This window comes from Oryctolagus cuniculus, chromosome 9 (genome assembly GCF_051225735.1).
Source record: "Oryctolagus cuniculus isolate XC-2025 breed Fujian yellow rabbit chromosome 9, ASM5122573v1, whole genome shotgun sequence".
Classification (NCBI taxonomy): domain Eukaryota; kingdom Metazoa; phylum Chordata; class Mammalia; order Lagomorpha; family Leporidae; genus Oryctolagus; species Oryctolagus cuniculus.
Genome location: NC_142875.1, coordinates 42,733,169 through 43,309,884, shown reverse-complemented (window position 1 = coordinate 43,309,884; position 576,716 = coordinate 42,733,169). Strand labels below are relative to the sequence as shown.

General features: G+C 36.8%; 1 protein-coding gene and 3 pseudogenes across 1 annotated transcript; 1 reads left to right on the top strand and 3 right to left on the bottom strand.

The window, feature by feature from the left end:
* Positions 1-124,446: 124,446 nt before the first annotated feature.
* Positions 124,447-539,605, bottom strand: KLHL1 (kelch like family member 1). The gene is made up of 11 exons (XM_002712985.6): positions 537,940-539,605; positions 407,063-407,245; positions 387,226-387,362; positions 370,504-370,700; positions 284,519-284,731; positions 247,216-247,402; positions 219,117-219,341; positions 180,514-180,676; positions 153,896-154,108; positions 135,146-135,317; positions 124,447-125,605 (listed from the first exon to the last, which is right to left on the bottom strand). The coding sequence occupies exons 1-11, from the start codon at positions 538,428-538,430 to the stop codon at positions 125,546-125,548; spliced, it is 2,241 nt and encodes a 746-aa protein (XP_002713031.1). The 5' UTR covers positions 538,431-539,605; the 3' UTR covers positions 124,447-125,545.
* LOC138843691 (BMP and activin membrane-bound inhibitor homolog pseudogene) lies at positions 235,113-236,104 on the top strand (annotated as a pseudogene).
* Positions 290,885-290,978, bottom strand: LOC127492260 (U2 spliceosomal RNA; annotated as a pseudogene).
* LOC127492251 (U2 spliceosomal RNA) lies at positions 382,578-382,714 on the bottom strand (annotated as a pseudogene).
* Positions 539,606-576,716: the final 37,111 nt, after the last annotated feature.

The window sequence follows — 576,716 nt, the reverse complement described above, 5'->3', positions numbered from 1 at the left end:
ATGAGGACATCAAACTATCCTTATTTGGAGATGACTGATTCTATATTTAGGAGAACCAAAAGACACCATTAAGAGACTATTGGAACTCATAAAAGAGTTTGATAAATTGGAAGGATATTAATATATGCAAAAAATCAGTAGCCTTTTTATACACAGATAATGCAATGACTGAGAAAGAGATTCTAAGATCAATCCCTTTCACAAAAGCTACAAAAAATTAAATACCTAGGAATAAATTTAACCAAGGAGTTCAATGATCTCTATGATGAAAATTTCAAAAATTAAAGAAAGAAATAGCAGAGGACAAAACAAAGAAAAAATCTCTCATGTTCATAGATTAGAAGAATTAATATCACCAAAATGTCTAAAATACCAAAAGAAATGTACAGATTCAATGCAATCGCAATGAAAACACCAACAGCATTCTTCTCAGATCTAGAAAAATGATACCAAAATTTAAATTTGGTATTAAAATGATATAGAAACACAAGAGAGCCCGAATACGTAAAGCAATCTTATACAACAAAACAAAGCCAGGGGGGCCGGCGCTGTGGCATATTGGGTAAAGCCGACGCCTGCAGTGATGGCATCCCATATGGGCGGGCGCTGGTTCGAGTCCCAGCTGCTCCACTTCCGATCCAGCTCTCTGCTAAGGCCTGGGAAAGTAGTAGAGGATGGGCCAAGTGATTGGGCCCCTACACCCATGCGGGAGACCTGGATTGAAGCTCCTGGCTCCTGTCTTTGGATCAGCGCGGCTCTTGCTGTTGTGACCAGCTGGAAAGTGAACCAGCGGATGGAAGACCTCTCTCTCTCTCTCTCTCTCTCTGCCTATTAAATAAAAATAAATAAATCTCTCTCTCTTTAAAAAAAAAAAAAAAGCTAGGGGAATCACAATACCAGATTTCAATATGTACTACAAGGCAGTTATAATCAAAATAGTCTGGTACTGGCAAAAAATAGACATGTAGACCAATGGAACAAATAGACACACCAGAAATCAATCCATACATGTACAAACTACTAATCTTGGGCAAGGGAGCCAAAATTAATCTCTGGAGCATGGACAGTCTTTTTAATAAATGGTTCTGGGAAAATTGGGTCTCTGCATGTGGAAGAAAAAGAAAACAATAGGTAAATTTATACACCAGAATTAAAGAGCAAAATATGTAAGATTTCATGGTTTTACTGTGTCATGTTCCAGTATATTCCCTTTCTGGCATACAGAATAAGAATTTAAAAGTCATTAATAAAGAGTAAGTTCCAAAACTCCCTTTATTGTGTATTCTCTTATTGGGGTACTTAGATTTTTCAATACAGAGGTCTTTGATCAACATGAACCTCAGTTAATAATTCAAGCTTCAGAATGTCTAAATTGTTTACCAACCACATATGAGATCTCAGATCTGCCTAGATTTCTAAATGACCAAACTTGCATAACCTAGTGAATAAGAATTTTCAACAAGTAACTATAAAAAGAACAATTAATATATGCAAAGTGACGGGGAAAAAACTCCACATTTTAAAATATTTATTTTTGAGAGAGAGATAGAGAGACAGGGACACTGAAAGAGAGAGAGAGAGAGAGCGAGTTCTCATCTGCTGGCTTCACTCCCTAAATGACTGTACTTGACAGAACACAGATCTCTGTCATGAACGACAAAACTGAATTACTTGAGCCATCACTGCTGCTTCCCAGGATTTATATTACTAGGAAGCTGGGATCAGGTGCCAGAGTCAAGTATTGAACATAGGAATACTATATGCTTAACCACTAGTCCAAACACCTGATCCCCCTGGCTCTAAAATTTAAGATTAAATAAAAACAAAAACCAGAGTCCAAGCATCCCCTTTTGTGTCCCTAGGAACCAACTTTGACATACTTTAGGTGTGTCAGTGTTTGCCAATTTTAATTCATTTGTGGAAAATTTTATTTTAACATTCCTCATCATGGATTGACATACTGCTTGGTTGCTTTTCAGAAATGAGCATCAGAACACTAATCAATCAATGTTTATTTATTCATATATATCTTAAAACAGGAGGACGTATCATTATATTAGAATTTTATCTATGTACTACATTAAAGCTGTTCTCCTGTACAAATATCACATTAACATGATAATACAAGAAATAAAGTTATATTACTTGTGTTATGGCATCAAGCATCATTTTGCAAGTACAGGATGTTTTCCTGTAAAAATTGTTACAGTTATGCATAATTATGCAATTTTGACTTCTAGAAAAAGGCAGCAATGCCCAAAAGTTTTATTCATTTTGAATTTTAGCACAAATTTTTATTTTCTGTAGCAATTCTACCCATTCTGCAAAATAGACATGAGTGTACATTTGTATGATCATTGTTTTAAAACACTTTACAGATTAAAATTCTTATGATTTTAATTATAATTTTAGTCTCTTAAGATGAAAGATTTTGGGGCCGGCACCATGGCTTACTTGGTTAGTCCTCCACCTTAGGCACCGACATCCCATATGGGCACTGGGTTCTAGTCCCGGTTGCTCTTCTTCTAGTCCAGCTCTCTGCTGTGGCCTGGGAGTGCAGTGGAGGATGGCCCAAGTGCTTGGGCCCTGCACCCACGTGGGAGACCAGGAAGAAGCACCTGGCTCCTGGCTTTGGATCGGTGTAGTGCTGGCCACAGCGGCCATTTGGAGAGTGAAACAACGGAAGGAATACCTTTCTCTCTGTCTCTCTCTCTCTCATTGTCTATAACGCTACCTGTCAAAATAAAATTTTTAAAAAAGATGAAAGATTTCTCCAATAAACAAGATGTGTACTTGGGTTTTTATATTCATTTAACACTGTTGTACAGAATTTTACAAAAATGTGAGATATTTTTTTCACCCTGAAGAAAAATAGCTCAATTATGAAGTGCTGCAAAATAACCTAATCACTAAAGCATTGTGAAAGTGCTTTGGAATTTTAATATTCTTTTGCATCATAGAATTCTTTAGAAACTTCCAGTAGAATGCTACTTTCACTGATTATTTTTTCATAACCCATTCTTTGAGTCAGAAGGTAGATGGGAATAATCAGTAAGGAGTGAAATATAATTAAAATGATAGACTATTTCCATCTAAATGCCAGATGTTTAAGAAGTAGGCAGGGCCGGCGCCGCTGCTCAATAGGCTAATCCTCCACGTGCGGTGCTGGCACCCAGGGTTCTCGTCCCGGTCCGGGCGCCGGATTCTGTCCCAGTTGCCCTTCTTCCAGGCCAGCTCTCTGTTGTGGCCCAGGAGGGCAGTGGAGAATGGCCCAAGTGCTTGGGCCCTGCACCCGCATGGGAGACCAAGATAAGCACCCGGCTCCTGCCTTCGGATCAGCATGGTGCGCCGGCCGCAGTGCGCCGGCCACGGCGGCCATTGGAGGGTGAATCAATGGCAAAGGAAGACCTTTCTCTCTGTCTCTCTCTCTCTCTCTCTCATTGTCCACTCTGCCTGTAAAAAAAAAAAAAAAAGAAAAAAAAAGTAGGCAGTCATTTATTGAACAGTTTTAAAAATTTATTAACAGAAGAAAGATGCATTGAAATTCATCAAAACATAAAATTTGAATATATTTAAAAAAAACATTAAAATTTGAAGTCTTGCCATGCATTGTCTCAGGTCATAAGAAATAAAACTAGAAGTCAGCAATAAGGACAGTAGAAAATTTACAGTACATTACAAACTTTAGAAATGGAACTTGAACAATATGCTCTTGAACAGATTATTGCAGCAATTTTAGAAAGAAACATGTAACATTGAAACAAAAGAATATAAAAACACACTATATTGAAATCCATGGGAAACTACAAAAGCACTATTAAGAGGAAAATGTATAGTAATGAGTGCATTCATTTAAAAAATAGAAGGGCAGACATTGTCAGTGGGTTTAGCTACTGTTTGGGATATCCATTTGCCTTTTGGAGTCTCAGTTCAAGTCCTGGCTATTCTGCTTCTAATACAGCTTCCTGGGAGCCAACTGAAGACATATCAAGTGCTTGGACTCCTGTCAACCACATGGGAGACCTGATGGATTTCCAGGCTCCTGTTCTTGGCCTGTCCCAGCCCTGGCTGTTGCAGACATTTTGTGAGTGAACCAGAGGATAGAAAATCTTCTCTATCTCCCTTTTTGTCTTTCTCATTCTGCCTTTCAAGTAGATGGAAAATAAATAAACATTTTTTTAAAAAAGAAAATTTCAAACAAACCTAACAATACATCTCAAGTACTTAGAAAAGCAAGAACAAATTAAATCCCAAATTAGCAGTAGGTGAGAAATATTAAGGTTTAGAGCAGGAATAAACAAAATTGAAACAAAAAAAAAATACAAAATATCAACAGACTTTCTGAAAAGATAAGCAAAATAGCCATTGTTTAGCCAGACTAAAAAAGAAAGAAGCTAAAAATCTCAAATAATTAAAATCAGAGATGAGAAAAGAGACATTACAACTGATACTACAGAAATGCAAAGGAGCAGGGCAGGGGCTGTGGCATAGCCAGCACAGCTGTTGCTGCGACACGGGCATCACATAAGGGTGATGGTTTGAATCCTGGCTGCTCCGTTTCTGATCTAGCTCCATGCTAATGAGCCTCTGAAAGCAGCAGAAAATGATTCAAATTCATGGGCCTCTGCACCCACGTGGGAGACCCAGAAGCAGCTCTGGACTCCTGGTCAATGATCAGCCTAGCTCTGGCTGTTGCAGCCATTCAGGGAGTGAACTAGTAGATAGAAGATTCTCTCTCTCTGTCACTCTTTCTCCCTCTTTTTTCCCATCCTTCTCTCTCTCTTCTCTCTCTCTCACTTTCTCTCTGCATTTCAAATAAATAAATAAATCTAAAAAACAGGAATGCAAAGGAATAAAAAGAAAGCACTGTGAGCAACTGTATGCTAAGTCATTGGAAACTTTTGAAGAAAGGATATTGAAGAACTGAGACATTCCTGGATACGCATGATCTACCAAGATTAAATCAGGGAGATGCAGAAGATCAAAACAGAACTGTAGCAAGTAACAATCTACAGATTCAGCGTAATCTCTATTGAAACACTAATGAAATTCTTTATTAAATTAGAAAAAGTCCTGAAGTTCATATGCAACCATAAAAGATACAGAATAACTAAAATGATCCTGAGTAAAGATAAATCAATAAAACTAGAGGCATAAGAATATCTGACTTCATAGCATACTACAGAGCTATAGTAATTAAAACATGGTACTTGCATAAAAACCAATATATAGAACAATGAATAGCGAACCCAGAATAAAGGACAATTCAGAAATTAATCCATAAACATACAGTCAACTGTTGACAAAGTTGTCAATAATATACATCGGAGAAAGGTAATCTTCTCAATAAATGGTGTTGGCAACACAGGATACACATTTGTGGAAAAATGAAGTTAGATCCCTACCTCTCACCATCCACAAAACTCAACTCAAGATGGATCAAAGGCCTAAATGTAAGACTTCAAAGTATGAAATTTCTTGAAAACGTAAGTGAAGCATTACAGGACATTGATGTAGGCAGTGGTTTTTGGGTAAAACCCCAAAACTGCAGGCAACAAGACAAAAGCTAGACAAATGGGATTATATCAAACTAAGAAACTAGCATACAATAAAGGAATCAATAGAGTGAAGATGTACCTAACAGAATTGAGCAAATATGGGGCAGCATTTCATACAGCAGTTGTTACTGAGGACGCTCAATTCCATATCAGAAGGCCTGGGATTGAGTCTTTGCTCTATTCCCATTCCAACTCTATGCTAATGAAATACCATGGGAAGCAGCAGGTGATACCCATAGCTACTTGGGTTCTTGCCATTCACATAGGAGTCTGATCTGAGTTCCCGGAACCTGGCTTTATCCTGGCCCAATGCTGGCTGTTGCTTGCATTTCAGGAGCTAACCAGGGAATGGAAGATTGGAAGCTTGCTCGCTCTCTCCTTTACAAATAAATATATTTCAAAAGTATAATGTAATTTCAGCAAAAAAGTTATTCCAGGCACATTAAACAAGGATTAATATGTATGTAGTGAAATAAAATCAACTCAACCTCCAATTCTCCCAAAGCCAATTCCATTCTCTCCTTCAGTATTTCCTACTAATATTAAAAATATATTAGTAAAGATGTTTATTCTTTCCATATTTTAGATCAGATATGAATTTCTGAGTATCTGAGTTAAGTGAATTTTTTTTATTCTATTACAACATATATGAATAGACTTAGTATCATTTCCCAGTTGCCTTAGATGATATAATTCCTTTGTTTTCTAGAACGTAGATTTGAAAGTAACCAAAACACATTCCCTCTTTCTGGATAATGCTTTCTCCATTTAATTTAATTCTAAAACATCAAGTTTGATTAGGTATGTTTCTTTTTATTTGTTTGGCACTGCTTGGATCATTTCAGTCAAAAGATTCTAAACATTCAACTCAGGGGAAATTTAGTTTATTAGTTCTTTGATTATTTTACCTCCTCAAGAGTCTCTCTCCCACTCTCTGACAGTTTTCATTAGGTAAAATTGGAAATTCAGGACATTTTCTCTTTGAGTTTGTCTTTTCTATCTTTACCTCCTAAAAATAAAAAGTATATAATTAACTTATTTTTATGGAGCATTTACTAAAGTGCATATACTCTACGCTCTTCAATTTAATCCAGTTATCTCTGAGGTATATGAGGTAGATTTATATTTAATTCATTTTGGCCTATTAGATGTCAAAATATTTATGATTACATTTTCTTAGGTAATATAATTCAAAAATTCTATGAATAATGACAGTGGCTGAAAAGATGGGTTGCACACCTACCTCTTTTTCTCTTCTAAAGTATATAACTATAGACAGACAGACATAGATTTGTTTCAAATTTTGTTTTCTAATTGTTCAATTTAGCCTTCACATATATGCATTGTTTTTTTTTATCATTTTCTTTGAAATTCACTTATGGAGACAATTATATCTCATTAATAACTGTGTCTTATTTCTTTATGGAGAAATTAATGCACAGATCATTGAAGTACAACTTGGTAATTTTGATAAATATGCATACCCATGTAGCTAGCACCTATTTCTCCTCAAAAATTTCTGCCATGCTTCTTTCCAATCACCAACAACAGAATCAAATGTTCTGATTTCTGTCATTATAGATTGTACATTGTCTAGTCTTAAACCTTATATAAATAAGGTCAAACATAAGGGAAAGCTTGGCTTCTTCAGTCAACCCAATATCCTTAAGATGCTTGCACTTTGTTTTATTCATCAGTGGCTTGCTTCTTTTTATTGCTAGGTAGTTTTCACTTACATGCATGTGAAATTACTTATTTTATTCTCTGCTGAGATAGTTATCTTGATATTCTTACACACTTATCTCTGTGGGCTTGCGCCTCCATTTCTTTTGGGTGTATACCTAGAAATAGCATTTCTGGAACTGGTTGTAAGTAAGCATTTAATGGTGTAAGGAAATGCCTATTTTTCATTTTATTGCTTTTAAAAAATGAATGCAATCTTTCTTTAATCTAATAATTTCAATAATCTCTGCAAAGATCCTTTACATTGGACCCCTAGAACATGGAAAGAGATAACTGTTAGCTTTGGTGACTTGGATAATAAATCTCACTCCAGAATCATGTTGGTAAATGTTTAGCAATTTCTTTTCCCTACTAATTTGTAAAATAATGTCCCATCATGGCCAGTGCAAGGCTACCAATATGATGTCAAACCAACTCCCCAAATTTCCTAAAATTACATGTTATTTTCCCCAGTAGAAGTCAACTTCAATACTGCACTGGTCTTAGCATCTTATTTCTAGCAATGGAAAAAATAAAGCTAGACAATTCACTGACCATTAAGTCCCACTTCTTCCCAGGCATTTCTGAACAATGGAGTTCATAATAAGCAATATTTATAGAATTCTGACTAAATATCAAGTACCAGACCAAATGCATCAAATGCTGTGACTTTAAAATCACTTGTATACACAACAATGGTGGGAAAATGCACATTTTCATAGATGATAGTATCTATATGTAGCTTCTATTCTTCTACAATACAGAATATTGATGAATTGAAAGAACAGATTCTTGATAGTACAAATTATTTAAATATACATACTTTACAGAATCAATGTTATTTTTAATTTGTGATAGAAACTTAAGCTTAAAATTATATGTAAAGACAAACTTGAAATCCAAAATCAAACAATCATGAGGGGAAAAAGAGATTTCATATTGTATTCAAAAGCAATTCAAGTTAAATTATCATTATCGTAAGTAACTTCTAAAAATACGTTAGAAAAGAAAAATATATTTTCTTACTCAAAAATTTTTTAAAAGATTCATTTATTTGAAAGTCAAAATTGCAGAGAGAGAGAGAGAAACAGAGAAAGAGAGAGATCTTCCATCTGCTGGTTCACATCCCAGATGGTCCCAATAGCTGGGGCTGGGCCAGACAGAAACCAAGAGCCAAGAGCTTCTTCCAGGTCTCCCACTTGGGTGGCAAGGGCCCAAGAACTTGGACCATCTTTGGCTGCTTCCCCCAGGCCATTAGCAGGGAGCTGGATCAGGAGTGAAACAGCCAAGACATGAACCAATGCCTATATAGGATGCCACCATTGCAGGCAGTAGCTTTATCAGCTATGTCACAAGACCAGTCCCCTCAATTTTTACATATATAAAACACTGCTTCTTTGGAAATTCATCTATCTAATATAGATATATAGATAGATAGAGATATAGATAGATAGATAGAAGATAGGTAGGTAAGTAGGTAGGTAGGTAGGTAGATAGATGATAGATAGACAGCTAGACAAACATACTGATTTTACTGCAGAGTAGAAACTATGTCTCAAGTTCACCAAAGTTCAGCTCATGGAAAAACTGAAATGTCAACTGTCTGCAGGAAGAACTGATCCCTGAATATCAATGCCCTGAGCAAGTCTGACTTGTGCACCAGAGATAAGGGAAGAAAAAGGCAGCTAGCCTTGCCTAAAGACTTTGTTGGTCCCTAAAATAATCTTGATTAGGAGATTACCTTTTGATTTATCCTTACTTTGAGACTACATCTTAGAAATTTTCATGTAATAGCTAAATATTACTAGAGCTTTTAGCACCTCTGATTTCTTTATAAACTAAAAAGTCCCCCAAAACTGAAATTTGAAATATATCCATTTTATCCTTATACAAGTGAAAATAAATTTAAAACAGGGGAATATTGTGCACTTTTTTTGAGGCTTTTTTTATTTGTTTAAAGGGAGGGGAGAGAGAGAGAGAGGGAGAGAGAGAAAGGAGAGGTATATCTTCCATCTGATGGTTCACTCTCCAAGTGAACACAATGGCCAGGTGTGGGCCAGGCCAGACAGAAGCCTGGAAATCCATCCAGGTCCTCCATGTGGGTGGCTATCTTATGCTGCTTTCCCAGACACAATAGTAGGGAACTGGATAGGACCAGAGCAGCCAGTACTGAAACTGTCATTCTGATATACAGGCTCATCCCACAAGACCCGCACTGTCAGGATCAGGTGGGGCAACAGCACTGTTCGGCAAGAAGCACTAGAGACACGTTTCGGTGAACATGTCCATTTATTAACGATCAAGCATAAGCTTTTAAAGGGCAGGTAGAGTGGGCATAGCTAATTCAGGGCTACACTAATTCTATAGGATAGAGCCAATATTGGCACCTCTTGCTTCTCCAATCATCTTGAAAGTCACATAGGCTATGGTAGCTTTCCTGATAGGCCTGGGCCATACTCGGGAGCAGTTAACCTGATTGGCGGAGGTTGGAGGAACATGCCTAGGGCTCCTGGCACCTGCCAGCAGCCAGGCTGCAGGGTCCCTACCAGGAGGCATGGCACGCCATGCCTTCTCAACCTCAAGCATGGGCAGTGCAGGCATCCTCAATGGGATCACCCACACTGATACAGGATGCAGGTGGCTTAACCACTGTGCTCTTAAATAAGTACTGCTTCCCTGTTTTTAGCTTTCCTTTTCTGCGTTCATATACTTTTAGTATCATCTTCTAAATACTCTTTGAGGTCTAAGTCCCAAGTATTATTGCCCATAATAATTTTAGGTGCTATTTTGAAATTAATCATCCAACAAAAATGTCTGGGATAGTGTCTTTCCCTGAAGTCTTCTATGGTTATGTGAAACCCAAACAACTTCATATGGAACACAAACACTTTCCTGACTTAAAATCTGTCTTCCTCTGTGGGCTGTGGTGTGGAGAGCCTCTGAGATACTGCAGGCAGGAACTCCAGGGACCCCAGACCCCCTGCGTGTGTGCCTTTATATGAGGGACACTGCTATTCCATTTCTTTGTGCCAGTTTCTATTAGAACTCCATCACTCACCGCACATGCTGCTTCTTTTTTTTTTTTTTTTTGCCTTCTTAATGATGTTCCCAATATCATAGAAGCTCTCCTTTTTGTGGCATCAAGCTCAGTACTGTGTATTGATCTGCCTATGTTCTTATCACTTCAGTAAAGGATAAGTCCTTGAGGGAAGAAATAGCTAACTTATTGTCTGGCACATCCTTCTACCAACACTGATCTTTGTTTTCCTCCTCTTACCATCAAAATTACTAATAGGTAAAATGTGCTAAGAGATTACCAAGTGCTAAGTATTCTTTTAATCTCTTCATACATCTACATTTCACCTACCATTGTATTTCAGGAACTCTATATATCTCTGTATTATGGATACAGAAATTGAGACTCAAAAAAGTAGAAGTCACTTACCCACAGTCACATAGCTAGTAGGGGGTGGATCCAAAAGACAGTTGGTTCAGCTTAGGGCTGGGTTTTGAGAACAGCAGTTAGTCCCCTTATCTTGATGACAACACCCCATACTGGTGTACCTGGGTTTGAGCCTTGACTTAATTCTTGATTCTAGCTTCCTCCTAATGTTGATTCTGGGAGCCAGTTGTCTTGGTGCGAATAGTTGGGTCCTGTTACACATGTGGGAGATCTGGATTGAGTTTATAGCAGCTGACTTCAGCTTGGCCCTGCCTTGGTCACTGTGGGTATTTGGGGAATAAAGCAGCAGATGGGAGCTACTCTCTCACTCTAGTTTTTTTTTTTTTTTTTTTCTCTCTCTCTCTCTCCCCACTTCTTTCTCTATCTCTCAAATAAATAAAATTTAAAATGGTTATGTGATTATCACTGATACCGAAAATATTTTTTAAAAATTAAGAAAGTCTGTTCTCAGAGGCTGACCTCTAATCACTATAAATCATCATTCATAACTACTGCATTAGGACTACTGAATAAGTAGCTTCCACACTTTTAAGTATAATCATAAATCTACATATTTAGGACCAACTACAGTTATATAAAGCCTTATTTTGTTTTAAGATAAATCTGATGTGTAATAATTTTGATTTAGGTAAGAAAAAAGTCATATATGAATTTGAACAAGCATGTAGTGTATTTTGTTAATGAACAACCGAAGAGTATGATTTTCTTCTCCAATGCCCTCATATTTTTTTAAATTTATTAAAAGTAGAGATTCTAACAGTGAGAGAGAGAGACAGAGAGAAATGTCTTCCTTCCTTTGGCTCACCCTGCAAATGGCAGCCATGGCCATCGCTGTGCTGATCTGAAGCCAGGAGCCAGGTGCTTCCTCTTGGTCTCCCATGTGGGTGTGGGGACCCAAGCACTTGGGCCATCCTCCACTGCCCTCCTGGGCCACAGCAGAGTTGGACTGGAAGAGGGGCAGCCAGGACTAGAACCCGGTGCCCATATGGGATGCCGGCAGTGCAGGTGGAGGATTAACCTAGCGAGCCACGGCACCAGCTCTCTCCTCCTACTAACTTACTATTAACTTTAGTAGTAAGAAAGTGTTTACGGGGAGGGATAAATGGGAGAAATCCCACAATGGAGGCCATGTTAAGCCTGGTCTTGTGTACCGAAGACACAAGGCAGAGAAAGCAAAAAAGGCATTTCGAATTTGCTAAACACTTGAATAGAAAAATGGAACTGCAAAGCTGTTTTCATGTACAAAGGAAAGAATTTTGACATGTCAAAAATACTAAAGGTGTCAAGAGGAGAGATAGATAGTGTTGGGAACATACAGGAAGAAAGATTTCAGGATGAATTGTGAGCAGTGTTCTTAAAAACTCTGTGAAGGAATATGCCTTTTATTTTACAGGAAGAAAAAGCCAAAGGGCTTTTAAGAAGTCTTTACTCAGCTGATTTCAAAAGGCTAGTAGCAATATTTGTTCCCTATTAAAACACAAATGTTTCTACAAGGAAAAGAAATGATTCTGATACAATCACTTTTGGTGCCTTGGCAGATATGAATCAGAGTCTAAAATCTCTGTATGTAAGAAATGTAACTATTTTCTTGCATCTCAAAATTATTTCCATTTTTAAGTCCCATTTTGCCAGAATGGCAGTAATTCAACTGTAGTCATTTGGGATCCAAACCTTTCCTGGGGTCATGGTGACTAATCTGCAAGATTTTAGAAGATAATTGAAGGTGGGGGAACCTTATCCTTCTATTATTCCTTAAAGCCTTGCTTGGTCCCAGAGTCAAGCCTGGAGTTTTTGTGTCATATCCTTTTTGCTTCCTGCATTTTTCCCTTGGCTTTTCTAAAGTTATAATTGACTATATATTTGTACAAATATGCTATTCACCATCTTGTCCATTCACTTGGAATATAAACTCCCTGAGATCAGGGGAAGGATCTGATTGTCCATCACTGTGTCTTTGTACTTAGCTTCATACCAAAAGACTCTCAGTGTTTGAATACATTTTGATAAATGAGTGAATTCAATGAAACCTCCATTGTGAAAATTAACCAAAGATTGGATTAGTAGCAGAAATATTTCTATACTGGAAGTACTTTTTATTGACCACCTATTTAATTTGTACTTTAATTTCTTTTTTGGTTTAACCCATTTACTCAACAAGAATTCATTGAGAAGACACATTTTCACAAAAAGTATTTGTTAGACATAAATGGCTAAGATAAGTGATGGTCTAAAAAGGTTATCCTCAGCCTTATTTGTATGGAAACAAATGAAGACAACCCAAATGAGAAAAAAAGAAAAACAAAACAGAGATTATTTAAGAGTTTACTGTGGCAAAGGAATGAGCCACAATCACTTGTGTTTAGTAGAGATACAGAGGAGATAGTGTATTGGGAAAATTTTGCAATGAGAAAAAGGGAGCCGGCGCCGCGGCTCACTAGGCTAATCCTCCGCCTAGCGGCGCCGGCACACCGGGTTCTAGTCCCGGTCGGGGTGCCGGATTCTGTCCCGGTTGCCCCCCTTCCAGGCCAGCTCTCTGCTGTGGCCAGGGAGTGCAGTGGAGGATGGCCCAGGTGCTTGGGCCCTGCACCCCATGGGAGACCAGGAAAAGCACCTGGCTCCTGGCTCCTGCCATCGGATCAGCGTGGTGCGCCGGCCGCAGCGCGCCAGCCGCGGCGGCCATTGGAGGGTGAACCAACGGCAAAGGAAGACCTTTCTCACTGTCTCTCTCTCTCACTGTCCACTCTGCCTGTCAAAAAAAAAAAAAAAAAAAAAAAAAAAAAAAAAAAAAAAAAAAAAAAGAAAAAGGGAGGCTTTGGGGCCAGCGTTGTGGTATAGTGGGCTAAGCTTCCACCAGCATCACAAGCTTCCCATATTGGTGCCAGTTTATGTCCCAGATGCTTCTCTTCCCATCCAGCTCTCTACTTACAACTTCAGAAAGTAGTAGAAGATGGCTCAAGTTTTTGGGCCCCTGCACTCACGTGGGAAACCTAGAAGCAGCACCTGGTTCCTGGCCTTGGATTGGCCCAGCTCCAGCCATTGCAGCCATTTAAGGAGTGATCAGCAGTTGGAAGACCTTTGTCTCTGTCTCTGTCTTTCTGTCTGTAACTCTGCCTCTCAAATAAATAAAATCTTAAAAAAAAAAAAAAAGAAAAAATAAGAAGAAAGAAAAGGGGAGGCTTTGAATATGGACTGTTTGAGGGTTGTTGGAATGAGAAAACTAGAGGCAGGTTAACTGTAAGGTAGGGATCCACCTTAAATTTGTCTTTCTTTTTTTGGTCCTAAGTTGGTAACAGAGTACAAAACAGGGAAATTAGCAAACATTGACCAAGTTCTTGCTAGGGAGTGACTGTAGTTTGTCTTCTTGGAGTGGATGCTACAGGGTTTGAAGATCAGAGTTCTATTTTCATTTATTGTCTGGCCATTGTGCATATTTATAATCAGTCTCACATGGCACAAATCACATTTTAAGGCAAGAAGTGATTAGAACAGTACTCTTGCTATAATAGGCACTTTTTTAAAATTTTTTATATATTTTTTTTTTATTTTTTGACAGGCAGAGTGGACAGTGAGAGAGAGAGACAGAGAGAAAGGTCTTCCTTTGCTGTTGGTTCACACTCCAATGGCCGCCACGGCCGGCGCGCTGCGGCCGGCGCACCGCGCTGATCCGATGGCAGGAGCCAGGAGCCAGGTACTTTTCCTGGTCTCCCATGGGGTGCAGGGCTCAAGCACCTGGGCCATCCTCCACTGCACTCCCTGGCCACAGCAGAGAGCTGGCCTGGAAGAGGGGCAACTGGGACAGAATCCGGCGCCCCGACCGGGACTAGAACCCGGTGTGCCGGCGCCGCTAGGCGGAGGATTAGCCTAGTGAGCCGTGGCGCCGGCCAATAGGCACTTTTTAATTTAATCATCAATTCATTCCGAAATATGTGTTAGGAAGCTTTCTTATTTGTTGAATACAGCTAGATAAGGAAAATATGACAGTAAACAAGATAGGCATGTTGATAATATGCCTGCTTTTAGGATCATACTATCCAATTGCAGTTGTCCATAAGAGGACAGCTTCCTTCTTGTTGATTTAAATGTCCAAGAATTTTGGGGGCTGGCATTCAGTGCAGTGATTACTATGCCATGTGGGATATGTTAATCCCACTTCAGAGTGCATGCTCCACTCCTAATTCAGCTCCCTGGTAATGTGTGCCTTTGGGAACAGCAGATGATGACTCAAGTACTTGCGTACCCGTCAACCTTGAGGGAGACAGAGTATGATTTCTAGGTTCCTGGTTTTGGCCTGGCCCAATCTTGAGAGTCACTCTCTCTTGTTCTGCCTTTCAAATAAACAATATTTTTTTTCTTCAAATGTATATTCAAGAATTTGTTTTAAAATTTAGTTTTCAAAAAAGAATATATAAAACGTTGCTCTTGTCTGTAGTCAACCTACTCTGCAATAGAACACCAGACTTCTTAAGCTAAAAGAAAATGTTTTGAATATTTGACCATAAGTAAAGCATAAATGTTTGATGAGATAGAATGTTTACCCTGACTTCAACATTACACAGTGTGTACATGTATCAAAACATTACATGGTATTCCATAAGCATGTACAATATATAGGCATAAATTTAAAATTTTAAGATGAAACAAATAAATTTTTATTTATTTATTTATTTATTTTTTTATTTTTGACAGGCAGAGTGGACAGTGAGAGAGAGAGACAGAGAAAGGTCTTCCTTTGCCGTTGGTTCACCCTCCAATGGCCGCCGTTGCAGCCGGCGCACCGCGCTGATCCGATGGCAGGAGCCAGGATCCAGGTGCTTTTTCCTGGTCTCCCATGGGGTGCAGGGCCCAAGCACCTGGGCCATCCTCCACTGCACTCCCTGGCCATAGCAGAGAGCTGGCCTGGAAGAGGGGCAACCGGGACAGAATCCGGCGCCCTGACCGGGACTAGAACCCGGTGTGCCGGCGCCGCAAGGTGGAGGATTAGCCTATTGAGCCACGGCGCCGGCCTAAACAATTAAATTTTATGTAGAATTGTTATATTAATAATCAATTGCATCCTGCTACAAGTAATAGAAAACTGTTTTCAATAATAAAAGGAATATATATTATTGTACAATTGTAACAGTATTTAATTATTGCAGGTTTCAAGTTAGTTTTGATCAGAGCTGTGATTCTGCTTCTCTAATTTTGTTTGCTTTTTTACTTCCCTACACTTGTTAGTTTCAATTTCAGGATGACCTCAGCTATAACGGTCAGTGATTAAAATGTTTCCACTTCTCCCATTTATTCTATATACCATACTGAAACAGAAGGTGATTTTGTAACTAAGCACACAGAAAAGTTACCAATCGGATTCTAATGCCACATTAGTTTTCTGTTGTCATTCTAATAAATTAGCATAAATTTATTGGCATAAATAACATAAATTTACTCTTTTACAGTTCTGCAAGTAAAAAAGTCTGAAATCAATTTCTCTGTGCTAAAGTCAAGGTATCTGCAGAATTAGTTCTTTCTAGGGAACCAAAGAGAATAATTCTCTTGCCTTTTTCAGTATCTATTGTCTCCATACAGTGGGTGTTTTCATTCCTTGATTGTGAGACCTCTCTTTATCTTCAAAATGCAGTACTCCAACATCTGCTTCCCTTATCACATCACCTCCTGCTTAAATTCTGGTTCCTCCTGAGTCCTCCAAACATAGACGTTTGTGGTTACATTTAGAATCCAATAATCTGAATAATCCTGAGTAAGTGGGTAGTTAGGGGGATAATTTAATTTTTGAAAGATGAGAGAGAAAACTTAACCAGCCGCATGGTGTTAATCTCTCAATATCTGCTGTTTAAAGTAGCTTTGATCCAACAATTAGTGTCTTGAATTGTAAGACTAGAATAAAATGCTTCATAAAATGAAACAGAGTTACAACATTTTATACAATGTTTAATTCTCATGGTGGGCTGTGAATAACAGCAGTGATACTTGATTTTACAAAGAAAAGGCACATTTGGAAAGCTAGCCTTCACGTAACATATTCAGTCAAGATTTATTTTTATTGATTAGAAGAAACCAGAAAGGAACAAAGATGTCTATTGTGTTTATTGCTGTGCTGCAAGTGATAAAGCATGCTAATTAAACCATCAGTTCTTGTTTATCTACACATGAATTCACTTTACAGATGCCGTTTTAGGAAATATTTCTCAATATCTGAACTAAATAGTCTTAAGATATTTAAGTCATTATTTCTTTTAATTTCTTTGTATTTTCATTAAAATAGAAAACAAATATTCACTGATTAATAGATCTCACTCCTAAAAAAAAAAGGTAGCTTTAAAACATGTTATAAGAATTTTATTTTTATAAACATTACAGGGGAGTGGGTGTTCAGCCTAGTGATTAAGAATGCCCGTATCCCACATCAGAGTCTCTCTTGGATTCCTGGTTCTAGGTCCTGACTCCAGCTTCTGGCCAATAGGAGGCGATCCCTCGGAGGCAATGTTGATGGCTGAAGTCATTGGTTCCTGATACACAAACAATGGAGAGCTGGGTTTCATTCTCAGATCCTGGCTCTGACTTTGGCTGTTGTGTTATTATGGATATTTGCTAAGTGAACCAGCAGATGGAGAACCTTTCTGTCTATTGCTTTCTTTTTCTCTCTCTCTGTCTCTCTGTCTCTGTGTCTCTCTTCCCCTTGCCTTTCAAATAAATAAAAATAAATGAAAAAATAAACATAAATTTAATTTTGCTGCCTTCCAATTCTCATAAAATGTAAGGGGCGAGAAGAAATATTTTTGAAAGCCAAAAAGAAATCAGAAAAATTGTGATATTAGAAATGCACAATATTAATTGCTATAAAATTTAAATGATGAAATTTATAAGAATACAAATTCTTAAGTCAATTATTTCAAATAATTCCAAATAACTAAAATTTTACATTCACAGAAAAAGTACTGTATTTTTCAGATTTTTTAAATTATCAATAACAAACTAAAGTATGTGAATGTCAAAATAAAGTTACTATCATTGAGGTTCAATGAGAATTATTATCCTATAGGCAATGTCCTCCAAAATTCTTTCTCATATCACTAAAATAATACTTTCTTCATGAAAGTCTTTAATATATATAGAAGATTTTATCTTATCTTTTCAATATTCATTTTTCTATCAAATTAAATATCCTGTGAGACTACATTTTTAAAAATCTTTAAATATCATTTTCATAGAGAACAAGAAGTATTTTTAACAGTCATTGTTTCTTAGAAAAGTCTTGAAGTTAAGCCCCATGATCTATTCAGATAAAGTAGGTTTCTATAAAAGTTGAAAAATAATACATAGAATATTTATACTTTTCATGAACTCAAGACATTCGGAACTGAATAAACATACTTTATTGTTTTTACCCACAATTTCACAAAATTACTTGCCTGTGGAATCTTTCTCCCCTCCCTGTAACATCTCACAGAACTCTGCCATGAACTATACTTTAAAATTTGCTGTAACTTTCCCACCATATGGCACTCATTCTCTGAGAATTGCATGTCCCCTGAAAAGTTAATTACATCTACCAGATGCATGGTTTTGGTAGCCAGAATCTGGGTTTGGAGAGGAGCTGATGAGTTCAGACTCTACTGACTCTACTGCTGATTCTCATGCTCACCGTGTGCCTTCTATGGCTTGCTTTCCTGTTCTCCAGTTCATCAGCCAAGAAATCTGGTTCAGGGGATTATAGGAAGAATATAGGTTATAGCAGTGATATTTTTCCTCTCCAAATTAGGTAGAGTATTTGGGCAAATACCTTCTGCACAGGACGGATAGAATAAAGATTAAGAAGTATCATCCATCAGTATGCTTGTTCTGAAATCTGTCACCTAAAAGCCAGGACCAGTGCATTGAAAATAAGAGGCAGACACCACTAATACTTTTTACTATTTTAATTTAGTTTTTTAGACCAATTTACATGATTACAGGACATCCAAGCATTAGTAGACTGCAAGAATATTGTTACTGAGAAAGCAAACTATATAAAGAAAATAAAATATTAGATTTAATAAAAGAATGTCAGATTTCAAAATAACATTTAAAATTCTATATAGAAGCACAGGTCAGATCAATAAGAAGTGAACAACAATGTGCAAATAAAAATGCATGCAAAAGCAGAAAGACTTGAATTCTAAGCAGTTAAGCATATTTTGCATGAGAAGGAGAGATGCTTTGTGCACGGTAGGCAAAAGATCTTTTAAAATAATAGAGAAGCATTTCACTTTTTATTAAAAATTAAATTAGTGTTGACCTGAAGGTTTTCATTTCACCTTTCCAGATGAATTGTTCCTTGACCTTGGTTAGTTAACTCTGTGCTATAACCATAAAATGAGCTGATACTTTATGAAACAGCTTTCAGATTTATATTGTATATTCTATGCCCCAGCCCCATTGTAACTGTATACAGATAATCATCACAGTATAATTTCCACTACTTGGAAGAAATATACACACATACCTGCATATCCACCTAAATACAATATCTAACCACTTTAAATACTAGAAAGCTAAAATGGTTTAAGAGTCTGATGGCTACTCATGACAAAAATTCTTCAAAATAGAATTGAACAATTAACTTCTTGTGAAGAAAGATAATAAATCAATAGATTCTGAAAAAGTATTATACATACACACACACACACACATATATATATATATATATTAAAACTATGTAGTGTTTGAGAAACTTCTCAGAAAAGTGTATATTAGAGGGAACCTGGATGAGTAGTTGGGCCAGGACTTGATGCCAGATACTCAGTTATAGAACATAGGAGTTCAATGTAGAAGCTTAACCCGCCATGCCACAGCACCTGTTCCAATATCCTTTATTCTTAATGTAGAAGAAATAAGCATTCCTTTAAAGTTTTGTCACATTTATACTAAGCGACTGGTAAATCTCATTCAGTGGGGAAAGGATTCTTCCTTTTCAGCAAGATATTATCCAATAACATTGGTTCTCGTTCTCACAAAAGGTGGTTTTTGAACATTATTGAATTCTCCAGTCAGTGTAGTCAGTGTAGCTAATTTTTTTTTTGTAGCTAATGTTTTAGGTTTCTATGCCTCTTCTAAAGGAATGCCAGGACAACAGAAAGAACATTTTGTGGTATTATTGCATTACCTCAACTTCACAGCTTTCACAATGACACTAAGGTGGAAAAAGATCACTGAAACTCAATTCCTCTACCTTTATTTGTAATGATATTATTAACCTCCCTCACAGAAATGGTTTGATTTTTAATGCTTCATGTCTGCAATGTTAAAAGGCTGAAAGTTTCCAGAACCTTAATCTAACCAACCCTTCTTCACATCATCGGAGAAAATCATATTACTTTAGGGTATCAAGAAACAGCATTGGAGGAAAAAAGAAGAAAGATTGTTTTTGCTTTTATAGCCCTTTGCTCTTGCAATTCAACAGTAAATCAACAGTGAACATTTGGTTTGCCTGAGGCAAACATGAAGTCAGCTTGCCTGTTTGGAGTTTATATTATCTTTTGTTCTTATCTGATAACTCCTCAAAATAAGCACAAACTCTCCTCTCTTAGAGACCCTCAGCACCAGTGGTTGTCCCCACTGAATTTATTCATTTCATCAAAATGAAATGAAATTCAGCTGCCCAACTTTATATTCGCAAGGAATATTGGTAATATAGTTCAAAAGAGAGCCACAGAGAAGAATTCACTGAGCACACAGATATTTTCCCCTACAGCTAATCTTGTTTTTATTCACACCACAAGGGTATTACTCTCTCAAGGAAGAACTCACATTTGTTGAGGGAAAATCATCTGATTCAACAGATATTTAAGCACACAGATTAAAAAAAAACTCATTTGAGACAATTTTATAACAAAAAAAATCTTCAATGTGTCACTACTCATACCTTTGATCAATGCCAGATGTGCAGATGATGGAACAGGTTAGAAGCTTTATGAAAAAGCACTAAGACAGGGGAAGCAGAGAGAATGAGCAAAACATGGAGAAATTTTAAGTGATGAACCTAAAATGGTAGCTTCTTCATGAAGCACTACTTTGATTTGTTACAAAAGTATGCTGAAGAGTTAGCTTAAGTATATTTCCTTTGCTATTTAATTTTGCCTGTAGAAAAAAGTATTCCAAAAACTGCTCTCATTGTAAAATGATGAATCTGATTGGAGCAAAGCATATATGAAGGGAATGAACACACACAAGTGAAATTAAACATATTCTCAACAAAGCTAATGAAATGGCTCTGTAACCTATCAATCAGGGTGAAAAAATTAAAATTGTTATAAACAAAAAATTGATTGGGCATCTGATATACTGTACTATTGAGGGTGAAAAGAGATTATGGTCTCACCATCCATTTTAATTTTTATTTATTTACTTTACTTCTTTTTAAAAAAAAGATTTATTATTTATTTGAAACACACACACACACAGAGAGAGAGAGAGAGAGAGAGAGAAAGATCTTCCATCCACTGGCTCATTCCCCAAATGGCCACAATGTTTCATGCCAAAGCCAGGAGTCTGGAGCTTCTTCTGAATCTCCCAAATGGATGCAGGAACACAAGCACTTAGACCATCTCTGCTGCTTTCCCAGGTGCACCAGCTGGTAACCAGCTTGGAAGTAGAATAGCCGGACTCCAACCAGCACCCACAGAGTCCCAACCCACTAAACCACAACACTAGTTCCTATTTGCTTTCTTTATTTAAAAGACAGAGAGACAAATTATGTGTACACAGAGACAGAGATCTGCTATCTACTGTTTCACTCCCCAGACTCCCACAACAGCAAGGACTGGGCCAGTCCAAAGCCAAGAACATGGAACTCAATCTAAATTTCCCACATAGATGATAGGGACCCAAGTGATTGAGCCATAATCTGGGACTAGCCACAGTATAAATCAACAAAAAGCTGAAATCATGAATGGAGCAAGGACTCATACCCAGGCACTCTGATGTTGGGGGCAAGCATCCAAAGCCACATCTTAACTTCCCTAAATGCTCACCCTCTATCCTCCATTTTAAAGAGAGCACAAGTAAATGGATATTTTCCCTGGAGCTGATGGTAAAACAAGGGCTCTATGTCAGTACTTCCGTAAGGGACTGTTTCTATGTCCTGTTTTCTTAAATATAAAGACTGAATATTTTAGATAAAAGAATAGTATGGAAGTGGTGTGGCCTCTCTGCTCAAAATGTCATATTGTGAGGAAGCTAAGCAGTCCCATGAAGAGGCCAATGTGGCAAAGAACTTTTGATAATGCTATGGCTGAGTGTCCAAGTGGTAATCAGCACCAACTTTTAATGGTATTGCTTAAGCCACCCTGGAAGTGTACCCTCAAGCCCCAGTCCAGCTGCTGTGACTGATGCTACATATATCAGACACAGATTCTCTATAAAGCCATGATCAAACTCATATGTGTGAGGAAAATAAATTAGCCCTATCGTTACAAGTCAGTTGTGAGACTGGCCTAATGCTAGTGTTTCTCTTTAAATTTAAATTAACTTTTTTAAATCTAGGAAAATATGTAGAGAGAAATCTCTCAAAATTTTAATTAACTTTCCGTAATTCTTAGTATGTCAACAGGTTTACTGGGATAAAAGGCTAGGAAATAGAGATAAAATATTGACAAATATTTTGTAAAGCATTTGGATAACTATTTTCTAGTTATGCATTTTCTAAGTCATAAAATCTGTTTTTCTTATAGTCTTGACAAGGAATATGAGCAGGAAAGCATCATTGTAAGTTTTTTCATTATTTACTAAAGGTTGGTAGCACAACTAGTTATCTGTGCCCACATTTTCAAACTTCTGTAGTGAGAGGCTTGATAAATGTTCCTAAAACCACAGGATGAGTAACGCTTCATTTTTAGAAAAAGGAGAATGGCAGAAGTGCTTTCCCAAGCCACCACAGCTTTCAAAGGCTTCAGAAAAAAAAAATCAGTTCTAAGAATATGAGCCGTAAGGAAGTATTGATCAAGCTGAAAATTGACCCCCATCTCTGTACAATTCCATTTCAGGGGAACTGATGTGTGACAAAGAGAGTCAGAGCCAATCAGACTAAGACCACTGATATACTTCCAAGTTTTTAGGAAGTGCCCTGGCACATACTTTTCCCTTTTCAGTACACAACACCAGCGAGCTAGATACAGGTGAGAAAGAGAGAAGAAAAGAATACCAGAAATAAATGTGGCTCCAATACACTAGCCTCCAGAGAAAAGAGATGAAAAAGAGGAAAAAAAAATAGAACTTGCCCTCTCCTCACTTCAAATTTTTGTGGCCAAACCTACTATACAATGGCTAGTTGAAGAAAGATGATATATAATTTGAAGTGAAATTCAATTGGAGTTTTAAGTACAGGATTACCTTGAAGTTAATGACAAAAAGTGTGTATATAAGGTGTCCAGAAATTCAGATAATTTTATAATTAAGAAAATTGCTGTCCATGATGAAAGAGGGATTCCACATTATAGACTTTGGGACACATTAAAAAAAGACACAAACAAAACACAAGCGTGAGCAAAATCACTAATATACACTTTCCCTAAATTAACATTCTCAATGTTAAATAAGCCAGTTGTATACCTAAAAGATAAAATGAATGATGACAATAGATCACAAGGGCAATAGAGTCATAGTTTTATAAGCTAAAGTATGGAATTAACAAATCAAAAAGAGTAGGAAACAAACTGAACAAGACATCATTGTGGATGTGAAACTTAATTCAGCTGGAAATGGCTGAGGTGTTGCAGAATATCATGCTGTAAACCCCCATCAATAATTGGTTAAATCATAATGGGGAATAGTAAATGCAAATTTCCCTGAATTTCTATCTTCAGTGGCACTAAATAAAGTCTTCAGGCAATGAGACACAGGACACAGAAACTCGGGCCACCTTGCTTTAATGTAGTAAAGGCTGAGGGGAATCTGAATGGAGCACCAACAGCATCTACTAGAGAAGACCACTCATATCGCATGTATCTATTTGTATATAAGTGAATTTCACTCTGTTCTATCACAATTGTTCAAGATTGTTGTTGGTCTAGCTTCTTTAAAAATAAAATGAAACCAGCCAAAACAAACAAACAAAACAAAACTTTCCAAAAATACTTTATAAGAAGATTTTTAAGATGTCTGCAATACCCATTTGCTTAAACAGGTCCCAAGACCATATCCATTATGCGGTTCCCAGATCCCCCTCATCATAAAATAGCTGGTTTGCTGATCCAGATTATATGAGTGGTGGAACTTGAACCCTGGCAAATCTGCCCTCTTATGTCAGGCCATGCATCAATACTTTGAGGTAAATTTAACCAAGGATGTGAAAGATCACTACAATGAAAATTATAAAACATTAAGGAAAGAAATAAAATGCATACACACACACACACACATACACATACACAAGAAAATTTAAATGTTCATAGATTGGAAATATTAATATCATCAAAATGTACATATTACCCAAAGCAATTTATAGATTTAATATGATCCCAATTAAAATATCAAAGATGTTGTACTGAGATCTGGAAAAAAATGACCCTAAAATTCATATGAATCATGAGACCCTAAGTAGCTAAAACACACATGAACAATAAAAGTAAATTTGGAAGCATCACAATACCAGAGGAGAAAATGAGCTAGAGCTGGGACTGCTCCCTAGTCTCATCAACTCCTTATGCCAAGAAACCAGAGAGGAGTCACTAAACTGGCAGGAAAAATTGACCATGCTTACATATAAAGGACAGAGAAAACAATGACTGAAACTGAGGGAATTGGTATTCTGATGACTAGTAATCTGGTATTATGGTGCCATCATCCATGCATTCCCACATGCATTATTAACATGGACCTAGGTTGGAAATGCAGTAGCTGGGACTTGATGCTCGGCTTAACGTGTGTGCCACAATACACATTCCTAAAGTCTATTTCTTAAACAGCACTGGAATTCCCTTCAATCAAAGGATCTTGCCTAGGAGGAGTAGTTCTGGCCTGAAAATTGGGACAAAGATTATGATTTTTTACCAAGGAAGTTGCCTTTAGATTCTGCAGCCATACTCGTTAACTATTTTCATTATAAGAGTTAAAAAATGTATACAATGGCTGTCCATATGCCCTGCCTCTAAGGACAGTATATTCTCATAGCCATCCACAGACCCTTGTAGGGAAGGGAGAGTAATTTTAGCCCTGCCAATAGTCTCATAATTGTGCTCTCTTGTCTGTAATGGTTAAATGCTAAAATATGACTTCTGTCCTTTTGGTCATCTGTTCTTCCTCAATGAAATTGTATTATACAGTTTCACAGCGATCTTTTCTGCCATCAATCTCAACCTGTAGGTGACAGCCACCGATGGCTTTTCAACAATAGTAGTGTCTCCTACTTCCCACAGTATTCTTATTTCCTTTAGGGAAGTGATTATACATAGAGTCCTCCTGGAGATCAGAGTCAGTTGCTGGGATCTCTAATTTTCTCTAATACATTTCTATCTTGCTACTAACTCAGCCTTTTGATTCCAAGGCAATTCTGGCATTTCCGCATCATTTGCACTAATCAAATAAGCTGTCTTGTTTTCTGTTTTCTCATGCTTGAAGCATTCATTACACTAGGATATTAGGCCTCGTCCCAGTATTCATGACAAGGTACTAATTATGAAATCATATGATAGGAACACAATCACTGTTGAACTAATCTTTATTCAGCATATATTCAGCTTCCTTCTATTAATAACCAACATAATCCATTCCAAATTTTGATAAATTGGTTCTAATTTATCTATTTTTTTAAAGATTTATTTATTTGTTTGAAAATCAGTTACACAGAAGGAGACACACACACACACACAGAGGTCTTCCATCCGCTGGTTCACTCCCCAGTTGGCCACAACGGTCGGAGCTTCCTCCTGGTCTTCCACATGGGTGCAGGGGCCCAAGAACTTTGGCCATCTTCTACTGCTTTCCCAGGCCATAGAAGAGAGCTGGATCAGAAGAGGAACAGCCGGGACTCGAACCACGCCCATATGGGATGCCGGCACTGCTGGCAGTGGCTTTGTCTGCTATGCCACAGCACTGGCCCCATAATTTATTCTTTTTTTTTTTCATTTTTGATTTTCTTTATATACAGAAGATCAGTTTAGTATACATTAAGTAAAGATTTCAACAGTTTGCCCCCACACAAACATAAAGTGAAAAATAATAGATGATTTTTTAAATGATGATGAAATCAGATCAGACCTATTGTCATGTTTAGTCCCAGTGAGAGTCAAGTTGGGAATTGATAATTTCTTCTTCTTTTTTTTTTTTTTTTTTTTTTTACAGAAGATCAGTTTAGTATACATTAAGTAAAGATTTCAACAGTTTGCACCCCCATAGAAACACAAAGCGAAATATACTGTTTGAGTACTCATTATAGCATTAAGTCTCAATGTACAGCACATTAAGGACAGAGATCCTACATGAGGAGTAAGTGCACAGTGACTCCTGTTGTTGACTTTACAAATTGACACTCCTGTTTATGGCATCTGTAATCGCCCTATGCACCAGTCATGAGTTTCCAAGGCTATGGAAGCCTTTTGAGTTCACGGACTCTTATCTTGTTCAGTTAAGGTCATATTCAAAGTGGAGGTTCACTCCTCCCTTCAGAGAAAGGTACCTCCTTCTTTGAAGACCTGTTCTTTCCACTGGGATCTCACTCACAGAGATTTTTCATTTAGGGTTTTTTTTTTTTTTTTTTTTTTTTTTGTTTTTGTTTTTTTGTTTTTTTTGCCAGAGTGTCTTGGCTTTCCATGCCTGAAATACTCTCATGGGCTTTTCAGCCAGATCCGAATGCCTTTAGGGCTGATTCTGAGGCCAGAGTGCTGTTTAGGACATCCGCCATTCTATGAGTCTGCTGAGTATCTCGCTTCCCATGTTGGATCACTCTCCCCTTTATTTATTCTATCAGTTAGTATTAGCAGGTACTAGACTTGTTTACGTGCTCCCTTTGACTCTTAGTCCTTTCATTATGATCAATTGTGAACTGAAATTGATCACTTGGACTGGTGAGATGGCATTGGTACATGCCACCTTGATGGGATTAAATTGGAGTCCCCTGGTATGTTTCTAACTCTACCATTTGGGGCAAGTCAGCTTGAGCATGTCCCAAATTGTACATCTCTTCCCTCTCTTATTCCCACTCTTATATTTAACAGGGATCACATTTCAGTTAAATTTCAACACTTAAGAATAACTGTGTATTAATACCAGAATTAAACCAGTCATATTAAGTAGAACAGACAAAAAATACTACTAAGAGGGATAATGTATTAAGTTGTTCATTAACAGTCAGGGCTATGCTGATCAAGTCACCGTTTCTCATAGTGTCCATTTCACTTCAACAGGTTTCCATTTTGGTGTTCAGTCAGTTGTCACCGATCAGGGAGAACATATAGTGTTTGTCCCTTTGGGACTGGCTTATTTCACTCAGCATGATGTGTTCCAGATTCCTCCATTTTGTTGTAAATGACTGGATTTCATTGTTTCTTACTGTGGTATAGTATTCTAAAGAGTACATATCCCATAATTTCTTTATCCAGTCTACCGTTGATGGGCATTTAGGTTGGTTCCAGATCTTGGCTATTGTGAATTGTGCTGCAATAAACATTAGGGTGCAGACCGCTTTTTTGTTTGCCAATTTCATTTCCTTTGGGTAAATTCCAAGGAGTGGGATGGCTGGGTCAAACGGTAGGGCTATATTCAGGTTTCTGAGGAATCTCCAGACTGACTTCCATAGTGGCTTGACCAGTTTGCATTCCCACCAACAGTGGGTTAGTGTCCCTTTTTCCCCACATCCTTGCCAGCATCTGTAGTTGATAGATTTCTGTATGTGAGCCATTCTAACCGGGGTGAGGTGAAACCTCATTGTGGTTTTGATTTGCATTTCCCGGATTGCTAGTGACCTTGAACATTTTTTCATGTGCCTGTTGGCCCTTTGGATTTCCTCTTTTGTAAAATGTCTATTGAGGTCCTTGGCCCATCTCTTAATTGGGTTGTTGGTTTTGTTTTTGTGGAGTTTCTTGATCTCTTTGTAGATTCTGGTTATTAACCCTTTATCTGTTGCATAGTTTGCAAATATTTTTTCCCATTCTGTCGGTTGTCTCTTCACTCGCCTGTTTCTTTTGCAGTACAGAAACTTCGCAATTTGATGCAATCCCAATAGTTGATTTTGGCTTTGACTGCCTGTGCCTCCGGGTCTTTTTCAGAAATTCTTTGCTTGTGCCAATATCTTGAAGGGTTTCTCCAATGTTCTCTAATAACTTGATGGTGTCAGGTCGTAGATTTAGGTCTTTAATCCATGTTGAGTGGATTTTTGTGTAAGGTGTAAGGTAGGGGTCTTGCTTCATGCTTCTGCACGTGGAAATCCAGTTTTCCCAGCACCATTTATTGAATAGACTGTCCTTGCTCCAGGAATTGGTTTTAGATCCTTGATCAAATACAAGTTGGCTGTAGATGTTTGGGTTGATTTCTGGTGTTTCCATTCTGTTCCATTGGTCTATCCATCTGTTTCTGTACCAGTACCATGCTGTTTTGATTACAACTGCCCTGTAGTATGTCCTGAAATCTGGTATTGTGATGCCTCCGGCTTTGTTTTTGTTGTACAAGATTGCTTTAGCTATTGGAGGTCTCCTGTGTCTCCATATAAATTTAAGCACCATTTTTTCCAGACCTGAGAAGAAGGTCTTCGGTCTCTTGATTGGTATTGCATTGGATCTATAAATTGCTTTTGGGAGAATGGACATTTTGATGATATTGATTCTTCCAATCCATGAGCATGGAAGATTTTTCCATTTCTTGGTATCCTCTTCTATTTTTTTCTTGAAGATTTTGTAATTTTCATCGTAGAGATCTTTAACGTCCTTGGTTAAGTTTATTCCAAGGTATTTGATTGTTTTTGTAGCTATTGTGAATGGGATTGATCTTAGAAGTTCTTCCTCAGCCATGGCATTGTCTGTGTATACAAAGGCTGTTGATTTTTGTGCATTGATTTTATACCCTGCTACTTTGCCAAACTCTTCTATGAGTTCCAATAGTCTTTTAGTAGAGTTCTTTGGGTCCCCTAAATAAAGAATCATGTCATCTGCAAAGAGGGATAGTTTGAGTTCTTCCTTCCCAATTTGTATCCCTTTAATTTCTTTTTCTTGCCTAATAGCTCTGGCTAGAACCTCCAGAAGTATATTGAATAGCAGTGGTGAGAGTGGGCATCCCTGTCTGGTACCAGATCTCAGTGGAAATGCTTCCAACTTTTCCCCATTCAATAGGATGTTGGCTGTGGGTTTTTCATAGATTGCTTTGATTGTATTGAGGAATGTTCCTGCCAAACCCAGTTTGCTTAGAGTTTTCATCATGAATGGGTGTAGTATTTTACCAAATGCTTTCTTGGCATCTATTGAGATAATGATATGGTTTTTCTTCTGCAGTCTGTTAATGTGGTGTATCACATTGATTGTCTTGCGCACATTAAACCATCCCTGCATACCAGGGATAAATCTCACTTGGTCTGGGTGGATAATCTTTCTGATGTGTTGTTGCATTCTATTGGCGAGAATTTTATTGAGGATTTTTGCATCTATGTTCATCAGGGATATTGGTCTGTAATTCTCTTTCAATGCTGCATCTTTTTCCGGCTTAGGAATTAAGGTGATGCTGGCTTCATAGAAAGAATTTGGGAGGATTCCCTCTTCTTCAATTGTTCTGAATAGTTTCAGAAGAATTGGAGTTAGTTCTTCTTTAAATGTCTGGTAGAATTCAGCAGTGAATCCATCTGGTCCTGGGCTTTCCTTTGTTGGGAGGGCCTTTATTACTGTTTCAATTTCTGTCTCAGTTATGGGTTTGTTTAGGTTTTCGATGTCTTCCTGGTTCAATTTAGGTAGGTTGCATGTGTCCAGGAATCTATCCATTTCTGATAGATTTCCTTGTTTGCTCACATACAAGTCCTTGTAGTAATTTCTGATGATTCTTTTTATTTCTGTGGTGTCTGTTGTTACGTTTCCTTTTTCATCTCTGATTTTATTGATTTGGGTCTTTTCTTTTTTTAGCTAGTTGGGCCAATGGGGTGTCAATTTTGTTTATTTTTTCAAAAAACCAGCTCCTCGTTTGGCTGATTTTTTGTAATGTTTTTCTTGATTCAATCCTGTTGATTTCTTCTCTGATTTTAATTATTTCTCTTCTCCTACTAGATTTGGGTCTGGTTTGCTGCAGTTTTTCTAGATCCTTGAGGTGAATTGAAAGCTCATCTATTTGGTGCCTTTCCAATTTCTTGATGTAGGCACCTATTGATATAAACTTTCCTCTTAACACTGCTTTTGCTGCGTCCCATAAGTTTTGGTATGTTGTGCTGTTATCCTCATTTACTTCCAGAAAAGTTTTGATTTCTCTTTTAATTTCTTCTATGACCCATTGTTCATTCAGGAGCATGTTGTTCAATCTCCATGTGTTTGCGTATGCTCTAGGGATTCCTGAGTTGCTAATTTCCAACTTCATTCCTTTATGGTCTGAGAAGCTGCATGGTAGGATTCTAATTCTTTTGAATTTTCTGAGACTTGCTTTATGGCCTAGTATGTGGTCAATCCTAGAGAAGGTTCCATGTACTGCTGAGAAGAATGTAAAATCTTTAGCTGTAGGATTGAAAGTTCTGTATATATCTGTTAGATCCATTTGGGCTATAGTGTCGTTTAAATCTACTGTATCCTTGTTGATCTTCTGTCCTATTGATATGTCTATTTCTGAGAGTGGAGTATTGAAGTCCCCCAGTACTATTGTATTGGGGTCTAAGTCTCCCTTTAAGTCCGTTAACAAATCTTTTAGATAAACTGGTGCTCTGTAGTTAGGTGCATATACATTGATAATTGTTATATCTTCTTGTTGAATTGATCCCTTAATCATTATATAGTGTCCCTCTTTGTCTCTCTTAACATTTTTTGTGGTAAAGTTTATGTTGTCCGATATTAAGATGGCTATGCCTGCTCTTTTTTCATTTCTGTTGGCATGGTATATCTTTTTCCAGCCTTTCACTTTCAGTCTGTATGCATCGTTGTTGGAAAGATGTGTTTCTTGTAAGCAGCAAATAGATGGGTTTTGTTCCTTAACCCAATCAGCCAATCAGTGTCTTTTAACTGGACAGTTCAGGCCATTCACGTTCAATGTGACTAATGAAAAGTGGTAACTTTGCCCTGCCATTTGCCAAAGATAAGTTCTAATATATGCTTTGAATGCCCTGTGATCTTTTGCTGTGAGGTTTCCTTCCTTTATCTTCTTTCATATTGATGACCGTGTTTCTGTGTTTCTGTGTGTAACACATCTTTAAGCATCTTTTGCAGGGCTGGACAACTGGCGACAAATTCTTTCAATTTCTGTTTGCTATGAAAAGTCTTTATTTCACCTTCATTCACAAATGATAGCTTTGCAGGATATAATATTCTGGGCTGGCAGTTGTTCTCTCTTAGTACCTGGGCTACATCTCGCCATTCCCTCCTAGCTTGTAGAGTTTCTGATGAGAAGTCAGCTGTGAGTCTGATTGGAGATCCTCTCAGAGTAATCTGACGTTTCTCTCTTGCACATTTTAGGATTTTTTCTTTATGTTTCACTGTGGAGAGTTTAATTACAACGTGTCGTGGTGAGGATCTCTTTTCGTCGTGTTTATTAGGGGTTCTATGTGCTTCCTGTACTAGGATTTCTCTGTCCTTCTCCAAACCTGGGAAATATTCTGCTAATATCTCACTAAAAAAGACCTTCTAATCCTTTTTCCCTCTCCATGCCTTCAGGAACTCCTAGAACCCGAATGTTGGGATTTTTAGTAGTATCCTGCAGATTCCTGAAAATATGTTTTAGATTTCTAATTTCCTCTTCTTTTCTTTGGTCTGACTGTATCCTTTCCTGTTCTCTGTCTTCTAAGTCCGATATTCTCTCTTCTGCTTCACCCATTCTGTTTGTAAGGCTCTCTATTGTGTTTTTCATTTGATCTATTGAATTCTTCACTTCAGTCACTATCACAGTTTCCTGTTGTACTAGTTGTTTCGTTTCATTTTGATTCCTCCTTAATATTTCATTTTCACGAGAGAGATTTTCTTTCTTTTCCATTAAGGATTTCTGTAGTTCAAGAATTTGTTTTTGAGAACTTCTTAATGGTCTTATCAATTTTTTTGAGATCTGCTTCTTGCATTTCTTCTATGTCATCATCTTCATAATCTTGAATTGGGGTGTCTTTTTCATTTGAGGGCGTCATGGTGACTTCCTTGTTTTTATGACCTCGGTTTTTGCCTTTGTTATTTGGCATATTGGAGATATTTGGTTTCTTCACTGTGGTGCTTTTTCTTGTTATACTATGACTCTAGATTAAGTGGACTATCTGTTTTTGATGGAGCCTTAGCGCTTGAAATGGGTGTAGCCTGAGAGTTCTGTTTGGTGTGCCAAAGGTGACACTCCTAGGTTAGGCGTGGTAGATCTCTCTCTCTCTCTCTCTTTCTTTTTTTGATTCAAAAGGGAAGTAATTCCGCACAGCTGAACGAAGTTGGAGGTAGTTAGCAGGCAAATGATATACCCACAGGAGCCAGAGATCGGAAGCTCTTTCCCAAGGACCTCGCAGGGAATCTGTTCGGCCCTCAGAGTGGGCTCAAATTCTTCTTCAGTCTCCCACTGGGTTGCCAAAGTTATGGAATTGTAGCGTCTCTGGAGAGTGCTCATGTGAATTCCGTGAGTTCTCTCCCCCACCGTCTCTTTTTTTCAGTCTCAGTTCAGTAGCACCACAAATTTACTAGGTCCTAATCTCCTGTTAATTCGCCCCACCCAGAGTCAGGTTTTTCTGCTAGGCTCAGGGCCGGTGCAGACCTGAGGTCACTCTGCTTATGACGTATGTCCAAGATGGCGCCTGCTCTTTGTCTTGCTCGCCCTTGAGAGGTGAGCAGAGAGAGAGAAACCCGTGTCCGTACCAGTCACCTTTTTTTCTCTCTCTCTCTCTCTTCCAGTTAGCCTGGTGAACTTCCCCCCCCCCGGGGGTCGTTCCCTCTAGTCTCCTCTCTCTGCTTGCCTGCCTGAGTCTCGGGCTATTGAGGTTTGGCTCACCTCGCATTCCAGCACTGGTGTGTTGAGTCTGCCGCTGGTGTCCCGAACTGTGGGCTCCCACGCTCTCCACGCAGGTCTGCTGTGAATCACGCATTCCGGAAGAGTTTATTCTGCTGTTTCCTCCCCTACTCTTCCTTGAACCTGCAGTATCTCCACTTTTATTAAACTATCTCTCCCCAGACTATCAGTGTGCTCGCTTCCTATTCCGCCATCTTGCCCTCATAATTTATTCGTAATCACTTCGTTCTTCTGTTCTTATGGTAAACTATGTTCTTCCTATAAAGCAGAGATAGTGCTTCCTTCATGAGGCTATAATGAGGCTTAATCCTATATATTAGTCCTGAAGAAATGAGGGAAATCTGAAGATTTCATTCTGATATGCATCAACTTCCTGTTGGACTTTTGCATAATTGTTAGGTAAGGATTTAGGGTTTCCACATAAGTGAAACCTGAATAAGGGAAATAAGGATTCAATGGTAAGTTTTTTTATTTGGGAAGTGATCTTATGAAACTTTGGACGTGAGAAATCCAAGTGAAAAAATAGTCTATGTTTTAAAGTATCACCCCAAAATTTATGTCAGCCTGTAAGATGACCTTCTTTAGAAATAGCCTTTACATATTTTTTCTTTCTTGGCTCCATTCCTCCTTCCCTCCCTCCCTCTCTTCCTTCCTTCCTTTCTCTCTCTTTCCTCTCTCTCTTCTTTCCTTCCTTCCTTCTTCACATGTTTAAAGGATGAAATACAAATGGCTAACAGATTCATGAAAAAGTTATCAAAATCACTAGTCATCAGGTAACAAGTTCTGGCAAGAATGTGGAGAATATGGTACCCTAATACTTATTGATGGAAATGTAAATAAGTTCAGCCATTATAGAAGATAGTATGGAGATTCCTCAGAAGTCTGAAAGTAGACATCCCATAGGACCTAACCATCTCCCTCCTGGGAATATACCCAAAGGTAATGGAATCACCATATGAAAGTTATCTGTTCCCCCACATTCATAGCATCTAAGTTGTGATAGCAAATATGTACAGTACTGTGGGGAGCACCTCGGACTAGACTAAGTTACTGGAATTAAGACTTATTCTATGCATCTGCTCTCCCACAATATGGCGCAAACAACTTCTACACAGCTGCCTCTCATCAATTTGACTGAGCTGCAGGAGCTGATCCTGCTCCTGATTGGAGGAGAGCAGCGTGCTCAGCGTGTGGGTAGCAGAGTTGGGATTGGTGGAAGAGGACTATAAAGGAGAGAGACAACATGCACCAGGAACATCTGGATAACATCTGAGCAGCCCCCGAGAGAGCCGGCTGGCGGTGTGCTGCTCTCCCGCGGAAGTGGGGAAAGTGGCAGGGGGAACCGCCCCTCCACGGAGGTGGAGGGGTTGCCAGCCAACCCGGGAAGGACCAGCAGCAAACCTGGGAAGGGCTGAGCAGACAAAAGAACAGTGCAGGGTCCTGTGTCGTTCCTCCATGAATGGGGGAGCGACACAGTACAAAAATAATTGAATGCATGTGTAAAATTGATATCTTGTGACTTGATTACTGATAGCCTTTGTCTATATTTTGGCAGAATAATGGTCTTTCTACTTTTTACTTGTTGAACATTATATGTAATGTAGCATTAAGCCTATACTTATAAAATAAATTAATATTATGTTATTGAAAAAATTTAAAAAAAAGGAGAGAGGGAGGGAAATATTATTATATTCTTAGAATTGTATCTATAAAATACATTAAATCTGTTCTCTTTATATTAATAAAAAGTAAAAGAAAAGAACATACACTCACACACACACACACACACACACATTAAATAAACTTTGATTTTGCCAGTGCTGTAGTGTAGTGGGTTAAGGCTTTTCCTGTGGTGCCAACATCCCAATGGGCACCAGTTTGTGTCCCAAATGCTCCTATCAGATCTAGCTTCTGCTAAGGCCTGGCAAAGCAGCAGAAGATGGCCCAAGTGCTTGGGCCTCTCTAGATAGAGAGAGGGCATGGCGGACCCAGAAGAACCTCCTAGCTCCCGGATTTGGATTGGCCCAGCTCCAAATTTGGCCATTTGGGGACTGAATCAGTAGATGTAAGACCTCTCTGTCTCTCCCTCTTTTTGTCTGTAACTCAACCTCTGAAATAAATAAATAAAATCTTAAAAAAAAGAAATAGCCTTTGCAAATGTGAATAAGATGAGGTCATAACAGGTTAGAGTGGACTCTACATCCAGTAATTTCTATATAGGACAGAAGGAAAGCTTTGGGACACACAGATGAACACAGGAAGGAAGGCAGAAGATGATTGTGGTAGAGATCCAAGAACTGTAGCAGTCACATAACGAATGGCAAAGACTGTTGGGAACTGTCAGATTCAAGGAGGAGGTAGGGAAGGATTCTTTCCCAGAGCCTTACTTCCATCTGGATTCCCCACTTCTGGCCTCCGGAACTATGAGAGAATAAACAAATACATTTTCATAGCTTTAAGTCATCAAGTTTGATATGGCAGTCCTAGGAAAGTAATACAGACAGGTAGAAGAAAGAAGTCAATACAGTATAACAAACTCTGAGTCACTGGAACTTAATCCCATCTGGAATCTTATGAGCCAATAGAGAATGTATTCTTTAGTTATAATTCCTCTTGACAGATTCAGGAGTTGAGGTAGTTATTTACCAATTCTCTTGAAAGTAATCTAGGAGGGATGGTATTATCTGCTACTGGCAGACCACAGAGGTCTGTGAGAAAATGTGCCTATGTGATGCATTAGAGCAAGCTTGTGTTGAGTTGTGGATGACTAGCTTTATTCCCCAACTCTTCCAATATAAGGAACTTGCTTTGGTGGTCATATAGCCCTCAATCAAGAAGATAGACTGGCAGTTTGAACTCGGGCCTTTGAGCATAGAGATGGCAATGACAGGTAGAATGTAGATGGTCACTGAGCGCGCCTGCTATAGATGTTAAAAAAATTGATATTTTTCAACATTCAAATTAAAATGATGGTTCACATACAAATATTTTCACATCTAACTTTCCTGAACTTATAGGCTAAGTTTTTCTACATTGGGTTAAATGCTAGGGGACCAAATTTTGTCAGCCGCTGCTTCTGCAATGATTTTTTGTAGAAAAATAGTCTTCTACAATTTAATACAAGGTTTCTCATTACTGTGAAGATGACAGTCACATTGTCTCACAGATTCAGGGTCTTCCGTAGAAAACAATGCCATCACTCCTGGTTTATTTTCAGATAGTCCCCTCTAAGCAGATGGTGACTTTTTATTTCACAATCTCATGAATATCCACATTGCCAAGTTCCCTGTATGCCAGCCTCCCAGCACAGCCACATCTTTGGTCCAAGCCAGCCCTCCCTAGTTTTCTTTTGGCCTAGTGCTGAACATGGATTACCTACACGAACTCCTCTCATCCCTTATGGCTGTTTCTGCTACATAGTCCTATTGACTTTCAACTGGGGTAACTTTTTAAATCACAAATGTCCTAATAGCATTATTTTAAAAAAAAGACTGCTATTACCTCTACTAGGAGATCTCTTGACTTTGCACAAATTTGTCTATTCCTTCACCTTGACCTTCTGGAGTTTCTTACCAAGGGGCTATTAGAAGGAATTATATTAATGGCATAAATTTGGTACTTATATAAATTCTATGTATACTCATTATTCTTAAAAAACAACTTGCTAATGAATACAACTAGTCTCACAAGGAAGTGGGCATGAGGGTATAGTAGATTGCTTTCATTTTCACCAAGGCTATTAGGAAAACAAGGTGACTTTTTTCTATTAATATAATATTAATATTATAGTGGAATACATTAAATATTAATCATCCAGATGTTTGACAAAAATGATTTATTTATTAAAATAGTTAATATTGACCTATTTGTGCCAATGTTAGTTTGTCTGGATTAATAAAGACAAACAAGCTCCTACCCCTATATAATTTATAGTATGAAAGAGAATACACGAATATAGTCAACCAAATAAAAATTAAAAATTATGACCAGTACTATTAGAAAAGGAAGAAATTGTGGTAATTCTGACTACAAAGTAGCAGAATCCACCTAAATCTGAATATAATCTGTTTGAAGAAGAGCTTTCAGAATTTACATTTATTCTGAAAGCTAAAGGAATAAAACAGTGATGGAGTGTTATGGAAAGAGCTCCTAGAAGGTTGAAAATGCTGTATAGAGTCTGATATTGCAAAAAGTTTGGAATAATGAATCTAAAAACAGGTGGTATGCATGAGATATTGTACTTTGACATCAGGTTGCAATCTTCTGCACTGTTAAAAAAATAGGGCATTAAAAGTGATAGAAATGTCGATTCCTTTCCAAGTAATTTGTGTTTTAAGCAAGTGAATGACATGATGCAGTTTATGTTTTAGGAAGATTTTTCTTTGTTTTTTGCAATGCCTTGAAGAAAAATTAAGAGAAAGCAGAGGGCAGAGTTAAGATCCGATGACACTTGCCCACTTGAGTGGCCAATCATTTTTAACTGGGAGATATTATGGTTTATGTCTTTCTTCTTCATTCAACTTTGTTTTTTACTATATTGATATAACTTGTTTCACTATATTTGTGCAAAACAATCTAGTGATAGTGAACCACAGATTTCACAATGATTAAGATGAATGAGCTTGTTCATTTAGGAATTCCAAAAAAAATTACTGCAAAATGATGATAAATAAGGTTTAATGATTTTTAGAACCGCCATTAGAATATTGGATTGAAGCCAAATATATATGCACTTTAATATTTGCCTCAAATTTGACAGAAATAGCACTTATAAGCAATGCATTCAGTACATGATATTTAATAATGCTCAGATGAATGTGAGTAAATATATATTAAATGCTAAAAGTTGTCATGAAAGGATAAATTTTCCATTAAAACAAAGACATAAAAGAACAAAGAGATACATAAATTTCTCAGCTTTTGTTTTTGTTTAGCCATGATTAATTGTAACCTTATATTGTTGATAGTATTTTTAGTTTTCATTTATTTCTGAGGGGAAAGGGAGAGAAAGCACTTCCATTCACTGCTTCACTATCCAAATGCACACAATAGCCATGGTCAGCACAGGTCCAAATCCAGAAGCCAGGAAATCAATCCAGTCTCCCATGTGGATATCAGGGACCTATGTAATTGAGCCATTGTCTGCTGTCTTTCATTGTACATATTAGCAGGATACTGAAATTAAGAATGGAGCTGCAATTGAAAGTCACACCCTGATATTGGACATCTTTTATTTTTTATTTTTTTTTTTTTTTTGGACAGGCAGAGTGGACAGTGAGAGAGAGAGACAGAGAGAAAGGTCTTCCTTTTTCCGTTGGTTCACCCCCCAATGGCCGCTGCGTTGATCCGAAGCCAGGAGCCAGGTGCATCTCCTGGTCTCCCATGTGGGTGCAGGGCCCAAAGACCTGGGCCATCCTCCACTGCACTCCCAGGGTTACAGCAGAGAGCTGGACAGGAAGAGGAGCAATTGGGAAAGAATCTGGCACCCCGACCGGGCCTAGAAGCCAGTGTGCCGGCTCCCATTGAGCCACAGCACCAGCCGGATATGGACATCTTATTACATTAAGCAAAACACCTACCTCTGTATATTCTTATTTTTACATCCTGTTGCTCCCCCTCTTCGTGGAGGAACGACACCAGACCCTGCGCTGTTCTCTTTGTCTGCTCGGCCCTCCCCGGGTTTGCTGCTGGTTCTTCCCGGGTTGGCTACCGACCCTTCCACCTCCGTGGAAGGGTGGTTCCCCCTAGCCACTTTCCCCACTTCCGCGGGGGAGCGGCACACCGCCGGCCGGCTCTCTCGGGGGCTGCACAGGTGTTCCTTCAGATAGATGTTCCTGGTGCATGTTGTCTCTCTCCTCCTTTATAGTCCTCTTCCACCAATCCCAACTCTGCTACCCACAACGCCAAGTACGCTGCTCTCCTCCAATCAGGAGCAGGTCCTGCTGTTTATTGGTTGAACTGGAGGCAGCTGTGTAGAAGCTGTTTCCTCCTCTCCCAGCGCCATATTGTGGGAGAGCAGATGCATAGAATAAGTCTTAATTCCAGTAACTTAGTCTAGTCCGAGCTGCTCCCCACACATCCAAAGTCACAAATTCATTTGATGAATAACTCTTGATAACTTCAGCTCAATTTCATAGTAAACAATTTACTATATGGTATATTCCTTAATGATTGATATGCAAGTGGCACCACTAGATGTCTCATTTAATGGGTAAATTAGCATAAGGATTTGACATTTTTACTTAATGAATTACATATTGACTTAACAGAACTCCTCAGCAATAACTTATAGTCTTTCAAAGATGCATGACGGGGCCAGCACTGTAGTGTAGCTGGTAAAGCTGCCGCCTGCTGCTCCACTTCCAATCCAGCTCTCTGCTGTGGCTTAGGAGAGCAGTGAAAGATGACGCAAGTCTTTGGGCCCTTGCACTCGTGTGGGAGACCTGAAAGAAGCTCCTGGCTCCCAGCTTCAGATTGGCACAGGTCTGACCCTTGCAGCTGTCTGGGGAGTAAACCAGTAGATGGAAGACCTCTCTCTCTCTCTGCCTATGCCTTCTGTAACTCTGCCTTTCAAATAAGTAAATAAATCTTTTTTTAAAAAATACACAATAGCATAAATAATTTCTAGACCACACTTGATCATAATATCTCAATTTAATACTTAAAATTTATAGCTATAGTTATGTTAAAGGTCATATTAATTGATAGGTTAATTGGCTATACATAGACACAATTTGAACTCTGTAGTACATTTTAACATAAATATGTCTAGCAATTTCCTTTTCTGATATTGTCATCTAACTGTCTCTTCTTCTTAATGAAATAATAAAAAATTTATTTTTTTTTGTAAAATAAATAGAGTTGGTCTTATTCCTTGAGATGATCTAAAGGAGTTGAAGATATTAAAAACACAACCAGCATATATGCATGCAGGCAGTGAGACAGAGCTGTGGGGGACATATATATTTTAAAATAACATGCATAAAGCTGTTTGTCAAGCTGAAGGACTAAAACAAAGGGATTGAGTTACTGTGGAATGCTCAAGCCAATAACAGTAACAAAATGATGTACTGAAGTGCAAATAAATCAATCTGGCAGTTCTGAAACTATTTTTGGAACATGAAATGGTCCAAGAATCTTGCCTTGGGTGGGAACATAATATAGGCTCTAAAATTTATTCAGATATCCCTGGCCTAAGAGTGGACAGCATTTTCTTAAGCCTTCTATATAGAATATGTCATCTCTTATCAAAACAGTCACTGAAGGTGAACTTAACAGTTCTTTGAATCTAAGGTGACCTATACTAAATGCTTGTTTAGATTGATGGATACATAGATGCTCTGCTTTTCAAATAAAAATAAAATATAAATAAAATTGTGATTTTCCACTGTAAAAATAGTTCAGAAATATTAAAAACATGTTGAAAAACAGGAACCTAAAATGAATGTAACAAGTCATTTTAGATGAGATTTACAACCTATTCTTATACTTTTCATTGAGCCAGAAGTTTTAGGTATATGGAATGAAAAGAGTAGTATCATACCTTGTGTGAACTTCACGATGCACTCCGGTTTAAGGTGTTTATACTTTGGTGTCACAACACCATCTTTGCTATAAGAATTGAATGAATCAATAATATAACCCATGTCTGGGGCCAGCATTATTGCAGCAGGTTAAGGTGCTGTCTGTAATGTCAACATACTCTGTGAGTGACAGTTCAAGTCATGGCTACTCCAGTTCTGATCCAGCTCCTTGCTAATGCACCTAGGAAATCAGCAGAAGATGCACCAAGTCCTTGGGCCCCTGCACCCATGTGGGAGATCTGTATAGAGTACCAGGTCCTGGCTTCAGCCTGCCTAGTCCCAGCCATTGCAGCCATCTGGGGAGTAAACCAGCAGATGGAAGATTTCTCTCTCTCTCTTGTTCTCCCTCTCATTTTCCGTCTTCCTCTCTCTGCAACTCTGTCTTTCAAATAAACATTTTAGATATATAATGAAAATTAATAGGAATGAAGAAACTGTGCATAATAATTTTTTTCTGGGCTTAAGACTATTAGCCTTTTTCAAATGTCGGTTTCACTGGGATACTAAAATACTTAGTCTTTTTTTTTAATTTAAAGTGAGCTGTACAATTTCTCTGAATGGTGTATAGAGGGCATTGTGAAATTTACTCTCTGATACAGTCATGTAAGGAATGAGAAAGGGGACATCTCTGAATATCCTACAGACACTGAATGAATAACAGTAGGATTTTATGAGTAAATTAATGCAAATAAATGTGCTACTACAGACAAAAAAGATGATTTCCTTGAAAGACAAAGTCCAAAAGTTCACTTATAAACAAAAACATTACATGAATAACCCTATATAATATTTTCAGGGAATTTGAATTTGTAGTTAAGTATCTTCCACACACACAGACATATGTACCCACAAAACACATAAGCACCTGCATAATTAACTGTGAGCTCCAATAAACATTTAAAGGAGAAATGGTACCAATTGTATACAGCACATGTAGAAAACAGAAGATGAGAAAACACTCCCCAACAATCTATGGGGCAGTTGTACTGTTGAAAAAAATACCACAAGAAAGATAATACAAGAAAACAACTTATGAGCATGTATGCAAAACATCTTAATAAAAATTTAGAAAAATGAATTTAACATTTAAGAGTCATTTAGTGGGGTCTTGGTATTTCCAGTGAAGCCTGCCTGGTCTGTCAGGTATACTATCTTCAATATTACTCTTCATCAAACTTTGCTAGCATGCTTACTGCTACTCTTTGTCTTGCATCTGAATTCTTTCTTACCTGAAGACAAGAATTCCAGAGCCGCCAATCCCCGGTAACATATCCAGTGACCAGGAAGGGACAAGCATGAGTGTAGCAGTAAGTTCTGTCCAACCTCATCCTGCGGAACGCTACATCCAGCCTTTCACTTACCTCATCTATAGGCAACCAAAGTCTCTTTGCCAATATTTTGTGGAGATAGAAATTTTCTTTTAACCGAACCATCTTGGTCTTTCCCTGTTCTGTCTCTTTCTGCCAAAATCTCTTTGTTATACTCATGTAGGAGAAGGTCTAGGTCTTACTCTTTTTTCAAAATTTCTACCTAGGTCCTTCTGACTCTACCTGTTTTGCCTGTCCAGTCCGGAATCTGCTCACTACCCTCTCTCCTTTGTTTCAAAGTTCAGGATGTGGGGAAACGTCATGTCTGTCAGGCAGCTGAGGTCAAGTGCCTGTACTCCCTGCTGAAGTATGCCATGTGCCTCCTTTCTCCTTCTTCCTTTGTCATGATTAAAAAAAAAGAAAAGAAAAGAAACTAGCAAGAACAGGTCATATATGGTTAATATTAACTGTTATTTTTAAGAATACTAATAAGTTGTGGCCAGCGCAGTGGCTCATTAGGCTAATCCTCCGCCTTGCGGCGCCAGCACACCGGGTTCTAGACCCTGTCGGGGCTCTGGATTCTGTCCTGGTTGCCCCTCTTCCAGGCCGGCTCTCTGCTGTGGCCAGGGAGTGCAGTGGAGGATGGCCCAAGTACTTGGGCCCTGTACCCTATGGGAGACCAGGAGAAGTACCTGGCTCCTGCCATGGGATCAGCTCGGTGCGCCGGCTGCAGCACGCCAGCTGCGGCGGCCATTGGAGGGTGAACCAATGGCAAAGGAAGACCTTTCTCTCTGTCTCTCTCTCTCACTGTCCACTCTGCCTGTCAAAAAAAAATAAAATAAAAGAAAGAAAGAAAGAAAGAAAGAAAGAAAGAAAGAAAGAAAACTAATAAGTTGTAAAAAAGAATGAAATCCTATCTTTTGTAACAAAATGAATGCAACTGCAGATCATTGCGCTTAGTATATCATGTCTTCTCTGATATGTGGGAATTAATAAAGGGCACAAAAAATGTATAAGAATGAAACTGACATCTTACAATTTGATTTCCATTGTTTAGCCCTTGTCTATACTCTTGTGGAACAGTGGTTCTTCTACTTTTTACTTATTGAAAATATTGGTTAGTGGTTCATTAGGCTTGTGATTATAAAATAAATTGAAATTATGCTATTGCAAAAATTAAAGGAAAAAAGAAAGGAAGGAAGGAAGGAGTGGGGATTGATGGGGCTAGTATGGTTATCTTCTTAGAACTGTATCTGAAATACATGAAATCTGTTGCCTTTATATTAATCTATTTTAAAAGCATAACTTATTTTTCAATGCAATTCCACTTTCAGATGTCAGCCTTAAAATCAATATATTGTATTTCAATAAATTTATCAAATATGATAGAAAAAAATGGTGATTTTTAATCCCTAACCAGACCCCTTCAGGACCATGTGTTTCAACTGCCTCCTAAGTTTTTCTAGACTAGTAAGTGTGGGCTTCTTGGACCATCTGACCCAAAGAGTTCCCATTTTCTTGCTTACTAAATTATGGAAGTTTCTCTGCCTACCTGGTTAAGATCACTCTGTGATGGGCTCAACCCTGAGTTCTCCAATCATCACTGCCCTCCACTGTAGGTCCTGAGGCCCGAAAGGATAAGTCTGAAACCCTGTTATACCCTCTAAAATGTTCTAAAGCCCTGAGTTATTGTGAACATTTGTTTGAAGTCTTTTTGACATCCAGTTGTAATCCTCTGAAAATATTATGTATGTCTTAATGTGGTTGGTTCTATACCTAAATGTTCTGTCTTCTAGGCTTAAAGATACTGGGGCTGATGCTGTGTCGTAGCTAGTAAAGCTGCCGCCTGCAGTGCCAGCATCCCATTTGGGTGCCAGTTCTAGTCCCGGCTGCTCCTCTTCTGATCCAGCTCTCTGCTATGGCCTGGGAACACAGTGGAGGATGACCCAAGTGTTTGGGCCCTTGCACCTATGTGGGAGACCCAGAAGAGGCTCCTGGCTCCTGGCTTTGGATCAGCGCAGCTCTGGCCATTGCAGCCATCTGGGGAGTGAACCATCGAACCATCGGATGGAAGACCTCTCTCTCTGCCTCTCCTCCCTCTGTGTAAGTCTGACTTTCAAGTAAATATATATTTTAAAAAATGCTGATTTCATGTGCTAATCTTTTTAATCAAGCTTTTTTGTGGTATTGTATCTGATCTAAGTAAAGAGAATTTTATGTATCTTGGGGAAGGTTGCATGTTTTTTATGTTGCCATTATTGAGTCTTGATGTTCAAGAAGTGAGTCTTAAAGGAGTTAACATCATCTACCTGTTTTTGATAATTGAGGATTACCTTAATTCTTATTAGTTCTAGCTCACAGCTTTGGTTAACATGCTCAGATTAAATGTACAGTATCAGCCTACTTTTATTTTGACCAAATGGCTTGAACCACTAGCAATGCTTTAAGTTTAAAAGTATAAACTCAGTCTTCTTACTTTTGGGTTTCCAAAGAATGAGATGCTCACCTTGGTGAGATAAGGGTTGTTTGGGTTAATTCAGGTTATATAAAATGTACTGTAAGGTAATAAAATGATGGCAAATATATTTCATGCTTCTATAAAGATCTGATTTTTTTATTGGCTGGGGTTGGTCACTGGAGACAGAATGGAATCTCAGAGTTGATCCCATTCCCTGCAGGTTTTTACCTGAGTGAGCTTTTCCTGTGCATTGTATTGGTTGTGGGACGGAAAGGGTAGTTGTGCTCTCCCTCAATCCTGGTGTCTGACAAGGGCCTGGCTGGTGCTGAGACAGGGAGCTGTCTGCTTTTCCCACCTCAGTCCCATCCTTGCTCACAACCCTCCTCCATCCCTTCCTGACACCTAAGGCCCATGGTTCTAGGACTCAAAACCTCATGAATGTGGTGGGGGTGATGTACCAACTGGGGCCTGTACACTGGATGGGACAGTCACATTTTGGATGAGGAGTTACCCAGCAGTCATGAGCATTATTATTCAGACACTGGACCATAGCTGGCTCGAATACGGAAAAAATAATAAAAGTGGGCCATTGATTCATCCAAACCAGCAGGCTTGTAATTCAGATTCTTTACCTGGAAAAAGGCTCAGTCAAACAAGCATTGAGTAGCCAGGCATTCCCAGGTCAAATATGGTTCAAAGGGGAGATCCAACCAAAAGGGAGAAGGGATTCCAAAACAGTCTTAGAGATGACTGGAGATGGTGATGCAGCAGATACTAGGCAGCCAGGTTCTGGGAAGCCAAGGAAACTAGTATTCACAGGACACATGTGAAAATCCAGATGCACAGGGAACTTACTAGATAAATCCAAAAACTCAATTTTGAGTTACACTGTAAGCTCCTGAACAGATTTACCAGTTACATGGTAATACTAGTTAAACCCAGCAACCCAAGCCCATAACCCACTGGCCATGTGGTGAAAATCCAGAAGCCAAATGATGGTGAAGACATCTGCCATCAGTTTCCTCTAACTCAGGGTCTGTGATTGGCCCCTGTGGTTAGCCTAGGAAGTCAGGCTATGCAATCAGGGAGGCCTGATTTGTTGCCTTACTTCTCCTCTATTCTTTTCCAAATGGGAAATTGACAGTCTAGTATGTGGGACTCTCCACTAGGATGTACAATTTGACCCCCCAGACCTTATAAAAGGGATTATTCTTCTTTTTCTGTATTAATTACTGGCTAAAATACACAGGACCAAATAGTATAGCTGGGAAATGAGAACTTAAGCTGTGATACAATCCTACTACTAGATTTATTTTGCTGTGGGCACAGTAAAAGTTAAGAACTCCATTTTTTAAATTAAAATAAGTGAGAGATAAATGTTTTACTCATGACCTCAAAATTTCTAAACAACTTGTTTGATTTTATCTAGAAGGACATAGCACTCCTCATGGGCACTGTCTTAACTCACAGGAAAAAAACAGTGTCAGAACATGCATGATCATAGACTTCAGGTCCAGGTGCCCTGATATTATGGAAAAAAAAAGCTTCAAAAATTAGGAGTGGGCAAGCACCCCTTGGCTGACATCCACTGTCTATTTTAACAGAGGCCAGGAGGAAGAGGAGTAAACTTGGCAGCAAAAGCAACATAACGTTAAGTGAATGGCCAATTAATTGTGGCTTTACCTGGTGATCTGCTGTCAAAAGGACTACAAGGCCAGTTAACCCCAAACAGCTCCTATCACCAATGTGGAAAGCCAGGGCATTGGGCAAACAGCTGTAGTGACAGAAACTGGATTATGAAGAGCCATGTCTGCTCTGCCAAAAGCTGGGTCACTTCACCGGGTTCTAGTCCCAGTTGGGACGCCGGTTCTGTCCTGGTTGCTCCTCTTCCAGTCCAGCTCTCTGCTGTGGCCCGGGAGGGCAGCGGAGGATGGTCCAAGTGCTTGGGTCCCTGCGCCCGCATGGGAGATTGAGAGGAAGCACCTGGCTCCTGCCTTTGGATTGGTGCAGCACCGGCCAAAGCAGCCATTAGGTGAGTGAACCAAGGGAAGGAAGACCTTTCTCTCTGTCTCTCTCACAGTGTCTATAACTCTACCTGTCAAATAAAAAAAAAAAAAATTAAAAAAAAGCTGGGTCACCGGAAATGGAGCTGCCCTCAGGTCAAAGGACTCCCAGGTCAGAACCACAGAACTTGCGGGCCCTAAGTTATAAAACACACTCTTTACTCTGCCCAGCTTCCAAAGTAATCTACTGTTGAGGTAACGGCCTAGAGTCAGTGATGTTGCAGGTAGGACCGTAAATTACCTTTAATAGACACCATCTATTCTGTGCTAAGCTCCTATTTGGTGAGCCCTCCTCCCAGTCCAGCCAGGTAATGGGAATCAATGGGGTGCCTCCCCTAAGGATGTTCTCACCTCTTTTATAATGTCTCTTCCAATATCCCAAGTGAAGAGACAGACAAGTCTGGGCCTTACACATTAAGGCCAGGCCTTAATGCCCACATGATCATTAAGCTTAAAACTCCCTCTTGTCCATTCTGATTTAACTTTAAGTTGGTTAGCAAAAAAGAAATAAAGTCACAGCTAACCTGAACAGTGCTGCCAAACAAGGATTTATAGACAGCTCTCGCCTATTTGGACAGGTCCATTGCAGAGGACCTGAAGGATTAATTACTTGAGGGAGGTGGAGAGATGACTTAAAATGTAGGTGGTTTACTACTCTGTTCTCCACCTAAGTCTCCTATTTTAAGCATTTGAATAGCACCCTCAACTTCTTAGCAGAACATGGCTACTAGGAATCAAAAAAATAAATAAATAAAAGGACAACTGGTCTGCCAGGACATAAACTATCAGGTGTTCACCTTCACTTCTGGCAAAGAAACTGGCCCCCAGAGAAAATATAATCTACGTACAAGATTTCTTTTCCTATAATCTTAAGACAGCTCCCACTAACATATTATGGATACGTAGGTACAGGAAAATAGCAAATCTCCTTTATCAGACTTTCAAGAACAAGCCTGAGCAGTGCTCCCTCCTTCAGGAAAGAACAAAACACAGCCTTTTCCCAGTTAAAGCTAGTTATGACTGGGACCCCTGTGCCAGGGTTGCTAAACCCAGTCCTTGAAAATAGGCAAGCAATTAGACACACTAAGTGCTGCCCAAGGGGCATCCATGTCATGTTCCAAAATTTTCTAGGGGGGATTAATCAAACTTGACAAGTGCAACCACGCTCACCATTTCTTGGGAAAGGCCACTCAACTCCAGGACCAGGATGAGCAAGACCAGAATATTTGGCCTAGCATTGGATCATGAAAATCCTGGCTGTTGTGCTTTTGGGCACTATAGTTTCTACACTGTCTTTTTTAAAGATTGATTTGATTTGTTGATTTAAAAATCAGAGCTACAAAGAGATAGAGGTAGAGAAAGTGTGTGTTTGTGTGTGTGCGTGTCTGAGATAGAGAGAGAGAGAGAGAGAGAGAGAGCTTCCATCTGCTGGTTTACTCCCCAGATGGCCTCAAAGCCCAGGGCTGAGCCAGGCAGAAACCAGGAGTCAGGAGCTTCATCCAAGTCTCCATTTGGTTGTCAGGGACACAAACACTTGGGCCATCTTCCTCTGCTTTTACCAGGCCATTAGCAGGCAGTGGGGTTTTTAAGTGGAGCAGCCAGGCCTAAAACTGGCACATATGAGATGCCAACATCACAGGTGTAGTCTCTACCCATTATGCTACAATGTTGGCCCCTTCTATATTCTTTCTGCTTCTCTTTAGACCATGTGTTTTTAAAGTTCTTGTCCATTTTGTCTTTAACAGAGTACAATCCATCCAACACCAGATGGTCATGAGTCAGGCCTTCTAGCTTACAGTATTTTTTTTTTGACAGGCAAAGAGAAAGGTCTTCCTTTTCCGGTGGTTCATCCCACAGCAGCCGCTGCAGCTGGCGCGCTGCGCCAATCTGAAGCCAGGAGCCAGATGCTTCCTCCTGGTCTCCTATGTGGGTGCAGGGCCCAAGCACTTGGGCCATCCTCCAGTGCCCTCCCGGGCCATAGCAGAGAGCTGGACTAGAAGAGGAGCAACTGGGACAGAATTCGGAGCCCCAACTGGGACTAGAACCCAGGGTGCTGGTGCTGCAGGCAGAGGATTAACCTAGTGAACCGAGGCGCCAGCCTTCAGCCTACAGTCTTGGAAGATGTGACCAGTCCCCAGAACCACACAAGGCAATCTTTGACAAAGCTACCCTCAAACACCATAGTACAAAGAGCAAAAAAGTATACCCATAACCATACACTCATGTGTTAGCTCTGAACAAAATGCAGAAGATGGAACTTCATGCATGTTACTCCATAGATGATGGGTTATTTCTCTTAAAGGGTGGGAATATTAAGGTAATTACATAGACATGAGCCTATGTGTATGTGAGATACCAAAAAAAAGGTGGAGGATTTCTATGGAGTTGAATAAGGGAAGGATTTTAGAAACAAACCAATATTTACAAACCAAAAGTCTTGCCATTGTCCAACAACCTGGTTGGGAAGGTCTCAGCCTCAATAGACAATGCTTAAAAGTACAAATGTCCAACAAATATATGAAAAAATGCTCAAATCATAAGCCATCAGAGAAATGCAAATCAAAAATGTTGGGAATTACATAATTTCATGGAAATTATTTTTACTCTAAATATAAATATATGACATAAAAAGTCTTGAAAAATAAAATACAATGAGATATCATTCCTGTCAGAATAGCTATTATTCCAAAGTCTGAAAGTAGAAAATTCTGGTAAAGATGTGGAGAAAGGGGAAATCTTTTATACTATTGATGGGAATGTAAAGTAGTGCAGTCACTGTGGAAAATGATATGGAGATTTTTTAAAACTAGAAATAGGCTTGCCATATGACCCAGGAATCCAACTAGGGGATTTATATCCAAGAAGCATGAATGTGTTGTATCAAATACCCACACCACCATGTACTATGTTTATGGCAGCACTGTGTCCATCATCAGATGAATGAATAAAATGTGATATATACGTTGTAAGTATATATATAATAAATATATGCATCATAAATATATACATAATGGACTACTGTTCAGCTATAATAAAGAATGAAATTCCATCATTCATATCAAAATGTCTGCAACTGGAGAACATCATGTTAAGTGAAATGATATACTAGTGTAGTTTTAATGATCTGTGATTATTTTAAAATTTATTGTATATGAGTGAAGTAGATTTCTTTTCATTTGTTTATTGTTTACAGCCCTTCCTTGCTCATATACATGCTGATCTATAGTCTTTTTACTTTTTATTTGTTGAATTTTTTATTCAGTGGAAAATTAAGCCTTTGACTACAATGTAAAATAAAAATGTTATTTCAAAATTTAAAAAGAAAAATAAAGAAAAAAGAGAAATGTAATTATTTAACAGAAACATAAGAATGATTACAAAAAAGCCAACATTTGCTTACAAGGAAATCTCAGAAAACTTGTAGATATGAACATATTCAACCACATCAAAGGCATTCAGGACAAGTCCACAGCTAACATCGTGCTTCATGGTGAAAAACTGAGATTGTAAATAATGCAAGAATATCTACCTTCTTTTTTATTTTCTGAATCTCATGAGAGGACATATGCTATTTTTGTACAACTTTATTAAATTATAATCAAGGCATAACAAATTTTTCAGTTCTGAAATGTTTAATTCTGAAGTTTATCTATGTGTGCATTTTGAAATCACAATCACAATCGAGAAAATTAACAGATTCAACCACCCACAAAAGATTTTTTGTGACTTTAAGATCTATTTTTTTTATTTGAAAAGCAGAGTTACAGAAAGAGAAGAAGAGACAGAGAGAGAGAGAGAGAGAGAGCTTCCATCCACTGCTTCCCTCTGCAAATGGCCACAATGGCCGGAGCTGGGCCAGGCCAAACCTAAGAGCTTCTTCCGGGTACCTCACATGGGTAGCAGGATCTCAAGCACTTGGGCCATCTGCTGATTTCTCAGGCTATCAGCAGAGAGCTAGATTGGAAGTGGAGTACCCAGGCATCTAATAGGTGCCCATATGGGAGGCTGGTGCTGAAAATGGCAGCTTAACCTGCCATGCTTACCCTCCTGTGTTTTTTTCTTTCTTTCTTTTTTTTTTTTATGCATCCCTATCATCCAAGACATCTGCAAGCAACCATTACTGTGCTTGCTATCATTACAGATAAAATATTTTGTCCTATGAATTAACCCCTTTGTCACTATGAAATGGCTTTTATTTACTCATATTCTTGCTCTGATCTGAAATGCATCTTTTCTGATATCGATTGGCCCATTCTAGCTTTATCCTGATTGATGTTAACATGATAATTGCATTTTCCATCCTTTTCCATCCTTTTACTTTTAACAGATTTGTATTTTAAAATATTCATTCATTCATTCATTTAAATAAAGAAATGAAAGGCAGAATTAGAATGAAGGAAGGAGGGAGGGAGTGAGAGAGAAGTGTGTGGGGGGAGAGAGAGAGAAAAAAAGAGGGGAGAGAGATAGAGATAGAGGGGGAGAGAGAGAGAGAGAGAGAGAGAGAGAGAGAAAGGACGATCTTCCATCTGCCTCCTAACTCCCCAAAAGCCTGCAACAACTGAGCCATGTCAAAGCCAAGAACCAGAACCTCATCTCGGTCTCCCACAGGGGCCTAAGCAAATGAGTCAACACTTGCTGCCTCCCAGGAGGCTTCAGCAGAAAGCTGAATCAGAATCAGAGTAGACAGGACTCAAATTGACATTCTGATATGGGTGGGATTACAGATATCCCAAGAGGAAGTTTCACTCGCTGTGTCACAACAGCCATCCCCGTATTTTTATACTCTAAATTGTTTTTGTATCAGGGATGTTTGGTTAAGTTTTGCTTTTATTGATCCAGTCTGACAATCTTATCTTTTAATTGAGGTGTTGAGGCCCCAATTCCATGTGATTATTCATATGCTTGGTTTCAATATACTCTCTTGCTGGTTTTTATTTTTATTTTTATTTTTGCAACTTGTTTCATTGGTTTTAGGTTTTCCTTCTGTTATTTTCCAGATCTGCATTAGATAACCAAGAAAATTCTGTTTACTCATGTACTTTGCTGTGTTGTGTAGAAATAGGTTTCTATGTGAATTATTTTCCCTCTGCTTGAAGGAATTTATTGCACATTTTGTGAACTATTCTCCCTCTGCTTGAAGGAATTTTTTGCACATTTCTCCCCCCCCCTTTTATTCTCTCTCTCTCTCTCCCCCCACACACTTCTCCCTCGCTCTCTCCCTCCTTACTTCATTCTCATTCTGCCTTTCATTTCTTTATTTAAATGAATGAATGAATGAATAAATATTTTAAAATGCAAATCTGTTAAAAGTAAAAGGATGGAAAATGCAATTATCATGCTAACATCAATCAGGATAAAGCTAGAATGGGCCAATCGATATCAGAAAAGATGCATTTCAGATCAGAGCAAGAATATGAGTAAATAAAAGCCATTTCATAATGACAAAGGGGTTAATTCATAGATTCTCTGAGGATGAAAACTTAACTTTGGAATGTGGAAATCAGCCTTTATTACATTTTTTTGATTGATATATTTTCTGCATGTATTTATTTTAGATTGATGGTCTGAACATTCTCTCGGTGATTTCATTTACTACATTGTTGGCTGCTTTGTGTTGCATTGGTTCAGATGAGAAGTCTGTTGTCATTTTTCGTGTTATTCTCTGTATATAACATTTCTTTTTATTACTCTGACTCCTTTGAACAATATTAACCACTGGTTTTAAGAAATTTGATTGGGCCGGCGCCGCGGCTCACTAGGCTAATCCTCCGCCTAGCGGCGCCGGCACACCGGGTTCTAGTCCCTGTCAGGGCACCCGATTCTGTCCCAGTTGCCCCTCTTCCAGGCCAGCTCTCTGCTGTGGCCAGGGAGTGCAGTGGAGGATGGCCCAAGTGCTTGGGCCCTGCACCCCATGGGAGACCAGGATGAGTACCTGGCTCCTGCCATCGGATCAGCGCGGTGCGCCGGCTGCAGCGCGCCAGCTGCGGCGGCCATTGGAGGGTGAACCAATGGCAAAGGAAGACCTTTCTCTCTGTCTCTCTCTCTCTCACTGTCCACTCTGCCTGTCAAAAAAAAAAAATAAATTAAAAAAAAATTTGATTATAATGCACTCTAGTATAGTTTCCTTCAGGTTTATTGCAATTGAATTTAGTTGTCCTTACTGTATCTGGGGGTTTCTCTATTCCTTTTGGTTGGGGATAATTCAATCATTATTTCTTAAAAGATCTTTGGTTTTCTACTCTGTTTCATGCAGATGGTGGTTTAGTGCACTGCACCATGCCAGCCCCCAAATCAGTGCAGTTTAAGATAAATTTCCATCACAATTATGCAAGTACAACTTCATTTCACTTTTACCATTTTTTAGTCAGAAATTCAACTGACAGGACTTAAATCACTGCAAAACATTGAGTTCCCTCCCCTAAATGAAAATATCTCTAAACTTTTTCCAAAATATTACATGAATTTACTCAATAAACCTCCAGCAAACATTTCAACTAGTACAATACCATGAAATCACTCATCTAAGTGATAAGGACTTGTTACTTTTGAAAGCATATTTCCCATTGGATGAAAGAGTTGGTGAAGAGTCATATTGTTCAGACATAGAATATGATGGTTATGAGTGGTACAGGAGGATGACATTGAACTTTCCACAAGTGCAAAGATGTAGTTCCATTTAACAAGCAGAGATACCAAAGAAAGAAAAACTTCTCTGAATTTTTTAATTATAAATGATTGTATGTCTATGGGATAAAGCACAATATTTTAAAACATGAGTACAATGTGTATGGCTCAAATCTGGATAATCAACATTTCTCTTTTTAAATTTTTTAAAAAATATTTTCCAGGCACTGGATCCTATTTATATGATCTTTGTAACATTTAATCCTTTCTATATGTTCACTTTAACACTTAATAGGAGCCGGTGCTGTGGCTCACTAGGCTAATCCTCCACCTTGCGGCGCCAGAACACTGGGTTCTATTCCCGGTCGGGGCACCAGATTCTGTCCCGGTTGCCCCTCTTCCAGGCCAGCTCTCTGCTGTGGCCAGGGAGTGCAGTGGAGGATGGCCCAAGTGCTTGGGCCTGCACCCTGTAGGAGACCAGGATAAGTACCTGGCTCCTGCCATCGGATCAGTGTGGTGCACCGGCCACCACGCACCAGCTGCGGTGGCCATTGGAGGGCGAACCAACGGCAAAGGAAGACCTTTCTCTCTGCCTCTTTCTCTCACTGTCCACTCTACCTGTCAAAAAAAAAAAAAAAAAAACACACTTAATAGGATCATTTTAACAATTAAGATGGCATTTTTACCACCAAGCTAAATGGGATTTGGAGTCACATGACAAGTTTTTAAACTGTGCCCTTAGAAATAAGTCTGTAGGAATGTATGCAGAACTGTACAGCTTTACAGTTACAAGCTTCCTCCTCCATCCCTTATTCCCACTTTATTTTTTTACTGAGATCTATTTTCAATTGATTTAATACACATATGATTAACTCTATGTTAAGTATAAGTGCCTGGTAATAATAACAGATAGAATTAAAAAGGAGAGAATGTCCAACATGGGAAGCAGTCCACACAGCAGACGCATAGAATAACAATCACTTTAAGTAACACTCTGACGTCAGGATCAGCCCTTAAGGCTTCCTGGTCTGGCTGAAAAGCCTGTGAGAGCATTTCTGGCATGAAAAGCCAAAACACTGTGGTAAAGATTGTTCTACATGCAGTACCTCTGTGAGTGAGACCCCAGTGGAAAGAAATGACCATCAAAAAGGATGTACTTTTCTCTAAAGGGAAGAGAGAACTTCTACTTTGCTTACGGCCTTGTCCAAATACTTACAGAGTTTGTGGATTCAAAAGGCTTCCGTAGCCTAGGCAGCTCATGTCAAGAGCCTTGAGTGGTCACTGATGTCATACTTAAGAGTGTTAATTGTAAAATTATCAGCGGGAGTCATTGTGCACTCCCCATGCAGGACCTCTGTCCTCAATGAGTTGTATTGAGAGTTAACTGTAAAAATAGTTCTCAAAGTTTTTTTTTTTTTGTGTGTGTGTGTGTGTGTGTGCAAATTGTTGAAATCTTTACTTAGTATAGAGTTTGTCTTCTATGTACAAAGATAATTGAAAATTATTTTTAATGGAGAATGGGACTGGGAATGGGAGAGGGAGGAGGAGGAGTGGTGGGAGTATGGGTGAGAGGGATAGTATGATGGTAAGAATAATTATATCCCTAAAGTTGTACTTATGAAATTTGTATTCCTTTAAAAACAAATTAAAAATATTTCCATGCATCCTATTTATTTTCATTCTAATGTAATATTAATACAAAAGATCAGATTCACCCTAGTTCATAGATACAATTCTAATATCTTGATATTATTTTCTTCCTTTCCACCCTTTCCTTCCTTCCCATTCTCCCTCCTCCCTCTTTCTTTCCCCTTCCTTCCTTTCTTCTTCTCTAATTTTTGATTTTACATATTTTAACTAATATTACAGTTAAGGAATTAATGCTCTACTAAATGAAAGATCAACAAGTGACAAGTAAATAGACCCAAATTCAGTGGTAACACTGGCAAAGGCTATAAACAATAATCAAGTTGAAAGATGGCCATCTCACCCATATATAGTAAATTTTGAAGTAATCACAGATCATAAAATCTGTAGTAGTATATCAGTCTTAACCATTGGCTTGGCAAAGGTAGAAAATAAAGTTTGACAAAAATATATTTGCAGCAATACTGATACACACAAGCATTTCTTTCTTTCTTCTTTTTTAAAAATTTTAGCTACCATATAGAAGGGAGAAGTGCAGTACCTGACTTCCTGTGTCCAAATTATTTCACTCAGTTTTATGTCCTGCAGTTGTATCAGTTTTGATGTCAATGATAAATTTCATTCCTTTTAAAAACTGAATGATATTCCATTATGTATCACATTTTCTTTATCCATTCATCTGCTTATGGACACCTTGGTTGATTCCATATTTTGGTTATTGTGAACAATGATACCATATATATTATGGTACAGGTATCTCTTTGATACAATTTCTCAATTATCAAGTAGTGGGATTGCAAGATCATATAAGATCATATAAGATCATAACACATATACTCTACAAGATCATATAGTTTTTAAATTTTAAAATCTCCATATTGTTTTCCATAGTGGCTGCACAAATTTACATATTCACCAACAGTGTATAAGTGTACACTTTTCTGCACATGCTTGTCAGCATTTGCTTCTCTGTGTCTTTTGGATATAGCCATTCTGACAGGAGTGAAGTGATATCTCATTGTAGTTTTGATTTGCATTTCCTTGATGACTAGTGATATTAAGCATTTTTTCAGATATTTATTGGCCATTTTTACCTATTCTTTTGAGAACTGTCAGCTAAAGTCCCAATTCTTATTTGGATTGGTTTTTTGTTGTTGTGGTTCCTGAGTTCTTTCAGTTGGTAATTTATTCTGGATATTAATTCTTGGTTGGATATATACATTGCAGATATTTGTCCCATTCTGTTTGATGTTCCTTCACTCTATTGATAATTTTTGCTGTGCAGAAGCTTCTGAGTTTGATATAATCCCATTTTTCTGATTTTTATTGTATTACCTGTGCTTTGGAGGTGTTATCTAACCAGTCATCGCTTGCCCCGACATTTGGAGGGCTTCCCCTACATTTTCTTCCAACGAGTTTAATATCACATCTTAAATTTAGGTCTTTGATTCATCTTGAGTTATATATGGTGAGAGGCATGGATCTAATTTCATTATTCTATATGTGTATACACAGTTTTGCCAGAACAATTTATTGAAGAGATTAACCTTATTCCAATGTATTGTCTGGACATTTTTGTCAAAAATTGGTTGGATCTATATAAATGGATTAATTGCTGGCCTCTATATTCTGATCTATTGACCCATGTGTCAGTTTTAATGCCAGTATCATGTACTTTAATTACTACTGCTTTGTATTTTGCTTTGAAGTCAGATATTTTGATGTCTCTAGCTTGATTTTTTTGTTATTGTTCCTTGGATTAGGATTGTTTTTCCTATTTTGGGTCTCTTGTGATTCATTATGAATTTTAGGATTGTTTTTATGAATTCTGGAAAGAACGTGATTGGTATTTTGGTAGGGATTGCATTGAATCTGAGAATTGCTCTAGGCAATATAGACATATAGTGATATTGACTTTTCTGATCTGTGAGCAAGGAATACTTTTCCAGTGGGATTGAGGGAATTCCAACTGATTGTAATAGGTTTGGTGTTGCAGAATATAGTGGGGTCATTACCCAGAACTCCCAGGATATTTTTATATACTGCTATTGGTACTAGCACCCAGAAGCTAAGGAGAAAACCCTGGCTCATGTAGAGTGGGCTAATGTGGGGGGATTCGTCCTCTGTCCACAATTGCCCTGACTCTGACTCTGACTGATCACTTTTAGTAGCAGTGGTGGAGAGATCATTTGTGTGACCTTTCACAGCTGAGTCCAGCACTCTGTGAGGATAGGAGAGGTGAGAGAGGACATGTGGCTTCCCTTTTCACCCCAGCAGTTTCTCAATTGCCAAGACTAAAGTTAAGTCAGTGGGTAACTGTGGAATTCTCCCTCTATTAGAGTTCTGGGTAGGGAGAAATGTGGCAACTTCTTCCTACTTGACTTGGTTAGATAACAATTACTAGTTGATAGCTGGCTGTGTCACACCACTGTCCTCAGCCATATCTATTATTGCCTTCCTTCCTTGTTCCACGGAGTCATTATTTTTGTTATGCCTCCACTGAAACTTTCTGTCAGAGTCCTGGAAACATGGTCCTTTCTTTTCTTTTTGTTATGTACTAGTTGGCTGAGGTCATTGTGGCTTCATCTTATTCATTCATCTTGGATTCTGCTGAAAATCTAAAGTAGGCTTTTTCAGAGTCACAGCAAACTCTAGGCAACAAGAACCCTGCAGGTACACAGAGGTGACAACATCCCCTGCTGCTGTAAGAATCAGGCAGTAGAGGATGTGGCTTCAAATCTGAACCTTTGACTCCTCACTCCCCTCACCTAATGAAATCTCCAAGTCCATTTTCCTTCTTTGACTTTGCTTTGTGATTGCAGTCTTGGTTGTCCTTTCTTCTATTTGTTTATAAAATATATACTATGCTGTTGTGCACTATAGTCACCTACCTGCAATGTGATATTTAGAATTTATTCCTTCAATCTAACTCTGATTTGATACTCAACCTCCCTCTGTCCTTACCCCTCCTCCCACATATTCTGTAGTCCTACTCCTGTCCAGATTGAAATTTTTAGTTTCAGCATATCAGGGATAATAGGAGAAAAATTTCCTGAGTCTGTCTTAATTTATTTAATACAATGCCTTTCTGTTTCATCCATGACAAGATTCCATTCTTCTACATATAGATATACAATTTTGCTATCACAAGTATTGAAAATATTATTCTCTATCCTATACATGTTCTTGATACCTTTGTTAAAAATCAGTTGTCTCTATATTTATGGGTTAATTTATGTGTTCTGTATTCTGTTCCATTGAGCTACTATGTCAATTTTTATCTCAGTACCATACTATTATAACTACTATGGTTTTTGCAGTGTGCTTCAAATCAGTATTTTTATGCCACCATCTTTATTGTTATTATTATTATTATTGTTCAGAATCTCTTGACTATTCTGGGATTTTTGTGTTCCATTTGAATTTCACGATTGATTTTTCTAATTCTGTAAAGAATGTGACTTATTTTGATGAAGATTGCATTGAATCTGTGGAATGCTTTAGATAGTAGGGATATTTTAATAATATTAATTGTTCCACTCAAGATAAATTGAATACTTTTCCATTTAAGGGAGTCATACCTGCTGGTCCTCCAGCACCAGGAACATGGCTATTGCCATAACAAGCTCCAGTGTGATTGATGCTTATCTTTTTGAGGCTAAAAGAACACATATTGGAAAGTATACATCAACTTAAAAATCATGCTACTACCTCTACAAACTACTGAGACTATAAAATTGAGGTGCTTGTTGCACTGCTAACATTGATCACAACCAAAGAAATAACTCAGAAGTTACAGTTCTGGAGTCATCTAGAACCAAAGCCAAAGCAACTGCCCAACTGACTTCCTATATCTCACCTCAAACAAGTTTCTGAGAAATGATTAATTTCAGTTTCTGATTGTTATTTCTGTGGCTCCTATGAGACATTTGAGTAGATATCTTGTACTTCAATAGAGATACAGATTCAGGGCATGAGATAGAGGTCTGAGACACAAATGTAATGTTGAAGTTGTTTTGCTTGTAGGAAATGCAACGGTATATCCCAGAAATAATAGATGACAGGTAGATAGAATAGTCACTAAACCTTAAGAAAACTAAATCTAAATTACATAGAGATGAAAATCCATAAAACAAAAATAAATCATGGTCAGAAAATAGGAATAGATTGAGAGGGTACAGACACATCTTTAAGCTCTTTGAAGGAAAGTGCTATGCTTGTCCATCTTTGTACTATGACAAATGGCAAAATGTTTTTAATAAATATTTATTGAACTAAAAATGGCTACTCTTTGTATTGTATTAAACATGTTTTTGTAATACTGTTTTCAATATTACAGCATTTCTGTAAGAATGTTTTCAAATTTCCGAAGTGATAAATATTTTTCCATGTACTATTTATCCAAATATTATACCATCTTTTATAGCATATTTGAAAAAATAAAATGCCACAGTCAAAGGTATAAATAACTTAAGAATATTGATATGTATTTATTAAAATTTCCAAAAAATATTTATCACCTTATATCTCTACCATCGTTAAACAAAGAGGGCCAATATAAGCACTAATTCTAGTTTTTAATTCAGCTAATATGATAGGAAAAATTTTATTTTCTGAAAATATCATGTGTTGTTGATTCTATGCCAGCAGTGATTTGACCATTGTATTCTGAATGTAGCTAACTTACAATATGTATTTCATTCCGTTAATTATATCTTCATGAGTATTTATGCCCATGAATATTCTGTTTGTCAGACTTTTCTTCTGAGAGGAAGGATATCCAATAAAGGAATGTAACAACTACTCATTAGTTACCATATGTTGTCAAATCTGAGGATATACCAAAAAGTTTGTGGAAAAATGGAATTAAAAGACAAATTTAATCTAGGGCCAAAAAATTTTGAAATCCATAAATTGTTTTCATAAAATGTATTTTTCCATAATCTTTTAGATGAATCATTGTATTACATAGTATATCCAAAAATCAAAGTTACAATTTTATTGATACTACCAATTTTTTTAAATAAATATTTTTTTCTTTTCTACTATTCTGATTTTTTGCCATATCAAGTCAATTCTACTTTAGAAAGGACACATTCAATGAATCTAAATTCAAATAATAGAAAATGTACTTTTCACTCACTTTTTTATATTTGTCATACATTTTTACAGTTGATTTCTGAGAATTCAAGCAACGAAAATTACATACATGACTTGAAAAAGGTTTGAGGAGCTCGGTTAATGTTTTTAAAATTTTACTACATATGTATTTCAGTATGTGTGAATGTTCATATATGTATTTGTGGCTGTGTATGTAAATAGTTTTTCTCACTAAAAATTGACTGTCTGAAACTCTGTCTAATCTCCCAATTCGTGCTTTGACTCATTGGTCAACTTTTTTTGTCATATTTTGTAATACATATTACCAAAACAGTCAAACCAGAATTAGAATTTATTTCTCAACTCAATAATCTAAGAACATCTCTGATAATTTTTCTACTAATATGTGTTTGATAATTCAAGGAATGGAAACATAATGGAAGTAATAGGATATCTATATCTTGAAGGATGGTACTTCTCTATTTTTTTCATCACTATATTTTTGGAGCCCATTGCAGGCCAAACTTACTATTTCAAGGTGATCATCTCAAAAATCTCACCCTGATGCATGCACATATTTTTATTTTTATTGAAAAATAGAGTGATAGACAACACTCTTTTTCTTTAAAACTGTAACCATTCCGCAATTCATTTACAAACCTCACATAGAACAATATGTGACTCGAGCTAAGGGAATGCAAATACCCCATAAAGAAACACACAAAAAATGAAGTTCTTTTTTTCCTAGAATTTCTGGTATTTATTAATTTATGTGATTCTCACTTTTGGTTTAGGGCATTTGTAAAAGTACAGCTGTAGAATATCAATAATTGATAATGCTGAATGGACCCCATGAAAGATTTTGTCTGTAGACATAAGCACTTGGGAAAAAGCAGCTCTGGATCAAACTAGACTCATTCACTCTCTATGAAAATTAATAAACAAAGGGAAGCCAGAGATTGGAGAAAAACAGATCTTAACTAAGAATGTATTACAAAGTATGGGCATTCCAACCAGAGATTGTAAATCTCTAAATAACACCTCTAGAACTCCCTAAATATATATCTGTATTTATCAGACAGAAATAATTTTAACCAAAACCAAAACAAGACACAAAGCATTTTAGGAGTAATTTTTCTGCCTTCCAAAATGTTTCTATATATCCATATTATAATAAGTTGCATTATATAATATAAATATTTCTTCTCAATTTTCTAATTTTCTCAATTTACAAATAGGTGAGAAAAAAGCAAGTTGCAGAACAATAGTAAACATTCTTGAAGCTTTACAAATAACAAAAATGATCTTGTTAATTTATTGCTTGCTTGTTTTCTTTCTATCCCACAATAAAGAAAATTCACTGATACAGGGATCTCTGCATTTTCAACACTCTGTTCCAAGGTCTAATGCATTATCTGGCACATATTAAATTCTTTTGTAAAACTTTGCTGACTAAACATTTATCTTGAATTCATGTAAAAGAATGAAGGATGAAAGGAATAAATGAATAAATAAAAATTAATTATTCAAAGGCTTGCTCTTTCATAAAAACATAATAGTTAGAATGAAAATATAAATGGGGCATATATTGTACTTTTTGATTTAAATATATAAATGAAATACTATAGTATCAGATAAAATATGTATGAAGAGTATAATTTTTATATTTATAATAATAATACAATTTTTAAAATAATATATAATTCATACTAAAGTTTATGAAGTTTTAGAAGAATTGTAACTTTTATATAATAATGGTGGCTTTATTTCTTATTGAATAGTGTCACATAGAATATATTAACATAGAAATTTTTCATGCACATGACATATGGACACATTTAGTACTCTACATGAAAGAAAAAGGAAGGGTCTCATATTCTCTGTTTACCATTTCTGTATATAAGAAAGTTGAATGCAATGTTGAATATTAATACTACCAAAGAAACTGAGTTTTGTACCATATAAGCATACACACATGAGACAGCACATGCTGAGTACTGCATGCAATGGTCAATATCCGATTTATCAGTTATGAGTCAGGTGTTCCTTCCTTTTTATACAAGTCATTCCCAGCTTAGTCATAGTAGTTTCTACAGGTAGCATGACGGTAATCTCTTGTATAATATCAAAAGCGAAGCATTAAGCATTCTTTTTTTCTAGACAATTTCCTGTACCATGATTTTTTTTTTTTTGCCATAATGATTGCTAAACAGTATGAAAGACTTATGTGATGTAATACTTGAAGATTAATAATTGTTAGTATATTCAGATTTGACTTTTAAACTTGATGCTTTGGGGCCGGGGCTGTAGCATAGTGAGTTAAGCCACTGTCTACTGTGCAGGCCTCCAGTATATAAGGATGGGTGGTAGAGTACCAGCTGCTCCACTTCAGATCCAATTCTCTGCTGGTCTGTCTGGCAAGGTAGCGGAGGACGGCCCAAGTGCTTAGGCCCTGGCATCCACGTGGGAGACCCCTATGAGGCCGCTGGTTCCTGACTTAGGAGTGGCTCAGCCCTGGCTGTTGCAGCTATTTGAGTGGTGAAGGAGGACTTCCCTCTCTGCCTCTGCCCATCCCTCTCTATAGCTCTGCCTTTCAAATAAATCAACCTTTAAAAAGATGAGGGAGAAGCCGACGCCACGGCTCACTAGGCTAATCCTCCACCTTGCGGCGCCGGCACACTGGGTTCTAGCCCTGGTCGGGGCGCCGGATTCTGTCCTGGTTGCCCCTCTTCCAGGCCAGCTCTCTGCTGTGGCCAGGGAGTGCAGTGGAGGATGGCCCAAGTACTTGGGCCCTGCACCCGCATGGGAGACCAGGAGAAGCACCTGGCTCCTGCCATCAGATCAGCGTGGTGCGCCGGCTGCAGTGGCCATTGGAGGGTGAACCAACGGCAAAGGAAAACCTTTCTCTCCGTCTCTCTCTCTCTCACTGTCCACTCTGCCTGTCAAAAAAAAAAAAAAAAAAAAAAAAGATGAGGGGGAGAGAGAGATTTAAAAACAAAAAAACTTGATGCTTTACCATCCAAGTAAGTTTTTCATACTTGCTATACTATACAAATCTTTAAGAAAATGTAATTCTTCCTATCATCCTATCAATTAAGTAAATAATTTAAAACATTAATTTTGATCTCATAATCTCTATTTCTCTATTTGGTACCTTATTGCCCTGATCAAGTGATTTTTTTAAAAGATTTTATTTATGTATTTATTTTATTTGAGAGGTAGAGTTACAGACAGTGAGAAGGAGAGACAGAGAAAGGTCTTCCTTCCGTTGGTTCACTCCTCAAATGGCCGCAATGGCTGGAGCTGCGCCAATCCAAAACCAGCAGCCAGGTGTTTCTTCCTGGTCTTCCATGTGGGTGCAGGGGCCCAAGCACTTGGGCCATCCTCCACTGCCCTCCTGGGCCACAGCAGAGAGCTGGACTGGAAGAGGAGCAACCGGGACTAGAACTAGTGCCCATATGGGATGCCGGCACTGCAGGTGGAGGATTAACCTACTATGCCATGGCGCCAGCCCATCAAGTGAGGTTTTTAATACAATTTTTTTAAAAGCCACAGCTTCACAGAGAGTCTTGGAGGCATATGAAAAATTCTCTCTCTCTCTCTTTATCTTTCTTTCTCTCTCTCTCTCTCTCTCTCACACACACACACACGCACACACACACATACACACACACACAGTGGCTCTACCTCTCCAAAAAGTACAGTAGTGGAAAGATCAGCCTATAGAAGAAATAAAAATGCAGGCTCCAGGGTGGAAATTGCCATATAGCCTATTAAAATTTTTCTCTCAGCATCTTTATTGCTCTGCTGTGATGGAAAAAAAATGAGAATTACTGCGAAGAGTGAAGCTTGCTGAGTTTTTATGGTCCTCACTGTGTTGGCTATTGTTTTAATATCTATAAAATTGAAAAATCTATCCACATGAATTTAAAAGTAGCAAAAAATTAAGCTAAGTTTCTATGTGCATGTGGAGGCAACTGTTCACTTTTAAATAAACACAGCATTAACAGCTCTATTAAGCTCTATAAAATAAATGCAAATGCATAAAGTTTTAAGATATTCTTCAAAATCCTATTTATAATCCCTTTAACCTACCTTTTTAGTAAAAATTAAGATAATTAGACAAAGGAAAATATATTTTTACTTTAATTAAATTTTAAAATTCATTGAAATTAAATAGTTTTATCCTATTTAGTATTTGATTTATTTTTTCTTTTGTCAGTGGTTTTGAAACAACATTTTGTTCCTACTAATGATTTCCTAAATCAGATCTTAGTATAAAACTGAGTTAAAACAGCCATTTCACCATCAAATATGCCAGCATTGTGGCATAGATGGGTAAGCTGCCCCCTGTGATGCTGGCATCCCATACTAGAGTTCTGATTCAAGTATGACTACACTGTTTCTAATACAGCTTCTTGCTAATATTACTTAGAAGGCAGTGGATGATGTACCAAAGACTTTGGCACCTGTTATCCCTGTTGGAGACCAGATTGGAAATCTTGGCTCTTGGCTGCAGCCTGGCCCAGACCTTACTTTTGCTGCCATTTGAGAAGTGACCAATGGGTGGAAAATCTCTCTCTCATTCTGCCTTTCTAATGACAAATACATTTTTTTTAAAAAGCCTAATTATTTTACTATCAATGAATGTAAGATTTCCACAAGTTGCAGGAGAGAAAAAAAGGGTGCAAACAGTAATTTAGAAAAAAAAATTGCCTGATGTACTGGAAAACCTTGAGAAATACTTGAGTAAGTTTACCAATGTAATGATAGACTTAGTGACATTCTATTAGTGCATTCCTTAGCCATTTCTTCACCAAAGATGACAATATTAAGTTCAAATAAAGTCAGAATTTTACACTGAAGTTTGTATAGAACTTAGTTTGTGGTCCTTTCTAAAGTTGAGAAAAACACAACATAGTAACGGTCTCTACATCAGTGTAAAACGATAGAATGGAATAACATATTATACTTTCCTCCATTTTCTTTTCCTTGACACAGGGATTTTGCAAAACTTAGAGTAAATCTTTCAACTATGTACCCACAGTCTCTCCAAGAACCAACCCAAAGGGACATCAAAGCAACTGTTAATGTTCACTCCTTGTTAGAGCCACCTGAGGCTCTACAGGAATCAGTTCCTTGAAGAGATTTTCTCAGCTAACATTTTTAAATATCACTGTCAAGAAGTTATTATCACTGACACCTGGCAGAATTTCAGAGTGCACCATGTTGTCTCACACCTGCCAGAGTCTATGTATAAGGCTCAGAAGTTTATTAGGAACTGCTCAAATTAATTACCGTTTCATTGGTGATTTTATAGTACTCTTACACATGATACAGCCACACATCTCCAGACACAAGCTATTTTTTCCATGAAATTACAAAAAACTTAACTTATCATTACTGAAGGTTAATGTGGGTTTGATCAAATATCTACCTAATTAGTTCTGATTTCTAGTCTTCTTATATCCCTCCACTCCCAAAAACAAATCATAGTAAGAAAAAAAGTCATTAGAGAATGACTTAGATACTAAAAAAATTAATTCACATATATTGAATTGTCCTACCCAATACCTTTTATTACATAAAATAAACCATTAAGAAAACAAGTGAGCAGTGTGGTTAAACTAGAATTTACATTATATACTGTTGGTTTTCAACACTCTCTCTGTATTGTAACCATTAGATTTATGTTTACAACTTTCCATTCCCCCCTGCAACTGGAAATTCATACTGCATGTCATTCCATCTACGACAAGAAAATTCAGCATGCTCGTAGTAGAGCTTATAAATGTGATGAAAATGCCTGCCTTAACCTTACCAATGCAAGGGATAACTATAAAGTTCTGGAAACTTTGGACTTTGCCCTTACAGCAAGCCAAAATATTCCTCTGTGCTACTGGTAACTACAATATTTATCTTTTTTTAAAAAGATTTATTTATTTATTTTAAAAATAGAGTTACAGAGAGAAAGAGACAGAGACAGGTCTTCCATCCACTGATTCACTCCCCAGATGGCAGCAACAGCCAGAACTGCCAGAACGGGGCCAATCCGAAGCCAAGAGCCAGGCACTTCTTCTATGTCTTCCACGTGGGGGCAGGGACACAAGTACTTGGATCATCCTCTGCTGTTTTCCCAGGTGCATTAGCACAGAGCTGGATCAGAAGTGGAGCAGCTGGAACTTCAACTGGTACCCACATGAGATGCTAACTTTACCTGCTAAAGCACAGCGCTGGAATCAGCACAATGATTACCATGTCTCTAAAATTTAGGAAGGTTTTCATCTAGTTAATTTATATTTTCCATAATTTAAAGGGTGTTTTCTTTCAATTTGTTAATTCATGAGAATGCAGAAAACAAATGCAACTTCAAATGAACTTACTAAATTCAAAAAACTGATTAGATTCAGGTATTGAACAGTGAAAAATCAAAGAACTCAAACAACCAAGAGAGCAGCAAGGGTGCCCTCTTAAAGCTTTGTTCCTCACAGACTGTCCAAGAGTTCATTTCTTGAAGTCTTTCTTTTACCCAACATTTGGAGAAATTGGTATGATCAAGGAACTCTTTATCACAAGTGGATGCTGATAATTAGTGGAGCTATTTTACAAACCTTAGCATATTATGATAGAAATTTTTGATGTTCTTTGACAACAGACTTTGGGGGAAAAGAAACAAAAAGCAAAAAGTAAATACATACATGGCATTGTGTTTCATGGTTCTTTAGATTTTTTCTTTTTTTTTTTTTTTTTTAACTAGTTGTCTAAACAGAATCCTCTAATGCTCTGTTAATGCAGATTTGAACAATGTTTACTCCACAGTGAGATATACCACATAAGTAAAATAAAACAACTAGAGGAAACAAGTAGTAGAGCTTCATCATTTTGGAACAAGAAAATTTTAAAATATGCTTAGCTGTGCTTTAAAATTAAATTCAGGCTCCAGCATTATTGCCCAGCGCTTGCAAGGCGGGCATCTCTTATCAGAGTCCTGGCTGCTCTGCTTCCAGTCCAGCTTCCTGATAATGCAACTGGAAAGGCAGCAGATATTGACCCAAGCAATTCGGTCCCTGAAACTCATAAAGTAGACCTTCATGGAGTTTAGGGTGAAATTGATCTCTCTCTGTCTCTCCCGTTTCAATCACTCTACCTTCCAGATAAATAAATAAATAAATAAATATTTAGGAAAAAAAGCTAAGTTCACATTAATTGGAACTTAACACCAGCTTACTATAAAAGCCAAAAAAATTTGATGTTTAGCAAATTTTCTTTCATATTTCCAGTAGTTTAATAGCATAGCCACATTAAGTATGTATCCACATATGCTTCTCTCTCTCTTTCACAGTTTAATAGTTCATCAATCTAATTTATTAATGCATAAATAGCTGAACATTTATATGTATATATATATATATATACATTAGGATAGCCAACTAATAAATTACCATGTCTGTAAATATAATATTTTCTTATGCAAAATAGTATATACATGAGAAATTTAATGGTTACTAAAAGACTGTTGGCCTGAAAGAAAAGCATATAAATAAAGACATGGTCAGTAGCACTATCTGGCATTTTTCTACCATTTAAGTCTTCAAATTTACATCTGCTGGCTGAAGTTATTACTAGCCATATTTTATACTGTAAGGAAGTGCATATCAGCACATTTACATATTTATAAACTTGATTCAGTTTCCTAAGTAATGTAATGTTTTATTTCATGTTACCACTTGAACCTCTTGTATGCTTTTCCATATCTCTACTTACCTGAGAATTATCATCATGTTCCTGTGTGTTCAGGAAGGAGAAGAACTGAATACACATGGTGGAGTGGGGGCAGCTGGCTGTCTTTCACAATCAGTCTGGATTACATACTAGTATTTGTGACAGCAAAAAATAACATCTTTCTATGAACCAAGTGAATTTTTCAAATATATATTCAAATAATTCCAATTCTCAATAGATTTTTGAAAAAGATTCTGTTTATTTCACTTAAAAATAATGACAAAGAATGGCATTGTGAAAGTAAAGATGTCAGAATTATTGAAGTACAAACATTTCATAGACTTTATTTTTGAAAACTAGTTTAAATAATCATAATGTCTTCTTGATTATAAAGCATAGCTTGCATTGCTCAAAGTACTATCCTTCAGCCTTTGTAATAGTATGAATCTCCTATAGAGAATAAAAAATATGAGGTGTACATGATGGCACAGCATGATAAGCTGCTGATTGGCATGTTCTCATCTAATACTAGAGTGCCTGGGTTTGAATACTGCTTCCAGTCCAGCTTCTTACTAATGTGTCCGAGAGCCAGCAAATGATGATTCAAGTACATGAGTTCCTTTCCCAACATGGGACACCTGCATGGATTTCGTTGTTTCAGCCTGATCCAGCAGTGGCTGTTGTATGCTCAGGAGCATACGTTTCCAGCATATTCTACTGTCATTGTTGACAACCACAAGGAGAAAACAGTGGGTCGATCCAAAGCTACAAAGGAATTATGCTGCAGGAGTTGACAACCTCATATTCATTCAACAAACATAATGAATTATATTTGAGCTTGCCCCTGTACTAGAGCACATTCAGTGAAATAAATACAATGGCTGCTCTCTTATTTCTTATAGTCTCATGGGAGGCTAACTAAGAAAATAAAAAGTAACTACCAGAAAGTGAAGATATCTACTCTTAAAACAATATGGCTGAATCTATTAAGTGCATTGAATCTATCCTCTTGTTATTATCACATTAACATGAAAAAATTAAAGCCTCAGGCAGGGGGTGGGTGTAGGAGAAAACTTTAAAGTCTCCCAAATAGGCAGGAATATTCTTTGCTTATTACATAATTCTTGAAAAACAGCAACTTGCTGAGCCAAAAATAACTGATTCAAAGACATATGATAAAATATGTTTGATTTCTTAAAAAAATGACAAGGTTCTTGATAAATTTGTGGAAAAAGGGGGTTTGATTACTTAAATTTCTACAGATTAGTTTGGAGTATAATAACAAAGCAAATTCTGTAGTCAAATACTTTTTAAAACTATGTTTTTTATCATATTTACTGACATTCTATTGACTAACATAAATGACATGGCAATATCAAGGGTCAGTGCTGAGAAGGACTATGTGAGGACATGGATACTTAGTGTTGTGTCACTTGGAACCAATACAAAAAAAGTATATTATAATAAATAAACATTATCCAAAATTTTCCTATGGAATTTAAGGTATAGGAAAGAACGAAATATTCTAATGAAAATACTAACATGGACGCCTGTGTAGTACATCTAAATTAATGAGAAAATAGTTAAAATCACTAAAGTCTTTTTTATAGTGTTGATTCTAGTGACAAAATTATGCTTCTTTCTTGGAACATATTTATTTGAACATATTTATTTATTTACCATATTTTTGAACAATATTTATTTATTTGAACAGTTATAATATTTTACCATATTTATTTAAACAATCATAAAATTTCAAATTGTTTCTTTGCAGTAACATTTTGATAAAATTAGCAATATTTCCAATAATTCTAAAATTATGGCTAAATCAAATTACAAAATCAATTAATAACTAAAATATGAATAGTTGAACTGTAGACTACATACTGTCCCTGTTTATATTTAACCATTGTGAAGTTTTCTAAAACTCTAAAGGGCTAGTGCAGTGGTGTAGTAGGCTGAGCCTCCACCTGTGGCACCAGCATCCCATATGGGTGCCAGTTTGTGTCCCAGCCGCTCCTCTTCTGATTCAGCTCTCTGGTAACAGCCTGGGAAACAGTAGAAGATGGCCCAAGTGCTCTGGTCCCTGCTCTCATATGGGAGACCTGGAAGAAGCTCCTGGCTCCTGGTTTTGGATCAGCTCAGCTTCAGCCATTGCTGAAACTTGGGGAGAGATCCAGAAAATGGAAGACTTTTTCTGTCTCTCTCTCTCTATCTGTAACTCTACCTCTCAAATAAATAAAAATAAAAATCTTAAAAAATGACTTTAAATTGTTAAGTGAAAAAACAAACAATTTTCTCAAAGTTTCTCTCAACACACAACAACATCTTAAAATTAATTATTGCTGTGATTTAAGTTTTATTCAATTTTGTAATAATCTCCCCAAAGGAATCAAGTCATGTTTTACAGTAATAAGTACCTTATCAAATGATAGTTATTTATTCAAAATATTTATCAATATGTTTTGGATATACATAAATAAATATAGAAAAATATTTTGTAAATAAACATAATTTGATTTTAGATATATACAATGTGTAAAATATGTGTTTCATATACATAAATATATACAAATGCACACAATTACATTTGGGATAGTGATAGAAAAAGACATTTTCCTGATCTCATGAAGTTTAGTAAACAAGAAAATTAAATCAACAGTATGTAGGTAAACATATTTATTAAAGTATATAATTAAAATTTGAGAAAATTGAGATGTTTTTAATAAAATTGTGATTTTCTGACTTAAATTTGGAAATGTTTCTAGCATTTATTGAACTCGGTATGGATTGGTTTTTAGGAATAAAGGAATTAGAACATTCTGCTCTTTGAATGATAATGTTGTGCCTGAGCGAGTGTTGACTGAGGAGTGCCGCACACTGACAAATTTTGGAATCATTTATTGCTGGCAGCTGAGAGCAGGCTGATGCCCCAGAGAACACCAGACCCTGAAGTCCAAAGCAACAGGATTTATAAAGGCAAAAAACACAAAAATGAGAGGGGGAAATATATGGTTGCTAGGATCAGGGGGGAATACATGGTTACTGGGGTTAAGCTAACCTAAGACTTATGCAAAACTATTATCAAATTATAATCTTGACAATACCAGTTAAAACAACAATTGAATTATAATGTTGACATTAATCCAGGTATTGACCTAAATCATATGTGTGACATATACAAATTAGAATCTTATCATTAACTCCGGTGATATCTGCTTTTAAACTTGAACAATCATGCTAGGGGGTTTCTATGCTCTGCCAAGTGTGATGTAGTGGACTGCTATTGTCTGAGTCTATAGATGCCGCTCCCTTGCCCTCAAAGGAGCGACACTGTTCGCAGCTTATCGGTCTTCAGCAGACTTTTAATGGGAAAATAACAGGGACAGAGAAAGAATGAAAGGAGGAGAGTGGACAGGAAAGCCCCCTCCTTCCTCAGCACATAGCTTATATACAAAATCTGGCCAATTGCAAGCGGGCTCAAGTCCATGCACGGAACACTCCAATCCGCTGTCTGTTCACGCAGTGTGCACGCATCCTCGGGCCAATCAGATGAGGTGTCACGCAGCAGGCAGGCTCACCGCGCGGTCCTCGGCGCCATCTTGTTATTTACAACATTCTCAACTCCTCTGGAACGTCCCGACCGTGGGAAAGCATTGCCCTAACTGAAACTAGCAACATTCGCCTTGTGATAAAGACACAGCAACAGCTATCAGACCGACCTTGACGTGGGGGCTCCATGGCTGCGCATCCCATGGAGCCCCACATATAGATCACACTTTCTGACCAAAATCTCACAGTGCAGAATGCTTTCTCAAGATGGAGTCCCAGGTGCTCCAAAATGGAGTCCCTACTGTCAAGGTGTTACTTCAATAACAAGATATAAATGTCAAATGAAAAGTAGGATAAATATGTCTGAAGCAAACCATTAGTTTTTTTATGGAGATACCAGTAAACAAATTTGGAATGGCACCATTTATTTGACATTCAATTTTAAATGTAATCTAACAGTGTGCAGAGAGAGAACAAAGAAAGAGGTTAGACAATAATATCAAGTTGGGGATACGAGATGGAAGATATGAGAGTCAGGATATAAGCAGATGCTTTGTGTGACAGACCTGCAGATTTTCATAGGGAGAGAGTAGTTCACGCTGTCACATGCAGCTGAAACACTGAGCAGAAATTATTCGTGTGACAAACACTGACTCCACATCCACCATGTGCCAGGAACAATTCTAAGCACCAAAGACACATCAGTGAAATCAAAGATTCTGTCTTTGTGGAACTTTCTTTCTCCTCATCTTCGGGAAACATGAAATAAACAATTAAAGTATTGATTACATAAATTATGAAGTATTTTGGATATGATAAGTGCTATGAATAGAACAGATATTTTGAGAGTATTGCAACTTGGTAGAGTGTAATAAAGATAAGCTCAGAGAGATAACAGTAATCGATTTTCACTCAGAATTTGTGTAGATTGGTGATATGGTGTTAGTTATTACTTGGGAGCTTATTCCTGTAACTTTCTAGAAAATATGCTGTAGAAGACAAGGGTAGAAGTCACATTTCCATTTAGAGAGCTATTATTACAATCCACAACAAAATAATGAATGACCAAAACAAGAGCATAGGCATAATGAATTGTGAGTGGATTCTGGATATATTTTGAAAAGAATCACCTATGAGATTTGCACATGAATTACATAACAGGGAAATTTCAAGAAAACTAATTTTTCCTTGCCTGAACAACCAGAAAGATGGGCTTGCTCACTCTCTCTCTCTTTCTCTCTCTCTTTCGCTGCTTTGTCTTTCATATAAATAAATAAATCTTAAAAAAATGTAAGTTGACTAAGACAGGTTGCAGGTATGTTAGGTTTAAAGACTCAAGAAGGAGGGTCATACAAGGCTAAAATATTTTAAATTTGAATTTTTTTTTACATCTGCCACTTCATTTATTGTTTCTATTTGTAGGTGGAATTGAAACAAATTTTAAGTATGTTTTTCATTTTCCCCTTTCTAAACATGAATCATCCGAGTAAAACCAAGTTAATTACAGAAATGTAGCAAAGTAAGGGTAAAGTAGCACAACAACCCAATAGGCAGAGGCACGGGGAACACGGGGGTGCAGTCTGCATATAATGTGTGGATAAATGCCATATGATTCACCTGTTCAGGACTGCCTCCGCAGAAGGTAAGCACAAGGTCCCATTTTAAGAAGATGTTGTGACTTCAAATATACGTGAACATTTCAGCTTAAAGCTTAAGGTTGAAAAGAGAAAAAAGGGAAGGACGAATAAAACTAAAACACACACCATAATAACCCCGTAAACCATCCAGCCATCAGCACCTTCCTTAATCAATCATGGAAGTTTTTTATTTTATTAAAAATTTCAAAAATACTGAAAAATTATTTTCTCAGCTTATGTTTGCAAAAATAATAGACTCTGAAGTTTTGTGAATAACAGACCAGAAACTTCCGTCCAGTTTCCACACTTTGCAGAGAGGATCAGGAGGAATAAAAGTTGAGGAACTGGAGTTGCTGGTGAATGGGAAGCCCCGCCCAGAAGAAATTTCAAGAGCAGCGTGTCCGGGTGTGTATGGGGCAACTCCATGGGAACACGGCTACCCGGAAAAGGGAACACTGGGTGGACAGAACGGCCTTAAACTCCTCCTTCACATACAAATCCAGTTCTTATAAAGATCCAAGCTGTTTGGTCCCAAGCAAAGGTGAACACATCAACGTTTATTCACATGCTTTGTTTTTTCTTTTAAGGATCAAAATTGCCCAAGTTAAATCTTCCTGCTTTTACTACATATGCCCAAAAAGAACAGGAAGTGCTTTTACAATCAGGACAGGGGAGAAGAGAATTGGTCCTCTTAGCCTCAAATGAAATAAAATTAAGTACAAAACTGGCGGCTTCTAAGCGTTGCTCTCCCTCCTTACCTCAGTCCACATCCCCCATCCCCCATCCCCCACCCCACATCCTCACAACACGTGAGAAACACAGCTACAGCCCAGTATGTGGTGTCCCCTCGAGAGCTCTGCGTCCACTCCCTTCTGTCCAGTGGGACGCGGAGTCAAGGATGCTTTCCGCTGGTAGGAGTCGGGGTTGAGAGTTTCACAGTCTTCTTGAGGCTCCCGATTTAACGCCTCACCAGCCACCTTCCCAGCGCAGCGCTCCCCTGGACAAGGGCTTTCTGCAAGACAGAGCGGACTCGGTTGTGGCCTGTAAATTGTTCTTCTCCTCTCGGTTCTCTGTCCCACTCTCGTCGTCTTCTATCTCCCCTGAACTTGTTATGGGTCCATTTGGGGCTGGTACCGGATTTCCAGAACATGAACCGCCCCGACCACGAAAGGCCCCTGGCCCAGTCCTTGGCTCACCCATCTGTCACTGCCTTCGCGTTCCCGGTCATCACGTGAACAACACTTCTTGCTTTTGGGTGTGTACTCTGGGTGCCCTGCCTCTTCCTGGTTTCTCCTGTGGAAATCCTTGTTGCTGCTGTTGCTATTGTTACCAGAGTAGTTGCCTCTGCCCCAGCCTCTCACTCGGGCTCCACTGAGACCCACAAAGTCAGTGGTCCGTGTGGGCTTAAAGCCTGCGGTGCTTTCCTCTCTCTCCTGTCTCTTGGGTGTGAGGGAGTGAGATGACTGGGAGGAGGAGGAGCATCTGGACCAGTCTCCTGCTCTCCTGTGTTTCCTTCTGCTGCTTTGATCCTTTATGAGTTTTCTCAGTTGACCTCTCCCTCGAATGAGCTTGAGTCTCGGGATCCAGTGATTGCTTTAAATTTACCTCGTTTCAGAAAGCTCTCCTTATGTTTTTTACGACACTCAATATCAAAATTATTTTAGGCCCTGACCAATTAGCTCAGGTGTTTGGCTATAAATATTTGTTGTCATAAAAAAGAATTAAATCCCTACTCATTGATCACTGTAATATGTAAGAGAGTTTTTTAACCCTGAGTCGTTGCTAATCAACCATAGAACAATTGTTTAACAATAAAAATATAAAATCAATATGTGCTCAGTAAAGTACATAATTATCACAACTGTTAATAAATAATTATTTATTTAAATAAATTTATTTAAATAAATAAATTTATTTAAATCCACCACTCAAATGTGAATTTTGATCACTGTCAAAAATCTAAAGCTGTTTATACTTCTTTGCAAGCCTTTTATATAGGTTCCATTTAAAGCTTATGCATAATTCCAGTCTATACTATGTGTCTGGCAATATTTTACTTAATGCATATTTATTTTAACACATAATTAAATAACAAATTAATAAGATGGTATAGAGATACCTGAGAAATCTGAATATAGACCTACTATATGACCCAGCCATCCTACTCCTAGGAATTTATCCAAAGGAAATGAAATCAACATATGAAAGAGTTATCTGTACCCCCTTGTTCACTGCAGCTCAATATACAATAGCTAAGCTATGGAATCAACTCAGATGTCCATCAACTGAAAACTGGATAAAGAAAATATAGTATCTATACACTGTGGAATACTACACAGCAGTAAAAATGAAATCCTGTCATTTGCAAAAAAAAATGGATGGAGCTGAAAACATTATATTTAGTGAAATAAGCCAGTCAGAAAAAAAAAAAAAAAACAAATACTGTTCTCTCTAATGTGTGGTAACTAAGTGAAACTGACACTTTGAGATGTGATGGTTTTGAACAGCCCTTGTCTTGACTGTTGAAGAACAATGTTCTTTGTTTGCTTTTCTTTTTTCTTCATACTATTTGGTGAACTCTCTACTTAGTGTAGGGTTAATCTTATGGATATAAAATTAACTGATTAATTTGTAAAAAAAAATAAGAATGGGAATGATAGAGTGAGGAAGGAGAAAGGTGGAAGTATGAGTGGGATGTAGGGTGGGAAGAATCACCATGTTCCCAAATTTGTATATATGAAATGCATGAAGTCATATTCCTTAAATAAAATTTAAGAAAAGAAAAATTCTAACTGAATGGGGACAACCATTAATCATAGAAATTTGCCATACATTTTATATACCAAATTATCACCGCTCTTTACTTTCAGATCTTATCTTTTCAAGAGGAAAGAACAGAGACATCTTTATAAACACTTCTTGAAGATGAATCTTGATGTGAATGGAAGGGGAGAGGGTGTGGGAGAGGGAAGGGTTGCTGGTGGGAGGGAAGTTACGGAGGGGAAAAAGCCATTGTAATCCATAAGCTGTACTTTGGAAATTTATATTCATTAAATAAAAGTTTAAAAAAACACCAACAAAAAATAAATACTTTTTGAACCATTTTTGAAAGAATTTTACTTCAGTGTACAAAATCTCTGGCAGATAGTACAAACACTCATTTTTCTGTTTTAATGAGTAAGTCCATTTTGAAAGATAAGTAGAAAAGAAAGAAGATATGAAATGCAAGGAATTTTGAAAGTAATATGGCACATCTTAGAGACTTGCAAAAAGTATGGCAAAATTCAAGGCTAAATATTTTGCCACACGAGTAGTTACTAATTAGATCATGACATCAGAATACTGTTAGTTGTCTCTAAAAGGTGAGTCCCAGCCCTCAAAATTTTAGATTCTTTTTTATACTTCGAAAAAAGTCTGCTAATAAAGTTCCAATCCATGTGATAACATGGAAATATCATCTGATTATTTAAAGTCCTGTCAAAAACAAGTCATAATAAGCAAAGTTAAACAAGCAAACTATTTTATTCAGAATTGTTGCAATAGTGGAGAGAAATTGAAAGCAACTTTACTAAACAAAGTGGGTATGGGAGGAGGGTGTTTAAGCTCTTAGATGAATAGTGGAAAACTACAGTGAGGACAAGATTTCCTTGCCAGAGGCTGACACTTGTGAAATGCTGAGTACACTGAATTATTCCTGAGTTTGCTAATGGTTTTCTCTGTTATTAGCCTATCTCTGTTCTTAGGTGAGTCCATCAAAATGGATCGTCACAAACCCCCAGGAACAAGGACAGAGGGACACTATCTTTCTTGATGATTTAACTTTAAAAGGATGGTCCAAAAGCATAGAGAAAGACATTCCTATGTTGTAAAACTGGCCAGAGGCTGGAAAAACCTTTTTACACATATTTAAAATAAGGGGCAGGAAAAATACTCACATTTGCAAATGCAAGTTTTTGAAATAAATATTCTAATAAGAATGAAGTTAGGTGCCCACACTCAGTAAGAAAGATAAATTTTAATGGGAAGCGGGATACACAGCAGACTCATAGAATGGCAGATGTCCTAAACAGCACTCAGGCCTCAGAATCAGCCCTCAAGGCATTCGGATATGGCTGAAAAGCCCGTGAGAGTATTTTAGGCATGGAAAGCCAAGACACTCTGGGAAAAAAAAAAAAAAAAAAAAAAAAAAAAAAAACTAAATGAAAGATCTCTGTGAGTGAGATCCCAGTGGAAAGAACAGGGCCATCAAAAAAGGAGGTACCTTTCTCTGAAGGGAGGAGAGAACTTCCACTTTGACTATGACCCTGTCTGAATAAGATCGAAGTCGGCGAACCCAAAAGGCTTCCATAGCCTTGGTAACTCATGACTAGGGAGATTACTGATGCCATAAACAGGAGTGTCAAATTGTTAAGTCAACAACAGGAGTCACTGTGTACTTACTTCTCATGTGGGATCTGTCCTTAATGTGTTGTCCAATGTGAAGTAATGCTATAACTAGTACTGAAACAGTATTTTAGACTTTGTGTTTCTGTGTGGGTGCAAACTGATGAAATCTTTACTTAATATATACTGAATCGATCTTCTGTATATAAAGATAATTGAAAATGAATCTTGATGTGAATGGAATGGGAGAGGGAGCGAGAGATGGGAGGGGTGCGAGTGGGAGGGAAATTATGGCGGGGGGGAACCCAATGTAATCCATAAGCTGTACTTTGGAAATTTATATTTACTAAATAAAAAGAAAAAAAACAAGAAAGTTAAATTTTAGTCAAGCTGGGAGGAACATTAGGGTGGTCTTGATCATCATTTAACAGCAAACAAAGGTATACAGCTTGGATTTATTCATTCCTTCTTCTTCCATACTATCTGGAAAGTATATTTTTGGATGACAAGGTTGTGCACCATACTTTGGGACTAGCATAGAAGTGAACCAAACAGATTCTATACCTGTGAGTATTTTGTAGAGAAGCATGTGCCATATCAGCTCCAAACTTGACACGTGCATATATTTTCAGTGTTTAAACCACTGTGGGAATTTATTAGCTATTATCCTAACTGCCAGTGTGTGTTTGCTGAATTGTACTGAATAAAAATTGATTCTAAAATAGCTTCCCTGAATTTAACACATGGAAATTCCCTGTACTTTCAAATTCCTGCATTTGTAAATTCTCTATCCTCATTTATTAATTTGTACATAAAACTATTTTAATTTTCCAATTTAATTCAAATCTGATTTTCATATTTTTATATATCATAGAGGGTAATGCAACTACTACATAAGTTACTTTCCAGTAATTGTTTTATTAGCTAATAGCATCTATATTTCATAATTTTTGAAAATTCAATATATGTATGGAGGGAACTATACTCAGAGAATATGCAAATTTGTAAATATGTGACTGTCTTTGATGACAACCATAAAGAGTAAATTGAAAATATAGAATATAGCATAAGAAAATAGAGGACAATATCTATGGCTAATTGTTAGTTTACAGCTTGATTTGAGATAATACCAATCTCAAAAATAAAGGCAAAAAGAGGGGCCAGTGTTTCGCTGTAGCAGGTTAAAGCCATGGCTTGCAGCGCTGGCATCCCATATGGGCCCTGGTTCAAGTCCTGGCTGCTCCACTTTCAATCCAGCTCTCTGCTATGGCCTGGGAAAGCAGTGGAAGATGGCCCAAGTCCTTGGACCCCTTCACCCATGTGGGAGACATGGAAGAAGCTCCTGGCTCCTGGATTCGGATCAGCTCAGCTCTGGCTGTTGTGGTCATTTGGGGAGTGAGCCAGTGGATGGAAGACCTTTTTCTCTCTTTCTCTGGCTCAACCTCTCTCTGCAACAGTCTTTCAAATAAATAAAATAAATCTAAAAAAATAATAAAAAATGCAAAAAGAATACAGAGAAATTTTACATACTTTAGAAATCTTTGAAATTACTTAGCTTAATTTTCCTGTCACTTTTTGTTAAAATAAAATTTTAATTCAGAGTATGGAGAAACATAAGTTTAAAAATTATGAAAAACTTGCTTAAAAATTATGACGTTAAGCTTAAGCAAATAGAAAATTGTCTCATTTTTGTTATAGGTAACCTTATCGAAACTTTTTTATAGCAAAGCTAAATAATGTCAAAGCTTAGTGAAAAATGTGGTCTACAATAAATATTAAACAAGATGATAATGATAATGATTTTTTCCACTGGTGACAGATTTTGAATTTCTGATTCATGTGAACTATTAGCTTCAGACCTTAATAGAGTATTGATTACATATAAGAGTTTAAATAGCAATAAAGTGATCCTCACAAATGAAAAATAGCCCATGAGAGAGCATCTAATTAAAGTTCTAATTTATTATCATAAAAAATAAATGTTATTGCTATAATTTATAAGCACTATACCTGAATAGCTAACTCTGATTGTAACCCATAAATATTGACTAATAGAACTGAGTCAGCTACTCTTTATTCCAAGCATGCACACCAGGACATTTGTGTAAAGACCAAAAAATTGTCTTCAAGTAGTGCATTGGGTTAGCTAAATAAAATATATAATGAAATGAAACCAATTTAACTATTGCTTTTCTTAAAGTATGAGTCTGAATTATTTCAATTGTGAAGTGCATTTGCTTATCCAAAAGTCAATTTAAGTATCTCCATAGACATAAGGGAGAGTAAGGAAAATATACTTGAAACGAGATATCCCAAAAGAGAAAGCACATTTTAAACACGCTTTTTTCTGATAATGAAAAGAATTAGATCAGCCACTTCTTCTTGCTAGATAATCATCGATGTTGAGACAATCACCTTTCTGTTCAATCTTCAGTTGGGATTTATGGATTTGTAAATGAAAGTAAAGGCTGTGCATATTGCTATTTTTCTACAAAAGTGTTTATTGAGTGATCATTATGTACTGAACACTGTTTCATGTGTTTTAGATCCTTTGTATCATTGTCTTAAGAACTCAGGCTAAGCAAAAAGACCTCAATGGTTGACAACTTCCTTTAATTAACAGTGGTAAGGCAATAATTGTAAACATTTGTATTAACCAACACATTATTGAATGGTGGAGATTTCAAGAGATGAAAATATGTAATGACCCACCTTAGTGGCTCTTGTCTCACTTTCATAAAATACTTGAATAATTTCCAGCATGCATAAATGCTTATATATCATATCTTGTATGCTAGCAGTTATATATGATGCTTCTGGACACTGTCACATGGAAAATCGTTGATTCCCAGGAGTAAATCACATTGACGTTACATCATTGCTTTTGCTAGTGAGTACGAGTACATTAGCTGGAATTTATCTCTTCTCTGGTAATCCCAGTGGACAATTGTTTGACTTTCAATAAATGACATTATCAGTACTGATGACTACTGGAATCATTAATTTGTGAAAAGTTGTGAGGTGATCTGTGGTTAAATTGAAGAGAATGTAATTTAGTGTTCTATTTTAGAAAAACCAAAATCCTGGTCCTCAAGGTTTATTATAGTTGTTTGGACAAAAACTAGTCTAGGTGTCAATTGAAGGTACTTTCTAGATATAATTGACATTCCTAACCAGTAATTTTAAGTAAAGCAAATATCTCATCTTAATGTGAATGGGCTCCTTTGAGTCAGATAAAAAGCCTTAGGAATGGCAAATTGCAGCAACTGCTTAGCAGTTAAGACACATGCATTCCACATGAGAATGCCTGAGTAAAATCCTGGGCCTGGCTTCTTTCTCCAGTTTTCTGGTAATACAGACCATAGGAGACAGCAGCTGATGGCCCAAGTAATTGGGCTCCTGCCACTGACATGGACTGAAATCTGCACTTCTGGCCTCAACCCAGCCCATCCCTGGTTGTTGAGGGCATTTTTGGTGTGGACCAGTAAATGGGAGATCTCCATCTATCTGTCTGTCTGTCTATCTATCAGATAAAAAAATAGAGAAGGAAGAGATCCTTATGAGTAAAAACAAGTTTCCTGGGGAAGAAGAAATTCTGCCTCATGACTATAATTTAGAAATCCCATATGAGTTTTCAGTCTACTGTCCTGTCCTATGGATTTCAGATGTGAGGCATTGCAATATCAACTTTTACAAGAATTTTCAGACTGCCATTGTTTCTCCCTCCTCGCCTTCCTCCTTCCCTCTCTCTCTCTCTCTCTCTCTTTTCCTGCATCCCCCCCAACTCTTTTCTTCCCTATAAATACAATGGTTCTGTTTCTCTGGAGAAATCTGACTAATACAAGGGCATACAAGATTAGTTCTTTAAAATTCTGGTTTTCTGCAAAAAAAACCTAATTTCTATGCAAAGTAGTCTACTTTGATATTAGCTCCTTAATAAAGGGCAAGTTAATTAGAATAATATCAGCTATGCAACATACAGATATTATCAGTGTCAATGAAATGGACTCAAAGCTATCATGTTTTCACCCTTATACAAGTGTCACCTATTAAAGTTCCAAGATAATTTGTATATTTTTAAAGGCTACTACAGAGACTATTAGACCCACAGGTGCTCAATTAGAACAGTATCTAGAAAAATGTCTGGTAGTTAGAAGCAAACAACAACAATAACACCAACAACAACATTAACAACACACCTTTTGCTGATTAAATTAATGAATGGGAATGAAGGAGATATTTTTAAAGAAGTATTGGAAAACAGATCTTTTTTTAATATTTACTTATTTAATTTGAAAGAGTTACACAGAGAGAGAAGTAGAGGCAGAGAGAGAGGTCTTCCATCTGCTGGTTCACTCCCCAATTGGCCTCAAGGGCAAGAGCTGCATGGGTCTGAAGCCAGGAGCCAGGAGCTTCTTCTGGGTTTCCCACAGGAGTGCAGGGTCCCAAGGACTTGGGCCATCTTCCACTGCTTTCCCAGGCCATAACAGAGAGCTGTATCAGAAGTGGAACAACTGGGACATGAACCGGCACCCATGTGGAATGCCGGCACTGCAGCCAATGGCTTTACCCGCTTTACCACAGTGCCAGCCCCCCTCCTCTTTTTTTTTAAAGATTTCTTTATTTTATTTGAAAGTCAGAGTTAAATACAGAGACAAGGGGAGGCAGAGAGAGAACGTCTTAGCCTTAATTATAGTACATATTGTATATGAAAGATTCTGAATATTCTTAGAATAAATAAAATTGTTTAAGTTTTATCTTCAATTTCCTACAGAATCTTTTATCACCTGTAGAAATCAACTGGAATATATGTCCAATGAATGTGGTTTGAAATGGCAAATTGTACAACTCAATTTACATAAAGTCATAAAATTGGCTAAAACTGATTTATAATATTAGGTTAGTGTGCATATTATTTAGCCAAAATTGTTGTTTTGGTGTGGATCTTTTCAAAAGCATCATTTATTCACCCTGAGAATTTGGTATGTTAGGTACATGCAATCAGTTGCTTTTTGTTGGCTGTTTCCTGTCATCCTTACTCTAATCTGACAGGCTGCTCTGAATTTCCTCCTTCTGATTCCAACTCATTCATCCAGAGTTAATTGCCTGATCACTCTCTTTTTTAGAATTGCTCTTCCTTTTTCTATAAAGAAATTCATGAATGTTCACTTAATATTCAGTTTGCTAGAGACGTCTTCTCAGCTCACCATGCTTAGTGCAGTGAGCCACAAGCCCAGGACTCATATGAAACAGGTAAAGAGCAGGTCTTGGCTTCTCGTTCTCATGATTGTGCTTTTGCAGTTGATTCCTAAGGACCTAGCTGAAAACTTTACACACAGATTGATGTTGACTGGCTACTTCCTTAGGCTTTATAATGGACTGCAAAAGAGAAGCACAATCTCCAATTCACCTCTTTCCACCTAGAAAAATGGGAGATGCATTGATCCTAGAAACACAAAACATCAAGCACTTAGAAAATCCAATCCACTTAAAAATGAAGGCTGTATCATTTTCAGTCAAATCTTTTTATTCTGGGAAGACTTATTATTTTACAACCTTATTGCAAGCAATTTATTGGATAGATTTGTACATTGACAAACTAAGTAATTCTTTCATTTCCAGCTGTATTTATTTGCTTTCTTTCCATTGATTTCTTATTTAAAAATAGTAATGAAATAATGAGCACAGTTGGAAGCTATCATTTTACTTTAAAATTGATAGAACAACTTTAATTCAATCAAAAATGTTAAATAAAATTCCTTTCAATTATTTTCTTCATACGTCAAAAGTTCAAGTGCATTGACTATGTATAGTTCTGCTTTACTTCATTTCAGTTTCTAGAACAGAGGTACATTAGACTGTGTGTCTTAGAAAACAAACTACGTTTCACAATTCTAGAGACTGTGAATTCCAAGAGTAAGGCCCTTGGGCCCGTTTTTCACTCAGAACTGGCAGTCTGTGTCCTCACCAGGCAGAGATGAGACTCTTCTCTAGGCTCCCTGTTCTAAGAACAGTAACCCCACTCATGGGATCCCCCTTGAATCACCTCTCCAAGACCCCAAATCTTAATGCTATCACATTGGTTTTTAGGAAGCAGCATATGAATTCAAGGAGGGGAGAACAGGGGATGGGGTGGAAGGGGTGAAGGAGGGATGCAAACATTTAGTCTACAGCAGCTGCTAAATTTAAAGGGAGGGCCGTTAAACTAAATCTTGAATATGAGTCAAGTTTTTTTTTTTTTTTCAAGATTTGTTTTGCACACAGAAGAGCGAACATTCAAATATTTATAGGCCCAAATATAGACTATGGTAATCGAACTTGCATAGTATTTCTTGTGTTTCTTTTTACATCTGGGGTCTTGTTACAGAACTTCTATAGTTCATGTCTTACATAGTTTGTAATAAGATGAGGGTTTAAAATGACAATAGATTGGTAGCACAGTTAGTACAAATGAAAATAACATCAAGCACATTATTTATCTTTGCCATTAAACCATATCCTTCACTGATTCTCTGAAATTATTTCTGCAACATACAATGTGTGGAAAACAAGAGGAAAAGGAGCTATACTAACATTTTTATCACTTAATGCATCACTTATCTACTTACTGTGCATCCATTTCTGCTTCTTATTAAAGTAGCATATATAATAATGATGTTAAAATAATTCTTTGCAAAATATTTTTAGTTTTCTTCTTTTAATTCAAATATTACCTTCATTTGGAATTTTAAATGACTGAATTTTGTTGTCATAGTGTCCAGATATTGAACACACGAAGTCAAAATGTTTCAACATTACAGAGGTTAAAGGGAATATGCTAGAACCTTGTATTCATAAACCTATTTTTGTAACACATTCTTGTAATTCAGTCTTTCAGTTAATAAGATTACAAATGACACAAACTATTGATAAAATAGTACAAGTCATTTTGAAAAATGTTAAAATATTAGAATATAATGATTATTATAATTTTGAAGAGTCTAATAGTTTGACTTGCCTTTCTTCATATTTATCTTTCATGGACTGTTTATTCCCTAACATCTACAAACAGCATTTTCATTAGCATATAGTTGTCAAGCCTTTGAAGTGTTTGAGAAATCATTCCATGCAGTACACTAACAAATTGTTCTGCATTTGCTAGGCCATTACTTAAAGAGAAGGGAATGCTGCTTCTGTAGTCATCAATGAGAAAACTTCTAATTTTCCTTTCGTAAAACCTATAAAGATTAAGCTAGGAATATCCCCTTCTGCTGGAAAAAATAAACTACTTTAAACATTGTCCAAATAATGAAATCATATTTTCCTTCTTAAATAATACTAAAATCTCTCAGAAATATATAAAATATCTTTATTTATGAAAAGATATATATTTGTTTCATTTTGTAGTGCTCATAAATGTATTCTACATTCAATCCATTAACATTTATTATAAACTTAACATCTGATCAAAGTACCATGGGTATTCTCAAACTTGTGAATATATATCAAATTTCTTAAATATGCCCAAAATGTTACATATATATTCCTATCATGCACAAATGAATTCTTAATATAATGTGGATGTGTTTATATGCATATGTACTCACATATGCAAATATGAATTCTTTAACTGACTACAGTTATACAGTCAGTAGTTTGGATACTCTTCTCAGTTTTCACCAAGATGAAATTAAAGTAATGTAACTGGGACTGAGATTATCGTCTAGAACTTGAGAACTAGAACTTGAGACTGCTTCTAAATTCATCCAGATGGCTGGTAGAATCCCATTGCTTGTGGCTGTGCGATTGAAGTTGACACTTTCCTAGTGGCTGCCAAATCTGGGTTGTTAGCTCCTACACGACACTCTCAGGTTCTTAATATGTGGCCTTCTTCATTGACCTTTGACATTCAAATCTTTCTCAGTTCAGAAGGACACAGACCTTTAGTCACTTGATTAGTTCAGGCCCATCCATACACTTCTTTTTGATTAACAAAAAGTCAACTAACCCCGCATTCGCATCACAAATGGGAATTCACAAATCTCTGATCTCAGGAAGAGAGTACTTTGCAGAGCATGAAAATTAAGGGTCAGGTTTTTGGGGGCTGTCTTAGAATGATGCCTAATCATGTGTGCCAGCCCAGGTACCATGTGGAATCACCCCACTTTGTGCTCCACTGTGGACGTTCCTTGAGTTCATACTAGAGGTCACATTTACAACAGCAGGAGAATCTACTTCTGTTTTAATAAAGAGAGGCCACAGAAATACTTTGGGGCCAGCGCCGCGGCTCACTAGGCTAATCCTCTGCCTGCGGCACCGGCACACCAGGTTCTAGTCCCGGTTGGGGCGCCGGATCCTGTCCCGGTTGCCCCTCTTCCAGGCCAGCTCTCTGCTATGGCCCAGGAGTGCAGTGGAGGATGGCCCAAGTGCTTGGGCCCTGCACCCCAGGGAGACCAGGAGAAGCACCTGGCTCCTGCCTTCGGATCAGTGTGATACACTGGCCACAGCACGCTGGCCATGGCGGCCATTGGAGGGTGAACCAACAGCAAAAGGAAGACCTTTCTCTCTGTCTCTCTCTCTCTCTCTCACTGTCCACTCTGCCTGTCAAAAAAAAAAAAAAAAAAAAAAAAAAGAAATACTTTGAAAATAAATATCAAATGATCATACTCATTCTCCCACTAAAAATAGCTTCATATCTCCTTAGTTTTCATGTAAATAAGGCCATCAATATCTAAAACCTGTAGCAGTGCCTTATACTGCAGCAGCTTCTCACACTGGGATTGCACCTGCTCATAGCCCCCCAGCCACTCTGGGCTATGAGCAAGTTATGTTTCCCCTGTGTAGTATTTTGCAAGGGACTTCCTCTCTTTGGAGGTTCTTCTTGTCCCTGTTCTTCTCATTAAGTCTCGTCATTCTTCATGAAACCGCATCAGTGGTTCAGACTGTCTCTATTTTCTGTAATTGTCAGATTCTGTCTGTAGCCCTTTCACAGTGGCAACTTTGTGTGTGGAAATATGTTGTTTTCACCACTAGATCATGAGTTCTGACTGGCTTGGTATGACTATGTTCATTAAACCATGAGAACTTAAGAACATTTTAAATAAAGAATAAATGACTGAAGTAATATAGAAAATTAAGAAATAGTAGCATCAATAAATAATATTGTTAAGAGAAACTTGTTCATAATTAGAATAATTCTTAATTGATTCTCATATAAACATTATACCAGGAGATTTTTCTCTAAATTGCTCTGCATTCTTGCCTATTCTTGCCATTTTAGGAAACAGATTATAAGCTATAATAAATATGGACAATATATCACTTCCCAGACACATCAGAGTAAAGTAAAAATTGTCCTACTCTTCTGAGGAATATTTGCTTTGATTCTAAGTAATACATTTACATACATCTTTCTGTCTTACTGAAAGACCTTTAACTTTCAAGTTAATAAAGTCGCAGAATTTCTCCCATATACACAGATTACTTCTTGACATTCCAGTTTAAAGATTAGGATTCTTTCTTTTTCCAGCAGGGAGGACAGACAGAGGTACTACTGTCCTTATAGGGATTTAGGGTTGTAGTTTTGGAGTTCCTCTCCTGTGATGCAAATCTATTACAGCCAGACACCCAGTTCTCACCATATGAGGACAGGGCTTCAAGAGAGTTGTTTTAATATGCTGTCCCATTAATATTTGTTTTAAATAGCCAGTTCCCCTCAAATTAGGTGCATATGCATTTATTACAGTCACATCCTCTTGTTGAATTGATCCTTTAATCTTTACATGGTGCCTTTCTTTGTCTCTTTTTTAATAGTTTTTGTGTTAAAGTCTATTTTGTCTGATATTAGGATGGCGACACCAATCATCCTTGCTTTCCATTAACATGGAATTTCATTTTCCATCCTTTCACTTAAGTCTGCCTGTATCTTTGTTGGTGAGGTATGTTTCTTATAGGCAGCAAATATATGGTCTTATTTTTTAATCCATTCAGTCGGTCTGTATCTTTTAACTGGAGGGTTGGGGCCATTTTAATTCAAGGTAACTACTTATAAGTGATGACTTGGCCTTGCATTTTCCCATAAATATTCATATTGTTTGCTTTGGATTTCCTTTGTACTTTAATTGGGAGATATTCTACCTTCACATTCTTTCTTAATGATGACTATCTTCTATGTTCTATGTGTGTAGCACATCTTTAAGCATTTGTAAGGCTGGATGAGTGGTGACAAATTGTTTCAATTTCTGTTTGTTATATAAGGTCTTTATTTCACCTTCATTCATAATGAGACATTTGCAGGGTACAGTATTTTGAGATGACAGGTTGTTTTTTTTTTTTCTTTTAAACACTTGGAATAAGTCTCTCCATTCTCTTCTAGTCTGTAGGATTTCTGATGAGAAATCAGCTGTGAGTCTAATTGAAGATCCTCCGAGAGTAATCTGGCATTTCTATTGTGCACATCTTAGAATATTTTTTATGTTTTATTGTTGAAACTTTGACTACAACGTGCCATGGTGAACATCTTTTCTGGTAATGTCTATTATGTGCCTTGTATACTTGAATATTCCTTTCTTTCTACAAATTAGGGAAGTTTTCTGTAATTCTTTCACTGAATAATCCTTTTAATGTATTCTCTTTCCACACCTTCAGGAACTCTTAAGACTCATATGTTGGGTTGTTTGATAGTATCCAATAAATCTCCAAAATTGTTTTTATTTTTATAATTTTTTAATTCTTTTTTTTCATTTTCAGAAATTTCCAGAAATTTGTCTTCAAGCTTAAATATTCTTTCTTCTGCTTCTGTTGTTAAGGCTTTCCACTGTATTTTTATTTGACATTTTGAATTATTCGTTTCTAATATTTCAGTTTGATTTCTCTTCAAAATTTCAATATCATGGAAAAATTTTTCTTCTATGTAATGTATAGATTTCTTTAATTTGTGAAACTGCTTCTCACTGCTTCTAAGGTATCCAACTATTAATGTTTTGAATTCTTTTTCATGCATTTCAGAAATCTCTTCACATTCTAATATTGAAGTGGTGTTGTTTTCCTTTGGGGGAGTTTTATTGTCTTCCGTATTTTTATTTTTTGAATTTCTGTATTTTTTTTGCATTTATGGAAATACTTGTTGATTTTTTTTCCTCTGATGGCTTTTATCTTTGAACTATGCCTCTGTGGCTTTGTGGAGTGTCTGTTCTTTCAGACAGTACTCAAAGGGTGTTGCCAGGTTACTCTAGTCAGTAACTATAGTGGAGTGAGTATCCAGATTGACACTCAAGTGAGGCATGGTAGATGTTGTCTATTGTCAGCAGGAGGGCAGGGAGGATCTGATCACCATTGTTGGCAGAATCACACTTTCATCTCCTCTCTCCCAAGATGATCAATGCCTTGGCTTGACCCACAGTGGGTGGAACACTCACTCATGCTGCCAAATGAACTGCACCACCTTGCCAGGGCGCCTGGCTTACTAAAACAAAAGTTAAATGGAGACATAGACTCCAAATCAATAGCAATGGGGACTTCAACTTCCACTTTCATCAATGGACAAATCAACTAGACAAAAAAATCAGAAAAGAAACAACAGAGCTAACCTACACTATAGACCAAATGGACCTAAACTCATATCTACAGAACTACTCATCCCACAGACCCTTCACAATTCCCTATATAATATATAATACATAGAGTATTCTACCCTACAAAACAGAAGTATTTTTCCTCAAGAGAGAATTATTAAACCTGCTATCACTGTGAATAATACAGTTAATATTTAGGAAAATTTTTTCAACATTAAGGTATGTATACATTTCAGTTTATGATACTATCAAAAAAACATGTAATTAAATTGAAATAAAATAAAATAATAGAGATGTACTTATGTGATGATTTCTACAAATCAAACACCTAATGTTAGGCTAAATGTCAGAAATTAAGAATAGGGTCTGGCATAGTGACATTCTGGGTAAAGCTAACACCTGTGGTTTCCAGCAACCCTTGTGGGTGCTGGTTCACATTCAGGCTGCTTTATTTTTGATCCAGCTCCCTGCTAATACACCTGGGAAAGTGGCAGTAGATAGTCCAAGTGCTGGAGACATGGATGAAGCTGTTGGCTCCTAGCTTCAGACTGGTCAAGCTCAAGACAATTTCAGCCAATTGAGGAGTAAACCAACAGATGGAAGATTATCTCTCTCTCTCTCTCTCTTTCTGTTACTCTGCCTTTTAAATAAATAAATAAATAAATCTTTGAAACATTTTAAAAAGTTAAGGACATAGTCCTGCACAAGACTGCTCTCCCTACAGACATCATTCACACATTTAGGAGCCCTCAAGCTACTTGCAATTATAACCAACTACAAAGTTCTAGATAACCACTAGTCCTTGAAATGTAATGAAGAGCAAGAATGACTCATAAGGATCAGAAAAGTGCTATGCTTATGATTTTAGTTTTATTACAGGCAAAGCACATAAACCAAAACCCATTTAAGGAAAAGGCCAACTGGGAGAACCCTGGGATGGAGCTACACAAAAGCTTCTGTCATTCCCAAGATCATTATCCACTTTGGACATTGATATGTGATAGTATTCAGAGAACTTCCCACTAGGGAAGCTTACAGTAGCCTCAGTGTCCAGGGTTTATACTTGAAGTTTCATTATATAGACAGGACCAACTGATTCACTGATCAAGTGACCAAACCTGATTTCCAGCCCTCTCTCCTCACAAGAGATCTGGTTGACTCTGGCATAGTCAGCCCCTATCCTGAGTTGTCTTGCTAGCATAAGCTATGCAGGGGCCCACTATGAGTCATGCTTTTAACAAAAAGGCTTGAGGAACTCATCGTGAGCAACAAAGACACTCCAAAGAATTAGAAGGTACCTTCTAAGACCTAGGTAAAAAAGTCAATTTCTTTTTGTTTCACAATATATTATGGTGTACTTTGTAATAAAAAACGTGTGAAATAAATGATTTTGCAGTCCATGTTAAATAAAAATTTTGTTTCGAAATGTCGAGATCTGTCGAGATCTTCCTGTTGTATAGGTTGTACAGAATTCTACTTCCAAAATTGTACTATATTCTACCAAGAAGCAAATGTGGTGCTATCATAAGCAGAATATTTAAAAAAATGATGTCTCTGTATTGTTCTGTGCTTATAAAGCTGAAATAATATTACCATTTGAAATATTCAAACAAAAACAGTATAGCTATCATCAACTCATAAGTTGGAGTAGACACTTTTCTAAGCTACCTTCAAGAATATATTGCTATGGAACTCAATGGTATGACAGTGTTCTGTGCTATATCCATTCTGAAACTGTGCACATGATTTGAAAATTTCTTCCTCTTTACTTCTCCCTATCTCAACGAATGTCACAAATATCGAATAGTTTCACAGATGTGGAAAACCAAAGAATTACTCTTTTGAATTTCTCCCCAATATCCATTTCCAGATCAAATTTTTTGAAGTACACTTCAAAAATAATCACATTCACTTGTATTTGTTCACTAATTTTATCTAAGGTGTAATAATATCTCAGCTAGACTTCTAAACTGCTTCATGGCTTCATGGTAAAGTCCAAACATGACTAAGACCTTAAGATCACAATATAAGAAAATGAATATTTAAAGCAAAATCCTAATACTAGAATAATAAAAATATTACAGAGACCCATTTCTTCTAGCTCATGAATAACTATACCACCAAATTTTCAGTCCTAGTAAATTTAATCTAAATAGTTGTTTTCACCTATATCCTAATCCAAACCAGCAACATTTTTTTTTTTTTTTTTTTGACAGGCAGAGTGGACAGAGAGAGAGGTTTTCCTTTGCCGTTGGTTCACCCTCCAATGGCCGCCGCGGCCGGCGCACTACGCTAATCCGATGGCAGGAGCCAGGTGCTTCTCCTGGTCTCCCATGGGGTGCAGGGCCCAAGCACTTGGGCCATCCTCCACTGCACTCCCTGGCCACAGCAGAGAGCTGGCCTGGATGAGGGGCAACTGGGACAGAATCCGGCGCCCTGACCGGGACTAGAACCTGGTGTGCCGGCGCTGCTAGGCGGAGGATTAGCCTATTGAGTCATGGCGCCGGCCTCAAACCACCAACATTTTATATATTTTTATTGTCCCTGATCTGGGCACTGAAGAAGAAAGTGTTAGAAGGGAAGTAGAAACGATTAACATTTTTAACAAAAGCTCAAAATAGTTAAATCTATCTTTTTCAATAAATTTAACCTTTACTTACTTCAAAATAGATGTGAGTTTTCTGTTCTTCACAGTGCCCCACTTTGATTAGGAAATTCCACTTCTAATGACTTTTGGCAATGCAATGTTATCAATCTTATTAGGAAAAAATCTTCCAGGTGTGTTTAATAACTATTGATTTGTATTAGTTCCTTAAAGTGCATACACTGTAAAATTTCAACCTGAAATATCAAAAGTGACCATGAAATTTACCATGACAGAATTATCCATCTCAGAAGTCATATGCTCTAGTCAAAGTTAAAATAGTAATCTTATATCCTGTTTTTTTTTTTCTCTTCAGAAAATGAGACTATTGGGGAAATGATTGTTCAGTGATGTCAAAGTCACTGAGAAAAAGAAATTAACTTTATCTAATATCTAATAGAGAGTTACTGGACTTTATTAAAATTAAATCTGCAGTTTATTTCTTGGAATGGACAGAATCTGAACAGAAATTGAGCATTAGTAATTTCAACTTAAGAGCAAAAAGTTGCTTCTAGTATTTCCAAAGTTTTGAAGGACAAATAATCTTTACTAGAAATCTATACATAATGAATAAAATGCATAATGCTGGGAGCTCTTTAAAAACTGAATTGTGTCTGTTCTGTAATGTAGCAAGTCTGGCTACCTCTCTTTCTCTCTCTTTTAAGATTTATTATTTAATTAATTTAAAAGTCAAAGTTACACAGAGGGAGAAGGAGAAGCAGAGAGAGAGAGAGAGAGACAGAGAGAGAGAGACAGAGAGGTCTTCCATCCGCTGGTTCACTCCCCAGTTGGCCGCAATAGCAGGAGTTGAGCTGTTCTGAAGCCAGGAGCCAGGATCTTCTTCCAGGTCTCCCAAGTGGGTGCAGGGGCCCAAGGACTTGGGCCATCTTCTACTGTTTTTTCAGGCTACAGCAAAGAGTTGGATCAGAAGTGGAGCAGCCAGGAACCTCCCTTCTTTTGAAGCAATCAAACTCCCCATGATAGACTAAATTTCACATGCTCTTTTATAGTTACATATTGCTATGTAAGCAATTTTTGTTATTAATTTAAAATGCAAGTACCATGTGCCAGTTGCTTCAAATTTCTTCGAATGACAGCTAACATGAGTTTTAGTCTTTTTATTTGTCCTATTCTTGCTCCTGCTACCTTTATAGAGATGTGTTGGCAAGTACTGACGTTACCTGCTTGAACCTAGGGAAGATTCATCTAGGCCTATCAACAACGAAGTGGAAGAGGCTGGATATCTGGGGACTCTTTGAAGAAGATTTACCAAACCAACCCTGGGATGCATATCTTAAAATTTAACATGAAAGGGATTTATACTTTTATCATCTCCTTTTATGACACTTCATTTTAGCCCTCCTGGTAAAACCGATTCCAATAGAGATAGTGATGTTTCCATGAGAATAATGATGTTCAGGTCAGTGCTACTAAAATATGGTCTGCAACAAATTGTTTCTTATAGATTTTTGACAAGATAAGTACAGAAATAGGCAATAAACATTAAGAAATATATTTTAAAATGTATAATCACATAATAATATTTTGTTTTATTTTACAAAAGAATGCATCTGCAACAATTTGAAATTCTTTAAAAAGGAGTCCTTAATTCAAATAATTAGAGACCCAACAACAAATGAAGTTGTTGTTATTTCTACTTATACACAAACATCTAATAGAATTCAGGCCTTACCTGGAGAGTCTAATATTGCTAAATAGACATGGAAATTCACTGTGTGCACTCTAAGTCTGTCGGCCCTAGAAGGCAATCAGGGAACCCATTTCAGTTACTCTTGAAATTACATTTCTTACATCAAACATATTCCAAAACCGACATGTGTAAAAGGGCCTGTATTAATCAGCTTTCATCAATACAACTAAATATCTGACACAGGTTATGTATGAAGGAAGGAGGTTTATGTTGGCTAAGGTTTTAGGATTTCATAGTTCAGGATCAGGTAACCCCATTTGTTCACCATCTGGTAAGGCCAGAGAATTGCAGTGGCAGAGCCAAGTGTGGAAGAGAGATCACAGGATGAGTAGACTGGGAGAGAACAGCTAGGTAACTCAGGCTGTATAACCAACCCACTCAGAAGCACTACCATCAGAGGACAGCCATTTCCATTATAAATCTCTGATCTCACTTAATGGCCAAATGGATGATGCCTGCCCAATTTGGGGCTGCAGACCTCTAAAATTCTGAGTTAAAATTAACCTCCTTAGCCTGAGCTAGGTATATAGTTAAAATGATGAAAATATCACTAAAACAGAAAATTGGTCCTGGTAGTGTGACTGCTGGTCTAAGTTCTGGAGCCTAATGTATGTCCTGGCATGTACTGTCCAAGGCAAGGATTAAATATGCCCCGGCTCTCAGAGCGAGAGACCAACTCATCTATGTTTATTCTTCCACACCTCCAGCCAGCTGATGGTGCCTGTTCACGCTGAGGTTAGGGCTTCCCGCCTAGTCTATGAGACTAACACACCAGTCTTATTTGGAAATGCATCAGTGACACAGCCAAAATTATGCTTTTAGGTATTCAGATGATTTCTAAGCATTTATTAATCCTGTCAAGTTGACACCTCAACTTAGCTATCCCAAGAACCAAGCATCTAAGTCTTGAGACTGATAGAAATGAAAAGAGGTTCTCATTGCAAAAATATTCATGCTGGGATCACTCAGGCTCATGATATGAGTATAATCCAAATATGAACAGTTTTCCACCACAAAACAAGTTACCTTTGGCCAAGAAAATAGGTGAACATGAATTATAGTTATTGAATAACCTGGAAAGAGAAAGGAAGAAAGGGTGAGAGGGAGAAAAAAAGAGGGAGTAAAAGTTGTTATATTTGCTATAGCACCTGTCTACACTTGGTGATAATAGGACATTGTATCAGAAGAAGTTTAAATAACACAGTGGCCAGGTTATTAAATGATTACATCACTCTTAAGCAAAGAGGAAATAAAACTTTAAGATAATAATCACCATCTTTCTAAAAAATATTGTTTCCTTTGAAATGGTCTTACCGAACAAAAACGAAAAGCAAGCAATGCATGCTTCACAAGCAACAGAATTTTCCTATTCCTTGTTTTCATGATTTCCCGCACAATGTGTGCTTCATTTCAATTTTGTTGCTTTATTTATTGCTCAATTTTGTTTCTTTCTTATTTGCTATTGAAGATTACTTTATAAAGTCTATCAAATATACAACTTAATGAGTGCTTCAGCTTCTCTTTTTATTGCCAACCATGAACAATGCAGAAAAAAAAAAAAAAAAAAACAGAAAGACAGCTTTATTATTACTGACTGCCACTTAAAGATAAACCATGGCTCTGTTATTAGGGAGAATTGGATGTCTTTTCCAATCCGATATGAAGAGAATATAATTCTTGAGGGTAAATAACATTTAACTAAGAGAGAAGTGTAGACATAATTAAATTACAATTCTCAAAACAAAACAGTGATGTTTTCTCTATGAGCAAAGTAAAAACATATTTTAATGGTACTGATATATAACTGGGATTTGTTTCAAGCAGCAAAGAAATACAAATAAGGGAAATTTCATTAAAAATTAAATAATAATGTAATTATTGAATGTACCTAATATAGGCATGACTAATCTTTTTTATGTGTTTCCTTTGTTCTAAGTACTATAAGGGCAAAATCTCATTTCACAGATAGAATCCTGCACCAATTTATATGGCTTTTAAGAATAACAAAGTATAGTATAATTTTAAGGGAATATAAATAGAATCAAACTATAATATAGTAAAAATAATTATAACAAAATAGTAAGGAATTTTGAGAAGTCAGAAATGAAAGCTATATTTTTTCTAGGAGTTATTGGGAAGATATTAAGCCTTGGAGAAGTAACATTGGGTTTTTCCTTTTTTTATTTACTGTATTACTTTGAAAGGTGTGGGGGGTGGGGGAGAGAGAGAAAGAGAGAAAGTGATCTTCCATTTGTTAATTCACTCCTCAAAACAAAAACTCAAATATCATAGATTGACAGAGTTGTTCTCAGATTCCAAATTAATATTATAAGTTGTATTTATTAATTTACTTTTGTAATTTCTGAAATATTTATTTATTTAAGAGAGAGAGAGAAAAAGAGAGAGATTGTGTCTGCTGGTTCACTCCCTAAATAGCCAGAATAGCCAGGGTGATGCCTGGGTCACTCTGATACCAGAAACCAGGAGACCCACATGGAGGGCAGGGGCAAAGTACCTGAGCTATCATCCATTGCTTACCAAGTTCATTAGCAGGAAGCTGTATATAGAAAGCAGAGTAGCTGGGAGTTGGACCAGTACTCCAATATGGGATGCTGTTTAACCCACCGTGCCATAATGCTCATCTCTATTTTATGGTTTTTGACTAGGAAATCAATCATCAGAGGACTTAGCTAAGCATATAAAAACATTGGAATGTATAAGGTAACTGCACTAACCATACTTAACACTATTTTTACCTCCTTTAGAACTCAATACCAATGACATAGGCAAAATATGCTTCCTAAAACAATATTCAAAATGTCTCATGCATCATTTATGACATCCCTGTACTTGCCAGTCATATGCAAAATGACAGTCAAGAAATTCAAAGCATTATTTGCAATTCTGACTTGTGGGTTTTTCAAATGAGGAGACAGGACAGGGCCGCGTCCATTGTGAGAGCATGCTTCTGGATAGCTGTGTGCTCCCACTTTTATTTAGAGGGTACCAGCATATCTACAAGCCAACAGGTATGTAGTCAAGGTTACACATCAACTTAAGGATTTGGGAAAAGGAATATTCGGTCTAAAGGTCTAAGACAGGCCCATTTAGATGCTTATGCAAATTTACAAGTTCACAGGTACCAATTAACATCCATTAGCCCCCTGCTGCTCCAGCTATCACATTCCTTTGGGGGTGGCTGTGCCCATCCCTGGCCTGTTTTGGCATGAGCAGAAACTGTGGCTGTGCCTCTAATTTCAGGGGCTGTGCCCCCCTGAGAAGCCCTTAGGCAGCATCTCTACACTGACTCCTCCAGCTTAAAATTTTCCTACAGTAATTTCAAAAACTCTAGTAGACTGGGACACAGTCACAGGTGATAGCTTTGGGATCCACAAGGAGGGAAGGCCTACACTTCCGGGAATGGAAAGTTCCTACCTGTACTTCCAGGGAAGAAAAGTCCTTGTCAAGGTCCCCGTGGGTGCCTAAAGGTCAACCAATGAGGATCAGACCTGCCTCAGCCTTTAACCCCCAAGCCCTGAATCTATAAAAGGAGCCCTCCCAATATCTGACACATACACACACCCCACCCCCCCCACCCCCCCACCCCCGCTCTGTTCCTCTGTTGGGACCAGTGAACCTCGCCCGGGAGCAGAATCCTAATAAAAGCCTGTGAATTAATTTTGATTCGTCTGCCTGGGAAGATTTGTTATGCGCCGGACATCTTGCAACAAGGTCTTAAATTTAATAAAAGTCTCTCTCTCTCTCTCTCTCTCTCTCTCTCTCTCTCACACACACACACACAAACACACACACACATTCATTTTAGGTGTCTCTCTTTTAAATACTTGGTATTACCTCTAGGACCCTAAAACAATTGCTCTCTCTTAACACTTAACAGAGGATTCAAATGGCTTTACAGAAACTGTGCCAGCAAGAATCTTAGGACATTTCCTTTAATCTTTTGGGTCTTGATTTACTCTACTCAGTCGGGAGTTTGAGGGTTACTTCTGAATATTCCATTGTTGAATGGTAGACATCTTCAAGGCATAGGCCCAGCCACTTGAACTTCATCTGAGCCCTAGCTTCCTGGAAGATAACTGCGACAGATCGCCCTGCCAGGCTGTGTTCTGAGAATCCTGTGTCTCATCCTTGAAATGAGACTGCCATTCTTCCGGAAGCCCTTGCTATTTGGCCCTTTGAAACTTCATGTTTTTATTTTATCTTTTATATCATCACCACAAATCAATAAGCATTTTTTCTATTTCAATGGCCTGAAATAAATCATCTCTATTGCTGTGTTTGTAAGTGCTTTTTTTACTAATAAAGTGAATAGTACCTGATAAATGACTATAGGAGGCAGAGTTTCAGAATGAGATAGAAATAATTTTATTTATATCTTTGATTTAATGTTTGACAATTTTTAAAGATTCTTAGAAAATAATTTTTTGAACTCTCAAAATTTTCTATTACTCTACTACAAACAAGATTGCTCTCAGGGCCAGCCCTGTGGTATAGTAGGATATGCCTTCACCTGTAGTGAAAGTATTCCATATGGGTGCTGGTTCTGCCCTGGCTTCTCCACTTCTGATCCAGCTCTCTGCCATGATCTGGGAAAGCAGTGGAAGATGGCCCAAGTTCTTGGGTCCCTGCATACACCTGGGAGATTGGAAAGAAGCTCCTCGCTCCTGGCTTTGGATCGGCTCAGCTCTGGCCCTTGCAGCCATATAGGGAGTGAACCAGAGGATGAAAGACTTCTCTCTTGTGTTTCCCTCTCTCTGCCTGTAATCTGCCTCTTAAATAAATATAAATTTTAAAAAGTGATTGCTCTCAAATTTATGAAATTGGTTGGTAATGTAGTTATTTGCACAGTGTTAATATTTTCTTCCTGATTCAGACATGGTGCTAATATTAATCTGGGTTTTATTAATAATATGCATGCATTTCTGAGACAATAAATAAAATTGATAGAAAACATATGTGTATACTGTTTTAACATTTTAACAAGTGGTTGACATGGGATAGGTATTGAGCTAAGTGCTTTAAGTAATTTTCTTTTTTTTTTAATTTTTTTTTTTTTTACTTATTTGACAAGCAAAGTTAGACAGTGAGAGAGAGAGAGAGAGAGAAAGCCCTTCCTTCTGTGGATTCACCCCCCAAAAGGCTGCTACAGCCGGCAGGCTGCCCCAATCCAAAGCCAGGAGCCAGGTGCTTCCTCCTGGTCTCCCATGCGGGTGCAGGTGCCCAATGACCTGGGCCATCCTCTACTGCCCTCCCGGGCCACAGCAGAGACCTGGACTGGAAGAGCAGCAGCCAGGACTAGAACCCAGCACCCATATGGGATTCTGGTGCTGCAGGCAGAGGATTAGCCAAGTGAGCCACAGAGCGGGCCCCACTTTAAGTAATTTTCGCAATTAATTTTCTCAATGTTCTGACAATGAGGAAATTCAGAAATAAGGAGACTAAGTAATTTGCTTGAAGTCCCACATTGGAAAAAAGCAATTTTTCTGGGTATATATTGAACTAGTTACAATGTATCTGAATATACAAAATGATAAATGATAATTCATTTAGGAATTTCCACTACATATTTTTATGTACAATTTGTAGTTCCAGAGAAATAAAAGTAGATTGGAAAATACATAAAATATTTCTTTCTGGGGCGAGGTCTTAGAGTAGAAAAACATCCTATTTTTTTCCCCTGAATCAGAGGTACTTGACACTGTTGATGTAAGAATTTGAACTTGTTAACTAGGTTACATTTCCTATGCTGGACTAGTCACAGTTCCTTTGAGATAGCAAAGGAGTTGATCACCTCACCCCGTGTGTGTGTGTGTGTGTGTGTGTGTGCGTGTATCCTTTCTGTAGTTCTGCCTTTCAAATAAATACCTATTTAAAAGCTAATCATTCTGTAAAGATTCATTAGAAAACAGTTTAGATTCATTTCTGAGCATCTGAAGAAAGGCCCTAGCAGAATTTTCTTCCCGCCAAGATTTAGCAGTGGTAGGTGTGTATGTTCTGTGTATGCAGTCAGCAGAACATTGATAAGAGAATAAATATAACCCTTTTGCATTTCTTGCTCCAAGCCTAACTCAGTTCCCTCTTCTAGGCTTTTCTACCTTTACCTCCAAGATTTTCCTTTGAAAAAAGTCCCTTTTTATCTCTTCAAGCAATATTTTGTTCCCTCAACAAGTTCTTTTTGAATTCATCACAACACTTACACAGGTTATGGGAACTATTTGCTTAGATGTGTTTTTCATCTCATCTTTCTCCTGAATGTAAAGAGCCATGTGTTTAAAAGTATGCCTCCCACGTGGATTTGTATTTTGGGTACCACCGAAAATATTCAGTGAATATTTGCCACATTACCATACGGCCTTTAATTTATCTTATTCTACAAATTGCAATAATTTATTCATCATAATATGTATCTATAATTTCCATGTTCATATGTAATTTCAAAATCAGATAAAGTATTTGTTTTTTGTTCTAACAATTCCTATATTATGAGAGATGTTCTATTTAAATTCATAGAACTACACATGAATAATAGCATCAGCCCCCCAAATTTTTTAATCACTAATATATTTTATTAACATAGATCTAATTCATTCAGGTTGTGAATAAATACCTAAGAATGGGATATCTTTATTAGGTAAATACAGTTATATGAAGAAAGGCACAGGAGAAGCAATAAACATGGTAATTACATATTGTTGACTTCCTGGGCTTTTGAAGATTAAATGTCACATTTTATAGGTGAAAGTAAGATTTCAACTCTGAAATCACCTCTCCTTTTCCTATGTTCTCTGTGATTTTTTTTATTTCTGTTCAGTATATAAGCTTTTTGTCTCCATGGTTGTTTTTGCAAATGTAATTTAGTGGGGGAAAAAAGCAAAAATCATTCAAGGAAGACAATCCTTGGACACACAATTTACTTATTCTCTCTCATGCATATACTTATGGTCAGCTTCCTAAGTTGTTTAGAAGTGTTAATTATTTAACTGACAAGAGACTAGCTCTAAATTATCCCCCCTCTCAAAGATTTAAGTAATAAATTCCCTATCAACAACTTTTCTTCATTAACACCAAATATTTCATTTGAATTAGCTAAACATTTATATCTGGTATTTGAAAAATGTAAACATTCAAATATATGTATTTTAAATAATTTCAACACTTTTCTTTTTATGCACAGGGGATCAGGATATTGTATTAGAATTCTGAACAGTTGCATCTCAACTCCCTGAATTATTATTAAACAGAAATAGGTTTATTTAAAATGAAACTGAACTGTCTTAATTGCAAAAGACATGTTGTAGTATCAATATACTTATTTTTGATATTTATGATAATTAGTACTATACTACTTATATATAATAAACAGCATAGTAGTTGAAGACAATGTGAATCACTTTTTCAAAATTAAATTTAATAAAGTAGATTGATGTGAATCATGCATTTCTATTCTTAGTTATATGAAGAGTAAAAAATTGAAAAAAAAACAATATTTTTAACATGGATGAAGTGATGAATTAATAAAACATGTAAAATACTTTACAAATAAATATCAAAAACTTTTTTTGTTTTTCAGTGAATGTGTTTTGCATTTCAGTAAAAGGCTCTTATTCTGGTTGGCACGGCGGCTCACTAGGCTAATCCTCTGCCTGCAGCACAGGGCACAGACACACCGGGTTCTAGTCCCACTACGGGCTCCGGATTCTGTCCCGGTTGCTCCTCTTCCAGTCCAGCTCTCTGCTGCGGCCAGGGAGTGCAGTGGAGGTTGGCCCAAGTCCTTGAGCCCTGCACCCGCACTGGAGACCAGGAAAAGCACCTGGCTCCTGGCTTCAGATTGGCACAGAGCGCTGGCCGCGGCAGCCATTGGAGGGTGAACCAATAGCAAAGGAAGACCTTTCTCTCTGTCTCTCTCTCACTGTCCACTCTGCCTGTCAAAAAAAAAAAAAAAAAAGGCTCTTACTCATTATTTTCTTCATAGAATAAAGTTTAGTTTTAAAAATAACTGGGGCCGGCGCCGCAGCTCACTAGGCTAATCCTCCGCCGTGTGGCGCTGGCACACTGGGTTCTAGTCCTGGTTGGGGCGCCAGATTCTGTAACGGTGCCCCTCTTCCAGGCCAGCTCTCTGCTGTGGCCAGGGAGTGCAGTGGAGGATGGCCCAAGTGCTTGGGCCCTGCACCCCATGGGAGACCAGGAGAAGCACCTGGCTCCTGCCATCAGATCAGCGCGGTGCGCTGGCCGCAGCACGCCAGCCGCGGTGGCCATTGGAGGGTGAACCAACGGCAAAGGAAGACCTTTCTCTCTGTCTCTCTCTCTCACTGGCCACTCTGCCTGTCCAAAAAAAAAAAAAAAAAAAAAAAAAAAAATTGTATGAAAGGTAATATTATCAATGAGCTTCTAAATTGAATTTTTGAAGGCTTGGTATTTTGGTTGTAATTCTAAAGTACACAAAAAATTTTAAGGGGACCTTGATTAATAGGTAGTTATATAAATTTAAGTACATAAAAATCCCTTAAAATATTAGTTCCATTTGCAGCTTTTTAAAACTCCCTAAACATTCTAATCTACACTTATAAATGTAATATAATTTTATTTTAAGCTTTTGAAGTACTTACCTTAAGATATAAAACTTTTCATAACAATCAATTCTAACAGGTACTTTATGTGTTCTATGGTCAATTTTTTAATATTCAAAATTATTTATAAATTTTGTCATATTTTCTTTTATTTTTCTGCATACAATTTTAAGTGTAAAATAATATTAATTTTAAATGATAATTTCAAGCTAATAATTATTGAATGTAATATATATTATAACTTGCTGATAACAAACATTTTAAATATATCTCTTGGCTTAATAGCAAAAGTCTTCTGCTGTAGGTTTTTTTTAAAAATTTATTTATTTATTTATTTAAAGTCAGAGTTACACAGAAAGAGGAAAGGCAAAGTGAGAGAGGTCTTCCACCTGGTGGTTCACTCCCCAATTGGCAGCAAATGCCAGAGCTGTGCCAATCCGAAGCCAGGAGTCAGGAGCTTCTTCTGGGTCTCCCACGCAGGTGCAGGGGCCCAAGGACTTGGGCCATCTTCCATTGCTTTCCCAGGCCATAGCAGAGAGCTGGATCAGAAGAGGAGCAGCCGGGTCTCGAACTGGCACCCATATGGGACACTTCAGGCCAGGGCGTTAACCCGCTGCACCACAGCACCAGCCCCCGTGCTGTAGGTTTGATATATTTTATTTTGTGAAAATATATAAATATATAATCAACCATGATTTTTAGAATGTAAATTATTTTGTAGACAGAAGAACTGGTTTATCCTTCTAAGCAGGCTGAGTTTACTTTCTAAGCAAACTCAGTGTATTATCTCAATAACTGAAAGTAGTGAGAGATATTCTGATTTATTATAAATCATACATCTGACTGTGAGACCAGCAGCTTCTGTTGTCCTCTCCTGCCTCATTAGGTGGAAGTAGATAATATGACAAAGGGTGTACCATGAGCATAAGATCCACTTTCTGTCTAATATTTCTTTCCAAAAATTGTAGTTTTTGTACTTGTTACTTTCTACTTATCATACATTCCACTTCGCCTAGCTGACTACTGTTTCTCTCTGGGCTTTGGGAGAAATACAAAAAAAAAAAAAATTAGTACCAACTTCCCCATGTTATTTCTGAACCCTTTAAAAGCAAAAAGAAAAACACAGTTGAGAACTAAAACAATACTTATATGGCTAATAAAACTTGTACTGGGGTGCATGAGAACAAAGCAAGATTGCTAATTCTCTACATGGCATCATCATTGAGAAAAATGAAAGAACTAGAGTTTGCAGAGAAATAATCACTGAAATTAGTGTTTCTCAAAGATTAAAGAGTCATAATAAGTATCTTGTCAGAAAACAGATCTCCTTTGGTAGCCCTGGGTGGGTCTCCATAGTTAAGGTTCGTTAACATCTTGCTAGATGAAAGAAAAGATGTTTGCCTGGGGGACTCAGTTTATTTATTTATTTATCAAAGATTTGTTTATTTATTTGAAAGTCAGAGTTACACACAGAGAGAAGGAGAGGCAAAGAGAGAGAGGTATTCCATCTGCTGGTTCACTCCACAAATAACTACAACGGCTAGAGCTGTACTGATCTAAAACCAGGAGCCAGGAGCTTCTTCCTGGTCTGCCACGCAGGTGCAGGGGCACAAGCACTTGGGCCATCTTCTACTGCTATCCCAGGCCATAGCAGAGAGCTGTATCAGAAGTGGAGCAGCCTGGACTTCAACCGGTGCCCATATAGGATACCAGCACTGCAGTTGGCAGCTTTACCTGCTACTCCACAGTGCTAGTCCCTGGGGGACATTATTAGTGAGGACTTAGACCAGACATCAGCAAATGCTTTTTATCAATAAACAGCCACATTTTAAATATTTTAGGCTTTGTAGTCCCTGCTCTAACACATACTCTGCTGGTGTAGTTCAAAAGCAGGCATCAAAGATACTACGATGTAGAGGATGAGTTTTGGCAGTGTTTAAACCTTGATAGACACAGGAATTGGAATTTTACATGATTTTCCAGTGTCATGAAACAGTATTCTTCTTTCGATATTCTTTGAATCATTTAAAGATATAGAATTGTTGGCAACAGTCAGCATTTGGCCTCTGGTCCGGTAATTACAGACTCACAATCTTAGATCCTTTTTTAACTCTGACTTTAACAGAGATAGAAAGGGACAAAGAGTATATCTCCTCTAACTTAGATAAATATCTGGAAATATATTTTTATATCAATTTCGAGGATAAATAAATAAAAATAAGAGAGTTGACATCTTCCTGTTGAAAATAAGAGAATTCCCTCCCCTCCTTTTCCTCTGTGTTTATTTTTGAAAACTTGCATTTTAAGTATCTTCTTTTTGCTTTGAAATGTATATAACTCCTTTCAAAAACTAGACAGGGTTTTGACAACTTGATGGCCTAGAGGTTTCTCTCTCAAGGACCCTTATCCATTTCTTTGAGATGCAAACATCATGGAAAATAGCACCCCATTCTGCCAGTTCCTAAAAGAGGCTAGGAGCCTAACTTCTGTGGGCATTTTGCTCCAAATTATCAAATGACCTGCTCTTACAAAGTTTTTAAAAGTTGTTTTACCTGTCAGTAAATCAATTAACACAAATTATCTCTCCAACTAATAGAGAAATTTAGGATGAATTAAGAATTACACAAGATGCAGTCCATTCGTCTTCCTCGAGGGGTAGTTGTGAATATCTGGAAAAAAAGAAACATGCATCTAGTGGGTTATATTTGCTAACATACACACACACACACATATATATATATATAATTCATTTTTTTTTTTGCAATTCTGTGATTGACTATGATGGCCATTATATTCTGATTTAATCCTCATTTAATCTTAACAGAATTTTCTCTGCTACTTTTGTGCAAAGCACTTCTGGATGGGAGAAAATTTATTTAAAAAAATCATTTCCACAGCAGTATCACGCATCTACCATATTACAAGGTTTCACCTCACCCTTGTTAGAATGAGTTACATACAGAAATCAACTAACAACAGATGCTGACAAGAATGTGGGGAAAAAGGCACACTAATCAACTGTTGGTGGAAATGCAAACTGGGAAAGCCACTACGGAAGACAGTTTGGAGATTCCTCAGAAACCTGAATATAATTCTACTATATCATCCAGCCATCCCACTCCTTGGAATTTACCCAAAGGAAATTAATTGGCAAATAAAACAGCCGTCTGCACCTCAATGTTTATTGCAGCTCAATTCAAAATAGCTAAGACCTGGAATCAATCTAAATGCCCACCAACAGTAAACTGGATAAAGAAATTATGGGACATGTACTCTATAGAATACTATGCAGTAGTAAAAAAAAATGAAATCCGGTCATTTGCAACAAAATGGAGGAATCTGGAAAACATCATGCTGAGTGAAATAAGCCAGCCCCAAAGGGAGAAATATCATGTTTTTCCTGATAGGTGACAACTAACTGAGCACCTAAAAGGAAACCTGTAGAGGTGAAATGGACATTATGAGAAACAATGACTTGATCGGCTCTTGTCCTGACTATTGAGGAACAACTTACTACTTTATTCCTTTTATTATTATTTTTTTTTGTTCTACTTAATACCATTGGGTGAACTCTTTAATTAACACACAGTTATTCTTAGGCATTTGAATTTTACTGAAAAGTGGTCCCTCTTAAATAAAAGAGTGGGAATAAGAGATGGAAGAGATGTACAGTTTGGCACATGCTCACTTGGACTTACCTCTAAAGGTAGAACTAAAAATGTGCCAGGGGATTCCAAATCAATCCCATCAGGGTGGCATGTACCAATGCCATCTCACTAGTCCAAGTGATTGATTTCAGTTCACAATTGATCATGCTGATAGGTCTAAGAGTCAAAGGGATCACATAAGCAAGACTAGTGTCTGCTAATACTAACTGATAGAATTAAGAAGGAGAGAACGATCCAACCTGGGAAGTGGGATACAAAGCAGACTCATAGAATGACAGATGCCCTAAACAGCACTCTCCTCAGAATCAGCCTTTAAGGCATTCATATCTGGCTAAAAAGCCCATGAGAGTTTCGCAGGTATGGAAAGCCAACACACTATGGCAAAAAAATGACCTGAATGAAAGATCTCTGTGAGTGAGATCCCAGCAGAAAAAATGGGCCATCAAAGAAGGTGGCACCTTTCTCTGAAGAGAGGAGAGAACTTTCACTTTGATTATGACCTTGTCAAATCTTGTCAGAGTTTATGAACTCAAGAGGCTTCCATAGCCTTGGCAGCTCATGACAAGAGTCTCAGGTGATTACTGATGTCATAAATAAGAGTGTCAATTGTTAACAACGGGAGTGTTGTACACTTGCTCCCCCATGTAGGATCTCTGTCTTTAATGTATTGTACTATGCAAATTAATGGTAAAACTACTACTCAAACAGTACTCTATACTTTGTGTATCTGTGTGTGTGCGCACTGTTGAAATCTTTACTTAGTATTTACCAAGTTGATCTTCTGTATATAAAGATAATTGAAAATGTATCTTGATGAAGAATGGGATGGGAGGGGGAGTGGGAGATTAGGTGGTTGCGGGTGGGAGTTAGGTTATGGGGGGAAAAGCTGCTATAATCTGAAAGTTGTACTTTGAAATTTATATTTTTAAATGAAAGTTAAAAAATCCTTTCCACAGTAGTATCATGCATCTACCATATTACGAGATTCACTATCTTCTAGAGGGATAAAGGATGGAGTTTAGAAGGCTATTTTCATAACCCAGGTATGTCTAAGGGAAAATATTCACCTTGTCAGTGAATTTGGGAAGTTGTATCCTATTAATAATTTTCTTAAGGATTCAGACATCATATCCGTTGGATGAAGTTTGACATTCCTCACATGTATTCCCATAGCTTCCCAAAAATGTTATTCTCAACATAGATTGTAATGTAATCATGTATTTATCAGCTTGCTTTTGGTACATCTGTGAGCTATATGGGTGCAGGTAATGTGCTCTGAGCATTCCACCTGGTAAGTGTAAGGCTCACAACCCTTTTTAAAAAACAATTTCTAAAAATTGCTACATTTCCCCCAATGTATTTTTCATGTATTCTGAATATATAAATAATATTGCATTAATGTTTTTATTTTCACACATTACCAAGCATGAGAAATTTATCAACAAATTTTTCAATTATCCAAAGATACAAATTAATCTGCAAATGTTAAGTTGGAAAACATTTCAATATTTTCTATGTATGTGATCTTTTAATGAATGCACATTTCTGAATTACAGTCTGCAGGAATGTGTAGTATCTAATTATTGTGACTATCAAATCATAAAAACTTAAAAGAAAAATATATACAACATTTATTTGGTATCAAGATAAATAGTTTTATAGATGAGACTGCAATAATTCATGAAATAGTGCAATATTTGATTTTTAAAATTATGTAGTAGAATATTTATGAGAAAAGTCCCATTAAATCTTTGTAGGGAACAAATGAAAAAAACTGCCTTGAATATTAATTTAAATTTTCTTTTCACTTATTATTTTTACTGCAATTTCCATCCCCAAATGCTAAAAATACTATGCATAGTTTTAATGAGTGACAGGATATGCTTACAGAGGAATTCTGGGGACAACATTGTGGCACAGAGTGTAGGGCTGCCTGGGATGCCACCATTCCATTTTGGCAGTAGTTCATGTCCCTGCTGCTCCACTTCTGATTCAGTTCTCTGCTAATGAACTGGGGAAGGGAGCAGAATATGGCCCAAGTGTTTGGTCCCCTGCCACACTTTAAAGAGACCCAGAAGAACCTCCTGACTCCTAGCTTCAGCCTGGCTCAGCCCTGGTCATTGCAGATATCTTAGAAGTAAACTACTAGATGAAATATCTCTCTTTCTCTCTCTTTGTCTCTCCCCCTCTCACTGTAACTCTGATTTTCAAAAAAGAAAAAAAAAAAAAACAAAAAAATTTAAAAAAATAAATAAAAAGCAATTCCTAAAAAATATAAAAATCTTGAGTGTTTTTTGCAGAATTATTCCATTTTAGAAATAGAAGACTATAGGAACTTCAATATTATATTTTAGTCCACATTTTATTGTTAGTTCTTCATAGAACTTATCATAAATTTTAGCAAATTAGCTGCATTTTTTAAACTCTATCTAGTGACATTTACATTTGTGATTATATGGATTTTTTTTTTAATTTGAAAGGCAGAGTTACAGAGAGAGGGAGAGATAATGAGGTCTTCCATTCATTGATTCATTCCTCAATAGCTGCAATGGCTGAAACTGTGCCAATCTGAAGCCTGGAGTGTTAGTAAAATGGTACCATCTTAGCTGTGGCACCATCTATGTCCTAGGCTCTAGCCCCCACTATCAGTGCTAGAAGCCAGGTAACCAAATGGTCCAACCACAGGTTTCAGCTCCACCCCCACCCTAATGGGATTCATTGCTCCTGCTTCCCTGTCCCCCCAAAGGTAAACTAGGACCCACTTCCTATAAATGTACTCTCTCTCTCTCTTACTCTCTCACCCTCTCCCCACCACCTGTTGGGTTTCCCCCACCCAATAAACCTTTCTCTTAACTCCAGTGTTTGGTGTATTTTATGGTGGCCTTACATTGGTGCCATGACTCAGATTCAGGCTCTTCTGTAGACCTTACTCTCCCCCCAGGGACCTGAACTGCTTCAGGATCCTGAATTTCTGTCAGCTACAAAACACATCCCTGGGCCTCCTTCCATGCCATCAAATGCTGTGTGATTTCCATCCACACACCAGCCTTTCAAAATCCTGAGGTAAGACCAGGAATGGGGGATTTTCTCATGGAAACCTCTACCACAGGTTGTGGTTCTGCTCTACTTTGTCTTTAAGTCCTGGTACTAGGCACCACAACCTCCCATGGGCTTTATGCCTTGCATGGGCCTTCTGGCTTTCCCTGGGCTCTACACCTGTCCACAGGCTCTATGTCTTTCCATTGGCTCTAAACCTCGGGCTCCAGAAGGTACATGGGTGATGACCCCCACTCTCTGTTCCTAGAATGCCCTCCCTATCAGATGCCCCTGATCTTGGGGGACACCCAATATCCACCAGTCTGACTCCATGGTCACCATGGGAAATTCTCCTCTCTGTTGTCTCATAGCTCAACAATCATTCCACATTTGACACTGACAATATTCAATGTCTTTATCACTTATGTGAGCATTCATGAAAGTGGAAAAAATTTCCTATGTCTAAGGTTTCTCCTAAATCAGCTCTAAACCTTCTCCAGCTCAAGTTCTCTCAAATTCCAAAGCTCTCCCTAAAAAGCCAAAACCCCTTTCTTCTACTTTCACTGTTCTGGCTAGCTCATTTTACCTCCTCCTCCTGCCTGGGAATTCCAACCTTATCTCAGAACAAGCCTTTGTCCAAAGTCTACTCCCCCTGCCTTATCTATGATCCTCTCTGACACCCTTCTTCATGCCATCATCCTTTGTCCTAGTTCTCCAACCAGTCTTTGCCCCTCCCCTTCCTGTCCAATTTTACCATAAGAATCACATCATCCTGAGCTCTCAAGTTACCTATCCCACCTTTCTGATGGCTCTTTTGTTTTATCATGAGCAAGCCTACAGGATAATCAGGTCTTTTAATGGGTTTTGGGTCTGTTGGGGTGATGGTTGAAAACTAACTACGTTCTGTTCTTCCTTCCTCAGAGAGTAATTTGTCAATGAGACTGGGTACAGCCTGGAGCAATGCTTTCATACCTAGTCAGATCTCAATTCCTACAAACTTGATTTTCTTGTCCCCTTAGGGAGCATTTCCTAGACTGGCCCTACCAACCAGCTGGCTCACTGGGTTAATTACTATTTCCAGACATATATCCTTTTTCTTAATTGCCCCTTACTCTGTCAACTATCAGATTCTCCTCCTTAGGAATCTCTGGAGGGGTGCCCATCTGCTCGGATGGATGCCCTCTCCTGTTAAACCTAATATATTGATGACCAATCTCCAGTGGACATCTTGTCCCTGGCACATCAGCCCCTAGCCCATAATCACCTGTAGGACTTAGCTTGCAGCTGCCTGAACTTTTGTTCAGACAATCCCAAGTAGCTGACTGTTGACTAGGGCATCATTGGAATAAGGTGTTCTTTGGGTAAAAGGAAAACTAGACCCAAATTCAATTAAAATATAAAAAGATGTCTTTGGTGAATAACAATCTCATGCATGAGAATTTTGTTCAGCTGTAACTGGACATTGGGTTTAAAAGAATTTCTCTCTTTTGAATCTAGGAAGATCAGGGCCTTTAAAAATATTGATTTGTAACTTACCAAACTTGTTCTGCAATTTTTAAAATAGATTTCCAATGATATAGCAAATCAGTAATCAGTACTTGTTGTAGCCCCTAAGGTACATTTTGTAGTCTCTGGTTTAATGTCAACCATTTATAGCTAAAAGGAGTAGAATTCCATATGAATGCAACTTTGACCTTAATTCAGTTAGAAGCATGATACAATATCAGCATCTTCAGTCATCCAGGCATTATTGCTAAATGTAAATTGGGTAAAGGCAAATGAGATAAGTGTATCTAAATGTAAACTTTGGTACTCTTAGCACCTTATACTCTACAGAAAAACTATTTGAGTTTGCTAACATGTTTTCATAAATCGTCCATATGAAAATAGTTCAACACTGCATGAAAGTAACTAAGATTGAAATCCAATGTGTTATTTAGAAAATATTTCTTAATTTGGAAATTTCTAAAGGTTATTTCAAAATGTACATCAGGGAAATCAGCACATGGAAAGCAAAGCTATTGTCTGACAAAGAGCTAGAATCTGATCCTCCGTAAAAACAGTGAGGTTTTTGACAACATTTTGAAATCATCTTAAAAACCGTTTAAAACCTGCAGCATCTTCTTTTAATAGTTTTATTTAATAGGTAACTGTTTTATAGCCAGCTCTAGTAAGCTACTTTCTCTTCCCTAGTTCCAACTCTAATTGTCCCAAGTTATGGGGTAATTCCATGTACTAAATAATTGAGTTTTTATTTGTGATTCTTGGTATGAACAAAGACACAGATTTTTGTGTTCTGTTGAAGTAAATCTATTGTGTCCTTTGTTGTCCCATTAAGCTCTGACTAGTTAGGAAAAACTGAGTTTTAGAAGAGTTATGGTTTGAATATACACCCATTCCAAAGCATTTGAGTAATCACTTTGTAACAATGATCAAATCTGTTTTATTATATCAGCATGTTAAGGGATATTAATTCAACTAGATATTTTAAGCCTTCTTGACATCTCTGGCAGTCATTCAAAAAAATATCAAATTTCCAAAGAACTTGGACTTTGATATTTTCAGTTGTACTCCTGGAAATGTCAAAGGATATAAGTCTCTCATATTGTAGATACACCAACTAATCAAGCTATTTGGATTATATTACAGGTATTGTCAAGACATGGAGTGGTGCTAAATTTTAAGTTATGATAATATAAAATGCTACTGATAACAAACATCCAAAGTTAAAAAGTCCAAAGATCTTGTGTAACTAGACATGATGGTTATCTTAATGAGAAAGGCCTAGAGGCTCAAAAGGGTTAAGTGTTCTATAAAACCTTCAGGTGCTTTCAAAAATATTGTATGGAGTAAGCAAGGGCCTCTTCTTGTTGTTTAACACATTTATAATTTTAAAACATGGCTATTTGAAGTCTTTCATCATCCACAGTTTCTGTTCCCCTCCAAACAATAAAAATCAGATTTGCTGCTCATCAAACTAAAACATTGTTGGTTCTGTATTTAACTGCCCCCCTAAATGTTCTCATGTACTTTTTCCTATGACTTCTATTGTATTCAGTACTTTATGATTGCTATGTGAGCAGATGAAGCAAATAATGCAATAAAGGGTTCCAATTGAGAGAAAGTATGGTTAATCAAGGATACTAAGAGCAGAAAGTAATTTGAATTAATTTGGTAATTTAAAAGACAGTTAAGGATTTGAAGGAGCTATTCCTGAAACTATTTTATTGCCCTATCTTGTATGTTATTTATACATGTATACATACAATATGTCTACATAGGAAAATGTATTAAGAATTCTGTTTTAATTGGCTTATAGATAAAATATTGCTCATAAATTTAAATTGCTAAAGTAATTGAAGATACATTTTGGTCATGTGACCTGAATCTCTGTTTCAAATGTTTTAAATTCGTTGTTAGAAAGAAACTAAAATTGCTTCAGTTGTTGATATGTTTTTACTTGAGTTTGCTGGTCAAACAAGTTACACAGTATTAGATATTTAAGAGATGTCACCAAATATATTTCTTGTCTTAAAAAATTTATAGAAAGCATTGGACCTTCTGCTAAATGTTTTCATAAGTTGTTATTTAATGGTCCAAATTGTTTGCTAAGTTTTCATTTGACATTGTTATTGTCAGTAAGTGATCTGGGAAGCCTGACTTCCTCCCTCATTTCTCTATTCTCTTCAAGATGGGAAACCAACTTTATACTGAAGGACTCTTCAGGATGTACAGTTTGAGTTTAAGACCTTAGAGAATGGATGGCTAACATTTTTCTGTAATAATAGCAGTGAGAGCTTAAATTATGATTTCATGGCTAGATTTACTTTGCCATGGGCACAGTAAACAGGCAAAACCTCCCTTTCAGACTAAACAGGGAGAGAAAACTTTTAAAGTGAGGACATAGCTTTCCTCATGGGCATTGTCTATCTCAAAGAAAAACCACTATCAAAACATGCCTGTGTCTACAGACTTCTAGTCTAGGCCACCAAAGATTAGAGATGGGACTTGAGCACCCTTTGACTTGCATCCTCTTCAAGGTTTCCTCTGGTCTGCTTTAACAAAAACCAGGAGAAGGAGAAAGCTAGGCATTAGAAGCAATGTAAAGATAAGTGATAGGCTAATTAATGGCTGCTTTGCACAATGATCTACCATTAAAGAGATCCAACAGGCAAGTCCACTGCAGTGGCTTTTGATGTGGAAAGCCAGGACTTCTGAAGAAGGCAGCTTATGACAAGCCCAGGCAGCTCTGCTAGCCAATAGTTGGACCACTGGAAACAAACCTGCCTTGGAGTTGAAGGACACCCAGGTCAGAGTCATAGACCTTCTCGGCTCTAAGCTGAAAAGCCCTTCACTTGGCCCAGCTTCTAAAGTAACCACTGCTGCCGAGGGGACAGCAAAGTAGAGTTAGCGACATTGTAGGCAGAACTGTAAACTTCCTATTAGAGATGCTACCTGCCTTTACCTGGCCAGCTCCTCTTTCAGGCCAGCAAGGTAATGGAAGTCAACAGGGTGCCTTTCCAAGGAGGTTACACCTCCCTTATGATCTACCCCATGTGGATGGATAGATAGGTCTGGGCTTCATAACTGGCAAAACCTTAAAGCCCACCTATTATCCAGTTCTTCTGTCAGTTTCTATTTGCCTCTTAATCAGAAAACTTATTCATGGTTTGGACAACTCCTTTCTTAGGTTCTTCAATAAGGACTCCGTCCTTTGTTCTAGACTGTCTAGCCCACTCAGGGTCTTATTCCTTTGTAATCATACCCTCTACTCTTACATTAATGGCTCTACTCCCAACACATGTGTATTGATGGTCCTCTCCCCCACAATGCTGTATGATTGTTCAGAATTTTTCTACAGACAAGCCCCTTACCCACAAGAGATGTTGCCTTTCTCCCATCTTGGTTGAGATCAGCTTCACAGCCTCTCTCTCCTCAGTAGTGATCTCAGGAACAACTTTGGCACAACATGATCTTGACTGCAATCTTGATTGCCCAACCACAGGTGTCAGCTCCATCCCCAAACTAAAGGGATTTACTGCTCCTACCTTCTGCTTCTCACACACCCCACTGCAGCAAAGGAATAATAGGACCTCCTTCTCATATACATGCGCTCTCTCTTACTCTCTTGCTCTCTCCCCCCTGGTCCATTGGGCTTCCCCCACCCAACAATAAACCTTTCCCTTAACTCTGGTGTTTGGTGTGTTTTATGGCAGCCTTTAAAGGAGCCAGGAGCTTCTTCTGGGTCTCCCACATGAGTGCAGGGGCTCTTTTATTTGGGCAGGCTTCTGCTGCTTTCCCAGGTACATTAGCAGAGAACTGGATCCCAAGTGCAGTAGCAGGTCTCAAGCCCATATTGGATGCTGGCATTAGAGGTGGATTCCTAACACATTGCACAACACTGGCCCCATTGTATCCATTCTTAGTCATCCTAGTTTCCAGGTGAAATTTACATTTACGTATATCTTCCTGTTGATTTTATTTATATTTAAAATTCATTGTTTTAGTTGCTTTTCATGTGCACTGATCTAGAGCAAAATAAATCCAGCTTTATCATGTTGAAGGTTTGATAATGATTACATTATAAACAGTTTATTTGCATGGTAATAATAATTATTATCACAATAAAAATTGAAACTATGTGTCATGTATTCCAAAGTTTCATGTTATTCATAAAAATAAATTGTATTCAAGAGATACCAATGTAATACAAAAACAGTGCCTCCGAAAAAACTAGCCATATGAATGATTTTTTCTATGCTTTCTGTATTCAGTTACACCTTATTAATTACAATTATAGTAAATCTATGTCTAGCACTAATTTCAACTCAATGTGGGGTGCTTATAGTTGGCATAGTCAATTTTCAAGATTGACTGTGGATTGGAGTCATGAGAAGTTGTCAGTAAGTTAGGAACTAATTTACTATCTGACATTTGTAGATAGTTTGCTCTCCAGAAAAAAGGCACAATGATATTACTCTCTGAAACTCACAGTGTGGCTTTAAGGATCATCTCAGGTGTAAAGAACACCTGCATAGATAGTCTTATTTTGCTCATAAGAAGAATGTATGTGTTTATCTTCAATTTATTGCTGCTCAAACAAGGTTATTTTAATACCTTCATTTTATCTTGAACTAGTTCATTTTATCATTGCTAACATTCAGCATATTGATTTTAATGACAAGAACAATTATAACCAGTTGTAAAGCATAAATAAATCTTCTTTAGGGAAAATCATTCAACAAACCCAGCAGATGGTGTTGCTAAGATGAATCAGGAGTGGCTCCAAACTTTGCCACATCTAAATTTAATGACCTAATTGCACTGTCCATCATTGACACCAAACCTAGGAATGAAATTTACATTATAGTTGGTTTGTCAAAAATAATTGAAAGAAATAGGATTTGTATAATAGTTATGTGTATGTATATGTATATACATATGTATCTTTACCTGAGTTGTACATGTATGTGTGTGCATATATGTATGTCTTATGGGTCCTCAGAAGATTACATTCTTGGGAATAGACATCCAGGATCAAATAACTTACCTTGTAAACATATTTTCAGAGGTTTCTTTACCTTACTGATTTCAATATCCCTAGTCAATCTCACAGTGCTTTGTGTGCAAAAGAGTTGACTATGTCTTTCTTGAATAGATTGTACACAAGAAGCAGAGATGGGTATGTGTTAACAAAATGATTTAATGTTATTGGAACCTAAATAATAAACCCTCTGGAAAGTCACAAAGATATTAAAGAGAGTATAGGAATATCTAAGTTGAGTTGGGTGCAATCTGGATCTTACAAATACAGAAAATGAATAGATAGGAAGATAGATGATATATAAAGACCATCAGTATATACCATGTAAATTGATAGAAGTTTTGGGTGGAACAATAACTTGAAGTACACTTTGGCATATATTAGAGAGAGAAGGAGGAAATAACATCAAAAAGATGAAGATTTAGGAAGATTTCAGTGAAAAGTGCAATCACAGAAATCACAGAATTCACCTATAAAAAATTAAAGATGGGTTCTTAGGAACTAAGGCTGAAAAGATGGATCAAGTAACTGTAGAAACAAAATTAAGAGATTTGTATCTCATTGTCTATAGGGTAACATCTATTAGTCTCCTGAGAAAAAACATGACAATGTAAAATTAATTTTTAATAAGGATAGAATGCTTTTTGTAAAGGCTGTATATATCTGTGGATTAGTTTCTTACTGGGAAGGATTTTCAAATTTATATTATAATTAATAGACAATAATAACTATGGCTTTTTCAGGAGGCATTTGCCATCCCAAATAACCCATTTTCTGAGTATAAATATTATATTTTAGTTATTTTTGTTGTTATACTTTGTATTTTTAGTGAGGTAATATGACAATACTACTGATCCAAATTTGGGAGAACATTGTCTTTCTTAAACAATAATTCCTAAATTTAATGATGAGAGAATCAGACTCATAAATTTGAGTAAACTTTGCAACGTAGGCACTGCACTTATAATTGGACCCAAATAAATGTGAATTATATTAACATATTCATCAATTATTCAAAGCAAACTGGTATCTCTATTGTTTTAAACATTCCTTATACATGACAATTTTAAATTTGCAAAAGTATTTAGTTTCTTATTAACCTTTTTTGAAATATATTTTACACATCTAGTAGGTCACTTTCCTGTTTTGATATCTAATAGAACTATTTTTTTTTATTTTTCCACATTAAATTTCAATCACTACAATGATTTTTGGGTGGTAAAAACATGTTATTATATTTAGATTTTAATTTCTCTGGAATATTTAAAAAGTTTATCGCAGCATATCTTAGAATTCCTCCCCTTATTTGCAGGATCACTTTGCCAGGGTACTTAACAAATGCATTCTCTTTTCATGGATGCTTGGCATATAATTGCTATGTATTCATGAATGTTGAATGCATCACTCAGAATTTTTTTATGTGCTTATTAAGATTTTATTTTTTAACCTCATAGCTTAAATGTATTATCAAAGATTAGGATAGTGTTTTTTTCTTTTTTATAAACTATAAAGTTGATATAATCAAAATCAATGTTATTTTATTACCTTTTGAGAATTCATGGATTTTATTTCCAGTTATTTTGTCAAAGACAAATCCATTTAGTCTGCCCAGATTTCCCAGGATACCACTGTTTTGTGAAATGGGGATACCTCTGTGAAGAAGGCACACTGGATGCCTGTCAAGAGCCTCATATTCTGTGCACTTAGAAAATGACCTTGTAAACAACAATGACAGAATGTAATAATCATTGCATGGTAATTGGCTTTCTTTTTCCCATTTTGCAAGGCTTTATGTGTTCTGTTTTTAATAGCAGCAATACATTCCTTAATGGTTGATTTTATTTAATAGTCCAGCATTTTATATTTTTTTTTGTTTTATTTTTGGAATTTCCTTGGAAACATACAGGTTTCCACATGGCTCTGGGACAGTTTAAGTGTCTTTTTCATTGGGAATGTATTCACTCGAATTTACATAAAAATAGAGCTTTCTTCTTTGTAAACATAAAGGAAGCCTGCTGAAGTGAAATGGACACTATGAGAAACAATGACATGATCAGCCATTATCGTTATCGTGACTGTTGAGGAACGACTTACTATTTTACTCCTTTTATTATTTTTTGTTCTAATTAATACCATTGGCTGAACACTTAATTAACATACAATTATTCTTAGGTGTTTAAATTTAACTGAAAAGTGATCCCTCTTAAATATAAGAGTGGGAATAAGAGATGGAGAAGATGTACAGTTTGGCACATACTCACTCAGGCTTACCTCTAATGGTAGAGTTAGAAACGTGCCAGGGGATTCCAAATCAAACCCATCAAGGCGGCATGTACCAATGCCATCTTCTAGTCAAAGTGATCAGTTTCAGTTTATAATTGATCATAATTATAGGGTTAAGTGTCAAAGGGATCACATAAACAAGACTAGTGTCTGCTAATACTAACTGATAGAATTAAACAGGAGAGAACAATCCAACATGGGAAGCGGGATACACAGCATACTCATAGAATGACAGATGTCCTAAACAGCATTCTGGCCTCAGAATCAGCCCTTAAGGCATTCTTATCTGACTGAAGAGCCCATGAGAGTATTTCAGGCATGGAAAGCTAAGACACTATGGCAAAAAAAAAAAATGACCTAAATGAAAGATCTCTGTGAGATTCCAGCAGAAAAAAATGGGCCATCAAAGAAGGTGGCACCTTTCTCTGAAGGGAGGAGAGAACTTCCACTTTGACTATGGCCTTGTCTAAATAATATCGGAGTTTGTGAACTCAGGAGGCTTCCACAACCTTGGCAGCTCATGATAAGAGCCTCATTACTGGCATTTATTACTGGCATAATAAATAAGAGTGTCAATTGTTAAATCAACAACAGGAGTCACTGTGCACTTTCTCCCCATGTAGGATCTCTGTCCTTAATGTGTTGTACTATATGAATTAACAGTATAACTAGTGCTCAAACAATACCTTATTCTTTATGTTTCTGTGTAGGTTCAAAATGTTGAAATCTTTACATAGTATATACTAAGTTGATCTTCTGCATATAAAGATAATTGAAAATGAATCTTGATGAAGAATGGGATCAGAGTGAGAGTGGGAGATGGGATGGTTGCGAGTCAGAGGGATGTTATGGGGGAAAAAGCCACTATAATCCAAAAGTTGTACTTTGGAAATTAATATTTATTAAATAAAAGTTAAAAAAAAGAAATAATGAAGACAAAACATCAAGGTGGTCAAACCAGGAACTGAAGCTTTAATTTCATATACAATAAATATTGTTATGTCCTGAACATTTGATGATTATAGAAGTATTCTAGAGTTGACAGGATAAAATACCACAGGCTGGGTGACCTTTACAACAGAACTTTATTTCTTAGAGTCCAGAGGCTAGAAATCCCAGATCAAGGTCCTGCAGCATTGATTTTTTCCCATGTAAGCTCTCTTTCTGGCTTGGAAATGCCCACCTTGTCCTCATTTGGTCTTTCCTCTGAACATGTGACATGAAGGGCAAGAGCAAATGAAATGAGCTTTCCGTAGTCTTTCCTTAAATGGATACTAACATGATCAGGTCCAGGATCATTCATTGTGAAGTCATTTAATCATAATTCCTTCCTTAGAACCCCCATTAGTAAACACAGTAATAATGGCAGTTAGGACTTCAGTGTACAGTTTGCAATAACACCAACATTTTGCCCATAAAAATGGTATAGCAGAACCTAACTTCAGAGGAAATTTTTGTGATAGCCAAGGCAGAAAATAAATATTATTTGAAAAATTCACAGTAATCCTTAAAGTATAATTATTCTATATACTCTGCACAGTGAACTGTCATTTGATGAAGTAATGCTGAACTTATGGTAAACCTTAAAACCCTTTAAAATACATGTGCCAAAGTGTTGCTTTGGTCTCCACGGTAATCTCATTAAAAGTATATGTACAGTGATTGAAGGAATCAAATGTGTGTGTAGGAGTAATATTTAGTCCATACAAATAAAGAGAAAGTCTACCATGAATTGTCTTTTAAAAATAGTTATCAATTGTCCTCATGTATGTTAGGACTTATCTATCAATAACTACTTCACGATAATGAAATTATATTTTCTGCATCAAAAAACAGTTCTGCATTCTTTGATCTCTAGAAGGTAAGTAGAGAGAAGAAGCATAACTTCTCTTAAGTGGGCAAATATGGAGTGTTCATTTTAGAATATTTTTCTTACATGTATGAATAAAATAAGACCTTTTTGTTTAGAATAGAGTCATCAGAATAGTTAAGAAGCTAGATATTTTTTCTGCATCTATTTTTACAAATAACACAGGTGCATGCAGAAGAATCAGAAATTTACTGTGGGAGGAAGCATGTTCATACATATAACTCTTACTCCATATTCTAAGGTTAACACAGAATAGCTTTCCCATTCTATATTTATAATGCTGTATAATAGAAAATTGATGTTATCCTCATGAAACATTGGAAAACTGCTCAAACTGTCCACAAGGCATTGTATATATTAGCATTTTGAACAATCAGGAATGGGGAAAGGATTTTTCATGTGCATTGATATTAAAAAATATTTTGTTTTGCCCCATTCTTTTACAAAATGTTAATGTAGTTTGGCACATGCAGTAACTCTCAGTAATCTAGGATCTGATTTCAAAGGATATACATTCTTCATTTGAATATGGGTCAAACAATGCCTGAGAGTCAGAGAAAGGAGTGAAAAAACAGTGTCATATTAATTCTCATTATAGATAAGACACATTCCTGAATTTAAAACTGAGATAATTCATGAAAGACAGACAGGAGTCAGAAAAATGTCATTATTACTGTATCAGTATCATAACTTAGTTGTAATTCCTCTATATATACCATGAAAAAAATTCTGACAATGATACATCTTACTAGTTTAAAAATTGTTATTTTATGGAAGAAGTTGATAGTTAATAGTTAAAATTTGATTTAGTTTATTGTCTTAGAAAAATACTTGGTATAGTCTCTGAGCTCATTCTCCAAACTGCTCTTTATTGTCTCTGTCTGATAAATTGGGTATAACTTCCTTTATGCTATATAAGCAGTAGTGGGTTAATATCATTTGTACAGAGGCCAGCACTGTGGTGCAGCTGGTTAACGCTCTGGCCTGAAGTGCCGGTATCCCATATGGTGCCAGTTTGAGACCTGGCTGCTCTGCTTCCAATACAGCTCTGCTAGGGCCTGGGAAAGCAGTAGAAGATAGCCCAAGGCCTTAGGCTCATACCCCCGTGTGGGAGACCTGGAAGAAGCTCCTGGCTCCTGGCTTCAGATGGATGCAGCTCGGGCCGTTGTGGCCAATTGAGGAGTGAACCATTGGATGGAAGACCTCTCTCTCTCTCTCTCTCTCTCTCTCTCTGCCTTTCCTCTGTGTAACTCTGACTTTCAAATAAATAAATAAATCTTTTAAAAAATCATCTGTATATAGAATCCATTGAATACAGAAAATTTATGGATAATTCCTTCTCAGAAAAAATATTTATTAAAATTATGATTTATTTATGAATCAACTTTTGAATACGGCTACTACAAAACTTTATCCAACTTTGCTGGATTATAGAAAAGGACCATTTTGCCTCCTCCATTATTTAATGTTTCAAAATTCAGCTTTCCATTCCAGTTTGCTAATATTATCTGTGTGTTCTGAGTGTTGAAGAAACCATGTGGTCAGGAAAAATTACCCATTATGAAGGGAGTGCACAAGAGTGTAAGCAAAGGATATCAGAAGTAACTAGAAGAAGTCAACATCTTCTAAATTATAATTAATGGACTAAAAGTAAAGTGAGCTTAATCATGGCTACTTGCTGGGATTAAACATGACAATAGGTCTGATCTGATTTCATCATCATTTAAAAAAATCATCTATTATTTTTCACTTTATGTTTCTGTGTGGGAGCAAACTGTTGAAATCTTTACTTAATGTATACTAAACTGATCTTCTGTATATTAAGAGAATCAAAAATGAATCTTGATGTGAATGGAAGGGGAGAGGGAGTGGGAAAGGGGAGGGTTGCGGGTGGGAGGGACGGTATGGGGGGGAAGCCATTTAATCCATAAGCTGTACTTTGGAAATTTATATTCATTAAATAAAAGTTTAAAAAAAATCATAGCTACTTGGTAGCATTTGATGTGTTGAAATCTCCTAATCAAGAATATAAATATTTTAGTTTGAATACATGCTTTGTATGGTATGAAATAAATTTGTTATCTGTTTATGAAAAATTATAATTAACCTAAAATCTAAAAATCTAAACTCACTGTTTCATCTGGATTTTTAAATAAATGTGACTAATTTAATTTCACTTAAGAGAATTTTTATTTTGTCCTGGTTTCTCTCTGTCTCTCTCTCTCTCTCTTTTTTTAAGTGAAAAACAAAAAGAGGTCATCTGTCTACTCGTTCACTCTCCAAATGGCAGCAACCAGGACTGGGGCCAGGCTGAAGTCAGGAGCCAGGAACTTGAACCAGGTCTCCCATGTGGGTAGCAGGGACCCAGCAACTTGAAACATCACCTGCTTCATGATTTGGGAAATTGCTACAATCAAGAACAAAGCTAGGAGGCAAATTCAGGCGCAATGAAATGGGATGAGGGTGTCTTAATCAGTAATTAAATGCCTGGCCACCCACCTTTTTAATTAAGATTTATTTATTTGAAAGTCAGAGTTACAGAGACAAGAGGAGAGAGATCTTCCATCTGCTGGTTCACTCCCCAGATGGCCACAACAGCCAAAGTTGGGCCAGCCAAAGAAGTCAGGAGCCAAAGCTTCATCTGTGTCTCCTGTGTCAGTTGCAGGGACTCAAGCACTCAAGCCATCTTCTTCTGCTTTTCCCAAGCCATTAGCAAGGAGATGCATTGGAAGTGGAGCAGTAAAGACATTAACCATCACCCAAATGGAATGCTAGCATCATGGGCTGTGACTTCATCCACTATGCCACAAGGGCCTGCCTTCTTTTTTTCTTTTTTAAAGGGGTAATAGTTTGTACTGTTAACAGTTAACTAGATCAAATGTCTTTTTATTAGCCAATTATAAAACAATACTTAAGTATAGGTTAAAAATCACAGAGTAAAATTTCTTTAAAAAGTTGTTAAAAAAGGGCAATTTTTTTCATAGTAACATTGAAGCTAGGAAAAGCTTTTTCTCATTAATACAGGCTTTGAAATATGTAAATTCTAAACTACACTTGTATTAATAATGAGTATGTGGTGATAACACAATTTTCATTTTAAAACTCTAATTAATATTAATATCCCCAATAAAATACTCCAACAGTTCCTTTAAAAAGAAATTCAAATTGTAGGACCTAAAAGTTTTAACAGTTTTATGTTTTGTTTTAAAATATATTCATCATATTTAGCATTTTAATACATTTTAATAAGCCAGTTCTGATGACCAATTTTTATTTTCAGAATATAAAATATAAAACAATCAGATTAATTAGGTTTTTCATTACCAAAATTTTGTTTGTGAAATAAAAACTTAAATGTATGGGGCTGGCACTATGGTGTAGTAGGTAAAGCTACCACCTACAGTACCAACATCCTGTATGGGCTGGAGTCCCAGCCACTCCACTTCTGATCCAGCTCTCTGCTGTGGCCTGGGAAAGCAGTAGAAGATGGCCCAGGTCCTTGGCCCCTGCACCCTCATAGAAGACCTGGAAGAAGCTCTTCGCTCCTGACTTCAGATAGGCTCAGATCAGGCCATTGCAGCCATCTGGGGAATAACCAGTGGATAGAAGACCTCTCTCTCTTTCACTCTCTCTCTGCCTCTGCCTCTCTGTAACTTTGCCTTTGAAATAAAAATAAATCTTTAAAAATAAATAATAAATAAAAGTATTTATTGAAAATTAAGCAAATTATATTACTTTGTTGATCATTGGTAAGTAATTGCTCATTTAAATGGTCAAATGTTTTCCAATAGAATGAACAGGTAACCTACAGAGCAAGAGAAAATATGAGTGTGAATCATATATAAAAATAATTTTTACAATTTAGCAGCAAAACTCAATAAACCAGTTTAAAAATGTACAAAATACTTGCATAAATGTTTCTCCAAAGATGATATAGAAATGGCCAGAAAGTATAAGAAAATATGTTCAAAATTACTAATAAAAAGGGAAATGCAAATCAAAGTCACAAATAACTACTACTTAGACCTATCCGATGGCCACTATCTAAAACACCAGCAAACATAAAAAAGCTGAAAATAAGTGTTTGTGAGACTGTAGAGTAATAGGAATCCAGTTGGTGGTAATGTAAAATGGTGCAGGAACTATGCAAAACATTAATGAAGATTTCTCAAAAAATAATCCTAGGTGGGGAGGAACTATTTTGTCTAATGGTGAAGACATGGGTTAGGAAGCCTGCATCAACTGTTAGAGTGTCTGGGTTTGAGTTTAGTCTCCGCCTTCTGACTCCAGCTTCCTGATAATGCATATCCTGGAATACAGCAGTAATGGTTCAAATAGTTGGTTCCCCATCACGCAAACGGGAGACCTGAATTGAGTTTCCAACCCTGAGACTGAGCCAGGCCCAATCCCTGCCTTTGTGAGTATATTGAGAGTGAACCAGTGGATGGCAGTTCTCTTTCTCTTTCTCTTTGTCTTTCTCTCTCTCTCTTTCTCCCCCCCCCTCCCATTTGTGAGTGTGTGTGTATGTGTCTTTCTGTCTCCTCATATAAAGAAATATAAATTTTTAAAAGTTGTTATATGATTTAGCAATTCCACTTCTGAACATAACCCAAAAGAACTGAAAGTAGGTTCTTGCAGCGATATTTGTATTCATTATTCAGAACAGCATTATTCACAAAAGTTAAGATGTACAAGCAATTCATTGCCCATGGACAGAGGAGTAGATAAACAAAATGTAGTATAAATATTCAATTCCTTTTAAAAGGAAGGATATTATGAGACATGCTACAACACAGATAATCCTTGAAATATTAATAATGATCGATCACAAAAAGACAAATACTATGGTATTCCAGTTACATGAGGTGTCTAGAGTAGTCAAATTCACAGAAACAGGACAACATTGTTGGTTGCCAGGGCTGGTGGGAGAAGAAGATGAGGAGTTATAATAGGTACAGAGTCAGGGTTTTTTAAAATTAAAGCATCCTGGAGAGTGGTTACATAACAACATGTAAACACTTAACACAATTGAACTGTACAATTAGAAATAGTTGATTGTTGACTGAGTATTATACAATGTTTAATCACAACTTCAAAGTAATCTGTGACACTTCCTTAACATCTGACTACAATGACATTTTTTTAAGAAATTGTATCTAATAAATATGACCACAAAGGACATTTTAGGGAACTTTAGATTTCCTAACATTTCCTTGAGGAAAAAACACTTTTTAATATTTCCACACCTGTTAAGTTTCCAACATTTTTTTGCCATTCAACAAAAAACTTACTTTCATGGTTTACATTGATTCAACTCCAAAAGAGGAGTGTACTTGCCTTTCCTAGCCCTTGCACAATTCCTAGGAATCTCTTGTGATGTGTTTTGTAGGGACTAATGCTGTCTCAACCGAACAACTATAGAGAAAAATTGCAAATTGCATTTTGTTTTGACATGGCATTGTGCTTAGGATAAAACACACTTATGTTCTGATGGGAACATATGTTTCTTTATTTTGGAAAAGCAAGGGCAGAGAAATTGCCTGTCTCTTCAATACTCTGTGCATTTTTGACTTTGATATAGATTAAAGTTTATTGAAGAAAAATACGCTGATAAAAGCAAATGTTCTAACATTTATTAACTATTTTCAAAATTTACAAAGATCTATTATTTACTAAGAATATTATGTAATGTTTCCACTTTATGCTTTAAACAATTACAAACATTTAGCTTAAACTAATATACATATCAACGTAACAACTTAAAACATGGGTAATGAGAAACTGAATTCTGTTTTCCCTCTAGCAATAATCCTAAGCACTCCAATTTAATGGAGCATATATTTCTCCCTCGAAATTCTAAGTCTGTTTAATAACAAAAATTTAAAGAACTTCAACATGCAATGAATATTTATTAACATTCAGAATAGCTAGCTTCCATGCTTACACTGAACTCAACATAAGGCAAATGCCCATAATAGTTCTGATTCTTTGGCTCAGTGTGTTCAAACACAAAGCAATGTGGCAAGCCTAACAAAAATAGTCCTTTTTGTCTGCCAGTTTCAGATGTTAATATGGGTACAATAAAATTCAACCATCATCTCTGATGAAATATACAGCTTTGATTAGCAGGACAGCTTGTTTTCTGAATGCAAGAGAAAAGCGTGAATCCGTTTCTCTAATTGTTCTCAAAGCTTAGGAAAATAAAGAGGAAGCAGGTTTGTTTTAATAAAATCAGTGAGCTTCCTCCTGTGACCATATCTGATTAGGAAAATAGTAAGCTAATCAGATTCTGTCAGATGAAATATCATGTTTTCTACTCTTGGCAACCTGTTGTATATTGCCATAGATTACAGAACATTTGAATGAGTTGGAGTCATGAAATTACTGATGTCACAAATAATGTTTTTCCCTTTCAACTGCTAAAAAAAAAGGAAGCCTTTGGTACCTCTAGTTATTGTATGCTACAATATAAAGCAAATTATCAACAACCATTCTTGAACTAACTCACGTATGGCCACACATTACTCTTGTATTTGCTTCATGTTTTCTTTTTTCCAATAATTCTGTGATTCTCTACCTCTTTAGATGTCAGTAGGTAAATCTACGTAAATCCTTGTTCCTGAAGTGTCTTCATCTCATGAAGTCCTCATTCTTACCATGTGATATAAAAATAACCACTCCAGCAAATGAAATACATCCAAATAAAATCAAAATAAGTCACGGCTGCTTGATGACCACCACACAGGCACCTGCTCTCCCAATATTCAAGGAAGCCATCTGTTAAAAAAAAAGACACAAAATTTAGGAAAAATTTTTACTGTCACACAAAAATATGCTAATTATAATGTTTAAAAGGTTCATATACATGAAAATCTTGAAAAAAAAGTGCTGATATTTTCTCATTTTAGCCAGAACGAGTACAATAAAATGGAAATTTTGATAATGACATTAAAAAAGCAATGGTTTATATATTGAAATTCAAACTCTGCAATCACTATTGAATTCTTAAAACAGTAATAAAATATTTAGTTATTTTCAGTAAAATGAATTTGCTATACAAAATTTTGTAAGAAAGATTCATTCTGGGGGCTAACATTGTGGTGTAGTGGGTAAAGCCGTCTCCTGCAATGCCTGTAATCCATGTGATCATCAGCTTCTCCACTTCTGATTCAGCTCCCTGCTAATGTACCTGGGAAAGCAGCAGATGGTGGCCCAAGTACTTGGGCCCTCACACTTATGTGGGAGATGTGGAAGAAGCTCCTAGCTCCTGGTTTTGCACTGGTTCAGCCCTGGCCATTTGCGGCTGTCTTACTCTCTCTGTGTCTCTCCTTCCCTATGACTCTGCTTTTGAGATAAATAAATAAATAAATCTTTAAATAATTATAATAATTATTTTTGATATCAATTCTCATTAGGGCTTTATAAAGATATCAAGGTAGTTTAGAAATTATGAGAGTATTTTTTTTTACTAAAAAGAAAGAAAAATATAAGAAATAAAATAGTTAAGAACAAAATACCCTCAGATCACATATTATCTTATTGATTGAGAAAGAACATTCTCCAAATAGGAAAGTTACTTCCATTATCTACTAGTTCTTTTTTTTCTTTTAATATATACATAAAATTATATGTGTATATATATATATTTATATCCATTTTCATCTTAAAATGCAGAATGACACCCAGGGAGGGGAGGAGTTTTGTCTCTTGGTTCACTCCCCAAATGCCTGGACCAGATCAAAGTACTCCATGTGCATCTCTAATGTGGTGGCAGGGGCTCAAGTCCTTGATCCATTACCTGTGGACTTCCAAATGTATCAGAAAGAAGCTGTATGGGAAATGGAAGTGTTGGTACTCCACTGAACTCCTATATGGGATGTGGGCATTGTAAAAGGCAACTTAACCCACTACCCTTCAATGCTACTCCATACCAGTTCCCTTAAAATGTATTTATGGTTACCAATTATCCTGCTGCAGGAAAAAATAAATCTGATATAATATTTATTTTATTCCTTTCATTTAATAGATTATGTATAAAAGTTAATTTAATATATCTTGCACTCCTCATTAAATAATTGCATGAAGTGAAAGATAAAATGTCACCTGTAAATATACTGTTATATTGGTAGTTTAATTTCTGGTAAGAATATTGTCAAGTTGCCACAGTTATCTTCATAACTGCATCATGTATAGTTATCTTCATTTGATAGATGAATGAATGGAATATCCAAATAAAATATGGAAATCTCACAAAATCAAAGTATTACAAACTGTGTGTATCTGACTCCAAAACACATGTTCTTTCCATTGTATTTCTTTTATTGTTTAGTGATTTTCAAGTATCATTTCACAGCTGATTCATCTGAGAAGCTTTTACAAAATATATGAGTATAATTCTTATCATTTAATAGGAATAGGATGAGTACAGTATCATCATATTTTTGAGAAGTTTTCTAAAGGCCCTTATGTCGCTCCCCCTCTTCGTGGAGGAACGACACAGGACCCTGCGCTGTTCTTTCGTCTGCTCGGCCCTCCCCGGGTTTGCTGCTGGTTCTTCCCGGGTTGGCTACTATCCCTTCCACCTCCGTGGAAGGGCAGTTCCCCCTGGCCGCATTCCCCACTTCCGCAGGGGGGCGGCACACCGCCGGCCGGTTCTCTCGGGGGCTGCACGGGTTCCCTTTAGATGTTCCCCATAGATGTTCCCGGTGCATGCCGTTTCTCTCCTCCTTTATAGTCCTTCTCTGCCAATCCCAACTCGGCTGCCCACACGCCGAGTACGCTGCTCTCCAATCAGGAGCAAGTCCTACAGTTAATTGGTTGAACTGGAGGCAGCTGTGCGGAAGCTGTTTACTTCTCTCCCAGCGCCATATTGTGGGAGAGCAGATGCATAGAATAAGTCTTAATTCGAGTAACTTAGTCTAGTCCGGATTGCTCCCCACAGATCCCCCTTTCTTTTTATTTTTGGCGTTGATACGCGCCTGTCTTCGGTGTCCCGCGGCACACACTAGAGTTGCCACAGGCTCTTACAAGTCCTATCCATCAGGCAAACCGAATCCGGGTCCTCTCTTCGCCATGTTGTGAGGAGGTTTTTAGGCGCTGATGCGTGCCTGTGTTCGGTGCCCTGCAGCGCATACTCTGCTCTGCTAGAACTGCCTGCAGGTGTTTACAAAACCTATCAGGCAAACCGAATCCAAGCCTTCTCATTGCCGTATTGTGGGGGAGACTTATTAGTGTTGGTTTGTGCCTATCTTCGGTGACCTGCAGCTCATACTCTGGTCGAGCTTTGCTGGCGCTTACCGCCTTAAATCAGGCAGACCGAATCCAAGCCTCCTAATTGGCATGTTGAGGGGAGGCCTTATTTTTCTCTATTTCTCTATCTCCGGGCATTTCTATTTCTCCCATTTTACTTCTGTCTGCCAACATTCCTATTTCTCTTTTACTTCTAAACTTCTGTTTCTCTTATCCCCGCAGCTTTCCGGCACCTCGCCCCGCCGGCGGGTTCCCGGCTCTGCGCCGCTTCAGCCCGCGCGCCTCTCTCATCTGCGCAGCTTCCCGGCTTTGCGCGGCTCGGCTTTGCGCGCTCCGCGGTCTCCACGCTTAACCCTTTCGCGTCTGAACCACGGCCTACGCCAGCGTTCCCTATCTATTCACGCCCCGTGCTCTCTCTGCACGCGGCGGCTTCCGCGAGTAACACAGCGTAGCTTGCGTCTCCGCCACTAGGATTCAATCTAAGTTCCCCGGGCTAGCCTGGCGAATTCAACCCAGCGTACGTCTCCGCCCCACGGTTTGGCTTCCCGTCCTTTGCTCCCCGGGCTAATCAGACGGATCCCAATCTGGCTTACGTCTCAGCTTCTGGTTTCAACTTTTCGCCCCCTATTCCCGGGCTAACTTGAGAACCCCAAAGTGGCTTTCGTTTCCGCCTCGGCCTGCCCCCCGCGGCTTCAATTTCCCTAACATTTTTCTCTACCCGGTATGTTTCCCCAAACTTTCCTCCAACGATATTCCTCCCTCATTTCTCCTGGCCTCTCCCCACAGTCCGCGTCCGAGTCTGTTTGTTCTAGCTTTCACTTTCGCTTTCGACCTTAGAGATTTCTCCCAGCTTCCCCCCGTAGTCCGTATCCAAGTCTATGCCTAGGCTTTCAATAGCTTCTTCCGGCTCCTTTTTCGTCCGGCTTTTCCCTAGGCTGTTTGCTAATCTCTCTCTCCGGTAATTTCCCAGTTCTTCCCGTTTCTTCCCTCCTAAGTTTCCTATCCGAGTCAGGTTTCCTATCCGAGTCACGGCACCATTATGTCGCTCCCCCTCTTCGTGGAGGAACGACACAGGACCCTGCGCTGTTCTTTCGTCTGCTCGGCCCTCCCCGGGTTTGCTGCTGGTTCTTCCCGGGTTGGCTACTATCCCTTCCACCTCCGTGGAAGGGCAGTTCCCCCTGGCCGCATTCCCCACTTCCGCAGGGGGGCGGCACACCGCCGGCCGGTTCTCTCGGGGGCTGCACGGGTTCCCTTTAGATGTTCCCCATAGATGTTCCCGGTGCATGCCGTTTCTCTCCTCCTTTATAGTCCTTCTCTGCCAATCCCAACTCGGCTGCCCACACGCCGAGTACGCTGCTCTCCAATCAGGAGCAAGTCCTACAGTTAATTGGTTGAACTGGAGGCAGCTGTGCGGAAGCTGTTTACTTCTCTCCCAGCGCCATATTGTGGGAGAGCAGATGCATAGAATAAGTCTTAATTCGAGTAACTTAGTCTAGTCCGGATTGCTCCCCACACCTTAGATGTGCAATCAACACTGAGAAGTACTATGAATTGCACACATACAGTGAGTAGATCCACTTTATATCTATCTCACATCTGCATCCGTATCTCATCCATGTAGATGAGCATCAGTTTGTGTGAAAATAAATCCCTTCTATTTTTTTCTTCAAAAGAATATGGTATTTCCTAAGTCTGTGAATGATATCGTTCTTCCCCTTTGCTGAAGACAGGGCACTATAGCCCATCCATGATGCTTCATTTTCTTCACTAAAACCTACATCTGAAACATCATGAAGTCCTCCAAGGAGCTCTCCAACCAGTCTAATGCTGTCCATTCCTTAGTTCAAGGTGCAACTTTATTTTGAGAGAATTAAAATACCCTCCTTACAGATTCTCTCACTCCAATATTGCTTTCCCCTAATTGTTTTTCACATTCTAACAGGTGCAATCATTTTATGACATGTGTATTTACTTGTTTTTACTTATATTAAATGCAAAGTGTGAGAGCAAAAGTGAGAGCATGAGAGAGAGAGAGATCTTCCACCTACATGTTCACTCGCCAAATGCCTGCAACAGCTAGAGCTGGATTGGGCAGAAATCAGGAGCCAAGAGCTGCATCTGAGTCTCCAACATGAGAGGCAGGGGCTAGGCACCTGAGTCAACACTTTCTGCCTCTTAGATGCATTAGCAAGAAGCTGGATCAGGAGCAGAATGGTCACGACTTCAACCCAAACTGGAGATGCTGCTCACTGTGCTATACCACCACCACTAGTGCAATCTTAGAATATAATTCTGATTGTTCACTTTGCCTGCTGAAAAAATTCTTCATTACCTTCCCTTCTTTCTCAAAGTCAAGACTCTTTGACATAGTTCCTGCTCCTATATCATAAAGATCATCTTGTGATTTGATTGTTGTTTTTAGCCTTTGTCTATACCCCTGTGGAACGGTGTCTTTTTAATTTTTGCTTGTTCAACATTATGGCTAGTGGTACATTAAGCCTCTGATTGTAAAGTAAAATGAAATTATGTTATTGCAAAAATTAAAGGGAGAGGCCAGTGCTGTGACATAGAAGGTACCTCTGCCTGCAGTGCCAGCATCCTATATGGGTACCGGTTAAAGTCCTGGCTGCTCTACTTCTGATCCAGCTCTCTGCTATGGCCTTGGAAAGCAGCGGAAGATGGCCCAAGTCCTTGGACTTCTGCATCCATGTCAGAGACCTAGAAGAAGCTCCAGGCTCCTGGCTTCAGATTGGTTCAGCTCCCGCTGTTTTGGCCATTTAAGGTAATTGAAAATGAAACTCGATGAAGGGCAGGATGGGAGAGGGAGTGGGGGAGGGGAGGGTCGCGGGAGGGAGGGAGGTGGGGGGGGAGCCACAACAATACAAAAGTTGCACTTTGTAAATTCGCATTTATTAAATAATAAAAAAAGAGTGAACCAGCAGATGGAAGACCTCTTTCTGTTTGTCTCTCTCTCTTTCCCCCACACCCCCCTCTCTTTCTCTCTTTCTCTCTTTCTCTCTTTCTCTCTCTCTGGCTTTGTAACTCTGCCTTTCAAATAAGTAAATGAATCTTTAAAAAAATTACAGGGAAAAAAGAGAAAGGAAGGAAGGAGGGAGGAATGAGGGAGGGAGTAAAAGATGAAGACAAATATGGTTACCTTCTGAGAATTGTATCTACGAAATACATGAAATTTGCTCTCTTTATATTAATAAAATTCAAAAAATGGGCCAGCACCATGGCTCACTAGGCTAATCCTCTGCCTGTGATGCTGGTACTCCGGGTTCTAGTCCCTGTTGGGGCGCCGATTCTGTCCCGGTTGCTCCTCCTCCAGTCCAGCTCTCTGCTGTGGCCTGGGAAGGCAGTGGAGGATGACCCAAGTACTTGGGCCCTGTACCCACATGGGAGACCAGGAGGAAGCACCTGGCTCCTGGCTTAGGATTGGTGCAGTGTGCCGGCCATAGCAGTCATTTGGGGGGCGAACCAATGGAAGGAAGACCTTTCTTTCTTTCTCTCTCACTGTCTAACTCTGCCTGTCAAAAAAAAAAAAAAAAAAAAAAAAAGAATGTGATACTACTATAGTTTTAATGATCCGTGATCGCTTTGCAATTGACTCTGTATGGGTGAAATAGTCATTTTTTCCACTTGATTATTATCTATAGCCCTTGCCTATATTTCCACTCAACTAAGGTCTTTTTGCTTTTTCTTGTTGAACTCCTTATTTATTAAAGCATTAAACCCTCGACAACAATGTAAATTAAAGATATGTTATCTCAAAAGTGAAGGATAGAAGGGGGAAAGGAAGAGGGAGGGAGAGAGAAAGGGAACATAATTTTAGTCTCAGAAGGATACCCATGAAATACATCAAACCTGTTAAAAACTAAAAGAAAAAAAAGCAAACAAAACCACCTATGTATCTCCCTAAATACTCTTTGCTCATCTCTATTTCCTGCCTAATTAAATGTCACATGCTCTTCCTTCAACTCTTACAAATGCTCTTCTTCAATACAACATATTCCCTATGTTTTGATCTGGTTAATTATTACCCCTTTTTTAGGCCCTATTATGCACATCAATTCTTGAAGGAAGATTTCTCTACCCAATACACTTAAGCTCTATTTCCCTTACCAAAAATGTATCATGCCATTTTAAGTATTTGCTATTTCCTACATAAATGTCTATTAAACATTTAAAAGAGATTTGTCTTTTTTACCATAGTCCAATATAATTTAGTATATATGTGATATTTATAAATAGTTATATTTATATAAATATATATTTTTATTTTTATATTTATATTATATTTTTATTCTATATTTAAATTTTATAACTTCAGCCTCACTAGTATGATAACCTAAAAGGACAGACTTCAAAACCAGTTAGAAGAAAGCAACTGAGAAAGTAAATATATTACCTGAATTCCATGCAACTCCCTATACATCCAAATAAACTAAACTAAGCCCAAGCCAACAGAGCCGACTTAGTTGCAACAACAGTTCTCAATTAATTTATGCAAAAACATTCACATATCTTCTATTGCATACTGGCAACAAGGCTAGTCTTAGGAGATATGATAGTAAATGGCATATTATCTGATTCTTTAAAGCCTAATGCATCATGACAGTATATGGAGAAAACAGATAAAACAGTAATTTTATTCATGATAGGGAAAATTAGATAAAATTCTCTTTATATCTTGAAGTACATATATATACTTGAAATCAATGCAAGAAAGAAGCTCAATGTTAAATGATAATATAAAATTTATTTAAAATACACATGCTCATACATGTGTGTGTGTGTGTGTGCTATGTAAAACACATTAAGACATAAATCTGTCATTACTATTTAATCTATTTCCATTATTTCCAATTAGTTAACTTGGGGAAGTTTCCCACAAACATATTCTTGGAGAGTTTAATTTACTTATGCTAATCATCAATAGTTGTGGGTGCCAATTGTATATAGGCTAGCCAATCTGTTTCATACACATAGTGGGCAAACTGAGTGAAAGTAATAGAATCTCTCTGATAAATATGGAAAACAGTTCTAGTAATCTATAATCTTTGGAAGTTTTAAAAGAGATTTTGTGTGGGTCTGCTATAGTCCCTTGAGAGTGTTAAAAATATAAATAATGAAAAGATATAAGCATAAAATCTCAAAGTAATTCAAGAGTTTTACAATTAATGCTTATTGTACTAAAATCAAGTGGTTATAAAACATTTTAAATACTCCTTTGTTGTTTGTAAGATATTATATGATCCAAACATACAATAAAACAGATGAGAGAAAATGGTCTTTAGGAGAGTTCTACCAATTATAACTACATATATAACTTTGATTTCAATTTTAGAGATGTGGTAAGCAAAGTGTTTTTTTTACTATAAATATATAATGAAGATATTATACTACATCATTTATATACCCATAAAATTCCTTTATTTAATGTTCATTTGTATAATGGCACATTTAAAAACATACCAGCAAAATAGCACATTTCCTTAGCAAATCAACAATGATTATCCATGCAGTGGTCTCTGAAAACACTAGGGACCCATCAAGGTAAGAAGTAAAAATATATTCTTGAAAATTTAAGTAAAATAATGTTGAAGGCAATTATCACTAACTTATTTTATATTTGCTGTCCTTTGGATAAGGAATGCTCCTTTTCTCACAGTTAAAGTCACATGTAGAAATCAGAGGACTTGTTTCTTGCAGTATTTCCCTTTTATTTCCTCTATTCCTCTTTATTTGATCGTCCTCAAAAATGTTATCTTTTTTGCTGAGTTCAGGACTTTTCCATTAGGGAAGAAGGAAATTCATAATGCAGGCACCTTAGCCTGGCCTTAGGAATTTGGTGTTACTAAAGTCAGCCTATCTAAATGTTGCCAAATACATACTATCAAAATCGGCACAATCAGGAAGGTGTGTCTATTTGAAAGTACGTGTTTTTAAAATAAATTTACTTCAATGACTGTTCAAGTTCCTCAGAGAGATTTTAGTTAATTTCTGTGCTCAAAATCAGAACTTTCCACCCACTAAGGTATACAGAAGATGCAAATATTATTCTGCTTCAATTAAATAAGGCTTCAGAACATCAATGCACTCATTGTTGAAATTTGTTTATTTATTTAAATAATTCCCTACTTTTATATTTCTAATAAAAGAAAAATACTAGAAATATTAAGAGAGGAAAGAAGAAAAGGAAAGGGAAATCAAATGTGGGATCAAAAGTCAGAGTTACCTATTTTCACCATTATTCTAAGTAATGTCATGGTAGCTTTAACAAGGTATTTTCTACTACAATCAGATTGTCCTGCCTTCTCTTTGAGCCCCCTGACATACTTACCCAGCCCAACACACCTTCTAGCTAAGTGCTGCCTCATTCTAGTATGATCCCAAGTCTCCAGCTTCAGTGTCTATCAGGAGATAACGCTGCACCTAAGATAAGCCACTTATTTTACCCCATGTTCCTGAACAAATGGATTGTCAAGGAGTGAGAAACTGACATAAAATGCCATTCAGAGCCATTGCTTTTTATATTTTAAATTGTAATGGAACAAAAAAATTTTACTTTCTCTTTATGACTGTGAACATTACTACTTCTAGTTTCCAGCAGCACAACCAGGAGGAAAAAAAAAAATCTCTCTGTAGTAGGTCAAAGTTGACCTAACCCACACATATAAGTAAAAAATGAGTAGAGGAAAGATTGAGTTATATAGGCTCCCATCCTCTTTTACCAGTTATTTCTAAAATCAAATATCCTTAGAGCTCAAGTTTTTGAACCAATCTATTAAGCTTTTATTTTTTGCTTCAGATAATGCAAATTCAGTTCCTGTCACTTGTTATGACTTAATAAAGTCAGAAACAGAATGTCATCTTTTAACAAATATTTTGTGAAAATATCATTTGTGTAAGAGAAAGGTGTACAGAATCACAATTTAATGAGTATTTTACACATATCCTAAATTTTAACACATTACCCTAAATTAATCATGTTGGATTCATAGTGGTACAGTACTTGAGATAAATTGTTACACTTGAAATAAATTTTGCTGATGACAACCTTACCTGTGTCCACTCATTGGTTTGTGGATCATAGGATTCCATAGTGTTGAGATATGTCTGCCCATCATAGCCACCAACAGCATACAGTCTATCTCCAAGGAGACAGACCCCGACAGCATCTCTAGGCATACTCAATGGGGCTACCATGGTCCAGGTGTCTGTTTTGGGATCATATCTAAAATTCAAATAACAACAGAACACAGCATAATCTAATAACATTTGACTTTCATTGTATGAATGCTAATCTTTGAAAAGCATGTGATGAAAAACAAAACAAAGCTTTTCCTAAAAACTCAATCATTGAACAGGTATTCTTGAGCAAATACCCATGCTGTCTGACTTCATAAACTTTAAAGTATTTTTCAAAAGATACCTACACTTCAGATAGAGGTAGATTCATTGAAAAAAGGAGATGTCATGATCTCTTTCCATAAGGAAAGTCAGATATTATATATTTATTTCTATAGGAAAATTCACCTTCATACCAAATATATGCAAAGTGCTATGGTCATCAAGCAGAAGGAATGATTAATAATCCAGGAGAATCATAGTAAGATCCTTAGCTGGTGTCTCCTTCAAACCAGTTCTGAAAGTCAAGCTTAAATTTGCTAGAAAGTAAAGTGAAAAGAAATATGCCATATATATATATATATATATATACATATATATTTTTTTAAACTTTTATTTAGTAAATATAAATTTCCAAAGTACAGTTTATGGATTACAATGGCTTCCCCCCCATAACTTCCCTCCCACTCGCACCCCTCCCATCTCCTGCTCCCTCTACCATTCCATTCACATCAAGATTCATTTTCAATTATCTTTATATACAGAAGATCGATTTAATATATATTAAGTAAAGATTACATCAGTTTGCACCCACATAGAAACACAAAGTGTAAAATACTGCTTCAGTACTAGTTATAGCATTAATTAACATTGGACAACACATTAAGGACAGAGATCCCACATGAGAAGTAAGTACACGGTGACTCCTGTTGTTGACTTAACAATTTGACACTCTTGTTTAGGGCATCAGTAATCACCCTAGGCTCTAGTCATGAGTTGCCAAGGCTATGAAAGCCTTTTAAGTTTGCCGACTTCAATCTTATTTAGACAAGGTCATAGTCAAAGTGGAAGTTCTCTCCTCCCTTCAGAGAAAGGTACCTCCTTCTTTGATGGCCCTGTTCTTTCCACTGGGCTCTCACTTGCAGATATCTTTCATTTAGATTTTTTGTTGTTGTTGTTGTTGTTGTTGTTGTTTTTGCCAGAGTGTCTTGGCTTTCCAGGCCTGAAATACTCTCATGGGCTCTTCAGCCAGATCTGAATGCCTTAAGGGCTGATTCTGAGGCCAGAGTGCTGTTTAGGACATCTGCCATTCTATGAGTATGCTGTGTATCCCACTTCCCATTTTGGATCATTCTCTCCCTTTTTGATTCTATCAGTTAGTATTAGCAGACACTAGTCTTGTTTGTGTTATCCCTTTGTCTCTTAGACCTATCTGTATGATCAATTGTGAACTGAAATTGATCACTTGGACTAGTGAGATGGCATTGGTACATGCCACCTTGATGGGATTTTATTGGAATCCCCTGGCACATTTCTAACTCCACCATTTGCAGCAAGTCCGATTGAGCATGTCCCAAACTGTACATCTCCTCCCTCTCTTATTCCCACTCTTACATTTAACAGGGATCACTTCTCAGTTAAATTTAAACATGTAAGAATAATTGTGTGTTAATTACAGAGTTCAACCCATAGTATTAACTAGAACAAAAAAAAAATACTAAAATGGATAAAGTATTACATTGTACATCAACAGTCAGGACAAGAGCTGATCAAGTCACTGTTTCTCATAGTGCCCTTTTCACTTCAGCAGGTTTCCTTTTTGGTGCGTGGTTAGTTGTCACTGATCAGGGAGAACATATGATATTTGTCCCTTTGGGACTGGCTTAATTCACTCAGTATGATGTTTTCCAGATTCCTCCAAATGGAAAAAAAAAAGTATATTTTAAAAATCGATGAGTATCTTTGAGGAAACAGGTCTGTAAGAATGCCTAAGGCAAGAAGTGTGTGGGAGCAGTATGCTTGGAAAACCAGGTTGTGATCAGCTTATGAATTGTTTGATTCCCTAGATAAGGAGTTCTGTGTTTACTCAAGAAGAAAATGGGTAATCTTTGACACTTGGAAAAATACTAATTATAATGCAAACAGAGCTTTGTTTTAGTGAATTACTCAGAACTCACCAGGACGGAGAAATTAGTAAATCAAGAGATTGAAGTCAGAGAGCCCATGTAATTATTACTGAATTTAAACAAAAATTTAATTTTTAAAAATATGTAGTTAGCATGTATTATATAAAGATATTTTCTACTTTGAGTGACAATTACCTGAAGACTATACTAGTAAATGCGCTTTATTTCAGTCAAGAATGAAAAAACCACCCCTTTGCCTTGTTCCTATAATTGCAATTCAGATACCAGAACAGAACAGCCATTAAGAATTCTGTACAATAAATACAATGTAAGACTGGAATAATGTATTTTCTCACAAAAACAGTAAATACAGTCTTAGTTTGTTTAGCTGAGCCAAACCTTTTTCACTACTTGAAGTTTTCAACCTACAGATTCCTAAAACAAATGACTAAATAGCGACAACACTATCAAGTATTGAAAATGAAGAAGGTTGTTTACATAACCTCTGGAATTTATATTTCATAGAGAACATTCACATTACCCAGGATGTTATATGCATTTGCACACCATGATTGGAGGGGTTGTACATGGCTGAGATGACACATGTGAAATGAGATCTTGACTGAATGCCTGCAAAACCAGGATGACCTTGAAACATTGACAGTTCAGAGCTCAAGAATCTACTTTTGCATGCTGTAGCAAATACATTCAAAGCATCAAATACAGGAACAGGCACACAAATGCACATACACACACTATCTGTGCTACAACATCTCCTTTAAGAAAGATTGTTAAACCTTTTCCATAAACATGTTGAAATATATGAAGATACTTTTAAAATGAACTTTAAAAGGAGAAAGAAAAGGATACCACAAGAAAGCAAATACTAAAGTCCAGAATGCAGCATCTTATACAAGATAATGGCTTAATTTTTGAAAATTAAAATTTTTGAAAATGCCAATGAGTAAATGTGTCATGAGCAAATAAATAAATGGGAAGAAGTTAACCATTCTAAATAAAATGAGAATGAGAAACAATAGAGTAGAGTAGAACTTATTTCGATCTTACTTCATATGGACCAACAGTTAAAAGATGTTTGAGACATTTTGGAAATTTTAATATATGCTAGGCACTACATTTTAAAAAGGAATTGCTGAAGTTTCTATTAGTGGGATAATAGCATTGTGGTAATGTTAAAAACATGAAATCCAGATCATTTTTGTTTGTTCACTTGTTTTTAGAATTCAGAAATGTTTCCGTTAAAATTCTGTTTGAGAATTTCTTTAAAATGCCTGAGGGAAAAAGAAAGAACTGAATATGGATACAAGAATGATGAACTGGTGATGGCTGTTGAAGCTGTGTAATGAGGTTAGAAGAGACTGTTGACTTTTTGTATGTCAGGAAACTTTTGGTAGAAATCAATTTAAAAGAAAGAATATCTAAAACATTTTAATTTCAGGGAAAGTCAATGTTCTTTACATTTTATTCATTCTTAAATGAAATCCACTGTGACTTTTGTCACAATGACTTTAACCTAAATGTTTTTTTCTGAAGTCATATTTTGGTTTCCATTTAATTATTATTCTACTCCATAGAGTTCTGATTTTTCAAATGCTGCCTGCAAAACAGACTTCATGATTTTGCAAATGCACAAGAAAGTCAGAAACATGGAGAAAACAACTAATAGTGTTCTAAGCAATAATAAATGAATTTTGAACTTAGCTCTTTGTGTGAAACTCAAATATTCACACAAATCAGGCATTTGTGGTAGTGAACCAGTGGATAAAAAATCTCTGCCTGACTCTCTTTCTTTATTTCTTCCTTTCAAATAAAATACAAATAACATTTTGAAAATTACAAGTTCAACACATTTCTCAAACACTCATATTGCACAGAAAAGGAAGAGAACCCAAGTATGTCTTATATTTAGCTAAACATTTAATAATACTAATCTACATTTGTAAATACATATCCATTTTTTTCACTTCGAAATTATCTGTGGGGTTAGCGCTGTAGGTTAAGCATTTGCCTGCAGTGCCAGCATCCCAAATGGGTGCCAGTTCAAGTCTCAGCTGATCAACTTCAAATCCAGCTCCCTGATGATGGCTTGGAAAAGCAGCAGAGGATGGCAAAAGTCTTTGGGCTCCTGCTTCAGATCAGCCCAGCTCTGGCCCTTGCAGCCATTTGGGGAGTTTACCAGCAGATGGGAGACCTTCTTCTGCCTCTCCCTTTCTCTTTCTGTAACTCTGCCTCTCAAGTAAAGAAATAAATCTTTTTTCTTCTTCTCTTTTTTTTTTTTTTTTTTTTTTGACAAGCAGAGTGTACAGTGAGAGAGAGAAAGAGACAGAGAGAAAGGTCTTCTTTCCCATTGATTCACCCCAAAAATGGCCACTACGGCCAGTGAGCTGTGGCTGTCACACTGTGCCAATCCAAAGCCAGGAGCCAGGTGCTTCCTCCTGGTCTCCCATGCGGGTGCAGGACCCAAGCACTTGGGTCATCCTCCACTGCCCTCCCAGGCCACAGCAGAGAGATGGACTGGAAGAGGAGCAACCGGGACAGAATCTGGTGCCCAAACTGGGACTAGAATCTGGGGTGCCGGCGCCGCAGGTGGAGGATTAGCCTAGTGAGCCGTGGCGCCGGCCAATAATTTTTTTAAATAAGAAAATTACCTGGAAGTAATTGTAAAATTTAAATATATTTTTCTAGAAAATAAAATTGAATTAGATGTACCTGTTTTCAGCAGTAGGTGACTTTTTTTTTTTAAGACTTGTTTATTCATTTGAAAGGCAGAGTAACAGGGAGGAAGAGACAGAGAGAGAGAGAGAGAGAGAGAGAGGTCTTCCATCTGCTGGTTCACTCCACAAATGACTGCAATGGCTGGACCCAAAGCCAGGAGTCAAGAGCTTCTTCCAGGCCTCCCATGCGGGTGCAGGGGCTCAAGGACTGGGGCGGGCCATCTTGCACTGCTTTCCCAGGCCATAGCAGAGAGCTGGATCAGAAGTAGAGCAGCCGGGACTCTAACCACCGCCATTATGGGACAGTGGCACTGCAGGCTGCGGATTTACTATTTATGTCACAGTGCCAGCTCCTAGGTTACATATTTTAAATTTGTAATAACACTATTTCAATTAACATCTGGCAATGATTGACAGCATTTAAATTTATATGACCAGTGAAACCAAACCAAAACAATACTCATGTCTTCAACCTTCTGTTGAAGACCCCAGATACACAGAAAGTGATCACACAAATTCAAAATTCTTATTCTAATGTTAATGATACCGCATCAGTTTTTCTGTATCTAGGAACTCTGTGTATTCACCTCAGCCTGGGGATATAATGTTATTATCCCAAAGATGAAATAAATATCTGCTTTTAGCTTAGAAGAGGGCCTACAGTTGTATAAGCAGTTTTCACACAATTACCACCAGCGAACTCCATCATTGTTAGGTCACATTTTGACAAAATTTAATTCTAAGCATTGTTTTTTTTTTTTTCTTTTTTCCTCTGATAGCTAGTTTATTTTTAAAAAGGAGGCAGAGGGAGTGCTGGCATTGGTGGCATTTTGCGTGTAGGCTGTCTGCCTTTTCTACATCTCACTTTGGCCTTCCTGGTCAGAGTGAGCTCTGTATCACAGACTCTATTAAAGTGAATAGCCCTCAGGCAAGAGCATTGCCACTGTGTAGTGGCTAAAATTGGCTATAAAATGAAAACTTGCTGTTAGTCAAGAACAAAACTTAGTTTCTCTTTGAAAATTCCTATTGAATTGTTTGAGGAATACTAACTTTCAACCATAATTGTTATTTCCATATGTTAAGGATAAAAATTGATCATAAAATATTTATAGGAAAATATTACTTTGGTAACAAATATAATTGAGATTGCCTGTTTTCTGAAATCTTTACAAGCAATACTCACATAGAAAATTCAGCAATATAGGAGTCATTTATAGCCAGTTATGTTTGCCTGAAAAACAAATAAGAAAACAAGCAAGAAAACAAAAAATGATATCTGTGCTGTGAGAATGAATAAGAATGATATTAATTAAATGACTTACGCAAAGTATATTTAAATTATTATTAACAAAATAATTGTGATTTGAGGAATGATGAATGATAATAGTGCTGGTTAAAAATGAGAAAGCTACAAAATTTGTCCTGCAAATGAAAGCAACATCAGCAAGGTTTCATTAGATTTTAAAAGAAAGTTCTTTGACACTGAAGCATTAGTATGTAATAGACGTGTAAAAAATTCTAATAAAAATTTTTAAAAACTGAATAACTCTAATGTTTTTATAAACATAATTATTCACATATTTTCATGTATATTCATTACTTATGGGTATTCATTAACAGGATTTCAGGGTCATTTCTTATGAACTTCTTGTATGGACATAGTCTTTGCAGTATCACAGATCTTCATGGCTTGTCTGTGTCTATGAACCTAGAAAGAGAGGTCCTAGATATGATTCAGTCTCAATTGTAATCAGTAAGCTCTGATGCTGTTGATGCCCCTGTTTCTCCTTATCCAAGGATCCACGGCAGCAGTGTCACCTACAAAAAGTGAGTGAACTACACACTGGCTTCCCAAACGGCAGCTAAAAGAAGTCAGGCTACATGACTTCCATAGCTTCTTGAGACTATTTCAAGATGTACTGCCCCATGAAGCATCTATGAACATAATTTGAATGATTGACCAATGAGCTCTGTTATTTATTTATCTTTTGTTAAATTGTAGTAAGTTTAGCTTTGCAGCAGCTTGTGTTTGAACTCCCCTCCCCTCTCCTCCCCTCCCCTTCTTCCCTCCTTTCTCCTCCTTCCCTCCCCACCCCTCGGCTCCCCTTCCCTTTCCTTCCTTCTTTTTTTTTTATTTTCCTTTCCTAATGCAGGATTTCTTAGCTTCAAACTCAGTCTCAATATCTGGTTCATTCTTTGAGGGGAATATGCATGTATTGCTTAACATAAGATCTCCCACACATTACATGAGGGTGTGTTTCCTGTTCTGATTCAGCTACAGCAGTCCTGTTATTTAGGGTCACAGAAGGTGAGAGAGTTTTGAATTGATTGTCGATTTTTTTTTTTCAGTTTCATGGCAGAATACGAAGAGGTCAGTAATCACAGTGACAGAAATAGAAGCTTCTTGACAATACTCAGTGTTTCTGGCTTTCATGTTGATTATGTGCTTCATGTTAAATGATGCAAGTTCATGAATGTAGAGTGGAGAAGTGATCTTTCTCATTACAGCACATGAAATCAAGTTTACTGGGAAAAATGGTGTAAAATATTTTAAATTAGGATATTGATAATTGGTACCATAATAAGCCTCCATTGTTCTTCCAGGTCAAATCTGCGTTATCACAAGATCCCTCTGACAATTTTAAGGAGTGTCAATTGGAGGAAGTAGAAGCAGAAATAGCAAAGACTGTGTTAGGAGGTTCCTACTATCTTGACCCCCTCTGTCTAACCTGACTTCATAACTGGGATGTAGATGTGAGGGTAAATGAAGTCTTTTTTTTTTTTTAAAGATTTTATTTTATTTATTTCAAAGGCAGAGTTATAGAGAGGCAGAGGCAGAGACAGAGAGGGGTCTTCCAACTGCTGGTTCACTCCCTAGATTGCCACAACGGCTGGAGCTGCCCCAATATGAAGCCAGGATTCTTCCAGGTCTCCCACGTGGGTGCAGGACCTAAGGACTTGGGCCACCTTCAACTGCTTTCCCAGTCCATAGCAGAGAACTGGATCAGAAGAGGAGCAGCATGGACTCAAACAGGTGCCCTTATGAGATGCTGGCACTGCAGGTGGCAGCTTTACCTGCTACGCTACAGCTCTGGCCCAAATGTAGTCTTAATCTACTGTTAGCCAACAGAGGAACTGAGAGAGAGACAGCCATACAGACAGAGAAAGAAGGATCTCTTCCTTTCGCTGGTTCATTCTCCAAATGTCTGCAACTGCCAAGGCTGCCCCAGGCCAAAATCAGGAGCCAGGAACTTTATCTGGGACTCCCACATGAGTAGCAGGGAAACAAGTACTTGAACCAATATCTATTGCCCCACAGGATGCACATTGGTACAAAAATGGATGGGATACAATGTAGACTGGAACAAGGCATTCCGATATGTGAGGCTGGTGTCCTAGCAGTGATTAATCTGTTGTGCCTAGACGTCCACGCTTACTTCTTATTTTAGAGCTCTAATCATTTATTTCTACACATCTTTCTCCTAATATATAGTAAGCTCTGTACAGCACAATGCAAAAATACATGCAAAACCAACAGATGGGTACAAGCTCTTTGTCTAATGAATTGCATGTTGTAGGCCTAAATTCTCCTTGAACTTACTGCACATTTTGGACACTGAGTTCTTCAGCCAATATGATCTCACAAGAGTGAGGCTTGGTCACAAAATTAATTTTTATTTGTTCCATACACTTTTTATTCTCACTCACCTCTGCCTTTCTTAGCTACTCTTATTTGAGATGCCAATATACTTTGTGCCAAACAGCCTGACTGAGAAAAAATTGTTATAGGTTTATATAACTGTGCTTAACATCACCACTACATAATACATTGGCACTTCCATAAAACATCATTGTGATATACAATTTCTTCTACCCACCTACTCATTTACAAAATGTAGCTCTCTATATTACTCTTGCTATTTCTAATGATCTGCTTGCATATCATTATATACTAAGAACACTGCTAATATTATATGTAGAAAAGAGATGCACCATTATATATCTTTATTTATCAACAATTCACATGTAAGACATTGATATAAAATGTTACAGAAAGTACAAAACTGCTATTAATCTGACAAGTAGTATGAATTTGGATAAGAATCATGATAAAACTGTGTGCTCCTGCATTACTTAAACTGCTCATATCCTCTGCACTTGTATAATTTAACATAGCTATGTTTATTTCAATCTAATTTTTGCCTCATGAATGTATTCTCAGGCTGAGTTATTTGTGCCTTGTCTCACAAACAACATTTCAATATATTATACTGTAAAGTTATGAGAATATTTGGATGAAATATCACTTCATTAGCAGCATTTATTCAAGGTAAAAGAACCTCATCTTATTCATCTTCCTTTTTTGTTTTCAAAATAATTTAGCAAAGGAAACTATGAATGAGTTGTAAGTCTATTAGTATTTTTAAATAAGATTGTATGCATATCTGTATAAAGTACAAATAATTTATTGGTCTCCTAACACAGGTCTCACTATAACACCTGTATTTACTGATTTCAGTCGACCAGAGAATGAGAAAGAGAAAATGTGGTGAACTTAATTCCCTTCTCTTTGCATGTATATATAGCCAAATCTCTATAGCTCATTTCACAGTAATATCATTGTTAAACATCATTTCTCCGTTTTACCGAAGAATTAGCCTAATTTTGAATATTTCCTAATTACCAAAATCTATTTCTTGTCAATAGACTTATCCTCAGTAAAACTTCACATATCCTTGGGAAAAGAAAAAAAAATCCTTGTTGGTTCCAAGATGGCAGAACAGTGACAGGATAGTCCGAATCATGTGGGGAAAATTAATAATTTAAAAAAGGACAGAAACTACACATCTGACAGAAATCCATGGAGAATTCACAGCAGGAAACCCAGCAAGAATAGCAGAGTTGGTCCAAGTCCATGCCAAAAGGGCAAACCAAAAAACAGCAGAGTTCAGACCGAGAGGACAGCGCCAGCCCCAGCCCCAGCCCTAGCGGATTAGGTAAGAGAAGAATCTGTGGGCCCCTGAAGCTGCAGACAGCAATGAGAGGGAGTGCTTGGCAGACTGCTTTTGAAGTTCCACATGGGGAAAAATAAATAAACAATTAGGGAAGTGGCCCCTCCATCTACTAGCTCTACCCTCCAGCGACCAGCAGCCAGCTGGCTGGGAGAAACTACCCTGCCCCTTTGTTTGCTTTTTTTTCTTTCCTTCTCTTTTTGGACTCAGATAGGCAGCATAAGGCAAGGGAAACCCTGCCTATCAAAAGCTCATGCCCACCCACCACTGTTGAGACATGAGCTGGGCTCCAGTAGATAAGGGCTATGTATACATGCCCATGAACCACACACCTACAGAAACTCATAACAGAGGGAAACGTGCTTACAGGAAAGATGCCACAGATCAAATGTGCAGTTTATTAAGCAATGCAAACTGGTGCTGAAAACACCAGGGACTAACACCAAGGTGTCCCACAGCTGTGAGAAGGGCTGGTCACACCAACTGAGGTGAACACCCTCCTCCATCCAGATAACCAGAGGAGAGCTACAAAACCCCACGGGGGCCTTCCCTTGGATACTTGCTCCACCTTGGAATACTGAACATTATAAGCAAGCCACACGCAGCATATACCTCTTGGTAGTCACTGAAAGTATAGATGCCCCATTAAGCCACAAAGACACAAAACAAAGATAAAAGCTACCAGACAGGGGCCAGCACCATGGCGCAGTAAGTTAATCCTCTGCCTGCAGTGCTGGCATCCCATATGGGCATGGTTCTAGTCCTGGCTGCTCCTCTTCCAAGCCAGCTCTGTGCTATGGCCTGAGAAAGCAGTAGAAGATGGCCCAAGTGCTTGGGCCCCTGCACCCATGTGGGAGACTGGAAAGAAGCTCCTGGCTCCTGGCTTTGGATTGGTGCAGCTCTAGCCATTGTGGCCATTTGGGGAGTGAACCAACAGAGAAGGAAGACCTTTCTATCTGTCTCTCCCTCTCACTGTCTGTAACTTTACCTCTCAAATAAATAAATAAAACCTTTTTACAAAAAAAGAATAAGGAAGACACTATGAGCCCCCAAAGGAACTCTACAAAACTTCAATAGTAGAAGGCAAAGATGAAGAGATTGAGTATATGCCAGAAATGGGATTCAGAAAATTAATCATCACATTACTTAGAAGCAACCTGAAGCAAATTCATAAACTGAATGAAAAATTTTCCCATAAAGAGATTTTAAGGAGAAATCAGAATGAAACACTAGAAATGAAGTACTCAATAGATCAAATAAAAAATGTAGTGGAAATTCTTAAAAACAGGGTAGGGGAAACAAAAGAAGAAATATCATAACTAGAAGACAAATTTCTGGAAACTTACAGTCAACTAACGCTCCCTCCCAAAAAAGAAGAAGAAATTAGAAAAACTAAAAATCACTGTTGGAGATTTACAAGATACTATCAAACAACCCAACATACAGGCCCTAGGAGTTTCTGAAGGGGTGGAAAGAGAGAAAGAATTAGAAGCCTTTTTAATGAAATAATAACAGAAAACTTGCCAAATTTAGAGAAAGAAAGGGACATCCAAGCACAGGAAGCACACAGAACTCCCAATAGACACGACCAGAAAAGATCTTCACCAGAACACATTGCATAGTAAAACTCTCCACAATAAAACATAAAGAAAAGATTCTAAAGTGTTCATGAGAGAAATGCCAGATCACATTCAGAGGAACTCCAATTAGACTCACAGCAGACTTCTCATCAGAAACCCTACAACTTCAAAGAGAATGGTGAGAAATATTCCAAGTCCTTGGAGAAAAACTGTCAACTATACCATGCAAAGCTCTCATTTGTGAATAAAGGTGAAATAAAGATCTTCCGTAGCAAACAGAAATTCAAAGAATTTATAACTATGTACCTAGCCTGACAAAGGATGTTCAAGGATGTGGTACACATAGAAACACAGAAACAAAAACATCACTACAAAAGATTAAGGCAGTAAAATGCCCAGTAAAAGTACAAAAGAAATCCAAAGCAAAAAATACTCACAGACTGAAAGTGAAAAGATGGAAAAAGGTAATCCATGCCAACAGAAAAAAAACAAAAGAGCTGGTGTAGCCATCCTAATATCAGAAAAAATAGACTATAACACAAAAACTATTAGGAGACAAAAAAGGGCATTATATAATGATTAAGAGATCAATTAAAAAGGAAGATGTGACTATTATAAATGTATATGCACCTAAATACAGGGCATCTGGATATTGAAAATAATTTTTTTATATATTTAAAGGGAGATAGAGACTCAAATACAATAATAATGGGGAATTTAAATAGCCTAGTTTCAGCAATGGGCAGATCAACCAGACAGAAAATCAGCAAGGAGACAATAGACTTAATTGACACTATAGATCAAAGAGATCTAACAGATATCTACAGAGCTTTACACCCTACAACCACAGAATACACATTCATCTCACCAGTGCATGGAACTTTCTCTAGGATTGACCACATGCTAGGCTATAAAGCAAGTTTCAGCAAATTAAAAAAAATCCGAAATCATACCATGCATATTCTCTGACCACAATGGAATTAAGTAATATATCAACTACTCAGGAATCCCCAGAACATATGCAAACACATGGAGACTAACAACATGCTCCTGAACGAACACTGAGTCTTTGAAGAAATCAAAATAGAAATAAAAAATAATTCTGGAAACAAATGAAGATGACAACACAACATATCAAAACTTACAGGATAGAGCAAAAGCAAAGTTAAGAAGAAAGTTTATAGAAATTGGAGCCTATTTCAAGAAATTGGAAAGGCACCAAATAAATGAGCTATAAATACATCTCAAGGACCTAAATAAACAACAGCAAACCAAACCCAAAACAAGTAGGAAAAAAGAAATAATTAAAATTAGAGAAGAAACTAACAAAATTGAAATCAATAAAACAATACAAAAAATGTACAAAATGGTTTTTCAAAAAAAAATAAATAAAATTGACACACCACTGGCCCAACTAACCAAAAAAAAAAGGAGGGAGTGGACCTGAATTAACAACATCAAAGATGAAAAAGGAAATGTTAACAATAGCACAGAAATAAAAAAGAATCATCAAAAATTGACACAAAGAACTGTATACCAACAAAATGAGAAACCTATAAGAAATGGATAGATTCCTGGGCACATATGACCTACCAAAACTGAGACATGAACACAAAGAAAACCTAAACAGGTGAATAACCAAGAAAGAACTGGAGTCAGTAATAAAGACCTTCTCAACAAAGAAAAGCTAAAGGACAGATGACTTCACCAATGAATTCTAAAAAAACATTTAAAGAAGAACTAATTTTGATTCTTCTCAGGCTATTCAAAAGAATCAAAAAGCAAGGAATTTTCCCAAATTCCTTCCATGAAGCCAGTATCACCTTAATTTCTAAACCCAAGAAAGATACAGCAGAGAAAGAGAACTACAGATCAATCTCTCTGATGAACATAGACACAAAAATCCTCAACAAAATACTAGCCAGTCAAATCCAACAACATATCAGAAATATTATTCACCCAGACCAAGTGGGATTTATCCCTGGATTGCAGGAATGGTTCAACATTCATAAATCAATCAGTGTGACACATCACATTATCAAAATGAAGAAAAAAACCATGATTATCTCAATAGACACAGAGAAAGCATTTGACAAAATATAACACTCTTCATGATGAAAATTTTAAGCAAATTGGGAATTGAAGAAACATTTCTCAACACAATCAAAGCATTTTATGACAAACCCACAACCAGCACCCTATTGAATGGAGAAAAGTTGGAAGCAACCCCACTGAGATCCAGAACCAGACAAGGATGTCCACTCTCACTACTGCTTTTTAATATAGTCCTGGAAGTTCTAGTCAGAGCCATTAGACAAAAGAAATCAAAGGGACACAAATTGGGAAGGAGGACATCAAACTATTTCTATTTGCAGATGACATGATCCTTTACATAGGGGACCCAAAAGATTCCACTAAGCAACTATTGGAACTCTTTTAGAAGAGTTTGGAAATATAGCTGGACATAAAATCAACACATAAATATCAATAGTCTTTGTATACACAGATAATGCCACAGCTGAGTAAGTGCTTCTAAAATCAATCACATTCACAATAGATACCAAAAAAATCAATTACGTTGTAATAAATTTAATGAACAGTGTCAAAGATCTCTATGATAAGAGTTATAAAACATTAAAGAAAGAAATAGAAGAAGATACAAAAAAATGGAAAAATCTTCCATGTTCATGGATTGGAAGAATCAATATCATCAACATGTCCATTCTTCTGAAAGCAATCTACCAATTCAATGTGATACCAATTAAAATACCAAAGATATTCTTCTAAGATTTAGAAAAAAATTATGTTGAAATTTTTGTGGAAACACAGGAGACTCTGAATAGTTAAAGCAATCTCATATAACAAAAACAAAGCCATAGGTATTACAATACCAGATTTCAAGATATATTACAAGGTAGTTATAATCAAAACAGCCTGGTACTGGTACAAAAATAGATGGATAGATCAATAGAACAGAATAGAATCACCAAAGCCAATCCAAACATCTACAACCAACTTCTCTTTGACAAAGGAGCTAAAATCAATCCCTGGAGCAAGGACAGTACTAATGGTGCTGGGAAAACTGTATCTCCACATGAAGAAGCATGAAGCAAGACCTTTACCAGAAACCTTTAACCAAAATCCACTCAAAATGGACTAAAGACCTAACCCTATGACCCCCCACCATCAAATCATTAGAGAACATTGGGAAACCCTACAAGACATCTGCGTAGACAAAGAGTTCTTGGAAAAGACCCCAGAGGCACAGGCAACCAAAGCCAAAATTGACAAATGGGATTACATCAAATAGAGAGGCTTCTGCACTGCAAAAGAAACAATCAGCAAAATGAAGGGACAACTAACAGAATGGGAGAAAATATTTGCAAATATACAACTGATAAAGGATTAATAACCAGAATATATAAAGAGATCAAGAAACAAAACAACAACAAAACAAACCATCTGGTTAAGAAATGGACAAAGGGCTCAAACAGATATTTTTTTTAAAAAAATAAGAAATCCAAATGGCCAACAGGCACATGAAAAAATGCTCAGGATTTCTAGCCATCAGAAAATGCAGATCCAAACCTCAATGAGGTTTTACCTCACTGCCATTAGAATGACTTTCATACAGAAATTAACAAACAACTGATGCTGGCAAGGATATGGGGGAAAAGATACCCTAATACACTATTGGTGGGAATGTAACCTGGCAAAGCCACTATGGAAGAAAGTGTGGAGATACCTCACAGGTCTGAATATAGACCTACCATATGATCCAGCCATCCCACTCCTGGGAATCTACCAAAGGGAAATGAAATCAGCATAGGAAAGAGCTATCTGTACCTCTATGGTTTTTTTAAACATTTATTTAAAATAATTTAATAAATATAAACTGCCAAAGTACAGCTTTTGGATTACAGTGGCTTTTTCCCCCCATAACCTCCCTCCCACCCACAACCATCTCATCTCCCACTCCCTCTCCCATCCCATTCACATCAAGATTCATTTTCAATTATTTTTATATATAGAAGGTCAATTTAATATATATTAAGTAAAGATTTCAACAGTTTGCACCCACATAGAAACACAAAGTATAAAGTACTGTTTGAGTACTAGTTATACCATTAATTCACATTATACAACATATTAAGAACAGAGATCCTACATGGGGCGTAAGTGTACAGCGATTCCTATTGTTGATTTAACAAGTGACACTCTTGTTTATGGCATCAGTAATCACCCTCGGCTCTTGTCATGAGTTGCCAAGGCTGTGGAAGTCTTTTGAGTTCACCAACTCTGATCTTATTTAGACAAGCTCATAGCCAAAGTGGAAGTTCTCTCCTCCCTTCAGAGAAAGGTACCTCCTTCTTTGATGACCCATTCTTTCCACTGGGATCTCACTCGCAGAGATCTTTCAATTAGGTCATTTTTTTTTTTTTTTTGCCAGAGTGTCTTGGCTTTCCTTGTCTGAAATACTCTAATGCACTCTTCAGCCAGATCCAAATGCCTTAAAGGCTAATTCTGAGGCCAGAGTGCTATTTAGAACATCTGCCATTCTATGAGTCTGCTGTGTATCCTGCTTCCCATGTTGGATCGTCCCCTCCTTTTTAATTTTATCAGTCAGTTATTATTAGCAGACACTAGTCTTGTTTATGTGATCTCTTTGACTCTTAATCCTATCATTATTATCAATTATGAACTAAAAATGATCACTTTCTAACTCTACCATTTGGACCAAGATCAATTGAGCATGTACCGAACTGTACATCTCCTCCCTCTCTTATTCCCACTCATATTTAATAGGTATCACTTTTCAGTTAAATTTAAACACCTAAGAATAATTGTGTGTTAATTAAGGAGTTCAACCAATAGTATTAAGTAGAACAAAAAATACTAAAAGTGATAAAGTATTAAGTTGTTCCTCGACAGTCAGGACAAGGGCTGATCAAGTCATTGTTTCTCACAGTTTTTGACTGCTGTATAGTATTCTATAGAGTACATATCCCATAATTTCTTTATCCATTCTAGTGTTGATGGGCATTTAGGTTGATTCCAGGTCTTATCTATTGTGATTTGAGGTGCAATAAACATTGAGGTGCAGACAGCTCTTTTATTTGCCAATTTAATTTCCTTTGGGTAAATTCCAAGGAGTGGGATGGCTTAGTTGTATGGTAGGGTTATATTCAGATTTCTGAGGAATCTCCAAACTGGCTTCCATAGTTAAAGATCTAAATCTACAACCCGATACCATCAAATTATTATAGAACATTGGAGAAACCCTGCAAGATAGAGGCACAGGCAAACACTTCTTGGAAAAGAGCCTGGTGACACAGGCAGTCAAAGCCAAAATGAACATTTGGGATTACATCAAATTGAGAAGTTTCTTACTGCAAAGGAAACAGTTAGGAAAGTGAAGAGGCAACCAATAGAATGGGAAAAAATAGTTGCAAACTATGCAACCGATAAAGGATTTATAAACAGAATCTACAAAGAGATCAAGAAACTCCACAACAACAAAACAAAAAACCCACTTAAGAGATGGGCCAAGGACCTCAATAGTCATTTTTAAAATGAGGAAATCCAAATGGCCAACTGACACATGAAAAAATGTTCAGGATCACTAGCAATCAGGGAAGTGCAAATCAAAACCACAATGAGGTTTCATCTCACTCCAGTTAGATTGGCTTACATACAGAAATCTACCAACAACAGATGCTGGCAAGGATGTGGGGAAAAAAGGGACACTAACCCACTGTTGGTGGAAATGCAAACTGTACCTCTAAGTTTATTGCACTTCAATTCACAATAGTAAAGACATGTAATCAACCCAAATGCCTGTCAACTGAAGACTGGATAAAGAAATTATGAGATATGTACATGATGTTATTCTCTGGTTTTGTCTTTTGACAAGGAGTCTGAAGGGCTTATTATTTTATTTTATGAGTCAGTCGGAGGACCAGTGATAACATCATTTAGCACAAGTAAGAAAAAATATTACAATAGAGTTAAATCACTGAGGATATTGAAATTACCTGCTATTGTAAAATCCTATTCCAACTTTTAAATTAATTAATCTGTTTTCTTATCGTTTGCCCCTAAGTCATCATATATCTCTAAGTAACAGGAAATATCATTGTAAATCTTACTAAGAATTTTCCAATCCTCACTTAACAATATAACAGTGCTAACTGATGCACAGCACTTAAAGAAAAATTCAGTCATCAACATGCTAGAGCATGTTTCCGATGTTAGAGTACAGATGAAGCCAAGGTGTCTTTCCATTCCAACCTCTGTACAATTGGTCATTTTCAAGGAGAGTTAAAAAATAAATTGTGTTTCCTCCATACTCATGGAGATCTGTGTTACCTAAAGTAAAGTATGTCATGAAACAGCTTAAAATTTACCTTGGAGAGTTTAAAGGAGTGGAATTAGTAAGGTTGAACAGCACAAATAAATAAAGTATGTGATACTTTAGAAGACTTAAACATCAATACTCAACAATTTCCGTAGAATTTTCTTTTAAAAAAACTTATAAAAGCACATTTTTGAGAAATTTAAAGATCACTGATGGATCTAGTGAAAAAATTTGGACTTTTAGTAATTATTAGGAAAATAAGGATGGAAGTAGGGATGGAAGGCAAACATAATGAGAAAATGAAAGTTATTTTTTTTTTTTATTTTTTTATTTTGACAGGCAGAGTGGACAGTGAGAGAGAGAGACAGAGAGAAAGGTCTTCCTTTGCCGTTGGTTCACCCTCCAATGGCCGCCGCGGCCGGCGCGCTGCGGCCGGCGCACCGCGCTGATCCGATGGCAGGAGCCAGGAGCCAGGTGCTTTTCCTGGTCTCCCATGGGGTGCAGGGCCCAAGCACCTGGGCCATCCTCCACTGCACTCCCTGGCCACAGCAGAGGGCTGGCCTGGAAGAGGGGCAACCGGGACAGAATCCGGCGCCCCGACCGGGACTAGAACCCGGTGTGCCGGCGCCGCTAGGCGGAGGATTAGCCTAGTGAGCCGCGGCGCCGGCCGAGAAAATGAAAGTTATTGAGAATTTGTCTGGAAGAGAGACAGAGAGGCCTGCATGGGGATTAGGGTGGGGAGAGACTAATAAAGCAGCTTTAGTATTTAAATTTGGCTTTCGTAAATTATGCAGTTTTTACAATCTCTCAAATTAGGCATCAAAGAAATTTGCATTTTGTTTTTCATGATAACAATGTCCTTGGGAGTCTTACCTTTCAACGTAGTCTAACAGCCTGGAACAGTGATTAGAAGCAGGTGCATCATGACCTCCTACTGCATAAAGAAAGCCATCACATGTGGCCACTCCAACACCCCCTCTCCTCTTACACATAGGAGCACACATGTTCCATTTATTTGTGTGAGGATCATAATATTCCATTGAACTCAAACAGGAACTTCCATCACGACCTCCAACTGAATACAACCTAAAAACACAATGGGAAAAGAATGATGTAATCTCACAGTCAGGATGATAACAAATGGAGAAGAAAAGATGCTTTAAAAATAATTTTCAGGGTCAGTGCCATGGTGTAGTAGGTTAATTCTCTGCCTGTGGTGCTGGCATCCCATGTGGGCGCTGGTTCTGGTCCTGGCTGCCCCTCTTGCAATCCAGCTCTCTGCTGTAGCCTGGGAAAGCAGTGGAAGATGGACCAAGTGCTTGGGCCCCTGCACCCACATGGGAGAGGGCGAAGAAACACCTGGCTTCTGGCTTTGGATCAGCATAGCTCTGGCCGTTGTGGCCACCTGGGGAGTAAACCAACGGAAGAAAGACCTTTCTCTCTGTCTCTCCCTCTCACTGTCTGTAACTCTACCTCTCAAAGAAATTTTTAAAAAAAATCTTTAAAAAAAGTAATTTTCATAGTATGAGACTTAAATATGTTCTAAATATATTATGAGTCATGGAGATTTTGTTATATATACTCTACAAATAATTATAAAATCTGGAATTCTCATTATTTTAATATATAATATACTTGATGACATTTAAAAACTGCAATTTTCTGACTTCTATTGTTTCTAGAAACTTGGATTTAAATTATTCATTGCTGAAATAACTCAATAGTACATTAGTATTACTATATATTGAGACACATCTACTAAACTTAGAATAAAGATATAAGAAAATAATCATAGTTAAAAAATGATTGTAGAGTTGGCACTGTGGCGTAGTAAGCTAAGCTTCCACCTGTGGTGCCAGCATCCCAGATGGGTACCAGTTCTAGTACTGGCTGCTCTTCTTCTGATCCAGTTCTCTGCTGTGGCCTGGAAAAGCTGTAGAAGATGGCCCAAGTGCATGGGCCCCTGACTCCACATGGGAGACCTGACAGAAGTTCCTGGCTCCTGCTCCGGATCAGCCCAGCTCTAGCCTTTGGAGCCATTTGGAGAGTGAACCAGCAGATGAAAGACCTTTCTCTGTCTCTCTTTCTCTTCTCTCTGTCTGTAAATCTAAGTCTCAGATAAATAAATAAAATATTTTTTTTAAAAAGTGATTCTATTACTTGCTAATGGGAAATGCATTCATGGTGTATAAATCATGCCTGATCCTTGTATTTCATCTCCACAATTTAAGACACAAGATAATTGGAATAATCTAAGCAAATATTGTTACAACAACTTCCTTAAACAGTACCTATATAATAGAAAAAAATAAGCTTTCACAGGGAGATAATGCATGGATGTTGGTCTGATTGAATACTGATGAAACTCACAATATACTCACTTTTCTATAGTTGTTTTATTAATGAGATGTATCATAGGAATCAAGGAAATAGATTTGAAACCATAAATAGAACTTAAATTCCTATATTTTGTAATTCCAGTAAAATAGTTCTTCCCAGTTTGATGACAGCCATGAAGATTTCATTTCAGTGAAGTACATTGTTGCATTATTTTCCCATATATTTTCTACATTTTATTTTGAAAATTTTTATTTTAATTGGCACATAATAAATGAATATATTTGAGGGCTACAATGAAATTTTGCAATTTAGGTACATTTTATGCTGTGTTAAAATTATGGTAATTAGCATATCCATCACCTTAAGCATTTATCATTGTGGTGAAAGCATTCAAAATCCTCTCTTCTAGCTGTTTGAAATATTTAATTCATTATTAATTACAATCTTCTTACTGTGCAATAGAGAACCAGAACTGGTTTCTCTTATTAAACTGTGTCAATGTATCCTTCGACAGTCTCTCTTCTATCCTCCTGAGTCTCTGTGACTGCTATTCTACCCTCCACTTCCAGGGGCAGCTTTATGCTTTACCTGCCACATAGGAGTACCAACTTGCAGTCTTTGTCATTCTTTGACTGATTTATTTCATTTAATGTTTAAGTTTGGTCATGTTGTTGCACATGACAAGACTGACAAGATTTCATGCTTTTTTTTTTTTTTGGAGTCTGGGAAATAGTTTTTTTTTTTTTTTTAACTTTTATTTAATGAATATAAATTTCCAAAGTACGATTTATGGATTACAATGGCTTCCCCCACATACCGTCCCTCCCACCCACAACCCTCCCCTTTCCCACTCCCTCTCCCCTTCCATTCACATCAAGATTCATTTTCGATTATGTTAATATACAGAAGATCAGCTTAGTATACATTAAGTAAGGATTTCAACAGTTTGTTCCCACACAGAAACATAAAGTGAAAAATAATAGATGATTTTTTTTTAAATGATGATGAAATCAGATCAGACCTATTGTCATGTTTAATCCCAGTGAGAGTCAAGTTGGGAGTTGATAATTTTTTTTTTTTTTTTTACAGAGGATCAGTTTAGTATGCATTAAGTAAAGATTTCAACAGTTTGCACCCCCATAGAAACACAAAGTGAAATATATATTGTTTGAGTACTCGTTATAGCATTAAATCTCAATGCACAGCACATTAAGGACAGAGATCCTACATGAGGAGTAAGTGCACAGTGACTCCTGTTGTTGACTTTACCAATTGACACTCCTGTCTATGGCATCAGTAATCTCCCTATGCTCCAGTCATGAGTTTCCAAGGCTATGGAAGCCCTCTGAGTTCTCCGATTCTTATCTTGTTTAGACAAGGTCATAGTCAAAGTGGAGGTTCTCTCCTCCCTTCAGAGAAAGGTACCTCCTTCTTTGAAGACCTGTTCTTTCCACTGGGATCTCACTCACAGAGATATTTTGCCAGAGTGTCTTGGCTATGCTTTTTTTTTTTTTTAAGATTTATTTGAAAGTCAGAGTTACACAGAGAGAAGGGGGGGGGGAGAGAGAGAGAGAGAGAGAGAGAGAGAGAGAGGTCTTCCTTCTGTTGGTTTACTCCCCAGTTGGCTGCAATGGCCGGAGTTGCGCCGATCTAAAGCCAGGAGCCAGGAGTTTCTTCTGGGTTTCCCACGTGGCTACAGGGGCCCAAGGACTTGGGCCATCTTCTACTGCTTTCCCAGGCCACAACAGAAAGTAGGATCAGAAGAAGAGCAGCCGGTACACGAACCTGCGCCCATATGGGATGCTGGCTCTACAGGCTGTGGCTTTAGCAGCTATGTCACAGCACCGACACCAATTTATTTATTTTTAATGCTTAAATATTATTCCTTTTTAATATATTCCAGACTTTCTTTATCCATTCATCCACTGATAGACATTTAGGTTGATTCCATATGTTTGCTACTGTGAATAATGCTGCAATAAATGCAAGAGTAGATGCCTCCTTGACATTTGAATTTAAACCTACAATGGGATGACTGGATCACATGAAAGTTTAGTTGTTATGTTTTTGAGGAACATCCATGTTGTTTTCTGTAAAGGAAATTGTACTGTGTTACATATTTGTGCCACACACTCTCCAAAACTTTGTCCATATAACCAGGAATAAAACGGGTGAAAAAATCCCTGTGCTCAATTCTGCCAAAGTGGGGCTAGACATAACACATGAAATAGATGCACCATGGAAGCTGCTAGCTGCTATAGACATTGATGGATCACAGAAGCAGGATCAGGTATCCAACTACGGAGAGTGGATTTGTGGTTACAATTTTAAATAATGATTAGGAAAGGTCTCACTGGGAAAAGAATGCTTGCACTTGATGACCGTGTTAGAAATTAGTTCAGAAATATCTGAAGGAGGAAGTTGAGGCTGAATAAATAGTGACTACAAAGTTTCTGGAGCAATAAGAACAGAGTTGCTGGGGTGGAAGTTGAAGGTGGTGTGGCAGGTGTTTATGGACCTCCTCCTGAAAGAAACAGGAAGCTGAGAGATTTTTGAGTACAGGATTTTCTTATATTTAAAGAGATTAGATGTTGTAGAATTTTGTTTTTGCTACAGATAACTAATATATTGAAAAGTAGACTTAATTCTGTACTGCTGAGTTTTGTAAAAATGCATAGAAAGACAGTGTTACTTAATATATAAACATTCAGGTCTTACATTTATAAATTCGTGCTCTGGTATCCTTCAATAATTCTATGGTATGATTTGTTGAAAATATGTATTTATTTATTTATTTGAAAGGCAGAGTCACAGAGAGGCAGAGGAAGAGAGAGAGAGAGAGAGAGAGAGAGAGAGAGAGAGAGAGAGAGGACTTCCATGGCTGGTTCACTTCCCCAGTGGCAGCAATAGCCAGAGCTGAGCTGATTTGAACCTAGGAAACTGGAGCTTCTTCCGGGTCTCCCAAATGGATGCAGGCACCCAAAGACCTGGCCATATGATGTGATATTTAATCTGATTTCAAATTTAGGAACTTTTAAAAATAAAGCTGTTTATGTTTCTCATGATGCCTGCCATGACAAAATGTTGATGGCCCAAGTGTTTCCTTCTCTTTAAAGTAATGCCTCTTTTCTTGATTTTTCCTAAGTTGTCTGTTGCTCCTTAATCTTGCAATGTGCTAAAATTAATCATTGGAATATATTAAAAGATATGTTTTGGACAATTTAGACCATTTAGACTGCAAAATCGTCCAGAAGTAAAATAAATATTCCCTCAGACATTTTTATCATTCAAAATACCTCATGAAATCTTAACCTCATTTAAACTGAAGATCTTACTTAGAAGTATGAAATAATTTTGAAATATTATTAAAATGCAATTAAATATATTTTGCAGAGATTTTCAATACTGAATACATATCTTCATGAAAAGCACCTGGTCGGGCCGGCACCACGGCTCAATAGGCTAATCCTCTGCCTGCAGTGCTGGCACCCTGGGTTCTAGTCCTGGTTGGGGCACTGGATTCTGTCCCGGTTGCTCCTCTTCCAGTCCAGCTCTCTGCTGTGGCCAGGGAGTGCAGTGGAGGATGGCCCAAGTCCTTGGGCCCTGCACCCGCATTAGAACCAGGAGAAGCACCTGACTCCTGGCTTCAGATCAGCGTGGTGCGCCGGCCGCAGCGGCCATTGGGGGTTAACCAACGGAAAAAAGGAAAACCTTTCTCTCTGTCTCTCTCTCACTGCCCACTCTGCCTGTCAAAAAAAGAAAAGAAAAGCACCTGGCAAGTTCCCTGTATATAGCTTACAAATAAAAATTGTATCTATTTTTCCTATTATTTTAAGAAGAATGTTGACTTTGAGGTTCTTCACTTTTGCATATACTTTATAGTGTTAAATTATGCCCTTGAGTTGTCTCAACACAGGATTTCTGATAATTGATAATAATAAAAGTTATACTCAATAATATATCACATTTATTTTCTTTTTCTGAATCTATTGGGGGGGGAATTAAACCTTACTTATTTTCTTTAAGACCAAACAAATAGGAAAACATATCACAACATTCAAACAGTGAATAGACAATGATATATTATCATTTCAGCAAGTTCTTAAAAAAAAGGTCCTTATCAAAAATGATAAGGTGCCATGCTGGAGCACAACATTGCATGATGCCAAGGCCCCAGACAAAAATAGAATTCGGTAACGTGGAGCTGCCTTCCCTTCCTTCACTCTCAGGCAGTCAAGGATTATCCTAGCTCAGGTTGCTTGCTTTTTCTCCCTTGACGTTTCTGTTACCAAGGAATTCTCTGAATAAGGCTCTGTTAATTCAGGGACTAAGCAAGCAATGATCTGTTTAGGGTTTAACTTCATTCTGTCACACAAAACTCACGTTTGTCCAAACCAAGAACTTCACAGCTCTCTTAATTATGTAGCCAACAGTTCATCTTTTACCATTCATTCCTGGAAACTGGTATAGATCACGGTCCAAATCCCTTTCCTTTCAAGGGGAAACTGTCACCGCAAGTTTATCCTGGGACTCTGCAAGAGGGGAGCTGTGCTTCCCACACCCTGGGTGACATCACTTCTCCTGGGTTTGCAGTGTCTCCAGGCTGAAAGATGCAGTGTGTAAGAATGTCAGAAAATGCACATACACATCTTGGGGGAGAAAAGGATAGCCACAAGGAGTCCTTCAAAATTCTTTCCCAAACTACCTTCCCTCCCAACCCCACATCTTAAATCAACTTCATGCCCTTGTGTATAAAACAAACCTGGGCAAAACAAAGGCCCAGAAACATATGTCCAAGATTTATGTTAGTGACCTTGTGAATTTTGTGTTACAGGGTATGGAAAACGGTGTGGTGACACCTCTGCCCAGCAAGAGGCTGGCAATGCACAGAAGCTCCTCTCCTCAAACTGCACGAGACGTCAGACGTATGAGAGGAACCCACCAGCCTACTGGTACCTGGGCAGGTAAGAAGAATCTGGTGCTTTGAGGGCTCAGACTTGGTACAAGAGAAGGCCCTACTGCCAGCACAAACACTTGCCATATGAAATTTAGGCTCGAATACACTCCCTTGTGCTATTTTTGACCCAGGTGTTAGCACTAGTTCTTTTTCATTTCACTTCCAAGGATTGAAATATAAAGGAATCAGTGTCCAGAGGAAAGTGACATATGCTTTATTTTTTTAAAAAAATATTTATTTATTTATTTGAAAGTCAGAGTTACACAGAGAGAGGAGAGGCAGAGAGAGAGAGGTCTTCCATCTGCTGGTTCACTCCCCAACTGATCGCAACGGCCAGAGCTGCGCCTATCCGAAGCCAGGAACCAGGAGCTTCTTCCAGGTCTCCCACATGAGTGCAAACATACAAACATACACATAAATGTATATAAATGTACTGAGTCCAACCTGAAAGACTAAGTCATGAATAAATAGAAATTATGAACAGACCAAAATCTATTATAGTATTACAGTATAATCTATTATAGTATCCATCCCGATATAGGTCTGTTCACTTTTGAGATTGAATCAGCAATCAGAAGCACAGCAAAAAAGGTCTGCAAATGCCTTACTCCCAAATTCTCACAAGCACTTATAGAAGAATTAACGATAATCCTTGAATTCTTCCGAAAACTGAAAAGGAAGGAACATTTCCTAACATTTTATGAGGCCATCATTTCCCTAATATCAAATGCCAATAAAAATGCCAGAAAAGAAAGCAAAGACCAGTGTCCCTTATGAGCAGAGGTGTAAAAGTCACCACTTCACAATAAAGCAAGTCCGACAGCACATTAAAAGTCTAATACACCATGACCAGACAGAATTTAAACACAAATGGAAGGATGTTTGGCTCAATATGCAACAATCTATTAATGTGATACAGACTCCGCACTAACAGAATAAAAGGTTAAAATTACATGATTATATCAACAGGAAAAAAAAGCATTTCACAAAATTCACCAAACTTCCACAAAAAAAAGAATAAAATTAGTTGATTAAAATTAAATAACTCACATTATATTAATATAAATTTGTTAAATGCAAAGTCTACTTATTATGCAGGAAGAAGAAAGGAGTTAATAAATATTCCACATTTTTATATTCCAGAATACAAGAAAGAACATGTTATCATTATGAAACATATTGCTTATATTGTAGAAGTTAAATATTGGGTCTGTTAGCATATTTTTAATTAATAGCACATATATACTAGCCTATATTTTCTTTGGAAATCAAATGTTTCTGCAAATTACAAGTCACCATGTCATTGAATTCTTAGAAATAATTATATGTATTATGAATCCATTCCTAGTAAATTCAGTAACACAATGATTTATACATGTAAGGAATTTATGTATTATCTTGATAAAGTGAGACATTTGACAATTGCATTTGAAAAATATGCTTGATAGATACTAGCTGCTGTTTTATTAATAAATTAGTGAAGTCTAGGTTATATTATCGGCAGTTTCTTTCATTTGCTGTGTGGTATGCTCTTTTTATGTAATTCAAAATATGGTATATTTTATAGATTAAAATGATTAAAATTTAATTATAATTTTAATAATATAAAATATTGGTTTATACTAAGGGAAAGTTGCTTGAAAGGAGAAAGTACATTGAGCCTTTCTCCAAGAAACAGCTTTGAAAAAGAAATATGGAGGTGCCAGTATTGTGGCACAGCAGATTAAGCTGCCCAAGGGCACCTGGCTGTCCTGGCTGTTCCATTTCTGATCTAGCTCCCTGAGAATGTGCCCAGGAAAGTAACAGAAGGTGGTCCACATGCTTGGGCACCTGCATCCATGTGGGAGATCAGGATGAAGCTCCTGGTTTCTGGCTTTAGCCTGGTCCTGTGTAAACCATTACAGCTATTTGGGAGATAAACCAATAGATGAAAGACTCTCACTCTCTCTCTTCTGCTTTGCCCTCTCTGTAACTCTTTCAAATAAATAAATAAATAAATCTTTTTTTAAAAGAAAGTAAGAAATGAGGAAATTAGAATTTGTGGAACAGAGGTAATAACATCCTAAAGGATTATTTAAGGGACTTAAAAGACCTTCCTATTGATGTGTACCTTGGAAGGATCAGATAATGGCTCACTACTTGAACCCCTTCTACTTTAGTGGAAGACCCAGGTCCTGACTCCTGGCTTCCTCCTGGCCCAATGTCTGCTGTTGCAGCCATTTGGCAATGAACCAGTGAATGGAAGACCTTTCCTTATCTCTCTTCTCTCTCTCTCTTACTTTCCCTCTCCTTCTTCCTCCTTTTCTCCCTCTCTCCCTTTTAAATAAATTGAAAACAAATAAAATATTAAAATGAAAATAACAAGCCAATAACAAAATATTCAAATGATTTGTTGTCTGCATATATGCCATTAATGAGCCTTATCTATGATCCACTCATTTGTAAACACAAATTTATGAAGTGACTACGTGCTAGGATTTGAAAATAAATAATGATAATAATAACTATTAAAAAAAAGTTATAGGTCTGGCGCTGTGGTATAGCAGGTAAAGCTGCCGCCTGTGGAATCAGCATCCCATATGGGCACCAGTTCAAGTCCTGGCTGCTCCACTTACTATCTAGCTCTCTGTTATAGCCTGGAAAAGCAGTAGAAGATGGCCCAAGTCCTTGGACCCCTGCACCCTTGTGGGAGACCCAGAAGAAACTCCTGGCTCCTGGCTTCAGATTGGCCTAGCTCCTGCTGTTACAGTCACTTAGGGAGTGAACCAGTGGATGGAAGACCTCTCTCTCTCTCTCTCTCTCTCTCTCTCTGCCTCTGCCTCTCTGTAACTCTGCCTTTCAAATAAATAAATATTTTTAAAAGTTATTAAATAAAAACAAGAATTATGGAGGATCTCTATCTGTGTTTCTCCCTCTCACTGTTACTCTACCTTTCACGTAAAGAAATGAATCTTTAAAAAGAATAACCAAGGAGTGGAAATAATATACTCTGAGCAGCTAGAATAAATGTCATCATGTGTACACAAGCCTTCATGAACAATTATCAAAGGTTATCTTCTCAGTCTATTTACTCATCATTTAGACTGATTCCCTGCTTTCTTTTTCTCTGCAATGACAAATTAGATGTTGAGAATCTGTAGAGCAGAGAAAGATCTGATGCTGGGGGAAAATGCTCTGACAACATAGGAAGTGACGGCTGACAATTTCACAGCAAGTAAGGGAACATGACATTCAACTTAGGGTTGAAAGATGAGTAAAAATTTGTAAGATGAAGAAAGCAGGGGAAGCATTACAGCCATGAAAAGCATGATCGGTAAAGACAAGGGCCTTGCAAGGTCACTGTAGGTGATGAATGAAGAGTGGCAGGTATGTCATATTGATGGAAGGGGTATTTGTGAAGGACGGGTGGCACGATGAAAAGATTAGACTGAGAGTGATGGGTACTTTATGGCAAGTTATGAAGTTGGGATTTCATTTTGAAGCAATGAAAAAAGGACAGAAAAATAACATTTATAGGAATCATTAGGTTCACAGTTCATTATGCTGTGAATAGTGACAATGTATCTCTGTATGCTAGGAATGGGCGGAACATCCACCAACATCCCAGACTTAAGTAAGCTTTTCTAGAAGTTTGCTGAGAATATCAAGAGTCTTCCTTACTATTTTCCCTCACTTAACATGTTTAATCAAAACACAGAAGATTTCATCTAGTGTTTAGGCCACCATGGCGCATTCTCCTTATTACAGTGTCTCACTTACAAGCTTTCCATCTAGGTTAGTATTGCATATATGTTCTACTACCTACAATACAGCACAAGAAATCAGGGCTGCATTATTTGATATGAGTCCAAATGTGTGTAAATAGTATGTAGCTTTTCTGGTGTGGAGATCGATTTCCTTCCCTCTTTTACAGACACCATCTCTAGAGTGAATTATCTGAAACCGTCTAAATTTTTACTATTTTCTAGCAGAGAATCTGGCTGCTGCAGTTTCACAGATGCTGGCAAGTGACACAAGACTCCTGAGTCTTAGAGAAATGACCTTATTGCTTACAATACAACAGGCAGAAAGGGCTTCATGCTTACACCGTTTTCCATTTACTCCCAGGTTCCACCAGGACAATACAGAGGGACTCGGGTGAATGTGGCACACGCACTGATTTTGTTGCCTATCGGAGGAACCTAAGGTTCAGGGAACACCAAGCCTTTAAAGGAGGTTGTCAGCAAATTGCTTACACCTTGCCTTAAAGGAGACATTATCTTTATCATTCTGATTAAAGAACAAATCTGTCTTGTGCCTCGAGAGAAGGCACTATCCCTGTATTCTAATAAGATTTGAAGTACAAGTACCCTTGAAAAAAGTCTTTAAAAATATACCAGTTTTTCTTTCTTGGGAAATGTGCAATAATGGAAAACAATCTTGCCCTACTGTTCCAAGGTAGAGTTCCAGCTATCACAACCATGATATGAATAGCAGAATGAAAGAAAGGGTGAAAGGAGACCACCTTTTTTTAATTTCAAACACACTTCTTATATATCCATTTGTCAGAACTCAAACACATGATGATATGAACTTGTAAGAAGCTGGAAAATGATATCTATTTTAGGTGGTAACATGCCTCTTTAAATATTGCTGTTTAAGTTTTCATATAAAAAGGGAGAATGTGTATTGGTAGACATTTGGATGTTTCTGCCACAATATCAGACTTTTCCCAGAACCGTGTACCATTCTGCATGCATCTTTCCTCCACTCTAGATACCTTTTTACTACATATACAGGGCCATTTCTGCCCATTTTTCATTAGTCAATTGATGTGTATCTCCACTGGAAAGTCTTTCCCAATCCCACTTTTTCATACTCTTACTCCCAGATATTTAACTGTATTCAATATCTATATCTTAGAAAAACTTGTTTATTATTTCACATAGTTTATCAATAACATACTTCAGGGATGGCTACAGATAGTGCTTCCAATATCAATTTATAAATATTAGAATATTTTGCAAATTAGCTTGTTATATTAGTAATAATTTATAATCACTATATTTATCCACCAAAAGTTGTTGAGGCAGCCCTTTGCCTTGCAAAATCGAAGTGTTAGATTCCCACAACTCCAGAAGTATGTCTGTCACCTCTGGAACACTCCCTAGATCCAAAAATGTTTGGTCTTTGTTTCTCAAATGACAGAGAAGGCTTTCATCTGATCCCAGGAGAAGCCTTGCTGAGCCTGCTGTTGAAACACTCCTGCATCTGTCTTTCAGTGGAACTTTTCCTAGGAAGCAGTAGTTAGAGTGCCTTACAGGCTAGTGAGCAGGATTCAGCAAGCTTTCAGCAATATACGTGAGCGCCTTTATTCCTGTTTTTTACAAAAATGTTGGTGCATGTTGAAAATTCATCCTGAAAGTCACCATTATAAGGCCCAAATGATTAGCGGCGTTGTGGGCTCATTCCTTATGGAGCCCACTTATCTTTATTCATCAGAATGTACCCAAGTTTACCAAGGGACTCTGCCAACTGTAAATCCAAAACTCAATTCGGGTCAATTTACCACATTCAAAATTTGGTAGATTAATCTACCCGAAACATGGCAGAAATGGTCACTTCACTCTTAATTTCTCCATTTTGCTTTGCTAATTCCCAATCTACACTTGTTATAATTCTGCAACTTCTTTTTTTTGTTGTTGTTGTTAGGTTTCCTATTTTACTTTAACACACATAAGATCTTTGAGGGAAGATTTAATTTGTTTTCTTTGAAATATCACCATGGGGCCAGTGCTGTGGAATGGTAGGTTAAGCTTCCACTTGCAATGCCAGCATCCCATATAGCCTCCTATTCAAGTCCCAGCTGCTACACTTCTGATCCAGCTCCCTACTAATACACCTGGGAAAGCAGTGGAAGATGACCCAAGTCCCTGGGGTCCTGCACCCATGTGGAGACCTGGAAGAAGCTCCTTGCTCCTAGCTCCTGGCTTCAGATTGGCAGAGCTCTAGTAATTGAGGCCATTTTGGGAGTGAACCAGCAGATGGAAGACCTCTCTCTCACTATCTCTCCCTTTTTCTGTCTGTAACTCTGACTCTCAGATAAATAAATAAATCTTTAAAAAGAAAAAGAAAAGAAATATCACCATGGCCAATGTTTGTTTCTGAAGTTTTAAAAAAAACGAAGTGTTAGATTCCAATTCTAGAACAAGATGATTCATCTGTGGAAACTTGTCAATGAAAAAACATTTGTTTAATTTCTAGTAAAGTAAGACTTTGACAAATGGTAGATAAAATTATTAATCATGTGTTTTGGGAACACACACAAAATAAATAATTTTAATGGAATGAATTAACTCTTTGTGGAAAGGGTACAGATTAAATGAGGCTGTATATGGCAAAAATATTAGAAATAATTTTATTTAGATTTTATGAAAAGACTTCTGAAATTATTTTTCTCAAGTACAATTCAGTTTGATTAATCCTCATTTTGCATGTGAAACTTAATGCATGTGGGGAACTAGAGTTGTGTTATATAATTAGAGAATTTTCCTATGCAGTAAAAGATCAGGTGACTATCCAAGGAGACATACTAAGAGGACAGTGGGCAGTAAAGAGCACAAGTTATTAAGAAATCACCATCGAAGGATCTAGGTAGAAATTTGCATGTGAAAAGGCAAATGGTTGTGAACAATCAGGCATATTTAGGTTATTGGAGTGATTTAGTATGGCTGGATAAGGTAAATGGTGATAACGAAGATGGAAAAGAAAAGTTGGGTCTAAATCAATAAGGCATCTAGATCCTACATTGAGGAATCTGGCATAGCTGACACTCAAATATGGAGCCAAAATGAATTGTTAGTCATTCCAATACTTTGTAATGTTGAGACATGTTTTATCAAGTAATCTTTCGGACTACTGGAATACATCTTGGCCAGAAAGCCATTGTGATAGCATTCTAATGATTTTATTATTTTTCAGCCAAAGTGAATATTTATAAAATTGGAATGATTCATGGCTCTGCCCTTTCTAAAACTTTTACACAATCATTATCTTGACCAAGTTGGTAGATTTCATGGGGCTTCCCTTATTTTTTTTGTTTTTTTTTTTTTTTTTAGCAATCTTTTGGGCTACTCTTTCCATGGTCCAGCTAATTGGAGCTTTTCTTCATTTTCCTTTCATTTCATTCTCAATGACTACATACAAAGTGTTCATTCCTGTTGGAATGCTTCTAGACTTTCTGAAAATCTGGTAAATGCATCAAATCCTGTGTTAAAAATCATTTTTTTTCTAGTACACAAGATAAAAATCTCTTGAGTGCTTAAGCACCAAGTAAGAGTCAATAAGAAATCAATTTTTTTTTTGTAAAGTGGGTGAGTTTAAGACTAAAAGAACTTTAGGCTGTACCTTTAGGAAAAACAATGCCAAAATTTGAACATAAGAGAATCCTAGAAGACACAATGCAAGTGACGGACCTGAGGTTTAAAGACCTGTGCTTGATTCTGGGACATAATAGAGAAAGAAACAGATATTGATTCTTTTTCTTAAGCATTTGTTTATTAGGAGGGAGAGAGAAATACAGAGCTCCTGTCCACTGGTTCATTCTCCAAATGCCTGGTGGCCAGGAATCCAATCTAAATCTCCCATATAACATGGCAGGGGCCCAACTACTACTCTGTCACCTGCTGCTTCCTAGAGTGCACATTAGCAGGAAGCTGGAATTGGTGTCAAATACAGGCACTTCCACAGGGAAAGGGCAGCCTCCCAATCTAGCATCTTAAACACTCTGCTGCACATCTTCCTTCCAGCATTGGTTCTTTCAGCTGTGCATGGTTCAGATTGAACAGAAATTGCAACTATCTCATGACATTTTCAACATGAGGTTTTGAAAGAATGCATCCATTTTGTTAGGATAAATCATGAAATAAATGCATTTGCTTTTCTATGTTTTGAAGACTCTCTAGGGACAGCAATACACATTTATTAAAACTCAAAGCTACCTACAGATATGTTGCAGTAGCAGTATTTATTTTGTGATATAACACAGAAAAGAAAAAGAAAAACAAGAAAGACTTCCTGGCTATGATATAAAATTTGAAAGAATCAAGAGGAGTCAGGGATCAAAGCAAAAACATAAGAATCACTAACATACACAGTTTTAAGGAGTCAGGCTATTTACGACCAACCACCACAACACAACATTTATTCACTGTTTGAGTATATTTTCTTAGTTCACCCAGTGAGTCTTTGGCTGTGCTGTCCTGAGATGACCCATCTGTCCCTTATTGGAAAACCACCCACATTTTCAGGAAATTGATATAATTTGCTCCTGAGTCCATCAGAATATACTCATCCATTTTAAGCCATAAGCCAATTTATTGTTTTTCCACAATTAGAGGTATATATATAAAAACTAAATGTAAGAGAGCAGTTCATTGTCTTTTATTACTCTTAATTGAAAAAATTATTCAAAATAAATTTCGAGGAAACAGTAGCCAGGTTAGAAAGACCCATTAGTTATGTGCTGAATATAAGCAAGAACATTCATATCAGCAGAGGCAAGAAAAAAATTTAAAAATCTGTCAGAGGATGATGCTGAAATATTATCTGCTATGAGTCTGAAGAGAAAGAGCTCTTTCTAAAGACTATGTTCTGAGTAACACAGGAAAAGTATTCTGCATTAAGATACAGTCATCAAACCACAAGATTTAGAGGCCCTTCAATCACACCTGGGGGAGAAAAAGGAGCCCCAAAGAGAGCTTTTCCCTTTAAAAGGGAAAGAGTATTGGACATAAAAATATTTTTAAAAAAATAGAGGGCGGAGCCAAGATGACGGAATTAGGAGGGTGCGCATGGATAGTCCGGGAAAAGATAGTGTAATAAAAGTGGAGTTACTGTAGTCTCAGGAAAAGACTCAGGAAAAAAATTGCAGAGGAAACTCTTCCGGATCTGGTGGATGTGACACGGAAGACCTACGGAGAGAGCAAGGTTGCCTACCGCATGGAAGCCCAGCCGCAGAGTCTGAGCACCAGTGCTGGAAGGGGAAGTTAGACAAAAATCCCGGTAACCCAAGACATTGGCGGGGAAAGGCAGAAAGAGCCTAGAGGGAATGAGGCCTGAAGCCCCGCTGGGGAAAGTTCACCAGGCTGACTGGAGGAGAGAAAAAAAACAATAAATAAGGGGAACTGGCACAGGCACTAGCCTCTCTCTCCACTCACCTTACAAAGCCAAGCAAGACACAGAGCAGGCGCCATTTTGGACATACATATAGTGGTGCCCACCATCAGCAAAGCAGAAAAACCTGACTCTGGTGGGGAGAAATAACAGGAGGTTAGGACCTAGTGAAAGTGTGGAGCTAACAAATTGAGACTGTGAAAATCTGAGGGGGGGTGAGAGAACTCACCGAGTACACAACCTCCGTAACCTTGGCAACCCAGTGAGAGACTGCGGGGAAATTTGAGACCACACTGAGGGTTGCAAAAACTCTTTGTGTGGTCCCAGGGGTAGAGCAGACGAATACCCACAGGGACCAAATTTCATACATCAACTACCCTCAATTCCACTCAGTTGTGCAGAATTACTTTGCAACTGAGTCAAAAAAAAAAAAGAGAGAGAGAGAGAGAGAGAGAGAAAATGAGCTAGAAAAAATCTGGGTGAATCGCCTTTGGCACAACCCTTAACCCTGAAGAACCAAACAGAGCTCTCTGGCCACACCCATCACAGCCTCTAACGATCCATCAAAAGCAGACAGTCCACTTAATCTAGAGTTATAGTATAATGAGGAAAAGCACCACAGTGAAGAAACCAAAGAATATCTCCACAATGCCCAACAAATGCAGAAACCTAGGTAACAAGAACAAGGAAGACACTATGATGCCCCCAAATGAAAAAGACACCACAATTCAAGATTATGAAGATGATGAGATAGAAGCAATGCAAGAAGCGGATCTCAAAAAATTGATAAGAACATTAAGAAGTTATCAAAAACAAATTCTTGAACTACAGAAATGCTTAATGGACAAGATAGAAAATCTCTCTTGCAAAAATGAAATATTAAGGAGGAATCAAAATGAAATGAAACAACTAGTAGAACATGAAACTGATAGTGACGAGAAATCATAATGAAATGAAGAATTTAATAGATCAAATGACAAACACATTAGAGAGCCTTAAAAACAGAATGGGTGAAGCAGAAGAGAGGATATCGAACTTAGAAGACAGAGAACAGGAAAGGATACAGTCAAACCAAAGAAAAGAAGAGGAAATTAGAAATCTAAAACATACTGTCGGGAATATTCAGGATACTTTTAAAAAACCCAACATTCGGATTCTAGGAGTTCTTGAAGGCATGGAGAGGGAGAAAGGATTAGAAGGTCTTTTTAGTGAGATACTAGCAGAAAATTTCCCAGGTTTGGAGAAGGACAGAGACATCCTAGTACAGGAAGTTCATAGAACCCCTACTAAACATGACCAAAAGAGATCCTCACCATGAAACGTTGTAATTAAACTCTCCACAGTGAAACATAAAGAAAATATCCTAAAATGTGCAAGAGAGAAACATCAGATTACTCTCAGAGGATCTCCAATTAGACTCACAGCAGACTTCTCATCAGAAACCCTACAAGCTAGGAGGGAAAGGAGAGATATAGACCAGGTACTAAGAGAGAAAAACTCCCAGCCCAGAATATTATATCCTGCAAAGCTCTCATTTGTGAATGAAGGTGAAATAAAGACCTTTCATAGCAAACAGAAATTGAAAGAATTTGTCACCACTCATCCAGCCCTGCAAAAGATGCTTAAAGATGTGTTACACACAGAAACACAGAAACACAGCCATCAATATGAAAGAAGGTAAAGGAAGGAAACCTACCAGTAAAAGATCATAGGAAGCTCAAGGCATATACTAGAAAATATCCTTGGGAAAATGGAAGAGCAAAGTCACTACTTATCAATATTCACATTGAACATTAATGGACTCAACTCTATAGTTAAAGGCACAGACTGGCTGAATGGATTAAGGAACAAAACCCATCTATTTGCTGCCTACAAGAAACACATCTTTCCAACAAAGATGTATGCAGACTGAAAGTGAAAGGCTGGAAAAAGATATACCATGCCAACTGAAATGAAAAAAAAAAGCAGGTGTAGCCATATTAATATCAGACAAAATGAACTTTAACACAAAAACTGTTAAGAGAGACAAAGAGGGACACTATAAAATTTTTAAGGGTTCAATTCAACAGGAAGATGTAACTATTATAAACATATATGCACCTAATTACAGGGCACCGGTTTATTTAAAAGTATGTTAAGGGACTTAGAGGGAGACTTAGATTCCAATACAATAGTACTGGGGGACTTCAATACTCCACTCTCAGAAATAGACAGATCAACCAGACAGAAGATCAACAAGGAAACAGCAGATTTAATTGACACTATTGCCCAAATGGATCTAACAGATATCTACAGAACTTTCAATCCTACAGCTAAAGAATTTACATTCTTCTCAGCAGTGCATGGAACCTTCTCGAGGATTGACCACATACTAGGCCATAAAGCAAGTCTCAGCAAATTCAAAAGAATTAGAATCATACGATGCAGCTTCTCAGACCACAGCAGACTGAAGGTAGAAATTAGCAACTCAGGAATCCCTAGACAGTATGCAAACACATGGAGACTGAACAACATGCTCCTGAATGAACACTGGGTCATTCAAGAAATCAAAAGAGAAATCAAAAACTTTCTGGAAGTAAATGAGGATAACAACACAACATATCAAAACTTTTGGGATACAGCAAAAGCAGTGTTGAGAGGAAAGTTTATAGCAATAGGTGCCTACATCAAGAAATTGGAAAGGCACCAAATAGATGAGCTTTCAATTCACCTCAAGGATCTAGACAACCTACAGCAAACCAGACCCAAATCTAGTAGGAGAAGAGAAATAATTAAAATCAGAGAAGAAATCAACAGGATTGAATCCAAAAAAAATTGCAAAAAATCAGCGAAACGAAGAGCTGTTTTTTTTGAAAAAATAAACAAAATTGACACCCCATTGGCCCAACTAACTAAAAAAAGAAGAGACCCAAATCAATAAACTCAGAAATTTAAAAGGAAACGTAAGAACAGACACCACAGAAATATAAAGAATCATCAGAAATTACGACAAGTACTTGTATGCCAGCAAACAGGGAAATCTATGAGAAATGGATAGATTCCTAGACATGCAACCTACCTAAATTGAACCATGAAGACATAGAAAACCTAAATAGACCCATAACTGAGACAGAAATTGAAACAGTAATAAAGGCCCTCCCAACAAAGAAAAGCCCAGGACCAGATGGATTCACTGCTGAATTCTACCAGACATTTAAAGAACTAACTCCAATTCTTCTCAAACTATTCAGAACAATCGAAAAAGATGGAATCTTCCCAAATTCTTTCTATGAAGCCGGCATCACCTTAATCCCTAAGCCAGAGAAAGATGAAGCATTGAAAGAAAATTACAGACCAATATCCCTGATGAACATAAACGCAAAAATCCTCAATAAAATTCTTGCCAGTAGAATACAACACATCAGAAAGATCATCCACCCAGACCTAGTATGATTTATCCCTGGAATGCAGGGATGGTTCAATGTGCACAAATCAATCAATGTGATACACCACATTAACTAACTGCAGAAGAAAGCCATATGATTATCTCAATAGACGCCGAGAAAGCATTCGATAAAATTCAACACCCTTTCATGATTAAAACTCTAAGCTAATTGGCTATAGAAGGAACATTCTTCTATATAATCAAAGCAATTTATGAAAAACCCACAGCCAGCATCCTATTGAATGGGGAAAAGTTAGAAGCATTTCCACTGAGATCTGGTACCAGACAGGGATGCCCACTTTCACCAATGCTATTCAATATAGTTCTGGAAGCCAGAGCCATTAGGCAAGAAAAAGAAATTAAAGGGATATACAAATTGGGAAGGAAGAACTCAAACTATCCCTCTTTGCAGACGATATGATTCTTTACTTAGAGGATCCAAAGAACTCTACTAAGAGACTATTGGAACTCATAGAAGAGTTTGGCAAAGTGGCAGGATATAAAATCAATGCACAAAAATCAACAGACTTTGTAATCACAGGCAATGCCATGGCTGAGGAAGAACTTCTAAGATCAATCCCATTCACAATAGCTACAAAAACAATCAAATACCTTGGAATAAACTTAATCAAGGATGTTAAAGATCTCTATGATGAGAATTACAAAACTTTAAAGAAAGAAATAGAAGAGGATACCAAGAAATGGAAAAATCTTCCATGCTCATGGATTGGAAGAATCAACATCATCAAAATGTCCATTCTCCCAAAAGCAATTTATAGATTCAATGCAATACAAATCCAGACACCAAAGACATTCTTCTCAGATCTAGAAAAAAATGATGCTGAAATTAATATGGAGATGCAAGAGACTTCGAATAGCTAAAGCAATTTTTTACAACAAAAACAAAGCCGGTGGCATCACAATACCAGATTTCAGGACATACTGCAGGGCAGTTGTAATCAAAACAGCATGGTACTGGTACAGAAACAGATGGATAGCCCAATGGAACAGAATAGAAACACCAGAAATCAATCCAAACATCTACAGCCAACTTATATTTGATCAAGGATCCAAAACCAATACATGGGCACCATTTCTAGTCCCAGCTGCTCCTCTTCCAAGATGGCCCAAGACCTGGGCCTTGCACCAACATGGGAGACCTGCAAGAAGCTCCTGGCTCCCAGCTTCGGATTGGCACAGCTCCGGCCGTTGCAGCCATCTGGAGAGTGAACCAGTGGATGGAAAACCTCTCTGTCGTTTCTACCTCTCTCTGGAACTCTGTCTTTCAAATAAATTTTAAAAAATCTTAAAAAAAATTAACTTTCTAGAGAACACACATTCTACTAATTTAAGTTTTACTGCCTATGAGTAGACACACCCCCTGGTTAGTTTTGGTTTTAATATTTAATATAGAAACTTGGATTTTGCTACTTATTTTATGTTCTTATTAATATACTGAAATTCTTATAGATAGATAAATCATTTTAAGAGAAAATATACAGATAGAAAATCATTAAACATTTATTGTATATTGAGAGACAAAAATATTCCTACAAACAAAAATATTTTTCTATGATTGTTATTAAAATATATGACAACATATAAAAGATACTAAGTGGGGAGTAAAGGTTAGCATGACACCATATCATACAGAAACAATTCCATGAGATTTATTTTAGATAACTTGCAGATGTGCTCAGACTGCATGTTGGAAATAAGAATGCTTTAATTTCCTTTTCAAACAAAATCAGCATCTCTATCAGATTTCTGGACGAACACCCCTAATTGCTGTATATGTAACTCCCCATCACTCTGAAGCCAGTAGCATGTTAAATACTTTTAAATTCCCTTTACTCATACACATCAGCTTTTTTTTTTTTTTTTTTTTTTTGGACAGGCAGAGTAGACAGTGAGAGAGAGACACAGAGAGAAAGATCTTCCTTTGCTGTTGGTTCACCCTCCAATGGCCGCTGTGGTCAGCGCACTGCGCTGATCTGAAGGCAGGTGCCAGGTGCTTCTCCTGGTCTCCCATGTGGGTGCAGGGCCCAAGCACTTGGGCCATCCTCCACTGCACTCCCTGGCCACAGCAGAGAGCTGGCCTGGAAGAGGGGCAACCGGGACAGAATTCGGTGGCTCAACCGGGACTAGAACCCAGGATGCCGGCGCCACAGGCAGAGGATTAGCCTATTGAGCCATGGCTCTGGCCACACATCAGCTTTCCAGAGAAGCAGTGATAGCAGAAATTATTAACTTCCAGAACAAAGGGAGAACTCCATATACCAAAAGAAAAAAGAAAAACACAGAGGAATTGAAACTGGGAAAACATTTAAACACACGCTTTTAGATTACATATAAATGGCTAAGGCATGCTTGTATATAAAGATGCTTTAAGAGGTTCTTGAAAAAATGGTATAAAAGGATAAGTGCATCTTCTATGAACTTTTGAAAACAGCAATGCCAAATCTCATGAGCTCCTAGAGAATGTGATAACACTGTTCACCAGAATAGATAAAATACACTAAAAAAACTGATATTAGCAAGGCAATAAGGGATAATGCAACCAGAATTTGAATAAACTGTTAACAATTGGATTTTTTTAACTTTTATTTAATGAATATAAATTTCCAAAGTACAGAATATGGATTACAATGGCTTCCCCCCCATAACGTCCCTCCCACCTGCAACCCTCCCCTTATCCACTCCCTCTCCCCTTCCATTCACATCAAGATTCATTTTCATTTCTCTTTATATACAGAAGATCAGTTTAGCATACATTAAGTAAAGATTTCAACAGTTTGCTCCCACACAGAAACATAAAGTGAAAAATACTGTTTGAGTACTAGTTATAGCATTAAATCTCAATGTACAGCACACTAAGGACAGAGATCCTACATGAGGAGTAAGTGCACAGTGACTCCTATTGTTGACTTAACAAATTGACACTCTTGTTTATGGCATCAGTAATCACCCTAGGCTCTTGTCATGAGCTGCCAAGGCTATGGAAGTCCCCTGAGTTCACTGATTCTGATCATATATTTTAAGAAAAGCACTTTAATAAACTTTAGGCAGCATATACTAAAGCAGAACACAGAACACAGAACTACTATAAGTCCTAGAAATTTCTATTTAGGCCTATACCCAGCTAACCTGTGTACATATTCGTTCACCAAAGGATATATGCAGAGATGGTAGTGTAATAGTCTAGTAATGGAAACTACTGAAATGTTCAGTTACATTCCATTGTTCACTGTAGAAGAATGAATACATAAAATTTCAGTATAATAATGAAGAAATAAACTACAAAAATATTTAATACTACCTTTTATTAAATTCTAAATTTCAAGACATAAAAAAAGCAGAATGAAGTCAAGCAGAAATTAATGACTAAGAAAACAAAAGGAAGAATAAATATAGGCTCTATAGAAGACTGCTTAGTTAAAAATTAAAAACAAAGTCAAATAATGATACTAACGAAAGTTAAGCCAAACTGACAATAATAAAGATAACACAAATAGCAAATTAGGAAAATTACAAAAATGTAAGAGGTACATATCAACATGAAATAGCTATTTAGTGATGGTTGTAAAACCAGAGGCAAGATGTGGCAGCTTGCTAAAAATTCAGAATCTCAGTGAACTGAAATTTTAAATGAAGTATATAGAATAATATACATGAATTTCTATTATCATTCTTTACCAAACTCAAGAAAAACTCCTTGACATAAACTGATGAAATAAGAAAAAAATTTTTGACAAATTCTTAGGAGGAATTTAATAAAACATAAAAGCTGACTTTTAAAGCGAAACCTCCATTAAGAAACCACAGATAATAGGATACCAATCTTAGGATTTAATAGCATATGTACTTCTTGCAACTGACATCACACTCTAAAAAAACTATAGAGATTTCCAAATTGTAAGGCTTAGAGAGAGACACCTGATGCAACTATTGTTTATGTCATTATTCTAAAAATTAAAGAGATATAATAAAAATAAAGTAAATAGAAATATTTAGGAAATAGAGACAAGGTTTTACTATTAGCTTACTGTATGTTTGTCTTCTTGGAAAACCTATTATTTCATCAAAAAACAAATGGAATTATCTTATGAATTTAATAAAATGACTATTACAAACACACAAAAATTATCTTGTCCATTTTAATGCTGCAATTAATATACACGTATTTATGATAAATGTGCAATATATAAAATATTTAAAAATAAAAATCAATGTTAATAAACTTAGAATAACTTATGCCAAAATTAAAATGTTCTAAAACACATTCAGTATGATTTTAAAAGATAAAATATTCAAATGAAAATATTTCAAATTTAAAAAGCTCATATTTCTTGCAAACATGCAAATATTTACTTGCAGACAAAATCCTAAAGGTATTTTTTTGAGAGTGACTTTTCAAAATGAGAAATCTATACTGGAGTTAAAATGGAAGAGCTTAAATAATGTTTAAATTCATTATTTATTCTTCATCAATAAATCTGAGCCTAAAAAATCTCAGTGAAGCATGAGGAAGACTAACCCTTGAGAATCACAAAATAATAAAATGCTATAAATACATAGGCATGAAATTAGCATGGCAAAAAGGCATTCAATTAGAAAAAGGATAAAATTAGAAAGATGCTTTAAAAAGCCTTTCCAGCATTCACACCTTCCAATATCCCCTTCCAGAAAAATACAGGTTAGAACAATTAGAATAACTATCCATAAACAAAATCCCCTTCACAAAAGCTAAGGAACAAGATGAGAGATCATAGCTCCTAAGTGCAGCCTAGAAGAAATGACACACTGACAAAGATCAGGAAGACTGTCTCACTTTACTTACATTACATTTGCCCCAACCCCAGACTCCACAGCAAGGATAGAGATACCCTCCATGTGGAGAAGAAGAGCAAATGACCTCTAGACTCCGAAGCCAGGAGCCAGGAGCTTCCTCCTGGTCTCCCAAGAGGATACAGGGGCCCAAGGACGTGGGCCATCTTCTACTGCTTTCCGAGGACATAGTAGAGAGCTGGCTCTGAAGTGGAGCAACCGGCACTACAGATGGCGGCTCTCCCCATTATGCCACAGTGCCGGCCCCAGTTTATTTAATTTTAATCAATGTACTAAGTAATAATTTTGTATTTATACACACATATTAAGAAAAACTAGATTGTCAAAAGATGGATAGAGCAAATCATTCGATATTTACTTGGCAGATACCGTGAATATGTACTACACCTAAGGATATAACAATGAATGATGTAGACAAAAAACATTTAGATATGCTTTCACACGCCATATATACACATGTGAAAACAGAAAAGAAAGCATAAGTAAACTCAAGAACTGTGAGTAAAGACAGTTTGGACTAGTGTACATGATGACCTATTTTAAGTAAGATTGGCAATGATGATTCTCTGAGCAGATCATCTGGGTAGGCCATCTAATATGTAGAAGTGCGTGATGCTGCTAAACATCTTACAATGCATATGGCTGCACCTTACTCTGAATCAAAAAACATTATCTGACCCAGAATATCAAGATTGAAAATTATTTCTGATTTAAGGTGATAATAATTGAATGCTTGAAAAATAAATAGACTGGTAAAATCATGCAAATAAATATATATTGAGTATTGCATATTTGATAGTCTCCTGAAGATCCCTTGGCTATTTTAAAAGAAAATAAATCTTCTCGTTGTATATGTTTGTGTGTAAATATATGTATGTGTGTGCTTATATGTAATACTTTAATCAGCCTTAATGTGAAGACATTTTGGATGGTGTTTTATGTGTAGAGGGCACTGTTCTTTATTTGTCAATTACCCATAAATTTACAAACACCTAAAAACCAAAATATATTTTAGAAGTAATTTTAAAAATCAACAGACACATATAACTTGTACAGACTTTTGAGATACTATCTGATGTTTCAAAAAGTACATACATTGTATAATGTGCAATCATGGTAAATACACCTATCATCTCAAATATTTAGTATTTATTTATGGTTGAAGCATTCAAAATTCTGTGTTCTATGTTTTAATATAAACATTATCTATGGTCACTCTATTGTGCAATATATCCCCAGAAATTGTGATTCCTGTATAACTACAACTTTGAACCCATTAATTTAAGTGTTTATTGAGGGGCTGATGTTATGGAGAAGAAAGTAAAACTGCCGTCTGTAACACCGGCATCTTATATGGGCACTGGTTCCAGTCCTGGCTGCTCCACATCTGATCCAGCTCCCTGCTAATGGTCTTGGAAAAAGCAGCAGGGAACGGCCCAAGTGCTTGAGCCCACGCCCCACCCACATAGGAAACCTGAAAGGAGCTCCTGGCTCCTGGTTTCAGCCTGGATCAGCCCCTGCTGTTGTAGCTACCTCCAGAATGAACCAGGTGATATACAATCTCTCTCTCTCTCTCTCTCTCATTCTCTCTCTCTCTCCCCCTAACTCTGACTTTAAATTAAATGAATAAATCTTTACCCAAAAAAAGTGTTTACTGAACAAGCATAGTAAAAGTTACTTTCAAAAGTATTCATTTGGCAGCCGGCATGGTGGCATAACAAGTTAAGCCACCTCTTGGGACACTGACATCGCATATGCGTGCTGGTTCAAATCCTGGCTGCTTCACCTCCAATCCAGCTCCCTGCTCATGCACCTGGGAAAACAGCAGAAGATGACCCAGTTTCTTGGACCTCTGCACCCACATGGGAGACCTGGATGAAGCTCCTGGCTCCTGGCTTCGATCAGGTCCCTCCCTGGCTATTGTGGCCATTTGTGGAGTGAAACAATTGATGGAAGATCTATCTCTCTTTTATTCCTTCTCTCCCTCTGTAATTCTACTTTTCAAATAAATAATCTTTTTTAAAAAATATACATTTCATTTATTTGAAAGAGTTACAAATAGGGCCAGCGCTGCAGCTCACTAGGCTAATCCTCCGCCTGCGGTGCCGGCACCCCAGGTTCTAGTCCTGGTTGGGGCGACGGATTGTGTCCTGGTTGCTCCTCTTCCAGTCCAGCTCTCTGCTGTGGCCCTGGAGGGCAGTGGAGGATGGCCCAAGTCCTTGGGCCCTGCACCCGCATGGGATACCAGGAGGAAGCACCTGGCTCCTGGCTTCGGATTGGCGCAGTGTGCCGGCCGTGGCGGCCATTTGGGGGGTGAACCAACAGAAGGAAGACCTTTCTCTTTGTCTCTCTCTCTGTCTAACTCTGCCTGTCAAAAAAAAAAAAAACCCAAAACAAAAAAAAGAGTTACAAATAGGTAGAGACAGTGAGAGAGGTCTTCTATTCGCTGTTTCACACTCCAATGTCCAGAGCTGCACCAATCTGAAGCCAGGTCTCTCACACGGGTGTAGGGGACCAAGTTCTTGGACCATCTTGCAGTGCTATCCCAGGCCACAGCAGAGAGCTGGATTTGAAGAGGAGCAGCTGGGACTAGAACCGGCGCCCATATGGGATGCCGGCATTTCAGGCCAGGGCTTTAACCCGCTGCACCACAGCACCGGCCCAAATAAATAATCTTTAAAATTATATATTCATTTGAAAAATTTTATCATATATATACACTTGATATCATTTTTCTTTTCCCAGAAAAACAAAGAGGAATCTACTCACTTGCCATTCAATGCTGCTACACCAACTGTGCTCCGAGCAATAGACATGCTGGCTACAAATGTCCACTGTTGGCTCTGTGGATCCCATCTCTCCACAGTATTCAGATAGCTCCAGCCGTCATGGCCACCCACAGCATAAATAGGGCCTTCAAGTACTGTTACACCTAGGATGATGGGGAAATGAAGATTGTGCCTAAAGTTAATAATATCATACTATACACTTCAAAACTTGTCAAGAGTATAGATCTCTCATTACATGTTCTCATCCCAATGAAATAAAAATTTAAACACTTGGAATGGATTTATTTCAGTGAGCTTTCTTGAATCAAATGAACAATGCAAAAACTATGATCACATTCAGTTTAGAATGCAGTTGCTCAAAACCAATTGCAATCAGGAAGAAACTGCCTACCATTAATTGATTCATTACATTAAAGTGAAAAACAATGTTTACAAGTAAAACTATATTTGATATGGATGTTTTATAAAGGAAAACCAATTCCCTTATTTAAGAAGAATCAAATCTAAACATCAGAGATGGTATTTCTTGTGCTTCTCCTATAGAATATTTTGATACTGTAGTTTATATTACTTTAAGCAATGTTACATTAATGCAATATAATATCATTAAACTAAATTTCAGGGCACTGTCCTCTGTATTTTTGCTTTCTAATAACTTTAAAATGAACTTACATGAAGGTTAGAACAAAAATCTGACAACTCGTTTTATTCAGTGAAGTCACTCAACCTGAGCAATTCCAACAAATAAAATTAACATGAGTCATCAATAGAAGAAATATATATGCTTAGCCTCTGGTTTCCCAGTCAATTCACTTTTTCATACATAAATTTCATAAATGCTAAACAGATGCTAAATGTTAAATACCATGTTAATATTGACTGAAGTGGTCGCTTTTAACTAAAAAAAATATGCTATGTATTTCCCAAAAGGATAAAATTCAATGTCTGATTGTCAAGAACTATGAAGTGTCTGTAATTTTCCTCTGCTCCCAAGCTGACAAGTTAGACAGCTACAAAGTTATGCATATTAATAGAAGACAGGGTCAAAGAGGAAGGGCAGTTTATTGCTCATAGCAACAACAGTAGTCAGAGCACCATCAATTGTCGCTTCTTTTGCTGACTCGCCAAGTCCCAACTCCCACATGGTGCCCCAGAGAAGATGACCAAGGTGGCCTTTATGTTTTCTCTGCCTGTCCAAACTTTAGACAGGTTCCTCCTGCCTCTAGAGCCCTGACCTCATTTTCCTTAGAGCATTTACTTTAGATAACTTGTAATTGCAAATTACTTCTCTGCTCCTTTGAGATGTAAATCTTTTCAAAAAGCCTCTTCTTAGTTTAATAGCCTAGGACTATCTTTCTCAATGACCTGAGAGTCATTCCTTTGAAATGCAATCATCAAGTAACATATCCCTTCTCCCAGTTTATCTGGGAGAACAGGAGTCTAATTGCAGTTAGCAGCTTTTACTAGTGAAACTAGAGACCTGAAGATAGGAGAAAGTTGACTTTTCCCTCCAGTAAAGCCAATTAGCAAACATAGATTGTCTAGGATCCCCATCTACTTCAGGTATTGAAAGCTCAACTACCAGTGTCTTTAGAAGAATTGAGTTCAGCTGCTTTTCTGGTCGCTCGTCTGTATTACAATACCATCGAATAAAGGCTATCTTCCATGTATTTTTTTCTTTCTTTCCTTTTTATTTATTTATATTTTCTGAGAGGGAAGGAGGGAAATGGGGAGGAAGAAAATGAGGGGGCTAGAAAGAAAGAGACAGAAATACAGAGAAAGAAAGAGAGGAAGAGAGAGGGAGAGAAAGGATTTCCATTTGCTGGTTTACTCCCCAAGCATCCACAATGGGCAGTACTAGGTCTAACAGAAGCCTGGAGTCAGGAACTCAATCCAGATCTCCTGCATTGGTGAAAGAAATCCAATTCTTTTTTTTTTTTATTTTTTTATTTTGTTTATTTATTTATTTTTGACAGGCAGAGTGGACAGTGAGAGAGAGAGAGACAGAGAGAAAGGTCTTCCTTTGCCGTTGGTTCACCCTCCAATGGCCGCCGCGGCCAGCGCGCTGCGGCCGGCACACCACGCTGATCCGATGGCAGGAGCCAGGTACTTCTCCTGGTCTCCCATGGGGTGCAGGGCCCAAGGACTTGGGCCATCCTCCACTGCACTCCCTGGCCACAGCAGAGAGCTGGCCTGGAAGAGGGACAACCGGGACAGAATCCAGAGCCCGGACCGGGACTAGAACGTGGTGTGCTGGCGCCGCAAGGCGGAGGATTAGCCTAGTGAGCCACGGCGCCGGCCAGAAATCCAATTTTTTTAACCATCACCTGTAGCCTCCCAAGGTAAGCATTATCAGAAAGCTGGAGTCAGAAGCTGGGAATTAGACTCAGTGACACTAATGTGGCACACAAGCATCTTAACTGATAGGCCAAGCATATGCCTCTTCTATTTATGCTTGCCTGGTACAATTTTTGCTTTGAGAAGTGTAAACTGAAACTTATACTTGCAGTAGGTTGTACTGCAGGAGAGGAAATTAATTTTTATTGGCCAATAAACATATGTATCCATTGCTTGCAAAAGAAGTTTTTCAGTATCCATGAGTTTTACTTTGGAATGAAACCATCTTTTTCATCCTAGTGTTTGTTTGAATAACTTTGCCTTGAAATACAGTCCAGAACAAAGGATAGTGACTTGACTTAAAAGATGCTTAGAGGGTCCAGTGTTGCGTCCTGCAACACTGGTGTCTGATATGTGTGCTAGTGTGAGTCCCAGCTACTCCTCTTCTCATCTAGCTCTCTGCTAATAATACCTAGGAATCTTTTTAAAAAATTGGGGCTGGTGCTCTGGTGTAGCAAGTTATGCCACCATCTGCAACACAAGTATCCCATATGGGCACCAGTTCAATTCCCAGCTGCTCCACTTATGATCCAGCCTCAGCTCCATGTTAATGTGTCTGGGAAACCAGCAAAGGATGGTCCAAGTGCTTGGGTCCCTGCACCAGCATAAGAGACCAAGATAAAGTTCTTGGCTCCTGGCTTTGCCTGGCCTAGCCGTGGCCATTGTGGTCATTTGGGTACTGAAAGAGCAGATGGATGGAAGATATTTTCTCTCTCAGTAATTCTTTCAAATAAATGAATTAATCTTTAAAAATAAATATATATGAAAGCCTACATTCTAGAGGAGAATACAGACAATAAAAACATACATAATGTTGAAATAAGTTACATATTCTTTTTAAAAAAGATTTATTTATTTATTTGAAAGTCAGAGTTACACACAGAAGGGGAGCGAGAGCGAGAGAGGTCTTCCATCCGCTGGTTCACTCCCCAGTTGGCTGCAATGGCCGGAGCTGTGCAGATCTGAAGCCAGGAGCCAGGAGCTTCTTCCATGTCTCTCATGTGGGTGCAGGGGCCCAAGGACTTGGGCCATCTTCTACTGCTTTCCCAGGCCATAGAAAAGAGCTGGATCAGAAGTGGAGCAGCTGGACTAGAACTGACGCCCATATGGAATGCCAGCACTGCAAGTGGCAGCTTTAACTGCTACGTCACAGTTCCGGCCCCAGAAGTTATATATTCTTTAATTATTCAAGTACTGCTGGTGAGAATATCTGGGTTGAAGGTGAGGCAAATGCAGAAGAATGCTGTAGTTAGATTTCTGGGGGCTGGCATTGGGCACCACTCACAACACTGGCATCCTATATCAGAGAAGGCTTCCAGTCCAGCTCCCTACTAATGCTCCTAAGAAAGCAGCAGATGATGTCACAAGTACTTGTGTTCCTGCCTCCCATGTGGGAAACTTGAATGTGCTTCCAGGATCCTGGCTTTGACCTGGCCCAGCCATGGCCATTGTGGCTATCTGGGGACAGAACCAGTGGATGTAAGATCTTTCTCTCTGAGTCTTCCTGTCTGACACTCTGCCTTTCAAATTCATAAAATAAACCTTTAAAGATTTTTTACTTTGGAGTGTAAATCCCCAGGCTCATATTCCAATTTATTATTATCAGCTATATGACACTATAAAACTATATAAATTCTTTACATCTTAGTATCCTCATTTGAAGAATACATATCTTATAGCATTTGTGTGATGATTAAATATAAAACACACATAACAGTGCTTGACAACTAATAATATCTTAATTTTAGTTATTTTTTAAGTCAATCATCAGTATGATCTGTGTTAGGTGAGGTTGTTAAAGCTAAGACACTTGGGATACTAAACAGGATGACAGAGTAGTGTAAGATATATCATTACTCTAAGAACTTAAATTCCTCTCCCAAACATCTCTACTATATATTAAATTAAATCATTAACAAAGTAATATATTTCCAGGAATACTATTTAATAAACTATTTTTGGAAAGTATCAATTTCTTGAAAATATTCAAGTGTTATACTTCCATATTATAAAGATTGTTTGTAGGTAGTCACAGGATTTCTGAACTATGCCTTATAATGTCATTTGCACATTTCTTGCAGCTGTGATGATTTCATTTCAGAAAGGCCTCATTAAGTAGAGTGAATAATTAGACTAGAATAATTTCAAAATCAGAATGATACAATCAACTACTTCCTCTTGTTTACTAAAAATACCTTTAGAGATGCATCAAGGTGAAGAGTACAAATGTATTTTCCTTTGGTTTGTTCAGAGTCAATATTAACCTTGTATTAAAAAAATAATTTAGGGATGGGCATTTGACCTTGAAATTTAGGTGCTGCTTGGGACACCCATATCCCATATCCGAGTGCCTGGGTTTGAGTCCCAGCTTCACTTCCTATTCCAAGTACCCTATATGATAGCATTGATAGCTCAAGTACTTGGTTCTCTGCCACCCACAAGAAAATGAGTGGGTCATGGTCTGTCTACAGAGATGTCCACAAAATGTTTTCACCTAAAAGAAACCTATGGAGCTTTCACAACTAACTCTAGATGTTTATTTCACCATTTCTCTATAAATGCACTGATAGACATTTTTTCTGAAAATAAATTACTATTTCTTTGTATTCTTGTTAATATAATCCATGAAGATACTGATATATTTATTTTAAGATATAAACTGATCCAATTTATAAATAACATCATTTTAATTACACAAAATAATGATAAAACTCATTTTTAGCATTGCTTAACTGTTTGCATACTAGCTATGAATTTCAAATTACAAAAGTTAAGTTGTGGAAGACCTTTTCTGTATGAACTTAGTGTATTTTCTCTAATAATCCAACTTTGCCCCCTCTTGATTAGTGAACTAGAAATTACAGAGAAGCTAAGAGAGAGAAAAAAAAAGAAAGCTAAAAGAAGTTTTAGTTAAAGAAAAATAACATAAGTAACTTTGGGGTCTGATAGAATATGGAAGCATCTATGATCAGTTAAAAAAGAGTAAATTTTATATGAGAATCTAAGGAATGCTGAAAGTTTTTGCACTGGACAATGATGTTAGAGGTGCACTCTATTAGTTTAATATGATCCTGGTCTTTAGGACTAGTGTATAAAATATGTGGAGAAACAAGTGATGATATTGTTAATTTTTGTTCTATGTCTATATATTTTCCCCAATAAGCTCTTATTTAAGAATACAAACTTCATGCATTTCATAAGTACAACTTTAGTTAAATAGTGATTCTTCCCGCCATACCCACCCTCCCACCCACACTCCCATTCCTCCTCCTCCTCCCTCTCCCATTTCCAGTCTCACTCTCCATTAAGATCCATTTGCCATTAACTTTATACACAGAATTTGCATACACACACACACACACACACACACACACACAAACTATTCTTCTACAGCCAAGACAAGGGCTATTTAAAGTCATTGCATGTTGAAATTAATCTCACTTTTTTTTTTGAAATTTAATTAACTTTGAAGAAACACCCAAGAATGAACATCTTCTGTGAGCACTTAGACATAATTATAATACAACACTTTGAGGACAGAGGTCCTGCATGGGAAGTTAGTGCACAGTCACTTCCGTTGTTAATTTAACAATTAACACTCTTATGTTTGACGTCAATGATCACCAGAGGCTCTTGACATGAACTGCCTAGGCTATGAAAGGCTTTTGAATCCACAAACTCCGTCAGTATTTAGACAAGGCCATAAGCAAACTGGAAATTCTCTCCTCCTTTCAGAGAAAAGTACCTCCTTCTTCGATGACCACTTCTTTCCACCGGGGTCTCACCCATTGATTATCATTCTAAGAGTCTGCTGTGAACTGCTTCCCATGCTGGAGCATTCACACCTTATTAATTCTATTTATTGTGATTACCAAACACTTAATCCTATCCATTTGATCACTTTAACACTTAAGATGGGATTTCTACCATCTAGCTTAAGGGGATTTGGGGTCCCATGGCAAGTTTTAACTGTACGCTTAGAAGTAAGTCCAAAGGAATGTATGTAGAACTCTATAGCTTTACAGTTACAAACTTCATACACGCCATAACTACAATTTTAGGAATATGGTAATTCTTTTCACCCATACTCCCACTCCTCTTCCTCCTCTCTCTCTTATTTTTTGTTGAGATCTATTTTCAATTGACTTTATACACATATGTTTAACTCTATGTTAAGCTTCTGACAAATAGTAAAGATACCAACATGTAATCGTTGCCATAGTGATTAAGTAGTTCAGGTGCAAGATATATTGTGGATATAATATTAACAGGATAAAAGCAGATTTTTTATCCAATGTGATAGATCAATAAAAAATTAGAAAAATATATTTGTTTAAATTTCCACAACAGATATTGAGTACTTAAGGTATCCCATCAGACTATTGGCAACAATACCATAAATTACACTGGCACAATATTAATATTAGAAGAATTGTACTACTTGAAGACTGTACCTTACTGCATCAAGCAGTGCTCTGTGGCCATACACAAGTCTGTGTATGATATCAGCATCTTGAGATTCCATGACATAGAAACATTTGAAAATAGATATTCTTTTTTTAAAGATGTATTTTACTTATTTGAATGACAAAATGACAATGATAAAGTGAGAGAAAGAAATCTTCCATCAATTGGTTCACTACTCAAATGGCTGCAATGGCCAGGGCTGGGAGTTCCAGCCTGGAACTCCATTCAGATTTCTCATGTGGGTGTCCAGGACCCAAGTATTTGTGCCATGTTCTGCTCCTTTCCCAGGCATGTTAGCAAGGAAGCAGTTCAGAAGGGGAGCAGCTGGGCCTCAAGCTCACACTCTAATATGGGATGCTAGTGTCATTGGTGGCAGCTTAACCTTTTGCACCCAACAAATGGAAAATCTCTCTCTCGCCCTCTCCCTATTTCTCCCTCCTTTTAAGTTCCTCTGCCTTTCAAATAAATAGATCTTTAAAAGAAAAAAAAAATGCCAGTCTGCACCAACGGATTCTCCTACTTTCAAATCATTCTTTACATTGCCACTAGAAAAATCGTCCTAACACAAATGCAGTAAGGCATTTTCTTGCTCAAACTCAAATTTTATAGGCTTTCAAGCATTGCAGAGACTATGTGCAACCTAGGTTTATTCCACCTTTCCAATCTTATTTTCACTACAGCTCCAAATTCTTTATCATTTGATGTATTGCCATTGCTCAAATGTTCTTGCACTTTAACACTGTGTATCTGGGCTCCTCTGATGAAATTTTACTGCTCTTTTCAGATATGATTCAGAGTGGAAGCTTTCAATAAAACTTTTGATTCTTTTAGTAACATTTTATCCATCCTGTAACATCATGCTGCAATAATTCACTTATTTGAATCATTACTGTAAGATACTATAAGTGCAATGGATATTTTAAAAATCATGGTATTCATGTTACTTATGAAGTAACATTATACATATCTCCTTTAAATGGTGAGAGCTGTCAAAGAAGTTCTGCTATTAGAATATATCAATTTTCTGGGGAACTGAGAAATAGTTTGGGATCAATATGTGAACTATCTCACCAGTGTCAGAAGAACAACAAGTTCTTCACCTCTGTGATGAAGAGTTAATAGAATTTTCAGACAACAGACTTGAAGTGAAGCTAAGATCATTAGGATCCACCTGAAGAATTTTGGCAGTGGAATTCCACTTTGTGGCCTGCATAATTTTCTGGAAGACACACTACAGCTCAGGGCAGAGGTGGAGAAGTTCCAGCCCACAGGCAATATAAGGCCCATGAAATCATTTGGTCTGCTCCTGCCAAGGAAAGTACCAATGGGACTCAAAATTCAGTAAATCAATAGCAGAATAATTTTTAAGCAGATAATTTTGTATGGCTTGTGAATGATGCCATAAATGCCCAAATGATCCTTGGCAGAATAAAGTTCCTCACCCCAGGAGACAGGAACCAGAAAAAAATCATAAAGTTGGTTTAATAGATGTTTAATCATCAAAAAGATGCTTGACATTTACTTCAAGTGGTTATGAAGATTTCCCTGACAACTGAAGAACAGCTGGCTTCAATCTCTACAGGGAAAGAGCAGAACAGGGATCTTCTCTCTGTCCAGGAGCCATTAAAGAGAACTGACAGTTTCACTGCTACTTAAAAAATAGACACTCTGGGATCTGAGATCCTGCCGCCTTTTTCACAATCTGCCAGAATTCCATCAATCAGCATACTCCACTCAACTCAATCTGTGGCAACATGAGCTTAAAAATAACAGTTCGTGGGTTAATCAAGACATTTTTTTAAAAGTATGTTTCTGCATGAGCTTCACCTGAAAGAATGAAAAATTTCCTTGAATTAGGACTCAGATTTCAAAATTTTAAAATCCTCAGGATAATTTCCATGTGCAGCCATGATTGAGAACTACTGCTATAAGGGAAAGACACCAACTTAGGTTAGACAAGAAAGTAAGCACCAAAGAGAAACTGAGAGAAATTGCTATAAGAGAAATGAAAATTTAAAATTTTTTGAAAGAAAAGTAACGCATTGGAGTTAATTGCAATGGAAATTGTGAGTAATTTCAGATCCTAATGAACATCCTTGAGAAATCATGAGGCAAAATTAAAGTGTGAAAAAAATATATAAATGGATATGGATATGGAATTACCGTTTATAGCCATTGTCTATATTCTTACTAAGCTAGGGTCTTCCTGCATTTTACTTGCTAAACTTCTTATTCTGTGAAGTATTAAGCCTTTTACTTTAATGTAAATTTAAAATATTTTATCTCAAAAACTAAATAAAAAAAGGAGAAGGAAGGAAGGTGGGAGGGAGAGAGATGGAAAGTGAGGGAGGGAGGGAATATCATGTTCTCAGACTTGTATCTACAAAGCACATTGAATCTGTTGAAAACTAATTAAAAACTAAACTAAAATAAAAATAAAAATAAACCAAAATTTAAAAAAAAGAGTCTCAAGGTGGGTGCGGTGGTGGAAGATCTCATTTCTTGCAATGAAACAGATTATTAGATTGGCCTTCCGACAAAACTCAGTCATATATTTTTCATAAGTACACATAAAATGACAAAACACCAAAAATAAATGTTAGTAAAAAATTGAAGAATATGAAAATACAATAAAATATAATATTTGTGTTAGTGTTATACAAGGATAGAGGGACATTATATTGTGCTAAATTTATATTGAATTTATACAGATTTTTGAAGTTACTCCTCCAGTTTGGCAGGCACACTGTCCCCCAGAGGGCTCCAAGCTGGAATCCTGCCAGGCTCTTCCCACAGCTTTATCGCCAGTAGCTTGGGCTGCTGAAGACTGCTCTTACTTCACTCCAGAGATGATGCTGAGATTCTTAGCTGCTGGGGTCCTGAGTTGTGCTTGTCCATACCCTCCATGTAGGTACATAGTATCTCTCTAATTTGTGTGTAGTTTCCTCTGCCATTTTTTCCCTAACTCTTCCATGGGACTACACTCTCTCCTTTGTTAAAAAACTAACTTCTCCTAGACTAGAGCAGTAAGTTCCCTCCCTATTCCGCCATCCTAATCCAATCTCACTCAGTAATAAAGACCCTCCCCACAAAGAAAAGCCCATGCCAGATGGTTTCATTGCTGAATTCTACCATACATTTAAAAAAGAACTAACTCCAATTCTTCTCAAGCTATTCAAAACAATTGAAAGGGAGGGAATCCTCCCAAATTCTTTCTATGAAGCCAGAATCCCCTTAATTCCTAAACCTGAAAAAGATACAACAGAGAAAGAGAAGTACAAACCTATTTCACTGATGGACACAGATGCAAAAATCATCAGCAAAATATTAGCCAATCGAATCCAAAAACACATCAGAAAGATCATTCATCCAGACCAAGTGGGATTTGGTATGCAAGGATGTTTCAACATTCACAAATCAACCAATGTGATACATCACATTAACAAATTGAAGACCAAAAACCAAATGATTATCTCAATAGATGCAGAGAAAGCATTTGATAAAATAAAACACCCTTTCACGATGAATATTCTAAGCAAATTGGGTTTAGAAAGAACATTCCAAAACACAGTCAAGGCAATTTATAACAAACTAATAGCCATCATCCTACTGAATTGGTAAAGGTTGGAAGCATTCCCAGTGAGATCTGGAACCAGACCTTTGGAATATAATCATGAGTTCATAGGAGAGTATAGCACTATCTTAAAGGGAAAATTATCTCAATGTGTGGGGAGCAACTGGGAGCAACTCGGACTAGACTAAGTTACTGGAATTAAGACTTATTCTATGCATCTTCTCTCCCACAATATGGCGCTGGGAGAGGAGGAACCAGCTTCCACACAGCTGACTCCAGTTCAACCAATAAACTGTAGGACCTGCTCCTGATTGGAGGAGAGCAGCGTACTCCACGTGTGGGTAGCAGAGTTGGGATTGGTGGAAGAGGACTATAAAGGAGGAGAGAGACAACATGCACGGGGAACATCTAAGAGGAACACCTGTGCAGCCCCCAGAGAGCCGGCCGGCGGTGTGCCGCTCCCCCGCGGAAGTGGGGGAAGTGGCTAGGGGGAACCGCCCTTCCACGGAGGTGGAATGGTTGGTAGCCAACCCGGGAAGAACCAGCAGCAAACCCGGGGAGGGCCGAGCAGACAAAAGAGCAGCGCAGGGTCCTGTGTCGTTCCTCCACGAAGACGGGGAGCAACATCAATGGAACTTAGATGCCATTTAAATGTATACTTATATGATGATATAAGCACAGAGAAAATTATGGATTGGTTCATACTTGGCTTACATTGTGTTGGAGCTGATATGTATGAGAAAGAAGAGAAGATAAAGAAGAAAAATAATTACTAATAAGACATAAGATCTAAAAGATGTATAATAATTGTATATTATACAATTTTTCTGTGTATACTCATATATTTGAATTAAGACAATGACATATTTTTAAAAGATGAAATGTTCTTGGCCAGCGCCATGGCTCAATAGGCTAATCCTCCACCTGTGGCGCCGGCACACAGGGTTCTAGTCCCGATCAGGGCACCGGTTCTGTCTCGGTTGCCCCTCTTCCAGTCCAGCTCTCTGCTGTGGCCAGGGAAGGCAGTGGAGGATGGCCCAAGTGCTTGGGCCCTGCACCCACATGGGAGACCAGGAGAAGCACCTGGCTCCTGGCTTCGGATCAGCGCAGTGTGCCGGCTACACAGCGGCCATTGGAGGGTGAACCAACGGTAAAGGAAGACCTTTCTCCCTGTCTCTCTCTCACTGTCCACTCTGCCTGTCAAAAAAAAAAAAAAATGAAGTGTTCTTTTCCTTCGATGCAATAACTCTACTTCCAGATATCCACTCCCTCAGATCAGTACATAAATATGGACTACTAGGTATAGGCAACTATTTTGATTATGGCATTATTTATGCTACTGAAAAGAAATTCAATAATTGAAATTAATTTTACTCTATGTTATAGCCTACATGTGTGTAACTCTCCAAAATCCTTTCTTGTTGATGAACCTCTAACCTACAATTTTAGGATATTTGGGAATAGGGCTTTTGGGAAGCAATCAGATTTAGATAAGGTCAAGAAGATAAAGCTCCAATGATTAGATTAGCATTCTAATAAGAAGAGGGGTCTATTAAAGCTTGTTCTCTCCTGGCCCTGAAAGGACATAGCTAGAAGGTCCAGCCATCTTTAAATCAGGTTCTCACCAACACCTGATCATGCCTTCACTGTTCTCAGATTCCCAGGGTACAGAATTGTTAGAAATAATATTTGTTGACTAAGAAACACAGTCCTTGTCCAAGCTGATCAAGAAATTTTCATAAAAATGTAATAAAATATCTTGCAAATACATAATACTATACAACACTTCAGGAGGTAGATTTTCTGAAACTTAACCATATTAAATAAGAAAGAGCTACAGATTTTATATGGTTGTATAACTCTCATGAAAAAGAGAAAAACATACACAAATAGCACAGAATTCAGAGTCAAATCCTCACACAAAGTCCCCAGGACTTTTGGCACTTCATTTCAGACTTCTCCCAATTGCCAAGTCCATTTTGTTTCTTGAGGGAATTTTTTGCTACAGGCCTCAATGAGTCTCTTTGCCATTGAGTCTTGGCAAGAATTTTTTTGTTTATCCCAGCAGATTCCTCTTACCTCACATCTAGATGATCTTTATCCCCTTTTTTCTAAAGGATCTTGAGTTGTTTATGTAAGAGGCCATTGTTAAGGGTACTTGTCATACCTTTATTCAGAGACAATACTACTTAGATACCCTGCTTATGCATAACTGTGGTGCTCATCAGTGATTTATGTATACAGAACTTATAATGAAGAGCATAATTATTATACAATGTATCAGTGGATATCTTGAAGATTTCTATGCATGGCTAATGAAAAAAATCCTTGCCTTTTCATCTTATATATAGAGTTGGGTCCTAAAAAATACAAAATATAATTCAATGATTTCATCAAAAAATTTTAAGTACATTAGTCAAAGCTTAGTTCCATAAACCTTATATTTACATTGAACTTTATGACTGAAATAAGTACCTAGAATCATCAATATTTTGTTAATGAATTTGCAATTTCTTTGTTGTTACCAGTAATGAGAAACTTTACTTTCAAATACACTGTCAAATTTTGTAGAAACTAATTTTTCATCCTAACCATAATTCTGAAAATTCAATTTCATTTAATTGAGTTTTTGTCAGTCCAAATACTAGCCATTTCTCTTTCAAAGATGTATTTTGTAAGCAAACTAATTTTAAAATGTCATGAATTTTTATATTTATGTGCTTTAAGAAAATTCAACACCAAAGATGATGATGGCAAAAGTAACAATTATGTATAATAGGGAAAAGAAGTTATGATGAGAACGTTCATTAAATCAAAAAAAATATTTTTCACATATTTGTAAAACAAGGCAATTCAATGATAATAAACAAAGTCCAATTAAAGCAATATTCCAATTAGCAGACATGATTTAACAGGAAGGTCGGTTGGAGATACTTCCTGAATTAGCTCTGCAGAGCTGTTGCATAAAGCTTTAAGTAGCAACATAAAAATCACTGACTTCAGAAAGATTATAGCAGACAAGAAGCGGGGAAAATAGAAAAGCAGAAATCTGAATATTGAATACAGTAAAATAAACAAATTAAGAACTTTGTGGGATGATTCAGCAAGAGTGTCAGTTGAGGGACACGTAATATAGCCTTTGCAATGTTTTCTAGCAGTAGGTGGTCTGAAAAAAATCCTATTAAAACAATTATAGCTGAATGCATTAGATAACAAAGAAAGATGCAAATAATTCATATATATATATATATAGTGAAATAGAAGGTTAATAAGGAGAAATATGAGTTTTCTAAATATCACTCATATACATTTTAAACATTTAAAATTTAAAACTTTGTTCAATTAACTAATTCTAGTCTTCTAAAAATATCAATTTATACTAATAAAGCCACTATGTACCATAAACGCAGAGGAGACAATCTCCAGCATTGCACAGTAAAGGGAGACTTTACCAAGTCCACTGTTACAGGTTAAGAGCTCTCAAGACAGAGCACAGAAGAAGGGTCAGCCTCATGAAGGCGACATTTTTTACAAAGCTGGGGCTGAAGCTGTGGCACTGAGGGTTAATGCCCTGGCCTAATGTGCCAGCATCCCATATGGGCACCGGTTTGAGTCCCAGCTGCTCCACTTCCAATCTAGCTCTCTGCTATGGCCTGGAAAAGCAGTAGAAGATGCCCCAAGTCCTTGGGCCCCTACACCCACGTGGAAGACCTGGAAAAAGCTCTTGGTTCCTGGCTTTGGATCAGTGCAGCTCCGGCCATTGTGGCCAATTGGGGAGTGAACCAGCGAATGGAAGACTCTCTCTCTCTCTTTCTCTTTCTCACTGCCTCTCCTCTCTCTGTGTAACTCTTTCAAATAAATAAATAAAAAATCTTTTTTTTTAAAAAAAGCTGTCAATAAGGCAACTTTGAGGTGTTTTCAACCTGGCTAGCTATGTGGTGTGCAAATCTCAAGATGCAAAACAAAGGTACTTCAAAAAGTTGATGGAAAAATGCAGTTAAAGAATAATTTTATTTTCATAAAAAACTTTTTGAAATTCCTCCATATTTTCCATAATATGTACTTTCCATGAGCTTTTTTCAAGAACATTTTTTATTCTCCACATGCCTGCAATTGGCCACATCTGGGCCACATCTGGGAGTTAGAAACTCAATCCAGGTCTCCCATGTGGATGCCAGGAACCCAATCACATGAGCCATCACTGCTGCCTCTCATTTTCTGCGACAAAATCCGGAATCAAAAGCTGGAACAAGGACTTGAACCCAAGTATCTGATGGGGATGTGGGCATCCAAACTTATGTCTGAACAGTGCTAGACTTCATGGAATTTTTCAGTGCCCCTCAGATTCATAGATTTCAAAATATTTGTAATAAAATAAATTTACCTTTTAATTAAGTCTCCATGAATTTGTTGAAAAACTCTCTTAAGAGATGGAATCGGCCGAGTTTAGGCAAAGGATAATTAATGACAAGCTATAATTGTCACATTAAGAGGTTTGTGCTTTCTGGATAGATAAATAAATCAGTTTTAAGAAGTTAATTTCGGAATTATGGGAATGAATAAAGGGAGAGAGAGACTAACATATTAAGCATCTGACATGTAACAGAATAATAAATAATATTCTAACCACTTTTTATTAGTAGTAGACCTTACTGTTGTTTTTATATCACAAGTCTGTAAAGCATAAGCAAATATAAAACAAACAACATATTCTTTTGGGTGTTCTTTGGACACCTGTGATTAGCTAGTCTCATGATCATATTATCTAGTCATCAAGACAATGTTGATATACTGTTACATACAGAGCACTTCAAGAAGTTTGTAGAAACTGAATACAGGTGTTTTTGTTTTTTGAAGTCTCAAAATTGTGAGATCCATGCATAGTTTTTCCTAACACACATCTCCAAGAAGTTTTTTGAAGACCCTTTGAAAGGGTATAGTTTTTTTTTTTTTTTCGTAAAGATTTATTTATTTACTTGAATGGGAAAAACAGAGATAGAGGTCTTCCACTCTCTAAGTGACTGTAGCACCTGGGGCTGGGCCAGGTGGAAGCTAGGAGCCTGGAAATCCCTCCAGTTTTCTCACATGTGTGGAGGAACTCAAGTACTTGAGCTATCATTTACTTCTTCCCATGCACATTAGCAGAGAGTTAGATTGGAAGAAGAGTGGCTGGCACTCCAGTTTAGAATCTTGGCATCCCAAGAGATGGCTTAACCTGCTGAGCCATAATGAATTTCCTGAAGTGCCCTCTTTTGTTTTCATGCTTAACCAAACTCTTTCTCTATACTTCATAAGTCTTCCCAACAACACACCTCTGTTTTCAATCCAATACATTACATTTCAGGTACTCTATTAGCTACCACAGGTCAGAAAAACATATGGTATCTTTATTTTTGGGGACTGGTTTATTTCACTAAGTATAATGTTTCCAATGCATCCATTTTTTTGCAAAAGACAGGATTTCATTGATATTTTGAGCTTCTATGATCACTGAAAGATCTTTTTTTTTCTTTCATACTATTTGTTGAATTCATTACTTAGTGTTAGGTTACTCTTATGAGTATAAAGTTAACTGAAAATAAATCTTTGTAAAAATTGAGAGAGGGAATAGGAGAGGGAGTAGAAAGAAGTGTGAGGGTGGGGTGTGGGGGCATGGGTGGGAGGGAGGGTAAGGTGGGATGTATCACTATGTTCGTGAATCTGTATATATGAAATAGATGAAATTTGTATACCTTTAATACAATTAAAAAATACCTCTGTATAATCACTTCATGTTAACCTGAATCTGCTACCTCATCTCTACCTTACAGATTCCTGTTTTGTGTTGTGTAATCAGTCATTCCAGCCCGTTAGCTTATGCCATAACAGAACACTGTGCCTCTAGCAACTTTTGAAGATAATAACCAAAACACAATCACCTCATCTTGAATATCTTATAATATAAAATGTTTAATTCATCATCCTAAAAAGCAGATTAAGCAATAAGACAAAACAGCCAGAAAATTACTTTTAATGAGCTACTTATCTTTATCTTCCCTTCTAGAAACATTTAGGGTAAGTTGACAGGTTAATATGCCTTCTATAAATTTCTAAATGTAAGGGCCAAGGTTAGAGACCCCATTTACAGACTTTTCAGCTAATGGTCCCTGTCTGTCATTTCATGTTTCCCTACATTCTAGCAGCAGTTGACCTTTGTCAGCACAGATTCACTTTGGCTACTTTTAGTCAAAAGTGGTAATGAAAAATCTAAAATGAAAATCAGATAAACTTTTTTTTTTTAAACTAAGAGGTACTAACAAGGGACAAAAGCTAGACGTATAGCTTTTGACTTTAGGGCTTCCCATAGGCAAAAATTGAAAAGTTATATATTTTGTAAAACTTTCCTTGAATTAATACTTAAAAATGATAATATGTGTTTCTTCCTTGACAAAACGATCAAAAGCACTCATGAAACAAATTGTGGAGACATGCTTTCAAAATAGAAAATTTGGCTTTTTTTTCTGACTTACTTACTTTTTAGCATTGCAAGATAGAAATAGGTAAATTAGCTAAACTTAATTGGATTAATAAAAAGATATAAGGGAACAGTTTTATTGTGATAGATTTGCATGGTTCTTAACAGACACTAGGAAATGTCAGTTTTTAAAAATATGTGTGTGTAGTTTATTCATTTGAGAAGGAGGTAGAAAGAAAAGAAAGAGCAAAAAACTCCCATCCACTAGTACATTCCCCAATTGTCCACAATACCTGGGGCTGTGCCAGGCCTGAGCTAGGAGCTGATAACTCAATCCAGATAACCCACATGAGTAGAGGGACCCAACCAGCTGAACTATCATCTACTGCCTCCTAAGTGTGGGGAGCAACTGAGACTAGACTAAGTTACTGGAATTAAGACTTATTCTATGCATCTGTTCTCCCACAATATGGCGCTGAGAGAGAGACCAAACAACTTCTACGCAGCTGCCTCACCAATTCGACTGATAAACTGCAGGAGCTGATCCTGCTCTTGATTGGAGGAGAGCAGCATGCTCAGCGTGTGGGCAGCAGAGTTGGGATTGGTGGAAGAGGACTATAAAGGAGGAGAGAGACAACATGCACCAGGAACATCTGAGGGAAACATCTGAGGAACCCCTGAGAGCCAGCCGGCAGTGTGCCGCTCCTCTGCGGAAGCAGGGAAAGTGGCAGGGGGTGCCGCCCCTCCACAGAGGTGGGGGTCCGGCAGCTAACCCGGGACGGCGTTGTTCCTCCGAGAGTGAGGGAACAGCAGCTAACCCGGGAAGAGCTGGACAAAGAGAACAGCGCAGGGTCTGGTGTCGTTCCTCTGCGAATGGGGGAGCGACACTAAGGTCCACACTGGTGGAAAGCTTGAATCAGGAACAAAGCCAGGAATTAAATCCAGGCACCTTGACAGGGTATACATAGGTGTACTAACTAACTGGTCTCTTAACCATTAGGGCAAAAACCTGCAATTGGGAAATGCTATTTAAGGAACAACAAAGAAATGCATGCCAATTTACTAGTCCTAACTCTGCTATACTTATGCTAGGTGTGTTTAATTAAGCTGAAAAATATAAAATAAGTGAAGTAAGTAATTCCTGATGTTGACAATGAGGGCACACTCTAAAATGTCTCTAAAATGTCTTTTCTTGTTGACCCTTCCCTTTTGTATTCCAGCTGAATACGCATTTTTCCATTAAAAAGCCTCTAGGGATTTGCCCTTTGCATGGGACTGACAGAGAAGTGTTTTTCAAGCTAACTCCAGAGGAAGAATGTTCTGGTAATATAAAATAACCCTTAGAGCATGGGCTCCAGTACCAAATGTTCTGAGTATCCTTATAACTGTGAATAAATTCCTGAAACTCTTTGAGCTTCACGTTCTTATTTGTAAAATAGTGATAATAATAATACTTCAAGGGCCTGTTGTGAAGATGAAATGAAAAATTGTGTTTAAAGGATGTGAGAGAGTTTTAGGCATCTAGCTTTTAAAACAAATTTATAGTTTAATATGATTTCACACACTGAGGACAAAAAATAAGGTCAAGTTCAAAACTTTGCTTAGAATGGAATGAAGAAATAAACTAGAAATGATTCAGTCAGTTCTTCTGGTGTCAATATTCCTATTATTCTCCTCTTCATTCTTTTTTAACTTCTATCTTTAACATTGCTAGTTTACACATATTCATCATGTTTTGCAAGTTGCTGCTTGAAGATGATGAATAATACGTATTTGAATCAATTTATAGAATATGCAAATATCTATATTTTTATGTCAAAACAGGAAGTCTATTGAAATATTTATCTATTGTAATATAGAAGGTCACACAGTCATTGAGAATTGAGGAATGTAAATATTTTATAATAAACATAAAATAAAATGATAGACTCTGTTTTGGAAAAAAAATTCATGGGACTCTTATTTAAAGGATAAAGACATTAATGAAAGAGCAAAAATTCTAAATCAAAGCATTTATCTTTTCATTGATAAATAGTAAGAGAATCTATATATTTAACATGAGATAATACACTAGGAAGAGGTTAAAGTTGTCTTTTTAATTGAGTTAATTAACATATACACATATATATATAACCTCATATTCTGCTCAGTTTTGTGCCTAATCCCTTCTTTTTTATTTTGTTTTATTATATTTATTTGAAAGGCAGAGTTACAGAGAGAGATGGAGACAGAGAGACAGAGGTCTTCCACTTGCTGGGTCACTTCCAAATGGCCACAATGACCTGGGCTGGGACCGGCCAAAAACAGAGCCAAGAGCTTCTTCAGGATCTCCCACATTGGTGTGGGGGCCAAGCATTTAGGCCATCCTCTGCTGCTTTCACAGGCCATTAGCAGGGAACTGGATCAGAAGCGGAGCAGCCAGGACTTGAACAAGCACCCGTATGGGATGCCAGCGCTGCAGGCTGGGACTTTAACCCATTGCACCACAGTGCTGGCCCCAAGGTTAAAGTTGAGTTTTTTTTTTTTTTTTCCATAAAAATCCACAAATTCTAATTTCTACATTCTATCACTTATTTTAGAATAAGACAAGTATTACAGGATCTTATTCATTTGTATAGTCCCCCTCCCCCCCCCAAAAAAAAAGAAAAAAAAAGAGAGAGATACTCTCATAGAAGTTAAAAGCATAAGGATAAATAGCAGAGACTGGGAAGAGGAATGAGGTAGGAGGGATGATACTAACCTATAGTTAGATAGGAGTAAGTAGTTCTGTAGTTTTTTTGCTCTGTAAGGTGACAACAATGTCCTGTATATTTTTCTATTAAAAACAACAGAAGGTAGACAGGATTTTCACAATATGGAATGTTTTCACTATATATATATATGTATATGATGTATATGAACACATCTCATAGGAGGCTGGTGTGCTAGCACAGCCTGTTAAACCATTGCTTTGCCAGCATCCCAAATTGAGTGCCAGTTTGAGTTCTGACTGGTTAGCTTCCTGGTAATGTACCTGGGAAAGCAGCAGATGGTGGCCCAAGTGCTTGGGTCCCTGCCACCTATTTTGGGGATCGGATACAGTTCCTGGCTCCTGGCCTGAGGTTAGCCTAGTCTTGGCTGTTGGAGACATCTGTGGAGTGAATTGGCAGATGGAAATTCTCTCTCTCTCTTCCTCCTCCCTCCCTCCCTCTCTCTGTGTGTTTGTTGTGCTCTCTGTCACTGTGATTTTCAAATAAATAAATGAACAAATAAAAACATTACTTAGTATCCCATTCCCATGAATGTGTATAATTTTATGTGTCTCTTAAAATATTTTATATTTAAGATTAAGAATCAATAACATATTTTAAAAAGAATATATCCATATAGGGAACATAATGCACTCTTCATGTCTATTTGTTTCAAGTGTTATTGAGAGAAATTAATTCATATTGGAATTGTCCTTATCTGAGAACAATGTTGAGGTAAGAGCTGCTGGAAAGAAGAATGTTTAGTTAACGAAATAATGCAACTCATGAGTTGAGATTCAGTTATAGAGTCTGAAGTTAGCTTCAGCTATTAAAATTCCAGATTTTTTAAGGTGTAATTTGTCACAAACATTTTCTGCCCCTTGTTGAAATAGCTGGCCTTTAAAACTTATAATCTAACGCAAAATATTTTCCAAGAATATATGACTTTGTGCTATAAGGTTTTAGCATAATAAACGAGGAATAGTCATTTGGTCTGGTAGTTAAGATGTTGGTGACACCCGCAATCCCATATGGAGTGTCTGAATCTGATGCTTGTCCCCAGCTACAGATTCCAAGTTCTTGTCAATGCATGCCTTGAGAAGCAGTAAGTGGTGATGGCTCAAGTATTTGGGTCCCTAAGACTGTTATGTGTTTATGCCTAATGTGTATAAAGCATTGTTTTTGGAATGTAGGATTCAATTGCAATGGTAGCTGCTTCTGTTGTTTTAGAATGGGGTTAAAAATCTCCTTAAAATGAATTAATGTCACCAACCAGCTTCTCTTAACACAGGAAATATTTTCTATGAGTAAATATCAGACTATCTTCCTAGGGTAACTATAAAAAGGAATTAAAATGTTTGATTTGGAGGATGGAGAGATCTTGTAGCAGCATTGATCAATGAAGGTTGAATCAGGGAAGAAATTCTGAGACTTCTTGAAGGGTACAGGATTTCAAGAAGCACACATGGTGATGTTTTAGATATAAGAGAAGTCATTTGGTAGTTTTATACTACACTGTATATGCAGAAAACAGGACAACTGAAGGAAGAGAATAAAATATCAAAAGTTGAGGAAATGCCAAATTATTCCTTCTGAGGAGAGGACTATATGGCAAATCAGGAAAAAAACTAGTTGAAACCTCATAGGAATTGTTAACAGGGCAGAAGTACTCTTTTTATCATGCTCAAGGCCTTCATACTAGGCCTTTTTGACCAAGGAGAAGAATAAATCATAGTGTACCTTTCTTTGTAATAATATACAAAGTCACAGAGATATATGTAATTCAAAATGCAGAAAGGGTCTAATTCAAATGTTTTAATAGAATATATATCATGAAAAAGCAAATTGTTATGCAAACATATGTATGGATTTATACATTGAGATCCACTTTCGTTTTTTAGAATGTAACATATTATTTGTATATTATATTTTAGCAATATTACTTATTTTACAATTTGCCAACCTTTCAGATGTTAAATAACATAGCATAAAAAAGTAATGGAAATGATTTTTGCTTTATTCTCTCCCTACTCTGTCATATAATGTGAGTTAATTTTTGCATTGCTCTTTTCTTTTGGTCCCAAAGTCCAAAATACACTATGAATCTGAATGATTAAAAGCAAATTTAGATAGTCTGTATAATTCTATTCAATTTCAACATACGCTATAATATTTTTTATTAACTTTGTGTATTAACATTTTGCATACTAACTTTTCAGGATTATCTACCTCCGAAGTAGTCATTGAACTGATTAGCTATGAGTTATCTTTTATCATATGAGTCAGCTTCCCAGTAAAGCTGCCTATGAATTCTATTTGAACTCCTATGTTTAACACCACCTTTTAACTGAAATGATCATGGAAGAAAAATCTGCTAGGACATCATTTTTCATCTTTATTGTTTCTTGAACAGAAGTTTCATGTTCTCTGAAAAGGTGAAATATTTTTGGAATGAACTGTTGTCTACATTAAATCTGACAATCTAATCTCTTTCTACAGACAAGGGGAAAAAACACACAAAATAAACTTTGCTTAGGTCTTCCTGGGAGTTCTGACTCATGAAATATGAAGGGGAAATTTTAAAAAATGGAACTAAAATGTTTATTTTAAGTGAAAATACCTTGAAATCTTTGCATATTTGATGAAATTAATAGATAAATTACTCCTAAATGTAGGTTATCTGCCAATGCATGATGCTGCTAATGCATTTTTTTTGTTGAAATACTGAGGGTCTTAGAATGTTTTCTATGTTATAGAAATGCCATCTAAAGAGGAAGAGTCAGACCACATCATTAGTCAACTGCCATGAAAAACAGACACTATATTTTGGATGTCTAAATATTTATAGAAATAAAGCTCATAAGAGTCTGTAAAAAAATATCAAGTAAGAGCATTTCCTATTTTCAAACATTGCCTAGACAGAGGTATTTATAGTCTCAAGGTATCTCTAAGTAATTCACAAACATGAAGCTTACATGAACTATGAATTTAATGATTTGAAATATTGTACTAAATCAGTCATTCAAACAGAATAAGCATGGATATTGACAGAATATCAATTAGATGCTTATCTATTCATTTGTAACATTTAAGCCTTAATAAATGTGTAACCTAAAGGGAATAATACTCAATGTTTATAACATTTCACATTAGATGAAATAATAACTTTTAGAAAATAGTACACTATATATAGTCTTTAATGAAAGGTGAAATTACAAGTACTATAACCCATTCAGTAGTACTTTTGAAATGAAAATATTTAAATTATATAATTTATCAATATCTATGATCTATTAATAAATATCTTTTAGTATGTATCTAATATCTATTAGTCTACATAATATCTATGGGTTTACATATCTATTAATCTACATAATATCTATTCCTCTACATAAATTTTGGTTTTTGATTGATTTAGTGTTCCATTAGCACATATACATTGAATTGGAAACTTTTAAAGATGAAAGAATTTTCTATTAATTTGCATTTAATGTTGAAACATAGATTTGTATGATCATTCAGGTTGAATGTAACCTATAAAAAAGATAAAAGATAAAATATAAAATAAAATTATTTCCCCAGAACAGTTTACAATATTAAAAGCAAGAAGTAAATTATCATTCATAATCAGAATAATAGGAAGTGGTGACTTCCTGTAGCTGCCATCATTTTCCTATCTGTTAATAATTCATTTTCTGATTTACCTAAGTAGAAAGATTGCCTTCATGTTTTGTAATATCAAATTTTATAACTTTTTATTCAATAAAGAGAGGTTATTACATGTGTTTATGCTTTTAAAAAATTATTTATTTGAAAGTCAGAGTTCCAGAGAGAGAGAGAGAGAGAGAGAGAGAAAGAGGTCTTCCATCCACTAGTTTACTCCCCAAATGGCTGCTTTGGCCTGGGCTGGGCCAGGGCAAAGCCAGGAGCCAGGAGCTTCATCTGGATCTTGCATGTAGGTGGCAAAGGCCCAAATGCTTGGACCACCTTCTGCTACTTTTCCCAAACCATTAACAGGGAGCTGGATTAGAAGTGGAGCCGTTTGGACACAAACCTGTGCCCATATGGGATGCCGCCATCATAGGCAGTGATTTTATCTGCTACACTACAATGCTGAACTCCAAGTTTCAATTTCCATTATTTTAAATTTGGGCTAACCTTAATTACGCAGGGCCTATTATGGACAGTTGTCCCTGGATAAATATTTCATTATTAAATTAAGAAATCCTGTTGAAATACTATCATAGAGTGAGATTAATGAGGTCATACTGATAGAGAGATACTACTCCCAGTTTGGTAGATAGGGAACAGGGGACCTCGACCCTATACCATTTGGACATGAGTCTCAAAGGACCTGAAAAAATTGAAGCAAGGGCCTCTGTGAAGGATGTTGCTATGTGCTGATCATTTTAATTAAGTTTTTTTTTCTTGTGCTTTTGCAACTGATCTAAGTAAAGAGAATTTTATTCATCTTGCGTGAATGTTACATGTGTTTTTTGTTGTCTTTACTGAGTCTACATGTGTTTTCTGTTGTCTTTACTGAGTCTATATTGCAGACTTATCTTTAACCCACTTAACCAGTCTAAACCATCACTTTCCAAGGACCAATCCTGAGAACTTCCCAATGTACAGCCTATCAAATCCTCTAGTGGCTGCTGGTGTGGCATAGCAGATTAAGCTTCTGCCTGTGACTTTGGCATCCCATGTGGGTGCCAGTTTGAGTCCTGGACGTTTCACTTCTGTTCCAGCTCCCTGCTAATGAACATCAGAAAACAGAAAGAGACGACCCAAGTGCTTGGGCACTTGTACCCACATGGGAGACCCAGAAGCAGCTCTGGGCTCCTAGCTTCACCCTACCCCAGACCCAGCCATTGAGGCCATTTGGGGAGTGAACCAGAGGATCTCTCTCTGTGTGTGTGTGTGTGTGTGTGTGTGTCTGCCCTCCTCTCTCTGTGACTCTGTATTTCCAATAAATTAAAAAGTAAACTTAAAAAAAAATCCCTAGACTCCTTCGGGGACTCCTCTTGGCGCTACCCCCAGTAAACTTCTGCTTTATATACTCTTCCTTGTCTGTGCTCTCAATTCTTCAGGGTAATGAGATATAATCCCAAGCAATTAGAACCAGAGTTCCCTGCGACATTTTTTGGGAGTTAATCTAGAATCATGAAGAGGCTGAATGAAACTGACAATTTTGCCATTTTTTTTTTCTGAAAATTCTGAACCAATCATCATCCTCCATTAAAACACTGGTGCAAGAGATTACATCCAAGGACTGACTGTTCACACAGGAGCAGGTCCAGGGAGGGAGTTGGCATAAGGCCATGCATCCAACAGTGGTCAAGGATGTCTGCCTCTATATCAACAGACCTCCATCAAACAGATGGTGCAAATGAGGCAGCCAGGCCTTGACTGATAAATCCCCAGATAAGGTAACAAGAGAGAGAGATTTCTTTTTTTAAGTTTTCTAATTTATTCAATATGCAGTATTAAGAGAGAAAGGGAGAGAAACAGAGAGATATACCATCTTCTGGTTCACTCACCAAATGCTCACAATGGCCAGAGGCTGGGCCAGGCCAAAGCCAGGAACCAGGCCCCAGAAGCATCATCCTGCTTCCCTCATGGGTGGCAGGGGCCCCAGAACTTTGGCCATCTGTTGCTTTTTCCAAGCCATTAGCAGGGAGCTGGATCAGAAGTGGAGCAGCCAGGACAGGAACCAGTGCCTATATGGGATGCCAGCATTGCAGGCAGCACATTTACCTGCTATGCCACAACACCAGCCCCAAGAGAGGTATTAATCCATTAACACTTTTTAACCTGATAGATGTTTTTCTCTTTTTTATGCAGCTTACATTTTGTTGTTGACTTTTTCTTCAGTTTCTGACAACAGGATTCTCTGGTTCTGTATTACTTAGGAGAACTAAGCCTTAAATCAGCTAGTATTATCAGTCTATTTTTGATTGCTTCAGTGATTATAGTAACTCTGGTTAGTGCTGGCTAATAGCTTTGAATAAAAGTACTCAGGTTAAGTAAATTATTAGCTTTGAACAAATGGCTTAAACCTCTGACAATTCAGTGGATTTAAAACTCTAAACTGAGTCTTTTGAACTTGAAGCTTCATATTTTCCATTGCCTGATCAGGGAAGCCAGGAATAGCTACAGCCTAAAGGAAAACAGGTATTACTTAGGAAGAGCTTCACCCTAAATGGAACCAGATGACCCCATAGATGAACAAAAATGAAAATATTTGTTTGTGTTATAAAGACATTGAGGAGAACCAGAACCAAGCCCCTAAACTACTCCAGCTGTGTGTGGTAGACTAGGGTCCATAGAGAAGCCCTCTGGCTTCTAGAAATATTGAGGGAGGCATTAGTTAAGTACCCTTCCCCATCTCCCAATTCAATAAAAGGATAGGCAAGCTTAATGGATCAGTTCATTACTCCACCAGCCTTATAAATTAGAAGAAAGCTTCAAAAACAGTTTACTGTATCTGAGAGTACATTAAAAAAAACCTCCTGAAGGTTATCACTTCGGTCTTTTACAATTGGGACCAGGAGTAGACCCAACAATGAGAGAGAAGGGATGAGAAAAAGATCATAGGACTGATAGCAGCCTTAAGGCCACACCAACCTGAGGGTTTCCTGGGGTCTCCAGAGTGCTAAGACTATGGAAAGGTGGGGCACTTCATGCAAGGAATATCCACATTCCCATCACCAGAGGAAATACCCATGGCCCTGTCCTATTTGCAATGGGGATCGTTAGAGGGACGACTGTCCGAGACCAATGCATCTGGGATTGGGATCCCTTCTTCACATGACCCACAGAACTGAAGGCTTCTTAAACCCAGACCATCAGTATGCAGGAGTCCTGGGTGGTTCTAACCATTGAATGGGAGGAAGTTGGCTTCCTCATAGCAGCTCAAAGTAGCAGTTGGGCTAACCTCTTCACATAGATAAACTGCAAGTGAGGTAACATGGGCCAAGGGCCCCACCCCATCATGTGAATATGAGTCTCAGAGGACATGAGAGAAGTTAAGCAACTGGTTTCTGTGAAGGATATTGATATGTGTTCATCCTTTTAATCAAGGTTTTTCTGTGCTGTTGTAACTAACCTAGGTAATGAGAATTTTATGCATCTTGTGGGAAAGTTACATGTGCTTTCTGTTGTCTTTATGGCATACTGATTGGAGAATTAACTTTCACCCAATTAGACAATCTAAATCATTACTTATCAATAACAAATCATGAAAACTTCCCATTTTGCAGCCTATAAAAAACCCTAGACAATTAGCTTTCAATTGTTCTCTCCTTCAGGGATCCCTGTAGCCCTGTTGGTGCTGCCAGTGGCTTTTTCTTTTTCTCTCTCTGCCCACCCCCACCCCCACAATGAACTACTTCTGTTTATACACTATTCCTTGTCTGTTCTCCTAATTGTTCATGGCCATGAGACAAGAAACACGTAATTAGAACCCTAGACTCTTGCAACAATATTATGTATTATCTTTGTATCTTTTTTTGAACTAGAGATTAAACATGGCAAAGGATATTTGTCACAATTTAAAATATTTTCATAAGATTACCCAATATTACTGAAACAAATTTGCTTCCCAATAATAACACCTGTTTTTAACTACTTAAATATGCTGTGCTTCCTTATCAGATTTGTGGTTTTATACACTTTGCTTCTTTGTTTGATATGTTCTTTTCTTCAAGTTTCCTGTTTATCCTTAAGGCTCAATTTAGGCATCATTTTTCTTTGGAAATTTTTCCTAATTATCCATTTTGACTTAATGTTATTATAGCATCCTTACTCATACTATGTCCAATCCTTCATTTTAATTATTCATTAATGTATCTGGACTATCTACTCAATATGATATTTTGTTCTTTATTCCATCATGAATATTGTAGTGTGCAGTAAGACAACTTTGATGTTAGTTGAATGAAGAAATGATTAAGACAATGAATATTTTACATACATCTTCCTTATATTTTATTAGACTAATTCTGCTTGCTTTCTCTTTAGCTTAATAATGTTTATACTTCACATTATTAACTGAGATTTTAAGGTATTGTAAACATTGTAAAATAAAGATAATTGACTAAAATGCTAAAGAATATAACAAAACAAGTAGAAAGATTTAAAATACAGCCCAACGTGAGACTGCTATACATTTTTAACACACTTGTTACTCTCAGGCAGTGAATTTAATTTTTGACTTTCCAGTATTTAACTCACAGAGGAAAATCTTATTAGTTCCATTATCTACAAGGTTCTTACGATAAAAACTGACCTGGATGATAAAATTAATACTAGGACTCAGATCAAACTCCTCTGTCTCTTAAATGAAATCTTACTTAATGTATGCTAAACTGATCTTCTGTATATAAAGAGAATCGAAAATGAATCCTCATGTGAATGGAAGGGGAGAGGGAGTGGGAAAGGGGAGGGTTGCGGGTGGGAGGGACGTTATGGGGGGAAAGCCATTGTAATCCATAAGCCGTACTTTGGAAATTTATATTCATTAAATAAAAGTTAAAAAAAATGGAAATTGTTGAAATTAAAACCCTGTTTAAAGTTCTAGTGTCCTCGGATATACTGTATGAACATTCAGTATCTTATCAAAGTGCAATATAGGAAAAGGAATTCTCTCTATGCAGTCCAGAAATTCTTAAAACCCTTGAAGAACACAATAGTCTATTCCTTTATAAAATGCTATGAAGATGTTTAAACATGTTTATTAATATTTAGGTTAAGCAATATCTATGGGTAGCAGATAAATTGTGTTGCAAATGAATCACACATTAGATGTTATGATATTTTACTTCTTGTAATGGATAATACGCCAAGTAGAAGATTGATTATTAAATAAAAATAGAGCACACAATCTCTTTGAAGGGAAATATATCATTTTATTTGCCAGAATTTTTTTAATACTGTATTAAACTAGTATATACTAATGTGACTAGTGTATATAATATTGATGACAGTTTCTTATTCATCTTTTCCCCTAGAAACTAATGGGATTCTTAGCACTAAAAAAAAGAATTCAATAAATGTTTATTGGAATAAGAATGTGACTCAGTGAAAAGACATCAGGGAATATATAAGAATTCATCATATGGCAGGATATTTTGTGTACAAAAGTCTAAATATATAATGGAGAATTTTCTAATATTCAGAAATTTGTAAATTGACTGATATAAGATGTTCTATAGAAAGCTTTTTCTATAGAAAGCTTTTATTTAATAAATTTCATAAGTACAACTTTTGGTTTGTAGCAGTTCTTCCCCCCATACCCGCCCTCCCACTTCCAAACCATCCCACTCCTACTCCCTCTCCCCATTCTTCATTAAAATAAGATGATGTTCTGTTAATACTCTTTTAGTTTTCCTGCCTTCTATTACTCTGTCTCTCCTTCACTTCTTTCTTCCCTCCCTCCCTCCCTTCCTCCCTCTTTCCCTCTCTCCCTCCCTTCCTTCCTTTCCTGAGATTAATAGTCTACCTCCATATATATACCATATATAGTATATAATATTTCCAAGAAGAAATGATAAAATGAGAGAAAGTAAATGAAAGTTTCAAAGTATTTTTGTTATACATGTATATGTATATCATATCTGCATAATAACAAATGTGACATAATGATGATTTTCTGTTTACTCAAATATTTAGGCTATAAAGGAAGATGGTAAAGCTGTCCTCTCTAATAATATTTTTATGTCTCAAAACCAGTTGAGAATTTTACTTATTTTATAAATCAGATATGTGTAATACTGAAAACTTTGGGTTGGTGTGTATATTTGTATAGTGATATTGTTATACATATATTGGTGTATGTCAAGAGAATTAAGAGAATTAGACCTTTATTTCCATTCCCAAATCCACAGCCCCCTAACCTTCGCATTTTATTATTTTATAATATCTGACACATACTACTGAGTGGGTATATTTAAATTTTGCTTTATTGAAAACTTGCACAAAGTTGAAGAAAACAAACTTTTTAAAGAAATATACTTTGTATTGATCTGGTAATAAATGCTATTTCTTAAGCAAAAGAGACATGAAGAGAACAAACACATACTGATTCAATTAGGTTTAGAGTACCTGTACTGAAGCAAGTGTTCCTTTTAAAATAATGAAAATAACAGCATAAAATGAGATTTTCTATTCTAATAGATTACATCACAAATAAATACAAGTATTGTATTATATTGAAATATTATTCAGTGTATTCATTACTTGCTGTATGTATGGCTTCTAAAACCCAAGAAAAATACTGAAAATGCATACCACTTTGGGTTTTTTTTTTGTTCATACTTGTTTGTTTGCATTACATTGTCAAATGCACTTAAATAAAATGCTTAATATTCATAATAACATACATTATTGTTTCAATCACATAAAGTTGTTTAAAGCTATTATTTGCTATTTTAATTTTCACATCGCATTTTCTCCATATATTATGTATGTAAAACTTAATTTGTTTTGTTTCCTTGGTACATGAGTGTTTCTGGATATTAACAGATCCCCCCACTGCCAGCTCTGTCTCACCTCTTGTTCTGGAAAGAGCATTCCAGATTTTTATAGTAATTTTACTCGTTTAGTAAAACAGGTCTGTAGTAGAATCAGACTCCATGTAAGCAACAAGGAAGAGGGTGACTGTGCCACATTACAGTGCCCAACTCTTTGCAGTTAGGAGATAGCCCTGAATTTGCTTTTCGCAGAAAACTCTAATGACTGCTATTTTATGAGTCCAAGAATGTTGTGACTGTCCAACAAATTTGGTTTCTCCCCCTACTTTTTCTGTCATTAAAAGATTTTCAAATCTTAATGCCAGAATGTTTAAACTTCTTTTTTTGTTTAAAAATTTATTTTATAATTTGACAGGCAGAGTTACAGAGAGAAAGGGAGAGTCAGAAAGAGAGAGATCTTCCATCTGCTGGTTCATTCCACAGATGGCTGCAATGGCTAGTGCTGGGCCGGGCGAAAGCCAGGAGCCAGAAGCTTCATCCTGGTCTTCCCCAGGGGTGCAGGGACTAAGCACTTGGCCATCCTCTGCTGCTTTCCCAGGCACATTAGCAGGGAGCTGTATAGCATTAGAGCAGTCAGGACTTGAACCAGTGCTCCTATAGGATGCTGCTGTTCCAAGAGGCAGCTTAGCCTACTACACCACAATGCAAGTCCCGACTTCATACTTCTTTTAAAGCTCATTTTATTTTGAAATCTTGAGTTTGTGTGAAAGATGTACCCTTACTAAGATTGGCATAATCAACAACATATGAATATATTGAACAGCATCTGAACATGTGTTGTTTCTTCCTTTATACTTGAGAATAGCTTGATTAAGTAGAAGATCTTAGCTCACAGTAAGTTAGGTGCTCACTATTTCCTACCATTAAAGACTACTACTAAAAAGTAGTTTAATAATCTGAATATCAAGTAACATCATAAACTGTATTAATAGAATAAAGGTCAAAATTACTTTTTCATTTCACTCAATACAGTAAAACACATTAATTTTTTATGACAAACACCCTGACCAAACAACTAATGTAAGAGACTTTCTTTAATCTGGTCACAATATCTACAAAAAAAGAGAAAAAAGAACCATCATAACCCATCATAATTAATATTGAATACCTCCATGATTCAATATTATACTGCATACTGGTTTTTTTAGCCAGTAAGATAGCAAGAGAAAGATATAAATCACGTGATCTGAAGGAAAAAACTAAAATCATTTATTAGTCAGACAGCATGATCTAATATATAAAATCCTAAGAAATATATAGAAAATCTAGTAATCTAGTAAAAGTATTGAACAAGGTTTCAGGATACAACTTCAATACACAGAAACTGAGTTCTATATACTAGCACTGGAAAATCAGAAAATTAAATGAATGATCCCTTTTAAAATTTTATCAAAAATAATAAATTAGGAATAAATTTGAAAAATAAGAACAAGAACATGGGTCTAAATCAATAGACAGGAGCTCATTTTCATGGATTGCAGATATGATATTTTAAAGCAACAATATTCACAAATTGACCTACTGACCCAAGATAGTTAATATGTAAATCCTAGCTATGAATCCATGCAAAGGAAGACAGATCACAATACCCAATTCCAAAACCTGCAAGGGAAGAAGTACTTATACAACCAAATTTCAAGACCTACTACATGGCTAAAATAATGAAGACAATGTGGTGCTCTCATAAAGAGATAGATGATAGGTAGGTAGGTAGGTAGGTATAGATTGAGATAGTTGATATAGACAGATAGAAAGGGCAAAATGGCATTTAATTTAAAGTCCATAAAAGGGACCTGCATTGTGATGTGGTGGTGTCAGCTACCATTTGGAACACTGACAGCCCAAAGCAGAATGTCTGAGTTTGAGTCCCACCTATGCTTATGATGTAGCATTCTTGCTATTGCACAGTAGATGATAACTTAAGTACTTTTGTATCTTACATCCATTTTGAGAAGTGGATGGAGCTCTTAGATCCTGGCTTCAGCCTGTTCCTGCCTTGGCTATTTATTTGGGGCATTTGTTAAACAAACCAGCAGATAAAGGATCTCTTCATCCCTTCTTATTCTTTCTTTCCTTTCTTCTCTCTCTCTCTTTATCTCTCTCTCTCCCTCCCTCCTTCCCTTCCTTCCTCTTGCAAATATTTACAAGTAAATAAACTTTTAAAAATTCCATGAAAATTTCTTCACATTGATGACTGATTTTTGATAACAATGCCAAGATAATGTAACAAGAAAAAAAGAACTTTTCAGCAAATGATACTAGGAAAAAGTGCAAAAGAATGAGGTAGAACTGCAACTTCAAAGTATATGTAGGACTAAATGAGGTAGATTATTCTAAGTCCTAATTATATAAAATTTCTTAAAGAAAGCAGGTATAAATCTTCCCATTGATAGGTTATGCAATCATTTCTTAGGTATGCTGTCAAAAAAAACCCACAAGTGACAACAAAAATATGAATACATTGAACTGTATAAAATTAATAACGTCTGTGCTTTAAAGAACATTAAGAAAATAGAACCCATGTGAAGAGAAAAATTTACAAATGTTATACCTGACAGAGGAATTGTATGCAGAAAATAAAGAGCACTTAGTACTCTACAATAAAATGAAAAATAAATAAAAAAGGCAAATACATATTTTAAGTTTTTATGAAAGTACCAAAATTTATTTTACCTATGATTTTCTTTGTTAATTAACAGGAGCATATTCCATTAAGAATTAATAAATCATTATTTTATTATATTTGATTTTAAATTTAAATTTTTATTTTATTTTAATGAAAAGATGTTTAACTCTTATTTTTGGTAAATATTAAAATAATCACAGATCACTAAAACTGCAGTGGTAAATAATTCTTATTTGTTTAACAGTGACTAAAAGTTTTGGCAAAACAATATATTTGAAGGAAAACTGATACACACAGATATCATGGGCATTTTATTTCTTTTTTTTTAATTTTACCTCCCACATATAAGAGAGAAAATGGAGTATTTGTCTTTCTGTGTCCTCCAGTTGCAACCATTTTGATGAGATGATAAAATTCTGAAGATATAAAAATGACCAATAAACATATGAAAAGATACTCGAAAACAATCATCACAAAATGCCTATAAACTCACAGAGAGATACTGCTTTAAATATGAGTGTACTGAGATCATTATAACAGAAAAGCTTTGATAGGCATGTGGAGAAAATAGCAGTCACACACTGCTTGTTTGAATAGAAAAATCATGTAGCTATTTTGGAAAACATTTTGTCAGTTTCTCTAAAAGTGAAATGTATAGTCACTATATGACTCAACTATGCTATATCTATGTGTATACAACGAGAATTGTTTTAAACATCCAAGTAAAAAGGTATATATGAATGTTGCAAGCAGTTCCATTCACTATAACCAAAAAGTGGAAATGACTGATAAAAATATAGTAAAACCCAACAATGGCCTATCCAGCTATACAAGGAAGAAAATTCTCATACATACTAATTTGAATGAACCTTGAAAATGTCATGGTACATAGAAGCCATAAACAAAGTACTACTTACTATGATTCTATTTATATGAGAAATTCAGAATAGGCAAAATTTATACAAATAGAAAGTAGATTAATTACTGCTGATGGGGAATGTGTAGTAAAGTGGGTATAGGGTTTCCTTTTAGGATGACAAAAATGTTCTGGATTTCAATAGTGGTAATGATTGCAAAACTTGGTGAGTATATTCAAAATCACTGCATTTAAAACTTAAGTTCATGATATATGAATTATATTTCAATTAGAACAAACTAAAGCAAAATGAAAACTACCACTAACAGATATCTATATTTCACAAATAACATGGTACCTGGAATACAATGAATAATCATGTGTATTACTTTCTATCAATATCTCCTCAGAAGACTTAAATGCTACATGTGCATTATAGTAATGTCTGCTTCAAGTTTTACATTATGATATGCTATAAAATGATTTGTTTCATAGAATTATCTGCTTTAAAGACATAAATGATAAAATAAGAGCTCATAACATATCAAGATAACTATAGTCTTAATTAGTTTAATTCTCTAGGCAGACACATTTCTGCTCCCTTGATGTCACAGATTTAATATACATGTAATTTTTAGATGTTATTTTATCCAGCAGAAGGAGCTTTCTTCATTTATTGACAGCTTTGGAATATTTCTAACCACATAATGGACTTTAGCAATTAAAGAACTCATGTAACTTTTTCATAAAATACTTTTTTTTCACAAAAATTAAAGTGGGAAAAGCCACATAGGTAAAAAAAAATGTTCGGCATTTCATTTAATAAAAATTTTACTTTAAAATCCAGCTTTTTGCCACTTAAATGTATAACATGGTACTATATATTCCAATTTGTAATTCTACTACATTACACAAGTAGGTACTGGTTAGCCATGAGGCAAATAAAATGAGATATTTTAGTTTCTAAATAAACAGAAAGCTAGCACAGGCTGTTGGTCTTAGTCAAATCAAATACCGGCTGTTATACTGAAGTGAGAACTGTTGTATATATGAGAAACTAACATCAAGACTGTAAAAAGGACCAAACAGAAGTCATTTGTGAGTTCCTGAGAGACAAAAGCTTAGATCATTCATTTGGGGTGAGATCTTGGAGAAAATGTGATTTGGGCTCCTTTATATTGTCCTATATTGTTCTTTTAAGAAGTTTCTGCATTTTATGTACTACTAGGCAGTGAAACAGTGCTGGGGGAGAACTTCTTGGCACTGGTTTGTTAACATCAAGATGCTATCACCGACCAACTTAGTTGAGGAACTGCTAAGGGCAGAAGCAAATAGACCTACTGATCTGGTCTTTGTCTTTTCATCTTTTCATTTTAGCTACCAGCCCAAAGATTTGGGTATCACAGATAAGGAAGAAAAGCTCAAGGAGATTTATGTACAAATAGAGATATAGAAGTAAGTAGGTAGGGCTAACAACAGATAGTTTGGGCAGTCAGTTCGCAGGATTAGGGTTTCATGCTCAAGTGTAGTACCCTTACACTCTCCTGATTGTTTTCGGAAGTTATGGAGAATATCACCCACCCAAGCCCTTCACACAACTAGCCAAAGTGACAAATACACTCATATGAGTGCTGAGATTAATATAAAGAAATTATTTCAGTGAAAGGAGGAAGAACAAATGGAGGCAAAAGTAGAGAAAGAAGAAGAAAAGAAGGAAGAAATAAAAAAAGAAGAGTGGGAAAAGAGGAGAGAGGAGGGGAGAAAGAGAATGAGTAAGAGGCAAGAGGAGAGAAATGGAGGAGGCAGAAGGTGATCATCTACAATAAAGAAAAAGAATCTACTGAATGAACAGATACAGATGTAGTAAGCACACTTACAGACACCAGGCAAACTACTGATACCATCAAGAAGAAGGACGTAACTACAATCAATTGCCAACAAAGGATAGTGAAAACGTAATCAAATAAAATGAAACAACATTATGATATCAATATGTAGTGTAAATGTGATTACACACATATGAAAAACCATTTTGATGACTATCTACTACACTTATCTCTAAAGAAGAGACAGAGAAAAAATATAAAGCTAAATTTTAATAACATGATGGGCTATGTAAGAAATAACAATATATCTGCAATGGAAGTCTCTGAAATATAGAAGAAGGTAAATCAAAAAATCAAAAACTGATATGTCACATTGAAGGATTAGTAATTTTGGGCAAAGGATGTTTATTATATTTTAGTTGTATTCAGGTGTGCCTTGATGGATCATAACAGAATTTGGTTATAAAGAATCCCACCCTGTCTTATGCTAGAATACAGATGTGTCATGTCTTTTTCAATCTGGTTTCAACTGATTGGACCATGGTTAGTGTCAACATTAAAGGGAGTTTTCTATACACATAACATTGCCAGCCATCTATGAGGTGCTTGAGAATTCTGCTAGAAATGTTTTCTGTATTATGCCTTTACTAATAATTCAATCATGTCAGATCTTAGGGAATACTGAAGTACAGCACTTTTTTTTTTTTTTTTCTAAATGCAGTAGGCAGTGACCACTAAAAGTTAAATAGAGGATAGTCTATGATGAGATAAAGAGGATACATGATCCACTTGATAATGAAAAACAAAACAAAACAATAATAAAACACAGAGATCTTAGACATGAATAATGGACTGTTAGAATTGTTAATGACTCACTAAAAGCTGTAGGAAACCCTGCATTACATTTCACATTACCGTGATATTTTCCTCATGTAATTGTCTATGCAGTCTTGCTTCCTCATTTAACTTTACAGAAAACTCAATAAATAGGAAAAACTAAAAGAATTCTTCAAGAGAATCCCTTTATCACCCTACTCATAAGGGGTACCTACTGAATCAGCAGCTTTTGTGATAAAACTTGAGGCAAACAATTACTCCACACACTTGAACTCCTGAAATTACACTATTTTAATTTTTAAATTTTCATTTATTTATTTTATTTATTTGAAAGGCAGACAGACAGACATATTACTAGACAGTTATCTACCATCTACTATGGTTCACTACTCTAATGCCCTCAATATCTAAGGCTGGGCTAAGCTAGTGTAAATTCAATCTGGGTCACTCAAGTGGGAAGCAGGGACCCAAGTACTTGAGTTAATACCTGATGCCTCTCAAAGTCTTCAGTAGCAGGAAACTAGAATCAGGAGTGAAGCCAAGAACTGAACCCAAGTACTCCAAATGGAATTTGGGGGCCTAAGGGGGGATCTTAACCACTGCATCACTCAATTCATACACTTAGTAACAGAACTTAAAGTGTAGTGTGGATGAATTATTTTTAGGTTTGTTTTGTTGACACACAAATATCCTACATAACTGAGCTTTAGCCTGCATTAATATTGTAAATTTAACTGTTCAAAGCAAAAGAGGCAAGAAGACACTGAATTCTAAAATTTCCAATCCAGGGTGCTTAATCCCTATATTTCTCCAAGACAGTAATATAGATAATTAATTCTCTAGGTAATAAAAACAACACACAGAGGATTTATGTGTGTATGAAAGCCAAAATCCTCCAATGTCTGAAAAAATTGCTATTATAAGAAACCTTTATACAATATTAGAAAAAATTCGCTATTAGGTGTTCCATATTACAAACTAGATCCAAGATTATTTAAAGAATTTATATACATACAATTAAAACAGAATTTTATTATCTTGAAAATGCTCTCAGGCATTTATTAGTACTTCTCTATTAATGAAAAAAATAAAGAAAAAGGAAATTGATCACTTAGTACAGATCAAAATGGTAATTTTCTTTAATTCAGAGAAATTTTAAATCCCTTATACTTTCTTTATTTTTATTTTTTAGTTTGCTTACTTTCATGGTAGATTAGAGCTGAATGGGAAATACAGTGATGGGAACCTCAAGAGTAAATAATTATTGGTGTTTAATTTAGGAATACTTTATAATTTTTCTTGCCTGTGAATGTCTAAAATGTGGATTTGCAATTGTGCCACTGCACCTTGTCATCCCCTAGTTAGATATAGATGATATATATGAAATAGATATAGATATAGATATAGATATGGATATAGATATATATAGATATAGATATGTGTGTACTTATTGATATTTCATGTCTTTATAAAATGTAATTTTCACTGTTCTTTAATTGCAATATCCATGACACAAAGGACAAATTCATAAACCACTATTCTTATTATTTTTCTCTTAAAGAATTGCACAGTATTTCACAATTGACAAAGCAATTTCATTACCATTATAGTTAGATTTTAACCTTCTTAATAACCTTGAATTAGTAGCAAAACAAGAAACTGAGATTGATTTAAGTACTCACCCCCAAATCATTCTTATAGAAAGGTACATTCAAGACTTACAGTCAGGCCTCTGAATTCAAACATAGATCACATATTTTACAGGTTACTTTATATAGAGAATATATGAATTCTATCACAATGTCCTACGCTGCCAGCAGAAGTGTTACTTTGTCTCTAAACCTATGTTACTCTCTTCCTCACAGATTTTCTTAAGGTAGAATAAATTCCCTAACCAGTAATATAAGAGGGGGCAAACTTTAATTATTTTTCAGGCAACAGTCACAATTTCTTCTTTTAGGCTGCATTTTACTGGCCTCTCTGTGCTACTTCATTTTTTCCATTTCATTTTATGTATTGTATAAATGACAGACTGAAAACTTTGAGGACAGCTTGAGATCTAATTAATCATTTTGAAGTCTTTAACATCTCTCAGCAATTTTAATTCACATTAGTCAACACAGGAAAATTTCAAGAACTTTTAAGAAAAGAAATACATCAAATAATTCCAAAAATTACCTAAAGGTAATGGTAATTTATAGCACGAATGTACATTTTAATATATGTATTTACAATTTCACACATTTTTTTTTCTAAAAAGATATCAATAAAGTAAGAGATCTTACCTAGGCCATGTCTATGTGTTGACATTGGTGGTAAGACAGTCCAAGTCTTGGTTTTGGGATTGTAACATTCAACAGTGTTCAATGTCTTTAAGCCATCTCGACCTCCAATTACAAAGAGTTTGTCATCAATAACAGCCACGCCAAACTGCAGCCTTCTTCCATTCATCACTCCCGCCTGGATCCACAGATTTGTTCTGAGATCATATTTTTCTATTGTTGTAGCTCCTGATAAAACATAAAATCAGATTGTCACCAATTGCTACTAATCCAACATTCAACCAGCCCAAGGCATTGTACAAATTAGGATATGAAAACATTCATGTCACATTTATTTTTCTTAAAGAATAAAGTGTCAGGGAAACAAAAGGAGTAGTAATTCAACTATTTAATTTTCTTTTCTTAGAAGACACTGATGATCAAAATAGTCATAAATGCTCAGCTTATTTGAGTTACTTAAGGTTTTCAGCTAAACTATTGATTCCATAGAAACACTGTGGCATGATACATTTCTGTCAGTAGATTTTACAACTTTATTCTATCATTGCTTGCTATTACAAAATGCGGCTTAATCCCAGCCTGAAAAAAAAATGGATGAAAGTGCTTTTAAATGACTACATTATGTATATTACCTGTATAATTTCTAAAAATGAAGAGAGGATAATGGAATAAAATAATATTATGTTTCTCTTTAAATTTGTCATATTCTTTGAGTAAATGAAGACTTATAAGTCAATTGTGCATATAAGTGAACGCTATGCTTTTTAAATCAAGATTTTTGAAAATGATTTGAAAAATGGCTTAATAGAATTTGCATATATAAATTTTACCCATAGCAATCATGTTATAATCTCTAAAAATAACATATTTCTTAAAAGCTTTTTATTGATAACTGAGAAATACAATAACTCTAATAACAGAAAAAAGGTAATAAGCTAAATTGCTGGTGACACATTTTAAAATCGTCTTAATTTCCCATTTCACATTGAAAATTTATGCCTAGAATCAGTTCACAGATGTTTCTATGATATATTGTGAGCTAACAAACAGCGATTTTGCTACTGTGTTTGATCTTAATGTTCAGACTCACATTCACCAATGTTTCATCTTCAATGATTAAACATGCATACAAAGGAAATCTACACTCTTGTGTACTTTCCTTTAAGCATCATCTATTTTACTTGTATTGTAATAAAACTTTGCAAATCTAGGAGAAATATTCCTCTGGGGACTCGTTTTCTCTTCAGAATCTAGGCAGCAATTAACTAAACAATATAAACACCTTGTTAGCAGAGGCTTTGCTAATTGAAGTAAAGATGATATGGCTTATGCTCAACTTTTATTCAGAGATAGTAGCAGTGATAGCATATAATGAATTAAATCATTAAATGCACTTTCTAATGTTATTCAAGGTAATTAATAGCTAATTTATATAAAGCACACTTGAATTAGAAAGCTACAATTTTTTAGAATAAAATTACACTATTCAAAATTATTTGATATTTATTAGCATGCTATGTAACATTAAATAGACATGTTTATGTTTTAATATATTGATTACATTTTATGTGAATATTTTATTCAACCTTATACAAATCAAAATTCCAAAGCAATTATATTGTTGTATAATTCTAAGGTCATCTGAATTCTCAAAGCCTGATAGCACTGGCATTGTATGAATACCTAACTAAAAATTAAGAGTTGTATGCTGGCACTTATTTCTTGGGAGTAAGTTGAGAAATGATGGCATAAAGAGTGAAACCTATTCCTAACTAAGCCAATCTCATTAGATTCACATTTGGCAGGTATGAATAAATAAGAAAGTAAATATGAGAAAAACTGACTATGCATCTTTTAATGGTTTGCTGAATCCTTGCAGAGGTATTACTGTATTAAAATTATGATGCTGATAGGGCTAAGTCCCTTACAAGAGGTTCTAGGGGGAAATCGGTTTTCTTTTCTTTTCATCTTCTAGAGACCACTCTCATTCATAAGCATTCCTTCTTCAATTTAAATGAAATTCCCTGATATTGGTACTTGTCATTACATTAGGCTTACTCCAATTTAATCTTCCATAAAGTAGATTAACCTTAATTTCCCCATAAATGTGATATATAACCTAACATATTCACAAGTTCCAGGGATTAGGATTTGGACATTGGAAGTGGACAGCATTATTCTTCTTGCCCTTCAAACTGAGACATACCTTCACTCCCTCTTCCAATGAGCTTAGTCCTAAAAAATTCAGTATGTAAAACGAAGGCCTTTCATATTTGTAGAGCTTAGTTATACTAGCCTATGTCATTGATATTTTCATATTTACTCAGTGTGTATTACACATGCTTTGCTTTTTAGTATATTGAACATGGGTTTCCTCATTTCTAATCATAGTAATTAATAATAGTGTCCGTTATAAATTTCCACATTGATATATTTTATCAAATCCACCTAATTCTATTATTGTTAGATTATCATATCTGCTTACATGAGCTATTTTCTGAGTAAGAGGTAAAAGGATACAGTCATTGTGAGTAACTGTAGCTTTTGTTGTCCATTAAAGACCATACTTGTCATTGAATAGATTAAAAACAAAGCATGAGTAAAAAAATGGATTACTGAGGTGGTAAATAAGAAATGTGCAAGAGAGTCAAAAGAGGAGTTTTTTTTTTTTTTTTTTTTAAGATTTATTTATTTGAAAGGTGTGGGGAGCAACTCGGACTATACTGTTACTGGAATTAAGACTTATTCTATGCATCTGCTCTCCCACAATATGGCGCTGGGAGAAAAGAAAACAGCTTCTACACAGCTGCCTCCAGTTCAGCCAATAAACTGTAGGACTTGCTCCTGATTGGAGAGCAGCGTACTCGGCGTGTGGGCAGCCGAGTTGGGATTGGCAGAGGAGGACTATAAAGGAGGAGAGAGACGGCATGCACCAGGGAACATCTAAGGGGAACATCTGAAGGAACACCTGTGCAGCCCCCGAGAGAGCCGGCCGGCGGTGTGCCGCTCCCCTGCGGAAGTGGGGAATGTGGCCAGGGGGAACTGCCCTTCCACGGAGGTGGAAGGGACAGTAGCCAACCCGGGAAGAACCAGCAGCAAACCCGGGAGGGCCGAGCAGACGAAAGAACAGTGCAGGGTCCTGTGTCGTTCCTCCACGAAGACGGGGAGCGACAAAAGGTACAGAGGCAGAGGCAGAGAGAGAGATATCTTCCATCTGCTGGTTCACTCCTCAAATGGCCACAATGGCCAGGATTGAGCCAGGCAGAAGCCAGGAGCCAGGAGCCAGGAGCTTCTTCTGGGTCTCTCACATGGGTGCAGGGGTACAAGTATTGGGCTATTTTCCACTGCTTGGATTGGAAGTGGTACAGCCAGGATTTGAACCTGTGCCCATGTGGGATGCTCACGCTGCAGAGGCCCAGAGTTTCTTTTAAGACAGACTTGGTTTTTTGTAACTCTATTAGTGAAATCACAATTGATTATCTATATGCTTAGAAAGTTAAAGCAGGATGTTAAAATGTGTGACTTCAGGCAATATGCAGTTCTGGAAACTTCCATGGCTGGAGAGTACTCATTAAGTCTAAAGGGAACAGTTGCTGCTTTACTATTGTCATTCAGAATTTTTGGCTCAGTGTTGCCAGGTTTCCTGATGTGTTGAAACAAGATAGAAATCTAAATTTTTTTTTTTAAAGATTTTATCTATATATTTGAGAGGTAGAGTTTCAGACAGTGAGAGGGAGAGACAGAGAGAAAGATCATTCAAAGGCTGGTTCACTCCCCAAATGGCTGCAATCACCGGAGCTGAGCCGATCCGAAGTCAGGAGCCAGGAGCCAGGAGCCAGGAGTTTTTTCCGGGTCTCCCATGTGAGTGCAGGGGCCCAAGCACTTCAGCAGTCTTCTACTGCTTTCCCAGGCCATAGAAGAGAGCTGGATTGGAAGAGGAGCAGCAGGGACTAGAACCAGTGATCATATGTGATTCCAGCGCTACAGGCAGAGGATTAACCTACTGAGCCACAGTGTTGGCCCCCTAGATTGTTGGATTACTCAGCAATGAATGTATGCAAGTAATTAATATAACACTTAGGACATTAAGACAGTATATGCTGAGCCTAGAGGACTATTATTAGAAGTGGTTAGAGAGGCTGATGCTGTGGCCTGTAGTGACGGTATCCTATATGGGCACTAGTTCAAGTCCCGGCTGCTCCATTTCCAATCCAGCTCTCTGCAATGGCATAGGAAAGCAGTAGAAGATGGCCCATGTTCTTGGGCCCCTGCACCCACGTGGGGGACCCAGAAGAAGCTCCTGGACCCTGGCTTCGGATTGGCCCAACTCTGGCCATTGTGGCCATTTAGGTAGTGAACCAGCAGATGTAAGACCCCTTTCTCTCTGCCTCTGCCTCTAACTAACCTTTCAAATAAATAAATATATATATATATATTTTTTTAAGGAGTGGTTAGATCCATGTTGTTTCACATCTTACCTTAAACCACTGCTGTTATAGCTCTAAAGAGCTAACATTTGTCCTTCTGTGAGCTAATGTTCTGTGCATATTATTTTTAAATGTATAGCATGATTGTTAAAAAAAAATACAAGAACAAATTTGTAAAGATTTGCTAACTTAATGTAATTTTGTAACTCAAAGATGAATCTTATTCTTGGCACGTAGAAAATGTGAAATATAATTAGATGGGGAGGGCGATGTAGACCATCAGGTTAAATACAAATTGAAATGCTCGCATTTTGTATTGGAATGCCTGGGATCAAGTTCCACTTCCACTTCAGATCCAGTTTACTGCTAATGCACCTGGGAGGCAGTGGATGATGACCAAAGTACTTCTTTTGCTGCCACTTGTGGGAAACCCAGATGGAATTCTTGGCTCCCAACTGCAGCCTAGGCCAGCTCAGGCTATAGTGGGCATTTAGGGAATTGCTCAATGGATGGACAATCTGTCTTTCTGTCTCTCCTTCTTTTTGTCACTCTGCATTTCAAATAAATAAATAAATATTTAAAAAATATAATATAGTTCAATATTCTGAGGACTATATTTACAATTTTAAATTATGAATATTTACATGCATTTTATATACTTCACAATTTATGTATCTCAGATATTTTATGCTATGACTAAGTGTCTAGCATTTGGAGTAATATGAAATTTTGATTTTGTGTTATCTAAAATGCCTAGCAGTTGTAGTGATACAAATTTTGATGTGTACTTTGAAATCATGCCTTACATGATCATGATCTGTAAAAAGTAGTTCTAATGCCTAGAAAAATCATCACATGTGTGTTATTCCTTACTATTTGACACATAATGTATGTATATATATATATGTATATATACATATATATGCTTATTTATTTATTTGAATGCTAGAGTTACAGAGATAGAAAGATGCAGAGATACTGGTCTTTATCCACTCATTCATTCCCCAGATGGCTGCAAAAGCTAGGATTTGGCTAAGTCAAAGCCAGAAGCCAGAAGCTTCATCTAAGTCTCCCATGTTGATGGCAGGGGCTCAAACACTTGGGCCATCTTGTCCTGGTTTCCCAGGCCATTACCAGAGAGCTGGATCAGAAGTGGAGCAGCCAGGAAACAAACTGACTCCCACATGAGATGCCAGCCTCACAGGCAGTGGCTTTACCAGCTATACCATGATGCCAGCCCTGACACATTATGTATATCTTTTATTGAAATATGTTAGGTAAGTAGATAGTGAGTCAAGGTGTCTTTAAAAAGTGTTTGTAAAGAAGACATTAACAAGTGATATTGAGTACTTCCTTGATTCTAAGAGCATTACCTGAATTAATATATTTCATTTTCATAGAAACTTGATGAGATAGATATAATAGTTATGTCAATTTTACCAAAAAAAAAGACAAATTAGAGATAACTTTAGTTACTTCTTAGTTATCTCTCAGTAGCCTGAGTATCCACAGCTAACCAGGCTCTAGAGATTATTTTGATAAATGCTCCTTTTTAATCAACTCATCCCAATTTAAAAAAAAAAAAAGTATTTTACAATGAATATATATGTTAACCAGAATTTTTTAAATCCCCTTTTCTGATATTCTGATTTCTGATATTTTCTGATACTCATTTTGTGGAACTTGTGAATATGATGAAATAGTTCATTGACATAGTTGGCCTTGTAATTGGGATATTGCCTTGGTGGCCCTGATAACATGACACCTTGAAAATTGAGAAATTTCTCTAGCTATCAGTGGAAGAGGAAAGAGAACTGTCTCTGGAATAGTGGTAAATGGGAATATCAGAGATGTGAAGCATGAGCAGGACTCTGTTTGCTGTTGGTTTAACAGTGGAGGGACCACATGAGAAAAATGCGGGTGGCCTCTAGGAGCTGAAAGTGATGCTCATCTAACAACAGCCAGCAGGGAAACAGCACCTCAGTTCTACCATGACTAGGAAAGAATCCTGCCAACAATCCGAATGGGCTTGGATGAAGACGCTGGGCTCCAGATAAGAGTGTATTGTAGCCAACACCTAAACTTCAGCTTTTGTAGATCTTGAACTGAGAATGCAGGTCTACCATCCCAGAGTTTGAACCCGCAGAGATGAGTTAATACATGGCAGTTGTTTTAAGCTACTAAGTCTGTGGTGATTTGTTACAGCATCCAAACAAAATAGTTTGTTATATTTGCATTTTTAAATGTAAAAAGTATTTGTTTTTCAAGTTCAGTAATACAACTTGCAAGTATTTATTCATGATAAAATAGAATGTTTTCTCAATATAAAAACAGGAAAAAAGGTTATCAAGATATTACCTAAGTACAGCTCTGGGTCTCTTCAGAGTTTTCCATTCATAGAGCCGAAAATGACTATTTTAAGGGGAGGAATGACAGGAATTCATGCTGTACATTCTATTTTGACATTATAGATGGCAGGATTTGTTTCAATATGTAATATTCAAATATTGAGCAACCTCATTTATCTTGAATACAGCACATAATGAAGGGATAAGGGTTTTATGAACTGGCAAAACAGATGTCACAAAAGCTTTTTAAAAGAAGATAAAACTTCTTTTAACTCACCGGAAAGCCCTTCAGGTCTTCTCACAAAGCTTTAATGCAATATTAATAGACTGAGTTACCTGACTTCCAAGTCCTTTTAAAAACCCATAAATTAGAATTATCTGGGAAGCTAAAAACAACAATAGCTTACCATGAGGGAGTAATCTGCAGGCAAATGCATTTATTTAGTTTAAGTATAATCACCATTAATGAATATTAAACAAAAACAACAGTAAAATTATACAATGCCTAAAGAGCATCTTGGTCCAAAACTGATGGTGATTTTGAGGCCATAAAATTGTTTGGCAAGTGTTACATGGTGTCAGATTCTGTCTAATATAGAAGTAAATAATGAGAAGCATTTTGGAAAATTTTGAACCTAAACATATAATTTAAGAGTTTTAAAGAAGATATGGCACTAAAAATGACTTATTTCTTTGATTTTTTATAGTATAAGCATTTATTTCATGTTCATGTGTCTACATATTTGTTAAATATATAGCTTTGAGATAATATTCCTGTAATACATAGCTGAAGGTATCATTGTAGGGGCAATGTTTTTTTTTTTTTTTAAGATTTATTTATTTACTTGAAAGTCAGAGTTACAGAGAGAGAGAAGGCAAGGCAGAGGAGGAGGAGGAGGAGGAGAGAGAGAGAGAGAGAGAGCAAGAGAGAGAGAGAGGTCCTCCATCCACTGGTTTACTTCCCAGAAGGCCACAACGATCTGAAGCCAGGAGCCAGGAGCCTCCTCCAGCTCTCCCACATGGGTATAGGGGCTCAAGGACTTAGGCCACCCTCCACTGCTTTCCCTGGACAGAGCAGAGCCGGATCGGAAGTGCAGCAGCTGGGACTCAAACCAGCGCCCACATGGGATGCCAGCGCTGCAGGCGGCAGCTTTATCTGCTTTACCACAGTGCCAGCCCCAAGCAGCAATGTTTTTCAAGCATGAATGAGAGTCTTTATCTTCTGGGCTGGTGCTATAGCATAGCAGGCTAAGCCTCTACCTGCTTGCCAATCTCATATGGATGCCAGTTCGTGTCTCAGATGCTCCTCTTCTGATCCAGCTCTCAGTTTATTGCCTGAGAAAGCAATAGAAGATTGTCCAAGTGCTTAGGCCCATGCATCTGCATGGGAGACCCGGAGAAAGCTCTTGGCTACAGGTTGGCCCAGTTCCAGTCGTTGCGGCCATTTGGGGAGTAAACCCTGAGACGGAAGATATTTCTCCCTGTTTCTCCCTCTCTCTGTAACTCTGCCTCTCAAATAAACAGATATAATCTTTAAAAAGTCTATCTTCAGGAGAGAACCTCCACTTTGACTATGACCTTGTCTAAACAAGATAAGAGTCGGAGAACTCAGAGGGCTTCCATAGCCTTGGAAACTCATGACTGGAGCATAGGGAGATTACTGATGCCATAGACAGGAGTGTCAATTGGTAAAGTCAACAACAGGAGTCACTGTGCACTTACTCCTCATGTAGGATCTCTGTCCTTAATGTGCTGTGCATTGAGATTTAATGCTATAACGAGTAGTCAAACAATATATGTCACTTTGTATTTCTATGGGGGTGCAAACTGTTGAAATCTTTACTTAATGCATACTAAACTGATCTTCTGTAAAAAAAAAAAAAAAAAAGAAATTATCAATTCCCAACTTGACTCTCACTGGGATTAAACATGACTGGGATTAAACATGACAATAGGTCTGATCTGATTTCATCATCATTTAAAAAAATCATCTATTATTTTTCACTTTATGTTTCTGTGTGGGAGCAAACTGTTGAAATCCTTACTTAATGTATACTAAGCTGATCTTCTGTATATTAAGATAATTGAAAATGAATCTTGATGTGAATGGAAGGGGAGAGGGAGTGGGAAAGGGGAGGGTTGTGGGTGGGAGGGACGGTATGGGGGGGAAGCCATTGTAATCCATAAGTCGTACTTTGGAAATTTATATTCATTAAACAAAAGTTAAAAAAAAAGTCTATCTTCTAGTCAATTTATTATTTCTATGAAGATAGTCTCACAAACATATTTTAATCATTGTTAAAGTTACATATGCCAACTAAACAGCCAATGATATTAACTATCTATTATTGGTACAAAATATTTGTAAAGTGGCAATAGGCTAATATATATATATATATGGATATAAATGTAAATTTATTATTAAGATTAATACTCTGTTTAGATATAATTTTTCCTAATACAGCATTATTCTTAAGATTAAACCAATTTATTAAAACCAGTAAACACAGAAGGAAACCTACTTCTTGGCTCATAGCCAAGGGAAAGAAAAGTATGGAAAAGTTTTAATTATGTATATCATAATGGAAGTTGAAATGTAAAATATTAGGGATGAGATCTTAAAATCCAATCTGGGGGCCAGCACTGTGGTGCAACAGGTTAATGCCCTGGCCTGAAGTGCGAGCATCCCATGTGGACGCCGGTTCCAGACCTGGCTGCTCCACTGCCAGTCCGGCTCTCTGCTAAGACCTGGGAAAACAGTAGAAGATGGCTCAAGTCTTTGGGCCCCTGCACCCATGTGAGAGACCCGGAGGAGGCTCCTGGCTACTGGCTTTGGATTGGCACAGCTCCAGCCATTGTGGCCAATTGGGGAGTGAACCATCAGATGGAGGACTTCTCTCTCTTTCTGCCTCTCCTCTCTGTGTAACTCTGACTTTCAAATAAGCAAATAAATCTTAAAAAAAAATCCAACCTGGATTTTTTTAAAAGAGCACACAGATTAGGACATTATTGTGAATATATTTTTTATTATATTACATCTTCTTAAATGCTCATTGACGATTAACTCACACTATTTGACATTTTCAAATTAAATATTTCTTTTCATATATTTTATTCATTTCTTTTCATTTTGGCATCATTTGCCAATAATGATCCAAGCCCTTGCTAGTTATATTACTAAAAATACCCCATGTCTTAATAAATACTGTGCCTATCATGCTTATAATTTTTCTAACCTTTGCTGAAAATGTGTGCACTGGTAAATGGGAGCAAAAATGACATATAAGACAAATGTGTTCTAGTGTTATTGAATGTATCACAAAAACAATTATGAAAATTGTTTTTCAGAAGCATATCTCTAAAAATATTTGTGTGTTTATTTATTTGAAAGGCTGAAAAAGAGAGAGAAGGATAAACACAAAAAAACAGAGAGACAGAGAGAGACAGAAAGACAGAGAGAGATCTTCCATCTGATGGTTCACTCCCCAAATGGCTATAACAGCTAAGGGTGAGCAAGGCCAACGCCAGGAGCCAAGAACTGCATCCTCATCTCCCACGAGGGTACAGGGACCCAAGAAATTGGAACATCTTTTGCAGCCTTCCCAGGTGCATTAGTAGGAAATTAGATTGGAATCAGAGCAGCCAGGTCTCAGATCAGCACTCTTATATCAGATGCCAATGTCTCAAGTAAGAGCACAATGAACTGCGGCACAATGATAACTTTCAGAAGTGTATTTCTTTTCTTTTTCTTTTTTTTTTTAAAGATACCATTGCTCTCGACCTAAGCTATAAGTCTTTGGAAAATACATGTTCTACCCATGTTTCATAACTGAGCACCCACCCTTGCAAATAAATATTAATGAAGTCTGTGATCAATTGGTTTATTCATTTCCAAATAAAGGCTTAAAATTAGCACCACATGAAGTGACAGTGCAGTGACTTCTATTCATGTAAATTTTTTTATGATCCTAAATGAGTCTCTGTCATACAAGAAATTTAGCATAGCCCTGGGAAGTCTCCTTTTTCTTTGCCAGAGAGTAACCACCCTTTGGAGGATTAAGATCTCATGTTCATGAAACATGCAAAAACACACTCAGTATTATTCCTCTGGGCATCTACAAAAGGAGATTGTGTGGAAGAGGAACTATTTATCATTTATTGAGTACTCATAGGAAGATTGATTAAAAAAAGAATGTGCTGAGTATTTAAGAATTTATACTTAAGGTGGACATTTTATCATAACACACTAATTCGTCATTCAATCTGCATTCACTGAAAGATCTAGAGAATACATAACAATGAACTCCATTCCTTTGACTTTTAAGGGGCAAAATAAACTTATTGTTAGGCTAATTTAAAACTTTACTTTTCAACTGACAGAATCTCCTGTCATACTTTGATTAAAAAAAGAATAGAAAGAAAGAAAAAAAAAATGAAAGAAACCATGGCTATCATAGGCTGAAAGTCCCATTTCTCCAGACTCACTTGGGATAACATAAACAACAATTTAACAATGCACGTGCAGGTTTCCTAATTTTAAAGACAGTTGAGGAAGCACATACCCTGACTTAATTTAGTTCTTTCCCGAAGACTCAACGGGAAGTGAGATTCTCCTTTATAGATCCTTTGGCAACCAAGTAAGGGATGTTTTTTCCAGAAGTCAACTCTTAGTGTGTGAAAAGCAAACTGGCTTTAGGTGACATGATGCCATTCATGGTTTTGAGTTGTTTCTATAGCACTGTGTGAACAAGTGACCTTGAACGGGTAGTCTCCAATGATATACTTCAAGTTCAAAGTGAAAGTGCTGAAGTGGAACCAAAGTGCCTGAATGCAGTTACTGAGGCAGACATCAAGTAGAGCAGAACTCGAAAGGGCAAAAATGAAAAAGTAAGGTTTCTTTTATTATGTGGCTTTCCTTCAGAAAAGAAGTCACACAGTATTTTAAAGTTACTTTACCCACCTAATTGCAAATGCTCAGGTTTTCCTGACAGAATTTTAAGGTATCATTTTCTTAAAGCCATGTGATGATTACTATTGAGTTCAGTGCTTCAAAAATTATTCAGTTATAGAACTGCAGAATGAAAATCTATTCCTGAGAAGTTCTTGATGGTGCGCCTTGTCCAGATCAAGGGAATAAAAATCAGATTAAGATGGCTAATTCCATCTAGATATTTCACTTTCCTCTTTTGCCTTTCAATAATACTGATGCAGATAATGATGAGATAACAATGACACAGAAAATGATGAGACAAATTCAGAATAAAATGATCTGGCCAGGTTCTTTGAAGAGAAAGAGAAGAAAATACTCAGGAGTTTACCTCTAAAGTTAGATAATTCCCTAATTTAAAATATGTGGAAATCCAAGGCATACACTGAATATTAAGATATCATATTATATGCTTGATAATAAATTATTCAGTAGAAACTCTCTACGAAATTGATTTTCATTTTAAAATCTCCTTTATTTTTCTAACTCCTTTCTGTTGCATTCTTGTTATTGGTAGTCACATTACATCACATTTGAGTTCACAGGAAAGATTTGGGGCTAACTGACCGGATATTTGACTGTCAATTAAAATCAATAACATCCATTACTATATCTAGGTCATCAATAAGAAAGACATTCAGAAACAATGTAGAAATAATGCATACTTTAGTCCTCTTTTCTCATACACACTCAGTTGAACATTGTTTGGGCATCAATCACTGCTGTTGTGAGATTTCCATCCCATCAGCACAGTTGATGTTTCTTTCAGCTATCATGCATGAGGTAAAAAACAGAACAATGTAACAATGCAATTTTCTTATTATTTTCTCCACTTCACCACCAAAGAATAACAGTTTGAAAGATTCACAGCTTTTAACTTGGTTTATTCTTTCTTTTATACTAAATAGTCTTTTATGAATGCCTTAATTGTAGCCAGAGGACTCTCTGCTTGCCTCCTGGTATGTGTAGGTAGGAAAGTACTTGGTGGCTGCTTTGTGTCAGGAAGAGAACCATTCTCCCTAGAATCCTGATTTCCTTGCAGCCAAATAAAAACAGTGCTGCTCCTCCATAGGTTTGTGCCTTTAAAGCAGAATCTTACAGTAGCCTTCATTACTATACCCTGACATTCTAGACCATTTTCTCCATTTTAAGCAGCATAATTTTATAATGTCTCCTGAATTATAGTCCTCAATTTTTAGGTATGATATGCATAAAATTAATTTACTATGGATTAGGCAAACAACACCTGCACCCTCATAAGATTCACTTTTAAGTTACAATATATTTGCATGAATAGTAGGCTTAGAATCAAAATTTGCTGCTCTTCAGTCCACAAGTCACTATTCAAAAGGTCCTATCAGGATCCATATCTTATCATGTCACAACTTTTCTAATTTCTATGGAGACTGCTATTGAATTCACAAAACATTTTTTGTTTCTTTTTTGTCTCCTAGTGATAAATCTAATGACATTTCACACACATACACACAAACAAAGAGTTAGATATAGACACACAGAGACAGAGAAAGAGAGAGAGAGTGAGAGAGAGAAGAGAGAGAGAGAACTGAAGAAGGAATTAACCAAGAAAAATAAGGTGTAATATAAAAAGAAGTAATAATATTAGAAGTGAAATAAAAACAGCATCACATACTTTGATAACCAATTGGTTGAGCATTGCCTATCTAGAGTCAACTTTTATCTGTTACATTACTGTGCATCTTATGTAAGGGTTGTATAATCTGAGCTTACTCTCAATACCTCTGAGCTCTTAGGCAGGGAAGCAGGTAGACCAGGAGACTGCCTATAGTGTGACATTGAAAACACGCATAGAAACTGTGTGTACTAGCTGCTAATAAATTAGATTTGGGTCAAGTGAATGTGACATTTGGTACCACAAGCTTCCTGGAAATATGGAGTAGAGATTTCTTTACAAGAGGAGTTCTAAAACTGTTTTCTGTTTAGGGTCAGATAGTAAAAATGGTAGACTTTGTGAGTTTCTTTGATACAAGCACATGATCACTACAGAGTGAAAGTAGCCACAGACAATGAGAGTGAGAGACTCAATGAATCCTTTGGCTATTGAAAGTTGAAATTCTTGAAATTTAAATTTTAAAATGATATTTTATTTTTATTATTATCATTTCAATAATTATAATATAAAATCCACTAGTGTACAAATTATAAAAAAAAACATATGGCAGGCTACTTTTGGGCATCAGATCATAATTTGACCATCCTTCCTTTTGAAGTACTCATAAAATGTAAATATTATTATAAAACATACATAATGAACAAATATGAGCTGCTCACAATAAAAAGAAAACTTTTGTGGAGTGTATTTGGCATTAATGATTAAGATGTCTGCATCCTGTATAGATACCCGTAGGTTCAATGCTTGTCTCTAGTTCCCATTTCCAACATACTACTGATGTGGTCCCTGAGAGGCAGCAGGGATAGTTCAAGTATTTGTATTCCTGTGTTCCTGGCTCCTAGTTTCAGCCTGGCCTGGCCTGCAACTCCCAACATGTGAATATTTTGGGAAGTGAACTGATGTATGGGGGCTTTCTTTCTCTTTTAAATAGATAAATAAATGAATTGTAAATGAGTGAAAGAATGAATGAATGAGTGAATGAATAAAAGCCCTCTCTACTTTTAGAAAGATGGGTTTTCAGATAACAATTCGTATATCACACATAATTTGCCTGAGTGGCCTTCCTGAGCCAACCAACATAAAACAAGACTCTCCATTCCTCTCTCTCTCTCTCTCTCTCTCTCTCTCTCTCTCTCCCCTTCCTGGCTCCCTACCTCCCTATCTCTCTTTCGAATAAATAAACAAAATTGAGGAAAAGAATGAACTGTGAAATATCTTTGAAAAAAAGAGCAAATCATGCAATTCCAATCAAATGACGTTCAAGAACAGGAAAAAATTTAAATTGAAAAAAGAAAAAGAAATCACTGCATTTGGGATGTGGAAGGAGTTTGAATAGGAAGAGAGAAGAAGGAAGGGGTAAGAGGAATGGAGTAATGATAGTACTCCACCTTTGTTAAGAGTTTGGATTGTGGCCGGCACTGCTGCTCAATAGGCTAATCCTCTGCCTTGCGGGGCTGGCACACGGGGTTCTAGTCCCGGCCAGGGCGCCGGATTCTGTCCCGGTTGCCCCTCTTCCAGGCCAGCTCTCTGCTGTGGCCAGGGAGTGCAGTGGAGGATGGCCCAAGTACTTGGGTCCTGCACCCCATGGGAAACCAGGTTAAGTACCTGGCTCCTGCCATTGGATCAGCGCAGTGCGCCAGCCGCAGCGTGCCAGCCGCGGCGGCCATTGGAGGGTGAACCAACGGCAAAGGAAGACCTTTCTCTCTGTCTCTCTCTCTCACTGTCCACACTGCCTGTCAAAAAAAAAACAACAAAAAAAAAAAACAAAAAAACAAAACAAAACAAAAAAAACAGTTTGGATTGCACAGAAGCATCTATTTGTCAAAAATCACTTAAGGGATACTGAAGATTTCATTGAATATAAATTTTGTTTAAATCTCTAAACAAATACTGAAATCTAGTTAATAGCATGCATGTTGATGTGTTTAGAACTGTACATCCATGTCTATAAGTTTAAAATACACTGAACACTGAGTATTAGAACAACGTTGGGTGGATGGTAAGTTTGTTGTAAAATAATGCAGGATACTGGTAATCCTATAACTTAGATGAATATATGGGTTATTGATTTTGATTTTTTAAAAAAATATTTATTTGAGAGGCAAAGTTACAGATATATATATATATAGAGAGAGAGATACAGATATATATATAGAGAGAGATACAGATATACATATATATATGTGTGTGTGTGTATATATATATATATATATGAAGAGAGACAGTGACAGAGACAGAGAGACAGATAGAGGGAGAGAATCTTCCATCCACTGGTTCATTCCCCAAATGGCTCCAATGGCCATGGCTGGGCCAGGTTGAAACCAGGAGCCAGGAGCTTCTTCTGGGTCTCCCACATGGGTGCAGGGACCCAAGCACTTGGGCCATTTTCCACTGCTTTCTTAGGCATATTAGCATTAGCAGGGAGCTGTAATAGAGTGGAGTAGCCAAGACTCTAACCAGCAGCCCTGCAAGCAAAGGCTTAACCAACTATCCATAATGCTGGCCCACTTTTGATTTTTATGTAACAAAATTTTAGTAAGGTGATGGACAAATGAAAGTGGTTAAAAACAGCTCTTTCCTGGCGGCGCTCCCGGGAGCTTCCGCCGAGTGGCGGCGTGAGGGTGGGCGCTCGGGGTGGGGGCGCAGCGCGGCCGGGAGCCCACGGCGCGGGCAGCGCGCGAGGCCGGAGGAGCCGGCGGCCGCTCTCCATGCTGCGGCCGCGGCCCGGCCCCTGGCCCCGGCGCTGACGGCGCGCCCCGAGGGGCGGCGTCCATGGATCGCCACTCCAGCTACATCTTCGTGTGGCTGCAGCTCGAGCTTTGCGCCATGGCCGTGCTGCTCACCAGAGGTGAAATCCGGTGCTACTGTGATGCTGCCCACTGCGTGGCGACTGGGTACATGTGCAAGTCGGAGCTCAGCGCCTGCTTCTCCAGACTGCTGGATCCTCAGAACACAAACTCCCCACTCACCCACGGCTGCCTGGAGTCTGTCCAAGCTCAGCAGACGTGTGCCAAGCCAAACAGACACACAACCACTCCGGCACCGGCGTGCCCACATTGGAATGCTGTCATGAGGACATGTGCAATTACAGAGGGCTGCATGACCTTCTCCCTGCACCCAGGGGAGAGGCCCCAGGACAAGGGAACAGGTACCAGCATGACGGGAACAGAAACCTCATCACCAAGGTGCAGGAGCTGACGTCTTCCAAGGAGCTGTGGTTCCGGGCGGCGGTGATCGCCGTGCCGATCGCGGGAGGGCTGATCCTCGTGCTGCTGATCATGCTGGCCCTGAGGATGCTGCGGAGCGAGAACAAGAGACTGCAGGACCAGAGGCAGCAGATGCTGTCCCGGCTGCACTACAGCTTCCACGGACATCACTCCAAAAAGGGCCAGGTGGCCAAGCTGGACCTGGAGTGCGTGGTGCCGGTCAGCGGGCACGAGAGCTGCTGTGCGGCCTGCGACAAACTCCGGCACGCCGACCTCAGCCACGACAAAGTCCTGTCCCTGGTGCACTGGGGCATGTACAGCGGGCACGGGAAGCTGGAGTTCGTATGACGGAGGCCGAGGGCGCGGCCCCAGCGCTCGCAGGCCTTGCAGGCCTCTGGGTTCTGCTGGACAGGGCCAAGAGCACTTTATCTGAAGATTCGGAACCCGCGGCGACATCCCGGAGACACAGAACCGCCCTCCGCCAACCGGGTCTGGGGGATTTCCTTCCAAAGGATTATTTCTACAGACTGACCTACAGTCAAATGTATTATTTGCTTTAAAATGATTAAAAAAAAAAAAAAAAAAGGCAAAGAGGAGACTGTGTACACACTGTTACCAGGGTTATTTGCATTCCCGGGAGCGGAACGGAGTACTTCAATAAACTAACCTGTGCTCTGTGGACGCTCAGACATCATGATTTATTGTAAAGATTTCAAAAATATATATATATTTTGTCTGAAATGTAGCGGTGTCTTTTCATAAATTAAAAACTCAAGTGGAACGTGTGAGAAGGTACACAAATGCAGACGTTGATTGGGTCTGGTTTGAGGGCCGTTATTTAATGAAGCCACGATCCCGCGTGTGCACGCACACATTTTTAGCAGTGAGGAGGCTTCTGTGTGCTGACCATTTGGTGTCTTCGCCACCTTTTTGTAAGCAAAATTCTGGCTGCTGGTTTTCATTGACGAGAACTCACTGCTGAAGTTGCCTTAGCAAAGGTTTATCATGCTTATCAACTTGATTTGCTTGTGTTGGGAAACCTCAGAAAATGTGCTAGCTCCATTCAGAAGGGGGGGGGGGATAAAAAACCAGTGAAATGCAATTTTTTGTAATTTGATATTAGATGAATTGATGCATTCTATCTCAAACCAAATTAAATATGTTTGGTCCTCAGATAAGCCAAATTTTATTGTATAATGCTCCTAGTTTTCCAACCTTTAAACTTCTTTCAATGAATGTTAAGCTGATTGAGATTTAAGTAACTGGTTTCTTACCCCCCAAATGATCCTTTTGTTAATAGAACCCAGTGGAATGTTGGCTCTAGCCAGTAGTACAGCTAAGGAGCAATGAGACTTTCCTGTGTGGTAATAACTGGCCAGCCTGAACTTAAACCTGTGCCATGTTGTGTACTTGGCCATCAGATGGATCTTGGTTATGTTAACCATGAGAATAATTTGCTGTTGAAGGTTTTTTTTTTTTTTTTCTCAGTTCTGTATAATTGAGACCTTTACTTATGGCCTGCATTTGAGTATGGCGTTTTATTTGAGGAAGATTTTTTTTTGGCATATTTTTACCAGAATATTTCATAGTCCCTTCAGACAACAGGTATAAGCACATTCATGGAGGAATCTAGTATAAAAATGAGTACCTAGATTATTTAACAAGCAATAGATCACTGCCCCCCAACAAATCAGGCAATGGAATAAATGCCCATTTTCCTAAAAAAAAAAAAAAAAAAAAAAAAAAAAAAAAAAAAAACAGCTCTTTCCAATACTGGATCAGCAGGCTACTGAGAAACCAGGGATGGGATGATTTTAAAGTAGGATTAGACAAGTGAAGAAAGGAAGAGAGAAAGAAACAGACACTGAAGCATAAGATATGTGAGTGAACAGTACTGCTACTAGTGTGTGGGGCTTCAGATTTGGGAAATTGAGTCATGAGGTGATAAGCATTTATAGAGATGAGAAAAATCACATCAAATTTTTGATGGGAGCCAACACTGTGGTGCAACAAGTTAAGCCACTGCTGCATCCCATACTGGAGAACAGGTTCCAGTCCTGGCTGCTCTTCTTCCAATCCAGCTCCCTGTTAATGCACATGGGAAAACAATGGATGAGCCAAGTACTTGGGAACTTGTCACCCATCAGGGAGACCCAGATGGAATTCCTGTCTCCTGGCTTCAGGCAGGCCCAGCTGGCTGCTGAATCCATTTGGGGAGTGACCCACAGGATATAATTCTCCCTCTCTCTTTCTCCCTCCCTCTCTTCCCTCCTTCCCTTCCTCCCTCCCTCACTGTTTCCCTCCCTCCCTCCCTCTCCCTTTCCCTCTTCCCTCCTTCTCTCTCTCTCTGTGTGCCAGTGTGTGTGTGTCTCCTACTTGGTCTTTCAAATAAATAAGTAAATTTTTTATGCAGTTTTTTTGAAAGACAATAGGAAGAAAATTCTGTTTAAATTAGAAATAGTACTCATACAAGGTAAAGGTAGATTTGCTCATATGTATTTGGCCTTAAGGGGGATGGAGGACTGCTAAGGATTCTTTTATTTCATTCCAGTTACCACCCAACAGGTGTGATAAATTCATTTGGCAGGAGTGAGCTGGGTAAGTGGGATTGAAATTACAGAAATCATAATATAGCATACTTCTCTGTTGTAGGAACAAATTAAGTCTGTTTGAGAAGAACACAACAACTAACTGAGCACCAAAAAGGAAACCTGTTAAAGTGAAATGAACACTATGAGAAACGGTGACTTGATCAGCCCTCGCCCTGAACAACTTAATATGTTATCCCTCTTAGAATTTTTTTTTTGTTTGTTCTACTTAATACTTTTGGTTGAATACTGTAATCAATACACAATTATTCTTAAGTGCTGAAACTTAACTGAAAAGTGATCACTGTTAAATATAAGAGTGGGAATAAGAGAGGGTAGAGATGTGCAATTTGGGACATGCTCAAGCTGACTTACCTCAAACGGTAGAGTTAGAAACATACCAGGGGATTCCAATTCAATCCCATCAAGGTGGCATGTACCAATGCCATCTCACTAGTCCAAGTGATCAATTTCTGTTCACAATTGATCATAATGATAGGACTAAGAGCCAAAGGGATCACATAAACAAGAATAGTGTCTGCAAATACTAGCTGATAGAATAAAAAAGGGAGAGAATGATCCAACATGGGAAGTGAGATACACGGCAGACCCATAGAATGACAGATGTCCTAAACAGCACTCTGGCCTCAGAATCAGCCCTTAAGGCATGCAGATCTGGCTGAAAAGCCCATGAGAGTATTTCAGGCATGAAAAGCCAAGACACTCTGGGAAAAAAAAAAAAAAAAAAAAAAAGAAACCTAAATGAAAGATCTCCGGGAGTGAGATCCCAGTGGAAAGAACGGGTCATCAAAGAAGGGGATACCTTTCTCTGAAGGGAGGAGAGAACCTCCACTTTGACTATGACCTTATCTAAATAAGATCAGAGTCGGTGAACTCAGGGGGCTTCCATAGCCTTGGCAGCTCATGAGAAGAGCCTAGGGTGATTACTGAGGCCACAAACAAGAGTGTCAATTTGTTAAGTCAACAGCAGGAGTCACTGTGCACTTACTCCTCATGTAGGATCTCTGTCCTTAGTGTGCTGTACATTGTGATTTAATGCTATAACTAGTACTCAAACAGTATTTTTCACTTTGTGTTTCTGTGTGGGAGCAAACTGTTGAAATCTTTACTTAATGTATGCTAAACTGATCTTCTGTATAGAAAGAGAATTGAAAATGAATCTTGATGTGAATGGAAGGGGAGAGGGAGCGGGAAAGGGGAGGGTTGCGGGTGGAATGGACATTATGGGGGGGAAGCCATTGTAATCCATAAGCTGTACTTTGGAAATTTATATTCATTAAATAAAAGTAAAAAAAAAAATAAAAAAATAAAAAAGGGAAAAACACGCAGTATCCCAAGAGAGCAAGAATGAGGTGATAAAGCCGCAGCAAAGGTAGTAGAAGCAGATATAAGTCAGACAACTCTTGATAACTGTTTAGCTATGGAGGGCAGATCTAATCTGATGACTGAAATGCAAATAAAATTAGGTGAAAGTATCACTGGTAGTGTATATCCTAGAGAAGGTTTTCGTAGTTTTCTTATATTAGGGACTGCAATAAGCTTGTATTGAATTATACAACATTTATTTGACAACTACACTATGTGTATTATAGCCTTGATATACTCACATAAGGAAATGAAAATATATTTTATATGTCAATGTTGCTATTGTTGAGTAAACAACATGCTAAATGCAATGCACCAAGCACTGAAAGACATGTGCCACACAATCTGATTTACATTTGGATTCAAGAACATAAGCTCATAAAAGCAGAGTAGAATGACGGGGTTGATGGTAGGGTGTTGGACAGGAGAAAGATGTGGGTCAAGGATATAAAATTTCAGTTTCACAGTGGAATAAGTTCAAGAAACCTATCATATAATGCAGTGACTATAGTTAATAACAATGTTAACAACAATGTATCATCTCTCTAAAAATCACTAATGAGTAGATTTTGACAGTTCTAGCCACAAGAAAGATCAGTATGTGCAGTACTGTATAAGCTAATTAGCATAATTCAGATATTCTGCAATATATATTTTAAAGCATATTAGAAAATATAAACTTTTTTACAATAAATAAATAATTGCTGTTTTTGATTATGGATAATTTACTCCTTGAAGAAAAAATATGACCATGAACTAAAAAAAGAAAAATGAATATTTTAACATTTATAATATTTATTTTAATAAAAATATTCGTTATAAATTTATGCACACACATACATTTTGTGAATATCAAGTATGCACATTTTTCATTTAAAATAATAGTTATATGCTTCTTCATCAATCCTTAGAATGAAATTTTATATGTAGGCAGAATTTTAATGAAATTTCTGTTATATTACATTTTGAAGATATGTTATTAAAATGTAAAACTCATCAGAAATTGATCAAATAGGAAATTTGAAAGTAGAGGGAGTATTGAAATATTTATAATTCTGCACACATAAAATTAATTGACAAAACTTGAAAGAGAAATAAATATAATAGACTCTACTCCATTTTTTTTTTAATTTTTTTTTTTTTTTTTATTTTTTGACAGGCAGAGTGGACAGAGAGAGAGAGAGAGACAGAGAGAAAGGTCTTCCTTTTGCCCTTGGTTCACCCTCCAATGGCCGCCGCGGCCGGCGGGCTGCGGCCGGCGCGCCGCACTGATCCGATGGCAGGAGCCAGGAGCCAGGTGCTTTTCCTGGTCTCCCATGGGGTGCAGGGCCCAAGCACCTGGGCCATCCTCCACTGCACTCCCTGGCCACAGCAGAGGGCTGGCCTGGAAGAGGGGCAACCGGGACAGAATCCGGCGCCCCGACCGGGACTAGAACCCGGTGTGCCGGCGCCGCAAGGCGGAGGATTAGCCTAGTGAGCCGCGGCGCCGGCTCCATTTTTTTAAATTATCTATTTTCTTATATTCTTAATGTGTTCTGCAAAATCATACAATTAGGTTTATTTGGTTGGTCTGACATCTTTGTTCATATTCTTCTTTAGATAAGTAATTCTAATCTTCAGGAAAATCTTAAGCAAAATAATAAAACAAAAACTAAAGCACAGGAGGATTGTGCTGGTGCAAAAAAATCATTATCTATAATCTTTAATAGGTTACACATGTAACAAATAATAGGCGAAACAGCATTCCTTTTAAAATTACACAGGCCCCTACAGTTAGATTCTATCATAACTTCTTCACAAATAATAGAAATGAAGACAATGTCTGAACTTCTGTCAAAAACAAAATGAACTGGAACAATACAACAAAAGGACGTCCTCAGAAGCAATCTGCAATTTTAAACATGGCATGGTTTGTAAGTATTCAAATGGCATTGGTGAAATGCTTTTATTATTTTCAATTTATCAGTCACTAAAGACAAATATTTTAGATCCATAATATCTTCTTCTTCTGGGTCTTTTAGGGACAATTATTTAGGCAACAGCAAACTCCTATTTACATTTCCATTTCATATCTTCAAAATATTAGCAGGAAGGCAGAATTGTATATTAATATAAAGGCTATATTGATAAAGAGTATATTAACCAGCAAAGCCATTTTTAGATCCATTGATAACTCTTAATTTAGTTATCAGATGTGCATGAAAAACCTACAATAAGGAACAAATATTTCTAATATTGGAAATAGTTCCTCTTTCATGTTGCTTATATTTGGGAAAGGGAATTAATATACCATAGCTGAAGGAATTAATATTCATAAATATCTACTTATAATTCTCAATATTTACTACTGATCACGCAGATTCAAAACATGTATTGGCTGGCACCACGGCTCAATAGGCTAATCCTCTGCCTGCGGTGCCAGCACACCGGGTTCTAGTCCCGGTCGGGGCGCCGGATTCTGTCCAGGTTGCCCTTCTTCCAGGCCAGCTCTCTGCTATGGCCCGGGAGTGCAGTGGAGGATGGCCCAAGTGCTTGGGCCCTGCACCAGCATGGGAGACCAGGAGAAGCACCTGGCTCCTGCCATCGGATCAGCGCGATGCACTGGCCGTGGCAGCCATTGGAGGGTGAACCAATGGCAAAGGAAGACCTTTCTCTCTGTCTCTCTCTCTCTCTCACTGCCCACTCTGCCTGTCAAAAAAAAAAAAAAAAAAAAAAAGACATGTATTAACTTCTATTTAATCTCAGGATTTTGGGATTTTGAATTAGATAGACTATCAGAAGAATGTGTGGGGTTTGATCAAACCGTTAATGTATAGTCATCTATACTGTAATTAGAACTGGTCTAAGCTGATACATGACATAATTTAACGCTTTGAGATCAGATTAGTATCTACATTTTAAAGATGTAATAATTTTATCTGAATCTAGCACTGCCAAATTTATGAATACTCCAAAATCAATTAATTATGGAGATGTCAATGGTGTCCTTTATAGATATGTAAAATGTTTAAAAAATTGCTTTGTTATTATCTAGTTATAAACAAAATATATGATTTCCAAAAATAACAGAACATAAAACAAGTAAACTATCCATGGAGTAAAATTCCTAGCAGAACAGAATTCTGCAATTCTGATTGGATATTTGAGGATTCATGGAGAAACATTCAATAATTATGTCTGCACAAGTTACAAGAAAACTATTTTTGTATTGCTAGACTTAAAACTATTTTTGTATTGTTAGACTTAAATAAAAAAAAGAAAGAGAAATCCCCAAATAACCGAGGAGCAGTTAGGTGACCACTGGAAGACAGCGAAAGGCAGTATTTCTGAGGGATGAGATCTGTAGAAAAGATAAGATCTGCAGCATCTACCTTAGGTCCAATGCCTGGTGGGAGGAAAAGAACAGAGAAGCTACAGGAAGTCTATCATTGAAGAGAGTGGGAATGGCTCTAAACTACTGATATCTTGGTTCTTGGTTAAACTCATCCTCAATGGGGGAAAATGTCTGTGAACTAGGATCACAAAGTCCCTCAGAGTAAAGAAAATTATCTAAGACTTCAAAGAAGAATCAAGCTGCCTAAATGAGAATGGCCAGGAACAACTCACAACAGATTTATAGTCTCACTATTTCAGTAGGCTACAAAACACGAAATGTGAAATAAGAAATAAATAAAAAAAAGGTAACATAGTGACAAAAGTCATATAAATCTGAAAAAAGATAAATAGAAATTTTAGAAATAGTGCTGAATTAGAAAACATACATGGCTGTTTGCTTTCTACTATGATAAATTCACTTGTATCAGACAAATTATTCTCTCAAGAATCACAACAAAGCTTCTTTTAAATAAAAAAAATTACCTATTGAAAGATGTTCAGAAGCCAAAGTCTGAGAAAAAAAAAAGATATGGATTAAGATGAGCCTAACTTTCTTTGCCATATTCTCCTTGAGAAGTGGCTGATTCACAAGTAGTTCTGGATTGAAAGACCTTGCTACATGTATGGGCTGAAGACTCCCGGGGTGGGGAAAACAATAAATTATAGTGCAAAGTAGTCAGACTTTTATACTCAGAATTCTCAGGAAAGAGAATGGCAAGCCATTATAACTTTTCTTCTTAGGCATTTGTTGATTTCTATGACATGTAATAAGGGAGGCAGAAATCCAGGGAGAAAACAGAAGCTAAGATGTGAAACCTAAGGACAGTTCAAAGGCATATTTCCTTCTCAGAAGTAGGTAGAGGTGGATCTTCTTAGTAAAAATGAAACAACATTCAGGCACACCAAGGTTGAGTGGCCCTAGTATAAATATATAGAGAAAAACAGGAGTACAGAAGACTTCACAATCACTAAATGTTAGTCTCAAATCACTCAATCTTATTTGGAAGAGAAGGTGATTTTTTTTTCTTATCCTAAGCATTTGCTTGAAAGATAGCAAATTTTGTCAGAAAGAATTCAGTGTTATCCAAAGCCTGTCTCTCTGTTATTTCTATAGTTTTCTGAGCTATCTTAGGTTTAGTACACAAGAATTATACTTATTGTACTTTCAATTCCCTTCTTGTAACATTCATTTTCTTCATAAATACTTTCTTTACTGTTTGCTTTCCTAGGTAAATTTGGCAGCTCTGCAAGACAGGATTATACCATGATGTTCATTATGCTACACTAGCTCCTAACACAGATCCTGACAATAAAAAAATGTGCAAATATGAGCATCATTATTGAATGCTTATATAAGTGAAAAAGAAGAAAGGGGGAGAGAAGACAATGCTATGAATTTTCAAATACTGCAGATCATTTGTAAGAGTTGCTACCCATAGATTTAAGCCCCATGAAATGTTATCTGAATGCCAGTAATTATGGAGTTGAATAGAAAACCAATTAAGGCCGGCGCCGCGGCTCACTAGGCTAATCCTCCGCCTAGCGGCGCCGGCACACCGGGTTCTAGTCCCGGTCAGGGTGCCGGATTCTGTCCCGGTTGCCCCTCTTCCAGGCCAGCTCTCTGCTGTGGCCAGGGAGTGCAGTGGAGGATGGCCCAGGTGCTTGGGCCCTGCACCCCATGGGAGACCAGGAAAAGCACCTGGCTCCTGGCTCCTGCCATCGGATCAGCGCGGTGCACCGGCCGCAGCGCGCCGGCCGCGGCAGCCATTGGAGGGTGAACCAACGGCAAAGGAAGACCTTTCTGTCTGTCTCTCTCTCTCACTGTCCACTCTGCCTGTCAAAAAAAAAAAAAAAAAAAAAAAGAAGAAAAAGAAAACCAATTAAATTTTTACATAGCCCTTAATAGGGTATTATACAAATATATAAAGAATTCCAAAGACCATACTGAGTATTGTGTAGTTCTACAAATAAGTTATGAAAATGAATGCTGATTTTTGTTATAGTGTTTTATAGTTTTCTCTCTTCTGCTGTAAGTTGTTTTTTCTTTCATCTGAGAATATGTATGTACACACACACATAAACAGAGAGAGAGAGAGAGAGAGAGAGAGAGAAAGAGAGAGAGAGAGAAAGAGAAAGAGAGAGAGAGAGTGCTTCCATTCTTTGGTTCATTTTCCAAATGCCCACAATGGCCAGGTGATATCTGGGCCAAAGCCAGACTTGGGGAACTAAATCCAGGTCTCCCACATGGGTGGCAAGAACTCAACAGCTTGAGCCATCATCACTGCATTAGCAAGAAGCTGCAATCAGGAACTGGAGCCAGGAATGAAATTGCAACAAGCATGTTCACCACTAGGTCAGATCCCTACCTCTCTCTTACTTTTTCAGTTTTTTGTTTTTCCTTTTCCTTTTCATTCCTTTTGCCTCATTAGCTTTCAAGTAAAGAGAAGATTATTTGGATGCTAAAATCTTAAACACTAGTCAGTAAGGTGTAGAACACTATAATGAGTAAAAGCAAGATACAGATACAAGGGGTTACTCTGAAAATGTCAGAGTTGTTGTTTAAATTCTTTGAAAAAATTGACCTCTATACATTTCTGTAAGTTTCCCAAAAAGAATAATTTCCTTAAATTTGGTATTATTAGATGTTTATCTAACTTTATGGGTTGCACTTAATGTAGAACTGCTTTAGTAAGCAGTAAGAATTTCCAAAAACCCCCCAGACACCTTTTTCCTCCAAGACAATACAACTTCTGGGGAGATAAATACGAGCGACTGAAGACTGACATTAATGACGCATCATGCTCTGACCTCTCTCTGCAATGGTATTAGTTACCAGACATTATGTTGAAGTGAGAAGCTGTTTACTTCACTGTTGAAAATTTGATAGCAATATACATACTTTGGAGTGTCACATCACAGGGACACATGTCCGGGACCATTTGGGAAATTTCTGTCATGGATGTATATTATTTGGTTTGTTATTACAACTCTGTTCAATTTTTTTTTTTACCTATTTTTACCGGTAGTTTCATATACTTTGTCCTAATTTTTGTTTATTCTGTTTCTGTGTGCATTTCAAGAAACTTACTACTGTGGGGATAATCTGTCTTACTTAGCTTATCATTTGATTAAACAATAAAGAGATCCACTCGTCTTAGAAAAATCATAATCTGGAGGTTAAAACTCATCAGATGTTAGGGAACTGGGATACCTTGGCTTGTCCAGGGCTATAATATAATAGAAACAGGATATTTTTTTAATATACATTACAAAATTGGAATATATATATATATCACTTTATTGATAACAAATTATTTTAATTGCTATTTTCAAATTTCATTTCTCATTTGAGTAAATTTCACTGATTCATTGATTCATTTTGATTTTTAAGAACAAATATCTCTAAAGACAGGTTTACTATGTGGCAACACTATGGCTTGTCAATTGAATGTTGTTACATGTACTTGAAATATATTAACTATATAACTTACTAAGTGAAAACATATGAGATTTACATTATGCATATTATTTGTCTCAGTGTACTTGTGCAAGGCAAGGCATATATAAGAAACATTGGTGAGATATGTATTAATGGAAATCTTTCCAGTAACTTAGGAAAGTCAGGAGAAAGTTTTCAAATGCATGTGGTCATTTGCTAAATAACTCATTGATTTTCCTTTAGGATCTAAATTGCTCAATTTTTATAACACTGATTGATAGTTGTTTCCTTATTTTTTTTTTATTTTTCTGTAAAATATGCAACTCCTCAAAGGTAGACTCCCTTCGTAATTGTGTCATTATCAACTGTGTGCTTGTCACATTGCGTTTCCTTAATGGTACTTAAATTATAGCTTTCAACATTATGTGTCCTTTGCTTTCTAGGTGTTTCCAATCCCCTTTTCATTTCATATGGATTCTTGACTATAATGAGCAAAATATGGATTTAAATGTGGAGAAGAAGCAAGACTAGCAAATACTGATTAAAAATAAAATATCAAAATTTTCTCCAATCATAAATCATAGTGGTTAACACTAAGTTCAGCAACTATTTTTGGAATATAAAGATCACAATAATAAAATTGTGCCATAGCTGGAAACAAAGTATATGTATCAATGCACAGCTATATTACAGACCTTTGTTGTTATCCATTCCTCCCACTGCATACAGAGTTCCAACTGTAGATTTTCTAGGTTTTGTTCTTGGACTTTGCATTAAAGTTCTTCTTTCTGGCAATAGATGATATTTCATTGCTTCCAGAATCAGCTTTTGGCATTCTAGATCATTCTTAAATAACGCATGGTTTTCTAGGTCAGCCAATATCTGTGGATAATATGCAATCATTGTTAATAGTACTTTTAAAAGATATGAGACCATTTTAGTAGTTAAAAGTTTAATGCCTGTAACATAAATGGATATTATTTTTATTCAATGTCATTTGTTATCATATTGCATAGAGTAAAAAATAAATCTAAAGTTCATTTTTCCATTCTCTTGCTTAAATTTTGAATGATACATCATAAAAATGTATAATTATTACGTGCTAATCAAAACTTTCAGATCATAAAGATAAACTATTGTTGATAGCCATAAACACATCTGATAAAGGAAATTAAACATTAACCTTCAAGAAATTAGATCACAATAAGCCTATTATAAATATTAACATATGTAAATTAATATATTCCAAGTACATTTGAAACCTCCTGCAAATTCAAACTAATTTGATTAAAATGGAAAAAAATCTTCATTACAAAGCTCTAAATTTGCAAGCTACAGAAAATCTACATAAGACAAAGTAGAAATTTCCAATAGTTAGACTAAGAAATACTAAACAAAAATCTTCAATTGAGCACACAACACAATGAGATCAACAGTGTTTTATTTTAATTTTTAAAAATTTTGACTAACAAGTAATACTTACATATTTGTGCGTAATATGTTAGAGTATTTCAACGCAGGTATTCAGTCAAAATGGATAAAATCAGGGTATTAACCTTTTCATTTCCTTATTTTTTCTTTGTATTTGTATCCTATCAGCACCCCTGTTCTTCTACACTATATATTATTGTGAACTACTGTCACCCCAACATAGCACCTGATGCTTTTAACTGAATGTGTTTGGTACCAATAATACAACGTAACTCAATTTCCCCTTTCTCTACTCTTCTCAGCCTCTAATAATAATTTTTGCTACAACAGATTTTTGTCTCTTCATGACCTTTGTGTAAATTTCATTGAAAAATTAGTCTATCTTTATTTTCCTCTTCCTCTGTCTCTCTTTAGATTATCTTATTCTTTGTTCAATGCCACTTTCTATTTTTTTTGTGAATCTAGTTTCATTGTGAAGACAGTAAAACCTGTCACATAGAATGCTTTTGAGTCACAGCTTTAATATTTACTCCTTGATCTTTTCTTGTTCATTGATAAGACCATACCAAACCTGTATATAAATGTTTGAGTGGATAACTTAAATATGATGATGACTTGTACTAACTGATCAATTTAAAGTTTATAATTTTAACCTTAATGGATTCATTTAACCAAATACATAAATTACTGGTAGAGGTATCAGGAAAAATACAAAAACAGTGAGAAACTCATGTAGGACATCTGGGAAAGATGACAGAATATGTCTAACATTAAGAACATAAAAGACTCTATTAGAACTCCTAGATGTTTTGGAATACCATATGTTGTAATATCTAATTATACTATGTTTCATTTTAATTATTTTTATAACTATATTCTTGGTTCTGTTCTCTTCTTGTATGTTGAAACTTTAGCTGCTTTCTCATTCATTTTTACACTGAACATCAAATAAAAGAGGAGAAAGGGATTGGAATGTAATAGGGAATCTTTAATGTAGTTTTTTTAAAGACTACTCTTTCTTATTTCAGTAGAACTTTAATTTGTAATCAGTAAAGGGAATATTTTTAAAAGGTCCCTTTTGATAAGGTGGTCTTAATGAGCATATACATTGACCCTTTTGTTTTCTCTCTGTTAAAATATCTTCTCATATTTCTGGAAAATTTAGCATCAGTTGATCCTTAAAAATGCTCTTTCATTTTTAAAAATTTTATCTTTGTTTTATTACTTTTTCATTGTATCCAGGTAAATAGTTAATAAATTACAAATAAAAGGAATAAAATGAAAAGAGTAGATGTACTTCAAAACATCAAAACCAGAGTTAAAAGATAAATTGATTTTGATGCACAAGCATCTTGAAATCCATGCACGAAACAGGTCTTCAGAAAATTCAAGGAAAATACATATTATGAAAAAACACATGCATTGAATTCAAAATGTTTTTCATTAAAGAAAGTTATCCTTTCATTTTTTCATGAGTTTTTTGAAGTTCCCTTATATATGCTTCTATTCTGCTTTTCTTTAGAAAAATATTAACTTGGAATAAAAATGTTTGAGAGGTTGGAGGATGGCTGAGATTTTAGGTAGATTAACCACATATATACTAATATTTTGTCTTTAATTTTTAAAATATGATCAGCTGTTGTCCTGACTGTTGATGTACAATGTAATACCTTATCAATTTTAGTATTTTTTTGTTCTAGTATTATTGGTTGAACTCTGTAATTAACACACAATTATTCTTAGGTGTTTATATTTTAACTGAAAAGTGATCCCTGTTAGGAATTTGGAAAACATTATGCTGAGTGAAATAAGCCAATCCCAAAGGGACAAATATCATATGTTCTCCCTGATCAGTGACAACTAACCGAGCACCAAAAAGGAAACCTGTTAAAGTGAAATGAACACTATGAGAAACAGTGACTTGATCAGCCCTTGTCCTGACTGTTGATGAACAACTTAATATGTTATCCCTCTTAGTATTTTTTTTTGTTTGTTCTACTTAATACTTTTGGTTGAATACTGTAATTAATACACAGTTATTCTTAAGTGTTAAAACTTAACTGAAAAGCGATTGCTGTTAAATATAAGTGTGGGAATAAGAGAGGGAAGAGATGTGCAATTCGGGACATGCTCAAGCTGACTTGCCTCAAACGGCAGAGTTAGAAACATACCAGGGGATTCCAACTCAATCCCATCAAGGTGGCGTGCACCAATGCCATCTCACTAGTCCAAGTGATCAATTTCTGTTCACAATTGATCATAATGATAGGACTAAGAGCCAAAGGGATCACATAAACAAGAATAGTGTCTGCAAATACTAACTGATAGAATAAAAAAGGGAGAGAATGATCCAACATGGGAAGTGAGATACACAGCAGACCCATAGAATGGCAGATGTCCTAAACAGCGCTCTGGCCTCAGAATCAGCCCTTAAGGCATGCAGATCGGGCTGAAAAGCCCATGAGAGTATTTCAGGCATGGAAAGCCAAGACACTCTGGCAAAAAAAAAAAAAAAAAACAACACCACACACACCCCTAAATGAAAGATCTCCGTGAGTAAGATCCCAGTGGAAAGAATGGGTCATCACAGAAGGAGGTACCTTTCTCTGAAGGGAGGAGAGAACTTCCACTCTGACTACAACCTTGTCTAAATATGATCAGAGTCGGTGAATTTAGGGGGCTTCCATAGCCTTGGCAGCTCATGAGAAGAGCCTAGGGTGGTTACTGAGGCCATAAACAAGAGTGTCAATTTGTTAAGTCAATAACAGGAGTCACTGTGCACTTACTCCTCATGTAGGATCTCTGTCCTTAGTGTGCTGTACATTGAGATTTAATGCTATAACTAGTACTCAAACAGTATTTTTCACTTTATGTTTCTGTGTGGGAGCAAACTGTTGAAATCTTTACTTAATATATGCTAAACTGATCTTCTGTATATAAAGAGAATTGAAAATGAATCTTGATGTGAATGGAAGGGGAGAGGGAGCGGGAAAGGGGAGGGTTGCGGGTAGGAGGGAAGTTATCGGGGGGGGGGAGCCATTGTAATCCATAAGCTGTACTTTGGAAATTTATATTCATTAAATGAAAGTTAAAAGAAAATTTTAAAATAATGTTACCTTCTTTCAAAAAATTATTTTTTATTTATTTGGAAGACAGAATGACAGAGAGAGTAGGGGAGAGAGAGAGAGAGAGAGAGAGGTCTTTCATCCACTGGTTCAGTACTCAAATGGTTACAATGGCTGGAGTTGAGCCAATCCAAAGCTAAGAGCCAAGAGCTTCTTCCAGGTCTCCTAAGTGGGTGCAGGGGCCCAAAGAAGTGGGCCATCCCTTGCTGCTTTCCCAGATGCACTAAGAGGGAACTGGATCAGAAGTGGACCAGCTGGGGTTCAAACTGATGTCCATTTGGGATGCCGGTGCTTCAACCTACTGCACCACAGCCTCAGACCCTATCTTTAAATTTTGACACATGGAAAAGAAAAGCATCTTATGTTTACCTGAGTTAATATACTCTTCCTTATATTTAGATGATTCTTTTAACTAACTGGGTGAATTAATTTTAGTTAATTTATTTAATTTTAATTAATTCTAGTAACTGTTCACATTCTTGATTTTATCATCATAAACAACTTATGTTAAGAACAATAGTTTAATAAATACAAGATTTTAGTTTAATTTCTTATATTTTAAACAAAATAGACGTCAGTTTTTAAATCCAGAAATTGTAATTAATTTAATAAATATTTTAGGATTACCAAAACACAAAATTATTTAAATTCCAATAAGTGATACTTTATACTGTGGTCTAATTTCATGAATTCTTGTAGAGCCACACATAAAACGGTAATTGTGTATTGAGTTACACTACAATTTTTGTTACTTTGGGCCACCTTAAGAAAATAAACTAATATTAATTGATTAATTAATGATAATTATTTAATTATTTTTAATTTTTAAGAAAAGTCACAAACATCAGTCCATACCTTGCATGTATAGAGGAAGTCCACTACAAAATGGAATATAATATTGAATAAACACTTAAATAAAAATTGAAATTTTCTGCATACCAAAGAGTGTATTAATCTTCTAACATTTTATTTTGGGCTGTTGCTGTTGTAGGAACATTCCCATACTGGTAACAAAGTGACTATTTTTATATGTTTCATGTATTCCATAATATTTTAAACTTTTGTTTTGCAATTGGATTTGTGCTTAAACAAATCTACTCACAGGATTTGAACCCATAAAACAAAATTGATTCCTATAGAAGTGACAGTCCTTAGAGAATAAGTGACAGGTTCATACACAGTCTTTGAAGCTTTCTGCTTGACAAAATGAGTAAGGAAAAAGATAAAACATCATGTTAAATTAAGCTGCAGATAAAAAAGGATTTCTACTTAAATGTCTTATTAATAGGTCTGAAAAATAAAATAGTTTTGGTATATATATATATATATATATATGTTGAGCAATTTGCTTTTTTAAGATTCTTTATTGATTTTGAAAGGCACAAAGAGAGAGAGGGAGAGACAGAAAGAGATCTTCCATCACTGCATTATTTCCCAAATTGCTACATCAGCTAGGTTTTTTGTACCAGGATGAGACCAGGAGCCTAGCACTCCATTCAGGTCTTCCATGTAGGTGGCAGGGATCCAAGTACTTGGGTCATCTTCCTCTGCCTTCCTGGGAACAGTAGGAAGCTGGTGTCCAAGCAGAACTATCAGGACTCCAGCTGGTGAATTTATATGGGATATGGGCATCACAGGAAGTAGCCTAATCTGCGGCACCACAACACTGGCCCTAACACATTCCACAGAGAAACAGTGGTTGCAGTCAGTGCTACGTAGCCCCAATGTGTTTAATGGTCAGTATAATGTGCTGGTGAAAGGAGATAGTTCAGCTGTCACAGAAATTTTTACCAGCACAATAAAGAGTGAGCTCTTGAGCAGGGCTGTTCAACTGCATAAAGGAAAACAGCAATTGCCTTTGCCTAGAGAGGTTTTCTGTATATTTACCTCCTTCAGACTTTGTCTTTGATGAAAGACATACAGAGAGGGAAAATGGACAAGATTGCTGAAAACTTGATAATGTTAATTTGTTCACTTCATCAGTGACTATGGAAGTATCAGATGTGATTGGAACAGCACATGTTCCAACGAGGAGAACAAGCCCAACCATAGCTTGAATATCAACCTGCAGGCTGAAAGAAACTTATCACCCAGGTATAAGTAGGTCCTTATGTTGCATATCAAGTTCCATCAACTTCTTCTGAAAATAATTTTGGCAAAGGATAGAATCATAAAGTTTTAAGAGACTGGAATATTTCATATTCTATTCTACTGAGATAATCACTCTTTTTGCCAATTATTAAAGATTTTATTTATATTTTGTATTAAATGAGAAAAATAGATAGAATGGAATTTTCCAATTACTATCTTGCTACAGCTTGCATCAGATACATATGAATGATTTCTCTTCTGTGTGTACAAAGTAAGAGCAGGTTCATTAATTTTATTCTAAATGCAGAAATATTTGATTGCCTTAAGATGAAAAACATTGGCTAAACTTATAGTACAAATAAAGAATAATGGCATAATCAAGCAAGTTGAGCTCATAAAATTAACCAAAATAATAGTTCTTATTAGCAACAAATAAAATGGTTTTTTTGATGCTATAGTTTATAATTGACATTTACTTATTTAACATGGGTTTATTCTTCCATAGATAGAAAGTTCAAAAAAGTTTTAAAACTCCAGCAAATAATTCTGTGTCCTATTTCAACATCACCTTACCCTAGACAATGATATGTTATTCTAAATTAGTATCTGGACTTTTCACTCATTTATTCATTCATTCAGCAAATACACATTGAGTACCAATTTTGTCCAAGGTGTTATAACATGCTATCAGCAGTTTCAGTCAGAAAAAAATCTCTTGTACGCATGTCTATGCCTCCTATTCCTCTACAGTATCTTCCTTAATTACTCATGTTTAGGCCATCTGTAAATGCAAGACTTAGTTTCGTATTGTTTGTAGATATTATTCAACAATCTTGACTACTATGCCAAACATTCTGTAATACAACCAAAATCATTTCCTCTTCAATCACTTTCCCCAATACTTGATATTTTAGCTGTTCTGGTGACTTTTATGTCACTAGAATAAGTCATGCTGTTTTCTAAGTCCAAGCCTTATTCTATCTCTGTTAATCTCTCTGTTCCATAATAACATTAATGTCTTTTCCTTCTGGGCCCTCCATTAAAATATAACCCAATCTTCACAGTCCAGTTTAAGGTCTTTTTATATCCAGAAGACTAACCTAATTGCTTAGGCCAAGGTCAACAAAATATGCTTTCATCTGTCATTCAGATATAAACATTCACCATATATATATATATATATATATATATAAACAATTAAGAGCTCCATATACATGCAAACCATAAACTTATTGGAAATCAAAAAAACATTTCCTGGTACCTCTTTTTAGGTACCACTAACAAGGTTAAAGGTTTTAAGACTGGTTCAAAAATTATTTTAGGTGATTCATTATTTACTATCATTAGTGTACTTACCAAGTAATTTTAAGTAATTTATTCAGTATTGAAGTCTAGAAATACACAATAGACAGGCAAAAATATATTCAATATCACATTTCAAATTTAATGCATAAATTAATCACCATGAATATTTATGGCCTTTCAGAAACATCTTTGCTTAATAGCCAATCATATATCTATTTATCTGATTTTTCCCAGATGCAGCTATTATCATGTATATTTTCAGTCATAGTCATTACAGAAATAACCCGGGCCCTTGAACTGTAAGGTGGTCAGACTCTTAACTACAAAGTATCAAACCTGGATGTAGCTGAAATTCACATATTGAAATCTGCACTGAATTATCTCCTATCACTGTGCTCCCCCTTGCTTTTTGTTTCTATTGATGATTTAGAGTATTTTTATGTGAATAAAAATCCCCCAATTTTTTCCTTCCTGAGGTCGCTGATCCAATAATAATTGTCTTAGTAAAGTTTTTTATTTTCTCAATATCACATCCAAAGTGTCATCAAATAATTTTAATTATTATAATACTGTCTAAGACTCTTTCAGTCTATTCTTCCCTTTCCATTATAAAAGCCACTTCACTGGATGATATTATTTATGACTTTATTGTGAATTTTTCAAAAAGATTAGTAAGTTGAATTCTTGTCTGTGCCACAGAGAATCATATAACAGAATTCAGAACACCCCCACAAGGTATCCTACAACATACATATTCATCACACATAGTCATGCTGTCTTGTTTAAATTCCTTCCACTACAATGCATGTATTTCTTAATGTAACTTAAAACGTATAGTTCAGGCTCAATTTTTTATTGTACCTTCAATCAATCCTCTATTTTGACAAGGCTATTTATTTGAATATGCCTCCCATAAACAATTTATTGTGTTTTACATGTGACTTTTCCTTCTTCTTGACTGAGTGACATGTAGTTGAGAGTATTTGTTTTACCCTGTGTTTTTAAAGAGCTTTCTGAATATTCATCCTTTCATCCATAAATGAATCTCTTGAAGAAAAAGACTTATCTTACTCTTGTACTTTAATTTTCTTAATTAAGTATTTAGTTCTTTATTCTTTACACCAATGGAAATTATGTGTATGTGAAAATTTACTTTGTACACACACACACACACACATACACACACGGAGGGAGGGAAACAGAGAGGGAAAGAGAGGGTTCTCATCCACTGATTGACTTCCCCTGCCACCCACATGACTAGCTGAGAGTACACTGGGTTGAAGCTGGCATCCTGGAACTCAATCCAGGCAACCCACGTGAGTAGTAGGAACTCAATTACTTAAGCTGTGGTCAAGCCAATGTCCCTCAGTGTCCGCACTAACAGGAAGCTAGAGTCAGGACCGGAAGCTGGAAATCAAATCCAGGTACTCTGATATGCGACACAGGCATCTTATCTTCTAGGCTAAACACTCTTTCTAGTTGTCTCTTTCTTAAACATCACACTTATTTATTTGAATTCAAAGGGTGAAATGAAAACAATATATAAAGTTCTGTTGTTTGCAATCTTTTTGTGAAGGGCCCAACTGAAAAGAATATGTTCAAAAGTGTGCAGGTTCATCATGAGTACTGTTATGTATGTTTATTATTACCTTTAGCGCTTTTCAAAAACATTTCTGATTGGGCAACACAGACCTTGGGAATTGGTAAACTATGTTTGACAACTCAGTGGGGAGTCAAACATGGAGTCAAATTTAGAGGAATGTAAGTTGCACATTCATGAATTTTGAGAATACTCTGGGACATTAAAGAAATCTTTGCTTGATCTGTTGCAGAATATTAAAGATATTCTTGACCTTTGGGATTCAGGAAGCAGTAACTCTTAGCATATTAATATGTTTATGATGATTAGCTGTGCTACAGCCTGCATTACAGACAGATGTTTAACATCCATTACTTATCTGCAAAGATATTACACATCTGGGTTTTACTATAGTGTTTGATATTTTTGATTCATTGATAAAATTAATCTTTTTCCTACTGTAAGTTATAAATAGATATTTGTATTTACATCAATTTTATGAACTCTCCATTCTTTAAGAAGATTTCAAGCGTGCTCCTCTGTGCCTAATTTCTGTTATAGACCTTCCCTGACCTGGAAAAACTCCCAAACTATAATTTATGTCAACTTTCTGGATCACCCTTTTTTAACAATCTCCTGTATCTATTAATTACCAAATTAGAAAAAATCAGTTTTATTAGAAAAAAATCTTAAAAACATTTAATTATTACTAACCAAATTGCCTAACATATCACAGAAAAATATATTTTAATACTAGCTATTATTGTCTGAAATTGGTGGGCTATATTATAGCTACATGGAGTCTCACATCAAACCTAAATTCAGATCATCTTGTTAAGACTGAAAAAAATGCTCATGAAAGAATAAAATTTACTGTGATTCTCAGGGTTATTCTGAGCTGCCTAATTTTACTTATAAGGAACTGTTTCAATTAAGAGACAAGACTAAACATCCGCCACCTTAGAATGACTGTAGAAAATAAGGGGAATATATTATTTGCAATGGTCATTTTTCATGCCTTTTTTGAGAGGCATACATCTGCCAGTGGCCTGCACACTGTGTCCAGCAAAGATAATTTGCCTTTGGGCCTTTAAAGAGCATTGAGGGGCGGGCATATGGCACAGCAGGTTGTGGCTGCATGAGACGCCTGTATCTTATAAAGGAATGCCTGCATTGAGGTTTGACTCCTCCACTTCCAAACAAGCTTCCTACCAATGCTCCATCTGGAAGGCAGAAGATGATGATTCAATTATTTGAATGCTCACCACCCATATGGGAGACCCAGATGGAGTTCCTTGCTCCTGGCTTTGGCCTGGCATAGCCCTGGCTCCTACTGGCATTTGGAGAGTGAACTGAAATATGGAAGATATCTCAGTCTCCCACTCTTTTTCTCTGTGTTTCCATTTATCTATGACTTTCAAAAAATTAAAATATAAGAATTTTTTAAAAATGAGTATGCTACAAGAAGGACTGCCTGTTTGTCCTTTACTTCTTGTTCATCTCAAAGAATTAATGCTAAAAAGAAGCTCCTGGAAGCATTCAAATACAGCTGTGCAGTACAGCAATTGAAGAGATGGTAATTTGGTTAAATATTTGAAAAACTGGATTTCCTAATTCCAATAATAATGTAGACCTTGTATGAAATTTCTACTTTGTTTCAGCCCTATCTCAATTATCTTTAAGTAAAAACACTTTATTTCGTCTCACACTAATTATAAGGTATGCTTCCTTCACTTCACTAAGGGAAGATGGAGAAAGAATTTTAATCACTTCATATTTGCAGATCTCCAGTTTTCTTTAGATTTACTCTGATCAAAGCCCAACATATCTCTTTTGATCATCATCAGTGAAATAAGTTCCTGTGAAAACATCAAGGTGGATGCATCTTGCAAGTCAATAAGTTATTAAAATCATTCTCTCAAGTAAAGATAATTCCATGGGGCATACACTTTGTAGAGTTTCTAAAGTTTGAATATGAAGAGAGTTGCTCAAACATGCAAAAAAACTTAAGGGAAGGAGAAAACAGAAATTTATAATTCTTAACAGTATGGCCATTAAAAAATTTGGAATGTGTCAAACCCTATGTCATACACATTGGAGTATATGGAAAGTAATATATCAGTTCCTATTTAATGTTGTTTATCAGAGTGTTTACCATTATCCAGTACTTACAATAATGTAGCAGTATATTAAAATGATTTTGTGAATCTGCTTGTTCTATCTCCATCTGAAAGCCAATTCTTGGTTGTCTTGTTTAAAACAGGAATATTAAACTGTCCACTACTCTGTTCTTTACACATGACTCTCTTGGATTTGTGTGGCAGTTGAAATTCATTTCAAGCAGCTACAATTACCAATTTAAAGTGTATATACTTATGGAAAGATGATTATTTAAAGTATAATTTATCCACATTATAGATTTTAACATTTCAAAATATATATTATCATTCCATTATTGTTGTAAAATAGATACTGTCTACCAATTAAATATCAACAATACAATGTTGTACTGTTAAACTGACACATTCCACTTTCAATTTAATTTACAAATTTCTAGCATTTAATTCTGTTGACCATTTCTCTCTAATCTCTCAAAAATTTCCCTTGCACTTCTTTTACAATTCTCTACTACTTTTCCATTTAAAAAATACTTTTTAAGGCACTTGTTTACATTCATCTCCAAGGACTTTTCCTTTCCCACTCTTAATACATCCAAGCATTGCCTAAAATTCCAGTTACACACTTTACATAACAAATGACAATGTCTCAGTAAAAAATAATTCCAAAAGTCAGAATGCAGGCTCTGGAGAGAGTTTACTTGCTTTCAAATCTCATCTTAATCATTCAGAAAGTTTTAGAATTTATTGAATTCTGTGCATTTTCTCTGTACATAGCAATAGAATGCACTGTTTAAATGTTAGCTGCTGTTATAAGTGCACCAATTATGATTATTTAGCTCTCTTCTGAATATCAGAAATTTTTCTCACCTATCTATTAAAAACTTTTATTTGTTGGCTGGCGCCGCGGCTCACTAGACTAATCCTCCGCCTCCGGCGCTGGCACACTGGGTTCTAGTCCCAGTCAGGGCACTGGATTCTCTCCTGGTTGCTCCTCTTCCAGTTCAGCGCTCTGCTGTGGCCCAGGAAGGCAGTGGAGGATGGCCCAAGTGCTTGGGCTCTGCACCCGCATGGGAAACCAGGAGGAAGCACCTGGCTCCTGGTTTCAGATCGGCACAGTGTGCTGGCCGCATCGCGCTGGCTGCAGCAGCCATTTGGTGGGTGAACCAATGGAAGGAAGACTTTTCTCCCTGTCTCTCTCTCTCTCACTGTCTAACTCTGCCTGTCAAAATTGAAAAAGAAAAACCTTTATCTGTCATCAATATATTCTATTGTTGAACAATAATCTCATATAATAAATACATAGTTCTTATTTTCCAAAACCTCCATATGTTTATATACTTAATATTGAAATAGAACCATAAGGTAAGTACAGATTCTAAGAAAGTATAATACAATTCTAGAAACTCTAAAAACAAATCTAGGAACAACTGACAGACTCTATACTGAGCTTTCAACTTTCTTTTTTTCCAGCAACATCTTTCATTGTGTTCACAGGACTTCTTGACTGCATATTACTGGACACCCTGCAGTAGTCTGACTAAGACATTTAGTTCATGATGCCTGAACTTCTTCCTTCTGTCTAGAATACCCTGTCATGCCTGAGTCTTTGCCAAACATCCTCTGTCTTTCTTAGACAGTACATATCGTCTCTTTTATGAAGTCTTCCCCGATGCTGGGGTTATTGACCACTCTTCACTTTGCATCCCCTGTTTTTCACCTACAATATTTAGTTGCATATGTTCTTTTATGTTGACTCTATATTCCCCAAGAGCATACATTATTCATATTTATGTATCCCATGACTAGGAAAATCCCTGGAACAAGGTTAACATTAGCACATAGTGATGAATGACTAATATATTCAAAATATATTACTGATTAAAACGTGGCTTTGCAGAAAATTTTCCTCCTCTATAATGATCTACATATTTGATTTAATTTTCCCATAGTATTTTCAATCAACTGACATCAACTGTTAGACTCTTCAACACAAACAGATTTAATAAGGGCAGAGGTCAATGCCCTAAGGTCAGGTGTGATGCTAGATTTAGATATCAATGAGCCCCATAACCACCTCAGAGGACACAGATATTTCAACAGTTTATGAAGACCATAGCACAGGAAGTGGAAGAAATACAATAAACAGCAATGAGCCTCTTTTTTAGCAGATACCAACTGAGGGAAGACAAGGAAGACTGGCAGTTGGGGCAAGACAACTTACAAAGCAAGAGAATGCCCTAGTGAGGATTTCAGTTTACTGAAAGACCACGTGGAATTGTTTCCAATTTTTTCTAAAAATTGCATATAAATTGTTCTACCATTAATCAAGAATAGAAGTGTTAAAATAAGATGGTATCATTTGTAAAACTAAATTACTTTTAATTTTGTATAAGTATGAGTTAAATGGATTAATTCCACTTCCAAGAAAGTACATTTAATTAATTGATGCAATGGATATTCATCACATTTGTATGAATTAAGAGTCACTATTCTAAAAATATGAACATAAATACAACTATTTTTATGAACTGTATGCCATCATAGTTTACTATGAAGATATATAGTAGTCAGATAATAATTAAAACTCTCATACAATTAGTAGCGATGATAATTAACAGAGGTAGAGGGAAGTTCCTTTAAGAAATAGATGAAGATATTATTATTATACAGGCATTAAGTGATCCAGAAATCTTCCCAGCAGTGGTTTGCCAGGAATAGAGAAGAATAAATCTTTTCAAGAAGAAAAATGTCTACAGGAATGAAAGGACATCTAGTAGAACTCCAAGGAATGATGCTTATTAAAAACATACCCTATTTAGTGAGATTATATTAAAGTGTTTCTCATAAGAATATATGTATATATGTATATAATTTTGCATTTTAAATAATATGTGAGATGTCTTCAAAAAGTCCATGGAAAAGTATATTATATAAATCTATGCATGGATTCAAAATATTTATGCACCAAAAATAAACTGCTTAAATTTATTTCCATGAACTCTTTGTAGTGCCCTTGTATGTGTAAAATAAATACAAATTTCAAAATTAAGAAATTATGTAAAAATATTTCTAAGAAGCTTAAAATGCATGGTATCTCATAACTGCGATAAGAATTCAAATCAGAAGAATTGGGAATGAGGACAATGTGGACTTTTACATCTATACGTGATATTAATATCATTGGAAAGCATGAAAAGTCTGAAAGAATGAGGCTAGAGGAAAACAATGAAGCACAGGCTCAACTTGAGTGAATATCTACTGTTACAAGAGGATAATAAAGAAAGAAAATAAGGAAGGCCAAAAATTACAGTGAAATAAATGTGTAAATTAAACAATGCCCAAAGAGAAATAAAAATATTACAAAGAAGAGAGGTCTACTATACTAAATATGGTGGGAAGATCAAAAAGGAAAAATAATTATTTTAGCTATTTATCTTGAACATTAGAAAATGCCTGTGGATCATTGGAGGCATGATAAACTAGATCAGGCTGTTTTAGAAACGGAATTCTTTACAAATAAATGGAGAAAATTCAGGATTTCCTTCATATAAGAGGAATTTGGAAATGAGCCAATTTACCCACGTGAATCCTATGTTCTTATCTACCAAAATATATTTATTTGATTTGCATAATCATAGATTATATTTATATTCTGTAAAACTAAATATATATATATGTATCTATTAACTCTCTTTTTTCTGATTGTTGTGTGATTGAATTGTTTTATATAAGGAATATTTGGAAAAGGAAATCCTCAATGCATCTCTCTACAAATGAGGTTTTGGTATTTTTGTACTTTTAGAAAAATTTGAAGAAACAAAACAAACATCAGTCAATTAAATAAGCAATAATCCGAGAATTCTTAGGTAATTTAACCAAATAAAAGAAAAATGAATACTTAAATATGAACAGGCAATAAATACATTATCATCATATAAATGTAATAGATTTTGTGTAGGAAAATTTAGTTACAATTTCAGAAAAATGCATGCTAAATGGTTATTATTATATTATAAGTATGTAAATGTAAACTCTAATCTTGGTAACAATACAGAAATAACAGAAAAACTCAATTTATCACTTTGAAAGCATAAACAGCATTTACCTTCTGTGTTATGCTCACTGACTCATTTGCTCTTGAGATAAAAAAAATCTAATCATTATTTTGAAGGTATCTAATATATTTGATTGTGTGACCCAAATTTTGATTTACATTAATGACATTACTGCTATTAGTAGTAGGAGCCACAAATTAGGCAAAGTGTATATCAATAAATATATTGATTAGGTATATATTAATATTCACCATGACAGTAACTACCATTGAGAATATGGAGTGATAGAAGATATAGTTTCTTTTGACATGATGAGAAACTATAATTGGACCAAAACATCCCCCCTGACAATTTTAACACAAAAAAGATGCAAATAAACACATAAAACATGTCAACTTTTCTTAAGCTTAATATGGGCTATTGATTCAGTTTCTAAGGGCAACTGTCTCAGAAAAAAAGAATATTAGTGACAGTACTTTTGGTTGCTTAAAAAAAGAACAAACTTATCTACAGACTTTATGGATGTCTCTGACATATTATAGATAATATAGCACAGAAATAAAAATGAACACATTTTAAGGAATGTTCACAGTTTCAAGAGTTTAAAGTCTTAGATATGACTTCTGGCACTAACTCTTTTAAGTTTAATGAATTTAAGCAAGCCTCACACAATTTTATGATTTTTAATTCCTTCATGCATAATATAGTGATGCTATTTTACATTCCTCAGAACATTAACATGAGATCAAGCATGTGAAAATATATTGTATATATTTGAATCATTTATCATTATTTTAAATTATTGTTCTAGTTTTACTAGTCCTATTTAAGGAAGATGGAAGATGATATACAATATGAAACAAATATATTTTATCATATTTTTTGAAATATATTAATTTCTATATGATTTTAATTGCTAATTATGTTTAATTTTTTAAAATAAATTTAGCATCAGAACTCCAAATTCAAAACAAATTCATGATATTTGGCTAAGTGGAAGATGCCTTTTATTCTATATTAATAGGTAGGCAGTTTATAAATTCTAGATAATTTCTTATACCACCTATCTTATCTCTCTCCTCCATATAATAAGTTCTGAACTGATTACATAGGCAATAGTGAGATTCTAGTAATCAGAGTAAAATATTTTTAAATGGCAGCTCTAAACTATTTTGAAATTGGTTCAAGAAACATTAACTGCTAAATATTATTCAATGTGCTATTCCCTTACTAAATTTAGTCTACATTGCTAGCTACTAAGTGAAATTATATCCTGGGCTGAGAAGTGTGTAATGCTCATAGACAAATGAGTAATATAGTGTCATTTATGTTTTACTCTATATGTGTTTTCAACTACCTTAAAAGATATTTTTTCAGCTTTTCAATTTAGTTATAAATATGCTATTTTTCCCTCTTATGAATTTGTGAAAAAACTACTAGCTATTAGATTCAGATCTTTCTTACTACATAGGCTCATTCAGTTGTTTCTATTCTCTGTATGTTGAAATTCTTTATTTTTTTCTGATATATCCTAATCAATACTTAGAGACACTGAAAGAATAGGACACTTATTAATTGCATTTAACCAAAGGAAACAAATATTTGGAAATGTTTTAGATATAAGTCACAGCTTAGAAATATGAAGATTTCTGGTGCCATACAAGTAAGGGAAAAGATGAAACTGAAAGGTGGATGAAGACAGAAATGTTAAGGAATGAAAACACAGCTAAAGTGCTCATTTTTCTTCTCTCCTAGAGGTTGGGAAGTTGAATGAATTCTGAAAACAAGAGTTACATGAAAAAGCTTTACAAGATGAAAAATTTTTTTTTGGTTCATTCTTGGGTTAAAAAAATATTACCTCAACTTACAAGAGGGCTTTAGTGTATGCAGTTACAATATTTAATCACTTTTAATGATCCCTAAATATAAGTATTAGTTTATATTATGGAAAAAAGTTCGTGTTATTCAAAATTAGATTAAACTGTTGCTTTTATTTTACAAATACACATGTTTACTGTCTATTGTTTACTGCAAAAAACACTACACAGTCATCTTTATTAGAGAACTTTAAGCTGACTTGAACTAGGTAATTCGTTCTAAAACCTTCTCACTAATATGTTAAGGATTTTTTAGGCTTATATTCCATTTTAAAAGCTAAAATTTGTCTTAAAATTTTCTTATGTCTTCCACAAGATAAATAATTAGCTGTTTGTTACAGAGATGATATGTCAAAAGGGTCATATTATATGTGTTATTACATCAATTAAAACTACTTGCAGTGAGCAATACATTATTTAGATTTAGATATGCCTCAGCCAGAGGACACAGTCATGGAACGCTCAAGTATCATAGGGTCAATGTTATTCTGAAAATAATTCTTTTCCTTAAAGAATCACATTATTTTTATAAGATCTTTCTGTTGTTTTGGTAACTGCTATACAAGCGAAGGAGTATCATGACCTTCTTGGAGAAATTTTTTTTTTTTTTTGACAGGCAGAGTGGACAGTGAGAGAGAGAGAGACAGAGAGAAAGGTCTTCCTTTCCCTTTGGGTCACCCTCCAATGGCCGCCATGGCCGCTGCATCGCGCTGATCCAAAGCCAGGAGCCAGGTGCTTCTCCTGGTCTCCCATGGGGTGCAGGGCCCAAGCACTTGGGCCATCCTCCACTGCACTCCCTGGCCACAGCAGAGAGCTGGCCTGGAAGAGGAGCAACCGGGACAGAATCCAGTGCCCCAACCGGGACTAGAACCGGGTGTGCTGGCGCCACAAGGCGGAGGATTAGCCTAGTGAGCCACGGCGCCGGCCTGAGAATCACTCTTGAAACTTCATTGCTATCACAAGGACAAAATGAATTCTGTTTTTCAATGAAAGATCCTTGAGTCATTTTCTGTATAGCTTAGTGTTTCATGTGGCAAAATATGAGTAACAAAATTAAAATGTTAGAGCTATAAGAAAAAACATTAAATATATATCTTCTCTTCATCTATAAACATGTATGCATATTTCTGTGGATTTATTTATATATGTATGTGTGCTTATATGTACAACTGTGTGTATATACACACATGCATATTCCCCCTAAAGAAAATTCAGAACTTGAAAAATTCCTATGAAATTTACAGAAATGTTAATTTTAAAAAGTCAAATTTTTAATGATTCCTATGGGTTTATTTTTGTTTGTTTTTTAAATTTTATTAATATAAGAACATATTTTATGGATTCCATAGGTACAATTCCAAGAAGACAACCACACTTCCCTCACTCCTTCTGTCCTCCTTATTGTCCCTCTGTGCCTTCACCAGGTTTTGTAAAGATGTTTTAATCCACCCTGTATTTATAGGGTTAATTTGCCAGTAATCATAGTACTCAACAAGTAAAAAGTAGGAAGACCACAGTTTCACAGAAATATAAACAAGGGCTAAAAACGACAATCATATCCACAAATGACAATTTCATTCCTATACACTTTTTGTATTCTATATTAACTGCCATAAAAGTCAAAAGTTTAGTTGGTTTCAGTTTTTATTGCTGTTTATTAAGTTGTACTTCATTCATAGTTTTCATTTTTCTCAATATTTCATCAAGATTTACATAAAAAGTGTTAAATTTTTCAAAAATAGGATACTTCAAAAAGTTAATGGCAACATGGAATTTAAAGATATGCTATTTGGGTACAAAAATTTGAAACCAATCAAATTTTTTCTACCATTTACATTTCCCATGAATTTTAAAAAAGCATATGCATGGATCTCAATATTTTTTTTTGCTTCAAAATGAACTCATCTGCTAATTCCTTTTTCCATGAATTTTTTGAACTCCCTCCCGTACGGATGTACAAGAAAAAGTCCAAACTCACAAGATAAAGTTGAATCAAATTTAGAATAACAGGTGTAAAATTCAGCTATAAGTGACATTAATAAGCAATGTTTGCAAAAATTCTTTACACTGCAAGATGCACTCAGTTATTAGGTCTCCTATGTATTCCAGTGGTAGAAGTGAGCTCTTGCTCAACTTGCAGTATATAGTGCAAGTAGTTATATGTCTCCAAATCATACAAATAAAACATTACCTGTTCTAAGAAGGGAGCTAATACAGGGTACTCTAGGAGCATTGAAGATGACCAACAATTTTTGAAAATGGTTAGAAGAGTGGTGAAAGAAATCCTTCTTAGAAAGTCAATCCAAGTTGAGCTTTTGGTGGCTAACTAGGCAGTTAATCATGGGTGTGCACGTCTGAGCATGAGTGTCAAGGTTTGGAAGTTGTTGTGGGGAGGCTCATCACCTGCTAACACAGAAACAATCTTCAAAACACTATTCTAAATGCTACAAGTAAGAAGGTGGTAACAAAGAACAATGTATATATCACAAGGCATTTGACAAGCCATATACATGTATGTGATGCGCACATCCTAAAACCATTGGTTATTACAATTAAATATGTATTTTTTTTTATTTATTTGACAGATAGACAGTGAGAGAGAGAGAGAGAGAAAGGTCTTCCTTCCGTTGATTAACCCCCCCAAATGGCCACAACGGCCAGAGCTACGCCGATCCGAAGCCAGAAGCCAGGTGCTTCTTCTTGGTCTCCCATGCGGGTGCAGGGGCCCAAGCACCTGGACCATCCTCCACTGCCCTCCCAGGCCACAGCAGAGAGCTGGCCTGGAAGAGGAGCAACTGGGACTAGAACTTGATGCTCATATGGGATGCCGGTGCCGCAGGCAGATGATTAACCAAGTGATACACGTCACTGGCCCCTAAATATGTGTTTTTAAAAGTTTCATTGTGGAGGATTGTGAAGAATAGATACAGGTAAGGAAAGATATCATTGATTTAAGCAAATATCATAGAGTACATTAGAAACAATGATGTCCAGTTCAAAGAAAGAGAAGTGTTGGAACCTTTCAGAGGGACATTGACAAGCATGAGAGAAATGACTGGTGATCATGTAATAAAAGATAATAACTGAGAACAAATTTCCTGAAAGAGAAAACGAATTTTTAGACTTTGTTTCTGGACATGGTATCAGGACGAAACGTTGTGCCACTCTCCTAAAAAACTGGCCAGTCTGATGAAATGGGTATTTACCATTTACATAAATCTCTACTTCAGAGTTCAGGCATAACCTATTTATCTGTCCAGTGTTATACACATTTTAGCATGTACTAAGAATGACAAATATCATATATTAGCAGGGGGTAAAAACTAAGAGTCAAGGTACAATTCCATCTTTATTTTTTAGTAGGTGAATATTGCAAGTGACTATTTGCTTAAATCAGATTTCAGTTGTTCAGGTGTTCATTTTGAATAAATATTCATCACTTTCTAAATTTTTACTTCATATTTGCCATCTCTTATTCTTAGCCTCTTTTTGAAAAGAGTACAGCACTTAGCTGAATTGTAGCAAATTGGGAAGTTGTTTAATGGTTTGGAAAACTCTCACAGCTGACTGAATAGAGAATAACACACTCATTATTATTTATGACTCTATTTCCAGGTCTTTATAGGTCAGCTTATTGAATTCACTGAATATGCTGCTTTTCCAGCTCAGCAAAGCCAATTTGGCAGGCTACTTTGTAGCAGACAGACTCATAGAAATGGAAGCAAGTCAATTTCTTTAAGTATAAAAATACCTAAACACCCCTTAATTTAGGATAATTTACTCTAAATGAAAATTCATTAAGTTTATAAGCCTTTACTCTTGAGAATTTTATGACTCTAAGAAAAAATATAGCTACCGAAAACAGTGTTTTTGTGAATCAGTCTTTCTCTGAGTCTATAAAAGATACTAAAAGTGTTAAGAAAAGTCAGGAATTAGGGTTAAGTAGGTTTCTGTACTAAGATACTTGACATTGTGAAATTTCAAAAGGGGCATATGGCATAATGGATTTATGGGCCTATCCTTTAAAAAAAAAAAAAAACATGAAACACTTATTTGATGAACACTTTCAAACAATATTTGTCCAGGGACAAAGCACTGGCAAATGCTAATCTAAAGCAAATAATTGAAACATTTCAGAGACCAAATGTAGAGATAATACAAAGTCTTAATAACACAAAATACAGAATGTTTTAGTAATCACTAGTGACAGCATTAGCATTTGATACCTAATTGTGGTGGGAAACACGATATTTTGATTTAAAAGATCACAGGTTTAATCCTTATATATGTATATTTAATCTGCCAAAGTATTGAACAATAAGCACCTCTAGAGTTCTTGAAGAATCAAAAATAACAAGGAAGGACTATGAAGAATTTAGCTTTGCTGAAGTATCATAATAGGAACATTTAATAACCTCAGAAACGGCATTTTTTCAAAATCCCCTTGTAAATAAAAACAAAGCTTCCTTAAAAGAATCTATTATGGGGCTGGTGTTGTGGCTCACTTGGTTAATCCTCCGCCTGCAGCACGAGCATCCCATATGGGCATCAGGTTCTAGTCCCGGTTGCTCCTCTTCCAGTCCAGCTTTCTGCTGTGGCCTGGGAGGGCAATGGAGGATGGCCCAAGCCCTTGGGCCCCTGCACCCGCATGGGAGACCAGGAAGAAGCACCTGGCTCCTGGCTTCGGATCAGCGTAGCTCTGGCCGTGTGGCCAGTTGGGGGGTTAAGAAACGGAAGGAAGACCTTTCTCTCCATCTCTCTCTCTCACTGTCTAACTCTATCTGTCAAATAAATAATAAAAAACAGAATCTATCAAATAATGCTTTCATATGAAAAGTATTTTAAGTATTTCAGAAAAAATAATATGTGTCTCTGTAACATAGTTTTTTTTTTAAATCAAGAATTCTATAGTGTAATATATGACAATTTAAAAATGCAAAATTAAATTATTTTGTTCAATCAATCTTTTCTTCTATTTTTGCTTTCTGGTTAGAACTGATTAACTCTCCCTCACCCCCAGTCTTGATTTGTTTATGTTAGTTATAGTTATTTTTCACACCAGAAAAAAGAAACTTATATGTCCTCTAAGCTAGAACAAAGACAAATTAGTGATGACTTCACATTTAGATTGTGCTTTTTTTAAAGCTAATTTTCAATTGACAATAGACAGTGGAAGTGTCTGTTTTAAACATTCTTGAGAAGAAATAATTCATTTAATCATAATTAAACTGGATTGTTTAAAATCTGTGTATTGAGTCTGGCATTGTGGTATACCAGGTTAAGTCTACCTGTGTTGCCAGAATCTCATATGGGCACCGGTTCCAGTCCCCCTGCTGCTCCACTTCCAATCTAGCATTCTGCTGATGTGCCTGGGAAACAAAGAAAGATGATCCAAATGCTTGGGCCCCTGCCATCCACATGAGAGACCTGGATGAAGATCCTTGCTTTGGCTTCAGGCTGGACCAGCCCTGGCCTTTGCAGCAATTTGGGGCATGAACCAGCAGATGGAAGATTTTCTCTCTCCTTCCCTCCCTCCCTGTGTCTCTTCTTTTCTCTCTGTAACTCTCTGCCATTTGAATAAATAAATAAATCATAAGAAAAATAAAATCCATGTATTATATTATATTGCTACTCCATACCAAATAAACATTTTCTTTAGTCAAAAAAAGTCACCAGTAGTACATCTGAAATACTTTTTACTGTCCTGAAGTGTGTTTGGATTATTGTTCTATAATTCATTTATAATCAAAGAAATACATGGTATGTAATATTGATAAAGAAATAGATGAGTTTTTGATAAATATAAAAGAATTTTGAAAGAAATTTAAATGTTTTGCATGTGGACCATTTTAATTCATTTTATAATATCATTTTGAAGAATTAAATGTTTGTTTTCTTATGTGTAAATTAACTATTCATAATATAACCATAAATATATAATGAAATATTTAAGGAGAAAATATATAGAAAACATTTAGCATTATACTTAGTATATTTTAACTGCTAAATAAATTTTAACTTAGCATATTTTAACTGCTAAATAAAAATATATAGCATTTCTATTGAAAATATCAATAAACCTAGATATACATACATATTTGCCAAAATGTAATTCGCAGTTTAAAACGTACACATAGTGACAATCTTCATTTATGATACAATAAAACATATTTAAAGAGGGCATTTACTCAAATAAACAACATGAATATATATTCATTAAGATGATGGATATAATATCTATTAGAATTAGAAAACAATAATTCTGTGATTATAAATTTCAAAGAAACTTTTATAGGTAGCTAATATTAACTTTCAGAAAAACTTTTTCTCCTAATTACAATAAAATTAGGCTTTGTACTTAAAACAATCTAGCTTTCTCTTTTACATATAAACTGAAACCCTGAGGTGTTCAGTATCCATGTTTTTGCTGGGAATTATGGTGAACTTATGCTTCAGAAGGTTCTTAATGCCTAGACACAGCTCAAAAAATAATTTTCTTTGATTTGAATACTGATTCTCATGAGCATAAAGTATTATTCTTTGAGAGTTAGGATTATTAAATTCCCTTTCACAAACATCAAAAAGTTATTAAATTAGAAAGATTACCCAAAATATTCTGCTTTAATTCTCAGAGGCTCAATGTCTCTAAAAATACTAGGGAATGAATGAATGAATCTGAAGGCATTTTCTGTAATAAAATATATGAAAGTCAAGTGATATAGATACAAATGTATGGCATCATATGATCAGTTTCATACATTTATTTATAGAAAAATAAATTCTAGGCTGAACTGAATTGGTCTGATAAAGAAGCTAATAGTGGGATAACATAACTTCAACTCAACAGTGCTAAAAAAAAAAAAAAACCCTGCAATCTCTTTTTATTTAAGATTTATTTATTTACTTGAAAGTCAGAGTTACACCGAGAGAGAAGGAGAGGCAGAGAGAGAGAGAGAAGTCATCCATCCACTGGTTCACTCCCCTATTGGCCACAATAGCTGGAGCTGAACGGATCCAAAGCCAGGAGCTTCTTCTGGGTCTCCCACGCAGGCGCAGGAGCCCAATGACTTGGGCCATCTTCTACTGCTTTCCCAGGCCATAGCAGAGAGCTGGATCTGAAATGGAGCAGCGGGGACTTGAAGTGGCACCCATGTGGGATACCAGCACTGCAGGCAGCGGCTTTACCTGCCTTGCCACAGTGCCGACCCCCACAATATTTCACAAATTGTTTTCATAAAAAAAGGAAGGAGAACTAATATATCTACTTAATGAATTAAATCTGATGAAATAAAGTGATGAAGCTAACAAAAGGTTCTGATAAAGGCAAATCCTGAATTAATGTTGTTAACTTCAAATTGAGCATATGGAAAGCAAATAAAATTTGTTCAAATATATCAGAAGTATTTCATTTGCAAATTTTATTTCTATGTGAGAAATACTAAGTTAACATGTACACCACTATCTTAATGGTTAGAATACAAAATCATGATACTAAACACCAATACAATTGTTCGTTAATTTTTAAAAAGATGGGGCTGGCGTTGTGGCATAGCTGGTAAAGCTGACAACTGCAGTGCCGCATCTCACATGGGCACTGGTTCAGGTCCTAGCTGCTCCACATCTGATCCAGCTCTCTGCTATGACCTGGGAAAGCAGTGGAAGATGGCCCAAATCCTTGGGTCCCTGCACCCGCTTGGGAAGCCCAAATCCTTGGATCCCTGCATCCACTTGGGAGACCCAAAAGAAGTTCTTGGCTCCTGGCTTCAGATGGGCACAGCTCCAGCTGTTGTGGCCATCTGGGGAGTGAACCAGCCAATCTCTCTCTGCCTTTGCCTCTCTCTCGCTCTTTTTTTTTTTTTGACAGGCAGAGTGGACAGTGAGAGAGAGAGAGAGAGACAGAGAGAAAGGTCTTCCTTTGCTGTTGGTTCACCCTCCAATGGCCTCCGCGGCCAGCACGCTGCGGCCGGCACACCGCGCTGATCCGATGGCAGGAACCAGGTGCTTCTCCTGGTCTCCCATGGGGTGCAGGGCCCAAGCACTTGGGCCATCCTCCACTGCACTCCTGGGCCACAGCAGAGAGCTGGCCTGGAAGAGGGGCAACCGGGACAGAATCCGGCGGCCCGACTGGGACTAGAACCTGGTGTGCTGGCTCCACTAGGCAGAGGATTAGCCTAGTGAGCGGCCGGCACACCACGCTGATCCGATGGCAGGAGCCACGAGCCAGGTGCTTTTCCTGGTCTCCCATGGGGTGCAGGGCCCAAGCACTTGGGCCATCCTCCACTGCACTCCTGGGCCACAGCAGAGAACTGGCCTGGAAGAGGGGCAACCGGGACAGAATCCGGCTCCCCGACCGGGACTAGAACCCGGTGTGCTGGCGCCGCAAGGCGGAGGATTAGCCTAGTGAGCCATAGAGCCGGCCTGCCTTTGCCTCTCTGTAACTCTTTCTTTCAAATAAATAAATCTTTAAAGAAAATTTTTAAAAACACAATTAATTTCAAATGCATATAAAATACTAAGCAAATATTTCTCATTTTTAGCATGAAGAGTGTACTACTTTTTGAAAGTTATTAAAATAATAATTTATTTTTAAAGATTCATTTATTTATTTTTTTGAAAGGCAGAGAGAGAAACAGAGAGAATTCCATCCTAGTATCCCACATGATAGCAGGGGCCAAAGTACTTGAGCTATCTTGTGCTGCCTTCTCAGGTCTATTAGAAGGAAGCTGATTCCAAAACTGCATAGCCAAAACTGGCACAGTGCTATAGAATGCTGGCATCACAAGCAGATGCTAACCTACCTTTCCCCTGTCAGCCCCAGTAGTAACTTTTATTTTTATTGACATGTATAATTTCCACTTAAACTAGAATGGAAAAGAATATACATGCTTGGTCATCTGTATAAGTCAATTCTGAATTGCTATTCTCTACCCAGTTTCTTTAATTTGTAACATCATTTATATCTCATTTCCAAGTTATGAATAATGGCTATTATAAGCAAATGACTACAATGTCAAGAATCTATATTTTGTTAGACAGAATTTATTACAGAAAACTTCATGTCTGTTTTTGTTTCCTTCTAGTATGTTTTGAAATAAATGAAAGGTATATGACAGATTTGAGATGTTGTAAATTTTTCATACATATATTATTTCTCTATAAAACTGTTTTTTCACAAACTTTTGAACAGACAATAATTCTTATGATATTAAAACCTACTTTTACTCCTGCAATGTTGCTATTGGAGGGTTCTTTCAATTATGGTTCCAGTATCCTTCTTGCCCTAAATTGAAAACTGAGGCCCAAATAAATTAAATAAACTATCATGATCAACAGTGAATTAATGTGTCAAAAGTACTATTTAAATAAACACATACTTACATCATTGCATCTACTGTCCTGCCAACATCTGTGTGCACACACAGATCGCCTTTCTAGTCTTAACACAGAAAACTTCTCAATTTTTATTTCTAAAAATGATTTATCCACTTGTACATTAAATTTTATCCACTATAGTTCAAGAAAAATAACCCAAAAATTCTTTCTGCATTTTCTGATTTCTTATTTTTTCTTGTTAATGTAATATTAACACAAAGAAAACAAATTCAGTGTAGATCATAGATACAATTCAAAGGATATTCTCTTCCTCTCTCAACCCTCCCTTTCTTCCTTCCTTCCTTCTTTCCTTCCTTCCTTCCTTCCTTCCCTCCCTCCCTCCATCCCTCCCTCCTTTCATTCCTTCCTCCTTCCTTCCTTCCTTCTTTCCTTCTTCCTGACTTCCTTCCATTTTTAGTTTTTGAAATAAGACATTTTCAATGTACAAACATGCTTTTCCCCACTTCCCCACTATGCCATGGTCAGTATATTTAACCCCAGATCAAAAATCATACTTTCAGATTTACATGAAAATGGATCTGGACCCATTATTGTGTCATGGACAACTGGTGTCATGCTAAACTCTGTCAAGGGAGGGCTTTGCAGAGACACTGCAGGAGCAAAGATTGTGCAATCCAGTAGGCCTGTGCCCAGGCACCAGGAGCCTGTAGTGAATGCAGCTTCTGCAGTACATGCAGCCAACAGCACCTACCTCATTCTCCCTCAGGTGTTTTTGCAGCAGTCTCTGATGGAACAGCCTAGTGGGAAGAATCTAGTAAATTCTAGATAGGCTTTCATCTAGTTCTGCTACTGCAAGGCCACAGTGAGTTCTGTGAGCGTACTTCAAAAAGCTTGTGGAAAAGCAGAATTAAAAGACTTATTTTGAGGTAAACAAAGTTTGATATTCAGGCATAGTTCATAGTTTTGGTCATAATACAACATTTACATAAACTTTCTAAGACCCTTTAAATGTATTCACTCTTTTATATTCCAGTCTTCTTGATTTTGTTCAACTCTTTCACAAAAATTCAATTTGTCAAAACCACCAATGACCTTCCTGTCGTCATAATTTAAAAATCAGTGATCAAGCCTCTTCTGTTTGACCCATCTGCAGCATTTGGTACAGTGAGTCAGTCACTCCTGTGTCATGATTTCCTTCTCTAAAATCCCAGAACATCTAGCTTCCTTGGACTTACTGTATTTGATTAGTTACTCCATTTTATTCTAGGCCTTTTCTTCACAACTTTATAATGTTTGAATACTCCAGAGCTTCATCCTTAGTTCTCTTCCCCCTTATATCTACACTGACTTCTTTGGTGATGATACCATCTTAAGTCACGCTGTTAAATTCTGTTCTAAGAGCTTCCTAATTTACATGTCTTTGGCATACTTCCACAACTCCTTAATGATAGATCCCATTACCTATTTAACATCTCCACATAAAATATTAAAGTAGCTTCAATGATTAATTCAGTTTTACATGTAGTAGATTAAAATCACTGAAAAAGTTCTAATGATTTAAATAGTTTTCCTATCATAAACACTTGCCACATTTTTTCTTAGTCCTCTTACAAATTATTTCAAACTATTATATTTTATTTCAATTTTATCATCTTAGATAAAACAGATATGAGTAAAAAAAGTCTCTTTGAAGTTTGAGAGAGAAAATTATACCTTATGACTTCCTTATAAATGTCATGTTCAAATTCTTTAACATACAAAAGGGCTTTGAACCAATTTAAAAGTTTTTAATGAGGCATATTTTGTTTTCCTGATTAACTATACTAATGATGTAGTCAATTTGTTTTTTAAATATATAACTGCCTTAAGTATCAGAATAATTTGAATTTATACTTTATAAATGTATCTAATTGAGCAATAAGATAGTATTTGTCTTCTCATTGTTCAATAAATAAGAATTTTTAGCGAAGTCTGAACCAAAGTGTTCTAACTCTGTCTATAGCAGCATTCTTAACTACCCACTCTTTGTTCCATTATAATACATCACTGTAGAGATTTATCTCATATTCCAGAGAAACCCTATATCAACAGATAATTAAAATAAACAAAGGTAAAATTCCTAAGGCCTAGAGTAAACTTTTAAATTTTTTATTTAGCAAAAGATTTAGCACTGACTATTCCAGCATTTTATGAGCATGACCTTGAAGTCCATTTTTCTGAAAAATATATAGATTCAAGAAAGAGATAAAAGCAAACAAACTAAACAGTAAGAAATAGGTAAGAGGACTAAGAAAAGGAAGCATTTCCTATGAAAGAGAATGAATAAGAAAGAGTCATCCTTGATGAGTGAGTGCTTTCCAGGAAGAAGAGTACCAATGAAGTGTGGGTTCCTCATCCCAGCATAGGAGTATCTTATCAATGGCATTGTTTAGAATTGACAAGCTATAGAAAAATACAATAATGAAATAATTATCTTTGATTATAGGCTAGAGACCCTTTTTTAGTGCATATCTTTCTGTAGACTTTCCCAACTGCCAGCATTATCTCCTCTTGGCTTGGCACTGCTTCGAGTGCCTAAGGTCTTCTGGTACAAATGGACTATAGAGCAGATAACAACCCTGACTTCCTCAAGAAATAGAAGGAAGTTCAGTGTAACAGAGCTGCAGGAAATGAAGTTGAAGAATACCCCTGGGATAAATGAAGTAGGATTTTGTAATACATATAGGGATATTAAGTTTCTCTTCTAAGTGTGCAGATCATAAATTTGAGATAAGTGGATTCACAATGTAAAATTCTGTGTGGTTGCTAAATGGTTAATCACAAACTTAAGAGTAGTAAGTAGCAGGCTATTTCAAAGTTTCAGAAAAAAAATGAAGATGATTATAGAAAGGACCAATTTAGGATATGGTTGAAGTAGAGTCAAAAGGAATTCCTAAGGGACTGGATGTTAAACACAAGCAAAGGGAATTGAATGTAACCCTAAGATTTAGGCCTGAGAAATTGGATAGAAAAGTCCTGAGAATTTAAAATATCCCATTTGAACATCTGAAGCCTCAGATTTGATATCCAATTTGATACCCAGTTGAAGTTATCCAGCAGTTAATTAAGCATTGGAGTCTTCTTTTTAGAAAAAACTGAGGATTAGAAGCAGAAATTCAGAATTTAAAATTGGCTTCTATAGTGCATTTAAAAGTAAGTAAATGCTATTCTCTAAGCAGAAAATGTGTGATCTAGGGCTTGCAACACTGTAGAGTAGAAAGAATTAGCAATGATAATTGAGCAAGAGTGTCTAGCTAAATTTTATCAAAAGCTAAGAGAAACCAACAGATATAAATAAAAGTGACATGAGGAAAATGACAGCATATGGAGTATTTTGGTGATTTTGATTAGTCCAAGTGAGTGATTGGAATGAGTTGAAGAGAGAGTGATGGTTATTAATAAGGAAACTGAATGATCATTTAAAAGTACATATTTTGTTGGAAATGGAAAAATTAGAGCAGTTGGTGGAAAGGAATATGTATTTTGTTTTGTTTTAATATATTTGAAATAATACAATACTGTAAGTTAATTGAAATTATACAATATTCTCTAAGACTGAAAATTTGCAAAAAAATAGGAGTAATTTTTAAAAATTTCATTTAAGGTATACAAATTTCATGTATTTATATATACAGATTTAGGAACATAGTGATACTTACCACTGTACCCTCCCTCTGGTATATGCCCCCACCCTTCTTACTCCTCCCTCTCCTATTCCACTCTTAATTTTTACAAAGGTCTGTTTTCAGTTTACTTTATTCTCATAAGATTAACCCTACATTAAGTAAAGAGTTCAACAAATAGTATGAAGAAAAACACACTGTTCCTCAACAGTAGAGACAAGGGCTGTAAACAATCATTGAATCTCAAAATGTCTATTTCATTCAAATACATTACATTTAAGGTACTCTATTAGTTACCACAGATTAAGGAAAATATACAGCATCTGTCTTTTTGGGACTGGCTTATTTCATTAAGTATAATGGTTTACAGTTGCATCCATTTTGTTGCAACATAGGATTTCATATTTTTTCTTTTTTTACAGCTTAGTATTCCATAGTATATATATACCATAATTTATTTATACAGTCATCAGTTGATGGACATCTGGGTTGATATCATATCTTAGCTATTGTGAATTGTGCTGTAATGAGCATGTTAAGATAACTCTTTCCTCTACTGATTTAATTTGGTTTGCGTAAATTCCCAGGAGTGGGATTGCTGGGTCATATGGTAGATCTCTTTCCAGATTCCTAAAATATCCCTACACTATCTTTTCCAGTGGCTGCACCAGTTTACATTACCACCAGCAGTGGATTAGGGTACCTTTTTCCCTCACATCTTCAGCAGAATCTATTGTTTGTTGATTTCTGTATGAGAGCCACTCTAACTGGTGAAATCTGATTGTGATTTAGATTTGCATTTCCCTGATGGCTAGTGAACTTGAGCATTTTTTCATCTACCTGTTGGCCATTGGAATTTCCACTTTTGAAAAATGCTTGTTCAAGTAGAAGAGTAATTGTATAAAGATATTCCCATGGCAAGGAGAATGGGCTACAAAACATTTCCAGTTGGGTTAGCACTGCATCATGCACAGGAAGTTCATGAAGACACAATCAAGTCTTCCAGATCACGTTCTACCTTTTCCATTCCTTTTGTTATACCAAAGAGAGAAATGTGTCCTAGTTTAAGTTTGAACATCTGAATATCTTTGCATATCTTTTATTGCTTTGATTCTCTTGCTGATTCAAAGATTGTTGAAGTAAAAGAAAGTCTTATAGTTACTTAATATTGTAACTTGAACTGTGGATGTCATAGTGGATGATCATGAGTGTAAGTAATGATTAAAGTAACCTATACTATTATAATTATGCATGCATTTCTGCTTTAGAGATCTCTGTTATTAAGGTGTTTTAGAGAAAAATAACACTCTCCTATTAGTTCCTATATTCTATGTTAGTTAATCTATTAACTAATATAATTATTATAGTTATATCAATTAATTATGGCAGTTAATATACAAAATATTAACTAATGAGATAATAAGCAAATCAGATGGAAATACTGAATAAAACAGAGTAACAATGTCTTATATTAAATTATACTAATGTAGTTGAATGATTCTGTTGGCCTTATTCACTAACAGCTTTTTAATTTTTCCTTTTTCAAGATAAAAAAAACAAACAGTGAGCACTTAGGTAGACAAACAGATTACTGTTGGACACACTATGGAGTAGTTGAGGGATGTAAAATCAAACAATACATATAAGTTATTCAGGAATATAATGTATTCTTTATGTCCTACATTGTGATTTATGATTACTCTTTTTGTAATAATTTCATCTTTGTTATTTTGCTTGTTTTTCATTAAGTGTTGTTAGCTGTGTCTAATATTTTTTGGACATCAGTGGTATCTGATCAATTATAACTTTTCCAGTGGCGTGAAACATTAGAGACTTTGTCTTTACTTCTTATATAAATATTACTACAAGAATCCTTTGAATAAATTTATTAAAGCTTTGTACAGAAAACATTAATGCTTACCAAATAGAGGTGGTTTCTATTTTATAAAGTTAAAACACTTGGGTGTTTTGTTACTTTACTGTATTTGTAATATTTATTTAAGAATTTAACAAAAAATTTTTTTTCTTATCTTACAAGATAAACATTATTAGCTGTCAGATATGAAGTAAGGTTTGTCTATAAGTCTCCAATCTTGTAAATAATCTCTGAATGTAAGAAAACTGAATTTCCCAGAAAAATTTATAGATAGATTATATGGAGAATTATATTCACTGGATTTTAGAGCAACATGTGTTCAATTTCTAAATCATTAATTATAAGAGAAATCAGTCAAAAGCTGATATCTATGTGTATTTTTAAAACAGATATATATTTGCATGTAATACAAAATTTTTTTTACAAAACCATTTAAATCAGTTAAAATGATAGTCACAGAATGTCATAGTATGTTGTTTATCACATACGAACATGATCTTTAGTTGTATCTCTGGGAGAAGAGTAATAGAAAAATCAAATTGATTATTCTTATAATCACACACAAACACAAACACGCATTCACACACACACCAATTTTCTAAAATGATTGCCATGTTCATATTTTTTTCTATCCTACTGAAATTTTCAAACTTCAAGGTATTCAAGAAAACTAGGGAAACTATTATGCAAAATTCTAGTCCTCACTTACTTTAAAAGATAAAGAGTTCATTCTTGGAAAATAACTCAATTATATCTACTTTTCATTTTGTATTTTCCTCTAGTCTTTTCTGTGGGAAAGTAAAATAGCTGAATTTATTTCACTATTAACTTTTGCATAGAGGTTAAAAGAGACATGAATTTTTTTATGTATTTTTTCTTTTCTGAAGCTGTCTACCACTTTTCTAATCTAATGTTTATATTCTTTATGAAAATTTATACATTCATTATATTGTCTAACCAAATTGCCATAACTTATACTTCATATCTGCATATATTAATTTATAATTAAAAAGAATATCAGAATAAATGTTCTCTTGTGTGCTTAAGAAATAACAAAAACAGATACACATAATGATTCTAGTAATAAAAACTGTGAGAATGCAGAGTATGAGCAAACATTATGAAATATACCCAAATAAAAAGATATTAAAATATACTCAAATCGAACAGATCAATTGCCTCATGAATGCAAGAAATGACTACTACTGTCAACAAAGTCTTTGTTCTTGTTTTTTAGCTTTATTATTCTAGAACTCATTTTCATGTATTTAAATATAATCAAGGAAATTATCAGCTATAAACCATAATCAGCTATAAACCAAACATACAAGGTACTGGTTTAACTTGATGAGGGAAGCTTATGTTTTTGGTTCACTAATTTATTTTTTGTCCTAAAGATCTCTTTAAATTTTCTGTAATTTTTCTACTCTTCCCTTGTCAGTGCTTTGCTATGCTTTGCTTACCAATATTGTAACCAGTTCACATGGATCTTTCAAATATTGTTTTCTCATTCACCTGAAACCTGTGATTTACATCTGAAGGAATTAACTTATAAGATCACAAACAAATTCTTTAAGTCTACTTCAAAAATTAGTTCAATTAATATTTCATTTTAAAAGTAATCTTCACTAAAATGTATTCATTATTCCTCCATCAAATATTGCTAGTATTTTAAATTATAGTGCTGTGTCTTGTTACATATAATTAGTGTATAGTTACTATAACATATGTAACATACTACATATATTTGTTATACATGTGCATAAATATGTACACAAGCATACATATATAAACACAGATATATGTAGTGAGATTTAAATTATGATTATTTTATTACTGATTATTATTTATTACTTTGAATCATAGGGCTGTTAACATTTCAAGTTTTATATATATGAAAAGCTTGCTGTAGTATGTCTTCCTAATAATTTACCCTACAATTGCAATAGTTATTTTAAATTCCTTTTTTCCTTCATTTACTACATTGTGTTTGTAATTCTACATATTCTAAATGCTTCTTAATTTTTATGTGTTTAATTGTTTTACTTATTTGAAAGGCAAAGATAGTAAAAGTGATACATAGGTAAAGACACGGAGATAGATGATTGAATACAGATAGATAATAGATGGATGATGGATAGATGATAGATAAAATCTCCCATATATTAGTACAGTTCCAAATATCCACAACAGTCTTGGGTAGGCCAGGTCAAACCTGGAGGAGCCTAAAACTCAACATATGACTACCACATGGATAACAGCGACATAGTTACTTGAGTCATCATCTGATGCTTTCCAGGGTGCTCCTTAGCAGGAAGCTACAGCAGTGAGTGAAGCCAGGGCTAGAACCCACGCTCTGGGATATGAAATGAGAATGTTCCAAACGGTGTCTGCTACTGCATTCACCCTCCCCTCCTACCCACTCTTGGTGACAATTCACACATGCAAACAGGTCACCTGAACCTGTAAACATGAACATCATAGACACACAGATCATTTAAAAACAATAAAAGTCTTAAACACTTAAACACTAATTATTGCAAAAATTGTGGACCAAATTTTAATTAATGGTTCAAGGATTAAGATAAAAGTTTTCCTAAAATTTTTGATAGTTTTTCAAAAGTACTGTAAGATGCTCAGCAGCTTTGAAAGTCCACAAAAGAGGCCTGAAAAATCCTAGATTCAATCAGACTCTTTTTTTTTTTTTATTCTGATTGAACATTCAGGCAAATATCAAGCTAACCACAAATAAACATTGCATGAATTTCCCCTTAGTGAAAGAAGACCGCACTGTTATCACATATAACTGGAGTAATAACTCTGCTCTGGAACTTAGTAGAAGATGCTAATCATGCTGAATCTCAATTTACTCACTTGTCAATGGGCATAACCATATCTACTACTATACCTTATGTCTGGTGACAAAACAAATAAATAGAGCCATGTCACTTCCTATTTTCCCCATTTTTATTCCTATGCTAGTGTCTTTACAGGAACTATAAACACTGCTAAATTCAAGAATTTTTTACAGACTTCTGGGCTAGAGAGAAAATAAGAAAACAGCATGCTTTACAGTGAAACAGTGTCTGTGTTATATTCATATCTGAGCAATACAAATTTATAGGAAATCTAAATTTTCCATCAGTTCTGAGAACTCGTTTAGTCACTTAGAACCTGTTTCTCTTTATTTACAACATAATTTCTAATCATCGTCTTGCATCTGAGTTTTCCTGGTTGGAAACCTTATATGTAAAATACTTAAATGAAATGCAGTTCATTAATAAATTATGCTTGTAAATGATAGCCCCTCTTATAACCAAAGACATTTTATTGCTTTTTCCTGAACATCTCTTGTATGAAAGTATAAAGTTATGAGTATAATATCCTCAATTTGAGAGATGAAGAATGAAGACTACATATATCTTTCTGTCTGTTGTACCCTACGAGTTAACTTCACAACCTTTTATTAGTTACACAAAATGAAAAAATATTTTATTTCTTAATTTTAATAAATATTACTCCACTAAGCAATATAAAGCAGCTGAACCAATAACAAAAACCAAATGTGTAGTATGTAGCCTTGGGAAAAAATAGCCAATAGAAATTATGACAGTGTCATTTAACAGTTTAAATGAGATTGAGAGGAAAGGCATCATCTCACTTCTGTCAGAAGAAGAAGTAAAGAGACCATGAAGTGAAGACATTTCATGAGAACACGGAGCCATGATCACATTCTCTGTGTCCTTTAATGTGGGTATTTTATTTCTAATAATTTTGGACTCTAGTTTAACTCCAAGTCCTCTGTACCTCCTCCTTCCAAATGTGAATGGGTGGACAGTAATGGTTATGCCAAGGCCAAATGATCCCACGGCCACAGAATGTGCCATTGGCTCATGGCCATCTTCCTATCATTGGCTTTTTTTTTTTTTTTTTTTTTTTTTTTTTGGACAGGCAGAGTGGATAGTGAGAGAGAGAGACAGAGAGAAAGGTCTTCCTTTGCCTTTGGGTCACCCTCCAATGGCGCTGTGGCTGGCGCGCTGCGGCCAGCGCACCACGCTGATCTGAAGGCAGGAGCCAGGTACTTCTCCTGGTCTCCCATGGGGTGCAGGGCCCAAGGACTTGGGCCATCCTCCACTGCCTTCCCCGGCCACAGCAGAGAGCTGGCCTGGAAGAGGGGCAACTGGGACAGAATCCGGCGCCCCGACCTGGACTAGAACCTGGTGTGCCGGCGCCGCAGGTGGAGGATTAGCCTATTGAGCAGTGGTGCCAGCCCCTATCATTGGCTTTTATTTGCTAATACTGATCTTTGCCTATTTCTGATCTGAAAGAGGATTCCAAACTCTGAAAACAACTGGCATCAGATTCCAGGGTAGAAGATCTGGAAAAATTCAGTATTTGGCATCATGATTTACCCTTTTTCACTTAACAAAATATATTTTTTTTTGGAAGATCTTGGTGTTATGACAAACTCATATAATCTGTTTAGGCAGAGCTTGTGTAAGTTCTTTCACTCTGTTTTTATTCCTTCACCCATCTCAGCAGAATAATGAATCACAATTATTGCTTTCTTTATAAAACTTGACCTTTCTTTCAATTTTGGTGTAGAGATGTGTTTTTAACTTTCCAATTTTAATATATGACCCCAAATTTCACTTCTGCATTTGTTATTAACACTTCATGTTCTTGCCTGTTATTCTTTTCCTGAGATTATAGTTCTTTATCTTACATTAATAATGTATGTATTAGTGAAAACTTTGATAACAGTCTGGATACAAATAAAGAATCTAATGAATAACAGAGCTCTCACTATCCCCACTTTCCTCGATGTACATGCACACACAATTTTGCATATCAGTCCAGTCTCATATACACCTTCAAGTTTATTTTTAGATGCCCTGAGACCCTAGAGATCCTAGATAAGCAACAGTACTGTGCACTGATACTTTTCCAATATTGTCAAATTAATTTAAAGATACAAGACAGAATCAGAGATAACTAGCCACTGTCCCACTTATAAAATAACTGAACTTACCATCTTTATCAGTCTTCTTGTGTCCTCCTTATCAGTAAAATGAGTTGGTTGACTCACTTGATGTCTGGAGTCTTCTTAGCTCCAGATATCAGAGATCCCACAATTTCCTTTGCTAAGTTCTTTTACCTCACAAATCCCTATCATTCAGGAATGTGTGCTGTCCTTCTATAGGGATTGGAACAGTATGCATTGGGCATTCACAATTACACATTAAAGTTTTACTCATAAAGCTTTTGGGTGGCAGTACAGTCATATTTTATGATGAAAACTGAAAATCAGAGGAGTCAAATGCTTTTACTGTAGTCATGCAGGTTAATTTCAGTCAATAAGTGATTAGAATGGAATTCAGACCCATGATCCTTCACCCATTATTTTTTCACCATAATTTATTTTAGAATATTTGCTGAAAACTCTAAAAATGTGAATAAATAATTTAAAATGTGTTATGGTGTTTATTTTTAATGCAGGAATTTTTAATAGGTCATACCCACTAAAACAGCATCACACATTACCTGTGGTGGAAGCAATGGCAATCTTATGAAGGCGAGGAGCATACTCAGGTCATTGCATCTCCTCTGAGTGTCATACTTGACCCACATCATTAATGCATGGAAGATGGTTTCTTCATCAGGAACATTTACATCATCACTGGCCAATAGTTTATGGAGTTCCTCGGCTGGAAGGAGTAAAAACTCTTGATTTCTGATTACTTCCATTATATTTTCCTGCAGGGAGAAAACATCTTGGCATAAATTCTCCTTCACTTTTATTTAGCTAGTAAAGCATCGCTGAAAGAAATGAGAAAAGTAGTCAATAACCTTTGTTCTCATTATAACATAATCCTTGAGACTCAATTCTTCAGAAACTAGAAGCTGTTAAGATGAAAGCATTGTAATTGTAATTGAAGTGTAAATGTATCCCAGGCAGCACAGACCTTGTAATAACTGGAGGATTATAAAGTTGAGCTTTGTTATGCAGGCAGAATGTACTAAGTGATTAAACGTTCAAGTTTCAAGTGCACTGCTATGTAAGATTTGGTGAATATGAAAAGAATAACATTTCACATTTTAAAAGCTTAACTACATGTATTTGAATTAGAAAATGGCAACAAAAGTGCATAGAGAAAATGTTGTATGATGCATCATTGTTTATTCAAAGGAAAAAAAAAAGGACAAATTGGCCACAGAAGTCACAAAATTCCATATATTCTATCCTCTCAGTATCTCTTATACCTCTTTCCTCTCATGACAATTTCTTTGGCTTAGATTCACATTTCTTTTCTTCGAGATTGCTGCCATAACCTCCTAATTACTCTGCTTGCATCTATTTTTAGTTTCTCAATTGCATCCTATGTACCAATGCCAAAGTGGTATTTCTAAAACATAAATGAGCTCATGGAATAACTCTGATATTTTTGTTTTGTCTTATGGTCTCTCTTTGTCCTTTGGTTCAGACTTCTTATTTCGGTACACTGGTTCACTGTGATCTGATCTCTTGTGATCCTAATATTCATTACTTTCTGAAGTTGCATATCAGTCCCCCAAATTGTTTAAGTTTTTTTGAATTTATCATGCTGTTTGTCATGCTCTCCCTTATTCACTCCATTGATGAAAATAACCTTCATCTACATTGTTTTCCTAATTTCTGTCACATTTCAAGGTGCTCTGTTCAGTTTTATTTGATGTGGCCACACTTCTGCCATCTCTTCACAATGATGACATTTCTATCCCTTCCACAGCAGCCACCAAACTGCAGAAAAATTTTTGGTGCACTTGGGAGCTTTAACACCAAGGCTGTAAGAGCCTGCATTATGTAAAGTTGTATAACTAAATCTTGGCAGAGAGCTAGATTGTAGCCAGGGGCCATTAACATGCATACTGAATAGACAAAATGATGATCTTTGTAGAGGAAAATAAAGTTGTGCAAAGAGCACCAAATAACAGTGTTTTTCAAATACACTTTTTAATTTTTTATTATTTATTAAAGATCTGTTTATTTGAAAGGCAGAGTTACTCAGAGAGAAGGGGAGAGAGCAAGAGAGAGTGAGCGAAAGAGAAAGAGAATCTTCTATCAACTTGTTCACTCTGTAATGACCAGGGATGGACCAGGGTTCGACCAGGGTTCCACCAGGAGTCAGCAACTTCCTCTGCATCTCCCATGGAGGTACAGGGCCCCAAGTACTTGCGCCATCTTCTACTGCTTTCCCAGGCACATATGAAGAGAAATGGTTTAGAGATGGAGAAAACAGGACTAAAACCAGGGCCAATGTGGGATGATCACATCACAAGCATCGTCCAAACCCACGATGTCAAAACACCGGCATTTTTAAAACTAGTTATCAAACACTATTTACATTTTAAACAGAAAGGCTTCTGTGGATGATGGACGTTTAGAGAAGGCAAGATCCCACTGTCTGGCCTGCTTTTGCCTCACCTCCCTCCATGCCATCTGAGGCAGCTTCAGGGTAGATACAACTATACCTCTCAGATCATAAGTTTGAAGCCAAGGTATAGAAGAAAATTCAATAAGATGTATATTTTAGGATAAAAATGTTAACTATGGTAGGGATAAGTTTTTTTTAAAAGGGTGCAGTGACTATACTAAAACAGTAGATCATTTAGCAAGTTGCCATGAAATCCTATGTTGGATTCAAATTTATTTTTTAAGAAATCTGATCCATGTTATAGCTTGTTCTTGTAGTTGATGTGCCTTATTTTTTTCACATCAGCTGACATGTAGTTATATGTTATAGAATGATAATACAATTTGTATGTAATGTAAAGTGCTTATATTAATTAGTATCACAAAATAACAAAAGTTATTTTTGTTCTTGAAAACACGTTGGTACCCTGAGTTTCCTCAGGGCTTTAAATAGTATTGGGATTCTGGTATCCCATTACTGGGTGTTGGTGCAAGTCCCAGTTGTTCTGCTTCCTGAGTCAGCATCCTGTTGATGTTCCAAGAAAAGCAGAGGATTATGGCCCAAGTATTTGGTTCCCTGTCACCCATATGGGAAACCCAGATTGAAATTCGGGATCCTGACATTTTCCTGGTCCAGCTCTGGCTATTGTGGGCATTTGAGGAGTGAACCAGTCATGGAAGTGCTCTCTTTTTCTCTCCCTCTCTCTCTCACCCCTCCTTTTGCATTCTGTTACTCTGCCTATGAATAAATAAATCTTTTTTAAAAAGTGATATGTTAAATGGATCAAATACCTAAATCTATGACCCAATATCATCAAATTATTAGAGAACATGGGGAAAACCTGCAAGACATTAGCATAAGCAAAGACTTCTTGTCAAAGACTCTGGAAGCACAAGCAATCAAAGCAAAATTGACAAATGGGACTACATCAAGCTGAGAAGCTTCTGTGCTGCAAAAGAAACACTCAGCAAAGTGAAGAGGCAACAGACAGAATGGGAGAAAGTATCTGTAAACTATGCTACTGGTAAAGAGTTATTACCCATAATCTATAAAGAGCTCAAGAAATTCAACAACAAAACAAATAATCCAGTTAAGAAATGGGCAAAGGACATGAACAGGCATTTTTTAAGAGAGAAAATTCAAATGGTCAAAAGACACCTGAGAATATGCTCAGGATCATTAACCATCAGGGGAATGCAACTCAAAACCAAGGTGAGGTTTCACCTCACTCCAGTTAGAATGGCTCTCATATAGAAATCAACAAATGACAAATGCTGCCCAGGTTATGGGGAAAAGGTACCCTGGTCCACTGCTGGTGGGAATATAAACTGGTGCAGCCACTGTGGAAGACAGTATGGAGAAATCTGAATATAAACCTACCATGTGATCCAGCCATCCCACTCCTTGGAATTTACCCAAACCAAAAGAAATCAGTATATGAAAGAGTTATCTGTATCCCCATGTTCATTGCAACACAATTCACAATAGCCAAAATATGGAATGAACCCAGATGTCCATCAACTGCTGACTAGATAAAGAAATTATTGTTGGTTGTGACATAGCAGGTAAAGAAATTATGGAGTATATACACTATATAGTACTACTCAACAATAAAAAAATGAAATCTTGTCATTTGCAACAAAATGCATGCAACTGGAAACCATTATAATTAGTGAAATAAGCCAGTGCTATAAAGACAGATATGTCATCCCTGATCTGAGGTAACTAATAGAACACCTGAAATGTAATGTATTTGAGTGAAATAGACATTTTGAGATCCAATGATTATTTATAGCCCTTGTCTATTTTGTTGAGGGGCAGTTTTTTTTCTCTTTATACTATTTGCTGAACTTTTTTACTTAGTGTAGGGTTAACTATATGATCATTAAGTAAACTGAAAATAGATCTTTGTAAAAATTAAGAGTGGGAATGTGAAAGGAAAGAGGAAGAAAGGTTGGAGCATGGGTGGGAGGGAAGTGTCACTATGTTCCCAAATCTGTATATATGAAATACATGAAACTAGTATAACTTAAAAAAATTAAAAAGTGCTATGTTAAATTATAATTGTTCAATAACTGCTATTGAGTTAACAAATGAAGAGTTATGAGAGTCAGTGAAATCAGATTGCTCTAAATAGCTAAAAGAAGAAAAAGACATTTTTAAGGAAACTTTGAAAGTTTTTGTCTATTTGTTTTCCCAGTTACCCAAGAACCCCTTGCTCTAATAAGCTACAGATGGAATTGTATAGCTATACCATCAAGATACAGTGAGAAATATCATTAAAAAACAGCTCTGTGAAACTCTTATGATGTCTATCTTAACGATATTTTTCACAGCATGTTTCATTTTATTTTATAGTGTCCTCTTTATGACAACCTTGGGAGAAATTTCTTTTGGGTGTTAGAAGTGGGAATAATCATATTTCTCTTGAGTAAATTGACTTGCTTTGATCATGGATGTTTTAAATTATGAAATTGATCTCCTTTTATTTAGCCTTAAGAAATGTTAGAGTCAAATTGAAATCTATGTGGCAGAAAGGCCACAGCCTTTTGTAGCCTGATTTCTTTTACAGACATCTCCAATAATAGCTTCATTTAATATCACTGTAGCAGTTTTAGTTTCTTTTTTACCTTTTATTCCTGCACTTAATTTGGGTTATATTCCTATAATGGTGGATCTTTGTGAGTCATGCTAAATATTTTGGGGACGATTAACATTGTTTCTTAAAAAGTGCTAAACTGGACAAGAGGAGCTGGTAACAGTTATTATTGAATATGTCACTGGCTTATATATTATGTTGCTCATGGTTTTTCTTTGCATATTTTGAAGTTCCGAAGTTCTCTTTGTTCATTGTTTCCCCTCTTTACCAATTTTCCTTTAATGGTAGCCTGCCTAATTTTCCTATGGTATTCACAGTCTAACTTCTAGAATTAATTCTTTTAGTTTCATTACATTTCACCCATGAAATAAATACCAATTTACACTAATTTCTTTTTACATTACTTTGGCACAGCAGCTAATTCACTGTTGCTTGTGATGATCTTTCAAAAAAGACAACTAAACTTTCGGCTGATTTCAGTATAACACATTTCTCTAATTTTAACCAGACATTCATTCAGCATAAATATACTAAACACCTGATGCATGACCTTCTTCACCACTGTTGTGAAGAGGACTAAGTGAATTGGAATCTAAACATTTATCATGGAGGATACATACATAAATGTACAATGTAGTTGTCCCTTAGTATTCACGGGGGATTGGTTACAGGACAATCCATGGATAATGCAATCTACAGATGTGGAAGTTCATTGTAAACAATGAGTTAGTCTTCACATATAACATATGTACATCCTTTTGTATACTTAAATCATCTCTACATTTCTCATAATACCAAATACAACACATACACTATGTAAACAGTTGCTACACAGTACTCTATAGGGAGTAATGATAAGAAAAAAAATATGTATGCATTTAGTACAGACATATTTTTAAACATTTTAGAGAAGTTCCTACCTGAGTTTGGTTAAATACTCACATATAGAGCCCACCAATATGGAGGGGTAAATATCCCTAGAAAACAATACTAGTGAACTTTTTAGGAACTGGATTAACAAATGTTCCTAGTTTAGGGAAAAGCTAAACTGGAAAGTGGGTAATGAGAGATTCTTGTCAGAGGAAAGCATACAAAGACCTGATAGTTGGTAATTAAGTATATGTATGTGACACCATCATTGTTATGTCACAGAAAAATGGTAAAAATTAACAACGAAAGGGCTGTTGAGATGAAACAAAATAGTAATTTATTCTAAAACTTTGTTTCTCCATTAAATGGAATAATATATTCTTTTTCAAATACATTTATTACCATTGAAACACACATATACATAAATATTTTCTAGGTAGATATCAAAAATACCTACTGTAAAGGACAATTTTCCTATTAAATGTAAATTATCACTATGTAAGGCATAACAATGACAGAAATAAAGATTAAATTATACTATTAACTTTTGCTCCCTCACAATATTTTAAAATAACTTTGTGTTGGCCAGCGCCACGGCTCAATAGGCTAATCCTCCGCCTGCGGTGCCGGCACACTGGGTTCTAGTCCCGGTCCGGGTGCCGGATTCTGTCCCAGTTGCTCCTCTTCCAGTCCAGCTCTCTGCTATGGCCTGGGAGTGCAGTGGAGGATGGCCCAAGTGTTTGGGCCCTGTACCCACAAGGGAGACCAGGAGAAACACCTGGCTCCTGGCCTCAGATCAGCGCAGTGTACCAACCAGCTGCAGCACGCCGGCAACAGCGGCCACTGGGGGGTAAACCAACAGAAAAGGAAGACCTTTCTCTCTCTCTCTCTCTCTCACTGTCACTCTGCCTGTCAATAAATAAATAAAAATTAAAAAAAATAAAATAATTATGTAAATTAAAAAATGTAGCTTTATTATAAATAGGCATAAGATTCTTACCATCGTTTTTGTCTAATAATTTCTTGAATTGAACATAAATATATTCTACACTTGATCTTAGCCAAAAGGCCAAGAAGTGATAAACATAAATATATTCTATAATATTAATTTCCTCTGTCATTTAGTTCTATTTCTGTTTTCTGTCATATTATTGCTAATAAATCAATAAGCAGTTATTTCTTTGAAATTTTACTAGTGATATCACTTTTCTATGTCACATAAAATATTAACTAAAAATTAATGCTACATCAAACAGATTGCAAGTAAATTTTTTCAATTATCACTTTTTTATTAAATTTATGGTATGAATGTTAAAATATAACAAAATCTTTCATCATTGTTCAAGTGATTTTACATAAGATTATTTTTACATCATTAATGACTACTATTAAAACAACAGATTGTATAGCATTATAGGAAATCTCTCCCTTATGTAACTATGCTAAGTTAATAACAAAATTTCTTATCACAGTTAGAGTAATCCTCTAATCATTGTTTAAAATGTTATAGAAATTTCAATTTATATGACAGCCACCACATTCTCTCTCCTTCATTTCAATGCACCAGAGTATAAAATATTTACTTAATTTTAATGCAATAGACAACAGGGATTTCAATGTACCAGAGTACAGGGAATTTATTTTATTAGTTTGAAAGATGAGTTCCTGGGAGGCTCTTACTGCCATGTAAACAGAAAACTGAAAAAAGAGTTTGCTTGAGGTTTACTATTGTCTGTATGAAACATGTGAACTTTGGATTTAATATCATAGAAATTTAGTATAATTTTTAAGCATACTTTATAAATGAAAATTTGAGTTTCAGGATGCATATGTGATTCTACCATTTTCCGGAAGGAGATTGAAACCATCACTTCTTGCCTTCATAAGCAGTGTTCTTTCTGCTAATTGAGGTCCTGGACAGAAATGAAGGTTTTCATCTTTGATGACAATATACCCACATATGTGGTGTATGCCACAGCAGGTGTCTCTCTGGAGGGCACAGGTGATAAATCTTGGCCATTCCTTAGGCGTTCTATCCCAAACATATATTTTAATTCTTTACAAGAGGACAGCACTGAGAATTCTCCAAAACTTTAAGTTCTGCCTCCCTTTTGATTATAAATTGTCTTTAATTTTTCCTTTAACCTCACCTTTTACTATAAGCAGGCAAGACAAGCCATCACTTTTTCAGCACTTTGCTTAGAGATGTCTTCTACAAAATACCTTATTTTATCATCCACATGTTCTTCCTTCCACAAAACACTAAGACATGAACACATTTCACCTAAATTGTTTCACCAATTCATGGTCCAAATTCTATTTCACAAAGTTCAATTATGTGATTTCCACTGCCATCTGATACCTTATTTGAATGGCTTTTACCATCCATATTTTTACCAATATATTTTTTTTTTTGACATGCAGAGAGGATAGTGAGAGAGAGAGACAGAGAGAAAGGTCTTCCTTTGCCGTTGGTTCACCCTCCAATGGCCGCAGCGGCCGGCACACTGCGGCTGGCGCACCGCGCTGATCCGAAGGCAGGAGCCAGGTGCTTCTCCTGGTCTCCCATGTGGGTGCAGGGCCCAAGGACTTGGGCCATCCTTCACTGCATTCCCTGGCCACAGCAGAGAGCTGGCCTGGAAGAGGGGCAACTGGGACAGAATCCAGCGCCCCGACTGGGACTAGAACCCGGTGTGCCAACGCCGCAAGGCAGAGGATTAGCCTAGTTAGCGATGGTGCCTGCTTGCCAATATTCTGATCATGAATACTTATGTAATCTTTAAGAAAACTGAGGCTTTCTCACAGCTCTCCTCTCTTTCCCTTCATCAGAACTGCATTTGACATTTTGTTCACAGCAATACAGACTTTTCTAGTAATTCATCTTAAATATCTTCAAGTCTCTCTAGTAACCCGATTAAAAGACTATTTCCAAAGGTTTAGATAATTTGTTATAGCAACACCTGGACTCTTGGTACCAATTTCTATCTTTGTCCATTTGGGTTGCTGTAGCAAAATACCTTATACTGAGTTATTTATCAACAAGAAAAACTTACTGCTTATTGCTCTTAAGGCTAGAAAGTCCAAGATCAAGTCACCAACGTATTTGGTCACTGGCAAGGAGTTATTTCTCATGAATGTTACCTTCTTGCTGCATCCAGACATGACCAAAGGAGTGAAGGAGTTCCCTATGCATTCTTTGTTAAGGGTACTAGAAGCAGTCATGACAGCCCCACCCTCCTGGCCCAAAGTCCTCCCAAATCCTCCATCTCTTACCACAAGTAACTGGGATTCAGATTTCGACATATAAATCTGAGGGTTCAAAACATTCAGACAACAGTAGTGTCCACCCAAAATTTATGTCTACTCCGAACCTCAGAGTGTGACTTTTTGTGGAAATATTAATTTTTTAATTTTTTCTTTAAATATTTTAATTTTAAACTTAATTAGTTTTTAACAGATTCAATGTGCTTTGTAGATACAATTCTAGGAACATAATGATAATCCCTTCCTCCCTCCCTTCTTCCCACCCTCTTTCCTACTCCCTTTTTTTTTTTATTTTTGAGATTACATAATTTAAATTTACACTACAGTAAAAAGCCTTAATACTTCACTGAATAAGAAGGTAGCAATTAAAAAGCAAAGAGAACCTAATTTAGTGGGGCTACAGACAATGGCTATAAACAATAGTTGAAAAGAAAAATGACCATTTCATCCATATGTAGCAAATTTTAAATTAAATAAAATTATAAATGAAAAAGGAGACATTATAGCTGAAACCACTGGAATACAAATGGTCATAAGAAAACATTAGCAAGAAGTATATTCTAATGAACTGGAAAATTTCAAATGCATAGATAAATTCCTGGATTCATAAAATCTACCAAGATTAAATCAAGAATATAGATAGATATAGATATAGATATAGATATAGATATAGATATAGATGATCTAATCTGACCCACAACAAGCAATGACATTGAAGCAGTAATCAAAAGTTTTCATCAAGAAAACTACTTTACTACTGAATTTTACAAAATATTCAAAGGAAAAAAAAAGGCCGGCGCCGCGGCTCGCTTGGCTAATCCTCTGCCCGTGGTGACGGCACTCCAGGTTCTAGTCCCAGTTGGGAAGCCGGATTCTGTCCCGGTTGCTCCTCTTCCAGTCCAGCTCTCTGCTGTGGCCTGGGAAGGCAGTGGAGGATGGCCCAAGTGCTTGGGCCTTGCACCCTCATGGGAGACCAGGAGGAGGCACCTGGCTCCTGGCTCCAGATCGGCGCAGTGCGCCAGCCATAGCAGCCATTTGGAGAGTGAACCAACAGAGGGAAGACCTTTCTCTCTGTCTTTCTCTTTCTCGCTGTCTAACTCTGTCTGTCAAAAAAAAAAAAAAAAAAAAAAAATTCAAAGAGGAAGTAGCTCCAATACTCTACGATCTATTTCAAAATACTGAACAGGATGGAACCCTGCCAAACTCTATGAGGCAGCATTACTTTGATACCAAAACTAAGGACACAACTTTTATTTATGAAAATAAAAGTATATATTATATCCTTCACGGCAAAATGGCAGCTCACAGCCTTTAGAACTTTGAGAGAGTAAACTTGTTATTTTTAGTTACTCATCTTGGGTGACTATGGAGCAAACTAATAATGGTAAAGTAACAGAAATCCTATGAAAGATTCATAAAATTGATGTATAAAACGTTTCACATAAAACTATGAAGGCATGGGAATTACTGCCAAGCTTTTCAAAGATACTCTCTCAGTTCTCTAATTGCATATTTTAAAGAAATATTAGTTTTCCCATGCCAAACATTGATTACAAGAAAAATAATCTTATTACAAAACCAACTTCTATTTACATATTTTTCTATTCTGGACTTTAAGCTTTCTCAAAATTTTGGGTGAACAGAAGCACTTCTCCTCAATTATCAGACTCCTTGTGGAAATTACCTTAAAGTTGCTATATTAATATATTGTTATCAAGCATCTAGCTAGTTTTCCTGAGCTTTTGATTTTTTCCTTTGCTTGAATTTTTAATACCTATGTTGAAAGTGCTGACTAAATCCTTGACCACAACCTCAGAATTTCAAAAGGAATGGAAACTTATGAGATAGTAATACCTTGCTGAGGTTCAGAGGGGCTGGTATAGTATCATAACACTAGTCTAGGAGAGGTTTAAGAATTTAATCTGTTGCTAATCTGATGCTTCTCCATATGTTATTTGGGCTCTCTATTCTTTGATTAATTTCCTTCTGGTTCTGCTCTGACCATCAAGTTTGAATTCAGTATTACTTGGGTGACCTATGCCATGTGTGTGCCTCCTGATTTGTAGTTGTTCACCAGGATCTTGATGCTTCTTTGTTCCATGATGTAGTATGGTGATCATGGGTGTTTTACTTTACAGAGTTGGCCAGAGTTTGGATTCTAACCCTTCTCCTTATTGGCTTTATTGGCTGTGTGATTATAGAAGTTTCTTGTGGGTAAATGAAGACAAAAATAGTATCAACCCTAAACACTCTTGTGAATATTAAGTTTGAAGACTAAAATAAACTTGGTATGCTTAGAGTACGACCTGGCTCACAGCATGTATTATATAAATGTAAGACACTACATTTCCTCATTGGACCCTACCCTCCACTTCAGCCTCCTGTTGCTGTCTATACAGTCTATATCCAAATTACTTTACCTTTGCTAATTTTCTTTCTGATCATTCAGTCATTCAAGCAATAAAAGCTATTGAGTGATTGTTCTATGCCTTGTATAACTGTCTCATCTTATCCATAGGGAATACATTCAAAGACCCCAGTAAATGTGTGAAACCATAGATAGTAGCAAACCCCACACATACTGTTGTTTTCTATGCATCTGTGCAATACAGAATAAATATGCACACAGGGATGATTCACACTGGGTATGACACAGTGGGATAGCAAAAGATTTTATCACTCTACTCAAAATGCTTCAAAAGTTAAAATTTATACATTATTTATATCTGAAATTTACTACTTAATATACTTGGAGCACAGTTGACTGAAACCAGAGAAGACCAAACTTCAGATAAGGGAGGAAGACTGTACGTGTTTCATACCAGGAGCACAGAGGCTATCTATCTATCAGCCAATCTATCAATCTATCACCTAACATCTTTCTATTTTCTGTTCCTAAAAATCTAACTTTATAGTGAGGAGGAAAATTTTATGGCATCAAAGAAATAAGAGGAAAAATGAAGGATGTAATGGGTTAAAAAGGATAAGAATGAGAAGGGAATAAAAGACACCAAGGACCAAAGAAGGGGAAATGAATTAGGAGTTAGTCACATTTTTTTTCTCTAGAATTATAATTTCAAGACAAGGAAATATCTACGTTGCAGTTATGCATTCAGAAACTCTTAAAGAAATATTGATGCCATTCAGTCCAATTCTCCTAAATCTCCCTTCTATAAATTTCTTCCATGAATCCCAGGGAAAATAAATTGCCACTACATGTATCATCTTTTAATTACTTGAAAGTTAATATTTTCCCTATGTTATATATTTTAAGGCTAAAGGACTACTATTCTTTAATCTCTCCAAAGGGTTCTAATTTTTTAACCAGATGACAGAGTATTAGCTGAATTTTTCTTTGAAATATTTGCATTTTTATTGTCTCATAAATAAAAATAAACAAAAATAGATATTTACACTGACTCTATGCTGTTTATTTATAGTTTTTCACCTTTCCCAAGAGCATTTGCTAAACAAAGGCAAAAAGAACTAATGTAAAGCAATTACTGTATAAAATATTTAGTTTGCTAATATATCTATATATTTCATTAAATAAATATAGTGATGTGAATATATAAATAATATACATGTTTAATATTATTATTACTACTTTTAAAAAATTTATTTGTTTGAAAGTCAGAGTTACAGAGAGAAGGAGAGACAGAGGGAGATCTTCCATGTTCTGGTTCACTCCTCAGGTAGACTCAACTGTCAGGATTGGGCCAGGCTGAACCCAGGAACCAGGAGCTTCTTCCAGATCTGCCATGTTGGTAGCAGGGGCCCAAGAACTTGGGGCATCCTCCATTGCTTGTCTCGGGCCATTAGCAGGCAGCTAGTTCAGAAGTGGAGCAGCTGAGATGCAAAGTGGTGCCCAAAGGGGATTCTGGCATTTTAGGCAGTGGCTTTACCCCTATGCCACAATGCCAGCCCCTATTTAATATTATTAGACAATACAAGGAAAAAGGTGTTCAAGTAGTTGTGAATATATACTAATCTAACAGTATTCTCCTGGGGCCAGCGTTGTGGCTTAAGTTAATGCCACTTCCTGCAACACTGTCATCCCATGTGAGCACTGATTTGTGCCCTGGCTGTTCCACTTCCAATCCAGCTCCCTGCTAATGGCATGGGAAAAGCAGGGGAAGATGGCCCAAGTATTTGGGTCCCTGCCACCCATAGAGTAGTTCCAGATGAAGCTCTTGGCTCCTGGCTTTGGCTTGGTTCAGCCCTGGCCATTGTGGCCATCTGGAAAGTAAACCAGCAGATGGATGATTTCTCTCTGTCTCGTCCTTTCTCTCTGTAACTCTTTAATAAATAAGTAAATCTTAAAAAATTTAAAATTCCAGTATCCTCCTGTTTCTTTTTGTCATCAGCTTTTAGAAAATGAACAAAGATTAGAATTTCTTTAATTATTCAAGTTATTGATCAACCCCTTGATTAACAATTCAGACTGAATATTTAATAAGTGTCACAGGCTTATTATACATGTATACCTTCTTCCAAGTTTCCCTCAGTGGTAGTTAAATTGCCTTCATGCAAACTTGCCAGAGGAGGTGACTGGCTTTCAATATTTTCTTTACTTTTTTTGTAATTTAAACTTTAACTTACATACAAAATTGCACACATTTAATGGGTACCATCTGATATTTCTATATATGTATATACTTTTTAAATAAAAGGAATATTGCCCTGATTCTGGTGTTTTCTAATCATGATTTTTCAAGAAGAGCCTCTTAGTAATTCTAAGACATCATCGTCTCATTTTGGAAAATGGATTCTATAACTACATCTAGTGAATAAACCTGTTTTCAAGATTAACTGGTACTAGGAAATATCTTAAACTTTAAAACATTATATTAAACAAGTGTACTTATATTTAGGGTATTTTTAAACTCTGGCTATTTCTGATACTGGATTATACATTGGTCAAAAGTTTAATTGTGGTAAATATTATCTGCTAACATAAGAGCAAGTTCTTGGTTCCAATAATTTACAAATTTCACTACTATAAAAATAGTCCAGTCATGTGAACAGTTATACCTCATCTTCATCTAAAAAATTACCAATTATTCCTAAATATTTAACAGTGTCATAAACTGTAAATTATGTTTACACTTGTCAATATAGTAGTATTGATTTTTATAATTATTATTAGACACTTGCTTCTTGGTAGAGACTAAATGTATGTCTTCCTCATCTCTGTAAATTGTACCACATCAGTATTTATCAAGTTTACTTAGTTGTCTAATAGATATCATTGAGAAAGGCAGTAGTCAAAAATGTTAGAAGGAAAGTAAAAATTTCTGCGTAATGTTTAAAATCATATGCTTATGAAAACCCACGGGAGAAATGTTATTGTTGTCAAGCAAATCCTGGAAGAGGAGCAACCGGGACAGAATCCAGCTCCCCTACCGGGACTAGAACCCGGTATGCCGGCGCTGCTAGGTGGAGGATTAGCCTAGTGAGCCGCGGCGCCGGCTACAGATTTATGTTTGATGAAAGCATAAAGAATGAACCTTTGGCAAATGCTGTGATGTAGTCGGTAAAGCTGCCATCTGCAGTGCTGGCATCCCATGAGGGTGCCTGTTCGAGTCATGGCTGCTCCACTTCCAATTCAGCTCTCTGATATGGCCTGAGAAAGCAGTGGAAGATGGCCCAAGTCCTTGGCCCCCTGCACCCACATGGGAGACCTGGAAGAAGCTCCTAACTCCTGGCTTTACATCTGCACAGCCCCAGCCATTGAGGCCATCTGGGCAGTGAACCATCTGATGGAAGACACACCCACTTCTCTGCCTCTGCCTCTCTGTAACTCTGCCTTTCAAATAAATAAATGAATCTTAAGAGAGAAAAAAAAAAAAAGAGTGATCCTCTACAGCTTTGCTGGAAAAAGAAAAACTTCAATGCAAGATAATAATTCTTCTTCTTTCCAGCTAGGACATCTTACAGAAATTTGGCTATAAGAATCTACTTTGGTCTATAAGAATGTATGTATATTTTATCAAATAGTGTTCATTCTCTACTTAGAGAATTCTGAAAGTTTGTGTCTTAACAGGTGATAATTTTTAAAGCCAAAAATAATTGTAATGTCGACTGAGATTTATATACTCTTGCGCTCATGCTTACGAGCATAAATATTCTTTCAAGAGAGTTTTTTATGTGCATAACCTGAAATAGCTGGACAAAGAGGCATGAGTATGAAGCCTGCTTGAGTAAGCACATTGATTATTTTGCAATAAAAATATGCATAGCTTTATCCAACAAATAATACATTACAATTTTTCAAACTTAAAGTCTAAATGTTCTCTATAGAAGCATTTAAAATTATAATTTTGTACTCAATTATTGCTTCAAGAAAATTTTAGACTAATTCCTGTCTGGAATGGATTAATTAATTAGTTGCTTTCAACCAACATTTTAAAATCACAGTCTGGGTTCCATGCTGCAGTATGGCTCCTGACTCTCCTGACTCCTGCTTACTGCTAATACCGACCCTGGAAAGCAATTGTAATGGCTCAAATAATTTGTCCTTGCCATGTACATGGGAGACATGGGATGGCATTCCTTACTCCTATCTTTGGATCCAGCCTGGGCCATTGCAGGCATTTGAGGAGTGAACCAGTGGAAAGGAGTTCCTTTTTCTTTCTCTATGTCACTGATCCTCTCCCTTTGAAATTCATTCATTAAAACACAACAGATTATATCCTATTATATTTAACACATCTAAAGCTTTTTTAACAGCATAAATAACTGCAATACTTTTAAAGGAAAATCAGGTAAAAATTAAAAGCTATAAAAATTATTACTAACAAAACACTAAAATGCAAATTAATGAAAGAATATACTTTGTGAAAAACATTTGGTGGGACAGCATTGTGTTATAGCAGATTAAGCCACCACCTGCAATGCAGGCATCCCATTTCGGTACAGATTGAAGTCCTGGCTCCTCCACTTATGATCCATCTCTCTGCTAATGCACCTAAGAAAGTGGTAGAAGATGGCTCGAGAGCTTAGGCCCCTGCCATCCTTGTGGGAGACCCTGATGAAGCTCCTGGCTCCTGGCTTCAGCCTGGCCCAGCCCTGGCTATTGTAGTTATTTGGGGAGTGAATGAGCACACAGAAGATCTCTCTCTCTTTCTCAGTCTCTCCCTCTTAATATCGTGACTTTTGAATAAAAAAAGTTTTTTTAAAAAAATTGTAAGAAAGGGACAATTATCTTGGTAGCTACCAAATTTAAAATCAATATTCCTCACATTTGAAAAATAATAGTTAGGGCATGATATTAACTTATCTCCCAGAAAATAATTAATCGTAGCTTATTCACTATGTATATATATATATATTTCTTGACTGTGTATCAAATATGAAAGTTGCTGTTAAATGTAAAACATTAATATATTTTCTAAATAACAAGGAATAAAAAGAAACAAGAATGATTGCAAAAAAATAGTGTATAACTCATGTTATCAGCCCAGAGAGTTTTAATATCGAAATGGGTATTCATTATTTCTTCAAATGTCATGATATATGTTAACGATATAAATGCTTTCACATTTAATAAAGCATTGAATAACTATTGATTTTTAAATTATTGAATGTAGAAAGAGTGACTGATTTGTATTGATTTCCTATGATTCTTGTAACAAGTCATGATGCATTGTGACTTAACAAACTACCTTTTTTTTTAATTTATTTGACAGGTAGAGTTACAGACAGTGAGAGAGACAGAGAGAAAGGTCTTCCTTCCGTTGGTTCACTCCCCAAATGGCCACCACGGCCAGCACTGCGCCGATCTGAAGCCAGCAGCCAGGTGCTTCTTCCCAGTCACCCATACAAGTGCAGTGGCCCAAATACTTGGGCCATCCTCCACTGCCTTCAGTGGAGGGCCACAGCAGAGAGCTTGACTGGAAGAGGAGCAACCGGGACTAGAACCCGGTGCCCATATGGGATACCGGCACTGCAGGCGGAGGATTAATCAAGTGAGCCACAGCACCAGCCCACAAACTACCTATTTTTAATCTCACGGTTCTCCAAATCAAAAAAAAAAAAAAAAAAAAAAAAGGTGTCTCAGCTGATATTCTGTTCCAGAACTAAAATCATAGTGTTAGCAAGAATCCATTATTTTTTATATCTTTGGGAATTATTTGTTTTCAAGCTCACTCAACTTGGTGATAACATTCAATTCTATGTGGTTGAGAACTGAGGTCTCAATTTCCTTTCTAGTTGTTGGCTAGAGGTCATTCTAAACTTGTAGATTCCTCTTATGTTGTTTGGGTAGTTGTCCTTTTGGCATCTTTACATGCAACAATGACAGGTTGAATCTTTCCCATACTTTGAATCTCTTTCCTCGTTTTCTGTCTCATTCCTCTCCTGTGTTAATGTCTTAACTCTGGATGATCTCTGGCTTTCATTTCTGCTTTTGGAGAGTCATGCCATTATATTTAAATAATCTGGGATGATCACTTTATCTCAAAGTGGTTTGATTACTGACTTTAGTTTGATCTGCAAAATACATTTACAGTTATGCTCAGGTTGGTGTTTGAATAACCAGCCAATCTTGGCAAATGGGAGAATCCTTATAAATTTGCCAATCATAATTTCTCTGCTTTTCAAATTCATCAATTTTTCATGCTTGCTATTCAAAAACTTAGAACGTTTATCTGATAAATGAAGCATAACAGTCACCAAGTTTTAGTCATTGAACTCAAATTTATCATACATCTAAATATGCTAAGCACTCAATTAGAGAATACACACTTGAAGATGAAAAGGCATAGATATACCCTGAAGGAACTGAAAAAAATGAAAGTTTTTATAAATTGAATATATGAGAGAATAAATTAAATCATTTTATCAATGGAATACTAATATGACACAGTCAATTAAATCTCTTAAAAAGGTATTCCATTTATAATTTATTTGGATTCAAACAATAAAACCTTATTTCAAAAATCTATTACAGAAATCTCTTTGACTCTCAAGAAAACCATGTGTTCTTCTCTCTAGTAAGCTCCATTGACTCTCTTGAAAATCCAACAGAGGGATTCTTCAGAACCTGGAGAAGCAAATATCTTGTTATGGCTCACGGCCCTTTGGCAACGCGACTTCAAGCTGCTAACATGTGGAGAACTGAGCTGATTTAAACGATGCTCTAATTTAGTGCTAAGCACTTCCCTGACATATATGGGCATCCTACAATGCAACGAGTAATTGAGGCTTGTGATCTTAATGAGAGCGTAGAGTCATTCAGAATCACTTTGTTGAGTAGCCTGAAGAGACATGAGACTTGGTTATTTTAACTTCTTGATGTGTAAGACAATAGTGCTAAAATTAGTGAGAGGCAGAGGTGCCTTATTGGACATATCTCTATAGATCCTTTCCTCCATGAGGAATAGGGAGAAGCGAAGCCGTCTGGAGACATGAAGGCCTGAGATCCTTGCCGTCCTCATGTCACGGCTATTTAGGCTGTGACAGGCTGAGTGCCCCTGGAATGAGTTCATGGGTGCCATTGAAAAAACCTGTCTAGAACATTCTCATAGAAGCTACAGGAGCCCTGCAAGCCAAACTAATTACCCGTTGGGGCTGAAATTTTTTTTTTAAACTTTTATTTAATGAATATAAATTTCCAAAGTACGACTTATGGATTACAATGGCTTCCCCCCCATACCGTCCTTCCTACCCACAACCCTCCCCTTTCCCACTCCCTCTCCCCTTCCATTCACATCAAGATTCATTTTCGATTATCTTAATATACAGAAGATCAGCTTAGTATACATTAAGTATGGATTTCAACAGTTTGCTCCCACACAGAAACATAAAGTGAAAAATAATAGATGATTTTTTTTAAATGATGATGAAATCAGAGCAGACCTATTGTCATGTTTAATCCCAGTGAGAGTCAAGTTGGGAATTGATAATTTCTTTTTTTTTTTTTTTTTTTTTTTTTTTTTTTTTTTTTACAGAGGATCAGTTTAGTAAGGATTTCAACAGTTTGCACCCCCATAGAAACACAAAGTGAAATATATTGTTTGAGTACTCGTTATAGCATTAAATCTCAATGTACAGCACATTAAGGATAGAGATCCTACATGAGGAGTAAGTGCACAGTGACTCCTGTTGTTGACTTTACCAATTGACACTCCTGTCTATGGCATCAGTAATCTCCCTATGCTCCAGTCATGAGTTTCCAAGGCTATGGAAGCCCTCTGAGTTCTCCAACTCTTATCTTGTTTAGACAAGGTCATAGTCAAAGTGGAGGTTCTCTCCTCCCTTCAGAGAAAGGTACCTCCTTCTTTGATGACCTGTTCTTTCCACTGGGATCTCACTCGCAGAGATCTTTTGCCAGAGTGTCTTGGCTTTCCATGCCTGAAATACTCTCATGAGCTTTTCAGCCAGCTCCGAATGCCTTTAGGGCTGATTCTGAGGCCAGAGTGCTATTTAGGACATCTGCCATTCTATGAGTCTGCTGAGTATCTCACTTCCCAAGTTGGATCACTCTCCCCTTTATTTACTCCATCGGTTAGCGTTAGCAGGTACTAGACTTCTCTATGTGCTCCCTTTGACTCCCAGTCCCTCCACCATGACCAACTGTGAACTGAAATTGATCACCTGGAACAGTGAGATGGCATTGGTACATGCCACCTCGATGGGATTGAATTGGAATCCCCTGGTATGCTTCCAACTCCACCACTTGGGGCAAGTCAGTGATCCCTGTTGAACATGGGAGTGGGAATGGGAGAGGGAAGAGATGTATAATTTGGGACATGCTCAAGCTGACTTGCCCCAAGTGGTGGGGCTGAAATTTTAAAGTGGGGACAACACATAATTTTGTTGACTAGATTCAGATCTCTATGTTTGTCAGATTGGTTATCAAGTCCAGTCAAACCTCCTCATGAGGTCAAGTCAATCAGACTACAACATAATCTAGGTTTTAACTGACAAACCTGAGTATAAAAGTTGTCATGGCCAAATTGGCAAAGATAGACTAGCAGAAAGATCAGCATAAGTGTAGTAACTGGGTGCATTCTCTTGGGTGGCCTGGGAAAAGATCTTCTAGAAGATATCATTGGAACTGGTTGTTCAATAACAAAGTCTCAAAGGAAATTGATGCGCTTCCCACCAAAGAGTTTGTGACCAGGTGGTCTGCCTGATAATGACCACTGTGATTGACATAAATGCTAGCACATTCGCCCATCTCAGTGAGTTTAGAGATGATTTGTAGAGCCTTACCACCTTTTATTCCCCCTGCTTCCAAGTTCTGGTGAGAATTTTTGCATTTAGGCCCATCTTAGGTATATGTAAAGCTGAGAATCTATCCAACTGAATAGTTCCTATTGTCTCCTCAAAACAATACCAGCTGCCTGGGAGTGGAAAGGACCTTTATTGCCCGAGTTCTCTGTGAGACTATTTTCTCTTTGCAAGAGCTGTGTCTTGACTATGGGCAAGGCCCAGAGAGTCATCATTTTCATGGGCAGCTCAGACTTTGATGTCAGAAGTATCTGATACGATAACTGTCATAGAAGCTGTTGCTGAAGTTGAAGGAATTTGGTTTGCAGCAATTACCACTAAAAATGCCTTTTACAAAATTTCTGTCCACCTGGATGATCAGATTCAATTTTCCTGTATTTGGAATGGATCACAAATGTCTTGAAAGCTTTTACACAAGATTAGTTAAATTTACTGACTATCCGACATATGTTGGCAGGCCATTATCTGAAATTTTTTTTTTTGCTCTGAGAGGGATAACTAGCCTTCACATTTCAGGCTGAGTCAAGGGCACTGCTATACAAGGACTAGAAGGCCTGATATCCTACACATGGCAATATGGTTGGACCTCTAACATAGATAAAGTATGAGAGTTTCCTACCCAAGTGAAATTCCTGGGTGAAATCAGGAAATTATCCCATTCTAGAAGAGATACTATGAAGCTTTTGACTCTTTCTGATCTGACAAATAAAAAGTGCTTGGAAGACCCATTTGGCTACTTGGGGTCTCACATGCCCCACGCTATATTTCTGATAATACCATTTACTAAATTACCAAAGAGTCTGCTACCTTGATTAAGACCCTGATCAACTGGATGCACTGATGACTGCATCAGTCAACTTAATCTGCCCTCTTCTTCAACCCCATGAATCCTACCTGCAGATCCCAAAAACTCCTTACTTTGCTGATGTGTGCCTCTTGCTGATTGGAAAGCAATAGTGACTAGTGGCTCCCACTGGGATTCTGGACCTTTAAGTACCCAGAGTTGGCTGAAAGATATATACCCCATGAGATGAAACTATTGGTCTATCGTTTGACCTTGGTACATAATGAGCACATGACTTATGGCTATGAAATAGTCTTACTATTATAAATGCAGTCATATGACTGGTCCCATTAGAGGATGTGATTTGGTTTGAAGTCTCTAGTGAAGAGAAAGTGGTATATATAGAGAAGTGAGTGAAACCTTTATCATCTAGGATCTTACAACTTCATAAAAGGTTTCACAGCTCCTCCTCTGCTTCCCAGGGAAATCACCAAAAAAGTCAATGTCTCCAATGGCCCACTGGAGCCTCAGACACAGAGGCCAGGGCCTCATCCACTAACATTTGTCCCCAGATATGTTCTACTAGGATGAAAGAGGGAGAGATTTTCATTTAAACCAAGAGAAAAAAACCTGTAAAGTTATTGAGTGCAGTAGAAGACATTTGGTATAATGAGCAGGAATCATGTGGTATAGATGGCTACCCAAACAACTACATATTCATATTTCACTGAATCATATACTTTCTCTAGTAGACTGGCTCTTTTGCATAGGCACCAGCAGGCTACAGACTGGCATATAAAATAAGTCCTTGCCACCACTATGAGAATAATAAATTGGAATAAGGATTGACCTAACAAGCATTTTTTTATTCGCATGGATTTTATTCTGACAAAAGGAATTATAGCAAATAAGAGCAACTTGTTTGACAGTGAAACATGGAAATAATTTATTTTCTGTGCCCAAGAATAATTGTATTTGCTTGGATACATGGAGGACCTCCCATGAAAACTTAGACAACATACTAAATATAGCCAACGCTTTCAGACTGCTATCGCTATTAGAAGATGCTGAATTGCATGAGAAATCTGTCTCATTTGCCAAATTCTGGCCAAAGCTAAAAATATTGTTCACGGACAGATCCCTTGAGTCAATAAGCTAGAGGATTCTTTGCAGATACATCAAGTTGAACTTCTCATTCCATCTGGAAGGTGTTTGCTGTATACTGACTATTTGACACTTTCTCTAGGTTTGGCCTTACTCTCCTTGACTGTACACTCCACTGACCTAGGCCATAGTTTCCAGGCCCTAAAAGGCAACATTATTTTCCTTTTTGTATTCTCTGAGTATATTAAACCAAAAAAAGCTCCAGATCTGTGGTCCATGTTATATATTAATTGGTTGAATCATGAGGAATATAATGCACTAAACAGGGTCCATAGCATTCCCAAGCTCTAGGGATGCTTGATGTTTAAGTGGTAAACTAAAAGAAATGCTTATGTGATGGCTGGTAGTGGACAAAACAACCCCAGCCTAGACTTCAAGGCTCCAGTGGGTAGTCTAAAGTGATGTTGCAATTCCATGGAACAACAGTCATTTGCACTCAGTGTTTGATCAGGGTCTCCACACTTCTCCTTTAATTGTTCACACAATTTATACAATTTTTGCCTCTTCAGTCCTTTTTCTAATTTTTTTCTCATGCAACTCCCATCTCACAAAATCCATAGATATATCTGTTCAAGAAATTGCCACCACCCTAAGTTTGACTACTTATTGAGTAACACAAGCCCTGGTCCTGCAGATAAAGATCAGCATGTATTGCTGTCATATACCATAAACATACATGCTCGTAACTAGTGATCTTCCAGGTAACTCAAGTGTCCAGGTTTATTAATCTGGACTCAATTAACTCATGCAGTGTTGATGTCACAGAAATGAAACATTTTCATCAATGTAAACTCACATCTGTCAGAGATAAGAAAAACAAGGACATCTGGAATTGGGATAGATGGGTGGCACAGGGATCTACCATCAAGCCCTTTTCTTCTCTCACTCACCCCTACCATAATGTATGTTCACCAGGACCTCATAATACTCCTGGATGAATGACATTGGTAAAGCACACTTCATTACAAAGCTTTGACACAAGGGTTCCTGGCTTTCTACAATAGACCTGCAGGAGCTGTAGGACATCTTTCCTTACTTAGTTTGAGTTTGGGGCTCATGGCTATGTTTATTCCTCTGGCATAAATGGTCTTCTGACTGCTAATGATTTTGATCATGGCCTGTTCAGTTGTTGTCTCAGAAGCATTAACCAGTTATGGTCAGAGCCCCTACATATCTGTGTTGTTTGAGTTCTTAGTGGGTACTCTGGCCTTCTGGTTTGGGACTGGTAAGGTCAAAACAGTTTTATCTGTGGTTAAGGCATTTTACTTGCTATACAAAACCTATCATTCAGGCTCAACTATAGGCAACTGCAAATCTTTGCCTCATAAGACCCATAGAGAGAAGCTGCCCTTCCCATACCAGATGAGGTACAAGTCAGTGCATTGGAGCTTCCTATCGAAAGTTGTAGTTAAGGACTCAGGACTCTCTGGACCAGCCATGCTCATGCAGGTATCTTTACTCCTATTCCAGTATCCTCCATTCAGATGACTCCTATTAGAAGCCATGATTGAGACAGTATTTGCCACATTGGGTATTTGCCAACTTTTGGTGCTTCCTCCTTTTCTCCTGCCAACTCATGGTTCCATAAAGTGGCAGGACTCTTATTCAAGGTGATTTGGCATTAAAACATTGACTACTATCTGTGCTGATCAACATAACCACCACCTGGTGCTGTTCTGTGGGGAAACACAGGATACTGAATAGCCAGTGCCATACTAGTTTACCCTATGCGCTGTCCCAGTAGGTGAATAAAGGCTCAGTTACTACCTTCAGTTTAACTCATCAACCTGTTGCACACCATGACATCTGGCTGCTTGATGATAGACATATAAGGCTTTTAGAAATACAATATTTTTTACTTATGATGAATGGATTTATTTTATTTTTACTCCCCCTAGTTTCATCTTGCCTATGAAGGACATCAGCCATAAGTGCAACTCTAAATCCTGTGACCATTCAGGTTGAAAATCTAGTTAGTTCAATGTTGTAAAATCTATATACAAATTACATAATTTCCCATCAAATATTTTATAGAAAAATCACATTTATCTACATTATATTCCCTAAAGCACTTGACACTCAGATACATAGTGTTTAATTAAATCTTTACTCAGTAGCTACCTCTATTATTATGATTACCACAAATTGAAAGATCAATTGCAGTGTGATTGGTCACTTCATGAGTTTTGAGTAATATAGAATGCTTTTAGTGAAATTATTACCTCTACACATACCTCCATTGGTTCATAATTTTTATAAATTTTAACAGTTCAACACCTGGATTGACTCTATAAAACAGAGAAAAATGTGTTATATTTACAGAAAGAAATAGATATCTCGAACAATAGATAACTAGAGAGGGAGAGGAAAGGGAAGAGAGAGAGATTTTAATTTTTGTAATCTGTAAATTATTAGAAAGGCAGTTTGCTTTTCTATAATAAAGCTGGCAGTATATTTTCTCAGAGCTCTTGTTTTCTATGATAACATAGTCTACAAAAACCATGATTGTCCTGATATATATATCAACTCTATTGATGATATCATCGTGTTAATTGATTCAGTATGTAGGAAGTGGTTGGCACTCTAGGTAACCTAGTAAGACACAAGTATATTAGCAAGTGAGGGATAAATCCTATGATATTTTAAGGATCTTCTGCATGAGTAGACTTCTAATAATTATATAGTCTGGAGTGTGGCAGGGAAGTTTTCACTGGGTAGAGAGCAAGGGATTACTCCTTAGGCATCTAAGCTGTGAGAGTGTAACACAAACTTTATTTGGATCCTTTGAAATTTGAAAGTGCTTTGGAATATGATTATAATATATTTGTTACATAGCTCATCCGGATACATGTCTCAATGGCCTTAGAGCAAGCATGAGCACATTATGCAAGCTTTCCTTGTCATTCGTTTCATATAAAGAACAAATCAGTACTGGAAGTACCCATAATGGATAAGAATGTTGGGAAGAGAGCCAAGCAAGTCTCAATGATAAAATTATGAGTCATACTTCTAAAGTTGCATAGTCAGCATTTGGGCTAGCAATCAAGTCTTTGGCTAAAATAACTGCATCACATATCAGAGTGCCTTACTTTGATACTGGACTCTGAATCCTGACTCCAGTTTCCCGCTAATACAGATTTTGGAAGGCCACATTGATAGCTGAGATAGTTGAATCCCTGCATACATAGGGGACGACTGGATTGTCTTTCCAGGCCCCAGGCTTGTGATGTTGCAGACATTTGGGGAGCAAACCAGTGGATTTGAGTTCTCTTTATCTGTCACTGTGTACCTCTCTTTTATTTTGTCTTTCTGCTTCTAAAATAAATGCATACAAATTTTTCTAAATATACTAAAAATAAAGTAATATAATAAAACCATCCTCTGCACTAAGAAGTATATGCTTACTCCTTGACTCAAATGTATGGCATCAAATAGAATACCTTACAATAAATTTGTTGAAGAGGAAAAAATAATTAAATTTAACTGACACATGAATTGGTTTGGTATATTGGTTATAGCTATGATAGTGATGCAAACAATCATTCTAAAAGGCAATGCTGAAAATAGTATACTGGATGTCCACTTTGAATGAAGAGAGATGATCGAATATATGAAAATGTATGGTCTTTTGAGATCTGTCAAATGGGTTGGCTGGCTGGTGAGCAGCCTGAAACAAAAGAGAATGATCAGTGGCAAGGAGGCTTGTAGCAATCAGCTGTGGTTAATCCACTGCAGTGATACCAATGTGAGGACCTCCCTTGAATATTTAATATACAGCATTCATTACAGAGAAGGATTGCAACAAACAGTGATACAGAATAATCTAAACTATGGACATCAGCTATCTTCCCCCCTTAGCCATCTCAGTGTTACTACAATAGTCCTACAAACAGATAATCATGATACAAATGATAGAAATATAAACTGCTTTTAACCAAAACTGATTTAACTATAACAATACTGTCCTTAATATGACATACTTCTCTGGGGACATAAGTCAGCCATAAGGTAAAAAGTGTGTTACATATGTTACATAGGTTCCCTTTTTGTCTTGGAAGAGGCAGACATTCATCAATCCTGGAATAAATATTCTAGATATGAATTTGCCTTCTTTGCACTTCAACATCATATACTGCCTTAGAAAATTCCTGGATAATTGATATAATAAGACTGATAAAATTTTCTTGGAAAAATTAAAGATTTTCATGACAAAAACAATTTAAAATTAGCTCATGCCCATGATATTCTTAGGTCTTACTGTATATTTATCACCTGAAAATTTGTGACCTGAAGAATGGTGAAACAGCATTAGGTTTCAATAAAAATCTTTGAATATGATATGATGCATAGCTAGGACAAAGTCCTGCCAACTACTATATCTCTCAACTGTTAGAATTTATGTGTAACAAAATACAGACTTAGAATTTGCCTTTTTTACCATTATTCTCATATTAATGTGTGTTTTGTTTGCCACAATTTTAAGATGATTTTGGAACAGGAGATCCTGGGACCAAATAGGTTCAGAGCACTTATGCCAGTGCTAATGGTTTCACTGATCTAGCATCTAGAGATGCAAACTAGCCAAGTGGCATGAATCAAAAAAAGTTAGAAAAGAGAAAAATAACATATAATGTGGCAGACTTTGACCCATGAGAAACAGAAGACAAGATGTTTTCACAGTTAATTCCTTTCCTTGTATTCCTTTGATAGACATCTCCATGTCACAGCAGTTCCACATGGCCTGGTCAGAGGACATTTCTTCTTATTAAACTGTCAGCTGCGTTTTCTTGTTAAGTTGTGAATAACTCAGCAATATACCAACTTGCACTAGCTTTCCTTCCTTCCTGAGCCATTTTTTCCTTTCCCTTCAATTTGCTACCCTAAGATTGCATTTCTTCATAAAGCCATGGTCCATTAGCTCTATCTTGGGTTCTGTTTTCCAGAGAAAACACAAATATTTCTATGTTGGAAGGAAGTACTTAAGAAGTGATCCAATTCTCACCATAAGCACAAATTAGAAACTCATGGAATATTTACATTTATCTTTATAAGATATTCTGTATGCAAATAGGTAGAATAGAATGAAAATAACTACAAAGAGATGCAATTATATGTGAAAACTTCCTTTACTTCACATTATGATGGCTTTGATGACATATCCTACTTTCTAATTATGAAGACAAAAATTATGAAAAAAAAACACATAAAAATGTTCAAAGTAACATTAAGGCAAATAATAATAATTTTATTGTGACAAACACTTTATTTCCTCTTTATATAAGACTTTGTTGCTTGAGATTGTTTTATACTAACAAGGACTAGGATAGGTTGAAATTTTCCAAGAAATATGTGGGTGATAACATCTACAGCCAACTTATATTTGATCAAGGATCTAAAACTAATTCCTGGAGCAAGGACAGTCTATTCAATAAATGGTGCTGGGAAAACTGGATTTCCACGTGCAGAAGCATGAAGCAAGACCCCTACCTTACACCTTACACAAAAATCCACTCAACGTGGATTAAAGACCTAAATCTACGTCCTGACACCATGAAGTTATTAGAGAACATTGGAGAAACCCTTCAAGATATTGGCACAGGCAAAGAATTTCTGGAAAAGACCCGGGAGGCAAAGGCAGTCAAAGCCAAAATCAACTATTGGGATTGCATCAAATTGAGAAGTTTCTGTACTGCAAAAGAAACAGTCAGGAGAGTGAAGAGACAACCAACAGAATGGGAAAAAATATTTGCAAACTATGCAACAGATAAAGGGTTAATAACCAGAATCTACAAAGAGATCAAGAAACTCCACAAAAACAAAACCAACAACCCACTTAAGAGATGGGCCAAGGACTTCAATAGACATTTTTCAAAAGAGGAAATCCAAATGGCCAACAGGCACATGAAAAAATGTTCAAGGTCACTAGCAATCAGGGAAATGCAAATCAAAAGCACAATGAGGCTTCACCTCACCCCGGTTAGAATGGCTCACATACAGAAATCTACCAACAACAGATGCTGGCGAGGATGTGGGGAAAAAGGGACACTAACCCACTGTTGGTGGGAATGCAAACTGGTCAAGCCACTATGGAAATCAGTCTGGAGATTCCTCAGAAACCTGAATATAACCCTACCATTCGACCCAGCCATCCCACTCCTTGGAATTTACCCAAAGGAGTTTAAATTGATAAAGAAAAAAGCGGTCTGCACCCTAATGTTTATTGCAGCACAATTCACAATAGCCAAGACCTGGAACCAACCTAAATGCCCATCAATGGTAGACTGGATAAAGAAATTATGGGATATGTATTCTTTAGAATACTATACCGCAGTAAGAAACAACGAAATCCAGTCATTTGCAACAAAATGGAGGAATCTGGAACACATCATGCTGAGTGAAGTAAGCCAGTCCCAAAGGGACAAATACCATATGTTCTCCCTGATCGGTGACAACTGACTGAACACCAAAAAGGAAACCTCCTGAAGTGAAATGGACACTATGAGAAATGGTGACTTGATCAGCATAGCCCTGACTGCTAATGGACAACTTAATACATTATCCCTCATAGTATTTTTTTTTGTCTGTTCTACTTAATATGACTGGTTTAATTCTGTAATTATCACACAGTTATTCTTAAGTGTTGAAAATTAACTGAAATGTGATCCCTGTTAAACATAAAAGTGGGAATAAGAGAGGGAAGAGATGTATAATTTGGGGCATGCTCGGGCTGACTTGCCCCAATTGGTAGAGTTGGAAACATACTAGGGGATTCCAATTCAATCCCATCAAGGTGGCATGTGCCAATGCCATCTCACTACTCCAAGTGATCAATTTCAGTTCACAATTGATCATAATGAAAGGACTAAGAGTCAAAGGGAGCACATAAACAAGTCTAGTATCTGCTAACACTAACCGATAGAATAAATAAAGGGGAGAGTGATCCAACATGGGAAGTGAGATACTCAGCAGTCTCATAGAATGGCGGATGTCCTAAATAGCACTCTGGCCTCAGAATCAGCCCTAAAGGCACTCGGATCTGGCTGAAAAGCCCATGAGAGTATTTCAGGCATGGAAAGCCAAGACACTCTGGCAAAAAGATCTCTGTGAGTGAGATCCCAGTGGAAAGAACAGGTCTTCAAAGAGGGAGGTGCCTTTCTCTGAAGGGAGGAGAGAACCTCCACTTTGAATATGACCTTGTCTAAACAAGATAAGAGTCGGAGAACTCAAGGGGCTTCCATAGCCTTGGAAACTCATGACTGGTGCATAGGGAGATTATTGATGCCATAAACAGGAGTGTCAATTTGTAAAGTCAACAACAGGAGTCACTGTGCACTTACTCCTCATGTAGGATCTCTGTCCTTAATGTGCTGTACACTGAGGCTTAATGCTATAACGAGTACTCAAACAGTATATTTCACTTTGTGTTTCTATGGGGGTGCAAACGATTGAAATCTTTACTTAATGTACACTAAACTGATCTTCTGTTAAAAAAAAAAAAAAAAAGAAACTATCAATTCCCAACTTGACTCTCACTGGGATTAAACATGACAATAGGTCTGATCTGATTTCATCATCATTTAAAAAAAATCATCTATTATTTTTCACTTTATGTTTCTGTGTGGGAACAAACTGTTGAAATCCTTACTTAAGGTATACTAAGCTGATCTTCTGTATACTAAGATAATCGAAAATGAATCTTGATGTGAATGGAAGGGGAGAGGGAGTGGGAAAGGGGAGGGTGGTGGGTGGGAGGGACGGTATGGGGGGGAAAGCCATTGTAACCCATGAGACGTACTTTGGAAATTTATATTCATTAAATAAAAGATAAAAAAAAATAATGAACGAAGATTTCTTAGAGAATTTGAAAGACAGAACTATATGTTTGAGCGAAATGGCAGTCCCTGTCATGGGTACTGATATGGTTTGAATATTAATGTAGATGCCTTCCTCTCCACCAAAGACCCGTGTTAAAGGCTTGGTTCCCAAAAGCTTATGTTAATGGTACTAGGAGGGTTGAAACTTAATTATGGTGTCTAAAGGTTTGGCATTTAGGCAATGGCTAGCTTGGATCAGTCTGTTGAGGCAGATCCTGCTGAATGAATCATGGTGATATTATAAGGAAGGACACGGGCATATCTGTTCCCTCCCTCTTCCCATATGTTGCTCTGTGCCACCTTAGGATGATGCTAGCAGGAAAGCCATCATCAGATGCTGATCCAATGGGGCTACATGATCTTAAGACTGTGAACTCTAAAAGCCCTAGCCAAAATAGAGTTACTTCCTACATAAGCAGTTTCTTTTAGATATTTCAGTGTAGTAATGACACCCTGACTAGTTTAAGATTGATATGGGGAGACTCAAGATAATAAAATGGACTAGGTAAAATGGGATCTGGTTCAAAGGACTTTGAATGTAACTATTTTTGGACAATTGTTTTCTTTTTTAAGATTTATTTAATTATTTATTTGAAAGGCAGAGTGACAGAGAAGGAAATTCTAATATTAATAACAATTTGTTGTCAGATTGCCAAGTAAAGTGATGATCCTTTTAGCAGAAATGGAGAAATTCAGGAAAGAGTTAGTGTCTGCTAAAGCTACAGAATGTTTCTACAAGCTTTGTTGCTTTGGGAATGACAAGTTACAACATTATGGAACTATTTACCAGAAAGCTAGAAATCTAAGTTCATGGCAAGTTAAAAACTGGATAGAAAGGGTCTAGAGTCTTTTTAATTGGTAGAGTGTTGAAGTCCTTTTTTTTTTTTTTTCTTTTGTTTTGACCAAAATGGCTGATGCAGGAAAAAGAAAAGAAAAAAAAAAAAAAGAAAAGGCTTGCAAGACAAAGAAGGTAAGGACAGGACATTTTAGGGAGAGGTCAATTAGCAACATTGATAAACAGAGATCATTTCTTGGCCTTTTGGCTAAGATCAAGTGATAAACAGAGAAAGTTCACAGAAAATGAGTTCTGAGAAAAATCTTATACATTTGTTATTCATATCATTAAAGAGCACTCTCAGGCAAGCTTGACAGAGAGAAGTTAAAAGCCGAACAGTGAATATGGTGGGAGCACAAGTAGAATGTTATCTTTTGGAGAATTACTATGCTAAGGGATTTGATATCATCTTTGATAAGATCTATCAACTTGCCTGTATCTTCAATAACCATCTCAAATCCTGGAACACAACTGGCTCTCCAAATGCTTTTTGAATAAAAGTGTGTTTTAAATATATTGCAAAGTGGAGAGAAGGTGTCAATAGAGGAGAAACAACATATTCATGAGAAGGAAAATCAAATGGGGATAAAAGGAGATAAAGGGAATGTAGAAACAAATGTGAAATTATTAAAAATTCTTCCTATTTAAGAAGAGTGGTGGTAATCATGTTAATCAAAACTTACAAAAACTAAGTTGTCCATATTTTAAAACAGACCATGGCTGGCGCCATGGCTCAATAGGCTAATCCTCCACCTGCGGCACCGGCACACCGGGTTCTAGTCCCGGTCGGGGCGCTGGATTCTGTCCCGGCTGTCCCTCTTCCAGGCCAGCTCTCTGCTGTGGCCAGGGAGTGCAGCGGAGGATGGCCCAAGTCCTTGGGCCCTGCACCCACATGGGAGACCAGGAGAAGCACCTGGCTCCTGGCTTCGAATCAGCGCGGTGCGCCGGCCGCAGTGGCCATTGGAGGGTGAACCAACGGCAAAGGAAGACCTTTCTCTCTGTCTCTCTCTCACTGTCCACTCTGCCTGTCAAAAACAACAACAACAACAACAAAAAACCAGACCATGAGCATTCTCGGTAGGACTGTTTTATTTTAGTTTATATACATAATTTCAAAAGATGGAGTGGGTAAAAATATTAAAGCACACTGATAAACACAGAAACTAGATGGAGAGAACCACTATTTCATTTAAGGAACCCAGTACATAGAGCATAGAGAATATAGATTTCATGATCATACACTATTTCATTGCATTATGTTTAATAAAAATAACTTTAAAATTATTTACCTATTTATAATTAATTTGTATAATTTTATAATTTTAAAGTTAGATAAAGACAAACAGTGATCTTGCATCTGCTGTTTCACTCCCCATGTGTCTATATAAGACAGTGCCATACCCAACAGAAGCCAGGGGCCTGGAACTCAATCTGAGTCTTCTATGTGGGTGGCAAAGGCTCAAGCACTCAAGGATCTGCACCCTTCTAGGGTATGCATTAGCAGGAAACTGTAATTACAAGGGGATCTGGGATTCAAACCCAGGCACTCCAGTGTCAGATGTGTGTACACCAAGTGGTCCTTTAAACACTGATAAAAATGCCTGCACCATCATATTATATTTATTTTTTTTCTTGTTTATTTAAAGAAATTCTTACTGCATGCCCCATGTATAAATAGGCACATTTGAAATTTTCAGTAAACACCACTTTTCACTTAATTTTTTAAAACTTCTAATTAGTTTTTAACTGACATAATTCTAAGAATGAGATATTCCATCCCTCTCTCTCCCTCTCTTCTTCCCACCCTAACTCCTCTCCCTCTTTCTTTTTTTTTAAATTTTTGAGTTAACATTTTAAATTTCTATTACAGTAAAAAGGCTTAATGCTTCATCAAGTAAGTTTAACAAGTAAAAGGCAAAAAGACCCTAGTTTAGTGGGAACATAGGCAATAGCTATAAATAATAACTGATGGAAAAATGAGTGCTTCAGCAACATACAGTAATTTTTAAAGTAACCACAGACCATTAACACTCTAGTAGTGTACCATTCTTTTTGTTTTTAAAAGATTTGCTTATTGGAGCCCGCATTGGGGCATAGCGGGTAAAGCCACCGTCTGCAGCACCAGAGTCCCAGCTGCTCCACTCCAGATCCAGCTCCCTTCTGGAGTGCCTGGGAGGGTGAAGGAGAATGGCTCAGGTCCTTGGGGCCCTTTGACAATGTGGGAGACCTGAAGGAAGCTTCTGGCTACCAGCTTCAGTCTGGTCCATCCCTGGCTATTGCAGCCATTTGGGAAGTGAAGGAGTGGATGAAGGATCTCTCTCTTTCTCTTTTTTTTTCTCTCTCTCTCAAATAAATTAGGTAAATCTTCAAAAAAAATTTACTTATTTGAAAGTAAGAGAGAGAGAGAGAGACTGATTTTCCATCTACGTTTTACTCCCCAGATGGCTGCAGCATCCAAGACTGTGCCAGGTGGAAGTCAGGAGCCAGGATCTTCTTCCAGTTTTCTGTGTGGTTGTCAGGGGCCCAAACACTTAGGATATCTTCTGCTGCTTTTCCCAGCCATTAATAAAAAGCTAGATGGGAAGAAGAGGAGCCAGAACATGAACTTGTGCCCATATGGGATGCTGGTGTTGCAGGTGGTGACTTTACTCACTACACCACAATGCTGGCGCCAGTGTAACATTTTTAACCATTGATTTGACAAACATAAAATAAGTTTTACAAAACTGTGTTTGTGGCAATATTGATATACACAGGAATTTTTTTCTCCCTTTGGTTTTCTTTTCTGATTTTTTCTTTTAATTTTTGATTAAATTTTGATATAAGGGAGAGCATATTGTACTTGTCTGTGTCCAGCTTATTTTGCCTAACATTATGTCCTCCATTTGCATATATTTTGAAGTAAATAATAGGATTTCATTCTTTTTATAGCTGAAGAATATTCCATTGTGTAAATATGCCACATTTTCTTTATCCATTCATCTGATAATAGGTTTTTTAGTTGATTCCAAATTTGGGGTATAGTGAAGAATGCTGATATAAACATGGCATTGCAGGTATCTCTTTGGTACATGGTCATTTCTTTTGGGTATAAACCCCGTAATGGGATTGCTGGATTATATGGCAAGTCTCTTTCTAGTTTAAATCTCTATACTGATTTCCACAGTGGGTGCACTAATTTATATTCCCGCCAGCAGTGTATAAGTACTCCACTTTCTCCACATCTTCAACAGCATTTGTTGCTGTCTTTGGATTTTAGCCATTCTGACAGGTGTGAAGTGATATCTCATTGTGGTTTTGATTTGCATTTCCCTGACAGTCAGTGATATTGTGCATTTTTTCATATATTTATCAGTCATTTGTATTTCTTCTTTTGGGAACTCTTTGGTGAGATCCTTTGCTCATTTCTTAACTTTTTTGTTATTGTTGTTGTTGAGTTTTTTATATTGCAGATATATTGTTGATAGTAATCCTTCATTGGATAGGCAACCTGTAAATATTTTTCCCTGTTCTGTTGGATGTCTCTTCATTTTATTGCTCTTTCCTTTGCTGTGCAGAAGCTTCTGAGTTTCATATAATCCCATTTTTTTAGTTTTGCTTATATTGCCTGTGTATTGGGGATCTTATAAAAAAGTCTTCCCCTACACAAATGTCTTGGAATCTTTCCCTTACATTTTCTTCCAGCATCTGCAGAATCTCAGGTCTTAAATTTAGGTCTCTGAGCCATCTTGTGTTGATTTTTGTATATGAATAGACATGGATCTAATTTCATTCTTCTACATATATACATCCAACTTTGCTAGCACCATTTGTTAAAGAGATTGTCCTTACTACACTGTATGGTCTGAGCACTTCTGTCAAAGATCAGTTGGCTCTCTGTATGTGAATTAATTTCTGAAATTCTGCTCTGTTCCATTGATTTATGTGTCGGTTTTTATGCCAGTAGCATGCTGTTTTAATTACTATATCTCTGTAGTAAGCCTTGAAGTCAGGTATGTTGACCCCTCCAGCTTGATATTTCCTTGACTATTCTGAGTCTTTTGTGATTCTGTATGAATTTTAGGGTTGCTTGTTCTAGTTCTATAATGAATGCCCCTGGTATTTGGACAGAGATTGCACTAGACCTGTAGATTGCTTAAGGTAGTATAGACATTTTAATGATACCAATTTTTTCCAGTCCAAAAGTAAGGAATAATATTTAATTTTTTGTGTCCTTGATGATTTTTTTCATCAATGTTTTGTAATTGTCATAGTAGATAGTGCCTGCAGCACTGGGATTTCATGTGGGTGCTGTTTCAAGTCCCAACTTCTCCACTTCAAGTTCAGTTCTCTGCCAGTGTGCCTGGGAAAGCAGCAGAAGTTAGTGGCCCAGGTGCTTGGGCCCCTGCACCCACATGCGAAATAAGAAGCAAGCTTCTGGCTCCTGGCTTTGGATTGGCCCAGTTCTGGCCATAGAGGCCATTTGGGCAATGAACCAGCCGATGAAAGAGCTCTCTCTGTCTCACCCCCTCTCTCTAACTCTGCCTTTTAAATGGATAGATAAATCTTAAATAAATAAATTATTGAATTGAAATCACTTATTTGACACTTTATTTCCATTGATCCTGGAATCATGTAAAATAGAATTCCATATAAAAAGTACAATGCATATTTTATGGGTTTCATTCCCACATTTGATATATATGGTTGAAACCTGTATGACCATTCATATTTGTAACTCATGAAAACTCAAGAACAGAGTTTAAGTAAATATTCCAAGCTTATACAAACAGTATGTGATTGAAAAGAGCTGCAAAGCTAGGGATTCTGGCTGCAGGTTATACACTTACTCAAGGCATTTTGTCTTGCAGTGTGGCTTAAATAAAATGCTGCATAATTATATTAGATTTTCATCAATATCCTGGTATGGTTTTTTTTTTTTTTTTTTTTTTTTTTTGCAGGCAGAGTGGATAGTGAGAGAGAGAGAGAGAGAGAGAGACAGAGAGAAACGTCTTCCTTTGCTGTTGGTTCACCCTCCAATGGCCGCCGCGGCCAGCGCGCTGCGGCTGGCGCACTGCGCTGATCCGATGGCAGGAGCCAGGTACTTTTCCTGGTCTCCCATGGGGTGCAGGGCCCAAGCACTTGGGCCATCCTCCACTGCACTCCCTGGCCACAGCAGAGAGTTGGCCTGGAAGAGGGGCAACCGGGACAGAATCCGGCGCCCTGACCGGGACTAGAACCCGGTGTGCCGGCGCCACAAGGCGGAGGATTAGCCTAGTGAGCCGCGGCGCCGGCGGTATGGTTTCTTTAATACTCCTGGGAGCTCTACTACCAGTGGTTTGTGGTTAATATCTTCTTCATGACTTCTATAGCTACAATTACTGCAGTAATGGAGTGTCTTACTAAAATAACTGAAGAAACAAAATTGACTGTCTCATAATTATCCTGAAGTAGCAAATAAAAAAAACATTTAAACCTGATTTTGTTACAATTTTTCCATTTTGAGCAAATTTTATTTGTTTCCTACCTGTACCACATAAAGCACATTGAAATAATTATCTGGGTTATTTCAATTCTACGGCTCATATAGATTATGATAACTGGAAGCTTCCGGGCATTTGTCTTGCCTAATATCACAGAATGAGGATATGTTTTAAAACATGGTATGAAGACATGTTTAATAAAAATAACAATGTTGATAATATGGAAGTGCTATTTGACTTTCATAAGTTTGATATGTTAGTTTGTTTCTTTTTCTTTTTCCTCTCTCTCCCTTCCTCCCTCCCTCCCCTCTTTCTGTCTCTCTCTCTCTCTCTCTTTCCTTCCTTCTCTCTTTCTTTCTTTGAGAAAGAGCTTTTATCCTCTTCCCACATCAGCTAGGGCTAGGCCAGGCTGAATCCGGGAAGACAAAACCCAATCTGGTTATTCCATGAGGGTGATGGGGGTCCAATTTCTTGAGCCATCACCTACTACCTCCCAGGATATACATTAGCTGAATGGGAAGCTGGATGGGAAGCAGAGCCCGGACTTGTACTTAGGCATTCTGATATGGGATATAGTCATCCCAAATGTTGTCTTAACTGCTTTGTCAAAGCCCTCCCTATTAAATATATATTTTAACACTCATAGCTTAATAAGATGATGAGGATTATTATGGACTTTCATTGGTGAGAAAAGTGAGGCACAATAAGGATTATTGCCTTGAGTAGTTTTCCCAGGTGGTAATATTGAAAATACAATCTCCAGGGGCCGACTCCATGGCTCACTTGGTTAATCCTCTGCCTGCGGCGCTGGCATCCCATATGGGTGCTGGGTTCTAGTCCTGGTTGCTCCTCTTCCAGTATAGCTCTCTGCTGTGGCCCGGGAAGGCGGTGGAGGATGGCCCAGGTACTTGGGCCCCTGCGCCTGCATGAGAGACCAGGAAGAAGCACCTGGCTCCTGGTTTCATATCGGTATAGCTCCAGCCATAGTGGCCATTTGGGGGATGAACCAACAGAAGGAAGACCTTTCTCTCTGTCTCTCTTTTTCACTAACTCTACCTGTCAAAAAAAAAAAAAAAGAAAGAAAGAAAAAGAAGAAAATAAAAGAAAAAGAAAAGTAAAAGACGACACAATCTCCAAAGCCCATGTTCGTAATCACATATCACATTGCCTCCTTGCCTAAAATTAATGACTGTTATAAATGGTTACAACTCTGACAATCTGATAATCAATGGATTATCAAGGAACTAAGTATCTCTAAGTATCTCTCAAGGAACTAAAATAACCAGCAGAGGAATGTTGATTATCAACGTGGCCACACATAGTGAATTTTTAGTAGGTAATACACTGCATTCTTTCTTTCCTTCTCAATCCCCCATGAGAACTATCAATGTACTAAGCAGTCTTTAAAGCTCTAGAAGATATACCTAATGAGTACTGGACTGGACTGGACATTTTAATTGCAGAAATGAGGCTATTTCTGACTCCAGATTGTTGAGGAAACATTCATTAGCTATTAATCATCAGAAGAGTCACAGTGGCTATACTTGTTTTTATTCAATGGGGCAAGGAAAGGGGTCCCTCAAAGTAATTTACAGGTATACCTGTGAGAATTATTTTGGTGTTTTTATTGTCCTTTGTAAGAGCCAATTGGTCAAGCTATGAATTAAAATTTAAATCAGGAAAACAAGGCTGGAACATCATACAATTAATACTAAAGTTCTTATTGTGTAGTGATGGTATTTTGAATGTTTTCTCAATTCTGCTTCCTTGGTTTGGCCTTTTAAAATTTTCTTCAATTAGTATTTCAATTAAACAAACTAATTAAAATTTTAGGATTACATTTTTTAGTCCTTACTTTATCTTAAATAGAAAATCAATTTAAATGTTTTATTTAAATATTTATTATTTCAATCTTTACTGAACTAGATAAAATGCAAACAAAAGAGAAAAGCCTCTAACCTGATTTTCATACAAGGCAGGTTTTTCATTTAAAATGAAAATTCATTTAACTAAAGTTATTACACGTACTTTTGACATCTTTCTCTATCTAATCAAGTCCACATAAAGTAGTATAATTCTCAAGGTAAAGGAAAATATATATTTAATTTGAATTTTAGGTCACATTAGCAAGCTTTCGAAGCTAATAATATAAACATAATTTGAAACCATCTTTTCTATGCTGCAAACAATGTGTTTTCCTTGTTCTGACTAAAATATTTCTTTTCCTATTAACAATGATTTATGATATGCACATTTTATCTTTTTTTTTTTTTTTTTTTTTTGACAGGCAGAGTGGACAGTGAGAGAGAGAGACAGAGAGAAAGGTCTTCCTTTGCCGTTGGTTCACCCTCCAATGGCCGCCACGGCCGGCGCGCTGCGGCCGGCGCACCGCGCTGATCCGATGGCAGGAGCCAGGAGCCAGGTGCTTTTCCTGGTCTCCCATGGGGTGCAGGGCCCAAGCACCTGGGCCATCCTCCACTGCACTCCCTGGCCACAGCAGAGGGCTGGCCTGGAAGAGGGGCAACTGGGACAGAATCCGGCGCCCCGACCGGGACTAGAACCCGGTGTGCCGGCGCCGCTAGGCGGAGGATTAGCCTATTGAGCCGCGGCGCCGGCCCCACATTTTATCTTAAGTTTTAGAATTATATCTTTACATTCTCTATCATGGATTTCTTCATGAAGTATTCATTGAATCCTTGATTTTTTTTAGACTTTATTTGCTTGAGATGTAGAGTTACAGTTAGAGAGAAAAGTCTTCCATCTGCTGTTTCACTCCCTAAAATGGCTACAACAGCCAATCTGAAGCCAAGAACCAGGAATTTCTTCCCACCCTCCCATGCAGGTGCAGGTACCCAAGCACTTAGGCCATCTGCCACTGACTTCCCAGGTCATAGCAGAGAGCTGGATTGGAAGTAGAGTCACTGGGACACAAACCAGTGCCAATATGGGAAGCCGGCACCACAGGAGGAGGCTTAGCTTCTGGCCCCGCATTCACTGAATCTTGACTTTATTTAAAAATAACTGAGCACCAAAAAGGAAACCTGTTAAAGTGAAATGAACACTATGAGAAACGGTGACTTGATCAGTCCTCACCCTGACTGCTGATGAGAAGCTTAATATGTTATCCCTCTTAGTATTTTTTTTTTGTTTGTTCTACTTAATACTTTTGGTTGAATACTGTAATCAATACACAATTCTTCTTAAGTGCTGAAACTTAACTGAAAAGTGATCACTGTTAAATATAAGAGTGGGAATAAGAGAGGGAAGAGATGTGCAATTCGGGACATGCTCAAGCTGACTTACCTCAAACGGTAGAGTTAGAAACATACCAGGGGATTCCTATTCAATCCCATCAAGGTTGCATGTACCAATGCCATCTCACTAGTCCCAGTGATCAATTTCTGTTCACAATTGATCATAATGATAGGACTAAGAACCAAAGGGATCACATAAACAAGAATAGTGTCTGCAAATACTAGCTGATAGAATAAAAAAGGGAGAGAATGATCCAACATGGGAAGTGAAATACACAGCAGACACATAGAATGGCAAGTGTCCTAACAGCACTCTGGCCTCATAATCAGCCCTTAAGGCATGTGGATCCAGCTGAAGAGCCCATGAGAGTATTTCAGGCATGGAAAGCCAAGACACTCTGGGGGGGGGGGGAGCCTAAATGAAAGATCTCCGTGAGTGAGATCCCAGTGGAAAGAATGGGTCATCAAAGAAGGAGGAACCTTTCTCTGAAGGGAGGAGAGAACTTCCACTTTGACCATGGCCTTGTCTAAATATGATCAGAGTCAGTGAACTCAGGGGGCTTCCATAGCCTTGGAAACTCATGACAAGAGCCTAGGGTGATTACTGATGCCATAAACAAGAGTGTCAATTTGTTAAGTCAACAACAGGAGTCACTGTGCACTTACTCCTCATGTAGGATCTTTGTCCTTAGTGTGCTGTACATTGAGATTTAATGCTATAACTAGTACTCAAACAGTATTGTTCACTTTATGTTTCTGTGTGGGAGCAAACTGTTGAAATCTTTACTTAATGTATGCTAAACTGATCTTCTGTATATAAAGAGAATCGAAAATTAATCTTGATGTGAATGGAAGGGGAGAGGGAGTGGATAACGGTTGCAAGTTGGAGGGACATTATGGGGGGAAGCCATTGTTATCCATTAGCTGTACTTTGGAAATTTATATTCATCAAATAAAAGTTAAAAAATAGATAAACAAATAATGAGGGCCTGCATGTGGCATAGTGGGTTCAGCTGCCACCTGCAATGCTGGCATCCCATATTGGCACTGGTTCATGTCAAGGCTGCTCTGCTTCAAATACAGCTCCCTGCTAATGACCTGGGAAAAGCAGGAGAAGATGGCCTAAGCAAGTGTTTTGGGACCCTGCTACACATGTGGGATACCTAGATGAAGCACTTGGCTTCAGCTGGGCACAGTCCCAATTATTGTGGCCATTTGGGGAGTAAATTAGCAGATGGAAGGTCTCTATCTCTTTCTCTCTCTCTCTCTCTCTCTCTCTATATATATATATATATATATATATAACTTTTACTCTCTGTAACTCTTCTTTTCAAATAAATAAATAATTTTTTAAGAATACAAACAATAACAACAAAGTCAAAAGTTTGGCAATGTAGGCCCATTGGTGACTTACATTTGTGGAAAATCTCTAAAATGCAATTTGAACAGTTAAATGATTATCATTTATTTGATACAATATGTGACTTTTTAAAGTATTAAACAAGACTATCTATATCTGTCTATGTATACATCTATATTTTCCATCGGTATAAAGCTTACAAAGAAATGTATATCAGCAGTTCAAATACCATGGGCAGAATTGCTGTTAGTATTTTAAGTTTTCAAAGTGGCAAAGTAGTTATTATATTCTAAACTAAAAAATATTTAGTTTTCTCTATTTAAATGATGGTTTCATTCTATAAAAAATTCTTGGAAATACTTAATTTATGTCCAAATATTAATAATATTTATGCTTGTAAGTAAATTTAAAATTTAGTTTCAGGTAATGAAAGATGTTGAAATTCCTGGATAGAAATGGAAAATATAAAATATAGCAAGAAAGTTAACTGGCAATCTAGATAATAGGTATTCCCTGGGTAAAATCTAATAGCATACAGGAAGTTGATTACTTAAATCATGCTGATTAAATGAAATATGCCCTTGAAGAGATGGCTTTTGGGTTCTTACAAGGAGTGACAACTTTATTCTACATAGAATAGGAACCAATTCACAGAATCTTCAGGCTTTAAAATAGGAATGATTAAGCTGGCATAAAAATATATTAGAAAAATGCAATATAGATTAGAATTTTGCAAAATAGAGATGAATGAAATGTCAAAGGCATTTAAAAATAAGAATTCTCCTATGTGAAAGTCATTTGGATGGTAGGGGTGAAGAGGGAGAAGTATATCTCTTAGCATACGTTACCTTGTAGATAGTGAAGATAACAAATGAAATGCTAGGAGTTGTAGTAATTTTATTAGAGAACCTAAAATACAATATACCCAATACAATACCCTTATTGATGATTTTCCTTTCCAACAATTTCAATCAGACCTAGTAATCTACAATCTGAAAATATTAATTATAAAACTACAGAAGTAAAAATTCCAAGTTTTAAATTGTGTCTGATCAGAGTTGAGAAATGAAATCTAGTGCCAGCCCAATATTTTTCACCCAGGATATGAATCATCTCTGCATCCAGTCTACATTTTAAATGCTATCCATTTAGTAGCTGTCTCATTTATCAGGTGTATTGTTATGTTACTACAGTGCCTGTGTTCAAGTAATACTTACTCTACCTAAAAATGATTGTAAAGTGCAAGATTAGTGACACAAAGGAGACACCAAGGCAAAAAAATATGGAAGGGAAGATAATTATTGTTATATTGCAATGCTGCAAAGCATATAGGGGAAAAACATGGTATATATGGAGTTCAGTGCAATCTACTGCTTTGGATAACTACTGGGGACTTGAAATATATTCCCTGTGAATAAAGGGGGACTACTACTATCAGTCCATGTCATATATGGAGATTGACAAATAACCTCTGGAGCTCAGAAGTGAGGTCTCAGTCTGTGGAAAGGTTTTAAAAACATATTGAAGTTATAGCCCCTGGCCAGAGAGGCCAGTGCCCTGGGGGTTACTGAGTGTTGGTGGAGGGAGGGAGAGTGTAGTCAAGGGTAAACACTGAGAAACATTTGTCAGACATCCAGGAAGATAATAAACTGAAGAATAAAATGTAAGCATCACTATTCGAGTTGTAATTTAAGTCTGAATGTGATTTAAAAAGGTTTGAGAGAATAGGTAATACAAAAACCTGTTGCTGGGATACTTATCTTTTCTCTTTCTACATCTGAATTCAGCAGTTTACAATCAGTTCCAACAATAGAAAAAATAGCAATTGCATAGTTTAGTTATTCCTAAAACCAAGTATATGAAATATTTAAGGAATAAATGTCTTCCTAAAATATAAAAGATCCTTTTGCTGACAAAAAAAAAAGAAATATATATTTAACTTGTAAATTATATGTTTTCAGGCTGGCGCCGTGGCTCACTAGGCTAATCTTCCGCCTTGCGGCACTGGCACAACGGGTTCTAGTCCCGGTCAGGGAGCCGGATTCTGTCCCGGTTGCCCCTCTTCCAGGCCAGCTCTCTGCTGTGGCCCAGGAGTGCAGTGGAGAATGGCCCAAGTGCTTGGGCCCTGCATCCCATGGGAGACCAGGAGAAGTACCTGGCTCCTGGCTTCGGATCAGCGCTATGCACCGGCTGCAGCGCGCCGGCCACAGCGGCCATTGGAGGGTGAACCAATGGCAAAGGAAGACCTTTCTCTCTGTCTCTCTCTCCCACTGTCCACTCTGCCTGTCAAAAAAAAAAAAGATTAAAAATAATTATATGTTTTCAAATTGTATAAGTTGTACAATTACACAATGACCAAAATGATGCATGTGAATCAAAATGGCTGATTTAAACATCAACTTCCAATGTTATATGGGATATTGGTTTACATTATTTTCATTTTCTTTCACAAATAAAGGTTGAGCAAAATATTAAATGAATTTCTTTAGAATTCATTAAATAGTATGGAGCTGACTATACTATTTTTGACTATTATTGTATAATAGTAAAATAATTTGTCCTTTAAGTTATATTTATATATATCCAAAATACATTTTAAAATGATTTTCAATATTAATGTACTGATGTAATACTTATTCATATAAAATGAATAAATAAGAATGAATTCTATAATATAATAAAATTTTCTATAAAAAGGAGGATAATTTATTGCATATTTGAAAGGATAGGGAGAGGAGGCGACAGAGAGAGAGCAAGAGAGCGCACAAAGCAAGTGTAATAAAATTTTAAGTTAGGTGCTTACTCTCCACATTTTAGCCCAGAGGAAATCTTAACGCCTCTGCTTTATGGCAAAACTTGTGCAGAATAAGCACACTTTTAGATGCACACAGATTTTGCTCCAAATTAATATATAGCCACATAAATAATATTTCTAGACTGAAAAAATAATCCAGGTATAAATTTTTCACATTATATTATTCCATTTTTTGTTACATTGCAAAGTTGGAGGAGGCTAAAACAGCAAATACCTAATGTAAAGAAGGGGAAGGCCAGTTAATCTAAATACACTGAGTCATGATTTGGCAAGTCAAAGCACACCATTTATTTATATTGTTTTTCCTTTGAGATAAACAAAACAAAACACAAAATCCTACCTTAAAGTCCATATATTTTTCTCATACCTTCAAAATACTTTCCCCATTATTTCTTTTTAAAAAGCAATGATATACATCAGTAAAATTCTCTAATTATTCTGTGTCTTTTTTTGTCTTGGGAATGTTTTATGTTTTTAAATGGAATAAAACTGCCTATGGCTTAAGATATAACTATGTGGTGAAGATAGCACACAAATTGGTTATTAAATACTCTTACTTTTTGAAAAATGATTAAAAAGCTGAAAAAAATATATATTATATCCAGAAACTATCAATTGTTTTGTTATTAAACACCTGTTACCAATGGCTATTGCTTTTTCCCCTGGAACTAGACATTAAATAATTTGTGTGAAGTCTTCCTTAATTTCCTCAAAGACAACCAAAGGTCCCTTCTCTGTGACCCCTAGTTTAACAAATCTCATTGCACCAAAACTTCTTTAAAAAGAAAAACACTTCTCAGACTTGTATCACTGTGTATAACAAGCTGCCTGGATAGTAAGTTCTTAAAGTGTATTATTGAACTATCTTAGCTTCCATATTAAAAAAAAATTCACAAATGTTCTGCTTGGAAACTATTTAGGGGGTGGTCAATACACCATGGGTAAATAATTTCATACTAAGTTAAAATAAAGACACATTAAAAGACCCATTATAGGAGAGGATATTTGGCCTAAAGAGGATTGCCTCCTATATAGGAGTGCTGAGTTTGATGCCCTGCTCCAGCTCCTGATTCCAGTTTCAGGTAAATGCAGATCTTGGGAGACAACAGTGACAGCTTAAGTAGCTGGGTTCCTGACACTCACATGGGAGACTTGGATTGATTTTCCAGTCCCACTCTTTGGCCTGGCCCAGCGCCAGTAATTGGAAGCATCTGGGAAGTGAACCAGTCGATCGGAGCTCTCTCACTTCTATTTTCATCTCTCTCTCTCTCTCTCTGCCCCTCAAACAAACAAACAAACAAAAAAACCTCATCATATGTATCATCTAGATAGAAATGAAATATAAATTTAAAAAAAACAGGTAAATAATTTGATATCAGTAAAACGCATTCTATTATTTGAGTCAAAACACATATGGGCATACTTTATGTAGGATAGTTTACTGTAGGCTAAGGTCCATATTAGTCGTACTACTATTTTCTACTCATCTTTTTGGCAATTAGTAAATCATAATTTTCTCTTTGGGTTATTAAGGAAGGCAACAGAGGTTTGGCAAGTCTATTTAATTGCTCTTTAATACAATGACCATCTAAAGCACTTAGTAAAAGCTATCTATTGTTTCCTGATACTGTTGTAAGTGTGGAGATAAACCAGACAAACACGGTGAATAATATTCTAGAACTCCAATGAAACATGGACTGAGAAATCATGATGCATTTTTCTCACCGAAGTACATAATGAATCCTTTAGTACATGAAAATTTCATGAACAAATAATGCTCAAAAACTGAATAAGGGCTGTTTCAACTTGATATGTTAAAGCATATTTCCTTTAAAAAGTAAAATAATGACTCTCATACAAACACAGAATAAGCACAGGTAAAACATTTCACTTAATTCATAAGGAACTTGATAAGGTGTTAAAAATTAGTTCAAATGAGAAATAAGAGAGCACACACATAAGCAAAAGCAGTCAGAAATGAGAAAAAATGTACTAGCAGTGGAACAACTGACTTCTGATGGAATATGGAAGGACTCAATCTCACTTTCATTTAACAAAACTTTCTTAAATCTCCATAAGCAAAAATATTTTGCATTGCTATAAATAACACAATTAATGGAGTCTAAAATAGCTTGAAGAAGCCAGACCATTGTAACATCAGATAATCCAGAAGGTACACTAAACTAGCATTCTTTAGAATTATACTCTCTCTCTCTCTCTCTCCATTCTTTCCTCTCCCTTTCTCTTTTGCATTCTTACTTTTTAATTTGCCACTTCAAGGTTTTTCACATTTTTTTCTGACTGATAATGAATGGATTCCTAATACTGCATTTTCCTTTAAGTTATCCTATTTGAATATCATTTTTTACTATAGTAAAAAATTTGTAATATTAGAAATAATTATTGGCATAATTTTTCAATATTGAAAAGAATCCATTGTTTAAATATCAGAGATATTTTAAAAAATTCTTCATTCAGGGCTGGCTCTGTGGTGCAGTGGGTTAAGCTGCCTGCAGCATATGGATGCGAGTTTTAGTCCTGGCTGTTCCATTCCCAGTCCATGTGCTGGGAAAGCAGCAGAAGACGGCTGAAATGCTCAGGCCCTTGCTCCTGTCTTTGGCCTTTCCCAGCCCTAGGCATTGTGACCATTTGGAGATCTGTCTGTCTTTTCTTCTCTCACTGTAACTCTTTCAAATGCATAAATAAATCTTAAAACTAAACAAAAAACACTATCTCATCCTGAGCATCAACCATTTTGACATCCTGCACTGAGGTGATTAGTTTACACTCTTCCAGCTATCAAGAATATTGCTGATATAAACAAAAGCTTAATTTAAGCAAATCATTATGGGTATGTTAATGGATTCCCTTTGAAGCCAAGCTGTATTTGCTTCAGTAGGCGCCAGTCTGCTCAGTTGCAGCCAGAGAGAAGCACACCATCAAGAAAATAAAGCTGCCAGAAGTACAAGCAGCAGTTAGTAGTGATAAATGTTAAGAAAGTTGATTCTGGGTCTGGCATTGTGGGGTGGCGGGTTAAGCCACTACCTGTGATGCATTCATCCCATGTGGGTGCCACTTTGAGTCCTGGCTGCTCTACTAGCAATCAAGTTCCCTGTAATGCATCTGGGAAAGCAGCAGATAATGGCCTAGGTTCTTGGATCTCTGTACTCATGTAGGAGACCTGGAAGAAGCTCCTGCTCCTGGTGTGCGCCTGGCCCAGCTCCAGTAGTTGCAGCTATCTGGGGACTTAACCAGCGGATGAAAGATATCACTCTCTGTCTCCTTCTCTCTCCAACTCTATCTTTCAAATACATAAAATGAATCTAAAAAAAGAGAGAAAGAAAATTAATTCTGACATTTCCCAGTACTGAATCTTTTTCCCAGTACTAAGTAATGTAAGTTGTTTTTTACATCAACTGTGGGAAAAATCGTTTTGTAGTACAGAGAATATACTGAGATACTAGACCAAGTAAGTCTCTTTCATTGGAAACCCAGGTTTATACTCTTGTAATCTCTCCTTGGTCAACTGTACAAATCCTCCCGAATTTTCCTTTTCCATTCCTCCAAGGTAAAGCTTGTAAATAGATAGTCCTTTGGTGGATTTTCTTTTTACAGTTAGATGCCACTTGGGATGACCATATTCTGTATTAAAGCACCTGGGCTAGAGCCCAGCCCCCCGCCGGTTTCAGATTCTCACAAATGATCACCCTGGAAAGCAGAGGATGATTGCTCAAGAACTTGGGTCCCTGCCATCCACATAGAACCCACATTGAGTTCTGGGCTTCTGGCTGTAGTCTAGTCTGGCCATAACTGTTGTTGGCTTTTGGCAAATGAACCACTATATGGATATCTCCCTCTGCTTCTGTTTCTCTCTCTCACCCCCCTCCCCATGTGTATCTGTCTCTCTGTGTCTCTCTTTCAAATAAATAAAAAGTTGAAAACAATTTTAAAAAGATATTCTGTGCATTAGTTGTTTTATTCAAGTATCAAGGTATAGACAAGTCATGCATTTTCACATCATGTCCAGTGGATACAATGTGGAATAAAATGTCGCCATTTTATCATATGAAAATTGCAGAGCTGACTTCTGTTTGTAAAGAAAAAAATATTTTTGCCTTAGGGGAGCAATAACCAGTCTATTTCAAGGCTACCTGCTTTTAAGAAATCTGACACAACCTAAGGCTCCAGCAGAGAAGTACAAGGTATGCTGTAAATAAGGCTAATTGGAACAGTTCTCTAGACACTACTTGAAGTGTTACACAGGCAGACTTGCTTTTCCAGGTAATGGGTCATGGATCATGAAGTGTTGGAGATAGGAACCAACCCAGAGTGCAAGTATGAAAGAGAAAACGTAATTTTGTCAACTGAATAAAACATTAGGCCATTTCTAAAGCTAAATTAACTTTTGTCCTTTTCAGTTATGTGAAACAACTTTGAATTTTTTTTTTTCACCTGTCTTCAAGGAATGACCTGCTGTGTTTGGTACAGAAAGTTTGTTAGTAGCTTATACCACATTTTCCCTGAGATACTATTTTACCAGTTATTATTAACTTTGGTGTGTTATTTTCACTATTTATATAAATGCTATATCTCTTCAATAAATAAAATGAAATGCCCAAAACCAAAAAGGAGTCCTAGAAATTGAAATTAATAGTAGCCAACTAACAAAGATATCTGTGAAACAGAGAATATAATCACAAAACGTAAGAATTAAAATGGTAAATATTTGAGGTAATAGATACAATTAGCCTGATTTGGCAATTCTACAATGTATATATGTATCTAAAGATCACATTATACTCCACAAATATATACAATTATCACTTGTCAATTAAAATTTATCTTAAAATAAGCATATAATTGTACAAAATCAAAACACTCTAAGTACTAAATTTATAATGATACTAGTAGAAAATAAGTGATTTTAAATATCTGCTGTTTTACAGTGTCCATTTAAAAGGACTGGGGTTTAAAATACTCATATTCATTGTGATAGGTGAATGGCAATATAATTTCTTTCATTTGTGAAGCTTATGGATAGTTAGATTTTTTTCAGGACTTTACTATATTAAGATTGCTGAATTATTCATACTTTTAATTTATAGCATTGATTCTTAAAATTGAAAGTGATCTTTCATAAATTACCTCATACTTGCAACTTTGATTAGTAAGGCCAAGTTACTCCCAGAATTTACATTCAAAACAATGATACTTGCAATACAGTTTATGACTTTACTCTATATTTTAAAATTTATTTTTGATAGAATAGTAGAAAAGCAAAAAAAAAAAAAAAAAAAAAGCAACCTGTTTGCATTTGTTTTTAGTTCCATACTACTGAAATTTAAACTTTGGCGGTTCTCTGAAAATACTGCAAAATGTTAGTACTATACTGCCTTGTTTTAATACATTTTGGCAAGTTTTAAAAATATTTTCTGTATTTATTTATTTACATGAGAAACAGGGAAGTAGAGAAAGAGTAAGAGAGCAAGAGTGCCAGCGCTGCGGCTCAATAGGCTAATACTCCACCTAGCGGCGCCGGCACACCAGGTTCTAGTCCCGGTCGGGGTGCCGGACTCTGTCCCGGTTGCCCCTCTTCCAGGCCAGCTCTCTGCTGTGGCCAGGGAAGGCAGTGGAAGATGGCCCAAGTGCTTGGGCCCTGCACCCCAAGGGAGACCAGGAGAAGCACCTGGCTCCTGCCTTTGGATCAGCGTGGTGCACCGGCCGCAGCTAGGGCATTGGGGGGTGAACCAACGGCAAAAGGAAGACCTTTCTCTCTGTCTCTCTCTCTCACTATCCACTCTGCCTATCAAAAAAAAAAAAAAAAAAAAAAAAAAAGAGAGAGAGAGCAAGAGAAATCACTCTCATCCACTAGTTTCCCTTACAAGTTCCTGAGACAGCAGGGATTGGCCTGGACCAAAGCTGGGACTGGGGTCCTCAACCGTGATCTCCCATGTGACTGGCAGGAAACCATTTTCTTGAGTCATCATGTTGTCTCCCAGGGTGCACATTAGCAGAAAACTCAACTGGAGAGTGGAGTTGGGACGTAGGACAATCAGTCTCATATGGGATGTGGGTATCCCCTGTGGCTTCTTAACCACTGTGCCAGATGCCTGTACCAGAAATGGGCACCTTAACTAGTGCTTGGTGTCAACCACTAGGCTAAACACTCCCCCTATTTTTTGATTGGTTGACTTATTAAAACTTATTTCTACTATGAGCAGAATTTTTTTATTAAAGGTTTTAATTATTTTCCTTGAAATATCACTTGAATTTTATCACATGGAGCTGAACTTTTACAGGTGCTCTATTTGTTCTCTAGGCAACCCCATGTTACCATGATACCAAATGCTGCATGTGGAAGAAGAAACACAGATGGCATTATTTCTTTTTACCCTCCCCCCTTACTAGTAATTCCTGAAAAGATGTCAGTTTATGGAAGCCAATTATAGATGTTTGTTGAGACTGCACATGTATCATCAAACCACAAACCTAATATAATTAGAATCTGCCAACCAATATAATGAAATTCAAATCAGATTCAACTGGACTTAGTTTTTAGTCTTCATCAGGTGCTTTTTGACATTATAAGCTCTCCCAAATCCTTGGTATTCCTAAGAGTTTAATGTAGCCACCGAATAAGAAGGTAATTGCAGGGGCTGTCATTGTGCCATAGCAAGTAAAGCTGCCCCCTGCAATGGGTGCTGGTTTACGTCCTCATTGCTCCACTTCTAATTCAGCTCCCTGCTAGTGGCTGGGAAAAGCAGCAGAACATGGCCCAAGTGTTTGGGTAGGCCCTTGCCACCTAGGTGGGAGACCTGGATGAAGCACCTGGCTCCTGGCTTCAGCCTGTCTTAGCCCTGGCCATTGCAGCCACTGGGGAATGAATCAACAGATGGAAAATCTCTGTTTTCCCCTCTCTTACTATAACAATGACTTTCAATTAAATAAGTAAATCTTTTAAAAAAAAAAAAAAAAGCAGGTAATTGCAGTGGCATGAAGCAATTCTCCCGAGTGTGTGTGTGTCCTTTCTGTAATCAATTCACTACATTCTGCTTGCCATCATCTTTCTAAAGCACAGTTTGTGGTATTCTCACACTGCAAAGCTTTCCTTGCCTCCCATTCAATTACAAGAAATATATTGAAAATGCTTAATACTATAGCTTCATTAGAGTTGATCTCTTTTCCAGTTTTTACTGACACTACTTCTCATATACTTTGTGATTTAACATAGATTCCTAATTATCCATATTCCTGACCAACATTTTGTGCTCATGCTAATTTTTGGAAATAGAGCTGCTGTGTTCTGGTTGTATTTTATCTGAAACATAAAATTTTAAGAAAAAACTGCCCTAATTGTCTAACACCACAATGAACAAAGTAGGCACTTTGCCCCAGAAGTAGCAATTATCTGACCACTGATTATTCTACTCTTTTATGCTTTACCGACTAAAAAAAAAAAGAAAAAGAAATACTGGAAATTGTATTTTTATGCTAAGTAGATATACTGTAAAAGCATATTTTACATACAATATTCATTTAATTTTTATTTGCATAAGTTTGTGCTTGTTGCTAAAAAGCTGTTTCTTCTTATTATTATTATTTTAAATGTAGATATTTGTATCTGGCCTTGATATGTGTCCCAGACTGATGTTACAATTTTTTCTTAACTGAGTTATTTTATTTTTTATTTATTTAAAAGATATTTAGCTATTTATTTAAAAGCCAGAGTGATATATATAGAGAGATTGTCCTGCTGTTCACCCCAGGTGGCCACAACAACCAGGGTTGGGTCAAGCCAAAGTCAGGAGCTCAGAGTTCCATCCAGGTCTCCCACATGGGTGGCAGGGGCCCAAGCACTTGCGCTATCCTCCTTTATTTATTTATTTATTTATTGTTTTTTAAAAACATATTTATTTATTTGAAAGCTTTGGTAACAGGAAAAGACAAAAAGAAAGGGAGAGAGAAAGAGAGAGAGTTCTTCTCCCATCTGCTAGTTCAGTCCCCAGATGCCTGCAATGGCATGGCTGGGCCTGGCTGAAACCAGAGACAAAGGCTTCACTGGGGATTCCCACAAGGGTGGCAGGTGCCCAAACACATGGACCATCTTCCGCTGCTTTTATCAGGCCATTAGCAGGAAGCAGCTGAGGCATAAACCAGCACCCATGTGGGATGCTGGTATCACAGACAGCAGCTTTATCCACTTCATCAGAATGCTATCCCCTAGATTCTTTTGCTTTTTAATTCATGTTATTCAAATGCTATCCATAGAATTTACACTGGATATTTAGATATCAGTGATTTGTGTTTATTTTGTTCATCTCTGAAGTGTTTGAGTAGAAAAGATTAGTAAGACAGTTGCCAGGAAAATACATTCTGCATATATAAACTTCATCAATTTTCTCTCCAAATGGATGGAGTCCCCAGATGGCACTAGCATGGCCAGTCCTGCAGGGAGGTGTGACATCAATTAGAGGGAATGTCATTAGAGTTCTACCTTGTCCCATTTCTGAGCAAGCAGCTACAGGACAAGTAGGCCAGAGCTGCCTGATGCAGCATTTAGGGCCCCTCCCAGATTTAGATAACAGTTTGTTTTCTGTTTACTACTTGTCCTTGGCTCACCTTAAGGGTTAGTTTATAATTTCTAGAGGAAAAAAATAAAATAAAAAAGGTTGGACATGTTTCTTGCAGTTCTGTGTCTTCCCTTACTGCAATTTGACTCTTGGGGCATAAATGGAGTGCCCTCATTTTTTTAATAGCCCAGCTTGTCCTTTCATGTCACCAAATTAGAAGCCACTTCTTCACATAACTCACCTGCACATATCATGACATAAATTAAAGAAGATATATGGCAAGTCAGTGCCTGCCTGTTCATGTGATCCAATTTTAGATTTGCAAGTTTTTATTTCCTTCAGAAGTTATATTAATCATTTACATTATATTTTATATATAATATTGGATTGTTACATTAGCCTAACAAAAATGGAAAACACTTTCTTCTTTAGATTGTCTTTCTATTATTTATCTGAAAGAGTTTTATGATAAGGTATGAAGAGTGCTTGTCACCTTTCCTATTCAGTTTAATATATGTGAGATTGTCAGTTCCCAAATTTTGGAAGACAAAAATGTGGTTCTTAGCTTAACAACATGTAAAACATTTTAGGATAGCTAATAAATGTTCAAAAGTATAAATAATTAGTCAATCCATGGTTCACAGTGTTATTTTAACAGCTATTCCAGTAATGTGCAAGGAAATGGTGCAATAAACTGATACTCTGAAACCAATGTCACCATTTAAGATTTGGCAAAATTACTTTACACATAATAAGAAAGGAAAAGGAAGTAAAAATTCTGTAAATTATCCTTGAATTAAAAAAATTTAGAAAGCCGATAATAAGGCATACATGGAATTTTTCATATTTTTGTTTGTTTTGACATATCCATAGAAAGTATTTAATTTTATATTAATTTATGACAGTTTTGACATGTTTACATTATTGACATGTATATGAATATGCACTTAAACAGTCAAAGAACAAGAGGTAACAATAAATGCAAATGATTTTTGTTCATTGAGATTTTTCATTCACAATTGCTCTTGAGAGAAAAAGAGGTCAGCTAAAATATTTGTTCATGTATTATCTCTGACATACAACCTCTCACAAATATTAATTGTATGCACTCATAAAATAAAGGTTGCACATGAAATAAACAGAAACGTTAAATATTCAAATAAATAAACAGTCATAAATGCTAACCCCCATCTTGTTTTAGCATATCTATAAAATCCACTTCTGCATAACAATTAACCAACTCATGCTGTTTCAGCAGCCACTTGGCAAATAAAATGATGAGGTTTCTGCATGTTAAAAATGTAAATGATCTCTCTGACCAAATAACAGGAGACACATTTCTTTTCTGTGTGAAAATCTGGCCAGAAAAGTTTAAAACAAGGTTGTGATTACAACAGCATTTTCTTCAGAATAAACAAAAAACTTCTTTCTTCAGGAAAAAGCATTATAAACACTTAACTAGAAATCTGATAAGGAAGGGTTACTTAGCAGGTCAAGTCACTCCTATTGTGTGCAACCTGATTTGTCATGCACGTTTTGGTGGAAAACCTAACTCAGGCATAATCCCTGTCCTCCAATGTGAATATGATAATGGGACTCTGTCCAGCTGATCTCAGTCTTGCACAGCAGTGGTGTAGGTGTTTCAAATGAACATTTGCCACAGAAATTCTGTAGTATGCGGATCAGGAGTTGGCCTAAGCTAATTACTTCAGGCTTATAATTATTTTTAAAACAATTATATAGTACCCCAAACCCATGCAGCAAATCTGTTTCAAAGTTTAGTTCTGCCTATTTTGTCAAAACTTGACCAACTCAAATTCAACGTGAACTCAGGCTTCCAAATCCTACTCCTCTTTTTTCACTTTTATAAATATTGTGTGTGTGTGTGTGTGTGTGGATGTGTGTGAGTATGGATGGGGGTGGGGTGTGTTATTCCTCTTTTTTTCTTACTCATGTGCTTGCATTAATATTCATTTACTTGTTTGGTCAGTGAATCAGAATAATGCATTTTTAGCATTTAGTGGAAATTAGGAATAAATATTGAATATAAAATGTTACAAGTTCTGCATCAGATGTAATGACAAAGCTACATTAAAACATGATAAAAAAAAGTTTTCTGGAAACTAGGATATATGTATGAAAGTACTTTAGTTTGGGAGTTGCATTTTAGGGTTGCAAATTAAACTGAAATTTCAAGGGCATATTATTTGAAGAAGAATGATGTATAACAGCATGGATTTGCTATCATGTAATGATGGGGAACAACTATCTGGTATGGTGAAATAGCAGCAGTTATATGAAAACAGGGAATAGGATGACATGATTTGAAAAGCAGGCGTGCACCAGAGTATAAGATGACTAAACATTAACACCTTATAGTTATGAAAACCTCTAGAAAAAAAGTAAGCTGGAAAGAGACTGAATCAGATTTGATTTAAGGAAAATAACCACCTGATTTCATAAAAGTAAATAACAAAATATGATTTTCCTCTATCAAGAACTGTGGCTTAACACAATTTTTACAAAGTTCAATATGAAACAAAGTTAAATTATTTTTGGCAATACCTCCATTTATAGTAAATACATTGCAAAGAAAGAATATGTTGAAAATGCAAAAATCTCACTATTACCAAAAGATAGTTTTACTATTGAGAGAAAGAGATGATAGTATCTGAAGAACAGGTTGAACTGTAGCCCAGAAATTCTGTTTCTTATATAATATTAATACACAGCATAAATATTACATATTGATACATATTAATGCATATTATAAATATAAATACACGAGTACATATTTTAAATTGCAACTATTATGAAATAAAGCATTATAAATATAACATTTAAAATAAAATATTTGAAATACTGCAAACTAAAGTCAAATGTTACATTGTCTGAAAGATACATAACAAGTCAAGTGAGAAAGAATGAGAGATTTAATGGGGTAGTGAATTCCAAGCAGCCCCACCCCCAGCTCTTTTTTTAAACCACAAAGAGACTACCTATCTCATAACATTGTTAGTGTTAAAACAGTTTAACATCTACAAAACACTTAGAACAGTCACTGAGATAAACTATTATAATTATTAGCAGTATTTAAGTGCAACTGATAAGAAATCATGATACCTTGAATTTTTGTTGCTATTTGTTACGGAATATTCTACAATGCTTGTAAATAAAACAAAAAAATTATTTGTCATTTTAATTCATATAGAAACACTGGTATTTACCTGTGAAGGATTATTTAAAATGGGAATCTACCTCCTCCTGATTTACCATTTCTCTTGGTTAGGACTTAAGATTTGCAAAATTACACATTAACTTGGAGAAGATTCATAGTTTAAGTAATTTCTGCCCTGTGGCAACAAAAAAAACCTTAATATTTAAAGTTTTATTGTCTTACATTACTTTAAAAAGTTTTGTCTTTAACTTTAGAAACTTATTGCAGGATTCTTTTTCATAGTGACTTTGGTCCCCTTAAATCGGTAATACCTTCCTGTTAATACACTCAACATTTTATAGAGACAAATTATTTGGAATATTGTGTGGGTCAAGGTTTTTGTTTTAGTCATATTTTAACTTTGTGAAAATATAAGCCCACATGTTTATATGACAAACAGCTATCTTTTCACCTCATGTAGCAGCATTAACTCAATATAGAATAAGTTACAATATTAAATGTTGTGATATCTGAAATTGGATTATCCATATCTGGATATGGAAAAGCTTATTTTTTAATACCAAGGGAATAATCAAGCTATCTATAATCTCATAGGCAATTACTTCCCTACTTTATTACAAGATAAGAAGGCCTAGGGAATCAAAGTGCTCTAAAGCTTAGACATACCTCTATTCTGTTCACTTTCTTATGTCCACTGAAAATTTTGAGGGCTTATTTTTTGTGCCTAGATCATAAATAACTCAGTCACTATGAAATTATTAGAATTAGCAGGTGTCCTGTTTTAGACTCTACACAGGTCTGTTTTTCACCATTTGGGTAGGATCTTTTTAAATAATGATTCCTGATGAGATCCAAACAAATTCATCAGTTGATATTTGCATAAATTCTGGGGATTGCAGGTTCTGTTAGAAGGTAGGTCTTTAGATATAAGTGTGAATGGGTCTAAAGAATGAGGTTGAGGTGGGTAGAGGATAAATCACCCTTCCTCAATTATTGACTATCCACAAATCCCTTGGAAATGAAAATCTCAGCCAAATTTGATCTTTCTATCACCATTAAAAAGACTCAGAGTAAATTCAGCTGAATTATCTCCATTCATTCCTTTCTCATTGCTAACCATCACAGTATCTTTAAGATTGTAATTTGAAATTGGATGAAGATGAAAACAAAAAGAGAAAGAAAGATATGTTGGCTATATTTGTTTGACCAAATTAAGTTGATAATTTAAGAAAGAAGATACTTAATAGAAAAATATTTCTAATGATATTTGAGGATTGAGATCTAGAAGAGGAGGAATTCTTCCTCTTCTAAGATTAAAGGTTAATGCAAATGTGATGATAAAAATTTAATAGTAAGCTTCATTTGCTTGCATTTTATATTTCAAAAATGTATGGTTCAGTTCATATTTTATATCTACTGTAATGATTACCTTATGTATTATTTCCTTAATTTGTGACCAAAATATTTTAATTCCCTGATTTCTTAAAAATGCCTTTTGAAAGATTAACTCCAACTTTGCATAAAATATCTCCCCAGTAAAGTAATTATTATATCAATTAAGTTATATCAATAGTCATATAATAATTATTTTATATAATTATATATAATCTGTAAAAGTATATCATCTATGATTATAATCTTGAATGATATAAAACAGTGGTATATAGTAGTTAATGCTTGGTGCTATATATAGATTCAAACTCCCAGTTAACAATTCATTAGCTAACTGGTTTTTGGTAAAACATTTAATCTTTAATCTTATTATTCCTTAAATTACTTATCTACAAAATGAGAACAGTAATTATATTTATGTCATACAGCTATTGCATTAATGCAAGCAAAGGTCTTTTTGCTAAGTATGGGGAAGTTCTCCAATAATTGATAAGCAGTAGTATTCAGTGTGAAGTCTCAAACATTTCAGAAACTTTGTAAATACTAGTGCCTTCTTTTGTAGTAGGTAACAGTTGAATATATTAGATATAATAAATACATATTACACATATGCTAAAGAATATTACCTGTATTTGTAAATGCATTGCCATAAACACAATTAAATGAGTTATTTCACTCTCAAACACCTTATGTACATGATTGTAAATATTTGTTTTTGTGTTTGTTTGTATTTATACTACATTAAATATAACAATGAGAAAAATATTATTCATTGTAAGTGTATGTGCACCTAAAATTTATTAATATTTTCATATTAGGACAATGTAGTACTGTTAGGAAATTAATCGTTATTTTTATTTATCCCAAAGCCATAATAAGAGATGATTTTCTGCATTATCATCTATATTTGGACATTTTTATTTTATGGAATGATTTCTACTTTCCCTCCAAAATTTTTAATGATACATACTAATTCCCAAAATGTTGTAGTTAATTGTGTTGCTTTTAAAATGAAGTGATTTTGAATGTTTTAGTCCTTCCTGAAATCTGCATTAAAAGAAACAAGCAAACAAATCTGAAACACAGAGTAAATGATTACTAGGGTCAGTGACTAATCATAAAATTTGTTACTTTGCAAAACAGTTGCAATGACCAAATACACTATGTATGCATTAATCAACAACTGGTAAGCCTCCTTTTAAAGTAGTTTATAGTAAAGATTCAATTTCTTTTAAATGTACTTGATATTTTATAAGTGTAAATATTGTCCCAATGAATATTTGATGTTTTTGATAATTAAAGTAATAATACCTTCATAGGTGGTTGGTTTAATAGAGTACACACTTCCAAGCATCTTAAACCATGTGTTTTTCAAATTATGGATTAAACTTCCTATTACAAAAGTGGTATGGAGTATACAAAAAAACCATTCAGAACTGTTATCTTTTGGGGAAATAAGGGATGAGTATATAGGTCAAGCAATAATGATCATATGCTATGAAAATGTGTATATTAAATATAATCTTAAAAGTTAAGCGATATGAGAACCTAATACTGTTAACAGTTTGTTAGAAAAAATAATAATCACATTAGACTATTTGAAAAGCTCCTGACTATATACACAATAACAACGTCTGGGGACAAAATTGTTGAGATTGAATGCAATTATTTCAAACTGAAGTTTTTGTGCAGGTATGCTGGCAAAAAGGACATTAAGAAATGAGATAGAAAATGTGTCATTTGGATTAACGAGCAATTTAACTACAGTTAATATCACAAAGCTGTGTATGATAGTATCAAAAGGAATAAAATGTTTAGAAAAATATAACAAAATGAATGTAAAACTTACACTTCGAAAATGAAAGAATGTTGTTAGAAATATTACAGATGAAAATAAATAAAAAATACAAAAATATTTCATGTCCATGAAATGGTAGACTTAATTTGTTAAGATGCTGATATTTGGCTGGCACTGTGGTTCCTTTGGCTAATCCTCTGCCTGCAGCACCGGCATCCCATATGGGCACCGGGTTCTAGTCCTGGTTGCACCTCTTCCAGTCTAGCTCTCTACTGTGACCCGGGAGGGCAGTGGAGGATGGCCCAAGTGCTTGCGCCCCTGCACCCACATGGGAGACCAGGAAGAAGCACCTGGATCCTGGCTCCAGATGGGTGTAGCGCCAGTGGTAGCGGCCATTAGGGGGGTAAACCAACGGAAGGAAGACCTTTCTCTCTGTCTCTCTCTCTTACTATCTATATCTCTACCTGTCAAATAAAAAAAAAAAAAACTTAAAAAATTTAAAAAAGATGGTGATATTCTCTACATTATAAATTCATCCTCAATTTCATATAAAGTGCCGGGTGTCAAAAAGTGCTAAAAGATCTTGAGAAAAAACAAAGTTGGAGAGCTGATGCTTCCTAGTTTTAAAGTTTTCTAGACTTCAATTTACAATAAGTCACAAATATACCAGCATAAGAACAGAGTGATCAATGGAAAAACAGTTGAGAATTCAGAATAAAACTCTCACATTTTTGATAAGTGTACCAACACAATTCAGTGGGGAAAGAATGATCATTTCAACATATGATCATATGATACTAGAACAAATATATATAATAAATAATATATATATATATCAGAAAGGATAGTTAGGTTTCTACTATAAAACAATTAACTCAGAAATATTAAAAAAAATAAGAGCCAACATTTGCTTAGAAAACAACATATGTGGAAATATTTATGGTCTTGAATCGGCCAGTGATTTGGTGAATATGAAACCAAACACACAAGCAAAAATAGCAAAAACTGGGTATCATCAGTATAAAAACATATGTCCTCAAAATTCACCATCTTTTGGTTGAATACTGTAATCAATACACAATTCTTCTTAAGTGCTGAAACTTAACTGAAAAGTGATCACTGTTAAATATAAGAGTGGGAATAAGAGAGGGAAGAGATGTGCAATTTGGGACATGCTCAAGCTGACTTACCTCAAACGGTAGAGTTAGAAATATACCAGGGGATTCCAATTCAATCCCATCAAGGTGGCATGTACCAATGCCATCTCACTAGTCCCAGTGATCAATTTCTGTTCACAATTGATCATAATGATAGGACTAAGAACCAAAGGGATCACATAAACAAGAATAGTGTCTGCAAATACTAGCTGATAGAATCAAAAAGGGAGAGAATGATCCAACATGGGAAGTGAGATACACAGCAGACCCATAGAATGGCGTATGTCCTAAACAGCACTCTGGCCTCAGAATCAGCCCTTACGGCATGCGGATCCAGCTGAAATGCCCATGAGAGTATTTCAGACATGGAAAGCCAAGGCACTCTGGGGGGAAAAAAAAACCTTAATGAAAGATCTCCGCGAGTGAGATCCCAGTGGAAAGAACGGGTCATCAAAGAAGGAGGTACCTTTCTCTGAAGGGAGGAGAGAACTTCCACTTTGACCATGGCCTTGTCTAAATTTGATCAGAGTCGGTGAACTCAGGGGGCTTCCAAAGCCTTGGCAGCTCATGACAAGAGCCTGGGGTGATTACTGAGGCCATAAAAAAGAGTATCAATTTATTAAGTCAACAACAGGAGTCACTGTGCACTTACTCCTCATGTAGGATCTCTGTCCTAGTGTGCTGTACATTGAGATTTAATGCTATAACTAGTACTCAAACAGTATTTTTCACTTTATGTTTCTGTGTGGGAGTAAACTGTTGAAATCTTTACTTAATGTATGCTAAACTGATCTTCTGTATATAAAGAGAATCGAAAATGAATCTTGATGTGAATGGAAGGGGAGAGGGAGTGGAAAAGGGGAGGGTTGTGGGTGGGAGGGACATTATGGGGGGAAAGCCATTGTAATCCATAAGCTGTACTTTGGAAATTTATATTAATTAAATAAAAGTTAAAAAAAATTCACCATCAGGCAAGTGAGTAGAAATATTTGCAAGTCATAGAGTTGTTAAAGAACTTATTTACAGAATATTTTAAGAATGATATCAAATCAGTAATAAAAGAACAAAAAATCAATTAAAAAATGTATAGGGAGTAGACATGTAGCCTAGTTGTTTAGATTTCTGCAACCTATTCCAGAGTATAGGATTGATTGCCTGCTCTAACGATTCCAATGTTCTGCTAATGAAGATCCTGAGAGGCAAGAGTGATGGCACAAGAAATTGGGTTCCTGCCACCTATGTGTGAGATCTGGAATTGCATTTCTGGCTCCTGGCTGCCCTGGGTTATTACAGGCATTTGGAGAATAAACCAACAGATAAGAGCTCTCTGTCTCTTTTTCTCTCTCTTTCTCTCAAATAAATAAATATAACAAATTTCTTAAATGGACAAAATATCTGAACAGATATTGCTCCAAAGAAAATATACAAATGTCCAATAAATACATGAGAAGATGTTAAATTTCAATAGTCATATTGGGAAATTCAAGTCCAAAGCCACAAGACACCAATCTATATCCACTAGGATGGCTATAAGAATTGTTGGCAAGGATATTGATAAGCTGAATTCTCATATTCTGATGTATGGAATGTGAATTAGTGCAGTTAAATTGAAAAACAGTATGGCAATTCTTTAAAATGTTAAATATAGGGCTGATATAGAGAGGCAGATAGGATAAAATTAATTAGATTTGTAAAATGGAGACCACACCCTGTGTGATCTCAAGTCCCTACCTGACCCCACCTGTATGCCATCTGCCAATCAGACTGCATAACCACTCCTATTTGGGAATGAATAAAAGGCCTAGAACAAGGTAGGTCCCTTCCCTTGTTGCCTTTGTTAATTCCTTTTCGCACGGTGCCTCTGGGCGTGAGGCCTTATGACCTCTACCCTGCCTCTGCTTTCCTACCTGCATGCTTGCTCCATGTGGCCCCTGGCCTGCTCTCTGCTTGGTATGGACCCAACTTAGCTTCTAGACTTCCTTCTCCTCTAATTAAAGCCCTCAGTCTCCTGTGCAATTCTCTCACTGAATAAAATGCTTAACAACTTACTATATTGTCTGGTCAATTTGAGTCAGTATTCAGAATTCTTCTTTGAATACATGGCAAGAACCCACCGGATTATTTATTCATTCCCAAATGAAATTATTATTCAATCCCAAATGAAATTATTAATAAGGCAAGATGATATCAAGTCAACCACATGACCATTTAACTCCCAGATACATGCCCAAAAGAAATGAAAATATTATACACACAAAAAAAACTTCTCTGTGAATGTTAACAGCAGATTATTCCCACTGGTCCCAAAGAATATACTTCTCAAATATCCATCACCTGGGAGGTGGATGAAAAGTAAGGCACAGCCACGCAGTGCATTATTTAATAACAAAAAGAAATGAAAAAACAAATATCATATTTTCACTTCTAGAAACAACCATAAACTAAAAATCTAGATAGTTGGAAGGAATATTTTTGACTGCTAATAATAGGGAACTTAGGAAACTAAGGTTTAATAGAGTTTTATTTTTGAAGTGATGGAAATGTTCCAAAATTGATTGTCATGATGGTTGTACAATTCTGTGAGTATAGTAAAAGGCATTTAAATTGGACACTTTCGATTAGTGAATTTATGACGTGTGATTTACCGCTCACATTCATAAAATATTTGGAAGTAGAAAAATGTTCATTTTTAACAATCATTTTTGATCATCACTTATCAAATAGCATTCTACTTACAGATATATTAAGGTTTTATTTATTGTGGTAAAATGGCACTTACCAGCATTATCTCAAAATGCACTGGCATTTTTTTGGAATATTGAGATTTAGTAAAATATGCAGGAAATTGCAATGTTGCAAAAAAACACAAGAGGCCACACTGATGATGTATTCATAGTGAGAGTTTTCAAGTGAATTTTCAAATTTTGTACTTATTTTATTTATTTGAAAGACAGATGAGTGATTGAGAGAATGACACTGCCCATCAGCTGGTTCATTCCCCAAATACCTACCACAGCAGTGAATGTGTCAGGCTGAAGCCAAGAGATGAAACCTCAATCTGGGTCTCCCATGTAAGTGGCAGGGACCTTATTATTAAAGTTATCATCTGCTGCCCCCAAGGGTGTGTATTAACAGGAAACTCAAATTAGGAGCAGAGCCATGACTCAATTCCAGGCACTCCAAAACACAGTGTGAGCCTACCAAGCAGGTCCTTAACTGCTGTGTCAGATGTTCATCTCTGAATTGAAAATGCTCAGGGGCTGGCCTTGTAGAATAGCAGGTAAAGCCACCTCCTGTGAGGCCGGCATTCCCCATGGGCCTGGCTTGTGTCCCAGTTGTTCCACTTCCAATCCAGCTCCCTGCTGCTGACCTGGGAAAAACATCAGAGGATGGCCCAAGTACTTGGGCCCCTACAACCCAAGTGGGACACCTGGATGAAACTCCTGTCTCCTGGATTCAGCCTGGCACAGCCCCAGCCATTGTGGACATTTGGGCAGTGAATCAGCAAATGGAAGATCTCTCTCTGCCTTGCACTCCTTCTCTGTACATCTGACTTTGAAATAAATAAATAAATAATTTTAAAAAAATGAATGTTCAAAGACACACACAAGGGATTTCAAAAGTTCAGGGAAAGAGCGGGATTCAAGATGGCTGTACTGAGAAGTGCAGTGTTTGCCTCAACCTGAGATACTCCAAAGCAGGAACATCCACAGATCAGTGCCCAAGGAAAGGCACCAGAGGCAGTAGGAGACATGCGAGAATACAGTGGGACACCTTTAATGAGTGGAGAAGCTTAGGGAGAAGAGGAGGAGAAATAAGCCAGTGCCTGAGCCCCTGAAGCCAGAGGATTCGCTGTTTGGATAAGAGGGTGAACAGGAGAGTGTAGGCGGAGCCTATCTGTATGGACCTTTCACCCGGATGATCTTTTCTGAAGAAGACTTTTGCTGTTGCAGACTCTCAGCTCAGTGAGGAGCACTTCTTTGAAGATGCAGGATGCCCCAGACTTCATAGAAGGAACCTTCACGGTGTCTTCTCCTACTCTTCAGAGCAGGGAGGTGCCATCTCAAAAGGAGGGCTGCTCACAAGAAGTTCTTGGCTATCTTTTTTCCATGGGCCCCTGAGACATTTCTGTATTCAAACATGGCAGACAGCCCCACTGGCTCATCTGGGTCCAGCAGGGTAGTAGGAGCCCTGGGTTCTAGGCTTTCACAGTACTGTATGCTTCAGAAGATAGAGCAGGACAGCTGAGGTAGCCACTAGGCTCTGGATATAAGGGGACAACACCCACTGGAAGTTGGAGTCACCCTCTTTCCCACTGTCCCTACCCCTCCCCACCAACAACTTGAAAAACTACAGGTTGCCACTGGATTCTGGGACCCAGGTGTACCAATCTGGTCAGACTGCAGAGACACAGAGCTCCCTGCATACTGGTGACGGATCTCACAGTAGGGTCAGGGGACACACTTAAAGAGTGAGTTGGTGCTCTTCACACTGTGCAAGCTGGATGGGTGGAGTGTGTGGCACCAAAAGTCCATTGTAAGCTGTGAATCAGCTAATTCACCCTAGCACAGAAAAATGTTGGGACTGTGAACATACCAGCAGGCTCCAACATGTCTTCCCACCAGTGACTATAGCCAGAGTTGCCTCACCATGCCCATCTTGAGTGGCATTCTAGATTCTTGATCCACCCACAAAGAGTGGAACTCCATGGTTCCACCCAGAACACACACCCGGAGTTCAAATGTAAACCTTAGGCAGTCCACTAGCTCCAAAAGCACATCTCCAGGAATAAAGTCTTCATAAAAAAAATCCCCCTGATGTTGGAGAAATAGGAGATTACCCAGATGCACACGAATCAACTTAAAAACATAAGTAGCAAAAATAAGAAAGTCAATATGACTCCCCAAAATGAACTAATATATTGGACTATGAAGAAAGGGAGACCAATGAAATGTCTGAAAAAAAATTCAAAAGAGTGGTTCTAATTTTATTCAAAAATACAGATAATACAGATAAATAATTAAACAAATTTAGGAAATCAGTACATGACATGGAAGAGAAATTCAGATGAGAGAGATATTGAAAAATATCCAGATATATTAAAAATATGTATCCAAAAATTAAATTAAAATACACAGTGGAAAGCTGTAAAAAAGATTTGATGATGCAGAAAAAAGAATATCATATCTAGAAGATAGGCTTGATTCTGAAAAAAAATGGGAAAAAGTCAAATTTTCAATAGCACATACAATCAAAGGAAAGGATGAAAACAGTTCTCAGGATATATGAGTTGCCATCAAGTGACTAATTAATATACATACAATCTTAGGAGCTCCTGAAAGTATGGAGAAAAAAAATAGCTTAGAAAGCCTTTTCAATGAAGTGATACCAAAACATTTCTCCATTTTGAAGAAATGGATATCCAAATACAGGAAGAATTGAGAATCCCAAATGAGCATGATCAGAAAAGATCCTTGCCACATCACATTACAGTCGAACTTTCAATAGCACAATATACAGAGAATATTGTAAAATTTGCTAGAGAGAAACACCTGATCACTTTTAAAGGAACTCCCATCAGATTGACAGCAACTTTCTCAACAGAAACCCTACAGTCCAGGAGAGAATGTAGACATAGGCCAAGTTCAAAAAATAAAACTCTCAACCCAGAATTATATATCTATATAATTCTATATATCAACTTCACAAATGAAGTTGAAATAAATTAATAAAAACAGAGATAAAAAAAACAAGATGTTATGCATAATAAATTTGTGACATTTACAATAAAAATAATGTAAATGGAGATATTATGTTAAGTGAAATAAGCCAGACCCAAAAAGACAAGTATGTCAGGTTTTCTCTTATTTGTCAAGTTAATGTATAAGGAGTAAAAGTTGTGTGTATGTCATGTCATGTCATGTCATGTCATGTCATTTGGTATTTAGTTATAAATTTCCCTTCCTGAATCATATCATGTAAATGACAATATACCTTGCCGTCCCCTGTTATGATCATTGTCATGAATCCCTTCTTCTATAATATTAACATTTCTGATTTCTAGAAAAATGTTATACAGGAATCTGAATATAAAGTCTGTATTTGAAATGAGAATGCAACATGTTAAAAATACTGTAAAATAAAGGTCATAGAAAATAGAATTAAAAAGTGATCAGAAGCAACTTGATATGTTATCCATCTTAGTATTTTTTTGTTTGTTCTACTTAATACTTTTGGTTGAATCTGTAATAAATACACAATTCTTCTTAAGTGCTGAAACTTAACTGAAAAGTGATCAATGTTAAATATAAGAGTGGGAATAAGAGAGGGAAGAGATGTGCAGTTTGGGACGTGCTCAAGCTGACTTACCTCAAACGGTAGAGTTAGAAACATACCAGGGGATTCCAATTCAATCCCATCAAGGTGGCATACACCAATGCCATCTCACTAGTCCCAGTGATCAATTTCTGTTCACAATTGATCATAATGATAGGACTAAGAACCAAAGGGATCACATAAACAAGAATAGTGTCTGCAAATACTAGTTGATAGAATCAAAAAGGGAGAGAATGATCCAACATGGGAAGTGAGATACACAGCAGACCCATAGAATGGCAGATGTCCTAAACAGCACTCTGGCCTCAGAATCAGCCCTTAAGGCATTCGGATCTGGCTGAAGAGCCCATGAGAGTATTTTAGGAATGGAAAGCCAAGACACTCTGGCAAGAAAAAAAAAAAAAAAAAAAAAAAAAACAGCTAAATGAAAGATCTCCACCAGTGAGATCCCAGTGGAAAGAACAGGTCATCAAAGAAGGAGGTACCTTTCTCTGAAGGGAGGAGGGAACTTCCACTTTGACCATGGCCTTGTCTAAATATTATCAGAGTCAGTGAACTCAGGGGGCTTCCATAGCCTTGGCAGCTCATGACAAGAGCCTAGGGTGATTACTGAGGCCATAAACAAGAGTGTCAATTTGTTAAGTCAACAACAGGAGTCACTGTGCACTTACTCCTCATGTAGGATCTTTGTCCTTAGTGTGCTGTACATTGAGATTTAATGCTATAACTAGTACTCAAACAGTATTTTTCACTTTATGTTTCTGTGTGGGAGCAAACTGTTGAAATCTTTACTTAATGTATGCTAAACTGATCTTCTGTGTATAAAGAGAATCGAAAATGAATCTTGATGTGAATGGAAGGGGAGAGGGAGTGGGAAAGGGGAGGGTTGCAGGTGGGAGGGACGTTATGGGGGGGAAAGCCATTGTAATCCATAAGCTGTACTTTGGAAATTTATATTCATTAAAGAAAAGTTTAAAAAAAAATTTTAAAGAAAACCAGTTAAAATGGAGAATGTTGGACAAAATGAAATCACCAGAAATGGAGATCTATTATGGCCAAAATTAAAAAGCAAATAAAGAACATGGCTTAGGCGTTTGGTAAGTGGCTTAAAAACTACTTGCGAAATTATCTCTTGAACTATCTTTCTGGTTACAATTACCCAAATAATATATGTTCCAAGATTATGACCATGTATTTCCTTTCAATTTGGTGGTGTTTTATATTCTGATACATTATTTCAGTAACAAATGTTAATAAATCTCATAAATTTTAAGTAGTTATTAATAAAATTTTGGCTCATAATATTTGTTAAGAAAATTATATACTATTTGTACTAAATGAAAATTAGTCATTTTTAAATTTAAAAGAGCAAAAAATACTTAGAAGGAATTATGCAACATAAAATCTAATTCTGATATACACTATATTGGCTTTTCTAAATACAACATGGGGAGCTTTTGATTATCATATATAGTCAGGGTTTTTGTTCTTTGGCCAATAAGACAAATTATTTTATAATTGTTTTTTGATACTGACAGATACTTCTGAATGGAGAATTGACGTTTTTCTTGTGTTATTCTCTTCACCACAGCCAATTTTTTCAAGTTGGTAAGTCTTTCCATTTATTGTTCTGTCAAATAATCATTCCATTTTGGCTTAGAAGTTGAAGGTTTATTGATTCATATCACTATTGCCTAGATTGCCAAAGGATACATGTGCTCTGAGGTACTTAGATATCTTAACATTGTACAAAGTGGGAGGGGATTTGGGAGAGGCAAGTTGGCAGAATAGGAAGGGATCACACTGATAGTCCGGGAAGAGACAGTTTAATAAAAGTGGAGATACTGCAGGTTCAATGCAGAGTTGGGGAAGAAACATCAGAGGAAACTCTTCCGGAACTAGTGATTCACAGTGGACCTGCGTGGAGGGCGTGGGAGCCCACAGCTTGGGACACCAGTGGTGGAATCTATGCACCAGCACTGGAATGTGAGGTGAGCCAAACCTCAATAGCCCGAGACACCGGCGGGAAAGCAGAAGGAGCATAGAGGGAACGGGGCTTGAAGCCCCACGGGGGAAAGTTCACCAGGCTAACTAGAGGAGAGAGAAAAAAAAAGGGACTGGTAGGGACATGAGTTTCTCTCTCTCTGCCCACCTCTCAAAGGCGAGCAAGACAAAGAGCAGGCACCATTCTGTACATACGTAAAAGCAGTGCGACCTCAGGGCTGCGCCCGCCCTCAACCAACCAGAAAAATCTGACTCTGGGGGGAGGGGTGGATAACAGGAGATTAGGACCTAGTGAATGTGTGGAGCTAATAAACTGAGACTGTGGAAAAAAAAAAAAACACGGTGCATGAGAGAATTCACGGAATTCGCGTGAGTACTCTTCAGAGACACTAAAATTTGGTAACCTTGGCAACCCAATGGGAGACTGCAGGAGAATTGGAGCACACACTGAGGGCAGGACAGATTCACTGTGCGGTCCTTGGGAAAGAGCAGGCAAATGTTATAGCCACAGGAGCCAGAGATCAGAAGCTGTCTACCTTCAATTCTGCTCAGCTGTGTGGAATTAATTCCCTTCTGAATCAAAAAGAGAGAGAGAGAGAGAGAGAGAGAGAGAGAGAGAGATTTACCACACCTAACCTGGGAGTGTTACCTTTGGCACACACTTAACACTGAGGAACCTAACAGAGCTCTCTGGCGACACCCATCTCAAGCCTCTAAGGCTCCATCAAAAGCAGACAGTCCACTTAATACAGTCATAGTATAACAAGAAAAAAACACCACAGCGAGGGAAGAAGAATACAAAGAATATCTTCACAATGCCAACCAACAAACACAGAAACTGTGGAAACAAGAACAAGGAAGACATTATGATGCCCCAAAATGAACAAGACACCCCAAGCCAAGATTATGAAGATGATGAGATGGAAGAAATGCAAGATACAGATTTCAAAAAATTTATAAGAACATTTAGAAGTTTTCAAAAACAAATGCTTGAGCTACAGAAATCCTTACTGGACAGATTAGAAAATCTCTCTCGTGAAAATGAAATCTTAAGGAGCAATCAAAATGAAACGCAGAAACTAATAGAACAGGAAAGTGTGATAGTGAAGAGAAATCAAAATGAAATGAAGAACTCAATAGATCAAATGACAAACACATTAGAGAGCCTTAAAAACAGAGTCAGTGAAACAGAAGAGAGAATATTGGATTTAGAAGACAGAGCAAAGGGAAAGTATACAGTCAAACCAAAGAAAAGAAGGGGAAATTAGAAATCTAAAACATATTGTTGAAAATCTACAGAATACTATTAAAAAACCCAACATTCGGGTTCTAGGAGTTCCTGAAGGCATGGAGAGAGAGAAAGGATTAGAAGGCCTTTTTAGTGAGATACTAGCAGAGAACTTCACGGGTTTGGAGAAAGACAGAGACATCCTAGTACAGGAAGCTCATAGAACCCCTAGTAAGCATGAACAAAAGAGATCCTTACCAAGACGTATTGTAATCAAACTCACCACAGTGAAACATAAAGAAAAGATTCTAAAATGTGCAAGAGAGAAATGTCAGATTACTCTCATAGGATCTCCAATTGGACTCACAGCAGACTTCTCATTGGAAACCCTACAGGCTAAGAGGGAATGTCGAGACATAGCCCAGGTATTAAGAGATAAAAACTGGCAGCCCAGAATGTTATATCCTGCAAAGCTGTCATTTGTGAAGGAAGGTGAAATAAAGACCTTTCATAGCAAACAGAAATTGAAAGAATTTGTAACCACTCGTACAACCCTTAAAAGATGCTTAAAGATGTGTTATACACAGCAACACAGAAACACGGTCATCAATATGAAAGAAGGTAAAGGAAGGAAACCTAACAGCAAAAGATCACAGGAAGTTCAAAGCATATATCAGAAAATATCTTTGAGCCAGCACCGTGGCTCAACAGGCTAATCCTTCATCTCAAGGATATAAAAAAACTGCAGCAAACCAGACCAAAATCTAGTAGGAGAAGAAAAATAATTAAAATGAGAGAAGAAATCAATAGGATTGAATCCGAAAAAACATTACAAAAATCAGCCAAATGAGGAGCTGGTTTTTTGAAAAAACAAACAAAATTGACACCCCATTGGCCCAACCAACTAAAAAAAGAAAAGACCCAAATCAATAAAATCACAGATGTAAAAGGATACATAACAACAGACACCACAGAAATAAAAAGAATCATCAGAAATTACTACAAGGACTTGTACGCCAGCACACATGAAAATCTATCAGAAATGGATAGATTCCTGGACATATACAGCCTACCTAAATTGAACCAGGAAGACATAGAAAACCTAAACAGACCCACAACTGAGACAGAAATTGAAATAGTAATAAAGGCTCTCCCAACAAAGAAAAGCCCAGGACTGCATGGATTCACTGTTGAATTCTTGCAGATATTTAAAAAAGGACTAACTCCAATTCTTCTCAAATGATTCAGAACAATTGAAAAAGAGAGAATCCTCCCAAATTCTTTCTATGAAGCCAGCATCACCTTAATTCCTAAACCTGAAAAAGATGCAGCATTGAAAGAGAATTACAGACCAATATCCCTGATGAACATAGATGCAAAAATCCTCAACAAAATTCTGGCCAATAGAATGCAACAATACATCAGAAAAATCATCGATCCAGACTAAAGAGGATTTATCCCTGGTATGGAGAGTTGGTTCAGCATTCAAAAATCTTAAATGTGATACACCACATTAACAAACTCCAGGAGAAAAACCATGTGATTATCTCAATAGATGCAGAGAAAGCATTTGATAAAATACAACACACTTTCATGTTGAAAGCTCTAAGCAAATTGGGTGTAGAAGGAACATTCCTCAATGCAATCAAAGCAATTTAAGAAAAACCCACGATCAGCATCCTGTTGAATGGGAAAAGTTGAAAGCATTTCCACTGAGATCTGCAACTAGACAGGGATGCCAACTCTCAACATTACTAGTCAATATAGTACTGGAAATTTTAGCCAGAGACATTAGGCAAGAAAAATGAAATTAAAGGGATACAAATAAGGAAGGAAGAAGTCAAACTATCGCTCTTTGCAGATCATATGATTCTTTAGGGGATCCAAAGAACTCTACTGAGAGACTATTGGAACTCATAGAGGAGTTTGGCAAAGTGGCAGGATATAAAATCAATGCACAAAAATCAACAGCCTTTGTATACACAGGCAATGACATGGCTAGAGAAAGAACTGCTAAGATCAATTCCATTCACAATAGCTACAAAAACAATCAAATACCTTGGAATAAACTTAACCAAAGATGTCAAAGAGCTCTACAATGTGAATTACAAAATTGTAAAGAAAGAAATAGAAGATGATATAAAGAAATGGAAAAATCTTACATGCTCATGGATTGAAAGAATCAATATCATCAAAATGTCCATTCTCCCAAAAGTAATTTATAGATTCAATGTGATACCAGTGAAAATACCAAAGACATTGTTCTCAGAGCTGGAAAAAATGATGCTGAAATTCATATGGAGATGCAGGAGACCTTGAATAGCTAAAGCAATCTTGTACAACAAAAACAAAGCAGGAGGTATCACAATATCAGATTCAGGACATACTACAGGGCAGTTGTAATCAAAACAGTATGGTACTGGTACAGAAACAGATGGATAGACCAATGGAACAGAATAGAAACACCAGAAATCAATCCAAACATCTACAGCCAACTTATATTTGATCAAGGATCCAAAACCAATCCCTGGAGTAAGGACAGTCTATTCAATAAATGGTGCTGGGAAAATTGGATTTCCACGTGCAGAATCATGAAGCAAGACCCCTGCCTTTCACCTTACACAAAAATGCACTCAACATGGATTAAAGACTTAAATCTATGGCCTGACACCATCAAATTGTTAAAGAACATTGGAGAAACCCTAAAAGATATAGGTTCCAGCAAAGACTTCTTGGAAAAGACCCCAGAAGCATAGGCAGTCAAAGCCTAAATTAACATTTGGGATTGCATCAGATTGAGAAGTTTCTGTACTAGAAAAGACACAGTCAGGAAAGTCAAGAGGAAACCGACAGAATGGGAAAAATATTTGCAAACTATGCAACAGATAAAGAGTTAATAACCAGAATCTACAATGAGATCAAGAAATTCCAAAACATCAAAACCAACAACCCACTTAAGAGATGGGCCAAGGACCTCAATAGATATTTTTCAAAAGAGGAAATCCAAATGGCCAACAGACACATGAAAAAATGTTCAAGATCACTAGCAATCAGGGAAATGCAAATCAAAACCAGAAGGAGGTTCACCTCACCCCAGTTAGAATGGCTCATATTCAGAAATCTACCAACAACAGATGCTGGCGAGGATGTAGGGAAACAGGTACACTAACCCACTGTTGGTGGGAATGCAAACTGATAAAGCCACTATGGAAGTCAGTCTGGAGATTCCTCAGAAACCTGAAAATATCTCTACTATACAACCAGCCATCCCACTCCTTGGAATTTACCCAAAGGAATTTAAATTGGCAAACAAAAAAGAGGTCTGCACCCTAATGTTTATTGCAGCTCAATTCACATTATCTAAGACCTGGCATCAACCTAAATGCCCATCAATAGAAAACTGAATAAAGAAATTATGCAACATGTACTCTATAGAATACTATACAGCAGTAAAAAACAATGAAATCCGGTCATTTGAAACAAAATGGAGGCATCTGGAAAACTTCATACTTAGTGAATTAAGCCAGTCCCAAAGGGACAAGTATCATATGTTCTCCCTGATCAGTGACAACTAACCAAGCGCAAAAAAGGAAACCTGTTGTAGTGAAAGGGACACTATGAGAAACAGTGACTTGATCAGCTCTTGTGCTGACTGTTGATGTACAATGTAATACTTTATCCCTTTTAGTACTTTTTTGTTCTACTTATACTATTGGTTGAACTCTGTAATTAACACACATTTATTCTTAGGTGTTGAAATTTAACTGAAAAGTGATCCCTGTTAAATATAAGAGTGGGAATTAGAGATGGAGGAGATAAACAATTTGGGACATGCTCAATTTGAATTGCCCCAAATGGTAGAGTTAGAAATGTGCCAGGGGAATCCAATACAATCCCATCAAGGTGGCATGTACCAATACCATCTCACTAGTCCAAGTAATCAATTTCATTTCACAATTGATCACACTGATAGGTCTAAGAGTCAAAGGGATCACACAAACAAGACTAGTGTCTGCTAATACTAACTGATAGAATAAAAAAGTGAGAGAATGATTCAACATGGGAAGCGGGATACACAGCAGACTCATAGAACGGTAGATGTCCTAAATAGCACTCTGGCCTCAGAATCAGCCCTTAAGGCATTTGGATCTGGCTGAAGAGCCCATGAGAGTATTTTAGGCATGGAAAGCCAAGACACTCTGGCAAAAAGAAAAAAAAACACTTAAATGAAAGATCTCTGCAAATGAGATCCCAGTAGAAAGAACCGGCCATCAAAGAAGGAGGTACCTTTCTCTGAAGGGAGGAGAGAACTTCCACTTTGACTATGACCTTGTCTAAATAAGATCGAAGTCAGCAAACTCAAGAGGCTTCCATAGCCTTGGCAACTCATGACTAGATCCTAGGGAGATTTCTGACGCCAAAAACAAGAGTGTCAATTTGTTAAGTCAACAACAGGAGTCACTGTGTACTTGCTCCTCATGTAGGATATCTGTCCTTAATGTGTTGTCCAATGTGAATTAATGCTATAACTTGTACTGAAACAGTATTTTACACTTTATGTTCTGTGTGGGTGCAAACTGATGAAATCTTTACTTAATATATACTAAATCAATCTTCTGTATATAATTGAAAATGAATCTTGATGTGAATGGAATGGGAGAGGGAGCGGGTGATTGGAGGGGTGTGGGTGGGAGGGACGTTATGGGGGGGGAAGCCATTGTAATCCATAAACTGTACTTTGGAAATTTATATTTACTAAAGAAAAGTTTAAAAAAACATTGTGTAGTTCACATTACTACAATGTTTTATTTGTATTAAGTTCAAATACATAACTCGTATTTCTGCCTTATGAAATAAAGTAGTAATTCTCAGAGAATTTTATGATGAAAAAAAGTAGCATATCACTTTACTAGGATATATTACAAGTGAGTTCTTCAAATAGTACTTTTTAAAATCTAAGTGCAGTAAACAATCTGTCCTGTGCCAAGTGATGTTTTAGATTATTGAAAAGGAAAATGTCACCTATCACTAAACGCTTTTCACCTATTAAAGTGGCTATTCAGAGGTACACTACATTGTTGGACTCTTAAGAAAGAAAGCAAGCTTTGACAATTGTTGGGATTTTTAAGGTTTCAATACTTAATGACATCCTATCCTATTATCATTCTTAATTAAGGAAATGCAGTTTGCTAAGGCCTCTATAGAAAGAGGAACAAGTACTCCATTTCATTCTCAAGTGATAGCTGTCAGTACATATGAAATAAAGGAAACTTAACTAATGAAGAAAACATGCACACTATTATCCATATTTCATTCTTTTTCATGTTCTTTATCAAATGTATAATAGCTTAAAATGTAAAAGTTAATGGGATAATGATAATCATAAGATCATAATTTATAATCTGTGGAAAATTATATGTGAAAAATTGTATAAACTAAGATTATTAGAGTTCACTATTTAAAATACAGCCTTTCTTCTTAGTAATATATAATCAGTGTTGACACTGTCTATTAGTGTATGTAAATGTAAGCATATAAGACTTAATCAATGCCTGCATGTAATAAATCTTAGTGTTACTTCTATAACTTTAGTTCAATTACAGTGTATTTACTTGAAAAGCATCTTTTTTATTTCATACATTTTACTATCACCTGATCATATAGTTATTTAATCATTTATTGTTATCAAAATGCCATAAGTGAAAATTGAAATGCTAACTTATCAGTTGGTAAATAAGTTAATCTCTTTTCAAATAGAATTGGATAAGAAACTGATCTACAGCTCCATCCTATATTTGGAAATCCTCTTCATGTTATTTCAACTTTAGAAACAATTAAAATGAAATTGCCTTTAACAAACAAAATAATGCAATATCTTGTTTAGACCTCTATTAGTCTTAAATAAATCTACCTAAATTTAATATTGATGAAATAGTCCTTTTTGCTTAAAAAGTGTTTACTTTTCATTATTTCCAACAAATCAGCCTTTTCTTTGTAAATTTTGTATGCTAATGGAACTAAAATATCTCATTCATGTTGCTGAAATAACCAGTCTAACATTAAAAATAGTTATATAAGTGCTTATGAGAATAAAGCCCATCAATTAAAATACATATGTTGAGTTTATTTGGGTCATAGCTGAATCTCATTTGTCAAGCATTTCTCAATTCTACTTATTATTATTCACCAATTTTTCATTACAATGTGTTTTATACAATTTGCAACTGCAGGAAACAGAATACATTTAATCTAATATTAATCCTTCTTTTAGTATATGCCTTTGTGTTGGACCACTTAACATGGTGAATCTTCCATGAAAACTCCATTAAATAACTTTGATTTCCAAATGTAGTACTAAACAATAAAATGTGGACCTTGAATTTAAAATAGATTCACCAAAAACTTACTATAAATTAAAAATTACACACATATAGTCAGTAGAATATTGTTACCCATTAAACAGTTCTGAAATAGCTAATAAAGATGTTATTCAGTTGTAAGGTTCATAAGTGCATCTGTTTATATTTATTTATATATTTATTTTAATAAGAAATTATGAAAAATAAAACTAGACACAGAATAAAGATTTCAAGCTAATGGGTTACAACTAAAATATTGTCATTCAAATTATTCATACCCATAACATTTAATTTAGCACTATTAGAATTCAAAATATCTCTCATTATTCACACCTGAAAGCATTTATCTATCTTTACTTTCTTTCTGGCATTATTTATTGTGTTCCTAAAATGAAAAATGTGCTATAGTATACACAAACAGTAAAGTCTCACATAAGACAGATGTAGTTTTTGTATGTAACATACAATCTAGCTTTATGCATCATATTATTAGATTTAGAAAAAATTGAAGTCTGAGAGAATGTAAGGTACAATATTGGAAGTTATTTTTCCCTTGACTTTTACCTGATTCTACACTAAATTTCTGAAAATCATCTTTTAAGAACAGAGGTACTCTGTTTCTATCCTGCCTTGTGCACAAAGGGCCAACAGATTTTTATCCTCAGGCAAAGATTGATTTAACATGTTTCTTTTGAAATATAACTGATCCCTGTATCTCTTATTTCTCATAAAATTATTACTAAAGATTTTAAACACAGGTTTAAATGTCCTTAACAGAGAAATAACACTAAAGAAGAAATATAAAAAGGAAACTAAAAGAAAGTAGTTCCATAGTATGTGATTCATTACCTCATAATAATATAAATATTTGATATTAGGTCATAATGAATCAATTATTATAACAAAATGACACTTTCATTTACATAAAATGAGAAATGTTTTGTCTCATTTGTTAAAATTAAATAATTGGTTTCACTTTTTCGAGACTGTGCTTCATAGACTGAAAGGGCCCTTTAATGAAAAGTTTCTGAATTTCTTCCTAGTGACATCTCTTAGGGATAACTTTTGAACTATTTTAATAATGTAAGGATATTACAGGTTGATGAGATTCAACGATGGCAGATTAGGGAACAACATACTATGCTAGGCTAGGGTAAATTGTAAAAAAAAAAAAAAAGTGTAGGAAGTGAACTGTTGGGTAAGAATTGGAGAGAAAACTACACCGAAAATCTTAAAAGAGAAAGAGGAATGCTGTGGACCTGTGTGGAGGGTGTAGATGGGCAGCATGAACACAACACAAGCACACCTGCAGTAACCAAGAGCCGGAGTGGGTGGCAGCTTGGAGATGGAGGTGAGATTGGACTGCAGCATTGCATGGTGTTAGAGCTAGAGGGAGAGTGTGGCATGAGTCCAGACTGTAGCCCTGGGGGCTAGCAGTTGCTGGTGGTTGCCCGCAGACCCAGTGGAAGTAGAGGGGGCACATTTATCTCACCCCACCTTTCCCACAGCAGCTCCCACTGCCCAGCTAAGAAAAGGTGGGCACCATTTTGGGTTTGAGTGGGAGCTGTGGAAGACTTTGTGCCTGTGCACAACAACTGGCTGAGACAGGACGCCTTCTTGACAGTATTGGCAGCAGTAGTGGGAAGAGAGCAACATTCAGCCAGTGGCTCTTGTGTATGCCTGTGATCCAGAGATTCTAGCTGAGGGAACAATCTGCAGTTCTACTGACTGAACCTAGCAGGGAGGTGGTTGGGCAGCCATGTAGGACAGGGAGGTACCCACAGCCTACCAGGAGCAAGATGCCTAGAAAGAGTTTGGGGAACATCTGCCTCCCAGTTGACTGGACAGGTTGGCAGGGAAAAGAGAAACCCCTGCAATCAATGACTGTGGGAGTCATTGTATTGAGATTGTGGGGACTTAGTGGTTACATGAGAAGGTACAGTGTGTAGCTGGGTCTCTGGGGAATCACTGGATGTGACTCTATATGCTTGCAGCTCCTTGGTTGCCTAGAGCAGGAGGTCATTGCAGCAGAAACTGTGCTCACAGTGAGGATTGTGCAGATCATTTGTGTGGTTCATATGGTGGCACAGAACACACTGGGGACTAATACCCAGCCACTGAGATCTACCACACCCAACTGGGGTGTTACCCTGGGTACTCATGCCATCCCCTGACCAGAGCTCCTGGGCCATACCCACCATGCACCTCTTGGTATTCACTGAAAGTGCAGACATACTACTAAGTCACAGATACATACCTCATAGATGAAAGTCATCAGAGGAAAAAATAAAAAGTCAACTCCACAAATGCCTAAAAACAAATGCATAAATTTAAGAAACAAGGAAGACACCATGGCCCATCTCCCTGAAAGAAACACAAGAACATTTCAGTATTAGAATGTGAAGATGAATAGATGAGGAAATGCAGGAAATGGAATTCAAAAAATTAATCATGGAATTACTCAAAAACAATCAGAAGCAAATTCATGAACTAAAGAAAACCATATATGACATAAATGAAAACTAGCCATGAAATTGAGATTTTAAAAAGAAATCAAAATGAAACATCAGGAATGAAGAATTCAACAGGTCAAATAAAAAATGTGGTGGAAAGCTTTAATAGCAGATTTGGTGAGGCAGAAGAAAGAATAACTGAACTAGAAGACAAATCTTTGGAAACCATACTGTCAAACCAAAAATAAATAAATAAATAAATAAATAAAATACAAGAAGAAAAATAGAAAATATGAAAACAGTGTTGGAGATTTATGGGATACTATCAAATGACCCAACATATGGGTCTTAGGAATTCCTGAAGGTGAGGAAAGAGAGAATAGGCTATAAGGCCTCTTTAGTGAAATAATTACAGAAAAAGAAAGGGACATCCAAGTACAGGAAGCACTTAGAACTCCTAACAGACATGACCAGAAAAATTCTTCCCCGTGACACACTGTAGTCAAACTTTTCACAGTAAAGCATAAAGAAAATATTCTAAAATGTGCATGAGAGAAATGTCAGATTACTTCCAAAGGATCTCCCATTATACTCACAGCTGACTTCTTAACACAAACCTTTTAGGTTAGAAGGGAGTAGTGAGACATAGTCCAAGTTTAAAAGAAAGAAAAACCTATAAACCCAGAATACTGTACCTTGCAAAGCTCTCGTTTATGAATGAAGGTGAAATAAAGACTTTCCATAACAAACAGAAATTGAAAAAAAATCTATCACCACTCATCTAGCCTTAAAACAGATGCTTAAGGATGTGCTATACAAATAAACCCAGAAAATTAGCCAGCATTTATGAAAGAATGTGAAGGCAGAAAATCCCCCAGTAAAAGTACAAGAAATCCAAAATAAACAATAGGAAAATTTATGGAAAAAGGGCAGGGCCAAGTTATTATGTATCAATAGTCATCTTGAATATATATAGCCTGGCCCCAACTTTGCAGTTAAAAGTTATTGACTGGCTGAATGGATTAAAAAAAACAAGACTCAGCTATTTGTTGCCTACAAGAAATACATCTCACCAATAAGGACATATGCACACTGAAAGTAAAAGAATGGAAACAAATACTTCATGCTAATAGAAAGTAAAACTGCCAGATGTTGCTATCCTAATATCAAACAAACTAGACTTTAACATAAAAACTGTTAAAAGAGATGAATAAGGACACTATGTAATGATTAAGGAACCAATTCAACAGGAAGATGTGACTATAATAAATGTATATACTCCCAATTACAGGGTACCTGGCTTTAATGGATCTATGGGGAGACATAGACTCCAATACAATAATAAGAGGCACTTCAACATCCCACTTTCATCATGGACAGCTCAACCATATAGAAAATCAAAATAGAAAATCAAAAAAGAAACAAAAGAGCTAATTGAAACTACAGGCCAAATGAAACTAATTGGTATCTACAGAACTTTTCACCCAACAGTCAGAGAATATGCATTCTTCTCATCAGTGAATGGAATTTTCTCTAGGATAGACCATATACTAGGCCATAAAGCAAGTCTCAGCAGATTCAAAAGAATCAAAATCATACCATGCATCTTCTCAGGCCTCAATAGAATGGAGTTCAAAATCAACTCAAGAATCTCTACATCATACGTAAACACATAGAAACTGAACAGCATGTTCCTAAATGAATAGGGAGTCATAGAAGAAATCAAAAGAGAAATCAAAAATTTTCTGGAAACAAATAAAGGTGACAATACATCACATCAAAACTTGTGAGATACAGCAAAAGCAGTGATAATAGGGAAATTTACAGCAATCAGTGCCTGCATGAAGAAACTGGAAAGGTACCAAATAAATGAGCTATTAATGCATCTCAACAAACTAGAGAAACAACAGCAAACTGAACACAAAACTTTTAGGAGGAAATAAATAAAATCAGAGGAGAAATAAACAGATTTTAAAGCAAAAAAAATATAAAATATCAGTGAAATGAGGAGTTTGTTTTTCAAAAAAGTAAACAAAATTGATACACCATTGGCAAAGTAATAAAAAAAGAAAGAAAACTCAAATCACAATCAGAGGTGAAAAGGAAGTATAACAAAAGACACCACAGAAATAAAAATAATCATCAGGAATTACTACAAAGAACTGTATGTCAACAAATAAGGAACCTAAAAGAGATAGATACATTCTTAGACACATATAATCTGCCAAAATTGAGTCGTGAAGACAGAAAACATAAACAATGCAGTAAGCAAGATAGAAATTAAATCAGTAATAAAGACTCTCCCAACAAAAAAAGTCCAGTACTGAAAAACTTCACTGCTGAATTCTACCAGACATTTAAAGAAGTAACCACAATTCTTCTCAAGCTATTCAAAACAATTGAAAGGAAGGGAATCTTCCCAAACTCCTATGAAGCCATCATCACCTTTATTCCTAAGCCAGAAAAAGATATATCCAAGAAAGAGAACTACAGTGCAATATCCTCGATGAATATAGATGCAAAAATCCTCAACAAAATATTAGCTAATCAAATCCAATAACACATCAGAAAGATCATTGGCCTGGAGAAAGTGTGATTTATCCCTGATATGCAGGGATGGCTAAACATTCACAAATAAATAAATGTGATACATCACATTAACAAATTGAAGAACAAAAACCATATGGTTAGGTTATCTCAACAGATGCAAAGAAAGCATTGGATAATAGAAGGAACATTCCTCCACACAATCAAGGCAATTTATGACAAACCCATGGTCAGTGTCTTATTGAAGCATCCCCACTAAGATATGGAACAAGACAAGGATGTTCACTCTCATTGTTGCAACTTAATATAGTCCTGGAAGTTTTAGCCAGACCCATTAGATAAGAAAAATAAATCAAAAGGATACTAATTGGACTGGAAGAAATCAAACTATACCTATTTGCAGATGGCATGATTCTAAATAAAGAGGATCCAAAAGATTCACTAAAGAGTCCATTGGAACTCATAAAAGAATTGGGTAAAGTGGCAGAATATAAACTCAACATAGAAAAATCAAAAGCTTTTGTATACACAAAAAATATCATGTCTGAAAAAGAACTTTTAAGATCATTCCCATTCACAATAGCTCCAAAAAGAATTAAATAACTTGTAATAAGTTTAACCAAGGATGTCAAAGATATCTATGATGAAAATTATAAAATACTAAAGAAAGAAATAGAAGACATTAAAAATGGAAAAAAATCTTCCATGGTCATAGATTGGAAAAATCAATATCATCAAAATGTCAATACTACCAAAAGAAATTTATAGATTCAATGTGATCCCAATCAAAATACCAATGACATTCTTTTCAGATTTAGAAAAAAAAATGCTAAAATACATATGGAAACATAAGAAACCCTGAATAGCTAAATCAATCTTATACAACAAAATTGAAGCCAGAGGCATCACAATACCTACAGGGAGGTTATAATCAAAACAGGCTGGTTTTGGCACAAAAACAGACTTGTAGACCAATAGAACAGAGTAGAAACTCCAGAGATCAATTTGCACATCTACAACCAACTTACCTTTGACAAATGGAGATAAAATCAATCCCTGGTGCAAGGATACTCTCTTTAAGAAATGATGCTTAGGAAACTGGATCTCCATATTTTAGAAATATGAAAATAGAGGAACCGCCACTGTGGTATAGCAGGTAAAGCTGCCAACTGCAGTGCTGGCATCCCATATGGGTGCCAGTTTTAGTCATGGCTACTCCACTTTTGATCCAGCTCTCTGCTATGTCTTGGGAACACAGTAGAAGATGGCCCAAGTGCTTAGGCCCCTACACCCACATGGGAGACCCAGAAGAAACTCCTGACTCCTGGGTTCGGCTAGGCACAGCTCCAGCCATTGTGGCCATCTGGGGAGTGAACCATCGGATGGAAGAACTTTCTCTCTCTCTGCCTCTCCTTCTCTCTCTGTGGAACTCAGACTTTCAAATAAATAAATAAATAAATAAATCTTTAAAAAAATAGACCCATACTTCACACCTTAAACAAAAATGTACTCAAAATGGATCGAAGATGTAAACCTACAACCTGATACCATCAAATTATTAGAGAACATTGGGGGAACACTGCAAGACATTGGTATAGGTAAAGACTTATTGGAAAAGATTCCAGACACATAGGTAAAAGCAGCCAAAATTGACAAGTGGGATTATATCAAGCTTAGAAACTTCTGCACTGCAAAAGAAACACTCACCAAAGTGAAGAACAACTCAGAGAATGGGAGAAAATATTTGCAAACTATGCAACTGATAAAGGGCTATCACCTAGAATCTATAAAGAGCTCAAAAAATTACATAACAAAACAAACCCAGTTAAGAAATGGGCAAAGGACTTGAATAAGCATTTTTCAAGAGAGGACATTCAAATGACCAACAGACACTTGTTAAAATCCTCAGGATCACTAACCATCAAGGAAATGCAAGTCAAAACCACAATGAGGTTTTACCTCACTGCAGTTAGATTGACTCTCATACAGAACTCAATAATCAACAAATGCTGATAAGGATGTGGGGAGAAAGGTACCCTAATTATCCATGTATTACTTTATTCATTGCAGACAATAATGGTCTTTTCAACATTTCTTCAGGTTACATGATTATAAAAGATTTACCAGGGCTGGCATTGTAGAGCCAGCTGAATTTCTAGCTGCTCCAATTCCTATCCATCTCCCCACTGATTTGTCTGGTAAAACAGCAGAAGATGCCTCAAGTACTTGATTCCCTGCCACCCACATGGCAGACTCAGATGATGGCCTGACCCAACCCCAGATGCTCAGCCATCTGGTGAAGAACCAGGGAATGGAAGATTTCTCTGTCTCTCTGTGTGTGTTGCATCTTTGTATGTGTGTGTGTGTGTGTGTGTGTGTATACTTCTCTCTGTAACTGTTTTTCAAATAAATCTTTAAAAAATTGACCATTTTTGTTATTCTCACTTAGTTCTGTTTGTTACTCTCTACTGTTTTTTAACTTTGATATCCAGATTTAAGCACCAGTCTCATAATGAAATCTAATAGAGCACAATAGGATGGCTTTCCACAATGGTTTTGGTGCAGTCTGTAAATTCATGCAGCCAGTATTTAAATCAATGTTTTAGAATTAGTTTCACACTTCTTCCCAAGGCTTGCTATCAGATTTTTTCAGTATTTTGCACATGAACCACTGCAAAGCTGGATCACATTCCCTGAATAGATTTTGGAATCATTTGCATAAAATCAATAGCTGAAGCCAAATAAGTGAATGAAATCTGTAAAGGAAAGCTATGAAATCATATAAATTGTAAGGAAACATAGACAGCAATTAAGGTCCTTTGAAGATGCAGTTTGTATCTAAAAAGTTTAGTAGGGGCCAGCAATGTGGCGTAATGGGTAAAGCTACTGCCTACAGAACTGATTTCCCATATGGGCCAGTTCAAGTCCTGGCTGCTCCATTTCTAATCCAGCTCTCTGCTATGGCTTGAGAAAGCAGTAGAAGATGGCCCAAGACCTTGGGAGACCAGGAAGAAACTCATGACTCCTGGCTTCGGATCAGCCTAGCTCTGGCCATTGCGCCATTTGGGGAGTGAACCAGCATATGGAAAACCTCTTTCTCTCTGCCTCTCCTTCTCTCTCTGTATAATTCTGACTTTCAAATAAATAAATAAAATTTAAAAAAAAATTCCCTCCAGCAGACACTGCTTAAAATAAATAAATAGTTTAGTAAGAAAGTCAAAAACTAAAAAAAAAAAAAGTTACTTATGTACTAAACAGTGAACCAAACAGTTGAAGCCAATAAAGAAGCTAATATGAGATGATTTGTTACTAAACCAGCCAAGAAGAAAAAGAAAATAAAACACATAGGTTAGCTTTAAAAGCATAGATTATAGAAATTAGGTGAGAACAGAAGCCTGATTAGACAAGGATCAGTGGCAAATATGTATGAGAAATGATAATATCAGATGCGAACCACTCAACGTGATAGAAACAGAGCTCTATGAAAATAATCAGTCAATAAATCTCCTTGACACAATTCTCAAAATTAAATAACAAAAAGCCCTTCAGAACATAGAGTGTGCTAACTAGAACCCTTCCATATTTATATTTTAAGTATATTTTCTTGTAGAATATGTACTGTAAGGCTCTAAAGAGAATATATCTTTGCTACTATCTGACAGATTGCAGAACAGTCCAAGCAGCTGCTAGGAAAGCATTTTTATTTACTAAATTAATAATTTCAAACTAGACCAGAAGGGACTAGTATCCCTCTGGATAGGGGCTCATATTGTTCCTTTGTTTAACTAAGACAGAAGCTCCTAATTGTCATGAAATGTGCCTAATTAAGTGACAGAATTTAAACTTTGGTATTTTGGTTGTTGAAGTATTTGTTTATATTGATTTTTTATGCTTCATATTATCTCAAAAGAACAACCATACCCTTTCATGGAATATTTCTAAAGAAGGATTTGTCAATCCAATTACATATCATATATCCACTTCCTTTCATTTTTATACTTTCATCTAATTTACTAATCTGCTTAAGAGATTAAAGAATGAAATGAAAATAATATTGAAACTGTTCAAGAATAGCAACTACTTTTAAGTGATTGATTTGTATTAGTGATTTCAAAACCATTAAATTTGATGATAGGAGTTTTAAAGTAAATAAAAACCATAAAACTTAAGACATATCTTATATCAATTATTTCTTTGAGCTGGAAAATAAAAGTTTTATAATAGTTCACTGCTGGCTTTTTAATAATAACATTCAACATATTAATAACATTAATAATACTAGAAAAAATGACTAACATATATATAGAGCTTATACCAAGAACTATATTTACTGATTTTAGAATAGTTACTTCTTGTACATGAAATATTATAGGTAACTGTTTCCTCTAGAATTAAAATAATGTAAAAAAGCCACACCATAAGGTCCATGCATTTAAAGTATACAATTCTAATGTCTTCTACAATCTTTATGGAGCTATTAAAGATACATACATATGCATATGGGAAGAAAATCAAAGAAAAATATATAATAGGCTTACTAAGTGATAGTCATTCAGTTTCAACTTTTGAATCATGAAAATGCTACAGAAAATTAAGCTTATAAAACACAGAACAATTGCATCACTTATATGAATATTTTCCTTTAATAAAGAAGCTCCCAGGATTTCTAGCATCTAACATTGATTATACAAATAAATGCTATGCAATATATAGTATAACTTTAAGATCATTTTCTCCACAAATCGCACAGTCCTATCCATGCCAAATACAACATGGTATGATGGAGGGATTGAAAGAAAAATTCAGAAAAATACAAAAAAAGTAGCAGCTATAGAAGTGGACATAACAAAATAAATCTGCTTCAAATAATTAAGAATTGAGGAACAAACATTTGACCTGGAGATTAAGACACCTGACTTCCATATTTGAGTTTCAGGGTTTGACTCCCAGTTTACTCCTGATTCCAGCTTCCCACCAGTGTAGACCCTGCAAGGCAGCAGCTAATGGAGCTGATAATCAGCTCCCTGCCACCCATGCATGAAACCTGTATTGATTTCCTGGCTTTTCACTCTGATACCAGGCCAGCTCTGGCCACAGTGGGCATTTGAAGTTGAGCCAGAGGATGAAGACTCTGCATCTGTCTGTTTCTTTCTCTCTCTGTCTTTCCATCTCTGCCTGCCTCTCAAGTGACACAAATTTGTAACTAGAGAAATGCTAAATATTTGAGGAGATAGACATACTTATCCTGAATAGGAATTACACAATGTTTACATGCATTGAATCATCACATTGTACCCCCAAATTATGTTGATTTTATTGTTGTTAAAAGGATAAAATCAATACAAATAAAAAATTAAATCCCATCAATATTAGTATCTGTATTGTCTGCAAGATATAAATAAGGACAAAAACAATAATGAAAATCTCTATGTATACTTTTTCACTTGAAATTATAAAATACTGTGAGGTATACTATATCTCATAATAAAAAGTATACTGTATATCTCTCATACTAAAATATTAAATTTTCTTACCATTGTGTAGCTGTGGGCCACCTTCATTAACTCAATGCATCCCTGAGCATCTGCAAATGCTCTGATTCCTAAACAGTTAGATGGGTGCAAAAGCTTCATGAGGAAGTGGCAGCACACTTCTACTACTTGAGGGAGCTGAAGAAGGCATGCTGCAGCCAGCAGATTTTCAATAGTGTCTTCCTTTAACTCCAAGCAACCTAAACATAAGTGAATTATGAAAACATCAAATAACATGTACCATTCTGTTCTTAAAGCATAAAAATTATCTGAACCTCAACTGATAATCAAAATAAGTATAATTCAATGTAAGGGAGTAATTGTTTTAACTACTTTACCTTTCTCACTTCAGGTAATGTTTACAATCACCCAGTACATATATGCAGTTTAAACTAAATTCAATACATATATACAGCTTTAACCACATTGTCTCTATACACTTTGGTGTAACTATAGTTCTTCATTGGGTTATGAAATAAAAAGAAGAGAAAAATAAGATTCAAATTATATGTCTTCAAACTTAAGAGAGCAGAAAAATCCATGTTTATGAAAAAAATCTATATTTGTAAATGAATGTGGAATACTTGTGTGCATTAATATATGTATATCAATTTATATATGCATGTTTATAGATTTAACTCTATATATAGTATTTTTATAGTTTTAGTATTTAACTCTCTTTACTCATGTTTACAATTTTCTGTAATATTTAATTACTTTTGGTCAATTATAGCTGTAATATTTTCTGTTCTGTTTTCTTATATTAATAAGATATGATATACAGTAATGAACAGGGATTTATAGGGGTATATTTATTTTCTTAATTTTTCCAGCAATTGCTGGCACTACTGATCTAATCAAAGACCACACATTCCATTTATGTTCCTATGATCTCTTTAAATCTAAAGTAGTTCTCAGGATTTGTTTTTTCATGCACGATATTTATATTGGTGAAGAAGTCAGGTGACTTGTTTTGTTGCATTCCTCAGTGTGGTCTTGCTACTATATTTACCCATTATTAGATTTGATAAAACCTTTTTGGCCATAGAGGTATTTTGCACTCGTAGTGCACCATCAGAAGCCTACGATGTCATTATGCTCCACTATTGGTGTTGCTAAGTTTGGTCCCTTGGTTAAAGCAGTATCTGCAGATTTCCTCATTTCAAAGAAACGCTTTCTTTCATAATTAATAAATAATCTCTTCAGTGAGGAATAGCTTTCCTAGCAAGCATGACATTTCACCCATAACTTAACATGTTTAATAGATAAAGTGTACTATATTTTATTTATGAGTTTCACTGAAAGAAGAAGATGCCAAAGGAATCTAGAGTGAGCTTCTAAGTGTAGCAGGAAATTTGGAGAATAAAAAAAGGAGCAGATAAATTAGGCACACTAAATTGAAAGGGACTGTGAGCAGAGTAAAACTAAGATACTTTTAAATATATATTAATATGCAGTTAAACTTAACATCTACATTTTAATTTCAGTATAAAATATGAATACTATGCCAATGATACAATTTAAAGTTGTTATTTAAAGTCACAAGATTTTAATGAACTTTCAAGGAGCCTGTTACTTAGATATTAAAAAGCACAAGAACACTGAAAATAATAATGGAGGACAGGAGACACTAAGCAGAGGAGACATTTATCTACAGAAACAGAATTCTTTGTGGTATTTATACCTCATAGTTTTGACAATATTGTAAGGGAGCCATAATGATTTGAGAGATTTTAAGAAAGCTTATATTAATGATAATTACTGACATACAGTTAGATGGATAATATGTAAGTATAATGATCTGTAGAAGATCAAAGATACTTGCTTTTAAAACAATTATTCAGTACAATTTCAAATAGTGGGTTAGCACTGAACCACATAAAAATTCAATCAGAATTTTAGCAGACCCTCTTCTAGTCTTTTATTTTAAAAATGGAAAAAAAATGAATGTTCACAGGTGATGTGGAATAATTTTTAAAAGTTACCTATTGGTATCTTTGGAAATAAATTTTGGAGTTATAATGATTATCTCAAAAAGTTTAAAATGTTCAATTAATTTCAACTTAAAATACGTCCAATGAATGTTTCCATTTGTAAATGCCAGAAAGGTGCAAGTGGGATATTAGCAAGAGTTGAGCTTGAATGCACATAAATTGAGCTACCTCATGCATGATATATTTCTTTGCATGTATAACCTGGCTATTTCTCTGACAGACTTAGATGGCAAAATACAAAAATCTTCTAAGTGTTTGACTTAAAACTTAACTTTAAATAAACATGAATACTGTTGAAGAATAAATAAATTCTACATATCCATTCTATTTTCAAGAGATAACATTGTTAAATAGATTCACTAAGAGGTAGGTATCCTAGAAATATTTAGCTTAGAAATACCTTTTAGCTGCTTGAAATGTAAGATAACTAAGGAACCTATGATTTTAGTGAAAGGAAACTCTTAGGATTTGTTTTTAAATAAAACAAATAGTTATCATCTCTCCTAACAAATCCAAAGCGAGACCATCTCCTGATTTAATTAAAGGGTCAACACATCTTCAAGTCACAGATGCATTCTCAAACCATATTCTCAATTACCCTCACAGCTGTTCCTGTTAACACCTGTGCTATATTATCATTTTTATCTATAAAATTTGTTATGTTGAACAAATTACCCCCAAAAGTATATTAGAAATATTTTACTAGACAAGTGCAAAAACTCTATATAAAACCAGAGTAAATTAAATATTATATATTTAACTACCATTAATTCTTTCTCTCTAATGAATAAGAGATATATAAGTTACTCTAGAAACTAAACTTCAAAATTGATGTTTTTATTAAATTATAAGGATTTACAGATAATATTAATACATATAAGAATTTACAGATATTTTAAACACATATAAATTTACAGAAAATTGCAAAGATTTTCCAGAAATTTCCCATATAATGTAGATATGGTTTCCACTGTTATTAACATCCAGATTTATCTTTTGGGTGGCATGGACCCAACTATTTGAGCTGTTACTGCTGTCTCTGAGAGTGCACATTAGCAGGAAGCTGGTATCAAGTGAGGAGTTGGGACTTGAATCCAGGCACTCTGATATGGGGCTCCCAAGCTGTGTCTTAGCCAATAGGACAAACGCCTGTCCTGACTTTGACAATTTTGAGGAGCATGAATCCATTATAAGTATAGTGTTACATGTGTGTTCAAATTATTTTTGAATATTTTTAAAACTCAAAGCAAATCTGAGTGTCAGATTTTAATACCAGAAAACATGTGGTTATGTTTGCTTTTATTTTATGAAAATTGATTATTCCTTTCCCTTTGTTTTGGTAACTGAGAAACTGACACAGATTGGTATTCCATTTCTAAGAAGAAAAACAATCAATGCACTGACTTATGGTGCAAATCATATCATGAATGATTTGATTTTAAGTTTGAATGGCATTTACTGGTATTTTATTTTCATTTTTGAGATTGATCTATCACAGGTATTGTAAAACCAAATTCAACCTGGTAATTTTTTTTATCTATACTACTTTAATCAGGAGTACAGAATGGGGATTAAAAAGGCTAAGTATAAGAGAATGTAACTTCTATTGGCAGATTTTAGCAATGGTAATCAGAAGCAAGTTCCCAAAGAACCAAACTGAATTGAATTGATCTGCAAAGCTTTTCCATCTTGAGGTGCTTAAATATTTTATGCACTGTCTCAGGGGTGTGCTGTAAAAAGGAAAAGTAGGTAGTTTTGATATTTTAGTATCAGATACTCTGTTGATTTGAAAATTCTATCATCTACCTGTTTGTGAGACCACCATTCCCACTTCCTTTTCACTCTAGGGCTTCTGTTTTGACCTTGTTTGTTTGCTTAACAGATCATTTTCTTTTGGGTTCTGTCTCGCTTCCCAATTATGCTTAATACATTATCTTCTTCTGTTTGTGCTTTCATCTGAGATCACCATTTACATTCTGCCTATATTCAATTTTTTCTTAAAAATCTTCATGTAAAAATTCTTCATATTATTTCTTAGTCCCAGTGAACTGGAAAAGAAATAGTTGCAAAATGTTGTTGCAGGATTATGTGGTATTGCTCCAAGGAGGGTGAAATTCTTTCCTAAAACACAAACCAGCATCATCCTACATCTTCTCTTCCCTCATATATTTTACTTTATTTAAGATAAATAAATGTAAGAAGGATAGTCTGTACCTAGGTCTTAAATTTGTTTTATTTACCTTAATTTGGCAAATAGAATAATGCTTTTTCAAAAAAATTTTAAAAATGTCTTGTAACATCATTTTTAGGTTAGTCTGATTTTCCAATTGTTCGCGAAATGCTCATTAGTCAGAAATGTTATTTACTTCCATCACTACTGTTTAGAATGTCTTTATTGATTTTTTTATTCTCTTTGTACTGCTAAACATTTCTTCAGAGAAGAAAAGATGGCATGAGACAAGTCAGACTCACGTGAATGCCTTTTGGCTGGGTTATGTTCTCTGGTTGAACAATGTAAGAGGAATGCAATACCATCTACAGTGTGCCAGAGAAGGAAATTCAAGTATATAGTCCAGAGGAATCAGCAATCAAGGCATTCATTCAGCATATCTTGTAGAGTACACCATCCACTTTTGGCTGAAATCTGTTTTTGTTTGTGTTTTATTGACTAGCACTGACCATCCATCATCCGAGAGAAACAAGACATTTAAAATTAAAGTGCTTAGCATTCTCATTACAAATTTTCTTTCCATATGAAGGGTAGGCAAATTTGTCAATGAAGATGGCAATTGGTCTTTTATGGAAGTATAAAGAATAGTTTAGTGAAAGGGTTCTTTGGCTTACTTTTAATTGTTTCAGTTGTTTTCCTCATGTAACACCTGCAAAAGTAAAATCTGTACCTAATTTTAATAGAAATATTAAGAAATAGTCAAAGCGTAAGCAAAATAGTATTTTTGAAGATGTGTTATCTTGGGGTGAGCATTTGGCCTAGTAGTTAAGATACTCCTTAAGACACCTGCATTCCATATTGGAGTACCTGAGTTTACATCTTGGCTGTGATTCCCAATTTCAGCTCATAAACCTGGTAGGTAGCTGGTAATAGCTCAAGTGGTTGGGTCCCTGTCACCTATTTCTGAGACCTGCATTGAGCTCCGGGCAGCCAGGCCCAGCCTTTGCCATTGTAGTCTGGGGAATGAACCAGCAACCAGCAGATGGGAGCATTCTTTCTCTTTGTTTTTCTGGCTGGCTAGTGCATCCTCTCTCTCGCTCACTCACTTGCTGTTGCTCTCTGTCTCTTTTTGGCCTCTCAAAAATAAAAAAGAGAGAAAAAGAAATGTTTAATGTTTTCTTTAGTAACACATAGGAAGCAATGCTTTTGTTTCCCCAAGTGTAAGATATTGTTATACTGTTGATATCATGGGGCACAGCTAAGATGTATGCAACAATACTCTAAAAATGTTAAATACTAAGCACAAATAACTTTTTAAAATATTTATTTATTTGAAATACAATGCCACAGAGAGGGAGAGGCAGGGGCAAAGGCAGAGAGAGAAGTCTTCCATCTATTGGTTCACTTCCCAAATGGCAACAATGGCCAGGGCTGGGCCAGACTGAAGCCAGGAGCTAGAGGCTTCTTCCAGATCTCCCACATGGGTGCAGAGGCCCAAGGGCTTTGGCCATCTTTTGCTGCTTTTCCAGGCCCTAGCAGAGAGCTGGATGGAAAATGGAGCAGCCAGGACTTGAACCAGCACCCACGTGGGAATCTGGAACTGCAGGAGGCAGCTTAACCTCTATGCTACGGGGCTAGCCCTGCATGTATAAGTTTTAAATAATTCTTAGTTAGATGAATATAACAAGAGTCAGTGTAGACTTAAAACCATGAAGTACAATATTATGAAACTCAAAGACTGAGGATGTGCTACTATTACGAATCTCAAAGACTAAGATAGTGCTACTATCTTAAAAAATCTGAATATTTTCTCTATTTTTTTCTCAAGTTGTTCATGATTTCATGTACGTGATTTTAAGTGTAAAAAATTATATTTGACAACAGTTCGTAGAAGACTAATTCTAAAGTCATGCTTTTCAATCATTGTGGCGATGACAAAAGCACATAGGAGCTATATCACCATTTATAGTAAGCAGACAGAATGTTCATTAACTCTTAGTAGAAATGTTGTTGAAATTATAACTAGAATATTGGACCATGGTTCCACTCTTGTGTATTTTTGTCAACCCATAAGTAAACATACGATTTTTGTATAACATATTAAGTACCCATCCCAGAATGTTTGTAAAATTCAAATATAATTAATGAATTGCAAAAATGATAGAAACATTTCAAATATATAAGGCAGAAAGTTTGTAAAGATATATGTACTATATATATGTACTATATAACATGTAATACTATATGTTATATACACACATATATGCTATATATGTATATATAACATATAACTTATATAGTACTATATGTTATATAGTACATATACCTTTGTACTCTAATACTATATGTTATATATATATGCACATATATATGTTATAGTGCTATGTTATATAGTACATATATGGTACATAGATATATGTATGTATACATATGTATACATGTATACATAGATATGTATATAGTACATATACAGTATATATCTATGTATAGTACATAGATATACAGTATATATCTATGTACTATATATAGTACTATATAACATATAGTACTATATGTTATATGTTATATATACACATATATAGTATATATGTGTGTGTATATGTGTATATATAGTATATAGTATATATGTATATATATAACATATAGTATTGTATGTTATATAGTACATATATATAGTACATTTATCTTTACAAACAGCCTTTTTATAATTTTGCAAAAATTACAGAAATGAATATTATGAACAATCTTCATAACTGAGTGCTGACTATGCTTATGAAATGCTAATCATTATGTTGAAAATTAATTTTATGAGTTCATTTATGCCTTAAAAATACCCTTCTCAAAGACTAATAGTTTTCCTTTCTTTCTGTTGAAGAATCTTAAAATTCCTTAAAGTTTGATAATTTGAACAAAATTCATAACTGCAAAGTAGGGGAGCCCAAAGGGTACTCAAATACTTAATGAGAAAAGAAATAGGCCATTGCCAATTTGAATAAATGCCCACCAATCAGAATAAACTCTAGGCTGCCCATAGCACAGTATATTCTATTTGAATATCAGTCCCACAAAAAGCAAAGGTCAATCCCCATATTTGAGGTTAAATCTACGCACTCCACAGTACTGCCTCTCAAGTAGAACATAGTAACATAGGCAGAAATTTTAGAATTGCACTGGAGGTGACATTAACTTCAGGGAGCCAATACAGTGGTATAGTGGGTTAAGCCTCCTCCTGCCATGCTTTCATCCCATATTGGCTGTTCCACTTCTGATCCAAATATTGGCTAATGTGCCTGGGAAAGCAACAGAAGATGGAACAAGTGCTTGTGCCCCTGGCACCCATGTGGGACACCTGGATGAAGTTCCTGACTCCTGGCTTCAGCCTGGCCCAGCCTTGGCCATTGTGGAAATTTGGAAGAGTGAGCCAGTGAATGGAAGATATTTCTCTCTCCTTTCAGTCTCTCCCTCTCTCTATGTGTAACTCTGTTTTTCAAATAAATGAATAAATATTTTAAAAAATTATCTTGAGAACACATAGTCAATCCATGTGATAAATGCTGAAGCATTCATCCTGAAAGTTACAAGGTGACAATTCTTCCCTTCTAGTACCCAAAGTACAGGATATGTTAGCAGTCACAATCCTGGAGGAAACAATAAAATAAAATTGAAACTTTTTTAAAGGAAGTAATGCTGATTACAAAATGGGATCTTGGAGATTTTTAGAAAGTAGATCTAGGACATATTGCAATAAAACCTAACTCTCACTCTACAGCTTGCAAACATCAATATTTATCATAGTTACTCATTTGCAGTCCCTCTGTTAAAGCACATAGAATAGAGCCAAAGTATTCTTCAGTAACAAAATAAAAAACACTGTAACTGTACAAAGCATACCTATTTTTGATTACATATTTTGATACAATAATTTCTTCCAAACTAAGTTTACACAAAATTTGTCGGTTTTGAATGTTTTCATGAGCATGTTAGTACACGTGCGCACACACACACACACACACACACACACACTCAGAGATTAATTGTTAAAATAATGGAACAGTAGAATCATAATGTCAAAACACATCTTATACCAGAGATTTTATTTTTATTATTCTCGCTTTCTTCTTATTTAATATATAGGCTGTTCCAATATCCTGGGAAAATTGCTTAAATCAGTACTTTTAAATAATGGGTGATAATATATAAAAACATTCTTTGAAGGCTCAGTTTCTTAAATTGAGAGTACAATTTCTCATCTAGTAAAAATCCTGTTTAAAACTAATATTGTGTTAATGTGCTTGCATAATTCATGCCACTTGAATTAGACCTGTATTAAAAATGAAAAAAATCATTTACTTTTAATGACAATAAAAAATTCTGAAGGGAGTTAAGATGGTAAAATTCATGCTGAATATATTGACGTATGCCTTTTAATATTAAAGCAGAACATTAAATATCTCAACTTCTGTGTTTATGTAAGTCATTCAAATATTTGGCAGTAAGCAGAAATGATCTTAACATTCCTTTAGCATGTACACAGACTCTGACAAACTATTTTTTTCTTTTTAACAAGGATGCTACCTCTTTAGCATGATTAAAGGTAAGCTATTTGGCAGTTTAATTTTCTACCCCTCTTCTAAATACCACTACTAGATGGGCAGCTTCCTTTATTTAAACCTTGTCCTTATCAGTTTTCTACAGGACCTGACACTTTGTTAGTAACCCTGCAATTCCATCTCCCATATTTGTTAGAACTCTATTACCTTACACATCAATGCACACAGTATATTTTCAAGCATGTCAGGATAGTAACGATTATGTAAGAGATAAGCACAGAAGAAATTTCTATCACTATGAAGGCAACATAAAAATGTAATGAATCTCAATGCATCGTTTTCAAAATATGATATTTCCTCCTTTCTTTTCACAATATGATCATCAACTTTTGCTTTACACTGAAATATAAGTGTGTGTGTGTGTATGTGTGTGTAAGCAAGAGGACTTAAAATAGTTCATGAACAGTGCACATTATGGAATAACTATTTATGAGCTTCAATGATATTTGCATTAAATAATCTTAATTTTTGAAGAAACTGTGTGTGTGTGAAATCAATATATTAACCCTCTTTTACACTATTCTCAAATAAGAAAATAGTAGCTATGAATATCAAAAGTATGTTTATGGGGCAGCGCTGAGGACCTGCAGGTTAAGCAGCTACACCAGGCAGCCACATCTAACATCTGACTGCTGGTTCATGCCCTGTTTAATATGCTTCTGATCCAAGTGCCTGCTGATGTTATCAGGGAGGCCGTGGGTGATGGCTCAGATATTTGAGTCCCTGCCACTACATGGGAGACCAGATTGGCATTCTTGCCTCCTGACTTCTGCTTGGTCCAGCCCCTGTTGCTGTTGCCATTGGCAGAGTTAGCTAGCATGTGGACAATGTCTGCTCGTTCTCACTTTCACTCACGCTCTATCATTGTGCCTTTCAAATGAAAAAATAAATATTATTAAACAGCATGTTTATACTGAAAGAAGATAACTGAAGATAGTTACTTTAAGTTTTATATTTGAAAGTTCTTAAAGGTGAGGAATATCTGTAATTGAAAACACTGTATTTCAAAGCCCAGGGTAGGGCATTAGCAGATGGTAGACTCATAGTAAAACATGAGAGTTCTTCACGCATTCAAAAGGACCATCGGGCAGTAATATGCCTAAATGCTCAGGCAGCACTGCTAACTGAGGGAACAAACCATATATGTAGAAGTGTACAATAAACTATTTGAGAACAAGGCTATCCTGAGTCATTCCAACAAACTCCTGTATTAACTGATACTCTACAGAAAAGCAGTAATATTGCAGAGAAAATACCATTCTATTTATCTCATGATGATTTTTGCTAATCCATTTTTGAGATATCACAAGTATAATACTCAATTTTATATTGTTGTTTTTTACATCTATTCTGTATGCGCAAATCGCCATCTGTAAAATGTATAACATTCAGTATGGAACATCTTTTTATTTTTAAAATTTTTTATTTATAAAAAAGGAACAAATTTCAAGCATTCCGTATATACAGTTTTAAGAACAGTTTTAAGAACTTTCCACCATACCCTTCCTCCCTCCCTCACTCTCATTCTTCCTCCTTCTTCATTTCTTATTTTCCTTGAATTTTTCAATGAAATATTTTCAATGAAACATTTTCAATTTATTTTATAATCACAAGATTAACTGTCAACAAAATAAAAATTCAACAAGTAAGTAGAAAAACCACTATTCCTCAGGAGTATTGACAAGGGCTATAAGTAATATTCAAATTTCAAAATATAAATTTCACTCATTTTTATACTCTGTATATTAGTTACCACAAGTCATGGTGGAGTATCTAAAATTTAGGCATCTGAATTTTCCAAGTGGTTTCAAAAATTAGCGATACAAAAGCATAAAGCCCAACTATAATTTTCTTCTCTGACTCCGTGCTCCTGAGGATGTTCCATGGAATAACTCCAGAGTAGTTTTGTCTTTGCTTAATCAAAGGTATCACTGCCGACTAAATAACATTCTATGTCGTTTTTTTCTAAGTGAGTCGAACTATAGAATAGAAGCTCCATTACATACAGCAAAATATTTGCATAAAAGCTGTTTCAAATTCCAATTGACACTACCCAACTGAGAATGACATGAAGTGGATAGAATTTCAGTGATTTGCTTTTGGTAAGAAAGAAGAAGAATGGGAGAGGGAGGACAAAAGGGAGACAGAAGAGGAGGAAGAAGAGGAAGGTGAGGGCAAGGAGGAGGGGGAGGGGGAAGGAGAGCAGGAGGAGAAGAAGGAGAAGGAGGAAGGGGGGAGGTGGAAGGGGAGGAGGAGAAGGAGAAGCAGGGGGAGGGGGAGGGAGAGAGGGAGGAGGAGGAGAAGGAGGGGAAAAGGGAGGGGTAAGGGGGGGAGAGGAGGAGGAGGAGAGGAGGAGATTAAAGAAGAAGAAAAGAAGAAGCAGAAAAAGAACAAATAGCTTTTCTTTTATACCTTATTCTAAATATTCTGTGGATATAAAATTTGTTTAAAGGATTATTGAGTTTTAAGCCCTATCCTACCAATTACAATTTATATTCTCACAATATTCAGTGGGGCTGCCTTCATGAAATAAGTTGTTAAGTACCATTTATGGTTTGATTTTGAAAAAATTTAAATAAAAACTTACAATTACATATTTCCTGTATTACAACTGACAATCCAATTAAAAATTTTAAGGGGCCAATTGTAAAAGGTTTTTGCTTTGGACTGTGAATGGCTAAGATTACAAGCTAATTTTCTAGTGAAAAATTATGAAGTAACCCAGTGGAAATTTTTGCATGAAGAAATTTTACAACTGGATACATAGGTAGTTAAGAATTAGAAAAGTGATATGAGCCTCAAATTAGGATACACAATTATACTAACACCATCATATATTTTAATTTCCTTTAAATTTCAGATATATTATAATGTGTGAAAAATTGATCTTATGTTGATTTTTAACTTAAGTACAGAAGTAATTGCAATAGGTAGTCATCATATTTTCATAATTAGGTCATTATCCTGCATATTTTCAAGAATATGTCTTTAATTTTGTCAACATAAAGACCCTAGTGGTTTTCTTTACTCTGTGTTACATTTTGCTAGATATTAAGCTTTTCTTCATTATATATTTCTCTTACAAAATAAAACCTATTTACTATGCCTTTTGAGCTACTATTGCACTCACCCCTTGGTATTCACATCAGTCTTCCTGGTAACCATAAAAAAATTCAAAAAAGTGTAAATAATTGCTTTAGTTCATACTGAAACTCACTTAAACCTCTTAATTCCTTCTCACTTCATTTGCTGAATGAGGTTAAAAAAAAAAAGTAAATTCAGCTGGTATATCCCATGTCTTACTAACCACAAATTTTTAATATATGAAATTCTAAAATTTTTAAAAGACCCTTCTTTCTTCCAACAATGATGAAATTGTGTATTTCCTGAAGCTACACTTGGTACTACACTTGATCTTAGCCAAAAGGCCAAGAAGCGATAATCCCTGAAGCTTACTCCACTCAAAAAGGCATTTCAGTGTTCTTTGCCCTATTATCCTTTCCTTAATTTCTAAATGTCAATCAAATATATTAGCTACATATTTCTTTCAAATCTTATGAACTTTCCAGAGATCATGGAAATGTTTTTGTTAAAGTCACTTTAAAAAACTCTGATCCATCTCTGTTGAACACATTGCTTTTAGAGCTAAAAGTTAACTATAAATTTTTGACAGTTGATTCTTGTGAGATTCTTCCAAGCCACTCAACCTTAAAATTTAAGAAAATATTCTGAAATTGCTGACCCTTTAAATGTATTCTTGTTCATTCATTTTTCTCTCCTTTCTGGGATGCATTTATTTTTAGACTTTTTTTTCAAATCGCAGTTAGCTGGCTAGCTCAACAGTCCTAGACACATAGACTGCCGCCTTTCTTCCTTTTCTCAGAAACTGTAAACTTTTCTCTACAATTGTTGGAATTTTTAAATTGTATGTAGCAAGAAACAAGGTACATATTATGTATGGTGCCTGCAAATCCCCCAGTAACACCACATAAATTATTTGCTCATCTAGCACATGGCTGTTAACTCACAATTGGAATTTATATCTCACTTGGAAGACAGGGGTATTGGTGCAAAGGCCAAATCGGCAGGGCACCTGAAAGGCAGCATTTTGTTCCATCTACCTTCCACAAAGCAGAGCCAAATATGGGTCATTACAGTCGGCAGGGAGCCTTGAAACACCTTCTAACTTTGTGCAGTAGGATGCTGAGAGTCTTTTGACCTAGTTTTGTACATAAGAAATGCAAGGCTGTGGGCCATGGTGACTGGAAGTGATAGATCTATGTATTTCCGTTATTGCAAAGATCCTAAAAAGTGTTAGCTTTGTGATTTTTCTCATTCCAGAAAACAAAAATGTGATGTTTTTCTCTATATATATTTCTGTTTTTGCAAACTGAAATTGAACTGAGATTGTCCTAATATTCTCCTCAGTTTTACTACTCTAGTTAGGTTTCTTCCTAAGTCTCTACCACTGTTCTCTTAGCATTCACTTTAGGAAACTTTGAATCATAATTTTTTTTCTCTCTTTTGAATATGGAAAGCTATTTAAAAGCCTTTTGCACAGGCCAGGCATTTGGTTCAGTGCTTAATATGCTGCTTGGCAGGGGGAGGGGTAGCACTGTAGTGCAGAGGGTTAAAGCCCCCGCCTGCAATGCCTGCATCTCATATGGGTGCCAGTTCAAGTACCAGCTGCTCTATTTGCAATCCAGTTCCCTACTAATGCACCTGAGAAAGCAGCAGAGATTGGCCCAGTTATTGGGCCCTTTCACCCATGTGGGAGACCCAGAAGAAGCTCCTGACACCTGGCTTCAGATTGGCGCAACTCCAGCCATTGTGGTCACTTGATGAATGAAATCAGCAGACAGAAGACGTCTCTCTCTCTCTGTTTCCACCTCTCTCTGTAACTCTTTCAGATAAATAAAATAAATCTTCTTAAAAAAATAAAAGATACTTCTTGGGGTACCCAAATCCCATAGTTCGAGTCCTGACTTGCTTCTAATCCAGCTTCTTGGTAAGGAACACCAGGGGAGGCAGCAGGGGACGACTCAAGTATGTGAATCCCTGCCACACATGGGAGAGACTCATTCTGTGTTATGGGACCTTGGTTTCCACCTGGAAAAGTCTTTGACTCTGAAGACACTTGGGGAGTGAACCAGAAGATGGACAATTTTTGCCTCTTTATCCCTGTCTCTACCTTCTGGGTAAAGTGAAAATAAGTAAATTAATTTTTTTTAAAAAATAGGGCATCTTGTCACTTTTACAATTCAATACTGTTTTTCACAAAGGTCTGAAAACCATATCTTTCATATAAAGACAATTTCTTATTTAATTTTTACTTGGAAGACAGAGAGATAAAAAGAGAGAGAGAGCGAGAGCGAGAGCGAGAGAGAGAGAGAGAGAGAGAGAGAAGGAATTTTCCATCCATCTAGTTCATTTCTCCAATGCTCCCAATTGCTGGGGCTGGACCAGGCCAAACCCATGAGAGCTTAGAACTTAGTCTGGTTCTCTGACCTGAGTCACAATAACCCGGTAGTTGAGCCATCATCTTTTGCCTCCTAGGATGTGCATTAGCAGGAAGCTAGACTCTGAAATGGAATCAGGATTCAAATCTAGACACTTTGATATGGGATGCAGGTGACTCAAGCAGTATCTAATCACTATACATTGGGCCTAGTGTTGTGGTTCAGCAAGTTAAGCTGCCTGAGATGCTGGCATCCCATATGAGTACCAGTTCAGGTCCCAGCTACTCCACTTCTAATCCATACTAATGCACCTGAGAAAGCAATGAAGATGGCCCAAGTACATGACTCCTGCCGCCCGTGTGGGAGACGACCTGGATAAAATTCCTGGATGCTGGCTTCGGCCTGGCCCAGCGCTGGCTGTTATAGCGATATGAGAAGCGAATCAGTAGATGGACGATCTCTCTTTGTGTCTCTCCCATTCTCTCTGTAATTCTTTCAAATAAATAAATAAACATTTGAAAAATGTAAGCATCAAGAAGAGAACTCCTCTCTCTTCCCAATCATGTGAGAGGACAAGAGCCTAACTTAACGTGACACATTCCCCCTAGTTGGAAAACTACCCTGATCACAAAGATATGAGAAAGTTTACTTTCCCTTTGGTATTGTCAATTAGCGTCCATCCATCCAAAGCTTAAAAATTCTCCCATCATTTGTTTCAGAATATGAAGTTCAGGTTTCTTGTATGTCCCCCATTACAATAGCCTTGAATACAGACTTGCTTACCTGCCTAACCCTGTCTAGTTCAACTTTTGCTTTATCAAAATGTTATTTAAAAGTTATTGATGTTAAGAAAAGTTTATATCTTTCCATCACATGGCTGCTTTGAAATTGAGCACTCAGAATGTGTGTATCCTCTACCCTCTTGATACGCATCACACAGATGCTTCATTTACTTAATATTTTAGTAATGTTAGGAAATTTTCTCTCTGCACTAAGCCAAATCTTCCAAACGAACACATTCCCCCTAGTTCCAAGGTATCTTGGATTGAATGACTCATATTCAGAAAACCATCTTTTCTACCCCAATACCAGAAATATTGCAAAAATATAGCTCCTTAAACTGAGATCCTGAGCCTGTTATAATCAAACCCCAGCTTGCCTCCCTTTCCTGATCTTAGACCATAATGAAGAATTCATGTAAAATGAATCACATGCTGTTTCTAAAAATATTTTATCAAGCAACCATTCACCTTAACTGTACCTACTCCAAGATTTTGTTATGTCTTCCATCCTTTTACTAACCTTGAAAATTTATTAAAATGTTATTAATGAATATAAAATGTTATTAATGAATATAAGTCCTTATAATGCTCTGTGCAGCATGTTTTATCCTTATAACTCCCTCTCTGTGAATATGTGTCTGTGTGTGTGTGTATAAAGATTAGTTTACTTATTTGACAGTAAGAGTTACAGAGAGAGAGAGAGAGAGAGAGAGAGAGAGTTCTCCCATAAGTTGGCTCACTTCCCAAGTGGCTGCAACAGCCAGAACTGAGTCAGGATTGAAGCCAGGAACCAGGAGCTTCATCTGGGTCTCCCACATGGGTGGCAAGGATTCAAGCACTTGATCCATCATCCACTCCGTACCAGCATCACTAGCAGTGACCTTACCCATTGTGCCACAATGTCGACTCCATAACTCCCTCTTATCATTTGACATTATATCATTTTTACCTCCTCATCTAACTCTTTTTTTCCACTAGGATTGTGAGCTTCCCGACAGCAAGAGCACAGCTTAGCTATTAGTATATTCTCCAGAGAGACACATTCAACTAATCCTTGTATATTGAGCAATATTCAACAAAGTTTTGAAAAACTGGAAAGATTATTTGAGCACACTACGTAAAATATGGTGCAAAGTCCAAAAGGAAATCTCAACATAATATATCAGAAAAATTTTCAAAATTAATCATTTTCATAACTCTAAGTATCTTCATTGTCAAGTGCATGTTAACGAATCTGAAAATTTTAACATTAAAAACAATACAACACAAGAAATGGATGTTTCTCAAACTCATTACTTTCAAAGGGAAAGGCATCAGAATATCTTGCCCTTCCTAATGTTTTCAGCAAATACAGCTTAAAACTAAAAGTATTTAAATCGTTAGTGTCTTCTCTGCTCCTCTCACAAGCTCATTCCATCAACTGTCTATTTTATTTAATTGTATAAGCCTGTTTAAGTCCTTTTTGGAAAGGAGAGAGAGAAGAGGAGGCAGAGAAAGAAAGAGAACATGTGCATGCATTTGCAGTTCTTATTTCAGTGACAAATGGAAAATTAGTCCAAATTTTCTCCCCACCAGACAGGGGTCACTTGAAAAAATGCATATAGACTTAAGGTTTCTGTTGTTTGTTTTCGGTGTTTTAAACCCTGTACTTAGAGAAAATGAGTTAAATTCTTAAGAAGACAGGAACGTGCTGTGGTTCTTTTACTGTACCTGTGTATGCAAATTGGACAAGATCCCAGAGAGCATTGGGGTCTATGCCTTCCATCTTGATTTCCTCTTGCTTGGCTTCACAAACATCACTTGTAAACATGGCCGCAAAATAGTCGGAGACTGAACTCAGAACAAGCCTGAAAGAGTCACAGAGTCTAATTTAGGCCATGAATGTAAAACATGTAAACACAGTGTCAACCAGAGCTCAATGTAGAAAGCAAAAGTTATGATTAATTTACCAATCAATGTATTTGTTTATTGCCTGTGGATCTTTGTTTTTAAAAACTGATTCAAGTAACCCTGCTCTACCCTTTGCTTCCAGAGAATTCTCCTGCATTTCTTTCCTATCATTTTAATGATTACCATTTCACACTTTAGGCTTATCTTTATGAATGAGAATCAAATTTTTCCCATCTTTACATTCTGATATACTTTCCACTTTGATGATTGGATCCTTTGAATTATGATGACACCTTTGTCATGCATTTGACTCCCGAAGGCATACTGGGCTTTTTCTGAGATTTCTTTTTCTGCTTATTTATTCTTGTGCACTAAATTTTTTAAAGGGTAATTGCAAATGCATGATAATCACTGCAACACAATTCTGTTAATGATGTATTAATACAAAGAGAAGAGTCAATGTAGTTTATAGACCCTTTTTTTTTTTTTTTTTTTTTTTTGACAGGCAGAGTGAACAGGGAGAGAGAGAGAGAGAGAGAGAAAGGTCTTCCTTTGCCGTTGGTTCACCCTCCAATGGCTGCTGCGGCCAGCGCACCGCACTGATCTGAAGCCAGGAGCCAGGTACTTCTCCTGGTCTCCCATGGGGTGCAGGGCCCAAGGACTTGGGCCATCCTCCACTGCACTCCCAGGCCACAGTAGAGAGCTGAACTGGAAAAGGGGCAACCAGGACAGAATCTGGTGCCCCGACCGGGACTAGAACCTGGTGTGCTGGTGCCGCAGGCGGAGGATTAGCCTAGTGAGCCATGGCGTCGGCCTCATAGACACAATTTTAAGAGCACAATATTTTAATGTTATCATTCTAAATATGTCTCTATAACTAAAGAGGCAATTTCTTCTTATTTATATTTTCTGTTTATTTAACTATCAGTGGAATTTTATTCTTTCACAAGTGTAATAAGCATTCAAATTTAAAGTACGTTCTTTCAATAATTCCTACATAATTTTGATTTAAAATATATTACAATTGTGTTACATATTTAAGCAACGTTTCCAAATAAGTGCACTCTTGCCTTAAAGAAGATATTGGACCTTTTTACAAATGTTTTCATGCTTGTTATTTAAGAATTAAAATTGTTTGCTAAGTTTTCATTTGATGTTGTTATTGTCAGTAAGTTATCTGGGAAGCCTGACTTGTTCCTTCACTTCTCTATTCTCTTCAAGATGGGAAACTTACTCTGAAGGACTCTCAAGGATGTACAGTTTGATCTTTAGACCTTATAAAAGGAATGGCTAACGTTTTCAGTAATAATAGTATAACCAGGGGCCGGTGCTGTGGCATAGTGTGTAAAGCCACCACCTGCAATGCCAGTATCCCATATGAGTGCCGGTTCAAATCCTGGCTGCTCCACTTCTAATCCAGCTCTCTACTATGGCCTGGGAAAGCAGTAGAAGATGGCCCAAGTCCTTGGGCCCCTGCACCCGCGTGGGAGACCCAGAAGAATCTCCTGGCTCCTGGCTTCAGATCGGCACAGCTCCGGCCATTGCAGCCTTCTGAGGAGTGAGCCACGGATGGAAGACCTCTCTCTTTCTCTCTCTGACTCTGCCACTCTGTAACTCTGCCTTTCAAATAAAATAAATAAATATTTAAAAAAATAATAATAGCATAGCAGAATGAGAGCACCCCTTGACTTGCAGCCTGTTAATGTGTTTCCTCTGGTCTGTCTTAACAAAAAACAGGAGGAAGAGAAACAAAAAATAGGCTGCAGAAGCAATGTAAATATAGGTGGTAGGCCAATTAATGGCTACTTTATACAGTGATCTGCCATCAAGGAGACCCAACAAGCCAGTTCACTGCACTGGTTTTTGATGTGGAAAGCCAGGGCTTATGCAGAAGGCAGCTTATTAAGAGCCCTGGCAGCTCTGCCAGCCAAGAGCTGGGTCACTGGAAACAGAATTGCCCAGGAGTCAAAGGACTTCAGGTCAGAACCACAGGCCTTGATGGCTTTAAGTGGAAAAGCTCCTCACTCTGCCCAGCTTCCAAAGTAACTACTGCTGTTGAGTGGTTGGCCAAGTAGGATCAGAAACATTGCAGGTAGAACTGTAAATTTCCTATTAGAGATGCAACCTGCCTTTACCTGGCCAGATCTCCTCCCAGGCCAGCTAGGTAATGGAAGTCAATAGGGCATGTTCTCTAATGAAGTCACAACTCCATACCCCTTGTAAAGAGATAGATAGGCCTGGGCCTTATACTGGCAAGGCCTTAAAGTCAAGCTGATTATTTTCAAGCCCTTTCTGTCAGTTTCTATTTGCCTCTCAATGAGAAAATTTGCTCATAGGTTAGATACTTTTTTGGGGGCCTCTGATAATGACTCTGTCCTCAGTATTAGATCCTGTGAGTTTAAACTGCTTGTTAGATTAATTTTCTCCAGACTTAACAAAAACCTGATTTACAATTCTTTATCCTCTCTAAGTAGCCAGGCACATGAAACCTCAGATGGAAACAGTTTCTGCAAGCTGGCACTGTGGTCCCCTGGAGAAGCTACCTCTTGCTGGAACTCTTGACTGCACTTCCCCACAACACACCTATTCAACATGAAGCAGCCAAAGTGATCACCACCCAGTACCCCTAACAGATGTTAGGGCTCATTCTTGTTGAAGGGGTAATGTTAGGAGTCAGATGGGTTAATAAGCAGTTGGGGGGGTCCCAGTGGAATTTAGGGTGCAGAATGTTTGCCCTCCCCTTCAAAGGTTATCTTTAGCAAGAACAAACTGACCCACCCTCTTCCTTAAGAATCTGCAAATTTACCATGTGAATAGCAAGGGAGTGGTGATATAGTTTATTGTGAAAACAAGTTACCTATTCCACCCTTGTAATGGTATTTTGCTGTCTTAAGAAAACTATGATGAGGGGTTTAAACTGGAGTTTTCAATGTAAGTTCTTTTTTCTGACCATAAACATAACAGGAATATAACTTTTGGGATATATATGTGTATAAACATATAGGCAGCCCATTGTGTAAAGAACAGGCCACAGGCCTGTAAAAGGGAAAGCACAAGATGAGCCTATTACAAGAAGAAGAAAATACTCCAATCTGATGGGGAAATGTTACATGAATTAATCCTGGTATTTATATCTGTAAGCAAAGCAAAAGTAAATTTGGAATGTATTTTTTTCTAATAACACTGCAAGAGAAACAAAGAAAGAGAGTCAGGACACTGTTATCTGAAAATTTCCCTAATTTTCTAATCAGGATGATTTTTTAAATCAATTATCATGGAGTATTATTTGCTATGTATTTTATCTTCTGCATAATATAAGTGAAAGGGCATGGTGAAATTTAACATGAACAGAAAGACATTCCTTCTTTTCACTGGAAAAATTCCTTAAGTGTATAACATATGTATTTATAAAGTACCTATGGTATCCAAGTTTTAAAATATTTTATTAATTATAATGCCTAGGATGTTAACTTGTTAAAATATGTAAATTAATCAGTTTCTGATGAGTTTAACTGATAGTTACTAACATGTCAATTCTATATTAAGTTTGACAAAACTATTTAGGTACAGGTATTATCAGGTATTTATATCATAATAGGATAAATCAATGTTAAATAATCAGCACTATCTAAGGCACTAATATAGCTTTGTATGGTAAGTACTCTCATGCACTCAGTGGGTTATATATCCATGCCAGTGGAAAGAAGCATATCTATATGAATTTAACCAGTTTGTACTTACACATAAAGCCTATATCTTCAGCAGGGCTACATCACATGGAGCAAAATATTTTGTGGCCTATATTATGCAATTTTACATCATTACATAAAATTTTCTCCATTAACAATGCTGTGCAAAATACTGCTAAGTCAGTAAAGGAAACAGGAAAGTTTATACTGCACTTAGATTTAGTGGCACATAAGATTTGAATTAGATTTTAAAAGAGGGATTTAATGCATAAATAAACTAACAACTTTATATGTACATATTTAGCTTCTATTAATTCTAGAGGCAGGAGCAAGAAATTCATAAATAAGGGCATGAATGCAACCACTTTTGAAATATTCTTATTGAGGTCACTACAAATTTATTTCCTTCCGAATCTGTTAAACTTTTCTAAGTTCCACATCAATTTATTATGGTGTTTGACATTGTTGACCTCCCACTACTTCTACTTCTTTAAATCCGTTTTTTAGCTAAAGCAGTGCAGGCTTTCTTATCTCAGCTTACCTCTAACTCAAGGATTTCTTTTCTGACTCCTATGCCTTGACCCTCTCAGCGCTGTAAGATTTGTTCAGGCCTCTGAGTTTTCCCCTAACACTCACTGTTTCAGAATCATTCTTGAGGAGTCCCTTAATTATTGTTGTTATGGTAGTTTGAAATCTAATCTTGGATCTCAAAGGCCTGTAGAAATGGCTCATCAATATTCCAGTAGCATTTCAGTGTGCTTAAAGACAGCTCAAAGTCATCCCCCCTTAGATTTCCTTTCATTTAGACTTTCCTGTTTCTTATAGGTACACAGCCAACAATTTGAAACTATGAAATTATCATTATGATTCAATCTGCTTCATAGTCTGTATCAAATATGACACAAAACTCATCTTTCTTTCCCAGTTGGAATTTGTCATTGCTCTCTTTTATGAGGCACACTCATGTCCCCAGTGGCAATGATATTAACACCAAACAGCAAAAAATTCTGCTTTGCAGAAAATTGTATTTGCCGCAACAGGAGTTGCCTCATTCCTTGGGAGTTTCTTGAGCTCCTTGAACTCTCACTGTGTCCTGCAAATACCGCAGCCTCTCCAACTCTGAGTAGGTCTGGTGGCAGTGACAAACAGAACCAAACTATAAAACGCTATCCCCTGAGTCAGAGTATGACTAACTCTGCACCAGGTCATGGTTCAGGCATTCCTGGGAGATATGGATGAGGCAAGCCTCCATCCTTGACTCCCTCTGTCCAATTCTGCTTCCCTTTCCTCTCAAGTCCCTCTTCCAATCAATCACACACAGCTGAATTCCAGGTTCACACACTATTAGCAGGGAACCTGACTCATGACACCATTCTGCAAAATATTTCTCAGTTCACCTCTTTATGTCCATCTAGTCCTCATTGCATGTCTGGACTAAATAAAACAGCCTCTCTCGGTTCATTAACCACTTTCTGCTCTGTCTGTCCTGGAATGCTACATTTCTAAATTATGTTAGTCATTCTGTTGCCGAAGTTCAGGCATTACTCAGACATTCTGGGTTTGAATTCTATTTCTGACTGTGTAACAAGGATAAGTTGTCTTAATTTATCCATGCTCAGTTCTCTAGATTTCTTTTTCTTTCAATAAGAATTAGTATATACAAAGCACCTCAAATAGGGCCTAGAACTTGATGAATACCATGAGTGTTAACTACTATCATTATCATTACTAATAGTAATTATTTGTTACTCTTCTTCTCAAGAACCTACTAATTAAACCCACTACTTCAAATTCAAACTTCTCTAATTATTTTCAAGGTCTATTATAATCACTCTCATCCTATGTTGAAGGTTTATTCTCCCAATATTTCCAACACAAACCTATTTTCACCAAGCCATTTTCTTCACAATTTCCCGAATTATTTTTGTTAAAAATTTATTGTATTTATTTCAAGAGACAGAGAGAGCAAGGGAAAGACAGAAAGAGATCGTCTGTCCTCTGGTTCACTCCCTAAATGGCTGTAACAATCAGAACTCGGGCAGGCTGAAACCCGGAGTCAGGAAATCCATCCTGGTCTCCTTTGTGGGTGGCAGGAACCCAAGTACTTAGTTGGGTCTCTGATGCCATCCCAGGCACAGTAGCAGAGAGCTGAATGGGAAGTGGAACAGCCAGAGCTTGAACCAGTGTTCATATATGGGATCTTTCATTACTAGCAGCAGCTTAATTCACCACACCACAACAAACAAATTCTTTAGTTCTCCATTTTTGTTTTTTTTTTCAAATTACCCGCACTAATACATAGCCACGTTTCTTCTCCACTATTGACCTCAAACTCAGTCTCTCCAGAAAACTTTCATAATACTCTGTCATATGCTATTCATTTCCTTATTTGATTATGCCTCACACTTGGAATCAGAATCATGTATTTCAGTTTATAGTTATTTAAAAATATAATAATTTCCTTAATTACGATATTGCATAGTCTTAACTTCTAAATTATACTGGAAACTCCATGAGGAAAAGTATCATGTTTTATAATCCTTTGCACCATCCTCAGGGCATAACTTAATGCTAGTGTTTATTTAATAAATGCATTTAAAGAAGTACAAAGATTCTTCATGTACTGCTGAAAATAAATAGCAGACATAAACAGGACATTAAAATGATAGCCACATTATGAAGAAAAAAAAGTTTTTAGCATCTCTAGTACTGAGTTCTTTTCTGAAGTTACAGAGCTATTATGAACGATCAAGGTGAGTTAGAGATTTAAATGGGTGTTGGATTTAATAAAATCAAAGAAATGAGTTATTGCTCTCCTAGCAAAGATAATCTATGCAAATAAACTTTACTTTAACTTTTATTTATAAAATATAAATTTCCAAAGTACAACTTTCGAATTATAGCAGATTTTATCCCCCATAACTTCCCTCTTACCTGCAACCATCCCATCTCCCACTACCTCTCCCATCCCACTCTTCATCACGATTAATTTTCAATTATTTTTATTATTTTTATATACAGAAGATCAACTTAGTATATACAAAGTAAAGATTTCAACAGACTGCACCACAAATACACACAAGAATAGAGTACTGTTTGGGTAGTAGTTTTACCATTAATTCACATACTACAACACATTAAGGACAGAGATCCTAAATGAAGAGTAGGTGTACAGTGACTCCCATTGTTGATTTAACAACTGACACTCTTTTTTTAACAATTTTAAACTTTTTTGAACTTTTATTTAGTAAATATAAATTTCTAAAGAAAAGTTCATGGATTAAAATGACTTTTCCCCCCCATAACTTCCCTCTCACACGCAACCCTCCCATCTCCCACTCCCTCTCCCATTCCGTTCACATCAAGATTCATTTTCAATTATATTTATATACAGAAGATCAATTTAGTATATATTAAGTAAAGATTTCATCAGTTTGCCCCCACACAGAACATAAAGCGTAAAATACTGTTTCAGTACTAATTATAGTATTAATTCACATTAAACAACACATTAAGGATAGAGATCCCACATGAGGAGTAAGTGCACAGTGACTCCTGTTGTTGACTTAACAAATTGACAATCTTGTTTATGGCATCAGTAATCCCTCTAGACTCTAGTCATGAGTTGCCAAGGCTATGGAAGCCTTTTGAGTTCGCCGACTTCAATCTTATTTAGACAAGGTCATAGTCCAAGTGGAAGTTCTCTCCTCCCTTCAGAGAAAGGTACCTCCTTCTCTGATGGCCCATTCTTTCTACTGGGATCTCACTCACAGAGGTCTTTAATTCTGGGTGTTTTCTTTGTTTGTTTGTTTGTTTTTACCATAGTGTCTTGGCTTTAATTGCCTAAAATACTTTCATGGGCTCTTCAGCCAGATCAGAATGCCTTAAGGGCTGATTCTGAGGCCAGAGTGCTATATAGGACATCTGCCATTCTATGAGTCTGCCGTGTATCCTGCTTCCCACGTTGGATTGCTCTCTCCCTTTTTGATTCTATCAGACAGTATTAGCAGACACTAGTCTTGTTTATGTGATCCCTTTGACTCTTAGACCTATCAGTATGATCAATTGTGAAATGAAATTGATCACTTGAACTAGTGAGATGGCATTGGTACATGCCACCTTGATGGGATTGTATTGGAATACCCTGACACATTTCTAACTCCACCATTTGGGACAAGTCCATTGAGCATGTCCCAAATTGTACATCTCCTCCCTCTCTTACTCCCACTCTTGTATTTAACAGGGATCACTTTTCAGTTATATTTAAACATCAATTATGAACTTAAACTGATCACTTTAACAAGTAAGATGGTAATGGTACACGCCACCTTGATGGGATTGAATTGAAATTCCCTGGCATATTTCTAGCTCTACCATTAGGGGAAAGTCTGAAAGAGCATGTAGCAAACTGTATATCTCTACCCTCTCTTATTCTCACTCTTTTATTTAACAGGGATCACTTTTCAGTTAACTGTAAACACCTAAGAATAATTATGGATTAATTAAAGAGTTCAACCAATGGTATTAAGTAAAACAAAAAAATACTAAAAGGAATAAAATAGTAAGTTGTTCCTTGACAGGAGAAGGGCTGATCAAGTCATTGATTATAATAGTTTCCATTTCACTTCAAGAGGTTTCCTTTTAGGTGCTCAGTTAGTTGTCATGAATCAGGGAGAAATATGATATTTGTCAATTGTGACTGGCTCATTTTACTCAGCATGATGTTTTCCAGATTCCTCCATTTTGTTGCAAATGACCAGATTTCATTTTTTACAGCTGTATAGTATTCTATAGAGTACATAACCCATAATTTCTTTATCTAGTCTTCTAGTGATGGGCATTTAAGTTGATGCCAGGTCTTAGCTATTGTGAATTGAGCTGCAATAAACATTGAGGTGCAGACAGCTCTTTTATTTGCCAATTTAATTTCCTTTGGGTAAATTCCAAGGAGAGGGATGGCTGGGTTGTTTAGTAGGGTTATATTCTGGTTTCTGAGGAATCTCCAGATTGACTTCGATAGTGGTTTACCAGTTTGCATTCCCACCAACAGTGGGTTAGTGTCCATTTTTCCCCACATCCTCACCAGCATCTGTTGTTAGTTGATTTCTGTATGCAAGCCATTCTAACCAGGGTGAGGTGAAACCTCATGTTGATTTGCATTTCCCTGATTGCTAGTGATCTTGAACATTTTTTCATGTGTCTGTTGGCCATTTGGATTTCCTCTTTGGAAAAATGTCTATTTAGGTTTTTGGCCCATCTCTTAAGTGGGTTGTTTCTTTTGTTGTTGTGGAGTTTCTTGATCTCTTTGTGGATTCTAGTTAAAATCCTTTATCTGTAGCACAGTTTGCAAATATTTTTTCCCATTCTGTCGGTTGCCTCTTGATTTTCCTGACTGTTTCTTTTGTAGTACAGAAACTTCTCAATCTTATGTAATCGCAATTGTTAATTTTGATATTGAATGCCTGTGCCTCTAGGGTCCTTTCCAAGAAGTTTTTGCCTGTGCCTATATCTTGCATGGTTTCTCCGATGTTCTCTAATAATTTGATGGTATAGGTTGTAGATGTAGATTTTTAATCCATGTTGAGTGGATTTTTGTGTAAGGTGTAATGTAGGTATCTAGCTTCATGCTTCTGTGTGTGGAAATCCAGTTTTCCCAGCACCATTTATTGAATAAACTGTCCTTGCTCCAGGAATTGATTTAAGATCCTTGATCAAATATGAGTTGGCTGTAGATGTTTGGATTTCTGGTGTTTCTATTCTATTCCATTGGTCTACCCATCTGTTTCTGTACCAGTACCATGCTGTTTTGATAAAAACTGCCCTGTAGTATGTCCTGAAATCTGGTATTGTGATGCCTCCAGCTTTGTTTTTGTTGTACAAGATTGCTTTAGCTATTCGAGGTCTCCTGTGTCTCCATATGAATTTCAGCATCATCTTTTCCATCTCTGAGAAGAATGTCTTTGGTATTTTCATTGGTATCGCATTGTCTGGTACCAGATCTCAGTGGAAATGCTTCCAACTTTTCCCATTACATAGGATGCTGATCGTGGGTTTTTCTTAAATTGCTTTGATTGCACTCAGGAATGTTCCTTCTACACCCAATTTGCTTAGAGCTTTCATCATGAAAGTGTGTTGTATTTTATCAAATGCTTTCTCTGCATCTATTGAGATAATCACATGGCTTTACTTCTGCAGTTTGTTAATGTGGTGGATCACATTGATTGATTTTTGAGTGTTGAGCCATCCCTGCATACTAGGGATAAATCCTACTTGGTCTGGACGGGTGATCTTTCTGATGTGTTGTTGCATTCTATTGGCTAGAATTTTATTGAGGATTTTTGCATCTATATTCATCAGGGGTATTGGTCTGTAATTTTCTTTCAATGCTGCATCTTTTTCAGGTTTAGGAATTAAGGTGATGGTGGCTTCATAGAAAGAATTTGGGAGGATTCCCTCTTTTTCGAATGTTCTGAATCGTTTGAGAAGAAATGGAGTTAGTTCTTCTTTAAATGTCTGCTGGAATTCAACAGTGAAATCATCCGGTCCAGGGATTTTCTTTGTTGGGAGGGCCTTTATTACTGATCCAATTTCTGACTCAGTTATGGGTCTGTTTAGGTTTTCTATGTCTTCCTGGTACAATTTAGGTAGGTTGTATATGTCCAGGAATCTATCCATAACTGATAGATGTTCCTGTTTGCTGGCATACAACTCTTTGTAGTAATTTCTGATGATTCTTTTTATTTCTGTGGTGTATGTTGTTACATTCCATTTTTCATCTCTGATTTTATTGATTTGGGTCTTTTCTTTTTTTAGTTAGTTGTACCAATGGTGTATCAATTTTATTTTTTCAAAAAAAAAAAGCTCTTTGTTTTGCTGATCTTTTGTAATTATTTTTTGGATTCTATTCTGTTGATTTCTTCTCTCATTTTAATTTTTTCTCTTCTACTACTAGATTCAGGTCTGGTTTGCTGCATTTTTTCTAGATCCCTGAGATGCATTGATAACTCATTTGTTTGGTGCCTTTCTAATTTCTTGATGTAGGCACCTATTGCTATAAACTTTCCTCTTAACACTGCTTTTCCTGTATTCCGTAAGTTTTGATATGTTTTGTTATCCTCATTTACTTCCAGAAAGTTTTTGATTTCCTCTATGATCCAGTATTCATTCAGGAGCATGTTGTTCAGTCTCCATGTGTTTGTACATGCTCTAGGCATTCCTGAGTTTTTAATTTCCAGCTTCATTCCATTGTGGTCTGAGAAGTTGCATGGTATGATTTCAATTCTTTTGAATTTGATGAGACTTGCTTTATGGCCTAGTATGCGGTCAATCCTAGAGTAGATTCCATGTATTGCTGAGAAGAATGTGTATTCTTTTAGTGTAGGATGAAAAGTTCTGTTGATATCTGTTAGAACCATTTGATCTACAGTGTCGATTAAACCTGCTGTTTCCTTGTTGATCTTTTGTCTGGTTGATGTGTCTATTGCTGAAAATGGAGTATTGAAGTCCCCCAATGCTATTGTATTGTAGTCTAAGTCTCCCTTTAAGTCCCATAACATATATTTAAATAACCCAGTGCCCTGTAATTCGGTGCATATACATTTATGATAGTTACATCTTCCTGTTGAATTGATCTCTTAATCATTATATTGTGCCCTTCATCTCTCTTAACAGTGTTTGTGTAAAAGTTTATTTTGTCTGATATTAAGATGGCTACACCAGCTCTTTTTTTGGTTTCTTTTGGCATGGAATATCTTTCTCCAACCTTTCACTTTCAGTCTGCATGCATCTTTGCCGGAAAGCTCTGTTTCTTGTAAGCAGCAAATAGATAGGTTTTGTTCCTTAACCCAATTAGCCAGGCTGTGTCTTTCAATTTGAGAGTTGAGGCCATTTAGATTTGAAGTGACTATTGATAAGTAGTGACTTTGCCCTGCCATTTTCTCAAAGTTATTTCTAATACATGCTTTGAACTTCCTGTGATCTTTTCCTGAGAGATTTTCTTCTTTACCTTGTTTCGTATTGTTGGCCATGTTTCTATGTTTCTGTGTGTAACATATCTTTAAGTGGTAACAAATTTTTCGATTTCTGTTTGCTATGAAAGGTCTTTATTTCACCTTCATTCACAAACAAGAGCTTTGCAGGATATAATATTCTGGGCTGGCAGCTTTTCTCTCTTAGTACCTGGGCTATATCTCGCCAAACCCTCCTAGCCTATAGGGTTTCTGATGAGGAGTCTGCTGTGAGTCTTATTTGAAATCCTCTGAGACTAATCTGGTGTTTCTCTCTTGCACATTTTAGGATCTTTTCTTTATGTTTCACTGTGGTGAGTTTGATTACAACATGTCGTGTTGAGGATCACTTTTGGTCATGTTTATTGGAGGTTCTATGTACTTCCTGTACTTGGATGTCTCTTTCCTTCTCCAATCCTGGGAAGTTTTCTGCTAGTATCTCACTAAAAAGACTTCTAATCCTTTCTCTCTCTCCATGCCTTCAGGAACTCCTAGAACCTGAATTTTGGGTTTTTTAATAGTATCCTGTAGAGTCCCAACAATATTTTTTAGATTTCTTATTTCCTCTTCTTGTCTTTGGTTTGATTGTATTCTGTACTGTGTCTTCTAAGTTCAATAATCTCTCTTCTGCCTCACTATTATGTTTTTAAAGCTCTCAAATGTGTTTGTCATTTATTCTATTGAATTATTCATTTCATTTTGATTTCTCTTCAATATGTCAATTTCATGTTCTACTAAATTCCTCATTTCATTTTGATTCCTCAAGATTTCATTTTCACAAGTGAGATTTTCTGTCCTGTACTTTATGGATTTCATAGATCATGCATTTGTTTTTGATAACTTCTAAATATTCTTATCATAAATTTTTTGAATTCTGTATCTTGCATTTCTTCTATCTCATCATCTTCATAATCTGTATTGGAATGTCATGTTCATTTGGGAGTGTCATGATGCCTTACTTGTTCTTCTTTCCTTGGTTTTTGGATTTGTTCATGGCATTGTTGAGATATTCTTTGGTTTCTTCTCTTTTTTTCAGCTATGGTGACTTTTCTCATTATACTATGACTATAGATTAAGTGGACTGTATGCTTTTGGCAAATCTCTAGAGTCTTGTGGTGGGTGTGGCCAGATAGCTCTGTTCATTTCTTCAGGGTTAAGGATGTGCCAAAGGTGACACACCCAGGTTTGGCAAGGTAAATCTCTCTCTCTCTCTTTTTTTTTGTTCAGAAGGGAAGTAATTCCACTCAGCTGAGCTCTTCTCCTCAATGACAATCAGTGTCTGACACCTAGCCCTAGTGCGTATAATATTCTTCTGTCCTGTTCCAAGGACCACACAAAGGATCTGTGCATTCCTCAGTGTAAGCTCAGATTCCCCTCCAATATCTCTCACCAGGTAACCAAGGCCACCCGAGTTTGTGGCGTCTCCCACCGGGACTACTCACACCTCAGGCACACTGTGAGTTCTCCCACACACTCTCAGTTTTTTTTTTTTTTTTTTTTTTTTTTCACAGTCCCGGTTCATAAGCTCCACACATTTACTTGGTCTTAGTCTCCTGCTATTACTTCCCACCAGAGTCAGGTTTTTTGGCTTGGCTGAGGGAAGGCCTGCCCCGAGCTGGTGCAGCTGTTACGTATATCCAAAATGGCACCTGCTCTATTGTCTCACTCGCCTTTGTAAGGAGTGTGGAGAGAGAGAATCGTGTTCATACCATCCCTTTTTTTTTCTCTCCTTTATTTAGGTTGGTGTACTTTCCCCCACAGGGATTCAAGCCTGGTTCCCTCTAGGCTCTTCCTGCCACTTTTCCTACAGTGTCTCTCAGGCTACTGCGGTTTCATCTCACCTCTCTTTCCAGCACTTGTGTGGAGCCTCTCAGCAGCTGGGGTCCCGAGCCGTGGACACCCGTGCCCGACATGCAGGTCCACCAAGTCCCTCTAATTACAGAAGAGTTTCCTCTGCTGTGTTTTCCCTAATCATTCCCTGAGACTACACTATATTCACTTTTATTAATCCGTCTTCTCCCAGACTATCAGTAAGCTCCCTCCCTATTCCCCAATATTGGCTCCTTCCAGCAAATAAACTTCCTACAAGCAAAGAGAAGCATTAGAATTTACTGACTCTTAGACATTATTATTTCACTTACTTAGGAAAATAATTTATTTTTTTATTGCATTAGTAAAGTTTCAGGTGCTACCAAATACGTAATATCTTTTTTTTTTCCTTTTTAACTTTTATTTAATAAATATAAATTTCCAAAGTACAGCTTATGGATTACAATGACTCCCCCCCCCCCATAACTTCCCTCCCACACTCAACCCTCCCATCTCCCACTCCCTTTCCCATTCCATTCGCATCAAGATTCATTTTCAGTTATATTTATATACAGAAGATCAATTTAGTATATATTTAGTAAAGATTGCATCAGTTTACACCCACACTGAAACACAAAATGTAAAATACTGTTTGAGTACTAGTTATAGCATTAATTCACATTGGACAACACAATAAGTGCAGAGATCCTACATGAGGAGTAAGTGCACAGTTACTCCTGTTGTTGACTTAACAAATTGACACTCTTGTTTATGGCCTCAGTAATCCCCCGTAGGCTCTTGTCATGAAATGCCAAGGCTATGGAAGCATTTTGAGTTTGCCAACTCCGATTTTATTTCGACAAGGTCATAGTCCAAGTGGAAGTTCTCTCCTCCCTTCAGAGAAAGGTACTTCCTTCTTTGATGGCCCATTGTTTCCACTGGGATCTCACTCACAGAGATCTTTCATTTAGGGTTTTTTTTTTTGCCATAGTATCTTGGCTTTCCATGCCTGAAATACTCTCATGGGCTTTCCAGCCAGATCAGAATGCCTTCAGGGCTGATTCTGAGGCCAGAGTGCTGTTTAGGACATCTGCCATTCTATGAGTCTGCTTTGGATCTCACTTCCCATGTTGGATCATTCTCTCCTTTATTCTATCAGATAGTATTAGCAGACACTAGACTTTTTTATGTAATCTCTTTGACTCTTAGACCAAATATTTAATTTCAATTGTTACTTTTATCCTTGACTACTTATCTTTTTTTGGTGTACTATAAAGAAAATCATTGGTTGAACTCTGTAATTAACACACAATTATTCTTAGGTGTTTAAATTTTAACTGAAAAGTGATCCCTGTTAGGAATTTGGAAAACATTATGCTGAGTGAAATAAGCCAATCCCAAAGGGACAAATACCACTTGTTCTCCTTGATAGGTGACAATTAACTGAGCACCAAAAAGGAAACCTGTTAAAGTGAAATGAACACTATGAGAAATGGTGACTTGATCAGCCCTCACCGTGACTGTTGATCACCAACTTGATATGTTATCCCTCTTAGTATTTTTGTTTGTTTGTTCTTCTTAATACTTTTGGTTGAATACTGTAATCAATACACAATTCTTCTTCTTAAGTGCTGAAACTTAACTGAAAGTGATCACTGTTAAATGTAAGAGTGGTAATAAGGGAGGGAAGAGATGTGCAACTCGGGACATGCTCAAGCTGACTTACCTCAAACGGTAGAGTTAGAAACATACCAGGGAATTCCAATTCAATCCCATCGAGGTGGCATATACCAATGCCATCTCCCTAGTCCCAGTGATCAATTTCTGTTCACAATTGATCATAATGATAGGACTAAGAACCAAAGGGATCACATAAACAAGAATAGTGTCTGCAAATACTAGCTGATAGAATAAAAAAGGGAGAGAATGATCCAACATGGAAAGTGAGATACACAGCAGACCTATAGAATGGCAGATGTCCTAAGCAGCACTCTGGCCTCAGAATCAGCCCTTAAGGCATGCGGATCTGGCTGAAAAGCCCATGAGAGTGTTTCAGGCATGGAAAGCTAAGACACTCTGGCTAAAAAAAAGAAAAAAAAAAAAACCTAAATGAAAGAACGCCGTGAGTGAGATCCCAGTGGAAAGAATGGGTCATCAAAGAAGGAGGTACCTTTCTCTGAAGGGAGGAGAGAACTTCCACTTTGACCATGGCCTTATCTAAATATGATCAGAGTCAGTGAACTCAGGGGGCTTCCATAGCCTTGGCAGCTCATGACAAGAGCCTAGGGTGATTACCGAGGCCATAAACAAGAGTGTCAATTTGTTAAGTCAACAACAGGAGTCACTGTGCACTTACTCCTCATGTATGATCTCTGTCCTTAGTGTGTTGTCCAATGTGAAATAATGCTATAACTAGTACTCAAACAGTATTTTTCACTTTATTTTTCTGTGTGGGAGCAAACTGTTGAAATCTTTACTTAATGTATGCTAAACTGATCTTCTCTATATAAAGAGAATTGAAAATGAATCATGATATGAATGGAAGGGGAGAGGGAGTGAATAAGGGGAGGGTTGCAGGTGGGAGGGACTTTATGGGGGGGAAGCCATTGTAATCCATAAGCTGTACTTTGGAAATTTATATTCATTAAATAAAAGTTTAAAAAAAGAAGAAAGAAAATCAATGTAATAAATATAATCTTGAAATTAAATAAACTAATTATCAAATACAGCTAAAGAAATATAATGAAGTACATCTTAAAATGCATAATGTTTTAATCAGCAGGATAGCTTGTCCCTCTAAAATATAATTCCCCTCTTCTCTAAGTTCCCATTGGATTGTGAATTATTGAACGTTTTAGAGTGTTCATATAAAATATATTTCTAGATTAAAGAAAAGACAGCCTTGTGTTCATCTGATTCCATAAACCCTACACTCCAGGAATAAGCTTTGCTGAGTTTATCTTGTATATCCTTCCATAATGCTTCTATGCAAATAAAATTATAAATATCATACTTTTAAACTCAGTATGTGAGCTGTTAGATTTTTTCCTGATTAATGTTTATTCAATGTACTTGATTTTTTCTTTTTGCAATTATTTCTTTGCTTTCATTTTATTTGAAGGCAGAGAAAGAATGAGAGAAATATATCTCTCATCCACTGGTTCATTTCCCTAATGCCTACAAAAGCTGAAGCTGTGCCAATCTGAATCCAGGAGCCCAGATTCAATCTGAGTATTCCACGAGAGGGGCAGGGACACAATTACTTAAGCCATTAGATATTGCCTCCCAGGGCATACATCAGCAGAGAGCTGGAATCAGAAGCAGAGGCAGAGCCAGAACTCAAATGCAGGCACTGAGGCATGAGATGTGGTCAGCCCAAGTGGCCTCTTAACCACTGTACCAAATGCCAGATCCCACTAAAAATTAAAAATGGCTAAAGAGGGAGAAAATTTTCAGAAGTTGGATTATAGGATATCAGTCAAGGCAATGAGACCTTAATTTTATCCCTATTGAAAATTCAACTGTCCAGTTGTTGATTTGTTTTTTTGACATTTATGATTATAGGTAACCCGTCACATTAAAAATTCTTCATGTTTGGTATTCAGAGATTTACAATCAAGTGTTTTGGTTTACTTGTTAATCACTTATCCCAGACTATTTATGAGAAATCCATATTAATCTTAGGATTTATATGACAACTTAATGCACAAATGAATTCAGAATTTTCATTGGTTTTCATGCAAAACATATACAAATGTTTTATGTTAAGTGTTAGTCTTTCACATCTTACCCACTTAAAATACGAATAGCAATAAACTAATGTGTCTGCATAGATACCTTTCATAAATAGATTGATAATCATGACATAAATCTGGTTAAAAAGCAATACATAATAATAACTAGAACATAAACAAAAGGTTTTATGGTGAACCTTTTGAGGTCATACATTGTTAACTTAAGAATTTATTTTTGGGGCCAGTGCTGTGGCATAGCAGATGAAGCCACCACCTGCAGTGCCCACATGAGATGTGGCACTGGTTTGAGTCCTGGCTGATAAACGTCCAATCCAGCTCCTTTCTGGTGTGCCTGGGCAGGCAGTGAAGATGGCCCAAGAGTTTAGGCCCTTATGACTCATGTAGGAAACCTGAAGGAAGCTCCTGGCTTCAGCCTGGCCCAGCCTTGGCTGTTGCGCCCATTTGGCGAGTGGGCCAGCAGATGGAGGATCTGTGTGTGTGTGTGTGTGTGTGTGTGTCTGTCTCTGCCTCTCTGTAACTCTGCCTTTCAAGTAAATAATGATGAAATAATTAAAATGAATTAAGTATATATGAACTTTAAAATATTTAGTAAGTGCTTCTGATATTAACTTGCAAGTCCACTCCTGAAATAGCATTAGATTATAACATAACATTTCTTTTTACATAATTTGAAGTTGGTATAAGTCTCATATTTTCCAATGTTAATGATTGCAACACCATATATATTTCACCCAATGATAAAAATTTCTCTACTAAACAAAATATAAGAGGAAAATTTTAAAATCCATTAGTTTGTTTGCTAATATGATTATTAGTTTTAAATTATTAGTTTTAAACTAAGAGCTAGTTTTGCATTAAGTAAATTGATTTCATTATCTAAATGTATAAAAAGTAGTATATTTACCTACAATCAGTCAAAAGAGTGCTTGCCTTTTTCACATGCCCAACAAATGTTTTTTCACATATTTGCTAACATTTATTTAAATTAGAATTCTAAAGATGGAGTCCATCTTTTAAATATTGCTAAATTTTAGATTACACCATTTTGGAAAATGGATTGGAAAGCCATTAGGTGGAGAAAGTTCCAGTGTTCTGGGCTCACAGAAAACAAATCAAATCCCAAAGTGTAGTAGCTTAACCAATCAGAACCATTAACTAACCTCTCTAATATTTAAAATTTAATTAATCTTCTTTTTATTGCTTCTATGAATACCTTTTAGAAGATTTTTTTCTTGTCACTTGTTGTCTGTATCTCTTGTGGTCTGGAGTTGCCAGAATCATGAATCGCTGTCTGCTTAAATGAATTCAATTTTTTTTGTGCCTAAAATTACCTCCTAATACTATAAAGAGAATAGAAAGCATTTGAATTCATTTAACCATGAGGATTAAAATGTAAATTTTTTCTTACCACACATATATGACAATACTGGACTTAATTCAATATGAGCTAAATATTTAAAATATCTAAGTGTTCAGAATGCAACATATAAAAACAATATGCTGATCTGATTTTCAAGATTTATTATTATTTCAAAATAAATTTAATTTTTATCCATTGGAGTACTATAAAATAATTTTCATAACTAAATAAGTCATTTGTTTATTTTTAAAATTTATTTTTATTTGAAAGGCAGAGAGGAAATCAGGAAGTTAGAGGGGGAGGGAGACAGAGAGATAGATAAGAGATCATCCATCCTCCCATTTTCTCCCCAAATGCCTGCAATAGCCAGGCTGGTATAGGCCAAAGTCCTGAGCCCATAGCTCAATTCACATTTCCCATGCAACAAGGAAGCAAGTGACTGAGTAATCATCTGCTACCTCTCAGGGTGCATGCACCCTGAAGCTGGATCAGAAGAGAAGTAGCCACAATTCAAACCAAACACTCTAATATGTGTTGTGATTGTTCTAAGCAGTAACTACTGTAACAAATGCCTGCCTTAAATAATCATTTAGAAATAATAAAAATTCATATAAAGAGTAATAAAGCCAACCTTGTGGAATATTATGAATACAAAGAAAATATAAAATTAATGCCAGTGAAAATACTAAAAATTATATGAATTATTTTAAACACTGCTCTTCAAAAAAACTAATGAACATTTTGTTTGTTAACATACTTTTGAGTTGATTGTGCCCTTCGTAAGCGAATGTATAACTATTCAATTTATAAGCGAGATGAAGTAAATTTAATTACATGCTAACATTAAGAATATATTTCTTTCTGAAAAAAAAATTATGTGTAAGATAAACTAAATTTCTTTAAATTTTGACAGAATATCCTATCTCATTTCAGATGTGGATCCTTGTTTGTGCACCCATACAGTAGTGTGTAATCTACATGTCAGTGTGTCACCTAGAATGCATAATGCATGTTTCCAACAAAGACAGACTACCCTACCTATGTGCAGGTATCTTTCTGTTTCCAACAATCAGGATAACATCACAGAGCTGCTGTTGCTTCAAGTAGCTTTCCATTTTTCTGAAGGTTTGCTCAGCATGGTGAACAGCTTGATAGAATTCTTCAGAACAACTTGAGTCCAAATCACTTTGAGGTGCCAGTGAATGGCTGGTTGCTGACAGCCTGTAAATCACAAATGTGATGGTATTGTCAATTGTTCAGAATGACACATTTTTTTGGCATATTTTGAGTACTATCAATGTATCTGTGCTCATTTTCATACTTTTTAAAACAAAAATCCAATAAAACAAGTCTAAAATCTCTACTGTAGGTTAAATGATTAGCTCTAAAAACAAATAATGAATTAAAAGTTACTTTTAACGTTTTCATATTAACAAATAAAATTTGTAAGTCCTTAAGGTGCAATGTGATGTTTCAGTGTGTGTACACATAATATGACATCCAATCAGAATAAACATATCAATCTTCTCTAACACTCAACATTTCTTCATGGTAAAAACATATAAAATCAGTCCTTTTGGTTTATGTATGAGAAATATAGAGCACACTATCATGATCTATAATCACCCTATCATGCAGTTGAACACCAGAACTCCTCACTATGTAACTAAAACTTAATGCTGGTTAACCAAAAATTCCCCCATTCTTCTCACCTCATCCTCCCCTTAGCCTCTTTTTTCTTGCATTATAAAAATTATTTTAAAATGTATTTCCTGTATTTATTAGGACACTAGGTCAGAAAACCTGAAAAAAGTCACAAAAGTAGTAAAATATTAACATCTTAAAATTAATGAATGCCGGCCGGGCCGGCGCCGCGGCTGACTAGGCTAATCCTCCGCCTTGCGGCGCCAGCACACCCGGTTCTAGTCCCGGTTGGGGCGCTGGATTCTGTCCCAGTTGCCCCTCTTCCAGGCCAGCTCTCTGCTATGGCCAGGGAAGTGTAGTGGAGGATGGCCCAAGTCCTTGGGCCCTGCACCCCATGGGAGACCAGGATAAGTTCCTGGCTCCTGCCATTGGATCAGCGTGGTGCGCCAGCTGCAGCATGCCAGCCGCAGCGGCCATTGGAGGGTGAACCAACGGCAAGGGAAGACCTTTATCTCTGTCTCTCTCTCTCACTGTCCACTCTGCCTGTCAAAAATAAATAAATAAATAAAAATAATTGAATGCCTAATTTCATCAATTTGATGGAATTTAAACAAGTTATTAAAGTGTTTGATAATTTGATCACATTGTTATAGTGTGATTCTTGAGATACACTAAATAGTATTCTGTGTAACAAGTGATTTTTTATCATGAAAAGTTATGAAACATGGTTTGTAAAAAGAGTTGACAATTATACATGAAAGTAAATTCTTGAGTTTGATGTTCTGTATACAACTGATTAACAAAATACATGGAATGTACTAGCTTAGGATATACAGATGTTTTAATTACTGTAATATGTAATAAATGTCACGCTTTTATGAAGCCTGTGAAATTTAAGCTAGGCTACTGTATCTCTTCATAGCATATGTTATTTCACAAAAAGCTTATAAACAGCATACTCCATCAAGGATTAAATCTCAATATGCTTAGATCCATGATACAGCTTACAAGACCCAATTAAGTGCTTAGGTAATAAATATTTTTTTATTTTATTTTATTTTTTGACAGGCAGAGAGAGAGAGAGAGAAAGGTCTTACTTTTTACTTTGGTTCACCCCTAAAGTGGCCACTATGGCCGGCGTGTTGCGGCCGGTGCGCCATGCCCATTCAAAGCCAGGAGCCAGGTGCTTCCTCCTCGTCTCCCTTGCGCGTGCAGGGCCCAAGGACTTGGGCCATCCTCCACTGCCTTCCTGGGTCACAGCAGAGAGCTGGACTGGAAGAGGAGCAACCGGGACAGAATCCGGTGCCCTGACCAGGACTAGAACCCAGGGTGTCGGCACCACAGGTGGAGGATTAGCCTTGTGAGCCACGGCACCGGCCAAGTAGTAAATATTTTAAAAAATTAAAATCAAAAACAAATAACATAAGTAAAATAATAAATTTATTATCATATGAAATGTCTTAACATCAGAATTCTACTTCCAATTGCAATGTTAGAATTTGTAGCTGACTGAATCTCCTACCCAGGACACTAGAAAGCAAGTTATATTTATTATCAAAGGAGTTATGTGAATCCAGTAAAACCTAAGAAAGCAACTAGGACTTAAAGGTTCAAAATCCTACAATAAGGGCAAATCTATTCAAATTAGCTCAAAATTCTTCACTGCCTTTTCTTTCCTTCTCAAAAGTATTTACTAAATGTAAATGATGGAATGGAAGTCTAAAAAGTTCAGCATAATGTGGTAACTACACAGAATTTCTGGTGGTAGCATGCAATTTGGAGGAGGGATTAGATATTAGAATCATGGGCTTCAAAGGTATTCAGAGCCTGAGAGCTGAAGCAGATGCCATAAAAGACAAAAGTTCAAGAAGCCATCCTCCTTAACAATTGGCATTTAGAAGAATTTGCTAGTTATTGAGCAGTACCAGACAAGCCGACCAAGACTTACAGGAAGTTGAGAAATTAGAGTCTGGAGGATACATTTTTGAATAGACTATGAATGAGAGTCTCTGGTAAACTCATTTTCATCTGGACTCTCTGAAGGGCTACATTCTAGGTATTAGGAAACTTGATATAGGGAAGATAATACAAAGATTGAAACCTGCATCTGAATCAGTGAAAATCTGATTGCACTAGGGTGATCTTCTAATCTGTTTGAGCAAATAGTTAAAATAATTTCTCTTTATAAAAAGACAATCTCGGTAACGATAATGGAATCCTGGGGGGTGGGGGGAGGGCAAGATGGCGGAATAGGAAGGGAGCACACTGATAGTCCGGGGAGAGACAGTTTAATAAAAGTGGAGATACTGCAAGTTCAAGGAAGAGCAGGGGAAGAAACAGCAGAAGAAACTCTTCCGGAACGAGTGATTCACAGTGGACCTGCGTGGAGAGCGTGGGAGCCCACAGTTTGGGACACCAGTGGCAGACTCAACACACCAGCACTGGAACGCGAGGTGAGCCGAACCTCAATAGCCCGAGACACCAGCAGGCAAGCAGAGAGAGGAGACTAGAGGGAACGACCCCCGGGGGGGGGGGACTTCACCAGGCTAACTAGAAGAGAGAGAGAGAAAAAAAAAAGTGACTGATATGGACACAGGTTTCTCTCTCTCCGCTCACCTCTCAAAGGCGAGGAAGACAAAGAGCAGGCGCCATCTTGGACATATGTCATAAGTAGAGCGACCTCAGGTCTACACCAGCCCTGAGCCTACCAGAAAAACCTGACTCTGGGCGGGGTGAATTAACAGGAGATTAGGACCTAGTGAATTTGTGGTGCTACTGAACTGAGACTGTGAAAAAAGAGACGGTGGGGGAGAGAACTCACGGAATTCACGTGAGTACTCTCCAGAGACGCTACAATTCCATAACTTTGGCAACCCAGTGGGAGACTGAAGGAGAATTTGAGCCCACTCTAAGGGCAGAACAGATTCCCTGTGTGGTCCTTGGGAAAGAGCTTCCGATCTCTGGCTCCTGTGGGTATATCATTTGCCTGCTAACTACCTCCAACTTCGTTCAGCTGTGCAGAATTACTTCCCTTTTGAATCAAAAAAAGAAAGAAAGAAACAGAGAGATCTACCACGCCTAACCTGGGAGTGTCACCTTTGGCACACCAAACAGAGCTCTCAGGCTACACCCATCTCAAGCCTCTAAGGCTCCATCAAAAACAGACAGTCCACTTAATCTAGAGTCATAGTATAACAAGAAAAAGCACCACAGTGAAGAAACCAAATATCTCCAATATGCCAAATAACAAACGCAAAAACTGAGGTAATAAAAACAAGGAAATCACTATGACGCCCCCAAATGAAAAAGACACCCCAATTCAAGATTATGAAGATGATGAGATAGAAGAAATGCAAGAAGCAGATCTCAAAAAATTGATAAGAACATTAAGAAGTTCTCAAAAACAAATTCTGGAACTACACAAATCCTTAATGGACAAGATAGAAAATCTCTCTCGTGAAAATGAAATATTAAGGAGGAATCAAAATGAAACGAAACAACTAGTACAACAGGAAACTGTGATAGTGACAAGAAATCATAATGAAGTGAAGAATTCAATAGATCAAATGACAAACACATTAGAGAGCCTTACAAACAGAATGGGTGAAGCAGAAGAGAGAATATCGGACTTAGAAGACAGAGAACAGGAAAGGATACAGTCAGACCAAAGAAAAGAAGAGGAAATTAGAAATCTAAAACATATTGTCAGGAATCTTCAGGATATTATTAAAAAACCCAACATCCGGGTTCTAGGAGTTCCTGAAGGCATGGAGAGGGGGAAAGGATTAGAAGGCCTTTTTTAGTGAGATATTAGCAGAAAATTTCCCAGGTTTGGAGAAGGACAGAGAAATCCCAGTACAGGAAGCTCACAGAACCCCTAATAAACACGACCAAAAGAGATCCTCACCACGACACGTTGTAATTAAACTCTCCACAGTGAAACATAAAGAAAAGATCCTAAAATGTGCAAGAGAGAAACATCAGATTACTCTCAGAGGATCTCCAATCAGACTCACAGCTGACTTCGAATTAGAAACCCTACAAGCTAGGAGGGAATGGTGAGATATAGCCCATGTACTAAGAGAGAAAAACTGCCAGCCCAGAATATTATATCCTGCAAAGCTATCATTTGTGAATGAAGGTGAAATAAAGACTTTTCATAGCAAACAGAAATTGAAAGAATTTGTCGCCACAAGTCCAGCCCTGCAAAAGATGCTTAAAGATGTGTTACACACAGAAACACAGAAACACGGTCATCAATATGAAAGAAGGTAAAGGAAGGAAACCTCACAGCAAAAGATCACAGGGAATTCAAAGCATATATTAGAACTTATCTTTGGCAAATGGCAGGGCAAAGTTACCACTTATCATTAGTCACATTGAACGTTAATGGCCTGAACTGTCCAGTTAAAAGACACAGATTGGCTAATTGGGTTAAGGAACAAAACCCATCTATTTGCTGCTTACAAGAAACACATCTTTCCAACAAAGATCCAAACAGACTGAAAGTGAAAGGCTGGAAAAAGATATACCATGCCAACAGAAATGAAAAAAGAGCGGGCATAGTCATCTTAATATCGGACAACATAAACTTTACCACAAAAACTGTTAAGAGAGACAAAGAGGGACACTATATAACGATTAAGGGATCAGTTCAACAGGAGGATGTAACTATTATAAACGTATATGCACTTAATTACAGGGCACCGGTTTATTTAAAAGGTATGTTAAGGGCCTTAAAGGGAGACTTAGATTCCAATACAATAGTACTGGGGGACTTCAATACTCCACTCTCAGAAATAGACAGATCAACAAGACAGAAGATCAACAAGGAAACAGCAGATTTAATCAACACTATAGCCCAAATGGATCTAACAGATATCTACAGAACTTACAATCCTACATTTAAAGATTTTACATTCTTCTCAGCAGTGCATGGAACCTTCTCTAGGATTGACCACATACTAGGCCATAAAGCAAGTCTCAGCAAATTTAAAAGAATTAGAATCATACCATGCAGCTTCTCAGACCACAGCAGAATGAAGGTAGAAATTAGCAACTCAGGAATCCCTAGAGAGTATGCAAACACTTGGAGACTGAACAACATGCTCCTGAATGAACACTGGGTCATAGAAGAAAACAAAAGAGAAATCAAAAACTTTCTGGAAGTAAATGAGGATAAAAACACAACATATCAAAACTTTTGGGATACGGCAAAAGCAGTGTTGAGAGGAAAGTTTATAGCAACAGGTGCCTACATCAAGAAATTGGAAAGGTACCAAATAAATGAGCTTTCAACGCATCTCAAGGATCTAGAAAACCTACAGCAAACCAGACCCAAATCTAGTAGGAGAAGAGAAATAATTAAATTCAGAGAAGAAATCAACAGGATTCAATCAAGAAAAACATTAGAAAAAATCAGCCAAACGAGGAGCTGGTTTTTTGAAAAAATAAACAAAATTGACACCCCATTAGCCCAACTAACTAAAAAAAGAAGAGAAAAGACCCAAATCAATAAAATCAGAGATGAAAAAGGAAATGTAACAACAGACACCACAGAAACAAAAAGAATCATCAGAAATTACTACAAGGACTTGTATGCCAGCAAACAGGGAAACATATCAGAAATGGATAGATTCCTGGACACATGCAACCTACCTAAATTGAACCAGGAAGACATCGAAAACCTAAACAGACCCATAACTGAGACAGAAATTGAAACAGTAATAAAGGCCCTCCCAACAAAGAAAAGCCCAGGACCAGATGGATTCACTGCTGAATTCTACCAGACATTTAAAGAAGAACTGACTCCAATTCTTCTGAAACTATCAGAACAATCAAAAAAGGGGGAGTCCTCCCAAATTCTTTCTATGAAACCAGCATCACCTTAATTCCTAAGCCGGAAAAAGATGCAGCATTGAAAGAGAATTACAGACCAATATCCCTGATGAACATAGATGCAAAAATCCTCAATAAAATTCTCGCCAATAGAATGCAACAACACATCAGAAAGATCATCCACCCAGACCAAGTGGGATTTATCCCTGGAATGCAGGGATGGTTTAATGTGCGCAAGACAATCAATGTGATACACCACATTAACAGACTGCAGAAGAAAAACCATATGATTATCTCAATAGACGCAGAGAAAGCATTTGATAAAATACAACACCCGTTCATGATGAAAACTCTAAGCAAACTGAGTTTGGAAGGAACATTCCTCAATACAACCAAAGCAATCTATGAAAAACCCACAGCCAACATCCTATTGAATGGGGAAAAGCTGGAAGCATTTCCACTGAGATCTGGTACCAGACAGGGATGCCCACTCTCACCACTGCTATTCAATATAGTTCTGGAAGTTCTAGCCAGAGCTATTAGGCAAGAAAAAAGAAATTAAAGGGATACAAATTGGGAAGGACGAACTCAAACTATCCCTCTTTGCAGATGATATGATTCTTTATTTAGGGGACCCAAAGAACTCTACTAAGAGACTATTGGAACTCATAGAAGATTTTGCCAAAGTAGCAGGGTATAAAATCAATGCACAAAAATCAACAGCCTTTGTATACACAGGCAATGGCATGGCTGAGGAAGAACTTCTAAGATCAGTCCCATTCACAATAGCTACAAAAACAATCAAATACCTTGGAATAAACTTAACCAAGGACGTTAAAGATCTCTACGATGAAAATTATAAAACCTTAAAGAAAGAAATAGAAGAGGATACCAAGAAATGGAAAAATCTTCCATGCTCATGGATTGGAAGAATCAATATCATCAAAATGTCCATTCTCCCAAAAGCAATTTATAGATTCAATGCAATACCAATCAAGATACCAAAGACCTTCTTCTCAGATCTGGAAAAAATGATGCTGAAATTCATATGGAGACACAGGAGACCTTGAATAGCTAAAGCAATCTTGTACAACAAAAACAAAGTTGGAGGCATCACAATACCAGATTTCAGGACATACTACAGGGCAGTTGTAATCAAAACAGCATGGTACTGGTACAGAAACAGATGGGTAGACCAATGGAATAGAATTGAAACGCCAGAAATCAATCCAAACATCTACAGCTAACTCATATTTGATCAAGGATCCAAAAGCAATCCCTGCAGTAAGGACAATCTATTCAATTTATGGTGCTGGGAAAATTCGATTTCCATGTGCAGAATCATGACGCAAGACCCCTACCTTTCACCTTACACAAAATTTCACTCAACATGGAGTAAAGACTTAAATCTATGACCCGACACCATCAAATTATTAGAGAACATTGGAAAAACCCTACAAGATATAAGTACCGGCAATGACTTCTTGGAAAACACCCCAGAAGCACAGGCAGTCAAAGCCAAAATTAACATTTGGGATTGCATCAAATTGAGAAGTTTCTGTACTGCAAAAGAAACAGTCAGGAGAGTGAAGAGACAACCGACAGAAAGGGAAAAAATATTTGCAAACTATGCAACAGATAAAGGGTTAATAACCAGAATCTACAAAGAGATCAAGAAACTCCACAAAAACAAAACAAACAACCCACTTAAGAGATGGGCCAAAGACCTCAATAGATATTTTTCAAAAGAGGAAATCCAAATGGCCAACAGGCACATGAAAAAATGTTAAAGATCACTAGCAATCAGGGAAATGTAAAGCAAAACCACAATGAGGTTTCACCTCACCCCGGTTAGAATGGCTCACATACAGAAATCTACCAACAACAGATGCTGGCGAGGATGTGGGGAAAAAGGGACACTAACCCACTGTTGGTGGGAATGCAAACTGGTCAAGCCACTATGGAAGTCAGTCTGGAGATTCCTCAGAAACCTGAAGATAACCCTACCATTCAACCCAGCCATCCCACTCCTTGGAATTTACCCAAAGGAAATGAAATTGGCAAACAAACAAGCTGTCTGCACATTAATGTTTATTGCAGCTCAATTCACAATAGCTAAGACCTGGAACCAACCCAAATGCCCATCAACAGTAGACTGGATAAAGAAATTATGGGACATGTACTCTATAGAATACCATACAGCAGTCAAAAACAACGAAACCCGGTCATTTGCAACAAGATGGAGGAATTTGGAAAACATCATGCTGAGTGAATTAAGCCAGTCCCAAAGGGACAAATATCATATGTTCTCCCTGATCGGCGACTACTAACTGAGCACCAAGGGGGAAACTTGTTGAAATGAAATGGACACTATGAGAAACAGTGACTTGATCAGCTCTTGTCCTGACGGTTGATGTACAATGTAATAGTTTACCCATTTTAGTAATTTTTTTTTTGTTCTAGTACCATTGGTTGAACTCTGTAATTAACACACAATTATTCTTAGGTATTTAAATTTTAACTGAAAAGTGATCCCTGTTAGGAATTTGGAAAACATTATGCTGAGTGAAATAAGCCAATCCCGAAGGGACAAATACTATTTGTTCTCCTTGATAGGTTACAACTAACTGAGCACCAAAAAGGAAACCTGTTAAAGTGAAATGAACACTATGAGAAACGGTAACTTGATCATCCCTTGCCCTGACTGTTGATGAGCAACTTGATATGTTATCCCTCTTAGTATTTTTGTTTGTTTGTTCTTCTTAATACTTTTGGTTGAATACTGTAATAAATACACAATTCTTCTTAAGTGCTGAAACTTAACTGAAAAATGGTCGCTGTTAAATGTAAGAGTGGGAATAAGAGAGGGAAGAGATGTGAAATTCGGGACATGCTCAAGCTGACTTACCTCAAACGGTAGAGTTAGAAACATACCAAGGGGCCGGTGCCGCGGCTCACTAGGCTAATCCTCTGCCTTGCGGCACTGGCACACCGGGTTCTAGTCCCGGTCAGGGCGCCAGATTCTGTCCCGGTTGCCCCTCTTCTAGGCCAGCTCTCTGCTGTGGCCAGGGAGTGCAATGGAAAATGGCCCAAGTCCTTGGGCCCTGCACCCTATGGGATACCAGGATAAGTACCTGGCTCTTGCCATCGGATCAGCGCGGTACGCCGACCGCAGTGTGCTGGCCGTGGCGGCCATTGGAGGGTGAACCAACAGGAAAGGAAGACCTTTCTCTTTGTCTCTCTCTCTCTCACTGTCCACTCTGCCTGTCAAAAAAAAACAAAAATACCAGGGGATTCCAATTCAATCCCATCAAGGTGGCATGTACCAATGCCATCTCACTAGTCCCAGTGATCAATTTCTGTTCACAATTGATCATAATGATAGGACTAAGAACCAAAGGGATCACATAAACAAGAATAGTGTCTGCAAATACTAGCTGATAGAATCAAAAAGGGAGAGAATGATCCAACTTGGGAAGTGAGATACACAGCAGACCCATAGAAAGGCAGATGTCCTAAACAGCACTCTGGCCTCAGAATCAGCCCTTAAGGCATGCGGATCCGGCTGAAAAGCCCATGAGAGTATTTCAGGCATGGAAAGCCAAGACACTCTGGCTAAAAAAAAGAAAAAAAAAAACAACTAAATGAAAGATCTCTGCAAGTGAGATCCCAGTGGAAAGAACGGGTCATCAAAGAAGGAGGTACCTTTCTCTGAAGGGAGGAGAGAACTTCCACTTTGACCATGGCCTTGTCTAAATATGATCAGAGTCAGTGAACCCAGGGGGCTTCCATAGCCTTGGCAGCTCATGACAAGAGCCTAGGGTGTTTACTGAGGCCATAAACAAGAGTGTCAATTTGTTAAGTCAACAACAGGAGTCACTGTGCACTTATTCCTCATGTAGGATCTCTGTCCTTAGTGTGCTGTACATTGAGATTTAATGCTATAATGAGTACTCAAACAGTATTTTTCACTTTATGTTTCTGTGTGGCAGCAAACTGTTGAAATCTTTACTTAATGTATGCTAAACTGATCTTCTGTATATAAAGAGAATTGAAAATGAATCTTGATGTGAATGGAAGGGGAGAGGGAATGGGAAAGGGGAGGGTTGCGGGTTGGAGGGACGTTATGGGGGGGAAGCCATTGTAATCCATAAGCTGTACTTTGGAAATTTATATTCATTAAATAAAAGTTTGAAAGCAAAAAAAAAAAAAAAAAGAAAATCTCATGCATACCCTCTGGTTATTATGTATAATTCCTGGCATTAAAGGAAAAAATAAAAGGCTCATGAAGGAGCAGGATCCAGAGAAGAAAACTAGACATAGAGCAGTCTTATGGATGCTACAAATATTTGAATATATAGGTAACAATTATTACATACTAGGTGGGAATACACTTCAATTTTTTTTTTATTTGACAAATAGTGTTAGACAGTGAGAGAGAGAGACAGAGAGAATGGTCGCCAATCCAAAGCCAGGAGCCAGGTGCCTCCTCCCGGTCTCCCATGCCCGTGCAGGGGTCCAAGCACTTGGGCCATCCTCCACTGCATTCTAGGGCAACAGCAGAGAGGTGGACTGGAAGAGGAGCAACCGGGACTAGAACCCGGCGCCCATATGGGATGCTGGTGCCGCAGGCGGAGGATTAACCAAGTGAGCTGCGGCACCGGCCCCACTTCCATTGATAAATTTAAATATAAATTTCGAACTGGAAAACTTCACTGGAATATTAAGTTTCTGAAAAATTTAAATGGAAATAAATAAGGAAATATAATAAATTAAAGATTTCCATAGATGTAATTAGATTGGATGAAGGTGAAGATAAACATAGGGGTCTAGTAAATAAATTAATAGAAAATGCATAACCTAAAACATTGAGATAAAAATAAATAAATCAGAGTCTCAAAAACAAATAAAAAATTAAAATTATTTTTTTCATTTTCAATTATCTTTATATCCAGAAATCAACTTAGTGTATACTAAGTAAAGATTTCAACAGACTGCACCCACAAAGACATACAAAGTATAGAGTACTGTTTGGATAGTAGTTTTACTGTTAATTCGCATGGTACAACACATTAAGGACAGAGATCTTAAATGGGAGCTGGTGCACAGTGAATCCCGTTGTTGATTTAACAATTGACACTCTTATTTATGACGTCAGTATCACCCGAGGCTCTTGTCATGAGCTGCCAAGGCCATGGAAGCCTCTTGAGTTCACCAGCTCCGATCTTATTTAGACAAGGCCATATTCAAAATAGAAGTTCTCTCTTCCCTTCAGAGAAAGGTGCTGCCTTCTTTGATGGCCCATTCTTTCCTCTGGGATCTCATTCACAGAGATCTTTCATTTGGGTCATTTTTTTGCCACTGTGTCTTGGCTTTCCATGCCTGTGAAACTCTCATGGGTTATTTAGCTGGATCCGAATGCCTTAAGGGATGATTCAGAGGCCAAAGTGCTGTTTAGGGCATTTGCCATTCTATGAGTCTGCTGTGTATCCTGATTCCTAGGTAGGACAATTCTCTCCTTTGTAATTCTATCAGTCAGTATTAGAGACACTAGTCTTGTTTATGTGTTCCCTTTGACACTTAATCCTGTCATTATGATCAATTATGAACTTAAATTGATCACTTTAACAAGTAAGATGGCATTGGTACATGCCACCTTAAGAGGATTAAATTGGAATCCTCTGGCACATTTCTAGCTCTACCATTAGGGGTAAATGCGAGTGAGCACGTGCTGAACTGTTCATCTCTTCTCTTTCTTATCCCCAGTCTTATATAGGGATCACTTTTCAGTTAAATTTAAATGCCTAAAAATAATTGTGTGTTAATTAAAGAGTTCAAACAATGGTATTAAGTGGAACAAAAAATACTAAAAGGAATAAAATAGTCAGGAAAGTGAAGAGACAACTGACAGAATGGGAAAAAATATTTGCAAACTATGCAATAGATAAAGGATTAATAACTAGAATCTACAAAGAGATCAAGAAACCCCACAACATCAAAACAAACAACCCACTTAAGAGATGGGCCAAGGACCGCAACAGATATTTTTCAAAAGAGGAAATCCAAATGGCCAACAGACACATGAAAAATGTTCAGGATCACTATCCAGCAGGGAAATGCAAATCAAAACCAACATGAGGTTTCACCTCACCCCGGTTAGAATGGCTTGCATACAGAAATCAACTAACAACAGATGCTGGAGAGGATGTGGGGAAAAAGGGACACTAACCCACTGTTGGTGGGAATGCAAACTGGTCAAGCCACTATGGAAGTCAGTCTGGAGATTCCTCAGAAACCTGAATATAACCCTACCATTCAACCCAGCCATCTCACTCCTTGCAATTTACCCAAGGGAAATTAAATTGGCAAATAAAAGAGCTGTCTGCACATTAATGTTTATTGCAGCTCAATTCACAATAGCTAAGACCTGTTATCAACCTAAATGCCCATCAATAGAAGACTTGATAAAGAAACTATGGGGTATGTACTCTATAGAATACTATACAGCAGTTAAAAAATTAAAATTATAATACTCATTTGCTCAAAATAGTGATAATCCTAAAAGTAGGGGTAGATGAAGGAATAAAGAAATATAATGAAATGATAGCCAAGAATATTTTAAAAATGTTAAAATACGAAGAAATGGATTCAAAATTCACTATAAAGTCTAGGATAGGCTCAAAAATTACATATCATAAAATCAATGAAAAGTGAAGAAAAATGAATTTCTTAGAAGTTGCGAAGTAAAAAAAAAAAGAGGATATATCCACCAGCTTATTTAATGCAAAATGTAACACTAATTCAATCAGGGCAGCATGTTTCAATGGAGAACAATTGTAGGTCATTCTCTCTTCTAAATTTATGTGTAAAAGTCTTAAACAATACATTGAATTAAATACAGAAATACGGATTTAAAAAGTATAAAATGTTACAACGAAATTGGACTTAATGAAGAAACATGTTTTAATCATATCAAGCCATCTAATACAATTATTTGGTAAAAATTGTATTTAATTGAAACATTTTCACTTTGATATTCAGAATGTGATCTGTTAAAACTTTAGTTCCATTTATATATTTTAAATTCTTTTTCTTTTCCTTCCTTTCCTTTTTGAGAGGTATACAAAGAGAGAGAGAGAGAGACAGAGAGAGAAAATGAGACCGAGACATGGCGAGTTCCAATCCACTGGTTAGCTCCCAAACTGCCCACAAATGCAAAGGCAGCACTGTTTCAGATGCCAGAAGCTGAGAACTCAATCTGTGTCACCTATATAAGTGGTAAGAACTCAATTACTTGAGTAATTACTACTGCCTCCTGGAACCTTCCTTGGCAGGAAGTTGGAGATAAGAACTAGAGCCAGGAATTGAATCCAGTTACTCCATTATGAGATGTGGATATCTTAAGTGCTGGACTAAATACTCTCCTCTTAGTATCAATTCTATACAACACTACTTGGAAGAACTTGACAGTGTAATGTAAACGAAGAAAAAATAAACTCATTACTTTTAGGTAAGAAAACACATAATTCATACTTTTCTAGAAGATGTGTTTATGCACATAGAAAAAAATCTAGAGAAGCTTACATGTCTAAATCCATTAGAATTATGGTGTTTCCCCTGTTATCTACAGTATTTGTCTATGAAATAGGGTTATTTTCATGAGACTTTACAAGTTTTTCTTTAAATATTTGAAGCTAATACAAATTTTGCTATACCATATGTTTGCCTTTCACAAGTTTGCAAATTACAAGCCCAGAATATGGTCATTTCTCAGCAAATGTTTTTGGAATTCAAGCTCAGGAATATCTAACAAGGCAGCCAAATTCTTTCACACATTAACACATTGAACAGAAAAGACACAAAATGAACTCTTGGGTACATTTTTATGTTGAGAATGAACATATTATTATTATTGGTTCTTATATACCAAAGAAGACCTGAGACAGGACTGTGGATTGCCAAAAATATCAAAATTACCCCAAAAAGAGCCCCTGATATTTTTGGTCTAGTACACACACTGAATGAACAAAGTCTAAAATCTGAGATATCAGAAACAGCCCTGCAGGATGTCTCTAGATTTGGAGTGTTTGGGATAACGACTCCATTTAGGTACTCATATTAATTATCCATAAGTTAAATGGAATATTTAAGGCAGAAATTCTGAGTATCACTAAGAATTTCATAATCTGGGAGGAGCTAACAAGAAAGTGATTTATTATATATTCAAATCATGGAAGTTGTGGATGCAACAGTAAATAGAGTAATATGTGCTTTTATAGATTGGTGAGACTCTAGAAATTTAAAAAAAAGCATGGTATTTGAAAGGATTTATTCAAAATCATAAAAATAATTAATACCATGGTAGTACTATCTAGGGGCCAGCACTGTGGCACAGTGGAGTAAGCTGCAACTTGTAAAACCAGCATCCTGTATTGGACTTCTGGTTCAAGTTCCTACTGCTGTGCTTCTGATCCAGCTTCATGCTAATGTGCCTACAAATGCAATGGAAGTTGGGAGATGGCTTGAGTGCTTGGCCCCCTGTTACCCATGTGGGAGACCCATATGGAATATCTGGCTCTTGTCTTCAGCCTGGCCTAGACCTGCTGTTACAGCCATTTGCAGAGTGAACCAGTGGATAGATCTGTCTAGCTCTCTCCCTCGCTCCTTCCCCCTCTTCCTATTTTGTCACTATATCTTCAAATAAATAAATGTTTTGAAAAAATATTAGTTCTTTTATCTAGTTTATGCACACTAACCAACCTGAATAAAAATATTTGGGGCTTTTTTTCTGAAAACTTTAAAGCAACAAGTTCTTAAAATATTGTGCACGGACTTAGGCCACCATCTAATGCCAGATTCTACATGAGCACTAGTTCAGGTCCTGGCTGCTTCACTTCCTACCCATTTCCTTGCTAAATTTTCTGGAAAAGCAGCTGAAGAAAAGCAGCCCAAGTGTTTGGATCCCTGCCATCCATATAGGAGACTTCGATGGGGTTCCAAATTCCTGGCTTTGACCTGGCCCAGCCCTGGCTGTTGCAAACATTTTGGGAGCGAAGCAATGGATGGAAGATACCTATCTCTCCCTCTCTCTGTAACTCTGCCTTTCAAGCAAATAAATGTCTTTAATAAAAATTTGTTTTTAAAAAATGGAGGGCTAGCAACTAGACGTCAAAGCAACTTTTTTTTTAAGATTTTATTCATTTATTTGCGAAGCAGAGTTATAGACGGTTATCGGAACTGTGCCAATTCGAAGCTAGGAGCCAGGAACTTTCTCCAGGTCTCCCATTTGGGTGCAGGGGCCCAAGCAGTTGGGCCATCTTCCACTGGTTTCCCAGGCCATAGCAGAGAGCTGGATTGGAAGAGGAGCATCCAGGACTAGGACTGGTGCCCATGAAGGATGCCAACACCAGAGGTAGAGGATTAACCCACTGTGCCACAGTGTTAGCCCCTCAAAGCTACTTTTTTTTTTTTTTGAGTTTCAGCACTTAGTTTTTTTCTAAAAGTTCTTGAGCTTTGAGTCTCCACATATAACAGTTGAGAACAAGTCACTTTTCTTCAAGGTCATTCGATCTGTTAAGATAAATAGTTATTTCGGCTTGACTTGATTTTCTCTTGTACATTTCCTCATAAATCATTTCTTGATCTCAGACCTGGACAGGACTTTTTCTCCTACACCTTTGATTCTTAGTATATTTCAAAAATGTGTTTTCACACAGCAATGTGGAGGATTTTTAAATTAAGCTTCATTATTTCAACTTCTTTTTATCAGATCTCTAAATTTACTAATTTGACAAATAAGAACTTACAGTTTGAGGAAATACAAATTAATATTTATAAAGTTTCCTGTAAGTATTAAATAAAAATCCAGTATATTACTTCATTTTATTGTCTAAATTTCTCTATTTTCAGCATTAAATAAGTAGCCTCTTTTCAATCTACTTCTAAGGGCCCTTAATAGAATGATCTGACATTCCAAAATCTTTATTTTACCCAACATAAATCTTGAAGTTATGAGAAATATAACTTTGAAAGTCAAAAATTTTACATACTTGGGGTGAGCCTGTGGCACAGTGATCAAGCTGCTTTTTGGGATGCCTGCATCCCACATGAAGGTGCCTGCTTTCAGAACAAGCTATTCATCTTCTGATTCAGCTTCCTGCTAATGCATACTGTAGGGCACAGCAGTGCTGGCTCAGGTACTTGGATACTTACCAACCACATGGGAGACCCAGATGGAGTTCTAGCTTCCTGGCTTCATCTGGCCCAGCTCTGGCTGCTATGTGCATTTGAGGAGAAACCAGTTGATGGGCTCTCTCTCTCTCTCTCTGTTCCCTCTCACACTCTATGTTGCTCTTTCAAATAACAATAAATATCTTTTTAAATTTAGATATAATGAAAGTTACCCCATCTGAACATATGTATGTAAAATATAAAATGAATGAAAATTGTCTTTGATCTCATTAATTATTCAAACCACACTATACTGCTATTTCCTTTACAATTGTATGTCTTTTTTTTAAGATTATCTCTTTATTTGAAAGGCAGAGTTTCAGAGAGAGAGACAGACAGACAGACAGACATTCCATTTGCTGGTGTACTTCCCAAATGGCTGCAATAGCCAAGACTGGGCCAGGCCAAAGCCAAGAGCCAGGAGCTTCCTCTGCATCTCCCATGTAGATGACAGGGGCCTAAACGCTTGGGCCATCTTCCACTGCTTTCCAGCTGAATTAGCAGGGAGAGGATTGAAAGTGGAACAATCAGAACTTGAACTGGCTCCCCATGAGATGCTGCCATCACAGGCTGTGGCTTTATCTGCTACGCCACAATGCTGGTCTTTTTTTCTTATGCTTTTTTTTTTTAATTTTATTAACATGTATTGTTTGTAAATTTTATAAGGTCCGGTGTATTATTCTAACACCTATACAGAAAATAAATCAATCAGACCAGGTACCTAGCATTTCATTTCTTTCGATTTTCTTTGTACATGGAGACTATCAGTGCCTCCTTTCCAGTTCTGTAGGACATAATGTCATTTTGAACTATTGTTACCCCACTGTGCTATACGTGACAACTATGTTTTGAAAGAGTTGTCTTCTTTCTGGTTGTTCTCCTTGATAGGTGACAACTAACTTAGCACCAAAAAGGAAACCTGTTAAAGTGAAATGAACACTATGAGAAACAGTAACTTGATCAGCCCTCACCCTGACTGTTGATGAGCAACTTGATATGTTATCCCTCTTAGTATTTTTTTTGTTTGTTCTACTTCATACTTTTGGTTGAATACTGTAATCAATACACAATTCTTCTTAAGTGCTGAAACTTAACTGAAAAGTGATCGCTGTTAAATGTAAGAGTGGGAATAAGAGAGGGAAGAGATGTGCAATTCGGGACGTGCTCAAGCTGACTTACCTCAAACGGTAGAGTTGGAAACATACCAGGGGATTCCAATTCAATCCCATCAAGGTGGCATGTACCAATGCCATCTCCCTAGTCTCAGTGATCAATTTCTGTTCACAATTGATCATAATGATAGGACTAAGAACCAAAGGGATCACATAAACAAGAATAGTGTCTGCAAATACTAGCTGATAGAATCAAAAAGGGAGAGAACGATCCAACATGGGAAGTGAGATACACAGCAGACCCATAGAATGGCAAATGTCATAACAGCACTCTGGCCGCAGAATCAGCCCTTAAGGCATGCGGATCCGGCTGAAAAGCCCATGAGAGTATTTCAGGCATGGAAAGCCAAGACACTCTGGGGAAAAAAAAAAAAAAAAAAACAACTAAATGAAAGATCTCTGCAAGTGAGATCCCAGTGGAAAGAACGGGTCATCAAAGAAGGAGGTACCTTTCTCTGAAGGGAGGAGAGAACTTCCACTTTGACCATGGCCTTGTCTAAATATGATCAGAGTCAGTGAACTCAGGGGGCTTCCATAGCCTTGGCAGCTCATGACAAGAGCCTAGGGTGATTACTGATGCCATCAACAAGAGTGTCAATTTGTTAAGTCATCAACAGGAGTCACTGTGCACTTATTCCTCATGTAGGATCTTTGTCCTTAGTGTGCTGTACATTGTGATTTAATGCTATAACTAGTACTCAAACAGTATTTTTCACTTTATGTTTCTGTGTGGCAGCAAACTGTTGAAATCTTTACTTAATGTATGCTAAACTGATCTTCTGTATATAAAGAGAATCGAAAATGAATCAATGTGAATGGAAGGAGAGAGGGAGTGGATAAGGGGAGGGTTGCGGGTTGGAGGGACGTTATGGGGGGGAAGCCATTGTAATCCATATTCTGTACTTTGGAAATTTATATTTATTAAATAAAAGTTTAAAAAAAAAAACAGAAAGTGTTGTCTTCACTCATTTACTTCAAACATGACCCTCTCCAAATCCTCTGCAACTCATTGTACCCACATCTTTAACCACCCATTTAATGAAATTGTTGTTTTAGTTAGATGTTGATTAACATATTTTTACTTACTTGGGTGTGGCATTGTGGCATAGCAGTTTAAGTTGCTGCTTGCAGGGCAGGAATGCCAGATCAAATCCTGGCTGCTCCACTTCTGATCCAGCTCCCTGTTAATGTTCCTGGAAAACTAGTGGACGATGGATGAAGAGCTTGGGCCCCAGCACTCTCATGGGAGATATGGAAGAAGCTCCTGGCTTCAGCCTGGCCCAGCACTGCCTGTTGCTGCCATCTGAAGAGTGAATCACTGGATAGAAGATGTGTTTCTCTGTCTCTCTCTGTACCTCTAACTTTCAAATAAAGAAATCAATTCTAACAAACAGACAGACATAATTTTACTTATTTGAAAGAATGAAAGAGAGAAATAGGGAGAGAGAAAAAATTTCCATCAGCTGGGTCACTCCCCAAATGCTCATAACACCCAGGGCTGTGTCGGGCCAAAGCCAAGGAGTCCAGAATTCAATCCAGGTCTGCCACATGGATGGAGAGGAATCAAGTATTGAAGTCAACACCTATTGCCTCCCAGGGTGAGCATTAGCAGGAAGCTTTGTCAGAAGTAGGATCCATGGGACCAACACTGTAGCTTAGCGGGTAAAGCTACCATCTGCAGTGCTGGCATCCCATATGGGTGCTGGTTAGAGTCCCAGCTGCTCCACTTCTGATCCAGCTCCCTGCTGATGTGCCTGGGAAAGCAGTGGAAGGTGGTCCAAGTACTTGGACCCCTGCACCCACGTAGGCTTCAAAACAGGCCAGCTCCAGCCATTGAGGCCATTTGGGGAGTGAACTAGCAGATCGAAGGTCTCTTCCTCTCTATGTAACTCTACCTTTCAAATACAAAAACAAATTTAAAAAAAAGATCGATAGAGAGAGAAGACAGACTTGATCCCTGACTCTCTGTTATGGGATGGGGGTATCCCAAGTGGTAGCTTTAACCACTGTGCAACAATGCCTTCCCCTAAACTGCTCGACAAGGTCATTAGAGACTTTTTTGTCACTTTTTTCAGCTTTCATTTTCATTTCATAGCCCAAAACCTTACAGAATGCCTAGAACACAGAGAGTAGTTGCTAAAGGTTTGTGCTGTGAATTGCTATTATTGAGGATCAACTAGCTTCCAGAGGCCATGGGAGAGGGGAAGAAAATGTGAAATAATAGCTACAACTATAATATATACTTTTTGCATTTCTCTGGTAGTACATTGATATGCCTCACAAAAGTATGCGCTTATACATTAGAGAAAAAATTTTTAAAATCCTTTAAATAAGTATATTTATTTCGATCAGGATCACTGATGAAGACACGATTTCTATTTTATTATTTCTTCAATGTCAGTGATAAAGAATCTAGCTGAAATGACAAAACAGAGTTACAGGGCAGTTTACTAATTTGTAGTTTCTCTTAAGTAGTAAGAGTTAAGTTTTGTTTTGAGAAAAAAAATTATTTTTAAGTTTCATTTATTTACTTGAAAGGCAGAGTAACAGAAAGAAAAGGACAGAGACAGAAATCTTTTATCTACTGGTTCACTCCCCAAATGCCTGCAACAGCTAGCGCTGGGCCAAGCTGAAACATGGTGCAGGAATTCCATCCGGGCCCCCAGGAGGGTGGACAGAATACAAACAAATGGGCTATCACCCGCCTTATCAAAGGTACATAAGCAGGAAATTGCATCAAAAGCAGAGGTGGGACATGGCCCCAGGAACTCCAATAGGAAGTGTGGGTATCTCAAATGGTGGCTTAACCCACTGTGCCACAAGCTGCCCTGAGATAATTCCTTTAAAGAATATTCTGTAATATCAAATAAAGGATCACTTACGCATACACAGTTCTTGAGCAAAAACCTGAATGTAGCAAATGATGTCTTTTTGTAAGTGAAAAATTAACTGTTTACTATAGCCCAGTATACTTAGTGTGTAATTCAGGCAACATATACCTGTTTATATTCTGTTGACTGTAGAGCTATATTTTAGTTTTACAATTTTTCTGAATATAGTGGGAAATTGAAAGTTTGCCATTTTCTCTTTTTTAGTTTAAGTGTCTCTAAGTTTCTATCCTTTTTTAATGCTTAGATATTTTATATAAGGAACATATTATTTTAATTAAAATGTACAGTTACTACTGCAAAAATATCAAAATTCAGAAACAAGAAGAAAGAAAAAATGTGAATACATAATCCATTTTGCCTAACAATATCACGGGAGGGAACATCATCACATATCAGCATAAACCAGTGTTCAAAATAAATGCTTAGTTATGTTAAACACACTAATTTTCAAATCTTTTATTAACCCCCAAGGGAGAAGTTTAGAGCCAGGAAATATTGTAATGAATAAAGTTCAAGTACCAGGTGCTGCTACTTACAAACTAGAAAAATGAATATAATTATTAACAGTGCCTCGGGGCATAATTTTATTTTATAAGATAATTGGAATTTTAAGTAAGGCTTTTTATCAGAAGTATTGAAAAAGAGACACATACAAAAATTAGTAGGAAAGAAGTCTTTTAAAAAAAGGATAACTTATGAACCAGAGAAAAAGAATACATATTCTGGCTGCACTGGTTAGTTACTTTTGAATCTCATTTAATGTAGAGATAAGGGGTTGGCACTGTGGCGTAGCAAGTAAAGCTACTGACTGCAGTGCCAGCATCTCATATGGGTAACAGTTCAAGTCCCAGCTGCACCATTTCAGATCAAGCTCGCTACTAATGCACCTGAGAAAGCAATGGAGGATGGTCCAAGTGCTTGGGCCTCTGCATCCACATGGGAGAGCAGGAGAAGCTCCTGGCTTCAGCCTGGGCCAGCCCCACCAGCTGATGGAAGATCTTTCTGTGTCTCCTCTTTCACTGTGTGTAACTCTGCTTTTCAAATAAATAAATAAACCTTTAATAAAAAAAAAAAGTAGGGAAATAAGATATTATTTTTTAAAAGTTCCTCATATGATAATTATAGAAATAAGATGTGTATTTGAAAGTGCTTTGTAATATAAACTTTAATTTCCAGAAGGACACAAGATGTGAATTTGTAATCAATAGTTTTTGTGAAATAAAAAGAATACCTTTATGAATTAAGGACAAATCAGCACAGTGCAGCATGTAGCTTGAGAAAAGATATCTATTGATAGCAAATAATAATATGAAATCAATAATGTATTTGCTATTTCTAACTTTAAACTGCACAATCTTAAAGTACAAGAAAGTATTTTTACATGTTTGAAGTTTAAAATTTTAAATATTGTCAAGAGCTTTAAACCTAAAGTAAATAGTTGAGGAACTGATGAGGATGGTTGACATATGAATCACATTAGATGACAATTCTCAATAGAAAAAGAGAAAAATTTGAGAAGACAACCTACAGAAGATTAGGGCAATGTGAAATGTAATAAAATTTGTGAAGTGCTTCTACTATTAAATGAAGTTTGTAATTATTATGTAAATTATTAACAAAGTAAAACCTATGTATCCTATTTTATGCTTTTTCTTTAACAAAGCTTTCCATCAGTCTAAGATTTTAAAATTAAAATAAATGTAAATTTAGGGCTGATATTGAAATTGATCTTATTTGCACATGTAATTGCCATAACTATCTTTTTTAATAAACTGCACAGCCTCAGGAATTTTCTTCTAACAATGGGAATAGACTATTAACACCTAGATGAATAATAATTTCATTAGTGTCTTCATTTGAAACAGCTAGAATGAATTTACTCAATGAAGAGAACTTTTTATTTGGAGTACTTGATACCAGAAGCAGTTCCAGGACACTGACATCAAAATGGGAATTTGAATACCTCATCTACTTTGAAAAGTAGCCTAAAGGCTAGAAATGAAATTTTAAAAACCCATTGCTTATACATCATATTTATTCAAAATATCCAAAGTCAAGATAGAAAGCATTGAAAAGGTGAAAGATTTGGAATGTCTATTGGCTGGTAAAGTAGGTTGAATTAGCAATTGTATTAGCCATTACAAGTCCCAGCACCTAGTCTTAGTTGGCCCTTCCAACTAAAAGATGTCTCATTTCCCTACCTCCATAGTCATGATTCTGAAAAAACACTAGGAAGAACTTGTAATAACAGGGATCGTTTTAAACTACTTTTTACTACCAAGCAGACTCCCTGCAGAACTGTGCTGTTCAATCTCCCTCTTATGTTTGCTCCTAGACTGACAAGAGCACCCTGGCTGCTCTTACTGGAACAGTTCTCATTTTCTCACTTGCTAAATTACAAAACATTCTCTGTCCACCTATTTTAAGATTATTCTGATCTCCAATTGTCAATAATTGCCTCATTAAACTATGGAGTTTTCCACTAGAACACCACTTCCCTAAAAAGTATAAGGTATGTGAAACCCTGCTATATGTCCCAAGATGCTCTAAATTGTTGTATTATTGTAATTATAATGGTTTAACATTTTGCCAAAAAATTACATATGTCTTTTAACAAAGCATTGTTGGTACCATGCTTCAGTGTCTTGTCTTCTAGTCTTGCAGTCTAGGTTTGGCCAAAATTAATATTTCAGGCTCTTGCCTTTTACTCAGAGAAGAATTCTAAGCACAGGCTCAACCATGGGATGCAGCATGGTAGGTTTATTTAGAAAGTGAGAAGAGCTTTTGGGTCCCTGGTTCCAAGATGACAAAGAAAAGAGGGAACAGCCTTGCTAACAAGGACTGCAACCACGTGCAACCTATTCACTGCACTAAATGCACTTGCTGTGTGCCCAAGAACAAGGCCATTAAGAAGTTTGGGAGAGGGAGTAGGAGGTGGGACAGGAGTGGGGATGGGAGGGTGGGTATGGGGAGAAGAACCACTATAGTCCTAAAGTTGTACCAATGAAATTTGTATTCATTAAATAAAAGTTTTTTTTGTTTTTTTGTTTTTTAAAAAAAAAAAGTTCCTCATCTGCAACATAGTGGAGGCTGCAGCTGTGAGGGAGGTCCCGGAAGGGAGTGATTTCAACCCCTACTGCTTCCCAAGCTCCACAGACCGCACACCACCACCCCAATTTAGACCTGCTGCTGCTACCCCACAGCCTCCACCTAAACCCATGTAAGGAGTATAATCTTCAAGAGCTAAAGAAAAATTATTTTCTGGAAAAATAAAGCAGAAATTCATGCTTTAAAAAAAGTGAGAAGAATACACAGGCACATGAGGGCTTCATTTATGGAAAGTGGGCCAGGAAAGGTGAAAGAGAATTCCATACCCTGCTTGGCTTGTCATGGGTCCATGAGGTGAGGAGAGAGTAGAGGGAGAGTCCTCCTCATTCCCCTGGATTTCTATCAGCTTTAAAAAGGGGAGTGGTTACATAGTACACCGCCACCAGGTCTCAGGTAAGGGGAGGTGCCTTTTGGGGAGGGGTCATCTAATTGATGATAGGATTCACTGGGGCTGGGCATGCCTGGCCTCCAGCTCACGCACTTAATCTATCTCCCTGACATTTCGCACTTCACTAGGCTAAACATTTTCCTGAGAATCCTACAGCTTGCAGCACTTTGGTAAAGTATAATTGTGTAAAAATCATTTACCTATTTCTTACCTGGATTCAAAAGCTGCTTTAACATTTTCAAAATTCAAAAATGGCCTTAGTGTAACTATGGGTTAAAGTTCCATATGCTCCTTTAAAGCTTCTGTTTTCTTAATTTAGAGGTGCCAAGGATTGTTTTGTTTTAGTTAGCTCTTCTTAAAAGACAGCAGGTTTACCTGTTCTCTGTTTCTTTGTGACATGATGTATTCAACTGTCCTGGGAGGTGGGCTCATGCTGATATCACATGTTCATTCTTTTCAGTCAAGGTTTTTCTGGGTTACCTAACTGACCTAGGTAACAAAGTTGTCTGTATCTCAGGAAAGTTTCTTATATTTTCTTTTGCCTTTATTGAGTTTAACTGCTTTAAATATCTGAATCTTAAAGGAGTTAGCTTTACCTGCTTAGATCTGGTCCACAGCGTTGGATAAAATGCTCAGGTTTAACTTGCTTTGACCAAATGGTTTAAACCTCTGATGATTCTTTTCCATCTAAAGCTCTGACACTTTCTCTGACCTTGAGGCTTCCAACTGGATCCCTGGAACTCTCAAAAGATGAGACTCCCAACTCAGAGAGATAGTAACTACCTTATGCTTTATGTTATCCAGGACTACACAACTGTAAGCCATCAAACTCCAGCAGGTACTCCAGAAAACATCCCCAAGGATCCTGCATTCTGCCAGGAACCCTTAGATCAACTCTCAGAGGAATGTCCTGCTGCTGCCCCTCAATGATGCTCCTTTTCAGTATGAAAAGAGTTGTTGTCACCCTCTCCACACCCCTAACAGCAGCTATGGTCCATTCTTCTGGGGAGGTGGGAATGTGACAATTAGATGGGCTAATAGTAGGTCAGGAACCTGTTAGAATGAGAAAAGGGTGGGTCCCTTTAGGAGTGTATAAGATGCATACTTCTCCCCAGAATCACCAATCCCACCCTTCAAAGTTTCTAGTTTTATCATGAAAGTAGAAAGATAAAGTCACCAACCTACCCTTCTGATGGCTTTTTTGCTTTACAGAAAGCAGGCTAGACAGGATTATAACTCCAGTCCTTTGATGGGTTTTATCCTCACCCCTTGATTGACTGTTCCCAGAATTATGGTTAAAAGACTACTTCCACCCGTTTTTTTTTTTTTCTTTTTCTTTTTTTTTTTTTTTTTTTTTTTTTTTTTTGACAGAGTGAATAGTGAGAGACAGAGACAGAGAGAAAGGTCTTCCTTTTGCCATTGGTTCACCCTCCAATGGCCGCCACAGCTGGCACTCTGCAGCCAGTGCACCCTGCTGATCCGAAGGCAGGAGCCAGGTGCTTCTCCTGGTCTCCCATGGGGTGCAGGGCCCAAGCACCTGGCCACAGCAGAGAGCTGGTCTGGAAGAGGGGCAACCAGGAAATAATCGGCGCCCCAACCAGGGCTAGAACCTGGTGTGCCGGTGCCACTAGGTGGAGGATTAGCCTATTGAGCCACAGTGCGGGCCCCACCAGTTTCTTAGGTTGGCTTCTCTTAGAGCTCCACTCCGGGCTGCTGCAGGAGGTTAATGATTTAAATAAATCTTGCTTTGCAAAATAAAAACCTGTGAGTTAGGCCTCAGAGTTTGCAAAGGGCTGATGATAGGCTTAAGGCCTAGGATTCCAATTTTAAAGAAAAACTGAAGACCTAGAAAGTTGCCATGAACTGGAAGGACCCTTACATGGGAGACCTGAGAGAATCTCAAGGTTCCTGGCTTTGGCCTGGCTGAACCCAGGCGATTGTGGCCATCTGGGGAGTAAACCAGTGGACAGAGGATCTCTCCATCTCACTCTGCAACTCTGACTTAAAAAAAATCTTTAAAAAACAATTGAGTTCCTTAATTTCAATGACAAAATTGTACCAAAGACAATGTTGGGGAGAAGTGTCACTATACAGCACTGCTAGTAGTTTAATCAAGTCTGCTATACTTTTTTAGTGAACAAAAAATACTGAAACATAGTCATACTGTCTATTTCTACTCACTTGCCACAACAAAATTGAGTAGTTATGATAGAGACAAAATCTCCAAAAGTCTACACTCTCCACTCTTTGCAGGTCCTTGTTACACTATAAGAACAGAGTGACTATTAGTGGATTTTATGTACTATTTACATTGGTGGAGAGAACGAGTTGATCCTGAGGTAACTGCATGAGACAGATGGACAGTTCATTAGTTGTTACTTAGTCTATGTAATTAAAAAAGGTTTGTGTAGAAATCACTATTCTTTCTCACATATCTTTATACTCTTGCCAAGTTACTTTATTTAAATTAGTTCAGAGATTCAGAGCAGCTTCACTGCTTGTAAAACTGGATTCTTTTACAAAAGAATCCTGTAATATTCTTGCAAATACATTATGGAAATATTTACCCAGATATTAGACATTAGAAAATGCAAAACACCAAAAATTCCAAAATTCCAAGATTTATTTAATATTATCTCTGATGTGAAACAAGTAACTTACAAATCCTAACACCAAACCAAATCCACCAGACATTCAGAAAATCTTTAAAAACTGAGTAATAAATGGTGCATTTGCCTGCATCAGAGTGCCAATTCAAATCCCAGCTACTGTGCTTCTGATCCAGCTTCCTGCTAATGTGCCTGCAAAAGCAGAAGATGATGGCTCAAGTATTTGAGTCCCTGCCGCCATGTGGAGGGACCAGGATGGAGTTTCTGACTCCTGGCTTTGACCTGGCCCAGACCTGGTTGTTGCAATTGTGGCCATTTAAGGAATCAACCAGTTGATGGGAGAGTCTCTCTCTCTCTCTCTTTCTCTGTTTCATTCTGCCCTTCAGAACAAATAAGTGAATCTTTTATAAAAACTTAAAGTATTGAAAAGTAGAGATTGTATGATAATACAAACTAATTAATTCTTTTGGGAAACACAAACCAGATGTATCTTGAATAATAACTAGATTATTACAAATGTAATCAGGCAATGATGATAATTGGAGCTGATATTCCAGATGTGATATCATTAGGGCAGAAAATCAGTACATCCTTGGAATTTAGTATGCAACTATCAACTTCTCATAACACTTTAAAAAATAAAAAACCAACATTAGCTAAGTCAGAACTTGTTTTCATTCTCCTAACAGGGAGAGAAGTATCATTTCAATGTCATATCAAAGAATAATAAAATAATAACAATTCTACTTTTATATACAGTTTACAAGAATCTTGATCTCCTTGATAATACACAGAACATTACACTTAATATTTGTGTCACTGTGATCATTGGATCTGGTGAGCAGAAATGAGCAAATATGATTGATGTCCTACTTGCCAGAGAATAGGGTAAAAACTGCAAAATTAAGGCACCTGCCACATTGATAAGAATCCTTTTACTATAGTACAAAAGTTGGAACATATCAAGAAATTGCCACTTAAAAAATAATTCTTGGGACTGGTGTTGTGGTGTAATGGGTTAAGCTGCCAACTGTGATGCCAGCATCTCATATGGGCATTGGTTTGAGTCCCAGCTGTTCCACTTCTGCTCCAACTTATTCCTAAACCTGGGAAAGCAGTGGAAGGGGATACTAGGGCTTCTGTCACCTATGTGAGAGATGTGGATGGGGTTCTAGCCTCCTGGCTTCATCCTAGCCCTGTCCTGGCTATTGTGGTCATTGGGGGAGTGAACCAACAGGTAGAAGATTCTCTCTCTCTCTTTCTCTCTCTTTCTCTCTTTCTTTGTAACTCTGCCTTTCATATAAGTTAATCTTCCCAAGTAATTCTTGTTATATTGTTTATATTTTTCCTCTTTTTAAACTTTTAATTATTTAATAATATTCTAGTAATCAACTTAATATAATGTTTAAGGGGATCATACTGTATTGTTAAATATAGGCACAATGTTGCTCTGCAGATCTCTAGGATTTACTTGACTTGAATAACTGCAACTTTATACCTATTGAACTACAAGTTCACTTTCCTCTTCTCCTCCTTAGCCTCCAGTAAACACCATTCTATTTTCTGTCTCTGTGGGTTTGTGATTATTTTAAATTTTCTATGTAAAATAATCTTGCAAGATTTGTCCTGTGACTGGCATATTTCACTTAGCCTAATGTGATCCAAGATCACCCATGTTGTTGCATATGCTAGGGATATTATTCATACATATTTATCGTATATTCAAAATCATGGAAATATGCCTTCTTAATTTCTAAAGAATCTGCCAAATTATTTAATGTCAATGTACATTTAGTTTGCTTCAACATTTAGGCTTTGTGAATAAGTGTGTGATGAAGATGTGACTGCATATATACCTTTTTAGATTCTGATTACAGTTCTTTTGGGCATATACCCAGATGTGGGGCTGCTAAACCACATGACAATTAGATTTTTAACTTGAGGAACTGTCATATTGCCTATGTATAATGACTATATTATTTGACACTCTCACCATATTACCTTTAATGTGAAAACCTTAAGTAATTCACCTTGTATCACCTTCCAGTAAGGAAAGGGTATGTGTTTTGATAAGTTCTTTTTTGAAGACATATATGTAATATTTAGGTGTTCTATGCTGACTACTTTATGAATAAACTCAAAAGTCTGCCAGTTTTTCCTGAAGCCCAAGCAAAAAGTCTGGTTTATTGGACAAGGTATACTGTCCCTTATGATGCAGATTAAACAGTAGTAGAAACATCCTTGACTGACAGTGATATTTTATTGGGCCTTGGCCAATCCCATAAGAAAATCAGAGCCTAGAAAGTCAATGGAAGAGTAATCTTAATTCTTCTTGGCCAACAACATTCTCTATTTGAGAATCATGCCCTAGAATATGTTGAGTACTTACCAGGAGGCAACTGCGAACTGATTAACCGATTATGATTCCCCAAACTGTTCAGAGGGATATGTGCATCAACATTCCATCATTATATAGAAATGGATCTTTAAATGAGCCCAAATGTATCCAGAAGTAAACTACATGAAACTGTGTTTCAGTCTCCTCAGTATATGTTTCTATTTTTTCACGTCCACCTCAACCAAAACATAGAACATTTTATCAATTTTCTATTGATAGTATCTAATGACCCTAACACATATCAGCTTAAAGTGACCCAACTCCTATTGATAAAGAGTCCAGAGATAGCTTAGATTATCTGACCAGGGTCTCAGTTGGCTGCAAGAAAGAGTATTGGCCAGTCTACTCTCTAGTCAGGAGTCTCAGTGGAGAGGAGAGAATTTGTATCACATTTTTGGAAATCTATTGGCAAACACATTTCTTTGTGTCAACAGAACTGGGAACACTGGATTCCTTCTGACTTTTATTTGGAGGATTGTCTGAACTCTTGGAGGTTGTCTTTAGCTTCTAGGGCACGCTCCTGACTCTTGGAGTGCTCCTGATCTCTACAGGACATATTTCTTTTCCAAGTGGGCTTTCTAAGCATGGCTGCTTTCCTCATCAGGTGAGCACAGAGGATCTCCAAAATCAGTCTGGATGCCAGATGGCACATTATACAACAAATGAGATAAGGAAAGTGAAAATCTGTCATTTTTTGCCATATAATGTTGGTTATAACCAAGTTACAGTTCTCCTCATACTTAAGCAGAGAGTGTTATATAAGATGATGATTATAAAAAAGCAGTGATCTTTGGTGGTTATTTTAGTCCATGTCTGCCATAGACCTCATGATGAGGTACCTATGACCAGTTTTCAAGAACAGTAAATCACAGATCTGCTTTATTGACAAGCCTGACATAAGTGTCTTCTTTCATTATGATGATAACAAATTGAAATTTTATTTTATATTATGGACACTTTGTTTAAAATTTCTAGTTTCAAGTATAAACTTTATCTTGGATACTGTGGACTTCCCAAGCCACTGAATCAATAGGAAGCAAGAAGGTACGATGAGTAAATCCAATATCCAGGGGAACATCGGGTTGTTTGGAAAATGGGGCAAATAAGGACTGGGTCTGGAAACCATGACACTCACTGGGGTGCTGCTTAACAATCCTGTGGCCAATGGAGAAGATCAGTGGGCATCCACGACAACCCATTATGAGCAGCAAGGACTCCAAAACATTTACGAATGAATTTTGGCTCAGCACATCAGGGGAATATTACTGACAAAATATGGTATTATCAGAGGACAAGATGTACACACAATAAACAGAAACAATTTGAAAAAAATCCCAACCATGCAATAAAATATCAGTTAACACTCTCACTGAAAATACTAACCAATATATAAAATAATGAGAAATAAGGCTGGTATAAAATTTACAAAATCTATATTTAAATATATCACATAAACACAATTATATGTGAAAAACTGGATATAAACAGAGCTACTTTTTGTTCCTTAATGGAAAAGTTTAATATTGCACTGATATCAAATGTAAAATTTCAGTATATTATTGAGTTAAAATGATTTTCACATTAATCTGAAATTAGGGTGATTTCAAAAAGCAGAATCAAGGGATTCATGTATAAACTGATATAGAATTACTGTGAGATACTAAAACAGATCAGGATAAACGGAAAGAACACTGATTTAAAACTATGGAAATCTACTCATAAGTTGGCTATCCATATTTGTGACAGGCTTTAGCCATGGCAAATAAGTTGTATCAGACTTGCTCTTTTGCCATGAACAAGTATAAAGCTAGATGAAATAGCATAGATTACCAGAAACTGAATCAGGCATGGACAGTGAGGACTACAATCTCTTTGAGAACGGAAACAGGCAAGGCAAATTGTACTCAAGCTGTTGCCTGGGGGCAATAAAATAACTGTGGTACAGAAAGGGGAAAAGTATTAAGAGTTTGTTGATTGTATTCAGCTATAGAGGCAGAATCTGGGTTAGCTTTGTTAAAGCAATTTGAATTATTATTGAATGGTGCAATGCAGAGAACAGTCCTGCCCAGAAGCTGAGGTGAAATTGATAGTTATAAACATGCAAGAAGATTCAATGAAAATCCTTGGCCAAGGATTTGAGTGCATCTGTGCTGGGTCTGATTTTGTGTGGCTTATCTGAGAGTAGCTGTTATGAGACCAAGAACAGAATACCTTGAGGTGACAGGATGTTGGGGGCAATGACTTTGGAGTTTTGATTTAACCACAATAGGAGACCTTCTAATACTTCTACTGAGATACGAGAAAGATCACATCTTAACAGTAAGAACCATACAGGAGAGTAAGAGCTAATCTGTGTCCATATTACCAAAGTGTAAAATCAGTTGCCAAGGGCTGGTGTTGTGGTGCAGTGAATTAAGCCACTACTTGTGACAATGGCATTCCATTCTGGACTGCAGTTTTGAGTCTCAGCTTGCTGCTTCCAGTCCAGCTTCCTGCTAATGTGTCTGGAAGGGAGTTCAAGTGCATGGATCCATTACCCATGTTGTAGACCAAGATGGATTTCCTGGCTCCTGGCTTCAGCCTTGCTCAGACCTGGCTTTTGTGGTCATTTGAGGATTAAGACAGTGGATAGAAGATTCTCTCTCTCTCTCTCTCTCTCTCTCTCTCCCCCACACACACTTTCTCTCACTCTCTCTTTGCCTTTCAAATAAATAAACAAATCCTTGAATAATAAAATCAATTTCTAATGATATCAAATAAGACATTGGGAAAATAACTGCTTGAAAGAAGAAAATTCAACATACTGTATAAAAGGATAACAAAGAAATTCCTTATTACTTTAAATAAATATTATTTATGCAATTAGAAGTTATCAGACATACAAAGATGAAAAAAAAAGAAAAATATGACAAATAAGAAGGAAAATTGAAAGTCAAAGACTGTAAAGCAATTCAAATGTTTAAATAGCAGACAAGACATTTAAGTAATTATTATAAATATGTTCAAACAATTAGAGGTAGTTAGGGTCTTAATACATGAACAGAGTCAGAAAAAGGAATTTAGCAGAAAATAAGCAAATTCTAGGGGCAGGCACACAGTATAGTGATGCCACTTATGTTCTCATCCCATATTGGAATGACTGAGTTTGAGTCCTGACTCCACTCCCAATTCTGGGTTCTTTCAAATGCACAAACTGGAAGGTAGCAGGCGATAGCACAAGTACTTGGGTCCCTGGAATCCACCTGGGAGACCTAAGTGAGATCCTGGTTTTGCCTGGCCTAACTCCAGCTGTTGCAGGCATTTGTGTAGTGAGCTCAGCCAACGGGAGCTATTTTTCTCTTTCTGACTTCCAAATAAAATAAGTAAACAAATGAAAACCTCTTTACATGCCCTCAAATGTTAGAACTGAAAAGCATAATATCTGAAATAAAAATGTCATTGGTTGGTTGCAATTGGCAGAAAATGGTAGATAGCAGAAAAAAAGGGTCAACAAAAAAAAAGAAAGGAGAAGAATTGAAAATGTGAACAGAGCTTCAGTGAGATGATGGAAAATACCAAGAAACATACTACACTATAATTTGATTCCAGGAGGTAATCTGACAAATAGGGCATAAATAGAAAATATTTAAAGAAATGATAATCCAAAATACTCCCAAATTTAACTTACGGATCCAAAATTCCAGAGAAACCACATCAAGATAAATATAAATAAATAAAAAGTAAATCTCCAGCTGGGCACTTCAAATCAATGGCAAAAGAATAGACTTTAATCAAATATCTTGTCATAACTTGTTTTACATTTAACATAGCTTAAGTCAATGTGTGGTATGATAAAATCAAATATGTTAAACTGCTAAGCATACAAGGCAAAGCTGTTAATGAATAAAAGAAAAGTCAGTGGAGATGAGGAATATTTCTACAATATTTGTGTGGAACATGTTCTTAGGCTGTAAATTCCAGATGATCAGGGGGAAAAGAATAATAGAAATATTTAAATTTTAGGAGAGAAAATATCATACTTTCATTCAAATGCTAGCTATTCATTCGAAAAGACTATTTAACTTGATTATACTTGAAGAAATAATTCTCAGAATTTATATAGCACTTTTAAAATTCATCAATAAAAATTTAACATGTTTATATTCAATTCAAAAGAGCAAAAAATGGAAAACACATGAAAATATGACTGTGTTGCCTTCTCTTCAATTTTTTCAAAGAGCTTAAGAATAATGAATGTTATTTTTGTTCATTTTTTAAAGATTTTAATTATTTATTTGATAGGCAGAATTATATATATATATAGAGAGAGAGAAAGACAGATCTGCCATCTGATAGTTCACTCCCCAAATGGACACAGAGCCAGGGTTGGGTAAGGCTGAAGCTGCAAGTCAGAAATTCTATCCAGGTCTCCCAGGTGGGTGGCAGGGGCCCAAGCACTTGGACCCATCTTTTACTGCCTTCTCAGATACATTAGCAGGGAGCTGGATCAGAAGTGGAACAGCTAGGACATGAGCTGGGGACCACATGGGATATCAGCATCACAAGTGGGAGCTTAACCCGCTGTGGCATGTTGCTGGGCCTCTTTGTTAACTGTTAACTGGCAGAATACATAAGTGAAGCCATCTAGTCTTGGGCTTTTGTAGCTGTTCTGGAGGCTTCATTCATGAATTATTTTGTAAGATGTTCCACACTGGAGTTTGATTGGTATTCTTTGCATAGATATATTAGATGGCCAGTTTTCATATAGAGTCCAGAAGTAAGTCATATAATGCCAATGACACATGATAATGCATGATATTACAGTTGTCATCTACCTAAATCACCCGGAAGAGGGAGTATTTTTAAAATGTCTTTACTGAGTGTTCACTGTGGCACAGTGGATTGAGCTGTTGATTGAAACAAGATCTCACACCAAAATGCGATTTCAAGTTCTACTACTTCGATTCCAGTCCAGCTTCCTGATGCATCCTGGAGAGCAGCACACTATGGCCAACACGTTTGGGACCTCATATCCCATGTGGGAGACCTAAATGGATTTCCATACTCCTAGCTTCAGCTTGGCCCATCCCTGACTATCAACATTTGGAAGACTCTTTCTCCCCCTCCTTCCCTTCTTCCCTCCCCTCTGTTCTTCTTTCAAGTCGATTTCAAACAAAAATAAATATTTAAAATTAAAAAAAATCCTTTTCTGAAAACTTACTGACAATTTAATTACACTTTTGATTAGAACTGTGTTTTATTTACATGGTCAGGTAAACACCAAAAATAGAATCACCCTTTGGTAGACACAGAGTATTTCTAACTTATGTTGGATAAAGGAAAATTGTGGCTAAGAACTTCATTATTCCCCTGCTTACTTGTCATCGCTAGGTAGAACTCTTCCCCATGATTTACCACTCAGTGACAGGACAATATTTTCTGTCTTTGATGGGTGAAAAAGGTTCTTTTTTTACTTACATGCTGTTACCATTTTAAGTAGGCCAAACAGAATTGTCATGTGGAAAACCATTTAGTAGTATGCTGCAGCTCCATAGCTTCTCTCTCAAGAATTAATAAATCAGCATTTTATTTTATTTTTTTAAATATTTATTTTATTGGGGCTGGCGCAGTGGCTCACTTGGTTAATCCTCCACCTGCGGCGCTGGCATCTCATCTGGGCGCTGGGTTCTAGTCCTGGTTGCTCCTCTTCCAGTCCAGCTCTCTGCTGTGACCCGGGAGTACAGTGGAGGATGGCCCAAGTACTTGGACCGCTGCACCCGCCTGGGAGACCAGGAAGAAGCACCTGGCTCCTGGCTTCGGATCGGTGCAGCGCCAGCTGTAGCGGCCATTTGGGGAGTGAACCAATGGAAGGAAGACCTTTCTGTCTCTCTCTCCCATTGTCTATAACTCTACCTGTCAAATTAAAAAAAAAAAAAAGATTTATTTTATTTATTTGAAAGTCAGAGTTATAGAGAGAGAAGGAGAGGCAGAAAGAGAGAAATGTCCTCCATCCGCTGGTTGACTCCCCAATTGGCCTCAACAGCTGGAAATGCACTGATCCGAAGCCAGGAGCCAGGAGATTCTTCCGGGTCTCCCACATGGGTACAGGGGCCCAAGGAGTTGGGCCATCCTCCACTGCTTTCTCAGGCCATAGCAGAGAGCTGCATCAGAAATGGAGCAGCCGGGACCTGAACCAGCACCCATATGGGATGCCGGCACTGCAGGCAGCAGCTTTACCTGCTATGCCACAGCGCTGGCCCCAGCATTTTATTTTTAACATGTGAAAGGTTATAAAAACTTTGGGATAGTTGAACTTTTAATTAACCAAGTAAAGAAAATGGTGCAATTTCACAATTTGACATTTCAGTAAATTCCTTTTACAGACATTCTATAGACAGTCTTTGGGGATAAATTGTCTTATTCAAATTTTGTTTTTAATCTTTATTACATTTAATCTCCTTATTTCCCTCAAGATAAGTGTTTCTTTTAATATCATGACCTACACTTAGCAAAGCCTAAAGTGAGTTATTTTTGTAGACTCTTACTGTTCTCTGTAAACATCATCAAATCCATTAAGTGATACCAAAAGAAATGGGAAAAGATATTTGCTCAAACCTGGAGGTGAGAGGTGGGAGTTGTAGCACAGTGGGTTAAGCCACTGCTGAGACATTTGTATCCCATATTGAAGAGTCTGTTCAAACACGGGCTGCTCTACATTTCTTTTTCTTCTTCTTTTTTAAGATTTTATTTATTTGAGAGGTAGAGTTACATACAGAGAGAGTGAGACACAGAGAGAAAGGTCTTCCATCCCCTGGCCCACTCCCCAAATGTCCTCAATGGTGGAAGCTGAGATGATCTGAAGCCAGAAGCCAGGAGCCTCATCTAGGTCTCCCATGTGGGTTCAGGGGCCCAAGCACTTGGGCCATCTTCCACTAGTCTACCAGGCCACCAGCAGAGAGCTGGATTGTCAGGGGAGCAGCCAGGAACTAAAACTGGCACCCATCTGGGATGCTGGTGCCGCAGGCAGGGGTCTAGCCCACTACACCACAGTGCTGGCCCATGCTCCACTTTTCTAATTCAACTTCCTGCTAGTGCACTGGGAGGCAGCAGATGATGACCCAAGTACATGGGTTCCTGCCATCCACATGGGACATGGAGATGGAGTTCCTGGCTTCTGGCTTCCACCTGTCTAAGCTCTAGTTAATGTAGGAATTTGGAGAGCAAACCAGTGGGTGAAAGATCCTCCCATCTACCTCTGTCACTCAGCCTTTCAAATAAATAAATAAATCTTCTAAAAATCTATTTACAAAAATATTTAATAAAAATATATATTTTTTTGAAAGGCAGAGTGACAGAGAGAAAAGGAGACAAAGCAAGATCTTCCATCTGCGGGTTCACTCCTCAGTGGCTGCATGCACAGGACTGAGCCAAGCCAAAGCCAGGAACCAGGAATTCCATCTGGTCTCCCATGTGAGTGTCGGTGGCCCAAGTACATGGACCATCTTCTGCAGATTTTCCCAGCCACATTAACAGGGAGCTGAATAGGAAGTAGAACAGCCAGGAGATAAATCAGAGCCAAAATGGGATGCTGGCATTGCAGTCAAAGACTTTATTTTCTATGTCACAATGGCAGCTCCTCAAATAAATATTTTTAAAACACCTGGGGGCCGATGTTGTGGTACAGCATGTTAAGCTGCCACCTGTGATTACCAGTATATCATATGGGCACCAGTTCAAGTACCACCTGCTCCACTTCTGATTCAGCTCCCTGCTAATGTGCCTGGGAAAGTAGCAGAAGATGGCCACCCACATGGGAGACTCTAATGAAGTTCTAGACCACTGGCTACTGGCTTTGGCCTGACCTATCCCCTGCCTTGGCAGCCATGTTGGGAGCAAAACAATAAATAGAAGATTCTCTCTCTCTCTCTCTCTCTCTCTCTCTCTCTAACTGCCTTTTAAGGAAAAATAAATAAATGTTTAGGGGGGAAAAATAACACCAGAGGTGATACAGAAATCTTACGTAATCCTCAACTTCCAAATGTCAATAGTAGATTTCTCCTCTTGTTTCCAAAACACGAAAGAAATAAGAAGCTTAGCAGTAGAAGGATAGATGAAGAACAAACTCAAACAGTAGTAATAAATCTAAAACTCAGTTCAACAACTGGTCGCTTCTCACACTTACCTTATTTTACTTTCCTCTTTCCCAAAAGAAGAGGAAAGGAGAAACAACCTCTAATGCAACTGATACTAAGGGCATCAATAATAATTAGTGAAAATATATGGGTTCAATAAATTTTGAAGGAAAGATAATGGGGAAAAAGAACAAGAAATATAATTTCATGAAGCATAAAGGTTTTAAAAGGACATAGAGGGGGGGCCAGTGCTGTGACATAGAGGGTAAAGTCACAGCCTGCAGTGCTGGCATCCCATATGGGCGCTGGTTCAAGTCCCAGATGCTCCATTTTCTACCCAGCTCTCTGCTATGGCCTGGGAAAGCAGTAGAAGATGGCCCAGGTCTTTGGGCCCCTGCACTCGCGTGGGAAGACCTGGAGAAAGATCCTGGCTCCTGGCTTCAGATCAGCACATCTCCGGTCATTGCAGCCAACTGGGGAGTGAACCAGCAGATGGAAGACCTCTCTCTCTCTGCCTCTGCTTCTCTCTCTGCGTAACTCTGATTTTCAAATAAATAAATAAAATCTTTTTTTTTTTTTAAAAAGGACATGGTTTGGTTATGAGAAAAGGGAAGAACGAGATGAAAAACAGAGGGCATTCAGTTGGGCTTGACAATTTGATATTTGCAGTGAGATCCATACTTTTTTAAAGTATAAGTTTAAAAATAATGTGAATTATAATTAGATTATCAGACCTCCTCATCCATGTCTATTGGTTTGCATTCACTACTACATACCTTGAATAGAATTAGTTTAATCTCTTTACCAGAAAAACAACTGATGCATGGAAGAAAATGGCATCTTCCCAAGTCAATAACAGGCAAGTGGACATGTGTAGGAAGAACAATGGAGCACACAAAGCATTACTTTGAAGGTACAGATATAAGCAGATTGGGCTGAAGTCATAACTCTTTGAAACTAAAAAATGTGGTCAGAAACAGGGTTCCCTGATAACTTGTAAAGTCAACATGTGAAAATGTTCAGGTTCAGTTAACTCAACAAAGATTTATAAATTCCTGGAGTGCTTTTCTTTTTTCAGGTTCCTGGGGAATATACCTGGTATATCAACATAAACACGTGGGGCCAACACTGTGACGAAGTGGGTAAAGCCACTGCCTACAGTGCCAGCATTCCATATGGGTGCTGGTTTGAGTCCTAACTGCCCCACTTTCAATCCAGCTCTCTGCTATGGCCTGGAAAAGCTGTAAAATACAGCCTAAATCCTTGGGCCCCTGCACCCATGAGAGAGACCCAGAAGAAGCTCCTGGCTCTTAGCTTTGGATCTGCTCAGTTCCATCCATTGTGGCCATCTGGGGAGTGAACCAATGGATGGAAGACCTTTCTCTCTGCCTCTGCCTCTCTGTAGCTCTGCCTTTCAAATAAATAAATCTTAATATATATATATATATATATATATATATAAACATGCATTTTCTGATTCTAACCATATTCTTTAAGAGAAAACACAGGTGAACTAGTTATTATATCAGATAAGTTACATTTCATTTACTCAAAATTGAATGTCATATATTTGCTATGAATCACAAACTCATTTATTCATTCAATTATTTATTTATTTATTTTTAAAGATTATTTATTTGAAAGGTTACAGAGGAGAAGGAGAGTGGGGGAAAGAGAAAGAGAGAAAGATCTTCCAACTGCTGGTTCACTCCCCAAATGGCCACCACAGTCAGGGCTGGGCCAGGCCAATGCCAGGAACCAGGAGCTTCATCTGGGTCTCTCATGTGGGTGCAGGGTCCCAAGGACTTGGGCCATATTCCACTGTTTTCCCTTCTGTTTTCACAGAAGCAGGGAGCTGGATCAGAACTGGAACAGCCAGGACTGGAACCAGCACCTGGGTAGGATACTGGTGCTGCAGGCAGTGGCTTCACCAGCTACACAACAGAGCCAGCCTCTCAATTATTGCTTAGTAGAATATATGTGGTTACAGAACACCTGTGTCCATTACTAGAGCTTAGAGTTTGGTGAAGACAAACTGACACTACTGAAATAAAAATATTATTTGGTATTTTGGATGAACATGGGCTAGAGAATAGAATAAAGGGAGAAGGAATTCATGTGAGGAGAGGGATGCCACAATTTTCATAATAGACCTTTTGCTGGAAAATGTTCTGTTGATGATTAAATGTATGTGTCTTGGTTAAAAATGAGTTTTTCTTTAATCCTACCCCCTCCAAATTATTCACTTTTACAATTTCTTATATATATATATATGTGTGTGTGTGTGTGTATCTATCTATATCTATATCTATCTATATTTACCTATATAGATATAATGAGAATATTCCTATTAGGAATATGTATAAAATAAAGGAGTACTTTAAATATATGTGAAAACTCAATGAGTTAGTGGTAGAGTTAAATATATTTACCATATTTTCTGGACATTCTCCTATTTAAAGAAAATTTATGAGAACCAAAATGGAAGGTTGCTTATACTGGTAAGGGTTAATTTTAGGACAGTACAGGAAAATAAATTTTATTTCAGTAATTCAATAGCTCTCAATATCCCTTCAAGCATCATGTATAATAATCTTAAAGATGTCCATTTCCCATTACCCTGAAGGACTTATTTATTTGAAAGGCAGAGAGATAGAGAATGAGTGAGAGTGAGAGAGAGAGAGACCTTATATCCATTTATTCTCTTCCTAAATGAGCTCAACACATGGGACTGTGTCAGGCTGATGCCAGAAGCCAGGAGCTCCATCAGAGTCTCTGTGTGACAGGAACTCAAGTACTGGGGCCATCACCCACTGCTCCCAGAAGCAATGGCAGAGAGCGGATGGGAAGCACGGTAGTGGGGACCTGAACTGGCACTCACACAGGATGCAAGCACATGTGCCTTAACCCACTGTGTCATAACAGTCACCCTTCCATTATACTTTAAGTGCAATTTTAACCTGAGTAAATAATAATAATTTATGTATGAACTAGTTTTTCTCAAAGTTAAACATTAAAACAAGTAGATTAAATTGCATCCGTGTTTAATAATTTCCCACATGGCTATCCTCACTCTTGTGAATCGACAGATGCATCAGTCTGTATTGAATTTTTTGTATTGAAGTTCTGTACAAATTAAAGATGAATGTGAACAAATTCTAATCATAATGTAACTAATTATTCAGCATCAAATTGTCTATAAAACTATCTGCCACTTGGTATTAGGTCAAATATATTTCTTTCCAAAAAATTCAGATAAACAGAGTACTAAATTTATTGTACCAATATGAAATTTTAGTCAGCTTTGATGGAACATAATTTATGCTGGTATTAAATGAGATAAGCAAATATTTTGAAATCCATATATTCCAAAAAAATTTAAATAATTATCTGCATAGAGTCTGGTGAAAACGCTAAAGCAATTTAAAATATCTTGGGGATTCAGAATAGTCTTCAAAAAAACAAACAAAAATCCACTGGGGAGTTGGGTGTGCCTTGAACAAAAGCTCAAAAGATGTGTGGTATGCATGATAGAAGGCATAGTGAGATGAGCTACTTCAGGCAAAGCAATACCCACAAACAGGGTTGGATAATTATTAATATCATGGTCTTTTGAAAGAGCAATTGCAATTAATTTCACATATGGGAAACAGTGCAGCAAGTGATAAGTTCTGAGAAATAAGCAGGGTTCGGATCATGAAGTCTTGGCTTCCCTAGATATTCTCTGGATGACTGGAGCCATTCATAAATTTAATGCCCTCTCAAATTCCAGTTTAAAAATATCCTCAATACCTCTGAACACAGTGACAATGAATGGAATTTGAATTCTGATTCTGTTAAAGTTTGTGTACTGATCCACATTGAATCTACCTCAGAAGCTGTAAGTATAATACATGTGGAAAAGCAAAGACTGCAAAATCCTTTTCTTGTGTTTGACATTTATTGTATCTGATACTGAGCCTTGAGTTTTATCTCTGCATTCTCATCCTTTCAGTCCATTTTAGAGGTTCTAAAATACTGGTTTGAATGACAGGCTATTAAAATCTACTTGTTTTAGATCTAGCTTAAACTTTGAGAATCAGGAATTGTCTTTTACTTATCATAGTACACTTAGCAGTTTATTTAAGTAAACCAACATACAGCAAATGCTTCATATTGTTGAATGAATGGATACTTTCACTAGCAATAGTAAAATCTCATAACATCGTATAGGTAGAAAGTTTTAATTCGTTGAATTGCAGTAATTCAATGAAAGGTTTTAATGATTTTATTGGATTCCATGTTTTTTTTAATGAAAACTTAGGTTTATACCCTCATATTTGACAAGATAATGCTCTAAAGAACATATAATTAATTATCATTCCTATAGTAATATTGTTGAAGATATCCTTTATTTTAATAGACCTCATAGAAAGACTATTTTTAAAATAGTGCCAGGATAAACATTACTTACCTAATGAATTTCTACTCTTTTTTCTCAAATGAAAGCTAATATTTAAATTCAAATACATAAGGAAATGCAGAGCCAGAGGTATATTTCAATATGAATACTGCAATGAAAATTTCTGTATGCTAATTTATGCTCTGCTTCTTTTTTCTTACCTTTAATAGTCTGTTATTCTAAATTTACCTTTTAATATATTCATATTATTTAATTAATTTCAACCAGTGTTATTTTTTAGCTTTGCTATTATAACATTCCAAAGGGATATTTTAAAATTATGTAAACTGAAGCACAATAAAATAAACATGGTAAAGCTGTGTCAAATGTTGTTCTATGATAAATTTGGATATAAATTTTTCATCTTTTTACTCTGCAATCAGATGTGAAAATGTTATTTTTCTGGTTTATGAAAAATTGCCATTTGGAAGAGAAATATAATAAGTCACAGCAGTGAGTGACTTGTCTAGATGGATTCCAAAGGTTCATTGTGCAATTGTAATGTTGCCTATCAATTTAGCAGCAAAACATATCAATATGTTTTAAATTGATCACAGTGGGAGTGGACTACAGAAAAATCACAATGTGAATATTCTGGTTTTTAAAATGTGATTTTAGAGAGCAGGGTTTGAACTAAAAAAATTAACAAAAAACACTATCTTAAGGAAAATCTTGTGATAAATGAATGGATTCTGTTATGTGGTAATTATAACAAATGATTTAATGTGTGTGGAATAATTTAAACAAAAGAAAAGCTTAAAGTCTGTTCTCCATAACATCAATCAATATCTTAAATAACTAGAATCAGATTTCAATTCAGGATTCCTAGCCCTGGTAAAATTCAGAAGGTAATGATAGACTTCCCTACTTATCCTACAGGAAGGTCTTGCACTCTACTGTGCATAGTTTCATAGAATTTAGTTAAGAGACAGACTAGCTTCTTTGATAAAATGCAATTAGAATATATATTTTAAAATATACTTTTAAAATAAAATAATTTAAATGTAAAAGATTATGTGTAGCATATACTTAGAATCTTCCCCCTTTATATTTCTTATATATTTGCATTACTATTTAGATTTATCAACAGTAATAAATTGTAGTTATTATTTAGCAATTTGACACCCTTATTACATCAAAGTGTCAAGTGAAAATACATAATGTAGGGTCTAATTAAATCCATTGTATCACTCATGATTTAAATTCGGCCTTCCCTGGCTGAGAATTGATATATTTCAAAGAAGAGGAAAGATAATAGGCACTACATGAAAAGTCACCATGTATAAATATTTTTAAATGCAACACATGCTCAATTTTTTATTATGAAGTACACTTAGGTTTATCATAGATATATGTAATCATAGACTATGATGTTTTAAATTACAACTTTCTTTACAAATATAATAAAATAGCTTAAATTTCTAGTCAAATGTTGATGTTCGTAGTATTTTACCAATTATAACATTTATTATATAAAAGTTTCACAGTATGATGCAACAATGTATGTCATTCAATTCCTTATTAGTTGAAGAAAAATAGAAATATTAACAAAAATGTGAATTATTTTTTCTTAAATTACTTCCTTAAAAGATCTATTAAAAGAAAAAACTTCTTTTGCATTCATTAACATTAACTTTTTGATTTTTTAATTAGAATATGAACAATGACAAGATGTTCCCAAATTAATCTTTTTTTAAGATTTATTTTTCTTATTTATTTAAAGGCAGAGTTAGAGAGTGATCTTCCATCTCCTGGTTCACTCCCCAAACAGTTGCCACAGGCTAGGGTTGGGCCAAGCAAAAGCCAGGAGCCTGGAACTCCATCCAGGTCTCCCACATGGATGACAAGGGCCCAAAACACTTGGGCCACATTCCGCTGCTTTCCCAGGCACACTAGCAGGGAATTGGATCAGAAGTGGATCAGTCAGAGCTCTCATGAAATGCTAGAATCAGAGGCAGTGACTCAATCTGCTGCATCACACTCCAAATGTTCACAACAACTGGGATTGGGGCTGGGCAGAAAGTGGCAGCTGGTCAACTAGGTCATCCATGTGGATGGCAGGAACCCAATTACTTGAGCCATCACTTCTGCCTCCCAACATCTGCATTAGCAGGAAGTTGGGAGCTAGATTCAGGAATTGAACCCAGATATGCAATGTAGGGTGCAGCATCTCAAACACTAGATTTAATGCCCCCAATTTGTTTTTATATCAAAATGAATTCATTAAATTTGATTAAGATGAATAGAAATTAATGGTATTATGGATGATATTCAAAGGAGTTATGCAGTGATTGTTAAAATGTAGGTGTTATGAAAACAACCTGGTTAAAATTATGAATCCACTGTTTTCTCATACACCAAAAGCATTAAAGAAAATAGGGTTACTAATTTAATCTAAAAACTGTGAGAACTCATCAACAAAACCATATGATACTAATGAGAAACGGAAGAAGTATATTTGAAATGTATCATATTGTAATAAATCAAGCATGTCTATTAGGGTTTGAGAAAATCTACTTCTTGTCCAAGACTCAAAAAAATTACAGTAGTTAGTCTTCATTACAAAGTTCCTTCCAATAAGTTTTTTCTTCTCAGAAAAAAAAAAAAAAAAAAAAAAAAAAACAGAAACAAAAGCAAACACATTTCACAGCAGTGACGCTCATACACAAGCATATATCCACCTATGTAGGCATATATCACTGTTCTATATTTTGTCTAACTGAATGGTGAAGTGAGAGAAACAGCAAGAGCAAAGGCAAGGGCAAACATGAGAGCAAGAGAGAGAGACAGGGTTGGGGAGATGGAGAGACATCTTCCATTCACTGGTTCACTCCCCAGCTGACCTCAACTGTCAGTGCTGGGCCAGGCCAAGACAGGACTTCAGAACTCCCTGGGGATCTTCCACAGCCCCAGTATTTGAGTCATAATCTGCTGCCTCCCAAAATGCATCAGCAGGAAGCTGCATGGGAAGTCAGCAGCTAGGGCTCAAACTGTCATTCGGATACGGAATGAAGGCACTGCAAGCAGTGGTTTTTATACGCTGTGCCACAATGTCAATCCTGCTATACCATTTTTGAATGAAGCTTACATTTTTTTAGTTCCTGATGTGCATATGGAAAATATCTACTTTAAAACAAGGTAGTCTGGGATAGATAATGATGAGAATTGAAATGCTATACTTTTTAATATTATAAAGGAAAACTGCAAAAATGAATATAATAGATGAGATATGCTTTTATTATGAACTTCTGTTGAAACTTTGTTGTTGGAGTATTGAATAGTAAAGAATCTTTTCTCACTTTGCACACTGAAGTTACTCTCTAAAAATTAAATAATGCTAAATCATAACCATTCATTAAAACAAACTACAGGAAAACAAATGCAAACACAAACAGACAAGTACTGAGCAGGAGTTGGAAGGCATAAACATCCTGGTATATATGTATGGACAGAGGACAGAGGACCCTGATTTGAAATGGTTCAATTTATGATTCTTTTACTTTACAATGGTGAGAAACCCACAGTTCAGTACAAATTATACTTTTAGTTCTGAATTTTAATCTTTTCCTAGGGCTCAGATATGCATACAATAGACCGACTCCGGTGATACTGGGCAGCAGCAGTGTGCAGCAGCTGCCAGCCAGTCATTCCATAACAGGGGAAACAACTGACACTCTACAGTGCACAGTGTTGCTCAGCCAGGGTGTCGGCTGTATTAGGTACACGACTGTATCTTAGGAAGGCTATTTTCTATTCACGATGGATTTATCAGGACATAAAGCCATGAGAATCAGAGAAGTATCTCTATACATACATATATACTGTGCCTGGCATTATGGGCCCTTATATGTGGTACACTCACATGCATGGGTGGCAATACAACCCAAAAAGCATTTATGTATCCATCTGATAGATATGTATGTATACATATATACATACATATATAGATACATATATATATATATATGTAGAAACACCAATATAAATATACTGGGCATGTCAAAATTGGTCACTTCTCCTAGTATCAGTCTTAAATTTTAAATCTTTCATTCACAATTTTGAGATTGTTATTTAGATATCACAATAATACTCACACCATTTATCTTCCTTCTTCTCAATTAGACATGGATAATAATGATTATTTATCATATTTAATCACATGAAGACAAATTATATCAAGTATTCCAATTGCTCTGAATATATATGCCAAAGTATAGATAGGAATTTAATTATTCACCAGTATGAATCTGCCATTATATGAGATTAAATTAATTTTCATTGATAGAGAAAATAGTATACCTGAGATAGAAAGCAACCCCAAAACTAGATCAATCCTGTTATAATGTTTCTCACAACACAATGCCCTTCTGTCTCCTTCATGATTTTATATTTGTCATTAATGTTCATGATCATGTGATGTTTTAAAAATACAAAGATGAGATTTTATTATGCATTATCTTCTTTATATTTTCTGCATTTTAGGATTTTTAAAAATTCTATATATTTATACCATAAACATATGAGTCATAAGGTACTGAAAATAAGCTATTAAAATATACACAAGTCATAGTTTCTGTCATTAAGGAGTCTTGTAGGAAAACAGACAGATAAGCTAAAACAACCATGTCACAGTGCTTTGAATGAAGAATACATAGTGCTATGAATCACAGACCTGAAATGCAATGCAATTCAAACTGTAGGGATGAGAATTGAGGGTATCAATCAAAGCTTATTGTAGGAGAAGATTCAGACATTGTGTTTTATGCTATTTTATTTGTTTTCTTTAAAATATTTCTTTATTTGAGAAGCAGAGAGGGAGGAAAGGGAAGAAAGAGAGAGCTTCCATTATCTGGTTCACTCCCCAGATGTCCATAATGGCCAGAGCTGGACCAGGAGCACTAGCCAGGGTTCCCTGTGGGTTGTTAGGAACTCAACTACTTGAGTTGTAACCTCCTCCTGTAACCTCCCAGAAACTGCATTGGCAGAAAACTGGAATAAGGAGCAAAAGCTGGGGTATGTGCCCTAGGTATTCTGAGGTGGAAAATGGGTGTCTTAGCTGCTAGGCCAAAAACCATCCCCATTAACTATGTTTTAATAAATCGCTAATACTGTAAGCAAAGGGCAGCAAAGTTCTTCTCAATAATAACAGAGTGTTTTAAGACACATAATTATGTGGAATAGCAGGGGAAACTTCAGTATTTCACCATTACTTACAAAGTGGGTTTATTCTGGTGGAAAGACAGTAGACAGACTGAATAATTAACAAAGGATTAAATTATATTATTTTCCAATAACTTGACATAGGCTGCTTCAGATAGTAGAACCACTGAAAATAGTACCTAAAGTTAAAATATGGACATGGATACTTACTGGCAATATAAATGTTAGCAAGGAAAGGTCTCTTCTTAGGAGTCTACATTTTTTTCATTTGTAATGTAAAACCAATATTATATTTCATTGCTGTTCATTCATTTATTCAACAAATACCTATTAAGTACTATCAGATGTCAGGATTTACTCTACAATTTAGAGACATAGGAATAAGCAAATAGCAAAATTCCCATTCTCATATAGCTTACTTTTGAGTTGAAAGGGTGAGAGGAAAAATTTCCAAACTGAAAAATACTTAATAGTAGAATATAGCTTGATAACAGAAAGAAGGGATGGCTATCTGAGAATGTGTTATTTTAAGAGTAATCTAAGGATACGAGCAAAGAGGGAATGTATGTATCTGGGAGAGGGTTTTGCCAGAAACAGAAAAATAAAAAAGTAAGATAGGAAAATGCTTGATATTTTGAGATGAAAAGAAAGCCCTTGTAGCTGGAGGGGAAGAAGAAGGGAGAATTAGATAGGATATAAAGTAAGAAAAACATCACAGGGATCCTGATTCTGAATCATCTTGTAGGCTTGAATGAGAATTTAGGATTTTATTCTGTATAACATGGAATATTAGTAATGTTATGCTTTAAGAGGATCATTATCTGTTCTGTGCAGAATAGATTACACAAAGAATGAAATAAAGAAATTAGAAGCCTGTTGGTATAAGATACATGAAATTTGTTCACATAATATAAATAAAAATAATTAATAAAATTAATAGAAAAAGAAGTCTGTTGCTATAAACCACCATAAGGAATGAGGGTGATTTGAACTTAAGTAGTAACTAATACAATCACATATAAAAAAACTAGCTTTGGAGTATTTTCTGAAGACACTTGAATGAGTGGTTCTTTTGAATATAGGATTTGAGAGAGGAAGAGGAGGCTCCATAATGATTTAAAGACTTTCAATTTAGTAAACATGAGTTCAGTAAAGATGTCAGTCAGACTATTAGATATACGCTCTTGAGTTCTAGGTTAAGTTTTGAGTGATATATATGGGTACTATATTTTATTAGCAGTATGTAAAATTATTTCACTGGCTCAGATCACATAACAACATTTAGTGAAAGAACTGAGTCCTGGGAAAAAAGTAGCAAATGACACTCAGAAGAATTTGACAATGAAAAATGAAGAAAAGCAACAAAATATAAAACTGCATTAAATGTTTTTGATAGATCCATTAAGACAAGGAGGGGAAAATATTATGGAAAGCATCAAAATGAAGACATCAGAGAATCTAGAAAATGAAAACATAATTAGAACAGAATGCTTATTATTTTAGTATATATCTGGATCACATGCTAACCTTATTTTGAGTAATTATTTGCACCCTTTCCTTCCTTATCTATGTCTTTTTTGTCCAACTCAATGCATTTCTATAGTGTCTCTCCAATATATCTTCCATTTTTAAGAATACTTCTTTTCATCAGGAATAATAAAGATTGAGGAATTAGGGGTTTTTTTTTGTTGTTGTTGTTTTTCTCTCAACCAGCAACGTCAGCTATTTGACAACCTAAACTGAATCAAACCTTGTTCTGAGAGTATTCTTCTGAATGTCACTGTTTTGAAAATAGTTTGACAGGTACAGATGCCCACTTGAGAGGGAAGACTAGGGAGATGATGTTGCAACAATACTTCTTGTTAAGAAAATATAATTCTTAGAACATTCAGGATTAAGACTCAACATTTTGCCTTCAAAATATGCATTACTTTAATCAAGCAATTTTGAATTAAATTTTATGGCCTATTATAAATGCCTTATAGGATTCTCTAGAGATTGCATATATGTTCCCAAGCCTAGAGAGCAATTATTCATTCTTAATAATCATATAATGCATGAAATACTTGGAGAGACCTTGAAAAATTTATTGATAATGGGTCTAGGATTGTATTTTTAACATTATAATAAGCTTAAAAAATTTGTAGTCATTGTATTCAGGAAAATTGAATGTCTATGAAGCTTTCCACGCTTTATTTTACTTTCTATATTTCTCAATCCTCATGTTTTCTGTCACCAATCAGGAGCAAAGAAATTGCCTCAGTTTGACATTTCTCTTCTTTCCCATTACTTTATATGTTTTTAATTTTTAAATTGCTTCAGTTTCTTATTAACTACATTAGCTTCTGGACTAGAATGTTGAAATTATATTTACCTATTCATTTCATTTTCAATTTCATTAACACATTCAAGGGCTTTTATTTTAACTTATCAACACAGATTTCAAATTTTGGTCCTCAAGGCACCTTGTGCCTAATAGTCTTACCCCAAGAAGCCGGCACTGTGGTATAGCTGCCTGTAGTGCTGGCATTCCATATGGGTACCGGTTAGAATCCCAGATCTTCATTTTGATCCAGCTGTCTGCTATGGCCTGAGAAAGCAGTAGAAACGGCTTAAGTCCTTGAGCTCCTGCACCCACATGGGGAATTCAGAAGAAGCTCCAGGCTCCTGGTTTCAGAATGGCCCAGCTCTGGCCATTGTGGCCATTTGGATTAAGAACCAGTGGATAGAAGCTCTCTCTATCTGCCTCTGTCTCTGTAAAGCTGCCTTTCAAATAAATAAACAAACCTTTAAAAAAATGGTCTTCTCCTGCATGAGTTCCAGGAATGTCATATAGCAGACTTCTTTGGTGGCCTTTGATGATGGGGAAGGTGACTTGAATGTGCTATTTGATTAGTATTAGCCATTATTAAACTCATGATTATGTTAGAAACTCACAAGGCTTTAAAAATTATGTGTGATGCCTTAATACCATTGACATAAATCAGTTATCACCTGACTTCTTACTCCGTAGTCCACATGCTATTTTGTGTATATTACTTATAACTGTCTTCCACAAAGCAATCTGGAAGGAACACTGAAACAAACACTTAAAAATATTATATGATCGGCAAGCAAACCAAGTTTTGGGGCTCTGTTTACTTGGAACATGATAAGTAAAAACTCAACCTATGAGGAAGAAATATAAATAGATACAAACAGCACAAAAACAAAAATAGTTTGATGTATGGCACTAAAAATAATTTCAGAATCTAAAATAATACTTTTGAAATATTTTCAGACACAAAGAGAGAGAAAAGTGGAGCACATCTAAGGGTAAATATCAGTCTTGATTATATATTACATCATTACTCTGATTGTAGAGTTTTTCCGCAGTTCTTTTAATTAGCTCAGGCAATAGCAAAAGGTTCATCTCCTACCATAGATTTTTTTTTTCTTTTTGGTAACTTGGAGAAAAGGAAAGAAGGTAGCTTTACAACAGTGGAGTATTTCTATTTCAATTTTATCAGGGTGAAAAATACCTCATAAAATTGAAGCAGTGGTCTGTGTATTTTAGCAACATGCAACTCTTTTGATTTCTAATAGCTTTGATTTTTTTCTAAGTAGATTCAAATAAACCATGTTATTTATAATTTCTGAATAGAAATTCAATATCATGTTTACACTTTATAGTCTCTAAAATATTTGACATTTTTAAAAACAAATTTCTATGATATATTTTAGCTCTGGTAGCATATAAGCTGTTTATAACATAGATGCCTATGATGCAGGTTGAACTACACTAAACAACAAATTCCATACACATAAATGTGAGCTTTTACATGTGGTAAGATGGAGGTTCAACAGAGCAAGCCCACTAAAGCAGGTCAATGTTTTCACTGCTTTTTTATAAACACCAAAAGCGGCAATCTCAAGGGCCGGATTATGACGCAGGAAGTTAAGCTGCCTCTAGGAGAGCAGGCATCCCATATTGGAGTACTTGTTCAAGTCCTGTCTATTCTGCTTCTAATCTAGATTCCTATTAACATGCATGAAAAGTCCTAAGATGGCCAAGTACTTGAGCCCCTGTTGTTCATTCTGGTTTGGGAGACCAGAATGGAGTTCCTGGCTCCTGGCTTTTGACTTGCCCACTCTTGGCTGTTGTGGCCATTTGGGGAAGTGAAATAGTATATGGAAAAAAATCTCTGTGTATGAGTGTGGTCATTCTGCCTTTCAGATGTTTCTATATGTACTTTAAAGTTTATAATTGCAAAAACACAGAGAATTCTCTGTAGAATATGTTGCGTTTCCTTGGCTGCTAATATCTACAGTGACAGGAAACAAATTTGAAGACAGAGAAAATGAATTCAATCTTATGTTATCTCTAAGGACATATATTTACTCCACAAAAAAGAATAACAATAAAACACCAATAGATAGTTTGAAAAAGTACAATATATATCTTCATTTCTTGGGTACTTGTGTGAATTAAAACACTGAATGAGAAAAATAACATTTGCTCTCCCTAAGAACTGAAACCAAAAAAAAATGAGCTGAATTGGATTTGATGTGTCCAGTGTTAATTTGAGTATATTTTTATTTCTTCCAAAGTAACTTTCCTATATATATTCTATTATTTTACTTTCATGTCATTTCTGTGCGGTAGATTTTTAAAAAAATATAAAGGGATATTTATATTTATTTATCAATTAACTTTCCTACCAATGTCTGCATGCATCTTTGTTGGTGAGCTGTGTTTTTTGAAGGCAGAAAATAGATGATTTTTGTTTTTAAATCCATTCAGCCAGTGTCTATCTTTTAACTGGAGAGTTGAGGCCATATACATTCAAGGTGAGTATAGAAACATAATGACTTTGCCCTGCCATTTTACCATAAATATACCTATTTTTTACTTTGGATTTCCTTTGTACTTTTACTGGGAGCTTTCCTTCCTTTACCTTATTTCACAGTGGTGACCATGCTTCTGTGTTTCTGTGTGCAACACATCTTTAAGCATCTTTTGCAGGGCTGAACCAGTGGTGACAAATTCTTTCAATTTCTGTTTGTCATTCAAGGTCTTTATTTCACCTTGTTTACTAAATGAGAGCTCTGCAGGATATAGTAGTTGGGGTTGACAGTTCTTTTCTTTTAAGACTTGGAATATATCTCACAATTCTTTCCTAGCCTGTAGGGTTTCTGATAAGTCAACTGTGAGTGTAACTGAAGATCCTCTGAAAGTAACCTGGCATTTCTCTTGTGCATATTTTACAATCATTTCTTTATGTTTTACTGTGGAGAGTTTGATTACAATGTGTCATGGTGAAGAGCTTTTCTTGACATGTCTATTAGTTCTATCTGCTTCCTGTACTTGGATGTCCCTTTCTTTCTCCAAATTAGGGAAATTTTCTGTTATTATTTCACTAAAATGGCCTTCTAATTTTTTCTCTTTCAATTCCTTCAGGAACTCCTAGAACCTGTATGCTGGATCATTTGATAGTAAATTGTAAATTACTAATAGTGGTTTTTTTTTAGTTTTCTGATTATTTCTTCTGTGTTTGGTCTGACTTAGTTTCTGGTGCTTTGTCTTCTATGTCAGATATTCTTTCTTTTGCTTCATTGATTCTGCTGTTAAGGCTTTCCACTCCATTTTTCATTTGTTCTACTGAATTCTTAATTTCCAAGATTTCATTTTGGTTTCTTTTTAAGATCTCAATTTTGTGGAAGAAATATTCTTTCATGTCATGTATGGATTTCATTAGTTCATGCATTTGCTTCAGATTACTTCTTTTTTTTAACTTTTATTTAATTAATACAAATTTCCAAAATACAGCTTATGATTACAATGGCTTCCCCCCCATAATGTCCCTCCCACCCGCAACCCTCCCCTTTCCCACTCCCTCTCCCCTTCCATTCACATCAAGATTCATTTTCGATTCTCTTTATATACAGAAGATCAGTTTAGCATACATTAAGTAAAGATTTCAACAGTTTGCTCCCACACAGAAACATAAAGTGAAAAATACTGTTTGAGTACTAGTTATAGCATTAAATCACAATGTACAGCACACTAAGGACAAAGATCCTCCATGAGGAGTAAGTGCACAGTGACTCCTGTTGTTGACTTAACAAATTGACACTCTTGTTTATGGCATCAGTAATCACCCTAGGCTCTTGTCATGAGCTGCCAAAGCTACGGAAGCCTTTTGAGTTCACCGACTCTAATCATATTTAGACAAGGCCATGGTCAAAGTGGAAGTTCTCTCCTCCCTTCAGAGAAAGGTACCTCCTACCTCCTTCTTTGATGACCCATTCATTCCACTGGGATCTCACTCGCAGAGATCTTTCATTTAGGGTTTTTTTTTTGTGTGTGTGTGTGTTTGTTTTTTTTTTTTTCCAGAATGTCTTGGCTTTCCATGCCTGAAATAGTCTCATGGGCTTTTCAGCTGGATCCGCATGTCTTAAGGGCTGATTCTGCTTCAGATTACTTCTATGTAATCCTATAATCAATTTTTTTGAATTCCATTTCTGGCATTTCTTTAATATCATCTTCACAATCTAATATTGAATTGTTGTGGTCTTTTGGGGTGTCATGTTGTCTTCCCTATTCTTTTGCTTTTAAGGATTTTAAAATTTTGTTTGAAAGAGTTACACAGAGAGAGGTGAGAGAGAAAGAGGTCTTCCATACACTGGTTCACCCCCCCAGTTGGCCACCTTGGCCAGAGCTGTGCAGATCCAAAGGCAGGTATCCCACATGGGTGCAGGGAACCAAGCACTTGGGCCATCTTCTGCTTCTATCCTAGGTGCCTTATCAGGCAGCTGGATCAGAAGTGGAGCAGCCAGGACACCAACTGGCACACATATGGCTTGCTGGCTTCACAGGAGGCAGGATAACCTGCTACACCATAGCATAGGACCCACTGTAACATGTCAATGTGTTTGTTTCATAGAGAGGCACCTGAAACATGCACAATCCTGGCATAATGTTCATAAATATTGTTAATTTGAATTGTTTTAAGCATAAGCTTGAAAGATTATACATATTTCATAATATTGTTGAAGTACAGTAATCTAGTCCAAGAACACAGTTTTTCAACAATTCTTAAGTCATATGCCTCCATATTTTGGGTGAAAATATTATATGTAATGACAAAAAATGTATGGGAAAATATATTTTTCTAACACTTCATAGGGAATAAAAACAGAGGCGGGTACCCAAAAATTTAAGATCACTGTTAAAACATAGGAAATGTTGAAGATGATACAGATGTATTATCCATATGGAAGACATGGTCCAAACTCCAACATAAATGAGCCATGACAGTGGGTTTTGTGATGTACTTTGTCTAAATGTAGGTTTTCCACTTTCTTGAGAACTTCTAATACAGTTAAAGTTTGACAGATTGCTTGCCTTATAAACTATGCATCAAAGACAGTATGAGATTAAGGCATAAAAGGCTTATGCTTCAACATATGCTTAGAAAATAACTACACATCTGTCCATTTCAGATGATAACATGTAAAAGAACTAGCTGTGTTTTGTAAAATTCATCCAACTTCACTGCATAGCCCATTAATTTGCATTTATAAAAAGTAAACACATTCACTTATGGTATATAATTGCATTTACTTTTAAAATAATGCAAATAGTAATTTTAGTACAAGTCTAAGAAATCAATTCTTATATATATATATATATTTCTTATGTATATCTCACATATATTCTTATATATTTGTTATATACATTATATATATCAATTCTTATATATTTTCATAATCATTTTGCTTAGCATACTTTATTAAATACATTAATATTTTTAAAGTAATATTTATATGTAATAAAGATGATGCCATGAAATATTTTGATGCTGATCATGAATACAAAATTCTGTTTTCACCTGATCCCAATAAATAGATGTGTATCATTAGTCAGAGTAGTGACAGGAAGGAAGTATGTAAGAAACAGATCAATGAGACAGGAAAAATAACCCTGAGCAAGATCCACATAATAAGCTGATGTTTGACAATGGAGCATGGACAAAGCAGTAGGGAAATTTTTTTTCTCAACAGTGGTACTTGAAAACTCAGGGTGTCGCTAGGACTGGGCAGTCACTGTGAGAGTCTCCACACACTCAGTGCTCCCTGAATACATGGTGAGGAACATTGCTGGGGAATCTGAGCTTACACTGAGGACTGCAGAGATCCTTTGTGTAGTCTCATGTGGCAGAACAGACAAATAATATACCCACTGGGGCTAGGGCCCAGGCACTGGTGTCCTTTGAGAAGAGGAGCTCAGCTGAGTCTATGTCAACCTCCCCTCTGATAAAAAAAAATGATTTACCACAACAAACCTGGGTATGTCACCTCCGACACGCCCTTCAACCTGAAGAACTGAACAGAGCTCCCTGGCCACACCCACCACATGCCTCTAGGTATTCACTGAAAGCAGATATTCCACTAATCTACAGAGGTATGGTACAAAGATAAAAGCCACCAGAGGAAAAAAAAAAGAAAGAAACTAACGGGTATCTCCACTCTCCACAAATGCCGAATAACAAATGCACCAATTCAAGAAACAAGAATAAGGAAGACTGTCGCTCCCCCTCTTCGTGGAGGAACGACACAGGACCCTGCGCTGTTCTTTTGTCTGCTCGGCCCTCCCCGGGTTTGCTGCTGGTTCTTCCCAGGTTGGCTACTGTCCCTTCCACCTCCGTGGAAGGGCAGTTCTCCCTGGCCACTTTCCCCGCTTCTGCAGGGGAGCAGCACACCGCCGGCCGGCTCTCTCGGGGGCTGCACAGGTGTTCCTTCAGATAGATGTTCCTGGTGCATGTTGTCTCTCTCCTCCTTTATAGTCCTCCTCCGCCAATCCCAACTCGGCTGCCCACACGCCGAGTATGCTGCTCTCCTCCAATCAGGAGCAGGATCAGCTCCTGGAGGTCATCACTCAAGTTGGCAAGAGGCAGCTGCGTAGAAGCTGTTTTCTCCTCTCCCAGCGCCATATTGTGGGAGAGCAGATGCATAGAATAAGTCTTAATTCCAGTAACTCAGTCCAGTCCGGGTTGCTCCCCACAGATCCCCCTTTCTTTTTTATTTTTTGGCGTTGATACGCGCCTGTCTTCGGTGTCCCGCGGCACATACTCTGCTCTGCTTGCTAGAGTTGCCCACAGGTGCTTACAAGCCCTATCAGTCAGGCAAACCGAATCCGGGTCCTCTCTTCGCCATGTTGTGAGAAGGTTTTTAGGCACTGATGCGTGCCTGTGTTCAGTGCCCTGCAGCGCATGCTCTGCTCTGCTAGAACTGCCTGCAGGTGCTTACAAGCCTATCAGGCAAACCGAATCCAAGCCCTCTCATTGCCGTCTTTTGGGGAGACTTATTGGTGTTGGTTCGTGCCTATCTTCGGTGACCTGCAGCTCATACTTTGGTCGAGCTGCCTGCTGGTGCTTATCACCTAATCAGCCAGACCAAATCCAAGCTCTCTCATTGCGGTATTGTGGGGAGACTTATTGATGTTAATTTGTGCCTGTCTTCGGTGACCTGCGGCGCATAAGCTGCTAGCCGCCCGCAGGTGCTCACCACCTCCCTAATCAGGCAGACCGAATCCAAGCTCTCTCATTGCCATGTTGAGGGGAGGCCTTATTTTTCTCTATTTCTCTACCTCCGGGCATTCCTATCTCTCCTATTTTACTTCTATCTGCCAGCATTCCTATTTCTCTCATTTTACTTCTAAACTTCTGTTTCTCTTATCCCTGCGGCATCCTGGCGCCTGCCCCGAGGCTGCTTCTTGGCGCCTCGCCACACCGCGGTGGCTTCCCGGCTTTGCGCCGCTTCAGCCCGCACTTCTCTCATCTGCGTGGCTTCCCGGCGCCCGCCCTGTGGCGGGCTCCCGGCTCTGCGCGGCTCGGCTTCGCGCGCACACTCCGCGGTCTCCACGCCCTTCGCGCCCGCACCACGGCCTCGCACTAGTCCCACGTTCCCTATCTATTCACGCCCCGTGCTCTCTCTGCACGCGGCGGCTTCCGCGAATCACACAGCGTAGCTCACGTTTCCGCCACCACCGGTATTCAGTCCAAGATCCCGGGACTAACCTGGCGAATTCCAACCTGGCGGCCCACGTCTCTGCCTCTGGTTCCAGATTTTCGCCTTTTGCTCCCCGGGCTGACTTGAAGAATTCCAAGCTGGCTTACGTCTCCGCCTCGGCCTGCACTCGCGGCTTCATCCTCCCTAACATTTTTCTCTACCCGGTATGTTTCCCTAAGTTTTCTTCCAACAATATTCCTCCCTCATTTCTCCTGGCCTCTCCCCACAGTCCGTATCCAAGTCTAAGTTTCTTATAGGTTTCACTTTCACTTTCAACCTGCAGTCCGTATCTGAGTCTAAGTTTCTTCTTGCTTTCACTTTAAATCCTAACTTCTTTCCCACAGTCCGTATCCGAGTCTATGCCTAGGCTTTCGATAACTTCTTCCGGCACCTTTTCTGTCCGGCTTTTCCCTAGGCTCTTTGCTAGTCTCTCTCTCTGGTATTTTCCACTTCTTCCCGTTTCTTCCCTCGTAAGTTTCCTATCCGAGTCACGGCACCATTATGTCGCTCCCCCTCTTCACGGAGGAACGACACAGGACCCTGCGCTGTTCTTTTGTCTGCTCGGCCATCCCCGGGTTTGCTGCTGGTTCTTCCCGGGTTGGCTACTGTCCCTTCCACCTCCGTGGAAGGGCGGTTCCCCCCTGGCCACTTTCCCCACTTCCGCAGGGGAGCGGCACACCGCCGGCCGGCTCTCTCGGGGGCTGCACAGGTGTTCCTTCAGATAGATGTTCCTGGTGCATGTAGTTTCTCTCCTCCTTTATAGTCCTCCTCCGCCAATCCCAACTCGGCTGCCCACACGCCGAGTATGCTGCTCTCCTCCAATCAGGAGCAGGATCAGCTCCTGGAGGTCATCACTCAAGTTGGCAAGAGGCAGCTGCGTAGAAGCTGTTTTCTCCTCTCCCAGCGCCATATTGTGGGAGAGCAGATGCATAGAATAAGTCTTAATTCCAGTAACTCAGTCCAGTCCAGGTTGCTCCCCACAGAAGACTATGGCTGGTGCTGTGGCATAGTGAGTAAAGCCGCCGCCTGCAGTGCCAGCATCCCATATGGACACTAGTTCGAGTCCTGGCTGCTTTGATCCAGCTCTCTGCTATCGCCTGGGAAAGCAGTAGAAGATGGTCCAATTCACTGGGCCCCTGCACCCATGGAATACCTGGAAGAAGCTCCTGTCTCCTGTCTTCAGCCTGGCCCAGCCCAGGTTTTTGAGGTCATTGGGGAGTGAACCAGCAAATGGAAGATCTCTCTCTCTCTCTCTCTCTCTCTAATTCTGCCTTTCAAATTAATAATACAATAAATAAATCTTAAAAATAGTTTAGAGTTGATGGAATGAAGGAATGTTCTCAAATATAAGAGCATTAAATAGATAAAGAGGACAAAGTGATTTCAATGGTTTATTATGTTTAAAAATAATATTATAGTAGCTTTTTAAAAAACTTTTTTAAAAGTACATTTTTAGAAAGTAGAATAAATTCCTATTCCTTAAAACTGTTCTGGAAATAAAAAGAGAGACATAGTAAGAAGATATAGGGACTCAGTGACTGCTTTGGTGCAAACAATGCCTAAGGAGAGCCATAGGAGAATAAATCCTTTTCAGAATCAGTTCAAAGTAAATGTTGTTCCATTCCTTTTCTCCATGTCTCCCAACAAAGCCCACATTTCTTCACAATAGGGCTGTTCAATAACAAAGAGAAGGCAAGACATGAATACAAACACACATTTTATATAGTAGCAGTCTGAGGTGGTTGCATTTCATAAAATGGAATGGGGAAAACTAAAACTAAAAGCAACATCGCTATTCCACCATGACAGTTAGTTCTCTCTCAAATGTCATTTGATGTCACTAAACAGGGTCATTCTCAAAGTTGAAAAATACAAAAAAAAATTATCAACTGGGTGAAAATTTCATTGTTTGTCAGCTTGGAGCATAACCTTTTCATGAAACCTACATCCTGTGAGTGAGGAATAAGTGTTTATTGTTGAATCATTTGGGGCTTTGTTAAGCAGCTTTATCACTGAAACCTGAGGGTTGGCTTAGGGGCCATATGATGAATAGTGAAGAATTTTTAGAGCGTGAAAAAATAATGGTCATGTTATTTAGTAGTAAAGATTTGGTATAGTCTTTACCTGAGAAAATTTAAAGGCATACAATAATGAATCAGGGTGCTGGCCAACAAAATTCTAAGAAAATAGTCAGAAGGAATTGTAGCAGCCTATGAAACTGGATATGATACTACAAAGAGTAAATGAGACAGGAAAAACAAATTGTCCTTTTGCAAAGTGAAAAGAGTAGGAAAGAGTCCAGAACATGCAGGATTTTGAGGGATACAAAATAAAATTATTGCACCTCTTCTTTCAGGGGTAGATAAAATTCTGATATGTTTTGAGTTATAAGACACTTGTTACAATTGTGATTCAATTAATATGGACCCAGTAAATGTTTTAGTTGGAAAAGCTGAATCAGTGAAGCGAGGTTACTTTGAGGTTCACAGAAGATTGATAATACTAAAATACTTAAAATTTAGATTATGTGGGAAGAGATATGTCTTAGAGAGAATTGTTTGTAGGATTATGAACAGATAGAGCTGATGGGATTGATAATTTTTTCAGTGCTATTTGATGGATGGCCACTACATTAAGAGACCATGAAAATACAGAATTAAATTTTCCCTTCATTTCTAAACTTTTTATGGACAAGCAGTCCAAGAATTCTTCTCAGACCATAAGGAATGCACATTTTCCATTTTTTTTATTACAAGTGGCCAAGGAAGATAAGGTCAAGATAAGAGGTGGGGGAACAACTTTTAGGGAGCATTAGGAGACTTAATCACATGATATTCACTCCTGAAAGGGAGGGATACTCTGTAGAATTCAATAAACAGTATTTTAGGAATATGATAGACAGGCACTGCTATGCATCTCCCTTTCTAGATAGGAGTATTGATCAGTTATTTTGGTCCTCTTTCACTACTGTATTTTGAGTGTGTGAAAGTGTGGTGTGTATTAGGGACAAGATACCTCATTTGTGGACTGAAGGAAGAACTATTAGGAGATCCAAAGTTTTGAGATATTTTAAATGAAAATATTTTTGATATTTTCATTGGAGAGGACTGATGATATGTTGTGTGCCAAAAAGGGGTGGTGGTGGTGGGATATGAATGGTGTCACTAAAAGGCAGACTTTGGTAGAGTATATTATTGATAAGCAAATATTGATTCTCCATTGTACATCCCAACCTGATGAAAGTTGTCGCTCCCCGTCTTCGCGGAGGAACGACACAGGACCCTGCGCTGTTCTTTTGTCTGCTCAGCCCTCCCCGGGTTTGCTGCTGGTCCTTCCCGGGGTGGCTGCTGATTCTTCCACCTCCGTGGAAGGGCGGTTCCCCCTGCCACTTTCCCCACTTCAGCGGGGGAGCGGCACACCGCCGGCCGGCTCTCTCGGGGTCTGCTCAGGTGTTCCTTCAGATAGATGTTCCTGGTGCATGTTGTCTCTCTCCTCCTTTATAGTCCTCCTCCGCCAATCCCAACTCGGCTGCCCACACGCCGAGTACGCTGCTCTCCTCCAATCAGGAGCAGGTCCTGCTGTTTATTGGTTGAACTGGAGGCAGCTGCGTAGAAGCTGTTTCCTCCTCTCCCAGCACCATATTGTGGGAGAGCAGATGCATAAAATAAGTCTTAATTCCAGTAACTTAGTCTAGTCCGAGTTGCTCCCCACAAAAGTGAAGTCTGATAATTGAAATTTTAGATGGTTATTCAGAAAACTGCTTTGGCCACTGGAATGAAGACAGAAGTGGCCACACTGCAATTCTAACAAAGGGTTTTAAGAAGCATCGCAGGGGCCGGCGCTGTGGTGCTACGGGTTAATGTCCAGGACTGAAGTGCTGGCATCCCATATGGGCATCGGTTCAAGACCTGGCTGCTCCACTTCCGATCCAGCTCTCTGCTATGGCCTGGGAAATCAGCAGAAGATGGCCCAAGTCCTTTGGCCCCTGCACCTGCATGGGAGACCTGGAAGAAGCTCCTGGCTCCTGGCTTCAAATCGGCACAGTTCCGGCCATTGTGGCCACTTGGGGAGTGAACCATCGGATGGAAGACCTCTCTCTCTCTCTCTCTCTCTCTCTCTTTCTCTCTCTCTCTGCCTCTCCTTTCTGTATAACTCTGACTTTCAAATAAATAAATAAATATTTTTTAAAAAAGAAGCATCGCAATATCTGCCAATTTTTCTAAGCTCCTGCCTTTCACTCGAGAGCAACACAGCTTATGTAGGAAGTGCTCTTACAGCCTGACACCCAGAATCTGCAACTGATCTGAACCTAACATGCAAAATGGAGCAGAGACATCTCAACATGCCCACCTGTCCCTGGAGGAGAAAAAAAAAGTGTTATGAAAGCAACTGAGGGGGCCAGCATTGTGGCGTTGCAGGTAAAGCCATAGCCTGCAGTGCCTGCATCCCATATGGGCACCGGCTCAAGTCCCAGATTTTCCACTTCCCACCCAGCTCTCTGCTATGGCCTGGGAAAGCAGTAGAAGATGGCCCAAGTTCTTGGGCCCCTGCAGCCACATGGGAAGACCCAGAAGAAGTTCCTGGCTCCTGGCTTCGGATCAGTGAAGCTCCGACCGTAGCGGCCAATTGGGGAGTGAACCAGCGGATGGAAGACTCTCTCTCTCTCTCTCTGCCTCTCCTTCTCTCTGTATAACTCTGTCAAGTAAGCCAATAAATCTTAAAAAAAAAAAAAAGAAAAGAAAAAGAAAGCAACTGAGATTTGTAAAGTTGTCAGTTACTGAAAATTTGTGGTAGAATCCATATATATTAGGTAAAAATGTGTAGAGACAACATATTTTTTCTTTTGCTTAAACATTGTCTAAGACTTTGCTAAAGAAGAGAGTCTAATATCGTGGGCTTTGGATAATCAGCCAAAAACTGGCTGCAGTTTTCTGCAGTCTGAAAAATCATGTTTGACTATTAGGATCCTGAGCTGGATATGAGCAGGTTAATCTGAATAGCAATGTTTCTCACCGCAGCTCACATTCTGACAGAGGGTGACAGTCATTAAAGGCTCTTAGAGTGGAAGCTGCAATTTCCCCAGCTGTTTTTTTATTCCAGACTAATAATGCTGCATGCCACTGAAATATACTAAACTAGGGAATGTAAAAGGTAAGATAAGTAAATAATATGAGTGTTTTCCTCATCCCCTCCATAATGGGGCTAATAATATGCAAATATGACAATAATGTGGAAAAGGGCAAATAAAAAAAGAGTCAAAGAAGCATAAGGTTTCAAAGGATAAAAAGACACAATGTAGAGAAGAATGATGTCCAGATTTAGCATACAAAAGACCTCAACCTGAAATCTCCTTTTGTCACTAATCTGTTATATATGCTTCAGCAACTTCAATATCACAGTCTATAAAATATGGATGTTTATGGCTATTTTCAAGGTTATTATAAACATTTAAAATGATCCTGTCTAGTGTGAAGCACAGGATCTAGCACACCTAACAGAAACCATGGCTTGGAAGGGTAAAGTGTAACAATAAAGTAAGAAAAGGCTTGATGGGAGATAGAGGTAACTGATTTGTAGAATACACAAGATTCTTGGAGCCTGAAGCCTGTGTTGGATCAGCAGCTCTTCATGTGCTATACAAGAGAAAACTGGTTGCTAACATGCTTAAATATCAACCTCTAGAGCCTAATAATATTCTGCTACATCTTGACTTAGACTAAAACTGGAAAGAAAATAAATGACAGAGAAACTCAGGAAAATGAATAAAATGATCTCTAAATTTACAAAACATGCGAAAAATATAATGCCATACAATATTTGGATGTTTCTCTGTGAATCAAATTATATATAGTTTTCTTGGTAAACATTATTTATTCTTATGTATTATGGCAAATATTAGTATCTTATTTATATACATTATATTATTAAAAACAAATTCTTAAAGTTTCCTGGTTATTATGTATTTGAATGTGTACATCATTTTAAAATGTACAGTTGTCAAAAGTTCTTGAAATAATTAAAATAACTTTAAAATTAATTTTAAATATTGCTCTATATATTTGGAGACATATCACACAATCTGGAAAATTATTTATCTATGTTTGTTTGAATTCCACTCAGAATAATATCCAAAATATTTCATTTTTCAAGCTCTATTTCAAAATTTTCTACTGTTTTCAGGAAAACAGCATTTATATGATCATTAAATCCCATTAACACATTTCAATTTCCTAATGTGTCACTTACAACTCTTAATTTTTGAACATAGGTATTACCTTTGGAATTCATAAGACTGCTTGTTGATTATTTTCTTATTAATATAAATCAGTAGATACTGATTTTTGAAACAGATTTATATAATATGCAATTCACTATGTTTTAAATATCATTCTTCTGAAATGAAAGTTCCTTTGATTCTCCCTTTCATTTCTTAAATCTTGGAATAATATTGTGTTTTGTTGTCCTATGTTGTAAAAAAAGTTTTAATCTTTAAGTAAGCAATGTGGAAAAGGTCCTGTTTTCAGTTTTCTATGCCTCATTCTCAACCTCTCATCATGGCCTGTTCTTAAGCTTCTAATAAGTGCTGATTGACAAAAAAAATCAATCAATAAGCTGGGACACAGACTAAATATTGAATCTTCAGGCACACTCTCTCCTCAGATATATTCTATAATATTCCTGTGAATAAAAGCACTAACCTAAAATAATGGCAAAACGCATTATTACTTTAATTATTTACATATTAAGAATCACCTCAAGTGCTCCAGTGAGACTCAGCCCAGTCTTCAAAACTTCCTAGAATTTATGGATCATGAATTCTTTAATAACAAATTTTAATTAAAGTGAATAAATATTTTTAGTATTTCAGCCAATCATATGCATTCATTCCACATAAATTATTGTTGCTTTCTTACTGAATGTAATTGAAGAATTTTTGAATGTAGAAAATACTTGTGACTTTGGTTTAAAAAAAATTCCCTTAGCTAGTCCAAAGTGTATTCTTTAGGTCAGAGAAGTCAGAAAAAATGAAGGACATGAACCTGGGGTCTCCATCTGTCTGCTGAGCATGTCATTGACCAAGGGACTCGGTCATTAGTGTTGATATGGATCTGCCTTAAGTTTGTGGAACAGTTGTCATGGCAACTGCATTTCTATGCATTGCAGCTTGTATTGGATCAGGAGCAGTTCCCTGGTCCAAAACAGGAAACACACAAAAGTAAAGTGGAAAACCTGCCAGTATTATTCTTCAGGGAAAAAAAGTTTGATACATCTGTACATTTGTGTCTGTGTGAATGTGTTTGCACATGTTTTTAGAAGAAGGAATATAGCAATCATTTGGGAAATTATAAAGCATTATTCTTTTCTTGGCATATACTTATATATATATATATATATATGGATTTCATTAAATAATTAGCATACAATAAGATTAATAAATTGTAGACTTGAATTGACATTGAAATTGAAAACAGACTGTTTGATTAAACATGATGTTGAATACAATTCTAACCTTTCATATGTACTTGAAAATAAATGTTAACAATTGAGTCATGGAAGTATAACAAAGAATTTGTTCATCATAAAATCTGTCACACAATAAAAATTAAGAATTTTTTGTATTGACAAATACTAATTTTATGGTAATTATAGGACAATGAAATTATTCATTAAAGTAGCAAGTAGGTAAGTGAAATGTCATTTTCAGGTGATATTAAGTAAATATTACACATCAAATACCATGGTTCCTGGGAGCAGCAGGAGTAAGTTCATGAAATTAATTACCCAGCCTCCACTGATACCATTGGATGATGGCGTTATTAACACGGAACCATGGTGAAAATTCTGACTCTCTGCTGTTCCTCCTGACTCTACATAGGTGGGGTTGGATTTACTGCAGGGCAGTTGTAATCAAAACAGCATGGTACTAGTACAGAAACAGATGAATAGACCAATGGAACAGAATAGAAACACCAAAAATCAATCCAAACATCTACAGCCAACTTATATTTGATCAAGGATCTAAAACCAATTCCTGTAGCAAAGACAGTCTATTCAAAAAATGGTGATGGGAAAATTGGATTTCCACTTGCAGAAGCATGAAGCAAGATCCCTACCTTACACCTTACACAAAAATCCATTCAGCATGGATAAAATATCTAAATCTACAGCCTACACCATCAAATTATGAGAGAACATCGGAGAAACCATGCAAGATATAGGCACAGGCAAAGATTTCTTGGAAAAGACTCCAGAGGCACAGACAAAGCCAGAATTAAGAATTGGGATTACATCAAATTGAGAAGTTTTTGTACGGTAAAAGAAATAGTCAGGAAAGTGAAGAGGCAACCAACAGAATGGAAAAAATATTCGCAAATTATGCAACCAATAAAGGATTAAATACCAGAATCTACAAAGAGATCAAGAAACTCCACAACAACAAAGCAAACAACCCACTTAAGAGATGGGCCAAGGACCTCAATAGACATTTTTCAAAAGAGGAAATCCAAATGGCCAACAGACACATGAAAAAAGGTTCAGGATCACTAGCCAACAGGGAAATGCAAATCAAAACCAACATGAGGTTTCACCCCACCCTGATTAGAATGGCTTACATACAGAAATCAACTGACAACAGATTCTGGTGAGGATGTGGGGAAAAAGGTACACTAGTCCACTATTGGTGGGAATGCAAACTGGTAAAACCACTATGGAAGACACTTTGGAGATTCTTCAGAAACCTGAGTATAGCCCTACCATGCAATCCAGCCTTCCCACTCCTTGGAATTTACCCAAAGGAAATTAAATTGGCAAATAAAGAGCTGTCTGCACCTAAATGTTTATTGCAGATCAATTCACAATAGCTAAGACCTGGAATCAATCTAAATGCCCATCAACAGTAGACTGCATAAAGAAATTATGGAGTATGTACTCATAACTATACAGCAGTAAAAAAAAAATGAAATCCGGTCATTTGCAACAAAATGGAGGGATCTGGAAAACATCATGCTGAGTGAAATAAGCCAGTCCCAAAGAGACAAATATCATGTGTTCTCCCTGATCTGTGACAACTAACTGAGCACCTAAAAGGAAACCTGTTGAAGTGAAATGGACACTATGAGAAACAATGACTTGATCAGCCCTTGTCCTGACTATCGAGGAAGAACTTACTACTTTATTCCTTTTAGCATTTTCTTTTGGTCTACCTAATAGCATTGGTTGAACTCTTTAATTAACACACAATTATTCTTAGGTGTTTAAATTTAACTGAAAAGTGATCCCTGTGAAATATGAGTGGGAATAAGGGAGGGAGGAGATGTACAGTTCGGCACATGCTCACTTGGACTTAATCCTAATGGTAGAGCTAGAAATGTGCCAGGGATTCTAATTCAATCCCATCAAGGTGGCATGCACCAATGCCATCTCACTACTCAAAGTGATCAATTTCAGTTCAAAATTGATCATAATGATAGGATTAAGTGTCAAAAGGATCACATAAACAAGACTAGTGTCTGATAATAATAACAGATTGAATTACAAAAGAGAGAATAATTCAACATGGGAAGTGGGATACACAATAGACTCATAGCATGGCAGATGTCCTAAACAGCACTCTGGCCTCAGAATCAGCCCTTAAGGCATGCGGATCCGGCTGAAATGCCCATGAGAGTATTTCAGGCATGGAAAGCCAAGACACTTTGGCAAAACAAACAAACAAACAAACAACTAAATGAAAGATCTCTGTGAGTGAGATCCCAGCAGAAAGAATGGGGCCATCAAAAATGGAGGTACCTTTCTCTGAAGGGAGGAGAGAACTTCCACTTTGACTACGGCCTTGTCTGAATAGGATCAGAGTTTGTGAATTCAGGTGGCCTCCATGGCCTTGGCAGCTCATGATAAGAGCCTTGGGTGATTACTGATGTCACAAATAAGAGTGTCAATTGTTAAATCAACAATGGTATTCACTGTACACCTACTCCCCATGTAGGATCGCTGTCCTTAATGTGTTGTAATATGCAAATTAATGGTAAAACTACTACTTAAACAGTACTTTATACTTTGTGTATCTGTGTGGGTGCAAACTGTTGAAATCTTTACTTAGTATATACGAAGTTGATCTTCTGTATATAAAGAATTGAAAATGAATCTTGATGAAGAATGGATGGGAGAGGGAGTGGGAGATCGGATGGTTGTGGGTGGGAAGGAGGTTATGGAGGGGAAAGCCGTTATAATCCAAAAGTTGTACTTTGGAATTTATATTTATTAAATAAAAGTTGAAAAAAAAAGAAAAGAAAGAAAAGAGAAAAAGAAAAAGGGAAGAAGGAAGGAAGGAAGGAAGGAAGGAAGGAAGGAAGGAAGGAAGGAAGGAAGGAAAAGAAAGAAAGAGTGAGAGAGAAACAAAGAAAGAGAGAGAGAGAGAAAAGAAAGAAAGAATTTACCACTGTGGACCTTGTCTCTAACAAGACTGCTTTCTTTTCTTCACACGTCTTTTAATGTTTAATTTTATATATATATATATATCTTTTTAAAAAATTTATTAAAATAATTAGAACAGATTTCATGTATTTCATAGGTGCAATTCTTTCTTTTTATTTTTATTTTTTATTTTGACAGGCAGATTGGACAGTGAGAGAGAGAGACAGAGAGAAAGTTCTTCCTTTTTCCATTGGTTCACCCTCCAATGGCTGTTGCAGCTAGCATGCTGCAGCCAGCGCATCGCACTGATCCGAAGCCAGGAGCCAGGTGCTTCTCCTGGTCTCCCATGCAGGTACAGGGCCCAAGCACTTGGGCCATCCTCCACTGCACTCCCAGGCCACAGCAGAGAGCTGGACAGGAAGAAGAGCCTGGAAGAGGAGCAACTGGGACAGAATCCGGCGCGCCGCCTGGGACTAGAACCCGTTGTGCTGGTGCCGCAGGCGGAGGATTAGCCTATTGAGCCACGGCGCCGGCCTCATAGGTGCAATTCTAAAAAAGTAACCATATTTCCCTGCCTCCCACTCTCCCTCCCTCAATCCCCATCCTTCCTTCTCTTTTTTCTTTAATTTCTGTAAAAACATAATTTCAACCCACTCTATAATTATAGTCTTAATGCACCACTAACCATAGTACTCAACAAGTAAAAAGTAGAAAGACCACAGTTCTACAGGACTATAAACAAATTCTCAAAATTTAGTTTAATTATCTTGTGGGATAGGGAAGAAAATATCTACTCCATCTTCCTAGAAGAATTCTGACTACATTTTTAAAATTTTTCAATGATCTGTTTCTCAGCATCTCCATTTTTTCCTTTGAATCATCCTCTCTCACCTGCACTTCTGCAATGGCTTCTTACTGGTGTCTTATTGCAATTCTTGTTCACACTTACAAACATCCTTGTCCTAGAGCAGCAGCAATTCTACAAAAAGCAAAATCCTGCCATCTCCTTCCAACGTTTCCCATTGATTTGCCAACATACTCAAAACCAAATCCCAATTCCTCATTATGACCCATAAATCCTCATGTATTCTAACTCTTTCTTCTCATCTCATCTTTGTTTTACTTTTACTATGGTTCAGTCCACACTTACCTTTTAGAGGTTTGTACTGTTAAAATCCCAAATATTTTCTACCATATAAATTAATTTAATTGTTCTTTTCTCTCTTGAAACTAGCCTTCTGAGTTGTTGACATATTCTATCTTCTCATTAAATTTATGTCTCTGCTCACATGAAGTCACCCAGAGAAGTTCCTTATCAGTCAGTCTGTCTCAAATAGTACTACCCTTTTGGTCATTTATCATCTTATTTCTTTTATTTTTCAATAGAAATAGTAAAGTAGTAGTCAATAAACATTAGTTGAATTAAATTATATATAGAAAGTATATAAACAATTAAACACATACACATTGAAATTTTGACATTAGTTTTTCCCATTCTTTTTGCCAGAAATTCTATTAAAAATACCTAAGAGAAAGTTACTTGCCCAGGATTTGGACACACATTATTTATATGTTGGAAAAATACCATGCAAATTTCCAAATATATAACTATATAACCTTTGGAGTCTCTCTCTCCATATTAATTAATTACTTTTGAAAAAGAGATAGACAGAGCGAGGTGGAGGGGAAGTCTGCTATCTCTTGGGTCAAACTCCAAATGGTCACAATGGCTGGTACTAAGTTGGATTGAAGGCAGGGGCCAGAAACTCAGTAGGCCTCCCATGTTGATAGCAATTATTCAACTATTGGAACTATCATGAGCTGCTTTGTAGGGTGCACAGTGGCAGGAAGTTAGAGTCAGGAGCTGGATTCACATATCAAACCCAAGTACTCTGATGTGTCCCCCAATGTCTTAACCCATATCTTAGCCATTGGGTTACATACCAACGCTTCTATACACTAATTTAAATTAGTTTCTCGACATTATTTGGGCAATTTTTCAAATTTTCACTTAATCCTATAATTCAGTTTTATTTTCAGAAAAAAAAGTAAGTCTGAACAACTTGCTTTTATTAGAAAGAAGTGTTACTACATCCCTGGGCCTCTGGAGCCACAGCCAATCTGTCTGTTTTCAAGAGGCAGCACACCAGGAGTTGTGGAACTGAACTGGGCTCCTGGGCTCTATTTCCAATTTTAATGATGACTTCTTGAATAACCTTGGGAAAGCCATTTAACCTTCGTGATCAAGATAATTTGTTATAAAAGGGAAATTGTAACACTGAACTTTCATGGGTGTTATGTACAGCAATTCATATTTTAGATCATTTTCAAGATCTTTATACACATATGGAGCACAAATTGCTATTTGAAATATTAAGATAAAGTAAATATTCAAAGAATGCATCCATTACTAATATGTCTATCATCTGAAAGATTATGAGTTCCTTCTCTATCATTATCTTCCCACAAGAAAAATTGTATTACTCTCTAATATCATTAAGTCAAATACACTACAATTAGAAACAAATAATTTGTGATAAACTTAGTAAATTGTGCACAAACATTATTTTATGCTTTCATATCCGTATTGTATATTTTTGAAATTCCTTAATTGCAAGTGTGCTCATACTTACTTAGCAAACATTCTCAAAACAATTTTCTTCACTGATTATGTCCCTCAAACAAAACAACTTTATTTATTACACATTTATGGAAGTATAACCATCTTTTAGACATATTCCTAGGAGTAGCAGACACACCGATATATGTCTCACATGTATCACAATATGAACTCCATTAAAAAATAAAACATAAGACATTCCTTTTGGACTTCTATGTTTAAATGTTTGAAATATTGCTCATTTACTCATAAGTACATTTTCAGTTTAAAATTTTTTCTCTAAATAATTATGTGACTTCTGCATAACAACAAATCTCCTTATATAACAAAAATCACATTTCTTCTAAGTTCTTTTGAGGAGGGGGTTCTGTCTCATCTTTATTCCTTCATAAGTGAGAGTATCACTATTTAGTTTCAAGACCAAGAAAGAGACTTCCCTGTACCATTTTTGTTAAAAGTTGTAATCAAATTTAAATCCTATATCTGAAAGCTATCCCATTCTAGTGAAGGTCTTTTTCATTTAACCATTTTTTCAACTTACTTGTTTAAAGAAATGTTTTCAATGTCCTTCTACATCTCTTGTATAAGTATTTTTCTCTTAAAGACAAATTCATTTGTGACATCTTGACCATTTTTCATTACATAAAAGATCTTTAATACTACTAACAATATTTAGATAACAATTTAGAGTTTAGAAAGTACTTTCTTTTCATTATTTAATTTTATTGTTCCTAAAATATTTTTTTCTGAAGGTGAATATTAAGGAAATTTTATAAATATGAAAAATCAAGGCACAGAATGATTAGGTAAATAAATATGTTAGAACTATGTGACACAACTTGTTCTCCTTTATATAACCAAACCTAATTATTTTCTGTTTTGTCTTTACATTTGAGTTTAAGAAGTATAATTAGTTCTTGATCAGACTACGTTTTCCTTGTTAAGTTCTCTACCTACATTTTAAAAATATTTAGGCAAAATTTTGTCATATTTCAGAGTTTTATATGAACTGCCTGATCTCAACCTGAAATACTAATAAAAGCAGTAATTTCACCCTATAATAACACACAAGTGATTTGCAGCTATTTCACTTGTGCTCTTATTATCTGTTGAAGGGTGGCTATTCTCACCAAAAACATAAGCAGTTTAATTGATTATACTGCAAGATACGCTATGATCTATAAACTTATGTTAGTTCATGTACATAGATTTTATGTTTTACCATGTATCATAAAGCACATTTTCTCATTTTAATTTCATAACAAACTTAGAAGTATGAAATGAAGTATTTTTATACCCATTTTATATATGTGACAAAAATGAGGCCAACACAAATGATGTGTTACTACTAGAACATGAATTAAAAACTCAAATTTACTATTGTTCATATATGTTTACAAAACAAAGCAAAAAATTTTTGCTTGCAGTCTTCTGCTAAAACATTTGTACTGAAAGCAAACTAAATTATCCCCAGACATATCAAAAATTGTGAAACTGTAAAGGGAAGAAAAGAAGAATAAACAAGAATAATAGATAATTTATTTGGAAAGGAAAACTTAAAGAATCATTTTTTGAGAATGTGGAAGATATAATCAAAACTATAAACAAGCAACTACTGCCTTAATCTTTTCTGTGAAAATATTGTTACTTTTATTAATCATTTAAATTGATCAGGTGAACCTATAACCCAGAAATGGCTACTAATTTTATCATTTTCATATTAGCAATATGATATACCTAAGGTTTAAAGCTCATTTCTCAATGCTCTATGTAGCATCAAAAGGAAATATTTTGATTAAAACTGGCTTGTGTTACATAAAATATGCTCACATGATTCTGGCGCCTTCTTCCCTCTTAAGAAATCTTCCCATAAAATTCTTCAGAAACCAGCTTCTACCTCTGTATTAAACTTTTATCCACAGAGTTAATGTTTTATAAGGCTTAGGAATATAAAATATTAAAATGAAGTTTGAAGTTCTGATATGTTCAGTTACAGAAAGTGAGTTGAGGTTTTCTTTTTTAAAAAACTCTTACTCTTTTCTTCATACAGCTTATGAGAGCTGAAGTACAGTGCACATCAGAAATTCCCTTAAGGGCAATGGTGACTGACTGATTTCCCTCTTACATGTTATAACTGGTATTCCAAGCCTCAGTTAAAATAAATCGGTCCATTTACTACACTGATTTTAATTACTAATTAATTTTTTATGTATAAATGTAGCTCTGGTGATCCAAACTTCCACTTCCCCAGCCCATGCAACATCCTAAAAATATTTCAATTGTTGTCAAAATATAAATACTAATCTGGTAATTAACTAGCACTATAATTAGTACTTTTTTTTCATTAAATAATTTCACAATACTCTGCACATGTAATTACTAATACCTGAGTGTCATTTTATCCAACTCAAAGTTGGTCTTAACTAATTTTGTAACAACAATTATAATCACTGAGAAATTGTACCTAAATTTAGCAAAGTTTAATTCTGACATCATATGTAGAATTATAACGAGAAGTTAATACTGATGACCGTAAGTTCAGTCAGTCTTCAATGCAGGTTTGGTTGGAATATTAAGTATATAAATGAGAAATACATTAGAACTATCTTAAAGTTACAGATTTATAGAAAAATAGATTTATAAGGAATATCCCTAAAGGATTCCACAAAATAATCATCCAAATATTTCTCATGCAAATAATTGAAGCCTAAATTATTCTTAATATTGCATACAGATGCCACATAAAGACTTCAGGTATTTTATTTAATAATAACTAGGAATACTGTTTTCTCCCCCACAAACCTCATGCGATGACCCTTTGATGCACCTCTATTTTTGTTTTTATTTAGCAAGTGAAAAAGAATATAGATGATTACCATCATCATTGACAGCTGCTGTTGGATCATTAGCTTTCACTAGTAACGAGATAAAATTTTAGTTTATTCTGTAGTTCTTTTAACATAGCACTGTTACATATTTTTGTTTACTTCAGAAAAATCAGCACATCAAACAATTGATATTCACCATAAAGAAATTAGGGATATTTATAGCTAAAAGGTAAACATTTTATACAAACATTTCATTAATCAAATTTAGTTTAAAAAGAGGAAGACATTTCCGACATTGATATTGTCTAAAAGAGATGTGGGTTAAATACAAATTGAAATATGTAAATTGTGAGTGATGGAGCACAGGAGAAGTTGTAGTAGCAGAATGACTGGATTGCAGGAGTAGATGATTTACTGATTCTCGGGGCCCTTGCCACCTGTGATTTATGAATGTAGGTGCTGTAGACACTGTGGAGTGTCAATCAATGTGTTCTGCCAACCTTTTCGGAGATAGTAGATTGCTAAGAAAATACTTGATATCAACATCTGCTTTTCTTACACTCAAGTAAAAAATTTTCCAATTTTAAAAATGTAAGTAAAAGTATTTTCCACAACTTTGATTATGAAAAATGATTTTTTGATTTGCCAAAATCTGCTAAGCTACATTTTTATAGATTATTCTATTCTTACATAGGAGAAATATTTCTAATATTTCAGAAATCTAGATTTCCTGCTATTTATCTTTGATTACTACTTTCTTAGCAACTCTGCAGGGTACTGAAGTCCAATTTAGTTCAAATTGGAATCCAAATTCCCAGTGAGTAGCAAAAAATTTGATATTAAAGTCTTTCTTCAGTCACCAGTGGAGTTCAAAGTTAATGAAGTCACAAAGAAATAGAGTTACGTCTCTCTCTTCTTGATGCATTATATTATTAACACTGTTTTAATAATACAAATTAGCCCCCAAACCATGAAGTATAAAAATCAAATCACTACTTTCCCCCTATGAGAGCTATTCAGAAAGAAGAATGTAATTCTGAAGAATGTTTAAGCCCTTTCTTATTTTTTTCTAGTATAGTGAGGAGTTTGTGGTAGATACAATCTTAAAGAAATGATCTCTTCTGGGTTGATAACCATATGGTAAGTTACAGAAAAAAACCTTTATAGATAGATGATAGATAGGTAGATAAATAGATGATATATTTTTTCTATTTGAAATGCAGAGTTAAAGGGAAAGAGAGAAGAGAAGATAGAGAGATCACCCATGTACTGTGTTAGTCCCCAAATTGCTGCAATGCCCAGGGCTGGGCTAGACCAAAGCCATGAGCCAAGAGCTTCATCTGGGTCTCCCACATAGGTACAAGTGCCCAAAGATCTGGGCCATCACCCACTGCCTTTCAGATCATTAGCAGGAAGCTGGATTGGAAGTGGAGCAGCTGGGACTTGAACTGGTGCCCATGAATCTGTTATGCCACAATGCCAGCCCCCTTAACATCTTTTACCTTCAAAATTTAAAAGTAGCAATCATCAAACTGATGTTTGCTCACATTTGAAGACATACTTAAAATTTGAGTATAATAAAATCACAGAATGAATTATGTTAAAGAAATAGTAACCAAGTGCAAAGTACTGTTCTTGAATACAGAATGCAAGAAAAATTCGACACAATACTTGATTTTCATTCAAATATTATTGAGAAAAACAGGTAGGGACTGTCACTACCAGGTAAGAATACAAGGCAGAAAGTAATTTTTGCAATAAATATACCAAAAAATATGGATACACAAAAAAATATACTGTTAGATTGAAGGAAAGATAGAAAGGCTAGTGTAAATGGTGAAATTTAACCACAGTGTCAAATAAAATTGTCAAATTTCAAAAAATATGCAATGGTGCTAAGAGGATGAAATTATAGCAGATTTTATAAATAAAACATCAAAAAGAGATATTTGCCTAAAGATTTCTCCAGGAAATCTAACACTTAGATTGGTTGAAGTCTTAAATATCTGGTAAGTAATTTAAATTACAAAAAAAAGTGAGAATAAGATCTGGAGAGTGTTATATACAACATTAAGCAATTTGTTCTTCATGATGTAAGTAATGTGAGACAGTGAAAGGGTTGTAAAGAGCTGAAAATAATATATGTGTTTTAGAAATTCAATTCAGAGAATTTTTCCAGCAGTATATTCTGCAAAGCAACGAGGTTAAAGATGAGACAATTAATTACCATACTTTTATGAAAGTCTATTTAAAGCAATGGATAAAAAAAGAATGAAGAAACAACCCATAAATGAAGGAATTAATGACTAATTTGATATGGGAGTAAAACTAGAGAACTTCATAAATAATTTATACTGCTTAAAGAACCAAAAGAGAGACATTAGTAGCTTCCAAATACAAAAAGTAAGTTGCCCTGTTTGATCAGTTTATGCAGAAGACGATGTTTTGAAATACTGTACTATACTCCCCCAAAATGTACAAGTATTGCATGTTACTCAAAAATGTAATAAAAGAGATCATCCAAGATTCTATATTAACCCTTAATTCCAATCCAATATTGGATATTTGAAATTTACTGATCCTAACCTCTCAGGAAGATTGCCAGACCAGACAAATGACTATAGTTGCCTGACTCTTCCTTGAAAATTAGCTTTGCAAGTGTGATAAGGTCATATAAAAATTTCCCTAACTGCTAACCCTTACCAGCACGTCATTCCTTGTTATCCAATGTGGAAAGGCTTCTCTCAGTTACTTTTCACTACCACTGTCAGAAAGTCATAGTCCCAATTCCTCTGTTAATCTGCTTCTTGTCTCTGTGAGTGATAATCTTTGTGTAGCCTCAGGTGGCACATGGTGCCTCTTGCTTCCAGGAGAACTGTGAGTATTACAAATATATACTTATTGGGGTTGGTGGTCAAGACATTGCTTGGGACACCTGTATGTTCTACATGTGTTTGGGTTCTGACTTCGCTACCAATTCCAGCTTCTTGATAGTATGCACCCTAGGAAGCAGCAGTTAATGGCTCAAATAGTTGTATTTCTGCTATGCACTTGGGAGACTTGGACTGAGTTCCCTGCATATGGTATTGTCCTCACCAATCCCCAGATGTTACAGACATTTAAAGAGGGAACTGGAGTATGGGAGCACGATCTCTCTCTCTAATAATAATAATAATAATAATAATAAATACATGTGTTGCTACATCACAATCTACCCAATAAATATGTGCAGCCAGTCATTACATCAATCAAACAAAACTGTTTAAGGATATGAGAATGCTAAATACCCTTATTTGATCATTGCTCATTTTATACATCTATCAAATTATAACACTGTACCCTATAAATATATACAATTAAAAGAATAATAATATCATACTTTTAATATCATTGGCCTCTCTGTATTTGCACTCAGTCACCTCTAAAAATTATAGTGAAGATAAAATACAGCTTTTTATTCTGAAATATGGCATTCCTGGGACAAAAGCTGGTTCTGAATAGAATCATATGAAAAAGTTAAAGGAGAAACTTCATTGACTTTTTATTTTATTTTATTTTATTTTATTTTATTTTTTGACAGGCAGAGTGGACAGTGAGAGAGAGAGACAGAGAGAAAGGTCTTCCTTTGCCATTGGTTCACCCTCCAATGGCTGCTGCGGCCGGCGCACCGCGCTGATCCGATGGCAGGAGCCAGGTACTTATCCTGGTCTCCCATGGGGTGCAGGGCCCAAGCACTTGAGCCATCCTCCATTGCACTCCCTGGCCACAGCAGAGAGCTGGCCTGGAAGAGGGGCAACCGGGACAGAATCCAGCGCCCTGACCAGGACTAGAACCCGGTGTGCCAGCGCCGCAAGGCAGAGGATTAGCCTAGTGAGCTGTGGCGCCGGCCACTTCATTGACTTTTGATGAATGCCATACACTGTGCTAGTTAACACCCATACAATGATCATTTATGTTCATTGAAAATGGTATAAGAGAATAAAAGGCATTGTTTTCTCAACTTTATGTGGTAGAAAAATATTTCAGGAATGATAATCTATCACATTAAATTTTAACTGATAAAACACAATGTTTTGCAAATTAATAAGCTCATGTTTATTTGAAGCTTTGATATGAATGCATAATATGTACTATTTTGTGTTTGAATTTTTCTCAAACTTATAAGTGTGAGAGTCATCCTTATTGTACATTGCTCCAGTTCACTTTATATTGCTTCATAATAGTCCAATGGTTGTATATGCTACAGTTCATTTTATTCATTTTATTGTTGAATATTTGGTTGTGTGCAGTTTGAGTCTTTACATGAATGTTATTATGACCTTCATTTTCTGGATGCTGCATTCACTTACATAATTATTTTTGAAGTATATTTCTTTGCAAGTGGAATTTCTAGTTCCTAAGTTGTATGTATATTCATGTTGAGCATATGCTGCCAAGTAGTTTTCATATTGGTTGTACAAGTTTTCACTCACACAAGTAATTGCATTGCATCTTTAAAGAGAGAGGACACTGCATATTCTAATATTTTAAAACAATTAGCCATTCTGACACCTACTTAGTTATATTTCATTGTATAGAGATGCTTGATAAGATTGTTTTTTCTGAAAGATTTAATGATCTTTATATAAGACGATAACCTATAGATAGATTGTCTTTTAGCAAGTGAGGTCCACTAAGGTACAGTTTGCACTTACCCTTAAAATTTAGTCACAAAGGGGTCAAAATGAAAAGAACCTTGATTTTTGTTTTTGGCCTTTTCTAATTAATAATACTGAATTTCAACTTTTGTTGAACTGGAAATATAAGAGGTCTTTAATTTCTGTTTATATTTTATCCTCTAGTAGCTTTTTTCTGCTTGATTTTCTGGGATGACTTTTGATAGATGTGTGGTGTATTAATTGGCAATTATCTTAAAGGAATACTGTGAACAGAATGTCAGACTCACTCCTCATTGCTTCCCTTTTATCCAGTGAATTAGAGTCTCAAGTCTTGGCTTGGTTGGCAGCTCTAAATCAATTTTCCCATCGCAGTAATCTTGCCACAAACTCTAATTTGTGGTTTTCTGCTTGGTATCCATGCCCTGTTCTATGAATTGGCAAAGGACTTGAGAATAAAATAAAAATAAAAAAGCCTTGCAAATAGAAGAGCTCATGCCAATTTCCTTCTCTTCATCTCAGGCCTTTGCATCTCCAAGTCATTAGTCTCATGATTTATCTTCTATTTTATATTTATTTCTAAGCCTTTCATTAAAAAATACATTCTTAGCTTATACTACACTTATACTATGACACAGTCAAAAGTATAAGTCTTAGGCTCTTCTAAGTATAATAAATTTGAATGTCATCAATAAATCCATATAGAACTATCTTAAGGTTGTGATAAAATTTAGGGGAAGTACAAACATCTTAAATTTGAGATTTATATATCTACAATTTAGCAGTATTACCAGGTGGAATAATTTGGGGGAAAGGTTAGCATGAGGTTCTCTAAATGTATTTATATCACATGCAGCCTGTTAGGTAAATTGTTTACAGTGCATGATTATATTGAACTAGAAACTTAGATTTGAAACATCTGAATACAGTATGCACATTTTTCTGCTATTTTATTTAAATAAAACTTTAAATGTTCACACTTAATTGAGTAATATGTAAAACTGATTCTTAATAAAGTATAAATGAATGCATTGATGAGTGTCTAAATATGACATCTATTCTTGCCTATCCTCTCAGAACATTATGTGTTTGGTTTCTTATTACTGCTATCATTGATATTTTGTACTCAACTCTGGAGACAAGCATATAATTTTCCTCGGTTTCAATAACCTCATCCCAATTCTCATTTCCATAGAAGAATTATATTATGATATATGAACACAGTTACAGCTTATTAGAAAAAAAGAACTTTCAAATTATATGTTTCTGCTTTTTCAATAATTAACATTTTTCATGTTCAAAGGCATGATACTTTCCTTGATCTTCTTTTTACTTTGACTTAATAAAGAATTTTATTTTATCCTCTAAGATTCTTTTTCTGTTTCTGCTTTCGTTTGTTGCCTCCCTGGGATACTGAGTTCTGTTAAATTTGGGTACAGATTTTGACCTTTCATAATCACAGTTCAGTTTCCATTCAACACAACTCAAGTTTAATTCAACAATAACTCCAAATTTTCATCGACAACTAAACATCCAGATCCATTTCTGATCGGTTCCCTTTCAGCAAACTGCTGCAAGTGGGATCCAGATGACGCTGAAGAGATCCAAGTGTTTCCTGCACTTTAACATTACCTTTCACCTAAAAATGATTTTACTCTAGGCAAACAGTCAATGGTATGCATTATTAAATCCATAACTTTTACCTCCATGAAGGAAAAATCTTCCATTTTCTAAAAATTATAACCACAGTTTTTGAAGACTCTATTTCCTTAGATTTATTGGAATCATTAAATAAATAGTTTGTGACTTGATCACTGTAATTAATAAGTTGTTAGATAAGAATACAGTGCTTTTGCTGTCAATTTAACTCATAACTTCATTTCCATCATTTTGTTACATAAAACCAAAATCTAAGAAGCATGATGATGCATCTCAGATTCCACCCAATTTATTGACATAAGACATCAGAAACTTAAATGCAAGCAAAATAAGATTTTAGATGACTAAAATTCCTTACTGCAGCATCTTGTAACCTTAGCTCTTTATTTATGTATTTAATTTGAATGGCAGAGCTACAGAGAAAGAGAGAGAAAGAGATAGAGAATCTTCCATCCACTGGTTTACTCGCCAAATGTCCTCAACAGCTCAGGATGGGCCAGGCCAAAGCCAGGCGCGAGGAGCTTCCTCCAGGTCTCCCACATGGGTGCATCCACTGCAGCTTTCCAAGGCACATCAGCAGGGAGCCAAATCTCAAGTGAAGCATCTGGGACTGGAACCAGCACCCATATAATATGTCCGCACTACTAGCCACAGGATTTGCGGGCTATGCCATAGTGTCAACCCCTAACCTTGTTTTAGAACTCTCCTTTCTGCCCCCCCAAAAAGACACAAGAAAGAAAAGAGGAAAGCTATCAGGATAATGGAAATTTCTTTCTAATTTTGAAAATAAATGCAGGGGCCAGAGCTGTGGTGTAGTGGCTAAAGCCACTGCCTGCAGTGCCGACATCTCATATGGATGCCAGTTCAAGTCCCGGCTGCTCCACTTCCCATCCAGCTCTCTGCTATGTCCTGGGAAAGCAGTAGAAGATGGCCCAAGTCCTTGGGCCCCTGCACCCGCGTGGGAGAAGAAGCTCCTGGTCAGCACAGCTCCGGCTGTTGTGGCCAACTGGGGAGTGAACCATTGGATGGAAGACCTTTCTCTCTTTCTCTGCCTCTGCTGCTCTGTGATTCTGCCTTTCAAAATTAAAAAAAAAAAAAAAAAAGAAAGAAAGAAAATAAATGCATATAAAAATGTCCAGTGGTTCCTTGGTGACAACACATTCTTCTAAGTTCCCAGATAATTTATTGTGTTTGTTTCATGGCATTCTTTACATATTGCCTTAGAGAATAAACTTTCACTTAAATTACATTTATAGGTGGGCATATTTAACCAGATTTTTTTTCCTAGGGTTTGATTCAACCTTCAGTTCAACAGAGCTAATTCAAAACATCAAAACTATGAAATGTTCTTTTGTTCAAGAAAACATTCACTGAAGCACTAATCCAATAATCACAGATTATAAAAAAATATTTCCTCTGAAAACTGGTTATCAAGCTTTCCTCAGAGGACAGACATGGAGACAGACTGAACACCCTGAAGAAAGCAACAATTTATGATGACTGACTAACTACCATGGAACCAGAATGTAGAAAGCAGCAAGTGTTTAGTTTAGCCAGTTGGAAACAGAAAGTCTGATAGATGTTATTAAATAACTAACACAATTACTATTAAATTGCAGTCATAAAGAGTGACTTTAGAAGAATGAATTAAAGTTTAAAGGATGGAGAGTGTGATTTTGGCTGTCACCTAATGAAATCATGGTGACTTCATATTCTAACCATGTTAATTGGCTCTAAGACCACCATAGTTATTGGAACAATGGTTCTTGAGTCTTGGCCTACCAACATTTTTCCTTCATATATCTCTGACTGTAAATATTGGTAAAGGCCAAATTAACTACCACTTAAAGTTATTAAAAACGGACAATGTTTTATGGTCTTGGATGATAGTGGGACAAGCATCAATCTTCTAAGAGGTGACCAAAGCAACATTGCCAGTCCCAGCTTCTTAGTCAAAACTGTTGATTACAGCAAGTTAGGCAATTCTCCCTCTACCTTTAGTTACACTAGGGACAGGATAACAGAATTGCAAGAGAAGGGAAGTAACTGATTAACAGGATGAGGCTGAGTGCTTGCCTACTGCTACCAAAAAACAAAAAGTGACAAGAAAGCTGCCATTCATTTAAATACTTTCGTCTGTCACTAAATTTGTAAAAGAAATTATCTTGCAGTAGCAATTACTACTCAAGATAAAACGTAGGGACAGTGAAGAGTTTCAGGAACTAAAACAGTTTCCCTTGTATTTTATCTTTTTAATCTATGTGTTTGGGAGTAAAAGACAATAAAAAAACATAAAGAGTGATACAATTCTTTTGAAACCAGAACTTTTGCAGAAACACTTTAATGTCAAAAACAGTGTCTTTGTTCAGTGATGCCTGAACATCAGTTGACGCAAAGACATAGCAGGTGGATCAGCAGATGGTATTCAGAATTCCCAGGTTTACCACTAATATTCATTGCTTCATCAAAACCAAGATAAAGCAAAAAATATTTAAAAGAGAAGGCTAAGCATATATCAACTCCTATTACAGAGACTAGTGAGCTAAATTTTGCATTCTATAGTGATTATCTGGGGGAAATTAAAGCATTAACTACAGACATTGATAAATATTTCTATCAATTTGCTCAGACAAAATGTTTTTAAACTACAGACTATAGCATAATTATTCAAAATAAACAGTAATTAACTGAACTAAATCAAGCAACACAAGGGTTTGCAAATTTGCCCTGTGGTTTACCAGCTGTGCTTTTTACTGTCTGCTCTGTGAATTTACACTCATGTTTTGAGCTCTCAAGAGGTGGTAGGAAACTGAAGCATGTTTTAGAAGCATATTAAGTAAGGTTAAAATTACTAATTTAGTCACTTTAAATTATCTGGCAATGAGAATTTTATTTAAAAAATCATTACGAAGCAAATTTAACAGGCGCCTATTGGGCACCTACTACATGCCAGTAGGTATATGAAGAATGGAGACATGTACTTAAGACCTTTGGAGTGCAAATAAAATCTAGAATAGGGATACAATAAAAACCAGGTCAATGGCTTAAATCTAGGTTACTGACATACTATATCAGAGGAATGAGCATAATTCCTATTTAAAGCTATATTACACCTAGTTTGGGAATCAGAAACTCTGGATTTCATCTGTATTAATATAGTCCTTTCTGAGTAGTGAGGAAGATTTATTGCAGTCTGATAATGCTGGAAACATTTCTTCATAATCGATTCTTTTGTTTTAATTTTGATAAGGTTAAGAGAAAGCGAGAGACAGAAGTATCTTCTATCCACTGATTCACTGCCCAAAGGTCCTCAACAGTTAAGGGTTGCGCCAGCCTGAAGCCATGAGCCTGGAAGTCAGTACATGTCTCCTAGTGGATGGTAGGGACACAAGCACTTGAATCATCATCTGCTTCTTCCCAGAATGCATTTTAGCAGGAGTGGGGATCCTGAAGCAATGTTGGAGCTTGAAGCCAAAGCACTCCAACATGGGATGCAGGCAACACATGTGCAATCTTAACCACTTTACTAAACACCTGCTTTCTTATTTGCTTTGTTGTTGGCACAGAAGGTCCTTGTTGTTGTAAACTTTGAACTATAGTGGGTAATTGATCTGGTATATTGTGCTTATGTTGAATTCTTAGATTGCTACTTATGACCACTATATCTGTTATACTAATGATGGTGACATAATTAGATCATAACAGAGTAAAATAATTATATAATAGCTCTTAAATATTAATCTATCTATTTGTCTATCTAGGTTTGCTTGCCCTTGTTTATAGTTACATACTATTTACGATTTTAAGAATAAAGTTTTTCAGTATATTATATATCAAATAGTATTTGTCAAGTACATACTATGGTCTTTGCATCCACTTAGGCTCCAGGGATGCAGCATTAAGAAAACCAACTCCTTGCCCTTAGAGTTCACACATTCTAATTTTCACAATATTTAGCTTTAAAAGATGAGTCAACTGGACAAAGCTGTCATTAAATGATCATCCAAACAGTGACTGAACAAGTCAAGTATTCAATATCTACATTAAAATAATGTACTCATAGAAACTTGAGAAACATGTCTAAGCATTTTCACGTTATGTTTTGGATGAAAAAGATAGATTTCAAAGAACACCTTATATTCAGTATTCATTGTATATAGTATATTAAAGTAATAGCATTGTCTCATTTGCCTCAGTTTCAATTGGTTTGTTTCCTCCAAAACTCATGTTGAAACTTGGTGGCTATTGTTTTTGTGTTGGGAGGTGCAGACTTGTGAGAGAAGTATTTGAGTGGTGGGAATGGACTTCTCATTAATGGGTTAGTGTCTCTTTTAGCAAACTAAGCTAGCTGTCAAGGGAACTAATCTCCCCCATGACTATCCCATGCCAATTTTTGTCATGAGGTAAAGTAGCATTAGGCCATCACCAAATGCAGCCCTCAATCTTTGACTTCCCAGTCTACAGGACTATGAGCCAAATTCAATTTTCTCTCTTTAAAATGTACTAGTCTCAGGTTGTCTGTGATTGTAATAGAAAACAGAGTCTTTCACTTTAATATTTTTCTTTATAGAAAAATGATATTAAGAATAGGAATAGGGGCAGAGCTGTGGCGCAGCAAGGTAAGCTGCTGCTTGCAGCACTGGGATCCCATGTGGGCACCAGTTCAAATCCTGACTGATCCAATTCCAATCTAGCTCTCTGTTATTGGCTTTGGAATAGCAGCAGATGACCCATGTCCCTGGGTCCCTGTCACTCAAGTAGGAGACTTGAAGAATATCCTGGCTCCAGGATTCAGCCTGGCCCACCCCTGGCTGTTGCAGCCCTCTGGGGAGTGAACCAGTGGATGGAAGATTTCTCTCTCTCTCTCTCTCTCTCTCTCTCTCTCTCTCTCTCTCCTCTCTCTGTTACTAAGGCTTTCAAATAAATAAATAAATCCTTCAAAAGAACTTGAATAGGAATATTAAGGCTATGAGAATTTGAAACAGTAACAAAATTTCACACAGCTACTAAATGGTAATACAAGGACCTCGATGATTTGCCTTGAAGGAATCTTGGGCAATGAAGAATGAGCCATCCAGATCATCTCCTTCCCAGGCTGTGGTCCAAATACGAGCAGATCATTCAATCTTAATTTCTGCTTAAAGAAACAAAGTTCAGGCAGTGCTAGGGCAGAGGCCAGAGATGACAGATTATTTCACGAAAGGTTCTTGGCATAGCTCTGGATCTGACAGTTCTTTGAAACGGGGTGAAATACACCATTACAGGACTTTCCAAGAAATGTGAAACTCACGGTTGGCATGGGAAACAGTGAGAGCCAAGATTATCTGCATGACAATGACTGTGGTCCTCCAGTAAAATGAGAAGCAGTGGAGTAAAATTTTACCCTCACTGAGAAGCATCTGAAGAAGAAGCTACATTATCATCAGTTGACATTTAGCGTAAAAGGAACGAATCCAAAAACCCCAGGAGGCCTGTAGAGTGACCAGTCCAGAAACACCGACTCTCTTGCATATTCTGATCATTTCAGACACACTGATGATCATCACTTCCCAGCCACACTTGCGGGGAATTGTGAGACAGGTTTGATTACCCTGTAACTCTGAAGGGTCTTAATGCAAATAAAATTCCTGCATCTGTTTTTCTAAGCATCAGGCCAGTGCATATTCAGACACCTAATTATATAAAAACTAAGCTAATTTTAAATTAATTAAGTTTTATTTTAAATAATGTAATTTATAATTTATTAAGTATTATGTATATGCATGTGGTTATAACAGCTTAGTTATTTAATATTATTTCAGTTAATATTCAAATATTTTTCAAAAGTAGCAGATGGTGGGCATTTGATGCAGTGGGTAAGATGCTGCTTGAGACCACAACATCTCACGCTGGAGTGGCGTGTTTGAGTCCAGGCTCTGCTTCTAATCTCAGCTTCCTGTTTACTCACACCTAAGGAAAAGGGCAGTAGGTGATGTTTCAAGTAGTTTGGTTCCTGCCACCTATACTGGAGAGTCACTGATTGCATTCCAGGCTCTTGACTTTGGCTGGCCCAGCTCTAGCTGTTGTGGGCACTTAGGAAGTAGAACAGTAGATAGATGATCTCTCTCTCTCTCTCTCTCTCTCTCTCTATCTCTCCACCACATACACACAGAGACATTGTCACTCTGTTTCTGCCTCTGTGTGTGTCTATTTGCTTTTCCAGTTACAAAAGATTGTGATTTAATCATATATTATAAACCTCTTCCACAACCCCTACACTCTATCACCACATCAATGATTTTCCTGCTTTCATAAAATAAAACAAGATACAATTATACAAATAAAAACTACAAGTCTTGGTCCATATTAACGGAATCTCTAGGGACATCCAAAGACAACAGGGGAAATAAAAACAAGTAACCAGAGAAAATTTTAGCCTCTAAAACCAGAGCTTAAAGACAAACTGAAAAACAAACAAACAAACAAACAAAAAAAAAAAAAACAAAAAAGTACTACTATCTAGCTTTATACATGTAAAAATCAGTTCATTTCGCCTGACACATCATGGATAGTTTTGAGAAACATTCAAAAGACATGCTAAAAAGACACAAGCTAAGACACAAAATGAAGAAACAAAGCAAGTATCAGAACTGGACTCAGATATAGCAGATAATTTGAAATTAATAGGCTGGAAATGTAGTAGTTCTCTAATGGACACATTGCAAGTAGTACAGTTCAGTAATAAGTAAAGTGACAGAAACTAAAAAAAAAATCAAAGAGAAAACTAGCAAAGTAAAAACAACATGAAAGAAATGAAGACTTCCTTTGATGAGCTGACTAATAGACTGGACACACTGAGCAGGGAGGCAGTAATCAATGAGCTTAAATTTATGGCAGAAGAATTTGCCAGATTGAAATGGAAAGAGAACAAAATGACAAACATAAAACATAACATCCAAGAACTCTGAGACAATTACAAAAGATATAACACATACGATGGAAACACTGGGAGAAGAATGAGTGAAAATGATGGATGAAATAGTTAATATATTAATGGCTGAGAATTTTCTAAAATCAGTGGCAGAAATCAAAACAAGTATCCAGGCAATTCTGAGAACCCCAAGTTAGATAAATATCAAAAAGCATAACTCTAAACATTCTTCACATTTAAACTGCAGAAAATGAAAATGAAAGATAAAATCTTGAAAAAATTCAGGAAAGAGAAACACTCATGTGCAAGAACAAAGATAAGAAATAAACTGAGCTTGTATTGATAAACTATGAAATCAAGAAAAAAATAGAGCAAAATAGAGTGCTGAAACAAGGCAATACAAATAAAACACACCATCCCAGAATTCTGAAACTAGAGATACTATTCTTAAAATGATGAGAAAGGAATTGGCATTGTGGTGTGGTGGGTAAAACTGCTGCTTGCAATGTTGGCACCCCAGGTGGATGACAGTTCATGTCCTGGCTATTCCTCTTCCCATCTAGATCCCTGCTATTAGACTGGAAAGCAGCGAAAGATGACCCAAATGTTTGGACCCCTGCCACCTACGTGGTAGACTTGGATGAAGCTCCTGACTCCCGGCTTCAGCTTGGCCCAACTCCAGCTATTGTGGCCATCTGGGGAGTGAAGCAATGAATGGAAGATTCTCTCTATCCCTTTCTCTCTCTGTATCTCTGCCTTTCAAACACATAAATAAATCTTTTTAAAAATATGCTAAGGACATATTTTTATTTTATATTTTCAGACAATCAAAATTAGAGGAATGTGTCAATAAGACTACTACATGAGAAATATTTAAAAAGTAAGAAAAATTTAAAATAATACAGGTCAGGAACTCAGTTCAACATTTTTAAAAAAAGAATAAAAGAAAGAGCAATGGGGAAGGGAAAAGAGGAACATAAAAGGTAGTTTTTCATTTATAATTAATCTGTTGTTAAAAACAAAGTCAATGTATCAATATGTTTGGTTGTTTAGCTCATTGCTAACCGAACTGAGTGATGGGCAGGTTTCATGTGCTAGGAAGACAGGCATGGGATGCTCCATTCTAAGGCCTTTGTTCTACCTGGGAAGCAGGACAAAGCCCATGAAAAGGGAGTCTGGACTACACAGAAGTGTATAATACAAACTCTAGCTCAACCATTACATTTTTAAGATAAGTCTGATTGGTACGCTAATAGGAAACAAAAATGGAAGCACATAAAATCTCAAATGAAACAAGGGAAGAGAAAAAGGAAGCAATGAATAAGGCAACACACACACAATACAGTTACAAATATGACAGATAAAATGTAACTATTCATAATCAGTTAAAATATAAATGTTGTAAATATAGCAGTTAAAATATAGAGATTCTTGGAGTGAAAATATTAAAATCCATCTATATGTTAAGTATAAATGAAAACTATTAAAAATAAGATACAGGGAAAGATACACCAGGCTAACACTTAACACAGGAAAGTTGGGATATTTGTATTACTTTTAGGCAAAGCAGCCTTTAGAGCATTTAAAATTTTAAGGAATAAGGGCAGCATTATATTATTAAAGGAAGATTAACTTTCTAAGAACTGATATCAATCTTTATATGTAAATTCCTAGCAACATAAAGTCAAAATATGTGATAAAAGACTAATAGAATTACAAGGAGAAACAGATGAATCTCCTATGTTGGAAACTTCAACATCACTTTATACAGCAAGCAGAAAATCAGTAAGGATGTGACCTTCAATCAAGTGGATCTAATTCACATTTATAAAATACTCCTTCAAACTAGAGCAGAATACACATTCCTCTAAAATTCACATGAACCAATTACCAAGATAGATGACATTCTAGAACACAAAGCCCACTTTAGCAAATTTAATATAAAAGACAACATACAAAGCATGCTCTTCAAGTAGAAAGTAGAAATCAGTAGTGGAGAATCTCAAAGTATGTAGAGATATTGGGGACTTCTAAATAACACATGAATTAGTAACAAGTTTGAAGAGAAATCTAAAAATATTTTGAACAAAATGAAATTATTCAACCTATAATATATGTAGAATGCATCAAAAGCAGTTCTGACAAAAAATTTATAACATTGAGCACAGATCTTATTAATAAAGATCTAAAATCAATACTGTATCTTCAACCCTCAGAAACAAAAATAGAAGAGCAAATTAAACTGAAATTTTAGGGCAATGAAATTATTCTGTATAACACTTAGAATAACAGACACATTACCTTATGCATATGGTAAAATCTATAAACCTATCAACACAAAGGCAAGTCCTAATGTAATCTATGAATATTAATTAATAATAATGCATAAGCATTGGTTAACAATTATACTAAATATACCACAAAAATGAAGCTATTTAATAATAGAGAAAATTAATAGAGGAAGAAAGAGAATTCTGTACTTTCTGCTTAATCTTTCTGGACAACTAAAACTACTCTCAAAAGCATTAATCTGAAAAATTGGTACTAAACTAAAAAAGGTTAAGTACTACATTAAAAATGTAAAAATTAAGGAAATACGAATATCTTATCCAATGAAACAGAAGTCATGCAAAATCTCTGGATATGTCGGTGCCCTTTATGTGGTATTTACCTTGTTAGGTTTTGTGTTCTTTTGAAAGACTTTCTTCTCATTAAGTAAAAGGTCAAGTAGAATTCAACCTATATTTATTATTCTTTTCAAAATCCTCTACTGGAAAAGATTTCATTAACCTGTTCTCTACAAGTGCCCTTCTAGATGGTCATTTTTTACCTGGTGGAGTCTTGGTATGTGTTCTGCCTGCTCTAGCCTGAGGAAGAAAGTATTCAGAGAGCTGTGAAGTTCACCACCCTTAGTCTTTCCAGCACATCATAATGAGGGAATTAACTCAATCCGGGCAAAGCAGTAAGATAAAATCACAGACTATGTTCTTATTACAAAATTCACAGTGAGAATAGCAGTTATAGTTTCAAATGCTTATGTTTAAAAGGTCATATCAAATAGGATTCTCATTTGCAAAATTAAGGTATTTGGGATTAACATTTTAATGATATTCAAAAACTTATTTAAACAGCTAATTAAGTTTTTAATGATAAATTTGATCATAAAAAACTTTCACTTGTGTAACTTCCAATTTTTCTCTCTAAATATTAATAAAAATGCAACAACAGAAAATGTAAACTCAAGAGTTATTTGAAGGCCACAGAGCTTAGTGAAGGGTATTGGCTTGGCAGTCAGACAAACAGTTGTCTAGCATTTGGAAAGCCACTAATGAGATCGGAGACCTTGTAAAGGTCAATTATTATTTGAGAGTCTTAGCCTACTCTCCTTCCCATCTATAAAATGAGAATATGGGCCCAGCTGATCTCCAAACCTCTGCTTCCTGTAATATCCTTTTAATGTCATTGCTTTTCATAGAAGATGCACAAATGCACTTTTTTCTTAATATAAATATATGTCAACTGAAATTATTTCACTAAAATAAAATAAATCTCTAATTACACAAAGTAAATGACACCAGACTTCATTAAATATCAAAAGAAACATGAAATGTATTTTTGCAAAATAACTAAACAATGAATTCTCTAAAATTATCCCCAAGAAATGCACACTGCATTTTTTCTTCATTAACATTAGATTATCAGGCATTTCATCTCGTAAGCTGGGCAGTTTTATGACTGGTAAAGAAATGGTGTTTTAAGGTAGTCAACCTAGTGAACTAAAAACAATGTTTTGTACTATGTGACAGAAATGCAAACTGGACAGTTACCAACAATTTTATACTTATCTGTAATTGATAGACTTTTCAGGGCTTCTTAACATATAGAACTGGAACAAAGCATTTTCAATAATCTCAGTAAATTTGTTCCAGGTCAGTGATATTCAAACCTGGCAACTGGCTAGACCTGAGACTCACTTAAGAAGCTTCCCAATAATTTCTATTCCCTGAATCAATCTCAGATTCACTGAACCAGAACTCCCCAGGGTGGGATGGAATACTCATTATTCAAAAATACCCAGGTAATTCCCTGTACATTGACTAAAGTTGGATGTTATGGTACAATCCTAGTAACACAGCAAGATACGGAAGGCTCTAAGTGTGCTCATGATGACTGTGTAATCTGCGCTATTTCATTTTCCACTCATAATGTTTTAAAAATTTTATCTTTGTTAATGTACCATCCAATCAAGGATAAGGACAATATCTTCCTTTCTGAGTGTCATCAATTTAACAAGAACAGAATTCGCTAATCCTTTCCCCCCTTATCTGTAGTTTTACTTTCAGCATTTTTACTTACCCATTTTCACTTTGCTCTAAAACTACTACATGGGAAATTCCAAAATAAACAGTTCATAAGTTTCAACATGAACATTACTGTGGGTTGTAGGATGAAATATTTCAGTACCCTGCTCCAATCTTTATGGGATGTATATTATCTCTTTGTTCGGTGGACCCACACTGTACATGCCACCCACCCATTAGTCACTTAGTAGCTATCTCAGTTATCAGATTCACTTAATTATGTTCCCAAAGCAAGATTAGTGGTGCTATTAATACACATGTGAGAAAATTGAGGAAGTGTTTTTTGAGGCCAGTGCTGTGGCATAGTAGGTTAAGGCACCTGAGGCGCCGGCATTCTATATGGATGCCGGTTCGAGTCCTGGATGCCCCTCTTCTGATTCAGCTCCCTGCTAATGTGCCTGGTAAAGCAGTGGAAGATGGCCCAGGTGTTTGGGCCCCTACACCCATGTGGGAGACCCAGAAGAAGCTCCTAGCTGCTGCCTTCGAATCAGCCCAGCTCTGGCAGTCACAGCCCTTTGGGGAGTGAACCAGTAGATGGAAGAGCTCTCTCTGTCTCTCCCTCTCTCTATCTGTAAATTTGTCTCTCAAATAAATAAATAAATCTTTGGAAAAAGGAAAGTGCTTTTTTTAAAAGTGAAAAGTTGAAAGTTTTGTACTTAAAAAGACAAAACTGTATGTCGTGGTTGCTAATAACTACAATAAAATTACTCTAATATCAACAAAACTGAAGAAGGAAAAAGTAAATTCTTATCAGTTTGCTATTGCTTTTCAAAGGGCAAATGTTATAGCCACAGTATCTTATAAGTACTTAGTTAAGATGGAAACAGCATTAATCTTGTGGATGTATTTATAGGAAAAACACAGAGTATGTACACTCAAATAGGGTCTAGTACATTGTTTCAGACTTCCTCTGGGGGTTCTTAGAACATATTCATGAGGTTGATGGGGAAAATATTGTGATATTTTTGACACTACTTGCATACCTTGTGGTATCAACATTTTCAAGTAAGAAAGAATACACAATATTTATATTATTTCAAATAGGGTCTAGTACATTGTTTCAGACTTCCTCTGGGGGATCTTGGAACATATTCCTGTGGTTGATGGGAAAAATACTGTGATACTTTTGACACTACTTACATAACTTGTGGTGTCAACATTGTCAAGGAAGAAGGAAGGATAATATAAAATATTTACATAATGAGTATAATGACAATGAGTTACATGATGTTCAAACACTTTAAGAATAATAACCAGGACTTAAAGTAGCAGATAAAGCCTTCACCTGCAGCAATGGCATCCTATGTTGGCACCTGTTCCTGTAGAGGTTGCTCCACTTCCCATCCAGCTCCCTATTAATGTACCTAGGGAAGTAACAGAGGATGGCTGAAGTGCTTGGGCCCTTGCACCCATGTGGGAGACCTCGAAGAAGTTCCTGGCTCCTGGCTTTGGCCAGGCCAAACACTGGTCATTGAGGCCATTCAGGGGGTGAACCAGTGCATGAAAGATCTCTCTCTCTCTCTCTCTCTCTCTCTCTCTGTATCTCCCTCTCTCTGTAAGTCTGTCTTTAAAATAAATAAATATAACTTTCTTTTAAAAACTCCTAACCAATTTAGTCTTTACAACAACACAGTGATGTAGGTAATATTACTGTACTGTACCAGTATTAAGAATGAGAAAAAAACAGTTGTTATGAGGTTAAATAATTTCCTCACGGCCACACAATTCTAAGGCATTAGAGTTTGGATTTGAAATCAGGGTATTGCACCCTTAATCCATACTCAATATGATTATTTTACTTTTATAAATTTAAATATTTGTGTGAGAAGGAAATGAAGGAGAAAAGAGATGAGAGAGAGAGAGAGAGAGATTGAGAGAGAGATATCCTACCCACTACTTCACTCCCCAGATGCTCACAATCCAGGAGCCCAGAACGCAATCCAGGTTTCCCAAATATGTTGCAGCATCCCAATTATTTGAGCCATCTCTTTGCCTTTCAGGGCCTGCATTACTGTATTACATGAAAGATGGAATCAGGAATTGCAGGCAGCTATCAAATAAATACTGGTACTCAAAATTGGGATAAGGGTGGAGTCAGCACTGTGGTGTAGTGGGTTAATGCCCTGGCCTGAAGTGCCAGCATCACATATGGGTACTGGTTCTAGTCCCGGCTGCTACTCTTCCGATCCAGCTCTCTGCTATGGCCTGGGAAAGCAGTACAAGATGGTCCAAGTCCTTGGGCCCCTGCACCCGCATGGGAGACCCGGAAGAATCCTGGCTTCAGATTGGCACAGATCCAGCCGTTGAGACCAACTGGGGAGTGAACCATCAGATGGAAGACTTCTCTCTCTCTCTGCCTCTCCTCTCTCTGTGTAACTCTGACTTTCAAATAAATAAATAAATAAATAAATCTTAAAAAAAATTGGGATAAGGGTATCTTAACTCAATTTCTTAAACCACTGTGCAACAGTGTCACCCCTGCTTATTTTATTTCAACCTTTTAGAAGGTTTTTAGAATGTTTCCATAGCACATATTCATTGCAGAGTCATGTCAGCACATTATTAATTATTAATTCATTTTTTTTTCCTTTTTAAGATTTATCTATCTATTTGAAAAGCAGAGTTACACAGAGGCAGAAGCAGACAGAGAGAGGTCTTAAATCCACTGATTCACTCCCCAGATAGCCATAATGGCTGGAGCTGTGCTGATCATAGGCCAGGAGCCAGGAGCCTCCTCCAGGTCTCCAATACAGGCGCAGGGGCCCAAGGATTTGGGCCATCCTCCACTGCTTTCCCATGACACAGCAGAGAGCTGAATCAGAAGTAGAGCATCCGGGACTTGAACTGGCACTAATATGGGATGCCGGCATTACAGGTGGTGGCGCTACCTGCTATGCCACAGCGCCAGCCCCAAAACTTGTAGTTCTTTATTCAGTCTCTGTTTCAGCAGGTGATAGAAGGGATTTGAGGACAGGAACCAAGATGTGTTTTCTGGTAGTTACTGAAACCCATACAACATGCTGTTCATTAGTCAACATGCAGCCTGGTGTAAATATCTGGCATAGTCTGAAAGAATACAAGTTGGCATGGGTCTCAGACAGTCTTTCTGTGGATGCTCATCTGAATGCTATCTGATTGAACCAGGGAATGAATCTGAGGAGTGAGCCAACATGGTTTGGCTCTTATTTCAGAAACCTGTCAACATTTGGCAAGTACTCAGAGAGTACAGCCATTAAGTGACCACACGACCATTTATACTGAAATCATAAATGCAGAAAGAAGTGAGATCATTTTAAAATAATCTTTAAAATTAAATAATTCATAATTTTCAAAACAAAGTCTAAACATTCCATACCTAGTAGAAAAATCTAGAGGTTATTATTGCCTCTTTGTCTAATTCTTCTCAAATAATTTCTACTAAATCTATATAAATATAGGGGCTAGTGTCGTGGCACAGCAGGTTAAGCCATGGTCTGCAAAATCAGCATCCCATATTGGTGCTAGTTTGAGTCCTAGCTGCTCCACTTTCAATTGAGCTCCCTGCAAATGTGCCTTGGAAAGCAGGGGAGGATAGCTCAGGTGGTTGGTCCTGAACACCCACATGAGAAACCCAGATGAATCTCTTGGTTCCTGGCTTTGTCCTGGCTCACCTCTGGACATTGCAGCAATTTGGGGAATGAACCTCTAGATGAAAGCTTTTCTCTTTCTCTCTCTCTCTCTCCCTCTCCTGCTGTAACTTTGACTTTGAAATATATAAATAAATCTTCAAAAATAGTAAATAAATATTATTACATATGCAGTTCATATTAAATACATATAGTTCATATTACATCTGTATACATATATGTGTATGTATAATGACATAATATATTGTCAAACTACAATCATGTTTACAATTTGTTTGTTTACTGATCAATCATTTTAAGACTATTGCCTGGTCATAATTTAATCCCCAAAAATGTAGCAACTTATAATCTTTTTATTCCACCATTCCAATCAAGGACTTCTCTTTCAGGAAATATTGCAAAGGGTATTATTAAAATAAAAGTAATTATTTATGTAAAATTTCTAGAAATTTTAGAAAAAAATATACATATAAATTGTTCTTTAAACACACATCTGAAAAAAAAAAAAAAACACATCAGAGCCAACAAAGAAGTATAGCAGTTTTAAGATTACCAACTTCTGGCTAATCCTCCGCCTGTGGCGCCGCCACACTTGGTCCAGGCGCCGGATTCTGTCCCAGTTGCCCCTCTTCCAGGCCAGCTCTCTGCTGTGGCCAGGGAAGGCAGTGGAGGATGGCCCAAGTCCTTGGGCCCAGCACCCCATGGGAGACCAGGAGAAGCACCTGGCTCCTGCCATCGGATCAGCGCGGTGCGCCGGCCGCAGCGCGCCAGCCGCGGCTGCCATTGGAGGGTGAACCAACAGCAAAAGGAAGACCTTTCTCTCTGTCTCTCTCTCACTATATAACTCTGCCTGTCAAAAAATAAAAATAAATAAATAAGATTACCAGCTTCTCCAAGTTTGCTCAAGAATTTCCAGATGTAAAACTGTGAGTCTCATATATTGAGAATCAGGTCGGTTCTAGGCACCAGGGACAGTTTGTATATTGAGTATTGCTTTGCAGTGGACTACTACAAGTTTAACAAGGTTAGTACACACTTATGGTTCTCACTCTTCTTGGGCCAGAAGGAAGGTGGCTTAGTTTAGCCTCTCCTAAGCGACTCACAAGGCTTGCTCAAGATGTTGGCTGGATTTCATTTAATCTGGAGGCTCAGTGAGATAAGAATCATCTTCTAAATTTATGACAGTCATTGACAGAATTCATTTCCTTGTTGTTTTAGGACTGAAGTCCTCATTTCCTTGCTGTTTGTCAGCTACAGGCTGCTCTTAATGTCTAGGAGCCATCAACACATCCAAGCTGAAAGAATCTTTCCATAAGTTCTCTCACAATTTGTCAGGCCATTTTTTCTAAGCTAGCGTGGAAGATAAATTCTTCCAATGATCAACAGGGTTTCGAAACAGAAATTTCCTGTATCAAGCAGTGTTCTATAAATACCCAGGTTGCAGCTATCTATATAGTTTTAGTCTTAAGAGTCTGTCATTATTTGGCATGAGAGAATGTAAAAATAACAGCTAGTCACTCCAGAGTTTATCCACAAGTCCTACCCTCCCCCACCTAAAATAATAGGAAATTAGAGTAGGTGTTGCTAGATGTGGGGCTGGGGTGGATTTAAGGTCCAGGCAGGTGACAGGGACCAAGGTTTGGGGCTTCTGAAAGATGTGATTGAGATGAAAACATCTAAAGAGATTTCTCGTTTGATCAACTGAAGCCAAAGCAGTAGAAAAACACTGCAAAAGTTCCAAGAGAAAAACAATTCCCAATGAACACTTCATAGCCAGTTACACAACTATTCAAACCAAAAGCACTTGAGCTCCTTTTTCTGGACACCCAGAAAAAGCTCCTGCCTCCTAGCTCTTGGCTTCCGCTTGGCCCAGTTCCAGACGTTGTGACCATTTAGGGAGTGAACCAGCGATGGAAGACCATTCTCTCTTTCTCACCCTCTTACTATCTGTAACTCTACCTCTCAAATAAATTAAAAAAAAAATCCTCAAATAAAAGATAAATAAGAATGTCCAGACAAAAGTTGATTGGATTTATATCACTAGATCCCTCACAATAGGAACTTTTAAAGGATGAGAAAAAAGAAGGAAGAAAAATTGTCTCAGACTTAAAATCTTACTTGTAGGAAGTAATGGTGAAAATATATAAACTGGTAAATACAGAAAGATGTACACACACATATATATGTATATTAATATGTATATATATTTATTAATCATTACTAACAGGAGACATATTACATGAAACTAAAATAAGTGCATTGTTATGTTAAATAGGTAAAGACTGACTTAAATGTGTGCATCTTCCTGTATATTCCTGGAGGACAGAAAGATACTTTAAAATGTGTGCACTGACACTATATGAATGTTAAAATAATGAAGATAGTTATTAAAGACCAGAATTTTTTATGTTTTCTGGGGGAAAGAAAAAAAATTATGGAAAGAAAAAAAATTATGAAAAGAAAAAAGTTAAAACCTTTGATCAATCAAAAAGTCACAAGAATTATCTAAAAAGTAATATGTAAAGGTAATAATAGGGGCCAGTGCCGTGGCTCACTTGGTTGATCCTCCTCCTGCAGCACCAGCATCCCATTTGGGCGCCGGGTTCTAGTCCCTGTTGTTCCTCTTCCAGTCCAGCTCTCTGCTGTGGCCCGGAGGGCAGTGAAGGATGGCCCAAGTCCTTGGGCCCCTGCACCCGCATGGGAGACCAGGAGGAAGCACCTGGCTCCTGGCTTCAAATCGGTGTAGTTCTGGCCGTAGCGGTCATTTGCGGGGGTGAACTAATGGAGGGAAGATCCTTCTCTCTGTCTCTCTCTCTCTCACTGTCTAACTATCTGTCAAGGAAAAAAAAGGATAATAATAAGCAAAATTTTAATAAGTAAAAATGTTTAGAAAGATAATAGAATTACATAAAAATAAATCAATCACAATAACTTGACTTGTACTATGACCTCCACTTAAAAACAAATATTGCAAGTCTTGATTAAAAATAGGGACCAGAATTTTGGCACAGTTGGTTAAGCTGCTACTTGTAATTCCAGCATTTCATATCAGAGTGCCTTTTTGAGTCCCCACTGCTCAGCTTCTGATTGAACTCCCTGTTAATGAACCTGGGAAAGCAGCAGAGGATGACCCATGTATCTGGGCCCAGACCATCCACGTGGGAGACTAAGATGGAGCTCTGGGCTTCTGCCTCGGCTTGCCTCCAGTTGTTGTGCCTGAGTGAGTGCAAACAGAGGAGCACCACACATTGATAAAATCTGATAGTCCTTTATTGCTGGCAGTGGAGAGTGAACTCCATTTTAGAGCACCTAAGACTCCATCTTAAGAGAGCACCCCCCCCCCCCCCATGAAATTCTGGTCTGATACTATGATCTAAAACTCAGACAATAACAGTACTCATACAATAACAGTACACTGCATCCCACTTGGCAGAACATAGAAACTCCTTAGCATGACCAATCAAGCTTAAAACAGATAGACTGTGCCTGGATTAATGTTAAGATTGTAAATTTCTATTGTCAAGATTGTAATTGAAACTAGTTTCAGATAGGCCTTAGGTCAGCTTCACCCTAGTAACCATGTATTCCCCACTCCACCCCGATCCCAGAACCATGTATCCCTCAAGATCCGAGCAACCATGTATCTCCCAACCCCTTGTGGTTTTTGCATTTATAAACCCTGTTGCTTTGGGCTTTGGGGTCAAGAGTTCTTTAGTGCATGAGCCAGCTCTCCACAGCCAGCAATAAAGGACCATAAAATTTTATCAATGTGTGGTGCTCCTCTGTTTTGCACTTTCTCAGGTACAACACCATAGGGGATTCTGGTGTTGCAGCCAGTGGGTTTACCTGCTACACCACAATGCCAGCCCTGGGAATGCATGTGTCTTTAAACATATATAAATCACTTAAAACTGACTAGGGCCTGAATACCAGGACCTGAATAATACACCATTTATTCTGTGACTTCAATGAAATTAATTAAGTTCAATTAAGAAAATTCTAAATATAGGAAATCATGCAGAAAATGTGATTTAATTCGACCTAAGGTCGAAGAACATTACCAGAAATTAGAAATTACATAATAGTACAAACAAATCGACCTGGTGCCAATGTTTTGGTACTGCGGGTTAAATAGCTGCTAGTGATGCTGGTATATCAAAACGATTTGAATCTTGGCTATCTCATTTCTAATCCAACTTCCTGTTGTGCACCTAGGAAGGCAGTGGATGATGAGCCAAGTGCTTGGTCCTCTGCCGTATGTATGGGAGACCTTGAAGGAGTTCCAGATTCCTGGCTACCTCCTGACCCAGGTATCCAAATGTGGCTGTTTGGGGAATGGTCTTTCTAGTAGATGGAAGAGCCCTCTCTCTCTGTCTTTGTCTCTCTACTTATTTATCATATCTATCATCTATCTTAGTCATTCTCTCTTTCAAATAAATAAATAAATGCTTTAAATAAATGAGTTTTTCTACCTATGAAATCTTGTGAAATTCAGCTAACTCCTGGTTTATATGCAGACTTAAAATCTCACATTAGCAGAAAAAAAGGGGAAAAATTCAACTGAGAAAATAAACCCAAATAAACTACATATGAATGTAGGAAGTAATGAAAGTGATACTCTAAATAATATCCAGAAGATCATCAAAGTAGAAAATTAGCTCTTTGAAAAGTCTAATAAAACACAAAAGCCTTTGGTAAATACTTTTATATTATAAACATAAAATACTAAAAAAATAGGTTTTGCAGTGTTCTCACCATAAAAATAAAATATGGATGTGAGGTAATGTGTATGTTAATTAAAATCGTTTAGCTTTTTCTAAATGTGTACATATATTTAAACATCATGTTGCAAACTGAAAATATATACAATTTTTGTCAATTAAAAAGAAAACATTGGAGTCCAGTGTTGTGGTGCAGCAGGTAAATTGTCACCTGGGATGCCAGCATCCCATATGGGTGTTGGTTTGATTCTCAGGTGCTCTGCTTCCCATCCAGCTCCCTAAAAATGGAATGAGAAAAGCAGGGGAAGATGGCCCAAGTCCTTGGGTCTCTGCCACCCACATAGGAAACCCAGAAGGAGCTCTTAGCTCCTATTCTTAAGCCTGGCACAGTCCCAGCTATTGTGGCTATCTGGAGAGTAAACCAGCAAATGGAAGCCCTCTCTCTGTGTCTCTGTCTCTTTCTGTCTCTTTCTGTAGCTCTTTCAAATAAATAAATAAATCTTTAAAAAAAATTTAAAATAACAAAGAAAAAGTTTAAGATTAAAATCAAATACAACTATACATATATAGTAGTGAAAAGCATATTAGAATGATTTCTGTGGGGAGCAACTGAGACTAAACTAAGTTACTGGAATTAAGACTTATTCTATGCATCTGCTCTCCCACAATATGGCGCTGGGGAGGAGTAAACTTCTACGCAGCTGCCTCTTACCAATTTGACTGATAAGCTGCAGGAGCTGATCCTGCTCCTGATTGGAGGAGAGCAGTGTGCTCGGCATGTGGGCAGCAGAGTTGGGATTGGTGGAAGAGGACTATAAAGGAGGAGAGAGACAACATGCACCGGGAACATCTGAAGGAACATCTGAGGAACATCTGAGCAGCCCCTGAGAGAGCCGGCCAGCGGTGTGCCGCTCCTGCGCGGAAGCGGGGAAAGTGGCAGGGGGTGCCACCCTTCCACGGAGGTGGAGGGGCTGGCAGCCAACCCGGGAAGGACCAGCAGCAAACCCGGGAAGGGCCGAGCAGACGAAAGAACAGCGCAGGGCATGGTGTCATTCCTCCTCCGCGAATGGGGGAGCGACAATTTCAAATACAATTTTAATATATGTTGCATATATTTGTATATGTACACATAACAGATTTGATGAAAATTTTATGAAATACTTCATCAGAAATCTTAGAACTATGGAATATATTAAATACTGGATAATTTTATCTAACAAATGTGATGTACATGAACGACCATTAAACCTTTCCTTTTTACTGCAATCCTTTCTGGTTGAGTATTTGTACCTATAAGCACAAAACAAAATGAAAACACATTTCTGCTTTATGACTACCATTCCTAGTGATATTTCCTAGCTTATTTCTTATCTTTTAAAGCTACCACAAACCTTAACTGAAATTCTAAAGGACAATAAAAGCTTCCTTCGGAGATTCTGGTTTTTTTTTAATAGTGAATGTAATATTTTAAAAAGACAACAAGACCTGAAATAGACTGATTTTTGCAGCAATTTCTCTGGGTACTTACATATAGGAAACAAAATGTGGAAGAATTTAATTTAGTTCATGATTGGAATATATCATTATTTGATGATATAAATATGATAATTTTTAATGTCCAAATGTAGATCTTGAAATCATACATCCACATGTGATCATGGGTTATATACCTATAAATATGACGCACATGAATTTTAAAAATCTGTGAGTGCATACATACATACATGTGTGTGTTTGTTTGTGTGTGTGAATGTGGATACATATGCATATCTCCTGAAAAAATCAGAGTCAGACATTCAGAGAAACTAACTAAAAAGAGAAAGAACAGAAGGTGAGGAATAGACTAATTTCAGGCATTTGACTCTGAATACAGTTGACGTTATTGTCCTTTATCGAATTTAAAGGATGTTTTATTATTAAAAAAGCAGATGCACTGTATATAGCTTCCAGATGGTCCTCAAGATAGTCCTTTTAAAGCATGTTCTGAGATTTAATGCACTTTGGAAAATAAATGTATAAGTCAAAGACAGATGAATAAAGATCACCATAGAACAAGACTGTTTATGTTAAAAATTGACTTTTTCCTTTATTTAATTGAGAGGCAAAGATATAATGAAAAAAAAAGAGATAGATAGGCAGATAATTCTCGTCTGCTGGTTCACTCCTCAAATGCCCATAGTGGCTGGACCTATACCAGGCCTAAGCCAAGAGTCAGAAACTCAATCATGTCCCCATGTTTCTGCCCATGAGTGGCAGGAACCCAACCTGTAAGCCATCACCGCTGCCTCCCAGAGTCTGCATTAGCAGAAAGCTGGGGTCAGAAGCCAGAGTTAGGCATCAAATCCTGGTTCTCTAACAGGGGTCACAGGCATTCTACTTGACCTCTTAACCACTAGGTCAGATGCCCATTCCTCTTTTAAACATTAACATATTAAAAGTCATTCCCATTTGCTATTTTCATTAGAATTTTCAGAATTAGTCAATCTGAAATTTTTAGTTAATAGTTCAAAAACAGCAAAAGGAGATGATTAAATGAATCTTCTATCCTTGTACATAGTGACCAACATTTTAAATGCCTAAACTCCAGTGAGATATGTCTTAATGGTATAACATTTACATAATTTAATTCAGATTTCATATTACCATACATATCTTATCTTAAAGAAAATATGTATATAAATACATATTTATATATATTATACATATGTATATGTCTCTACCTATGACAGGTAGAAGACGCTGTTAAGAAAACAAGTACACAACAGCCATAGTCCAGGGAAAGAATAGGTTAAAAATATATTGTGAGGGGGTGGTCTACACACTCCTGCTTTGAAGACTTAAAGAAATAAAGAAGACCCAATTATATTTTTTGATTACTATATTTTTTTTTTTGACAGGCAGAGTGGACAGTGAGAGAGAGAGACAGAGAGAAAGGTCTTCCTTTGCCGTTGGTTCACCCTCCAATGGCCGCCACGGCCAGTGCGCTGCGGCCGGCGCACCACGCTGATCCGATGGCAGGAGCCAGGTGCTTCTCCTGGTCTCCCATGGGGTGCAGGGCCCAAGCACTTGGGCCATCCTCCACTGCACTCCCTGGCCACAGCAGAGAGCTGGCCTGGAAGAGGGGCAACCAGGACAGAATCCGGCACCCTGACCGGGACTAGAACCCGGTGTGCCGGCGCCGCAAGGCAGAGGATTAGCCTAGTGAGCTGCGGCGCCGGCTGATGATTAATATATTTTAATCAGAGCTCATAATTGTCCTTTTCAATTTCTTTTACATTTTACCTATGTCACAAAGTGTCTTCAGATAAAGCAGACTTTCAGTGTGATGAGTATGTCAACATTCCTTGAGAATGTCCCTTAGGTTTTTTGGGGAAATAATGGCACTCTGACCTGATCTTTCCTGTATCCCTTTAATACCAAGGGTCAACATGTGTTGAATATGATACAACTATATTGGTAGTATGTGATAAGAATGCATCTCAAACAGGAACAGTGCTGTAAAGCAGTCTAGGAAGGGGAGTGTATGTGTAATTCTGAATTCTGAGAAGCTCACGTTGCTTTGTGTGGATAAGGAAATGAGTGTGGCAAGGGATTGATGTATCTGTGCTTCTATACACTCAAGCAAGAACATAGCCGAGAGTGAAGTACTACCGCTGTGGAAGGAACAAAAGTAGAGAAGAAGGGATGGAAGAAACAATTGGTCACTGATTGGCCATTAGTGCAGGAGAGAAAAGTCAGAAGTTAAAATTAATTTTGCTAACTGGGTAAATGTTTCGATAATCAACTGAAATTGAGAATAAAGGAGAAAGTGTAGGTTGGAATTTCCAGCTGCACCTTGAATGTCTTATGAGTCAAATCCATCACCACTGGGGCAGGCTGAGGCATGTGAGGAACTGCGAGTCAGCCAAGATGCTATATATGTGGGGAGAGGGAAGTTAAATTCACCGTAAACATGTAGTTTTACGCGATAAAGACAGCATGAGAATCCATGTCTTTTGTCTCAAGTTTCACTTAGGTTCTGCAGAATATGATACTTTGCTATGATTCAAAAAAGAGTCAGAATCTATCAGAGCTACTCAGGAGGTTCCATTCTCCCCGGGAAAATGTATGGGAAAATGTAAAAAACCTACTTAGTGCAAGAATATTAATAATCAGCCGGCGCCGTGGCTCAATAGGCTAATCCTCCACCTTGCGGCGCCGGCACACCGGGTTCTAGTCCCGGTCGGGGCGCCGGATTCTGTCCCGGTTGCCCCTCTTCCAGGCCAGCCCTCTGCTATGGCCAGGGAGTGCAGTGGAGGATGGCCCAGGTGCTTGGGCCCTGCACCCCATGGGAGACCAGGAAAAAGCACCTGGATCCTGGCTCCTGCCATCGGATCAGCGCAGTGCGCCGGCTGCAGCGGCGGCCATTGGAGGGTGAACCAATGGCAAAGGAAGACCTTTCTCTCTCTGTCTCTCTCTCTGTCCACTCTGCCTATCAAAAATAAAAAAAATAAAAAAAAAAGAATATTAATAATCACAAAATACGTGCAGGAGCCTTCTGTTTTCAGTATTCTCCCCAAAATTTTCACCGATAGTCCTCTGTCTCATCTGAGATTTTATCAGGTCAATTTTAATTAAATTGACTGTTACCTTCAGATTTAATGTTTTCACTGATCCCATTAACCTCATTCTTAGACTCACTTTGCTTCAATTCATTGTTAGTGCCATCAAAAAATTTTTCTTGACTGTTGTCAATAATATTTGTTTTCCTTTCTTCTTTTACAAAAAGTCATCAGGTGTCCTTGTGTCTTTCAATTTGGATTTTCCAACTTGCTTTCTTACTCAGATTTGCCTTTGAAGCTTTTGTAACGTTCAAGCCTGGCGGAGGCGGCGACAACACCTACTCCTTCTCCTTCTCCTTCTCCTCCTCCTCCTCCTCCTTCCTTTTAGATTTATCTGGAAGAGTTACACAGAGAGAGAAGGAGAGGCAGAAAGAGAGAGAGAGAGAGGTTCACCATCCTCTGGTTCACTCCCCAATTGGCCGCAATGGTCGGAGCTGCACTGATCCAAAGCCAGGAGCCAGGAACTTATGGGTCTTCCCATGTGGCTTCAGGGGCCCAAGGACTTGGGCCATCTTCTACTGCTTTCCCAGGCCATAGCAGAGAGCTGGATGGGAAGTGGAGCAGTAGAGACTTGAACCGGCACCAATATGGGATGCCGGCATTGCAGGTGGTGGCTTTCCCCACTACACCACATCGCTGGCCCCCACGCCTGGCTTCTTAAAAAATCTTTTTTGATTGTGACTAGAAAGAAGATCTGTGTTTTCTATCTGAATTGGTTCTGCTTCTTTTTCCATATCTACTTCTGCTTCATCTACTGTATCTACTTCCTGACCTTTTCTAGTTCTGGGACCTGATGTGTCTTCATTCACAACTTCTGTTTGATTGCCTACTTTATGGATGACTCCTCTTCTTTCTCTTGATCCTTGATCCTTAGCTTTTCTCTTCCTCTTCTCTGTGTTACTATCTCTCCAACTCTTCATTTTTCTGGTTCTTGATTCTTCCTTTTTAAATGTTCATGATCAGAGACTTCTGTACTTTTTCTTAACTTATCTTTAGTCCTTTACAAGTAGCTTGAGTTTTGGTGTGACCAATGCTGTTTGTCTTAACAAATGATAATCAGGCTTCTCATCAAATGATAATCCTGGGACAGGGCACCTACCAGTTTCATCATTTCCTGAGGTGCTTCTACGTCATACAGATCATAATTCAGTCTGCTTCAGGAGTACTTTAATTTTTAGAGTGAAAAACACTGTATGTAGTTATTTACTTAGTCGGTTGGTCTAACTGCCTCTCAGGATTTCTAGTTTGAGAGAACTGCTGACTCAAATTCTTTACCTCCTATTTCTGCAAGTAAGCTCTGTAGAGACACCCAAAATCTCTTGCATCTGATTTTCATAAAATGAGATATATTATACTGTTTTTTTTGGTAGATGTTCATCATGAAAATGTTAACACAACTTGTGTATTACTTGTCTGAAACTATTCATTCCCTCTAGAAAACAATCCACTTATCTTCTGAGAGAGATGCAATATGTAGCTGTACTATTCTGGTACCTCCAAATCCTGAGCTTGTCCATGTTCTGCTGATCAGATCCTTGCTCATGTCTCATATCCTCTTTTTTTTCTAAAAAATTTATTTATTTGAAAGGCAGAGTTACAAAGAGGCAGTGGCAGAGAGAGAAAGAGAAAGTCTTCCATCCACTGATTTGCTCCCCAAATGGCTGCAATGGCTGGAGGTAAGCTGATCCAAAGCCAGGAGCCAGGAGTGTCTTCTTGGTCTCCCATGCGGGTGCAGGGGCCCAAGGATTTGGGCCATTTTCTTCCGCTTTCTCATGCTATAGCAGAGAGCTGGATCAGAAGAGGAGAAGCTGGGACTCAAACCAATGCCCATATGGAATGCTGGCACTGCAAGCGGTGGCTTTACCTGGTGTGCCACAGCATCAGCCCCTCTCTTTTAAAGGATTTAAGAATATGCATAGCCTTCTCTTTTCTGCTCAGTTTGCTGCTATTTCTCCATCTACTCTCTATCTTACAGATAACTGACATGTCTAATGTTGTCTACCATTTACACTAAGATAAGAGTGAATTTTTTGGAATAATTATGTAGAGCAAAATCTGCAGCAATAATATCTACACACATTCTCATGATCTCACCCTGCTCTGCTCTGTCTGGGTCTCAGTGCTGATCTGTTAACTTGGGCACAAACTGCATAAGCTAAGTCATGCTCATTTCTTTGGATGGCCAGTCCCATTAGATCTCACATCTGTGTAAGAATAGATCTGCAATATCACCATCAATCTCTTCAGTCAACTCTAAGACAGAAAAGACTACCAAAAGGAGCTGACAAAAAGATCATTGCTCAAGTGTTTTTCCCTTCTACAAGGAAATGTCCATGCCTGGGTCAGCCTAAAGGCTTTTTTCAGTTTTTATTTTGCTGTGGGTTGGGAGGCCAGCATTGTGGTTTAGTGGGTTAAGCTGTTGCCTGCAGCACCAGATTCTCATATGAGTTTCTCATAGGATTCAAGTCTCAGCTGCTCTACTTCCAATCCAGCTGCCTGCTAATGTGCCTGGGAAAGCAGCAGAATATAATCCTAGTGCTTGAGCCCCTGTACCCACATGGGAGACCTGGATGAAGCTCCTGGCTCCTGGCTTCAGTCTGTCCCAGCCATGGTCATTGAGGCCATTTGGGGAGTGAACCAGCAGACAGAAGATCTTTCTCTGTCTCTGCCTCTTCCTTTCTGTTATAGATTGACAGCTGTCTTCGGTTTTATCCTGTACAGCTTGTAACAGTCAGCTCTTATATATTGTGCATGCAGGGTTAACATAAGCCTATATCTTATAACATCTACTGCTTCAAATAGGCTATGACACTGAATAAATAATACCTCCCAAACCTCACTGTTTTATTTGATTAAGTTTCCCTATTTATAAAGCATTAGGAATAATCAAAATATCTATACATAAGATCTAATAAATAGCAGCTTTCTTATTATTTCTTTTTTCTTTCTTTGTTAAAATATAAACCACATATTACCCAGTTCACCAGTTTAAAGTAAAATGCAGTGGTTTCTTAAATATTACAGTCAGTCAAAATCATCACCCCATTTAGTCTTAGAGTATTTTTCATCCCAAAATAAACCTGTGACCCACCCATAAGCAATTACACCTAATTTCCCCAGATATATGAAACAACTTTTATGCTGCTTATTTTTATTTTATTTTATTTAAGGTATACAAATTTCATGTATTTCATATATGCAGATTTAGGAACATATTGATACTTCCCACTCTACCCTCGCTCCCACTCATGCTCCCACACTTCCTCCTCCTCCCTCTCTAATTCTCTAATTTTTTTTAAAGATTATTTATTTATTTGAAAGAGTTACTCAGAGAGAGAAGGAAAGGCAGAGAGAGAGGTCTTCTGTCATTTGCTGGTTCACCCCCCAACGGCCGGAGCAGCACCGATCTGAAGCCAGGAGCCAGGAGCTTCGTCCAGGTCTTCCATGAGGTGCAGGGGTCCAAGGACTATGGGCCATTTTCTACTGCTTTCCCAGGCCATAGCAGAGAGCTGGATTGGAAGTGGAGCAGCCGGGACTCGAACCGGCACCCATATGGGATGCTGGCACTGCAGGCTGCAGCTTTACCTACTACGCCACAGCACCGGCCCCCTCTCTCCTAATTTTTACAATGATCTATTTTCAGTCTACTTTACACTCAAAAGATCCACCCTACACTAAGTATGGAGTTCATCAAATAGTAAGAAGAAAAAACACTGCTCCTCAACAGTAGAGACAAGAGCCGTAAACAACTATTGAATCTCAAAATGTCATGATGCTTAATTTTAAACACTTGAAGCTATTGATGAAACTTCTTTAAAAAATTCTTCAGGACTGGTGTTGTGGCACAGCAGATAGAGCTGTTGCTTATGATGCTTGCATCCAATAAGGGTGGCAGTTTGAGTCCCAGCAGCTCCACTTCTGACCTAGTTCCCTGCTAATGTGTTTCAGAAAGCAGTGGAAGCTGGCCCAAGTACTTAGGCTCTGGTACCCAAGTACAGGATGAAGCTCCTGGTACCTGGCTTCAGCCTGACCCCAGCCTGGCCCTGGCCCTACCCTGGCTGTTGCAACCATTGGGGAATAAACCAATGCATGGAAGATATTTCTCTCTCTCTCTCTTTCTCTCTCTGTAACTCTGCTTTTTTAAGTAAATATATGAATAGTTTTTAAAAAAATCTTTACCTTTGAATGATTTTGTGCCATAGGTATTTTCACTTATTACTCCATCAACATATTCCTCTTTTTCCTTTGTTACTCCTATTTTCTTTGTTAAGCTTGCCTTCCTATCTCTGCTTAGATGTATCACTGACATATCTAACAACTGTGCTCCTGCTCACATTTGCGAGAAAGATGAAACCAGCACCGTCAAATTTCTTTAGTTCCCTTGATAACTACATTAGTTCTTGCACACTACAGAAGTTGTCACCCAAGAATAGAGTTTCTCACCTTCATATTGACAGTAATCATTTATTAATATGTGTCTGACAAAAATAAGCAATGGTCAACAGTGGTTGGTAATGTGAACGCTAACACACTCTCACCAAATCCCCAATAGCTTCATGGTAGAAACAGCAAAAGATGGCCTCCATTGAGTAACACTGTCATTTAATCACCTCCCTTGCATGTACATGGAATTTGAAACCTTCAAGCCCAAGAATGTAAAAAGATGACTCCTTGACTGTATTGCACTATATTTGTTCATGTAGCAGTTTATTTGTTCATGTAGCAGGGTGAGATCATGAGAGTGTTTGTAGATATTATTGCTGCAGATTTTGCTTTACAAAGTTGTTCCAAAAAACTCACTCTTATCTTAGTGTAAATGGGAGAAGAGAGAACATTAGACATGTCAGTTATCTGTAAGATAGAGAGTAGATGGAGAAGTATTTTGCTTCTGGATTGGGAGAACCAAACATGTATATTATAAATGGCCTGTGAAGAAGACCATGTGGCAGGGACAGTAGGTGGCCTCCAGCATCTAAAGAAAGTTTTCATCTTCCAACCAGTGACAAGTTCAGATCATCATTCAGATAGCCACAAGGAAATTAATTTTGTCAATAACCTAGGGATTTTTCAATAACTGAGTTGGAATTTTCCCAACCAAGCAACAAGATGGGGATTAAACCCAACCGGCATTTTGATTATGAGACTAGCCAGAGAACACAACTAAGCCGTGCACCTAATTTCTTACTCATGGAAAAAGACATAGTGAATGTCTGCTGTTTTAAGACACTAATTTTAGGGTGACTGGTTACAGAGAAATCGATGCTAATGTACTTACTAATATACTTCACAACCCAAATCTACAATGTTACTGTTCAGCTGGCATTCACTACTTCTAACCTAAATACTTATTTGACTTGATTCATGTTACTTCCTCCATTTTGAATGTTTGATCAGCACATATGTGTCAGGTCCTTGTAAACCCAGAACAGAGAAACTGGACAGATTAGGTGGTCATTAAGCAGCTCCATCAGGAACACTTTAAAGTAATACCCTTAAATATATGATACTGCTTTATGATTATTTCAAGATGAGCTGCTGGGGGAGACATCACAAAGTGAGTTTTTATTTCTTATTTTGGGTTAAAGCATGGAGAGAAATCTTCACAAATTATATCAGCAATGTAAGTGAAAGAATGGTCACCCACTGAGGGCTCCTATTACCAGTAGGAAGGGTATGATCTACATTCTGGATAGGTCACAGCAGACTCCAAGTCGGTTTGGAGCTACATTTGATTCTGTCACTAATACTATGTCAATTAGGTCCCTAAACCAATATTAAGCATATTATTGGGGAGCGATGTTCTCCTATAATCTTCAAGTTGGAACTTCAAAAGCATTTTTAATATGGTGGTTCAACTGTAGTGCAATTATCACACTTTATGAGACTTTTGAGAACTGTCTACCACCTACCACCATCAGGAGAAAATTTAATAGAACACTTTGGAATCATTCTATTTTGGGAATTGGTAATTGTTTCAACTTAATAAGGAAAAGAAAATCTTCCAAATGAAAGAGCCTGATACTCATTTACCATGGCAAGAATAGGTTGAAAAATACAAGCAAAAAGAACAACAAAGCAAAACCTCAAAGCAGGACAAACAGCCTTTAACCTGTGTATCATGATTTAACTTCATGTGCCAGGTGGGACGGAAATATGTTTAGAATATTTTCATTTCAGATTGTTTTCTGAATGAAGCAGAGTAAATAGGAAATGCAGTCACCACATTACCTAATTTGAATGAGCTACAAACTTAATTTGAAAGATTTAAGCAACAATTAGATACATGTGAATACCTTAGTTCTAAGTGCTAGCTTTATGGCAAGGTGATATTCTGAAGAAGTGTGACTTTAAAAGGTGTTGCTTACAAAATAACTGCAAAGAGTTGCCCTAATGCATAACTTTAAAAGCCTTGTTTACAGGGTCAGTATTTGGCTGAGAAGTTAAGATGCCAGTTAAGATGCCTCTGTCCTTCTTCAGAGTGCTGGGGTTTAACTCCGAGCTCCAGTTCCTGTCTCTAGCTTCCCACTAATGCAGACACTAGGAAGCAGCAGACAATGGGTCAAGTAGTTGGGTCAAATAATGTGTGAGACCTGGATTATGTTTCTGGTTCCAGCCCCAACACGGCCCCAGACATTGTGGTCATGTGAGGACTGGATCACTCAATGGAAACATTCTCTTGCTCTCTCTCTCTCTCTCCCCAGCCCATCTCTCTCTCATGTCTATTCATCTGTGTGTCTCAAATTAAAAATTCAAAAAACACTGTACTTAAAATAAAAAAATAGAATTACTTTAAAGACAGGCCAGTGTTCTTTTTTCTTTTCTTCCTTTCAAAAAATGGTTTTATTGTCAATGGATATCATGGAGAACACAGTCTGGTTATTAACATTGGTTACATATTGCAAGGTTTTGCTAGGTTACATGCTTTACTAGTGAAGCATTATATTAAAATTCTCATGTAAATCACACATGCCGATATTCCACCCTAGATAATGTTTTGTGTAAAGGGGAAAATGTACCATGTTGCTATTACATTCTGTCTAGTTTCAGTAACTTTGATATTATGTACCATGCTACTCAACAGTTCTGGCGTGTGTGGTTTTTTGTGTTATGTTTTTGTTTTTGTTTTTGTTTTTTTTGTTTGTTTGTTTTTGTTTTTAACTTATTTTGACAGGTAGAGTTAGGAGTTAGACAGTGAGAGAGACAGAGAGAAAGGTCTTCCTTCCGTTGGTTCACTCCCCAAATGGTTGCCATGGCCAGCGCTGTGCCGATCCGAAGCCAGGAACTAGGCGCTTCCCCCAGGTCTCCCACACTGGTGCAGGTGCCCAATCACCTGGGCCATCCTCCACTCCCCTCCCGGGCCACAGCAGAGAGCTGGACTGGAAGAGGAGCAGCCGGGACCAGAACCCGGCGCCCATATGGATGCCGGCGCCACAGGCAGAGGATTAACCAAGTGAGTCACAGCGCGGGCCCCAACAGTTCTGGTGTTTTAAAGGCTCCGATGTGCTTCCAGATGCATGTGAAATAGATAAGGCAGGCTGGAACCATCATGCTATTCTTGAAATGAAAGACAGAGTCATTTACAGATGCTACTACAGCAGTATGTCTATTTTTCTTCTAAGTTTCTATATTTCATAAATCTGGAATTCATGATTTGCACATGTGTTTTTTAACTGAAAATTTCATTTCAGATTTAGGGAGTACCGTGGATTAAGTACATATCTATTGTAATGATGTATAATATTCAGTAGTTGAAATCTGTATTTATTAGAATTTTAAGTAAATTCTCATACATGAATAGTTTATGGGGGAGCTTAAGATTGATTAGTTTATCCACTCTAACAATTCCATGAAAGATCATCACTTTTAGTACTTGATAATACAATATAATCAACTAAATAGGTTAGTGTTTTCCAGAAATATCACTTTAAATAATCAATAAGTAGAGTTTTTAGGCCTAGTGTACTAACAATTGAATAGCAAAAATTCCATAGATAATATGTTATTATCTTAGGACACTGCATGTTCTTATTTATCTTATTTATCTGCTATATTTTATTACCCAAGCAGCTCACATTTTTTCCCAAGGGACTATGTAGCGTCACTGTGAATAAATGACCACTAGGGGGCAATATTGCCCATTTTTAAGCACCTAATTATGGCTGTTTAAGTAAGAGGAATACAAGAAAATGAACAACACTAAACTCTCTATAAAATAATTCTCTGAATATTTTATTAAATGTAATTACAGTTTTTTTCTACTTAAGAGACACAGAGACAAAAAATAGAGAGAGCTAATGCCTACTGGTTCACTCTCCAAAGGCTTCACAACTGTTTTTTGTCTGTATGTTGAGAAAAAAAAAAAAAAAAAAACCTGGCTTTGGATTACATAAAAATGTTTATTTTTCTTATTAAAATTTGTCAATGTTTTTCAAATTTTTTCTAGCACTGCAAAAAAAAAGATTTTTATTCTGTCAGGCCGTTTATATTGGTTTAAGTTTTGAGCAAATAGCCTGTTTTTTCCATATGGGAAGCCAACTATATAAGTACATTTATTAAATAAAGCATAATTATGTATTTCATCTTTCAATAATAGTCATTCTAAAAGTTATGATTTGATATTTCATTGTATCATTGTGGTTAGTTTTTTTGGTTGTTGTTGTTTACTAGAACTCTAAAACTATCATGCCACATTTCAACTTAAGCTCTCTCTTTCGTGCATTTTAAATAATTAACAAATATGCATTGATCCAATGGTTAACTAAAATAATGTATTATTACTTTTGCAATAAAATGACTAATTCCTGGACTCTAAATTGTTGATTTCTAGCTTCACTGAGTTATGATCACAGAAGGTGATTTGTTACATCTTTGTTATTTTTACTTAAGAGTTTTCTATAGAGGGCTGGTGCTGTGGAGCAGTGTGGTTAAGCCACTACTTGCAATACTTGCAAACCATGTGGACCCGGTTCAAGTCCCAGCTGATTTACTTCCAATCATCTCCTTGCTGGTGTGCCTGGGAGGGCAATGGAGGTTGACCCCAGTGCTTGGGCCCCTGCCACCCAAGTGCAGATCTAGAGGAAGCTCCTGGCTTCTGACTTCAGCCTGGCCCAGCTCTGGCCTTTGCAGCCATTTGGGGAGTGAACCAGCTGATGGTTCTCTCCTTTTCTCTCTCTCTCTGTAATTTTGAATTTCAGATAAAATAAAATAAAATCTTAAAAAAGTTTTCTATTGGACCAAGAACATGACTGACTCTTTAAAAAAAAATAAGCATGTTTTATACACGCATTCCTAAATATATTGTAGATATTGAGATAATCTACATATAATTTCTTACTTTTAAAAATTAATTCTGAACTATTTTAAAGTTTTCCACAATGTTATTTCAAGGTTTATTTCATTTTTTTTGTATTTTCTAAAACAACTTTATTCATTACATATATTATAACAAAATTCCCAACCCCTGGAAATGAGCTAAAAAATAAGCAAAATCCACTTTTCATCTCTTTGCTCCCATTTCCTTCCATTCCCTTTTAAATAAAAGGGAAAAAAAGACAAAGGGAAAAAAAATACTCCTAAGTGCTCCAGGAAAAAGAGGAATTTACACTGGAGTCACTGGGATCTTCTGCCTACAGAAACCTGCAAAGACAGACACTCAAAACAGAAAAGGAAACAATATGGATCACCAGAAAATCCTGAGGGGCAGGAGCCCAAAAAGAAGGTCCAGTGACTGGCAGATCTGGCAGAACAAAGGCAGGCAGGAGGGGACCGAAAGAAGCAGGAAGACGGAAGGAAGGTGACAAGCAGAAATTTGGCGTCCTTCCATAGCCCTGCGTAAAAACAATCCCTCCTACCACCCATGCCCACCTACCCTTGAACAGCACCCAAGGGAGTGGGGTGGGGCAGGGCAACACAGGTAGCAGCTTGCGCAGTTGAGATGTGTCCATGGTGATTCTCAGAGTGAATGAGCAGCCCCTGCCCCACTCCCTGGGCCTTCCCTTACTCCCCAGAGCAGGTCCCTCCCCAGCAATTAGTTATGGGAATCTCCCCCTTTCCACATTACATTTTGTGTGTGTGTGTGTGTGTGTGTACAAACATACATATATACATATATAAAATTTCTAAAGATTTTTATTTTAAGATGTATATATTACATTACTTAACATGCCAACTTTAGGATGACATATCTTTTTTTAAGAAATTTATTTATCTATTTGAAAGTAACAGAAACAAAGAATCAGAGTAAGAGAAAGATCTTCGTTCTATTGCTTCAATCCCCAAATGGCCACTATAGTCTGGGCGGAACCAGGTTGAACCCAGGTAGCTGGAATTCCATCTGGGTGACAGGAACCCAAGAACTTAGGTCTTCTCTCTTGCTTTCCAAGGAGCTAGATCAGAAGAGGAGCAACTGGGACTGAAACAGCACTCCAATTAGGGATGCTCGCATTGCAGGCGGCAGTTTAATCAACTGTGCCATAACACCAGGCCTAGGATGATGGATCTTTGGTTTGAAAACTTATTTTCAGTATCCAAAGACCACTAGCTATTTGTGTTTTTCTTCTATATAATACATACTTTCTTGCTTAAATTGCTCAATGAATTTCTGGCCATAAATTTATGTGATTACACATCAATATTATATTTTTTATTCACTTAGCTTCTTATTCTGGACAGAATACTGCTTGATGTTTAATAAACACTATATTTCATTGCCCTTTTATTGATTGTTTTTATTTATTATGAATGTTGGATGTGACTTAAAAATACCTCTACTTTCTTGTAGTGAACTAAGATTTTTTTTTTATATTCTGTCCCTAACAAGCATATAATAATACAGGAGATTAATAAATGTTATGTACTAATTTCTATTAAATCCTCTATTAAAGTATTAAAGAGTTGACAGCTAAATACTTGAAAGTGATAGCAATGGAATGTTGCATTAATCTGGGGTAACACCATAACCTTAAGGCCCAGAATTTTTAAGGAGTGGAATCTTTGACATGGTATTTTGAGGATTTCAGAATCCTGTGAGTGAACTTTCAAGATTTTGCTGCATGCACCTTAACTCAACACTGAATATCAATGAAATAAAGCTCTAGTATCTTGAAACCCCCATGATTATAATTTTAATATAAACTGTACAGTTATGATTTTAAGTGCAGCATCCTTCATTCCAAAGCTTCAGCTGTTAGTAGCCAGCACTGTGGCACCGTGGCCTAAGCCTCTGCCTGTAGCATGGGCATGCCATATGGTGCCAGTTCAAGTCTGAGCTGCTCCTCTTCCCATTGAGCTCTCTGCTATGGCCTGGGAAGGCAGTGGAAGATGGCCCAAGGGCTTGGACCACTGCACTCACATGGGAGACCCGCAGGAGGCTCATGGCTCCTGGCTTCTGATAGGCTCAGCTCCATCACTTACAGCCATTTGGGGATTGAACCAGTGGATGGAAGACCTTTCTTTCTGTCTCTCCCCCTCTCTGTCTGTAACTCTACCTCTTAAATAAACAAAATAAAAATCTTAAAAAAAAAACACTTCTAACTGTCAAGTTAAAAAAAAAAAGTCTAAAGTACTTTCTAATATACCTGCATTCATACAGTAAATTTTCCCTTTCTTTTTTTTTTTAAGATTTTATTTATTAATTTAGGAGGTAGAATTAGAGAGAGAGGGAGAGACAGAAGAAAGGTCTTCCATCCACTGGTTCACTCCCCAAATGACCACAACTGCTGGAGCTGAGCAGATCAGGAACCAGGCACCTCCTACGGGTCTCCCATGTGGGTGTAGGGGTCAAAGCACTTGGGCCATCTTCCACTGCCTTCCCAGGTCCTAGCAGAGAGCTGGATGGGAAGAGAAGCAGCTGGACAAGAACTGACACTCATATGGGATGCCGGCATTGCAGGTGGAGGCTTAGCCCACTGCACCAGAGTGCTGGCCCCAGTATATTTTCTTTTCACACATTAAATATTACATTTTAAAAGAGAATTTTGGGGTTGGTGCTGTGGTGTAATGAGTTAAGCCTTCACCTGTGATGCCTTCATCCTATATGAGTTCCAGTTCCTGTCCTGGTTGCTCCACTTCCATACCAGCTCCCTGTTAATGCACCTGGGAAAAGCAGTGGAAGATGGTTCAAGTGTTTGGGCCCCTGCACTCATGTGGGAGACACAAAAGAAATCCTGGGCTCCTGGCTTCAGCCTGGACCAGTTTTAGCCATTGTGGCCATCTGGAGAGTGAACCCATCTTTTCCTCTTTCTCTGTAACTCTGCCCTTCAAATACACAAATATTTAAACAAACAGAAAAGGAACTTTTATCTTACAGTAAAAAGCAATTATAATTAATAAGAAATGATAAGAAGAATGATTCCTGAGACAGGTTATGGCTGACTTGTCAACAATGGATGTATTAATCTGTTACCATGTCTGTATGGGATGCTGTTGCTTCCATTCACTATGATATATCCTCTTTGGCTCAGTCCTAAACTAGTTTAATTTTCTGATATAGCAGACATTTGCATAAATTTATAAAGCCATTCATATATTTTTCCAAAGGAATAAACTAGGAATCACTTTTGCTCATATAATGTAATTCTATATTGAAAATTTCTGGCATATGTTTGAATACTGAAAAGAAATATTTTGAAATTGAGCTGACATTCCATGTTTACATTACAGCCATTGACATAAATGTCTTGGTTGCTAATAGTCTTTCTTTCAGGTGAACAATGGGTTGGATATTGTATTGCATTACCCTGTCACTCATTCATCATCTTATATTAGTAAGTTAGAGAATCTATTTGTGAATAAATATCTTTTTATTTTGTAATTACATGTAGTTCTTTATACATTTGCCTGCTGAAGCATAAGGAAGAAGCAGCTGTTTTGTTTGAAAGTGATTTTCCAATCCTGTGCTTGACAATATCTATCTTACTTCTAGTGCTGTGTAAAAAAGGTCCCTTTGAAAACTATGCCAAATGTTTATTTTGGCCTACGATGCTACGCTCACATTTTTTTTTTTTTGGACAGGCAGAGTGGACAGTGAGAGAGAGAGAGAGAGAGAGAGAGAAAGGTCTTCCTTTGCCATTGGTTCACCCTCCAATGGCCACCACGGCTGGCGCGCTTCGGCTGGCACACCGCGCTGATCTGAAGGCAGGAGCCAGGTGCTTCTCCTGGTCTCCCATGGGGTGCAGGGCCCAAGCACTTGGGCCATCCTCCACTGCACTCCCTGGCTACAGCAGAGAGCTGGCCTGGAAGAGGGGCAACCAGGACAGAATCCGGTGCCCTGACCAGGACTAGAACCCGGTGTGCCGGTGCTGCAAGGCGGAGGATTAGCCTACTGAGCCACGGCGCCGGCCCTATGCTCACATTCTTGTAGATGAACTACGCATTTTGAGTTTCTGCAGTCATACAAGGGTGTATGATTAGCAGAATGCCATCTAAATTTCATACTCTACTATCTCCAAATTCATAATAATTTCTAACAAGAAGTATTATATTTTCATTCTACATTAAACTCCACAGATAGCATAGCCCATCTCAAGCCTATTGAAAATGATAGCTTCTACCCGACTCACCTGTGCAACAATTTCCCAACAGTTTAGCAGGATACACAGAGCTCATAAATGAATTGCTTTGAGAGTACGTGAAGAATAACCCAAACTTTACAAGCTTTTCACCTTTGAACCATATGGAAATCCATGCAAGTAATCTTATCAATGCTCCTAACACTTAGCTGTCACATAAAATACAAGCCTCACTACTCATCCACTTTTTCTAATAAAGCTGTGTCCTTCTATCTCAGCCAACTTTCAGAGATCTTCAGTCTGAAAATTGCAATGTCCCTGCAAAAAAAAAAAAAAAAAAAAAAAAGCTTCACACTTGATATGGCCTATCTTGTAGCCCACTCATAGGTAGGATATTTACATTCTTTTCATCTTTGACAAGTAGTATCCAGAAATATCTTGTAGTATCTTTGTAAACTTACACCATAATTCTCTCATCATCAGAAAAAAAAGTTATTTTTCCTTGGAAGACTCAAGTGACTTCTTTATGTACCTCAGATTGCTATTATTATGTCCTCCAATAATCAAAGACATTAAGAACTCTCAAATCCAGCAAAATCCCTGAGAATATTCAATTTTTTATAGATGACTCATCAAGCCATATTATTACTGCCATCTTCTCCTGCCTTCCCATACACATTAGAAGGAAGCTGGGTATGAGGAGGAGAAGCTGGGACTCAAACCAGAACTCTAATATGTGACCTCAGTGTCACAAGCAGCAGGGTAACCCATTGTTTTACAATGTCAACCCCTCTTCTACCATATTTTAATGATAAAATTAGATAAAGAGCTATTTTATTTAAGTGATTTAATGCTGAAATTTTTCTATACAGGCAGATTTCATCCTAGAACTTGGGTTTTGGGGACGGTGCTGTGGCATAATAGGTTAAGCCCCTCTGACAGCACAAGCAGCGCATATAGGCCCCAGCTGTTCCTCTTCCAATCTAGCTCTCTGCTAATGGCCTGGGAAAGCAGTGTAAGATGGCCCAAGTACATGGGCCCCTGGACCCATGTGGGAGATCCAGAAGAAGTTCCTGGATTCTGCCTGGCTCAGACCCATTTACTGCAGCCATTTGGGGAGTGAACCAGTGAATAGAAGATTCTCATTCTCATATTCTCTCTCTCTCTCTCTCTGTCCTCCTCCTCCTCTCGTAACTCTGTCTTTCAAATAAATAAAACATAAATTTTTTAAAAAATTCTTTTTAGAAAAGAAATAATGCTAAACAAAGTTGTTAATTTATACATTATTCACATTTCTAGTTTATGGCATTATGAAGCCTGAAGATTTTTCTGCAGTTCATTGATGAAAATGAAGTAAAATGTTTAACATACTTGGAGAAAAAAATGTATGAAATAAGTAAAATAATGTGACAGATCATAGGTGTGAGAAAAGACATAAATGAGTCTTCAACTTCAGTTACAATTTCAAAAAATGCATTAATTGGGGGGAAATTACATTCAGAGAAGATTTTATGTTGTATTGTTTAAGAGTCTCTATCCAAATTTAGTTTTATAATTGAAAAACTGTTCTTCTGATAGATCTATTTAAAAATCATAGGGTGTTTGAATGTAGTTATGGAGAATAATTATATGTACATATTTTTATCTCTGGACAAAGAGAAGAAAATGAGCTTTTTTTTCCCCTGTGGAAAAAAATATTCAGTAGTGGTTCCAAGTTATCTGGTACAACACAAAGAGGACTCAGTGAATAGGATAGCACACTGTTTACATCCCTTCCACACCATTCAGGTAAAGCTTCTGGGCAGTATCCCTGCTTTCCAGCTGCTCCTCTAGTGTTGGCAATGGAGATAAAAGTCAAAATTCCCTTGTGTTTACATGGCAAGGCCTTCTGAGCTTCCCGTGCAGAGCTATTTACTATAAAACTATTCAGCTTTCTCTGCCTTCTCAGCCATTGCCAAGAGAAAAGCAGCAAAAGACTTGATGTGAATATTTCAGCATCATGTTCTGCAAGACAAATACCAATGGATGATATCATGGAACATATTTAAAACCTTAAAGAAAGGAATAGAAGAGGATACAAAAAAATGGAAAAATCTTCCATGCTCAAGGATTAGAAGAATCAATATCATCAAAATGTCCATTCTCCCAAAAGCAATTTACAGATTCAATGCAATACCAATCAAAATCTGAAGACATTCTTCTCAGACCTGGAAAAAATGATGCTGAAATTCATATGGAGACACAGGAGACCTCCAATAGCTAAAGCAATCTTGTACAACAAAAACAAAGCCGGAGGCATCACAATACCAGATTTCAGGACATACTACAGGGCAGTTGTAATCAAAACAGCATGGTACTGGTACAGAAACAGATGGATAGACCAATGGAACAGAATTGAAACACCAGAAATCAATTCAAACATCTACAGCCAACTTATATGTGATCAAGGATCCAAAACCAATTCCTGGAGTAAGGACAGTCTATTCAATAAAATGATGCTGGGAAAATTGGATTTCCACGTGCAGAAGCATGAAGCAAGACCCCTACCTTACACCTTACACAAAAATCCACTCAACATGGATTAAAGACTTAAATCTATGACCTGACACCATCAAATTATTAGAGAACACTGGAGAAACCCTGCAAGATATAGGTACCGGAAAAGACTTCTTGAAAAAGACCCCGGAAGCACAGTCAGTCAAAGGCAAAATTAACATTTGGGATTGCATCAAATTGAGAAGTTTCTGCACTAGAAAAGAAACAGTCAGGAAAGTGAAGAGGCAACCAGCAGAATGGGAAAAAAAAATATTTGCAAACTATGCAACTGATAAAGGGTTGATAACCAGAATCTACAAAGAAATCTAGAAACTTCACAACATCAAAACAAACAACCCACTTAAGAGATGGGCCAAGGACCTCAATAGACATTTTTCAAAAGAGGAAATCCAAATGGCCAACAGACACATGAAAAAATGTTCAAAATCACTAGCAATCAGGGAAACACAAATCAAAACCACAATGAGGTTCCACCTCACCCCGGTAAGAATGGCTCACTTTCAGAAATCTACCAACAACAGATGCTGGAGAGGATGTGGGGAAAAAGGGACACCAACCCACTGTTGGTGGGAATGCAAACTGGTTAAGACACTATGGAAGTCAGTTTGGAGAGTCCTCAGAAAGCTGAATATAACCCTACCATACAACCCAGCCATCCCACTACTTGGACCAAAGGAAATGAAATTGGCAAACAAAAAAGCTTTCTACACATTAATGTTTATTGCAGCCCAATTCACAATAGCTAAGACCTGGAACCAACCCAAATGTCCATCAACAGTAGACTGGATAAATATATTATGGGACATGTACTCTATAGAATACCATACAGCAGTCAAAAACAATGAAACCCGGTCATTTGCAACAAAATGGAGGAATCTGGAAAACATCATGCTGAGTGAATTCAGTCAGTCCCAAAGGGACAAATATCATATGTTCTCCCTGATCAGTGACAACTAACTGAGCACCAAAGGGGAAACATGTTGAAGTGAAATAACACTATGAGAAACAGTGACTTGATCAGCCCTTGTCCTGACTGTTGATGTACAATTTAATACTTTATCCCTTTTAGTATTTTTTTTTGTTCTAGTACTATTGGTTGAACTCTGTAATTAACACACAATTATTCTTAGGTGTTTAAATTTAACTGAAAAGTGATCCATGTTAAATATAAGAGTGGGAGTAAGAGAGGGAGGATATGTACAATTTGGGACATGTTCAATCAGACTTGCCCCAAATGGTGGAGTTAGAAATGTGCCAGGGGATTCCAATTCAATCCCATCAAGGTGGCATGTACCAATGCCATCTCACTAGTCCAAGCGATCAATTTCAGTTCACAATTGATCACACTGATAGGTCTAAGAGTCAAAGGGATCACACAAGACTAATGTCTGCAAATACTAACCGATAGAATAAAAAAGGGAGAGAATGGTCCAACATGGGAAGCGGGATACACAGCAGACTCATAGAATGGCAGATGTCCTAAATAGCACTCTGGCCTCAGAATCAGCCCTTAAGGCATTCAGATCTGGCTGAAGAGCCCATGATAGTATTTTAGGCATGGAAAGTCAAGACACTCTGGCAAAAACAAAAACAAAAACAACAACAACAACAAAAAAAAACACAGAACCTAAATGAAAGATCTCTGCGAGTGAGATCCCAGTGGAAAGAACAGGGCCATCAAAGAAGGAAGTACCTTTCTCTGAAGGGTTGAGGGAACTTCCACTTTGACTATGACCCTGTCTGAATAAGATTGAAGTTGGCAAACTCAAATGGCCTCCATAGCCTTGCAGCTCATGACTAGAGCCTAGAGAGATTATTGATGCCATCAACAAGAGTGTCAAATTGTTAAGTCTACAACAGGAGTCACTATATACTTGCTCCTCATGTGGGATCTCTGTCCTTAATATGTTGGCCAATGTGAAGTAATGCTACAACTAGTACTGAAACAGTGTGTTACACTTTTTGTTTCTGTGTGGGTGCAAACTGATGAAATCTTTACTTAATATATTCTAAATCGATCTTCTGTGTATAAAGAGAATTGAAAATGAATCTTGATGTGAATGAAATGGGAGAGGGAGTGGGAGATGGGAGGGGTCGAGTGGGTGAGAAGTTATGGGGGTGGAAGCCATTGTAACCCATAAACTGCACTTTGGAAATTTATATTTACTAAATAAATGTTAAAAAAAATTTTTAAAAGTAAAAATATTGACCAAAAAAAAAAAAAGAAACTTAAAAAGTGACTGAATCCAGCATCTGATGCAGGGCAAGTTAGAATCAAATTTTATTCTGGGTATGGATATTGAGTAGAATGGCTATGTTTAATGAAATATAATATACAGTGATCAGCTTTGTCTCATCACAATATTTTTCATCCAAACAATATTGATAAGTTGCTTTTTCTTTGCTCTATGACTGAATCTTTTTTAGTTATCAAATTATTATTCATATGCTTCTCATTTATGTATCTGACACTGATATAACCCTATCTTGATTAATGTACCTTAAAACTAGTCTGAAACTCAGGTAAATTAGTCACCACATTTGTTCTTCTCTTTCAAAGTTCTTTTGCTTATTGTACTTCTTTTGATTTTTATGCAGATTTTAAAAAAAGCTTGTCAATTCTTATGAAAAAGAAAACACGTAGAAATTTCCTTTGGAGATAGTTCAGTTTTTAGATAAATTAGTAAAGAACTGGCATCTTAATAAAACTGGTATTTCTATAGTATATTTAGGTCTTTAATTTCTTTCTATAATTTTGTTGCTTTTAGTGTATGAATCTTTCTTGCACCTTTTTTCAAATTTATTCTTAAGGATTACCCATACCTTACTAACATTACTCACAAAATGTACTATTTTTGTAATCTCAATTATTTAGTGTTAACTTATAGACAGAAGGTTGCATTTTTGCATGTTGATTCTGTATTCTGCCACTTTACTAAAACTCACTCATTTTTCTAGAGTCCACTAAATGTTTCCATAAATAATATGTAAAGTTTTATTTTTTTCATTTCTACATATAAGATCAACTTTGTCTACAAATGAAAAGCTGACTTTAGTTTCTCAGTTTGAGAACTTGGCTGTAGTTTTTTTTTATAGATTCCTTTTATCAGATAGATGTTCTGTGCTCTGATATATACTTTGATGATAATATATCCACTCTACCCTTTTGTGATTAATTTTAACATGTGAAATCTTTTCCATACTTCTACTTTTAGTCAAATTATGTGTTTATATTTATATTGAATTTAATAATTTTAAGATTTATTACTGCATTCGGTGCTGTGGTGTAATGGGTAAAGCTGCCACTTGCTGTGCTGGCATCCCTTATGGGCACTGGTTGGAAAAATGTCTGTCCCACTTCCCACCCAGCTGCCTGCTAATGCAGCTAGAAATGCAGTGTGAATGGGCCAAGCAGCCATATGGTAGACCCGGAGGAAGTCCTGGCTCCTGGCTTCAGATGGGCCTAACTCCAGCTGTTGCAGCCATTTGGTGAATAAATCAATGAATGGAAGATCTTTCTCTCTCTGTTTCTCCCCACTCTCTGTCACTCTGCCTTTCAAAAATAAATAAATAAATAAATCTTTTTATTTGAAAGGCAGAGTGACAGAAAGATGGGGAGACAGAAAGAAATCATCCATCTACTGACTGACTCCCAAAATGACTGGAATAGTTATGCTAGGTCAAGCTGAAGCCAGGAGTCTGAAATGTCATCCTGGTCTACCACTTGGATGGCAGGGGACCAAGAACTTGGGCATATTCCTCTGCTTTCTCAGGCATGTCAGCAGGGAGCTGGATTGAAAGCAGTGCAGCTGGTACTACTACTGGTGCTTTGATACAGGATGCCAGCATGGTCCCATAGAACACAGTTCTTCTAATCAGCATAAGTGTATTACTTGTTTGTACAATCTGATAATGTTTGCCTTTTGATAGTGGGCTCACAAACCAGAGACTTTTACCATAATTTTTTACATAGCTAGGCTTCAAACTATCACACTCTGTTTTCTATTTCTTCTATCTTTTCTTTGATACAATTTCCTTTTCATTTTCTTTTTCAGGTTATTTTATGAAAAATTTCATCTTCTTTTATTATTTACAAGGTGTTTTTCATTTTTTTTATTTTAATGATGCTTTAGGATTTACAATATACTCCTTGGAATGATGAACTGCTTCATATTTAACATAAAACCCCTTACTACTATTATTGTTATTCACTTATATTACTTGTATGTTAAAGACCTCACAATATAATCTGCTCTTTTTGTTTCAACCATCAATATTCTGTCAGATTTTGGAAATAGAAATAATGAGGAAAATATTTTTAGCCCACATTTATGTGTTTTTTCATTGTTGTTGCTGTTTGCCTTTCCTTCTTTTGTATAGTTTTTGCTACCTGATGTAATTTTCCTTGTGTCTGAAATATTTATTTTCATAGTAGCTCAAATTTTTCTACCTCTTTGCTGCCTGGTCATCTTTGATTGGATAACAGACATTACAGATTAAACTTCGGTTGCTGCAGAATATTTTTGAATTTGTGAATGATTCTTGAAATTAATTCTTGTCAGAGTTACATTACTTTCAAACAGATTGACATTCTTGGATCTAGTTTTCAGGATTTGCTAAACTGAACCAAAACAGTACTTGTCCTAGGACTAGATATCAATCAATGAGGCAAGAAACTGCCAAAAACTTTTTCCAACCCCATGAATCATGCAGTTTTCTGTTCTGATTGGTAGAAAAGGACACTATTCCTTCTAATTCTTACAGATGGTTGTTTCCTAAGCATTAAAACATGTATCTGTCATTATTTTACTGAACTCTGATCTGCTTAATATCCAAGAGAGCCCTCTCTAGATTTCTGCACCATTTTTGTGACAGGATGTTTTGTCAAAGTGATGAGATTCACAGGATTTTCTTTCAGAATTGATATTCTCTTGGAGTCTCACAATCATAGAACATTGTTCTCTCCGGTCAAGCTACATTTGTCAATCTTTCTTAACATTTGTGTTGATGTACTCTCAAACTCTGTCCAAAAAACTTCAGCAAAGGTAGTTAGCATCAAATCTATTTAGCGCAACAGAAATTTTGCCTATACTTGAACAACAAGATCTACAAAACCATCTTTAATTCTTCTCATATTATCTGTTTATATGCCAAAGCTTTTAGTAAAAGTTTTGAACAGCATTTTCTTAAATAAAAAAGATTTTATTACCTGACCCAAACCAATACATGAATTCAACAGCATGGGATTTAAAAAACTACAATAAAAATACTTAAGGTTATTATGGATGGCAAAATAAAGTCAATAGTATGATGTAATGGTAATTATCTTTAGACTCTTGCTAAACTGTTGGATTTCTCATGATTAGAAAATTTATTTCAAAAATATGATGAGATTGCAGTTTTCTATAAATTCCATAAGACCTTTTGGAAAAAAATGAAATTTGACTTAATATGTAGGTGTTGGATATCATCTGCAGATATATACTTGTCTTTTGAACCTTGGAAAAAACAAACACAACTCTCTGATCACTATCATATTCTATATTATCCAAATGCTCGTGATTTTGATTAATTAAAGATAAGTATTTATTTTTCTAAACAATTGACAATAATATTTAGAGCAATTATTAATACAGTTCAAAAAGTATTCATTGGAAATTTATAAATGAAAAACAGAATATGGTTCTTAAATTATCACTCTTTGTTATAATGTAATATTGTAATTTTCATTTCATCTTATTCTAATATTATATTCACATCTTTCTCAGATAGCTCTGGGGCACACAGTGCCTGAAAAATCAGGCTTGGTGGTCTCATTTCTTTTTCCCTTATGATCTTCTTAGTTTGCCTTAAGCAACTAGCCCAGAGGATCAAGTGCTTGGAAACTGTGGGCTTCAGAGTAGAACACTATGTAATATTGATAAATCCATCTTGAAGTAAGTTAAAGAAGCTTTCTCCAAAGACATATCATTTGTGCTAGTTCTATTTTATATAATAGTAGGCTACCTAAAACCCAAGCTTAGAATAAATTAACAAAGAAAATATAAGCTTAAGTAAAATCACCTCACTATACCTTTTTTACAAGCTAAAATTCAAGATAGGAGAAAAGGTAAATATTATTTCATTGTACCGTTCCATTAAACCATAGTTCAAGAAAAAATTTCCTGATAGATCATGATTTATTTTCTTTTCTTTATTTTTTATTTTATTTTATTTTATTTTATTTATTTATTTTTTGACAGGCAGAGTGGACAGTGAGAGAGAGAGACAGAGAGAAAGGTCTTCCTTTGCCGTTGGTTCACCCTCCAATGGCCGCCGCGGCTGGCACGCTGCAGTCAGCACACCACGCTGATCCAATGGCAGGAGCCAGGTGCTTCTCCTGGTCTACCATGGGGTGCAGGGCCCAAGCACTTGGGCCATCCTCCACTGCACTCCCTGGCCACAGCAGAGAACTGGCCTGGAAGAGGGGCAACCGGGACAGAATCTGGTGCCCCGACCGGGACTAGAACCCCGTGTGCTGGCGCCGCTAGGTGGAGGATTAGCCTATTGAGCCAAAGCACCGGCCATTATTTGTTTTCAACTTTTCAATTGATTCTTTTTGTTTCCAAAGTGACAGGTTCAGGTCCTTATAACCTCTGTGAGATTTTAATGGTGTGTGCTATGTTTCAGTGACACTTCTCTTTCAATATTTCTGACTTTCAGAAGCAGATTTTCAAATCAAGAGGCTACCTTTTGCTTTCCAAACATTTTTTTTTTCTTTCCTAGGTTATCCCTGCCTACTATTGATTAATGATAAAATAAAATGCGCTGAATGACTCAAGGCATGAGTGTTTTCCAAGGTGAACTACGTCTTTTTTTTACTGAGCCTTATAAGTAGTCTCCATCATTGTCATTTTAAGTAGTCTGTTTAAACATTCAAAGACATAATTTCCACCAAGGGAATAAGGAACTGTTCATTCATAACCTTTGATAGAGCCCTGTTTTTCCTTTGTTCTTTGTGATTGTTTATGAGAGAAAAGAAGTGTGAAGAAAATGAAGCAAAGAAAATTCAGCAAAATTGTGTGGAATTTGGTACCTGGGGTTAGATACCAAGGTTTAAAAGTCCAGCTATATGACGTGCATGCCTATGATTCTAGGCAAATTAATTACCAAAGCTATCTCTCAGTCTTGTAATTTATGTAATCATTATACTGATGAAGGCATACATAATTGCACCAAGATGATAGGGTGCTAACGAATTTTAACTTACACGACATAAATATTCAATGCATTATCTGGAGGAAAAGCAAGTTCTTAATCAATGGCAGTCAATATTATTACTACAAATATTTATTCATTCATGAGTATTTGAGTAACTGCATGGTCAGACAAAACATTCTTCTCCACCTGGCAATTTCAGTAAAGACAAACAATAAGATCAATGCAGATATTGATAGTTGGTTACAAGTTTTCATTAAGACTCTTGAGCAAAATGTAGACATCATTTACACTAACAACATAAAATACAAGCTAGGAATTTGGGGAGGGGGGTCACAGAATGCTTCTGTGAGAAAGGTACAGAGCTTTGATCCAGTACATTTCAATGGAACACAAGAATTAACTCTGGCTTTTAAAGTGTCCTTTGAGAAAGCAGAGATGCTATAGAAGAAGAAACAAGTTTATATGTCCTTTGGCAGGGGTGCAGGTGGAGGGTGAAGAAATGGTGGCTTGGTGAAGGATATTGAGTCTGGAAGGCAAAGGGTAAAAGAGTAGTTTGATGAGGGAAGGGCCTAAATACTAGACAAAGGGAAGGGTGATTTAGGGTGAGGTAGACCACGATTAGGATTAGATTGTGATCAAGGAGTGGTAGACATTCTTTGGAGAAGCAAACAAATGAGAGCAAAGGATGTGAAAAAATGGCTCAACTTTATTTTACAATATCCACGGACTTTCTATTGGATTATAAGAGGCAAAGATAATGAGGGGAGGTGATACAGATGGCAGATACAGAACTCCTATTAAAGGAGTGAAGGGGTATAGTAAACTAGATTACATTAACGTAAAGGAGATGAAGGGATGCAGAACAAATACATGAAAATTTACTAACCAAAAGTGACAACATGGGGAAATTTTGAAAATGATGTGCAAAGAGGAGGTTGAAAAATATAATCTTCACACAACTTATTACATAGAGAATTATTCTCTCAAAGAAGACAATTAAGCACAAGAGAAGGGAGATTATAATTTTGATTAGATCATCAATGATAAGATTATCAGTTTTGTACAAGTATTTAAATAGTTTCTATAACATCCACCAGAAAAGTCAGATAGAGAGGTGGATGTGTGATACCAGAGGTTCAAAATACGAATCAGTTTATGGAATCAGATGACTGCACTCTGCAAGAATCTAGAGACTAACAAAGCAAGCAGAGAAAACATGACATCTCACAGCACTATAAATTGCAAGGATGAAATACTGTTCTCTGGTTTCTTAGTTTACTGCACACAAATATATTGTAATCTGAATATTCAAGAGGTTATTCAACTTTTTTAACTTAAGTTTCAACAGACAAATAGAAAAAAATAATGATTGATATCACATATAAACAACTTACTATTCTAAAAGTTAATATTCTTAATGATATTATTATTGAAATGACAAGGTTTTGGCATTTATTTAAGGTAGGGTAGGGTACTAGTATTTAGTGTAGTAAACTAGGAAAAGGGAAAGATTGAGTTTTGGCAGTTCATTGTTTTACCATTGTGTACTTGCTAACTTTCTGGTTCAAGTCCATAATGATTTGACTAGATTTTCCCCCTGTGTTTTCTTCATCAACTGAGCTTCTTTTCTAACACAATGTTTCCTATTTGTATAAGACCAAATCAGTAAAGCGAAGATTAAAAAAGGAATATGCAGAACATCAAAGGGGCCAACTCTTGTTACAGGAGAAAATGAATTTAGCATAGAAGTCAAAATCAATACAACCAATGGTAAACACCAAATGTAGCATCAAAGTTTGGTGATCTACTAACCTATCTGTTAAAAATAGCATTCATCTTGAATACTATGTAGCCTTCCTGGATGTGTTGTTACAGAAACAAAATTTAAGTTCGCATTACAGATTCTTTCACATAAAATTATGAAGTACAATAGAATTTCCTCTCGATATTTCACTTTGTAAGTGCAATGATTCCTCTTCTGATCATACATTAAAATATATATTGATAAAAATGAATTACTGTTTACTAATGTGGTTTTCAATCAATCATGGGTGCAGAGTCAATGCTCTATGAAAGTTTAAGAACCAAACACTGTAATTGCTAGCATGTTTCTAGTCAAAAATTCAGATTCAGCTCAAACAGTTAATTGTTTAGAAGATTTTTAAATAAAATTAGAGCTCCTTTTCAATAGTGTAAACATCCAAAAATATCCTAAGATGTCCTGGTTTTGACAATAAAGATGGTTTTGTTTGAACTTGAATTGTTTTCTGATTTCCTGTCACAACCCTTTGTGAATAAAAACAATGAAGTATATTCAAAAGTAAATGACTTGAAGTTAATTCTTCAAGTGGATGTGGATTTTACTCCAATCTGAGATACTAGTTATTAGTTTTATAATTTTTAATTCTTTATAATTCTTTAACTTAGTAGAAGTATCATCATTTTCATGTTCTCCAAAGTACATAAACTCTTCAAAACAGTTTTTGCTGTCAAAGAAACTCTTTAAAAATATGAAACAATTCTGATATTTAAAAATTCCCAGAAGGTCAGATATTTGAAGGTGGTATGAATATTTTAAAAATACATAAATAAAAATTTGTATATACACATACTCACATATACTCTATTTTGTGTGTTTTCTGATAAATACATTTTAATAAACTAGTAAGTATCAAGCATTTAAAATAACTTGTTCCCTTTCACATGTAAGGTGAATTGCTAGACATCTATAAATAATTTCCCCTCTCCCTTAGAAAGTTTTATATTTACTGAATTAAAAGATAAAAAATGACACATTTTGTTCTTAAAAGTCTAAATTAGAGGTAACTACTTAATGCATAAACCAAATAATTTTGTGGCAATTATGGTAACCAAAGTTATAATCATTTTGGTAAAATATCTTAATTGAATAATAGTTCAACTTTTATCTAAGTCTTCTATATAAGGAAAACCTTTGGTATACTTGAAAACTACACATTAAACATTGCCCCCATTAGAATATCAATCTTAGATTATGTTAACCATCATAGAACATAAGAATATGCTCAAGGCTGTTAAAGTTCAAATTAAAATCTATATAATGCATATAAAAGAAAAATTGTGAGAATAATTTATGTATCTCTATTTTCACAATCATCAACATAATTAAAGAGCTTTTGTACATATCATTTTGTGTTACATATACTTTCTGCAACTTCTGCAACCTAATCAACTCTCGAAGCTACTGATTCAGTCAGCCACAAGTTTAAAAAGTTGTTTCTGTTTCTGTTATTGAGAGGTAATTAAATTTAATTAGCATATTTATTAGCTTTTTTTACTTCTATAGTTCTTCTTCAATAATGTATTCTGATATCATAAATCTAAATGCAAATCCTTTCATACCCTCATTAAATGCCAAACATGGAAATGCTGTAGTGTAGAATAATAAACCAATTCCCTGAAAATGTAAAACAGAAGGAGTTTCATATGTGTGTGAAGGATGTTCTATAAGTCTTCAAAGCAGCAGAAGCCCACACAAAGGAGTGTAACATTAGAAATAAACTAGAAATAAATATTGACCTGCTTACTTACTAAAGATACAGAATTCCAGCATTGAGCCAATAAATCATGACAGCTAAACACCGAGGGGCTCAGCTACAGTTTAATTCTAAGACTGCAAACAAGGCAAAAGTGACTACAAAGTAAAATGACAAAAGGGAAGTTGAGATAGAGTATAGCATTGTTTTGGGATGGGGGGATGAAAGAAGATAATGTCACTAACCAGTGGCCTCATTTTCTGCACCTCATTACTCTTGGATTATAGATGCAAGTCACATGTATCTTAGGTAATATGCTCTCAGTTACTAGACCAATGCATGGGATGCATTTTGATGGACTTTAAAGCAAAATTCACTTCACATGAGATTATGGTATGATTATTTAATGACAGAACATTATGATCTGAAAAACATGAGAACCAATCCATTCAAAGATTTACCAAAATGCATGTATGTTCAATTGGTGGTCACAACTTTGAAAACTTGCAAAAGAAAGGGTCATATATATGAGCCAATAGAAATTAATGAGCAAATTTATAATGAGTATTCAGCACTGGGTGTCTCTTAACCCTAATTTTCAACCTGAAACGACTTAGATTTAATAACCACAAGAAAATACAGGAAGAAATGAGTGGAAATCGGGAGAGCTTTGGATGTTCCATGGAGACTTTACTATACCTGTGTCCACATGCTTCACCTGTTGCCTGGTTCGAGTTGGCCGGCTCCACTTTGAGCTCTTGAAGGACCAGCCCTTTCTCTTGTGGTCCAGGGAAGTCCATGGAGTCCTCTTCTAGGGACTCCACGTAGAAGAGGGTCCTGGCCGGCTGCTGGGTGCCCTGCCCCGGAGCCCCTTGCTGCAGCCTGGTGGCAACTGGCAGCAGGGTGCCATTCAGCGTATTGAAAGAAGAGGAGGAAGACGATGGGGAGGATGACGAAGAAGAGGAAGAAGACGAAGGCTTCTTCCAGAAAGTGCCGACACTGCCCCTCTCCTGGCTTTTCAGCAGGCGGCTTTGGCTGGGTCCCCAGTGCTCAAAGCTGCCGCTGCCGTCCTGTTGCAGGCAGCCGCCCCCCGCCGGGCCGCCCGGGGACGGCGAGGGATGGCTGAAGAGTTTCCAGCGGAGTCGCAGGATGTGCTTCACATCGAAGTCTTTTCGCCCGGAGCCTGACATGCTTTACGCAGTGAAGGGAAAGGGACCTCAGCTCGCGGCCAGCAGGCGGGGGAGGCGAGCACAGCCCGGGGGCGGAGGAGGCGGGATGTGCCCTCTGCACCCCCTGAGCCAAAGGAGGCGAGGCGAACACCCGCGAGCCAACGGCGAAGGTGCGCGGATCAGCCCCGGTCAGGTCCTACAGTCCTGGGCTGGGGGAGACCCCCGGGCCGGGAGAAGAGGCAAGCGTGGGACGCGGAGGACTGAGACTCTTCTATCCCCGCGCGGGGGCCCCGTGGTTATGGCGAGGAGGGAAGACCCTGAGGCTGGAGATGAGCGAGGGAGGGAGCTCGGAAGACAGCAGCAGCTGGATACACCTCGCCGGGATGCTCTCGAGGCAGAGCCTTAGTCGGGAAGGTGCCGGCGCTCCTGTCCTTGCAGCTGAGAGTTCGGTGCCTGGAGAGCACGGAAAGAGCCCCAAGTCGCGCAGGAGAGCACTGCCACCACCAGCAGCTTTCTCCGTGCACCTGCGCCCCTGTCCCCGGCCTCTCCGAAGATGCCCCCAGAGCTTGTCGAGTGTCTGAGAAAGTCAGATGCTTTCTGCAGTGCGAGAAGGGGTGGTGTTATATAGTCAGTTTGTAAAAGCGAAAAATAGATATTCCAGAAAATGTAAGGAGGCAGAAGGAAAAGCCCGCCCATGAAGCTGTCAAGGTCCTCACAGTACAATTTTCTCTCTGCCTCAGCGCCTCCTCCTCCCCCGTAAGTGACGCAGATGTGCTCTGGGGCCTATACCGAGAGATGGAGGGAGGGAGGGAAGGCTTCAATCTTCTTTATGCAAGTGAGTCTGCGGCTCTTATTGTCCCCTTGCGTAGCTCCTGTCACCTTTTTTCACCTTCCTTCCTCACTACATTACTGTGTAGCAATAAAAGTAAAGCAAACAGGCATTATGCTGTAGGTTCAGTAAACACCGGACATGAATCACGGCAGTGTAAACTTAATAGGATGCCATCGGCTTGCAGGTTGCAGGTTGCAGGTTAATGGCTTGAATTATTTAATAAACCGTATCCTTTAACCTTTACCCTTCGTATCCCTGTAGTAAGACATAGAGGAAACACGGATGCTGGCATCAAAGTGTGACGATCCCTCTATCCTGACACTTACACTCACATTGTAATTTTGCTATTAATGCACTCAGGCAGCACTTCACCCCAGGAGGCAGAGGCACAAAGTAGAAATCTGAAGATGGGCTTCTAAATCCAAGGGCCAGTGTTTTGGTTGCACAGCCTCAGAATGAAAGCTGATTTCAGTGTAAACCAAGAATGAAATAAAATGATAAAAGAATTTAAAGGCATAAACTTCGAGCTCATAAATCACCATATAAATTGCATGGAAGACTTTAAGCAATAAGTGGGTATAGCCAAAGGCTACTTTCCTGCAAATGGATAGTTCCAGAAGGGAGCGTGAATTTTTCCCTTACACCTGTATCTAGGATGATGAGGACTGTGATCCAAGTTAGGTATAAATACTTGGGGGAAAATTATCTTTTTTTAAAATAAATATTTAAAAATGGAACCCCAGCAACCTCTGTTGAAGGCAAGGGAGCCAAGAAAGTAGTAGGCTCCCTGATTCAGCTAGAGGTATGGTCATTATCTATTCATGAAATTCACAGCTTCAGCAGCCCCTCAAAAAGGGCACAGGAATCAAGCATTGCTGTTATGTTACTGCACTGTTACCCCACAGCTGAGCAGCAAGCTAAAGCTGAAGAACTTCTTAGACAAAGTTGGACATTTTAATAATAAAAAAAACAAAATGAGGCACATAAAAGCCCTACTTTCAAAGAAGAAAAAAATCACCGTTGGGGCACTTTAAATATTGATTTATGCCACAACAGCTGGACTGTAATCCCCTGTGCCTTGATTTTTCTCTCAGTATTCAGCGTTAAAAAGGGAAAAGCAAAGAAAAGCTCTTTAAAGAAACAATGGTGACAGATCATTTTTATCCAAGTATGGAATCAAGTAAGTAGTTCCCTTAGGGAAGAAAGCAGTGAATGAAATCACACATCGCAAACAAGACAGGGAAACTTTCCATCAGAGGTAATGTAAAAATTTGAAGTTTATATAATTAAATAATTTCCATAGAAATAGATGCTTCATGGATTTTTTGCTTGATATAATTGATTCATTTAAAATAATAAAACATACTTGTATAAAGTAATCTTGTATCTTCATTTTTCATTGACTAATACTATTATCATTAAAACATACAAAATTTTTGCTGTTATTTTGAAATTTATTTTCACATTTTTTCCTTTGTGGTAATTTTATTATTCCACAATTTAAAACTTATCTATTTAAAGTTTATTATTGTATATGACCCAAAGAGATACAAGATTGGGTTTTGACTTAAAGGAACATAAATTCAAAATAATGTCACATATAGTGAATGATTAGTAAAACCTATTTGTAAGCCATACATATAGTAATATCTGGTCTTTTTAAAAACTGCTACAGCCAATTACTTAAATATAGTTTACATTTTAAATTTATTAATCTGTAAAATAACTAGGTTTGAAATAGTCACTCTTAATAAAGAGTTTAAATATAATTCATCTAAATTTTCAAATTAAAATATTAAGATTTTGAAAACAAAGTATGCATTAAACTGTGTTAAATTATTGCCAAACATGATTATATTACTTTTACTTTTTTGTTACTGTAATATTGTTGGGAAAGAAAGGGTGTAGAGAGGAAGGGAAGAATGCAGGGGAAAAGGGAGGTATGAGGGGAGGATAGGAAAGCAGGAGGAAGAAAAGAGGGAAGAAAGGAAGAAAGAAAAGGAAAGGAGGGAGGGAGGAAGGGAGGAAAGGGAGAGAGGGAGGGAGGGAGGAAAGGGAGAGAGGGAAGGAGGAAGGAAAGGGAGGGAGGGAGGAAGGGAGGGAGGGAGGGAGGGAAAACCACAGGATGGACAGAGGGAAGGAGAGAGGATAGAAGAAAAGGAGTGGGGAGAGAGGTGGGAAGGAGAAAGGGAAAGATTTTACTCGGATACCATGACTGTCTTTTCACATATCAGACAAAATCTAATGCCAGGAGCCAGAACTTCCATCTGGATTGCCCACATGGGTGGCAGGGACCCAAGGACTTGAGCCATCACTGGATGCCTCCCAGGTGCATTAGCAGAAAGCTCAATCAGAAGAAGAGGTGGTGGTTCTCCATTGCAGGCACTGTGCTTTGGGATGAGCCTTCCCAAAGAGTAGGTTACCTACTGGACCTTGACATCTAACCCAAATTAATTTTATTTTACAGATTTATTTATTGGAAAGTGGGAGTACACAGAAAGATGGAAAGACAGAGAGAGATCCTCCATCTGCTGGTTCACTCCCCAGCTGACCACAATGGCCAGGGCTGGGCCAAGCCAAAGCCAGGAGCCAGGAGTTCTTCCAGGTCTTTCACATGGGTAGCAGAGGTGCAAGTACTTGGGCCATTTTCCATTGCTTTCTCAGGCCATCAGCAGAGAGCCAGATCAGAAGTGGAGCAGCAAGGACATGAACCAGCACCCATATGGTTGTTACTTTCTACGTCATAATGCCGGCCCCATAAATTTTTCATTGAGCAGTTACTATATCCCAGTTCTAATTCCAAGTAGTAGTAAATATGGGAGAAAGAAGGAAAAAAAAAAAAACTGCTGGAGAATGTAAGAACTCGCTAATGGAGACTGTTCAATTAGTCATAATTTATAATTGACTCGTAAGTCAATTTAGTTAAGATATGATATAACAATGCATACCTGGAAGAATACATTGACATATTCAAGAATTTAAGAATTCCAACAATAACAATACACTTTGATTTACAGACAAAACCAATTCAGCTGTCCTAACACTGTTATTAAATTAAACTGAATGGTCAGTTCAATCATTGTTTTCCAAATGAGCGACCATAACGTTGCCAGAGTTCCCAACTCATTCTAACTACAAAAAAAGTAAATCAGGATACCAAAAATTTGGAGGTTTCTTGAGGATTTACTATAAAGAAAAATATAAAAATCTACATGTAATTATTAAATCCAATGTGGATGTTAAATATATCACACTGAAAGTGCCTACAATTCAAAAATTTCAGCAATGCAAAAATGGATTTGAATCAGTTTTAGTATACATTTTATAAATAAAGTCTCTGAAATGTATACTTATCTAGGAAAAGTGAATCTGATTCCCTGAATGTTTTTTTTAAAGATTTATTTATTTTTATTTGGAAGAGTTATGCAGAGAGAGAAGGAGAGGCAGAGAGAGAGAGATAGAGAGAGAGAGAGAGAGAGAGAGAGAGAGAGAGAGAGAGATTTTCCATCCGCTGGTTCACTACACAATTGGCTGCAACGGCCCGAGCTGCACCAATCCGAAGCCAGGAGCTAGGAGCTTCTTCCATGTTTCCCACACAGGTTCAGGGACCCAAGGACTTGGATCATATTCTGCTGCTTTCCCAAGCCATAGCAGAGAGCCGGTTCAGAAGTGGAGCAGCCAGGACTTGAACTGGAGCCCAAATGGGATGCTGGCACTGCAGGCGGCTGCTTTACCCACTATACCACAGCGCTGGACCTGAATGCTTTTGCCAGCTCTTCTACAATGGTAACAAAGTTATTTGTACTTAAAAATATCCAACAAAGCATCTGAATGACTAATTATGCTACAGTTTATAAGTTCCCACCCCATGATGGCCACTGTGTCTTTATATTAGGTTACATTTCAAATACAGAAATATTTCTGTAAATATTTACAGTAAGTGTAGTTTAGATATAGGGATATCAATTTTAAAAAGTGTACAGCATTGTGAATGTATAAATTAAATGAAAATAATTGTGTAATAGCACTTTCTTCCCCCACATGATTGAAATTTACCATCAAATAGCACTAATGCAAGTTATCTTATATGCTATATCAAGGACTTTTATCTGTTAAAACAGGTAACCTGGCCGGCCGCGGCTTACTAGGATAATCCTTTGCCTTGCGGGCGCCGGCACATGGAGTTCTAGTCCCGGTCGGGGTGCCGGATTCTGTCCTGGTTGCCCCTCTTCCAGGCCAGCTCTCTGCTGTGGCCAGGGAAGGCAGTGGAGGATGGCCCAAGTGCTTGGGCCCTGCACCCCATGGGAGACCAGGAGAAGCACCTGGCTCCTGCCTTCAGATCAGCGCGGTGCACCGGCTGCAGCGTGCCGGCCGCGGCGGCCATTGGAGGGTGAACCAATGGAAAAGGAAGACCTTTCTCTCTGTCTCTTTCTCTCACTGTCCACTGTGCCTGTCAAAAAAATAAAAATTAAAAAAAAAAAAAAAAAACAAAGTAAAAAGCAAACAACAACAACAAAAAACAGTTAACCTGTCAGGATCTATTAATCTTCACTACAGTGTTAGTTAATCTTAAGTAGCAATTAAGTGACTGTTTAATAAACATTTGTATGTATTAATTGATCTTCAGTGGTCATCTTAATCTAATCAATCTCTTTGGTTTATTTGGCCTTTTGATTTAGATCTGGCAATACATATGTAAACTTGAGAAATCCTCATATAAATTATTGAGATAATTGCATGAATGCATGAATCCAAAAATTAAATTAAAAGAAAATTCATATTAACAATGAATCAGTTTTTGTTTGTTTCTTTATTTCCCAAAATTGAATGCAGAATGTTGACAATGGTTTCTGAAATTCATTATTTTGACTTTTGAACTTTGTCCTATTTTATCATACTACGGAGGGAAGAAAGGAATGATTAAAGAATCCCTTTGTTTATGAAAATATTTATGAACAAAAAATCAATATGTAGATATAGACATAGATATGAGCAAATATATTTAAAATAAATATACATTCATTTAATATCTATATTTTCTTTTCAAAAATATTAAAACATGAGTGTGCTCTATTCCTATTTTTTATAACACTGGAATTGTGTTTCTCATTGCTTAACTAATTTTTTGTTTATAAAACAATATTTTCCTACTCTAAAGAAGACTATTACATTATTTTTCAGATAGTATGAAAATTTTCTTATATTACTGTGTATTAATGTTTTGTCTCTGAAGTTTTAATCATTGTGATCAACATAAAATTGTAGGATTATTATTTATAAAATACAGATTTGAATGTTACATGAGTTTATGTCTAGTTAAATGTGGATAAAACAACAGAAATTTAAAATATTGTCTTAAATATTGCTGTAATTATTTTTTTCTGTTGAGAAGATTTGAAAATGCCTTCTTCACTGTAAGCTTGCACTGAGTGAACTTTGTAGATGATATTTTATTTTTTCGTGTCAGATTTGGGACATGAGCTTTTGAAAACTTGAAAAGATTTTCTCACGTTAGATTTATATACTTTCTATTTATCTATCTATCTAATTATCTATCTATTCTATTATCTATCTATCTCAAGGCACATCTACAAAATCTTTATATTTTCATTTATATGCATTATTACCAGATCTTTTTAAAATCTAACAGAAATAAATTTATCTTTTAAAAGCTAAAGTACAAAGTTTGGTCTTCATACAATTCTGATAAGAGATAAAACATAATATACAAACAGTTTCAAATGCTTCATTTTTCAGAGGTTCATGTGCATGTAATATGTAAATTCATAGTAACTATAGTTACTATGGTAAATATTTTTACATATTCTGTTTTAGAAATCACAATACTAGTGATTTTTATTTCAAGTAAATTGTATTTTCAAAGAGTATTGAGGAAATTATTCAAAACCAACAAATTCCTTCTCAACATTATTATTATAAATAAGTTGGTTTCCAATGTGTAATTTGACGATCACAACTTAAGATATTTTCTGTGTTTTTCTCACTATTACTACCAGTCAAGATGCCTGTTGTCCCCAGTTCAAAAGAACATCAGTTGTCAGTCCAGCAGGAAGGTAACCACTCCATTTTGTGCAACTGTGGTCACCTGTTCCTTTCTCTACTACTTCAGCTGTTAACCAGAAAGAATAAAGAAATTCTCTCTCTTTATAGAACAGAAAACTTACATAATGTGCTGCCCATAAAAATATGGTGAAGTCTGAAAAATAACAAACTAATAAATCTGAAAATCATAATACTTTATATAGTTCCTGGAATTATAGTCTATTACAGTATATATGTCTAAGAGAAAAAATTAAAAGTGAGTATGATAGTGGCAAAACAATGATTACTTTGCAGATTGCATTCTTTAAATATCTTCATATTACATGAATTCTCAGGTTACACATAGAATGTTTTCTGTAACAGTTATATACAGGGGCCGGTGCAGTGGTGTAGTGGGCTAAACCTCTGCCTGTGGTGCCAGCATCCCACACGGGCACCAGTTTGTGTCTCAGCAGCTCCTCTTCCCATTCAGCTCTCTGCTATGGCCTGGGAAGGCAGCATAAGGTGGCCCAAGTGCTTACACACCTGCACCCGCATGTGAGATGTGGAAGAAGTTCCTGGCTCCTGGCTTCAGATCGGTCCAGCTCTGACCAATGCAGCAATTTGGGGAGTGAACCAGGAGATGAAAGACCTTTCTCTCTGTCTCTCCTTCTCTCTGACTGTAACTCTGCCTCTTTTACAGAGTGCCATGCACATAAGAACATAAATTGATTCTATCACAGTTCTGAGGGCAGGGATGTCTGTAATGAAAGCACTGGCATTTGGTCTGGTAAGGACCTTCTTCGTGTGTCCCCACATGGCAGAACAGAGAAGAGAAACATCAACTCTTGAAAGCCCATTTTATAGTAGTTTTAATCCTCTCAGGAGGGCAGGACCCTTTGACATAAACACACCACAAAGGCCCCACCACTGTGGCATGGAAGAATTTAGAGAACACATAACGACCACAGCAATGTGTATTGTTTTCAAGTTTATATGTCCGTGTGTGTGTGTGCATGTGGGTGTGTGTGAGAGAGAGAGACAGAGAGAGAGAGAGAAGGAGAGGAAGGGAGGGAGGGAGAGAGAGAGAGGAAGAGAGACAAAGAGAGAGAGAGAGAGAGAGAGGAAGAGAGACAGAGAGAGAGGAAGAAATGTCTCTATAAAAAAAAAAAAGTGTTTCCCTGTTGGAGACACCAATTTCTAGTACATAAGGATTGTCTTACTGGACTAGGTTGATTCTAGAGAGCAGAGAATATGTCACTTAATTTTGAATTCACATTGCCTAATAGTGCCTATGATCACATGAGAAATCAGTAAACTTTTTTTTTTTAAATTTATGATGAGCAATGGAGAGGAGGAAATGGTATATTAATCTGAAGGAGATTGCAGAAAAATATATAACATTAACTGAAAGTCCTGCAACACTTTTCATCTAGTTATTTAGTATAAGAACAGATAAAATTATAAGATTCAGTCGTTGCAAGAATGTTTCAGTACTCTCATCTACATTCTTAAAGGGCTCTAAAACACTAAGAAATATTCATCATATATTATGCATACTCATTTTAAGAAAGAGACAATGAAATATGCAATCCATTTAAGAAGATTCCGTATTGTAATTGCAATTTAAAAATTTATTTCAAAAGTCTTTACATTTAAATTCATAAGTCTTAGTTACATGAAAAGTCCCATCCATCTAGTTTCTATCCTCTCATTTATTCAAACATATTTTTTATTGAGCAGTTACATTGTGTCAGCCTGTGTTCACATGATGGGGATGTGGCACTTTACAATGACAACAACAAAAAGATCAAAATATGTGCCCTCATATTGACCTTCCATTCTGGAAGTGAAGGACATAAATGAAAAGTCAACAAATAGTAAGGCTATCAGATGTTAGAGGCATCTTTGGAGATAGATTAACTAGGAAGTTTTGAAGGAAAAGTGAGTGAACTTTTAGTAGTCTGAAGGGATAAGGTGGCACCAAAGCAGTGTTCAGAGGAAACAAAAGCAGGTGCTGTTCATGTATCTGGGGTAGTACCCCAGGTAGGAAGAACACAACAGCAAGTTGAATTTTGTCACCTTGAATGGATCAGTAGTGCCACAGCTGTCAGCAAGAAAGGAAAGGAGCTTTGTATGAACCTGCAGAGGTAAGTTCATATATATATATATATGTATATATATATGTATATATTATTGTATATTATATATATGGATTAATTTTAAGATCTTTCAGGCAAATACAAGGATATTAGTTATTATTCTCAATAAATGGGAATCCACTGGAAAATTGGAAGATTTCCTAAGATCACTTTGGAATTTATTTTACAAATAATAATTATTAACAAAAAGATAAAAAAAACAACAAATATTGGTGAGATTCTGCAGAAAAGTAAGCCCTAATACACCATTGCTAGGAGTGCAAATGAGCACAGCCATTATATGAAACAGTATGGAGACCCCTCAAAAAACTAAAAATAGATCTACCATATGACCCAACTGTCCCACTTCTGGGAATGTATCCAGTAGAAATTAAGTCAGTATATGAAAGTGATATCTGCACTCATATTTATATTTTTAAAATGTTATTTATAATAACATCCAAAAAATGCTACCATATTCCGAGGAATGAATCTTTGAGAGTTGGACAAGACTTGTAACTAAAAACTAAAATGAATTGTTTAAAGTAATTAAAGAAAAATACATAAAAAGGATAAACAGAAGAAAGTAAGAAAGGGAAATGGAAAATAATCAATCAGGACACTATGACAATAAAGAATGTAAAAGATAGTGTAAACTTAGAACAGGGGCTGTAGTACCATCTGGTATTATTAGGGAATGTTTTCCTCAAAGTTCCTTTTTAGATGGGTAGGTGTTTTAGAGTGTTCCTCAAAGTTAAACTCTTTTCCTCCCTGTCCTCCTTCACTGATGCAGGATGTTCACATGAAGTCATGCTCAAGTGCTAGTGGTTTATTCCTGTGAGATAAAATAATTTACACAGTTGCAGTTCTGCAGGATGAACAAATATAATATCTAGTATACAACATAGGGGCTATAGTTAATAGTTTTTTTTTTTATTTTTTTATTTTTGACAGGCAGAGTGGACAGTGAGAGAGAGAGAGACAGAGAGAAAGGTCTTCCTTTGCCTTTGGTTCACCCTCCAATGGCCGCTGCGGCCAGCGCACTGCACTGATCTGAAGGCAGGAGCCAGGTGCTTCTCCTGGTCTCCCATGGGGTGCAGGGCCCAAGCACTTGGGCCATCCTCCACTGCATTCCCTGGCCACAGCAGAGAGCTGGCCTGGAAGAGTGGCAACTGGGACAGAATCCGGCGCCCCGACCGGGACTAGAACCCGGTGTGCCGGCGCCGCAAGGCGGAGGATTAGCCTAGTGAGCCGCAGTGCTGGCCTAATAGTTTTATATATGGAAAATTGACTAAGAGAATAGGTTTTAGGTGCTCTTACTGCTTACCCATGCTTATATATACTAAAGGCAACTAGGTAGGTCAAGGATAAGTCAATTTAGTTACTACAGTACTCATTTCACTATACATAATATTACATATTATAATTATGATGCTGCATGTCTTAATTATATACAATAAAAGCGTTTTTTAAAAAGGTTATTTTTTCTCTGTGTTTTTCAATTCTTCCCACAGGGATATCCATGGCTTTTGGTCATTTTTGAAAGATTTTCAAAATTGTTAGCAGCAGTGCAAGCTATCACAGTCTGGGTTGTGCACTATGGTTTAAATTAAGAGAATTTTGATTTTATTTCTTCTATAAAGTAATTTGTCTTCATAATTCTATGTTTCTTAAGGGCTTTTGCTGCTTAAAATATGTGGAAGGCAACTACTGTAAGCTGAATGTGAACTTAATTTAGAAAACTTTAGGCATGTTAATAGGGTAATATGTGGGTTATTCATGGATGAACAGATCTTCTTTCCCTAATTTCTTGAATTTCTCTCATCACATTATCAGATATTACTGTGCATATATTATTATGCATATAATTAAGTTTGACCCTAGGGCTTAGAGCTGAGACATGTTGAATTTTGCATCATATCCTTTTAAGGAATGATCTCCAAATAGCTTATGATTTGGATATTGATGGGGAACGATAAACTAATTAAAACAAGAGAGTTAGTTTTGTCATCACATATTTCATTCCTTCGATAAATGTTCACTGAACAGCCTCTGAATGCCAAAGACAATGGCTGGTAATGCATATACAAATATGACTACACAAAATTCAGTGAGTACGTAGACTTGTAAGCAAACAATTGTGGAGCACTAAATATTAGAATAATTACTAATAAAATACTAATAATAATGTAAGATAATATTTGTTGTATAACATAGTCATATGCAATATGACATGGTAGCAAAAGTAATTATTCATTTAGAAAGCAAATAGATACCTAGAAATGCACTGCAGTCTTAAATATTTATAGGAAGACTTACATAAGAATATGTAAATCACATAATTGTTAAAGGATCATGCACATTCTTCCTCCTGGTGGATTACTGACAGAAAAGCCACTAAGTGGCAACGTCCCAGGTTTGAAACCAGGTAATGTCTCCAATCCTTCTAGGAAGTATGCTGGCCTGTGACTTTGGGCAATATACTCAATTTCTTCAAGTCTCAGATTTCTCACTTGCAAAATGAAAGTTAATGAGACAGGCTTAATTCATTAGATTTTTTATGGATCATATGAGATAAAGCTGGCTGAACAACTAATACGGTGTTGCTGATTACATAAATGTAGGTATCTATATTTTCTATGAAATTATTTGTAAATTTAAATATCCTTTATATTATCATAGAAAAAATTTAGAAGCAATATTTTTTAATAGTTGGTCTTGAAGTTCACAAGCACTTTATAAAAAATACAAATTACAGGATACTTGAATATTCACAATATGTGATTTTTTAAAGATTTATTTATTTGCGGTCAGTGTTGTGCTGCATTTTTTTTTTCTTTACATTTATTTATTTTATTTGGAAGTCAGAGTTACAGAGAGGGTGAGGCAGAGGCAGAGAGAGAGAGAGAGAGAAAGAGAGAGAGCGAGAATCTTCCATCCACTGGTTCACTCCCCAGATGGCTGCAACAGTCAGGCCTGGGCCAGGCCAAAGCCAGGAGCCAGGAGCCAGGAGTTTTATCTGGGTCTCCCAGGTAGGTGTAGGGGCCCAAGGACTTGGGCCATCTTCTGATGCTTTCCCAGGCACATTAGCAGGGAGCTGGATTGCAAGTGGAACACCCAAAGCATCGGAACTGGAGCAATCGGGACTCCAATGGCCCTCCTATGGGATGTCAGCACTGCAGGTTGCGGCTTTACTTGCTGGGCCACAGTGCAGGCCCCAGCGCAGCAGGTTAAGCTGCCACTTGTGATACTGGCGTCCCATATGAGCACCAGTTGGAATTCTGACTATTTTCTACTTCCCACCAATATGACTGGGAAAGCAGCAGAGGATGATGCGAGTACTTAGACCCTGCCACCCTTGAGGGATACCAGAGCACAATTCTAGTTTCCTGACTTCAGCCAGGCCCAGCCTTGATCAGTGCAGCCATTTGGGGAGTGAACCAGGGATGAAAGGTATTTCTCTGTCTCTCCTCTTTCTCTGTCTCTCTTTCCCTATCTCTCTGTCACTCTGTTTCAAATAAAAAAAGTAATCTTTTTAAAGAAAGTATTATTTATTTGAAAGGTAGAAAGAGAGAAGGTAAAAAAAAAAAAAATGAGTCCTCGATCCATTGTTCACTCTGCAAATGGGACTGGGGCAAGGCTGAAATCAGGAATCAGAAACCCCATCTGGCTCTCCAACGTAGGAGTGTGAAACTCAAGTATTTGAGCCATTATCTGCTTCCTATGCACATTAAGCAACAAGCTGAATTGGAACTGGAGTAGCCAGGGCTCAAACTAGCACACCAATATGGGAAGCAAACACACCAAGTGGTGGCTTAACCTGATGCCACAATGCCTTACCTTACAAAATATGATTTCTTATTGATCACAGTATTTCTTTTTCTAAGGAATTAGGAGTTTTGAATCTAGATAACAAAATATTATTAATCAATTTTTTGCATAATTTTATTCTAGCAATAGTCAGTTTTCCTATATGCCTTCATATTATATACATTCTAAAATCATTTCAGGTAGAAATATTTGCAATATAAACATTTTTGTTTCATTTAAGAAATCAATTAATTTCAATTAATTAATGTAATGTGAGTTGGGAGGATAATAATAAGATAAGTAGATAAGTAAAGTAATTTAGAGATTACAAAAAAAATCTTGTATTAGATCATAAGTATTTTAAAAGAAATGATGGTGCACTAAGTAAATCCTGATAATGCAAGTGAAGCAACAGAATTTACTAAAGAAGCAAGAGGCTATTTTGGCAGCTATTGGACTTATCTATTTGTATTTATTAAATAGTATATCAAATGTATGGTTATTAAACACCAGATATGAAGCATTATGAAGCCATCGTTATGTTTTTATTTCTAGTAAAATTTCATCAAATGAAAAAAAATGTGTTTAGAAAACTGGATTTTGGACAAGAATAATATATTACATGGAATTTAAAAATTAATTTACTTTAACAGAATAATTTTTCACTAAGTATATGCATACTTCATAATATTATATGAATACAGTAGACTATTAGAATAACTCACATCATTATACAGATTGAAAATTTCTCCTAATTTTGCACATTCTTTCCTAAAGAAATTAAGATTGGCACTTACAACCAACAGAGCAAGCTTATGAAAAGATTCATTTGTTACTTCTCATATAATGAGACAAATTTGTACTTCTCCATGAGCACTGCAAATCCAGACTATGGATTCTTGACACACAAAACTGTCTGACCATGCAGAGCTGATGGAAACAACCAGCTATTTCCATAAATCAATAAAATAGTATTGAAAGCCAACTGTGTGCTTAGCTCAGTGCATTCAAGGAAGTAGGGGCATGCTTTGGGAGAAGATATACCAATGAAAGATGTTAACTATAACTAAACTCCAAATAATATATTTTTAAAATTGTTCTAATTCTGATGATGTACACATAGCTCATGGAGTGATTTCTTTCTTTCTTTCTTTCTTTCTTTCTTTCTTTCTTTCTTTCTTTCTTTCTTTCTTTTTCTTTCTTTCTTTTTTTTCTTTTTTGACAGGCAGAGTGGACAGTGAGAGAGACAGAGAGAAAGGTCTTCCTTTTCCGTTGGTTTACCCCCCAATGGCCGCTGTGGCCGGCACGCTGCAGCCGGTGCACCGTGCTGATCCGAAGCCAGGAGCCAGGTGCTTCTCCAGGTCCCCCATGTGGGTGCAGGGCCCAAGCACTTGGGCTATCCTCCACTGCACTCCTGGGCCACAGCAGAGAGCTGGCCTGGAAGAGGGGCAACCGGGACAGAATCCAGCTCCCTGACCGGGATTAGAACCTGGTGTGCCGGCACCGCAGGCGGAGGATTAACCTAGTGAGCTGCGGCACTGGCCTCATGGAGTGATTTCTAACAATTATTTCACATACCCATTTTCCAAACTTGCAAAAATGAAGCTTAGAAAGTCATAAATCAGGTCTTTTGATGGGTCTTGTCCCCGCCTGGTAACTGAATGACAATCTGTCAAATTTTTTTTTCCTTTGAAATTGTACTTAAAAACCCTACTGTCACGGGGTCCTTTGAGTTCTTTCCTCTCTTGGAAGCCCCCCTCCATGTTGCTCTGGTTGGAGGTCTTTGACTCTAATAAATATTTTTAAATCTCAAAAAAGTCATAGTTAGCATTCATGCAATTCTTTCAACCTCTAGTCAACATAGTCAATGTTTTTGGCTAACAAGAGAGAATGTTGCAGATCATAAAGACTTTTTAAAATGTTAAGATTCATATGCAGTACTAACAACTAAAGGTGCCTACTTTATCTATGTAAGACCATAATTTGCTAACTCGTTTCAGAGTTAGCAAAGGGATTATTTCCTATTTAAATGCACATCATGTGTATTTACATGCACATGCATGTGTAATCATGGAGTTTGAAAAGATTCACAGAACATAGAATGATACAGATGATGACATTAAGGTGGAAACAAGTATTATGATATTTATTTTTTGACAAAGTATATCAGGTTATATTGTAAATAACAGTTTTAGGCATTTAAAGTATATAGTTTTAATACTTATAGTGTTATCAATTTACAGGAGACATTGAATTGCACACAATAATTTTTCTTGTCATTTTATTATTGTTGAGAGGAATTTGACTGTATTTATAGTGTTGTTAGCATATGTTTCCCATAATATGTCCTCTTTCAATATGAATTACAACAAAAGGTAAGGGAATTTTAAGATGTGAGTGGTGAACAGTGTCGATGATGTCAGAAAGAACCACGGGGATTACAATACAAGGAACAATAGATTGGTCAACAAAGAGAGACCTACTGATGACCTTCAGTAAAATCAACAATTTAATCAAACTGCTGTATAATTAGATCATGAGTGTCCAATATTGGTATAGTTCAATTGCTACTAGTAATTTATACTGTCGGATAGAAGTCATTAAATATCATGATTAAGTTGTTGGAATCATAGGACAAGTATTTATTGAATACTTCTATGGGCTTTTATCTATACCCCATGAAAAAAGTTTCCCACTTCCTCACAGATCTTATCTTTTGTTTAGAAAGGAAAGCTTTATATAATTAAACAAACCAAAAAAATGAACATTTTGAAAAGTGTTAAAGAGTAACCAGTTTGAAGATATTGCAAATGACACTGCACACACACACACACACACACATGAACACATCTCTATTTTAAATACACTATTCAGAGAAGTCCTGCATATAAAATTGCTGTTAGATGTCATGTAAAAGACAGATGGGATATATAATGGATAGAAGAAAAGAGGAAGAAGACATAGCAAAAAAGGGATAGAATCTGAAAAATAGAAGGAACAAATCAACATAAAAGCAAGACAAAGGACAATCCAGAAGAGACTAAGAGAAAGGACATAGGAAATTGGAAAACCAAGAATGTCACTGTTGGTGAGTGTGTGGCAGGAGAAGAAAAAAAGTGTGTTAAATAGTTACAATTAATTGTATAATAATATTTAATTTTAAAATGTATTTGTTTTATTTATTTGAAAGGTAGAGAGATGAAGAGAGAGACAGATAGACAAAGAGAGATCTTCTACCCAGTTAAATCATCTCCAAATCTCTGCAACAGTCAGGGCAGGGCCATGGGAAAGCCTGGAGCACTGAACTCAATCCAGTTCCCCCACATGGATAACAGGGACCCAAGGACCTGAACTATCACCTGCTGCCTCACAGGTGTCCCTTAGCAGGAAGCTAGAATCATGAGCAGAGCAAGGACTCAAACTTAGACACTTGATACAGGCATCCCAAGTGGCAGCAAAACTGCTGTGGCCAATGACTGTCCCTAAAGTTTTAATTTAATTCTAACTGAATGAAAAATGAGTTGATCAGTTTAAGGATGGAAATAATGTACAATTAAATATTTTAAGAAAGATAACCTGGAGGCCGGCGCCGCAGCTCACTAGGCTAATCCTCCGCCTGTGGTGCTGGCACACCGGGTTCTAGTCCCGGTTGGGGCGCCGGATTCTGTCCCGGTTGCCCCTCTTCCAGGCCAGCTCTCTGCTGTGGCCCGGGAGTGCAGTGGAGGATGGCCCAAGTGCTTGGGCCCTGCACCACATGGGAGACCAGGAGAAGCACCTGGCTCCTGCCTTCGGATCAGCGCGGTGCACCGGCCGCAGCACACCGGCCGCGGTGGCCATTGGAGGGTGAACCAATGGTAAAGGAAGATCTTTCTCTCTCTCTCTCTCTCACTGTCCTGTTAAAAAAATGCCTGCTAAAAAATAAAATAAAAGAAAGACAGAAAGATAACCTGGGTTGGGTGGAAGAAATACAAGAAGCAAAAGAAAGAAATGAATCATTCAGGGAAACTGTTCTGCACCAGGAAGACAAGAATTTAGCGGGGGATCACTCGTTTTGCACGATTTGGCATTAAGACACTAGAAGGGGCCAATATTTGCTTTCAGACAGAAGATCCATCTTAATTTATTTTAGGAATTTTGGAAACAGGTTGATATTTATTACATAAATAAATCACAACATTCAAATTTGTATTTTGAAAAGTGCTTTAATATTTGTTATGTCACCATATAATTTGAGCTGGATCTTAATAAGAAAATAGGACTCTAAAGATGTGAGGGTAAAGCTCACCTCAGAGATGAGAAAAATATATGATGAGAAAAGCAAAAATAGGAATGTTCTGTACAAAACAGTTTGGGTCAAGAAAGTTTTCCTTATAATGAATGAATTAAAAAGAAAGTAATTAAATGTATCTGTCTTTTCAAGGTCCAAATTTTAGAAGCTACTCAGTGAATGTAATCTATTATTTCTACATTTAAGTTTAAATGGTCCATGATAAATGCATTCCTTTGTAATAAATAAGTTGTGAAACTTTCAGACTTCACAAAAAGCACAGAATGAAACATTGATGAAGTTTACTTATTAGAGTACTGTGTCAGTGCTCAAATGTTGTAACCTTTTCAAGTTGACATCAAAGAATAATCATATTCTTTGCAATAAGTCCTTGATGACAATTTCAGACTATATCATTGATTAATAGTAAAACGTGACAAGATTTACATTATCAAAATATTGTTTCATCATCCAAAGTCATTAGGCCGAATCTTAAGAATGTGAAGGATATTCAAAGTTCCCTTTATTATCAAAAATATTTTAACTACATAAAAATAAAAGAAAAAAGTTTTTTGATTTAAAAATGACTAATTTTTACTATTGAAGGAAACATATGTTATCATTATGTGGCCTGAGAATAAAACTCACCATGTGAAGACAAAGTTCAAATGGCAAAGATTTGTACTACTGACAGAAAGCAGAACATACCTGGGTCTGGGACCAAGAAGCAAATGGTAAGTCTTTGGGTAATGAAAACGATTCCAAATGTATAATGGATCTTCAAAAAGTCCATCGAAAATGTATATTATTAAAAAAAACTGTGTATGGATTTCAAAATATTTTTGTAGCAAAATAAACTGATCTTTTAATTCTATTTTTTCACAAGCCTTTTGAAGTATCCTCATATTATGTCAAACTCATAAGAATTCATCACTAAATAATGAGTAACACATATCAAAAAGAGACATCTGGAGAGGAAGGAGTTATTTGCAAACAGAAAATCCTCATAGTAAAGATTTAACTCAGTGTCTGAGGTTGTCACCAAAGATCCCACTACGTTGAATTATTGTTTTTATTTAAGTTCAAAATGTATAAAGAATATAAAACTTTGGTATTATTTGTAATCCGCAATTCAATTGCTGAAATGTCATTTCAGGCTATGTTAAATATAGGATCTAGACATTTTGAAAATGAGATTTTCCTTGATGAAACACAAACAAGACTGAATTTATTTTGTTAATTTAGTTTGTAAGTAATAGATTTAGAAATACGATGTTAAAGTGAAAAGCTCTTCTTATTGAGTTTCAAGTCATTTTTGTTCATATTGTTTTAACATCTAAAGAAGACATAAATAACATATCTTCTTGTATTATTTTCTGCTTTTGTGCACTGGAAAGCAACATAGCTTCCCAAAGAAGCATTGGTAGGATGTCCCAGCACTTTCCTTTCCAAGACAATAAATAATTAATGTTCCTGGTTTCATATGGTGTGCAACCCTATTCTAGATGCTTTAGTAGAGATTGCATCCCACTGGGAAAAGAAAAACCAGCATATAAATAAGTAAATAATATCATGAGGATTTAGTTATTATGTTTGAAAAATGAAGCAAGCAAGAAACTGGAGAATGTTGGGGGGACCCAATAGTTACGATGGTTAAAGAAAGGCTGTATGATCAAGTGACATCTGAAAAGAAGGCTGAATGTGGAGGTGGGAGGGTAGAAGGGCAATTTGCAGTTACCTTGACAATGGTCATCTAGACATAAGGAAAGCAAGTGAAAAGCTCTGAGACGTGCCTGGCCAGTGTAGGCAACAGAAATTGGGAGAGAAAAATTAAATAGATGACTCAACTGCAATCCTTAGTAAGAGAAAAACAGCAGCACTTAGTCCCCTTCTTTGTGTGTGTGTGGGGGGGGGGGGGACGGGAGTGTTTCATTTCATTTGTTTTTGTTGTTATTGCTTTCTGCTTTCTTTTTCCCCTGGAATCTTCTTCCTTTCAAGTCTTGCCAGTTCAGTCTTTTGTTATTTCTTAACCATTATCAAGCTGATGATACTATACATGTCTGAGATCGATCTTCTTATAAAAATGGTGGTCTAGCCATAAAGCAAATCTCCCAGTGGCATTTGGCACAGTGTTTAAGGCACTGCTTGTGACACTCACACCCTATATAGGAGTGTCTGGGTTTGAGTCCCAGCTCTACTCCTTATTCCAGTTTCCTGCTAATGGATGCTATGGGAGACAGAACACGATGGTTCAAGTAGTTGGGTCCCTTCCACCCACATGGGAAATGTAGATTGGGCTCCTAGCTCCTTCCAGGCTGTGGCTTGTCCTACTGCCACATGTTGAAGGCAATTGAGGAGTGAACAATCAGATGGTAGCTCTCTCTCTCTCCCTCTTTCTCTGTCTCCCTCACTCTCTCGATCTCTCAGTCTCTCTTAAAAATATATTTTTTGTTTTAAAACTTCATTATTTAATAGGATTAAAATTCCTCTACATGTCTTTTATTCAGCTATTTTTCTGGAATTCATCCTACTTTAAGTCAGTAGCCTTCTCTCAAGACATTCCTCTGTCATTTTCATCATGTATATTTTATTCTATTCTATTCATTCTTCTTAGAATATCAATTATACAATGTTGTAAATTACACAGGCTTTATTCACCATTAAACATTTAGGATATAACTCTCAAATTATGCTCATTTTCGCAAACTATTTTTTCTAACTCATTACTTTTGTATCTTCTGCTTTTCTGCCAATTAAAGCACATGCAAAAATATAGCATAATAATTTCCCTGTGCTCTTCACAACCAAACTTTATTATCTGTTCATGGTCAATTGTTTCAAATCTATTGCCATCCACATCACATACCTACTCTCTCATGATTTATTTTTAAGCAAATTCTAGAGCTATAAAAATTTATTAATAACATCTAAAGAATAAGGACACTCGTATTTAAAACACAACACAATATATTTCAAGAAAAATAACAGTAATTTCATAATGTTAGCAAGTATTTAATAAGTATTCAAATTTCCCCAACTTTTATATATTTCCAGGTTTTTAAAATGTTTATTTGTTTGAATTGATATCCTTTCATGATGAAAACCTTAAGCAAATTGGGTATAGAAGAGCATTCCTCAACACAATAACAGCAGTTTATGACAAACCCAAGGCCACCAACTTTTGAATAGGAAAAAGTCGGAAGCATTCCTACTAAGATCCAGAACCAGACAACGATGTCCACTCTCATCACTGGTATTCAATATTTTCCTGGAAGTTTTAGCCAAAGCCATTAGGCAAGAAAAAGAAATCAAAAGGAGATAAATTGGAAAGAAGAAAGTCAAACTATCCCTATTTGCAAATGACATGATTCTAAATATAGAGGATCCAAAAGACTACTAAGAAACTATTGGAATTCATAAAAGAGTTCCGTAAAGGGGAACGAAATTAAATTATCATACAAAAATCAATAGACAATGCCATGGCAGAGAAAGAACTTTAAAGATTAATCCCATTTACAATAGCTACAAAAAGAACTAAAAACCTTGGAATAAATTTAACAAGGATGTCAAAGATCTCTACGATGAAAAAAAAAAAAAAGGTCGGCGCCACGGCTCACTAGGCTAATCCTCCACCTGCGGCGCCAGCACACCGGGTTCTAGTCCTGGTCGGGGCGCCGGATTCTGTCCCGGTTGCCCCTCTTCCAGGCCAGCTCTCTGCTGTGGCCCGGGAGTGCAGTGGAGGATGGCCCAAGTGCTTGGGCCCTGCACCCCATGGGAGACCAGGAGAAGCACCTGGCTCCTGCCTTCGGATCAGCGTGGTGCACGGGCTGCAGCACACCTGCCACGGTGGCCATTGGAGGGTGAACCAACGGCAAAAGGAAGACCTTTCTCTCTGTCTCTCTCACTCTCCACTCTGCCTGTCAAAAAATTTAAAAAAAAAAAGATTTATTTAAAAAAAATCTCTACGATGAAAATTACAAAACACTAAAGAAATAAATATAAGATGACACTTAAAAATGGAGAAATCTTCCATGTTCATAGATTGGAAGAATCAATATCATCAAAATGCCCATGCTACTGAAAGCAATCTACCGATTTAATACTATCCCAATCAAAATACCAAAGACATTCTTCTCAGATCTAGAAAAAAAGATGCTAAAATTCCTATGGAAACACATGGGATCTCAAATAGCTAAAACAGTCTTATAGAACAAAAAGAAAGCTGGAGGAATCACAATACCAGATTTTAAAACATATTCCAGGGAAGTTATAATCAAAACATCCCACTATTGGCACAAAAATAGACATGTAGACCAATAGAACAGAATAGAAACTCCAGAAATCAATTACGATGCATGTCGCATTACATTTAAAATTTTGATGCTCATATTTCAAATTGTGAAGACCATTTGTTTAACAAAATGTTGGGCATCAAATGTTTCTATTTACTGTTTTTTCCCTCCTGTTTCCATAAATACTTATTTTTCTTTGGGTGAGTGTTTCGTCTTGTTGGTTTGCTTGTTTCTTTCTTTTCTTTTTCTGAAACTTGTGATGATGTTCAGTTGCCTGTTCATGTTTGGTGTGGCAATCTCTGTCTTTGTAAGTTGTAGATATTGATTACAGGGCTATCATGTGGTTGGACACTTTGTGCTATGTTTTATGGTGTGTGGATAATCTGTCTTCTGAATTGCAGATGTCTATATGCTTCTAAGACTTCACTGATAGCCTAGAATACTTACTCTACTTCTCTTACCCTAAAAATATTCTCTCAGGAGTGGACACTGGGGGCAAAAACAAAGAAGGACTAGAAATGCATGCTCGCTTTCGTTGAATAAAAAGAATTTTAAGTGAAAGTGAAGGGGCCAAATAGTATGGTGCTACTACTGCAGGTTCATAATTAGTCATCCTGGCAATTACTGTAAGGCTTTACCTACCTTTATGTTCTTTTGAATCTGTGCCTGATTACATCTAGAATTGTCCCAGTCCATACAACTATACACTCCTTCAACTGTTAAGATCTGGTTTTCTCTGGACATTGTAAACTCAGCATTTTTCTTTTATTAAGAGTATTTATGTATTGGATGGCGTGTGCACACACACACAAACACACACACACACACACACACAGAGAGAGAGAGAGAGAGAGAGAGAAAGAGAGAGATCCACTGGTTCACTGCCCAAATGGGTAGTCCAAGCTAATGCCAGGAGTCAGGAACATCTCTCCTGAGGGGGCATCAGGGCCCAAGACTTGGGTCATCTTTGTCTGCCTTTCCAGAGATTTTAGCAGGAAGCTAGATCTGAAGTATAGCAGGTAAGAGTCAAATCACAAGAGGTGAGTTAATTAACTGCTACAGTGCTGATCAGCATATTTCTACCACTATAATATTACTTAAGTTTATTTTCTGTTCTTAATGGCGGTAATAGACATGTAAAAATAAACAAAAAACAAACAGATTTATAAAGAAGTATATGCATCAATAATTTTCCAACATTCTCTCCTTATATAAAAGGAAAGCTACATCCACACAGCATATATAAAATCAATTAATTTCTAACTGTATAACAGAAAAGCCTAAGATCCTAAACTAAACAAATTCAAATGTATACCAATCTAATAATTATCTTGTTTTTGTCACTTCATTCCATCAATTAGGTATTCATCAATTATTAAAATAGATATGATTTGGGCTGGCTCCATGGTGCACTAGGTTAATCCTCCACCTGCAGCGCCGGCATCCCATATGGGCACCGGATTCTAGTCCCGGTTGCTCCTCTTCCAGTCCAGCTCTCTGTTGTGGCCTGGGATAGCAGTGGAGGATGGCCCAAGTGCTTGGGCCCCTGCACCTGCATGGGAGACCAGGAAGAAACTCCTGACTTCTGGCTTCGGATAGGCACAGCTCTGGTCATTGCAGCCATTTGGAGAGTGAACCAAAGGGGAAGAAGACCTTTCTCTCTGTCTCTCTCTCTGTCTGTAAACTCTACCTGTAACATAAATAAAAAAAATAGATATCATCTAATGAGACAAAAATTGCTCAAGGTAGGGAATCAAGATCCTATCAATTTCAGTATTTCAGTAAAAACATTGCTATCTATCCTCTAATAATGAAGTCAAAACTAAACTTTTAATATGAAGGTATTCAAGTACGATAAGATGTTGAAAATTATCCAGTTTTAATTGTTAAATATCCTGGACAAGAGCAGCAAGAGCAGCAATAATTATGTCCATAAATATGTAAAATAATGTTTGAGAAATAAACTAATGAAGAGAAGGATATAAGTCTTAACATTTAGAACCATGATTTCTATAGAAATTCCATTTCATGACAAGACTATTTCAAGGCATAAGGATTTTTGACATAACATAGGTGGAAAAAGAAATCTCTGATATTACCATCCCCTAGGACAAATGTACACCAATTATCTGAAGGTCTATCATATAAAAAATTTATGTTTTGCTTTGTTTCAAAGAGTATAATTAAAATTGTGGGAGATATAGAGTAAGAATTCAAATCATTTCTAATAAGAATTTAATACAAAACGATATTTTCTGGTAATGAAATGCTTTTTTAAAAAAATCAGTAATGAATTTCAATTTTAGAATTACCAAGTTGGGGCTAGCATGTGGCGTAGCAGATAAAGCTGCCTCCTGCAGTGCCGGCATCCAATATGGTTGCCAGTTGGAGTCCTAGCTGCTCCACTTCCAATCCAGCTCTCTGCTATGGCCTGGGAAAGCAATAGAAGATGGCCCAAGTCCTCGGGCCCCTGCCCCCAAGTGTGAGACCCTGAAGAAGCTCCTGGCTCTTGGCTTCAGATCAGAACATCTCCGGCCATTGCAGCCAATTGGGGAGTGAACCAGCAGATGGAAGATTTCTCTCTCTCTCTCTCTTTGCCTTTTCCTCTCAAATAAATAAAAAAAATCTTAAAAAAATTATCCAAGCAGAGGTAAGTTGTCACCTGCTTATGGTAGGTGATTTGAGAGGATGTGTGGAAGTCAAGTGAGCTACTTGTCATGAAGTACCCTTTTCTGCTTTAAGATGTTTTCTTTTATATGGCTATATTTCATTATTTTATTAAATTATATTATGTTATGCTCAACAAGTTAGTATTAAAACATTTTTACAGAATGATTACACTAATTTAAAATAATTTTTATCATATTTTTGTTTCTATCACCTTATTGACTTAACTTTTATGAGAGTTTTTTTGCTTGATTAGACAGATGGATTAATGACTTAGTTTCCTATTCCAATGGCCATTAAGTAAAAACAGGCATCTGGATTAATCCAACTGTAATTCCCTTCACCAAGAGTCTTTTTAGTAGTTGGAGAACAGCATGGCATTCACACTCGCTCTTCTCCCTGAATAGTAGTGCTCTATAACTGTCTTTTATAATAAAATTATCTTCCTTAACTCAGCTGAAGCATAATGAAAACAAGCTGTGTTTACACTGACAAAGAGAAGGCAAGTAGACAGAGTAAGAGTAGAAACACCTTGTACTATTTCTTACAAATATGTATTTGTTTTCACTTGTTTGAAAGGAAGAGAGAGAAAGAGCAGACACAGAGAGAGAGAGAGAGAGAAAGAGAGAGATAATCTGAGAAAGATCTCCCATCCATTTGTTTGCTCACAAAATGCCATCACAGCCAGAGGTGTTCCAAGCCAAAACCAGGAGCCTAGAACTCTATATGGGTATCCCATGTGCACAACCAGGTTCCAACCCTTGAGCCATCCCCTGCTGCCTCTGAGTGTGTGTGCATTGGCAGAAAGATGGAATTGAGAGCGGAGTGGGAACACACACGTAAGTTCTCAGATATGAGATGTGAGCATTTACGGAGGGAAGGAGCAAGTGGAATATCCCTCACTGTCCCTCCCTTTCCACCTCCCCTTTTCTCCTCTCTCCCCCTCTCCCTCATCTCTCTGTTGCATGAAAAAAGAAGTAACAGTATATGTAGGCTCTTAAGTATTTTTTTAAAGATTTATTTATTTATTTGAAAGTCAGAGTTACACAGAGAGAGGAGAGGCAGAGAGAGTCTTCCCTCTGATGGTTGGAACGCAACGGCCAGAGCTGCACCGATCCGAAGCCAGGAGCCAGGAGCTTCTCCCAGGTCTCCCACGTGGCTGCAGGGGCCCAAGGACTTGGGCCATCTTCTACTGCTTTCCTAGGCCATTGCAGAGAGCTGGATGGGAAGTGGAGCAGCTGGGACTCGAACTGGTACCCATATTGGATGCCAGCGCTTCAGGCCAGGGTGTTAACCTGCTGTGCCACAGCGCCGGCCCCGGCTCTTGAGTCTTTATTGAATTGAGTTTAAAAATATTACCGCTGGAATCTGAGTAGCAAATATTAAAACTTTAGAATTATTGATTCAGATATAGATTTATAAGTCAAAAGTCTAACCTGTATACAACATAACAAATACTACCAATTGGCATATCATTTTTCTTCACACAATAGCTCAGTCTTGTCAGTATTATTTCTTCACTAAAATATTGAAATTATTCCTTTATAATGGCCTAAACACTCAGTATCCATATAGTTGTTTAAGAAATCTGAGGCATTTTTGTATGAAATATAACTTTGCAATGCTAGATATTTCAGCAAAAAAGGCAGTCTGACACTTGTTCAGATGTTTGAAAGAAATCAGTCCAATAGATTTGAAAAAAAAAAACCAGAAAATTGGATATATCCAAATATTGCTCTATAATTGCTTTAAAAGTATTATTGTTTTTTACCATAAACATTTTATTGAAAGATTATCGTGTTGTAAGTGCAATCTAAAATGTTTTTATACTTGGATTATAAATTGTCAAGTTAAAAATAATATTGGTGGGTGTTACACTTGTTCTGTTGCAATAATCTTTTCAAATATTGCTTTCTTGTCTCTTTTTTTTAACTTTTATTTAATGAATATAAATTTCGAAAGCACAACTTATGGATTACATTGGCTTTTTCCCCCATAACTTCCCTCCCACCGCAACCCTCCCCTCTCCTGCTCCCTCTCCCATTCACATCAAGATTCATTTTCAATTCTCTTTATATACAGAAAATCAATTTAGCATATATTAAGTAAAGATTTCAACAGTTTGCACCCACACAGAACATAAAGTGTAAAATACTGTTTCAGTACTAGTTATAGCATTAATTCACATTGGACAGCACATTTAGGACAGAGATCCTACATGAGGAGTAAGTGAACAGTGACTCCTGTTGTTGACTTAACAATTTGACACTCTTATTTAGGGCATCAGTAATCTCCCTAGGCTCTTGTTATGAGTTTCCAAGTCTATGGAGGCCTTTTGAGTTCGCCGACTCTGATCTTATTTAGACAGGGACATAGTCACAGTGGAAGTCTCTCTTCCCTTCAGAGAAAGGTAGCTTCTTCTTTGATGACCTGTTCTTTTTACTGGGATCTCACTCGCAGAGATCTTTCATATAGTTTTTTTTTTTTTTTTTCCCCACAGTGTCTTGGCTTTCCATACGTAAAATACCCTCATGGGCTCTTCAGCCAGATCTGAATGCTTTAAGGGCTGATTCTGAGGACAGATGCTATTTAGGACATCTGCCATTCTATGTGTCTTCTGTGTATCCCTCTTCCCATGTTGGATCATTCTCTCCCTTTTTTATTCTATCAGTTAGTATTTGCAAACACTAGTCTAGTTTATGTGATCCCTTTGACTCTTAGTCCTATCATTATGATCAATTGTGAACAGAAGTTGATAGCTTGGACTAGTGAGATGGCATTGGTACATGCCAACTTGATGGGATTGAATTGGAATCCCCTAGCAGGTTTCTAACTCTACCATTTGGGGCAAGTCCAATTGAGCATGCCCCAAATTGTACATCTCCTCCCTCTCTTATTTCCACTCTTATATTTAACAGGGATCACTTTTCAGTTAAATTTTAACATTTGAAAATAATTGTGTATTAATTACAGAGCTCAACCAATAATATTAAGTAGAACAAAAAATACTAAAAGGGATAAAGTATTAAGTTGTTCATCAACAGTCACGGCAAGGGCTGATGAAGTCACTGTTTCTCAAAGTGTCTTTCTTGTCTCTTGGACACAAATTTTTCTTTTTACTAGAGTCATGTCTATGTTAAGATTTATGGATTTCCTTTATGCATATGCACCTAAGATGGGTCTTTGGGCCAGTGCCATGGCTCACTAGGCTAATTCTCCGCCTACGGTGCCGGCATCCCTGGTTCTAGTCCTGGTTGGGGCACCAGGTTTTGTCCTGGTTGCTCCGCTTCCAGTCCAGTGCTCTGCTGTGGCCCAGGAAGGCAGTGTAGATGGCTCAAGTGCTTTGGTCCTGCACTCACATGGGAGCATCAGAGACCAGGAGAAGCACCTGGCTCCTGGTTTCGGATCAGCACAGTGCCGGCTGTAGCTGCCATTTGGGGGGTGAACCAACAAAAGGAGGACCTTTCTCTCTGTGTAACTCTGCCTGTCAAAAAAAAAAAAAAAAAAAAAAAAGATGGGTCTTCTTCATCTTCTATGTAATACATGATCATGGAATAAAATTTATTTATATAAATGTACTTAAATATTTAAAATTACTTTCCTTGATAGAATCCATCCTCATATGTTATCTTTTAAATATTAGTATTTTCTAAGTGTCTTTGATATTTAAATTACACCACAGTGAAATGTTTCTTAAATGTTTGCTCACATTTCTCCCCGCACTTTTTCTCCTTTTTAATTATGGTACCTACACAAGCATCTTATCAATGACAGTATTTCTTGAAGCATATGTATATAATAAATTGAAGTGTTGAGAAAAGAATGAATCCAGATCAAGCTTGGTACAACTTAACAACACAAAGTTGTTTTACATAAAGATAATGGAAAGGTACATGGACATTTGTGCCCACTGATATAAAAAAATAAAAATAAAGTGGGTCAACTACACATGAGTTAATTCCAGTTCAATAATCGAGTATTTAAAGATGACATGGGGACAGTGCTGTGGCTCAATAGGCTAATCCTCTGCCTGCAGTTCCGGTACACTGGGTTCTAGTCCCGGTCGGGCGCCTGATTCTGTCCCGGTTGCTCCTCTTGCATTCCAGCTCTCTGCTGTGGCCAGGGAGTGCAGTGGAGGATGGCCCAAGTGCTTGGGCCCTGCACCCGCATGGGAGACCAGGAAAAGCACCTGGCTCCTGGCTTCGGATCAGTGTGATGTGCCGGCCGCAGCACGCCATCAGCGGTGGCCATTGGAGGGTGAACCAACCGCAAAAGGAAGACCTTTCTCTGTCTCTCTCTCTCACTGTCCACTCTGCCTGTCAAAAATAAATAAATAAATAAACAAATAAATAAATAAAGAGGACATGGGAAAGACTAGCATATGAATCCACTGTATGTATCAAAGAATTACCTCAACCTACCCGAAGATATTTAAGCTTCACTAATTAGTCAGATGTAACACTAAAAATAAAGAAAATGACATTCCTAGAAAGATCAAAAGATATAACCAGGCACATATGCTGAGATACTAACACATTTCCCTTAGAATAATTAAGTCCTCTATAGGTAAGAGACAGTCAAAAACAAATAAGTGTTTGCTCAATTTTGACTTTGAAATTGGTTTTCAGTATGTGTGTATATACAACCTTTAATCTTGAAATCCGGGTTGTGTAGAAACAGACAAAGGTCTACCAATAGCAGAAATTTATATCTGTATGCCAAAAGATTCAGACGGTATGAAATACACATGGAGAGACTGAAATAGCAATACTATTTCATTCAGCTTTTTCAAGGAGAATGCAGAATGAGTAAATGCTTCATATAATGTGGGGGAAATCCCTTCTGACAAGAAATAGGGAAAATTTTTGAGATATTAAGGGTGAGTGAGAGTTTGGAGAGAGATGAGTAAATAATGAAGAGAAACAGAGGTATTAGGAATGCAAGAACAAGCATTTTGGTTTCCCATTTTAGATGCAAATTTTGTAGTTGTATAGTGAAAAAACAGTCAGATAGATTTGGGATAATCAAAGGTTACTTGAAACAAGCAGTCTGTTTTCCCAGTAAAAGTATAGTTGTCACTCAGAGTGGTCCTGGGAACACAACAACCAAGCAGTATGAAGGACAACTTTTGGAGACCTAGAAAGGTTAGCAAATCACACAAAAGATTATTTCCCTATGAGAAATGGCATAGGCACCTCACATCATCTATGGAAGAAATAAAGAAGAGAATTTATATTGATAGAGGCAAATCAGATTGTAATGGCAGGTTAGCCATTCAATTAACAATATCCTAAATTTATATTTGAATATTTTAATTTTGAATGACTGGGTATTTAGAATTGAATCTCCAAATAGGTGACCATCCGTTACAAGTTTTGTATTATTTCTTAACCATATCATTTCTTGCTCTTCCCTATACATGTGTAGGGATATGCATGGGAGTAGATATGACATAAGAAAGAATACCAGATATTGCCATAAAGAAATGCCATATATAGTGAAAGAAAGGTAAGCATTATTATATTGAATACAAAATGTATATCCTAAATATTTGTCCAATTCATTCACTTGCCTGCATTTCCCAAACTCCTAATCCAAATTACAAATGTTACCTAAAATACTGAAGATGTTTCCTAAATCATTTCCCTGAATCAATTTTGCATGCCAAATTGCAGGCAAGGTTAGATGTTCAAATTGTAGACACTAATTAGATTATTTACCTGTATTGGTATTTGGAACAGAAGTCCTCACAAGGCCTGCAGTCGCCTGTCAATTCTGAACCCTTCCTTGTCTCCTGTCTCATTTCACACATTCATCCCAAATTCTTCAAATTTCTAGAATTATTTCTAACCAAGGCCTTTGGAGTCCCTCATTTCTTCCTGTAAAACACCTTCCACCACCCCTCTTGGCTCTCCTAAATCTTCCTCTGCATTTGAAGCTCAGCTCAAGATACTGTTTTATCAGGCAAATATTCTCTAACCAACAACCTTTCTGTATACTTTAGCTCTTCCTTCTGCATTTCTTCCATGTCCCTTTAGTAGTATGTAGTTATAACTTACACCTATTTTATTTCCTCCCTTTCGTGTTCTATAGAATCAATGCAAGCTGAAACCTGCCTATTTATTTCACTACACACAGTGAAAGCAAAGTATTAACTTTACACCTAACTACAAGCAAATTATTAAACATAATAGGTTCCAAAATTTCTAAGGCATTGTGTGAATATATAAAGGAATGAACATGTGTACACAGATTCACTCACCTGTCTAAACACGTTTGCATGATATATGCTTACATGAGTTAAAAACAGACAAAAAAACAGAATGAAAATTAATGATGCCACAGAGAATGTTGGTAATATTTTTGCCTTCCAGATATTTAAATAACAATTATGTTAAAATAATGTAAATTGGTTCCCATTTAAAATTCATTAGAACACTTGATACATAATTATTAGTCACAAGTTTATTTTCATCTTTATCGGGAAAGATCATGTATACCACATCTTGAGAGAAGTTTGGCCTTGGTTTGTTCCCGGGTTTCAGCACCAAAAAATAAATAAACAAATAAATAAAAATTAAAAAAAAAAGTTTAGCTTATTTCAAGCAAATGTTACATGAACCCCAAACTGTGGGACTGAGATAATTTTACAATTCTGGCCTTCATTTTATATATTTCATTAAAGAATTCAATTGTGTATTTTTCATAGCACAACCTTCTCTTAATACATATGTTCATACTAGTCAAAGAAAGCTATCTGCACTCTATTGGCTTAAGCATTGAAGTCAGCCCAATGATTGTGAATGTAACATTATTTGGCAGTGGTAGTTTGTAGATATAATCAAGTAAATACGAAGTTATAATGGATCAGAGTGTGTTCTATTCCAAGGGTTCTATTTGATTGTTGATCTCTCTGAGAAGAGAAACTAGAGACACATGGAAGAGGAAACCACAAAATTACAGAGCCACAGAAAGAAGATGATCTTCTGAAGATGAAGGTCAAGATTAAAGTTACCCTACCATGAATTCAGGATTACCTGAGGCTACCAGTAGGCAGAAGTGTCAGGGAGAATCTTCCTGGGAGGTTTATTAAGAAGCATGGTAATGCTGACACATTACATTTTAAACTCCTAGAACGATAACAAGTTCATGTTATTTTGACATAAGCATTTTGTGGTACTTTGCTATGGCAGCCCTAGATCAGTAATAGAATTTTTTAAAGGATTTATTTAATTTATTTGGAGTTAGAGTTACAGACAGATAGAAAGAGAGAACCAGAGAGAGAGATAGGTCTTCCATCTGCTGGTTCACTCCCCAGATGGCTGCAATGGCCAGGCCTGGGACAGGCCAAAGCCAGGAGCCAGGAGCTTCTTAAAAGTTTCCCACATTGGTACAGGGAGCCAAACACTTGGGTCATCTTCTGCTTTTCCTGAGCCATTAGCAGGGAGCTGGATCAGAAGTAGAACATCCAAGACAGGAACTGGTGCCTACATGGGATGCCAAGGTTACAGGATTCAGCTTTATATGCTAAGCCACAACTCCAGCCCCAGTAATATGGATTGTTAAATAAAAGAAAAGAACAAAATGGGAAGTTAGTTATATTTTTCCGAAAGTAAAAGATGTGGGATATGAAGTGGAATCACATTTCATTGATTGGACTCAGGATAAATCTAGAAGATTTCTTTGCTGTTCTTGACATTTATAGAACAACACTAAAAAGTATTTGAGCAAAAAAAATAAAAGAGAAAAATAGGCCAAATGCTAAGTCTATTATGATTTACCAATTAATTAATTTATTTATTTTAAAAGATTTATCTATCTTTTAAAAATTTATTTATTTTTGAGAAATCAAAAACAGTAAGAAGCCACACCGACTTCAGAAAAGATACCAGAAAAATGAATGACCACATTCACAGGGTTGGATTGAGGTAAGTTTTCAGTAGGGAATGAACAGAACAGAGCAGAAACTCTCTCTGGAGGAATGAGGAGCGAGGACAGGCTCATCGCAACCAGCCTGCATCTACATAGCTTGCACCTGTCCGTAAAGTGCCATCTTCCCACCAACAGCAGTTCTGATGCAAGAAAATTCTACAGTCCTCACTGGCTTTGAGTCTGGCCCGGGGACTTTGTCGTGGGTCTGGGTGAGTACTTTGTTGTGTGAAGTAAGGCCATGTTGCTGCCTTCCTACCAGCCCCCCAATCTGCTGAGGTGGAGCTGTAGTTGAACTCTGTGCTGAGTCAAGGAACAGCAGGCATTTCCACCACTGCCTGTGGCTGCCAGTGCCAGACCTAGGCAGCTTGCAGGGAGAACAGGGGACACCCTGAACCTTATGTGTATGGTAGTTCTGGGAATAGCCACAGAGCTGAGAGGGTCATGGATTGCAGCTGGGTTCCTGGGTTTGTGTAGACTCAGCTCCCTGAATGCTGGGAAAGGATCTTGTGGAAGGGTGTGGAGAAACACTTTAGGTTGGGTCAGTGCTCTCTATGGTTCTTATACCTGGGAGGATGGGGTGCACTGGCACCATGAGCTGTCGCTAAGCTGTGAATTTCCTGATTCACACTGGCACACAAAAAGTCAGTGATTGGGATCACACTAGTCAGCTCCAACTTCCCTTCCTACCAATGGCTGTATTCAGGGGTGCTGCACCATACTCAACTTTGGTGTCACTGTCCACAAATAGCATTCATAATTCCCTGATCCCAGCCGGCACACAGTCCTGGAACTCAAGGGTAAGCCTTGAGCATGCCATCAATCCCCAGAGGCGCATTTCCAAGGAATAAAACCTTCAAATAAACCAATTGTTGCGGGCGGGAGGGAAGTTATGGGTGGGGGGAGCCATTGTAATCCATAAGCTGTACTTTGGAAATTTATATTTGCTAAATAAAAGTTAAAAAAATAAAAAGAAACTATACAAAAGAACAGTGAAATATAGATCTTCCTTTTAGAAAAAAATAAGAAAAATTGATAAGTAATTAGCCTAAGTAACCATAATAGGAGAGAAAAATCAAATTAATAGTCAGATGAAAAAAGTTAATGTCATTACTGATACCACAGAAATACAAAGCATAATCAAGAATTATTACAGTGACATGGCAATGGATTTGGAGACCCAGAATATGTGGATAGATTTCTGGACACAAATAATTTGTCAAAATTGAGGCATGAAGAAATAAAAGTCTGAATAGACCAAGAACCAGGACTGAGATTTAATCAGCAATAAAGAGTCTCCCAACAAATTAAAATCCAGGACTGGGTGGCTTCAATAATTAATCCTATCAAACCTTTAAGGAAGAATTAATGGCAATGTTCTTAAACTATCCAAAACATTTGAACAGGACGGAGTCTTTTATAAGCTCATTCTATAAGACCAGTATTATCGTAATTCCCAAACCAGGGAAAGGCACAACAAAATCAGAGAACTACAGACCAGTATCCTTGATGAAATAAACTCAAAAAATCCTCAACAAAAATCCTAGAAAATTGAATCCAATAACACACCAAAACACATTGAATTTATATTAGGGATGTAGGGGTGCCTTGACATATGTAAATCAATTAATGTGCTACATCACATCATAAAATGAAGGATAAAAACTATATGATTGTATCAATAGATGCAGAGAAAGCATATGATAACATACAACATCCTTTCATGATACAAACCTCGCAAAAGCTGGGTACAGAAAGAATATACCACAACACAATCAAGGCAATATATGACAAACACACAGCCAGCCATCATATTGAATGGGGAAAAACGCTGGAAGCATTTCAGATCCAGAATCAGACAAGCAAGCCCACTGTCACCAAAATTATTCAATATAGTTCTGAAAGTTGTAGCCAGTCATTGACAATAAAAAGAAATAAAAGGGATATGAATTGGCAAGAAAGAAGTCAAAGTATCCCTCATAGCAGATGGCATGGTCCTTTATATAGGGAGAACTAAAAGACTCCATTAAGAGATTATTAGATCTCATAAGAGAATTCCACAAAGTTGCAGACTATAAAATCAACATACAAAAATCAATAACATTATTATCCAGTAACAAGCTCTGGCTGAGAAATAACTTACACAATCAGTCCAATTCACAAAAGCTACAAAAAATTAAATTCCTTGGGCTAAATCTAACCAAGAATGTGAAAGATCTCTAGAATGAAAATTACAAAACATTAAAGGAAGAGTAGTTTTGAAATTTTGTTCTACATGCTATATTTAGGAATACTATAGTTAATAAATGTTACTTTCACTTCTAAAAAATAACTCCAATCTTTCTCCTTTATACAGGTATCAAATAAGGAATATTTAAAAGTTATATGCAGTGATGATAGCAACTTAACCAATTAAGAAATGTGGAAGCCTTGGCACCATTGGGAACATAATCTTTGCAGCCATAAATGCTTCACAGGTATGTACAGAATTAGGCACATGTCTGCTAAGGACTAGCAACTTGCCTTCATAGAAAGAGCATTGTTGAGGGGAACACCATGCATTTGTTATTGATGCTAGAGAAGCACTCCAAGTACATGGGGCATGGCAAAACATCATAATGCCAGCTACCAGGAATAGAAATCTAAGCACATTGACTCACTGCAACTACATATGGGAGCAACCAAGGCCAATGACATACAGCCAAACACAGAATGGAACAATATGTCTACCCACAAAATAAAGAGACAGAATGCTCCAAAAGGTGCCTCAGTCCACCAAGGGTAACAAGTCCCTCCTAAAGGCAACACAGTGCAACACAGGGCACAGAGCAAAAATCCGGTGTCACCGAGGGCCACTGGCAAACACGCTTAGCAGAATGATGAAGAAGGAATTGATGTTGAATCTGAAACACAAGGTGGACTTGCAGTGTGGATGCTTTTTCCTCTGGGAAAGGAGTGTTCTTCTGGGCTTCACGTGGGTTGGGACACTTGCAGATGAGACTGTGTTTCCCAAGAATCATAAACTAAATGTCTTAGTAGAGTTTGCAAAACCACCCAATCTATTATTCCTCCATTCCTACCTTTTGCCAGACTTTTCAATTATTCTAATTTTGAGTACTTCAGAAACTTACCATAAATCAATATATCGGTTTAGTCACAAGGGCTGTGAGTGAAGAACATGCCCTGTGGGACACACCAGGTTTTTGGTTCAGGTTTATTCATACTGTTTCCCTACTTCTTTTATAAGCGTCTAATTGGATTTCTAGGACACCAGACTCTGCTTCCTATCGAATTGACTGCATCATTATTCATCTTCTTGTTAAAAATGGTGTATTTTATTTTAAAGTCTCTCATTTTATATATACCTTCTTATCTACATCCCCTTTTTGGATAAAGCTGTCTACTCCTATAGCTTAATTTGCCATCTGACTCGTGATAATGTGCAAAGCATAACTACTTTTATTAATAGTATTCATTCCACTTATCTGCCCAAGGCAAACGTCACAGCATTCTGGTTCTTACTTTTCTCTACCTCCTTCATATTCAGGAAAGGATCAGGACCACAGGCAGAATTCCTTTACAGACTTAAGACTTCCGTCCGTCCTCTCATCCAAATATGAAGGTGAAAGAAATTTTATTTTTCTCAAATTAAAATTATTTTGGGTATTTTTTTTACTGGCAATCAAAGTTAATCCTACATATTAAGTTTAAAATATACTTAATCAAAACAAAACATATAATTAAATTAATGAAATACAATTTTTAAATTCGTGACAATGTATAAGGACATATCCTAATGATGAGAAAAACACTACTTAAAAATTCAGAAGCATAGTACTGTTTGACTGAAGTTTGTTCATTTTAAGACCAGAATGATGTTCCACATCGAGAAACAGATTCCAGGGTTTAGTTGTAATGTTCGTCAGAAGCAGGATTCCTTTCAAGATTCAATCATAGCCATACAATAGCATAATATAATGAGAAAAATGTGCTAATCTGTCAGTTGTGTGAATTTCCTTGCAGACTGGAGATTTCATCAAGAAAAAATAAAGTTTGTCCAATTTTAGAATATCCAGAACTTTTCCTACTAATTCCCAATAAATAGTAGCATAAAACAGCAATACTTAATAAAATTGTTGATTACTTCAATGTATGATTTAGAAACTGCGAATGGAATGGGAGAGGGAGCGGGAGCAGGAGATGGGAGGGTTGTGGGTGGGAGGGAAGTTAATGGGGGGGGAGCCATTGTAACCCATAAGCCGTACTTTGGAAATTTATATTTATTAAATAAAAGTTAAAAGAAAAAAAGAGAAAAAGAAACTTTATTTCAGTGGATTATCCCCTTAATGCAATTATAATTTTAGCAGGTTCATTTAAGTACTTTTTTTTTTTTCATTTGACAGGTAGAGTTGCAGACAGTAAGGCAGAGAGACAGAGACGTAGTTTTTTAAATTTGCCCTTGACAAGTTTAAAATTCTATAATACATTTCAGAGTTGTTGTTGTAGCTTTTAATCTGTCATATAATTAAATCCAATGATATTAATTAATTCATAAAATATCTGAGTGCTCCAGTTTTAGGTGTTACAGATTCATCAATAAAGATAACAGACACAAATATTTGGCATTTTTTCCACAATCACTGAAAATAATCACTAATTTCAACATTTCCCTTTTTAAACTTTTTTTTAATGTAAGGTAAACTAAAATAAAGATTTAGGAACATAGTGATACTTCCCTTTTAAAAAAACACTAATCTCAATTATGGTCTGCACTCCAGAGAGGGAGAAGAAAGAGAAAAGGAACGTAAGTTAATTACATGCTAATACTAGTTTATATTTTGTATTCTTACAAAAATTTTCCACACTAAACAACTATCATGTAGAAGTAACATTTTAATCTTTCATTGAAAACAGTGCAACGATGTATTCTGAAATCTAATCAATGAGAATTTTGATTAATAATTCATTTAATGTGTGCTAGTTACATTAGGTGACTCATGTACCAAAATTTCAAAAGACTTATGGGAATACATGCCGTTAATTCATAAGATGTGACATCCTACCTACCTCACTGTATTCCTAAGCAATGATTATTGAAAATGTTAAGTTTATTAGACATGATTATAAATATGTCTGTTTATTTTGATCTACCAGAAGGATCTGTCATGCTTTGGTAAAATGTTGACCTTTCATTTTCTAGTTCTTAGCTCCAGAGTTACCATGATGATCTCGTTCTCTATTTTCTTATTTTTGAGACCTCAAGGGCCTGTTTTGGACAATCTACTAGTGTCTCTTTTGTCTCTGCATTCAGATTGCTTATTTGACACCAGACTTCCACTGAGACATTCATTCTGTTGTCTGAAGCTCTATTTTCACCCCCTTTGTAGACCTGGAACACTTCTTGTTAAACAATAGGCCTTACCATTACTACTGTGAGTATTATTTTCTATTACATTATTTTATATCAAAATTGCTGTATATTATTATTTTTACATGCTTCCTTAAACCACTTACCTCTTCCTTATGAGTCAAGAAGTCAGTTTAAGAATTGTTTGTTTAAAAAACATGTTTAAAAACATGTTCAGTTAGTTGCTGTCAAGCTTTATAATATTTTCTCAAATATGATACCTATCAAAGAAAATTGGAGTGAACAATGAACTGAGATTTTCTCACATTTTTGAATCTGTGAATCAATGTGAATTATACATTAGTAACTTTAGTTCCAATAGAACGCACATAATGCTATTTAAGGTGTTGAATGCTTTCTTTTCCTTTTAAAAGTAGCATCTTCTGGCTTTACTGAGATGTGAGTGTAACTATTTATAGCCACTGACTTCCTTACTTTAGTCAGTTTGTCACAGATTTTGAAAGTTTTAGATACTCTTATGTAGATACATTATGAGTAATAATCTGCTGGAGCCTAAACACATGCAGTTCTCCTGGTACAATGGAAATCACACTCTAATTGTTAACTTGGTACTTAATAATTAGGGTATAATACTTCATGAAAAATGCTCTGATTGAATCAAGAAAAGTCAGAACTTAATTACTACTTTGCACTTAAAGTGGGAGTAGTGATGGAAAATGATGGAATTAATATATGGTAAGCACATACTGAGTCAATCTCCATACCAAGTACTTTGAACTTATTTCTATGTAACAATTATGTGTGCATATATATATATATAATACAATGAAATAACATGATTACAGTTTCCCTTTGTCAAAACAGTAGCTTTTGTATTTGTATTTTCAGATCATCTTACATAACTTTAGTGATAAATGTATAACAAATTTTTAAAAATAATTTTTATTAGTTTAATCAGT

Bases quoted from the DNA above. Each gene is read 5' to 3' on its own strand.
- KLHL1 (XM_002712985.6), bottom strand. From the start codon at position 538,430: ATGTCAGGCTCCGGGCGAAAAGACTTCGATGTGAAGCACATCCTGCGA. The intron at 247,403-284,518 runs GTAATGTGTGAT...TATTATCCACAG, and splicing joins TGCCATTGCTTCCACCACAG to ATATTGGCTGACCTAGAAAA. The intron at 219,342-247,215 runs GTCTGTAATATA...ATGTTTTATCAG, and splicing joins AGGAATGGATAACAACAAAG to GAGCTACAACAATAGAAAAA.